The sequence below is a fragment of the Zootoca vivipara genome, chromosome 16, assembly GCF_965207765.1.
Source record: "Zootoca vivipara chromosome 16, rZooViv2.hap1.1, whole genome shotgun sequence".
Classification (NCBI taxonomy): domain Eukaryota; kingdom Metazoa; phylum Chordata; class Lepidosauria; order Squamata; family Lacertidae; genus Zootoca; species Zootoca vivipara.
The window spans coordinates 30319827-30834323 of record NC_142599.1 but is presented as its reverse complement, the minus strand read 5'-3'; the positions used below and the strand labels follow the sequence as shown (position 1 = coordinate 30834323).

Here is a 514497-nt window from a genome sequence, read left to right as displayed (position 1 = left end):
GCTCCAAAGCTCAGGTTCATGTGCTTTTCCATATATTAGTCAGAAAACACACGCAGTACAAGTTGGCTTAGTTACAGTGATGAAAGTTACTACATTATTGGTATAGGAACTCAAGAACAGCTTGTAAGACTCATGCAGTCTGAGCTTCAGCAACCAACTCAAAACCTCTTCACACACCAAGTTTCTTAGGCAGACTGGAAGGGGAACAAATACTTGATTACCTGTTCCCTCTCAAGGTGAGCTAAGCCTGGTATTAATTAGACTTAAGCATGATGGTTATATGAGGCTGATTATCCCACATCTAGCTTGCTTTGTATTCAGGTTGATGAATGAATCAATAAAATTTCATTTGCTTTAGCTGTTAATCAGGCAGGGAGAGTCTCAGGCTTAGCGGGATGTTTTAGAAAGAGAATAAAAGAGACTCCATGGCACACACAATACAATGGAGCAACAACCCAGTTTCAAATGTAAATGAATTTAACTGAAAATTTGCTGTCATTTAACTAGTGGTGGCTGGTGCCCGTTGGAATTGATAGAAGGAAAGGTAGGGAGTCCAACAGTAAGTGGATCCAGAACCAGTAACAGGCTGAGCCAACTAATTTGTTTTGTTCTGCAAGGGGCAACACGGAGATGCAGGTACAGGAAGCTGGCAGGCAGGGTCAGCCTCTGGACCAGTTGCAAATAAGAAGACAGGCAGGTGGGGTTGGGGAAATGCCTGAGGGCAGACTGAAGATGGTAGACAGAGCCCCATTTATCTTAACAGAGCAGTCTCCACTGCATTTAGTAGTGCCCAAAATCTGCGCTCTGGACAAAAGTTGGCACCCTCCTCCTGCTTTTGGCTTTTCAGAGTCCCATTCTGCAAATTCTGGCTTCCATCACACTGGGATGAGCAAGGAAGTGGGATATAGGGAGTTCAGAGCAATACAGTTATGTTTATATTATTTTCTTCTGGCAGGATTCACTGCTGTGGGACGCATTGTTGTGTCAGATGCCTTGAAAAGATTAGCCTGCATAAAATGCTGCATCCGTTTAAAGGCAATTCCAGGGCACAATCTAGTTGGCCTTAAGGTTGGCAACTGAGCAGGGGAAAAATACCCAGCCTGTTGCTATTCGGTTTTGCGCTACAGAATCATAGAATCATACAGTTGGAAGAGACCACAAGGGCCATCCAGTCCAACCCACTGCCAAGCAGGAAACACCATCAAAGCATTCCTGACAGATGGCTGTCAAGCCTCTGCTTAAAGACCTCCAAAGAAGGAGACTCCACCACACATTGAAAAGATTCAATAATCAGTTGAATCTTTTCCCACAGCACTGAGAGGTATCCCCGAGATTATTTCCCAAATAACTGTCTGCAAACTGAAATGGCAGAAGAGCAGGGGTAGAATGAAAAATTGGCCGCTCCGGTTTTGGCCTATAAATACACCAGCGCCCTTTATGGATACAGCAAGGAACTGATTGTACACCTTTCCTCCCCCCCCCCAGTTATTATCAGCCCCCCCTCCCCGGTGAAGTGTTCCCACTGAGATTAAAATTAATTAGTGCCAATTACAAATCAGATTACACATATCCTCTTTGGGGTCAAAGCTCTTACTGAATGAAGCTATTGCCAGAGGGGGTGTGTGGATATTTAGCACAAATGAAATGGGGGCTGGAAAGTGTTGTCAATTTCCACACATGCCAAACTATCAAAATGCCTTTCTGTGAGACTGTGAATGGTAAGGGGCTGAGGGGAGACAGGCTTTTCAGCATTCCCTGCTATAACCATTGGACACACATCAGGAATCATGGCTTGTCATGGGCTGTCTGTTGCTGTGTTCAATCACACTTAGGAATGAGGGAGAAATTTGATTCAGTTCTCATTTAAAGGCAAATAATCTATCTAATTTGCATTTTCTGAAACAGCATGTGAAGCAAAACACAACCACCCTTCAAAATTTGAACTAATCTGAATTTTGAGATACAGTTCTCCAAACAATGTTCACAAAAAGTAAGATATACCGTATTAGGGGAAAGTGGTAATAAAAATGGCTATACTGTATTAGTTAAAATAGCATACAAAAAGGCATTAGAGGGAATCGATTGCAAAAATATGCCCATCAGTAAAAAAAAAAAAGCATGCAAAAATGTGATTATTAGGAGAAACGCTCTATAGAATGGTGATGAAGTTTCATGAGGATTTATTTTTAAAAAACACAAATTGTAGAAATGTGGAGAACTTCATTTAAGATTGGGAAAATAAGAAACTGAGAAACTCAAAGTTGGCAGATCCTTCTATCATTTTCAGAGTGACAAAATACATTAGGAACTGGCATTTATAAGGACAGTTATTGTTCCAGAGCATGCAGCAATAAAAGAAAGCAGGGAAGGGTGTACTTTAGAGGCAATGACCAACAAGCCCTCATAAAAGGATAAAACTCTCATATACACACTTTAGTTGCAAGGTGGCATTGGGCCAGTTCCTCTGGTGTTTTTGCCTCAAAGGATTTCTTCCTTTATCTATTTCGACGGTTTCATCTATCTTCCTTGTTACTGCTGTCAGGATCCTAATCAGATTCATCAGTCTCTTTTTCTTCTCTCCGTCTCAATCCCAAATGAAACTCTTCATTCGGCAATTTTCTTCTCCTGTATTAAATTGTGACATAACCAGCAGCTCCCCAGCTCATGGAGGCTGTCAATCAGCTCCCTTGCGTTTATTACACACTGGTGTCAGAATGGGATTACCACAAACCAATTTGTGCTCTGCAGAGGCAGGGGACAGGGAGAGAACTAGGGAAGGCGCTTGATCTGAAAGCAGGGGAAGTAGGGCCTACTTTGCTTTTACATGTCACCGTAGGCCCTAGTGAACATTTGAACATGAGCTGCATCAGGCCAGTGGCTCATTCAGTCTAGCATCCTGTTCTTGAAGTAGCTAACCAGATACCCATTATGGGAAAATCAGTACCGTAAATGGAATATGTTCAGTGGTCACAAAATGCAGGGCGGGGGTGAGAGGATGAGAATGGAATGGCAAACCTTCCAAACGAGCATGGCTGGCTTAGATTGGCATCCTGAACCGGAACACTGCACTAATAAGTAGAATCATAGAATTGTGGAGTTGGAAGGGACCCCCAGGGTCACCTAGTCCAACCCCCTGCAATGCAGAAATATTTTGCCCAACGCTGGGGCTCAAACCCACGACCCTAAGATTAAAAGTCTCATGCTCTAGCGATTGACTTCTTACTACTATTATTACTTCCGTAGTAGTAGGAAGAAGAAGAAGAAGAAGAAGAAGAAGAAGAAGAAGAAGAAGAAGAAGAAGAAGAAGAAGAAGAAGAAGAAGAAGAAGAAGAAGAAGAAGAAGAAGAAGAAGAAGAAGAAGAAGAAGAAGAAGAAGTTGTTAAAGGCATAAGGATTGGATTCACTGATTTTTCCGGCAGCCTAATCCTGGAAATGAAGCTTGTCGGCATCAGACAAGGGGGCAGGCTGATAAAGCAACCGGTTCTGGAGCTGCAAAAGCAGACTTCCTTCCGGGAGGCGGCGGCAGAGAGGTAAGGAGGCTGGCTCGCTAGCTAGGCCCCCGATTTCGGTCCTTTCCAGACACACACACCCCTTTCCGATCTCGCTCTAGCTCAGCGGAGAATGAAAAAGAGACGCCTGCCCGGGCAGGCGCACAGCACCGCGCGTGGGCACCTTGCAAGCGGGGCGCGCGCGTAGTTCGCAGGCTCCCCTGTCGGTGGCGCGGGGCGCCGAGGGTTAATCCGGATCGCCCGACGCGGCGTCGCGTCACTTGCATAATTTGTTGTTGTTTAGTCGTTTAGTCGTGTCCGACTCTTCGTGACCCCATGGACCATAGCACGCCAGGCACTCCTGTCTTGCACTGCCTCCCGTAGTTTGGTCAAACTCATGTTCGTAGCTTCGAGAACACTGTCCAACCATCTTGTCCTCTGTCGTCCCCTTCTCCTAGTGCCCTCAATCTTTCCCAACATCAGGGTCTTTTCCAAGGATTCTTCTCTTCTCATGAGGTGGCCAAAGTATTGGAGCCTCAGCTTCACGATCTGTCCTTCCAGGGAGCACTCAGGGCTGATTTCCTTAAGAATTGATAGGTTTGATCTTCTAGCAGTCCATGGGACTCTCAAGAGTCTCCTCCAGCACCATAATTCAAAAGCATCAATTCTTCGGCGATCAGCCTTCTTTATGGTCCAGCTCTCACTTCCATACATCACTACTGGGAAAACCATAGCTTTAACTATACGGACCTTTGTCGGCAAGGTGATGTCTCTGCTTTTTAAGATGCTGTCTAGGTTTGTCATTGCTTTTCTCCCAAGAAGCAGGCGTCTTTTAATTTCGTGACTGCTGTCACCATCTGCAGTGATCAAGGAGCCCAAGAAAGTAAAATCTCTCACTGCCTCCATTTCTTCCCCTTCTATTTGCCAGGAGGTGATGGGACCAGTGGCCATGATCTTGGTTTTTTTGATGTTGAGCTTCAGACCATATTTTGCGCTCTCCTCTTTCACCCTCATTAAAATAATAATAGGCGAGTTTAATTAGGTAGCCTGGAATGTGCCCGGTTAGCAAATGCGCAGATTAAACGCTGATTGTCTTGGCTAGGCGCGCGCGCACGCAAGCACACGGTTAACAAATAACATCAATAAATCAGACGAAGCGAGCTCCATTGTGACGTCCGGAGCATAACAGGCAAAGCGGCGTGTGTTTTAATTGGTGTGCTAATTCAGCCTTCTTGGCTTCACGTCGCTTTCAACAGCTGGGGGGAAAGTAGCAAGCAAACCCATCTGTTCCCCCCTGGGTAGTAACAGTTCCTGTCTTGCTTCCTACCAACCTACCAGAAAGAAAGGAATATTGTTTTTTATTTGTTGGGAAAAGGAGCAATAAAATCATACGGATAGAGAAAGGATTACAGTATTGTTGTTTAGTCGTTTAGTTGTGTCCGACTCTTCGTGACCCCATGGACCATAGCACGCCAGGCACTCCTGTCTTCCACTGCCTCCCGCAGTTTGGTCAAACTGATGTTTGTAGCTTCAAGAATACTGTCCAGCCATCTCGTCCTCTGTCGTCCCCTTCTCCTTGTGCCCTCCATCTTTCCCAACATCAGGGTCTTTTCCAGGGAGTCTTCTCTTCTCATGTGGTGGCCAAAGTATTGTAGCCTCAGCTTCAGGATCTGTCCTTCCAGTGAGCACTCGGGGCTGACAGTATAGACATGATTATAGTCAAATGGAGCTTCCGAGTATACATATAGTCTACTTTATACCAGGCAAGGCTGTGAGATTCTCAGAATGTCTAGCCAGCTCGTGGTGGTATATGATAGGGAACCTGTGGTCTTTCAGATGATGTGGACAGGCCGATGGTCAGGGAGCTGAAGTCCAGCCAAATCTGGAGAGCCACGGGTTTACCTTCACTCTGCTAGATGGACCTCTGGTGTTCTGATGTCACGTAACAGCCATTGGTACACAAGCAGACAGAGCTGTGGAACAGACGACCTCAGAAGGTGGTGGACTAATTCATCGGAGGTTTTAAAACAGAGGTTGAATGGCAATCCATCAGGGATTCTTGATTCCCGCATTGCAAGGGATTGGACTAAATTACGCTTTGCATCCTTTCAAACTCTACAGCTCTATGATTCTATGAAGTCTAGACACGCTCGATTTCTAATCTGTATTGGCTGAGCTGCTGTGATATTCTGAACTATCTATAACCATTCCAACTGCTCAAGGAGAGTTTGTAGTCCAGTTACAGGTAGCTAGCCATGTTGGTCTGCCGTAGTCGAAACAAAAAAAATAAATCCTTCCAGTAGCACCTTAGAGACCAACTAAGTTTGTCATTGGTATGAGCTTTCGTGTGCATACACACTTTTAGTTGGTCTCTAAGGTGCTACTGGAAGGAATTGTTTTATTTTGTTTCATAGTCCAGTTACTGTGAGGAAGGATGCTTGTCAGTTTGCCTGGGATTAAACCCTCATATGGACTTGATGGCAGGGAATGCTGCTTGGGAGGAAGTATGTTTCGAACTGTACCCTTAAAGTCCAGCTTATTCTATAAGAATGGTAGCCTGCACCTGGGAAGGGAGGTTTTGTTCTGGCCCGCAGAGGAAACGAAACAGCTTATATTCTTAAGAAGTGTGCATGCACACGAAAGCTCATACCAAAATAAAAACTTAGTCGGTCTTTAAGGTGCTACTGAAGGAATTTTTTAAGTTTATGATTGTAACTCAAGGGCTGTAGGTCAGTGGGAACATTTGATCTGCATACAGAAGCTGCTAGCTTCTCCAGGTAAGGCTTGGGATCTTCCCTGTCTGAAACCGTGGACAACCACTGCCAGTCAGTGTAGACAATACTGCACTAGATGGACCAATGGCATGGGATGAGGCAGCTCCCTGTGTTTCCTAGCAAGCTGAGCTTCAACACCTTATAGAGTGCTGTCTCTTTTACTGTAAATACTTTGTACATTCTCTCTTACTCCTTGTAAATTTAAAATTAAACTAAAGTGTATCGGACACCTTCTGGAAGTGTGAAGCCAAGATATGATCACCTAAAATCCCACACCTTCCTTCTTAACCCTCACTCTTCCTACAATTACTAAATCAACTGTGTACACACTGTATCTTTAAAGCACATTATTTTCCTGAAAGACCTCTGGGCCCTGTAATTTTCCCTTCACAGAGTAACAATTCCCAGCAAGCCTTAACAGGCCACAATTCCCAGGATTCTATTGGGGAAGTCATGTGCTTTTAATGTATGGCATAGGCACAGCCTGACTCATTCAAATATAAGGTAGGTTCCTCTGTTTTGACTCTTTTATTGATTTCTAACTCTTTTGGACTTGGCTTATTGTTAATTCAGTGTCTGTGCCAATTAACACTTGCTAGTGTATTTTTAATGAGCATGCTAATTCCCTTCTGGATAAGGATGACATTGATTTACATTTATCTTTGTGGTCCTTGTTAACCCTTGGGGTGCCAAGTTTCCGAGTACGCTCAAATCTTAAAAGTCAAAAGAACCGCAAAGCAGAGTCAGGGTTGCATGTGAGAACTGCAGGCTTCTATGCAAAGTGCATACTTCATGTCACACCCTCCTGGGTGTTAGGGAGCCAAGAGGTCCTTGCTCTAACCCATAATCACTACTTCCTATCAGTGCTATTTTTTAATTAAAGGTAAAGGGACCCCTGACCATTAGGTCCAGTCGTGACCGACTCTGGGGTTGCGGCGCTCATCTCGCTCTATTGGCCGAGGGAGCCGGCATACAGCTTCCAGGTCATGTGGCTAGTATGACTAAGCCGCTTCTGGCGAACCAGAGCAGCACACGGAAACACCGTTTACCTTCCTGCCGGAGCCGTACCTATTTATCTACTTGCACTTTGACGTGCTTTTGAACTGCTAGGTTGGCAGGAGCTGGGACCAAGCAACGGGAGCTCACCCGTCGCAGGGATTCGAACCGCCGACCTTCTGATCGGCAAGCCCTAGCTCTGTGGTTTAACCCACAGCACCACCTGCGTCCCATTTTTTAATTACTTGGGCACAATTTCTTCTGCAGTGGTGGGAGAAAGCTGCACAGATCTGAATATTAAAACAAAGGAGTCAGGGTTTTTATTGGCTCTGCTACTGTGCCTTTAACAGCAGCCTGACATACCAGGAAATGATTTAACAGTTTAAGTGTGTTGAGCTGCTTTATAGAGGCTGGGGAGCTGGGCCTATACAAAAAGTTGGCAACCTTGTTCTTGGGACTTTTAATTCCTACTGATTTCTGTGCATCAGGCAGCAGAGCCAGAAAACCACAATAGCAACCCTACTGTGGCAAAGAGACCTGGGATATGGGTGAATAACTTTTATTCTTATCTTCCAGGTGCCCTTAGATGGACAGAGCAGGTGGAAGATGGATCCTGATATCTCTCTCCTATTCCAGTGCCCATCTCCCAAGGGCATCACAGAGGCTCAGGTCCGAGCTGAGCTCTCCCCACTGTACGACCGGCGCCCACTCCCTGGTGACAGGGCCCAGATCGAGAAAGCTTGGGTAGCACGGCGCCAGCAGAGCCCGTGGCTCTTTGATGGAGCCAAATTCCGTCTCCACTCGATCCAGCTGGAGGGGGACATCTTGACCTTCTACCTAGGTCTCACCTGCTACAAGGACTTTGTGGGCACCAACCTGGCGGACGCAGCTGGGCAGCTCCAGGAACGTGGGCGTGAGGACGTGGGGAACAGCCAGGCCTACCTTGCTGAGCCCCTGGGGGTGGGCGCCATGCTGCACACAGCGGATGACAAGTTTGTCTTTTTGCGGCGGAGTCAGTGCGTAGGGGAGGCACCTGGGAAGATCGACATTCCTGGAGGCCACCCTGAACCACAGGTTGCTGGAGTGCCTGGTTTTGTGTTTTGGGGGTGTTGCTGTTGAAAGAATGGGTCAAATTTCAGTACTGTGAGAAGGGATAGGACAGGCATCAGCTTTGCAGATTATCACAAGGGTTCCCCTGAGTCCATCTCCTTAATTAAGGTGGACCACAGCTTGGAAGTTCTACTACCACCTTAGCTTGGAGCAGAGCATCTGCTTTGCATGCAGAAGGTCCCAGGTAGGGCAGAGAGAGACTCCTTGCCTGAAACCCTGGAAGGCCATTGAGAATGGAGCTGTGTTCCTTGAATGGGCCTGTGTTCTTCTTCCTGTGCCTTGCTTTGCAGGTTGTCATGGGAGATGCTGCCTTGGAGGGGCCCGTCCATCACCAGGACCTCCCAGGAGAATCCGTGGTCAAGGAGTTGTTCTGCTCTGTGCTGCGAGAGATCCAGGATGAGGTGAGGAGAGGGCAGGAAAAGGGGAGCGGCCAACGACTAGGCTGCCTCCTCTCGTTTCTGAACCAGCTTTTGAGAGTGACTCTGAACCAGATTCCCCCTTCCCTTCCCAGGTGAACCTTCCACTGCCCACCCTCAGCAGCCCAATGTTACTCGGAATAGCCCGGAACGAGACCAGTGCAGGCCGCTGCAGTGCTGAATTCTACATCAGGTAATGTGCTGAATCCTGATATGAAAAGTAGGCCTCCCTCTTCACTATCATCCTGGTACCAAGCTGTGGTTAGTTATGAAGAGTGCATTGATTTTTTTCCTGCTTACGAATGTTTTTGTTTTATGCATTATATCAAAATATGAAAAGGGCCTACTGGTCCAAAAAGGTCGACAAGCTATGGTTTGGGGGAAACCCGCACAAGTGGAAGGCCTTGAGAGGTTGGATGGCCATCTGCCATGGGTGTTTTTGTTGTGATTCCTGCATTGCGAGGCCCTTGGGGTCTCTTCCAACTCTACTACAGTGGTACCTCTGGTTAAGAACTTAATTCATTCCGAGGTCCGTTCTTAACCTGAAGCTGTTCTTAACCTGAAGCACCACTTTAGCTAATGGGGCCTCCTGTTGCCGCCGCACTGCCGGAGCACGATTTCTGTTCTCATCCTGAAGCAAAGTTCTTAACCTGAGGTACTATTTCTGGGTTAGCAGAGTTTGTAACCTGAAGCATTAGTAACCTGAAGCGTTTGTAACCCGAGGTACCACTGTATTCTATGATTCTATGAGCTGATGGGGCAACACTGTAGGAAACAACCCTAAATAAAGATATTTGCCAGGCTCTGAAAGGAGAATAAAGTAGCTGTGCCAGCCAAATCACCATGGAGTTAGCGTCCCACAACTGGGGTGCCACCGCTAAGAAGGCCCTCTCTCTGGTATACATCTGCCTCATCTTTGATGATGGTGGCATCCACGGAAGGCCCTTCTACAAAGATCACAATGCATGGGTACATGGAGACAGGCTGCCCTTCAATATCAGAAACTATCTTCTATTGAGCCCCACTCAATAGAGGCTCATCCGTTCTTTGTCCTGCAGCTCAGCTGCTCCATCATGGTACAGCCTCAGCTTCTCCCCACTTTACCTCACAGTGTGGGCCCTGCCATGGACATCTCTTTCTCCAGGCCCAAAGTCTCCCCAGTTTAGTCTTCAGCTCCTAGTCCCTACACCCACCCTCAGCTTCACTGGTTGCTTTCTTCTCAACTTTGCTATTCATTAATTAATTCAGGTGCAGTCTCAGCTCTGAGCAAGTGAGGCACCATTATGCTATCGGGGGTCCTGAGGCCCAAGAGTCAACCAGCATCATCTTTGTTGACAGAGAGGTAAGTGCTGGAGCTGGAGGCAAAAGTGTGTAGCTCAAGGGTGGGCAGCCTTAGACCTGGGTGTCAAATACAGCCCTCCAGGCCTCTCTGTCTGGCCCTTAGGCTTCTTCCCAAGCCACACCCCTTCACCAGCCCTGCCTTACACACCCTCCTTGAGTATTTTTGGCCTGGCTGTCCTTGAACTCTGATTATGTGCATAATTCTTGGGACCCAATTCCTAGTTTATGTTGATAAGATTGGACGGCCAGCCATCTAAGCATACAGGAACCTCCTAGTTTCCCCATTGGCAAGTGCTAAGGCCCCTTTACGGAAACATATGCCTCCTCTGGACTCAATTTAGAGTTAATTAGAATACATTAAAGTGGAGTTCATTGTGTCATCGTCCCCCTTTTTGCATGCCAAGGCCTGTGACCCTGTCACCCCCAATATAGTAAAATAACTAGACAGGACAAAGAGTGTAAGTGTCAACCCCATTTTCTGCATCTCTTTTAACACATGGCTCCCTTTTTCTCTGTGCAGGATGTCCTGACAATGGAGCAGAGCGGGGACTTTTGGAAGGAACTGTGCCCATCAGCCAAAGGGGCCATAGAGCTCTACAGAGGGGTCATGGGCACATGCCAATGAAGGGCCCATTGGGAAGAGGTACTTTGAGGAAGTGAACCACTCTCTCAGGGACTATTCAGAATTACTTTACAGAGCACCCAGCTACCCCAAAATCACCAGCAGTCCTTTGGCAAAGCAGGCATATTATGCCATGGATATGGATAGTGGGATTATTCTCACCTCCCAACCCCCCCTTGAAACTGCACTGGCTGAGACCCACCTTAGCGCCTTGTGACCCTGTTGCTGTGCCTGTTTGTGCAACCTGTTTCTCAATAAAGAAGTAGTATTATTTTTTAATGATTAGTTATCTCACCCATGGTGTGATTTCAGGTTTTTTTTAGCATGCACTGGGCCTTTCTCTGCACCTCCAATATCCTCTTCTCATCTCTGTTACTAAGAGGATCCTCTTCCCCCTGTATCATAATTCCCAATATATCTAGGTCTGGTGCACCCTGTTTGTACAAATTATTTGCCAAGAGAAGTGAATTCTGCAAGCAATGTTGCAGGGTGGAGTGCTCAGTCTTCCAGCCAGACAGCCGTGCCCTTTCCCAGGATACTCCATTCCACTGTTGGACGCAGCAAATCCCTCTAAGTACCAGTTGCTGGAAACCATTGGAAAGGAGAATTGTTGTTGTGTTTGGTTCCAGCTTGCTGTCTTTCCAGACTGGCCACTGTGAGAATAGTATGCTAGACTAGATGGGCCACTGGCCTGATCCAGCGGAGCTTCATCTGGAGCGTCTTTAAGAGGAGAAAAAACAGTTAAAATTAGGAGTCACTGTAAAATGTCCATCAACCTAAAAAAACAAAAACAAAACAAGAAACCAGAACTGCAGTAAAACTCACCATGCAATCTCATGGGAGGCTTTTAAACAGAGGTTGGATGGTCAGGGAATCTTCAGCTGTGATTCCTGCACTGTGATTCTATTTTCATAGTAATTTCTGTTTCTTTTGCACATGCAAATCACAAATGTGCAAAGAACTGCAGTAAAAAGGGCCCAAGATGAGAAGGGCTCCCAAACCGCTCGATGAACAAAGCTTGCCTCCTCCCAGGAATAAAAGGGGCAGTGAGGCCGGACCCTCAAACAAATGTGTACTACATTTGCACATGATCGCCCTACAGCTATGGAGTGTCTCCAGAGTTGTGCAAGAGCCTCAGAAGACTGAGGAATTGGGGGAGGGTGGGCAGGGTGGCGTGAGAGCAGTTGCATTTCAGGGATTTAGCTGATCTTCCCCCCAGAGCGTTGCTTATCTGGATTACTGGCAGCTTGGAGGCAATTAAGAAATGGGGATCCGGGTCCCCCCACAATCCCACTAGTCTTTCACTCACCGCCTGAAGCGGATTAGTGTCTGAGCTGTGACCCGAGGTGCTCAGGTGCTGCATTTACTTGGCTATTTCTGCTTTATACTGGGGACATCCCTCCCCAGCCCCCATTACACAATGGACATGGCTTCAATCCATGGTGGGTTGCCAACTGTTGAGGGGAAAGTGGCCCAGCCTGCTCCTGCGCATTTAACAGCTGCTTCATCTGTCTAAAGCAGTGTTGGCCAAACTTGGGTCTCCAGCTGTTTGGGGACTACAATTCCCATCATCCCTGACCACTTGTCTTGTTAGCTAGGGATGATAGGAGTTGTAGTCCACAAACAGCTGGAGACCCCAGTTTGGCCAACACTGGTCTAAAGGAATTGAGAGGGAATCCCCCCTCCAATGACATGAAAGGTTAGCTTGAACACCTTGCTAACGCCAGCAGATCAAGCTGCTGTTGAAAGCATAGGTGCACGGGCAAATAATAAAAGGTGGCAACCTGTAATCCATGTAAAACTCCAATCTATCAGACTCCCAAAAGGGTGTGAGATTAGGGACAACTTCACAAACATTGTGTTTTTCTTAACTCTTGATGCTTTTTAAAAAGGTTATTATTTATGAAGCATAGTTAATGCACCCTACAGTTTACAGAGGCAAATAGTTATCTGCCTCAAAGAGTTACAATTGGTAAAAGGAGGCAAATCTCCACACAGCCAGAACTTTTCATGCAGTAATTTGAGGCATTGGAGGGGGGGGGATGCTGCTTAGGTGCAAGAAAGATACAACTTCCTTTATTTTCTTGTTACCGTCTGCAGAATTCTCTGTTTTGATAACCTCAGTTGGCCCAAAAAAGCTAGTATGAGAAAACGGCTCTTGACATCCCATTGGCCTTAACTAGTAGCAGGAACTGTGTTTGAGGAGGAGGGTAATTGGTGAAGGTACAACTGAAGGATCCCCCCACCCCTGCCGCTGCCGCCATTTTATAAAGTCTGTGGAATAATGCAAAAGGGTCTTCTAATAAAGCTCTGTGGTTTTAATTTATTACATGTGAAGTTAATATTATCTCAGACTCCCTGAGGGCAAAGTGGCATTTCCCTTGGCGCGCCTTACTGCCTCTTCCAGAAGTTCCATCCACCTGCCAGGAAAAGAGGGGAGGGGAGAGAAAGACTCATTAAGGCCCCGAAAAGAATGGAATAGCTGTGATTTGTCATTAGAAAGGCTGACATTAAGAGAGGCCCCATATCTCAACAGCTTCTTTGTTCGGGGGAGGGGGTATCTCTCTCTCTCTCTCTCTATATATATATATAGAGAGAGAGAGAGAGAGAGAGAGAGACTGTGTCATCTGTGTCTGTGTCTATCTGCCTGGATATTTTTGGGACCCACCTAATTTGTGTGACTGTAAGTTGTTTTAAACTGGTTTTAATATTGTGCTCTGTTGTAACATACACCCTAGGACCTTAGGGTGAAGGGCAGGTAATAAAATAGAACATTAACAATTACACACACACTTTTTTAAAAAACACAACAACCACAGGTGTGTGTGCACATGTACAGAAATACCTGGACACCTGCCCAGAATGGGAAAAGGCAGCAGGAAACAGGGCAGGGCAAGGCAGAGAGAGGAGTAATTGAGGGCTGGTTAGTAAAAACAACTCCAAAACACATCCTGGATACATTCCATCAAGCTCTGCCTGCAACTGGGCAGCAAACAGTGGAATAGTAACAAATATCCATGATCGAAAAAGCAGGAAAGTGGGAAAGGTAAATGTGCCACAAAGAAATGTCTGCTCCAGAATTGTGGGAGAAACAACAGGTAAAAAATCTTACATATTTTTTTCTGAAGGTGTTGAGGCAACGAGCTCATACAGATAGGGTACCAATTCCGATGTGCAAATGACAAAGACAGCTCGCGGATCTGGACAGAGAGGAGAGACAAGACGGAGGAAGAGGCAACACACCAGGGCTGGCCTGTCTAGCTCACAACCTTTAAATGAGGAAACATGGTTTTATCCCATTTTACCTGTGGCCACGGAGCGGATCAGCACCACATTCAGCTTGAGGATGGGGCTGATCGTTTGCCAAGTGCCTGAGGAGCCCCACACCCTCTTCCTGTGGCACTTGAGAACGAGTCTCTCATCCTTCCGCTGCAGGAGCAGCAGGAGATTTTCCAGCAGCAACACGTGCAAGTCTAAGAGAGAGGCAGAGATTTTGGAGTGGCTAACCTGCTTCGCGTATCCAGATAAGAACATCAGGAGAGTTTGGCTGCAGAATCAGTCCAAAGGCCCAACTAGTCAGAAGAACAAAGGAAGCTGCCTATACCAGTTCAGGGCACTGGGGTCCACTAGTTCAGTAATGTCCACACTGACTGGCAGCAATGGCACTCCAGGATCTCAGGCAGGAAGTCTTTTCCCCAGCTTGACCTGAGGATGCTGTTGGGGATTGAACCCGGAACTTTCTCCATTCAAATCAGGTGCTCTCTCACCAAGCTAGGGTGGCCCTTCTTCTGAAGGCAGCCTGTCTGGGAGAGTCTTTTAATCTGTGGCCTGTTGCTTTAGAACAGGCATCCCCAAACTTCGGCCCGCCAGATGTTTTGGACTACAGTTCCCATCATCCCTGACCACTGGTCCTGTTAGCTAGGGATCATGGCAATTGTAGGCCAAAACATCTGGAGGGCCGAAGTTTGGGGGTGCCTGGTTTAGAATTTCAAATACCATTGGAAGTTTTGATGTTTCAACAGCTGATGCTTTTGTTTTTCAGGGTCTTGTTCTAAAATTGCTTTGTTCTGTCAAACTTTCTGCAAGCTGCTTGGTTCATCTAGCTCAGAAACCCAGCCAGATGGGTGGGGTATAAATAATAAAACTATTACTATTACTATGATTATTCATCTGACTGGCAGCAGGGTTTGGGGCTCAAGAGTCTACCACCAAGCCACAGGGCTGCCCCACTTGGATTACTATTAAAAGTGGGATATAAACAAAGTCAGTGAGAGAGGAACTGCAGAAACCTCCACTCTGAGAGGCATATGCCACATGTGTGTGTTTGTTGGGGTGAGGTTGACAGCCACGTACCCACAGTCTTGTCTTTGCTCAGGCGCCAGCGCAAGGGGCCCTCGTGGATCAGGCACTGACTCCGGAGGTCAATATTCTGGACAGCCAGGACAGAAAAGGGCAGCGTTTTGAAGAGCGGAGAAGTAATATAAAAGCAGGAATTCAGTCAGAGGACGATGATGGGGAGGGCCATACCTTGAACTCTGCTGCCTGTGCATTGGTGGTCCACTGCAGCGAGGTGGTGTCCAAACACATCTGATAGGTCTCCAGGCGATGATGGTTTTCGGCCTTCTTCACAATCTCTTTCACACACTGAAGGATTTCTCGGCATTGGTCCCGAGCCTGGCACAGCTTCTGGTGCTCTGAGGACTGTCCTAAGCAAAGAGAGAGGGAGAGAGAGATGGGCTGTCACGCTGCTGGCAGTTTGTTTCTATCTACCAAAAACTTGGAGGCCGATTTGGAAACACAGGGGTGGTCCTTAAGTGGTTCCCAATACAAAACAGACACAACACTGCATTTAAAGGGAAACGACATTGGAAAAGACAGATGAGCAGCACTGCAGTAGGAATACATAATCCCAAGCAATCCTTGTTTTCTAATAAGAAAGTTGGCCTCTGAACACCCCTTGCAACCCTGCAGCCCCACCGTCTGCTAATACTAGCAGTGGAGGGGTGTGTATACACACCCATATACCCATCATCATTGATGTGTGTATTCACTTTCCACAATAAGCTACGCTCCATGTAGCCCACAACATCCAAAGGTCACAAAGCATAACATTTAAATTACAGGAGATACGACTCTCCTCCCTTTCCCAGCACACACATAAATATGTAGAGACAGAGATACCATCAGTGTGTTTGATAATATTATCCAGCAGCAAAGGGTAGTTTGTCAGCTGCTGCATTTCAGAGAGAATGAGATCTTTCAGTTGATGGTGGCGGCACTGGTAGTTGCTCTCTGCTTCCTGGGAAGGGGAGACAGACAGACAGACAGACAGACAGACAATATGCTTCTGTTACATATGTAGACTGGAGACATGTCCTGTTTGTGGGCTTCCCTTTGGGGCATCTGGTTGTCAACTGTGAGAACAGGATGCCTATGGCCTGATCCATCTGCAGGGCTCTTCTTAGGTTCTTATTCTTATGGCGGGGGTGTAGGTTTGCAAAAGACCCATCCAGGGGGCAATTGGAGAACCACCTTCCTGATGGAGAGGAAGTGCAGAGCTTTCAGGAGCCTTAAGAGACAAAACAGCTCCACTCTCCACTCACATCTCCCCCTCCTGCTTTCCTTCTTTTCCTGGGGGATGTTGTTGTTCTTCCTGCCCTAGACCCAGAAGGAAAGCAGGAGGGGGAGATGTGAGTGGACAGTGGAGCTGTTTTGTCATTGTAAAAACTGAGGCTGGAAGTGTGTGTATGGCGAGGGGGAGAACAACATAAGATGAGTCTGCTGAATCAGGCCAATGTCCCATCTAGTCCACCATCCTGTTCTCGCAGTGGCCAACCAGATTTCTATGGGAAGCCCACAAGCAGGATTCAAGCACAAGAGCACTCTACCCACTTGTGGATTCAAGCACAATTCAGAGGCACTATCGCATTCAGGGTGGGTAGCAGGGAGAGGAGGATAGGCCTCTGGCCTTCCAGAATGGAGAAAGAGCCCTCCAAGATTTCCTCTTGCACTCCGCACTGAAAGTGCAGACCCAGCATCTGAGACAGTCTATCCCTCCCCCTTCTTTCATACGAGGACACAGATACCTGAATGATGAGGATACCTGAATGATGAGCCGGAATCGAGTGTCCTTCTGCAGCTTGGTCTCGATCAGCTCCAGGGCCTTGGACTGGTTCACGCAGAAGTCAGTGACCGCCTGCTGGATCTCTTCGCGTGCAGGCCCACCAAACTGGGGGGGGGGGAGGAATAATAATTATAATAAGTATTTATTATTTATACACTGCCCATCTGGCTGGGTTTCCCCAGCCACTCCCAACAGAATATTAAAAATACAATAAAACATCAAACACTAAAAACGTCCCTAAATGGAAGGGGGCAAAGGGGGCAGGGGAGCATAGCTGCCAAGTTATCCCTTTTTTAAATCCCTTATGCTGAATAGGCTTCATCGCGAGAAAAGGGAAAACTTGGCAGCTATGCAGGGGAGAGGAAACACTTCCTGGTTAGAATCAGGCAGGTCAGGAAATCAAGCGGCCAAACTCAACTAGAGCCCCAAACACTGCCTGCACACACAGCCACATCCCCACCACCAGCCCAGCCACTCAGAGATTGTTACCTGGGAAAGCATGAAGTGTCCAATCTCATGGATGATGGGCCCTTGTTCTTGAAGTGTTTTCATCGATTCTGACAGAGAACCTGGAGAAAGGACAGGAGGAGGGAATGGTGAGAAAAGGGGGGTGGGGAAATAGCCACAGCAGAAATGGGAGGGGGAGAAGGACAGACATGGTCTCTATCTCTTTTTTTAGTACTACCCCCCGCCCCCCGGCGATGGGCCGCAAACCTGGCCATTATAGATTGGCAGACCCTCCAAATGTCTCTATTTTCCAGGGACAGCCCTGGATTTACAGAAGCCATTCCAGTTTCTGATTTGATCCTGTAATGTCCCGCTTTTCCTTAGGATGTCCCTCTTTTCATTGGTGAAATGTTGGAGGGTATGGAGTTATATGACACCCGAGCCAAGGAGATAAGTAACTATACAACCTTTAGAAGACATCTGAAGGCAGCCCTGTATAGGGAAGTTTTTATGATGCTTTTATATACGGTATGCTGGAGGCTGCCTAGTATGGCTGGGGCAACCCAGTCAGATGGGCAGGGTTTAAATACTATTATTATTATTATTATTATTATTATTATTATTATTGAATAGGATGCCCCTATTTTTATCTGAGAAATGTTGGAGGTCCTGGGGAGCGCTGCTGTTGCACTCAGGTCTAGATGGACCTCCTTTGGCCTTATCTAGCTGCCTTCTGCTCCAATGGTCCTCCTGAGTGAGGGCCTTTGATGGAGGCGACCCTCTCCCTCTACTCCTGACCCAACCGTGAGCAAGCGACGGTCTGTGTGAGACACAGAATGGGGGCCTAGTCCAAAGGGGCTCCAACTGAATAAGAGAGGCAGCCTTACTGTGAATCTTCAGCAGCTCTGGGAGGTTGGGGAAGAGGAGGGCCAGCTCCTCCCGCGAAAGAAGTTTCTCCCTAAACATGCGCTGATAGAAGAAGACAGTCAGGACACGCAGAAGCCGCAGGTGAGTGGCTTCCATCACAAACAGCTCTGTGCAAAGAGAGGGGAAAGGGGAAGAATGTCAGCTAGGGGTCAAATCCCAGCAGGATCCAGGAATGAGGCAGCTAAAGCAGGTTCATTGAAAAAAGCCTTGGGTTCTGCCTTTCAAGAGGAGACTGATCATGTTCTCTTCCTGTACTGGGAGCAAGTCCATGGAGTTGCTGTTGGCAGAGCATTAAGAAGCTGCCTTATTCAGTCAGAGACCCTGGTCCACCTGGCCCAATGCCTTCTTGTCTCTGACTGGCAGGTGGCTCTCCAAGGTTTCTGGGGTCTTTCCTTCTCATTCCGACCTGGAGATGCCATCGGATATTGAACCTGGGGCCTTCTACATGCAGAACATGTGTTCCATGAAGGGGCTGTGGCCCTTTCACTAAAGATAAAACAAGATTCCAATACTCACAGTTCCAGATAAAAGGGGCTGATTTAAATGAGAATGCAGGAAGCTGTCTTCTAATGAGTGAAATACCGTTGGTTCAGTGCTGTCTATAGTACGTGGCAGAAGGCGCTCCTCTAGAGGGGTTCAGGAAAGGGACATTCCCAACTCTACCTGAAGATGCCATCGGAGATCAAGCATGGGAGCTTCTGCAGGGAAAACATGGTCTCCACCACTGAGCTATGAGTCCCTTCCTCAGCATGGGCACCAATATGCAGCTGATAGCTCTGGTTACCAGTGCAACACGCACAAACACCATTCATCTATGGATTTCCCTTCCTCCTCAGAGACATTACAGCACACTTCAGGGCCAATAAGCCTTCTTCCCACCCTGCTCCCCTGGCCCTGTGTCAGAACTTTACAGGTGTCCATCTTTATTGACCCATGTGGGTCTTGCCTGGAGGGCATTTCACTAATGGCCATTTTTAAGAACTCAAAAGTTCCAAGCCACATGTACAGCCAAGGACACACTTCCCAGGAGAGATCTCACTAGGCATTTCTTCCACTTTTGCTTAAAGTAAGTTGAGATCCTTCTAGAGCCCAATGACTTTCTGAGGGTAACCCAAAGTATGAGCCACAGAATGACCACCTCACCATTGATAGCTTCCTGGTGGTCAACCTCCTGCTGTGGCAGGGAAGACGCAACATGGCGGCCGACAGTGTCTTTCCACTTCTGTGAGCTCAGGTCCGACACATAGAAGAGGTCATCCCCCAGCAAGGAGGGGAGGGAGGGGTCTGAGGTGGACCACAAGTTTGAGGTCTCGATGTTCCTGTGGGGGATTGAGGAAACGGGAGAGGAAGGGTGTCAAAAGAGAGTCTGCTAAAGGTCCTCCGGGCCTCATACATTGATTTTGGACCTTTCTTGGGACTCAGTGTTTTATACAGCATTAATGAAGGAGACACGGATTTTCGTTGTCACATTCTTGGCAGACAGACATTTTGCTTATTATGTATATTTTACTGTTTGATTTTATTGTATTTTGTATTTTAAGTTGCTTTGAGACACTTTAGTAACAAGTGATTAATAAATGTAATAAATAACAATGATACCTCAATGGGACCCAAGGGAGTGTTTTTATATGAGAGTCTTTCAAGCTGCATTTAAGTCCCTCTGGGGCTTCTTCCATGACTCTGGCTAGCAATGAACATTGTGGGTGTGGAAGAGAGGGAATAAATGACAGGAAGCATGTTGAATGCAAACCAGGAATGTCTCTTCCTCCACCACCACCACCACTTCCACGGTCCCTCCTACTAACAGGAGGGCCTTGGTGTTCCTTGTGTTCCTGACCACTCCATATAAATGGCCTCCCTCAACCCTGTGCCCTCCAGATGTTGTTGGACTACAACTCCCAGCAGCCCCCAGCCAGCACAGGAGTTAGAATAGTCAAATAACCGATGAGCATCTTCAAAAACTGGCCATAGGGGACCACACAGCATCAATATCTCTCCCCTACCCCCCAACTTTACCTTCTGTGAAAAGAGGACAAACAGCCCCCCATTGTGCAACGGGAAACGACAAATTTCCTGCACTTTCAACTGTACTGAGGAACACAGATGTCTACGCTTTCAGCGGATCCAAAGACAGATGTCTGCACTTTCAAGTGAGCCAAGGAAGACCAGTGTCTGTACTTTCAGCTGATCCAAGGCTCAAAGCAGACTCCTCACCAGGCCTCCTGGGAAACAAATATGAAGGATCCCACTGTCGGTTGTGAAGTCAAAGCCTGGCCTATTCCTTAATTTACCCCTCACCCTGTCCTCTCAGTTGGGCCAGGGAGTTGGATCTAGGCTACCCTTATAACGTAGTTAGTTCCCCTAAACACCCCCAGCCTCACATGCCTCTGGGACATCAAATGAAATAAGGCAAGCCTTTTAATTTTAGTGTGTGGGCTTCATTGTATTATGGAACCCACTTCTCTTTCAACTCGGGTACACACCCACATTCACAACATCTAGGCATCTTTTATAAGTGCTCCCAGGGACCTTTCTTGGTGCTTAATTTTATGATTACATGAAAATCCTAACTTTCCTCCAAATAACTCAAGGAGTTGTACGTGGCGCTCCCCCCCTCTCCAATTTATCTGCACAATAGCCCTGTGAGGTAGGCTAGGCTGAGACTTGGCCCAAGGTCACACCCAGTGAGCATCACGGCCAAGTGTGGATTTGAACCCTGGTCCGGAACGAACCGCTACACTCCAGTATATTATAATTTTAACTGCCCTTCCTAGTTTGCTATCTCAAGGGAGAGAGATGTGGGAATCCCTTTCTCCTCCCTGACAGACCCTCTGAACAAGGGGCTGAGGCGGGTGCTCCTTGTGTTCACCTGGTGCATTCGTTTATAATAATGCATGTCCACCTGTACTAGTAATTGAGATGACATTGCATAAATAGGTGGGTATACCGGTATTAGAAGATGTAAGGTAATATTCAATAGGAAGGGGGAGGTGGAATGTTAGTGGCGAGTGATGATTGGCTGAGCAGGCGTTTTGAAAAGTGGTTTGAATGCTGGGAGGGAGTCAGTTGAGAGTCAGTTGGAGCCTGGAGATCAGAGAGGGAAGAGCTGGGGCTTGGGGTGGATGTGCAGCAGGGTTGGTTAGATGAGCGGCAGAAGAATAGAATAATGGCCTGGTTAGAGCTGTAATAAAGGGACAGATAAGATACTGGGACATTTGAAACCATAAGCTTTGTGTACTCTAAGGCATCTTGGAGCCCTCAGTGTTTTTTCATTTGATGTTCTTTCATAAATCAGTTTTATTCCACCACATGCCTCTTCCTAGACCTAGTCTATGTAAGGGCTACTGATGGCTCCTAGTCACAATGGCTGTGCTTTGTCTCCACAGTCAGAGGGAGTAATGCTTCTGAATTCCAGTTGCTGGAGACTGGGGCAGTGGGCAGAGGGGTGGAGAGTACTCTTGTGCTCGGATCCTGTTTTGAGGGTTTCCCTCAGGCATCTGGCTGGCCACTGTGAGAACAGGCTGCTGGCTTGATCCAGATGGGCCACTGGCTTGATCCAGCTGAGGTTGTTCTGTTCCGATCCAAGTGATCTGTGGTGGCAGCGGGATGGGGTGGGGAGGGGTGTTTGGTAGGGTATCCAGGAAAGACCCAGCTCATAGCAGTACAATTTGAAGTGAAAAGGTGGCACAGGGAAGAGTGAGCAGTGCTAGAAGACCTCAGAGACACCCATCCCTTCCACCCGTCTGTTCCCCTGTAGCTTCACGGGAAAGGAAGTAAATTTATACAATATATGAAGGACAATTGCAAGCAATTAATAACACTGGCAGGACTTATTTAAGAAGACTTGTAATGTTGATTATCTATACCTTTATACATATTGGTTAAAATCTTTGACAATGGAAAGGACATAAATGTAAAGAGGAAGAAGTATATAATGCTAGGATATAAAAAAGAATTAAGGTAACCATGAGATGGGAGGGAGGGAGGTTGACAGTTTATTTGAACAAACAATGTGGAAAAATATGAATGTATGTGATGGAAACTTAATAAATATTACCGGTATATATTTTTTAAAAAAGGAAAGGAAGCTCATAGGGGGTGGCCCTAGGGGCAAGCAATCATGGCAAAAGCTTCACTTTGCAGACTCCAACTAGGCCAGGGGTAGGCAACCTAAGGCCCATGGGCCGGATGCGGCCCAGTTGCCTTCTCAATCCGGCCCACGGAGAGTCCAGGAATCAGCGTGTTTTTACATCAGTAGAATGTTTGCTTTTATTTAAAATGCATCTCTGGGTTATTTGTGGAGCATACAAATTCGTTCATTTATTCCCCCCAAAATATAGTCCAGCCCACCACATGGTCTGAGGGACGGTGGACCGGCCCACGGCTGAAAAAGATTGCTGAACCCTGAACTAGGCCATCACCACCATGCCTGCTTCCCAGAAACTGCTCAAGCTCAGCCACTGATTTCTGACACAATGAAAAAGCTACACAAATGGGAGAACAAATATTTCATTTTCTTAAAACGCTCATAGCCCTTTACAACTGAAAGTCAGAAAACACCTCCCAGCTTCCCCTGGCCAGGCAACACCGCAACAAGGGCCCTGTTTCTAAGGCAGGTGCGAGATCCTAAAGTCCAGCAGCCAGTCTTTTTATTTTTATTTTCTTCATTTTTATTTCAAAATGTCCATAGCTGGTCTTGAAGCCACCACAACTCCTGGGAGAGGTGGGGAGAGAGGAAGAATATTTGCAGGGTGGTGGTGTGTCACCAGCTCCTCCTCTTGGCCAGAGATGGTGGTAAAACAATTGCTCTGGCAGGGGAATGGGATGTCTGGAACAGGTGTGGTGTTGAAAGTGGCTCCACGTGGGGGGTGGGAGCTGCTTCTCTTGGTGGGGCAAGGTGGGAACAGCTTCTTGGGGAAGAGTGGGGTAGAGGGAGCTTTGAGGGGTGGCTTGGACGAGAAGAATCTCCTTTCTGTCCCGGTGTAAAATTTATTCAGGGCTGCCTTCCGGCCTAGAAAGGAGAGAGAGAAGGAAGGTACTGTACTTTACAACTGCCAAGCACAACACAGCATCCAGTCTGACTCACAATGGGAGAATCTTCCCACCCCACACCCCGCAGGCTCCAGCTCCTCACTTATTTTTGAAGGTGGGAGGGGCTGCCTGATGTGCCTGCCTGCTCACCTTTTTATCACAGCACTGAGGTGAAGGCTCTCAATATTGGTCAAGGGTTTTTCAAAGACCCCTCCATTTGCTCTCTTCTCCAGCTTTGGGCCTCTCAGCCACTTCTCTCTTTACAGGAGCATACCTGACACTCTAGGCTTGGATGCATCCTACTTATTTGCTTTTGAGTCTAGGTGAACAGAGAGGGGCGCCCTTGAACAGCACATGGGGATTGGGGTGAGGTGGGGTGAGGTGAGGACTTACAATACTTACACAATGAAAATGAAAGCGGAAACCTCTTCAGTGTTCTCAGCCTACATGAATGACTTGCTCTGGAAGAGCAGCTAGGAGATTGGCACCACTGGAAACCACTCTCTGTGCCTTCTTGAACTCGTTTGATTCTTTCCCCCAACACACACACACACACAGAGAGAGAGAGCTTCCACCGATTTGTTCTCTCTAGTTCTAGAGTCACATGATTCATACTCCCCCTCCATTTCAACCCATTGACCTGCCTCTCACAACTGAGGCCATGTGCAGATGGGTCAGAACTTTCATAAGAGGAAATGGAATGGAATACTAAGTCTCCCACATCCCTGTTCCTTTGGCCTGCTAGAACACCGTCCCACCCCCACCCCACCCCCCAACTCCTTGCGTTCAGCCTGCTGAGCTTCTCTGAGAGATGCTTGATGGTCTGGAAGATAATCTTGGGTGAGACATCCAGGGCCACTGCTGAACCTTTGAGGGGGGTGGGCAAAGCATCCTTCATACCCTCCACCTCTTCTGAGCAAGAGGAGACATCGGGGGGGGGGGCGAGAGAGAAAGAGAATTGGGGGGGGGACCCTGAATCACAGGAAACACATTATATGCCCAGCACTCTCAAAGAACTCCCAGGAAGTACCAAGATGGGAGGGCAGAAAAAAGGGAGATATATCTAGGAGTCAAGCACATGCAGATTAAATCTAAAGAGGTTTTAAGGAAGAACAATCTGCTTCCAGAAGGATCCACAGGGTCCCCTGCTCCTGTCCCACCATCCCCTTGTGATGTCTTCCCTTGCACACTGTAGGATCAGGATCAGGAATGTGGGTTAGTCTGCAGCTGCAGCTTGTCACAATATAAAAGTGTTGGGGTTTTTTTAGCAGATGGGAAGCTATTGACAAGGATGGCTGAGATGGCACAAGCCAACTGTTTCCTCTGTCGTCGTCGTCCCCCAAAAAATCCCAATGGGGAGCTCTCACAGGGACAGGCTTGCCTCCAGCATCTTGATGCCACCCCTGGCCCTATTCCCCTGGCAGAAATGCCCATCACATATCTGCTTCAGCTCTACCACAGGGAGGACAATCTGAGGGCAATCTCGGAGAAGATACACCTCTCCCATTAGCTATGGCCTCAGCCGGCAGTCGCAAGCCCACCTTTCTGTGCCATTTTGTGGTGGCTGCCATCCCTTTCCACGTGTTTGCCAGCACCTCAAGGGGGCTCCTTGGGAGGAACCATCTACATCTCCATGGGTGGGTGGGTGGGTGGGGAGGTGTATGGAAGATGACAAAACAGGACAAAGGGATTTTGACCTCCAGCTCAATAACATTGGGAGCTTCTTGTTAGGCAGGGTGGCGATTGGGACATTTTGCTGAGGTGGGGAGGGGAGAAAGAAAGGCATTGGAGAGTCTAAACCAAAACAGCCACCCCATCGATGTCCAAAACGGGAAGAAGCCAATAGTGGAGAGGAGGGGTCCCAACAGAGAAGACCTTCCCTCCCTCCCTGGCCTTTTCACGGGGAGAGGCAGGAAATGAGCAGGATACTCCCAGAATGCCTTGCAACCCTGTCGGATCTTCGCTGCTTACGTGTGTGTGTGTGTGTGTGTGTGTGTGTGTGTGTGTGTGTGACTACCAGCCACTCGCCAGAAGTCCCTAATCTCCTGCATATCTTGCTTCTCTGCTCCAGGGTAGGGGAGACTGCACCACCCACCCATCAAGCTTCACCCCCACCTCAGCAGCAAGCAGCAGAATAGCAACAAACACGCATGACTGAAAAAGCAGGAAAATGTGGAAGATAAACATGCCACACCCGCACACAGAAAAGTCTGGTCCAAAATCTGATCTGTTTGTGATGTAAGCCATGGCCACCATCTGGAAGCTCGCTTGAAGTCCTCCTGTGGACAGGCTGTTCTCCCAAGACCCCTCAACCCTCTCCTTCCACCTGAGCAGTTTGACCATGAAGGGCACCCTTCGCCACCATTTTCATCTTCTACTCCCTCCTACCAAAAGGGGAAATGGGGTGGTAGGAGACAGCAGGTAAAAACCTTACATCTTCTTTTCAGAATATGTTGAAGCCACCAGCTCATAGATCTGGGGTCCCGGTTCAAAGGTGGAAATGATGAAGAGGACTCACACATTTGAAAAGAAACAAGATGGAGGAAGAGGCAACACACCAGGGCTGCCTTGTATAGCTTGCAACCTTTAAACAAGGAACCATGGTCTCCCTTTTCATCCATGAGCAGGGCTGAACATCTACTTGGTGTCTGAGGAGCCTAGCACCCTCTTGCTGTGGCATTTTACTACCAGCCTCGCACCCTTTTGCTTCAGGAACACCAGCAGATCCTTGAACAGCAACGTATGCAGATCTAACAGAAGCACAGAGTGAGAGGGGTTGTTGTTAACCTACTTCATGTATCCTGATGAGAACAAGTGAGCTTGGTTGCAGAATCAGGCCAAAGGCCCATGGAAGCTGCCTAAACCACATCAGGCCATTGGCATCCATCTAGTTCAGTACTGCAATCGGTCTGTATAAGTTCACTTTTGTGAAATCTTTTCCTAGCTTCAAAAATAGGGTTAACGAACATTTTCCATGTTTGTGGGACTGACACCACCCTTCTAAGTTGTATAATAATGTATAAATTGGCAGGGGGTTGGACTGGATGGCCCTCGTGGTCTCTTCCAACTCTATGATTCTATGATTCTATGAAATTGAATAATTTTGCAAACCATGGGGACAGCTCAGTCTGAAACACTTGGTAATACCGGTATTCTCCAGATAACCAATCTGGTCCCAGTGATTTACCTGTCCTAAGGTGCTTAATAACATTAAGTAACCACTTCCTGAGAAATTGAAGTGAGCCTGCTGTGCTCAAACCAGATCACAATGTCCCTTGGTAATTCAACTGCTCTGCTTTTCCCAGTCAGGACTCTATGAGCCCCCTCTAAATCCACTGAGGCCAGTGGATTATAAATGGAACCATATCTTCCCCTTCTACTTTTTCAGGTAAACCACAACATATAAGGTTTTTTTGTGTCTGTCTTTGTCTGATTTTTCTTCTAGCTTAAGTGCTAGATTGTCAGTTGCCTTTTGAAGCAGCTGAATTTCATATTTATTTTCAAGGGCTGTATTCATAGATTCATTAGATGTTTTGGAGATTTCCTTAAAGGCTCCCGATAGTGAGTCAAATCATCTTTCAAAGAAGACTAGAGCAATTGCCCAGTCTGAGGCTAGCACTTGTGGGATTCATTTTATGTAAGCTCCTATAACACCTTGTTGCCCTCCATATTGAGAGCAGATTTGTGACAGCTTGCATGCGACAGCTTGCAGGTCAAGGGGCAGAAAAAGGCAGCATTTAAAATAGGGGAAGAGTAGTATAAAGCCAGGAACTCAGGCAGAGGGGGAAAGGGAGACCATTTGAACTCTGTCACCAGTGAGTTGCTGATCTGTTCCAGAGAGGTGGTATCCAGGTACTTCAAATAGTTGTCCAGGCACTGCTTGTTTTCTACCTGCTTCACTGCCTCATTTACGTACCAGAGAATCTCTTGGCATTTGTCCCAGACCAGGCAAAACTTCTTGTGCTCCAAGGCCTACCCTCAGCAAAGAAGGTGCAGTGTGAGAGAGATGGGCTGGCAGCTACTAGTGGTTTATTTTTATTTACCAAAAATTTGCTTTTGAAAAATGGGTAGTCCCAAAGCGGCTCACCACACAAAGCAGAAATGCTGCATTTAAAAGCTGCATTTAGAAACAAACTGGTATGGTAAAAAAAATCAGATTTAGAAGCGGGCGCAGGAGCCAGACATAATGCAAAACGATCCTTGTTTGCTGATACGAAAGTTGGTTCCTGAACAACACTTGCGCACTACAGGCACAGACCCACGGTGTGCTAATGCAAATGTGTGTGCATGTTACATAAACACACAGCATCACCTATTTGTGTGCTGACATTTCACAGTAAGCCATGCTCAATGTAGGTCACAACATTCAAAAGTTATTTGCATAACAGTGCACAGTTCATTCAGCCAAGTGGGTACTTTGGGGGGGGGGTCTGTATGTCTCTTTTCTCTGCATTGCTTTAAGAGAGACCCCCCCCAAACATTATAACTGATTTCATGGAATAAGACCTGTACTCATTAGGCCTGACACCCAGCCATGTCTGTGAAGATTGTGTTTTTGCTAATAAAGAGTCAACTCCAACTTTGATTGATTGACTGACCGGCACGCTTTCTGACAATAGGTTTGGCCACTTCTCAAAATATTTTGGCCAAACTCAGCATGAGGGTTCCTGAGGTGCGACTGGCAGTTGTCATTGATGATTGGACACCAGCCACTATTTTGACTCAATATGGTGGACTGATATGTCACTTTGGCATGACTTCACCTGTTTTATGGCATAAGTTTGGCCTCATAAGATATTGTTCAGCATAAGGGTTCCCAAGAATGGGGGCCAGTTTGATGTTTTCATTGATTTCATTGATGTTTGGAGGCTGGGTGCCATTTTGATTCAAGATGACAGACCAAACATGACTTTAGCCCTTTTGAGGTATAGGTTCAGCCACCAATCAAGACACCATCACCAAATTTGGGATGAAGGTTCCTGAGGTAGGGTGGCCAGTCTTCATTGATATTTGGATGCTGGGTACCATTTTAATTCAAGATGGCAGACTGAAACATGCCTTGGCATGACTTCCCTTGATTTTTGGCATGATGAGTCCACTTTTTTGTTGTTTCTACAAATCTGTGGGTGCACTCTCTGTTAGTGTGTGTATGTGTGTAGGCTTCTAAACAGGGTCAAATGGAAAGGATTGGGGGCGGGGTTTGGTTTAGAGAAGATTTTAGCGAGAAAGTGTGGGTCTATCTCCTTATTTATTCCCCCTCCACCCCATTCAGGTTGTATGAACAGGGGAGATGGGGGAACCTGTACTCTTGTCAGGTCCTTTGGGGAAGGGTTGGGAAGTGGGGGTCTTCTGCTCCGCCCCACATACCAAAATTGTCCTCTCCCAACCACCTCTCCCCAGGCAGGGGGTAGCCATAGCAAGCAGCACCCAGGTCAAGCCCTTTTGATGAAAGGGGAGGTCAGGGAAGGCAGAAAGGGGAATATGCCTCATTCTAGCTCTCTTCTCCCCACTGCAGGGGGCACAGGGCCCCGAGAGACCCTGGGGGAGCTTCACACGTGCCCGTTCTGCAGGCGTGGCGGCGGCGCCCTTTGGCGAGCAGGTGACAGGTGGATGGAGGGGGAGGATGCCTTGACTTGGCCATCGGCGCTGCTCCTGCGCCCTCTAGTGGCCAACGGGGCTCGCTGCTGCCGCCTCGGCCCTGCCTCTTTCCCCGCCTAGCTGCTGCCGGGATTTGGTTGCCACGGCGACCGCGGCCTACACAGCCGTCCGAGGCCTGAGCTGAGTTGAGGGAGGGGGCTGACCTCGATGGTGATATACCGCTATTACCTCTGAGGCGCGGGGCGGGGTGAGGTGGGAAGAGGGTGCGTTACGTGGCCTTGGCAGGGAGACTCACCTGCTCCAATAAAAGTGGGTGCAGCCTCGCCTTAGAGAGCTTCAGCCCCCCCCTCAAATCCTGCCCCATCTCCCTTAGGGTCCTTCTTCATAACTCGCCAGCACCCACTTTGAGGTCCCTCTGCTCGTTAGGGACTCCACCCCACATATCCCCTAGGGCCTAGGTTGGCCGTCAGTTGCTCCCTCTTTGTCCCGTTTCCAGACCCTCATAGGGACCCCCATCCTACTGCTACAGGGAAACGCCCCCCCCCCATTTTGCCAAGGAGAGAGCCTTCTGATAGAATTTTGCATCTAACAGATTCCCCCCTCCAGGGATCCTCAACATCTCAAAAAAATCAGTCATAATCTCAGGGACCTTGAAGCCCCCCCCCAAAAAAAATCTGTGCTCCTCTCCCAGAATTCATTATTTTCCCTCCCCCAACCCTCATATCTTTCAGCTCTTGTCCCCATTCAGGGACCTTCACCCTCCATTTCCTACAATCTCATGGTTCATTTCATTGTCCCCACAGAGTCCTTTCAAGAGAGAGGGGCGCCATGGGGAAAAAGGGAGAGCGGGGGGCCAGGGACAAGGCTGCAGCCTTGGAAGAAGAAGCCAGGAATGCTGCCAGAAGGGCTGAACATGGGGAAGGTAGGAAGATCTACCCCACCTCCACCCCCATCTCATTGTGCTTTGACTCAGCCACTCTCTAGGGAAGTTTTCAGTCTCATGACGACCCTGCATGGCTGATACATGGTGGCTTGCTGCGTTGAGTTCCACAGTTGAGCATGGATTGCATCCCAGCTCAACTCTAGCCGCTAGCTGCCACCACCCACATACAATCTTAGTATCTGAACGCCAGCTGCTTGGTCTCTCTAAAGCCCTCCTGGGGCTTCTCCCCTTTCTTCACAGAGGAATACCAGTGCACAGGGATCCTGGAGCAGGATTTCTTGGAGCTCTGCACCCGGGCTGGATTCCAAGAGATCCCAAAAGTTACACTGAGGCCACACCCCAATTCTTTCGCTGTCCAGGGTGAGTGGTGCTCTTTCCTCTCAATAACTTCATTGGGCTTTACATCTTCTGTAATACCGGTATTTCCCCACTTCACAATGAGGCACATGAGCTACAAATCGAGCCCAATGCTGGGGTTGGGGCTCAAGAGTTTAAGGCAGTGCTTGGTGCTATCTCCGCCGCCCCCTTGAATGTCGCTAGTTCTCTGCGACACAATCCTGACAACAAATGAGTGAGTCTTTGCTCAAATGCTGAACCTGGTAGCATTTTTCTTACAATGCCTCAGTTACCAGCATGGGGGCAATCAATTCCATAAAGTATGATAAACATCCCAGGCATCTCCAAGTAGAGCTTGGAAAGATTCCTGAGAGCTGCTGACAGTCAGTAATCGCTAGAGGGACTGGTGATCTGAGCCGCTTTAAGGCAGCTTCCTATGTCCCTGTTTAACTCAATCAGAACCATGAGGACTGGAGTTTATTTTTAGAGGAAAGGGGGTATCTCAGTGGCAGAGCATCTGCCTTGCAGAAAGGAGGTCACAGATTCAATCCCCAATGGCACTTCCATGTAGGGCTTTGAAAGTCTTCTGGTCTGAAACCCTGGAGAGAACCATTATTGGTCAGTGAAGCCTGGGTTGGGTTAGATGGACCTCAAAGGTCTGACTCGATACAATTCAGCTTCCTGTGTAAAGATGGCCATCTCTTGAAGCTATCTATACCTCTAACATCCGTTTTTGCAGGAGATGAGGCATGCACTTGACCAGCCTTCTACAACATGGTGGCCTCCAGATCATGTTGGACTACAAATCCCATCAGCCTCAGCCAGCACACCCTGCACCTGTCAGCCCCAGCATTGTATGGACATGCTGGCTAGAGCTGATGGAAGTTTAACATCTGGAGGGCACCAGGTTGGTGACAGTCACCTTTCCACTTTGGGGTTGGGTACAAGCAGATAGGAGAGTAAAATGCCATCCTTTTGGGAATGGCCAGACCAAAGAGGCAGCTGCTTGATGGAGAAACGTCAGACAAGTTGGAAGAGGCCAGGTAAGATTATAACAGAGCAAAGAGGAGGCCATGTCTGGTCAATGAATCCAGAAGGGTTTGGTGCTCTGTAGGGTGCCAGCTTAGCTTCCCTCCTGGAACCATGTCTTGTTCCTTACGGACCCACGAGAGAAGCTGCTTGGCTGTTTCCTCCTTGTTGCTACCCTGGTGAGCTCTGACTTGTCTCCACAGAGGAGCCCGACCCACTGGCTGAGAGGGAGTGGCCCTACATCATTGCACAGATCCAGTGCAAGTATGCCTTCTTCCGCCCCACCATCCAAGTGGATTTGGAACATGAGGACCCCAAAACCACTAAGGAGATCTTCATCCGGAGTGAGTGATGTGGTGTCCCTCTCCCTGGTCCACACAGACCTTCCGTCTCCCCTCTGAGCAGGGTGGGCTGGGGGCTTCAAGGCTAATGAAAGCGCCACCTGCTTTTCTCTGTCAGCAGACTGGAAAATTGAAGACAAGATGCTGGGTATCTTTGCCAAGTGCCTGCCAACTCTTTCCCACCTCCAAGCAATTCGGTGAGTGGCACAAAGTCCTCGGGCAGTGGGCATGGCTTTCAGGCCAGTGGTTCACCCAACATCCTCCTGCAGGCTAAAGGGGAATACTTCTCCTGTATTCCCAAGTTCATCCACTCTGCTCTCCTTTCAGGCTCTGGAAGGTTGGCCTGACAGACGTCACCTTTCTCTCTCTCCTCTCCATTGTGCCAACCTGCTCCACACTCAAGTAAGTCTTGGCTCAGGGCCTGTCAGGCCTCAGCCAGGGTCTCCTCCCCTCTGTCAAGTGATGAGGCAACAGCCTGGGAGTCCAGAGGCAGGCGGGGTGGTCAATCGCAGCAGGCAGGAGCAAGGGCTGAGTTCCAGGCAAAGAGGAGGGCAGCACATTTCTCGGACGGATCAACTGGCTGGAAGGCTGGGCCAGAATTGTGTGAATGGTAGCCAGGGCTGAGGTGGACCCCTTGGCACTAGGGAGCTTTGGGCAACGTGATGTCCTGAGATGCTGTTGGGCCCCCACCATCCATAATCCTTGACTGACCATTGGGGCTGCTAGGAGTTGGAGCCCAACACCATTTGGAGGGCCACAGTTTGAGAAGAGATGTCTTAGCCAGCCAAGTTCACAGGAGATGGCAAATGCTGCTGGCATAGACAGGAAGGTGTTCAGTCTTGACACCCACTTCCTGCCTGCAGGAATGCCCTGGTTACCTGATCCCACAAACACCATCTTGATTTTTTTTTCTTTTTAGAAATAAGATCAACAACAGAATAACAGAAAGGGGCAAATGCCTGACAGTGGCTCATATGCATTGGGTGGGCAGAGAAGGAGAGCATATCCACACCCTCTGCAGACCTCTTCTCCTTCTGCTTGCAGGACACTGGCCGTGGAGGGAAACCCTATGCGTGAGCGATTGTACCACAAGCTGATTTCTGAAGAGACCAAGTGAGAACTGAGGGGAGGCCTGGGGGGAGATTGGGAGTGGAAGACTGAGCTCTGTGTGTGTCTGGGTGCAGGTGTGTACATGCGGGTGTGCGTGGAGGTCTCTTGCCTCTAGCACACACAGAGCCCAAAGGCAACTATTGGGGGAAGGATCACAGCTCAGTAGCATAGAATGTCTAAGGTCCAGTCCCCGGGGATGAGAAAAGATTCCTGCCTAAAACTCTGTACAGCCACTCTGCCAGTCAGTGTTAACAATACTGATGGACCAGTGGTCTGACTTGGTATAAGGCAAGGCAAGAGCCAGAAAAATATGTGTCCCGTGCAATTGCAGTAATCTAGGCCCTCTCTGGGGTAGCTGGGTGCCCAGTCCTGCTGCGAAGTGGCCTCTCCTTTCCTTCCTTTCCTCTCCTCTCAGTTTGGCCCACGTTTCCCTCCGGAGCAACGAGATCGATGACGAGGCAGCCTTACTGATTGGGCAGGCGCTTTCTACTCTCAAGAGCTCAAACAAGAACCTTGCCTCCATCAACCTCAGCTATAACCACATCACGGATGTGGGTGCCGGCTACATCGCCAATGTGAGGAGGCCTGAGGCAATTCTGCACCTAGGCAGAGGCCAGAAGATTCAGGGCCTCCATTCTGCTCTTGGAGGGCAGGGGAGGGAGGGTGTCTTTCTCCGAAGAAAGCCAGGAGTGGGAGCTTCTGGCAAGAGTGCTGTAGGGACAGACTGGGAGGTGGTTTAGAAATAGCATCCCAAGACTGAGGAGATGGGAGAGAGCGATTTGTCAGGATGGAGGAAAGGCTCTGTGGGAGTGCAGTCCCACCGTCAGTTTACAGCTGACCACTGGCTCTTTGGTGATCCAGTAGCAGTTTGCTCTTTTCCCTTGGTGTGGCTAGAAGAGTCTCTGTTGGTAATTTTGGCGTGGTGAGAGTTCTTTGGTTCTCCTAGCTAGGCATGGCCAAACTTGGCCTTCCAGCTGTTTTGGGACTACAATTCCCATCATCCCTGACCACTGGTCCTGTTAGCTAGGGATGATGGGACTTGTAGTCCCAAACAGCTGGAGGGCCAAGTTTGGCCATGCCTGTGACCTTGGCAGAAGATGCCATTGGCTAGGGTGCCCTTTTTCCTAAGGTAGCTTCCTTTGACAGAAGGCGACTCACATATTGGATTGGAATGCAGGAAAATAGGAACAGCAGTTGCTGAGTCCCCATTGAAGCAGACATACAACTGTTATAGAAGGCCAGCCCTTGACCAGTGAGGCAGCTGCTGTTTTGAAAAGACCAGTGGGAAGACATCCTTGGTTTTCACAACCCATTTGGACTGGCAGCGCTGCCTAGAATCACACTGGTGAACGTAGACACATCCAACAGTGCTCACAGAACAAATTGGGAGTTTGCCCATCAGTATTTGGAAGCCTCAGAGAGTTGCATCCTCGACTTGGCCAGGGTGGTTGCAGTGCTGGGACTTCTCTCCCTGAGAATGTGACCCTGCTCTCCTTCTGTTCCCGTGGCCTCCAGGCACTTAATCCCCCCCCCCTATGCTTTTTCTTCCATGTCTTTCCGGCCCCTGCACAGGGCCTGCGGCTCAATCGTTCGCTGCTTTCCTTGTCTCTGGCACACAACCAGATCAAAGATGAAGGAGCCCTGAAGCTCGCAGAGGTCAGTCTGGCTGTGGCCCTTCAAGCAGTTCAGGAGGTTCTTTCTCCTTTTGGGGAATGGGATGTGGGGGACAGGAGCCCTGATTGACAACATTGCTGCCTCCCTCCCCTGTGTAGCAGGCATGCCTCTGCAGCCAGGGCAAGGAGAGAACAGCAAGTGGGTCCAGGGAGGAAGGAATATCTCACCGTCCCAACTGAGCCTTGCCCTGCTCACTCCACAGGTTCTCGGTCCGTTTGCCCTCACACACATGGAGGTGGTAGAGAGGAGGCGGCTTCTGCTGGAGAAGGAGGGCCAGGAGAGATCTCGCTTGGTAAGCAGGGAGGAGAGAAGTGCCAGAGGAAGTTGTGGGGTGTGTGTGTGAATGAATGGGCTGCTCCAGAACCCTCCTCTCTAGGGCCTGAAAGTTTGCAGCAGAAGCTGGCTGTGCACGGAGCTATTTGGCTTGCCTCTGCCATGGCCTCATAGAGAAACTGCCCACCAGCACAAAATCTCTGGAACTGTTTCTTCTTGTTCTTGAACTTTTTGTTGTTTATTTTAGTATGAACCACATCCTCATGTAGTGTTTATTATTATTATTATTATTAAAAAAATTAAAAGCTGTAAAACTTACCAGAAGTATGGATGGAGAGGGACCATAAATGGCTGAACCAGCGTTCAGTTTGCTAGGATGCATGTCAGTCCTTCCATTTCCAAAGCCGGGCTCCCTCTATGGCTGCACCACACATTGCAGCTCTCTCGCTCTCCCTTTCCCTCGTTTCATGCCAATAAATAACAGAGCTTGTGCAGAGACTACCTGATCCATCTCTGCTGCCACTGGGCTGGGGAATCAGCACAGGGCCATTTCTGCCAAGAGGCTGCTATTCTTCTGAGCCTAGTCTTTCCACTTCTTTCTCTCAAGTCACAGAGACATGCGGAATTGAGAAGCGAGCGCCCCTCCAGCCACATGAGCAACACAACCCTCGATAAGCTGCAGACAGCAAAGACCACCAAAGGCACCGTTAAGAAGAAGGAGAAGGAGAAAGAGAAGGAGGAGGAGAAGAAGGAGAAGAAGGAGAAAGTGAGAGCTCTGGAGCAAGCCAGGAGACAGTCTGAAATGAGGGGACCCTAGGAATGCTGTTTTGAAAGGCCTTGCCCTCACTGTGGTTGAGGGAGGCAGGGGTAGTGAAGAGATGGGGTTTCCTTCTTACCAGGAGGCTGATTTCCTCCTCCTGTTTATCTCCCAAGGCTTCTGCCTCTCTCCTTCCAGAGGCTAGGCTGGGGACTGTTGGGTGCAAGGACTTTTCTGTGGTGGCTCCCCATTTGCACAAATATCATCTCAGAGCCAGGGGAAGAACCTTTGATAAATCCTAGCCTTGACTGCTGCTTTTCACTTTTGCTTCCACTGACTCTTCATGTGCTTTGCCAACCTCATTTTCTGCTCTGCTGCTAATTGGTGTGGAAGCCATTTAGCCTGAAAGCCCCCTTGAGCAGGCTTCCTCAACCTTGGCCCTCCAGATGTTTTTGGCCTACAACTCCCATGATCCCTAGCTAGCAGGACCAGTGGTCAGGGATTATGGGAACTGTAGTCTCAAAACATCTGGAGGGCCGTGGTTGAAGAAGCCTGCCCTTGAGGCAGGATCCAAATGAACCTACCCTCCTCTTCCTGAATGCTGCACAGTTTCCTCTGCCAGAAGAGGGCCTGCATCCCTCCCCACCCCCTGGCCCTTCCCTTCTATTGTCCCAGCCTCTAAATATAACCCCCTGACAACCATCCCCTACCCTACCCACTTCTGCCGCTCTAATTAGCAAAGTGAAATATAAAACCTTTTTTGCTTTCTTACTGTCTCTCATTGTTTTGTTTACTGCTTTGTAACCCCTTCTAGTTGTGGAATTCCTTTAGTAAGTGAAGTATGGAGGGAGCACCAAGACTGGGTTCCCAGTCTGGGATACATCCCCTCCCCCCTCCCCAATGATTTCAGCCCTGACCCCTTCTTCTTTCCCTTCCCACCAGCGCATTTGGCTGAGGTGTGATTCTGGATGTGGGGTTAGATTTGAATAGGGTTGCCATATTTCGAAAAGTAAAAACCAGGACACCCCGAACCGCCTTGAGCTTTTTTTCTTTCTTTTTAAACCCGAAATTTGTTAAGCATTTTTTCCCAAAAGCGCTTTTTTGATTGATTTGCCTAAGATCCAGGACAATGTGCCGCCTTTTGGAAATTCCCCCCAGACATTACTGTAATTCTGTCTTTGAAATCCCAGTAATGTCTGGGAAAACCCGGACAAATGGCAGCCCTAGATTTGAACCATTTTTAGAGGGGTGGGGGAAGGGACTATGCACTACCTATTTATTAAAAAAAAAAACCAAACCTTCCCTTCTTTCTAGGAACTTCCTAAGAAGGATGACAAGGGCCAGGCCAGTGCAGCAACAGCTGCAACAGCAACAACAGCAGCTCAGTCCAAGAAGGAAGACTCCAAGCAGGCCAAGAAAGGTGCCCTGAAAGCGCTCTATACTGCCATGTCCTCCCCCTCCCTATGAACTGTTTTCAGGGGTGTCACTGGCACCCGCAAGGGCTGCTTGACCACAGCCTTCTTGATTTCCCCCCCACAGCGGCTCCTCCTGCCGATCAGAAAGCCGCCCGTGGCAAAGGAGCAAAATCAGGCACCAAAGACAAAAAGGCTCAAGTCATAGAAGTGGAGGTGAGGCTCATTTGAGCATCGTCCAAGTCAGTTCTTGACCTGGCTTAGTTCTTCAAGGAGGAAACTGGTAGCCTCAGCCCCTCACCCTTCCTTGACACCAAGCAGCTAAACCTCAAGGCAAGGATCCTCCACCTCCTCCTTCAGACAGGGACCATCTGTGGCCCTCCAGATTGTGTGTTTGGAGCCCAAGAGCAACAATGGCTAGTAGCCAGGGAGTTTCTTCCCTGCCCCATCCTCACATGTCCGCACATTCAGAGAGTGTAGGAGAGGGCTGGGAAACATCTATAGCCTTCCCATTGTTGCCGGACTGTAGCTCCCATCATCATCGTCCTTGACCGTCGGCCATGCCAGTTCCTGCCAGGGAGCATAGATGACACAAACACCCCTTACTCTAGAGTCAAGGACTTCAACAAGCTGTTGAATGGCTGCCATCTTTCCTACATGGTGCCTTCGCCTCACCAGCCTTTCTGTTTTCCTGGGCAGGTGATAGAACCCACTGAGATGGTGAATCCGCTGCTGGAGCCAGCAGAGCACAGGGATGGGCAAGTCTTCCTGCCAGGCAACCGGGTCCTCATCTACTTGAACCTCATCCGTACGTCTCCCCTGGAGCAGGGCCAGTCGGGGAGAAGAGGGTGACTCACCTAGTGGCTTTTTGTTGGGAGCCAAGGCCTTTCCTGGGGCTTCTGGCCAGCTGACCCAGCCGCTGTTGTTTCCTGATTTGTAGATGGCTCTAAGCAGAGCCAAGTGTGTGGCCAGCTGTGCCGACTCCATTCAGTTCTAAAGATGGGCTTGGAGAGGGAGGGGATGGGAGCAAGCACCCTCCGAACTGGGAGGGAGATCCTGAGCTTAGTTCTCTTCTTTTGCCTTGTGCCCAAACTCAGGTAACCAAATCACAGAGAAGGGCTTGCAGGCCTTTCTGGTCGCCTTGGAACACCAGAATGTTAGGGTGGCTCCTGGAGGCAAAGGGCCGATGGGCCTCATGCGGCTGTCACTGGCGGTGAGTTTGGGGATAGGGATGGGGAGAATAGCTGAGCCTTTGGGGCCTGGTTCTCTTTCCATCTGAAACTTGCACCCTCTCTCCTTTATGGGATTGAGGATGAGCTGGGGAAGCCTTATTGGTACCACAAGCTTTGCAGGTACCTGTATCCCTCAATCCCTCACCTGGATCATTTAAAACTCTTTCAGAAAAACAACTATCCAGTGGACAGCAAGACCTATGCCAGGATCCAAGAGCTCATGTGGACACGTGACCCCGTTCCCAGGTCAGGGGCCAGGGTGGCCGAGGAGGAGTTTTAGCTGGAGAGCACACAAAAAATCCAGGATGAGCCCACTGGCCTCCTCACAGCGCTCCTTGGATTCAAGCATCACTCATCATTTGAACGCAGGGAGAGGGAGGAAACTGCTTCCCACCCCAATTCAAGAGAAGTGAAAATAAACCTGATGCTCACCTCCTCACTTAAGGGTGCAGGATCCTGTACTAATTCAGGGGAAGATTTCATGGGGAGGAGTTACTCTGTGGATGAGAGGCAGAGAACTGACTTAATGGGATTGCCACGTCAGAGGGTCGTAGCAATATTCATCCTGCTGATAATGCAATTGTGAGAACTCCAAATCCACCATCCCTGCCTGATAATATGCATAAAATCCAGGTTGTGGAGTTAAAAAGAGGCCTCACCTGCTAGGTTGAGAACAGCGGGACTTGGGGACATCTAGGAGAGACCCCCTCCCCCAAAAATCATTGCTTTCTTGTGGCAGGATGGGGCAATCACTGGGGTGTGGGGATATGGCATGGCCACTAAGACCATGGAAAAAATACCCACCCCAACCTGCTGCACCCCATCCAACACACTCCACTCATGATATTTCCCCCCTTGCTTGCTGGGCACACAGACTGCTCACACACAATGGACACCATGAGACCCACAAAGCACCCTCTCCCTTTGGGAAAGGGGAGGCTCTCAGAAGAGAACTGCCCCTTAGAAGAGTTTCCTACAAAGAGGCTCACCTTCCCATGTTGGCGAGCCCCATCCAGCCCTCACTTCCCTCTACAGCATGTGCAGAAACCACCTTATTGACTGTTGCACTCCCTATTAGTCAATGCGCTAAAGCTTGGGGGTTTGAGACCCAACAGCTACCTTTGCCTGGTGTAGCCGAACAGTGGAAGCTGTTTCCCGGGTTGTGGATCCTGTCACCTGCAGACATCTTCTAGGAGCCACAGGGGAGATCTGAGTGCAAAGGTGAACAGACTATCCCAGAAAGAACACAGTGTGTTCTCCACCAGAGTGAATGGTGAGCAATGATTGGCTGAGAGTTTGAAGAGTGGTTTGAATGCTGGGAGGGAGTCGGTTGAGAATCAGTTAAAGCCTGGAGATCAGAGAGGGAAGAGCTGGGGGGTGGGTGTGAAGCAGGGTTGGTTAGATGAGCGGCAGAAGAATAGAATAATAGCCATGATTAGAACTGTAGTAAAGGGACAGATAAGATACTGGGACATTTGAAACCATACACTTGGGTACTTGGAGGCATTGTAAAGTCCTCATTCAGCATTCTTTCATAAATCAGTCGTGTTCTGCCACATGCCTCTTCCTTGGCTACATGGGGGTTGTTCAGATAAAAAAATTATCTATGGTGGCATTGCAGATCAAGGGGGCGTTTAGTAGAATACACAGAAAAGGCCCAACTCACCTTAAAAAAAGTAAAAAGGTGGCACAGTGCCAGAGCACCTCAGAGGAGGGAGGGTTGGCACAACACCAGCCCCCTGCTTCCCCTGCAGTCTCACGTGAAAGGAAGCTCATTTGGAAAAGGAGCAGTGGCACACACACACACCAAAAAATCCCCCCCTGCTAGGCCTGTGGAAGTGATCATGGCAGCAGCTTCATTTCACAAAGAGATGCCAACACCACAGCTGCTTCCCACAAGTTGGTCAAACTTGGGCATTAATTTATGACAAAAGGAAAAAGCTACACAGACAGGAGAGCAAATTAATATTAATGATTGAATTAAAACCCTATACCATTGAAAGGAAGAAACTGATCATTGGCTTTTAGCAGATCGAACAGCAGAAAAGTGCGCACGTTTACCCAGCAGCTGGTAAAGTTTCTTCCACTTTGTTGGCATCCCCTTGCAAATGAGCTGCCTCCACACACAGACTCAGGCTCCTTTACCCTTGGAATGACCTTCCAAAGGCCAGCAGGAAAAAGCACACAAAACGAGGCTCAAAAAGGAAGGTGGACAGTGCCACCTCATGGTCACCCAGTACCTTTCTTTATTCCTGGCCTGGGTTGTGCATGCTCACTCATTGCACACACAAGTGTGCACGCACACACACACACTACAATCTCATTGGAGAAAAAGTTCTTTATTGCAACTTCCAGTAGCTTGGGAGTGCTCCTGGATCCAACAGTGTCACTTGAGGCTCCGGTGGCCTCAGAGGCTCGATGGACTGTTTCCAAACTATGGCTGGTTCCTGTGACTTGGCCACAGGACTCCATGCTCTGATAACTTCCAGGATGGATTACTGCAATGTGCTGTGCGTGGGACTGCCCTTGAAGACACTTCAGACTGCGCCCAGGGATGTTTTGCTGCTTGAGGCAAAAACCCCTGTGCCTGCCCCACCTCAGCCCCTCACCACTGCCAGGCGCTCACTGTTGCCAGCAGTTTGCCACCTCCTGTTCCTTGACCCTGATGGTATGCCCATGAATGGCAGTGCACTCCTCCACTCGCCGCTGGCAGCAAGTAGAGGAGCATGGCGCTAGGGTCGAGGAGGAGGCGGTAAGCACCTGGCACTGGTGTGATGGGTCAGTGCATATGGCTGTTAACCAGAAGGTTAGTAGTTCGAGCCCACCCAGGGACAGCTGTGGACAAGATTCCTGCTTTGCAGGGGGTTGGACTAGATGACCCTCAGGGTCCCTTCCAACTCTAAGCTGCCTTACACCAAGTCCGACCCCTTGATTAGGGTTGCCAGACTCAATAGTGGACAGGACTTCTGTGCCTTTAATTGCCCTGCTTTATTTTGAGTCTGGAAACCTTAAAGAGAAACCAGCAGACCCTTTGCTTGGAAATTAAACAAAGGGTCTGCTGGTTTCTCTTTAAGGTTTCCAGACTCAAAAGAGAGCAGGGCAATTATAGGCACAGAAGTCCTGTCCTCTATTGAGTCTGGCAACCCTCCCCTTGGTCCATCCTGCTCCCATATTGCCTGCACTGGCTGGCAGCGTTTCAGCCAGGGAATTGCCAGGGATCTGCCGCATGCAAAACAGATGCTCTACCACTGAGCTGGGTCTTTTGCCTGTTGAAGAAGAGACCATATAAGTAACAGCTTTTATGTAGGGAGCAGGAACTACAACTCCCAGAAGTCTGTGCGGTCCGTCGTGCGCGCTAACTATACGGACGTCAAGGAAAGGTTTCCTGCGAGCGCCGCTCGCACTTCTGGAGCGTGTCGTTTAGGGAATTGGGGAGGGAGGCGATCATTATGGATGGAGAAACAGCAGGTGCTGGGGGGCGACTGCAAAATCCTCCCAGAACAGGCAGAAAACACGGAAACCACCGGAGGAGACACAGAGATCAGGTAAAAATACAATAGCCTTCCTTGCATGGGGTCCACGGGGCTTCTCCCTAGTAAGATCTTTTTTGGGAGACAGCTCTTGTTAGTTGTAGCCCACCTTGGGAGGATACCATTTCCCTTTACTCCTTTTTAAAAAATAGAATAAAAGATCTGCTTAGAAGGGAGCATTCTAAGACTGGCAACTTCTCCCGTTTCCTTGCAACCTCTAGTGAAATTTTTGCACCTGTGCCAACTTTTTAGGAGACTCTTAAAAGACCCTGGAAAAGGAGGATCCATGGATGACAGAATTGGCCCTGCCCTCCACCTCTCCTATAACTGCAGCCTGCCACAGTCTCCGAGACCAACAGCATCTGCAGGGCACAGTATTGGCTACCGCCTGCCCTAGGCTAGGGCTGAGGAGACCCACGTTCAATTCCTTCCTCAACCATGAAATTCACTGGGTGGCATTGGGCCAATCACCTTCTCTCTCTCTCTCTCAGCCTATCTATCCCACTTTACTCCGTTGTTAGGGGAATCCGCACAATGTATGTTTCCTTGTGCTCTTTGCAGAAAATTGGGAGTATAAAATGTAAAAAAAAAATGTGAATACTCACCGTCTCACTCTTTGTCTCCAAACTTTGTTTCAGGATGCAGATGTTCGCCTCTCCAAGGCTCTTTCTTACGTGCTGCGCCATGGGGCAGAGAAGCTGGGGCTACAGATGGAGCTTGGTGTGTGTTTCTGCCCTTCCGTGTCTCCCCCCACCCCACCCCACTGCCTGGGAAAAAGAAAAGGAAAAAAACCTTCACCTGCTCCTGTTCTGCCAGCCACAGGATAGTTAAGGCAGAGGAGCCTTGCCAAAAGGAAAAGCTGGCAACCCTAAAATGTGTCATTTTTTGAACTGGAAGCCAATAATTGGTGGAGCAGGTTCTAAAGAAAACCTTGCCTAAAGTCCTGTCCAGATGAACTACGCACCCACTCACTAGCCCAGCAGGAATCAATTTGGGACAAACCCGGGCCCTCTGAGCAGGGAATGAAAAGCTTTGCAAGAAGTTCCCTGCAGAGCACAGGTGACTTGAGCAGTAGAGCCAAGTTGCAGGGGAAGAGAATTTAATTAAATCTGGAATGGGGAACCTGGTTCATCCCAAGGGCCGCATTTCCTTTCGGACAACCTTCTGAGGGCCACAGGCCAGTGGTAGGTGGGGCCAGAGGCACATGTGGGCAGGGCAATAAATGTACATTTTTGCACTTGCACACGGGGCTCATTTCTACACATACACTCAACCCCACCACTATTTTCTGTCTTCTATCCAGACCATAGCTGCCAAGTTCTCCCTTTTTTGAAGGGAAATTCCCTTATGCTGAATAGGCTTCCTCAGGAGAAAAGGGAAAACTTGGCAGCTATGATCCAGACAAGCGAGAGGCATTATCAGAGTTCAAGGACACATTTCAGTCAGCCCCAAACAGAGAGAGGTGAGGGTGGCCTGGGGAGAGTTCTGAGGGCCACATAGAAGGGCCTACAGGGCCACATTCAGGCCCTGGGCCTGAGGTTACCCACTCCTGAATTAAACAATTCATTTGAAAGTGCCAGGTCTTTTGGCGCTTCCCAATTAAAGAAAAAGCAGGTTGAGGTGCTTCTCTCTGCCACTAGCGCCTCTGGTTGCCGTTGCGACAAGGTGGTTTGTCCTTTTAATGACTGTTTTTTTTATAAAAAAAATACTTTTTATTGATTTTCATACATAATTCCTAATACAGACTTGTATATTCTTGTTCAAAGTAAATATCCATACCAAACTAATGTCAATGTATATTCAAGACTAGAATCCATTACAGTAACAATAACAGTTATTTCACAAAATACGGGGGGGGGGAACAAAACAAAAAAAAAGCCCTTTCCCCCACCACCCCTTTATTATCTTCACATCTTTTCCTATTGTCTTTCTCCTTTAGTTCCGCCGAACCAGACCTCCACCTTCTTTCACATTTGGTTTTCTATCCTCTTTTATCTACTACCTGCTCTTCATCCTTCATTTCTATATATTTTCCCTTTCATCGAAATTTCTGTTATATTCCATTGTTACCGTTGTAGATGTTAACTCATGCCAATTAGTGTTATTGTTGGTTTGCCATATTTTCTAAGATATTCTGTAAATTTTCTCCATTCTTTTTGGGCTTTCTGATCTTTTTGTTCTCTTATTTTTCCAGTCAGTTTGGCCAATTCCACATATTCTACCATTTAATGACTGATGTTTTAATTTGTTTTTCATCTCCTATTGGAAGCCGCCCAGAGTGGCTGGGGAAACTCAGCCAGATGGGCGGGGTATAAGTAATAAATTATTATTATTATTATTATTATTATTATTATTATTATTGCCTTAGGTTTCTTGAGCTGCTCTAGCATTTGGCATCGCCCTGAATTAAAATTCCACCTGTTGCTCCATTATGCTCCATTCTCACTATTAACGTTGTTGGGAATTTATTTAAAAGCTGTGTACATTTTTAGCCATGCTTTTCTCACCTCAGCCCAACTAGCTGGCTTGACAGTGCTGTCAAAGGAGGGAGTCCTTAAACATTTTGTTCTTCCCAAACTGCAGATGGCTTTGTGGATGTGGCGGAGGTTCTTCACCTGCCCCAGTTTAAGGCTTGGACCCTGGAAGATGTGCAGCACGTTGTGGAGACAAATGAAAAGCAGCGCTTTGCTCTACGCCCCCACCCTTCCAGCGGGCAGCTCCAGATCCGGGCCAATCAAGGGCACTCGCTGCAGGTGAGGGAAAAGGAGGCGGGGTTGTCATATATTGGAACGGAAACGGGAATGAGCTCCAATTCCATGCTAAATGCCAATGTGGTATTACCCTGAGTTTCTAGCCCTTATGAGTTGTGGAGTGGGGAACCTTAGGCCTTCCAGGCCTCTGTATCTGGCCCTTGAAACTTTTGACAGCCCTGTTTTATATTTTTGAATGTTTTTGCCTGACGGGAATGTGCCTGTGAACTCTTGAGTCCCTGAATATAGTGGGGTGTTTGTGAGTGTGCATAGGAACTAGCCTGCTATGCCAGGAGGATATAATTTATATTTGTTGCTCTGCTTACTTTGACCTCTAACCCAGCACATCACTGGCATGTGGCCCCCCAGAAGGTTGCCCCAAAAGGAATGTGGCCCTTTGGCTGAAAAGGGCTCCCTCCTAGCCTTATGGCAGTAAACTTGAAAGCATGTGGGCTCCCTCAGGTGAAACCTCAGAAACTGACCATTAATGTTCCATGAACACACCAGGTGTCTGAACTGGAGTTGATCCCACTGCTGGACTCACTGGATTTCCCAGAGGTTGTGGCCCATGGCACCTATCTGCGCCACTGGCCGGGAATTCGCCGCAGCGGCCTCTCGCGGATGGGAAGGACGCACATCCATTTAGCGCCAGGGTTGCCGGGGGACGGAGCTGTCCGGAGTGGTGAGCCTACCGTTCCGTGAGTTGCAAATCTCTGGCCTGCAGTGTTCCAACTCCCATCCCAAAGTATAGAAAGAAAAACGCCTGCCTGTGAATTGAGATTTTTGCCTAAGGACCTTCTCTGGCCGGTCAGGTTGAGGGACTTCTCTGCCCAGGAAGCTCCCTTAAACCACATCAGACCACTGGTCAATCCGGAGCAATATTGTCTGAGCCACGAGCCTCATCAGGTCTGCCAGGCCTCTGGATTTGGCCTGCATCCTAGAACCCATTTGTACTATACATTTAAAGCAGTACTGTTTTCAACAGTCACGGCTTCTCCCAAGGAATTCTGGGAAATGTGGTTTGTTATACGGTAGTTGTTGCACACTGCTAGAAGACCCCATTCCCCTCACAGAGCTCCATTTCCCAGAGCCCCCCCAGGAAAAGAGATTGATTGTTCAACCATTCTGAGAATTGTAGCTCTGTGGCAAAGAGGGGCTGTCCCTGCTAAAGAGACACGACGGGAGTGGATGACAGAGGCCCTTAAATGTGTTGTTTTTCCTTTCTAGGAATGAGAAGCAACTGTGACATGGCTATAGTCATTGATGTCGCCAGGGCTCTGGCCGGTAAGTGGAAAGGAACTGGAGGCCGTGTGGGTTGTGAGCAGTCTCTCCCCATGGTGCTAGACTCCAGCTCCAAGCATCCCTGCCCATTTGGCATCCTGGCTGGGGCTGATGGGAGTTGGAGAGCTGCAGACTCCCCTACCTCTACTGTAGGTCAAAGGAGGAATAGGACAAGCAACCCTCTAACACAATCCCCCACCCTTTCACTTGCCGCCTGCTCCAAAGGAGGGTTTGTAATGGGGCTGGCACCATAGGGCAGCTCCCTGGGAGGGACCACTGCTGACCTCACACAGAGACCCAGTGGGCATCCTCCTCCTCAGTCAAACGCTGTCCCTTCAGAGAAGCAATTAGTTAATTGAAATTTCCCATAGCCCCATAGTCTGCTGCCGTGCTGGCTGTTCTTGAGTCTGCTTCTTCCCCTTCCTGCCAGAAAGAACTCTTGGAAGAATGTTGTGATTCAGAACTAGCACCCGGTTTTGCTCTCCTTCTCCTTCTCCCTCCCAATTGCTTTTCCTTTGGTGTTGTGCCTTTTAGGTAGTCCTTGCCCTCAGGCTTACAATCTTGCTAGTTATCATTGTAAGCAGGGTTGCTATTCTGGACGCCTTTCTATTTAATCCAAGGAGTGGTGTAAAACTACCTTGAATAAATGAATGGAATCCAAGCATCCTAAATTCGAGGGGGCCTTCCTCCCAGCCAGCAAAGCCCTCTTAGGAATGGTCTCCAAAGTTGCCTGTCATTCATAGAATCATAGAGTTGGAAGAGACCACAAGGGCCATCCAGTCCAACCCCCTGCCAAGCAGGAAACACCTTCAAAGCATTCCTGACAGATGGCTGTCAAGCCTCCGCTTAAAGACCTCCAAGGGAGGAGACTCCACCACACTCCTTGGCAGCAAATTCCACTGTCGAACAGCTCTTACTGTCAGGAAGTTCTTCCTAACATTTAGGTGGAATCTTCTTTCTTGTAGCTTGAATCCATTGCTCCATCTCGCACCACGCTATAGGGCAGGGTGAAGAAGTGGTTCTGGGGCTTAACTGTCACACCTGTGAAATGTCTTCTCTGCAGATGGAATCACGTTTTACCGCTCGGCTAATGAAGTAATCCTCACGCCTGGCGATGCCAATGGGCTGCTGCTCCCCTGCTACTTCAAGGAGGTCCTACAGCTCAAGCCTAGGCGTGAGTCGGGCAGCCTGCCTCTTGCCACTGGGGCCCGGGAGTGAGTCGGGCAGCTTGCCATTCATACTTCTGCAAAACCCAGAACCTTTGAGGTGTGCTGGGTGGGTGTGGGAGAGAATGAATGGATTTTATACAAGTCCCACGAAGGACTTGGTTGTGACTGCATTGAATTAGCACTTTAAGGTCTAGCTTGCTCTAACCCACAAGGCCTGCAGTGCTGCTGCCTTTCTGGGCTGAGATCACAACCAGAGCGCCCCACAGGTTGTTCTCTAAACCCACAACCCTTGCCAGTCCAAACCTCCCTGGAAGCCCTGGCAATCGCAAGTGCATGAAGACCTGACTGCACTTACTCATTGGTACAATAAATGACTTACTTACAGGTTATTGCTTATTATTATTTTGTTCTTTGTTACTAGGGGCTCACCACCATCTCATAGACCTTGCCAAAGCCCCCCACCCTCTAGCACTAACCCATGAGGCCAGGGGTGGGGAACCTTTTTGGCTTTGTGGGGTTCCGTTGACGAGAGGGTGTGGCAACCCACACGTCTGTTGCATGACATAGTTGCTATCTCACATGATTGACAAGGGGGTTGCCCTGTCCATCTGTCAAAATTCCACATTGCTTCCTCCCCCTCCCTGCACTCTGCCACTGAGGTTGGCAGTGGTGGTGGTAGCACCAGAGTAGGACGATTGCTGAGGAACCGCTGTGGCCGGTTGTGACTGTTCTGCCACAGCTTGTTTGGGCCTCCAATGCAGCTGCAATGGGCTAGCAGCTCTCCGAAGGCTAGCATCCCTCTGTAGTCAATGACGCCACCTGCTGGCAGCCAAGCACACAGCTGCATGACAACAACCCTAAGCAAATATAAAATTGGAGAAGATTCCCACCCTTCCTCAAGTAGCTCAGGGCAGCATGCGTAGTTCTCTCCCCTCACCCACTTTTGTCTTAACAATCTTGTGACATAGGTCAGCCAGAGAGAGAACACAAACGAACATGACTGGCCAAAAATCCCCCAGTGAGCTTCATGGCTGGGATTGAATCTGGATGTCCCTAGCACTATAGCTACTAAGCCCCATTGCCTTTGTACATCCTCAGGACCACTTTTGTTTCATGTTCCTGCGACATGCCTTGCCACTTAAAATCAGGAGTGGAGACTGCAATTTGTATAATGGGGTTCAAGGTTTTTATGAGGAGTCACACAATGCGCTTTTTTTTTGTCCCCCCAGGGTGTCTGTTGTCCCTCAGCTGTCCTGGTCCTGAGCCACTGGATGCATCTACCTCTACGTAATTTATGTCACCTACATTCATTTCAATGTAAAGGCCTTATCCAAACGCTTTTTTAAAAAGCAACTGATTAAATATTGTTTGAAGTGATGATGTGAACAAAATACTGATTGTATTCATTCGACTGATTTCCATGCCAGACCACAGACGAACTGCAGCAATTTCTGCTTTTCTGTTTTCTTTGTACTTCTCTGGCATCCCTTTTCCTTGGGATTTGTGTTTTTTGTGTTTGTTTGTTTTTTGCTTTTCTCCAGCCTGCTGCTACCTCTCCATTTATGTCTGGGCGGTGCTGTTTAGGCAGCATAAGCATCAGTATTCATATCTGAACACAGAGCAGAAGGAATTATTCTCACCATCCACCTGGAAAGCGAGAAGCAGAACAAAACAAGAGAGAAAACCAAGTATAGACTACCCATAAATGAGGCAGATATTGTTTTTCAGGTGAACAGTGAGATGCTATGTTTATTTCACAGAGACAAAACAAGTCATTGTGGGAAAACTTGGGGAAATGACAATGAGAAGCATTTCCAAGTATGTATTTCTTTATATATTTTTATAGCTCCTTGGGATAGATAATGAAAACAAAGAAAGCAAATCGCCCAGCAAAATAAACAACAATATAATTTTGTGACCTCAAAATATCCTTAAATGCCTCTCCGCAACAATTGCTGACTTAACACTGAGCACACACTCCCCCCCCCCGAGTGAACTGTAGGACTAGGAAGGTTCTGCAGGCTATAGTCATTCGAAGATAATGCAAAAGGGCAGATTATAGATTTGGGGTGCGTAGGCTGGTTTCAGGAATTTGTGCACCCCCCCCAAAAAAAGGCATGACCAGACATCCCTCCCTCTCTACCACAAGCACACCAATTGCCACACTCCTTAGAATACAATTCCTGCAGATCTCTGCTCCTATGCTCATATTGGGAAAGATTTATCATGCCCAGAAAGTATTCCCAAGCCATTATAGGGCACAACTGACCCAGGCTCAGACGCCTCCACAAAGAGACTGTCCTAGTGTGCGCGGTTTCTGGGGGAGCCCTAGGGTGTGGAAGAAGGTCAGAGAGCTTCATGGCCTCCAGTCAGCTTGTGGAAGAGTTCTTCATCCAGCGTCTGGTTCCTGTCATTTGCGCGGGTGGACAAGAAGATGTACCCGCCTATGTACTCGTGCACGATCTTGCAGCCAGCGGAAATGCAGCTGAAGGCCACGTTGATGTGCTCATCAAACTCTATGGCCACCTGGGGAAAGAAGGTTAAAAGATGAGCTCTCTTTGGGTGGTCACCTATGGTGCATCTAAATCTTGTACAGACAAATAAGCAAGAAAGTTTAAAAACTGCAAGGGGGTGAGGGAATAATTGTCCTTTTACTTGCGTATTTGTCTCAATCAAATCTAATTCAAGGATAGCCAACGTGGTGCCCTCCAAATGCTGCCCAACTCGCAATTTCCATCATCTACAGCCAATGATTGGGGATGATGGAGCATTGAGGCAGGGGCAGCCTGTCCTGTTTTGCCACTTGAGGAGAAATGGGAAGGGCTGTGCCACCACCCGGACTGCCTGCCCTATCACCTCCACTGCTGCTTTGTTAGTAGGAGTCAGGGACTTGCGGGGAGAAATGCATATTCAGAGATCTCAAATCCCAAGCTCCCCACCCCCCACCGCTGACCTGCCGTATATCCCAGTTGACGTTCCACTGGCGCATATTGCTGAACCGCCAGGTCTTCACCACATCTCCAACGGCCAGGTCAATGCGGATCAAGCGGTTGTTGGCGATGCCCAAGATTTCGTCCTTCCGGCTGCCCTTGAACCTGCACACAAAGATGGCAAGGCTCTGAGTTTTTGCTTGCATTCATAAGGCTCCTCTACTTCTAACCTAGAGGGAGTGTGTGATTGAAGAGTTAAAGGCTGCATCATCATTGTCACTGCAGGGGTGGGGGTGGGAGCTGCTACAAATAATAAATAATAATAGCAACAATAATATTGGGGGCTGGTTGCTTCTAAGAGCTACTATAGCCCCCTTCTCTACATTTTCAACCTTCAGTTTAAAAAGGAAAGCAAATTGCTAGTCCTCATGTTTTCAGTACAGGCAACTCCCCATTTACTCAGGGGTTGTGCTCCGAGGCACTGCGTGCATCAGCGGGAAACAGGTAAGCCTGTCCCCGCCCTGTTATGCCAACCCCCCCTTTCTAGTGTCTAAAACTGCACATGCCAGCAATCGTGTGCATGTTGAATGTGCGCAAATGGGGAGTTGCCTGTAATAGAAGCATTGCAGCTATGCAGTGTTGATACCTACTAGTAACTAGCCCAATAGGAAGAAATCTGCAGTCAGTTGGGGGAATGAATGCAAAAGTTCTGGGATGATAAGCGTTTGACATCTTTTGCGATTTTTGAAAATAATAGCAACAAAGTTTTGCACTATGAAAAAATTAATACATTAAATAAAGCAAGGGCTGGACATCCCTATACATTTTTTTTTTAAAACAAGTCTTTATTGGTTTCAAAAATATACAGGTAATTAAAATAGAAATATACATCAACAATACATTGTCGTGTATTTGTTCTTTTCCCCTCCCCTGCCCTCCCATCTTCTCCCCTCCCTACCCCTCCTCCCTCCTGACTTCCCATCCCGTACTAGGCTCCTCCCTAGATTCCTTGTAAGATATTACACACTACCAATCATGTTGCACAAAACTATCGATAACATATATATATATGAGACATTTACAATTATACTTATACCTATGATAGAGCCTTAAGTATCTGAGATCAGATTTGGGTTCTCCACTTTATCTTTTATATAATTAATAAATGGTTTCCATGTTTTTATAATTATTTCTGAATCTGTTCCTTTGAGTTCTTCATATCTTGTTGCTAATCTATAATATTGTAATACCTTGATTTGCCAGTCTTCTCTGCTAGGAATTACCGAGGTTTTCCAGTTTTTTGCAACTAGCAGCCTAGCGGCTGCTACTGCATAGCTTATTATGCACCTATCCTTAGGTTTGACATCCTCTGATAACATTCCCAAAAGGAACATTTCCGGACTTTTCTTGATGGAATATTTCAATATTTTTTTTAATTCTTTGTATAGCATTTCCCAGAATCCCTTAATTACGCTGCAATTCCACCATATATGGATAAAAGAGCCAATTTCCTTATTGCATCTCCAACATAAATTACTAACCCCTGGATAGATTTTTGACAGTTTTAGTGGCGTTAGGTGCCATCTATTTAGCATTTTTAAAATGTTTTCTTTCAAATCGTAATTAGGTGTAAAGTTTGAGTCGCGTTTCCATAGATTCTCCCATTTTTGTATTGGAATTGGTTTTCCTAAGTCTTGGCCCCACTTAATCATATAATCTTTGGTCATCTCCTTTTCTGTCTTCCATTGTAACATAATTTGATACAAATTTCTTATATATTTATCTTTATTTACCAAAAGAATCTCTTCCAATTTTGATATTTTATTTTCAAATCCTATTTTTTTATCTAATTGCAATCTTTGATTTATTTGAAAGTATTGTAGCCAAGAAGTCAAATAATTTTTTAATTCCGAATAATCTTTTAATTTTAATGTTCCTTCTCTTTCTTCCAAGATTACTTTATACGTGGGCCAGATGTTTTCCATGTTTGTTCTTCTAACTGCGACTAATTCTAATGGTGAGACCCACCAAGGGGTCTTAGGTTCAAAATATCTTTTGTACTTTTGCCATACTAAATATAGGGATTTTCTGATTAAGTTGAACATGAAGATATTCCTATTACTTATCTTATCTTTCATTAAATAATAATGCCACCCAAATGGCAACCCTTGGCCTTCCAAGTCCAGGAGATCCGAATTCTTTATCACTATCCACTCTTTGATCCAAGTGATGGCTGCAGCGTCATGATAGGTTTCGAGGTCCGGTAAGCCGAAACCTCCCCTATTTCTGTGATCAATCATAATTGTGTAATTGACCCTCGGTCTTTTCCCGTTCCAAATGAACCTTACCACATCTTTTCTCCATTCTCTAAAAATTTTTTCTTTTCCTAAAATTGGAAGATTTTGAAAGAGATAATTCATTTTAGAAATCACGCACATTTTTATCAATGAGATTCGCCCCATAATTGATAATTTGAGTTTACTCCATACTTCAAAGTTTTTCTTTATTTTTTTCCATATTTCTTTATAATTTTCTTGCACCAGATCTATCCCTTTAATTGTTGTGTGGATGCCTAGATATTTTAATCTTTTATCAATTTTTAGGCCTGTTTTTTCTCGGAGTTCCTGCATCTCTTTATTTTCCAAATTTTTCACCAACATTTTGGTTTTTTCATAATTTATTTTCAAGCCTGCTAACTTCCCATATTCCTTAATTTTTTCTATAGCTGCAGGGATACCTTGAATTGGATCTTCAGTAGTTATTATAATATCATCTGCGAAAGCCTTTACTTTAAACTTTTTTTTTCCAATAACTATTCCTTTGATGTTTTCTTCCTCTCTTAGATTTTTTAATAAAATTTCCAGTGTTAGTATAAAGAGGATAGGTGACAGAGGGCACCCTTGTCTGGTGCCTCTCTCTATATTTATTTTCTTAGTTGGTCTTCCATTTATTAAAATACTTGCTTCCTGCATCTTATATATTGCTTTTATTGCACCTTCTAGGTGTTCTCCCATTTTTAATTTTTCTATTGTTTTTATCATAAACCTCCAGGAGATTCTATCGAAAGCCTTCTCCGCATCAATGGCCAGGAGTGCTGCTCCTTTATCTCTCCTATTCTCAAGGCATTCCAGGATGTTCACTATATTTCTGATATTATCTTTGGCAAATCTTCCCTTTACAAAACCGGCCTGATCTTTATGTATTAGGTCTTCCAATATAATATTTAATCTGTTAGCAATAATCTTGGTAAAAATTTTGTAATCGCTATTTAATAACGAAATTGGTCTATAATTGTCTGGCAAATCTACCTCTATTTTTGATTTTGGTATTAATATAATTTGAGCTTCTGTCCAAGTTTTGGGGGTGATTCCTTTTGTCAATATATTATTCATTAGATCTTTAAATGGGGTTAACAAAGTTTCTTGAAATATTTTATAATATTCAATTGGGAATCCGTCCGGTCCCGGAGCTTTTCCTTTTTTCATAGATTTTATTGTCTCTCCTATTTCGAGGGGTGTTATTTCTCTATTCAAAGATCTTATTTTTTCCCGTGGGATTTGCGGCAACTGATATTTTTTAAAAAACTCGTCAATTTCTTGATCATTTATTTCTTCTTTTTTATATAGTGTTTCAAAGAATTTCTGAAATACTCTCATAATCTCTTCTGATTTATCAAAAAATTTATCACCCGATTTGATCCTATTTATTATTTTTTCGTTTCTCCTTTTTTTGATTTGCCAGATCAATAATTTATTCGGCTTATTTGCCCATTCAAAATTCCTATATTTCCATATTTGTAATTGTCTTTCTAATTCCTGATCAATTATCCTTTCAAATTCAGATCTTAAGATTTTCAATTGTTGTTCTATCCGCTTATCGTATTTCATATATAGTATTTTCTCCTTTCTCTTAATTTCTTGCATAAGGTTTTCTTTTTTTGACCTTTCGGATTTCCTCAATATTGCGCTCTGCTGGATAAAATACCCCCGCATAAACGCCTTCCCCGCATCCCAAACTGTAGCTAATTCTACCTCACCATTATTATTCAAATCAAGGAATTCCTTAAGTTTCTTATTTGCTTCTTTTATTATATTTGGGTCTTTTAACATAAATACATTTAACCTCCAATTATTTACTTTTTTCCCTTCTTTTAGAATCATAGTCACTGGGTTATGATCTGATATGGTTTGGGGGCCGATTTCTACCTTTTGTACTCTTAGTGCTAATTCTTTGGATATCCATATCATATCAATTCTACTAGCTGTCTGGTGGCGGGCTGATATATGAGTGAATTATTTTTTTATTGGATTCTTATTTCTCCATGCATCCAATAGATTATAATTTCTTGTCAATTCAATAAACTTTTTAGGTAATTTTGTTACTCTTTTCCTTCCTTTGTTCTCATTCTTATCAAATTCTGGGTCAATAATCCCATTCATATCTCCCATTATTATATATTTGCCATCAATCTGGTTCATTAATTGAGCTTCCAGTTTTTCTAAGAAGGCTATCTTACTCCCGTTGGGGGCATATAGACCCACCCAAACCCATTTCTCACCTTCAATTGTTGTTTTCACTATCACAATTCTCCCTTCCTTATCTGTCCATAAAAGTTCTGGGTTCCATTTTTCCTTGATATAAAGCACTACTCCTCTTTTTTTCCTTTCATCTGCCGCGACGAATTCCTTCCCCAATTTCTCATTTTTTAATACCCTTACATGCTTTTTGTTTATATGTGTTTCTTGAATACATATTACATCAAAATTTTGCTTTTTTAACAAATGTCCCACCCTATTCCGTTTCTTTTTGTTATTCAAACCATTTAAATTCCAAGATATAATTTTCAGATTCATATTTACTTTATTGAAATTTCCTGCAGAAAAGAAAGAAAAGAAAAAGAGATAGTTCTAACCAAAAACAATAAAAGCAAAACCAAAGAAAGAGAGAAGGAAAAAGGGAAATCAGTAAAAGGAGAAGTGGAAGAATAAAGAAGGGAGAAAGATGAAGAAGTGGGAAGGGAAGAGAAAAAAGAAAAAAAAGGGGGGGGACTGAGTAAGGAGAGAAATTACAAGAATTAAGAGATTAAGAAAAATAAGGGAAAAAAAGAAAAAAAACTCAAAGGAACTAATATTCAATTAACTATGCTAAGCAATTACGAGAGAAAACAAAGCTAGAATTATTTCTTACGCAGTGATCTTTGGGGAAATAATAGAAGAGGAGAAAGGAAAAGGGGAAGAGAGCTATATGAGAGGGAGAAAAATAAAATAAAAAAAAATAAACTAGAACACAGGCCCACACTGCTCCTGTATCTGTTTAGTCAAAGTTGGTATAACTAATGAATATATTTACAGATAATCATATCGAACCAACTGTCTTTCATTCTTCTGTTTCTCCCTCCTCTCTTTCCTCCTCCCTCTGCTCCTCCCCTTCCTCCTCCTCTCCACTCAAGTGTTCGTCCTCCTCTTCATCATTTTTCTTGGCTAGCTGCTCTTTAATTGATTTTGCTTTGTCTCCTCCCAGTTCTTGGGAGTACGTCCTAAAAAATCTGTCTGCCGCCTCTGGAGTATCAAATCTCCTCCATCTTCCTTTAAAAGCGAAGGCCATGCCTTCCGGATACTCCCATTTGAAAAAGATTCTTTTCGCTCTCAACGCCTTAGCTAAGAAGTGATATCTTTTCCTCTTGTGCACCAGTCTCGGAGGAATTTCCTTCAGTATGATTATTTCAGTTTCGTCCATCACTAACTTCTTTTTTCCCTTGGTTCTTAAAATCTTGTTCCGTATCCACATAGTAGTAAAAGACACCAGACAATCTCCAGGCCAATTATTGGCCTTAGCTTTTTTGGAATTAACCCTAAAAATTTCGTCCACGCGGGCTTCAATCTCCCGTTCCTCCATCTCTAACCACTTCGCCAGAGTGGTCAATGTCCTCGTTCGCCACCTCCGGAATGTTGCGGAATCTCAATATTTTCTCCCTCATTTTCATCTGAAGCATAGCATGGGCGTCAAGAGATGATTCCATGGTTGCTTTTTGCTCATCCAGATCTTTCTTTATACTTTCAATTTCCTTCTTTCCTTCCCTCTTTTCTTTCACAAAATTCTTCAAGGAATTTTCGAGGGTTTGATTTTTATTTTGCATCTCTTGAATTGTTTCTTCTGTCTTGCTAGAGGCTTCCTCCATTTTGGTTAGTTGATCTCTGATCTCCTGCTTATCCTTATCATTAGATTCCAAGGTTTCTTCAATTTTCCCAACTTTATCTTCCAAGCTTATAAGTCTCTCATTCATGTCTTTTTTCATTTCTGTAAGGTCTTGCTTTATTTCACCAATATCGCTCTTCAAGCTTAGAATCAATTCTCTAAGGTCCATGGTCTCATGGTCAGTTGTAGATACTCTCCTCTGGGAGGTGCTAGCTGTATTTGGTCTCTTTGCTCTTTCTCTGTCTCCCATCTTTTTGCACTGCACTGCCTTTATTACTATTTAGTTTACAGACAGTGACACTCTTGTTTCAATTCTTGAAGGAACAGGAACTGTCTGTTGTCTCTTTAGTGTCCACCTGGTGTCACTGTGTAACAGTTAAGGGTTACTTTTCCCCTTTTCAACCTTTCTCCTCTTCAATTTTGTGTACTGCCAACGTCACTTCTGGCTTCTTTGTTTCTCTGCCTGCTTAGTCATAGTTATTAATGTAGCGTCGCCATTTTCTCTTGCACTTTTCAGCTTATAAAAATGATTAAAAAATCGTTCTCAATTGCCCACTTTACAGTCCAATCTCAGAACAACACAATATCTATCTCTCTTTGTCTCTTTCTCTCAGTAGCTCTCCTTTAACTCTTGTTCACACATCAAACGCTGGCTCTATCTTTATTGTGTGAAATATACGGCTATCGGAGCCCAGACAGATCCTATTGAGAATAAGTTCTTGCTTCCCCCACTTTAAAATTCACTTTGTCTCTCCCCTGACGGCGTCCCTTGCAAACGCGATTTTCTTCACTTCACTCCTTCCCGCTCCCCCGCTCTCCCTTAGTTCACACTCAAAAGAAAAGTCCGACTTGCGGGGGGGGGGGACTCTTAGCTGTTTCCTTAGTTCTCAATTGTTAATTCACGCCCGGGGTAGTCGTAGGGGTTATTTTTCTAAAAAGGGTTTTACCGTCATGAGCGCTGCTGGTTTCGGCTTGTGCTGGCAAAGTTTCCAGTCGCAGTTTCCAGGTCTCTCCCCCTCCTTCCACAAATTACGAAGGTGTCCGGGAGGTCCTTGTGGGGAACCGCCGACGTATCGGGTGGGGATCGCCTCCCCAACCCTTTCCGGGGGGTTGCTTTGCCTCGCGAACCCCCCCTTTGTCCAGCTAAAAATCGGGAGTTACAGAGCTCCCGTTTTCGCCAGCTCGCGCTCCGCGGTTCCAACCGGAAGTCTCCGACATCCCTATACATTTTATAGTCAACTGCTTGGAGGTTTTCTACAATCAAAGGGTACGTAAATTGCATGAATTGAATAAATAAAAACGACAGAGGGTGTTGTGGCTTTACAAAGACTAAAATTTATAGCGGCTTAAGCTTTAGTAGGCTAGAGTCTCCTTCATCAGAGGCAGTTAAGCCACAAATGTTTATGCAGCAATACATTTGTTAGACTCTAAGGTGCCACAAAATACTTCGTTGGGTTTGCTGCTATATACCTAATAGCTAAGCTACACCTCCATAATTTTTTATCCCAAATGATAACTCATTTATGCAGCTTAACATTGTAAAGACATGATCCTGCCATGAACTGAACAATTTTTAACTCAATGAATTTCAGTAAGAGAGTTATCCAAAGCAATTCCTATTCAGGAGAGAGGAGGAAGATAACATCAGGTGGCTTTGCCTAGCAATGGGTTGTAACGAAGCACAGTCCTACTCAGAGTAGACCCACTGAAATTAATTGGCATCACTAACCTGGCTTCATTATTTTCAATAGGTCTACTCTCAGTAGAATTTAGTTTTAACATGGGCTCAACTCTTTGGTACTGAAAACCAACAGGATTTTAAATCTGCATTTGGTTGACTGTGATCATTATAAAAAAACTTAAAAGAACCAACAGAGATTGCTCTGATGCTGAGTCCAACATCCTGCCTTCTACAGTGGCCAACTAGATGCCTCCAGCCAGCCATGATGGCAGTGGTTCACTCCTTGTCATTGCTCCTCAGCAACTGATATTCAGTGGATATACTGCTTCGGAATCTGGAAGTTCCATTTTGCCATAATGACCAACAGCTCTTGATAGACCTCTGTGGATTTTTCGCATGTCTTCGTAGATGGTTTTAACACAGCGCCTGTCACCCTGTCAGACCAAAAGGCCCATCTAGTCCAGCATCTTGTTCTCACAGTGGCCAGGCAATGTCTGTGAGAAGCCTGCATTCAGGACCTGAATGCAAAAGCAACTCTCCTAATCCCCGCTGCCAATATGTTATTCTCAGCAACTGGTATTCAGAGGTAAACTGCCTCTGACTCTGGAGGTAGAACATAGCTACAGTATGTTCTATGAGTCAGATGAAGGACTCCCTCTTGTCTGCTTTCTCTAGTTTCACTAAAGGTAAAGGGACCCCTGACCATTAGGTCCAGTCATGACCAACTCTGGGGTTGCGGCGCTCATCTCGCATTATTGGCCGAGGGAGCCGGCGTACAGCTTCCAGGTCATGTGGCCAGCATGACTAAGCCGCTTCTGGCGAACCAGAACAGCGCACGGAAACTCCGTTTACCTTCCTGCTGAAGCAGTACCTACATTGCGGGGATTCGAACTGCCGACCTTCTGATCGGCAAGCCCTAGGCTTTGTGGTTTAACCCACAGCGCCACAGTTTCACTGGTTGCCCCCAAATTCTACTATTATCAGAGGTTTGTGGGATGTGTGCACTACACATCAATTTATTTCAAATAAACACATAACATAAGAAAGGGAGGAGGAAAGACTTCTTCAGACATGCAAATAACTTCCAGAAGTTGGCTTTCAGAATAAAATAAAATAAATAACGCTGAAAGATTTTTCATTTGTGCTGTCAACATCAGCGGCAGTTCGTGAAAAGGTACTTCAGTTCCCCACAAATGGTTTTCAGGGAAGCTCAGCAGTTTCTTTACCTGACTACAAAATAAGAGATGCCAAAATCAGGGAGCGACTGCCAAACTTGAATAAACTTCATCTTGGCATCGGGGAGCGACAGCTGGGCCACGTTCTGGTAGGCCTCCAGGATGCGAGGGGTTAACTGTGAGAGTTGCAAAGGGAGAGATTAGTGCAAACCTCCTCCTTGACCTCACAAGCATCATGCAAAAAATAATAATAATAAATGGTCATGGTATCTCAGGAGGTGTGCAAATGCATAGTGAATAAACAAAGCAGCTTTGAAAAACCTACGGTAGATTTTAATTACTGTAAGTGTATTTTTTTTAAAAAAAAACTGGTTTGATGTTTGTGAACTGCTTAGAAGCTACTTTGGCAACTGAGAGGTATATAATAAATTAATACAGTACTAATAATGTGACTATGATGGGAGTTGTAGTCCAATTATATTTAGAGGGCCAAAAGTTCGCCACTCCCAATCTATAGGAATGCCCCATGTTAAGACTTCAATGGATCTGATCTGTAGATTGACTTTTTTTCTTCTGGCAACTGCTCCCAAAGCAATCAATCAGTGGTCAGGGTGGTTTGGGGGCAGTTGGGGCCGTGCGGCCCAAAATTACCTGCTTCGGTTTGAATTTCTTCTGGTAGCGAGGGGACACAAGCCACTGGGCTCCCTCGGCCTGCTGGGTAAGGCAGGCATCCGGGTTGGTTTGCTGCAGCTTCAGAAAGGACAGGATGTTCTCCACCTCGGCCTGGTAGGATGAGTCTGCCATGGTCTTCCCCTTCGCTGCCAACCTACAACCTGCCATCCAGCGGGCATATTGCTGCTCCTGGTGAGGGAGAGGAGGAAGACTTTGGCCTTACACGGAGTCATACCTGCCAAGTTCCTCTCTGGAAAATAAGGGACCGGACCGGAAGTAGCATACCGGAAGTAGCGTGGCGGCCATTTTGGAACTGGGCGGAGCATGCTCAGAAGTGACTTTTGATGCTGCTGTGCCCAGTTCCAAAATGGCCGTCGCACCAGAAGTCACGCTACAGCCATTTTGGAACTGGGCAGAGCAGTATCAAAAGTCGCTTCTGAGCATGCTCTGCCCAGTTCCAAAATGGCCTCCGCGCCAGAATAAACCGTGGGAAAACAAAAAAATCCGTTTTTTCGGCTGGGGACAGCTGGAAAAAACGGGGGTTTCCCGGGGAAAACGGGAGACTTGGCAGCTATGCACGGAGTTCGCTCTAGCTACACCTGCAATAGCCCCTCACCCATCCTTATACAAGGCTGTTTGGAGGAAGTCAACTGGGATGGAGAGAGGTCCAAGGTCCAGGCTTTGTGTGGGGCATTCTTTGTACTCAGCCTGGAAACTGCAGTTCGTGCAGAATACTGCAGCACAGAATATTGAGAAAACCAAGACCCTGGCCGTGTTCTCGCCATACATTTAAAGGGCTATGATACCACTGTAAATAGCCATGGCTTCCCTCCAAAAATTCTGTAGTTTGTTAAGGGTACTTTGTGTTGTTCAGAGACTCCTGTTTGGCCTCAAAGAGCTATTATTTCTTTATTGGTTTATCAGGTTTATTAGATTTATAGACGGCCCTTCATCATAAAACCTCAGGGTGGTTCACAAAACCCAGAGATCCCTGGGAAGAAGGATTGATTAGACAAGATCTAACTCCTTCCAACTATGGTAGGTTGCCATAGTTCAAAAAGTAAAAAACAGGACGCCCCGAAAAATTGTTGAGCTTTCTTTTAAGGAAGACCCCAAGATGGTTGACGTATGGCAGCCCTAAACTATGGTTCTAAAGCTGGCTTCCCTACCACCCCACTCACATCCGAACATCGCAAGTGTACTTCGCTCATCCCGTCGGGGGAAGGTACCAAGAGCTTGATGCAAAATTTCTGACCGGAGATGTTTACGTCCGGTACCACCTCACAGCCTGGAGTGGGGCAGAAACAGGGTTAGGAACAGTTAGAAGCTGGACATACAAAGCTGCCTTATGCAGAGAATTGGGACACTGGCCTATCTCTCCCCACACTGTCTACTCCAACTAGCAGAAACTCTCCAGCATCTCTGGAGGGCAGAGTGGTGTTGGTGGGGTCCTTCCCAGATCTGTTTACCTGGAAATGCCTGAACCTGGGACCTCACAAAGCAGACACTGTCACAGAGCTGCACTTTCTCTTTAAGGAAAAGGGCTGGAGGCTCAGGGATAGAGCCATTTTTTTGCAGAAGGACTCGGGTTCAATTCCTGACATCTCCAGATAGTTCTGACAGGGACTCTTAGTCTGAAACCCTCGAGAGCCTCTGTGCCAGTCAGTGTAGATGATACTAAACTGAAAGGACCCAATGCAGTATAAGGCAGGTTTCATATCCAGGGGTACCTTGGTTTACGAACTTTATCCATTCCAGAAGTCCGTTCTTAAACCAAAGCGTTCTTAAACCAAAGCGTGCCTTCCAATAGCAGCAGGGGATTCAATTTACAAATGGAACACACTCAACATGTTCTGCTTCCAAGGCAAAGTTCACAAACCAAAACCCCTACTTCTGGGTCTGCAGCATTCTTAATCCAAGTTGTTCCTAAACTAAGCTGTTCTTAAACCAAGGTACCACTGTACTCATATTTGGAGACAATGTCCTTAAGAAGACAGGAACCTGCCTTTTACTGGTCCACCTAAGCTCAGTACGGTCTACACTGGCTGGCAGTGGCTTTCCAAGGTTTCAGGGAGGGAGTCTCTCCCAATGGAACTTGGGATGTTCTGCAAGCAAAGCACGTGCTCCATCCTTTGTAGGCCGTACTAATGCCGGATTGGGAAAGAGGCGTTGGCAAGGTGGCTAGACTCACCCTTGAGGCTGAGTTGCTGCACAGGCTCTCCCAGAGCTTCTTCGGGACTCTTGTAGTAGGAGATGGAGGTCTCCTTGAAGATCACCCAGTACTGCTTGTAGCCCTTCAAAGTCAGCTTACGAGGCCTGTAGGGCAAGAAGCACATGAGCTTCATCTCCTCTTCTCACAGCTAAACATACCCAACTCTTTCATTTGTTCCCCATAAAGCCTTGTGTTCCAGACCCTTAAACATCCTGGTCAATTCCACCTATTTTGTTAATGTTTTTAGTTGATCATAATATCCCAGCCCTTCCTGGGGATGACAGGGATTGAACCTGGGACCTTCTGCATGGAAAGCAGGCGGTCTAACCACTGAGCGCCACTGCCCTTCCCCATGATCCATTCCCTCATGAAACATACGGTTTGATAGCTCACCTGAATATTCGGAGATAATCCTTTAACTCTGGGATAACTGTGAGACTGTCCTATTTTGGAAATGACAAATATGTGTTGTTGTTGTTTTACATATTTCCTGTATTTACAGACTGCCTTTCATTCCTGATGGTTCCCAAAGCAATTCATGGTCAAAGAAATAATAACAACAATAACAATAATACAAACAGTAGAGATAAAACAATGCAACATTTTGGGTTGTCTCCATCTAGGTTCTACTCCGAGTAGACCCCGTTGCAATTAATGAATGTAAATTAAGTCTGTCTATCAACTTGGGTCTACTCTACGAAGGCCTAGCACTGAATACAATCTTTTGGAACTGCATTCTGGTACCTATCTGAGAAATACCACCCCTCTTGTCTTCTGGACCCTGGTGGAAAGACTTTCCTTTTCTGAGATTTTTTTTGTGTGTTATAAACAAAGACTTCCCTTCTCTAACAAGTCTCGTAAGTGAAGATATTTACTGCTGTCTGTACTGGATTTGAAATTGCCTTTTTACATATGAAATCAATTGTTTTACACCTAGTGTGTTTTTAGCTGTGTACTGATGAACATTTGTTGATCTTTTCAAAAATTGCTTTTATATAGGTAATTGTGCAATTTTTTCTTTACATACAGAACTGTGCAATTATTTGCTTTTATTGTGAAATTGCTTCGAGATATTTAATGGGAGGGGATTCGTAAATGAAAACAAAATAAATAAATAACCCTTTTCAGAAAGCCCCCAAAGGAAAAAGGGAACTAAATAGCAACAGAAGCAGAAGCAGAAGCTGATAGAAACCTTGTTGGCAACAACACTCTGAACAAGAGATGGAAGCTCCAGTCAGAATGCCTCAGCATAAGGCCCTGTTGGGAACTTACCAGAACGTTGGGAGCTGCTGACGAACCTTCTAGTTTGACTTCCAAGGTGGCGAGGGCCTTGTCCAGGTCGTCAAGGCCAGAGTCTCCAGACTGTTCCACAGGATTGGTGTTCAAAGACAATTCGTTGATATGATACTGGAAGGAGTGAAAGCTCTGACTTAACTTTGTGCAAGACTGACACTCGAGTCTCAAAACAACGCTCTGAACACTTATTTCCTTATTTATAGAACAATTTCTTCACGCCTCCTAGTGCAGGAGCAAGGAAAACATTTGAGCTCAAGGGCCGCATTCCCTTCTGAGCAACTTCCCGAGGGTCAAATGCAAGCAGTGGGCAGGGCCAGAGGCAAAAGTGTGGGATAACCAGCCTCATATAACCAACATGCTTAAGTCTAATTAATGCACGAAAGGGTTAATACCATAGAGTAAGCTGTCCTGCCAGGCTTAGCAGGGTCACATCCCCTTACCTTGGGAGGGAATGGGTAATCAGACCTATTTGTTCAACCTTTGGTCTACCAGAGAAGCTCAACTTATAAGGAGGTCTGAGCTGGTTGCTGCACCTCAGAGCACATGGCTCTTACAAGCCACTCTGGAGTACCTATACCACTAATTTAGGAACTTTCAGCACTGTAACTAAGCCAAGTTTTACTGGCTGTGTAACTTTTTCTGAATGCTGTATGAAGAGTTTGTAAGTAAATCTTTTTTTTTTTTTACCAAGCTTATAGTCTTTTTCTATGCTAGGGGGAAACTTTGGAAAGGTTAATTTTAAAGGTCCAGCAACCTATATTTCCATGCTTTACTTTGCTGCATGTTTTGTGATTTTAAATCTCTGCTGGAGTTCTTTCACCAAAGAGAATCCCAAACCTGGATCTTGGCATCCAGCGAATTATCCTTATATATACCTATTTTTCCATAAACCAACAAAGCAAGTGGAGCAATTAATGCAAGTTTTCCTTTTTTTGCAGTAGGCTAATTTATATACACGCTCCGGTCTCTATCCTTTGTCCAGACAACAGAGAAGCACCATCGGCATTCAATTACTAATTCCAGCTCAGTTGGCAGAGCAAGAGATTATTAAGCTTGGAGTCATGGGTTTGAGTCCCTCTTTGGGCAAATGATTCCTGCATTGCAGGGGGTTGGATCCAATGACCCTTGTGGTCCCTTCCAACTCTGCAAGTCTATGATTCTAACACTCACAAAACTAAAGGTTACCTGCAGAGCCGCAAACACCACCATCTCTTCCTCGGTGCAATCTGTCTCCTCTAGTAGCACGGCCCAACGCGCCTGTTCATACAGCTGGTTGATCCTCACGGCATCGTACTACATGGGAGGGAACGAGCAACAGTAGAGGCTGAGTGCCAAACCAGGGTTCAAATTGCACCTCCTCCAGGAAGTTAATACATTTTTAACCCATCTGTCTTCCTGTCTAGGTGGAATACAATATCTTCCCTTACATCAGAGATGGCGAAGTTGTGGTCCTCCAGATGTTGGGACTCCAACTCCCATCAGGCCACAACCAGTATGGCCAATCGTCATAGGTGATGGAAGCTGGAAGACCAGCAACACCTGGAGGGCCACAGTCCCCCCACCGCTTTGCCTTACACATTAAAAAGCAAATGGCAGAGACTTGCTCTGCAAACAACCCTCTACAAGTTGGTAGTTCCCTGTGGCATCCACTCCAAGGCAAATATGTTTTAAAATGCTAAATACGTCACATACTAAACATGTCACAGACAATGGGGAGAGCAACCCTACGTCTTCAGTGAGGTTTACTGATACCGTTTAAAAAAAACCTGATTTCATGTTTTGCTCCCTGGTCATGAGGACTAGAAGCTCCCCAAGTCGTGAGGAGTAGCAACGCACCTACACACACACACACACAGAGAGAGAGAGAGAGAGAGAGAGAGAGAGAGAGAGAGAGAGAGAGAGAGAGAGAACTGAGATCCTCAGAAGGATTTTGGAGCAGCCACCAGGTTAGGGGATGCGTATTATTTTTTAAAGAAACAAGTGGGGTGATGCTGAAGGCCCAGATCCGAGGAGAGCACTGACCTTGGGCTCCAGGTCAAAGAAGCTGTAATATTTGAAACGTAGCCACAAACAATCGTTTTCTTTCACTTCCTGCTGCAGCAAAGTCCGCGACGAGTCCAGCCACCTGGGAGAGAAACCCACTCTAAATTACACGAACATGGAATTCCAGCCTGCGCTTGAATCTCTCCTGCAAAATACTGTGTTTCATTTCATCCAGCAGTACACAAATTTTGTTAGATCAATTGACACAGGTTCCCCACTTGCGTAGTAGATAAGCAGATACCACTCTCTAGCAAAGTATCTCAAACTCTCGCATTCAAGACAGTGGCAGACCTTGGGGTCTCAAATTACAGCGGTGGCAAAATTTGGGCCCCCCCGCCTTTTGCCTTCCCTTCTACGTCATAGTTGCAGTGCCCCCGAGGCTCCATGCCCAGTGCAGCCATCTACTGTACATGGCGCTGCGCCCTACAGTTTGCCCAAGCTAACCAGCTCTCTTCTCCTCACCTGCTGTTGATCTGTGTCTTCTCGGAGAGGGAGCCTGGCCGGTGCATCTGCAAGATCTGATCGGGTGTCAGTCCAGTCTGACTGACCGACAGCATCCTGTAGCAGGCCTCGGTTTCGGCACTGTCCGAGAAGTGAGCTGGCATGCCACGGAACATCTGCTGCTCTGCACCTGGTGACAGAACAGAATGGCGGAGGGATCATGACTGTGGAAGGGGGCAGCCTGTATAATTTGTCCTCTTGAGAAGGATTATCATATGACCTTTGGCTTGCTCAAGTGAGTGCAGCTGAACTTCTGGGCTCCATGCGGTTAGAATAAATTCCCTGGTAGGAGACCCGGTTCCGAAGAGAGAAGTGCCTGTGGCGATCACACAGGGTCCCCGGACGTTTCACGGTCTATTGATCCCTGTGCCACCACTTTATTTCCTGCTGCCACCAACCTGGTAAAATACTGAGTCCAGTCAGGGTTAAATTGGAACAGGGCCGTCTCAGGCAGGTTGGGCGCCCTGGCGCTGTGGCGCGGAGATCACTACGGCGCCCCTGCCCTGGTGGGCGGGCGCAGCGCGCAGCATGGCTTCCACGCGGCTTTGCCGTGCAGCGCCCACCTGCCGGCCCCTCTCTAAACCAACCTCCTTCCTGCATCCAGTTCCACCCTTCAGTTATCTACTGAACTTCCTAGCAACTAACTGTTACTGACTTGGCTTATACAGTGGTACACAATTGGTTCCAGAAGTCTGTACTTAACCTGAAGCGTACTTAACCTGAAGCGAACTTTCCCATTGAAAGTAATGGAAAGTGGATTAATCCGTTCCAGACGGGTCCGCGGAGTACTTAAACTGAAAATACTCAAACCGAAGCGTACTTAAACCGAGGTATGACTGTATTCCACTACACTAACTCCACCTACCCATAGACTCCCCCGCAATTCAACTCCCACTCCAATCCCAACTGAACTCTGAACCCACTGAACTAACTGAACTCCCACCCACCCACCCAGAGCTGGTTTTATAGTCCCTCTGACTCCACCCACCTGGGTTATTATTGGGTAACCCGTTTAACTATTTCATCTCCAGCTCTATCATAGGTCAACGTCACAGTGCCTCCCATGGAATCACTGAATTTTACAACTGAATTGAGACCCTGTAGGCCATTCCTGTTCAGTGTAGGAATCTTGCAATAGCAGCATCCCTGAAAGCCTCTACTTAAACACCTCCAGTGCCTACCACCTCTTGAGGCAGACGCTTCCATGGTGAAAACAGCTCTTACCATCAGGATACTTCTCCTAATGCAGAGGTAGCCTTCCAGAGAGGGGCCTTTTCAGTTGTGGCTCCCCATCTGTGGAATGCTCTCTCCAGTGAGGTCCACCTGGTACCTTCACTGACATCTTACCTCCTCCCCCCCCCCAAAGTTTTAGATAGACTGAGATGGTGTTGCTTTATCCTATTTCCAGTGAATCCTGAAGCTACACACTTTTGCACATGCACACGCACGCATGCACGCACAGTGTCATTTGGACACCCCTAAATTCCTTACTTGCTGGCAAGCGCACCCCAGTCAGGTCATGGCTTGCTACAGAGCTCCTCTCTTTGTCCTTCTGCTTCCGCTTCTCCTTCTCCTCCCGCGCACGCAGTAACGACAGTTCTTCGTAGTGACGGATACCTGCAGAGGGGCAAAGGCTGCATGAGTCCTTTATTCAGGGTAATCATAGCCTGATAAATTCAATTCAGTTTGCATTTAAAGGCGAGCCTTCCTAATTCTCACTTTCCAAAAGAAGCTGAGAACCAAAACACAACCATCTTCAAAATTTATACTTCTATGAACAGACCCTCCAAGTGTCCCTATTTTCCAGGGACAGTCCTGGACTTACAGAAGTCGTTCCGGTTTTTGATTTGATCCTGGAATGTCCCACTTTTCCTTAGGATGTCCTTATTTTCATTGGAGAAATGCTGCAAGGTATAAAGTTATGCAACCCCGAGCCAAAGAGATAAGTAACTATACAACCTTTAGAAGACATCTGAAGGCAGCCCTGTATAGAGAAGTTTTTTAAAATATTTATTATGTTTTTATATATGTTGGAAGCTGCCCAGAGTGGCTGGGGTAATCAATCAGATGTGTAGGGTATAAATATTATTATTATTGAATAGGGTGCCCCAATTTATCCCTATTTTCATTGGATAAATGTTGCAGGATATGTATAAATAGTTGCAAATAAAAGTGTAAACTCTACAATTCTCTTATTCTAAGGGCGACCAGCTGCATAGGAGGGCAGGGAGCAGGATTAATTGTGCAGAGGAGAAAATTCCAGCCGTTGTAGCTTTCTCTGCCCCTGCACAATGAATAAAAATGCAGTTCCCCGCCTGCATTTGGAGCCGGGCACCCTACCCTCCTCTGATGTCTAGACCTTAGGGCTTGGAAACACAGCGTTAGAAAGCCCAGCCTCTGAAACAGAACCAGCTGGGCAGGCACTAAGCAAAGGGTCACTAACCTTTTGTGGACAGTGAGCCCCATTGCAATGTTCAGAAAGTGCTGTGGGGACCACTCACAAAGTGTATGTGCGATAAGACAAAATGGTTGCCGGCACTGGGAGTGGAGCAACACAAAATGGCTGCCACATCTAAATTATCACAAAAACAGGTAGGAACACAACTTAGTGTGGGCACGCCCCACATCCATCCCCATGCTTCCTCACAGCGAGAAGCTCTTTATAGCTCTCTCTCTTGTGTTCAAAACAGGAAGGAGAGCAGGGACATCCAGTTAAATGTGGGCATGTTCAAGGGGCCATGTACAATGACCAGCCAAGCCAGTGCAAACAGCATACTGCCCAACTTTCTGTAGCCAAAATTGGGGTGTGCATCTTCCTGGATCTGCTGCCGGGTGAGTCACATGACCCACACAGTGCTCTCAACCTGAAAAGTGTTCCCCCCCCCCCCAGGGTGAGATTTTGCACGGTGCCCAAAAACGCACAAGATTGTGACACCCAAAATGGCCACTGTGATCTCATGTGAAAAAAAATGGGATGTCCCCTTTTTTTCTGGGGTACTTGGGAGGTATGAAACAGGAAGTGAGCTGGAAGAGCAAGCAATCTGTAGCGTAGAGGAGATGCTGGGTGCCCATGGGCCTCGCACTGGCAACCCTTGCACTAAATAACATTTCAGAGCTTTGGAGACAGGTGCTTGCCCTCCTTGCTGCTTCCAGGCGATGCTCTGAGCCTCTTGTTGTGCTCACCAAGTATCTTGCAGAGGTCGGCAACTGTGCGGAAGACTGGCTGGGCAAAGTTCGCCCGGATCCTGACTTTGCAGCGATTTGGTAGGGAAAGCAGTATAGGCTTGTGCTGGGGAGTGAACTGAAGTTTGGCATCAGCCAAGATCCCGTATTTATCCAGGCTCCAGTTGGTCTTCAGCAGCCAAAGTTTCTTCTGCTCCCACCACAGGGCATGATCTGACCAGTCCCTCTGAAGTTCTGGAAGCAGGAAAGTTGAACATTAGCATCAAGACACAGGCCCAGAGAATACAGTACTGAAAATAATAAATAATCCAAGGTGGCTTGATTTAAATGAGCATTGGGAAACCTTTTTCCACCCGAGGGCCGCATTCCCTTCTACACAACCTTCTGGGGTCCACATGCCAGTAGGGTCAGAGGCAAAAGCGGGCAAAGCAACAAATGTACATTTTACCTTTGTATAGCAGGCTAGTCTTCACATATACTCTTTATCTTCCATCCAGACAAGCAAAAGGCATTGTCAGAGATCTGGCACATCTCAAGTGTGTGCCATTGCCATTATAAGAGAATGAGGTTAGTTAGCACTCGCACTGGTTAGTTCTGGCACCTCTTTTTCCAGAAAAATAGCACTGGCTCAAGGACATATTTCAGTCAGGAGGGGAAAACACTCAAGGAGGGCACGAAGCAAGGCCAACAAGGGATGTGGGCTGAGGATAGAGGCCCGAGGGGCTACATTTGGCCCTTTAGCCTGAGGTTGCCAACTCCTGATTTAAATCACTGTAGTTCTCTAAGGGTGCCGAGAGTTGTGAGAACACCCCTTTTCCTCTCACAGAGCTACAATTTCCAGAGTTCCCTGGAAACAGGGCTTGGCTGTTAAACCATTCTGGGAATTGTAGCTCTGTAAGAGGATGAGGAGGGTCTCCTAACAATGCTCAGCACTCTTAACCAATTACAGTTCTCAGGATTCTTTGGGGGGAAGCCATGACTGTTAAAGTGGTTTAACGGGGCTTGAAATGTATTGGGTGGGGGGTGGTGGTATCAGTTTTGCAGTTCTTTATGACAGTGGCAATGAGAGACTATTATCTTGTGTACCGCCCTGAGTTTTTCAGACAAAGGACGGTATATAATTTTATTTTTATTTTTATTATTCTTTATTATTTTAATGCTTTAAAATACGAGATCAAGATATACAAAAAAGAATACGCATAAAATATACATAAAGTATAAAAAAATCACATGAAAATTACATAAAGAAAAGCATGGAAAGAAAAAGTTACCAAAAAAATGGAATACCAACATGTGATCTTGTGTGAATGGCATTTAGCGTTACCCTTTCTCATCACACTGCTTAAACAGAATTGAAGTTCTTCAGGTTCCTTAGACGAGGTTAAGATCAGCTGAAGTTAAACCAAACCCAATTCCTACATTTGTTTCTTGACCACCCCAAAGTTTCTTGTCTTTGTTTCCATTAAACATCCACCAAGAATAAGAGAAAACTTTCCTTTATGAGAGAGAGGGAGAGGGAGAAGGAACCCTGGTTTTTAACGGCTCCATTTCCCCCATTTTCTCTGTGCTCCATGCATTAAGTTGACATGGTACAGCCACTTTGCAAGGACTGTGCCACCTCAGAAACAGCTGTCAAAATGGCCCTAGCCCTGTTCAACTAAGAATAGCTTGGTTAGTTCTGGGCCTACTTATTACATCACCCTTCAAGCGGGTTGTAAGGGGAACTAGCACCAGTTCCCCTGAAAATGACAGGCTCTTAGCATATACATATTGCTTATCTAAGCAGTGCCAGAAACCCACACGGGAAAAGGATCCGACCACAATTCCCCCACCCCCCACTGAGTCACAATTATTCTCCCAAACACACACAAATGGGTCCAGGAGTAACCTTTGTACACACCATAGAAGAATCATGGGAACTGTAGTTTGTTAAGGGTGCTGGGAATTCTACCTCTGTGGGGGGAAACTACAGTTCCCATGATTCTCTTGGGGTGTGCACTTTAAATATTTGTTGTATACGCAAGCTGAGTTGGATATGGCCCTCTTTCAACGTGAAAAGCGGTGGGGGAAAACATCTTGGAAGACTTACTTAACTTATCCACAATCTGCAGCATTATGCCGCCGATATGCATGTTGCCGGTGACCCGGAGGGTGACTGGGTCAGCTTCGGGTCCCAGCTCTTCCACAAAGGCTCTGAGCTCCCAAGAGTCATCAATGTATTCCCCACTGGCTGTTTTCAACCCAGCCATGGTGAGAGCCCTAGAGAGGAGAGGATACAAGGGTTGAGATAAAGAAAAAGCACACACAGTTCATTTCCAGGTCCAATTCAAGAAGCTCACGCTACCGTTCCAAGCCTTAAACCTGTGGCGGGAAACCATTTTCATATTGGGGGCCACATTCTCTTCTGGGCAACCTTCTGAGGGTCACATGTAGGGCCACCAATTCCAGGGGGCCTGGGCACCCACAAATGTTTTTCTGTGGGTGCTCAGCCTCAACTCCCCACCCCCCTACCTGCTGCCACAGTAGGTGGAGTTCCTTGGGAGTAGGGATTGAATCTGAGAATTGTAGTTCTGGCAGGGGAATAGGGGGTGTCTCCTAACAACTCCCAGCACCCATAACAGACTACATTTTCCAGGATTATTGGGGGGGGGAGCCATGACTGTTTACAGTGGAATGATTCTTCTTTAAACATATAGAGTAGATGAGGTCTACAGGGGAAGGAATAGCATAGTTGAATGCTTTTGTGTCAAAACAGAAAACAAAACCACTCCTGGGAATTTTCTTTTTTGAAACTGAAGCCTAGCATATTGCAAGGAGAAGCCCAGCCCTGTGCAATGCACTCTCCACATTTACAACCTGGTTTGACAAGTAACCCATTTCTTCTTGTGTGGTAGAATCAAGCAGTAGAATCTTCTGTGGGCACAGAGCAGGGCTCACTCCTACTAACAGGATGGAACAGAACTGGGTAAGACGCTTCCTGTCAAAGGCCTTGTCTAGACTGCTATAATCTCCAGCTTTCTCGTCTTCCTTCCTTTCTTGGTGCTATGATCTTGCCTCTCCAGTTGTGCTAAATTTGTCTTTTGCTCATGTTACAATGAGTCATGATGATGGCCCCAAAGCCTCGACTATGAGCTGCATGGAACTCTGCCCTTCAAGCTTCTAGTCCTCTCTGAACTCTCCAAACTAAGTGCATTGTCCCCCATGCTCAAAAGGTGGCAGAACAAGGCCACCGATAGATTTTCAGGGGTGCTGCGCAGCAGGTGTGGGGAACCTTTGGCCAACCAGATGCTGCTGAACTCCAGTCCCATCATGCACAGCCATTGCCCATGGTTTCTGGGGCTGACGAGAGTGGTAGTTCAGCAATATCTAGAGGACCAGGGATTCCCCACACCTGCTGCATGGGTTATTGCCAAGGAATGCAACATCGAAAATAAGGTTTTTTTACACCAAGAACTCTGGCCAGAAATTTCAATGTTAGGAATATATCCTACTCGCGAGTTACAGTCAAATAAGGTATGTATTCTGGTAAGACTAACAGTCTTGAACAGAACAAAGGAATACAAACAAGAAATGAGCTTCAAGTTCACTACAGTATATGTAGTTTGAAATAAATGTTACAACTTAGAAAATAATACTGTAGTACATTACAGTGTAAAGACACAAAAGCTATCAACTAATAATATCCGTAAATATCAGTCCGATTCCAAAAGTGCTCAAAAGGGTTGTTTTATACAGAGCTGGAATGCCGAGTCAATTCAGTAAAACAGGGCAGTCTTGAGCAGGTCGGGCGCCCTGGCGCTGAGGCGCGGAGATCACTCCGGCTCCCCTGTCCTCGCAGTGCGCAGCATGGCTTCCGCGCGGCTTCGCGGAAATACTCAACTTAAACTGAAAATACTCAAACCGAGGCGTACTGCAACTGAGGTATGACTGTACTGAATGGCAGGTCAATCCAAAGCAAGACCGTAGTCATCATAATGTGTTTGCGGATGAAGGGGCAGATCTGACATGGACCACTGAGTCCTGGAGGTGCGGGGTGTGCTTGGTGGGTCTAACCTAACTGCACTGCGCCTTCCTGGATACATGGTGCAGCACCAGGCCCAACTGGAAGTTTGTGGATGGAGCTGTCCATAAGAGCTTCATCTCCTCCATTAGGAAATGTCTTGATCTCAGGGCAAGCATACAGGGTCTGTGTCCAGTGTTGGGACAGAGATACAAACTGTGGATGCTGCTGACTGAACTGGCCCAGGTGGTTTTTAACCTGATGTTGGAGGATGCCAGGACATTTGTGATTATAACATCCACCCAGAGGCTGTGGGGGCAGCTCAGGGCTTGATGGCCTTCACGGCCTCCTTGAAGGAGTCTGAAACGATCAGTGACCCAACACGCCAAGCAGAGCATATGCTCAATGTAGCCTTTGCCTTGAGTGATGTGGTAGGTGGTCTGACATGGTGTCCGTGTGCTCTGTTCCCCCCTAATTAAGTCTGGCTTGGTGGTGGCAATTTGGCCCTGCAAGGGTGGTGGACCCTATGCAGATGGTCTGCCCTTGGAGAGACGGATGGGTTCCTGGGAGATCTTCCAGCAGAGAAAGCAGATGATCCTGCCGAAGTCCTGGTCTTGTTGGGGAATGGTGAGATGAGACGGACAGGAGACAGGATCATCCTTGAGTTTGTTTTCCAGCATTACACATCCCAGCTGCCTCCCTGGTACTTTTGGAAGCTAAGGGTTATGAAGCAAACTGGATGAAGAGCAGAGTGGCTAAAAAGGCAGGGCAGCTGGGCCAAAATCAGGGGAATTCTGTCCGGTTCCAGCATTGTTGGTGCTTAGGTTGCATACACACCAATCCCTGGGAATTGTAGTTTAAGGAGCCTGGACCCTATAGCTCTCTGAGGGATAAACCAAAGTTCCCAGAATTATTTGGGGGAAGCCATGTGCTTTAACTATATGGTGTGTATGCAAGCCAACATCATAGGTTTGTTCCATCCCATTTTGTTCAGATAAATCTTTTCAGTTCATTTTCCTGTGAAGTACACATTTTGTACACTTGGTGTTTCTTTTCATTAGATGTATTTCTGTGCACGCATCAAAACTATATTGCAAAATTCAGAGGAGTGTGCAATCTGACTGGGAATTCCACTACAGTCTACAGGCAAGTTGAGTAGCATTGGATTGGGTCAGTCCACTGGGAAAAGTAGAGCAAATTTCTCCTTCTTCCCCTTCATTTTTAAAGCATATATTTTTACATTTTGCTTATGGGGAAGCAAAGTACAAGTGCTGGTAAGACCTCCACCATCCACCACCTTAATTTGACCCAGTGGCAAACAAACCTAAATTAGCAGTGCCCAAAGACATTTGAAGTCATTTTAAGCAACACCCCCTCCTAGACACATACAACCCACCATGATCAAGTGTCAGCTATTATTACAACTGTTTCCAGGAAAAACCACAAGCCCTTTAGCATATTATCAAGACAAGAGCAAAGGTAACCAACCCTCCTCTTCTTTACAAGTGGGCACAGTAAGAAGCGGGATCCTTATCTCTCTCTTGTGGGTGGGTGGTGCCACCCTGAGCATCAGAAATACAGTAGAAGGAAGTAGAGGCATTTCACTTCCTTCTGGGCAAGCGACTGGGTATTTTACAGGGGATGCTCCCTTTGTGCTGGATTAAAGAACCTAGAGAATAAAATAGCACAAGTACGATAATGCTCCCTAAGAGAAATTGGGTACTTATGAACTGGAGATGAAGAGGTCTCCTAGCATTTTTTAATGTGCTTAATTTATCTCGGGTCAGCTTGCTGTTAAATGCACAGGAGGCAGGGTCAGTACAGCCAACCCGCCAAAATGCTTAAACTGTAGAAGGATCCTCAAAGATACGCAGAGTAAGGCAGGCCAGCATTTAAACCCCTGTGAAGTCCTGCTGTAGTCAACAGTTTTAACCAAACAACTAGGCAGGGCTGGCTCTACGGGAAGGCTGGTTGGCGCGGAGCTGCCAGGGGGGCGCCGCGCGCCGCACCCACCCACCAGCCGCAGCAAGGGGCGGGGCGGGGGCGCCGGAGCGATCTCCGCACCACGGCGCCCGGGCGCCCGACATGCTTAAGACGGCCCTGCAACTAGGATCCAGAGAGAAATAGCTGAACTAGAATTTATCACCAAATTTGATTGAATTTATTCGGGTCTCATTCGTAGCCAATGCTCTCCCACCCACCCTGCAACACAAGATTTAAAGTCAGGAGGATTTGTATTACAGCCATACCTCGGTTTGAGTATTTTCAGTTGAAGTACTCTGCGGACCTGTCTGGAACGGATTAATCCACTTTCCATTACTTTCAATGGGAAAGTTCGCTTCAGGTTAAGTACGCTTCAGGTTAAGTACAGACTTGTAAACCGAGGTACCACTGTATTGCCAATCTCTTCCGATGTGAAAGGTCACTGTGCTTACAGTGGTCGTTAGACTCTTGCGCAGAATTACCACAGAATAAGCTCTTCCATTCCAGAGTTTCTTTCCCCCTACTGTTTGCTACTTTACTCTCTATGCCAAGTAGAAGGATGGGGGACATGTGGCGTGCTGCATGTTTGCTGGACTCCAGCTCCTATCATCCTTGACCTTTCTTTGGTCATGCTGGCTAGGACTGATGGGAGATGGAGTCTAACCACGCCAGGAAAGGTGGCAGAATCTCCATACCTGCTGAGGAGAACATGTGAGGAAGTGTGCTCTGACCTACATGAGATCTGACCTACAAAATAAAGAACAGCCCTGTTGGATGAGATCAAAGGTCCATCCAATTCAGCATCCTTCTTCCTACAGTGGAAAACCAGATACTTCCAGGAAGTCCACGAGGAGGGCTGGAAAGCAATTGATCTCTCCTGTTGTGGGACACCTAATTCAAGACACGGTTCCACCATTGTGGGACTTCAATAGAGAAGCCCCATGGGTTTGTGCACAAGTGAGCCTGTCTAGGAAAAGTTGAGAGGAGAAGGAGGAGCTTCCTCTTCCTAATCTGTCAAAACTAAACCCGTAAGCCATAAACCAGATAAGAACCCTACCTTGAGGCTGCAGTCTCTACGCAAAGAGCTCTTTGGACAACTCCGTGGACTAGGAAGAGGGTTCGGGGATTTCTGTGGACTGCTCCGTTGACTTGTTGGCGTCTCCACAGGGCCCCTCGTCTTAGGGCGTTTCTCTGCGCTCTCCCACCTCTTATCAACTTCCTCCCTGCATGTGTGACACGCACACACCGGAACTGCCACTTGCTCAAAAGTGGAAGTCATTTTTGCAACCTCGTGTTTGCTCTGAGCAGGAAGCTTTTATAGCCCTGTGGGTGGGTCAGGCACTCGGCCAAGCACGGACTTGCCAGGATGGTTTAGAGCTGTATTTCAAACACACACCTCTCAGCACATATACGGTACGTACCTACGGCCAGGTCACGGCTTCCGTTTTAACAAGATGTGCAAGCAGGGGACAGCAGCCTGCCCCCTGTTGGCTACAAGGGGTAAGATCACTCAACCTTGGGGCTACAGTATTTAAAAAACCAAAAACCATTAAGGGAATGCTTTTTACACACACACACACACACAAAGGTAGGTGGGGCTGGATCAACATCTGCAGCAGACTGATTGTGCACAGTGGTAAATATTAGTTCAGGACTGCAGCTGGGGGGAATTGTTTTAGAGTGTGGCCATGTAAAAACACACACACACACACACACACACACACACACACACACAGCTCCCTGCAAACAGAAAATCAGCACATCAGTCAAAGGGCTGATGTGCTACTTTTATACACACAGTGGAATTTTCTTGACACAGGGAAGTACAGTGGTACCTCAGTTTGCGAACTTAATTTGTTCCAGAAGTCCGTTCTTAAACTGAAAATGTTCCTAAACCGAGGTGCAATTTCCCTAAAGAGGCCTCCTGCCGCCGGTGCCCTTCCACCGATCAGATTATGTTCTTAGACCGAGGTAAAGTTCGCAAACCAGGACACTACTTCCAGTTTTGCGGAGTTCGTAAACAGGACTGTTCTGAAACTGAGGTACCACTATATTGAAAATAGTGTCTCCCCCTCAGCTGCCACATTTTGCCTCACGTGTTCATCGAGGCCGCAATAGCATGAAGGTGTCACGTGAAATATTGGGGACACCTCATGAATACAACTGTGGCCAGAACTGTGCATAGTTTCCTAGCAAAACAGTGGTAAATTATGGGCTACAGCAACCACAAATTCGGTTACCAGGAAACCCAATTCTGGCAACAGATAAAACACAAATAATGGAGACAAGTGAGCCGGGCAGTGAATCATTGCATTGTGGAGGCTTCCAGACAACTCCCTTCCATTTCCACCCTCCATCCCAGGAGTCAGCCAGCCACTCACCCCCCCACCCCCACAAATGTTATAAAGAGAAGGCATGGTATTAATGAAGGTTACAGGCATTACCTTATTGCACATACTTTATTCCACTGAGCATTCAGGGCAAGGGACAAAGTTACTTTATATTATTTATTAGATTTATTTACCACTTTTGATCATGAGATCTCGGGGCAATGAAGCCTTACTATTGCAATGATAGCACACTCTCCTCTTTCCTCCCATCAAGTAGCCAAATTTATCAGCAAATAGCAATTTCTGAATGGCTCCACAGTTAAAAAGAAATAAAGCTCAGACCTGACCTTATATTGTAGACTGCACTAGAAAGTCTTTCAAGAGTCCATTCCACATCAACAATCCTTCTAAATGGAGCTTTTAACCCCAGGCGGCATCTGCATTGAGTTTTAATTGATTTTAACGCATGCACCACAATTGTTTTAAATGGTTTTTATGTACACGTTCTTTTTGTACAGAAAAACATTTTATATGTGCAGTTGCTTTAACTGTTTTGATATATTTAATTGTCATATTTTTTATGATATAAATTGTTTGGGGTACTTCATAGGAAACAATTAATAAATTAAATGAAAAAAATGGTTTGTACAACTAACCTTGCTTTCTTTAAAATTAACCCCAGCATTTCTAGATAGCCTTTACCTAGAAATTTGTAGTTCTTTGACAAAATGGTGGTGGAAGTGTACAGCTGGTATATAAAAGTCTAGATAAACACAGTGGTTCCCCCCCCCATGTTAAAAGTGTGGTGCCTCCTGTAATGACTTCATGGTGAGCCCTGCCACATTTTTTTCTTAAACACATTCCACTAAAAGGTCTTAGACCAGGAGCACAATGGTGACTTTGATAGTCTTTGGAACTAGCATGTGAGCTAGAAGCAAATTTTTTGACAGAAGGAAAACCACCAAATCTGATATTGGGTCAGAATTTTTAAACCCACCCCAAATTTCTAGCCACAAAGGCACACTTGAGAGCAGATGGGTCAGGCCTGGGGAATTTTCAGAAGCCCAAGGGGTTTGTGAGAAAGCATTGTCCCTTGTATAACTGGTACACTTTCACAGCCAGCAAGAAGCAGAATTAAAATCCCCCGGAGCTAGATGTTGCAAAATCCTACCATGCAAAATTTGGCATCTTACATGATGGGCCCAAGTAGACAAGATGTGTTTTTCTTGTTGCAACATTTGGATCCTTCAATCGCACCCGTTTGTTGTTTGGCTTGTGAGATGAAACACTTCTGCCTCCGAAGTAAATGCCAGTAAAGGAGGTTGGTAAAAGGTTAGGGAGAGCAACCCTCGCGTCCCTCTCTTGGAACATTTCCTACTCTCTCCATTGCTGCTTTGGCCGATGACACAGAGGCCCAGCCCCGGCTCATGTGTTTCAGCTGTGCAGGCGCAAAACAGGAGCTGTGAGGTGGCAATGATGAAAGTAACAGCTAGGGCTGCGGTTCCCCTTCTGAAGGGAGAGCTTCCAGCGAGGCTTCCTCCTGCAGCAAGCAGAATGCAGGCTTGCTATTTATAAGCCCTGTTTGGGTTCCTTAATGGCAGAAAGCAGATCAGCATCTACAGGAAGAGGTGGGTGATTTGCAGTAGCTCAGCATGAGTTTTGAACTGGCAAAGTCTTAACGCCAGATGGGGAGTCTTTCTCATAGCCACATTCCCTTCTGGGGGCTATATGCCAGTGGCGGGCAGGGCCAGAGGGAGCAATGCATATCAACCTAAGATTGCCACCCCTTTGGTCAGCTGCATAACCAGCTTCTCTAGGGCACAGTCATTCACGGTCTCCAGAGTGGTGGTTTTTTCCGTCCTGGGAAACAGCAATCCACAGAAACTCGTTTGCCAATTGCTCTGATTCAAGAGTAAAAACAGGAGTTTTCTTGAGGAAAGCACCAGGACCAGGACCAAAACCAAAACCACAACCACACCCCAAAGCCCTACTCGGATTTTGGAGCTTTAAAGCCTGCAGCTGCACCTAGAAAGACATAAAAGGAAGGCTAGGGATAACCCTAAATTTGGCTTTCAGAACCTGATAATTTCAATGCATATTGGTTTGCATATAGAGGACATGAAAGTATACAGACACGGCACCAACTATTAAAATGTTTAGGATATCTTCTGAAACTAGGGTTGCCAGACTCAATAGAGGACAGGACTTCTGTGCCTTTAATTGCCCTGCTCTCTTTGGAGTCTGGAAACCTTAAAGAGAAACCAGCAGACCCTTTGTTTAATTCCCAAGCAAAGGGTCTGCTGGTTTCTCTTTAAGGTTTCCAGACTCAAAAGAGAGCAGGGCAATTGAAGGCACAGAAGTCCTGTCCTCTATTGAGTCTGGGCAAGCCTATCTGAAACGAGGGAGCTTGCACGGAGCTTCACCCTATATGGCTAGGATTCTCCAGCTTTTGGGGGCAGCAGGCTTACTTAGGAACGTGCAAAACTCTTGGGGATCTTTCATCTTGAAAGCACACATGCACACCAATTACATGCAGTGATTATTCTGGAAGTGAAAATATAGAGCAGTAGTTCTCTTATAGTTATGTAGCTATAGCTACATTTTTATGTAACTAGTGAGGCAGAATATAGATGCAGTTTCAGACATAGCTTGTATCAGACTGCATGTCTCTCTTTCAATATGTATCCTTTTAGTAATCTACGTCAATTTCAGTGGGTCTATGCACATTAGGGCTAGCACTGATTTGTCTATCATCCCTGATCATTGACCATGTTGGCAGAGCTGATGAGAAAGTAGAATTACAAGAATGATTGAGTTGGCTCACCCTGCATTAGTTTAGAGACTAGGACTAATAACATGTGTGAGTTGATAGTCTAAATAATATTTGTCTAATTCTAAATTTGTGGGAAGATGTTTACCTCGCCTTGGGAAGAACTAGGCAATCGGACTTGCTGTTCTCTCCCAGTCTACCTGAGAAGCTCAGTGTGTAAAAAAAAAAGCTCACCTAGCTCTTACACACTATTATTATATTTTAGGAACTTTTGCCAGTGTAGCTAATCCAAATTTTACTGCCTGTGTTTTTTTAATGACCTGTATGGAAAATCACATGAACCTGAACTTTGGAGACTTTGTAAGTAAACCATTTTTAGCTTACCAAATGTGGTCTTTTCTATGCCAAGGGAAGAACAAAGCTTTGGAACTCAAGTCACAAGGGCACATTTTAAAGGTCTAAGAGCCTATATTTCCATGCTATATTTGGCTGCATATTTTTCCTCACCAATGAAGAATCACAGGCCCCAAAGAGACCCTTATATATCATCAAATCTCAACCCTGCCAGTTCTATAATAGTGTATGAATGCCACAAAATATGTCAAATACCATAAGGTGCCCTACTGCCCACACTTAAACCTACTGCAGTATGCACTGGCTAGAATATTAAACTAAGACCCAGGAGACCCGGGTACAAATCCCCACTTGGCCATGAAGCCCACGGTGCCCTTGGCAGGTCACCGCTTCTCAGCCTGAAGTGCCTCGCAGGGTTGTTGTGAGGGTGAAATGTAGCAAAAAAAAAAAATCCTTCCAGTAGCACCTTAGAGAACAACTAAGTTTGTCATTGGTATGAGCTTTCGTGTGCATGCACACTTCTTCAGATATTATTGTTCTGGTAGAGCGTGGGTCATGGATTCGAGCCCCACATTGGGGGGGGGGAGAATCTGCATTGCAGGGGGTTGGACTAGATGACCCTTTGGGCCCCAACTCTATGATAGAGTACATCAGTCAGGGAGCAGAATCAGGGACATTCCAAGCAAACGTATTACTTATTACTTACTTACTTATTTATTTTTGAGTGTTTTTAAAGGTATAGCTAACAGACCCCTGGATGGTTCAGTCCAGTCGAATTCGACTTTGGGTATAAAGCCCTTAACAATTTGGGGACCAGTTGAGCTGTGAGATTGTGCCCATGCCATGTGCCCCATACGACCGCTTCAGAATCCGCCCCCAGGTGCCACCTAACACCCCTTCCACGTTTCTAAGGACACAGCCGTTTCATGTGGCAGCATCTACACACTGTGGAACTCCCTGCCTAGTGATTACCAAGCAGGCTGCTGGTACATTCTTTCTTAGTGCTGTTTTTAACGTATTAACCTTTTTTTGTTTTTCTTTTGGTAGAGCACTTAGAGGAGTTTCCCCTGCCACATAACGGAGTCTTGATTTTTATGAAAGGAAGAAATAAGTATAAGCCGACGCGCACAACCCAAAATAAAGGAACTGGCTTTGGGTGAGCGTCTGCGGAAGGAGCAGAGAACAAGTGTTTCCCCTCACTACACCCCACCCGTCTCTTGCACCTTCCTGTTCTGGGACCAGCCAGCTTCTCTCTCGTCTGTTGGGCGCCTTTTGGCCAGCCTGAGAGCGGAGCCCTTCTCTGCACGCATTGAAAGGGGCGAGATGTAAGATAGAATCGAGGGCGTTGCCAGGAAGGAGGCTGGAAGCGGGAGGCGACTGTGCAGTGAGTGGGTGGGTGGATCAGGTGGGTGCGATTTAAGGGAGGTGGGTGCGATTTAAGGGAGGGGACCCCCACTGCACAGGGTCGCTGCTACTGCAAGGATCTCTGGTGAGTGCAAAGAGAAAGGAAGGGGGGGAGGGGGCTTTGCAAGAGAGGGGGGAGTCCAAGATGAGAAGCCCAGGCACGGGTCGGGGGCAGCCAAGCAAAGGTTCCGGATGGGGAGAAAGGAAAGAATGAAAGCCAACTCTTTTTAATGGGGAAAGTGAGAGAAACTTCCTCTCCAGAATTGAATGTAAAGTTTCAAGGAATGAGGTGGTGCGCTGTAGGGGGTCCTCTTCCAACGGAGGCGTCCGGGGGAGGGGAGGGGTGTTAGGGTCCCACTTCCTGGCTCCCACGCGTGGGCTGAGATCCGCCCTGCACTTTTCCAGGGTTTCTACTGCTGCTGTTATCAGGATTTCCAGTGAGGCAGAGTCAATGGGGATCTGCAAAGAGAAAGAGGAGGGAGGGGGCTTTGCAAGAGAGGGGGGAGTCCAGAATGGGAAGCTAGGCACGACTCCACCTTCCTTGCGTGGTGGGGTTCAGGAGGGAGGTGCCCCTCTTTTCAGGGGCGTAGCCAGGATCAAAACTAGGGGGGGGAGCCATGGTCGTTCAGGGGCGGGGCCAAGGCACGGGAGGGGAGGGGCCATGAAGTGGGAATGTGGGCGGGGCTAAAGGGCCAGCGGGCCTGATGATATTGTGGCGGCGGCAGCAGCGGCCACCTTGTGCTTCTGGGGCTGGTAGCGTCGGCGGCTACCCTGCTTGGCTGGAGAGGACGGGAGGGTCGGGCAGGCGAGAGGGGGTGGCAGGGCGGGCGAGGGCGAGGCAAGACATGGCCGCAGCCACGACGGCTCCGAGGCGTTGCTGCATATCAGCATAATATTTCAACCATGGTTCAAGCCCCACCTTAGGAAAAAAATCCTGCATTGCAGGGGGTTGGACTAGATGACCCTTGTGGTCCCTTCCGACTACAATTCTATGATTCTATTGATATATTACCATAGCATATGCATCATTCTGCTTTCTTGAATTGTCCTACTCCTAGGCATAGCATCCAACTCCTAGAGGCCTAGGTGCCTCCCCCCCCCAATTACTGGTAAATACCGTATTTGAAAGAGTCACCCCCCCATGTTGATGGGCTTTCTATGTGGGGCTTATCTGCCCCCCCCCCGTATTTTATTAAGGATGGAAGAGGGAGGGAAGGAAGGAAGGAAGAAATAGAGAGAGAGATAACTCATATTTGTGGGTGTCTCTGGATGACGCTGTGATGCGGGAACTCTGCAGCAAGAGGACAGGAGGGTCGGGCAGGCGAGAGGGGGTGGCAGGGCGGGCGAGGGCGAGGCAAAGCATGGCCGCAGCCACGACGGCTCCGAGGCATTGCTGCATATCAGCATAATATCTCAACCATGGTTCAAGCCCCACCTTAGGAAAAAAATCCTGCATTGCAGGGGGTTGGACTAGATGACCCTTGTGGTCCCTTCCGACTACAATTCTACGATTCTATTGATATATTACCATACCATATGCATCGTTCTGCTTCCCCCCCCCCAATTACTGGTAAATACCGTATTTGAAAGAGTCATCCCCCCATGTTGATGGGCTTTCTATGTGGGGCTTATCTGCCCCCCCCCGTATTTTATTAAGGATGGAAGAGGGAGGGAAGGAAGAAATAGAGAGAGGGATAACTCATATTTGTGGGTGCCTCTGGGTGACGCTGTGATGCTGGAACTCTGCATGTACAGGAGCCTTGTAAGCAGCTTTCTCTCTGCTTGATTTACAGCAGGCACGTCCAACAGGTAGATTGTGATCTACCAGTAGATCACTGGATGTCTGTGGTAGATCACTGGTAGGTCACTGGCACCCCTAAAAAAAAGCTCACCCAAAATTTTCCTCCTCCCTCAAAAAAGTTGAACTATGACCTGAAGCCCTAAACAAAAATGGGCCTCCCTCCCTCCTAAAAGAAGCTCAACAAGTTTGACCTAACCCCCCCCCAAAACAGGGCTTCCCTTCCTTAAAAAAACTCAACAGCTTTGACCTGAACCCCCCAAAAGGGGGTATATCACCCCCAGTTTTAAACTCTGTGAGTAGATCAGAGTCTCTTGGGAGGTGGCCACCCCTGATTTACAGTATACAGATGCCTACAAAACACCACTGCTTTTTATAAACTTCACTGTGTCTGTCAAAGCTACAGCCCCCCCTTTCTTATTCACTTCTTTTTAGCCTTGCAGAGCCACCTTAGTCAAATTGAATCCTCTGAGTCTGCACCCTCATTAAATCGCCAATAGAACTCTTAATGCTCCTGAATGCTCATTAACATCTCTCACTTAAGAACAATAGGGTGAAATGGTCAGCTATCGAATCTTGCCTGGGGATATATACTCCATTGTCTTAACTGCTTAACTACTGGTAGCCACTTTGCTTTATTTATTTGATGTGTTTTTGTTACTGCTGTGCCCCCCCCCCCCCAGGCAAGCGGAGACTTAGCTGCTCTTGCTAAAGCAAAGCCCTTTCCACTTCAGTTTTTGGAGGGGAAAAGTGCTGGTTATGGTCTGTAAAATACATTATTTTTTTGCTTCTAGGGGGGGCAGCTGCCCCCTCCTGCCCCCCTGCCTACGCCCATGCCTCTTTTACTGTGGAAGCAGTGGGTGGTGGCCCCCACGCATGCAGAGCAGGGGCGTACCCAGGATCAAAACTACGGGGGGGGAGGCATGGTCGTTCAGGGGCGGGGCCAAGGCATGGGAGTGGCCACGAAGTGGGAACGTGGGCAGGGCTACAGGGCCAGCGAGCCCGACGACATTGCGGCGGCGGCCACCTTGTGCTTCTGTGGCTGGCAGCATCGGCGGCTACCCTGCTTGGCTGGAGAGGATGGGAGGGTCGGGCAGGCGAGAGGGGGTGGCAGGGCGGGCGAGGCGAGACAAGGCACGTCCGCAGTCATGACGGCTCCAAGGTGTTGCTGCATACCAGCATAATATTTCAACCATGTCGTGGGTTCAAGCCCCACCTTGGGAAAAAATTCCTGCATTGCAGGGGGTTGGACTAGATGACCCTTGTGGTCCCTTCCGACTACAATTCTATGATTCTATTGATATACCGTGTTTCTCATATTTTAAGACATGTCTTATATTAATTTTAACTCAAGAAAATAAGCCTATGGCTTATTTTCGGGGGTGTCTTATTTTTTGCTGAGCCCCGACTGAGCGGGAACCAGCAAAGGCAGCAGCCTGCTGCCGACTTGGAGCTCGAGCCGGCAAAGGCAGCAGTGCATGCTCCGTTGGGGCTCGGCAAAACTACCCCGCTCCGCCCCCCCATTGGCTACTTGTTGCGTGTCTGTTTTACTGATTAACTTTTACCGTAGTAAATAACAGCTCTCAGCCTTCCTGACGTGTTCGGAGTGGGGGGAGGACTTCACCGCCCCATGGACCTAGTACCCCCCAGGGGGGAAAAACCAACGGAGGAGTTTTCCCCTCACAGAAAAGGGCGGGAAAGAAGAGACTTCCCCCCCTCACATTATCCGCCCCCCCCCTCTGCTCGACTCGCCTGAATTATCCAGAAGAGGTTGTTGGCCTCCGCTCCGGGCGCCGGGTCAGAAGAGAAGGAGCGAGGCTGGCGCCGCAACTGCTCGGGCCCCAAAGAAGGGCTGTGCCTTTCTTGAATGACAGCGAGGGCAGCCGCCAAGAGCCCGGCAGCTAAGCGCAGCATTTTCCACCAGCTCGCTGTCATCCACGCGAGCGCAAACTTCCGCCGGTCCCTGCTGGGGCGAAGCGCGGCTGGGAAAGCCGTCCGCTTCAGCTTCGGCCCACTTGAAGGGTAGGGCAAAGCGCGCGCTTTGCGGAGCCCCGACTGGCGGGAACCAGGAAAAGCAGCAGCCCGCCGCCGGCAGGAACTCCAACAGAGCGCGCGCTTTGCCGAGCTCCAAGCCGGCAGCGGGCTGCTGCCTTTGCTGTTTCCCACTCAGTCAGGGCTCGGCAAAGCGTGCGCTTTGCGGAGCCCCGACTGAGTGGGAAACAGCAAAAGCAGCAGCCCGCCGCCGGCTTGGAGCTCGGCAAAGCGCGCGCTCTGTTGGAGCTCCAAGCCGGTGGCGGGCTGCTGCTTTTGCTGGTTCCCGCTCAGTCAGGGCTCGGCAAAGCGCGCGCTTTGCGGAGCCCTGACTGGCGGGAACCAGCAAAGGCAGCAGCCCGCCGCCGGCTTGGAGCTCGGCAAAGCGCGCGCTCTGTTGGAGTTCCTGCCGGCGGCGGGCTGCTGCTTTTCCTGGTTCCCGCCAGTCGGGGCTCCGCAAAGCGCGAGCTCTGTTGGAGTTCCTGCCGGCGGCAGGCTGCTGCTTTTGCTGGTTCCCGCCAGTCGGGGCTCCGCAAAGCGCGCGCTTTGCCCTACCCTTCAAGTGGGCCGAGGCTGAAGCGGACGGCTTTCCCAGCCCCGCTTCGCCCCAGCAGTGAATAAACCATTTTTACGTGTATACCATCAGTCGGGGCTCCGCAAAGCGCGCGCTTCTGCCCTTGCCGAGTCCCTCTGGGTCGGGACTTGGCGCGGCGTGCCCTGCCATACCGTACCAGCATGTCTTATTTTCGGGGTATGCCTTATATTTCGCCAGGTCTTGAAAATCCTGCCATGCCTTATTTTTTAGGGATGCCTTAAAATATGAGAAACACGGTATTACAAACAAGAGGACTGTACAGGAGCCTTGTAAGCAGCTTTATCTCTGCTTGATTTACAGCAGGCACGTCCAACAGGTAGATGTCTGTGGTAGATCACTGCTAGATCACTGGCACCCCTAAAAAAAGCTCACCCAAAATTTTCCTCCTCCCTAAAAAAAGCTGAACTATGACCTGAAGCCCTAAACAAAAATGGGCCTCCCTTCCTCCTAAAAGAAGCTCAACAAGTTTGACCTAAACCCCCCAAACAGGGCTTCCCTTCCTTAAAAAAACTCAACAGCTTTGACCTGAACCCCCAAAAGAGGGTAGATCACTCCCAGTTTTTAACTCTGTGAGTAGATCAGAGTCTCTTGGGAGTTGACCACCCCTGATTTACAGTATACAGATGCAGGAGGAGGGGCAGACTGGAACACCACTGCTTTTTATGAACATCACTGTGTCTATCAAAGCTACAGCTCTCCCTTTTTCTTATTCACTTCATTTTAGCCTTGCAGAGCCACCTCAGTCAAATTGAATCCTCTGCACCCTCATTAAATCGTCAGTAGAACTCTTAATGCGATCCCTGAATGCTCATTAACAACTCCCACTGAAGAACAATAGGGTGAAGTGGTGAGCTATCAAATCTTGCCTGAAAGGGGATATCTGCTCCATTGTCTTAACTGCTTAACTACCGGTAGTCACTTTGCTTTATTTATTTGATGTGTTTTTGTTACAGCTGTGTTTCCCCCCCACACACACAGCAAGCGGAGACCAAGCGGCTCTCGCTAAAGCAAAGCACGTCTCGTCTCCCGTTTGCCCTTTTCCACTTCAGTTTTTGGAGGGGAAAAGTGCTGGTTATGGTCTGTAAAATATGTTAATTTTTTGCTTTGGGGGGGGGGAGCTGCCCCCGTCTGCCTCCCCGGGTACGCCTATGATGCAGAGCCATCCCCTCTAGCCGGAAAATCCCTGCAGGGACAGAGATTTCCCCTCCTGCACATAAAAAGAGGAGGAATATGCCGACAGGGCCTGCCCAAAACATTTCGGCCCCGTTCTTGCCACCCGCCCCCTGTTTAGTGAGTTGGAGGTGATGTTGTGGAGGAAATGTTGCTTTCTCTGGAAAAAGAATAAAAGCAGACTTCTAAACACAACTCCAGGCCACGCCACTCAGAAACCCCCACACAACAAAAGAGACAAAAACCAGGTTGCAGTGTTTGGTGCCCTCTGGAAATTTCAAGAGGTCACTAGTTCTTAGCACTCCGATTCCGATAATCGGGGATCATTGTGTGAGCTCTGCATTGCTCCCACCCTGCCTGCCCAATGCACATAGTTACGTCCTCAGCTATTAGGTTCAAATCCCAGCTTCCCCAGAAAGCTCCCATGGTCTCCTTGAGACAATTGCAACCTCCCATCTTAACCTACCTCGCAGGATTGTTGTGGAGGAAAAATGTGTGAGGGAAGGGACCATGCACAGCCTCCTCAACAGATCAATGGAATGAAAGGGAATTATTGCTATAAGCCAGCTGTAGCCCCTGTCAGGGGGAAAAGGCAGGATGTGTACATCAAAATGATGATGATGATGGAAATTGCAAAATCCTTGCAAGAGCTCTGAGACTCCCTTCTTCCTCCCTCCCAGGAATCTAAAGCTGTTTTAGCATCACTACAAACCTAGCAAGGATGGAAGAAGGAAGATGGACGGTTGACCTGGTCCCTCTGTATCCTGCGTCCCTCCCCACAACTTCTGACCGGTCTCTCCCAGGAACCTCAGAGAGATCTAGTGAGTACCAGGAGGGAGAAGGAAAACTCCCTGGTGAGTGGAAAGGACGGATTGGGGAGGAAGTTGCCTGCGTGCGTAACCAAAACATGTTGGTATCTGAAGAAGTGTGCCTGCACACAAAAGCTTATACCAAAAACAATGTTGGTCTCTAAGGTGCTACTGGACTATATATATATATATATATATATATATATATATATATATATATATCAGAAGATGTTTATCAGCCTTCAAGTGACCCTCAGATATTTGGTTGGTTTCTACTGCAAAATATGAATAAAAGAAAGCAGTTTTTAACATGATGAAGAGCTTTCCAAATTTTCCATGTTGGTGAAAGTTTTTACTCATGCCTCATTTTACGACACAGTAATTCAGTTTTCCTAGCAAACTGTGACACTCATCTTGGAAGGCTCAGACGTAATGCATAGTTAATCTCTGGACCTCCCTCCCCAGGAGATCCCTCCCCTTCTCGAAGGGGAGAAACCATTTGAATTAATGGAGTGTGGAAAGTGCTTCAGTCAGTTTACAAACGTTACTCACACAGGGGAGAAGCCATTTGAGGGTGTGGAGTGCGGCAAGAGCTTCACTAATAATTGGTACCTTTGAACACACCAGCGAGTGTTGTTATAATCTGACAGAATTTCCTTTCCTAAAAACTTAAGACAGGAAGAGGTGGAAAGTCTGTTAAAATAAGAGATGTGCTATATGGGCTTGTGTGTTTGGTACCTTTATTCTCTAACTTGAAAGCCTAACAAGATTTTCTTTCCCTCGCCATGCAGGTGATGGAGAAGACAGTTGGAACTCTAGAGCGCCACCTGTAGTTTCATTGGGAGTAAAGAAGAAATCTTTTAAATGTGTGGAATGTGGATTTTGCTTCCGTCATCGTTCACACCTGAGGGTGCATCAACGGATTCACAGAGGAGAGAAGCCTTTTGAATGTATGGAATGTGGAAAATGTTTTAGGCAGAAGGCACACCTTACTTCGCACCAACGAACTCACACTGGGGAGAAGCCATTTAAATGTATGGAGTGTGGAAAGAGCTTCAGTCATAACAGCACACTTACTTTACATCAGCGAACTCACACAGGTGAAAAACCATTTAAATGTATGGAGTGTGGAAAGAGCTTTAATCAGAGTGGACACCTTACTTTACATCATCGGACTCACACAGGGGAGAAACCATTTAAATGTATGGAGTGTGGAAAGAGCTTCAGTCATAACAGCACACTTACTTTACATCATCGGACTCACACAGGGGAGAAACCATTTAAATGTATGGTGTGTGGAAATACTTTCAGTACTGGTTCAACGCTTAATATTCACCATCGAATCCACAAAGGAGAAAAACCATATGAATGTATAGAATGTGGAAAGAGCTTCACTTATAGGGCAGATTGCAGAAGACACGAACGAACTCACACAGGGGAGAAACCATTTAAATGTATGGAGTGTGGAAAGAGCTTTAATCGGAGTGGACACCTTACTCAACATCATCGGACTCACACAGGGGAGAAACCATTTAAATGTATGGTGTGTGGAAATACTTTCAGTACTGGTTCAACGCTTGATATTCACCATCGAATCCACACAGGAGAAAAACCATATGAATGTATAGAATGTGGAAAGAGCTTCACTTATAGGGCAGCTTGCAGAAGACACGAACGAACTCACACAGGGGAGAAACCATTTAAATGTATGGAGTGTGGAAAGAGCTTTAATCAGAGTGGACACCTTACTCAACATCATCAAACTCACACAAGGGAGAAACCATTTAAATGTATGGAGTGTGGAAAGGGCTTCAGGGATGGCTCAGGACTTACTAAACATCTACAAACTCATAAAGGGGAAATTCAAGTTTAAATGTATGGAGTTTGTGTGGTGTTCTGGTGTTTGTATGCAAATTTGTAGGCACATGTATTAAACTAGTGCACAAGAGGTCATGCTAGATAATATGGGGAGGGTGTGAATTTGGAGTCTTGGTGGTGTGTGAGCTGAGTTTTGATGCCCCCTTTTCACTGCCCAAATGATGGGCCTATCTTGTCCTTTCAATCGGCATCACTGTTGAGATACAACAAGTGCTCACTACCTGAACTTTGCATAATCCTTTGAATACCATTTTTATAATATGATTTCCCAGCTGAATGAAAAGGTTTCTGTATTAAAAAAATCATTTGGTGTTTTAAAACTCATCGGCTGCATTTTCCATACCACTGGAACACTGACCATCCCCTGTGCTACTAATCAGTGAGCTTTGAATTCAATATACCATGATTAGACCATTTTAAAGAGCTACAGTACCCTGCTTTAGCTCATAATCTGTTTGACCTCTTCTCCTCCTGCCTACCCTTTATTCAAATAAAGTTTCAGAGTTTGATGATTGGAGTGTGTGTGATTGTCAGCCTCATTTATTTGGTATCCCCCTGGGCTTAGGTTGCCTTGGGTTTCACGGTCTTGGGAGTTCCAAGTCCACAAGAGGTAAAGTCAGGAATTTCCTTTCTTTTGGGGGGAGAAGGTGCGAACGGGAGGGAGATGGTTTTAGCCTCTGCATAAATGCAAAGGGATTGGCTGGAGGCATAAGGGGTGCTGCTCCCAGACCGCCACATCTGGCCATGTTTTGTTCACCCCACTTCCCACCATTTTTTCTGGGGCTGTCAGTGACCCTCAAGTGCTTGTTGACAGAACCTACTCAGCAGGAAAGCACTGCAGGGCTGTTATTCAGTGTTGGGGCCAGGAAGGGCGGAGAAGGGACTTCACTGAGCATCCCCTCTTCTCTACAAAGCGTATCCCAAATGATGCCCCCAGAACTGGGCCATCCAAGAGGCAAGTTGTTTTAACCACTTTGGGTGGCAGGATCTACAGGAGAAGCAGATCCCAATATGAATCTTTATTCCCCTCCCCCTTTGTTCCTGATGTAGATCTTCACTCACCCCTTCTTCCTTGGTGGGGAGGGGAGTTGCCAGTTTGTGCATTGTCTCAGGTGCCCAAGTGTTTTGGGAACAGCCCTGGGTTCCCCCCCCCCATGGTGATGTTGGGCAGAACACTTCCGAGTTTTGTCAAGTTTTAATTGTTCTAGCCCCATGGTTTTCAACTGGTGAGTTGCGGCTCCTTGGGGAAACTTCAGGAATGTTCAGGGGAGCCAAAGTGGGCATCTTCCCTCCCCATCCCTTTATTTACTTGCTGCCCATGTCTTCCTGCATCTCTGTCTCCTCCTCCTCCTTCTCACTGCCTTTGCCCTTCCCCTTGGGAGTCTTTCCCTCACCCCTTCCTTCTGAATTTGCATCAGCCACTAGCTAAAGGAATAGAATAAAACACAAAGCACTGAGGAGAGAGCCAAATGCTTAGCTCTGCAAAGTACGTTCCAGGGAAGTTGACATCAATACAAATGCCAGAATTAATACACAATCCTCTGGCCGCAGATAAAACATGGGAAGCAATAGGATTTCTTTTGATTAAAAATTAATTGTGTGAGGTCTCACCCACCAACTTCTCTGCCTCTCTTAGCTTTCCCAAGTCCGTCACCTTGGCATCAAAGGAATGAACTTGCTCCCAGAGCCAGGAGCTAATTGCATCTCGGACACACGCCTGACTTCTGTCCAAGGGGGAGATGTTACAAACAGTGCAAAACACTGGAAAGCCCCAACACATTTTACCTGCAGAACTGTTTTGTAGTTTGACATTTCTCAAAAATCCACATCAAATGCCTAGATATAGCTGTGATTTTTCAGTTCTGCTTGTATTAAGAGGCATAGACTGAAAAGATTCCATGGTCGTGTCTCTCAATGATACAAAACTTATGAATACAAATGTGGGGAACAGAAACACTTCAGGGCCTATAGCTTTAGATTTGGGGGTGCAGAAAGATAAAGGCAGGGTTCTGCCCCACCTTATCTGAGTAACCAGCCTTCCCTGACTTTAAGTAAACCATTGGCATTTCCCCCAAACATGGGTAAATATTTGCACTTATTTTTATTATCTATGCAGGTCAGCCTTCAAAATTTATTTGAAAGCTTTTTTTTATATATATAAAAAAGGCAAAGGACATGCAGCCCATCTTACTGGTTGCTCCCAAATATGGCTTATTCAAAGGTATCTGTGACTTTTGGGCTACAAAAGGCATAAATCAACATAATGGTCAATTCTGGGCAGGGGGTGTAGATGTAGAAGTAGTAGTAGTGTTTGGTTTTGATATTCTGCTTTATCACTACCCTAAGGAGTCTCAAAGCGGCTAACATTCTCCTTCCCCTTCCTTCCCCACAACAAACACTCTGTGAGGTGAGTGGCGCTGAGAGACTTCAGAGAAGTGTGACTAGCCCAAGGTCACCCAGCAGCTGCATGTGGAGGAATGGGGACGCGAACCTTCCCGAGATTACGAGTCTACTGCTCTTAACCACTGCACCACACTGGCTCTCCATGTAGGACAAAGCAGCAACTGTATGCTTGCCTGCCCCACTACAGGGCAGTTGAACTCTTGCACTGTTGCAATAAGAACTCTTACAGCAGAATTTAACAAGAAGCGTGTAAGAAATAAAAGGGGAAGCCTCAAAATGAATCATCCTGAGCCTGGAAAACATGAGCTGCTGGTGCAAGAAAGTTGTTTACAATCGAATTATGCCCCCCCTCACCCCCAATCGGACACAGTGACTCTCACGTTCTCCATTTCACCCCTATTGGTGTCCTGCCAGTGACAGCAACTGTGTCACCCTCTTTTGAGTATCAGGGAGCCTGTTGGTTTAATGGGTGGCAATCCAAGCTAAGCAAACCATTGATGCTGTTGGAAATCAATCCCCATCATCCTAGAGACCATGGGCTAAGCTGGCAGGGAATGATGGGAGTTGTAGTCCAGCAACATCCAGGGAACCAAGGTTGAAGAACACAGGTGTAAAGCCTTTGTTGTCTCTAGTCAAATAGTTAAGAACTCAGCCTATAGCTGCTCACAAAAATGTTTAGCTCAGGGACAAGAAACCTGCAATCTTCCAGATCAGGCATCCCCAAACTGCGGCCCTCCAGATGTTTTGGCCTACAACTCCCATGAACCCTAGCTAACAGGACCAGTGGTCAGGGAAGATGGGAATTGTAGTCCAAAACATCTGGAGGGCCGAAGTTTGGGGGTGCCTGTTCCAGATGTTGCTGGACTCCCAGTTCTCACCATCCCTGACCCCTGGAGCCCCACATTTAGAGGGCTGCAGCTTCCCCATCCCCGTTTTTAGTTCAAATGTGGGAGTCTGGTACACGCTGCCCTCTAGATGCTGTTGGACTGCAACACCATTCAGTCCGTCAGTATGGCAGTCAGGGGTTATGGGTGTAGTCCTGCAACCATGTTGGCTACCCCTGGTTTAATCTGTTCCGCTGCTGTTTTCGATGGCAGCTTTTATGTTTTGCCCTGCTTATTTGTAATGCTGGTTGTAAATATTTAATATAAAAGAATGAATGAAACCACTTGCCATTTTCTGATGCCCATAGGCTGGGCAGCCACAATCAACCAGGCAATTTCTTTTTGCACAAGCTTGAAAGCAGGAAGTGCCATCACTCAACTTTGGCTTCGTCAGCACTGCTGTGTCATCATCACATGGCACCACCATGAAGCCAAATGGGTTATGCGGAAGCTTTGTACAGGGAGGTAAAAATAAAGGATGGCAGCCATATCACTGTCTCTAGACAAGCTCACCCCACGCTTGGCTCCAGCCTAATTCCCCAGCAGCACCACCACCAATATTAATTAAAGATTCAATGAACAGTTTGACAAAGGAGTAATTAAGTGGGGGACAGAACAGGAAAGGCTACCCTCCTGGGCCCAGGAAATTGATCAGATCCATTAAAGGGCTTTTTTTCTCTGTCCCTGCAAGTTCCCACTGCTTTCGGAGGTGGTGACCAAAAGAGAAAACAAATGCGAGCAGAGAGGCTTAAATCTCTGTGCAGTACAGCCCCCTCCTCTGTCATCACATTTGATGAGTAAGGAGGGGGTAAAAACCTGCCTCCTCCGCATGCAGCTGTGGAGGGGTGGGTAGTTTTAGAAGCCACACCTTTCTGTGTAAGCAAACAGTTCAAACTTGGAAGTGCCTGATTAAAGTATGGTTGGAATGGGAAAACTTTGGCCCTTCAGAAGTTGTTGGACTACAACTCCCATCATCCATGACCAATAGGCCACGTTGACTGGCATTCATGGGAATTGGGAGTCCAACAATATTTCAAGGGCCACAGGATCCTTATCCATGAAGTATGCCATTAGACAAATCCACAGAATGGTCATAGGGAAGTCAAGTCTTCTCTCATCCTCAGGCCGATTATGCCCCTAACCAAAGAATATAAACAGGCAGCCCACAGCTAGGCAATGAAAACTGGAGGAATTTAGAAAGGAAAGCACATCAATCCCCCTTATAGACCTGGCAGGCTGGAGAGAACCCAAACCACCTAGAATTGCTACAGTGTTACCGGGTGTTTGGCCATCCTTCAAGATTCCTGGAAGATTAGGCAGCCCCGCAAGCCCCAGAGGTCCTTTAAGGTGCCTTAAAAATCAAGCTACTATTTTCCTTATGCAGAGTCTAGCAAAGGGCAAGGAACACGTCCTTGTTTAATGGGAGAGTAAGGCCAATGTTGACACTATTTCCTGGCTCATGTCAACATTTCTATAGCCCTTAATATTAAGTACTTGGGCAACACTTCAGTGAAATCTCAGAAGTCAAAGAGTTAAGATTTGCACTAATTGAGACATGTATTTCAGCACCATATAGGACTATGGGGTGACTCATGCCCTTTTCCTGGATACGCCACTGTCACTCACCACCCCAGACATGCACCGTTCTGTGGTCACTGAGCACACTCAGACCTCATTCATCTAGTTGGGGATATTTTTCAATTTTTGGTCCCTTTACAAAACATGCATTTCCCAAGCCTGCCTCCCCTTTATGTGTGGACGGGTGAGAGTGCCAGCATGGACATGCTCAGACCAGAACCTTGACATGAATGGAGGCAACTCGGGAAGCCAAGGCCACTAACTTTGCTTTTTTATTGGGTGTGCAGCAGACGACAAAAAAAATGCAGCCTCACAGCCAAAAGAAACCAGACAAATGAACGAGTGATGCGCTTTCTCCACGCCACAGCCACCGGCAAAGATAATTAAAAACTTGGGAGGGGGGAGCGGGGAGGGAAAGAAGAGAGCAGCTCACAAATGGGAATAACTGCTGAGTGGCAGAGCGATGGGGCCACAAGGACTGAGAGGCCACGCCCTGTGCTGGCAGGGTGCTTGATGTGAGCACAAACGCATGTATATGTGCGAGAGAGACTAACACACCACACAACTGTACAAGTCTCTGCCTCTGACGGGGGGGGGGGGCGCCCTTGGACTGCGTTGCCAGCATCCAGAAGTCCCAGCTGCCCTTTTCAACAGGGGAAGGAGGGAGGGCGCAGAGTCAAAATCATCACCGAATTGCGATCAAACCAACATCCATGAGCTTCTGGATTTTCTGAGCAATGACGGGATTCTTCAAGTGTCTGTGGGAAAGGAAAAGAGTTGTGTCAAGTCAGAACCTTTGTCCCCACCGTGAGCCTGAACAATGGGATGGGAGAAATTATCAGCCCTCCAGGTGTTGCTGGACTTCAACTCCCATCACCCCCAGCCAGCATGGCCAAATGTCAGGAGCGATGGGAGCTATAGTCCTACCATACCTGGTTCCCTGTCCCTGCCAGTGGGATCATTTTATCAGCATCAAGGCAAGGTTTCACTGCAAGCAACTGACCAGAGGGCTTCAGAGGCCACAGGGCAGCAAGGTGCAACTGGGCACTGCACTGTCAAAGCCAACACATATGTCTAGTCCAGTGTTTCACAAACTTGGGTCTCCAGCTGTTTTTGGACTACAATTCTCATCATCCCTGACTACTGGTCCTGTTAGCTAGGCATTATGGGAGTTGTAGCCCCAAATCAACTGGAATCCCAAGTGTAGGAAACCCTGGTCTAGTCTTTATGGATGTGTTCTTCAAAGCTTACCTCCACATCAGCAGCATCTGTAAAGGGCATCAGAAAAGCAGAGCTTCCAAATCTCATATTGTTACCTATACATTATTTCTATTTATCTGATCAAATTTCCTATATTACCAAGTGGGTGGTGGGTGGGCTTTTTTCTTTTAACTTATTACATTTATATCTCAACTTCCCCCCCCCCAGCCCCGCAATTCCAAAGGACCTAAAAGTGGTGTACATAGCTTCCCCCCTCCCTGTGAGTTGAGTTAGGCTGAGAGACAGTGACTGGCCCCGAGTGACACAGCAAGCTTCATAGATACACGGGGATTCGAATCCAGGTTCTAATCCAGGCATCCCCAAACTTCAGCCCTCCAGATGTTTTGGACTACAACTCCCATCTTCCCTGACCACTGGTCCTGTTAGCTAGGGATCATGGGAGTTGTAGGCCAAAACACCTGGAGGGCCGCAGTTTGGGGATGCGTGTTCTAATCTGACACATTAGCCCAGGGTTGGTTAACTTGTTGCCCTACACAGATACTGCTGAACTACAAAAGTACAAAAGCATGGCCAATAGCTGGGGATGATGGGAGCTCTTGTTCAGCAGCATCTGGAGGGTCAAATGTCAGCCACCCCAGCAAGCCACTGTCTTGCACATCTTCCCTCTCTCTCAACCTCTCTCCTCCTCACGTCTCTCATGGCACCACACTCCAAATCTCAGAAACCTTTAACATTTCTGAATGTTTAAGAAGTTCACAACTGAATCCAGAACAGAAGCATGCAGAATTAGAATATATGCAAAACAATTTGCCTACATGCTGATCTGTGCTTATTGCTGGACTGCAAAGTGCTCTGTGTCTTTAGTGGCCTTCAACATCAAACATTCCACTTATAAACTGCCCATGAAGACAACATGAGGTGGACCAGCACATCATCTGAGCCACCACACGGGCTCTGTTAAGAGCCACCACACCACTGACCACACTGGTGCTTTCTCCCTGCCCTCACTTACTCGCTTAGGGCTTGTGGGTCTTTCTGCATCTGTTCAAGGATCAGCCTCATGGCCGGGTCACTCATGATCTGCTGCACCTCTGGGTCGGCCATGGCACGGCGCTTCACATCCTCAGGGTTGTCATTGCGGTTGTACTGGGACATGAGGCATCGCTGGTAGCCCTCTGTAGCTTCCTGTAGGAAATAGGCAGCACCATGAGGGCACTTCAAGATGGGTGTTTCCCCGCCCTCCTCCCTTGAATATTTTCACTACACCAGCAAAATTCTTATTTCTCTGCATTGGTTTTGGCCACAAAGCTTCAAGGCCGGATGGAGGGAAAGTTATTCGCCACCCCCCCCTTGTGGGCCTTGAAAATTGTAAAGACAGATTCTGTGTAACGATTGCACTTCCTGGTGCCCCCTAGAGGCTGACGAACCACAACTCCCTTCACCCCTTTACCACTGGGATCATGCTGGCTGGGGGTGATGGGAGTTCAAGACCAGTTGAAGGGCACCAGGTTGGGGAAGGCAGAAACAGAATTCCCTCCATCCCCAAATATTTTGGGGGGGAGGGGGCAGGGAGAAAGAGTGTGTGCCCTGCTTGTGGATCTCCCCAAATATCTGGTTGGCCTCTGCAGAAAACAAGAAGCTGGATCACATGAATCTTTGCTCTGTTCTAGAAGGCTGTTATGTTTTTAGCAAAAACAGATGGACAGACGAAGTGTGTACAGTGGTGCCTCGCTAGACAAATTTAATTCGTTCCATGGGTCTTTTCTTATAACGAAAACTTCGTCTACCGAATCCCATAGGAATGCATTGATTTTTTTTTGGATTTTTTTTTGCCCATAGGAACGCATTAATTGAATTTCAATGCATACCTATGGGAAACCGCGATTCGCTAGACGAATTTTTCATAAAACGAATGTCTAGCGAGGCAACCTCCGCTCGAAAAATCATTTCGTTAAGCGGAAATTTCGTTAAGCAGGGCATTCGTTAAGCGAGGCACCACTGTACAGCTAGGAGGGAAATGGCCAATTTGCTGAAAGTCCAGGAACACCCCATTCCCAGGAGAACTGATACCACCACCCACTTGAAAGCTAGACTTCACTGCAAAGGCCCTTCCTTCATGACCACGAGAAAGCTCAGTTTTAATTCCTGGAGGAAGTGGCATGGAATGAAATATTATTCTCTACAGCCCTCCCCACTTGCTATTACCTGCATTTAAGGGAAGCTCTTTCCCATTTCTCTGCCACAGCTGTATATCCAGCAAGTGCTCACCTTGCAGTTGGAGTCCAGTTCAAGGGCTTTCTGGTAGACATCCATGGCTTTGGTATAATCTTTCATTGCTTCCAGTGCTGCTGCCTTACGTGTGTAGCCTTTGACTGCAAGCCAAGAGCAAAAGTCATCAAACTTTTGAACTTATTTGAATGTTTTACCCTATCTATATCTATATCTATATAAATGTAAAAAGGACATGTGGGTGGATCTCCACTTTTCTCTGAAACTGCTTGACCAATTGCATTCAAATTTGGACACAATGTCCCATGTGAATGTCCGAAGGATCTTATAAAGTTTGCTAAGACAAATGTCACACCTGGGTCTGGTAAGACCCCCAAAACCCCATGTTCAAGAACTCACAGCTCACCCTAAAGTGCATGCTGGGAAGTAGAAGCCAGAATCAGGAGACCTTGCACAACAGCAGCCTCTAGTGGCGGCTACACTGGTACTGCAGGTAGGAAAGCTTCCCTCTCCACAGCAGCTTGGCTCCACTTTGCAGACTAGGCCGAATAGAGGTGGGGGCTCCCCTGGGTGGGGGATGGGGGGAGGGGAGGGAAAGGTCATGGGTTGGGACAGGGTGGGGCCAATCACAGGGATGAGCCGGGGTGGGTAGGGGGAGGAGTCTGAAGGGGGACTGAGGGCCCATTAACAGACTAAGCCACAGCAATGCGTGGCCGGGCCAGCTAGTCCTTTATATATCTGTTTGAGTCACCCCACCTCACCCCCTTTGTTTATTCAAGCGCCTTGTCCCAATTAAGTGCTCTTTAAGCTAACTGCCTGGCAGCTTGACCCTCTCAGCCCAAATACTGCCTGGTGTTATCTTGAAACAAGGTGCACCCCCCCCCATCACAGTGGGATTTTGCAGATAACTGGCTGCTAAACCTAAACCCACTCTCCAACCATCCCTTAACCTGCTTAACACCAAGCCCTTGCTTGATGACCTGTTCTTGCCTTTAATGTTCCCAAATCACTTCCTTCCAATTGACATATCCATGTACAGTACTTACTGAACGTGGGTTCCAGGCAGATACATTCTTCACAGTCCTGTGGAAGGAAGAGAAGCTGCTTTACAAATTGATTTTTCAGGAATGAGTGCAAGGCTCATCTGTTCCTTCTTCAGCCATTGCCAATCAGAAAAGCCTTCCCTCCATTTGCACCCCCCGAATGCTTATGCCTCTGCTATCAGGCTGCCAAGTTTGGGAATGGGAAGGTGGGCAGATGGGATGGAGGTAAGAACAATCCATCTCTACCACTCCTAACCATGGAACAACACTGGGGGCCTAATTAGTCTGCCTAAGTGTGGGATTACCTTCAAATTCCAGCAGGCTAGTGGTACCAAAGAAGCAGAGATCACCTTTAGAACACCTTCCTGGAGAGGACTATCAAGCTGCTGAGACCACATGAATTATCCTGAACCACCAACGGCCGTTTATCACACACTCAGAGGTGGGTAGATTGCAGGCACAACATTAGCTAGGCCTTGTTGTGCCAAGACACCCAAACTTATTTCAAGCAGTTGCTTGCAAAGCAGGGATAGGGAACCTGTGGCCTTCCAGGAATTGCTGGATTCAAACTTCTATCAGCCACATGGAGAATGGGAGTTCTAGTCCATGACCATCTGGGGGACCACAGGTTCCCTATCCCTGCTCTTAAGCGTAGTTCACATAAGTGACAGATGAGGTGGCAAATTTGGGTCTGAACTTCATATTGCAAAGGTCCTCCTTATAAAGGAGCTCCCTGCAAAGAGAAAAGAAGCTGGACACCAACAAGGTGGTTTCATCCATGGACAGATGACATCAGCAGCTAAGAGTGTCTTTTGACAGTTTCAGCTGGTCCACCAGCTATGGCTGTTGCTGCATGGCAATAGCCTTACCAGTGGTGACCTGCCCATCTGACAAAAGTTGGCCTGTGGAAGAATCTGGCCCACTGACTGAATTCAGTCCCCCACTTCTGGTGAAGACAATACTAAGCTTGATGGACCAGTGGTTTGGCTCCATACCAAGGAAGTCTCCTATGCCTACACCTAAAGTTTCTCTTAACTTCTACATTGAATTGTCTGCCACAGAGCTCCCAGCCTTGTAGAGAATTTGGGGTCACATTTAAAGGGGTACATGCACTGTACACAGGGAGTGTGTTGTCAAACACAACCAACACTCCCCTACATCTGGCAGAGGGAGGAAGATACAGGCAAAAAAGCCCCTTTCCAGGAAGTTTGCCCACCAATACTAATCCAATACTGAGGAACCTGATGAGCTTCTGGTAAGAGCCCTTTCTCCCCAGAACACAATTTGCACAGCACCGGCCTAGGATCCTGACCTTTACTGCTAACTGGAACTCCAGCAATTTGGTGTAACAGGCAGCTCTGTTGCTGTACAGTTTGGCATCGTTGGGGTTGCGTTTGATGGCTTCTGTGTAGTGTTTCATTGCTTGTGGATAGTCCCCTGCGAGGGAAGGAGATTCATTAGCTCATATAGAGGTTTTTTGAAGGATCCAAATTCCCCACACGCTGTTTCAATAATCCTTATAAAGGACTGATTAGGCACAGCTAAGTGTAAACTCCACGCTGAGAGGCAGTTGACATTCCCTCCGTTTCCAACGTTTAGGCCGTGTGTGCAATTTCATGCCTAGTCAAAAAATAGCACCACCCACGGAAAAGAGGGAGCTATTGGCAGGCTTGGCAGAACCAACAAGTTTGCAGAAGTACAAAAACATTCTAAATGTTTGTACTGATAAGAATGTTAACTATAACCTAAAGAAGGGAAATCCCCAAAGGCAGCCTAATAAGGACTGGCCATACCATGGAATTCTGAATGGCTGGGGAACCAAAATGGAAAGGTAGGTGGGGCAAGGAATGGAATAGAGGTCCTGATTGATTGCTCCTATTCACTTCTCTAGCTAGGAAGAGATGCTGCTTTCCAGCTCTGCTTCCTGGAGGCAATGGGTTAGTTACTGTGGGGAAGCAGGATGCAGGACTAGATGTAGCAAGGCTTCTCTTGTGTCAGCACTATCAGCCCCATATTGTAGATTGGAGAGGGGGCAGTGTTGGGAGAAAGGAGGCTTATCTAAGCCTACCTTGTGAGTGGCCAGATGTGACTTGGGGATCTTGCAAAGTCTGCACACTCTTTACAAAAACATCAACAACGAAGGGAGGTCTGGTTCACCATAATAAGACTTTTGTTGAATTTTATACCATTCTAACTGGAACAGTTTTACTTGCTTTTATAGCTGTTTTTATTGATTGTTATGCCTGTACATTATATGCAAGGAATTTTATAAACTGACAAGCAAACTAAATTAGTTACATGGCTTAATATGCTCCCAGTTTAACAAATGCCCTTACAGAAACTCATGCCACTATGGACAGGATAGTTAGGCATCTGGGCCTATTTCTTCTGGAAAAATCCACCACTCAGCTACTCTCGCCAGTATTTCCAAGACAGTCGCTGCAATTAACAAGGAGCCCCCTGCTCTTTGCAGTGGCTACCTCTCAGTACACGGAACAACAATGGACACGCAAGCACAATCCCTCACCTTTCTGGAAACACTCATTGCCTTTGTTTTTCTCTTCCAGAGCAAGATCAGGATTTATATAGGCGACTCTTTCTTGCTCTTTCAAGATTTTCTCGGCCTGAAACAGAAAGTGAGCTTGAACAGTCCTGTCAGATCTGAGGCGGCAGATTTATGGAGCAGCTAAGCCTTATTGCATGGATTCAAGGTGTCTGTGCCATTAGAAAATTTGGAGAGGGTCCCTATCCTTCCCCAGCAATCCTAACCTATGAAGACTGATAGCCCACCTTTCAACTGTAAGCAACAGCACATCATATTACCATGCCAGCTTACACACCACCTAACTAAATGAAACAATTTTTGACTAGTCAGAGAACTGCATATAAAGGGGGTGGGGGCAAATGAGTCTCCTGAGAAGGTTCAGTAATTCAGCCACATCAATCTTGATATGGCCATAGTCCAGGGGATGTGCAGAAGAGCCTCCTCATCAAATCTCAAAGAAGTAAAGGAGAATGTGTTCCTAAGTAACTGGCACCCAAGCCACATAGGGCTTTAAAATGGTCACAATCACCCTGGATGTGAATGAATAGCCAGTGTTAACACGCAGGGTCATAGCCAATTATGTTATATTCAAAGTAGAACCACTGAAATTAATAGGTCAGTCAGGGTAGAACAAGGGTTCCCAAATGCTGGTCTGTGGACCACCAGTGGCCCACAAGCTCCAGACAGGTAGTCCATAGCATGTCTATGGGTTTGATTTTGAAGATGGGAGGCAGCGCATTCACTGCATTAAGTGTATCTGAAGAAGTGTGCATGCACACGAAAGCTCATACCAAAATAAAAACGTAGTTGGTCTTTAAGGTGCTGCTGGAATTTTTTTATTTTGTTTCGACTACGTCAGACCAACACGGCTACCTACCTGTAACTGCATTAAGTACAGTATTCATATTGATTATTGTATTATTATTTTTTGCTAGGTTTGATTCTTATGTTGTATTTTATTTTATTACAATTTGAATTCTATGAAATTCAAACTGTAATACAGTAAAATACTGCAAAAAAGCTATAAAAAGACAATTAAAAATCAAACCGCATTTAGCACAGCACATTACAACAGGCAAAGAAAGCACTGCACAGCCCACCAAAGCCATTAGCAATTTTCAAATAGATAGTGGGGTAAAAAGTTTGGGAATCACTGGCATTGACAATACTGAACTAGATGGATCAAGCCATCTGGTTTTAGCATAAGGAAGCACCAGCAGAGACTAAGGAGAGGGGGTCACAGTTTGGTGGTAGAAGACATGCTGTGCATGCTGAAGGTCCTAGGTTCAATCCCTGGCATCTCCATTTAAAAGGACCAGCTAGGAGGTGACATGACAGATGTGCGCCTGGCGAAGCACTGTCACAGTAAACACTGAGCCAGTCGGACAAATAGTTGAAACTGATAGAAGGCAACTTCCTATACTTCAAATGTGGCGCCAGAGCTCAGTGATGGAACATATTCTTTCCATGCAGGTGGTTCCAATTTGGTGCCCAGCATCTTCAGTCAAAAAGGAGCAGATAGCAGGAGATGGGAGAGACCCCTCTCTGTGCTCAAGACACTGGGGAGAGCTGCTGCCAATCAGAGTAGACAATTCTGAGCAAGACAGACCAATGCATGGCTGGGAAAAACGGAGGGCCAGAACTGCATGGGGGAGCCAGAGTTTGCAGGTTCGGCTGGTGTGTCTAGGGGGTGGGGAGGGTGGATGCTGCTGGACTCCCAACTCCCATCAACCCCAGCCCAGCAAGGTCAGGGATAATGGGATTTGTAGGTCAGCCACATCAGGAGTGGGAAACCTGAGCTATAGTAAAGCTCTTGCAAACAAAACACTTGCCTGTTGACACTTTTTCAGTACATCCGGAGTCCGGTGTTCAGCCAGAGACTTGTTGTAAAACTGAGTGGCTTCCTTGTACTTTTCCTCCTTGAAGTAGGAATTGCCAATCCGGGCATAAGCTCTATATTCAAGAGAACAAGCCATGGAATGAGCTGCTGGAAAGCATCCAATAGGTGAAGAACCCTGACCCATAATTCCCAGGAGGCTTTGTTGCTGGGGAAGGGCAGGGGGATGCAGGACAAAGGCAAATCCCAGGCTAAGGGATGCTAGGAGAAATAATCTTTATATGTTGCAACCGCATTTGGAATACTTTGTACAGTTCTCACTATTGATTCTCGAAAAGGATACTATAAACACAAAAAAGAAAATGGAAAGGAAGGGAAGAAAAGAGAAGAGAAGAAAAAAGAAAGGGGGCAACCAAAATGGATCAGAGGGATGGATCAGGTGTATACAATTCTGCACTATGTGGAAGAAGTAGATAGAAAGTTTTTTTCCTTCTCATAATACTAAAAACCCAGGCTGGATCATCCAGTGAAGGTTATTGGAAGGAGATTCAGGATAGGCAAAAAGAAGTATGTCTTAGAATCATAGAAATTCAGAGCAATGCATAACTCTTTTGCTTAACGTGGGGCTCAAACCCGTGACCCTGATCTTAAAGAGTCGCATGCTCTACCAACTGAGCTATCCCTCATCATGTCTTCATGTACTTTAAATGATGGAGTTTGGCTATGAGAAGATGTGGCGACAGCTGACAACTTGGATGGCTTTGAAAGGGCATGAGACAAATTCAAGGAGGGAATTAAGCTTTCAAAGGCTATTGCACTCAGCTCTGCTTGGGGGCCTTCTGGTTGGCAATTGTGGAAAACAGGCTCCTGCTGGGTCAGGCCAAACGTCTATCTAGTCCAGCCTTCTTCTTACATTTATGTTAGGCAGGCTAGGCAGGGTAGTGATTTTATAGCACAGCAGAATCTAGGTCACACAGCACCATGCACTAGAGTACATTTCAAGCCGTCATGACTCAAGTTTCCATTCAGTTCATGCATAAAGCTTTATTCAGTCAGCAGCCAGGTCTCATTAGTTCAGGGGTGGGAGACCTGTTGCCCTCCAGATACTCTTACACCACAATTGCCATCATCCCTAACCTTTGGTCACACCGGCTGGGGCTGAAACAAATTGGAGTCCATCAACGTCTACAGGGTCACAAGTTCTCCACATGTCTCTCACCCCTGCATTAGCTCAATGTCTTAAATTAAGCAACCACCTTAAAAATAAATAAATCAAGTGCTCTACCCCATGGCTCAGTGGTGGGTGGAGCCAGAGGGGAAAGCGGGCAGAGCAAAAACTGTGAATTCCACTTACTTTGCAATCTGCCGGTAATCCTCCCGGTTCTCGCGTCCCACTTCAATGGCTTGTTCACACAATTCCCGGCACTTGTTGTAGTCCCCCTTCTCAAAATACACCGCTACAGGAAAAGGAGGAAAGACACAGATGTGAACCCCTGATTTCCAAAGACTGGGTGAGCTACAAACGAAGATCTCTGGTTGGGAAATCCATATCTCTCATCTAGTTCTATTTATTATGAAAATAAAATTTATGTGGCGTTTGGCCTGCTCTCAAGCTCTCAGTTCAGGCCTCTGGCAAGAGCAAGCCATCTCTTTTTCAACATTTCGCTCCTAATCTTTGTCAGAGCAAGTTGCTCATTCCGAGCTATCCATGGTCCCACAACCTTCAACCAGCCTTAACTCCAGCCCTCACTGCTTCCTCTGTTAGTACCCAGGAATGGACCAGTGCACGACAATGACCAAACATATGGAGGGAAGCAGGGTTCCCACCCCTGGTTTAAATGAACCTTACCGACCTGGTTCAACTCCAGCCCATGCTAAGCTTTGCTTTTTGACATTTTAAACCTACCATAAGGCTGTTTCATGCACCTCAGCTATGCCTGGGATGGGAAGAGTGATGCCCCACAATCTCACCTGCTTGGTTAGCAATGTAAGTCATATTGGTTGGATCCAGCTCCTTTGCCTTGTCATAATGCTTCAGGGCTACCTCAAAATCTTTCTTCTTATAAGCCTCATTCCCCAGTTCTTTCTCCTTAAGAGCCTGAAAAGCAACAGACACTCAATAACTGGTATTGCAGAATGGCAAGACAAATAATTCAGCCAAAAAATCTCCATCTTGCCAGAGACAGCATTTCTTACGCTAAAAGCTTTGCAAGTGTATTTCAAGGATGGCCTTCTCCAGTTTGAGACCCTGAAAAACCACACCCCTCGCCCCAACTTCAGGCGTTAGGTGTGCAGCTAGCAGAGCTTTATGGTCCTGGGATCCCAGCTGTGGAATACCCTCCAAGACAGATCTGCTTGCCACCGACATCAATATATTTTGCGGGCCTGGTGAAAGCTGCAGCATTCCTTTAATGAGGATATTTTGATATTGCCACATTTTTCTGATAATGGATTTCTGATGTATTTTAGTACCATTATTTATCAATTACATTCCCATTCCACCCAGTGCCTGACATTCTGGGCAGTTCACCAAAACACGAGTATGGGGTTCTTTTGAACCAAGTTATACTCAAAGTAGACCTACTGAAGTTCATGGACCTAAATTTGCCATGTTGATTAATTTCACTGGGTCATGTTAGACCTAATCTGTAAGATATAAGAGTAAAGGTAAAAAAAAAAGGTAAAGGACCCCTGGACGATTAAGTTCAGTCAGACTATAGGGTTGCGGCGCTCATCTCTCTTTCAGGCCGAGGGAGCCAGCATTTGTCCACAGACAGCTTTCTGGGTCATTGGCCAGCATGAGTGAACTGCTTCTGGTGCAACGGAACACAGTGATGGGAACCAGAGTGTATGGAAACGCCATTTACCTTCCCACTGCAGTGGTACCTATTTACTTGCACTGGAGTGCTTTCAAATTGCTAGGTTGGCAGGAGCTGGGACAGAGCAACGGGAGCTCACCCCATTGTGGTGATTTAAACTGTTGACCTTCTGATTGGCAAGCCCAAGAGGCTCAGTGGTTTAGACCACAGCGCCACCCACTCACTTAAGAGTTTTTGATTACTGTGAATTAATTTTGCTTTTATGTACCCTCGGTATTTTGTATGGTATGTTTAATAAGACCTGTGATAAGATGACAGTCAAGGTGGCCAGTCAATATATCTTTTGAATAAGGTACATAGTGCTGAGAGGGAGCACTCTGCTGTTGCAGCCAAGTCTCCTGGGCCAGCAGGCAGTACCTGCTTCTTATTCTCCGGCAGGTCTTCCTCCATGGGTTCTGGCTTGGGCTCCTTCTTGGGGGGTGGTGGAGGGGGCGGAGACATCGCTTCGTCCTCATCATCTGCACTGGCCAAATCGACTCCAAGTAGCACCCCAAGGGTTGTCATCACCCGCGGGTCCTTTAGTTTCCTGTCACGAAGGTAGGCCACAAAATGGGTCACACAGAACTGCAGTCTGGTGGATTAAGTGCTGGAGACCTGAGGTTGCAACCAATGTTGGTCTGGCTCAGAATAGACCCACTGAAATCAATGACTGATGCAGGTCCATTCATTTTAATTAGACTACTCTGAATAAGATATAGGTGGATGCAGTCTAGTTCTGCGCAAGTCAGTGTCAGCCTCCATTTCCTAACTGTAAGACTACTGAATACTCCAGCAGCTTTGAGGGGCAGCCATGTTTCCGTGATTTTTCTGAAATGGACCAAGCCCATCAAGTTTATGAAAGACTGTCTTAAAAGACACCCTGTTTAAGATGCTATAAGGCTCCTTGAGGTGTTTGCTACAAACTTCCTATGAAACTGAAGATCCTTGTGCTGAACGCCACCCACATTAACTCAATTTCCAATACTATGCATGAAGCAGGTTTTTTTCCTGGTTGCTGCAGGACTTCAAGCACATTAAAAAAGTAAATATGAACCCTTAGTTAGAAATTTAGAGGTGCTCCTGGATCTAGCTCTCTCATTCGGACTACTACACCATCCATACTGGCTCTCAATAATTTTTCATTCCAGGAGACTTTAAATATACCAAATTGAAGACATTCCGCTGACCACTGTGTTTTACCTGCTATGCCTGTCAGTTGTATTTTTACTTTTGGCATATTCTACTATTGTGATTTAAATATTTCGTAAGCTGCCTTGCATAATTCCTATATTCTGGAATTCATTTTAACGGTGTTCCCTTCAAGCAGTACAGGTGCCATGACAACCTCAAACTGCCCTTCTGTCAAGTACACAAAATTATTAACTGTGATAGTTAAATTATATCCACACATACAAAAGCAATGTTATCTGTGAATGCCAAAATACTGGCAATGAGAAGCAGGATAAGACAACCACCACCAAGCCCCGCTTATGAACTCCCAGGAACATTTAGCAAGCTGTGGGACGGAATTCTGGGCCCGATGAGTCTTGGGCATGACTCGGAAAGACAATTCCTACACTATTCCATTCCCGACTCCCACTCCAGGCACTTACGCCCCCAGGTCTGAAGGCTTGTTGCGAAGCTGCTCGATCAGTTCTCTGTAGCTCGGATCACTGAGCAAGCCTCTTGTGCGGGGATCACTCTCCAGCTTCTGATAAAGGTTGGGCAAGTTGAAAGGGTTCATGAGATTCCTTTCTGAAGGATGTCCAGGGCAGGGGAGAGAAGAAAGGCAATATCAGTTTTGAGTGACACACAGCAGCATTCTTGACAACAGGGCCTTCCCTGCCCTCCACCATCTGCAAGCTCTGGGAAAACCCAGGAGGAAGATTACCTCATGGAAGGTGTGAGGTTCCTGCTGCCACATGCCCACATTATTCACATCTTTCAACAGCTAGACTGTGTGGAAACAGCAGCACTGCTGAATACCTGTGGTCCCTGAGCTAAGGGAACACAGAGAGCCCAGTCCTACAGTTCTGACTCATACTAATGAGACTGAAGCCCAACTATCTGCAAGATCTAAATTCCTTCAGTAATAGGTGTCTGCACCCACAGCAGGTCTTGAAGATAGCTTGTAGCTATCTTATCCATGCAATATAGGGACGTTTTGCCAACCCGGTGCCCTCCATGAGTGTTGGCTAGGGCTGATGGAAGCTGTAGTCCAAAACATCTGGAGGGCACCAGGTTGGAGAAGGCTTTGATAGGAAAACAGTAGCACTCCCTCTTTCCCTCATCTTGAGTGAGTTCAGCTGGTGGACCAAATGCACCAGGTGTTCTCACAGCATCAGGCACTCAAGACCTGTAGCTTCATGATTTTCTGTCAAGTAAAAGGGTATTGGGGTGTATGGTTGTGCTACAGATGCACCATGATGTTTCTTCTCTCTGCACTCCTCCTAGCAGTCATTCCTCCTCTGGTCACTGCTATGGATGCCCGACCTGTTGGTCTCCAGAATTTCTGTGTCACTCAAGAGCTCTCTCCCTTTTTGTGGTTTCCAGAAACTGGTATTCAGAAACATTACTGTCTCCAACTGTGCAGGCAGAACCTAGCCATCATGGCTAGAAGCCTCGGATAGCCCTCTCTGCCATGAATTTGTACAATCCACTTTTAAACCCACCCAGGTTGGTGGCCATCACTGACTCTTCAATTTTATTCTTGAAATCTGCATCACAACCCCTGTACCAAAGCCATTTCCCTTTGTGGTACAGTACAGGCAGGAAAGGTTACTGCAATCAGTTGTACCGAGTTATGAAACTTCATCAGCGTGGATCCCCTTATACCAGCTTTCCCTAACCTGCTGCCGTCTAGATGTCAGGGGACTCAAACTCCCATCAGCCTCAGCCAGCATGGCCAGTGATCATGGCTAATGAGAGCTGTTGTCCAATAAAACCTGGAGGGCAGCAAGGTTGGGGAACACTGCCTTTCCTAGGCCAATTCATCCAACTCCTTGTCATGGGATAATTTCTCAAACTTCCATGTCACGTTAGCCACAGAACTAGTTCGTGTAGGCAAGTCTTAAGAGAGAAGGAAGGAAGCAGATCAGGATGTGGCTTCCGTCACCTGCATGCCTGGACTCCATGTTTTGCAGCCCTTCCTTCAACTGTGCGTTGCCTGGCTCATGTTTCAGCCCTTCTGCATATGTCTTCTTGGCCTCTTCAAAGCGGTTCAGAAATTCCAAGGCAGCTGCCTTTCGGGAATAGCCCTAAGAAGAAAAGAAGAGCAGCCAGGTCAGCAAATACGGTATGTATGAGACAAGGCAGAGCAGCCAAGATATCAGTCTTCCGACATGAAGGACTATACAAAACTCTAGTTCACCCATGCTTGAAGGCAGCCACTTGCCTAGTTGACTATGCCAACTACCAGGAACTTTAAGTTGTTGCAAACCAATGCAACAGTTGCAAGGAAGAACCTCCTTTAGCCTGCAGACCTTGCATATGCAAGGGTGGTGCATGACACTTTGGCCAAGTAACTGCAGTGTGGTGCAGTGGGTTAGAACCGGGTTCAAATCCCTACTCAGCCATGGAATTCATTGGGTGACATCAAGCCAGTTATTTATCTGTGTCTGACCTACCTCAGGATAGGGGTGGGGGAGAGCAATTTATGCTACCCCGAGTGCCTTAGAAGGATAAAAATGTGGTAGGAACTTCAATAAAGAATTTGTTATTTTGTTATTGTCTACACTGACCGATAGTGGCTCCCCAAAATTCCATTCAAATGAGGATCTTTCCCAACCCTGCCTGAAGATGCTGAGGATTGAACCTTTTACATGCATAGGGCATGCTTTACCACTGAGCTACACAGTGCTTCCCCAGCGCACACACACAGCTGGAAGAAAATGCTACGCCTGAACTGCAGTGACTTCATTGCAAGGGATTTAATGCCCACTTATCTCTTGTTCATTGTGAAGTGAGGGAGGGCAAAGCCTTGGGGCTCTCATTTTGGAATCACAAGTCCAACAAACAGAATAAAAAAATGGTATACGACAAGTATGGGGAAACCTTCACCCTCCATACGTTGCTGAACTACAACTCCCATTGCCCATGGCCTTGCTTGCTGGGGATGATGAGTTGACAGTTCAGTAATGTCTGAAGACCCAAAAGGTTTCTCACACGGTGTATGGAATGGGCATTTCCCCACAGTTGTGTCACGTCTCCTTGGCTAGAAGGGGGTTCCCCACCTTGCCCCACTCTGGCTTCAGTTCAATTGTCTTGCAAGCATCTTCCAGGGCTTTCTGATATTCGCCTTTCTTGGCATAAGCAGCAGACCGATTGCTGTACAGCACATGATTGGCAGAATCCAATTTGATGGCCTCCGAGTAGTGCTTGATAGCTTCTGCCGTGTTGCCAGAGCTCAGGGCTTTGTTACCCTTCTCTTTCAATTCATTCACCTGGTGGGAATTAAAAAAGAAGTCAAAAGCTTGCTGAGGATTCCATGCACTAGTAACCTAGAAAAAGAACCTATTGCTCCAGTGAACTACTTCCTACCAAACTCTGAGCATCCCAGATGAGTAAACACTCTTATTCTAACTCCCACTGTTGCTATGACCTTGAACTGAAGCATTTTTGCTAAAAATTGGAGTTTGATGGTCAGCAAGCAAAAGGCCCTCCTCTCTTCAGCAGACATTTTCTTCAGTATTTTTTTTGGGAAAACTAAGTTTCTGGCCTCTGCAAGTTTATTGCACACCCATTTCCAGCTACTTACCCAAGGCAAAACACACAACTTACAGTAATAATTCAAAACAATGCAATTTTTACATCTCTAGTTGCAATCCTAGCAAAAGCGCTATAAGGTAGGTCAGCATTACTTATCCCCCTCCTCTCAAGCTTTCCAGCTCCTTGTGTGGGATACAGGGTTAGCAAAAGCACCCAACTTTGGAATGGCTTGCCTCTTGCACTCCCATGGTGTGATTCTGCCTTCTTATATTTGATTGATGCTTTATGGCATTTTTGTATTTTGTTTTAATATGCTGTTCACCACTTTGGCAGCATTTTAACCAGAAAGCAGCATATAAAGAGTAGAGGGTGGAATTGCAGATGGAGGGGTTGAGGGTGGCTTGTGAGTTAAGGGCAGATGCAAGATATGAACCGAGGAATTCCACATTTTGTAGCTCAGTCTCTTAACCTCTTAGCCACTAAACAGGGGCAGGGAGAAAATAGATCACGATCAACTGGCAGAGTTTCCCATTCCCAACTGCTTAATAATAGCAACAAAAAATGTCTTTCCCACCTAAATTAGGTTGCTGAAATTAAGGAAGTACTGAACATGAATCCCAAGGCTTGGAATGTGTTCAGAGGTACCCTGCTCCTTAACTCTTACTGTGTATCTTTTGTACTTGACCAGGCATAGGCAAACTCAGCCCTCCAGATGTTTTGGGACTACAATTCCCGTCATCCCTGACCATTGGGTCCTATTAGCTAGGGATGATAGGAGTTGTAGTCCCAAAACATCTGGAGGGCCGAGTTTGCCTATGCCTGTACTTGACTCTCATTGGTAGATCTTGGGAATGCCGTTTTGTTTTTAAAAAAGACCTCTGTAAGTCTGCCTACCTCAGACTATAGCAACTCTAAGCTAATGAAATCTGTACAGTGTGGGAACAGTTGTGAAGTGGTTCAGATTCAGGTTTCTTGTACTCTAAATATTTGCAATAAGACACCAATTGTCAGCCATCACTTCCAGATAGAAGTCAGCTGTTTGAGCATTCATTTTACAAGACTCCACAATCAACCTGGCTGAATTTAGCTGCTAGGGCTTATGTTGCACAGGACTGCATTCAAATCTGCTTATCTATAGGGAATAATATGCTGCACTTCTTTGCAGTTTCATATGACACAGAAAGTGTTGAACCCTCTATTGCTTACAAGTGGGAGCACTTTTCTTCTTACGAGTGACAGCTGTGAGCATACTTCTTTCCCACCTGAAGGTGAATAAGGTGGCCATAGTTGCTGCAAGATATTCCTAGTGACTGTTTCCCTCTAAGAAGAAATGACGTGAGACAGAGACTGACAGGCCCCCAGGTATGAGTCACCACCTCCACAGGTAGCCAAGGGAGTTGAGACCGCAGCATCTGCAGCCCAAATGAATTAGCAGCCCACCATCTGCTGATGCAAATAGAATGTTGTCCCTGCTGTGTCCAAGGCTGCTCCTAAGGGGGACAGGAAGCTGGAGGCAGCTCCCTCTGAATCACAGCTCTATTCAAATAGGGGTTGCTTGCTGAAATTACAGACAGCCAAGGGGAGAACAATCTCCACTTAGCTGCATTAATTTGGGACAAAACGTTCAAGCTACACATGTAAGGATTTTAGAGCCCTTTCAGTCTTAGAGGGAGACACAGTTGTACGATAAAACACAGCAAGATGTCACATGCAGAAAGGGCACAAATTGGCAGGCAAGGCATGGAGGTGGCACATTTTCTCTAGAAGCAGCATATACCCTACAGCCACACACCAAACATTTAGGAGGGACAGCGGGGAGAGAAAGAAAGCTGAGGCCAGTATTGTGAAGTGATGCAGGTGGACTACAGCCAGGTTGCCATGGTATAACCTTGGCAGATTCACCTATACACTGGTCCCAACGGGCTGTTTTTCACTTGCCAGTGTGTGGAATCACCACCTTGCTACGCTTGAGGCCTGTTTTGTTGAAGATTACCGTACTTTCTTCCCACACCCATTTTCACATACAAAAGACACACGTAACAATTTGGAATGGGGATGCAGCTGCTATAATGTCAGGAAGTGAGTTGGCACCATAGCTCAGTGGTATACCACATGCTTTGCAAGCAAAATGCTTTAGGTTTAGTTCAAATTTAAAAGGCTCTCTGCTAAGAAGACTTAGTGCAACAGTTGCTAGTCACAGGAACTGCCTTATGAAGAATCAGGCTGTTGGTCCATCTAAGACAGGACTGTCTACACTAGCAGTGGCTCTCCAGGGTCCCGGGTAAAAGCCATTCCCAGCCCCTACTGGCCTGGGAGATGTGAGGGTCTGAACCTAGGACCTTTTGGATACAAAGAACGGGTCTCTACTGTTGACCACGGCCAACACTCCAAAGTGTGACAGCAATTCGTACCTCAAGTTTCCTTCTAGCAGGTGCTGAACATGCTGCAACATGCAGGCTGTGATCGGCCCAGAAGGCTCCTTTGGAAAACAAACTTGCTTTTTAAAAGCTGCAATACCCCACTGAGCCTTGCTTAGCCTAACTTTTTGCTTCATCTCTCAAGGGTTATAAAGCTGCATCTACACCTAAAGCACTTCACTCAGAAAACTGCCATCAACTTGCTCATGCTACCAGAACTATACAATTCACCTAGAAATATAGGAAGCTGCCTTTACCGGATCAGAACTTTGGTCCATCTAGCTCAGCATTGTCTACACAGACTGGAAGGCCTCCAGCTTTACACCATTCCAACTTCCAAGTCCTACCTAGAGATACCAGGAATTACAGCTGGAATATTGTACTGACTGAGTAAGAGCTACACTATTAAGCTACAGTCCTTTGCCTAGCTCCAACTGTTCTACACATACTGTCACCATGTGCCCCTAAAGCTACTGTACAGATCTTCCTGCAAATTATTTCTGCCGCAATCCAGGCCTCAGGAATCACAACCCCTAGTAGAGCTTCCATAAATATTAAAGATCAAATTCCCAAAATGAGGTACAAGCTTTTGGCATTTGTGTTATTTTAATGGCATGATCCACAACAGGCTACCCTATCAACCAAAATCCATCAGGCTGCTACATCTTATTCAAAATGTCTGTCAGACACCCCTTCCCTCATGGGCTCCACCTCAAAGATTGTGTCCCAGGACTGAGGGGGAAGGTGAGGATTTCAGCTTGGGAGGGGAATACTGTGGTGAGGAACAATGCCGAGCCTGAGGAGTGGTACTAGCTGCATTGGTGTGGGGCATAACTTGAGGGGTAGGGCTTTAGAAATAAACTTATGCACATAAATTACCTGTGATGGTTTGAGAGTCCACTCACAGTAGGTCCACACCATACATTTAAAGCACATCCAATGCACATTTAAAACTCATGACTTCCCCCAAAGAATTCTGGAAATCATAGTTTGTTAGAGATGCTGTGAACTGTAGTTCTGTGAAGGGAAAAGCTACAGTTCCCAGAATTCTTTGGAGAAAGTCATTAAGTTTTGAATGTATGGTATGGCACCGTCTTCAAACCATCACAGATTACTTATTAATATAAGTTTTTTTCTACAAAACCAGCTCACAAACCATACTGCAAGGAGCCTTGCCTCAAGCTCTAACTCTGTAGCCACCTTTTTAATGGTCTATATTTCTCATGACCTCTTATGATACAGTTCCTAATTTCCATCCTCCAATGACATTATTGGTTCAATGACCACTGCACTCAAGGGGTGTATAAATTTTACAAAATTAATAAATTGAGCTTCTTGCCATCTCTCACAGAAATCTAGTTCCTCTGCCCCCCACACTACTGAATCCACCAGCCCCACAAAGCCTGCCATTCAGCTCTCCAATTCATACGCCATGGCCCCTGACCCCTAAACTCCTAGCCCTGCTGTGATACCCCAGGAACCCTTATTCGGATGTAGCCCCATCACACTATTTGCTGAAAACCCCTCCATGATGTCTGGGCACAGATCCCTTCAGCCCATAAACCTTCCCCACTTCAGACCTTACAAACCCCCTCCCGACCCCCTTCCCCATCTCAGATCTTCACACGAGACCTTGCAGAGCCCTTTATTTCTTTATCCCTTCAGGACCTTCGCAGTTCAGGCACTCCCCCCCCCCCCGCAGAAGGCCCCTTATGAGGAGGTCTTACTCCCCTCAAGATCCCCTCATGACCTGACCCACGAAGGCTTCCCATAATGCTTTGCACAGGTATAGCCAGCCCCTTCTTCGCAATCATCCCGTCAAAAACTACCCGAGTCCCCCTCCCATTCCAAACACTCCCCCCTCAGTCCTTCCCATGATCCCGGCCACCTTTTTAAAAAGAAACCCCCTCTCCCGTCAGACCCCATTTCCCCCCGGAATCCCTTGCAAAAAATAATCTCAGCAGCACCACACACCACATTTTCTCCCTCTCTCCCCCCTTCCCGAGACCCCCCCCCCAAGGACCGCCACCTTCCCATGAGCCTTTGCGGTTGGTAAAAAGCTCCGGCCACTTCGCCCACCTTCTCCATGGCGCCGGCCAGGTCTCCCGCGCCACCGCTGCCGCCTCTACTTCAGCCTTTCCTCCTTCCTGCGCCCCCCTTTCCTTTTTCCCACCAGCCTTCTGGAACCTGCTAGAACCCTTCAGTCCCCGCCCCTGCCTTCTTATTGGATCCCGCCTGGCGCGAGGTCGCGCCCGCAACCCCTCTCATAGGGCGAAGGGGAAAAGGCGGGGTCTCTCCCTGATAGAATATCCGTCCTCGGCACGAGCTATTGGCCCCAACGCTTGACAGGCCCGAGAGGGGCGGGGCTTGATAACGGCAATTGGTGTGCGTCGCTTTGTCATTTGCCAAGCGGCGGCCTCGTTCCTCTGGAACCGCCTTCGGGTTTCATTGATCAAAGCTGCGCTACGCTCCTATTGGGTAGACCGTGAGTTGGAACGTCGGCACAGGCTGCGCCCATTGGCTGGAGCTTTCTCCGCCCCCCCATCTTTCTTATTTCCAGATTTTTCCTCGTGGGACGTCCTTGAGCGCTTGGAGAAGTGGCATAATGCCCCCTCCCTTTTCAAATGGTGAACGGAAGTCTCTCACCTTTTGTTTCCATAATTTCTATTATCATATACATGCAACGCAGTTATAAACAAAACTAAACTAAAAATGTCTTTAGTGGTGTTATTAAATTTAATTTTCAATTTTTTATTTGGGCACTTCTATTAAACAGAGACATCCACAGTTAACAATAAAATAAAGTGCATTAAAGAAATAAACAATGACTTTAGGCTTTCTATTAATCAGTCCCTTAAATAAGACATGGAGAGGGATGACAGTGATCATATATAAACCTAAGTTGGGTTCATTTACTGCAGGGGTGGGGAGTCTGTTCTGGCCTGCAGGCCAGATCCTTCCCCTGCCTAGCTTAACCTTCCAGGGCCAAATTTGACAGGTAGGTGGGGTTGCATACCTCGCAGGCACCTAGCATTGTTGGTCAGGACTTCAAAGTGAGGCTTGCAAAGAGCATCACATGGTGCTTTGAAGGGCTGCTGATCAACTTGCTCTCTGCAGGAATTGGTTGTATGAATGAGTTCCCGACAAGGAACTGAGTCATGCCACCACACCTGATGTCATATATTCTGTCAAATATGGGGCAGGTGTATGTGGTATAGGAAGAGATTAGGGCCTTTGTCAAAGCAAATTTAGCCAGTGGGCTAGAGGTTCCCCAGCCCTGTTTTAATGTATCGAGTCTCCATACATGGTGGGTTTTTTATGCTGATTAGATTTCCCACAGGAAAGGAAGACATGATAAAGAAGTGAGTGCAGGGGAAAAGTGAGTGCAGGTTAGATAAAGACAATGTAAGGCTTAGCAGTCAGTGGGGATTGAGGGGTGTGGGAGAGAACTAACAGAAAATCATGGATATTTTAAATACACAAAGGCCTAAGTAGGATAAAATTTGAGTCTGTTTTTAAGGATACAGTTACAGAGGAGACGGTCCTGAACTAAAGGAACCAGAGGATTTTAATTACATTCAGTGGTGGCTAGTGCCCATTTGGACTGCTTGGGTGAAAGGCAGGGAGCCCAGCAGTAGCCAGAGCCAGAGCTAGAGCCAATGACAGCTGGAGCCAACTAATTCTGGTTTGTTCCCACCCTCCTCCCCATTGAATTCTACAAGGCATGGGTCCGAGCAGTTTTGCCCTTGCTCTGCACATTCCCCTAGGAAAGTCCACTCTTTAGCACTAAATCAGAACAAGCAGCAATCCGCAGAAAACCCAATTGCTGTTTGTTCCGATTCAGTGCTAAAGATCAGGTTTTCCAGGGTAAAAGTGGTGAGGGAAATGGGGGTGTGGATAAGACCTAAGCAGAAGAGAGCTGGCAGACAGTGCCACCCCCTGGCCTGTTTGTCTGAGGTTGGTAGGGCAGTGTCCCATTTGCCCTAATTGACCGGCTGCCACTGATGATATTAAAATCTCTTGATTTTACAATAGCACAGTATGCCTGACTTGATAATCCTGGGGTACAATATAAATTAAAAAACGAGTCTGTTTTGTCCACATTGTAGTTGCTAGTGCTCTGGGCTGCAGAGGGAAAGCAAAAAGATTGCCGGTAGTTTCTCAGCTATAATTAGAAGCTTGGCTTCTGACTTCGCCTGGTGGTGCCTTGGCAACCCACCTAAAATTAGCCTGGCAGCCACTCATGCCAAGTGGCAAAGAAAGGGGGGGAAATGGGCCCATCATGGGAAAGTTAGATTGTGCCTCTTTCTCCCCTTCTAATGTTATTTTGGGACTGAACCTTTGAGGTTGGACAGTGCACCTGTTTAACCACTATGTGGTGTTCCTTTTCACAGCCTTGACACAACAACTGTTCACTGATATAATGACCAGCTGACAAATCATTGAACTGCACTCTCATTTCCATTTCCCCCTGCTTTTGATCTTATGTTGCCTAAGGTGACATCCGCACCGTAAGTTTAAAGCACATGACTTCCTCCAAACCATGGGAACTGCAATTTACTCCCTCAGAGAGTTGTGGTTCCCAGCACCCTTAACAAATGACAGTTCCCAGGATTCTTTGGGGGAATCTCTGTGTTTTAAGCAAATGGTGTGAAGGTGACTTAAGGCTCTTCATTTATTTTTAAGCTGGACTTCACCCAGACAGCTCTTCAAATACAGGCACCTCCCACTTACACATGATTGACCTGCATGCAAACACGTATATGTGAGGTGCTGGGAAATAAATAAATAAATTCAATTCAAACCTGTAAATGGGGAGAGAGAGCCTAGGGTTGCCAGACTCAATAGAGGACAGGACTTCTGTGCCTTTAATTGCCCTGCTCTCTTTTGAGTCTGGAAACCTTAAAGAGAAACCAGCAGACCCTTTGCTTGGAAATTAAACAAAGGGTCTGCTGGTTTCTCTTTAAGGTTTCCAGACTCAAAAGAAAGCAAGGCAATTAAAGGCACAGAAGTCCTGTCCTCTATTGAATCTGGCAACCCTAAGAAAGCCGGAAAGTCCTCGTGGCTCATGAGGAGACCATCCCTAGAGCCTGAAGAGAACGCCAGTGAGCCAAAAGTCCAGAAACAAAGCTTTGAAAAATGAACTTATGGGCTCCAAAACAGCAAATGGGAGCTCTCACTGCTGCTGCACTACCCTGTTGGGCGGGAAGCTGAACTGCAGTGTTCTAAGCCGTTTCTGGTGATTTGGAGGCAAAGGTACTGTATAAAACAGGCATCCCCAAACTTCGGCCCTCCAGATGTTTTGAACTACAATTCCCATCTTCCCCGACCACTGGTCCTGTTAGCTAGGGATCGTGGGAGTTGTAGGCCAAAACATCTGGAGGGCCGCAGTTTGGTGCTATACTCCTATTGATGCAGCCCAGAAATGCATTGGCTTTTTTAGCTGCTACATCATACTGTTGACTCATGTCAAGTTTGTGGTCTACCAAGACTCCTAGATCCTTTTCACATGTACTGCTCTCAATACAGGTGTCATCCATCCTGTATTTGTGCCTTTCATCCCCCCCAAGTGTAGTACTTTACATTTCTCCCTGTTAAAATTCATCTTGTTTGCTTTGGCCCAGTTCTCTAGCATCCTGTTCTCACAGCAGCCAAGCACTGAAGTAATATATACCATATATACACATCACCACCAAAAGCAATTGGTTGCCAGTTTGTTTCCAGACCCAATTCAAGGCACTCACATCAGCATTTAAAGCCCTAAATAACTTAGGACCAAAATATCTGAAAGAACACCTCCTCCCCTATAGAACATATCAGGAGTTAAGATCAAGGGGTGTGTGTGTGCTCTTTGTTGTTCCAGTCCTCAGAAACTTGGGGTCACGGTGTCAGCCTGGGAGAGGGCATTCTCTGGGGCAGCTCCTAGGTTGTGGGATTTCCTCCCCACAGAGGTGCATCTTCTAGCACATTAACTATGTCATTTTAATTATACGCGGAAGAGAAGTTTTTAATGTTTGATGTTTTGCTGTGTTTTTTATATTCTGTTGGAAGTCTCCCCAAGTCACTGAGGCAACCCAGTCAGATGGGTGGGGTACAAGTAATAAATAATAATAATAATCAGCCTGTGTACAGTATATTGTACAGTATTTTAGGAGCCACCCTAATTTTGCAACTGTATTTTTAAAAATCGGTTTTTATTATTATATATTTAAAACCTGCCCTGGGACCTGATGATGAAGAGTGGGTAAAAATAGTAACAACAACAACAAGGATTCCCTTAGATCATTACAGTCCAGAGTCTAAAATGTGCACCACTGTTGAGATAATATATTCTCGGCAAAATAAACACATTTCTGAAGATATCAACAATCGCTTACTCTTCTTTCCTCATCAGTGAAACTATTCTGAGCTGATACTCTTAGCCTTGGTGATTTTGTTTTTCACTGTGAAGACTCGCCGCTGCGGTGCAGTTGCAGAAACGCCTCGGGGAAGGAGCCTTTGTGGAACTACATTGCCCAGAAGCCCTTGCGCCCGAGGAGGGCGGGGCCAGAGGGCGATAGGCTTGAAAGTAAAAGGCCTGCCTCCATGTGTGCTGCTGGGGTAGCAGTAGCTGCAGCTGGAGCGAGCAATCTGATTCCACTCTGCCACCTAAATACCAGGTGTTATAAATAAGGGAGAAGAATTTCTCTCGCCTGCTGAGTGACCAACCAGGGCAGCAGGCTGAGAGCCCAGTGAACCCCCCCCCCTTCCAACCCTTTTCTTGAAGCCATGCCAGGCCTTTTCATGTTCCTGGGAAACAAGAACTTTCTTGGAGCCTTTGGGAGGTTGTGGAGGGTCTGGGGCAGCTGCCCTATAGCGCTGCACAGTAGTAGAAGGAAAGGCGCGTGGAGTGGAGGCAAGGTGCCAGAGCACTGGGTGTTTGCAAGGGGCATCCGGAGCTGCTTGGCTGCTCCCCCATTAGCCATGGCAGCCAAAGTGGATTTGACCACCTCCACTGACTGGAAGGAGGCTAAATGTAAGTGATGTGGGGGCTAAAGTGTGTTGTGTATATGCGTGTGTGTGTTTCTGTGGCGTCCTGGGGCTCTGGAGCAAGCCTCCTGCGGTGTTGGGCCCCTTGTTGCCTGCTGGCAGTCCCTGGCACAGTTGTTGTCTCCTGGGCTACTTGATAATATACTCTCCCTGGGCACATGAGCCTCATATGATTGTTGAAATCCACAATGCCCCTTATTTCTAATGGCACTGCAGCTCTGGCTCTGAGTTTTTCAGTACTGCGATCGGACAAAATTTTGAGGACGGTCAGCCCGTAGTTACTTAACCAAGAACTCTTGTGTGTGTGCTCTGTAAACCATGGGTATTTATCTCACCTGTTGAGCTTGCTCTGTTTGGGAGTGGGAAAGGGCTTTTTTTGCAGTGCATCATGGGAAATATAAATGGTCTCCTAGGAGACTGGCTATGGTAGCTGCCATATGTTTCCCAGAGGCCTAGAGAAAGGGGGGACCCCCCACTTTTGATAAGAAGCTATGGTTATTGTGATACCAAACAGGTGCTGGGATGCAGCTGGATATGTTTTGGAATGGTCCCCTAAATAAGCTTGCCAACTTAAAAAGAAAGAGAGAAAACTTTGGCCTACAATAACAGCTTGACTGCTAAGAACTGATGGATGCTTATCCATGCCTGGATAAGTGGTAGGGCAAGCTTTGCCGTTAAATTTCTACATGTCATCCTGCTTTTTAAAAGCACAGGAGCAGAGCTAACAGTGAAAGGTGGCAACCATGCCAATGACCAGGACTGCCTCCCAAGCCTTCCTGTTTCTGTCAGTCAGAAAGGATGTGTTGATCTATATGTGCCCCAAACGCACCTTTTAGAGCAGGGAATTGTTTTGTTTTTGTTTCCAAACTGCCAAAACTTTTTTTTGGAAGGGGGAGCCTGAGAATGCTTTCTATACGAATTGTCTGTGGAGGCACCTGCATATCAAGCTGGAGCCTGCTATGGGCCACCTCACTTGGGAGAAAGGAAGGGAATAAGAGAGGAAAGCTTTTCTAGGAGGAAGAAGTGAATGTAAAACGGCTGGGAAGGAGGGATGAAAGAAACTGGTGGTTTCGAGGAGGGGTGGGCGTGGGATAGAGTACAAGTTGAGTGCCAAAGAAAAATGGGAGAAGACATTACAGGAGATGGGTACAAATGCTTAAAGAGGCACACGAGTAGAAAGGCAAAAATATGTTTTAAAAGGCCTTCTCCACTTAGAGCCTCTGGATCAGCAAATTCTGCCTTAACATTGGGAAGGCTGAGTTGCAATACCACCCGAGCTATGCTCAACTTGAGGAAAGCGGAGTTAAAGAACTCCTTGCCACAAGGAAAGCGCTGTGGCAAATAATTTTATCAATTTCCAAATATGGGTTACATACTGGCAGAATGTAATGTAAGTAATTGCCAACTGATTATGCCAATAATTGCCAACTGATTATGCCAATATTATGTGAATAATAGAAAAGGCTCTTTGATCACTCTGAAAACTGTGGATCCCTAATGAACTGACTGTAAATATAGCCAAAGCCGAAATTCAACCCAGAACTCTATCGGACCACAATCCTGTTTTTGTTTGGATAAATAAAGAAATGATCGGATTAAAAAGATGGAAAATGAATGAATCCCTAATGTATGACGAAGTAATAATTGAAAAGGCCAAAAAGACTCTTCAAGAATTCTTTAAATTTAATTTAAATAAGGAAACTCCCATCACGACGGTATGGGATGCCGGAAAGGCGGTGATTAGAGGATTCTTTATCAATCAGAGTGTAATCCAAAAGAAAGAAAAGGAAAAAAAGATACAAAAACTTAGGGAGGAAATAAGGAGAAATGAAGTGGATCTCGAGAAAAACCCAAAGAATGAAAAAATTAAACAAAACATAAAAATATTACAAACACAGTATTCAATAATTTTAGAAGAAGACATCCAGTGGAAGTTAAAAATGTTGAGGCAAAAGAATTTCGAGCAAGCCAACAAGCCAGGCAAGTTACTTGCCTGGCAATTGAAAAATAGACAAAACGAGAGAATTATTAATAAAATGAAACTGGGTGATAACTACACCTCTAACCCAAAAGAGATTGAAAAGATTTTTTTGGATTTCTACCGGGAACTATATAGTGAAGGTAAAGAAACCGAAGAAGAAGTAAAAAGATATTTGGAAAAAAACAATTTGGGGACAATCCCCAAGGAGTATGTTAAAGATTTAAATGCACGGATTACTACATTCGAAATCAGCCAAGCTATAAAGAAAGCAAAATTAGGGAAAAGTCCAGGCCCTGATGGGCTATCGGCAATATATTACAAAAAGCTCGAGGAAATTGTCACAGACCCATTAAAGGAGATAATGAATAATGTATTAGAAAAGGGCGAAATGCCCCAAACATGGGGAGAAAGCTACCTAACCTTAATTCCAAAACAGGGAACAGACTTGTTTTTGCCATCAAACTTTAGGCCCATTTCGTTATTGAATAACGATTACAAGCTGTTCGCCTCTATCTTAGCTGACCGTCTTAAGAAGGTATTGACAACAATAATCCATGAGGACCAGGCGGGCTTTCTTCCGAAACGATTAATGCAGAGTAACATCAGAAATATTATCAATATTATTGAATATTTAGACATGAGAATTGATAAGCCAGGAGTACTAATAGCGGTCGACGCCGAAAAGGCGTTTGACCAAATTTCGTGGAAATTTATGAGAGCCACCATGGAACAAATGGAGTTTGGGAAGTCCTTTTGTAACGGAATTCAGGCAATATACACCAAGCAAAGGACAAGATTGTTGGTAAACAATAATATCTCTAATGAGTGTGAAATACACAAAGGGACTAGACAGGGTTGCCCCCTGTCCCCCTTAATCTTTATTTTAGTGATGGAAATCCTAAATAATAGAATTAGAGACGAAAAGGAAATAACAGGAATAACTCTCGGTAGGAGGGCGTACAAATTACGCGCTTATGCGGACGATCTAATAATTACTACGGAGAACCCAAAGGAAAGTATTAGTAAAATGTTAGAAATAGTAGAGGAATTTGGCAAGGTGGCGGGGTACAAATTGAACAACTCAAAAACTAAAATGCTGGCTAAGAATCTCTCAATGGAAGAGAAAACTGAAATTGAACGACTAACCCAACTAAAATTCTGTGGCAAAATTAAATATTTAGGAATTTGGATATCTCCCAAAAACATCAATTTATACCAGGATAATTATATCAAAGTATGGGAAGAAATTAAAAGAAATTTGGCTAATTGGAGTAAATTGAGATTATCATTTCTGGGACGGATTTCGGTAATAAAAATGAGCGTACTACCAAAGTTGGTCTTTCTGTTTCAAAACATCCCAATAATTCGAAATACAAGATGTATAAAGGAGTGGCAGAAGGAAATCTCTAAATTTATTTGGCATGGAGCAAGGCCGAGAATTAAGCACAAGTTGCTTATAGATAGTAAAGAGAGGGGAGGATTTGGTCTCCCCGACCTGAATCTATATTACGAAGCGGCTTGCTTCACGTGGCTAAGAGACTGGTTTCTGCTCCAGAGAACCAGTCTGTTGGACTTAGAAGGTTTTGATCTAAGGTTCGGCTGGCACGCATATGTATATTATGATAAGACCAAGGTACATAGAGGGTTTAGTAACCACATAATAAGAGGCTCTCTCTATAAAGTCTGGGCGAAATATAAAAATCTTTTGGAGCCTAAAACTCCATTATGGATCTCCCCAGTGGAGGCCAAAGCTGTAAGGAAAAAAACCACCAAGGAGAAATGGCCTACATATAGATCACTGCTGACCAAGGAGGAGGAACAATTCAAATTAAAAGGATACGACGACCTAAAAAATGAATTAGTAAGCTGGTTAGATTACCATCAATTGAATGAAGTATTTAAGGAGGATAAAAAAATAGGGTTTAATTCAGAAACATCTAGATTAGAAAAAGATTTGATGAACAGCAATAATAAGATAATATCTAAAATGTACCACCTTCTTCTTGAGTGGGAAGTAATGGATGAAGCAGTGAAAGAGGTCATGATAAAATGGGCCCAGGACTTTGGCCATGTAATTATGATGGAGGAATGGGAGAAGCTGTGGAAATGCAATATGAAATTCACGGTATCATATACGATCAAAGAAAACTTGTATAAAATGATGTACCGGTGGTATCTCACGCCCTCCAGGCTGTCCAGAATGTATAGAAGCATAGCTAATGTTTGTTGGAGATGTGGAGAGGCAAAAGGAGATATGATACATATGTGGTGGACCTGCCGTAAAATTAAAGTGTTTTGGAATCAGATACACGAGGAGTTGAAAAAAATGCTTAAGATCAATTTTACCAAAAAACCAGAGGCCTTCCTCCTCGGACTTCTGAACACAGATTTGCCAGTAAAATATAGAGAGCATTTCCTGTATGCTACGGCGGCAGCCCGCCTGTTGATAGCCGCCAACTGGAAAGGAGACAAAATCCCTACAGTTGGCGAGTGGCAAGTCAAGTTATTGGGTTTTATAGAAATGGCTCAACTGACAGATAATTTAAAGGGAAAATCCAAACAGGCATTTACGGAAAAGTGGGAAAAATTCAGGAATTATATGCAAGAAACTGACAACAGGGAAGGAATCTTCATGGCAGTTTTGCATTGATGGACATGCAATAAATACTCAGACAATTTGGTAGGATAAGCTTTATTATGTACAAAAAGAATAACAAGATCTTGATGAGGAATGTCAGTACATGAAGAATATAAAAGAGACAAGTTGCAGATGGTGACGGGAAGTCAACGGCAGTACTTTGATGTATTTAATTACTTAGGTGATGAAAAGATAATGTTTCTTTTTTTCTCTTTTTCTGTAAACTTTTTGTAAAACATTATTTTTCAATAAAGATCTGTCTAATGAAAAAAAAAAAAAAAGAATGTAATGTAAGTAATTGCCAACTGATTATGCCAAACGTTTCCTCCACCTGCAATTATTTTGTGACTGGGGCTGCGTACAAGCTATGCTTTTAAACCACATTCAAAGAACATCCCCCCCCCCCCAAGAGTTCTGGACACTGTAATATGTTAGAGACTGCTGGGATTGGAATTGCAACTCTGCGAGGGGTGAACTTCAATGCCTGGAATCCTTTGAGGGGGAAATGTGCTTCGAATGTGCTTTTGTGACTGGGTGCTCCTCAGTAATTTTCAAGCGATCTCAAGTGGGCCCTGGCAGTTGAAAGTAGCCGCTGATGTAGAGGTTTTGGGAATATGTTCCAAGGGCTTCTCAACCCTTCATTTGCATAGGCACAATTTAGACATATTTGGCTTAGCTGTTGCCCTAGCATAAGTGGAAAACATGCTTTGTAACAGGGATGTGAGGAATTTGTGGCTCTCCCGAGGTTGTTGGAACTCCAGCTCCCATCCAGCCCTAGCCAGGATAGCCATTGGTTGGGGATGATGGGATTTGTAGTCTAACTATATCTATATCTGACTATATCCCTTGTCTAGAAGCATGCCTAGCGTTACGCTTTCTTCTCGGGCAGGCTTTATGCCATGAATGTTGTACCGAGGAACACAGCACCCAATATGCTCATGATGAACCATATGTTTCCCAACAATATGGTTTGAAAGCCACTACTGTATATTGGTTGGATTTGCAAATCTCTGCAGAGGGGTGTTGAAGTTCCTAAGGGGTTGAGCATAAGTAATCTTCCTGGAGGCTGATGAAGCTGTGATAGAGTTGCCAAACTCTGATATTATTATTACAGTATTATTATTATTATTATTATTATTATTATTATTATTATTATTATTAAAAACAAACCCTGCCACCTCATCTTAATTAAAAGAAAAACTAATACAGTAAATGTCACGGACAAAGTGTGTCTAGGACTGTACTGTTAAGCACCTGTCAGAGGCAGTGTGTTTCTGAAGGCCAGTTGCTGTGATCCCCCCCCCCCCCCGTTTTCCCCTCTCTCTCTTTTAAAAATTCATTTTATAATATACATAAAGCAGAGCTATAATGCATATAACAAAAGGCAAAAGTTAAGAGATGAAAAGCGACACTATAAAGTAGGCATGTAGAATGAGTAGTTATTCATGAGTTAAAATAACGAAGTGCAATTAAAGACTATCTATATTATCAGATCATCAAGTATAGTTCCAGATTTGCCAGGCTTATGATGAGGAGTGTCTTTTAAATGGTGGTTCCACTGTATATGCCACAGAGGGATGCAAAATCATACAAAAAGTGTCTGGGGGTTCTAGGCCTTGTCAAAATCCAAAATTATTTGTGATCCCCACCACCCATTATAGCTATATTCCAGAGTGAGCAATACTAAGCGTTCAGTGTAAGATTTTGGGCTGTTTTCCACTAAATTGCAATTGCTGTTCATGCTACAAATATAACATATAAGACCAATTATTCTGACAATATATTTACAGTGGTATCATCAAGAATATTCAGGAACATTTATTTCGTACAACACACAATAGTTTCTTTCGTAATATTTATCATTTCTGCCGAAATTAAATTCCAAAAATCTTGCACCAATTGACTCCACCATAAATATGTGCCAACCTTATTGCAACCCCTAGGTAATATAGAAGAAAACATTTTTGATATTTGCAAAGGATCTTTCCTGTTTAAATATTTCTTCTTTCTTAGAAGAGTTTCAATTGTAAAAATGAGGTGATAAAGAGAAAAAAGTGCAAAAAATACAATAAAAATAAAATTATAATGTGATACAATCTTATAGAAAGTAGGGAATCATATTGAAAGCCTTGACAATGCATTTTCCGCTTTGCCATGGTTTGTCTCTTATTTTATTCCCCGCCTCCTTTTTCTGTTAGCAGGATGTGATTCTAGCAGGGCTGAAAAAATTTGAATCGGTTGGCAACCATATTTCAGAGGCCTTGCTGGTTTCCATATGGTTTTTACGTGACACAACAATTTAAAATTGTTGGCCCTGTAAAACTCCCCAAGTTCCATGTGAATAATAGAAAAGGCTCTTTGATCACTCTGAAAACTGTGGGTTAAACCACTGTGCCGCTTGGGCTTGCCAATCGAAAGGTTGGTGGTTCGAATCCCCACGACGGGGTGGGCTCCCGTTGCTCAGTCCCTGCTCCTGCAAACCTAACAGTTTGAAAGCATGAAGTACAAGTAGAAAAATAGGTACCACTCCGGGGGGAAGGTAAACAGGGTTTCCATGCGCTGCTCTGGTTTTGCCAGAAGCGGCTTAGTCATGTTGGCCACATGACCCGGAAAGCTGGCTGCGGACAAACGCCAGCTCCCTCGGCCTGTAAAGTGAGATGAGCCCCGCAACCCCAGAGTCGTTTGCGACTGGACTTAATTGTCAGGGGTCCCTTTACCCTTTACCTTTAACAACTCTCAGCACCCTTAACAAACAATAGATCCCAGAATTATCTGGGGGAAGCCATGATTCTTTAAAATTGTATAGTGTTTTCAACATATGGTGCGAATATGATATAAGACCCATTCAAACCACATCAAAATGGCTGTTGACAAAATGGCAATATGTCTACAAGTGGTGGTGAGAGGTGGCATTCATTTGAGCGCAAGAGAACTGGAGTGGCTGCCATTTTGTTTTTCCTCAGAAAGCCCTTTCCTGAGGTCCTTTTTGAATTTTTGGGAAATTCAAAATGGCCACCTCCATATAAGATAGTAGCCGCCTTCATTACTTGCTGCGGGTTGCTATAGTAGTGGAATGCAGTTCAGTATTTTAAGGGGGGAAAGAATCCCAGCAGCAATCCTTTTCATTTGACTTTTATACCTCTTCAAAGAAAGTTGGACTGTGGTGGGGGAGGGGATTTAATGACTTTTCACATTTCTTCACAGTAATATTTTAGAAATGTTTGGATTTCTCCTCAAATTATTTGGGTCAGTTTTTCCAAGGGATTTTTTTGGCGGGTGTGTGTGTGGAATAACGCTCAGGCATAGGCAAACTTGGCCCTCCAGATGCTTTGAGACTACAACTCCCATCATCCCTAGCTAACAGGACCAGTGGTTAGGGATGATGGGAATTGTAGTCTCAAAACATCTGGAGGGCTGAGTTTGCCTATGCCTGCCTTGGCTGCATACACACAATACATTTAAAGCACATTTCCTCACTCACAAAGAATTGTGGAAACTATAGTTTGCCCCTCACAGAGCTACAGTTTCAGCACCCTCAAAAAGCTACACTTCTCATGATTCCTTGGTGCGAAAATGTGCTTTAAATGTATGGTGTGTGTGCAATAATGTTTATTCTTTGCACTTGACTTAGGGCTCAGTTATACAGTTGCAAATAAAATGTTTTAATATACAATGTGACTCTAGAATGGTTTTTATATGTGTGTAGTTTCCACCATGGGACCCAGGTGGCGCTGTGGGTTAAACCACTGAGCCTAGGGCTTGCTGATCAGAAGGTCAGCGGTTCGAATCCCTGTGACGGGGTGAGCTCCCGTTGCTCGGTCCCAGCTCCTGCCAACCTAGCACTTCGAAAGCACGTCAAAATGCAAGTACGTAGATAAATAGGAACCGCTACAGCGGGAAGGTAAACGGCGTTTCCATGTGCTGCTCTGGTTCGCCAGAAGTGGCTTTGTCATGCTGGCCACATGACCTGGAAGCTATATGCCGGCTCCCTCGGCCAATAATGCGAGATGAGCGCGCAACCCCAGAGTCGGTCACGACTGGACCTAATGGTCAGGGGTCCCTTTACCTTTACCTTAGTTTCCACCATAAAGCAGACTTTCTGAAAGAGTTTTGCAATCATTCTGGAGAATGAAAGTTTCCATCGAGCATCCATGAGGCAAAAATATAATGGTTGCATCACTGCTCTGAAAGTCCTTCTCCCAGAATTTTTGCAAGTCCTTTCCCCCCAGACTTTGTGCCAATATTTGTATTTATCCTACTAACCCGTCTTTATTTCTCCCGCTCCTTTTATTTGCTGTTCAGCATTTCTGAAAGGCTTGAATAACAAGCAGAGGCGAGAGCATTATTTCACCAGGGATTTCATCAAACTGAAGCAAATACCAAGCTGGAAAGAAATGGCCAAAAGTGAGATTTTATTTTGTTTTAAAGCTCTTTCTTCTTAAGTATAATTGCATGGGCATGTTGTCTCTCTCTCTCTCTCTCTCTCTCTCTCTCTCTCTCTCTCTCTCTCTCTCTCTCTCTCTCTCTCTCCCAACCTCCCATGGAGAAACCTCAAGGCAAGGATAATGGACTTTGGTTGAGGAAAAGGGGTGTTGTAGAGCTGTTAACATAGAAAGCTTCCAGACACAGGTTCAGCTCCGAGGGCCTCTAGGCAGTTCCCTCACTGCGAGAAGTGAAGTTGCAGGGAACGAGGCTGGGGGCCTTCTTGGTAGTGGCCCCTGCCCTGTGGAGATAAATAACTTTTAGAAGACATCTGAAGGCATCCCTGTATCTGGAAGTTTTTAATGATTGTTGTGATGTTATGTTTTTATGTGTGTTGAAAGCTGCCCCGAGTGGCTGTGGCAATCCAGCCAGATGGGTGGGGTGTTGTTGTTGTTTGTTTGTTTATTATACCATGTCAGGCTGCTGGCTCATTTAGCCCAGTGTTGTCTATGGCAGGGGTGGGGAACTGGGTCCGACTTGCAGGGCAGATCCTTTTCTTCCCCCGAAACAGGTCAGGTTTGGCAGGTGAGTGGGGTTGCCTACCTGTCAATCACTTGACATCACAATGACTCATTTTTGCATGGGACTGCGCACAGAAGCCCTGATGATTAGCTAATTGCCAGTGCTTGCAATGGGCTTTTTTGCGGGGGGGGGGATTCATCATCAGCTAGTGGTGCAGGCATCCCCAAACTTCGGCCCTCCAGATGTTTTGGACTACAATTCCTATCATCCCTGACCACTGGTCCTGTTAGCTAGGGATCATGGGAGTTGTAGGCCAAAACATCTGGAGGGCCGCAGTTTGGGGATGCCTGTAGTGGTGTCTGCAAACCCACTTTGGCCCAGCCCATACCTTTTCACTTTCCACACACTTGGCATCAGGTGTTGGACAGGTGGATGTTGTGGAGAGGCCTGCAAACAGAGCATATTATTTGCAGTGCACAAGGTTCCAGGTTCAGTACCCAGCATCTCCAGGCAGGACTGGGGAGCCTTGAGAGGTAGCCCCTTTTAGATGTTGCTGGGCTACAGCTCCCATAATCCCCGACTATTGGTCATTCTAGCTGGGGCTGATGGGAGCTGGGGGTGCCAACACCGGAGGGCACAATGTTCCCTACCTCTGTTGTAGGCCATACTGAGCTAGATGGACTAATAGTCCAATTTGACATAAAGGCAGCCTTTAAAATGTGCAGTCTCTCCCCCTTGTCTTCTTGATGCCAGGTGCCCGGGTTAAGCAGCCTGAAGAGTCTTTGTTCCCCAAGGATATCCATCTGAATGAGAAGATATCTCTCTTCCGTGGTGACATCACCAAGCTAGAGGTGGATGCAATTGTCAACGCTGGTGAGTGAGTTTGGCTCTTTTGTTGACTGTGGTTGGGATTGGTTTTGGCTTATCGGTAGCCTTTTATAACTCACACGCCAGACACTGTTTGTTGGTCTTCTGGGGTAGCCTTGCTGCTCCAAATTGTGAAAACTGAAAATGGCAGAGAAATCGCACAAGCCTTGCCAGTTTTTGCTTCTCATTCCTGCTTGATGGTGGAATGTAAGAAATGAATGTGTAGACCAGGACGGTGGCCCTCTAGTTTCGGTGGACTGCAACTCCCATCAGCCCCAGCGACTGTGGCCAGTGGCAAGGGGGATGGGAGTTGTGTTCCAACAACATCCAAAAGGCTTCCTATTCCTGCATTCCTCGTGTGCTTCGCTGGCAATGATGCTTCCAATTGTACCATCCTCTTAACCTAAAAAGTGGCCAGTCTACAATTCTTATAGCAGATTTACAGAACAGCTAATACTTTTTGGACTGCAGAAAGACATTAGCGGGCTTTGCTAATGTCATTTGAAAGATGTACTGTTTGTGATGTGTGCACTCATCTCATTTTTGTCTCTGGTTAAACAGGTTTGGTAGGTTTTTGTGTTCTTTTGAAACCTCTTTGACTGGATAGGAAACAAAAAGAAATACTGTAGGGGTGTACGTAATGGGAAACAATGCCTCTCACAGCCCAGCTTTAAAACGCTCTAGAAGTTTGTCCTCTGTTTTAAAGTTACCAGCTAAGGTTAACAAACACTAAGTGTGAACTTCCAAGTTTTGTACAGAACCCTTTTTCAAGTACAGGAAATGGTGTTGGATGAGAATAATCTGTGGAAGAGTTTAGGAGAAAGAAGCTGCTTCTCTAGGTTGGCACTGGCCTAGTTAAACAGAACATTTTGTGAAGCAAAAGAGGAAGTGGACTTGAATTGGCCCCTACTTATATTACTGCAGTATCTGGCTGCGCTGGATGAGCTGAATTATATACACAACAGGCAACAAATGAGGAAGGGAAGCAGTATTTACAAGGGGTCTGTGTGTAGCTCTAGATTAGGCATCCCCATACTTCGGCCCTCCAGATGTTTTGGACTACAATCCCCATCATCCCTGACCACTGGTCCTGTTAGCTAGGGATCATGGGAGTTGTAGGCCAAAACATCTGGAGGGCCGTAGTTTGGGGATGCCTGCTCTAGATGTTCATTAACGTGCATTGTGCTCTAGTAAAACTCATAGTGGTATTTGGCTGTGCATAGTGCTGATTGGTTTTTCAACTCAAAAAATGTGTGGTGTTATAAAAATGAGTCAATGAAATGGGTATTGGGTTTAATAAAATATAAAATACGTATGTATAAAAGTATTATGTGTGAGCTATGTATAATAGCCAGTTCACCTGAATAAGGGGTTCGGGAGGTTACAAGACGCATGACTGAATCAGCATTTGAATTACTGGCAAGTATGGCTGTCATTATTTGTGGCTGTAGCAGCATCAGTGTACTTGGCGCTTTACAGAGGAGGACAGGTCCCTGCCCTGAGGAGCTTACAGTCAAAATTTCAGCACAGGGAATGCAGGAAGGGGAAAAGCAGAAAAAGAATATGCGGTGATTTCAGTTACACGTGCTTAGGCTCAGTTATGGGCTCAGTTGCCATAGGATGTGGGGAAGGAAGGTAGTTTTGAGCCTCCGCAACTGCTAAGCTCAGAAATGTTTGAGGTTTGCATGGCCTAGTTGTCATTCCCAGCAACTTACACAAGAGGGCGCCAAAGCTCCATGGTTTGTGGGGCTGCCCCCAGTATTAATTTCCCTACCTCAATAAATCAAGCTGTTTATTAGTGGAATAAAAGTCTTTGCTAACAAGAGGTTTTTGTTGGCGCTTCATAAATCCTGCCTCTGTGCATCATGAAGCCCATATGTGCTTAATTCATATGTAAAGTCGCAAGTGGGGCTATAATACGTGTCCATTAAATTCTAGGAGGCCCGATAATTATCATTAGCTGTGAGTAATTACCTGCACGGATCGAGGCCAGGAACCGCTTGCTGCTGTTGCAGCCGCTCAGTGCATGCTAGGATGGTGGGGGGGGGGAGATGAGCGATGCTGCATCTTGGGAAAGGCAGGGTGGTCTGTGTCGTGCAGGCAAGAGAGTTTTTATTTCTTGTTAACCTTGGTTCCCTGGAAGGAATCAAGTGAGTCCAAGGCAGCTCTTGACGGATGTGATTTGTAGTGGTTTCATGTCTTCAACAGACAGCAAGGCTGTGGGTGGGTGGTGGGACTCTGAGAAGAGGTCCAGGTGGGGAATGGAGGGACCCAGGTGCTGGTGGGAGATGTAGTTCAACACCTCTGACCATGCTAGCTGTGGCTGACGGGTGCTGGAGTTCCTGCAACATCTGGGAGGGCTGCAGGTTTTCCATCCCTGGTTCAGGTGCAGCACTCTGTCCAGGGCTGGTGTGAGACTTCAGGGCGCTCTCAGCACCCTGGGACACATATAGTGTCCCAATGTGGTCACACTATAGTTCTAGTTACAGGTAGGTAGCCGTGCTGGTCTGCCGTAGTTGAAACAAAATATTTAAAAATCCTTCCAGTAGCACCTTAGATCAACTAAGTTTGTCATTGGTATGAGCTTTCGTGTTCATGCGCACTTCTTCAAATACTGAAGAATCTGAAGAAGTGTGCATGCACACGAAAGCTCATACCAATGACAAACTTAGTTGGTCTCTAAGGTGCTACTGGAAGGAATTTTTTTTATTTGCTCACACTATGTTTTGTTTCTGTCATTGCCACAGCAGCAGCACCATTAATTCCCGCTCTCCTTGCTGTGCCCCTGAATGGTGTTGCAGCAGCAGATGGGGAGCCTCGCTGCTTTGGAACGAGAGCCAAGCTAAGCTCCCAATCCCTTGTGGCTGCCTGCTTTCTTAATTGTACCCAATGTGCAATGCTCTGGTCCATAGATCAAAGCTTCTGTCCAGACCATGGATCCATGAATAGATTTCACAGATCTGTGAAGGGCATTGCATTTTGGGTAAATTAAAATAGCAGGTGGCCACTGCAGATGGGAGCCAAGGTTGGTTCCTGGTCAAAAGTGGCAATGCTGTCCGGTGTCCATTGCAGAGAGTGTTAAGTGGCTGTGTGGCCAGTGAGGGGTCCTTTTGACCTACTGGAGCCCTCAGCCAGTGCCCAATCTTACTGTCTGCTGGAACTGGACCTGACTTGGTCCCAAACTGCCTGTTGGGGCTGGATTTGAGGGCTGGTTGTGTGCTGGGCTTGGTGGGACTGTGCGTGAAACAAATTTTAATAAACAGTTCACCTTTGTCTCTAAAGCTGGCGATGCTGATCTGCTTGGCAAGGATTGCTTTTGCATTAGTCTTTTTTTTTTTAATGTTCTTTGTTGGCATAGGCCTTGGTGCCTATTTAACACATGGTCTGTATGTGAGTTAATTGCGATCAGATCCATGCAGGCAGGTTTAATTGTCTTTATATGATAGGGATAAATCAGGCATGCAGATTGTGCATCCAAGTCATGAAATGAGCAATAAATGCAATTTTTAAAATGTGCTCAAAAGGAGAGGGGTGCCAAAAAGACTTCTTAGCCCGGGTCACCATTTGGTCTTGGACTGGCTCCCTGGCCCCTGCAGTGTCAAACAGACACCCTGAAGCAGGAGGAGGCAAGAAGGCGGCTTGGTAATTTATTTAGCAAAGAGCCTCGTAAGTCCCCACCCTTGCATGGGAATGATGAGCTATAGAAGACCAGGCTAGGGACATTCTTGCTGATAGGCTAGTTTTCTGCATACAGGGGTTTGTATTTTATATGTGGGAATGTCATTTACCCAGCCATTTGGCTGTTAAATTGGATCGTAGTGTTGACTTTTGGCCTGTTTTTATAGTGTTAATCTTGTGGTGGAGTAGGTAGAATCCATCTTTTTTATACTTATTTATGGATGGGTATTCTTGAGTAGTTTGTTCTGGCTGTTGTTTTAAATAGTTGGTTTTTAATGTTTATTATGCTGTGCAAGTTGCTTTGAGGCATCTTTTTGTGAAAAGCAATAAAGATAAAATTAGGGTGCAAAGTGCTGTACATAACCACAAATTCCTTGTGTATAGCTAGCCCAGCAGTTTTGCTAGAGGCTGTGAAACTCCTGCCTGCTTTTTTGCCTCCTCTGCTACTACGCCGCTGGGAGTGATCTGCTTTCAGTTGGGAGTGGAGAATCCCAGAACCAGCTAGGAACCCATGAAACTGCTGTGGGGAGTTCTGGTTCTGGGATGGAGATGTCTGAATCCTACATCTCCTCAGTGTCTCTGGTGGTGCAGAGATCTGCTAGGGGTGGGGCCCTGCTCCCCCAAGGAGGAGACCCAGGTTTCAACTCTGGGCAGGACCGCACCCTGACATCAGCTTCCCCACAGAGTAAGGCCTCTGAAGAAGGTACTCATGGTTCAGTATGGGCAAATATGTCAGTTTCAGTTTCTCATTTTTTCCAGGCTTAAATTCAGTTTTCCACATTTCCATTCCTGTTTCCATTTTTTTTAATGTCCTAGTTCATCAACAGTTTAGTGCACATTTTCCCTAACACACACATCTTTCCATGCAGTTTTGACTAATGTAATGTGTATTTGTATGTTATTTCCCCTAATATATGCATTTTTATGCATATTTTGCCTGGATACAATTTTTTCCATACCCGTTTTTTGACTGGAGAGCTGCACTGCAAAATTCAGAGAAGTGTGAATTTTGAAGGGTTATTTCGTTTCAGTTTTTGCATTGCTTAGGAAAGTGTGTATTAGATATGAAAATGTTTATGTAATCAAATTTCTTCCCCACCCCTAATAGCAATAGACCAACCTTTTCCAGCCTGGTGCCTTCCAGATGGCTTGGACACCAACTCCCATTACCTCCAGCCAACATGATCAATATTTAGAGGCGATGGGAGTTGTAGTCCAAAACTACACAAGGACACAAGGACACAAGGTTGGGGAAGGCTGTACTAGCAGAACCCTGAACAGCTCTGTCTGTTCTGGGTGCAGTTTCAGTAATTTGTTGCTTTTGTGCAGGAGTGGATATGTGTGTGTATGCGCACACGTAGACACACAACACATAACAATACTGTACATGAAAAGTTGGCTCTCAAGTCCTGGAACAACTTGGCTTACGTTAGCCTTCTTCTTTGGAGGGATGGTGTTTCCCACACTTTCCCTCATAAGCCACAGACAGGAAGAGGGAATGAAGACTTTCTGCCTTACACAGAGTTAATCTAGCTTAGTATTGCCCACCCCAGTGGTTCCCAATTAGCTAAGTACTGTGGAGCCCCTGTTTTTCAAAAGCCAAGCCATGGACCCCCTACTTTTGACATTTTTGATGTCTCTATAGTAGTTTTCATTATATGAATGGTGCCACAGACCCACTGGGTGGGTTATGTGGACCTTTTGGTGTCCACAGACCACCAGTTGAGAACCACTGGCCTTGAACACCAATTGGGCAGTGGCTTCCCAGGATTTTAGGCAGGACTATTTTCTGGTCCTACCTGGAGATGTTGGGGATTGAACCTGGCACTTTCTGCATGTAAATCAGATTCCCTGTCACAGAGCTATAGCTGTTTCCTGTGCATACATAGCAAGCTGCCTTACATGAAATCAGGTCATTGGTCTGTCTAGGCCGGTATTGTCTATATTGTCTATACTGACATGGCAGAGGCTCTCCAGGGTTTCAGGCAGGTGGCATTCCTGGCCCTGCCTGGAGATGCCACAGGGAGTTGGGCCCTGGGACCTCCTGCATGCAAAACAGATGCTCTGCCACTGAACTGTGGCACTTCCCCAGACTCACCTGATCCAGCTCCTTTGCTTCTATGTGGGTATTCCTGGGACCAACAACGACATTCCTTTTAATACATACATATATAGGATTTGCAAGCAAGCAGCCGGTAGAATGATCAGAGCCTTTCTCTCCCAACTGAGTACTTTACGAGTAGATGAATGGATTGAGCCGCCGTGTATCCTTGGTATTATGAATGGCCGCCTTATAACGACAATAGTTATGGGACTGCAAAGTGCAGGAGACAAAGCTCCAGGCAGATATTACGATGCCGAACTGTCAGTGTAAATCGCTTCACCTGTCACTTTGGAAGTCCAGTTTGCTTGCAAACGCTTTGCTTCTGCTCAGGCAGCGGGAAAGGAGGCCAGAGCTGAGCCAGCACCAGCCTTGGGGAAGCTTGTATGTGTTTTGTTTTGTTAAACCTTCCAAGCTCCTGAGCTGGAGCCAATACACAGTAGTGGTTGCATTGCCAGTGTGGAGAACCTCTGGCCTGGAGGGCAAATGTGGCCTTGCAGACCTCTCTGTTTGGCCCTTGAGACACCCTCTATAGGCCAAAAACCTTTGAGCTGTTTTGCTTGGCTAGAACATGTCCTTGAACTGTGATAATGTTCATAAGGGCGAGCACGGTGCAGTGGTTAGAAAATTGGACTATGACCTGGGAGACCAGGGTTCAAATTCCTACTTGGCCATGAAGTTCACTAGGTGACGGCCTACTTTACAGGGTTGTTGTGGGGATTGAATGGGGAGGAGAAACATGTGTGGCACCTTGAACTCCTTGGATAGAAAAGGTGGAATATAAATGCAATAAGTAATGCCTCTTGCTTTGCTGGATGGAGAGGTGTGGTGTGGTGCTGGTGTGCGTAGAAGCCTCTGAGTTTTGTATGGCTGGAATGTAACCTACAAAGGTAAATCACATCTACTGCTCTGTCCACTTTTGCCTCTGGCCCTGCCCACTACTGGTATGTGGCCCCCAGAAGGTTGCTCTTGAGGGTCTGGGGCCCTCGGGCTGAAAAATATTCTCCACCCCTGTTGCATATTGAGAATTTGGCACCCACAGCAATTCTGACAGCTGCCCTCCAACTAGTATCTGTATCACCCTGGAGAAAAGTGAAAGTTAAATGTGAGATTCCAAAGGCAGGACATTAGGCTAGCCTATAAGGTACCACAAGACTTGGTGGGTATGCCTGAGGGGGGGAAATCTATTGCTTGCCCTAGGAGGAGGGATGATGGAACCCCAAAAGAACAGGTCTGAGGGATAAGCTTGGCCCAAGTGTGTGCATCAACCTCTAAACCAGAGTTGGGAATCTTGAGGGACCACATTCCCTTCTGGAGAACCACATGCTGGTGGTGGGCCGAGCCAGAGGCAAAAGTGGGCAGAACAAGAATTTTTGTTTTTGTTTTGCTTTGTACAGTAGGCTAGTTTCTGCACACCTTCTCCATCCTCCATCCTGAATCCCGACAAGCAAGAAAACTTATCAGAGTTCAAGGGTACTGTCAGGGGGACTCCCCCCCCCATCCTGACCAACACTGCGCCCAGCGACAGCACGAGCAGCAAGTCAGGAGGAGGGAATGAGGAATGGAGCGGAATGGAGAGAGGGCTCAGTGAGGCGTCTGAGCCCTGGCAACGCTATGGGGAACAGAGCGTGCAGGAGGGGCTCAGACGCATCAGAGCCTTGACACTGCTCTGGTCGAGGGTCAGCAGATGAGGGGCTCAGTGAGACGTCAGAGCCCAGGCGCCGCCCCAGCCAGCAAGAGGGGAGACCTTTCCTTCCGGCGCCCGAATTGAGGCGTGCGCCCACACATAGGGCGAAGGGACGGCGTTTTGGGGTGCCCAGGCTTTTATGCTGGCCGAAAAGCAGACGGAAGCCATTGCCGGGTTCTGAAAGTGACTAGGCGGTCATGTTTTCTGCTATCTCTGCACTGTAAAGAGTATGCACAATAAAACAATAGACAGAGCGGACTGGAGCGTCTTTACTCAAGAGTATCCGCAACAACCCCCTTGACAGGTACATTCCAGCTAGGCAAAAACCCCTCAAAGTGGATGTTCTGCTCTTCTGTAGTTTCTCTCTTGGTGTGGATGCAGCTAAATCCATCACTAGTGCTGGAGTATCATTTTTTCTTCCGTTAAGCACTCCGGTCATAGATCTTGAGACTTCTTGACCTTTAGCACTCTCCCACCCACAGAACTACCCGGGGACTGTCTCATCTCCCTCTTTCCTTGCTGCATGAACAGGAGGAAGAACTGATATGAGAGCCACAATGCTTTGTGGGCAGCCTTCCAGGGACCACTTGTTGAGGGGGGCAGGGGCAAATGTGGGCAGAAAAAAGTATGTGGGACCTGCATAAACAGTCACACATCCTTCATCCAGGCAAGCAAGAGGCATTAACACAGTTCAAGGATGCTTTTCATCCAGGCAAAAGCATTCAAACGACAACACAGAGCAATGTGTGGCCTGGGGGGAGGCCTGAGGGCCAGATGGAGAGGCCTGAGCTATATAGGGACTATTTTTAAAAAAGCACCTCATGGTTTTCTAAAAGCAGATCTGGCAACAATTGGACTCACAGTGCCTGATAGTTCCTTCTAGCCTGGCACTTCACTTCTGACGATTCCTGCTTAATAAAGCAGGAATCTACCCATCGGCGTCTGTTATGGGTCTTTTTCTTTTTTTGTTCTGTACTGTTCTTTTTAGAGACTCTCTCCCCTTCCTTGGAGCAGTTCTTGAGTTGGGCGACTTGCTCAGTCTACGTTGAGAAGAGACTGTTATATAAAGTACCGATCTGATGGCGCGAGTCAAGGGGTGGGAGTGGGGGGAGCTCTCCAGCGCGGAGCTTTAATGGACAGTTTTTATCTCCCTTTTTATGGCATTGAATAATTTTAACCGGCTTTCTGACTTGGCAAATAAAACCACTAGCTCTTTATGCTCCCATGGTGCTCGCAAGACCCTGCTCCCTGGACCCTGCTGGCTTTGCAGCCAAGGTCAAAAAGCCAGTTTCTGAATGAGCACATGAGCTACTGTGGGGTGTGTGTGTTTGGTCTGGCTTTCTGTTCTTATTACATTCTCAGTTCTTTCTTTCCACTGGGGTAAGAAATATTTGTTACTTAACTTCGTCTTTCAAACCTGCCCACTGTCAACTCTTCTTTAAAAAAGAGAAAGATCTTAATAGATTAACTGCCTTGCTTTTCTGAATTTGATTAATTAAATGTACTTATTGCAGTACTGTACCTCCGAGGGTCCTGAATGAAGATGACAAATAGTCATATTTTTTAAGAGGGATGGAATTCTGACTGGGCATAGCTGAGGGGCCCATCTCTAAAAGAGAAAGAAACCTAGCCTAAGCCAAGGGTTTTAAGAAATTTGCCGTAATTTTGCAACCCATAAGACATAAGAAATAAGGACCGATCCTGTGAGCAGGTGATACTTTTTGCCCTGTGCAGCATTCTCTGACTGCTAGCCCAAGACTGGTGCATTTTTTAACACTGTGCAAAAGCGGAATCCAATGGAAAAGCTATGCTAGCACAAACTTGTGCAAAGATTGTGCACCTCAGTTTTATCCCCCACCTTAAGCATGCTGATAGCTCATTCTTCTTTCTTCTTTCTCTGTGGTCCCATTTTGGCTCTAATCCTGTTGGGCCTCACCACCTGAGTTCACCATTAGAGGGAGCTATGCATGTGTTTGTATCCAGTGTTAATTTTAGGGCTGGTCCACCCTTCCACTTGTCCTATGCCTACAAAGAACAGGTACAAGTGGTTTCCCCCTGGCCCTGTTCCTTTCCCAGGGAAAACCCACTTTTTAGTGCTAAATCAGAGCAAACGCCAATCCGCAGAAAACCCAAATTGCTGTTTGCTCTGCTACAAAGCCGTTTTCTTGGGGGGGGGGAAAGGAGCGGAAGATGAAGAGTGAATAAGTCCTTACTCTGCATGGACCCATGGAAACCAATGATCATGATTTGACTTGGGCTTTTTCATTTCAGTGGGTCTACTCTGAACAGAAGTGAGTTTAATACAAACCATGGTGTGGATAAAGTGTTTGGAGAGATTTTTTTTTTGGTCCCTCTCTTTGTAATAAAAGAGCTTGAGGGAAGCCAGTGAATGTCAATTCAGGACAGACAAAATAAAAAATACTTTCTCGCAACAATGCATAACTAACATGTGAAGTTCGCTGCCCCAGGATGTGTTGCTTGCTGCCACTTTAGATGGCTTTAAATTGAGATTTGACAGACCCAGCCTTCCTCTGCAAGCCTCTCGGTTGCTTTCAGCCTCCATGGTCTGGGGTAGTCTACCTCTGAATTCCAGTTGCTGGAGACCAGTGACAAAAGAGGGCTCTTGCCTTTGGGATCTGCTTGTGGGCTTCCCGGAGGTGTCTGGTTGGCCGCTGTGGGATATAAGATGCTAGACTAGATGGACCCTTTGTCTTCTTGAAGCATTACATTTTGTTGGGCATGAGCTGAGGACATGTGATACAGGAGTGGCCAGGAACTCCTGGCCTACAGACCTGATTAGGCCCACCAAGCCTTCGTTTGGTCAAGTCCCACCCATCTGTCCAACTCCTGTAATATAGCCATTTTGCAGAAGTTAAGCTGGTCATGTAAGATGTCAGGTTAAAGGTGCCGTTGGGCCAAAATGGAACTTAAGGTACCACTTATCAACTGATTGACAGCACCTGCAAAGCCCCTTGGACAGCCCCAGGCACTGTGCTTTGCAAGCCCAGAGGCAATCAGCTGATTGCCAGGAGTTGCACTGTGTGATGACTTTGCCTGCACAGCTTGAGTTCAAACAGGGCAAAAACAGACCACCTGACACCAGGTGATTGACAGCTGTCAAGCCTGACCTGCATGGGATGGGAGAAAATAAGGATCTAGCCACCTGTGGTACAAACACTTTATTAGTTAGTTAGTTAGTTAGTTCATGTTCCTCACAGAGTGACACCCAATGATTCATGTTAAAACCAATTAATATTTTAAAAAAATATTAGAAGCACAGCTATGCTGATAAAAGGCAAGACTTAACAGATCCAACTCCACTAAAAGAAGCCACAGTGCCGCCCTTCAACTTAAGGGCCGAAAGCCTGTGTAAAGAGAAAAATCATAGAGAAAGATGGGGCCAGACCTGCTTCCCTGGGGAGAGCACTTCACAAGCAAGGGGGCCACCACTGAAAAGGCCTGGATGGGAGACCACCAGGGAAGAAAGGCGAGCTATGAAGCATACTTAAATAAATGCAAAAGTGAGCGCTTCTGCCTTTAAGAGGCTGCCCTGTAAAAGGATCAGTGATAAGTCCAGGATTACTCAGCGCACACAGACAGACAGCTCAAGTGAAAATCATTTCCGAGTTGGGTTCCTGAGCTTGCCTCTTTATCTTCCCATCCCTTCTTCCCTTCTCTGTTTCCATGAAGTGGTAAGTAACAGTGGTGGTTGCTTCCCTCCCCCTCTTTGGAGAGCGGGTGTCGTGTCAGCAACCTTGGTGGCATTTGAGCCTTTGTTCCATTTTAATGAGTGCTGTTAACAAGAGAGCAAGCTGGGCGCTGTGCCTGGCAGGAAGAGGAAAGAAGGGTTTCAGTGCTGCGGAAGAGGATGTGCTACAGACAAGTCTGTGCTTGGCGTGGGGGGCTTGCAAGAGGGAGAGGTGGTATTACAAGGAACTGGATGCATGGAGGCTACGCTTCCGCTCCCACTCCACCCCTGGCCATGGCCAGCTGTTATTTCAGGAAGTGTGCCAGATGTACCATGTTTTTCGACAAAAAAAAAAAAAACCCTGCTGAGATTTGGTCTCACAGCAGCTATGCTCCCTTCCATGGGCAGATGACCCATCAATATGGCCTTGTTTTGCAGAGAATTAAGGAAATTGCATGGATAACTGAATGCTGTGGGATGTGGCAGGGAATCTCGGGCCCCTCTCCACTAGAGCCTTGCTCCCTTCCCAGGGATTCCCTCTCCAGGTTTTGGGCTTCTCTTTCCAACCTCTAGGCAAGCTGCAACAAGTGTGGCTGGGCTGCACTATTTCCTATTCCCCCCTCCCTCCTCCTCCTCCCCTCCTGTCTCTCTCCACCTTTTGGCTATAAAAATTGCCATAAAAGCAGAGATTTGCAGCAGCTTTCTGCATGGCTAAGTCGGGAGCACTTCCCCATCAGATGGCTCTTGTCTCAGCTCCCTTTTATTGTCACCGCCGAGCTATATTTCACAGGGACATTTTAAATATCGTTAAAACCACCTCCTTGTGGCTGCTTTCTGACGGGGTGGCTGCTGCAAGGAGGAATTCTGTTGAAGTTTTGTTGGATGGGAGGAGGCAGAGCAAACGGTCAGCAGCCTCTTGTGTGACCTGCTTTGCATAATTGATGAGTGTTGGGAGAAGCCAGCTTCCATGTACAAACGGGTACACGTTGCGTCCTTTCCAGTCATTCGAAGTGTGTGTGCTGTTATTTGGGACATCCCTGATGTGAATCTAATTTAGGGCACCCCTCTGTTCCTTGGACAAAGTCCTTGCCTGTTACTGTAGAAACCAAGTCAGAAGAGAACACTGATCCATTCTAGAGATGTCACTGAATTTCACCTAAAGGGAAAAAAAAATTGGGGTGAATTTGGAGAATAAGCTTATAAGAAAAAGTCTTCCTGAGTCAGGCCAAAGGCCCATCTAGTTCAGCAACCTGTTCTCACAGTGGCTAACATGATGCCTCTGGGAAGCCTGCAAGCAGAACCTGAATGCAGTAGTATACTCTCTGCACTTGCAATTCCCAGCAACTGGTATTCAGACACACACTGCCTCTGACAATGGAGGGAGAACACAGACAGCTGTGTCCAGGGCAGTCTTAAGCATATCTGGCGCCGTGGTGCAAATATCTCTCTGGCGCCCCACCCCCCATTTCCCAGAGTTGTCAACCTTTTTTTCAGGGGGAGGGACTTCGGTCCGGCTCGTTTACATCACATGATCCAACGCGTGCTCGTTGCTGCATGTAATTAAGAGGCGCCAGGATCGCAGCCCAGATGGCCTCCCACGCCCTCTGGCGAAGCCTCCCTCTAAGCGCCCGGCGCCCCTTACCTGCCCCCATCTGGGGAAGTCCGCGCGACAGGAGGGCCTGCAAGCAGATCAGGTGGCTCGGCGGCTGTCGCCGGGATTGCACAGGCCGCAGGGAGGCGCACAGGCAGCAACGCGGCCAGAGAGGGGCAGGAGAGACACCACTGCCCCACCCCGCGCTCGCCCCTGATTGCACCCGCCAGGCGCCTAGGCAGTCCCAGCAGGAGGGGACGCAAAGGGGCTTCCCTGAGTGGGACGGAGCGTGCTCCGATGGGCGGCTGAGAGGAGAGGAGCGGGGTGCCCCAGAGCAGGGAAGGGAGCGTGCCCTGATTCTTCTTCTTGGACACTCAGCCTGTGGCGCCCTCCAAAATCTGGCACCCCACGCCACTAACGTCTATGGGTAAGGCAACCCTGGCTGTGTCTGTCAGGGGAAAGGTGGGGCATAAATAAATATATAGTAATAATAGTAATAGTATCCACTTTTTCCTGCGAGGAGGAGAGAATTTGTTCACATTCCACACATTAAGGTTGAGCCTGCCTAATTTGCACTTCACAAACCAATAGGTGAAAGAAAACACGGCTATCCTTCAGAATTCACACTTCTTTAAATTTTGTGATTCAGTTCTCCAACCAAAAGACTTGTACAAAAATGGGTGAATTGGTGGGAGGGTACACAGAAACGAGTATATTAGTGAAAATAAACATACCCAAGTACATTCTTGTGCAAACGCAGAAAAGTAATCTAAAACATATGTGGAAACAAGACAAGCTGAAGTTAAGATTGGAAAAAATGAGAAACTGAAAATGGCTGATGAAATGGATAGGTTCACCCATCTCTAATTCTTGAGTTTGCTTTGCTCCTCCCTGGTGGTTCTTTTGCAGTGGGACACTGAGCTAAGCTGTAAGTACAGGGGTGGGGTACCTTTGGTCTTCCAGGTATTGCTGAACTACAACTCCCATTATGCTTTCTGGGGCTGACAGGAGTTGTAGTTCAGCAGCATCTGGAGGGCTAAAGTGTTCCCACACCTGATGCAGTGCATCATCTGAACCTGGACCCAGGAATTAGGTCTCTCCAGACTAATCATGAGCTGGTACCAAATTTTGTCCCGTGTTTGATGGCTTGTGGTTTGTCTGGGAGGGCTAAAGGCAAATGGCAAGCCTGGCTTCAGTACAGCAGCAGAATGAGTGGGGAGGAGCAAGGATGCTTTGATCTCCTTTCACGGAGCCCACGTGCTCATGCATTCACGCTGGTTTGGTTTGGCTTAGCATGATGTGCAAAGTAGGCCTGCACTATTTTGATTCTCTTACTTTATTCCAGGCATCCCCAAACTTTGGCCCTCCATATGTTTTGGACTACAATTCCCATCTTCCCTGACCACTGGTCCTGTTAGCTAGGGATTATGGGAGTTGTAGGCCAAAACATCTAGAGGGCCGCAGTTTGGGGATGCCTGCTTTATTCCCTAAAGGTGGAAAGAGTTCAAGAGTGTCAGATCAAGCACAAGAAATTTATCATTTGAAAACAAATCTTGGCACCTGAAAACAGCAACAACAAGAAGATTCTTTATGAGTTTCAATGCATTTTGCTTATTTAAATTCTTTTGTTTGCTGGGGCGTCAACCTCTCTTCTCTCCATCTCCCACATTTTAACCTTCACCCGGCCTCTGACTCACGCCTTTGTATGCGTCCCAACACAATGTGGCCAACATGCTGGCACTCATTTCTAAAAATAAGAGCCCACCTTCTTTCCTTTTGCTTTGCACCAAAGAACTGTTTTGAGAATTTTTGGTTTTCTACCCAGTTCTTGTGCAAAAGGTTTGATTTGGAGCGAGGGGGAGAAGAGAAGAGAAGAGAATTGCTCCTCCTCCTCCATGGATGTGACAAAGGCTTCCCTTGCCTTGTGGATGGGATCTTTGAGGGATCGATCTGCAAAAAATACCTGGCATGCAAGTGTCTCAGTCTGAGGAGACTGAAGGAACAGCTAGGCTAAAAAAACAAAAAAACAAATCAACACTTCCCTTGCCAGATATCCTTGGAGACAGCCACCGTATGTGAGGCCTCCTTGCAAAAACAGCAGGGCCTTTCTGTCTGTACACCAGCCTGCTGCAGTCTGGCGGCTACAAAATGCATCTGAAAAGCCCCTGTCAGGCCTGCTTCGGTGGCGCTAAACGGAACCACGCCTGACAGCTGGCTTAACACTCCCCGAGCCTCGCTTAGCGGCTCCTTGTTTGCAGCTGGTGGCCACGTGGCCATCTGATGGCGGGGTAGGTGGGGGGAGCTTCTAAACTGTTAGGCTTTATGCCAAACCGTAGCATGGTGGCCATGTGGGGGAGCCCTGTGAGTTGGCTTCTGAACTGGGTCCCCCCTGCCAAAAGCAAATCCTTGTGCGGGGCCAGCTCTGTCGTTGTGCTTCTCAGTGTCCAGTTAGAAGCACAGGCAAAGCTCAAGGTGTGCAAGCTGGTTCAGAGACAGTGGAGTGCTCTGCTCCAGGCCATAGCTTAGGAAGCTGCCTTGCAGTAGGTCAGATAATTTGTCCAGTACTGTATAGTTTTCTTGACTGATAGCAGCTGTCCAGGATCTTTGGCAGAAAAGAGTCTTTCCTGTCACCAGATGAACTGGAGATGCTAGGGATTTAATCTGAGACCTTCTACATGCAGAGCAGGTGCTCTGTCACTGAGTTACACTCTGCTGCCGCCACTGTGCAGATTTCAGCTTTTGTTGGTACACGGGTTTGGTTATTTTTTGTGGGGAAGGGCTGGAGAGAGCCAACTTGCTGGACTCCAGCTCCCATCAGCCTCAGCCAGCATGGCCAATGGTCAGGGATGATGGGAGTTGTGGTCCCACAACAACTTGAGGCAACCATATTGGCAACCTCTGGCTTAGTGGTAAAGTCCACAAGGCTTTTTGGGCTTCAAACTCTGGTGTCTCCAGGTAGGGCTTGGGAAGGAACTTTGTTGGAAACTCTGGAGAGCCACTACCAGCCAGCATAGACTGTCATGAGCAAGATGGTCTGATCTTAGTATATGGAGTTCAGTAGTAGGGACCCTGAGGGTCATCTAGCCCAGTGTTTCCCAACCAGTGTGCCTCCAGATGTTTTGGGACTACAACTCCCATCATCCCTAGCTAGCAAGACCAGTGGTCAGGAATGATGGGAGTTGTAGTCCCCAAACATCTGGAGGCACACTGGTTGGGAAACACTGATCTAGCCTAACCCTCTGCAAGGCAGGAATCTCAACTAAAGCATCCATGATATCCAACCTCTGCTTAAAAACTTCCCATGAAGAATCCACCACCTTCTGAGGGAGTCCGTTCCATACTCAAACAGTTCTTACTGTCAGAAAGTTATTCATTATGTTTAGTTGAAATCTCCCTTCTTGTAACTTAAATCTGTGGGTTCAGGTCCTAGCCTCTGGAGCAGGAAAAAAGCAAGCTTGCTGCATCTTCCATGTGACAGCCCTTTAGATATTTGAAGACGGCTATCATATCTCTATCTCCTCTTATGCAGGCTAAGCATACCCCACTCCCTCAACACCTCCTCATAAAGCTTGGTTTCCAGATTCTTGATCATTTTAGCTCCCCTCCTCTGCACAGGTTCCAGCTTATTAATATCCTTCTTAAATTGTGGTGTTCAGAAGTCACAGTATTCCAGGTGTGGGCTGACCAAGGCAGTAGAGGTATTGCTATCCTTGGGACACTGTATTTCTCTTTATGCAGTACAGAATAGCATTAACTTTTTTCACTGTTGCAATACACTGTTGACTCATGTTAAGCTTGTGCTCTACTAAGACTCCTAGATCCTTTCCATGTGTACTACAGTGGAACCTTGGTTCTCGAACGGCTTAGTTGTCAAACAAATCTGCTCCCAAACGCTGAAAACCTGGAAGTAAGTGTTCCAGTTTTCGAACATTTTTCAGAAGCCTGACGTCCGACACAGCTTCCGCTTGAGTGCAGGAAGCTCCTGCAACCAATCGGAAGCCGCACTTTGGTTTTTGAATGGATTCAGGAGTTGAACGGACTTCCAGAACGGATTAAGTTTGAGAACCAAGTTATGACTGTACTGGCAAGCCAGGTGTCCCCAATGTTATATTTTGCAGCTGGTTCTTCCTAAGACCTGATGCTTGTCCCTATTGTCATTTTGTTAGTTTTGGCCCAGTTTAAGGCCATCTTGAATCCCAATTTCGTCTTCTGCGGCATTAGCTACCCTTCCCAGTTTGGTTTCATCTGCAAATTTGATGAGCATCTGCTCAATCCCTTCATCCTAGTTTATAAAGATGTTGATCAACGACAGGCCTAGGACAGAACCCTGCAGCACCACACTTGTCACTTTTCCCCAGGATGACGAGGAACCATTAATGAGCAATCCTTGGGTTCTGTGGAAGCACCCTTAGGCTGAGCTAGCAGAGCACAGAGGCAAACCTGATAATATGCACTTATGCTGACTTTGTGCTCACTTGTCTTATTATAAACTCCCCTGCCCTCTGTTTTGATATGATACTTTTTGATTAAAAAACATCAGATTCAATTTTTGTCAGTTTCTAGTCCTCATAACTTTAAAACAAAATTTGAAAAAATCCCCCACATCCCTTTGGCATTTTAAGATGTGCCCCCTTTTTGGAGTTTGGAGCAATACTAGCTAAATTTTGTGGTCCCATTTACCCCCACCCCCTGCAATTCATACGGAATTCTCAGCCGTATGCTGAGCATATGGCTTGCTGGATCTGCACATGGGTTGTATATGTGTGTGATATTTCATACCATGAGGGTAGATATAAGCCAATTTGTTGGGGTTTTGTTTTTTGTTTGAAAAAGGAAGAAGACAGAGGAAGCAGCTGGTTTGGAAATTTATTACAACTTCGATACGAGCCACCTGTGTAGGGACCACTTATATCTTGAGAGGGCTGTTTAGGGTAATGTAGTGTTTGCAGTGATTCTTAAAAAGGTGAGACAGGCATCCCTAGGGCCACATGCAGCTGCCCTGGGACAGATGGCTGTGCTAGTGTTGAGGTGCTATGCAAATAACATAGGACTGGTAGGTCTTGGGGTTTTAGCTTCCTTTGCAAAGTTTCTAGGAGGAGGTGTAAAATCTGTAGGGGAAGAAAGCTGTTTTGTGTTTAGTTTGAGTATGTATTGCATTTATGGCCTTTCCTTTCTACCAGTGAGCTGAAGACCATGTACGTGGTCTCTCTCACCCATTCCTCAGTCCTTTTGTCCTCTCTGCATTCCTGCAAATTAGACTATGCTGAGAGGTACTGACTGGTCCAAGCTCACCCAGCAAATGCCGTGACTATGTGGCAGTTTGAACTTGGGTCTCCAGGACTGGAAAACATCAGCCCCAGGGGCCAAATTCAGCCCTCCAGGCCTCTGTGTCTGGTCCTCATTCTTCCCAGTATGTAGCCCTTGAGGTGTTTTATCGGATTGCAATGTGTTCTTGAGGTCAGTTGATGCCTCTGGCTTTCATGGATGGAGTATAGAGGTGTGTGTGTGAATATATATGTAGAAACTAGTCCCATGCATAAAGGTGAAATTTGCATTCATTGCTCTCCCTGCTTTTGCCTCTGGCCCTGCCTACCACTGTCATGTGGCTCCCCAAAAAGATGTCCAGAAGGCCCCTGGGTTGTAGAAGGTTATCCATCTCTGTCCTATGTATTGACCTTGGGGTATGGGCACTTTACAGACTGACTTTGGTCGTATAACAGTTTGGCAATTGTGGCTTCTTCCCAAAGAATTCTGGGAATCACATTTTGGTGAAAGTGCTGAGAATTAGAGAGCATTTTGTGTGTGCGCATGTGGAGTTAACGTGGGCATATACCCGCAACTGTTTGAAAAAGCAAGTCTGAATGTAGTGGTGGGAACAATTTGGGCTTGAAGTGGAATTAAGTGGCAGGGCAAGGACTTTAGCACCGTGGTACAACTAACCCAGAATGCAGCAGCTAGACTGGTGACTGGGAGCGGCCGCCAAGACCACATAACACCAGTCCTGAAAGACCTACATTGGCTCCCAGTACGTTTCCGAGCACAATTCAAAGTGTTGGTGTTGAGCTTTAAAGCCCTAGACGGCCTCGGTCCAGTATACCTGAAGGAGCGTCTCCACCCCCATCGTTCTGCCCGGACACTGAGGTCTAGTGCCGAGGGCCTTCTGGCGGTTCCCTCGCTAAGAGAAGCCAAGTTACAGGGAACCAGGCAGAGGGCCTTCTCGGTAGTGGCGCCTGCCCTGTGGAATGCCCTCCCACTAGAGGTCAAAGAGAACAACAATTACCAGACCTTTAGAAGGCATCTCAAGGCAGCCCTGTTTAGGGAAGCTTTTAATGTTTGACGGATTTCTGTATTTTAGTGTTTTGTTGGAAGCCGCCCAGAGTGGCTGGGGGAACCCGGCCAGATGGGCGGGGTATAAATAATAAATTCTTCTTCTTATTATTATTATTAGTGGTAGAACATCTGCCTACCTGGCATCTCCAGGTAGGGCTGAAAGAGACCCCTGGCTTGAACTCTGGAAAGCCACTGCCAGTCAGTGTAGACAATATTGGCCCCTATGTTCACTGATTCATTATAAGGCAGCTTCTTATGTTTCTAGAAAAAGCAATTTTTTACCAAAGTGTAAATTAAACACAACTACAATTCGGTTGTAGCTGGAACTGAAGCTGACTTGGCCTTTAGTGCTCTGGCTTTAAACTGGTTTATCAATTGATTGACTGTGTGCGCCTGTGTGTCTTTCATGCTCACTGTAACCAGTACGCTTCCTCCCTGAAGGGATCTTTCTAGCACTTCCACTGGTTAACTTTTGCCCTTTCCCGCTCCCCGAGCAGCCTGCGCATTCATCTTTTAAGAAGACATTTGCCGTCCATCCTAGTGGCACAGGGTGCCCTGAAGCTTTCCTCAGCTGTGCTTTAATGTGGGATGAGTCCATCTTCTATTAGACCTTGAGAGCTGGCATTTGATTTTCTAGGGTTATTAACAGAGCCATGCATGCTCCTGTTCTCTCTCTCTCTCTCTCTCTGTTTTTTTTATTAATTTTTTCAAGTTGAGATTTAGGTTCAGGGAATCCAGATTTTTGCAAACCAAATGGGTGGAGCAAAGATGCATTTGTTTACTTCCTTTTATGTTAATAGTTATCTTCCCTCCAGTTTAGCCTCCTGTTTCATATCAGATAAGCATTGTCTAGGGATGTGGAAGAAATTTCATTCAGTTCAGATTTAAAGGCAAACCTACCTTATTCACAATTTTCCAAAACAATAATGGACCAAAAGAAAAAAGTTCTTTGAGATTTGTAGTTCTCCAGCCAAATACGGTAATATGTATGAAAATGCACATACATGAGGGTAGTGTGCATAAAAATGCATATATTGATGAAAATAACAAATAAAAATGCAGTGTTTTAGGGGAAAGTGCAGTGCAAAAATGTGCATATCAGTCAAGATTACATACAAAAATGTATACATTAAGAGAAATTCACAGCAAAATGCTGCCGATGTAGAACTCTTGAGAACTGAATTTAAGTTTGGAAAAATGAGAAACTGAAATGGACTGATCCGCCCACCTAGAGCTTCATCTCTATTCTATTGGAGACCTTTTTTTCAACAAGCTTCTTAAGTGGAGATTCTAAGTTTGTATCTACTGGTATATTTAATTTGAAATTATAGATCTAGCTATATAGCTCTATGTATCTGTATCTATCTATTATTATGTTGGTATTTTTATGGAAGTTTTTATTAATAATCACACGATTATTTCCCAATAAGCAATTCATCAATGAAGTAACATAAGGAAAATAAATATCTATGTTTAGAAGTTGCATTTCACAAAACGTTCCCAGTCCCTCCCTCCCTCCACCTGCAAAGGGTGGTGATGTAGGTCAATAAATATGGGTTTAGTGATGTTGCTCGATAAAGGCAAGGTTTATAAAAAGCAAACGAGGAAGTGTTTACCCAGAGGCAAGGAAAATCGGTGAACACAGAAGGAGAAAGGAGTTTGCAGGGAGGGGATGATGAGTATTATTGGCCTGGTGTTAAAAGTGCCATGAAGCCTTTGAATAGAACCTATGCCATAACGTATATTTATGTGTTTTGCTGCCACAAGAAATTCACCTGCCATCTTGGATGTTATGAATAGATGGATTGCGCTAGAAGGGTTAGGGTTAAGACAGTTTCGCTCCACTTGGCACTGATAGAGCCTTTTCTGAAGTATTGTATTCTTCTTTGGGGCCAGTGCTGCTTGAGAAAATTCGTCTTAATAAATTGATGGGCAGGGGAGAGTTAGAAGAGAGAGGAAAGAAAAATGAAGAGCTGGGAGGGCCTGTCTAGATTCCAGAAATGATCCCGGAACCCAGATTATTCCTTCCAGCATTTGTAAATGGGTGGGGCATGAATAATAAATGATTAATTTTATAAATGCTGTGTCCTATCATTAGGCACAGAAGGAGCCATAGCTGAGTGGCAGAGAACATGCTTTGCATGCAGAATCATATCATAGAATTGTAGAGTTGGAAAGGACCCTGAGGATGATCTAGTCTAGTCCAACCCTTTGCAGCTGTCCCATGCGGGAATCGAACCTGCAACCTTAGCGTTATCAGCACCATACACTAACCAACTGAGCTATCCAGGCTCTTAACGTCTCAGCTTAAGTCCCTGGAATCTCAATTTAAAAGTGGTGTGTGTGTGTGTGTGTTTCACCTCAAGGGCCATATTCTCTTCTAAGCAGCTTTCTGGGGGTCACGTGTCAGTGGTGGGTGGGGTCAGAGGCCGAAGTGGGCAGAGCAAAAATTAGAATTAGAATCATAGAATCATAGAGTTGGAAGAGACCACAAGGGCCATCCAGTCCAACCCCCTGCCAAGCAGGAAACAATTATACTTGGGTCTAGTTTAAGGACCCACTCCAGCTAGGCAAAACCCTCAAGGAGAATGTGAGGCAGGGCCAGTGAGGGGGAGTATGAACTGGAGAGAGTCCTGAGGGCCAGTTAAGAGAAACTTGGAGAGCTGTTTCTGGCCCCTGGACCTGAGGTTCCTGATGCTTGCAGTACTAGATGATGGGGACGACCCATTCTGGCTGGGAGGCTGGAAAGGCACTGCCAATAGGAGTGCATAATACTGAGCTAGGTAGACAAGCAGTCTCACCTGAATTAAGGCTTCTGGATGTATAAAAGCAACAGAGAGGGTGGGGAGAACCATGTTATAAGGAGACCCTGTTTTCACCCTTGTCTAATGAGTGCTTATATGCTGGACAGATGCCTTCTGGGAAGCCCCAGGTCAGAGTAGGTCATACTCTTTTTTTTTTAATATTGCCAGCAGAGGTGCTGCTTCGAGAAGCAAATGTAAAAGGAAGCAATCCAGTTGCATCATAGATTTGTATAAAGGTGTTATGATATTGATCGTTTTCATTTCAGTTCCTTTCCTAATGATCCCTGACATAGAATTTCTCTGCCCCTGCCCATATCAATCACGCAGAGGGTCAATGTTTTCATTAAGCTATCTCCCACCCCACCCCAAAATTCTCTTTCCTTGGTAAATCACTACCAGCTCAGACCCCCATCACTGTAACACACTTTATGTGATGCTTCCCTTTTATCTGGCAAGGAAGCTGCAAGTAGTGCATAATGCAGTGCCAGGAACAGGCTACTGGCAAAGTGCTATTCCTCTCTTCAGAGAGCTCCACTGGTTGCCAGTTTGCTACTGGGTCAGGTTCAGGGTTCTTGTGGGTTCACAAAGAACCATAAACTACTTAGGGTCAAAGTACGGTATGTTAAGGACCATCTGAACCCCTATGTCCCTCCTCAATCACTGAGTCAGAAGAGGGACACTTCTTGTGATACCCCACATGCCCAAGGTTCGGCTTTTATTAGGGACTGAGCCTTTCGTGCAGCAGGCCTTGCCCTGTGGAACTCCTCCCTGCCAGTAGAAGTTCAGAATAAATCATTCCTGCCTTAGATGTCTCCTAAAAATGGTGGTGTTCAGCCTTTGCAATGTGAGTTTCTTTTAATCTCATTGGTATTTATTGTTTTCACTGGTGTTTCTATTGCTCTTACTGTAATTGTGTATGCCACCTTGCATTTTTATGAATGTGTGGTTTATAAATAAATACGTCGGCATGATCCACCCACCCACCCACAGAAGTCTCATTGAAATGAATGTGAAGAGCTGGGGGCAAGAGTTGCCTCTTAACAAGCAGTTGAAATCCAGCCTCTGGGTTAGGCACCTTACCTTTCCTCCTGACTCTTGTTTTTGTGTGTGTGTGTCCCCGCCCAACCCTCATTTGAACCTGAGGAAGAGACACCCCAAGATAGTATTTGTGATCCTTGGATCTGGCAGTGACATTGATCAATCGCAGTTACTGCGCCACACTCTTGTTCACTGCGTGAATCTGTACATCTTCCGCAGCAGGATGAGACGGCTGGGTTGATGAATGTGAGCAAAGGGCTGCTTGCTCGCTGCGCATGCCTGACTTACTGAAGCATGCCTATGTGTGAGTGTATCTTTCCTCCCAGGCTTGAATGTTCAGTTGGTGGAGGGGAACTTTAATCCTTTCCCCCCATATCTCTCTCGCTAGTTCCTTTTTTTAAACCCTAGCTGTGCTTTCTGGCCTTGTTGGGGACCCCACAAGTTCCCAAACCCCAGACCTGCCTTTACAAGGCCAACACTTTACTGCCTGCCACCCTGTCGTAACCGCTGGCTGAAAAATGGCACCTCTATCCCCAGGAGAAATCCATTAACCTGCAGGCAGACGCCGGAGCCCGTCTAATGCAGAAGTAATGAGCTCTGGTTTTATGTTAAATTTAGCAGAAACCACTATTACAAGTGACAGAAAATAATTTCCCCTCCCCCAGGGAGTATGATAGGCCGGCAGGCAAGCAGACTAGCCTGGGGGTGAGTGTGGAGTGTGCAAGGGAGGGTGTTTGTGTTGTTGGAGGAAAAGAGGAGGGGTGGATGAATCTATCAATTTTGGTTTCTCTCATTTAAGTCATTTCTCCCCAATCTTATAAGTAGAGTTCAACCCATTGCTGCATTGGTTTGTGAATCTTTTTCCTTTTTCAAGTCCATGAGCAAAGTTATATGTCTCTTAGCGTGCATTTCTCCTTCTACAGTTTATGCATTTTTGCAAGGGATCTTCCCTAGTTTGCTTTTTTGTACATTAGTTTTCCAAGTGTATGCATTTTTGTGTGCATGTCGTTTCCCCTAACATACACCTTTTTGGTATGTATTTTGCAAAATGTAGAGGAAGTGTGAATTTTAAACGATAATTGTTCTACAGTTCATGTGGTGGTTCAAGAAGTGCAGATTAGGTAGGTTTGCAATATCATGCAAGCCAAACAAATCTCATCCCCTTTGTCTCCATTTCATCAGGAGAACATGATGCAGTCCATATGGTGTGAGAGCTGAGCTAAGCCACTCAGTTACGGATCAGCAAGCCCCCAGTTTCCATCTCCCCTCTGTCTTGAACTCTTCAGATCAAGCATGGGGACATTTGACACTTATGGAATCTCCTGTTTTTGTATTCAGAGACATCCTGCCTCCAACAGTGGAGGTGGAAAATAGCCACGAACTAGCCACAACAACTACCACTGCCTCTTGTGGAAATACCATAGTTTAAATTTGTACTGTAGTTTAACAACTACACTCAGCAATTTACCAATAATTATCTTTTGGCAGCCCCAGCTCTAGATGGCCTAAGGCAAGTCACATATTCTCAGAAACCTTAGCCCCTGCACCTGCAGCTTAGGGGATAATATTACTGATCTACCCAGCATGCTTGATGTAAGGAATACAATATAATGGCAAATGAAACACTTAAAACACTCAAAAGCCCAGTGTAAGTGCTACTTCCAGAGGGGCGACCCTGTTTTAGCAAAAACAGCAAAGAGTATTGTTGTACTTTAAAAGACTGACAAATTTATTATGGCCTAAGTAATTTATTTTGAAAGCTTGTGCCATAATCAATTTGGTTAGTCCTTAAGGTGCCACAAGACACTTCGTTAAATAAATACTAAGCATTATTAATATAAAATTTAAAATTTTAAAAGATGATGCTGTTAAGGTGCTACACCCAATATGCCAGCAAGTTTGGAAAACTCAGCAATGGCCAGAGGATTGGAGAAGATCAGTCTACATCCCAATTCCAAAGAAGGGCAGTGCCAAAGAATGCTCCAACTACCGCACAATTGCGCTCATTTCACACGCTAGCAAGGTTATGCTTAAAATTCTACAAGGCAGGCTTAGGCAGTATGTGGACCGAGAACTCCCAGAAGTGCAAGCTGGATTTCGAAAGGGCAGAGGAACCAGAGACCAAATAGCAAACATGCGCTGGATTATGGAGAAAGCTAGAGAGTTCCAGAAAAACGTCTACTTCTGCTTCATTGACTATGCAAAAGCCTTTGACTGTGTTGACCACAGCAAACTATGGCAAGTTCTTAAAGAAATGGGAGTGCCTGATCACCTCATCTGTCTCCTGAAAAATCTCCTGAAAAATCTCTATGTGGGACAAGAAGCTACAGTTAGAACTGGATATGGAACAACAGATTGGTTCAAAATTGGGAAAGGAGTACGACAAGGTTGTATATTGTCTCCCTGCTTATTTAACTTATATGCAGAATTCATCATGCGAAAGGCTGGATTAGATGAATCCCAAGCCGGAATTAAGATTGCCGGAAGAAATATCAACAACCTCAGATATGCAGATGACACAACCTTGATGGCAGAAAGCGAGGAGGAATTAAAGAACCTTTTAATGAGGGTGAAAGAGGAGAGCGCAAAATATGGTCTGAAGCTCAACATCAAAAAAACCAAGATCATGGCCACTGGTCCCATCACCTCCTGGCAAATGGAAGGGGAAGAAATGGAGGCAGTGAGAGATTTTACTTTCTTGGGCTCCTTGATCACTGCAGATGGTGACAGCAGTCACGAAATTAAAAGACGCCTGCTTCTTGGGAGAAAAGCAATGACAAACCTAGACAGCATCTTAAAAAGCAGAGACATCACCTTGCCGACAAAGGTCCGTATAGTTAAAGCTATGGTTTTCCCAGTAGTGATGTATGGAAGTGAGAGCTGGACCATAAAGAAGGCTGATCGCCGAAGAATTGATGCTTTTGAATTATGGTGCTGGAGGAGACTCTTGAGAGTCCCATGGACTGCAAGAAGATCAAACCTATCCATTCTTAAGGAAATCAGCCCTGAGTGCTCCCTGGAAGGACAGATCGTGAAGCTGAGGCTCCAATACTTTGGCCACCTCATGAGAAGAGAAGAATCATTGGAAAAGACCCTGATGTTGGGAAAGATTGAGGGCACTAGGAGAAGGGGACGACAGAGGACGAGATGGTTGGACAGTGTTCTCGAAGCTACGAACATGAGTTTGACCAAACTGCGGGAGGCAGTGCAAGACAGGAGTGCCTGGCGTGCTATGGTCCATGGGGTCACGAAGAGTCGGACACGACTAAACGACTAAACAACAACAACAATTATTAATATATACATCAAAACAGGGCTCAAACAGGAGCCTGATTTGTGCTGCTAGCTGCTCTCCAAAAGGATGCCTTATAGCAAGCCAGACTACTGGTTTCTGTCTACACCTGGGTAAGGAAGAGGTTCTGAACAGTGGGATTCCCCAATCCCCAAGGTTCAACTCTTCCACCCAATCTTAAACAACTCCTCACCCACAATAATACAACCACCAGACTTAACATGGACACTGGTACCAGAGCCTGCAATAAACCCAGATGCCAACTTTGCTGCCACATACACCCAGACAACACCATTACTGGCCCCAACAACATCCAACATACCATCTCAGGACTATTTAATTGCTCATCCTCTAACATTGTGTATGCCATCAAATGCCAACAGTGCCCTTCAGCTCTCTATATTGGACAAACAGGCCAAACCCTACGCCAAAGGATAAATGGACATAAATCTGACATCAGGAACCAGAAGACAGAAAAACCAGTAGGAGAACACTTCAATCTCCCAGGACATTCTATACAAGATCTCAAAGTAGCTGTCTTACTACAAAAGAATTTCAGAAATAGACTGGAAAGAGAAGTTGCTGAATTGCAACTTATCACCAAGCTCAAAACCATGGAGGGACCTGGTTTGAACAGAGATATCGGGTTCTTATCTCATTATACATGATAAGCGATCTTCAGCCATCTCAACCCTTGCTTTTTCATGCAAAACCATTTGCAGTCGTTTGCGGTCATCAACAGCTATCAGTCAGTCAATCACCCATTTCCACCACCCTTCTGAGTGATCCCCCCTCCCCATCCCCACCCCTCCCCACCCCTTCTCTACATAAGTGCCTGGAAACTTCCATTTCACTGTATCTGAAGAAGTGTGCATGCACACGAAAGCTCATACCAAAATAAAAACTTAGTTGGTCTTTAAGGTGCTACTGAAGGAATTTTTTTATTTTACTTCTTCCCCCTGTTAATTCCCAGGCATCATAATGACATCAGCTGCTAAAGTTCAAAGGCGGTCACTGTAGCGACTGAACACCTTATCAGTAGTTACAGCTGTCTGCTTTGAAGATGGGCTGATTTGTGCTGAAAGTGTGCCTTCAGAATGGCTCTGGAGTCAAACCACAGATGGAGGAAGTGGTTTGAATCTACGGTAAGCAGCAGCAGCAGCAGCCAAGCTTGCATTTCTGCACCCCAGCTTTAGGCCATTAGAACCCCTGATCTGTAGTAACTCGGAGGTAGATTTGTATGCATATTGGCAGGCCAGTGTGTGGCTCATGCGGTGCAGAAGTAGGCAATTAGCTCTGTCCCCTGAGTGAGTTCATTCAAGTTGCCATAGTTCATTTTGCACCATGACCTGGCTGTGGTTGGTGGGCCTTCGCTTTCGAGTAACAAATGAAGTGCATCCTGCTAGCCTGACATCTGTCCATTCCAACTGCAGAGGTTTGACGATAGCCAACAGGATAACAGAACAAAATAAAGGTGTCTGTGTGCATCAAAGGCAATGGTGGCTTTGTCCACCCTATTCCATTTTATATCAATCGTTGGTTTGTCTTTAGCCTAAGTCAGTGTGGGGAACCTCAGGCTTGGGGACAAACGCCTGTCTATCTGGTTCTTGGATCTTTCTCCAAGCCATACCCTTTCCTCTGTCTGCTTCATATCCTGAGCATTTTTTCCTGGCTGGAATGTATTTTTGAACAATGCCTCCCACTTTCCTGATAGGGTTGCCATATGTCCGGAATTTCCCTGCCATACCCAGAATACTCCAGTCGGAAGCAGCATCTTGGTGGAAATTGTGGAAATGTTTGGGAAAATCTGGACATATAGCAGCCCATGTCAGAAGTGTTGTATTACCCCAATTTTCATGAAAAATAGCCCCAAAACATTTTTTTTTGTTTTGCGAATAAAAGCTCAACACTTTCACTTTCAACATATTTCACTTTTTGAAATATGGCAACCCTGAAATGGAGGAAAGAGAGTAGGTGTTTAGGAAAGCTTTTAATGTTTAATAAATTATTGTATTTTAATATTTCTGTTGGAAGCCGCCCAGAGTGGCTGGGGGGACCCAGCTGGATGGGCGGGGTGTAAATTATTATCATTATTATTATTATACTGTACAAAAGTAAAATGCACAGGTGTGGTGCTCCTTGCACGGTGGCCTCTGGTCTTGTCCATCAGTGGCATGCAGCCCCTGGAAGCTTGCCCAGAGAGAATGAGGCCCTCATCTCTGGCCTAAGATATCTTTGAGAAAAAGAAAGGTTAAGCAGCTCTGCACTTTGGTGAACTATTCTGCAGGCTGCAATGTTGTGGCCTGGACGGAGCCAAATTTCACCGCTACTTCTGGGGAATTAAGTTTCCTTCCCTCTTTAGTGTTTTGCTCCTTTATCTAAAAACGTCTTCAGTTTGTGCCTCAGATTTCTCTTTTCATCCTGCAAGAACAGGAGGGAAGAATGAGATGAAGCCTGCTACCAGCCAGTAACTTTCCACCATGCCAGGCGCGAGGAACCCTTTTCAGCCTGAGGGCTGCAATGCCTTCTGGGCAACCTTCTAGGGCTCACATTCCAGGGGTAGGCGGAGCCAGAGGCAAAAGCGGGCGGAGCAAAGAATGTAAATGTTCCCTTTGTAAAACAGGCTAATTTCAGCACACGCAAAGATGAGTCATTATCAGAGGTCCAGGGCACATTCTAGCGAGGCAAAAAGAAGGGTGTGAAACGGAGCCAGTGGGGTGTGTGTCGCTTGGGGAGATTCCCAAGGGCCAGATGGAGAGGCTTGAAAGGTCACACTTGGCCCCCTGGCCAGAGATTCCCCACTGCGCACTGGGCCTTGTGGTGGATACTTCCTGCATTACCAGGAGAGCTCTGGCTGGAATATTTGATTTGGATCAGGGAGACCCAGGTTCAGTTCCACCCCCAGCCATGAATCTCACTGGATGATGCTGGGCCAATTCAACACCTCTCTGCCTAACCTTCCTCATGGCATTAAAGGTGACTGCTGTTTGCAGTTTTGGGAAGCACTTGTGTTAAAAATTATTAGCCTCCCCCCGCCCCCCGAATAACTGTTTTTTCCTGATTAATTGAGGATGACTGTATGAATTTTTTTAGATTGATGCATTTTAAAATATTTTGTGCCTGTCATTTTATGCACGCCAAGCTTTCCCAAGAGTTTCTGGAAGGCTTCAGCAATGGAGGCCGTATCATAAATAAAAAGTTTGAAATTCACAAGACGACAGAGGCTAGCCGGGCCTTTGCTTGCTTTCAGTGGGTGTAAACAAGGACTGCTACAGCAAATCTGCTTTGCACACTTTTTTCTTACAGTCAAGCGGTATATAAATTTTATGCAAATAGATACCGTAAGGTTTCTTTTCCTTTTTGTTATATTTGCCAATAAAAAATCTTTTGAAGAAAATATGCATTCTAACAATTGCGGCTTTTGATGGTGTGCTTTACTGCTGATGTTTTTGCTGATGCTTGTTTTACAGGTTATTGTGTAAGGCTTTTATTGTACTGTATTATTTTTCCTGAACTTACGCCATGATTTATGTTTTCAAATTTTGTAAATTTCATGGGGGCTCCATACATGTCAAGGAACTCATAAACTGAAATAATACAGTTAATAATAATGGGATTATTTTAGGGTTGCAATTTTAGGGTTGCAGCCCTAAAATTGCCATCTGGAGCTGTTACTGGGTCATGACCTGAACTTATATTCATATCTGTATGTGACCCACACCCACCCCTGTCCTTTTCCTCCTTCTATCATTTTCTTACTCTTTGTTTTCTTCCAGTTGAAAACGATATTGCTTAAATAATTGTTGTAGTTGGGTGTCTTATGTAAAAATATCTTTTGTAAATTAAAAGTATGCTGCAACTACCGCACAATTGCGCTCATTTCACACGCTAGCAAGGTTATGCTTAAAATTCTACAAGGCAGGCTTAGGCAGTATGTGGACCGAGAACTCCCAGAAGTGCAAGCTGGATTTCGAAAGGGCAGAGGAACCAGAGACCAAATAGCAAACATGCGCTGGATTATGGAGAAAGCTAGAGAGTTCCAGAAAAACGTCTACTTTTGCTTCATTGACTATGCAAAAGCCTTTGACTGTGTCGACCACAGCAAACTATGGCAAGTTCTTAAAGAAATGGGAGTGCCTGATCACCTCATCTGTCTCCTGAGAAATCTCTATGTGGGACAAGAAGCTACAGTTAGAACTGGATATGGAACAACTGATTGGTTCAAAATTGGGAAAGGAGTACAACAAGGTTGTATATTGTCTCCCTGCTTATTTAACTTATATGCAGAATTCATCATGCGAAAGGCTGGACTAGATGAATCCCAAGCCGGAATTAAGATTGCCGGAAGAAATATCAACAACCTCAGATATGCAGATGACACAACCTTGATGGCAGAAAGCGAGGAGGAATTAAAGAACCTTTTAATGAGGGTGAAAGAGGAGAGCGCAAAATATGGTCTGAAGCTCAACATCAAAAAAACCAAGATCATGGCCACTGGTCCCATCACCTCCTGGCAAATAGAAGGGGAAGAAATGGAGGCAGTGAGAGATTTTACTTTCTTGGGCTCCTTGATCACTGCAGATGGTGACAGCAGTCACGAAATTAAAAGACGCCTGCTTCTTGGGAGAAAAGCAATGACAAACCTAGACAGCATCTTAAAAAGCAGAGACATCACCTTGCCGACAAAGGTCCGTATAGTTAAAGCTATGGTTTTCCCAGTAGTGATGTATGGAAGTGAGAGTTGGACCATAAAGAAGGCTGATCGCCGAAGAATTGATGCTTTTGAATTATGGTGCTGGAGGAGACTCTTGAGAGTCCCATGGACTGCAAGAAGATCAAACCTATCCATTCTTAAGGAAATCAGCCCTGAGTGCTCCCTGGAAGGACAGATCGTGAAGCTGAGGCTCCAATACTTTGGCCACCTCATGAGAAGAGAAGAATCCTTGGAAAAGACCCTGATGTTGGGAAAGATTGAGGGCACTAGGAGAAGGGGACGACAGAGGACAAGATGGTTGGACAGTGTTCTCGAAGCTACCAACATGAGTTTGACCAAACTGCGGGAGGCAGTGCAAGACAGGAGTGCCTGGCGTGCTCTGGTCCATGGGGTCACGAAGAGTCGGACACGACTAAACGACTAAACAACAACAAATTAAAAGTGTTTTTAAAAGTGATTTTTTAAAAATAAATAAATCCCCATGTCTGACACTCTGGGTTTGTTGGAGAAAAGGTGATATATAAATGTGAGAAATCAATCAATCACCTGCCCCCAATTTCCTGCTTGGGTTGTTTTACCACAGTGGGTCTAATCCAGCCAAGCTAGTCCCTGCAGTTTAACTTTCTTCTCCATTCTGTCAATTTGCCCTGCAAGGTTGTTTCCCACAATCCACACCCACCTGACACCATATGTGATATCAGGTAAGGGCATGAGTCTGAAAAAGCGCAGTCATACTGCCAAATGTTAGTGTGAATGCTTAAGGAAATGTTTGAGTCAAGTGGACCCACTGTTATCTTTGTTGAACTACATGCAAGGATAGGAGAGTAATGTTATAGTACACCAATTACAGATTTGTATATATTGTAACATTGCAAAGATACTGAATGCTGTCTCCTTCCCGGCCAAAGTTGAACTAATTAGGAAAAATATGGGAGCAATTGGAGATTATAAAATTAATGGCAGTGGTATGTCCCTACAAAATAATCAGAGGAGAAATGGGCAAATGGGTCCAAGTTGTAATGTATTAAAAAAGAATCAGGCCAAAAGGGTATGAGTCTAAAGGAACAGTTGGGAACTTAAAGTGAGCCCCTGTTTTTCCTTTGAAATTGGGGCTTCCTGACAGTTAGGATTGGCTGCATTTAGGGAGTCTGCAATTGGGAGAAGGCAGAGGGCTTTGCAAACGACAAAAACAGCTGATGGTTTCTGCAAAGCCTGGCACTTGGCATGCACCACCAATCAGCTGACTGACAGCACTTGCAAAGCACCAAGTCTTTGCCCGCAGCAGTTTGATTCTAACAAAATGGGCCAAGGATCATGGGTCACTTGACATCCTTGTGCCATCAGGTAACTGAGAGGTGGAGAGCCACAACACTTGTCAAAGTTGGCCTAGGAGTGGGTGGGAGAAAAATAAGGTTTGGACCTGCCAGTCAGATTCTGTTCCTCACCCTTGCTCTAAGGCAGAGGTTTTCAACCTTTCTGAGTCGACGGCTTCCTTAACCAACCACATTCTTTCTGCAGCACTCTTGTGGGGCTCAGTAGCCCAGTTATGTCACCCCTTGCCTGCAGAGCTGGCAGCCTCTCACCCTTTTTCTAACACCCTCCCTTGTGGAGTGTTCCCTCAGCCTCCTCTCCTCTTCCCTCTCCTTGGGAGTCCTCTGAGCAGCCGCTGCTGCCGCCTCTGGTCTCTGAGCTGCCCCTGCCCCAAAGAGAGGTGCCTTCCAAAGGCACCATTCGCCTGTGGAGCTTATAGCCAGGGCTGCTGCAATAAACAGCTGTGCAAGCCTTTAGGAGGCAGAGACATGAGAGGGCATCAGAGAAGGGAAGGGAAGAGGGACAGAGGCCAGTGTTGCCCATGGCACTGTTGACCATCATTCAAGGCACCCCAAGGTGCCACGGCACACTGGTTGAAAACCACTGCTCCAGGGAAACAGAAAGGAAGACTGGCAGAATCAGATCTGATTTAGCCATGGGATTTAATTAGAGATTAGAGATCAATGGGGCTTACTTCCAGGGAAGTGTGCACATATGATTTTCACTCTAACTGGATTTAAAAAACTAATGAAAAAGCTGTCCCCATTAATTGGGTAGCAGATTTCTTTTTTTAAAAAAAAATTAACTGTATTTTTTCATACAAGTGCTTATAAAAATCGCAGTCAGGGAGCACCATTCTAAGAGGTAGAGTCTCCCCTGTAACCCCCACAGGCTATGATACCTTGTAAGATTATGACTGCTGTGACATAATTGTGTTAATCATCAAAAAAACCAGAAAACGTGCTTCCCAGCTTTGAAAAGGACTGTGCTTACCCACACACAAATTTCAATCAACAAATATCCATGTGATTACTTTAACCAAGTTGCAGGCTTCAATTTTTTAAATTTCAGAGTTAACCCTGGGCAATCAATTTCTGAACCTTGATTTGTGTTGTTAAACCTTGCCCATTGTTGCCGATTTCTGCAGTTTCTTTAGAAGAATAAGTACATTCATTTGCTTTCGATATACCTGGCTGACACTCTGCTTCTAAGAACGATCAGCTCCCCCTTTACATGATCTGTCCATCCTCCCAAATTTCCCTTTACATTTGTGTCTAGTGTGTTTCATGAGTCCAGCACCAGTACCAAGTGACACCACCAAGACTGCTATCAAAGTTAAATCTTTTCTATTTTATTCCAAGAAAGGGCAAGGAAAGAATTTTTTTTATAATTATCATTTTTTTAAACTTGTACTTTTAAAATGCTTTTGTTTTTCTATGAAAAACAAAAAACAAAAAAGGGACTAAGGGAACTTGCGACACATTCATTTTTTGAAACATTTTGAAAATTTTTCAAGGCACCTAAAACGAGAAGGAGGCCAAAGGAGTGCACTTTGGTTTCTCTGAAGACAAAAAAGGGGGAAACAGGGGGAGGAGAAACACCCTTATTATTTTGGCGGAGAGTCTAGGGTGGGGATTCGCCCACAAGCAGCTCAGCAGAAGCAAAGGAACGGGTGTAGCAGGTAGTTGGACCAAAAGAAGTGGCTGATGAGCAGAAAGATGCTTGTCTTGTCTGACATTGTCTTTCAACCAACATAGACCAGCTTGATCCTAGCCAGTTTTTGCAAAGGTCTTCCTTAACAGTTGGGGGAAATTGGAGTGCAATGAGTTTTTTTTCTCCCCACACCCCCAGTGCTCATTGTAGGATCCTGGCCAATGGTGTATCTCCTCTCCTACCTTGGCCTTTCACCCCCGGCACTGATCGATGAGTTTAATCCTACCACATAATCCATTACTGGCAGACATTTTTGCCATTCTATTTAAAAAACAAAACAAAAAGCCACACACATACATGTGGGCAACAGGAACAGTGGAAGCAGGTCCTTTTCTTTCCAGTTTGTTGCAGGCCTCTGTGTGTTTTTGCTTGTTGTTAAAGAGAGCTCAGTTGCCTTCTGGCAAGATGGTGGGAGGGAGCTGTTGGTCTGGAACCCAGCCATTGTTAAGACAAAATTAAGAAAAAAGCAGGTTGGGGACACACCATCTCAGAGATTCAGATTTCACTGTTGGCCTTGTCTTCTGCTTGTGCGCACGTGCAAGCTTTCAGAACTGGCTGGTGATGCTTGGCTGCTGTCAGATGCCAGCATCGTCTGTAGATCCAGAATGTGGTTTTTTTTTTCCAACTTAGTCCAGGCAGCCGAAGAAGAGGGAGGAGGAGGCATGGAACTGTCCCTCTTTCCTCTGTTGCACCAAGTTTTCCCTGGCTCCAGATAACAACCAGCCTGGCCGCCTGATAAGAGAGCAATCCCATAGTCCATACACCTTCTTCTATATCAGACCAACTGTGACCTGTTGCGAGGAAGCCAGGATCATTGCGCGTAAACACTTGCTTTCCACTTCCATCCTGCCTTAGCCACCAGGACCCCAGCACTGGGCTTCTATCTCTCCTCTAAAATCAACAGAGGTGTTGAGTTCCTTAAAGCCAACCCAGCTTCCAGGTCCCTGTTGGTTGGGTTCCTTCCTATCCACTGAGGTCCTGACCTCTTCCTTAATGCCTCCTCCCCTCAGGGAACTGATTTTAGCACCCATCGGACATGTATAAAAGATGTGAGAGGATGTCGTAGATTGGAATGATGAGGGATGGGCTGTGCACCTTGGGAAATGTTGAATCAGGCCCACTTCCTTTTCCAGGAGAGCTAGAAAGCATACCCAGTGCCTGAATATTCACTCTGTTATAATTTCCCCAACCTGACAAAATGGCAAGAGCAGGCAAATGTTTAACACTGTTGGCTCTCAGTGTATCCCAGTACCATCTGCCTCTTGAGGGTGACTCCAAAACATTTGTGGGTAGCATATAATGAACTTGTACATTAATTCTGAATTTAAAGCAAATAACAAGCCAGGGAAACAAAAGTGTGAGGCCTCTTTGACCCAGGAAAAACAAAATCCCACAATGCATTGCACCGACTCCCCACCTCCTGCCATGTTGCCATTTGAAACTATTCCAGTATTATGACCAGTTTCCCACTTTTACCTTTAAAGAAAAGGAAACATTTTTGTCTCTAGGCGATACTAGGGTAGATGGAGCAGTGGTCTGATTTGATGTATCAAATGAGTTGCACATGAATTTCTCCTGTTTTCAGCCTACACCCCAAAGTAGAATGGTGGCTGGTACCCATCAGAACTGATAGGGCATAAGGCGGGGGGGGAGCCCAACAGTAGGGGGAGCCAGAGCCAATGGCAGGCAGAACCCACTAAGTCTAGTTTTGTCCCCATTCTCTTCTCTGCTGATTTCTGCAAGGGTAACACTGAGGCTGAGGAGGAGGAATACGGCAGGCGAGGGCTGCCCCCTGGGCTGGTTGTAAGTAAATATGCAGACATGTAGATAGAAGTGCAGACTGAGGTTAGTAGGGCACTGCCTCATTTGTCCTAATGGAGAAGCTTTCACTGGTGCTACCTCTTGTTAGCAGTGTGTTTGACATGCCAACTTTGTGATAGATGCATGCAATTGCAAGGATTATCTTGGCACCGGGGTGGCAGGTTGGTACCTGTCTCATGTTTGCCAATGTTAACTGGATAAATCTTGAGACATGTCTGCCTGTTCAAAGCACTCAGGATTGGAGGATGTTCACTTCAAATATACAGACTCCTGCAAAGTGGAAATCTAGTGTTACAAAGGATTATAAAAAGTCACAAGATGGACTACAAGTGGCAATTCTTTACACCAGGCCAAAGTTTAGGGAGCCCCTTTGTTTTACTTCTTTGGTTCGGTGGGATTCTTAAGATTGTTGTGATTGCATGCCTGTAGGATATCATATGGTGGATCTCATGCAAAATATATTACTTGGCAACACTTCCTACATACCCTTTTACAAAGGGGGGGTGAGTGTTTAGTCTTTTGTGCATCCCTGCCATATCAGGAATCTTTCCTCTTTCTGTTTAAGAGGACTTTAGTGGGAAAATATGGATGCAGAGAAAAGGAGCAAAAAGGCAGGTCCTGTGATGCCTATTGAGACTAGATATAAGCCTGAAATACTGAAGGTTAGACTAGAAGTGGCCAGTAAATGGAGAGCAAAATTGCTTTTGGAGGAACGGAACAATGGAGGCCAGAAAGAACATAGCTTCCTTCAGATTCAGTGATTTCCAAAACATGTCTGGATTAGGAATGTGGAAGAAAACATGATTCAGTTCGTATTTAAAAGTACAGTGGTGCCTTGCTAGAAGAATTTAATTTGTTCCACGGGTCAATTCGTATAACGAAAAATTTGTCTAGCGAATCCCATATGAATGCATTGAAAAAACAATATTTTTTTGCCAATAGGAACGCATTAATTGAATTTCAATGCATTCCTATGGGAAACCGCGATTTGCTAGACGATTTTTTCGTAAAATGAATTCATCTAGCGAGGCAACCTCCGCTCGAAAAATCTCTTCCTTGAGCTAAAAATTCGTCTTACAGGGCGTTCGTCTAGCAAGGCAGCACTGTAAACCGTGTTGAATTCACACTTTTTGAAAATCAATGCAAACCGAACACAGCCATTCTTTGAAATTCACACTTCACTCAATTTGATGGTGCAGTTCTCCAGTCAAGTACAAAAATGCATATACAGGGGTAAAGTGTACATAAAAATCCATATACTAGTGAAAATAACATACAAAATGCATTATATTAAGGAACATTTCTTTGCAAAAATGTGTAAGTCAAAACTGCACACAAAAAAAGGAAAAATTAGGAAAAATTCACAATATAATGCTGATGAATTCTCATGATCACTTAAAAAAAATCCAGAAATTTTGATGGAAATGTGGGCTGAATTTAAAATTGGAAAAGTCAGAAACTTGGAGAACTGAAAGTGACAGATTTGTCTATTTCTATCTGGGATAGGAGAGCAGTGGAATAAAGAGGGAAGTGGAATTAAGAGCAAGGGTTTTCAGGACAAAACCTCTCTGTGTATATATGTGTGTACGGGCACACACCTCACTTGCAGAATAGTGTTCTTCCACCCAGGAAGTGGAGAGCCCAAGGCAGCTGTCAAGTTAGATGGGATGGACAGAACAAATAGCTGAGTCTGCTTGATGGGTAATGCTGCCTTGCAGGGACGATGGATTGGAAGTTGTGCCATGGGCCCCCTTGACCAGACTGGCTTTCTCAGCCTCTTTTGTGTGCTGCTGTCAGCTTTAACTATTTTCCCTCTGCAGACAGAATGCCTTGGTTTTACTTAAGGGACAGCAAAACCTCTCTTATTTCCAAAGACAGTTTTATCCAATTGTAGTCTGACTCACAATAGACCCTCCGAGGTTGCTGAACACGGCTAACGTAGGTTCATTAATCTCATGGGGCCTACTCTAAGTAAAACTTAGTTGGATACAGCCCAGTGTTTCCCCCTTTTCTTTCCCATGCTCTATGGAAGGTCTGTGACTTGTTTCTGATATAGCTTTGCTCTTCTGAGCAACTTATGTGCATGCAGGATTCTTAGGTTTTCTCTCAGTGACAAAGCAGATATCCAAATGAATGCTTATTATTAGGATGGGGGGGGGGGACATGCATGCTAATCTGTTGCAGATGGGAACATGCATCAGAATGCATCCCACACTGGTGGCAAAAAACCAGTGCTGGTGGATCGATGTGCTTGCTTGTGCTTTCCGGTTATTTTTTCAGTCTCCAGTTGCCAGATACCCACCCTGCCCAACAAAAAGCAAATGGGCTAGAATCTAACATACAGTAGGGATGAGTGGCTCAGCCAGTAGTGCTTTCTATTAGTTTCTCATTTCTCCAATCTTAAATTCATCAACATTTCTCTTAATATCATCATTTGGGTGTGCAATTTCCACTAATATTCAGAGTTTTAAAAAGCGATTCCCCCTAACATAATGCATTTTAACATGTTGTTTTCATAATGCATACTGTACATCTTTAGGCACACTGTGTGCCTTTTTGTACACATTACTTGGCTGGAGAACCGCATTGCAAAAATTTTGGAGAAGTGCATTCTGAAGGATGACTATTTTTCCAGTTCACATATTGTTTCAGAAAAGTGCTAATTAGGTAGGTTTGCCTTTAGATGCAAACTGAATCAAGTTCAAGTTCCAGCCTCAACATCCCTGAGGAACCCTCTTTGAAAATCTGAGACCTCCCATCCTCGTGTCCTTAAGACCTATCTGTTGCCACATTCTGGGTTGGGTTGGGAAGCCAAACTTGAGTGCTGCTTTCTTTTTCTGTTTCCCACCCCTGCCCTCTCCTGCTCACTTTTTTTTTCTTTTTAAAAAAGCTCACTCTCCTAAATGACAACTTTGCAAGCTGAGCTGCAAATTGCTTGTTACCGTAAACTCTGCATGCGTGCCAGCAATGGCACACGCCAAACAACCCTCGAATCACCTGAATTAATGAGCAGCAGGGAGAGGCAGGTTTTTAAGGTTTTTGTTGGGGTTTTTTTTTGCATTGTGCTAAATGCATCCTCCCCAAGAGCCTGCTCACATTAGCTCTGTTTGTTAAGTACTGTATATAGAGTTAAACACTTAATAAAATTACACTTCACGGGAGGCGAGACTGACGCGTCAGGTCCAAGGCCCGGATTGTGTAAAGTGATGTTTAGCAAATAAACATTAGCTGGCCTGGAGCACTCTTTTGTAATTTTTGTTGTTTGCGTTTTCCTTGTTGATGGTGTTTAATAGGAAAGAAACAAGCTACCCACCCACCCACTGCTTCTTTCCAAAATGACTTCTGTGGACGGCTTGTTCCCCCCCACTGGTTATTTCAGTGTGCTGCTAATGAGCTGCATAAATTTGCATACTGAGAACCAAGGGTTGGGGATATATAGCTAGAGAGAGGTGTGCGTGCATTTTATGCAGAGTATCTGTGATTACAGAATTGGAGCTGAGCGCCTGTCTCTTTGGACTACAGGTGGTGAAACCATGGCCCCCCAGGTGCTGCTGGATTCCCACCATCCCTGACTAGGTCATTCTGGCTGGGGCTGATAGGATTTGGAGTCTTAACAGCATTTTTTTTTCTTGCAGGGGGAAGGGCACAGGTTCCCCTCTCTTGGGGCACTTGGTCTGTTCCAGAAATGTGACTTCTCCCACCTAGTCTACCGGTATTACTTCCTGCCTGTGCTCTCCATTAGGTCCTGCCTGAGTTGCCTGACATTTTGCTATTTTCCAAGAGATTAATGTTGTAGTCCTTGTTTCTTGTTGCATTCCTTTTCTCTCTCTCCCCCCCTTATTTTATTTTGCTTCATTTCCCCTTCTTCAATCTAAGACAGTTCCTCTTTGCTTCTGTGCTGATCTTGGCACAACTGCCTTGTGCAACGCTCTGCACAGGAATAGTGAGGCTACCTGAGGGGCAGGGTAGCACTCTGTTGCTTGGAAATACATGACAAGCTGTTCCCTTGTTAACTAGGCTTACCCATGGGCAGGCATACCAGTGGCAGACTTGGGGTTGCCAAATTTAAGCAGTGCCCTGTGTGATGCTAAAATCCAGCCTCACACGCTTCATTCTACAGTGTTGTTCCTGCAGCACAGTGCCTAGCGTGACCACACAAGTCACACTACACTAAAACCACCTTTGGGCACACCAGCTTTCCATTTCAACCAGAAAGCTAAGAGGACGGTGCTCCATTGCAGTTGGTTTATTTGCTTTAAAGAGACTGATGAAAGGCACTCACTCTCTCTAATTTTACACCCAAGAGGAACTGTGAGAGTTTTTTTTAGTACATGCCTAGCTTGGCATGGTGAAATCCCTTGCCTGTGTTTCCACGACATCTCATCTAGTTCCTTCTCCCAGTTAAGGTATCCACCCTATTTAAAATATTTTCAAGGCAGCTTACACAGATTAAGATGAAACAATACAATATCTGAGGTTGCTAGACTGCAACCTAGGTTGCTTCCAGATGTCTTAATTTGCAAACGGATCATCGGCAAGGTTTTTTTATATATTAAAAAAAACACTTAATATTTTCCCTGGAAAGGGTAAATCTAGATTAAATGGGGGGTGGGGGGTGGAGTGAGCTGGCATTTTGAGGCAAACGACACTGTACAGATGCTACAAGGGGAAAAAACACCTGCATGTGTGAGGAGCACCAACCTCACAATAAACACGTCTGGAAGCACCCCTAAAGAAGCAGTATTTGCCTTGAACGTTTACCATGTACATCATACATGGATCTGCAGTGTAAAAAAAAAAAGGTCTGGAGTCTTCTAATTTTGAGCTTCCAACACAGATAAGCGCTGGAGCTTTACTAAACTGAAAAAAACAACCCACAGGCTTCCTTGGACATATTAGGAAAGTGCCTTATCTCAGTCTATTTCCTAACCTGTGACATGTATATTGCTATACATAGCAATAGATGGGGACTAGAATCTTGCATGGCTGGAACATCTGGTATTAAATGTAAGCCTGCTATAGGCCATTATGATAGGAGCACACCTCTATCCCTGGTTTTCTATGCACAGCACTGGCAATTTTAGAGCGGAAAACAATTTCAATCTGATACAGGAAGTGCCAATAAGGCACTGTGTTAGAAGACTGTGCAAGAGTCAGTTAAGCCAAAGGCACTGTGGGATAAGGAGGGGAATTGCAACCCAGAGAGGGATGCGTTGCTCATGTTGATGGACACAAATGCCATTCTGCTGATAATTGGCCAGGCTTTTAATGTTTTCCCTTTTCTGAGTGTTCATTGCCCACCCTGCTTCCTCAATCACTTTGTTTTGTCACAAGCCCCTTGAAATGCACTTTTTCCTCCCCTGAACAGTTATTGTTGCTATTAAGGAATGCCGGGCTGTCAGAGAGCCCCGCTGGCCAGGAGAAAGAATCCCACTGAAAGATGCCTCTAATGGCGTGTTTATTGCCTTGCTCTCCAGTTAGCCAGCTAATCCCATTTATTGCCATTTGCAGAAATTAAGGGGTTGAAACATTGCACATTCTCGTACACAGCAAAAGGCGTGCAAAGAGAGAGAAGCTGCATGTCGAATGACACCTAAAGTGACTTCTAATTACTTTCCTCCATGAGTTTGTTTTGCTTGTGAAGATCAGGATCTTGGAGTGGAGAAATACTTTAAATTCTACCCAAACCTAACTAGAGGTCAGGCTTGCACAACTTGCAACACAGCAAGTCAAACAGTGGCAACTGGTCACTGCTGGATCGGGGTGGGGGTGGGGCAAGGGAACCACCAGAGGTGGATCCAATTGGTTATGTTCCCCCCCCCACCCCCGTTCTCTTGCCTTCCAAAGATACTGTACTGTGGGCGCTTAAGTAATACAATGCAATTACTTGAAACACAGTCTCCTGGCTGTATATGGTGGCCCACAAGGAACTTTTAAATTATCATTTTTGCTGCCTACTTTGGACTTTAAAAATGAATGTGAAGGTTGTGTTGGGTTCAAGACCCTGGCAGGTCACATTATGTAACTGTAAGGCTACATTTGGTGCGAAGTTGTTCCAGCCCTGGCCTAGGGCTTATGTTGGGGACTTTTCTTTCCTGAAGTGAATTTATTGAGGGGGGAATACACCCTTTGCCTGGTGCTACAGAATTGCCCATCTTTTGATGGATGATGATGATATGTGGGGAGGGGTATTTTCTCTCAGGACTTGAAGAAATACTTAAATATTAATGGCAAGATGTAAGAATTAAAAGGGCTCCCGTACGGGGGAACATCTTCAATGGGGCCCCGTTTCCAAAAATCTTTGCTGAACCAGAGCTAAGGTTCATCTCACTCAGCATCCTTGTTCAAATGGTGGCCAGCCCAATGCTTTTGAGAAGCACATTTTATGCTTAGCCTCTGGCGCTCATAAGATATGCTGCCTTTACAAATGGAGGTTCCACACAACTATCATGTTTAATAGTTCTTGATGGACTTATCCTCCATGTTTCCCCCTCCCCTCCCTTGCTTTGTGACACTGTCCAGCTAAGTAATGGGTTGTACCCACCTAAGTCATTCTCTGAGTGGACCCACTCAACTGCTAGTTGGGACTTAGATGGATGCGACCCAGTTCCTCACCACACCCATCCATCCTAAAAGTCTTGTGGACCTCTTCAATCTACATCTGCACGTTTTGGGGGACAAACATGTGCAAGCCTGACCATCATGTGGAACAGCAAAGCTCTCTCCTACGAATTCAGACCAGTGGTCCATCAATCAGATTCAAATATGCACCTCCCCAAGTTTCTCCAAATTTTCCCAGCCCTTTTCCTGAAAGTGCACCACCGGCAATGCTGTGGATCAAATCCAGGAGCCTCACACAGACTCAGGATGTGTGCATTACTGGTCATTTCACAGCCCATTTCTTGTAGGTCATCCTGCCAGCAATTCACAAGATCTGAAAAACTCAGTCAGGCAGACATGCAGGTTGTCATGCTGGCTCAACTATAGCAAGTGGCAGCACTTTAGGTGTTCAAACACAGGGTGGATGTGGGTTTGAATTTCCTTTAAGCCTCCTGATTTGAACAGGAGAATCTCTTATACTGACACCTCAGCAACTTTTGAATCTGCTCTGGCCTAGGGCCAGAAATTCCACATGGGGCTGTTCAGATACCTACATTGGCCAACGTGAAGGCAGGCCACCAACCACATGTGATGGCCATTTGCCAGGGGGCTCAGTACTCCACCTGCTTTTGCCCCTTGCTTTGCATTGCCAAAACGGGGGCTATCATAAACACCTGGCAGGCAATTGGGCCTGCCGCTGTGCCCAACACCTGCACAAATTTATAGATTGTCAGTTGGATGCTCAAACCTTATCCCATCAGGGAGGAGGCAAAAAATAAGTCCATACAGTAGGACACCAACATAAACCCTCAACCATCTTAGTGATGAGCTATTGAAAAAGGCCTAGCTGGTCATTTTTTGAGTTGATGCAAAAGAAAAGGACTTGAACCAAAATCCTGCTTTTCTCTTCTTTCCTTAACATCTCAAAAAACATTCACACTCTAAATGTGAACCTGAGATTCATTTAGGATTTCCAGAGCCCCCACCTTGGAAGGAACATCTTGCTAGTTGGAAGACGCTGGCCCATCTCCCATTTCCATGTCAGTTTCTTTCTTTTTCTTTTCTTTTTTTGCTAAAAAGACAAAGAGCTACGTGTTGCAGTTATTCCTACAAAGAGAATATTCTTGAATGATTGTCCCAAAGGATAGATGAGCGAGGAGGTAACCAAACAGAGATTTCTTTTATGATCAGTCCGTGTTGAGCAGAAGAACAAAGTTGTCAGATTCTGAGTCTTGCAGAAAGGGGCTGAGGGGAAACTTGAGTCAGGTGTGGAAGGGCAGGGGCAGGGTTGGGGTTAGGGTCTTGTTTCAGAACTCCAGAAAGATATATATATATATATTGCCAATGCTTATTTTGTTGTGGTGGTGGTGGTTGCTCAACTTTGCATGACAAATTTGGAACCTGTAAGGAAAGCAGAGTTATGGAATGCAAAAGGAGAAATGGAAGCAGATTTGCACGGGCCCCCTCCCCCCTATGCAGTCAACAGTTTAGCCGCCAGGAAAGACATTTTGATGTTTTTTTTATAATCTAACTCCTGAACAAAATAGAGGATTTATACAGGAAGAAAGATAAAACAGGTAGCATTTTTGTTTTTAATTTTCACTTTCCCCCTTCCCTTCTTCCAGGTCTTCTCCCTGCCCCCCTCAGGGGGAGGGGTGGGACCCAACAACAACCCAATGTTCCTTGATGGTCTGAGTTGTATGTTTATGTATTTTTTTTAAATCTGGTATATTAAATATAAATTATGTCTTTGCCCCACTCCATGTCTACTTTTTTTAAACTTTTGTGTGTCTTTTTGTTGGTTTTCTACAAAATAGGCTTTGTTTTTGTTTGCTTTTTCTTTTTTTGTAAAACTTTCTTCCCCTCCCCTTTTGTTCCACCTGGTTCTGCTTGGAAAATAGTTTTTGTGTTTTGCCATTTTTCCCCCACCTTGGCAAAAAAACAAAACCTTGGTGTACGTGTTTGTGTGTGTGGACAGGGAGGGGGGGTAAAAACAGAGAAGTGGCTGGGCTGTTGAGGGGGTCAGGAGGGATGTATGTGGGAGGAGGGAGGGGATTCTACATCATGTATACGAGTAGTCTATGTCTGGAATTCCACCGTCTCTGTACCCACGGGTTGTGCCATAGCCGATGGTGTGGGTGCTTTTGTAAAGACTGGTTCCATTGGATGGGAATATGGTATGGATGACGTACTCCTCCTTTGCCCGGTGCGGGTTGATTGGAAGCATCTGCAACCCAGGGCCTCTGATTTCCAGGATGGAGTTGTCCTTCTTGGTGCCCGACTCCACGTAGTCATCTTTCTTCCGACTGCCTCGCTCCCGTGTCAGCAGCTCTCCCGTCCGGTGGACATACCAGCAGATGGCAGCCAAGACTAGGAAGAGGAAGACCAAGGACACCGCCCCGCCAATGATCCCTGCCAACGGCAGCCCGGCCAATGGGTCCATGTTTTGCTCATGGTTGAGGGTGGTGGTGGGGCTGTACATGTCTGCCGTCTCGGCCTTGGCACACACTGGGGTCTCATCAGGCACATAGGTGCTGCCCGTCTCCATGGTGACCATGCAGATGATATAGGTGGACTTGGGCTCCAGGGCTGTCAGCAAGTACTCTGTCTTGTCGCCTTGTACCAGGGTCTCTGTGATAGAGCCCACGGCTGGGCTGTGGCCCAAGCGCAGCCAGCTCAGGCGGAAAGAGGCTGCCGGGAGCATTGCCTTCCAGCTGATGCGGATGCTGTCAGCGGTTAGCGGCTTGACGTTCAGAATCAGTGCTTTGGCTCCAGCGCCGGTGGCCATTGGGTAGTCAACATTGGAATCTGGCAGTTGGATGCCAGGCCTCTTGGCCTTGAGGGTGAAAAGAGAGCCCTGCGGGGTTGTGACGGCAGCATTGCTGGCAGTCGTCTTGGCTGCCACCACCACTCCCGAATTGCTCTGCGGGCCCACGTCAAAGCACTCATCCATCTCATTGGTGATGTCCTTGATGGCCATGCCTCTGACCTTATCGGGGCCTTGGCACATCAGCCCTCTCACATTCACCACAGCAGCCCGGGCCTTGACCCAGTCCCTCAACCACATGAGGTTACAGCCACAGTACCAGGGGTTGTTCCTCAGCAGGAGCTGGGAGAGACTGTCAAGGTCATCAAAGAGACCCTTGGGCAGAGTGGTCAGGTTGTTGTTGGACAGGTCCAGCTTCTCCAGTTCCCTCATCTTGGAAAGGGTGTTGTAGGGGATGTGGCTGATGGCATTGTCTTGGAGGTACAACTTTTGCAGATGGGCGCTGGGCAGGTTAAGAGGTGGGGCTGCCAGAGAGTTACGCACCAGCGAGAGCTCGCTGAGGTTCTGGAGGCGGCTGAAGGTGTCGTCTGCAATGCGCTGGTTGGCCAAGAGGTTGCCATCTAGCACCAGGCGCCGCAAGCTGATTAGCCCCTTGAAGGCATGGAGGGGGATGGTGGATATGCGGTTGTCGTCCAGCCTCAGTTCCTCCAGGGTGCGGGGCAGGCCAGAGGGGATGCTGCTGAGGTGGTTGCGAGAGAGGAAGAGCAACTTGAGGCGTGTGCTGTCTGCAAAGGCGTCGTCTTCGATGCTGACAGTGGAGACGGAGTTGTCGTCCAGGTGCAGCTTCTCCAGGAGAGGGATGCGCGCTAGGGAGTCTCGGGCGATAGTCCGGACGTTGTTGTCCTGGAGGTGAAGCTCCCGCAACGAACGGGGCAGATTGATGGGGAACTCATCCAGGTCATTTTCATAGAGGTAGATGACCTGATGGGAATTGAATTAAGAGGAAATTCAACAGGGCAGAAGTAGAGAATGGAAATGGTGTGCAAGTTTTTGTTTTTTTAACAGCTGCATTTAAGAGTTCCTCAAACCTGAGCAATTTGGGTACCAGTTAGTCCATATTAAAATGCCTGTCATCAGCCTAGAAATCATGAACTTACCACAAGGGAAAGGTGTTTGAATTATTACATTTTTTTAAAAATAGGACTTGGCATTAAACAGGCAAGGGAACTTGAGCTTCAAAGCTAGTGTGCAAATTCCAATCCTGTGCTAAAAATCAAAGTATGCTGCTAAAAATACCCCAGAACCCTTCTCAAAACCAAAAATCCACATGGAATCTAAAGTGTGAATATATTTTGAATTCCAACATGGATTTGGGTGTATCTACTCAAAATAAAAAAGAAAAAGAAAAAGTTTACTCTCTAGCCCCAAACATTACCTCCAAAGTCTAAGGACCTGGACCAATTGGGCACTGTGGGACCCTGCCTTTCATGGGGTCAGACCACTGGTGCATCCAGCCCAACATTACATAATTTAGGAGCGGGGAACCTGTGACCTTCCTGATATTGCTGAAATACAACTGCCATCAACCCTAACCATTTTGGCTGGGGCTGATGGGAGTCCAACAACTCCCAATTCTGGTCTATTCCCATTAGCAGTGCCACTTTAAGGCCTTGGACAAATTAGAGGAATTTCTTCGTCTCTGCTCTTTGAGATCCTTTTAACTGAAGATGAAAAACATTGAACCAGAGTCATTAAAAAACAACCTTAAAAACAACTAAAAACAATAAAATAAAAAACAGATGCAATCAAATCACTTCTGGATAGGCTAGTCAAAACACAAATATTTTCAGCAGGCATCTATAAGTCTGCTATTATTATTTCGTGGGCTGGGCCTCACCTTTAGGAACATAGGAAGCTGCCTTTTATGAGGTCACATCACTGGCCCACCAAGTACAATATTGTCTATATTGACTGGCAGCAGCTGATGAGGGTTGGAGACAGGAGTCTCTCCTATCCCTACTGGAGATTCCACTGTGGATTGAACATGGGACCTTCTGCATGCAAAGCAGATGCTCTACCACTGAACTACAGCCCCTTTCCCATGCATTGCAAATTTGTGGCATAACAGGCACAAACATTAATTCAGTGTGAGCTGATGAGGGGTCGTAGCCCAGTGTGTGCTGGGGGGGGGTCTCAGTTTCAATCCCTGGCATCTCCTATTCAAAGGCTCAGGTAGCAGTTGATGCAGAAGACTCTTCCTTCTCAGACCCTGGAGAGCTGCTGCCAGTCAGAGCAGGCAATAGTGGGTGAGGACTAATCTCAGATAAGGCAGATTCTGATACTGTCGCGTTTACCTGGCAATTTTGGCATGTTGACTTGGTCTTGTGAATATTCCAGTGCTTGTTTTAAGTTCTGAAACACCATGTCCTGAAAACTTCTGCAAATCGGTAATTTGAAAGAATTGGGATGTGATGGCAAGTCACCATGATTTGGACACACACTAAGACAGCCTTCCCCAACCAGGTGTCCTCCACTTATTTTTGGACTCCCATCAACCCTGGCCACTGGCCATGCTGGCTACGGCTGATGGAAGTTTGGTCCAGCCACATCCAGAGAGCAACATGTTGGGAAAGCCTGTATTAGAGTGTCCACAAGACTGTAGTTCAAGACATCAAAGTCTGAGCAAAACATTATCAGGTTAATCCTTTGGGGGGGGGGAGTAGCCAACAATGTAAGTTTCATAAATTAAAGATTTCTACAGCTATTTAAGAATTCTGAAGGGGAGAAAAAGTTGCGTCAAGCCACATTCAGCCTCAGCTCATTAATGAAGATCAGCCACCCTCTTTCCAAAAAGAAAGTCCCCCGGTTGTACAACCTGAACATTTAGCTTTTTCTTCAAGTTGGAGGGGATGCCGGCATTGTTGATCTGATTGTTCTGCAGGTATAGGGTGGTAGCATCGTCCGGAATGTCAGCTGGGATGGAGGTCAGGCCCCGGTCATTGCAATAAATGAAGCCGTTGTCGCAGCGGCAAACAGATGGGCAGGTGGTGCTGTCAATCACTTCGCTCAGGAAGGCAACCAGGCCGTAGCAGAGGAATAGCCAGTCACGCAAGTCCATGGCAGCAGCTGTTGTCACCACGGTGGCTGTCACCACAGCGGCTGTGGGTGAAGTTGTCGCCATGGTTTGCAGGGGTGGGTGGTGCTAGGCTGTCCTGCGGTTAGGCTTTTGGAACCTGCAGATGGAATGTTTTTATTTTATTTATAGTCCTGATTTATAGTCTAGCATCCCTGCCATGCAATTAGTTTCCCTCCATCCCTCCCTGACTACCCAGTTAGCGTTTAATTCAAAACCAGGGTTTTAGCTCCGGAATATGTCTTCAAATCCAGGGTTGCAACCTTAAAGTGCAAACTTGTTTATATATGGAAAACCAGCATGATATAGCAGATGTGGGATGTTGCAAAGTTCTAATCCCCACTCTGCAAGCGATCTTGGACCAATTCACTCTCTCTTAGCTCAGCCTGCCTCCACAGGGTTCTTGTAATACTAGAGTAGGGGCAACGTAGCCAACGTGGTGCCCTCCTGAAGTTTTGGACTACAATTCCCATATTTCCTGACTGGCCATGCTGTCTGTGGCTGATGAGAGTTGTAGTCCAAGATGTCTGGAGGGCACCACCTTGAGTTCCTTAAGAACCAATGTTTTATTAAGTGATGATAAGCATTTGCAGAGCTCATTTTCACATCAATGCAGCATAAACCACAAACAGCACCCACATGACTTTGATTAGACTGGACTGACTTTACTGCACAGACAATATGTGGTATTGCCTGCCCCAGACTGCAGGTGTGTCCCCCTGACCCCATCATCAAATGTTCCCTGCTTTAAAAAAGCCAGCACTTGTTGGAGATGGCAAGGCTGAAACCCTTCTCCTTAATGCGCTTGATTTCTAAGGGCATTGAAAGGTTTCATTTCATGCAGGAGGAGAGCTCATTCATAAAGTTTTCCCCAAGCCATGATCTGAAGTGATAAAAAGTCCAGGAAGAGTTACTGTTTGCATGCCTAAATTGTCTCCATTAGGGCCTGGAATCTGGTGCCAACATCTAGCAGGATAAATAGGCTTGGAAGAAAGGCCCCACTAAAGGTGTAAATAACTGGCACATGCTAACAACTTGTGTGAGTCAATAGACACAATGGGGAAGTTGTGTGTTAACCTTGTTAGGAAATGCCAAGTCTGATAGCTAAGTACCTGAAAGGCTTTGAATGCCTTTTAAAACTGCAACTTTAATTGGTGTGAAACCATTGATTGGATTTTTAATTGGATTTTAATCAGAGTCCTGCCTTTCCCCATGAAAGGATTTCAGTGTTGGTGGTGACCTGGGCATTTGTTTTAAAGTCACAGGATCAGAAGGGTACCAGTGGAGATCATCTAGACCAGGTGCTCCCATCATCCCCTGCTGTTGGCCATGCTTACTAGGGCTGATGGGAGTTATAATTCCGCAATATCTGGGAAAGTCAATGGTTCTCCACCCTGATCTTGACTGACTACAAAGCAGGAGAAAAATACCATCAGAGAAGGCTGCAAGAAAATCAGCTTGGCCTGTGTGTTCATTTTGCTGGAACAACTACAGTTCTCAAATGCACAATGAGTCTTACCCAGATCCCTGCTCTGAATTTAACCTGGGTTGGCCTACAAGCTTTATTCAGGTTCCTCAGCTCTACTGGCTGGCTGTGTCCTTTTCAAGACAATCTGGATAACAGAGAAGGAGTTATTGACTAAGGAATCCTCCTGCATTTGGAACAAGACCAGTGTGTGGAAATCTGCCACTTTGCCATAAACTTCAATATGCCTCCTTCCCTGCTAATCCCTTCCACCCCGAAAGAGAGAGCATGTAATAGAACAGGGGTGATGACATTGCCCGTACTGTTGCTTTGCCACCTCTGACAAAAGGGTGAACCTATCTTGGTCTGTCATCTTCACAGTGCATGGTCTCTCCCCTTTTGGAGACAAAGCTTAGTTTAAGTTCTATATGGTCCTCTACACACCTTGTACATAGATTTTTTTTGTATGTGTGATTGGGATAGACCTGTCAGAGTGCTGGGCATGTTATTTGCTCGGAGATGTTAGTTGCTGAGAGCCACACTAGCAGCCAAGCACATGGTGTTGCAATGCTGGAAGTTGCCTGTTGGTCTTGTCTTGAGGCTGAGCAATGGGTCACACACATGTTGGCTCAAACAGCAAAGGGAGGGTGGTGGCGGTAGTATAGACTAAAAGTTGTATCCAGTCTTAGTCCTACACAGAGTGGACTCATTGACATTAATGAATGCAGCCTGACAGGTCCGCTAATTTCAATGGGTCCAGTCTTTGTTGAATACAGCCCTTAATAAAATATTGGCAGATCTACTTGGGCTTTTTCCAGAGACTGGCAGTCTGATTCTCTCTGTATCAACATTGTCCTTTAAGTCTTCCGTATCCACTTTCCCTCCTTAACTTCTCATTAACTTTTTCTTGGGGTTGTGAGCATAGCTGCCAAGTTCTCCCCTTTTTTAAGGGAAATCCCCTTATGCTGAATAGGCTTCCTCGCGAGAAAAGGGAAAACTTGGCAGCTATGGTTGTGAGTTAAGTGGGATGGGAGTAGGACTGGGTTTTGGTAGAAGGGGAAAGGGGGTTATTAACAATCACAGTAATTTGTTTATATTCAAAACACACACACACACCAGACAAACACCCCGACAAGGGGAAGCAGTTCGGTATTTTTAAAAAATGTAGCAGGTGAATGCACTTTTTCCTTTTCCTTTTTAAAGTATCCTCTCTTTTCCCCAACCCCCCCCCCAAAAAAAAGAAAACAAGGGACAAAGGCAACTTGGATCCATGTTCATCTTAGTCAGAAATAGCCAGATTTATATCCTGGTGCTTTGATACATATGGGCGAGGCCTCTGCATTTCTACCACCAGATTGAAAGAAAGGGAGCAACCCTGCCACCCAATCCATAGGCGCGACTCCCAGTGCTAAACCCTTTTGGTAGCATCTGTCAGACTGGAGAAGCGGCTTGCAGTGGCATTATAAATCCCTCTTAAGAAGACCATATAGAGTGGGAAAGCTGACATGCAGCAATCACAACCTCTGGGAAGCCTCAATCTTGTATTCATTAAGGCCCCAGCTATACCATACATTTTGAAAAGTATCGTACCATTTTAGATAGTCACGACTTCCCCCAAATAATCCTGTGAAGTGTTGTTGTTGTTTAGTCGTTTAGTCGTGTCCGACTCTTCGTGACCCCATGGACCATAGCACGCCAGGCACTCCTGTCTTGCACTGCCTCCCGCAGTTTGGTCAAACTCATGTTCGTAGCTTCGAGAACACTGTCCAACCATCTTGTCCTCTGTCGTCCCCTTCTCCTTGTGCCCTCAAACTTTCCCAACATCAGGGTCTTTTCCAAGGATTCTTCTCTTCTCATGAGGTGGCCAAAGTATTGGAGCCTCAGCTTCACGATCTGTCCTTCCAGGGAGCACTCAGGGCTGATTTCCTTAAGAATGGATAGGTTTGATCTTCTAGCAGTCCATGGGACTCTCAAGAGTCTCCTCCAGCACCATAATTCAAAAGCATCAATTCTTCGACGATCAGCCTTCTTTATGGTCCAGCTCTCACTTCCATACATCACTACTGGGAAAACCATAGCTTTAACTATACGGACCTTTGTCGGCAAGGTGATGTCTCTGCTTTTTAAGATGCTGTCTAGGTTTGTCATTGCTTTTCTCCCAAGAAGCAGGCGTCTTTTAATTTCGTGACTGCTGTCACCATCTGCAGTGATCAAGGAGCCCAAGAAAGTAAAATCTCTCACTGCCTCCATTTCTTCCCCTTCTATTTGCCAGGAGGTGATGGGACCAGTGGCCATGATCTTGGTTTTTTTGATGTTGAGCTTCAGACCATATTTTGCGCTCTCCTCTTTCACCCTCATTAAAAGGTTCTTTAATTCCTCCTCGCTTTCTGCCATCAAGGTTGTGTCATCTGCATATCTGAGGTTGTTGATATTTCTTCCGGCAATCTTAATTCCGGCTTGGGATTCATCTAGTCCAGCCTTTCGCATGATGAATTCTGCATATAAGTTAAATAAGCAGGGAGACAATATACAACCTTGTCGTACTCCTTTCCCAATTTTGAACCACTCAGTTGTTCCATATCCAGTTCTAACTGTAGCTTCTTGTCCCACATAGAGATTTCTCAGGAGACAGATGAGGTGATCAGGCACTCCCATTTCTTTAAGAACTTGCCATAGTTTGCTGTGGTCGACACAGTCAAAGGCTTTGGCATAGTCAATGAAGCAGAAGTAGACGTTTTTCTGGAACTCTCTAGCTTTCTCCATAATCCAGCGCATGTTTGCTATCTGGTCTCTGGTTCCTCTGCCCTTTCGAAATCCAGCTTGCACTTCTGGGAGTTCTCGGTCCACATACTGTCTAAGCCTGCCTTGTAGAATTTTAAGCATAACCTTGCTAGCGTGTGAAATGAGCGCAATTGTGCGGTAGTTGGAGCATTCTTTGGCACTGCCCTTCTTTGGAATTGGGATGTAGACTGATCTTCTCCAATCCTCTGGCCATTGCTGAGTTTTCCAAACTTGCTGGCATATTGGGTGTAGCACCTTAACAGCATCATCTTTTAAAATTTTAAATAGTTCAGCTGGAATATCATCACTTCCACTGGCCTTGTTATTAGCAATGCTTTCTAAGGCCCATTTGACTTCACTCTCCAAGATGTCTGGCTCAAGGTTAGCAACCACACTACCTGGGGTGTATGAGACCTCCATATCTTTCTGGTATAATTCCTCTGTGTATTCTTGCCACCTCTTCTTGATGTCTTCTGCTTCTGTTAGGTCCTTACCACTTTTGTCCTTGATTATGGTAATCTTTGTACGAAATGTTCCTTTCATATCTCCAATTTTCTTGAACAGATCTCTGGTTTTCCCCATTCTATTGTTTTCCTCTATTTCTTTGCATTGCTCATTTAAGAAGACCCTCTTGTCTCTCCTTGCTGTTTTTTGGAAATCTGCATTCAGTTTCCTGTATCTTTCCCTATCTCCCTTGCATTTTGCTTGCCTCCTCTCCTCCGCTATTTGTAAGGCCTCGTTGGATAGCCATTTTGCTTTCTTGCATTTCCTTTTCCTTGGGATGGTTTTCGTTGCTGCCTCCTGTATAATGTTACGAGCCTCCATCCATAGTTCTTCAGGCACTCTGTCCACCAAATCTAAATCCTTAAACCTGTTCCTCACTTCCACTGTGTATTCATAAGGGATTTGATTCAGATTGTATCTTACTGGCCCAGTGGTTTTTCCTACTTTCTTCAGTTTAAGCTGGAATTTTGCTATAAGAAGCTGATGATCTGAGTTACAGTCAGCTCCAGGTCTTGTTTTTGCTGACTGTATAGAGCTTCTCCATCTTTGGCTGCAGAGAATATAATCAATCTGATTTCGATGCTGCCCATTTGGTGATATCCATGTGTAGAGTCGTCTCTTGTGTTGTTGGAAGAGAGTGTTTGTGATGACCAGCTTGTTCTCTTGACAGAACTCTATTAGCCTTTGCCCTGCTTCATTTTGAACTCCAAGGCCAAACTTGCCAGTTGTTCCTTTTATCTCTTGATTCCCTACTTTAGCATTCCAATCCCCTGTAATGAGAAGAACATCCTTCTTTGGTGTCATTTCTAGAAGTTGTTGTAGGTCTTCATAGAATTGGTCAATTTCACTTTCTTCAGCACCGGTAGTTGGTGCATAAACTTGGATTACTGTGATGTTAAAAGGTCTGCCTTGGATTCGTATCGAGATCATTCTGTCATTTTTGAGATTGCATCCCATTACAGCTTTTGCCACTCTTTTGTTGACTATGAGGGCCACTCCATTTCTGCTACAGGATTCTTGCCCACAGTAGTAGATATGATAGTCACCCGAACTGAATTCGCCCATTCCCTTCCATTTTAGTTCACTGATGCCCAGGATGTCGATATTTATTCTTGTCATCTCATTTTTGACCACATCCAGCTTACCTCCACTCATGGTTCTTACATTCCAGGTTCCTATGCAATATTTTTCTTTACAGCATCGGACTTTCCTTTCGCTTCCAGGCATATCCGCAACTGAGCGTCCTTTCGGCTTTGGCCCAGCCGCTTCATCAGCTCTGAATCTACTTGTACTTGTCCTCCGCTCTTCCTCAGTAGCATGTTGGACGCCTTCCGACCTGAGGGGCTCATCTTCCAGCGTCATAACTTTTATATGCCTGTTGTCTTTGTCCATGGAGTTTTCTTGGCAGGGATACTGGAGTGGCTTGCCAGTTCCTTCTCCAGGTGGATCACGTTTAGTCAAAACTCTCCACTATGACCTGTCCATCTTGGGTGGCCCTGCATGGCATAGCTCATAGCTTCTCCGAGTTATTCAAGCCCCTTCGCCACGACAAGGCATTGATCCATGAAGGGGCCTGTGAAGTGTAGTTTACACCAAAGGATTCATGTGCTGCCTCCTGCCACTTTGCTCTCACATGGGAACTTCTAAAGTACTTCTTCACCCAGTACATAGTTCAGCTATAGAATTTGCACTCACAAGATGCAGAGATGGGTATCAACTTGGATAGCTTGAAAATGGGTTCAGACAAATAACTGGCAGATCCAAGGCTATCAGTTGCCAATAATAGCCACAGTGGCTCCGTTCTTCCTCCTCTATTGGAGGCACTTATGTTTCTGAATACCAGTTGCTAGAGAATCACAAGTGGGGAAAGCGCTGTTATGCTCAGAGGTCCTGCTTGTGGACTTTTCACAGGCATTAGGTTGGCCATTGTGAGAACAGGATGCTGGACTAGATGGGTCACTGGCGTGATCCAACAGGGCTCTTAGATGATGAGGTTCACATCAGAAAATATAACCCGGGGTGGACAGCCTGTGGCCCTCCGGATGTTGTTGACCACAGCACTCATAGCCAGCATGGCCAGTGTCAGGGATGATGGGAGCTGTAGTCCAAAGAATGGAGGGCCACAGTTTCCTCATCCCTCTAATTAGATCTATCTATCTATCTATCTATCTATCTATCTATCTATCTATCTTCTCCTCATGTAGCTGTGTTGCATCTGCAGGGTTTTTTTTGCAACTGTGCACAATATCTCTAAGCACTTGCAGAATCAACTCATAATTTGGGCACGCCAAATCTGGTGGAGTACCTTTTGGCGGGAGGAGGTACATAGAGGCTTGGCTATTTGACCAAAGTTGTTAGATGGCCTGAAGTGTTCTTCCCCTTCTGCTGAAAATGGAAACAGCAGCGTTTCAGGAGTTGGATGGGGGGCTGGGCGGGGGAATGAGTGCCCTTGCGGCTTCCTCACTGCTGCTCATCAGATTCCCAATTACATTGCATAAAAGACCTTTGGAGAGCGAGGGAGAAAAGGCCTGGCTTCGAAGACGGAGGCCTGAAAGGCGCCTGTCGCTTTAACCACCTCTTTTGGCTGCTCCTTTATGCCCCTGTTGTTTATATTACACGGTTTATGTAGCCTATCAAATTAAGGCCAGTAAATCGCTTTGCTTTATGGCCTCGGTTTTTATTCTCTTGGATCTCTCCCCGAGAGCGGGAAGAAAGCAAAGGAAGCAACAAAAGAGGGGGTAAGGAGTGGCGGAAGGAACAAATGGAAGCCTGGCAGGGCAAAGGGATAATAGAATCATAGACCTGTAGAGTTTGAAGGGACCATGAGGATCATCTAGTCCAACTCCCTACAATACAGGAATCTTTTGCCCAATGTGGGGCTCGAACCCACAACCCTGAGATCTGTATCCCAGGGCTGCCTCCCAGCTGTCGCTCTTTTATAGAAGGGATTCAAATGCCAGGAATGTAGGTATAGTGGATGAAAGGGCTTTGGCCCAACAAATCCACTTTAACAACAGCAGAGTTTTTGCATTTAGGAAAGCGATGGGGAAACACAAAGAAAAGCGTGGGATAACAACAGAATGACAGGAAAACCTATAACCTCCCTTCAAACAAAGCAGAATGACTATTACAGTAGTTGTATAACCTCAGTGCAAATAAACCATTAGCAAAGAGGAAGCACTGTATAAACTCCACAAAAGCTTTGTGCAAGCAAATCAGGATGAATGCTGAATAAACAGGTTATCTAGGAAGAGGAGGATTGCAGCTGAGCATCTGCTTTGCATGCAGAAGAGTCCCCAGCAGGAAAAAACCCCAATAGGATCTCCAGGTATGGCTGGGGCAAGACCCCTGCCTGAAACCCTTGGGGGGTGCTGCCAGTCAGTGTAGCCAATACTGAGCTAGATGGACCAGTAGTCTGACTCGATATAATGCAGCTTCCTAGAGGAGACTCAGGCCTATTCCTCTTGCCATAGCATTCAGTGGTGATGATGTTGGAGTGCTTCAGAGTCTTAAAGGACCTGAATTAAGATGGGGCGGAGATAAAAGGAGAGTGCTTGATCAAAGAAAAAGGAAGAGTAAAATCCCATGGTTGGGGGCTGTGTATACACTCTCCTGCCCCTCCCCACAAAAAGATACTCAAACCAAGTATCTTTTCAGCTAAGAGAAGCTGAATTCCACATCTGTAAAAGCACAGCATTGCAGCAGTGTGTAGATCAGTAGCAGAGCACCTGCTTTGCATTTAGAAGGTCCCAGATTTGATTCCTGGTATTATTGGTTGAAAAAATTGGGCATCAGGTGACAGGAAGGACCCATCTTTGGGCAGCCAGTCAAGAGCAAGCTACACTGGACAAATAGTTTGACCTGGTAGAAGGCTTCTCCCTAGGCTCCACATTTGCAAATAACTTCTTATGGTCTGCATTTATCTATCTTTGGGGACTGAGAGACAGGTGTCTGCCAAATGAAAATTTAAATTTTCTTGTGCTGGGCAATTGAAACAAAATATGCTATTGGCTTCTAAAAAGTTAGATTTTTAATTAATATTATTTATTTTTGCATTTTGCTGTTGGGGAGTTCTGCCAGGGCCATGGCTCTGTGGCTGTAGAATATCCCCAGTTCCATGCCTCTTCAAGTAGAGCTGGGAACATCCCATCTGTAACCCTGGAGAGCCTCTGCCAGTCAAGTGTGGACAATACTGAGCTAGATGGACCAATGGGTCTGACTCAGTACAAACTTCCTTCTAGTCCTGTTCCACCCATTTCTATGCAATTCTTGCAAGAACAGCTCCTTTTTGTAGCAAATAAAATACATTTAAAAGGGGTGGGGAAATGAACTCAGAGCAGAATCACCTTTTTAAAAAAAGTAAACAGATTCATCTGTTCTCTCTCCCTGTTAATTCACTCCTTCAGTCGCTAATCCATTGCCCCAGCCTCTGTGCTCATCAAGCTGTTCTCCCAGCCCCACACCCCACCACATATGCTCCATCCATCCTCTGTCCTTCCAGCTTTGACTTTTCGTCCCTGCTTCCCCCAAGCTGGGCACTCACTCATGCGGGACACTGGCAGCTTCCGCTACAGGAGGCAACACTTTACAGGGCTCCTGCGCATCCCTTTTAACCTCGGCTGAGTTAAACTCCTTCCAATGTTATTTTTTACAAGGCCCTTTTCATGGAAGATTTGAGTCGGCAAGGTGTCTTGCTGGGCCAGTGCCCATTAAATCACTAGAAACCACTCACTTGCCTTGACTTCATTATGCATTCAATTCCTCTATAAATTTTACATTTCCTTTTTCTTTCTCCCACCACCTTCTTCTATCTCCCCCCCCCCCCACTTTTCTATCTCCCTCTGGCTTATTCTTACTTTGGCCATATTCTCTCCATTATGGAACATAAAATCCTTTATAGCCCAATATTTCATGGTGTCAAATAAGAGAGACCAACTGGACACGGTTTCCAGTCTTTTTGCAAAAAGCGGTGCAGATCCCATTATAATAAAGTCACTGTGGGATTTCCCTTCATCCTTCCCCCATTCAAAACTTCCTAAATTGCTGTAGACAATGTTTTTAACCTTTCAGGGGTGGCTGTGAGCCCCACAACATGATACTGCTGCTAAGCGGGCTAATGCAATCAATCTCTGGCTGTATTAAGGGATGAGATTACTGGGAAGGGAGACAGGCTACGGATGAAGCAGGAAATATGGAGGAGAGGACAGCTACAATCCTCTTCCAACACTATAGTAATCTCACCTAGCATCGGCTCAGATATTTGGGTAGCGGGGTGGTCTCTTCAGGCAAAGCCTCCTGATGGGGAGCCATTGCTTTTGACCTTGGAAGAGGCAGAACATGCAATCCAATAATTTTATCAACCTGCCTTCAGGCTTCTCAAGTGCCCCAGGCAAAGGGGATAGAGCAGCCCTGTTGGGGCATGAGGCCATTACTAGGTTTGGGGCCCTCCCAACAAATGCTTCAAAAAAACCTGTAGAGGAGAGCTCTCTATTAGTGCCTATTAGGCACAACAGCTAAATAGAACCTTGCATGTGCTATGGCAGTATGCTACTGAAAGCAATGTGTTGAAGATCGCATGGCAGGGAAGGGCTCTTGCCTTCCTGTCCAGCTTGTGGAGTTCCCTAGGCACATCTGATTGGTCAGTGCTTGGAAATGGAAGGCTGGCTAGATGGACTTCTGGTCTGACCTAGCAAGGCTTTCAAGAACACAAGGAGGGCTTGCTGGATCAGGCCACAGGCCCATCTAATACAGCTTCCTGTTCTCACAATGGCCACCCAGATGCCTTTGGTAAACCTCAAGCACAACCTGAGCACAAGAGCACTCTCCTCTCCTGTGGTTTCCAGGAACTGTGGAAGCAGAGCAGAGCCATTGTAACTGGTAGCCATCAAAATCCCTCTACTCCCTGAATTTGTCTAATCCTCTTTTACAGCCATCTAAGTCAGTGGCCATCACTGCCTCCTATGGGGAAAAGTACTTTCTTTCATCTGTCTTGAATTTTCAGCATTCAACCATTTTCTATGGTTGCTTCTACATGACCTGATTATTGAGAACTCTTTCTTGATCCGTTTGCACAAAATTTGAACATTAATTTTAATGAGCCTACTCTGAGTAAGACTAACCTTGAATACCACCTCACTGGTCTGTGTAGCTCAGTTTTGTCGACACAGGTTGGCAATAGCTCACCTGGATTTCAAGCAAGGAGGCTTTCCCTGCCCAATTTAGAGATGCCGCAGACTGAACAGAGATCTTCTGCATTCAGAGTATGTGCTCTACCATTGAGCTATTGCCTCTTTCTCTAACCAGAGTAATGTGGGCCTAAATCACAGTTGGACAACTGACTTAACTGTGAAACACCTTCACAGCACCAGTTGCTGCTTTCTCCCCTATGTTACCTCTTTTGCAAATCCAGTGATGATCTCAAAACCACTGCATGTCTAGGATAGCTATCTATAACATATCTATATATGCAGGGGTTTGTCATTGCAAACCTAGGCAGCATCTTAAAAAGCAGAGACATCACCTTGCCGACAAAGGTCCGTATAGTTAAAGCTATTGTTTTCCCGGTAGTGATGTATGGAAGTGAGAGCTGGACCATAAAGAAGGCTGATCACCGAAGAATTGATGCTTTTGAATTATGGTGCTGGAGGAGACTCTTGAGAATCCCATGGACTGCAAGAAGATCAAACCTATCCATTCTGAAGGAAATCAGCCCTGAGTGCTCACTGGAAGGACAGATCCTGAAGCTGAGGCTCCAATACTTTGGCCACCTCATGAGAAGAGAAGGCTCCCTGGAAAAGACCCTGATGTCGGGAAAGATGGAGGGCACAAGGAGAAGGGTACGACAGAGGACGAGATGGTTGGACAGTGTTCTCGAAGCCACCAACATGAGTCTGACCAAACTGTGGGAGGCAGTGGAAGACGGGAGTACCTGGCGTGCTCTGGTCCATGGGGTCATGAAGAGTCAGACAGGACTAAACGACTAAACAACAACAATATATGCAGGGGGCACGCGGTTGTATCAGATGCATTCCCGGCCTAAAATAAAATTCTGCAAGCCAGTGTAAATCATTTTTAAAAAACCGATTGGAATACATAGTAAATTTGGTTACTGTTGTGGCATGGGTTCTGCTAGGATTAGGTTGTGGTTCACAAATGGATTAGCTCCTACCGTAATGTCACGCCTCCACCTGTATTATTGAGGTGGTTAAAGAGCTTTAAAAGATTAGGCTCCTTCCACTCTTCTGAAGAGCCTTCTAAAAGAGGGGAACAGAGGCGATTCTAATCTGCCCTGGCAATTGTGAAAGCCTGCCAGGATAGGTGGATGTGGAATAAAAACAGAACACAGGAGTGTGTAAACGCTTCCATGAAAATGAGCTTTAAAAATGGGAAGAGAAATCCGCCATTTAATCTGACCACACTGGATATGCATAACAATGTTTCATGGCATCCAGGGGCAGGGAGCTAATCTGCATTACCGTATTTTTCGCTTCATAAGATGCACCGTTTTTAGAGGAGGAAAACGAGAAAAATAATATTCTGAATCAATGCCGCTGGTGGCAGCAGCAGCGGAAGGGGGAGCAGCCCACTTTCGCCCCCCCAAAAGCCCCCATCTCACCAATCTCTCCCTTTTTATCAAAGGAAAGGAGGAAGGGCAAGCAATCAACGAGGTAGCTTCCTTTAATTATTATTTTTTAACTTCCTTTTTTTATATGAGGGAAGCTATGTAAGGCAAACCAACAATGTCTTACACAGCAACTTTTTTTTTGTTCTTATTTTTACACAGGGGTGGGGGGTGGTAGGGGTAGGTGATCAGTCCCAGCCTCAGACGGGTAATATAGGCACCAGCGAGGGGAAAGAAAGGCTTCTTGCACATACACAGGCAGAAGGGGAGATGGGAATAAAGAAAAAGAGTTACAGGGCAATGTCTTTTGTTCTTACTCTGAAGAAAACAACCCCAGTTTCTTCTTTCAGGGGTGTTTGTGGGCGTGTGGGTAAGGAAGGGGCAAAAGGGAGAAGGGGGCTCCCAGCAAGAAGCCCCGAGCCAGCTCAGAACAGTATCTCTGTAAATCACACCTTCCGACCACTACTGAGCTGGGGCTTGCTGCAAAATCAAAAGAAGCTGTTGTTTTCCCAGCTACTTTCATAATTGTTGCTCTCTGCTCCTGCAGGAGGCAGAGGAAGCACTAAAAGGCACTGGCTGGCTACACGGTTTTCTCAAAATCGCGATGTTTGCCAGATAACATTTAATGAAACTGTTATGGTGCTGTAGACTTCATAACTGATTTTGAACGATATATTGAAAAAATCTCCCAGGTCTGCTGCATACTGCAGTGACCTTGGTCACCTCCATACCATCAGGTGTTTTGAGGCAAGGACTCAAATGCACACCAGAAATTTTAGGCTTGCACAGTTAAAGCGGATTAAAGGGCTCTGTTGTTGTAGTGAGAAAAATATGCTTTGTGAAAACATGGCCTTTTTGTGGTTAAGGAAGCATTCGGGAAACATGCTGGAAAGTGTGGGATGAATCAATGATTACCAGGAAGACATGTAAGCATTGCACTAACAAATCGGGATGGATGCTTTTTGTCATATAACCTCCCTACAAACAATTGAACAAATGCTCCCTAGAGACTGAATATAATTTGACTTCTACATAAACTTTGTGCAAGCAAATCAGGATGTATGTTCAATAAACAGGTCACCTGGAGGACACCCTTGTGTGGTTTTATAGCCTTCCTCAGCCTGGTGTCTTCTTGATGTCTGACTACAATGTCATGATGTCAGGGATGATGGAAATTTTAGTCTCAACAGCATCTGGAAAGCACCCAGTTGGGGGAAGAGTAGACAGGGGTATGATTTTTACTTAGGGTGCTGGGTTCAAACACCTGAAAAGCCCTGCCAGGTGGCTGCCAGGTGGAGTAGACAACACTGGGCTACATGGCCAAATAGCCTGAGCAGGATCCTTTAAGGCAGTTTCTTATGGGCCAGTTGTACCATTTCACTGGGAGGGAGGTAGAAAGACAGATCTCAGTGGTTATGATTTACATGCCAAAGGTTAGAGGTTTGACTGGCTTCTGCCAGCCAGAGTAGACAATAGTGGGCTAGATGGACAGATACATAGAAGAATGCCTTATACCAGGCCAGGATATATTTCAACAGAGAGATCATGGCTCAGTAGCTGGTTAAAAGAGGGATGAGGAACCTGTAAACTAATCTGTGAACGCAACTGTAGAAGCAGCAGCTTATGTTTTGTTTTTATCATTTGACTAGCATCCTTGTACCTGGCACTGCTCAGGAACTCCCAAAAATCTGACCAGTTTAGAAACTAGCTATTACAGCAGAGGGCCTTCTCGGTAGTGGCGCCCGCCCTGTGGAACGCCCTCCCATCAGATGTCAAAGAGAAAAACAACTACCAGATTTTTAGAAGACATCTGAAGGCAGCCCTGTTTAGGAAGGCTTTTAATGTTTAATAGATTATTGTATTTTATTCTGTTGGAAGCTGGGGAAACCCAGCCAGATGGGCGGGGTATAAATAGTATATTATTATTACTAGCTGACCCGGCCACGCATTGCTGTGGGGGTTTTTTTTGGGTGTTTTTTTAGAGTTTTGAAATAATTTGTATTTAGAAAGGTAATGGGGTTTTATTATTTTTTTCATTTTTGGATGTACAGTATTCTTTTTGTCTGGATGTATTAACTTTGTCCTTGGATTTTTGGTTTGTTTTTTTAAATAGTTCTTATGATTGTTGTTGGTTTGTTTGTTTGTTTTGGGGTTTTTTTTAAGTGACCGTTCCCCCGTTCAAAAAAAAATCGATCCGTAGTCCGAAAACACAGCAACACACACAGACACCAGCCAAGTAAAACCCCTCCCAACCCGTCCCCCCCTCCAAAAAAAGATTGAAGTAGACCCTGTTAAGTCCACAACACTCACACACACAACGCCCGAAACTCTACATCCCCCACCTTCCCCTCCCTGGTCGTCCCCCAGTGAAAAAAAACCTGAAGATGGCGGTGTAACGTTAGAGGGGGTGATTTGAGTTGGGCGGCAGTTAAAATGGGGGGCAGGCTTTGAGGAGGCGTCTTTGGTAGTTGCAGTGCGGGATCTGCCTTTGTGGTGTTTGCGGTGGGAGGTGGGAGCACGCAATCAGGCTTTCTATTGGATGCTGCTGGAGTCTTCAGAGCTTATGGTGGTGACGTCTAATTTGGGTGCCACTTTTTGTGTTTAATCATAATTTTAGGTGTGATTTTTTTGGGGGGGGTGAATTATGCCAGATCCCTCCCTGATGGGCATGGAACGTTTTGGCCAAATTTGTTACATTACGGTTCAGCGGTTACGGAGAAAGGCTATATATAGAGATTATTATTATTATTATCTTTGAAAGGTTCAATCCACCATCTTGATTCAAAATAGTGTCCAATGATATTCAAACATAGGAACCCGTATGTCCGACGCGGCTTCCCCTTGAGTGCAAGAAGCTCTTGCAACCTATCGGAAGCCGTGCCTCGGTTGTTGAACATTTTGGAAGTTGAACAGTCTTCAAAAACTGATTACATTCGACAACCGAGGTTTGACTGTATCTTAATAATTGTCCAAATGCACAGTGAACAAACAAACAAATTTCAAAAATATATGGTGCCATTTGTTAGTAATGGAGGTTTATCCCCTAGCATAAGTCAAGAGTAAACCTAAACCCTGTGATCCAAGTATTTGTGAGGAGGAAAATGTCAGATATCACCACACGGCTTGTTTCCCATGGGAAGCACTCCAGAGCAGAGCTGGCTTGCTTCTGCATAGCTCCTCCCCTTTAGTCTACTTATCTCCGCCTTGGGTTCTATTTCTTGGTGTGATGGGAGAGTGACTGGCAGATAGACAGATGCTTCTTAGCACAGAATATGAGGGGGGGGGAGGATATGTATCAGATGAATCTATTTTGAAATGTTTAAAATAACACGTTTTCTGGCAAGTATCCCCTTGGGTACCAATTGGTATGCATTAATTCACTTCTATCTGCCATCCGGCTATTTTTGCATTCTGCAGAATGCTCTTGTTATCTGGCCATTTGCTTGCCTCTCTCAGCATTCCTGTATTAGAAACGCATCCTGCATTCTCACTTTGGTGAGTAACTCCACATCAACAGTTTCCCTCGCTTTTGAAATCCGATCACCCAATTTCTGCCTCTTGTTTCCAACTTCCTTTTCACTTTCTTTCAAGTTTGCTTTACAAAGTTATTGTAATTAAGGTATCTGAGAGCCTGATACCTTACTAGGTTAAAAAACAAAACAGTAATATGCGATCAGCACCTTTGCAAGATAATTAACATCTACTTTGCAACCCTTCCCTTGGCTTCTCTGCACACAAAGTGCCTTGCTTTGACCTGGCAAACTTGAAGCCTTAGAAAGCTTTGCTGAACCTGAGCAATTCATATGAAAGTAGGTGAGTCCTAAGTTCACTCTAAGCCAGTGGCTGGATGCTGGAGATAAAGAGGGGAGGGCTGTCGCTTTTATGGCATGGTTTGTGAGCTGCCCATGCTGCTCCAGCTGCCCACTGTCAGAAACAGGATGCTGGACTTCACATTTCAGATTCTTCACACAGCAGATAGTTAAACTATGGAACTCACCCCCACAAGACAGAGTGGTGGCTCAAAAATAGGGTTCAAATTCAGTGGCTGTGTTCTACCTCCATTGTCAGAAGCAGTCTGTCTCTGAATACTTGGGAATCACAAGTGAGGAGGGTTGCTGTTACACTCAAGTCCTGTTTGTGGGCTTCCTATTAAGGCATCTGGTTGGCCACTGTGAGAACAGAGTGCTGGACTAGAGGGGCCACCACAGACTTGCTCTAGCAGCCAGGCTCTCCTTATGTTCCTATGGACCTTGGGGCTGATCCAGAAGGGTGGTTCTTCAAGTTAACATAAACTTTGCTAACTCTGAGCTGCTCTGAGATTTAAGAACTTGCAAGCACACGTTTGGGCAGATACCTTGCTCACTTGACAAATGGAGAAGAAAAGGCGTTATGCGTGTGGGAATGGAGGGAAAGATTTAAAACTTATACTGAGCCAGAAAACATGTCTCTGCAAAGCGATCCATGCTTTTGCTTGTATCTGGTGATGAAAATGGGCACAAAGTTTCATGGAAGTATGTGAAGTAGTACTCTAAAGATCTTACTTTTAAAAGGTAAGTTAAACACACACAAAAAGGTGTTCTCAGGGTGTTGTCAAGGGAGGCTTGGTGCATGGTTTAATTTTCTGAGAGGGAACTCTGGGGTTGGAGAGAAGCATTCCTCCCCCGTGAAATGCTGGAATCTTTTGCTCAACATGCAGCTTGAACTCACGACCCTGAGATTAAGAGTCTCTACCATTCTGAGTATGTGGGACATGCTGCTTTTGCTTATGACTGAGAAAAAAGGCAGTCTGTTTATGATCAGGGGCACTCCTGTTTAAATTACAATATTACTTCAATTTTGTCAGAGGAGCAGCATTGGTAGGCCATCTGCTTTGCATGCCTACGGCGTTGGGTTCAAGCCATGGTGGCGTTCCCTGGTGAGCTGTACGGATGAGCAGGAACTCAAACAGGGTGAGATCCAGATTCCAAGTCCAACATGACAGACACCACATCACATCACATCACTCCACACTCCAGTCTCATCTCTCTCGATGTCTGTGTTGGCAGATACAGTATTCTGAGATAGCTGGGCTGGTCGAGGCAAATGAATGATGCAACATAGATCTAACTATTACATTTTTGCCCAGTCTTTCTTTGAAGGAGCTCAGGGTGGCCTTTGTGGTTTCTCTTGGCCATTTTTATCCTCACTACAAACCTTTGAGATAGATGAAATAATTGTTTGAATTTTTTAAAAAATTAAAAAATAGTTGAGTAGTACCTTAGAGACCAACTAAGTTTGTTCTAGGTATGAGCTTTCAAACAAACTTAGTTGGTATCTAAGGTGCTCTAAGGGGACGCGGGTGGCACTGTGGGTTAAACCACAGAGCCTAGGGCTTGCCGATCAGAAGGTCGGCGGTTCGAATCCCCGCGATGGGGTGAGCTCCCGTTGCTTGGTCCCAGCTCCTGCTAACCTAGCAGTTCAAAACACGTCAAAGTGCAAGTAGATAAATAGCTACCGCTCCGGCGGAAAGGTAAACAGCATTTCCATGTGCTGCTCTGGTTCACCAGAAGCGGCTTAGTCATGCTGGCCACATAACCCGGAGGCTGTACACTGGCTCCCTCGGCCAATAAAGCGAGATAAGCGCCACAACCCCAAAGTCGTTCGCGACTGGACCTAACGGTCAGGGGTCCCTTTGCCCTTTACCTTTTTAAGGTGCTACTAGACTATTTTTTTAAAAAAAAATATTTATTTATTTATTTTAAAAATTAATTATTTTGACTGCGGCAGACTTGAATCATTGAGGTAGGTGAATCTGAAAGAGAATATCTAACTGGCCCAAGGCCACCAAGTGATTTTTTTGGGTGAGCGCCGGGAATTCAAACTGGGTGAAACCCAGATTCAAAGTCCCAATGCTATGGCCACTCTGTCACACTGGCTTCCACGTATGCCAACTTGCAGTTATACTGAAGGACCATTAGTTGTGAACATTTTAAAACAGCAAACCCATTCAGTACAAGAACATGCACAGTCACACACAAACACTGAAACTCCTCAAGTGACATGGGGGACCAAGGGTGGGGAACTTCGGGCCCAGGTCAGGTGCCATATGCAGCCCTCAGAATCTCACTGCCTGGTCCTCAGAACCTCACTGCCTCACACCACGCCCCTTCCCCAGCCACGCCCCCTCTCCCCTGGCCACGTTCCTTACTGCCCTTGCTTTGCGTCCTTGGCTGGAGGATTTTAACCTTACTATTCTTGATTAAAGGCCCTTCCCTAGCCCTTTCTTTAGTACAGTACTTTGATGCCAAACCCTAGGGCTACACAACCTGTTTAGTGACATCAGAGCAGCTCAGCCAATGGCAGAAAAGAGGGTGTGTATGAGACACAGACACCTCTGTTTGTTCAGCCACACTCTCACACACACTTCTCTTTCTAACAGGCCATGGGCATAACAGTCTACTAAATAATTGGCACCCCCCTTTCACTGTTTGTACTTGGCGTGGGAATGCATATAGAAAGGGCAGGGAACAAAAAGAGTTGACAAGGATGCAACAGGCCCATCCCAGAGGCAACAATCCAGTTATTAGGATTTCCCATCTACACACACTTCTCTTTTTTGTCTTTTTTTAAAGTAAGGTAAATTAGGATGATGAAATCTACCTCTCTCTAACCTGACAGCAATTTTTCAGCATGGGAAAACTGTGCTGTACTGATGCCCAGATGTTGTCGCTGCAGATGAGGTTGATCAGATGTAAACTACTAATGTTATTTTCCCCAGAAGGAATCAGTATCCATCTGCTTTGTGTGTGTGTGATGTTGCTCTGTGTAGCTAGAATTTTAGCATTTGGCATCAACACCAAGTCTCCCCACCACCGCACTTGAATATTTTTAAGGGGTGTGTGAGCCAAGTGGCCTAGTTTTTCAGAGAATGCCCACTTCACACTGATTTGAGAGAGGGATGGTGAACCTGCGGCCCCAGGTTGCCTACCTATGTCTCAGGTCACACTCACACCATACATTTAAAGCACATGGCTTTCCCCAAAGAATTCTGAGAACTGAGGTGCTGGGAATTTTAGCTCTGTGAGGCATCAACTGCAGTTCCCAGGATTCCATGGGGGAAACCACTTGTTTTAAACCACTTGTGAAAGCTTTTCAAATGTATGGTGTGGAACAGCCCTGTTTTTATGAACAGTGGCATAGTGAAGCAGGAAGGAAGCGCAGCCACTTATTTCACAGCAGGGATGATGATGTTGCCTCCTGGGGTTTTATTTGCCAATCAATAAGCTTTTCTGAGAGAGAAATCCACCAAATAAGCTAAGCAGAGGAACACGTAGCTTACATGAGCTTGCATGCTAAAACTTAAACTGACACTTTTTGGGGGGGGGCACATCAAAATCTTTTTATTATGACCAAACAAAGTGATCCAAAATGGTTGGCAAGCTTTTGAGTCCACCAGAACTTATTACCAGGCCAGATATTGAGGCAGGGGCAGCCAACTTTGTATTCAAGCCATATAACATCCATGTTGGTCAAAAAAAATCATTTTGAATAGTTTTACGCTGCTTCCACATAAGCTGTTCATTGTGCATTTATCCTGATTTGATCGCAGGGAAGTTAGACAATGTTGACTATTTGTGGGGGGGGCAGTCTGCGGGGAAGAGAGTTTGTTGTGAGAGGGCTCCCAAATAAACTTCTAATTGTACAACCAGAATTTGCCAGCATGTGATGGAATCTCACCCCAAAATAGTGACGGTCTGCACGTGACCTTAGAACCATGACAATGAGGGCCTGCATATCAGAATTTAACACTACACCACTGCTTATGAATCTTGCCGTGATGCTAAGTCTCTGAACAACAACCTGCAACATTTGGGACCTGAACCCCTTGGCAGCTATTATATAGAAGATCTGATCTGGCAGTGTGTGGGACAGGATGGATGGAGCGGTGTGTGTGTGTGTGTGTGTGTGTGTGTGTGTGTGTGTGTTGCTGTCGAGCGATGCTTCCGAGTAAATTCAGCTTCCATTCACCACATAACCAGAAAAGAAAAGAAAAAGAAAAACAGCCCAATTCCTGCAGGAGTCTTTAATCTGCCTAATAATTCATATTGCTGCTAAATCCCTGCCCACAGCCCCCAAGCTCATACACCCTCTTCTTCCCAAACCCCTTGCCTGAAGGAACACATGTTTAAATATTAAAATCGGTTCTTGCATCTTTAAAGTTTCCATCAGGCTTGAATGCATTCAAAGCAAAGAACATTAGCTAGGCAGAAGAAGTAAGAGTAAACTTGGGATGTTGACTCTTCCTACAAATCTCTCTCTCTCTTTTTATTAATAAAAAGGACCAGGCCTTACATTGGTATAAAGATCTGGGAAAGAGCCTTTTTTTTGTCAACACCACCCAGCATTCCAGCTCCAAAGCTACAACCGTGTTTTTGCACTGGTGGCAATGCCAACACATTTGGTGAAAGGGTTTGAGGAGAAAGATCTGCAACTTCTGCCACATCTACACTATACATTTAAAGCACATGGCTTTCCCCAGATAATCCTGGGGAATGTAGATCTTCCCTCGCAGACCTACAATTCCCAGTACCCTTAACAAACTATTACAGTATTTATTTAAGATATTTACATACCACTTAATTATTCACATTTCTAAGCAGCATACATAAAAGCAATCCATAGAAAATGGGGCACTCAAACAATACAATTTACCACAAAACCAAACACTACCTTAAACTGCCTGCTGGAACAAGTCTTGTCATGTGCCTGAAGTTCCACAAGGAGGGGTGGCCTTTCATTTGGGAAAGAGTTATCCAAGCTTGGGCCCACTAGACTGAACGTATGGTTCCCAGGATCATTTTCAATCTGTGGTGTTGATGTTAATGGGACCAAAGTCACTTCCAAGGACATGGGAATCTATCCTGGGGATGGGGAGCCTGTGCCCTCCAGCTTCTGTTGGACTACTGCTCCCCTCAGCACCGGCCAGTGTGGCCAGTGGTCAGGGGTGATGGGACTGGTAGACGAGCAACATCTGAAGGGCCAGAGGTTCCCCCATCCCTGAACTGTGAGCTTATTCCAATAACTCAAAGCTAATTGGAAACAGTAGGGAACCAGGTTATCCTGTTTCTAGCAGATGTTAGCTAATGCACATCGAGTGGGAATCTGGGCTTTTGACTCCCTTAGATCGAGGTACAACTGAGGCTGGTTTAAAGGCTCTGGATCTGGTTCTCTTACCACCAGTGGATCAGCTGTTTCCCAACGTATACCAGCTGGATATCCATTCCTACAGTTCCCAGGATCCTTTGGGGGGAAAGCCATGTGTTTCAAATGTATGTTGGTGGCTGTGACTACTGTCTCCAGTGTTTCAAGTGAGACCTACACCAAGTTGTGGTCTGGCTTGACTCCATTGGATTAAGGCGGATCCTCAACATGCCAAGGCTCTGGTCCCATTTGTTTCAAAAGAACTACTGCTATTACATCAAATGACAATTATTTACATTAATTCCAATGGAATGAGGCTGATCAGCAACAAGTTAGGATTTAGCATTGACTCAAGTGGGTAGCGGCTTGGGAATATAGGCTTAAAATGAATCAAACCATGGGTCCATCACGTGGTGAAGATAGTACATGTGTGGCCCTCCAGATGTTGCTGAACTACAACTCCCATCCTGCCTGGCCATTGGACATGCTTGCTGTGGCTGATGCGAGTTGCAATTCAGCAACATCTGGAGGACCAAAGGTTCCCCACACCTGGTCTGCACTAACTGACAGTGGCTCTCTAGGGCAGGCATCCATAAACTTCGGCCCTCCAGAAGTTTTGGCCTACAATTCCCATCATCCCTGACCACTGGTCCTGTTAGCTAAGGCTCATGGGAGTTGTAGGCCAAAACATCTGGAGGGCCGCAGTTTGGGGATGCCTGCTCTAGCGTTTCAAAAAGAACATTGCCAGCCTGTGATCTTCTGTATGCAAAGCAGATGCTCTACCACCGGACTACACCCCCCTCTCCTTTATACACATAGGGAGCTGGCTTAGATTATTGGTCCATCTAGTTCAGTATTGTCTACCAGTGTTTCCCAAACTTGAGTCTCCAGCTGTTTTTGGACTACATCTCCCATCATCTGGTAAGCTGGTAAACTGACAATTGACTGGCAGCAGCTTTCCAGGGTTACAGGCAGGGGTCTTTCTCCACCCTTCCAGGAGATGCTGGGGCTTGAACCTGGAACCTTCTAAATGCAAAACACATGCTCTACCAGTGAGCTTTAGCCCTTCTCATAACTTATCCATAGTACAGTAAGTGTAGAATCTAACTCTCAACTGCAGTGGATTAAATCAAGTAGGTTTGGGAGATGGTTTCATCTGCTCAAGATGGCACAAGACTGACCTACTGCATGTGAGGAATTTGGGCACATTTGTTTTTGAGAGACAGACTATGCAACAATTGTTGTAATTTTATCACTACTAGCTGCATTGAGGTCTACTGAGGAAAGCTAGGGTACAAAGGTTTTAAAATAATAGCCAATTACCTTAAGATAATATTTTTTCTCAGACTAAGGTTGGGGTTTTGAACCAGTTTAAAAGGGATCAGTTCACTGGTGGTCATGTATTTTTACAGCTTTCTTACTAATGGGAAGAACAAGCAGGAGGTTAATCAGCAGCAGCTTTCATGCATATGCTAATCACAAAACTGAAAAACAAATTAGATAATGCCTTTGTTTCTCAATAACAGGTAACTTTAATAACAATGGTAATGAATTATTAATTCTATTACTTTTTTCCCATTCAACCCATCCTGCCAGGGATGCATACTCAGCCCTCCCTGCCTTTCTTTTATTCTTATAGCCCTATGAATTGGTAGGTCTTAAAAGTGTGTGAATGGCACAATGTCACCTAATCAGTCTCATGGATGATTAAAGATTTGAACTTGAGTTTCCTTGATCTGCTCAGCTACTGATGGCAGCTTGTGTTCCTGTCTGGAGATGCGAGCAGTATAGTCATGCCTCGGGTTGCAGACGCAGTATAGTCATGCCTCGGGTTGCAGACCCGGAAGTACTGGAACGGGTTACTTTCAGGTTTCAGTGCTTGTGCATGTGCTTGCGCATGTGCAGAAGTGCTAAATTGCGCTTTGCGCATGCGCAGAAGTGCCGAATTGCGACGTGCAGCGACGTGGGTTGCGAACGTTGTGGGTTGCGAATGTGCCTCCTGCACGGATCACGTTTGCAACCCGAGCGTCCACAGTATTTACATTTGTATCTCACCTTTCTTCCAAGGTGTTTGAGGTAGTATATCTCCTCCCCCTTGCTTCCCATTTTGCCTTCACAACAGCCCTGTCAATTAGATTAGGCTGAGATATATTGAGTGGCCTAAGGTCACAGAGTGGGCCACATCGCTGAGTAGGGGTTTGAACCCTCGTCTCCCAGATCCTTGTCCAAGATTCTAGCCACTAAACTACACTGGCAGCCACAAAAGCTCTGCCATACCACTAGGTTTCCCCCAGAGTTTTATACAGTGCCAGGGGACAAGCTGCCTTTTTGCCTCCATTGCTAACAAACAGCACCATAAAATTATAAAAGCAAGACAAGCTGCTGTCTATACAATAGCATTCTTGGATTAGTTTTCAATATCTGACCAAAACCCACTGACAGTATTTGACTGGTCAAATGAAGGGGCCTGCCACACCTAATCAGACTCATCATGTCTGTTGTACAAGGCGAGGGAACATGTGGCTCTCCAGATGTTGGTGAGCTCCAGCGCCCATCACCCTCAGCCAGCATAGTCAACACTCAGGGATGTAGGAAACTTATCCAACTACATCCCTGATATAGTGCAGTAGAGGATTCCAGCCACATTTTTCACCCAAGCTCCTCTGCAGCAATATTTTTACTAGAGTTGGAATGTCTCTGGTATTATATTTGCACTCCATTTGCACATGTGCCAAGGTGCTCAGAACAACCCCCCCCCATAAAAACCCCTCACAACAACCCTGTATGGTAGGTTAGACTGAGTGCTAGCAACTTGCTAAAGCCACCACAATATATTCACAGTTGAACAGATTTCTCAAATTCAGTCCCAGTATTCAATATTCTACACACACACACACACACACACACACACACACACACACACACACACACACAAGAGGAGAGGGGTGTGTGGATCACTTTCCCCACTGTCTCCATACATCCCACTTACTTCTTCTGGAGGCCTTTCCAAACTATCCATATATATGACACGAGTCATGCACAAAATCAGGTTGCACAATTAAAGCTGATCTGCCATTCTTGAGCAACCCCCCCCCAAAAAAAAACTTATTGTGACAAGAAAATGCACTGGAAAAGGTGAAATTAACACCCGCTCAACACATCTAACATCCATGCAGGAATGCTCAATAAACAACCCCTGCTGCAAACTTCGGGCAAGCAAATCAGGATGAATGCTCAATAAACAGGTATTTGGGGAGCAAACCAAGATGGAAACATCTCTCCCCTCCCCAAACCCCCCCCCATGCTCTCTTCTATGAGATGGGGTGGGGGAAACCCGTGGCCCTCCAAATACGCTTAAACTCTAGTCAGCGTGGTCAATGGCCAATTCCCATCATCCCTGACCATTGGTCAGGCTGTTTGGGGCTGCTGGGAGTTGTAGTACAGCAGCCCCTGGAGGGCCACAGGTTCTCTCAGCCCTCCTACAAGAAGAGCCCTGCTGCTGCATCCCCCACAGGGTCCATCTCATCCAGCATCTGTTGTTTGTGCTGGTAACCAGCATGGTGTTTCTGCGTAAAACCTGAAGGCAACGGTCCTCTTCTGCTCTCCTGCATTTAGAAAATGCACATCCGCCCTTATATTGCACTCACAGCACTCTAGACGGCTTAGAATGGTTTGAGAAATTAAACAAACAAACAAACACCGTCAGAACCTTAAAATCCAGGGGTGGACTAGCTCTCGGGGGGGGGGGCAGTCAGTGTGTGTTGACAGGTCTCTCCTTCAGGCGAACCGCTCCGCTGCCGCCTCAGACCTACGGCTTGCCCAGTGTCCAGTTTCCAACGGTGGGCAGCTAGGAGATGCCTGTGTAAAGCGGGGTAGAGGCGGCAGCGGCGGCGGCGAGATTTGGTCCAAGGGCCGATCTCCACCGCCAAGGCTGCTCTCCAGCAAGCGGGATACTTCACCCCTACCTACTACACGCAGACACCCAGTCAGCCACGGATCCCTGCTGCCAGGCGCCCCGGGCAATTCAATCCCTGCCTCGCAAACTTTTTCTCCCCCTGCCTCGAAGCTACTCACCGCGCCTTGGCATCCCCGGCGACGCTCCTCCTGCCGGCTCCCCTTTTGGCAACGCGTGTTGAGTTTGTATGGCGCGTGTGGATAGCTAGGTCCTGCTTTCCCCCCTTCCCGGTCTTGGAACTGGGGGTGGGGAGAGAGAGCTTTCTCCAAATCCGGGCGCGCTCGCTTCCCCTTCTGCAACCAAGGCGGCAGCGGAGCGATCTCCAGCGGGCACCTAAAAACCCTCTTCCCGGCATTGCGGTGCCATATTCCGCTGCTGCCGCTGCGCCCGAATCCCGACCCTCCTCTCCTTTATTTGTGCTCCCCCCTTTTCTTCTTCTTTTTTTATTTCAGTGCCTCCGCTGCTCCGGATTCATCCCTCTCTGGGGGCCCATTTGAAGCAGCCGTGCAAACGGGAGACCCGGGAGTGATGGCTGCGTGCAGCTGCGTGTGTGTGTTGTGCAAAAGGCCCGTTGCAGGGAGAGGAGGAGGGGGGAAAAGAGAGGTTGGAAGAGGGAGGAGGATTTAGGACTAGGAGGCGGTGCTACGAAGCAATTTCTGGCGGGTGGGGTGGAGGGAAGATTCAGATTCAATTGCAAAGACCCCCACCCCACCCCGCGTCTTAACGTTTTACAAATCTGATCAGGGCCCTCCCCCAAATCACATCTGTCTCCCATCCTTTTCACTAGTTCAGATGCAAATAAACTAACAGACTACATCACTGGGTGGAGAATAGTGTACACGGGTGGAGCTTAACTGGGGGCAAAGGTTAGACTGCCCCTCCCCCACCACCCCTCTCTTCCATTCACAAAAAGCAGCCCCCAGATTTGTGACTGAATTCTACAGGGCATATTCCCTGAGTTAGGGTGTATAACTGGCAGACCCTGAGAGACAGACCTTCCTCCTGTGCAAGTTTACTCCAAAGTAACCCCATCTGAGTGCAGTTGAGACTTACACATCCCAAGTGATACGTTGTGCAGATTGCAGGACTACAAATCCACATACCCATGCCCCTTCCTCAGAAGCTTGCGAAAGGTCACGCTAGCCAGGGTTTTTGCCTGGTGAAGACTCTAGTGGGGCACCATTGAGGAGGGGAGGTGCCAAACTGGGTCTTTGACCCAGGTGAAATAAAGCCTAATTTTTTTGCCCCTGTCCTGCCCAAAAGTATGCTTGTAATTTTTCTGTGAAGCAATCTTTGTTGAAATCAGAGTAACTCTTCCACGTGTAGGATCAGGCCACATGAGTGAATGACAGGGTTGGCACCTCTACTTACAAGTAAGCATGCAGCCAGAGTCACAGCCTTTTGTGCGTTTACTTCAAAATAAAGACGTACTGAGCTCAGTGGGGCTTAGTCCTGTGTAGGATTGCAGCCTAATCCTGTGCATTTTTTACTCAGAAGTGAGACACTCTCCCTTAGGACTCAGCTATACAGCTGCAAATAAAACGTTTTAAGTGTGTCTTAAGTGCAATATACAATGTGACTTTAGATGGCGATTGTGAGCCTTATGGAAAATTCAATTAATTTTTAAAAACACTTTAAAAAGCATTTTCAGAATGGCTTTTATATGTGAGTAGATTCCACCTTAAGTAAAACGTAATTCTCGAGTAAATGTGTATAGGGTTGCAGCCTTAGAGCCCTGAGCTCAGGGGTAAAATTCTAACACAAGAAGAAGATAGCCACCGCCCCTACCCTACATCAGATAGGAAGCATCCAGCACATTACGTCATGTCATGGCTCTCCTCATAATAATAATAATAATATATACCCCGCCCATCTGGCTGGGTTTCCCCAGCCACTCTGGGCGGCTTCCAATAGAAAAATGAAATAAAATAATCTATTAAACATTAAAAGCCTCCCTAAACAGGACTGCCTTCAGATGTCTTCTAAAAATCTGGTAGCTGTTTTTCTCTTTGACATCTGGTGGGAGGGCGTTCCACAGGGCACCTCAGACCCTGAAGTGCCCAAGTCAGCAGACAGAGAAATGAATATGGAACAAAACTCAATGAAAATGAACAAAACTCAACTACCACCAGGGCATTCTGAGTATATTTAATAGGGCATGTTATATACAGTGAACTCTTCCGATTAAGAAATAACTTATTTTTCTAAAGATTTCTTGTTTTCTGCTAACCTAACACAAGTAAAAAGGTCAAGTTCTAAAGCCCTGAGTTTATTTGTTTATTAAAATTGCTTATTTTTTTAGTATTCCAAGGGAGCCCAAGGCAGCAAACGCTTCTGTGATTTTTTTAAAAAAACCAGACAATTTTAAAAAAGCATTTTAAAAAAAACCTTTTAAAACCAATAAAACCAATTTAGGAACATATATAACCAAATCATGTGCCTGGATAAGCCAGCCAAAACAAACAAGCAGGTATCTAAAATACAGTGGAACCTCGGTTTATGAACACCTCGGTTTATGAATTTTCGGTTTATGAACGCTGCGGACCCATCTGGAACGGATTAATTCATTTTCCATTACTTTCAATGGGAAAGTTCGCTTCAGTTTATGAACGCTTCAGTTTATGAACAGACTTCCGGAACCAATTACACCCATGCTTCAGTTTATGAACGCTTCAGTTTAAGTACTCCGCGGACATGTCTGGAACGGATTAATCCACTTTCCATTACTTTCAATGGGAAAGTTCGCTTCAGTTTATGAACACTTTAGTTTAAGTACTCCGTGGAATGTCTGGAACAGATTAATCCACTTTCTATTATTTTCAATGGGAAAGTTTGCTTCAGTATATGAACGCTTCAGTTTATGAACAGACTTCTGGAACCAATTGATGTCAACCTCAGATTCCATTCATTGAGGTGTTGAAATCTCTCAGGGCTTCTATCACAACAGATGGGTGCAGCCTACCTGATTTTAACAGGAGGGGTATACCGTAAATGGTGCAACTGACTGGGAGTCTGAAGAGAGTCTTATTGTTCTCCCCACCCTTTCCTGGGCAGAATAAGTTGTATGGTTATGTTTTGTCTCCAGGCCCAGACCAAAATACGCAAGTATGGGCACTTCCCTCTGTTGCTCCCCACCCCCAGCAGTGTGATTCAATCACATACCCAGCAGATTCAAGTTGTGCAACTAAAGATGTGGTGCTCTTGCATAACAAACCTGCTTCCCCCTAAAATGAGACCTTTCCCCCCAGTATGGATGGAAAGTGACAGCGAAATTCTCTGGGATAAGGTGGAATAATGTTTCCTTGATGTAACCTTGTCTAAGCTCCCCATAAAACAAATCAGAATGAATTCTCAATAAAATACCTGACGTTATCTACCGTAACCTCCTTGTAAGCCCCACAAAGAAATCGGGATGAGTGCTCAATAAACAGGTCATCTGGAAGCAACCCATGGTGATCCTTTGCAAAAATAAATAAATATAACGTCCATAACTGTAAGGTCACAGAAACAGAGTATATATACCATGGTTGAATCACCTCCCCCCCTTTTTTTACTCCCTCCCTTATTTATTGTTTTCAGAAGGGTATGGGTTGGAGAGTTGTTTGGCAAAAACATCAGAGTAGGGCTTGTCGATTTAATTAAAGACTCCCACCTACCCTTTTCTTCAAAATTCCATCATGTGCTTGACCCTGGACCAAAATGACATACCTGCCAACAAGTTTCCTTTCCTTCTTTGTCAGCCTTTCTTATGCTTGGGGAGAGCTAAGGTCCCAAGTTCAATTCCTGGGATCTCCCAGTACGGCTGAGAGTGTTCCCTGGCTGAAACCTTGGAGAGCTGCTGCCAGTCAGTGTGCACAATAATGAGTTAGCTGGACCAATGTTTTCTAACTTGTCATTAGGCAGCTTCCTCTGTAAGGGTTGGGTTCAATCACTGGCCACCTCCCCAAAATCCTAGAGAGCTGCTGCCAGTCAGTGTAGACGATACTAGATGAAACAATGGTCTGACTTGGTATAAAACATCTTCCTATATTCACTTAGGGACATGGATGACGCTGTGGTCTAAACCACAGAGCCTAGGGCTTGCCGATCGGAAGGTCGGCAGTTCGAATCCCCGTGACGGGGTGAGCTCCCGTTGTTCGGTCCCAGCTCCTGCCCACCTAGCAGTTCGAAAGCATGTCAAAGTGCAAGTAGATAAATAGGTACCACTCCGGCGGGAAGGTAAACGGCATTTCCGTGCTCTGCTCTGGTTCACCAGAAGCGGCTTAGTCATGCTGGCCACATGACCCAGAAGCTGTCTGCGGACAAACGCCAGCTCCCTCGGCCTATAGAGTGAGATGAGCCGCAACCTCAGAGTTGTCCCCAACTGGACCTAACGGTCAGGGGTACCTTTACCTTTATGTTCACTTAAGTGCTAGCTTTCTTTGGCAGAGAGCTTCTGGTGTGGAGGAGATCAGCCAAATCTGCAAACCCACATGATGGTACCATGCGATTTACTTTAAAATAAAATAAAAATTCTTTCAGTTGGCACTGATGGCTGATTCAGGCTTCCTTCCTCAAATATCCAGTTTTCGTTTAAAAAGTGGGGGAAAATCTGTAACCCTTTTTCCTTGCAGAGATTCAAGGAAATGTATGCAGGCAGCATTCCACCCGATTGTTCAGCAAGGAGCATGCTGCCTCTTGCCTTTCCAGCACTCCTGGAGGGATGACACTTAAAAAAACAAACCCATTTAAAGTTGCCTTTATTGAAACTGTTCAATGAATGTAACAGGGCGGCTGGGTCTGTCCAGGTCTGAGCACTCTTGGGCTGAATCAGCCATCTGTCAGACCCGTGGGCTGTGCCACACAGAGCACAGGAATGAGCTCCAGACAAATGAGCCCCGAGCCCGGCTGGGTGGGTGGCACCTCACAGCCCCTGGCAGAGTCTGAAAGGAGCTAGTCATTTTCTTAATTCCCTGGCAACGAGGGCGGGGTAGGGGGAGAAGTATTACAATATACTTTTTCTTTAATTAAAACATGTTCGTTTGGTACACCAAAGTGCCTTAAGTGAGATGAATAAACACGTCAGAGAAAGCACACAGCTTTGGCCCTTGGGGATGGCACCAAGGGCATCTTCAGCTCCCTGATTTTGCCCTACGCTCCCCTTGCGGCTGGGCAAGTCCCTTGGTTATCCCTACATCTGCCTTCTGTGGTGTCTTCTTGGCAGACAGGACATGAGTCTCACACGTTAGCTACACATGCCTCTGCCAACAGGGCCCTCCCTGACTTCACCAAAATGAAAGGGAGGGGTTTTGTCTGAGTCCTCCTGCTGTGTATGTGTGTGTTTCAAAGCTCAAATTAAATCCATTATTTATAGACAAATATAAGAGCTAGAGATTGAATCGCCGTACATGTTGGCTTTTCCTGCTCAGTGCCTAGAGAAGTTGGGAAATGCGAGCTAATAGTAATTGGCTGTACAATGTGTGTGGCCATATCCTAAGCATATTCGGAGGCAAAGCCCTACTAGAGCTGGTGTTTTGCTCTCAGCTAAAGGTGTGGATGGTTACAGCAGTTTGAGCTGATTCATCACTTAGATGAACTGATTAAAAACATTTTGGTAAATTAGAAAGAAGATGCCTCTGATTAATCAAGATAGGTTTCTTTTTAAAATGGTTAATTATTTTCAAAACACACTTATAAGGAAAGGCATGTGGTTAGTGACATCTTAGAAAAGGCATTTCTCCTTTTCTAGCACAGAAGAGAACACCTTTTCTAAGATGGTGCGCATCACAGTGTACTCATTAGCTAAAAGCAGAGCTCCCCCCTTCTATTGTTTTATCAGTTTACAAATTTATGTAGATTTATTTGACCAAGGCTGCTTGCTTCCAGATGACCAGTTTATTGAGCATTCATTCTGATCTATTTGCATGGAGCTCAGACAACATTGCAGCAAACAACGGTTATCCCACACTTACTAGTATGTTTTCCCAATGCATTACCTGTAGCAAAAAGTCTAATGTTGGGTAGGAAGTGGGTTTGTTCCAAAAGAGCACCTTGTTGTTGGCTTCTGTCTGTCTCTAGAAACAAAGGAGTGCACCCCTGAAGGTGAAACCAAACTGCTGGAGAATGGCAGTGCCCCTCCCCTAACATCCCATACACCAAATCAATGTTGATTGTGCAACCTAAATTGTCCAGTGTGTGTTGAATCCCACCCAAAAATAGTAACAGCCTGGGGACACCCCAAAATTCACATGGTTAAGAGAGAGCTCTTGCTTTAGTTAACATAGTATTCACAGATAGCATCTAAAATGTTTCTCATTACAACAATTCTATATTGTTATCTCCAAATTAAAGATTTGGGTGGGGAGTGGGGAGGCTGAGAAATGATAGTTTCTCCTAAAGCACCTGTGGAACAGGAACCAAAACCCTGTGACATAATATGGGTTGCAGCAGTAGCAATGTTCTGCCTCCCCCAAGCATGCTGCCTCCAACAGTGTAGGTCGAGCATAATCATTATGCTTAGCTGCTATTGATAGCTTTCTCCTCCATGAATTTGTCTAATCCTCTTTAGACCATCCAAGTTGAGGCCATCACTGCCTCTTGTAGGAGCAAATTCCATAGTTTAACTATATGCCATGTGAACAAAATGTGTGTGTGTGTGTGTGTCTTTAAACAGGTGTGCCAGCAGCCAGGATGCCCAAGTTCTGCCTTCTGCACAGGAGCAGGGTGTCAGGTGGGGATATGAAGCAATGCTTAAATCACTGTTGGGCTCTTTATGAAATCCACAAGCCCTAACCCTGACTCTCCCCAACTCTAGCCAAATGCATGGACCCTTGAGCTAAAATCTGTAGCTAAGGGGGCCAGGCCCCCTTTGTAATTCAGGCACTCATTTGGAGTCTAGAGGCTGGGCAGCTGAAGCCCAATTTGCTATAGACCTTTCTTTGGAGTAGAGATTCTCCCTCCTCCCTCTGTGACACTTCGCAACCCGCCCCCCCCCCCAACACACACTGAAGTAGTTAAGAAGCATAATTCTCCCCCTGGCAGAGGTGCCAAGCCTCCATTAAGTTAATATCTATGGAACTGTTTGAAGTAAATAATAAGTTTTTCTTCCTTTCTCTTTTTGGGTTGCCCCTTTCATCTTTCCAGAGCAGGCAGGATGGCAGACCATAATTACCCTCGCTTCGGCTTGCTCGGGGCTTTTATGCTGGAGTTGTTATTAAAAGGACCAATGGCTCTGGGGAGCAAAGGAGGCTTGTGCTGAGTCTTTCTTTTAATCCAGAAACCCAGGTGCCCCTTCATCCCCCTCCAGGGTAGCCATACTCAGCCCTTGTCAATCTGACAGACGGGAGCAGACCTTGCAGGCTGAGAAGCTGAGGCTGACGTATGGCAGTTTCTGTCTTGAGCTGCTTTGTGCAGGATGCACATCTGGAAGAGAAGCTGACCCAGGCTTTGCCTTCAGCTGCTTTGTTCTGCTCTTTTTCTTCCCTTTAGAAAACAAATAAGGGGAATAGAAGAGCAAGGTTCTAGGCCTCATGAGTCCACACACTGCTGGAAAATGTGCAAATAGGTTTGTTCTTTTAAACGTAAGACAATCTGTCTTACTCCCTCAACCGCAGGCTTGCAAGCAAAACAGACTTGTTCAGCGGACAGAATGGAAAACTTGACTTACAGCACAGATCACCTATGTGGTATACCCCTGGGGATTTCCAGTACCCACAAAACCTCTGAGCTCTTGCAACTCACCACCTACTTGGTGATGAGGTAGTGAGAGTGGCTACCTTTTTTCTCCCTTGAGAAGTACACAGAGCTGAAAGAGGAAGTTGGAAGGCTGATCACCCCCACCCGCAACTTCCTCTTTTAGCTCTGTGTGCTTTTCAAGGTTTATATTAAATCTGCTGGCTCCGACTTTATCCAGATACCTTGGAAAAGCAATGTTTGGACATGTACCTTTGAGGGAGTAGGGAAGCTATTCCCCAGGGGGGAAGTGGCTAAAAAGGTGGCTCTCCCCAGCTCTTCCTCAAGAATAATGTGTTCATGGGCCTAAAAAGGATGACAGGCCCTAACTTACAGGAATTTGAAACATGTTCACGATGTGTACATTTTTCCTACTGCTGCCTCTGGGTTAAACAAGTTCGGTAGGTTTTTTGTATTGTTTCAAAAACCCTGCAGGCCCTGCTTGAGCAGAAGCATCAAAAGAATGATCTCCACATTGTGTGGGAAGTGATATCTCTATCATACCACCTTCGACCCTTTTAAAAACTATTGTTCATCTCCATCTCTATCCTAAGAGTGCAATTCTGTCCATACTCCCACCAAGTAAGTATGGATGGGATTGTGGCTTTAGGATGGAGGTGGAGATCAACAAGCCCCATTGAACACAGGAAGGCTCACTTTTACTCAGTGCACAGAGACTTGCACAGGATTGGGCTCAATGTCATAATATGCTTTAGCACGGAAGGCTCGTATCTTCCTGCTCCAGCGCGTATATTAAAAACAACAACCCACAGTTGTGAGTTTGGATAACAAGCCATATAATGTGGGAAACTGCCATGTTTCATTTGAGTGATAGTCTCTATAAAGGTAGCTGTTTAGTTTTGCTCCCTAAATTCAGGTTTACATAGAATTTCAAGGGTTTGGCAGGAACCAGAAGTTGATGGAGGGGAACCAGAGGAAGGCCTGGAAATTGAGCTTAATTCCCTCTCTCCAGTCTCCCTCTGTCTACTCCAGGCATCCCCAAACTTCGGCCCTCCAGATGTTTTGGACTACAATTCCCATCATCCCTGACCACTGGTCCTCTTAGCTAGGGATCATGGGAGTTGTAGGCCAAAACATCTGGAGGGCCACAGTTTGGGGATGCCTGGTCTACTCATTCCTTCACTGAAAGCCTTAAAAAAACAAATAAATCCTGGTTTTAATTTTGTAATATAATTGCAAACAAACCAAACAAACCACTAAAAAGAAAATAAAAGCATAAAGATTATGAGTTAATTACATACCTGGTGTGAAATCTTACTCCAATAACATAAAAAACAAATAAATCAGTTTTGTAGACTGACCGTCTCATATTTCAAATAACTAGGGCATCTTACATTCTCTTTCTTTTCTATTATTTTAAGGAAAGTTATATCCCTTCTGAGAGATGGGCAGCAGCAATTTTCAGAAGAGACCTGAAGTTTTGTACCCTGGCCCTCAAAACGTGGGCTTACACTTCCTCTTGTCCCACTGCTTTCCCCCAAGGAAAGCTGCTCTTTAGTGCTGAACTGGAGCAAACAGCAATGTCTGTAGATTGATGTTTGCTCTGATTTAGCAATATTACCTGGGAAAGGAGCTTAGCTGCCAAGTTTTCCCTTTTCTCGCGAGGAAGCCTATTCAGCATAATGGAAAATCCCTTAAAAAAAGGGATAACTTGGCAGCTATGGAAAGGAGCAGGGCAAGGGGAAAACCACTCAGACCCGTGCTTTCTAGGCGTGGAACAAGCAGAAGTGTGGATGAGCGTCCTATCTGGATTCTGAGGCATTGTCAGATTCCGCCTCCTATCTTCCTTAGTTCGTCTCTATGCTTTAAGGTGCTACTGAAGGATTTTTTTATTTGGCTTCAGCCTAGTAAACCTGAAGCATTTCCCCCCCCCCCCATCGTTCAGCCCAGACACTGAGGTCCAGCTCCGAGGGCCTTCTGGCGGTTCCCTCACTGTGAGAAGTGAGGCTATAGGGAACCAGGCAGAGAGCCTCTTGGTTGTGGCGCCCACCCTGTGGAACACCCTCCCATCAGATGTCAAGGAAATCAACAACTATCTGACTTTTAGAAGACATCTGAAGGCAGACCTGTTCAGGGAAGTTTTTAATGTCTGATGTTTTACCATTTTTTAATGTTCTGTAAGTTGCCCAGAGTGGCTGGGGAAACCCAGCCAGATGGGTGGGGTATCATCATCATCGTCGTCGTCATCATCATCATCATCATCATTAAACTGCCACTTGCATTTTAAAAAGGATACCAAATCCTGTGGCATAGATTCTGAAGTCACTTTGCATACCTACTGATGAGTAAACTACACATTACAAAACTCATGCAGCTGCACTATCAAAGTTCCTACATTCTGCAAGTACAGTCATACCTTGGAAGCCGAACGCCTTGGCACTCCTACATTTTGGTTTTGGCTCCTGAATGCCGCAAACCCGGAAATGAGTCTTCTGGTTTGCAAGTGTTCTTTGGAACCAGAATACCAGTGCGGTTTCCGATTGGCTGCAGGAGCTTCCTGGAGCTTATTGGAAGCCGCACCTTGGTTTCTGAACGTTTTGGAAGTCGGACAGACTTCTGGAACAGATTCTGTTCAACTTCCGAGGTACGACTGTACTTAGAAACACAGGAATGGAGTCAGACCATTGGTCCATCTAACTCAGTATTGTCCACACTGACTGTCAGCAGCTCTCCAGTGTTTCAGACATGGGATGTTCCCACCCCTACATGGAGATGCTGGGAATTGAACCTGGGACCTTCTGCATACCAAAGCAGACCCCCCCTGTCACTGAGCTATGGCTCTTGCTGTTCCTGACATTCCTTGCAACAAAATCTGAGATAATTCCACGTACCATATAGGAGGGGAAAACCCCATACTGGTGTTAGAGAGGTAAAACTCCAACATAATCCCCAGTCTCATTCCAGTGGCTCCCAACACAGGAAGCAGAAAGTTTCTCTCTCCTAATAAAGGCAAGCACAAAATTGCAGCTTTCGATTCCTTTATTTCCCTATCCTCCTCTTCCGAGCAAAAATATTTTCATATCAGATGTTACTATCAATATAATTAACCTCCCAAGACACAAGTTTGAAATCCTTTCTTGTTCACCAGCATTTTCTATTAACTCTGCTAGTTTTTCAATGTGGCAGGGGAAAGAGGCACCCCATCTTCGTTTTTAAAGCATTTAAAGCATTTTTAAAGAGATATATAACATTTACATACCTGCCTACAATTACAGGAGAGATAAGGCAAGATGCATAATGCATGCAGCATGAAATTGGCAAAATAATTAACTTTAGGCTTCTTTTATTTTGGGGGGGGGGTTGGAAAAGAGAATCGCAACGGCTGCCATTTCTATAAAAAGACACCTCCAGATAAATATCAGACAGATGCTTAGTTGGTCTTGGTTCTAGCTGGCTCGAGGCTGACATCATGATACTATCTTTCCCTGGTAAATTCTTGCAAGCCAAGCAGGATAGAATACTGTCTTGATCCTTTAAGGAGCACCTTGGTCCCTGCAGCTCAGAATCAGGACAGACAGCTGTGCTCTGTCAGCAAGATTGAGAACTTGTAAGTAGAGAACTGGTGGAACCCAATTCAGATCTCACCCTTGTCATGCATCCAGCAAAGTATGTCTCAGGCCTCAGCTTCTGCAAAATGGGTATAATGATACTAGCCTTCTCACCTTACTGGGTTGTTATAAAGAATAAGATTACTGACACTTTGAATGCCCTGAAGTACTGGTCCTCAATTGGAGGATGCACAAGTAAGGTTAAAAATAGACACTTGCATATTGTGTAGCAGGATGGTATATTAAGGCAAAGGGGAGACTCCCCCACCAAACTCAGTCTGCCCACCCACATGCCTTCTTACTTACATCCAGTTCAGTGGGTGGCACTGCCTATCAGCTTCTTAGTCTCTGAATGTCTTTGTAGAATTCAGCCAGGAGGAGGATGGGGACAAACCTAAAATCAGTTGACTCTGCCTATATTTTGCTCTAGTGCCGCCTATTGTCAGGCTCCGTCCGCCTTACCAGTTCCCATGGACGCCAGCCACTACTGGTAGCAGGGAGCTATGTGTTTGTTTTTCCTAAAACAATTGCAGGTACAAGGAACCTGACCAGCACCCCAACATCTGATAGCAATCTTTTATTTTTCTCCCACTTTCCTCATTTTATCTTTCGAGCAAGGTAGATTTGGTTGTCACAGGTTTGCCACGTACCAGTTTGCGAACTCTGCAAAGTCAGTTTTGTGCATAATGCAGATAGTTTATACTAACGATGGAAATCATGTGGTGGGACAGATTTGGGTTAAGTGATCCAACCCACCTTCTTCTACTTTCCCACTTCCACTCACCCCCTTCAAAGTTGTTTTTATAAAGGAAAAGATTACTGGGCAAAACATGTACCCAAAAGATAAATAAAATGTAAGAATTTTTTAAAGCCCACTAAGTTCTACTCGGGGTAGGGTTGGGTGAATCTGTAAATTTTTGGCTCCTCTAAGTTGCTCATTTTTTAATTCATAAGTTCAGTTCTCCACATTTCCACATTGGCTTGCAATCTTTCTTTAAAAAAAAGTCGTGAAAATTCATTAGCATTTTAGAACTATTTTCTTATAATATACACAGGTATGTATGTAGTACACATTTTTTGCAAATCAATTTTCCCTAATAACATGCATTTTTTACACGTTGCTTGCTTGCATTGCAAAATTTGGAGAAGTGAAATCTTCAAAGGCTGTGTTTCAATTCTCATATTGTTTCAGGAACTGCTAATTCAGTAGATTTGCATTTAAATGTGAACTAAATCAAATTTCCTCCCCATCCCTAACTCAGAGCAGTCCCTTTTGACATAGGTTTGTCATACACAGTAATTTCAATGGGTCTACTCTATACAATCCTATGCACACTTTCCTTGGAGTAGGTCCCACTGAGCACACAGAAGGGTCATCATTCAGTGATAGAGCATCTGCTTTGCATGCAGAAGGTCCCACGTAGGCCTGGAAAAAGAGCCCCTGTCAGAGGCACTGCCAATCAGTGCAGACAATACTGAGCTAAATGGATCAAGAATCTGATTAGGCTGCATCCTACATTCCTTGATTAAGCACACATATCACTGCTAAAGTAGCCTTCAACTGTTTGCTTAGACAGCAGTAGTCTTCATTAACTGCCCTTTCTTCTCTTATGTGTGGTATTTTCTTGCTATATCTCTTCCGGTATGTAGTGTGGTGCTTTTGTTTCTTGTCAGTTTAAACACCTTTAGGTGACATTTTTCTCTCACACTCTGATACTGATACAACTGTAAAAAGAAGAAGCAAAAACCTGTTTGTGCTAAGCTTTGTGCAAACTTTCCCCTAACCCTTTTACAACACAAGCTGCAATTCTTCCTTGTACACAGTACTTTAGGGTTGGCACTTAGGAGCACTGGAGAGGGGAGAGATCTGGGTTAAGGAGGAAGAGGGGAGGGGGAACATGTGAGGTTGGTGTAGCTCAGACTTCTGAAACACTGGACCAGGGGAAGCCCATGCAGCACCCTCCACATGGGGTGGACTGCAGCTTCCATCATCCCTGACAATTGGAAGTCCACAACATCTGGAGGGCACCACTTCGACTATCCTTGAACTGGTTTGAAAAATCTACATTAAAAGTGCCTTTATTAGATCAGCCAAAATGTAACGAAATAGTGTGCAAGCTTTTGAGGTCTCCAGAATTCTTTGTCAAGCTTGATGTCAAACTAAACTTGAAAGCTTGCACATTATTATAAAACATTTTGATTGGCCTAACAAATTTTCCTTATGGCTCCCTTTGCTTTGGAATTTGGAAATTGGAAGATGCAAGCTGGATCTAGAAAGCCTAGATTCTTCCAACAGAAACCCCAGACCCAAAGGTTAAGTTGCATATTCTTAGTGCCTTTCCTGTGAAATTGATAGCAGCATCATGACCTGCCTTGGGATATTAGGTTGGGGTGAAACATCGGCCAACAATTAATAAAGACCATGCACTTTTGCCCCCAAGAAAGCAGGTTTGAGGGCTGTTCAGAACAAAGGTCAGGAACAGACTTCCAGACAAGACAAGGCTGAATCCCCCACTCCGTATCAGAAAGAAAACAGATTATCATCTCTATTGGGGGCGGGCTGTAGTTCAGTGGTAGAGCATGTGCTTTGCATGCAGAAAGTCTTGGGTTTAATCCCCGGCATCTCCAGGTAGGACTGGGGAAATACTCCTTGTCTAAAGGTTTGGAGAGCCACTGCCAGTCAGTTTAGAGTAGACATTACTGAGCTAGATGGAGCAAGGGTCTGATTCAGTATAAGACAGCTTCCTATGTAGGGAAAGGCAAAGCTGACACACTGAAGCCCCGAGGATGGTGTTGGACTCTGACGAACAACCATGTTAGCAGCTCACACAGAGAGCAGTTCCTCCACAAAAGGCAAATACAGGAGGGCAGTGCTTTAGAAGGGACAGTTTACTGGGAAATAGGGGTTGTTCTTGACTGCGATGGGTTTGATTTTCGCAGCACACCCACATGTTGGCTTACAGAGACACTGTGAATATGTGCGCTTCCAGACAGAAGCTCATGCCTGCTCTGCCCCTCCCCTCTGTTAGTGAACAGAGAGTTTAACCACAAGCCCTGGTTCAGATGAGGTGCTAAGCCAAACCTTGGTTTGTTGTGGCACCTGGTGCAGCAGCAAAAAGAACATGGGACGAACAAAGTGGCTGCAACCTATTATCCTGGAGTGCATATTTATACAATCTTGCTAAGCCAGACGTAGGATCTTTTTCTGACTGACCGGCAAAATCCTTCTCTCCCTATTCCCGCCAGACTAAATTTAACTGGTGGGAGGGGCCGCCCTGCCTGCTGCCAATATCCTGATGTCACTATGACATCAGGTGACACAGTGCTTTGAAGCCTTGATTGTTGGGACTTCAGAGCACAGCACAGGGCAGTTTGAAAGCCCGTTTGGAAACAGCCCAAGGCTGCTCTTTCAGCCTCTGAAACCAGGAGTTCCAAAGAGCAGCAAGGGGCTGTTTATAAAAGAGATTTCAAACAGCCCCACACTGCTGTTTGAACCTTTGGTTTTTCGAGTTTCAAGGAGCAGTGTGGGAGGGAGAAATGGTTTCTACTGAAACCGCTGCTAAAGTGGAAATAATTTTTCTAGTCCACTTTGACATCAATTTTAATGGAAACTGCTTCCACCACCTGAAACAAGGCATACTCCCACTGCCATCACCTGATGCCTCCCTGCAGGTTGCCTTGCTCCTGTAAAGGAACAATTGGGAGCTCACTTTAAGCTCCCAGTTGTTCCTTTGAGACTCCACCCTTACCCACCTCACCCCTGGTATCATGTATGGTGTCATTTGTGGGTTAAATGGAGTGCCCTGGTGGGCCAAGTCTGACCTGCAGGCTAGAGGTTCCTCATTCCTGTGTTAAATCAGGGATTGGCTTAGTGCCGTACAAGCACAGACAGTGATCAATTCCAAGGTCAGTGGTGCCATCAGGGTAGGACTTTGGTGCCGAGGTCTGTGGCCTCACCTAGTAATAATAATATTATTAATAATATTATTTATTTATATGCTACCCATCTGACTGGGTTGCCCCAGCCACTCTGGGCAGCAAAATATAAAAACACACTGAAAAATCAAATATAAAAATCTTCCTTATACAGGGCTGCCATCAGATTTCTTCTAAAATCATTTGGTTGTTTATCTGTTTGTCAACTGATAGTAGAATGTTCCACAGGGAAGGTGCCACTACTGAGAAGGCACTCTGCCTGGTTCCCTGTAACTTCACTTCTCACAGTGAAGGAACCACCAGGAAGCCCTCAGAGCTGGACCTCAGTGTCCAGGCTGAACAATGGGGGTGGAGACGCTCCCTCAGTTATACCAGACCAAGGCCATTTAGGGTTTTAAAGGTCAGCACCATTGTGCTTGGAAGTGTAATGGGAGCCAATGTAGATCCTTTAAGACCGGTGATATATGGTCCTAGCGGCTGCTCCCAGCCACGAGTCTAATTACCACTGGAATAGTTGTAGTTTCTGAGTCACCTTCAAAGGTAGCCCCACGTAGAGCACATTGCAGTAGTCCAAGCAGGAGATAACCAGAGCATGTACCACTTTGGCGAGACAGTGCGCAGGCAAGCAGGGTCTCAGATAGAGCTGATAGACACTTGCCCTGGACACAGAATTAACCTGCACTTCCATGGACAGCTGTGAGTCCAAAATGACCCCCAGACTGCACACCTGGTCCTTCAGGGGCACAGTTACCCCATTCAGGGCCAGGGAGTGCCCCACACCTGCCTGCCCCCTATCCCCCCAAAACAGTACCTCTGTCTTGTCAAGATTCAACCTCAGTCCATATAATGAACAGGAGGGCCCTCATACACAGCAACGCTAACTGACCACAGTTGGACTGCCATCTGTAGAGGTTCTCCCTTCCTTGTGAGACCTGTAGCGTCCTAAAATAGACCTGTAGAGTCTATTGCCTAAGTGCACCACATGCCCAGAACCAGTTGGTAAACTTAGGGGTGTGCAGATTGTTTTGTGCTGATTCTCTCACTTATGCACCCACCAACCCACCACTTCATACTGCCGGGCTGAGACAATGGCCGCTTGCCGCCCCTGAGGAGTTCATGGGCTGGTGGGAGGCTTGAATTGGGGACATTTTGTGGCATGCCAGTGGCATTCTTGGCCTCTGGGCTATGCCAGCTCTCTTCAGGACCCTTTTTTGGGATTTTCTCCTGCTGGCAGGTGGGTGTGTGTGAGAGTGAGAGAGAGAGAAAGACAAGGGAAGTTAGTTAATAAACTGGTAATCAATGGTGGGAGGGGGAAGGGGGCGGACCAGGCGCACCAGCAGCCGATTCATTACAACGCCCGAAAATGAGGCTGAGAGATTAATAAGCCTTTGATTTATTGGTGCTTTGAGCCCTTGAGCATTACTCACGGTGTGGCATTGACAGGCCCTCTGTTCCCACTGTGGCCTCTAAGAGCGGGGGTGGGAGGGGGCTGATGCCAGGACCCATCCGGATGAAGCCCTAAATGCCTGACTTGTCAAGGCATTAATGGCTTTGTTGTAAGCCCCACGGCCATGAAAGATTCCCTCTGGATGGGGTAATTGTTATTGATTATGAAAGCAGATAAATCCAGCAGGAGGGCAGAGCCTGTCGCTGGCGGAAAATCCTCCGATGAGGTTGCAAAGAGCTGCCTTGGCTGGTCTCTTGGTTGTAGGCTCCATGGGAAGGGCTATAGCTCAGAGCATCTGCTTTGAATGCAGAAGATCTGAGGTTCAGTCTCTGGCATCTCCGGGTCTGGCTGGGAGAGTGTGCTTATCGATACCCTGAAGAGCGGCTGCCAGTAGGTGTGAGCAGCACTAAGCTGGATGGGCCAATGGACTGGCTCAGTATAAGCAGCTTCGTATGTTTCCAGTTTCTTACTTGACAGTGTAGGTGACTTGGGGTGGTTGTGTATCAAAGCAGGTATGCAATTGTTCTTATTTTGCCTCCATTTTTCTCTTTTAGTGGATGCCTTATTGAAATTTTATTAGTGATTTGCTAAGTGTTGTATTCAGGATTCAGCTGCAACCCTAGAGTTGCTTGTATCTTGTGTCTCTAAGATATATGCATGTAAATGCACACACATGATCACTAAGGCACCATGTAGTGCACAGCCTGCCCAATCTCTCTCTCTCTCTCTCTCTCTCGTGTGTGTGTGTGTGTGTGTGTGTGTGTGTGAGAGAGAGAGAGAGAGAGAGAGAGAGAGAGAGAGAGAGAGAGAGAGAAGCTGATGCTCTGAAGTCTGTTTTGATCTGTTGATAACAGATTGTAGTACAGTTTTGTTCTCCAATAAGTAGATTTTTTTGTTTTTTAAAAAAGAACAAGCATCCTGCTAGTACAAAATCAGTGTTGGGTTGGGAGTAAATTAATATGGCAAGTTGAGTAGAGATTCATGTAATATTAGGTAGTGGCTTGGGGCTCCACCAGACACCTGTTTATTGAGCATTCATTTTGATTTGCTTGCAGAAAGTTTTTGTTTTTTTTGCAGAGGTTAGCTGATGTCTGGTCTTTACTGAACATTCCTTTTGCTTTGTTTGCAGGGTGGTTATGTGACAAGTAACATTCATTCTGATCTGTTTGTGGGGTGTTCCCGTTAGTTATTTGTTCACCCCACACTTTGCAATGCCATTTCTGCAAAAAGTTATTTGTTTTTGAAAGTGGATTTGTTGCCCTAGGGCAGGCATCCCCAGACTTTGGCCCTCCAGATGTTTTGGACTACAATTCCCATCATCCCTGACCACTGCTCCTGTTAGCTAGGGATCATGGGAGTTGTAGGCCAAAACATCTGGAGGGCCGCAGTTTGGGGATGCCCGCCCTAGGGCAACAGAGCACTTTAATCAGCTTTAATTACGCAAGCCTAGGCTGTGTACACATTATACATTTAAAACACATCTGAAGCATGTTCCCCGCTCCTTCAAATTCCAGGCACTGTCATTTACACCTCAGAGAATTACAATTTCTAGCAACCCTGAGTGGTTTGATAATAAATCCCTCTTTCCAGGGAACTCTGGGAATTTTAGGTCTGTGAGGGAGACTGTAACTTGAAGAATTTGTGCTTGGGTTTGCTTTTTCCTTCTCCCTCCCCTATTTTGTTTTCCTCATGTGTCATGTCTTTTTTGATTGTGACCCTGAGGCCAGGGAGTGACGCATCTTAGAAATGTAAGCCACATAAATGCTATAAGTAAATAAATTAATAAATCTACTTGGTTGTTCTGATAAAACAGGATACTGAGCTGCCTGATCCAGCAGAAGTTTTATTCCATTATTATGTTCTTAAGAGATGGGCAGGTGAGCCAAGGAAGTGTGATGGCTGCCTGCCTTTCACACAGTGGCTGCAGTTGCACATCACAGTGCACCCATAGCTTACTGTGAAGACACAGGTGACCTTCTGCTTTGCTTTCCCCTTACTGTGTACAGGAACAAGAATCCACAATCTCTGTTTTAGTGTTATGTCTGGACCAGGGGTTGTGGTTTGTTTTGCTCCAAAACTCCATAAAGTAAGGCCAAGGTTTGTTCTTAGCTTCTTGAACCATAGCCTCTGGTTCAGAATGCAACACTAAACCAAGGATCAAGGTCTGGAACTTTTCTGAGGAAAGCAGTAAAGCGTGAGCCATCTCCACTGTCACAGTAAACCGTGGTGGCAAGGCTACACGTTTGACTGGTCTTGCTTTTGCTCTGGCACATTATTTCATGGAATCATGGAATCACAGAATTGTAAAGTTGGAAGGGACCTTGAGGGTTGTCAAGTCCAACCCCTGCAATGCAGAAGTCTCTTGCCCAACATGGGGCTTGAACCCATGACCCTGAGATTAAGAGTCTCACGCTCTACTAACTAAGCTATTTTATATGCAGGGAAGTGTTCCCACCCACAACCAGCTTGGCAGTAACCTTCATACGTGCAGTTTGATAGTGTACTTGCAGCATGAAATGGGCCAGTCCCATAAAAGCCTTCCTTCTGGAGTCCATGGGTGCTGTGCTATAGAACCTAGAAGGGCTCCTGTAACTATAATTTGCTGTAATTTAGGGATAAAGGTAAAGGTAAAGGGACCCCTGACCATTAGGTCCAGTCGTGACCGACTCTGGGGTTGCGCGCTCATCTCGCATTATTGGCCGAGGGAGCCGGCGTACAGCTTCCAGGTCATGTGGCCAGCATGACAAAGCCGCTTCTGGCGAACCAGAGCAGCACATGGAAACGCCGTTTACCTTCCCGCTGTAGCGGTTCCTATTTATCTACTTGCATTTTGATGTGCTTTCGAACTGCTAGGTTGGCAGGAGCTGGGACCGAGCAACGGGAGCTCACCCCGTCACAGGGATTCGAACCGCTAACCTTCTGATCAGCAAGCCCTAGGCTCAGTGGTTTAACCCACAGCGCCACCTGGGTCCCTAATTTAGGGATAGAGACAGGCAAATCTATCAGTTTCAGTTTTTCTCAATTTCTCATTTTTCCAGTCTTCAGTTTTCCACATCAGTATGCAATTTTTAAAAAAAGTCATTTATAATTTATTGGCATTTTATTGCAAATGTATCATAACTTTGAAAAAAAAATGTATGCAGTTTTACCTAATGTACATGTATCTTTGCAGAGCAATTCCCACCAACAGAATGCATTTGTATATGGTGTTTCCCCTAATATAAGCATTACTATGCACATTCTACCCTGGTCTGTGCATTTTTAACACATTCCTTGACTGGAGAACTGCATTGCAAATTTCGAACTGCGAATTGCAGAGAATGGCAGCATCTCAGTTTGTGTATTGACTTGGACGTGCACATCAGATAGATGTGCCTCTAAACGCTAACAAAATCAAATTTCTTTCACATCCCTACAATGGGTTGGGGAACCTGTAAGTGGACTACAGTTCCCATCATCCTTGATTGCTGGCTATGCTGGCTAAGGCTGATGGGAGTTGGAGTCCAGTAACATCTGGAGGACCACAGGCTCCTAATCCGTGCCATAACTGCTCTGCCTCTCCAAGAGCTGCAAATTGCCTGCTGCCTTTGCTTCCTATTCAGCCTACTTTAGCTCTTGTTTTTTTCTCTCAGCTCTTTCCAGAATGGCTATCCTTCCATTTCCCATTCAGTGCTGTCGGCCTTTATTTAAAGGATGGATTAGATTCACAGAGCTTTGCAACAGCTGATGGAAGACCAACACACTGGTTTAGGGCATAGCTGTGAGTTCAGTGCTTCAATGAATAATCTTTACCTGTCTCTTAGATTCAGAGAAGTGGCTGGCGGAGGTTAGGGTTCTCGGATCTTGCCTTTTAACGTTGATTTCCTCCTCCTCTTTTTCCCATCGACCTTCCTGAAGGCTTCAAGACCACTTGCTAGTTGAAAGGAGCTGTTTTACATGCTGTGGGTTGCCTGCCAGTCTCCTCTCCTTTGCTTCTCTCAGTGTACAGATAAATTCCAAGGACGCCTTCTGGCCCACCATAGGCCACGCCAAAGTGGCTCAGGAAAATGCCCTTTGCAGGAAAGGGAACACTTTCCTCCTCCCCAACAGTTCTTCCACCTGCTTTTCTCTTCCTTTGCTTATTCGCCTTCAGATCCGGTGGTCTGAGCTGGTGCCAATTTGAGATCCCATCATAATGGTGAATCGGTGTCTTCCCTTGAATTTGAACATTTGGGACAGCGTGGTTCGAAAAAGAGTTCTGGTTTAGCCTTTCCCAGACCCACCGCTTAAGCTTTCCTCCCTCCTTTCCCCTGCTTTCTCCAAAACTTACATCCAGCAATTCTCAAGCAGATCTCAGAGGGATGCTTCTTCAGAGCTGGGCTAAGATGGGGGAGCAAGCAGTGGCCACCAGTCTGGTTGACCCGCAGAGCTGACTTGTCACAGGCAGGTGGAAGGGGCTGATTTGTTATGCTGAGAATAAAGGTTATTTTCACCCCCACAAAAAAAGGACAGGTGGGACTCCAAATCATCAAAGTATTCCTTCTATGATCTGGCAGTGGAGTGTATCCTCCCAGCGATGGCAAATTGCTGATGGAATCAGGTTGGCAAGGCAAAGGCCGCAGGACCAGACAGCAGCTTCTAAAACCTGCAAAAAAGTCGTTTGAGAAGGCCGTTAAAGTCTGCAAAAGCAGGAGAGGCTGCAAAAGCAGGGGAGCTGCTTCCCACTGCCCAACATAACCTTGCATGCTGTGGTGCCTGCCTGCAGCCCTGCCGAGCCTGATGGATCAAAGGCAGGCACTGACTGGCAAGTGCTCAGACTGCTGAGCTGCAAAGGGCATAGCAAAGGCTGCTTTACTCCACATACACAGACACCAACTCTAGGCTTTAGCAGGGCAGTTGTTTTTCAACACTCTGCCTTTAGGGTCCAGGGTCCACATCATCATTATTTTTAGGTCCAGGCTACCCATGTGGCAGAATGAGGAGGTGGTAGCCTGCTGAGTTCGGGTGAACCACTTTGGATAGCAGGGGGCTGGGGAGTGTCACAGTATTGAACAGTTCTCTGTGTTTAAAAACTCTGTAAGTGGAAAGGCAACACAGCGGGCAGAGGTTTTGGACAAGAGCCTTCTCATGCAATGTGCTTATTTTTTATTTACAGAGAGTTGTGTGTGTCTCAACACAGTAAAGCATTTAAAAGTGATATGTCTAGAGGCGGTACAGTATCTACCCATCTCCTTCTGCTAAATGTGTAGTCCCACCCTTTGTTTTAATTAACTTTTTAAAAAAGGTTTTAAAATTGTTGTGCATATATCAACAATCACCATTTTAATTTTTCCTTCCCTCCCCCAAACTCTTACTTTATATAGATTTTAAAAATATAAATAAAAAGATGGTTCTATATCGCTCAATAACACGAGTGGATTGTTTAGAATAAAGGCAAAAACCATAAAACAGAAAAGTACATAAAATCTAAAATAGCACAATACTTAAAATAATTATAATTTAAATACATAGATGGAAACCTTTTATTTGATCTCAGGAACTATTCTGCAAAATTTGGTTACAATATCTTAAGAGGTGTCCAAATGCATAGCAAAGAAACAACTTTTTTGAATATATAGTAGCTGTTCCCAAGAATTCACATCAGTGATCAGTGGTGCTCATTCCCAGAGCGTAGAAGTGAGTAGGATAGACCTGACCTTTGTTTGCCACAGATGCTCTGCACAGTGTGAAGTATTCTGGGATCTGTTCTAGGGCACACAGATCACATCAGGCACCAGCCAGGCCTGTTGGCATCACCCATTGCCTTGTGTGAACTGAATGCGGCAGAATTCCACCAATGCCTCTTTTCACCTGTGCACTCCAAGGGAAAACTGGGAAGGGGAAGCAAACCGTCTGCCAGGGAATCTTGCATGCCTTTATGTTTCTCACTTCCCTTACTTCTCAGTGATGAATCCCCAAGACAACCTGTTTTCTGAGAATGCATCCTGATTGTCTCGCATGAAGCTTACATGGAGGTTAGACTATGTCTGGTGTCTATTGCGCAGCCGTTCTGATTTGTTTGTGGGTAGGTTACACAACAGTGAGTTGCTTGCATGGTATTTTATCGGTTGTTCATCCCACACTTTTTAATGCGTTTCCCAATCACTTTCCAAAATGCAAAGTCATGTTGTTTTTAGGTGGATTTGTGGCTCCGGAGTGCTTTAATCCACTTTAAATTGCACAAGCCTAAATTTTTTTGTATGCACCTGAATCTGAAGGCAACCTGATAAACCTGAGCAGAGGCAATTTTAGGTTAGCACGACTGGGTCAGCTGCACTGGGTGCCAGCACCACAGGAGGCACTGCAGCTATGATGTGGATCCCCGCAAGGGGGGGGGGGACAGCAGATTTTAGCATTGCACAGGGTGCTGCTGAAATCTAAGAGCCTAAAGTCCACCACTGTTCTGAGGAAAACAAAAGCCAAGTTTGAAAACAGCTGCTGTAGAGGATATGAGGCCCAGTGCCTTTCTTTCACGTGGTTGTTGGTGCTATTTAGATTCCAGGGTACATATTCCCCCTATAGGGCATTTTCACATGTGAAGCCTAAATTGGTTTCTGCAATTAAATGAATATAAAGAAACCCTGAATGTTTTTTAGTGGAAAGGCAGGGTGCAACCTCTCCAAATATGGAATGCGAGCACAACACTGACTAGAATGTCCTTTATGTGAATGTACATTTCATATACTCCGATAATACTCAGAAGCAATATTAAATGGACAGAGTGTCAATTCCCAGACCATCAATCCCTCTTCCCATGGAACACTGGAAATTGTAGCATCCTTAACAAATCACAGTTCCCAATATTCTTCAAGGGAAGCCATGGCATTTAAAAGTGGTATGATAGTGCTTTAAATGTAAAGTGCACATGGAGCGTGTGATTTGACACATTATGTGGAAGGTGGAGCTGCTGCTGAAAACGACATCTCCGTGTAGAGTTCCCACTCCACACCATTGTCTGCCACTGGCAGAAGTGGGGAAACATAGCAGCAGGACATGGTGGTCTAGGCCAAATGAGATGTTATGGAGTGGGGCAAGGGAAATGGGTACAGGGCTGGCATTTTCAGTGATGGCCTGTTGCTTTGCATCACAGATAGTCTGCCCCCTCCCCTTGAGCTGCCATACAAAATAGAGAGAGAGAGAGAAACTCGGCTCCCACAATTTCTCTTAATTTTTGCTCTGATGGATGGTGCTTCACGTAAGCCTAAGATGACGCCGTCACCAAGATACCTTTCTTGCACGCCATGGCACAAATCCACCTTCAGATTAATTTGCGAGTGGGGCGGGGAGAGTAAAGAGAGAGTGGGGCTGGAAGACAAAGGAGGGTGGGGTTCCGATCAGGACTGCACAGTGGTGGCCTGCAAAAATCCCCTCTTTTTCCTGGAATTAATTGGAAGCCCCGACTTCCGGCTCTTGCATTTCCATAACACAAGTGCTCCTTGCTGCTGCGGACAAAGATGCTGGGCGAGGGAGGCCGGCCCTCTGCACCTCCCGTTGCACAAGCACTCGGGAGACTTCAAGCCAATTTGTAAGAACCCCATGCTACTGAGAAGCGGTTTCTAAAAACCCTGCAGACATTAGATTGCCTTTCATTATGAGGATTGGGAAGCTGGTTAGCCCAGCTGTAGGCCCTTTTGCTTTCTGCCTCACTCCTTTTGTTGCTTTCTTCTCTTCCTTCCCGTCTCCTTTTGGGAAGGGAGGGAAGGGTTGTAGCTCAGTGGAAGAGGATCTGCTTTGCACACAGAAGGTCCCAGGTTCAGTCCCTGACATCTCCAGAGCCCCCTGCCTGAAACCCTGGAGAATGGCTGCCAATCAGTGTAGAGAACCCTGAGCTAGATGGACCTGACTTGTTGGTCTGACTTGGTATGAAGCAGCTTCCTGTGCTGACATGGGTGACTGGGACCAGCATAGCTGGTGCTGCTGAGGGCCACAGAAGAGGCAGGGTTGCCCACCTTTAAAATTTCAGATATATTGGCCCCTTGCTAGTGGGGTTGGTGGGTGTAGAGGTAGAACTGAACTTGGAGCCCGGAAGGAGAGCAGAAGAATAAAATTTAAATGGCAGGCTGGCTGAAATTTCACAGCTTGTTTTGGGAAGAGCTGTGGCTCAGTGATGGAGCATCTGCTCTGCATGTAGAAGGTCTCAGGTTCAACCTGCGGTAGGGCTGGGAATGCCTGCTGTCCGAAACCCCAGAGATGCTCCCAGTCAGTGCAGATGATGCTGAGCTTTTGATGGCCCAGTTATCTGATTTAGTATGACAGCTTTCTACATTCCTTTGTAAAGACCTCAGTCTGCATTACCTTCCAGCAGCATAAGGGGAACTGGTAAGAAATAAGAACTTTGGAGGGAAGAAAAAGGTAAATGTCCCATAAGACGGATGGCCCAGGGAGATTTCTGAGGGCTAGCTAGGAAGGCCTAGAGGGCCACATTTGTCCACCAGGGCTGAGATTCCCCACCCCTGCTTTACACACTCCCCAGGAAGTAAGTTAAGGGAATTTCTGAGTTGGCATGCACAGGATTGCACCATAAACCTACTCTTTATTGTTTTCCTTGCAAAGCTCTGGCAGAAGATCAAAGCCAAGCTGGATGAAGCTCCCAAACAATGGTCTTCTTTTCTTATCTCCCTCTTTGCTCACTAGGCTAGCCTTGAACACAACTGTTTAAAGGCTGCCCCCCTCCCCTGGTCTGTGTCTGAGGACCCTGGAGACTATGGGGGCTGGAAAGTATGATGTCGTGTTGTGACATCATTCTGAAGTTGCACATAATGGAAACACTAGACTCTGCTTGCATCATCCCTCTTAAACACCCTCAGGCCGCATCCTTTGTCTTTCTCCCACAGTGGCACATCCATGAACTCCTGTCTTGTTTTGCTGCTGCAGTGTGCAGCTGGGGCCCAAGGCGCTTGGCACAGTAGTGCTGTACATGAACTTCAGCAGTAAACCTGCTAGTGCAGGGCAAGCCCAAGGCTGGCTCTGGCAGGTGGCAAGGAGGTTGGATGCTGGGGCCCTGAGTCTGCTTGACAAAAGTTTCAAGCCAGTATGTTTCATAGCAGGCAGAGCAAATCTCAAACCAGAGCTCTCACCAGGGAGGCGTGTTACCACCTGCGCCACCAATGCTGTTTCTATGACAAGGCTGGCAGACTGACTTGGTGCTTGCAGGGTGCCATCTAGGCTACAGTACCAGGCTGCCTGAGCATTATGTCAGCTGACTTCCAATGTCCAATCCGGACCAGCAGCATCCCCTACAAAGCTCCAGCCTCAGAGCTTGCTTCTCAGTCTGAACAACTTTCCTCTGGTGTGGGGACACAGCCCAAGCCCCTGCTGCTCTTTCCTGCTTGCTGCTTGGGACTTGACTGCTAAATGTTTTAGACGAGGCACTTGCTTCTGGCTTATTTGGACTGGCAGTCTCCCCGCCCCAGGATCCCAGAACCTGCCTGCTTTTAAAGGGCCTAGTAACCCCTAAATCCAGGAATGAGGAAACTGAAGATGACATTTGTTTTTTGTTTTGTTTTTTTAAAGGCATCTAACTTGGCTCACTCATACAAATCACCTGGCTGTGCCCTTTTTGCCATGATTAATCCCTGCTCCTGCTTGCTAGTTAAGAAGGCACACTGATGGTCTCTTCTCCACCTCCCCCCACCGAATCCTGGTGCCAATCCTTGATAGGTCTAAGTAGCAGCACTTTCAAAGTGCTTCCTTATTAATTAATCTGCTAATGGTTCATTTCGGAGTTGCGAGGCGATCTGCTTAATGAACAGAGAAGCGGCCATCGCATGGGGCCCAAAGAACAAACAGGGAGCATAATTTGTTCCTTCATGCGAGATTAGATATGGAAATATATGTTTAAAAATAAAAGTGTCCATGCATATGTTATGTGTGATTTTGCTCCTCTTCTGCCAAGCTCAGAGACAGTTTAATTCCTCGCCTTTGATGTTCTGATTGGAGCTTTCTTCTCATTTAATAGCAAAGAAATGGAGAGGTACTTTGATTACTCTTTTGAATCTTGCACGCTGCTAAATAGACATCACTTTCTCATGGTGTTTGTGTTTTTGTGTGTGGTTTGCTCACAATAGTAAATTTCCTTGCATTTTATTTCACTCTTTTTCCAAATTGCTCAAAGCAGTGTACATTGTCGCGGTTTTATCCTCACAATAGCTAATAGTCAGAGATTGGGGCTGAGCAGAGATTTGAGCTCAGCAACCCTCTTAGATCTCAACCCTCTAACCAGAGCACCATGTGTGTTCTCTAAAGCACTTTACACCCATTATTTTAATATTTCTTACATCAACCCTGCAAGGTGAGCCAGTATTATTCACATATTGCAGATTGGCAGGCATGATGGTGGCAGTAGATGAGCTCAGCAGCTCTGAGGTCCACTGAGCATAAATAGCAAACTGGGCACAGAGGGCCTAAACCCTCTGAACCTTTGCTGAGCTGCTAGCAATTTGGAAGAGCACAGAACTGGGAGTTGTGTTGCCTGGCGTTGCCTGGAAAATTAGTTCTCTTTCAGGAATTTACTGGGGAGTAGTGGTGATGTGGGTTAAATCACAGAGCCTAGGGCTTGCCGATCAGAAGGTCAGCGGTTCGAATCCCCGCGGCGGGGTGAGCTCCCATTGCTCGGTCCCTGCTCCTGCCCACCTAGCAGTTCGAAAGCACATCAAAGTGCAAGTAGATAAATAGGTACCACTTTGGTGGGAAGGTAAACAGCATTTCTGTGCGCTGCTCTGGTTCACCAGAAAGCGGCTTAGTCATACTGGCCACATGACCCGGAAGCTGTATGCTGGCACCCTTAGCCAGTAAAGCGAGATGAGCGCCGCAACCCCTGAGTCGTCCATGACTGGTCCTAACGGTCAGAGGTCCCTTTACCTTTAGCCAGCTGAACCTACAATGGCAGAGCTGTGGGACATTGATCCTCATTTGGGGTCTGACCCTCAGGCCTATACAGCAGCACCGGCCTCTGTTCCTTTCCTTCTAGATGTTCCTTAAGTGCACACTCTCAGACTGGACCTCAGACCTGCTTGGGGGGCTGTGGTCGAGATTGGCAAATCTGGCCATTTCTGTTTCTCTCCATTTCTCATTTTTCCACTCGTAAGTTTTGTTCTATACATTTCCACATCAGTTTGTGATTTATTTATTTTAAAAAAATATTCATGGAAATTCAGTAGCATTCCAGTGTGAATTTCTCCTAATGCACATATTTTTATATGCAGTTTTGCCTGATATACACTTTTCTGCACAACAAATATTTTGGTATGTGATTTTCACTGATACATGCATTTTTAGACCATTTCTCTACACAATACTTGGTTGGAGAACAGCATTGCAAAATTTGGACAAGTGGGAATATTGAGGGATGGCTGTTTCGGTTATTGTATTGTTTCTGAGAGTATGAATTAGGAATGTGAACTGAATCAAATTTCTCCCCACCCCACTCCCTGATCCCCAGTCTATGGCATCCCTGATGGCAGACACTTGCAGAACCACAGCTGTAGAATCCAGCTTTGCCTAGAGTTATTTTCTGATGTGTCGGGAGACTGGAAGGTGATGTCAATCTGTGGATGAAATGTCATCATGCTAAAGGCAGGCGAAATCCTGGTATTGTTATTATTATGCACCACCCATCTATGTGGTGCTATACAAAGAATACGAGGGCAGATCCCTGCCCCAAGGGGCTCACCATCTTGGCAACAGGCACAGGGGAGACTTCAGAGAAAGGAGGGGGAAGTAGAGACAGAGGTAAACAGGGGAAGAACCTGCAATTATTGCCATTACATGCATTTTGGCTTAGTTGCAGGAGGGCAGCCTTCCCCAGCCTCACAATGTTGGACTGCTGGACTGCAGTTTCCATCAGCCCCAGCCAGTATGGCCAGTGGCCAGGGATGATGGAAGTTATAGTCCCAACAACATCTGGAGGTCACCTGGTTGGGGAAGGCTATGCTAGGATGTGCATTATGTCGATAAAGTGAACAGGGAGAAGTTTTTTTCCTGCCTCTCTCTTAACAATGGAACTCAGGGAACACCCAACACAACCGAAAGATTCAGGGCAGACAAAAATAAGGACTTTACAAACAGCGCATAGGATTTGCTCCCAAAAGAGGCAGTGATGACCACCAACTTGGACGACTCTAAAAGAGTAGACAAATTCATGGAGCATAAGGCTACTAACCCTGATGGCTATGTTCTACCTACACAGTTGGATGCTGGCTGCTGGAAACTGCAGGAGGGGAATGTGCTGTTATGCTCAGGCCCTGCTTGTAGGTATCCCGTGCACATCTGCTTGGCCACTGTGAGAACAGGATGCTGGACTAGATGGGTGCCCCTGTTGGGAGTGGGGTCTAGACCTCACTGAACAGCTGGGCTTCAAGGAGGGATTTGAAAAGGCTAAGAGGGCCTCCTAGAGGCATTCTGGGAATGTGTTCTGGGCATGAGGTCCAGGAAGGGAGGAAGAATGGAAGAGCAGAATACATTTTGATGGTTGAGGAGGTGGAGTTTGAGTGGGAAAAGTGAAGGCCATGGGCCTTGGCTTTCTTTGCACAACTACAAGCTCTCATCTAGTTTTCCTGCTGCGGTGTGCAACCAGGAATCCTAGGCCATGCCATTGTGGTGCCTTACTGTTGGGCACATGTATCTGGTCTGGTTTTGCTAACCTCCACCTCGCTCTGGATACTCACAGTTTTTCCTTCTGAGGGTGCTTTGAAACCTTTCATATTTTGGCGAAGGGAAAAAGTGCTTCAAGAGGGGAACAAGGCAGCTCCCTCTGTTCTTTTGGAAAGCACAACTTTTCTTAATGTGGTGCCCTTCAGATGTTTTGGACTAGAACTCCCATAAACTCCAGTCAGCACTAGCTGGGGTTGATGGGAGTCGTAGTCCAAAACATCTGAAGGGCGCCACGTTGGCGAAAGCTGCTGTAGTCCCCTGCCACTGCTGGGATCTGGGAATCCACCCTGAGCTGACGCAGAATTCCCTTTCAGGCTCCCATCCTGCCTCTCAACCTGCTGTCATGTGAAAAAGAGATACACAGAGAGAAAGACAATGTCCACAGCCAAACCTGCCTCCTTTTCCAGCCTTGTGCACAAATTGGACAGGGTGTGTGTGTGTCTGCCACAAGAATAGTTGTAAGCAGGAGTTCCATTAATTATGAATGGGCAACAAGAGATTCCCTGTTGTTTGTAAATTAGCTGCTGCTTTCCTTCTCCCCCTCCTTTCTTCCTTTTTCTAAATTTATGTTTCTTAGAAATGAGTTTGCTCAGAGGGTGGGGAGCGTAGGAATGGAGGAAGTTGCCTGCTGAAAATGCAGAGCTGACTGGAATACCCCTCAGGACCAATTGAAAGTTTCTTCTTTTATTTTTTAAGCACATGGTACCGTGACTTTAGGATGCATGTAAGGCAGGGGTTCCCAACAAAATTTTCTCGAGGACCCCTCATCGAGCCGCTATTGTGACAAGGACCCCCATTAATTCCTAATCCTAAAATTAAAAAGAGAGAGCCAAATTAAGAGTCTTTTTATATTTTATATTTATACGTTTTTTACAGTTACAACAGAGTACTCCATCAGTATACAGTTAGTTTTAATTTAGGTTCAATGGACACTGACAAGATCGGTTCGAGAGTCACTTACTTACTTGCTTGAACATCAAATGCATTATCTTCCTCTTCATCTGTAGGCCTATGTCGTTTTAACGAACCACTTTTCAACCAACGGTCCATTTTTAACTACGCGAACTGTAGCTTCCGCGAAAAACAACGCTTTGTTTACAAACACTACTGTTTTGCAAAGAGGCAGTGCGCGCCAGGGAGGAGGGAGGGGAATGGAGAAGACAGGGTACATGCGCAGTAGCGCACAAATGAAGCCGACGCGCGCAAAGCATCTTGGGGAGGTGAGTGTTAGTAGAATGCGTGCGCTGCCTCTTTGCAAAACAGTAGTGTTTGTAAAGCGCCACCTAACGGCATACAGCAGAACTACTGCCTCTATCTAATTCTAGTTTTGCGCTAGACTCTGCTCATGCAGGAAGCGGCCAAAACAAAAAATCTGTTATCATACGAAATATATTTAATATATTTTTTATTCTAATAGCATCTTGCGGACCCCTCTGGCATAGCTCGCGGACCCCTGGGGGTCCCCGGACCACCTGTTGGGAACCACTGATGTAAGGGGAATGGAGGTTTGACTGCTCCCTCTCTCCCTCCCCCGGCCAGAATCTCCTTGTCTATGGAAAGCTAGGGTTGTATCCGACACTCAGAGCAGACCCATTGGCATTCATTATTCATTTCAAGGGGGCTGTTCTGAGTAGGACTAACATTGGATATATCTCTATTGGAAGGCACTGCTTGCAGCATCAGATGATTAGTTTGTCTAATATTGTCTACACTGACTGGCTGTAGCTCTCCAGGGTTTTCAGACAAGTTCTTTCCCAGCCTTCTTGGAGATGTCAGGGATTGAACCTGTGGTTTCTGAATGCAAAGCACTTGCTCTGCCACTGAGAAAGCTGACAAATAAGTTAAGAGACCATTGGCCCATCCAGCTGACCGGCTGTGGTTCTCCAGGATTTCGGGCAGGAATCTTTTCTCATCCCTACCTGGAGATGTGACTGGGAACCGAACCTGGGACCTTCTGCAAAGCAGGTGCTCTATTACAGCCCGTCTGTATACATTACGAGAAACATCACAGTTTGCATTGCGTCATCTTGGGAAAAGGTGTTGCCTTGCTTCTGAGAAACATCTGACTGGCCACCATTGGGAACTAGGTACAGTACCAGGTGAGTCCCCGGTCTGATCCAGTGAGAATGTCCTCATGTTCGCCTCTGCCCAGCACTTTTTGTTCCTGACCATCCACAAATTTGCTTTAAGCGCCGCCATCAGCACTCCTCCTTTAAGCAAAACATATTGAGGTTGTTTAAGTGGGGATGTGCTCATTTGAGTCCCTGGCTGCTCCAAGTGGTTGTTTTTCAAGCCCTTCTTAATGGGAGAAGAAAGCCGTTAAAAATAATGGGAGTCATTCCAGGCCTTCTGCGAGTGGCATTGGAGAGAGTATGTGGGAGAAGGGAGGGCTGATGGTGGTGCCAGTGGTGCTGGTGGTGGAATAATTCACTTTGTAGATCTGAGGTCATTCTGCGAAACTGATATACAGTGGCCTGAAGCGGAGCGGAAGGGAGCATAAACAGCAGAGTCCTGTGGCACCTTAAAGACTAACATATTGATTGTGGCATTGAGCTTTGGTGGCTTAGACACTGTTTCATCAGATGGATGAACTGTCAATGGGGAGTTGGTAAGTTTACATAAAAAAGAAGAATCTATTCTCTCCAGATCAGAGGTGTATTGTGCTGGGGTTATGGGGTGGGGTGTCAAAAACCCACGACTATTTCTGCAACAGGATCCCAGCAGGGTTCCTGTTCCAAAGAGTCCTAGCACCGTCCTATATGAAAGGGCTTTTTTTTAAAGCCACATAAGTCTTCTCATTTTTTGTGGTGATTGTAGCCGCTGAGGATTGGCTCCTAGGGTCACTTTGGATAAAGCATGCAGAGAAAAACGCCAAAAATGAGTTATTTCATGCCCTCCAAAGCTAAGAATTTAGGAATACTAAAAACACAAGATACGGTACTTCAGTTTCAAGAGAATGGAGTGCAAGTTCTGTTAGGTACAGTGGAACGTAAAGGAAGACACAACTTAAGTATGATAAAATGCACTGAAATATGTTTATATTGAAATAAAGTATGTGCTTAAATAAATAATAAAATGCTATTTAAATACAAATTGCTATTTAAATACAATTTTTCATGTAGTTTGGTGGGGGTTTTTTGGACAGATTAATGTAGAAACAGGTTGGAAGGGACTTATGAAGGAACATGTGTGAAATTGGCATGGACCCCCAAATACATCGATCCAGAAATAGAGGCTCCCATTGGCAGTCACACCACTTTAAATAGTCAAGGTTTTTCCCAAAGAATAATGGAAACTGTAGTTTGTTAAGGGTACTGAGATTTCTTAAGAGACCCCCATCTCCTTCCCAGAGCTACAATTCCCAGAGTCTCCTGAATAGAGGGATTGACTGTTAAACCACTCCTGGGGCAAATTAATAAGAGTCCAGCTGCCCTAAGCCATTTTCCCTCTCTCTCCTCATTCCATGGCCTTTTAGCTCTGTCATCTTTACAAAAATATTCCAGCATAGGGTTTTTGTTCATTTATTTTGGGTGGAAGGTAGCAAATTTTGAAACGAGAATAAGCACATCAATGACATGCATAAATTTTTAAGCACATGATCCCCCCCTCCCCACCACATTGGCCATAGCTTCATGGACAAGGTACCAGGCCACAAAGAGTCAGCCCGACTTGTGTTTTGAAATCTGAAAGCTGCCAGGATTTTCAGCCTGGTGATTAAACTCTCTCTCTCACTCCCCCGGAGAGTGAGGAAGGTAATAAATCCACATTGTGCCATTGCAGCGAACAGCTTGGGATAATTGCATTGGTGAAATAAAGCGAGGCGTTGCATATTTGGATGTCCTAACTCCTCTCCCCACCACCACCACCACCTCCTGAAATACCCTCCGGGACTTGGAACTCCATATTGTTGCTTCCAGACAAACAAGAACCTCATTGAGAATTTCTTTCTGCTTTTCTTACACCTATACAGTCATACATCGGTTTTCGACCGCCTCCGTTTTCGACCGCTTCGGTTTCCGACCACCGCGGACCCGGAAGTGTTTACATCTGGGTTCTGTGGCGCTCGGATGCGCAGAAGCGATCTGCGCAGCGTGTGCGTGTGCAGAAGCGCCCTATCGGCGCTTCGCGCACGTGCAGAAGCATGCACCGGGGAGCAACCGATTCGGGGAGCAACCGGCTCTTCGGAACGGATTGCGGTCGCAAACCAAGGTATGACTGTACAGGAAGTGGGTTGGGATTGCGTGTGTGTATCCCGCCGGCCATTCTCAGTCATTGGCATTCAGAATCATTTGTCTGCATTGCTAGAAAGGATGTGGAAGATCATCTAATCAAGGGCCAACCAGAGGCTGAGCATTAAGAATTTTTGACTCTGGGAGTTATATATTAAAATAGCACTTCCATCCCTCCCCCCAATCAGGTTGTCCTTCTTGTCTGCTGTGTCCCTCTAACCTAGAGCTGAGGCTGATGGGTTTTTAATACTCTGTCTTCCCATTGTGCTTTTCCTTCCTGCCTTTATTGCCTTTGCCTTCTAGGGCTCCTCCTGTTCTGTTTTTGCAGGTATCCTGCACCACGTCAATGATGGTGCAAAAGTTGTTCTGCAGTGCTTCCCCCCAAGTTTTCCCATTATTGTTGTCTGGAAGGGCGCTCTTGCTTTATAGTGCAACAAAAGTGGGGCAAAAACAAACAAACTCCCAAACCTGGAACGCTCGCATTGTAAAAAGTTGCAGGATTTTAGCAGGAAGTTACAGGGCATGTGCTGATTGGAAACAAAGCAGTATGCCCACTCTGAAACTTTTTGAAGTATTGAAAGCAGGATTGCATATAATTGTCCTGATACCATTATGATGAGCTGATACCGGTCATGATGAGTGCATAAGAAAAATAAAATCTTGCGCGACTTCCTGCTGTGCCTGCCAACCCAGTTATAAATTCACAAAAAGAAAAGAAACGCCATGTCCACAGGTATCCCTAACGCCGCCTCACTTTCATGCCTTTTAGGATGCAATCCTTTACTGACGATCCACTGGCAGAGGGGTTATACAGGACCTGGTGGAAGCCACAGGACACTGGTGGAATGCCCCAAATATCTCACTCCAGACATGCTGAAGGAATGGCTAGAATGGGGTGGAGATTGGGGGGGACAGGGACATGAGTGACACAGGGGAGGAGCTTATCATCCATGGCCACAGCTGTTTAACAGGCAGTTCCAGACAACCTGTTTACTGAGCATCCATCCTGATTTATTTGCACAGATTTGTAGGGAAATGAGGCAACATCAGCTATATGTCGAGCATTTGTTCCGATTCGTTTGTGGGGAGGTTAAATGACACTGGGAGAAAGCAAGTGTTATCCCACACTTCCAGGTGCATTCCCCCATCATTTTCCTGATTGCAAAACGTGCCACATTTTTAATTTTTATTTTGGTGGGAGGGAGGAAGCGTGTTTCTCGCACAAGAGCTGCAGCCCCCCCCCCAATAGCAACAGTCTGGAAGTGCCCAACAGTGCAACTTTGCACCAGTCCCGGACATGGCACAGGAAATTTGGTAGGGGGGGGGGAGTACCCGCCCCAAGTTGTTGACTGTCCTGCCTTCGTTTCCACCAGAGAGCATAAGGTTTTACATAACAGCGTCCAATTACAGCACACCAGCAGCAGCATGCAAAACCCCTCACAGGTGCAAACTCCACTTGCAGATGATAGGGTATGGGGCTTTGTCTCTCCGGCAAAAACCCTGCACACACCCTCTATGTCTGTTGAGCTGGTGACTGCTGTAAAAGGATTCAAAGCCCTCCCAGTAGGGATGTGTGGGGTCTGGCTGTAGCAGGGCCATCCATGGTTGTGCCACTGAAGCTGAATGGAGTGGGGTCTGTTTTACCAGCACCTTGCACTTTGTGTCTGTTGTGATGCACTGGGGTGTGTACAGTCATACCTCAGGTTATGTATGCTTTGGGTTGCGTACTTTTGGGTTGCGTACTCCGCAAACCCGGAAGTATTTTTCGCTGCTTTTCGCCGTGCACACGGTCTGTGCATGCACAGAAGCGTTCTGCGCAGGTCGCGCATGTACAGAAGCGTGATGTCATGCTTTTGTGCATGTGCAAAATGGATGCTCTGGTTGAGTACTTTTTGGGGTGCGAACAGCACCCCGGAACGAATTGAGTACGTAATCCGAGGTACCACTGTACTGGAAAGCAGCTTTTGAAACACCAAATGGTTTTTCGACAACTTGCTTTTGTCCCACCAGTTTTGATCAGGGGTGTCATGTAAGGGGCCTTATGTCACCTTTAAGGGGCCTGTAGCACCTCACCCCACTCCAAGGAAATGATAGAACCATCTTCAGAACTAGCAAGCAGGGTGCTTTTAACCATAAGAAGTGCGCTCTCTCTCCCCCCCCCCCCGACTGTCCTTGCCTCCCGCAGCAAAACAATTTATATTCTGCATATGTCTTATACCTTTTTGCTATTGTTTTCCTGCTATAAATGTTTGAGAGCAAGTGATGCGCCAGTGCTCCCGCCACCATTTCTCTTTGTCCAAATTGCACTGTCTGACTGAGGTGTAATTGATAGTTTGGGGTCGGATTCAGGTGGAGTTGACATTTGTTCAGTGAAAAATTATAGGCGTCTTCCCACTCCGGGGCATGTGAGGGGCAAGGAAATTGATCCCCTTAGCTCACTTACACATAGACAGACAGACAGACACAAGCACACACTTACATCTTGAATCCTTTTTGCAGTTCGGGACAGAATTTATATCTATATATGTCTGTGTGTAAAATGAGATACTTAAAGGAGTAAAATAAAACAGGGTTTTTATCACCTTGTGTGCTGCTGGGCGAGTTTCCAGCCGCTTTGGTTGGTTATAGAGAGAGGTGGAGAAGTGTGGTGTGGGAGGGAGGGAGGGAGGGCATCACTTTCAAAATGCAAATGACATGGCAAATCTTAACATCTGGGATAATTTATTTTAAGTGCCTCCGTGGGCATTGTTTCAGCTACTCATCTCCCCTTCCCCCATTAAACCTGACGCAGGCAGGGCATTGCTGTCATGTCCTAATCACACACCACCAAATGAGGGAGCAGGCCAGTGTTGGATGGTTGGCACATGGTAATGTTGGCGTCTTCGGTGGCCGATGATGTGTCTTCAGAGGCCAATGGGGAGGGGATGAGATCCTCATAAAGGAATATTAATGGGACAGTAGGCAATGGGGAGACCTCGGTGGGAGGAGGAACAGACCTGTGGAGTGCTGGAAACTGCCATTCTGGATCCACATAGGGGTCCATAAGTACTGTATCCTCTCCTTGATAGTGGGAGGGCCAGATGTGGCCGAGACCATTTCTTACCCTCATGAGAGCTCTATTGAGCTGTCTGTTTCGAAGGTCATGCCAACCTATGTCCTTCTTCCCCAACATCCACACATTCTACCACAACTTTGGGTTGGAGGATGCATCTGCCTTTAGTTGTGAGTTCTTAATTATTTGTTACATAGTCAGGGGAATACACTTAGAACAAAGGCAAGTAAGCTTTTCCAAACCAAGAGTTGCATCCCTTTCTGAGTAAAGGCAAAGGGACCCCTGACCATTAGGTCCAGTCGTGACCGACTCGGGTTGTGGCGCTCATCTCATTTTATTGGCTGAGGGAGCCGGTGTACAGCTTCCAGGTCATGTGGCCAGCATGACAAAGCCGCTTCTGGCGAACCAGAGCAGCACACGGAAACACTGTTTACCTTTCTGCTGGTGTGGTACCCATTTATCTACTTGCACTTCGACGTGCTTTTGAACTGCTAGGTTGGCAGGAGCTGGGACAGGGCAACGGAAGCTCACCCCGTCGCGGGGATTCGAACCGCTGACCTTCTGATCGGCAAGCCCTAGGCTCTGTGGTTTAACCCACAGCGCCACCCGCGTCCCTGCCCTTTCTGAGTAGTGGTGGACAGAAAGGAATAAGTGTAAAGTTTGCCTTTGTTCAATAGGCTAGTTTCTACACACACTTACAAGCAAAAAGGCACAGTCAGAGTTCAAGGACACATTCCAGCCAGGCAAAAACACTTGAGGTGCGGAGCAGGGCCAGTGAGGCATGTGGCCTAGAGAGAGAAGTGCAGTGTGGGGAAGGTCTGAGAGCCAGTTGGAAAGTGTTTTTCAGATTACTAAAATGCATTTGCTTTCTGTGTTTAAAAGCCAGCCTAAGCAAGGTCTTGCAGCACAAGTTCTCAGGTTTAACTCTAGAGCCGAGCCGAGCTTCAAATCTCCCTTTCCCCTAACTTAAGAGACTTCTTCCTGAGCCCCATTGAAATGAATGGGAGTTATGCAGGTGCATGTGCATTCATTTCAGTGGAGTTTGTACTACAGTACTAAACAGGATTGTGCCCCTTTCATTTAACAAAAAGAGGGAGAGAACACTTAATTAAGTATGCATATTCATTTAAAATTATTTCTCTCTTTTTTCTTTCTAATGAAGTGGATTGGATGATGCAAATCTCTGTCCCTTGAGATCCAGGGAGCAGCTGTTGTTGGCCTTACACTATAATTTCTGGATGCTGTTGTCCATATTTTTTATTGACCAGCTGATTTCATTTATAACCTCCTCTACCACTTTAGGATCAAAGCAGGTAATAGCAATTTAAAATACGGCAATTTAAAAGTATCGGTTTTTAAAATACCCATTAAAAAACAAAATGTTGCTACTACGGTACCATGCCTCTACCAGAACTTGAAAATATGTCTGAACAGGAGGAGGATCCCACCCCCTATAAACCCCAGCACTGCATCCACCAACCAAGGTCCCAGGTCTGAAAGGTTGCAAGTAATTCTCTGTTCATGGCTTCCAATCATTGTTTGTTAAATAACTAACAGAAACCAAAGGCTGGGCTTAATGTGTGCAGCTGGAGGAAAATGTAGAATTCTGAGCTGGACAAATGGATGGTACCAAGACAGAATTCAGGTGCAGGGTTTTTTACATTTTTTGCTGTGTGTGTGGGAGCTTTTCACAGACAGAAATGTTCCATAACGGGAGAGTGCTAGGCTATTTCCCTTAAAGTCCTTTTTTCTTCTTGGCAAGAAATGTTTTTCTTTTAATTGTGGGGGAGCGGTCAAAAAAGTTATCTTCCATACGTATAAAATATTTTGTTATAAAATGATAACTGTTTGATTGGTGTTCTTAAACTGTTCCTAATTTGTCTGTAGCTGTTCACAAGGTGTTCACACCTTGGCACAGGGTAAAGACATCAATGTCCTCTGGTGTGTACACAGACAGAATAGAATCTCACAGTAATGAAGCCCTGCTGATGTGAACAGCTTGTGGGGAAAAGATATGTAAAATGCACCACAACTTCACTGTGCTTTAAGGTGGTAATGTGAACACACTCAAAATGTACAGTCCACTTTGCCACCTCAGGACCTTAGTTCTGTTGTTTGTATAGATTCAACCGGAGAAGTAAGGGAGGAGAGAAAGAACTCCCTAGTTCATAGTCTTGATCTTACGCATTTTTGTTTGGGGGGTTGTTGTTACCTTCCAATTGTTGGTTCTCCAACTCCCATCAGAAGCGCCTAGCATGGCCAATAGTCAGGGATTATAGGTGTTCAGCAACATCTGCAGGGCCTGAACATCTCTACCCCCCAACCTAGGGCGTCAAATACCTTTAAAAATGTGTGTTGCAGAGGCAGGAGAGGCAGAAGCCAAGCCTTCTTCTCCCTTCCCTTCCTCTGCTTTTAGGCTACGTATTACAGCAAGAAGGAGACACAATTGGAACAGACAGAGTCACAGCTGGAGCCCTCTGGGTCCTTTCCTCCTGATCCGGTTCTAAGCTGTCAGCCTGGTCACAACCTTGGCGACCTCCACAGGGCCTCTGCCTACACACCCTTTCATGTGCTGCCTGGGAACCACTGTAAACATTTTCGTAGAGCAGATCACATCTCTCTTCCTCCGCCCCTGATTCTCACTTTCCCTTTTAGCCCCCTTGCCTTTTGCCATCTGTTGGTTCTGAATGTTACTTCGTGCTCCTGGGCAAGCCCCAGATGCATCCTACTTTGTTTTTCCCCAAAGGCCACGAAATGTCTCTGGCATGAACGGCTCGTGATCCTGCTCCCTGCATTCACTGACCCAGAATCCTGATGCCGGGATTGTGGCTCAGGTGGCTGTCTACTCTACACCTTCAACCAAAACATGTGGAGACCAGGGATTCTACAACATTGTAGTGCAGGTGGAGGATGGGAGTTTGCTTTTTAAAAAATTCCTCATGCAGAAGGCTGACACATCAGAGATAAAAGGTTAGGCTTGAACAGGTGCAGAACCTCAAGCCCAGGGACCAAATGCAATGCTTGAAGGCTGTCTTACTGACCCCTGGGACTCTCTGTGTGCAAAATAGTGGCCTAAGCATTGGTAACCTCAAGACTGGATTACTACAGCATGCTTCATGTGAAACTGCCCTTGTATGCAATTCGGAAGCTGCAGCTAATGCTGCAGGTTACTGGCAATACGTTGCCTGTCTGCTAAGAGAGTTGCCTATTTGCTCTCAGGCCAGGTTCAATGTTCTTGGGTTAATTCACAAAGCCCTAAACAATTTGGCCCCAAAGTACATTAAGGACCTCTTGATTCCTTATGCACCAACTTGATCACTGAGACCCTCTGATGAGGCATTTCTGGTGGTTCCCAACACCCCTGGGGTTTAATTAGCCTTCAGCAGGTACCAATCCTTTAGTGTGGCATGCCCTGTCCTTTGGAACTCCCTGCCAGTAGAGGCTCGGCAGGAATCATCCCTGACTACTTTCAGATACATATTGAAAACGGTGTCGCCTTTGAAATGCGGATTTATTTCCCCCCAACCAGCTCTTACTGAAGCTTTTATTAACGATTTAACAAAGTTGCTGTTATTGTCCATGTTGTACAGTGGCACCTTGGTTTACAACTATAATCCGTTCCGGAGGTCCAGTTGTAAACCAAAACAGGTTGTAACCAAAGGAACACTTTCACCAGTGGGGCCTCCCCCCCCCAAAAAAAAGGGTTGTAATAAAAAAAATGGGTTATAATCCAAAAAAAGGGGGACATACTTCCAGGTTTGACATGGTTGTAATCCAAAACAGTTGTAATCCAAAACGGTTGCAAACCAAGGTACCACTGTACACTGCATTTTTATGAAAAATGTGGTCTGAAAATATTTAATATTTAAATAAGCAAATAAACACCCCTTCCCCAGCCACAACCACTCTTCCCACACCACAGCAGCTTGCTAGCCACCGCCCTCCCTTTCCGCAGGCCACAACCCTCAATGGCCTTTGAATGGAGGGACTCTCCAGTCTGAGCACGTTGTCTCATTGAAGCACAGATTGTACAGCTGGCTGGCTACCTGCCCTCCTTGTCCACCTGACCCAGGCCTACTTGGCCTCGCCCTCCTCATCTGCTCTGTTACAACTTGCTCCCTGATGACTTTGTGCTTAGTCTGTGAGCCTTGGCATGCCAACTCGGAAGGCAGGGTAGTGTCAATGAGACTCCTGGCTTTACCCAGCTTCCTAGTACCAAGGGGAGTGTGGCTTTTAATTTCAAAGGACTGGAGTCCATCGCAACGCAAGCACACCATTGCTGACTGCGCGATCTATGACTGCAGGAGTGGGGAACATTTTTCTGCCTAAGGGCTGCATTCCCACCTGGGCAGCCTTCCCTGGGGGCCGCATGCCAGCAGCAGGCAATGATGGAGGAAGGAGCAGCCGTATGCTGTCCTGCCTTTGTACAGCAGGCTATGCTCAAGCCGTGCAAAATCCAGGGATGGGGAGGAAATTTGAGTTGTTTCGCAGGTAAAAGCGAATCCACCTAATTTGTACCTTCTGAATCAATAAGAGAACTGAAACATGGCCGAGATATGCTGTTCTCCAGCCAAGCACTGTGTTAAAAATGCACGGTATACATTAGTGAAAACTACACACACAAAATGCAAGGAAGCGGAAGCTGAAGCCATTTCCTCCTGCCAGGGACAACTTATGCAGACAGCTTACTTCTCCAACTCGGGCTTTATAGGAACATAGAAAGCTGCCTTTCTGCTGAATCAAACCATTGGCCCGTCTAGTTCAGTACTGTATTGTCCACATTGACTGCCAGTGGCTCTCCTGGGTCTCAGGAAGGGGAGACTCCCAGCCTTACCTTGAGGATTGAAAGTAGGACCTTCTGCACGCAGAGCAGATGTTCTACCACTGAGCTGCAGCCCCCTCCTCCCGCTTAATACACATAGGAAGCTGATTTAGACTGAATCAGACCACTGTCTAAATTGACTGACAGCAGCTTTCCAGGATTTCAGGCAGGGGACTTTCCCAGCCCTTCCTGGAGATGCAGGGGATTGAACTTGGGGACCTTTTGCATGCAATGCCAGTGGGCCATGGGCTGGTGGGCCCCTTGGGAGGCCTGGCGATCTGGCAGGTTGGTACTGCCGCTTTGGTGGTGCCCTCAACAGCCCAGAATTCAGTCTGCTGGCCTTGCAGATGAAACATGGCACTGGTAGTGCAGATGGGAAGGAGCCTGGCTGTTGGGAACTCCAGTTTGATACACACCAGCAGCTTATGCTAACTTATTTGACTAGCTTGTTGTGGAGATAGCGCAACTTGTATGCACCACCCTGAGCAACTTGGAGGAAGGGTGGGACACAGATGTGACACGAGTGGTCTGCACAGATAGATCGGTCTTGGACTACAGCAGCTGCTTAGACGGCAATTCTTGTTTCAGGGATTGAGTCTGATTTTAGGGCAACAGTAGTGTGTGAGTGTGTGTGTTGTGTGTACAAGGGCCCTGTGTTTGAATACCCCACCCCACCCCACCATTGCCATTAGATGCAGCTGCCTCTGGGGTGAAGTGAAAGTTTTAAACTCCTGTCTTGCTAAGAGGAAGTGTGCCTCTGGAGCAGGGGCACATTGGCAGTGTGTTTACACCTGAGCGCTGGATGCATGCATTTGCAATGAGCAGCGGAGCTGAAAGGAGCCAGGATTTTAATTACTTGAGCTGGATAAAATCCAGGGCACCAGGAGCAGGAATCTTAAGCTCTGCCAAAAAGGGCTGGTGGTTCTTTTAACGATTACAGCAAGGTTGCCGTCCCCAGATTCTCCAACATGTTAATGCCGTCCCTGTAGCAGCCGCACTGTTCTGCTCGCCCCGCAGCCTGCTGCCTTGAATCAGGGCATGTGGGGGGGGGGGCTGGGAGGACCAAGGGAGCCAAGCTCTATTTCGAATCTGCTGGTCCCCCGAGTTTCAAGGACATTTCCAGTCCGTCTGCCAGTGCAGCTGGTCATGAGAAGGAGAGTTTAAAGGGAAGATTTATGAGACAAGTTAAAATTTAATTTGGGTGGCAGGGCTCATGTGGCTGCGATGCTCCTGAATAAGATTAATTGCTCCCTTTCTCTGAGCAGTTTATATTGCCCTCACCCTTCCACCCCCCAACCACTTGGCATCCGGCAAAGGGAAATTCAAACGGGGATAATAGAACAGGGAGCTGCCAGGCAAGCAGGTCCCAGGATTGTCAGATGGAAGCACTTAGAAGCAACACTGAGCTGAAGACGGAAACTTTATTAAATTGCAATCCCCATCCTTTCTAAATCGATTAGCCAATCCTGCCATGCAAGTAAGACCACCAAGTTTCTAGACCTCTTTCCCACCACCCTTCCTAGCTTTCTTACCTTGCAGCAGCCTTCCCCAACCTGGTGCTCTTCAGGTGAGTGTCAAGTACATGGTTTGACACTGAGCAAGAGGTTGCCCTTGTGCCTGCATGTAGCCATCCTCACTTTGTTCCTGTTGGCCTTTGTGAACCTATGCCAGTGCTGTAGCTGAGCAACAGGACGGCTGTAGCTCCATGATAGGGCCCCTGCTTTGCACACAGAAGGTCCCAGGCTCAATTCTTGGCATCTCTGGGTTGGACTGGGAGAGACTCCTGCCAGTCACTGCTGAGCTGAATGGCACAGTGGTCTAATTCAGTACAGTATAAGGCAGTCAAAACATATTAAAAAATTAAAAAAAATTGTCCAGTAGCACCTTAGAGACCAACTAAGTTTGTTCTTGGTATAAGCTTTTGTGTGCATGCACACTTCTTCAGATACACTGAAACAGAAGTCACCAGACCCTTATATATAGTGGGAGGGTGGGGTAGGGTTTTTCTCAGGAGGAGTCTCCTGGCATTTTTTTAAAAACATGAAAAGCAGTCTTGGAGGCTGCCTTTGGAAGCAGAGGAGCAGAATTAGAGAGGGACTACTTAATCCTTTCCCTCCCTGACATCTTTCCGCTAAAAATTGCGCTCACTCCCCCAATCTGTTTTCCAACTGCATGGGAAATGATGCTGGGACCGACAGTGGTGTAGGCAGGTAATTTTTAAGCATCTGGACTTAATGGTCTTGAGCACCCCTTTCTCTTTTATATGGTAATGTGTGTATTACTTCACTTACTTCAAAATGCAATGAACCTGCAGTCCTGTTGTATTTGGGGACCCTCTTGTTCCTTCTACTGAACCCTAAATTGCACTAAATAAGATAAAGAAAGAGATGGGGAAATGCCCTGGAAGGTGTTGTGTAACAATCATCTACCGGTAACCTCCTTGTAAACAAATAAAAACAAATGCTTAATAAATAGCTGACCATCCTGACCTCACTTTAACCCCGCCGCAAACTTCGTGCAAACAGATCAGGAGGATTGCCTTCAGACAACCTGCTTTATTCAGCAATCTGATTTAACTGGTCACTCTTTAACTGTGGCTCTTGCCTCACTGTCCCCAACTGTTTTTATGTTCTTAAAGAACTTCCTTATCACTGGACTTCTGGTCATCCCTGACTCCTCTTCACCTCTTGTCCTTGCAGTGGCCATTAACCTCCAGTAATCCCATGCTGGGCTATGTTCTTCCTCCCAGATTTCAGCCCTGACCTTTCAGCCACAAACAGCTGTTGATGTTAGACAGAGATCACCTTTGCCATGCTCTGTCTCCACTGTTGGAGGTGGTGTGCCTTGGAATATCCATTGCCGTGAATCACAATTGGGGAGAGTTGCTGTTACACTCAAATCCTGCTTGCGGGCTTCCCAGAGACATCAGGTTAGCCACTGTGGGAACAGGATGCTGGACTAGATGGGCCATTGGCTTGACCCAAAAGGACTCTTCTTATGTTCTTATAGGATTAGACAAATTCATGGATGATAATGCTTTGTATGGCCACTAGTCACAATGGCCACGTTCTCCCTCCACTGTCAGAGCCAGTATTGCCTCCGAATACCAGCTGCTGAGAATCACAAGTGGGGTGGGTGGGATGCTGTTGCGCTCAGTTTCTGCTTGCAGATGTCTTGCAGGCATCTGTTTGGCCACTGTGAGAACAGACTGCAGGGCTAGATGGGCCTTTGGGTTGACCCAGCAACCAGGTTCTTCTAATGTTCTTATGCAGAGACTTGGAATGGCACTTAGCACTCCCCCCCCTTTGCCTTCCGCTAGTTAATTCTCCATAGGTCTCTGTCCGAGCAGTTCTGAATCACAAAGCCAAATGTACTCCCAGGCTCCTTCCAGGGCTATCAATCTCACTTACGTTGCCAGCTAACACTGTTCGCTGCAGGAGCGCTCCAGCTGGGAGTGCCCTCCCATTAATCTAGCCCCGTCCCAGCCTCCCTCCCCATTAGACTCCTGCCAGTTAGTAGGATAAAAATATTTAGTATCCGGGTGGCATCAAATGGCACGACAAACCAGATGTTCAACTGGTGGAAGCACAGTGTGATTTGCAAGTTTCTCCTTCCCAAGCTCAGGAATTGTTTCTGCCTCTCACCCATCACGGTGATTTGTTCTAAACTCCCCCCACCAACCATGCACAAACAGCTGATACAGCCCTTCCACTTTGCAAGCACAGTCTGCTCTGCTGGACGGTGGAGGCTGTCCCATTTGGGAAACAGAGCCACCAACCTCAGTCTGCCCTCAGCTACCCTCCACCTGCCGGCCTTCTTATTACACTCTGAACAACAAGCAACACGCCAACATAATAATATACTGAAAATATTTTTATAACACTATACTGTTTCAAAATTCATAAACAGAAGACATATAATTTTTGCAACATGGGGTTTTCTTTGGCCTTCTTATTACAAACAGCTAGGAGGGTGGCACTGGCTGCCAGCTTCCTCCTCCTTAGGGTCTATGTTTCCTTTGTACAGTGCAGCCATGAGGGAGATGGAGGACAAAACTAGAATGAGTTCCTCCTGCCTGTAATTGACTGTGGTTGTGCCTGTCATAGGCTCTGGCTCCACCTACTGCTGGCCTCCTGCCTTACATCCTGCCAATCTCAACTGGCATCAGGCAGCAGTGCCGTGGAACTACTGATACTTTTAGAAGGAAGGAGAAGCAGAGCTACCTAGCGCCTTATTGAAAACCCCCATGTTCCAAATCCAAAAAAAGGGGGGGGGGGAAGGCTCCACCACACAAAGTGTGTCCAGATGCCCATTAGGATAAACTCCACCTGGGAAACAGCATGTGACCCAGCAAGGTGTGTTCATGTGTTACAGATCCAGAAGTTACATGGACACACTTTGGAAGAAAACAGGCCCGGCATGTGCCAGATTGGCATTCCCCCTCATGGGAGAAGGACTGTAGCTCAAAGGGAAAGCATTTTCTTTGTGCGCAGGAGGTCCTAGGTTCACTTCCTGGTGTTTGGGGGAAACTCTCCATCTGCAAACCTCCAGAGTTGCTGCCAGCCAGAGTGGGTGGTGCTGAGCTAAATTTTAATCAGTGGTCAACGCAGTATAAGTCGGCTTCCTATCTTTTTAGGCATTGAGCTGTCAGCAAGGCAGACCTACCCTCTCTGGCTTCTCAGTGTGGAATCTGCAAAGGCATCGCCCTACAATGCAGCACAAGTCTCCAAGAATCCTTCCTACACTATCTCCAGATTAGATTTAGAGCATATCTGATAGATAAAGTGAAAGAAGAGCATGAAAGAAACAGGAGGGGATGGACCTCTCCAGGAGCCAGGCAGATGGATTAGATAAGGGCCAGGCCTTATTGGGAGCTTCCTAGGCTCCTGCTTTTTGTTGTTTTTAAGACAAAAGGAATTATGGTTGCCATCTGACCCACAGGAAACCACCTTGGCCTGCTCTACTGCCTTTTAAGAGTGCAGAAATGCCTCTGAATACCAGGTGCTTTGAATCACTTTTAGCCCGCTACCGCATAATGCCTAGCTTTGCCCTGGGCTCTTCATCTGTGGATCTTGCCTCAGCCCCCAACTGTTTTTATGTTCTTATAGAGCTTTCCTATCACTTGACTTCAGCTCAACCCTTACTTCCCTATACCTCTCATCACTGCAGCTGCTCTGCTCGTTGTTAATCTCCAACCATCCTATGCTGGGCTAGGTTTCTTCTCCAAGATTTCAGGCCCGACCTTGCAGTCACAAAGTCTCTCAGCCCCACTCACCTCACAGTGTTTGTTTTGGGGGAGGAAGGGAAAGGAGAATGTTAGCCGCTTTGATACTCCTTTGGGTAGTGATAAAGTGGGATATCAAATCCAAACTCCTCCTCCTCTTTCTCTTCTACTACTACTACTACTGCTGCTGGAGGCAGTATGCATCTGAACACAAGCTGCTGGGAATCACAAGTGGAGAGAGTGCTGTTGCACCTCTGTCCTGCTTGCTACAGGCATCTGGTTGGGCACTGTGAGAACAAGATGCTAGATTAGATGGACCACTGGCTTAATCCAGCAGGCCTCTTGTTGTGCTCTTAAGGTTAGGGTGCCTTCCTTCACCAGCAGATAAGAGGCAGGAGCCTTGGATTGTGTGGCCCTCTGTATTACTCCATTCCAGGAGAATTTCCATTCCAGTGGAAGAGCAGAGGGGTTCATGGCCAAGAGATCTTGGCACAGAACTGCAGATGCTGGGCTGGATGGGTCTATGGGCATTTCTTATGCTCTTAGATGACTGCCCCCTGCCCACTCCACACACTCCCAGAATTGCAGAGGTATGCAGGACCATAGCCAGACACTTTTCTGGTGTGTGCTAAGGTTTAAAGAGCCCTTTGCCTAGTTCTCATTGAGGCGGTAAAACTCTGTGTGTGGGCTGCACCACTTCACTCAGAATGCTCCTCCATGCAAACAAGAGTTCCCTGCGCATAGAACAAAATGGAGACCCATCTACCTCCTGGGCAGAGCTCAGTCCAGAGGCGGCAGCAGCATCGCCACACCTGGGAGAGTGAGCAGCGTTACCCACACACCCAGCCAGCCCAGCCCACTTTGCAGAGCACCTCTTTAACAGGCATAAACTTAGCAGATGAATTTGTTTTAATATTTTTCTTTGCAGCAAGTTTTTTTTTTTAAATTATGTGAGGGCAGACAAACCGGTCTATTTCCAGTTTTTGTTCCTATGAAAATGTGTTCTCCCTGAAGCCTATTCTATCCCGTTACCACATGACTGTGCGGTGGGGGAAAACAGCAAAACATAAACACATAGACTAGCATTTCAAGAAGTATTTAAAACATATGCTCTCTCAAAATACACATTGCTAAAATATATTTTCTCGTTGAAAACACACACTTCTAAAATACACACTTCTTGTGCTGAGAACCGCATTGGAATATTTGGGAACTTTGAAAGCCAAAAATGAGGGTTGGGGAGGATTCTTGTTCATTCTGCATTTTGGAGCATGTTTCCACCCCCAGACCCATGCACAGATTGGAAAGTACACCTGCAGCTTAAGCTGCTTAATCAATGAAATGAACAATAAGTGGGTCAGTACTGTACTTACAAGATGGTCCGAGAGCTTCCTCTTTCTTTCTTAAACTTTTAAAGCTGCTTAGAAAAGCTCTGTGACCATGTGCTTTTTTTAAAAGAAGTTTTTTTAACACCCCCTGAGGAAGCAAGTGTACATCATAATGTGCAATCCCTTCCTGGGAAATTCTGTGGAGAAAGAGATTGCTGCACGACCTTTAGGGATGCAAGGAGGCAGCAATTTCTGCCCTGCCCTGTGCTTGTTGTAATCAGCATTGTTTCTGAGCCACTACATTTCGGTTTCTGTGCAAACCTTGTCACTGAGCTATATGAGCTATGTCTCCTCTGCCAGGGAGGATGATGTCTCTCCTTGTCTGTGAGGTGCTTGGTGGAAAGGGGTGGGCCCCCATTTTCCACCTAGGGGCCCTTCCTGCACCACAACACTTCCTCCGATGTGTGAGCTAGCTGTGGAGTGGCAGAATCCTATTAAACTTTGGCAGAATCTGCAATCTGGAAGCATCAGCCCTCCCACCTGTTTCAAATCTTGTTGCATGAGCAATGAAGGCAAAGCTCCTGGCTGCTTTATCCTCCTCTCTTTACCTCCCCACCCACAACCCCGCTGCTCCTGTTCCTCCTACACCTTCTTCTCACCGAAGCCTAGACCAAAGGGTGGGTGTTTTAATAAGCATTTACTCTACTGGGGCTGCCACATTTCAGGTGTTGGGGGGCAGAGTAACCAAATTACTGTAAACGGCTTGTCTTGTTTGCAGATGTAATTGGATTGATTTTGTGTGAGGCGTTTATTCTAGATATGTGCCTCTGTAGTTGCATCAAACTATACCGGGGTGTGTGTGTGTTATTGAGTTGTCAGGCGAACAGGAAAGGCTTAGTCATTTGCATGATACAAAAATGGCTTCCAGGGCTGCATATGAGATTGGAACAAGACATTGGGCCCAGAATCGGAGGGAGGGGATGCAACCATGTTCCTCATTTCACTAAGCTTGGCCTATTAGGGCAAATGGGGCACAGCCCCACCAACCAACCTCTGCCTGTCCTCATTCAGCCGGATCTGCCTGCTCATGCAGAATAGTCCAGGGTGTGGACTTGCCTGTTAGCTTCTTCTTCCTTAGTGTTGTTCTTTGTAGAACTCAGCAGGGAGGAGGATGGAGACAGAACTAGAAGCCTTTGCTCCATCACCTGCTTTGCCTCTGCCTCTCATGGGCTGTGGCTCCATCTACCGTTTGGTCTCCCTGCCTTCTGCCCTGTCAGTCCCAATAGCCAGCAGCCACCACTGCCCTTACTGAGCCTTACACCGTGGTACAGCCCTTCCAAATCGGTGTGCCTGGGTGCTCAGTTACGGTGGCTGCAGCAGCCTGGAGGAGATGGCGTCCCTTCCCTGCATGCCTTGGTGCATCATCTTTGTTGTGCTGTAAGTGAAAGAGGTGTACAAAATGCAGGGACAAGTAGATCTTGCTTGAATCTCCACATTTCTGCGTCAGCTTCTAATTTTCTGAAGTCCTCATGAAAATTCATCAGCATTTCAGTGCTAATTAAGTCCTAATATATACATTTTCCTATGCCTAATGCACACATTCTTGCGAAGCAATTTCTCCTAATATAATGTATTTTGGGGCTACTTTTTGCCCTGTGCACATGTTACCCTAATATATGCATTTTTTGTGTGCACATTATTTGATTGGAGAATTGCACTGACTGGCAGGGAATGTTGTTAGAATAAAGTTATGAACTCAAACAAAAAAGCAGCAGGTCCCTAATGAGCCCCCCCCCCAAGCTGGCAGCACCCAGTGCAAGTGTAGCTACCCGGCTGCCCCCTGCCCTTCATGGGCCTGGTGGCTGGAGAACTGCATTGTTCTTGCATTGTTTCAGAAAGTGCGGATTTGGTAGGTTTGCCTTAAAATATGAACTAAATCAAATTTCTCTCCCATCCCTACTTGGCATAACAACCTTCCAGTCCTCTTTAAGTTTTAGAAATCAAGCAGCCAGCTTCTGTGTTCTCTCCCTCAGCTCAAGGTGGCTTGCTTCAAGCTTCTGCAAGTGCCTGGACTCGATGTCTTATCTGTCTCTTTCCAGCCTGATTGCCGTGTTGGGAAAGAAAAATATGACGGAGACTTAACAGGCAGCCATTCTGACCCTCACCCCCCCAAGTACGCAATTGAAATCCAAGAGACAGGGCTTGGACAAGCCTTTTCTTGAAAACAAGGCACTACAGACTTCCGTGCTTCCTTTGTAGGCCACAAAAGCAGCTGGAGTAGCCCGTTCTCCTCTGGCGCTGCCTCGTTACAATTCCCACAGCATCGTCAGCAAACATCAAGGCGAGGAACCGATAGCATCTCTCAGAAAGAGAGACTCCACGGCAGGAAAGAGAGAATGACTTGTCAGGCGGAACGGCGGCCTTCAAAATGGCCCCTCGGCTCCCTCGAGAGATCCACTTTGCTGAGTGCAGGCGGGTGTAACTGTGAAGTGAACTCCAGCCATCTGAGACAGTGGGTTTAGGGATCTAGATTTTTTTTGGGGGGGGGATGGCAGAGTGGGAAATGGGCAGGTCTGATTGACAAGGGATAGTCCCCCCTCACCCCCAAAAGAGGTGTCTCTGCCCTGGTATGGTAAAGTGTGCCTTTTGGGCCTCATGGGGTTTACGCAGAATAATTTTCCTGAGGGTTGTATTCCCTGTTAATTAGCTAAGGAGATCAGGGTGTGTTTGGGGATCTTTCTCAGGCCTGCCTTAGGCTGATGATAGGACCCAGTTGAGCTTCCTTCTGCCTCTTAGCACCTCAAGAACTGCCGTCAGCTAGGCTTCGCAAGGCTACAGCACCAGGGAATTGCGTCCTCAGAACCTCTTGAGGGCACCATGGCAAAGCAGGTTTCTGCCACAGGCAGGGACAGCCCAGGCGAGGCGACCATCACCAGGCAATGCCAGGTGGGGAGGTGGAGGGAAGGCCGTCTCCTGCCTCATACAGAGAACAGATTAACACACAACTGGAAGATGCTGAGAGGGGATAAACAGTGTGAACAGCGTGTAGGTCAGCCACACAGCTTCCTCGCTGAGAGACAGAGGGTGGAAAGCACACACACACACAAGACACACAGAGCAAATGGTGAAGAGGCGCAGAAGCAGGGGAGGAGAGTGCCCTTGCTGTGTTGATCTGATTCATCCCCATCAGCATCTGCCTGACTTTGGGGGGATGGGTCAAGCCTACTAATTAAAAGGAGGTTGGGAGAGCCTCTGACTTCTTGAGGTTCACTTCCCAGCCAATGGAGGTATTATGTTGGACTAGACTAGGTGTGGGGAACCTCAGGTCTGTGGGCTGTGACCCGCGAGGCCTCTCTCTCTAGCCCTGGGGTGTCTTCCAAGGCCGCACCCCTCACTGGCCCTGCTTCATGCCCTCCTTTGGTACTTTTGCCTGGCTGAAATATGTCCTTGAAATCCTCTATCCTATCCCATCTGCAGCTTGGTTAGCGTTCAGCTGAACCAGCTGGGGTAAGCTCTGGAAAGGGGGTGTTCCCGGGGAGTGGGGGAGGCAAGACAGGGCAGGAGGAGCCATACCCCTATTCCAAATTCTGCCCAGCTTGACCACATGCTCTAGGTACCCCAGCACAAGTTACACTGGCAAAAAGTACGGTGTGATCCAAACTCTGCTTTGAAGGTTGCATCTCCTCTGCCAGGCTCAGGCCAACTCAGTTTGGAATGGGGGGTAAGTTACACTGATAAATTATGCTGGTTTCCTATAGTTTGGATAGATCTGTAAGCAGCCAACCACTACTGCCTCTGTCCGTAGCCACAGTGATCCTGTCCTTCTAACTTACAGAGGCGCTGTAAGGATTGCCAAGACAATGTACGTGTCTGTGTAGTGCTTTGAAATGTGCTGCAGAAATGCTAGATATGATTATTTAAATGGTCTAGAGCAGGCATCCCCAAACTTTGGCCCTCCAGATGTTTTGGACTTCAATTCTCATCATCCCTGACCACTGGTCCTGTTAGCTAGGGATCATGGGAATTGTAGGCCAAAACATCTGGAGGGTCGCAGTTTGGGGATGCCTGGTCTAGAGAGGTACGGTATGTTCACTGCAGTTTAGCTTTCATTTTGGTTTTTAAAGCTTTTGCCTTGTAAAAGCGACAGCTGGTATAAGTGGGCTCCAGGAGCATATAGGCTAAGTTTGGAAGCCAACCTAACCAAGTGGGCTACACAGGACAGTGTGTGCTCATGCTGCCCCCCCCCCCCCGCACTTGAATCCCATTAGAGCGCTGAAATGAGAAAGGCTGCATAGCATCCGTTGTTGCTATTGGTAGGCATAAACGGGTGGCACCTGAGCTTTTTGTTAAGCCTGTCGGCTACTACTAGCCACGATGGCTGTGTTCTACTTCCACTGTTGGAGGCCTCTGAATAAGAGTTCCTGGGAACCACACATGCGAAAGAATGTTGTTGCAGTCAGGTCCAGACTTACTTTGGGGGCAATTAGCTGGCCACAATGAGAACAGGATGCTGGACTGGATGGGCCTTTGTTCTTCTGCCAACAGAGCAGAAATCTTCGGCATACCTTTCCAGCCTTCCAAGGATGTAAAGTAAATATGGCTATACCTGACACATTCTTTTTCTTGCACCTACGGTAGGAATTCCTTTACAAGCTTCAGGCCCTCCACACTACAACCTTCTGCCGAAGGGTCTTTGCCACCTGCTGTTTCATGTACTCTGCTACAACTACGTGACCTCTCCTGTTTGTTCGTTGTTGTTGTTTTTTAAAAGAAACAAGGCACCAATTGTTCTTTTAGTTTAAAAATGTGCTAGAACAACATAATTGCCCAATAATTTCTTGTCATCAGTTTGAAACATACCTTGGCAAGTGTGCGTGAAATGGCAAGCTGTGCCCCGAATGGCACCTTAGTGTTCATGCACATTTATTTACTTATTTTAGAAAGGTTTATACATCATAGAGATATAAGAAGAGCCTGGCTGCTGGATCAGGCCAAAAGTTCATCAGAATCCAACATCTTATTCTTGCAGTGCCCATGCCCAACCTGATTCCTATGGGTATTAATCACAAAACTCTCGTAAGCCATGTATACTGTAAAATTATCAATAAAGCACAGCTAAAAGCACACAATTTGAGAGGTGCATGGACCAACCATCATAAGCTGGAGTGTTGTCTCATGCTAGACAACATATAAACGGCTTAGAAGCTTTTCTCTTTTTTCATTAAGCAGTATACAAATCACAAATAAATAGATAAACGGGCTAATTTTAATTATGAATGGTTTTTTATGTTTGTGTCATAGTTTTTAAAATAATACAGTAATATTTAGTTTAATAATAGTAGTAGCAGAGAGCTAATAAAACATATAAATGTTCAGATATGTCCCAAATTCATTCACACACACCCACACCCACACACCACTGGCTAGAACTGAAACTCTCTCCTGAACCGAGATGCCAAGTGCAGCGCGGCTTCTTATTCTCGCCAGCTCTGGAATATGCCAATTAAACTGGGACCACCTCATGTGTGTTGAGGGTGGAGGAGAACACCCAGAAGGTTGGAGCAAAGTGGAAAACTTTGTTCGCTTTATATAAACAGCAATTAATAGTCACATTTGTTTGAAAAACAATGCCTAATTAATCCCCTTGATGGTGGCATACTGCTTTGTTTTCTGCTCTTGGTGCAAAGTTACTAATGGTGAGATGGAAGAAAATAAAAGAAAGCCAGAGCCTTGGCTTCTAGACTCACCTCTGCCTAAACTTTCCTGCTACCTCTTGACCTTGCAGAATAGGGACTTTAAAATCCAGGTGTTCTGGGATGAAGCTCCTTGGCCTGGCCCAAGGGACACATGCATCCCTTCAAGCCTCTCTAACCAGCTCTTGGCACTCTTCCCACACCACAATTCCACCACAGCCCCTCTCCCCGGACCTGGCCCTCACTGGTCCTGCTTTACATCCTCCATGAGTGTTTTTGCCTGGCTGAAATGTGTCCCCGAACTCTGATAATGCACCTTGCTTGATAGATAGAGGTTTGTGATAGTACATGGAGAAACTAGCCTTCCCTAGAAAGATAGTACTGTATTTGCATTTGTTGTTCCGCCCACTTTTGCCTTTTGACCCACCCACTGCTGCCATGTAGCCCCACCCCCAAAGGGTTGCCCACCCTGGCTTAACTGAAGACAAGGACTCTCTGGTGACACCATTAAGCCCAACTTCCTTCCTAGAGATCAGGGAAGAACCCAGAAATCCTGGTTCTTAGGCTGTACATAGGGGAAACAAGGGAACCTTAACTTTCCCCTATATATGCACCTCAGCCACTAGAGTCTCAACCTCCCATCTTCCAGGGAACGGAGTCCTGCCGGCCTTTCCCTCGACTGTTAGCTGCTTATTCCTGATCCACAGCATTTGCCCTGAGCGACTCCATTCTTTGTGCCATCATTGAAATGATGACAGTGTGTATTAAAGATCCACCGGTCCTTTGAATGCCTCTCCCCACCACACCCCCCACCCTGCCCTATACACTCTCCTCCCCACAAGGTGGTTAACACTTGTTTTCAATAAAAGAAATGGCTTGTAATATCTCCAGGGTTGCAAGGCGGCTATAACAGAGCACACAAAGGGCCTCTTCCATTTGTGTCCACTGACAGGGCTATTCTTGTCCCGTTATCTCCACATCACAGGGCCCAGCACTCTGCGTGCATTCGCTTGCCGGGGCTGGCCTCGCTGCTCTAGAGGAGAAAAGGGACTCGCTGCCTGTGATTTATTTACTCCGCTGTTTATTTGCCCTGAGCAGCTTATAGAGAGCGTTAATACACTCCAAGCCCAATGTCATCTCTGAACAGCAGAGAGAGGCAGAAAGCAGGCTGGGAACGCCAAGAGGACCTGGGGGTCTGAAAGGACATTTACTTACCCACACCTGGTCTCTCTCTACCTAGGGCACAACTGAAAATGGGGAGTCATGGGGGTGGGTGACCTGTGGCCCTCATATAGGGCAGCAACTTACAAATAGCCAGCCCCCCAAAAGAAGGAAATGCATCATCAAAAAAGAGAACTGCATAAAATTTGCATGCAGTGATTTAGACACATAGCTGTATATTTAGAGACAATTAGCACCATCTAGGTAGAAATACAAGGCACCTCGCCATACTAGGGAGAGAATAATATTGTGACCTGGTCACCTGTGTGTGATGGGCAAATTCAATACTTTTCCTTCCCTCCCTTCTTAGGGTTCTTAAATAGAGGGACATCTTCAAATAGGAGATCCTCTGAAAAGTAGGAAATATGACTCCCTAACTTTTATATCCCCCCCTCCGCTTTATGACTGGTGTCCTTCTACTTCATATAGCCATATTCAACGTTTTTAGAATTGCTGCACCCTTGTAGCAAAATCAGTTTTCACTTTGGACAGCAGCACCCAAAGGGGTGTATGACATTAAAATAAAAGGTAAAACAGGACCTAGAAGCTGCCAAATGTCATTTAAACCTGCCTTCTTCAAACAATATGACAGAGCAGATCAGTGACAACACCAATAAAACACTGATTATTTTTTTCTTTTCCCCATGTCTGCTTCAACAAGGAATGGCTTATAAAATTATGCACGGTACAGAGAAAGTGGGGAAAGGATATTTTAAAAACAACCTGTGATTCTAGCATTCAGGAACCACCCAACCTTATGAAACTGAGGAGTAGTAAATGGCCTAATCTGTCAGTTTCAGTTTTCCTCACTTTCTCCTTTTTTCCGCTGTTAAATTTAGTTCTCTAAATTTCTACACCACTGTGCAATTTTTTAAAGTCCTCATGAAAATTCACCAGCAGTTTTGTGCAAATTTATCTCAGTGTGTACATTTTTGTATGCAGTTGCCCCAATCTACGTATTTTTGCAAAAACATACATGCATACATTTTGCAATACATACATGCATTTTTATCCACACTTTACTCTTGCGTATGTATGCATTCTTATGCATGTTAATTGGCTGGATAACTGCATTGTAAAATTTGGAGAAATGTGAATTTTGAAAAGATGGCTACATTTCGGCCTGCAGATTCTTTCATAAAAAGTGAATTAGCCAGGTTTGCCTTTAAATGTAAACTGAATCAAATTTCTCTCCCATCCCTGCTTCCCCCAATGCATATTTTGGAACCCAATGCCACAAGATGTCATGGTGGGCACAAGCTTAGATAGCTTTATAAGGAAATCAGGCCATTCGTTGAAGGAGCCAAGGTCCACCAACTATTATTATCCATGATAGTGAAATGCACAGTTGGGCAATTTGCAGTCTGGAAATTGCCCCCTGAAGCTGCCCCATTCTTCCATCCCATCAGAGTCTGTTCCTTCCTGTTAGTTTCCTTCTCATTTTTCTTGGCTTTTAAAAATGTTCTCTCTCTCATTCAGAATAGCTGGAAGTAAAAGTGTGTGGTGTGATAAAAAAATTAATAGATTTTAAAACAACTTTCCCCCTAGTTGTGGAACTTGGGGGAAAGAATTCCTTCCTCCAGCCACCTGAGAGTAAATTGGGAGGCTTTTCTTGTGCATGCGCAGCACACTAAAATCAGGAAGGATTTTCTTTTGCTTGCTTTCCAGAACAGCTGGCTGCATTGGTCTACTGTACTAAAAGATTATCCTCTGTAAGCTTGTTTGAGAGTGGCCCCCTTAAACCCACTGGGGCTTACTTCTTGAGCAGACGACCTGTAGAAGATTGGGAATTCTAACCTGAGGTGACGTTCCATGCAGGGCAGTCTTTATTCTGGATTAGTTAATCCAGATCAAGTTTGTCTGTGGATCCACCCCCGTGCCAACATGGCCTTCTCCATGCAGAGCAGACCACTGAGCTACAGGCGTCTCCGGACTTAACGCCTGTACAGTGGTGCCTCGCTAGACGAATTTAATTCGTTCCACGGGTCTTTTCTTATAACGAAATATTCGTCTAGCGAATCCCATAGGAATGCATTGAAATTTGTTTGAATTTTTTTTTTTTGCCCATAGGAACACATTAATTGAATTTCAATGCATTCCTATGGGAAACCGCGATTCGCTAGATGAATTTTTCATAAAACGAATTCGTCTAGTGAGGCAACCTCCGCTCGAAAAATCCTTTCGTTAAGCGGAAATTTCGTTAAGCAGGGCATTCGTTAAGCGAGGCACCACTGTACAGCCATTCCCCAGTTAACTCCAGTTCTGGGCAGCAAAGGCTGCTGCCTACATGCTATGCTTGGGCAAGGCGGGATATAGTCTGGCCTGATCCAGCAGGCTCTTCTTTTTCTTACCACATCAATCCTTTCTGTGAAGCTATCCCACACCAAAACATGTCATTATCACCTGATTGCAATATTATTAACATAGCAAGGCATGGTTTTCTCTCTCTCTCTCTCCCTCTCCCTCTCCTTCCTCTCCCTGTTTTGCCTTTTAGCTGCCTGATTAGCTTCTCTGGCATGGCAGGCTGGCGAATTTAATCAGATCAAAAAAGGCATAATAGCCGCCGCAGTTGTGTCAGTGGGCTTATTCCACAAGCATGAGGTTAATGGGGAGTATAAATGTTCACTTCACTATTATTACCGTTAATATTAGTATTATTTTGTTATTTGGCTGTGCTAGAAAATACGTTATAAAGCAAACAACACACATGCACACACACAGATTTCTGGAGAATTAGCTGGTAGCAGTTCTGAGTCCGCTAATAGTCACATCCTCCCACCAAAAAAGAAGAAGAAGAAGAAAAAAGAGTATTCTTAAGTCTTGCTTCTTGCTGGCGTAGCATTATTTCAGAGACATAAACTGTAGTGTTGCCTGGAAATAGGAGGAGCCCTATTAAAACAATGGGAGGCTGGTGTCGGGAAACGTAAATATGCATAAATATTTGAGGGACAAGTTACCTTTCCTAAAGGGAGTGGAATTCCTGTACCTGCCCACAAGAGGACAGCTTCAGTTGCCCCTGAAAAGCAACAGGGTGCCATCGAGTTAAGATGTTGGATTTGGTCATTGCTGGAGGGGGGGCGGGAGTGCATTGATCCTGGGATTTCTTTAAATGGCAGAGGGGAATAAAGAGAAGAGTGATCTCTAGGACGGCTGTGTGTGCTCATATGTTACAATTTACAGAGCTCTGTTAAAGAGAGGGTATGTGATTTAATGTCATACCAGAATGGAAGAAAATTTCACCTGGTATGAACCAACCTAATTAGCACCTTCTAGACCCATGCATAGAAAAAGGTAATTACAGTATTCAGTAGGTTTTGCACTTCTCCAAATGCTGTGTTACAGATTATTGGTCAAAAACCATACCAAAATGTGTTTTTCAAATGTATTTTAGGATAAGTGTGTCCACTGAGATAAAATACATTAACATATATTATTATTTAAAATGTATTTAGAGACAATTTTCCATACTTTTTAATTCTAAAAAAAATCATGCATTGATGTAAAACTGAGCAGTAAAGAATTATGAATGGATATATGATAATGAAGTTGTCGTGGACCAGACGCAGACTGGTCTGTCCATCCCTGTTTCATACTAAGGAACTTATTTATTTACAGTATTTATAATCCACTCTTTGTTTAGTATTTTCAGTCTCAGACTGGGAAACAAATGTACTGTAATAAAGGTAAACAAATAAGAGGCAACAATTTACAAAATTTACTAAATCATACAAACAGGTCGAGAAAACAAGGCACTAACCATTCTGCCGTAAGAAAAACAAGCAGTGGAGTCTGTTCACACAACCAGCTATTTTAAGGGCCATCGACATGTAATTATGCATTTGGATTTTTGAGTGAGTGCTGTCAGCTTCGTCCCCTCTCGCCACTTCTCTCCCTCCTCCCTGTTATCAACTGCTGCCTCAACCCTCCCCCCGCCCCCCGCCGCACACTGCATGGACACTTTAATTTTCCAAGGGATATAGATAAATGTCACACCCGAACCTTGAAAAGCACATAGAGCCAAAAGAGGAAGTGGGGAATCAATGTCTTTCTTCCAGCTTCCTTTTTCAGTTCTCTGTACTTTCCAAGGGAGAAAAGGGTAAACGCACACACAACCTCACGACCACGCTGTCAGAAGTGTCAAGGGCGCCGTGTGCACATGGGCATCATGTTGGCAACCCCTGGGTAAGCCATCCATAAAGTGTTAACATAAAGTCATGAAAAACCAAGCTATGGACACACCTGTTTAAGCAGCCTCTCAGATGAAATACCTGGTTCCATAACATTCCAAGGGGAGGTGTGTGTGTGTGAGAGGGGGGGGGGGTTAAAGCAGGCCCTGAGTGGTGTAGAAGTGGTTATAGATACCATAGGTTATACTGGTGAGAGCAGATGTCGGTGCCAAACAGCCAGAAACTTAATACAAATACAGTAAACTAATACGTTTCATGTTGTTTAGTCGAATGTGAATCTTACAACCAAGTTAAACATGGTTGTAACCATGGTTGTAACCAGCCTAGTAAGTGCCAGCCATCCCCAGTACCTTTGCCGTCATTGGCCGGAACTTTGGCATTTGGGAGCAAGTTGATTTGATTTATTATATTTATTATAAGTCCATGCCGCTGTTCATTCAAATGAATCCCAAAGCAGCTTGCAAATCATAGATGACAATGATAGAACATAACAGAATATCACAAATGCAGCATAAATCATATATAATAATAGACTTTTGTGTTGGTGGGGCATTTGGGTAGAATCTGGCCTGCCTATAGGATCCCCACAAGCAAAAGAGCTACAGCAGGCCTGAAGCAGTGCTGGATTAAACCCTGTGGGGGCCCCTAGGCATTCGAAATCTTGAGGGCCCCTCTTGCAAATTATCTCCTGATATGTTTTTTATTTATTTTACTAACAAACAATTTTAATAAACCAATCTTATTACACAAAATCTGTTGTCGTGAGGACCCTAAAAGGCTTGGGGCCCATAGGCCAGTGCCTACTCTGCCTATCAGTCCCTGCCAGCCTGGCCATAACCAAAGATAATAGGAATTGGTGTTCAATGACATCTGGGGGACAGTCAATTCACCACCCCCTGGGCTGGATACCGTAACCCCCCCTTTAATGAAAGCTTAAAATTCAGGGAAGGAGCAGTTAATATCCCTCAGGGAACCCAGTTGCATTTCTGAGCACCACACTTTTCTTCTGGTTTTGTCTGAGGCTGGCAGTCCTACACACAGAAGCATCAGGGAATCACCCCCATTGCATTCCTTGAGACTTATTTCCAAGTACGGTACACAGAACTCACAGCACAACTCTGTGTGTTTCTACGCAGCAGCAAGTCCCATGGCCACTCAGTGGAAAATGTGCAAAAATTGCACATCAGTTGAGACATTTGCTCCATGGCTATTCTCTCATTCACAGCCCACCCCCCACCCCATTCCCCACATTTTAAGATCCTACAAGCTCATCCATCTATGTATTACCAAGCAGGGCCCTTCAAGGCTTACACACTACAATACTTATTCAATTTCCAGGAAGGAAAATAAATCCATTTTTATCGTAGCCGTGGAAGAGTGTGTTGTGAATGCGCGTTTGCCTGTTTGTGTGTGTATGCTGCTTTTGCCGTGTTTTATTTATTCCTATCATGTCCCCTATTGCTTAAACCAGCAGTGAAATCTCCTTCTGGGGAGTGCCTGGAATACTTTACGGCATTTTCCCATCATCAGACAGCTGTAATATACCAGCTGAAAGATCTCTCTCCTCCCCCAGTGAAATAGAGGTTGTTTGCAGCATAGCCTGGTGTTGGGGAGGATTGGAATGAAAAGCCTATTAAATTATGCCCGAATCTTGCACAGTTGGGAATCTGATTAAGAGTGAAGTAGCCAAAGGCAATCCCACCATACTCTTCTTGACGATGCACTGAGTACAGCAGGGGTGCAGAACCTTTTTCAGACCGGAGGCCGCATTCAGGGGTGCGTGGTGCTGGAGGCAACAGCAGATAGAGCAATGAATGTAAATCTTACCATTGTACAATAGGCTAGCTCCTCTCTGCCCTCCAACCAGACAAGCAAGAGGCTTTTTCGGAGTTCAAGGACTGCTATAGCCTTCAGAAATGCCCAGGATCTGAAGCAGGACCAGAGGGGCATTGCCTGGGGAGAATTCTGACAGCAAGAAAGTGGAATATATACATGTCACTGAGGAATCCTGGCCCATTACCTGCCACCCAAGAACTGCTACATGTCCATGATCGCCATGGATATTATGGCTCCTCCACCCCACCCCCCCAAAACCCAGACTCCTCCTTGTCATTTTCTGCTGTGTAGGTTCTAATTCTCCCTCTTTTGTGGCACTTGCCCCTGTAATAAGCAAAAATCTTATTCCCTTATGGGGTGCACAAGAGCCCTTATTGGGTTCTCCATCGGTCAGAGAATATAACAGAGGCCAACCAGAGAATTTTGAGAAGCAAAGCCTTTATTTTTGCTGTTGCAACAAGGTTCCTTCCTGTCCATAACTGTCCTTGTTTTTCCCCCTCCTTTTTTTAAAAAAAGATATTGTGTTAATTTCTTGATCTGTTTTGCTGCAATTCAGCTTCTGCTAAAAAAAACACCCTACGATATTCATATTGTTATCTGTTATGGCGAGAACTAAGGTTTTTAATGCAATTGATCTGAATGCATTTCAAAAAACAATGTAGAAAATAGTGCAATTGTTTGCATAATGTTCGTGGATGAAAAAAATAACAGATGACAAACACTGCTTGCTACATTTTGATTTCCATTTCTGACCTTGGTGAACATGCAAGTTGTGGCAATTTCTACTCCTGTTTCTATTTCCAATGGAGTTATCCCACATCCCTACCCATGAATGCAGGGGGCACTTATTTTGGACTCAGCCTTAAGCAATGTAGGACAATGATACCCCCACCCCACCCCCTTTAATAGAATCTAGCATATCTTCAACCAAGCCATTGTCCTGCCATTAAAAAAAATGATGCTGAAAAAAGCAGATTAAATTAATACAGTGCACAGCAAGCAAAGTAGCGTCTCCAACAATATGCAGTATTAAGGAGGAAAGAGGCTTAGGCAGTAGAAATTGGGGCCTCAGCATTCATGAACATAGAGTTACCTTTACACACACTATAGAGAAGATGCATCTATTCCCTGCTCAGCAACTAACTCCTGAAGACCCTGGGAGGAGACTGAGCCTTGAAGGTATGACAGCCCTAGCAATCCTCATTAGCAACAACTCAGCAAGGCATTCCTCAAAGGCACAAGCCATTTTTTTCAGGGATCCCACAGATGAGACTGTCCCTGTTAAAACAGGGACATTCAATGGCGCATACACATCAGAACCACTCCTGCTAGGGGGAGGAAGTTGCTTCTGGGAAAAGGTGGCTGTCCGAGCAATAGCACAAGTGAGCAGACAGGGCCACCTTGCAACATTTGGTAGAGTGGTTAGGCAGTTGGATGAGGACTGGGATGACCCAGGCTCAACCACACTTCAGCCAGATCTCCCTCCCTCCCTCTCTCCCTCCCCCCCCCCTCTCTCTGCCTAACATACCTCAAAGGACTGTTGTGAAGATAAAATGGCAGAGGAAGAGGCAGAACCTTTGTACACTGTCTTGAGTGCAGGAAGGGCCGGTTAAAAACCTAATCATTAGATAACCAAATGTATTTGGTTGTTTGCCCAGAGGCAATTTTTGTTTGCCTCTGGCAAGCAACACAGCAAAAAACGGCATTTTTGCATCATCAGCAACTTGAACCAGGCCCACCTGGCTCAAGATTAAGAGAGTCCTCTTTTTCTGCTGTGGTCTGCCATATGTATGTTGGCCCCCATAAGCTGTATTTGCAGTAGTAAGCTAGGAGGAGAAAATGCAAGACTCACTGAGCCTTTGTCCACCTACCGTAGTGACAGGCAGCTGCTTGCATGCTATGGAGCTTTTCCTAATACTTTCACTAATATATACATTTTAAGGCACAATTTCCCACAGTATATGCATTATTGTACCCATTACTTGACTGGAGAACTGCACTGCAAATGTATGGATTGTGAAGGATGGCTGTTCGGGTTAACGTATTGTTTGGGAAAGTGCAAATTAGACAAGTTTGCCTTTACAAACAGAAACATAAGAAAACACCTACAATGATGTAAACAGAAAATGGAGATGCTTGAAAGGATGAATGTTTGCTATTAAGTGAGCCTGATGTGCTTTGGCTTAAGTGAGCCTTTTTTCAAGAGCTTATCTCACCAATTTCATTATAGGCTGCTCAAAGACCATGCATTTTAAGGGACCTTGCAGGGCAAACAAGGCTCACTTGAGACAAAAGTATTTTGGTTATCATTAATTTATATACCACCTATATTCCAAGCTGGCATCTCAACACATAATTAAAACATACAGTTATAAATGTGTTAGTATAACATAATAATAAGCATTCATCTTTCCAGGAGGTCTGACATACACTTCTCCCTTTTTCGTTGAGCTGTTGCTACTATTTCGCTCTCTCAGGGACAGAACTTCCATTCTGTAAGTTGTATTCAACTAAGGGCTTATCCGCACTTGCCTTTTCTCTGCTCTTTCCAGGCACAGTCCATGCTTTAAAGCTCCATGCCAAGTCCCACCCCTCCTTTTTTTTATTGCTCTGAGCTTTCCCCGTGAAAACCTGCTCTTTAAAGCTCAATTGGAGCAAACGTCAATCCACGAAAAACCTGAATTGACATTTGCTGCGATTCAGCTTCAAAGAGTGGGTTTTCACAGGGAAAGTTTGCAGAAAAAAAATAAAAGTGCTTGGACATTGAGTGTTAAAGTGTGGTCCTCTCCCTGGAAAGAGCAGGACAAGGGGTAAGTGTGGATATGCCCCAAATCCTATTCAGAGTAGACCTGTTGAAGTCAACGGACTTAAAGCTTGTCATGGCTATTGCTTTTGTTGGGTCTACTCCGAGTAAGACAACCCTGTATCAATTTTGTCCCATTTCTGCATTTATCTGTGAATTTATGAACATCCACATTAGAAATGTGTTTGAATATGTATTTTATCACAAAGTACGTATTTAACTGCGTAATTTATCTCAGTGCACAGATTTCTAGACTCTGGGCTGTGTCCAATGTTAGTCATACTCGGAATAGACCGACAGTGGTCAATGCTTTCTGGGGATGATGGGAGGGCACCATGTTGGATTCCTCTGGAACAGACCCAATGAAATTAATGAACTTGATTCATCAGTTAGGTAGAGTGGCACTGCACTCTACAGGCTATCATAGGGTAGTGACCTGAAGATGGGGTGTTCTCTACTGTTGCAGAATGCCCTTTACCAGGGGTCAGCAAACTTTTTCAGCAGGGGACCAGTCCACTGTCCCTCAGACCTTGTGCGGGGGGGGGGACGACTATATTTTTTTTGGGGGGGGGATATGAATGAATTCCTACGCCCCACAAATAACCCAGATATGCATTTTAAATAAAAGGACACATTCTACTCATGTAAAAACACGCTGATTCCCGAACCATTCGTGGGCCAGATTTAGAAGGCGATTGGGCCGGATCCAGCTCCCAGGCCTTAGGTTGCCTACCCATGGCCTTTACTTTGCCATTCGTGAAGCAGCATCCGTCAGTTGCTTGTGAAGACCTATCCTTTGTGCTCAGGCTTTCCTTGACCCCTAAGATCGGACCCTCTTTTTTGTGCTTGACTCCCCCGAGTTTCTGTTTTCTTTCAAGTTTTTATAATGTTTTGTTGATTTTCAAGCTGTATTTTTGTTTTATTGGATATTGTTTCTGTATTGCACATAGTGCACAGTGCTTTGATTTTTATTTTTTTTAAATGTGCAGTTTAGAATGCTGATTCTTAAAAAAACTTGTGTCCCCCAAATTTCAGTGGGGCTGCTCTGAGTGTAGTTGAATTGGCTTCAGGAACCCAAACTTTAGCCTAAAATGCGAAGAATAAATAATAAAAAAGCTGAAAACCGTATGCAAAAATTCGGTGAAGTGCAAAACCAAAAAGATAATTATGTTCTGATCTTCCTATTAGTCTGAGAGGTGCGAATTAGGTTGGTTTACTTAAGAAAAGCTGAGCGAACGAAATTCTCCCCCATTCCTATTCTCTCGCCTTTGGACGGCATTGAAGTTGTCTCATCCTTTCCTCTGGACGCAGTGAAACTTCCCTTTTAAGATTAAAATTGGGGAACTGCCACAGGCTTCACTCTTTGGAACATATTGTCCTAGGAACACATCCCCCCCCTCCCATCCACTGCCACCCCCCAGGAAAAAGACACAAAGTCTAACTATTTCTTCTTGCTAGGGATTTACAACAAAAGGAGATAACAGTGGAGAAATAGATTTGGAAAAGAAACATCACCCCCCCCCTCCGATAAAGGTGGCATCTGTTCTGCCACCCCCCCCCCTTAGGAAACACAATGGCAATTATTTTTAGCATTCATCTGAAGGCTTAACGAAAGCCGCTAATGAGAAGAGCATGGGCAGGCTGCTCTGAGCGCTGGCTCACATGGGCCCCTGGAGGGCCTCATGGCAGGGGGGGGGAACTAACAAGGGACGCCCTAACAAGGTGAACCTGACCTACTCATTAATCCTGCCGCTTTGGTGGAGATCTTTGGGTCGACTGCCCTGTTCAGAGGTCGGCACTGGGCACGGCTCAGCCCATCCGCCTTACAAACAGAGCGCCTGCTTTGGTTCCAGTGGCATCCACTTAGCCGAAGCAACAGAGATTCATAAATATCCACCCTGGGGGAGCAGAGACAAAATGGACTGGATGGTGGCTGGTAGTGTTTTGTTTAGAGCATCTGCCCCATTTATTTACAACAACAACAACAACAACAACAACATCTTACTGGCTTCCCTCAGCCATGCTGGGCGGTTTCTGACAATTTTTTAATAAAAAAAAACATTAAAAACTTCCCTATACAGGGCTACCTTCTAAAAATCAGGTAGTTGTTTGTTTGTTTCCTTGACGTCTGATGGGAGGGCATTCCACTGGGCAGGTGCCACTATGGAGAAGGCCCTCTGCCTGGTTCGCTGTAGCTTCACTTCTCACAGTAAGGGAACCATCAGAAGGCCCTTGGCACTGGACCTCTTTAGTGTCTGGGCTGAGTGATGGGGGTGGAGGTGCTCCTTCAGGTATACAGGGCCAAAGCTGTTTAGGGCTTTAAATTCATTATGCTCAGGAAACTACTGGGAGCCAATTTATATTTTTTAGGATCGGTGTTATATTGTTCCGGCAGCTGCTCCTAGTCTGGCATTCCGGGTTACTTGTAGATGCTAGGAAAGGGGCCTTATTTTTTAAGAGTAAAAGAAGTGCTTAGGTGAGGACTTAACTTCCTCTGTTGCTCTAGCTGCTTTTCTCCATTATTATTATTGGCCACTGCTGTCCATTTTTCAATTAATTAGATAGAAAAATATATAACATGAAATATACCTAATGAATTTGTATACGCCTTTTCAATAACTCACTCCCTTCCTAGTGGTTTATAAACTATACGCTAATATGCCAGGTCCTTCTGGCATTTAAATTGTCTGAATTTTCTGCTGTAAAGGTGTGGACAGGTTGTGTGTGTGTGTGTGTGTGTGTGTGTGTGTGTGTGTGATTTTTGTTCCTCTTGGTTTCTCGTTTTTACAGATCTTAAGTTCAGTACCTTCACATTTCCATGCCAGTTTGTGACTTTTCCATGCCCAAGCCACAAACTGGGGCAACCAAGTCAGATGGGCGGCATGTAAATAATAAATTGTTGTTGTTGTTGTTGTTGTTGTTGTTGTTGTTGTTGTTGTTGTTGTTAAAACAACCCTAAATTAAAATTCATCAGCATCTTAGTGTGAATATAATGTATTTCTGTAGGATAATTTTCAGCAATATATTCATTTTTATGGATTCATTTATATTTCATTTTCATCTGCATTTTTGTACACACTACCCTACTAGTATGGGACCCAGGTGGCGCTGTGGGTTAAACCACAGAGTCTAGGACTTGCTGATCAGAAGGTTGGTGGTTCGAATCCCTGCAACGGGGTGAGCTCCCGTTGCTCGGTCCCAGCTCCTGCCCACCTAGCAGTTCGAAAGCACATCAAAGTGCAAGTAGATAAATAGGGACCGCTCCGGCGGGAAGGTAAACGCCGTTTCCGTGCGCTGCTCTGGTTCGCCAGAAGCAGCTTTGTCATGCTGGCCACATGACACGGAAGCTGTCTGCGAACAAATGCTGGCTCCCTCGGCCTATAGAGCGAGATGAGTGCCGCAACCCCAGAGTCGGACACGACTGGACCTGATGGTCAGGGGCCCCTTTACCTTTACCCTACTAGTATATGCATTTTTGTGTACGCATTACAGTACTTGCATTTCAGAATTTTGAGAAGTTCATGCATTGTTTCAGAAAAGCACAAATTAGGTAGGTTTGCCTTTAAATCCCTAGCAGAGTGGTGAGGAGGAGGAGGGAAAGGGAAAGCGCCCTCCCCCACCAGTGTGATTTCCTTGCCGCCCCTCTGGGCCTCACCTATCCAATTGGGTTCCCCTGCTTTTAATGTAAGGCCACGAGAACCTCGTGAACGCCCTGCTGGACTCACCTAGTCCAGCATCCTATTCTCTCAGTGGCCAACAAATGCATCAGTGAAAAGCCCGCAAGCAGGACCTGAGCTGAGACATTTCCCTCTCATCCCACCTCACCTTACTGTAGAACATGAGCACATTTCTCCACCCAGCAGTGTATAAAATGTCCCCCAAGACTCCAGAACCCGGATTTGTTTTCCCTAAATTTTATTTTATTGTGAGCCTACTTAACATTAAACGAGTTTGCTCTGTTCCTGACGCCAGTCGTAACAGGGGAGTCGTTTCTTCCCTAATTCCACTTCTGCACACGCCACCCAAGCCCACACTAAAAACTGGAGCAAGCAATTTCCGAATCCCTGAGGCTTCCAGAGCACTGAGGAAGTTGCCTGTTCCCATGTGTGCTTCGAGGAGCATTGGCGCATGAAAATGTCTCTTTGTGGAGCCCTTTCAGGACAATTAGGAACATAGGACGCTGCCTTATACTGAAACAGACGGATGATCCAGGCAGCTCAGAATTGTCAACACTGACTAACAGTAGCTGCCCAGAAATTCAGGAAGGGAGTCTTTCCCAGCCCCACCTCAAGATGCCAAGGATCAAATCTGCACGCAAAGCAGGTGCTCTACTTCTTCCCTAAAAGTAAAGCAAAAGATTCTAGTCATCAAATTTCTGCACAAAATAGAAGCACAGGAAGCTGCCTTATATAGAGTCAGGCCATTCATCCACCTAGTTCAGAATTGTCTACACTGACTGGCAGAGGCTCTCTAGGGTTTCAGACAGCCGGGACCTTCCCAGCCGTATGCAGAGATGCCAGGGATTGAACCTGGGACCTTCTGCATGCCAAGCAGATGTGCTACCACCAAGCTATGGCCATAGTTGCAATCTAGCGGGGGCTGAGGGCCCCCCCCAAATTTTCAAGCAGGGAGCCACCCCCCAAAATCTGCAGTGGCATTGCACACAAGCTGCACAATGTGCTTACCTTAATTGTGCAGCCTGCCCGGCATGCTTGCTGTGTGTGCAGACACCCTGCAGGGTGCATGCGACACGTCAGCATGTCATGTGACATGTGCACATGACACCAGCATGTCATGCGGCATGCTGACATCACTCACACACATCGTTTGGCACCGGCCCCCTCAATCGTGGGGGCAAGGCGGTGTACTTGGCTACAGCCCTCCCTGCTCTGCTGTGGCAGAGTAAATAAACACAGCTCCGAGCAGATGGAGCTGAATCTCTCTCCCCGCCCCCAACAACACACACATTTTATCCTCACAACAACCCTGCAAAGTAGGCTAGGCAGAAAGGGTCTGCCCAATAGGCTTCATGACTGGCTGAGCGAGGCTTTGAATCCAGGCCTTCCTGGTTCAAGTCTGCCCATCACATCACACAGCGCCTTGCCCCTAGTCCCATAAGGGATTTCATTTTAACGCACAGTGGGTAATCAGACAGCGGTCTTTGGGATGAGAGCAGGATATTCCCAGCGTGTCCCAGTTTCCACTTGTTAACGGCTGAAGACTACAAAGGCCTGGTTTTGACCCACTGGTGTCTGAAGTTTCTGTACCTGCTGGCCTGGCAAACAGCTGGAACAAGATCTGTCACACTGGGGGGGGCGTCTTGGGACAGTGCAGAATCTCTGGTCCTTAATTCCCCCCTTCTAAGCCGCCTGTTGCTGGTGCGAAGAAATTCTGAGCGGGGGTGGGGGGGGTGAGAGAGAGATGGAAAAGGCTCCATCTAATTCATGGCCTGTTGCTTCCCAGGAGAATAAAAACCCTGTTATCAAGGATATTGATGCGAAAATGAGTTATGGACATAAACAGCTGGGGTCTCTCAGCGACGTGCAGGGAAGAAGGAGCAGGTTGGTTGGCAGGGACAGAGAAAGCCGTTTTTCGAGAGCAGGAGTGAGGGAAAGGGGCGGGTGGGTTAAAGAGGCTACCTTTTAAAGGGGTTTTAGAGGGATTTTCTGTTCCAGGGAGGGAGCAAGGGGGCAATGGTTAGAGTGCAGAGGACAAGAATATTAAGTCCTCTTTGCCCTGCTTCTGGGAGAGGATTGAGTTGTCTTTAAAAGAAAGCATTCAAGGACTGGGGACACAGGAGGTGGGGTACAAACTGGGAGTGGTGGGTGCAGAGTGGGGGAAGGCATAAAGTTGCCTGGAGTAGGCAGGAAGAATCTGTACTTATTATATTATTGCTAGGGATGTTGAAAAATTCCAATGAATGGAAATTGTCAATGATCCGTTATTTGCCCTTTATCCAGAATGGAACTCAATCCAGTGAATACAACTGGCCGCAAATGATACATAATTGGTTACATCACCCCCTCGTCCCATTTTCACTGTGTTTTCTTTGCATTGTAATGAATGGAGTGAAATGACACCACAGCAACGTAATTTATGTAATGAATTCTGCAAATCAGGTCAGTTATGTAATTTTGCCACAGCAGGCAGGGATATGAATATGGCAGAAGACTAATTGCAGCAGAAAGGAAACAGCGCAGCATGCAAGAAACATAATATAGTATCATCATCATAATTTATTATTTCTACCCCGCCCATCTGGCTTGGTTTCCCCAGCTACTCTGTGCGGCTTTCAACAGAACATTAAAAACAGAATAAAACGTCAAACATTAAAACTTCCCTAAACAGGGCTGCCTTCAGATTTCTTCTAAAAGTCGAATAGTTGTTTATTTCCTTGACATCTGATGGGAGGGCGTTCCACAGGGCGGGCACCACTACTGAAAGGCCCTCTGCCTGCTTCCCTGTAACCTCACTTCTCGCAGTGAGGAAACCACCAGAAGACCATTTGAGTTGGACCTCAGTGTCCGGGCTCAATTCTGGGGGTGGAGGCACGCCTTCGGGTATACTGGGCCGAGGCCGTTTAGGGCTTTAAAGGTCAGCACCAACACTTTGAATAGAATGGTATAGAAAACAATGCCTCAATACACCCCTGATATTTACCGCATGTTTCCCCCAAGAAACTCGGGATACGTTCCACCCCAATCTCACCCCACATTTTATTCCTGCGACAACTCTCCAGGGTAGGTCAGGCGGAGAGGGTGCCATGGCTGTCCCAGAGTCAACCCAGCAGCCTTCATGGCTGACTGAGTAAGGCTTTGAGTACAGGCATTCTTGGTGTGAGTCTATCTATCACATTACATGGTGCCCGGTCCTTGGCCCCGGAAAGGATTTCAGTTCAAGCTGACATCATTTTCTTTTATCGCGAGAAAAATAAATAAATAAATGGCTGAGCAGAGATCAAGCGCATGCTGATCAATAGCAATTTTGAGGACAAATAAAAGTGAGTTAAAGAAGTCTCCCTCTGCTCACCTCCCTCCCTCCTGCTTTGCTCAATGGGAGCTGGGCTGGCAGTAAGCAGGGATGAATGACAGTGGGGCAGGACCCCAGGGAGAGGCAGCATGGGATAATGGTTAGAGGTGCAGATTCATGCCATACAAGGAGCAAGGGGGCAATGGTTAGAGTGCAGAGGACAAGAATATTAAGTCCTCTTTGCCCTGCTTCTGGGAGAGGATTGAGTTGTCTTTAAAAGAAAGCATTCAAGGACTGGGGACACAGGAAAGTGTGGGCTTGGTAGAGAGGGTAGAGAGGCAGGGGTTGTGAAATATACCAGTCCCCCCGAGGTGGGAGTGGAGTTGCCAGCTCTCGGAACAAACTTCACTCCTCTGCCTTTAACAACAGCTCACTCTGCAGGAATGAGCAGGTGATCATGCTGACCTCAGTGCCTAAGAACATTTCACTGGCTGGTTTCTGCAGGTCAAGCAGCTGCTAAAAGTATAGAAGCAAACCAGGCCTCCCCACCCCACCCCTGGGAAGTTGGCACCCTAGCAAGGGGTGGAGCTTGGAGGAATACAGATCAGTCAGGCCAAAGCCTGGCTTTCCAGGTGAGCAATGCTAGTTGCCTGGTTGAGCAACCTGTGGCGACTGCTTGTGCTTTGATGGAAAAGAGAAAACACCTTACCAAAAAAAACACAAGGTAAAGTACAGAGCAAATTTGCATAGCATTTGCATATGCTAATTTGCGTACACTGGTGTAATTTTAGAAATGATTACTATAGTTGAAATAGAACTTTCACAATGGCGGGGGGAAACTGTACCAGATGACTAATACGCCTGCTCACTCCAGGCTCTTCCTGTGGGATGGGCAAGTTCAAGGCTCCTTCTGCTCACCCTTCATGTAATTTTTAAAAAAATCTTTCAGTCAGACTTGGACTTTCAAACAGAGAGTGTGCCTTCAAACGAAGGGCTGTCCTCTGTGAAGTAGGACACTTGGGCACTTGAGCAAGGAGGGACTCTGCGGGCCAGATTCAGCTAATGGGGCCCCTAGTGGGAGCCTGCACAAGGATTTCCAATAGCATAATGGGGCTTTCCTCCCTGCAAATTGGCTCAAGGAGGGGCTTTTTGTGTGTGGGGGGAGAGAACCCACAGAACAGCCTACTGGGGTTGGGTGGGGGTGGGGAGATGGTTCCTTCAGGTAAGCGGAAATACTCATGCTGATGGTGCAATCTCCTTAATGCTATGTTGCATTCCTCCCAGGCTATGATACTGGTGTATGACAAGGGAGTACTGCAGAACAGCAAGGGAGGTGCTCTAATATGCTTGGTTAGCTGAGTTAAACAACAGTAAAATAAGCTTCAGTGTTATAAAAGTTTAAAGTAAACGATCCTAGAGCTGACCAGTTATTCCAGTGCTTCTGCAGCCATTGCATGGAACACAATAAGGTCAGGGAAGCCCGCCTCCTTAGGGACCCATGGGATACCAATACCATCCTGTCTATAATCTTCTTTCACAAGTAAGAGGGACTAACTTGCCTTTTTAGTCCAGGCCCCTTTGTGGCTGTCATATAGGGGTGGGGACCAATACAGCTAACAGCATGGGATGATGGGAGCTACTGATGTCCAACAAGAGGTTCAGCAGCTTTGGACAAGAACCCGCAGTTCTGCCTCTGAATCTCATAAGGAGCGCAAAACATTATCATCATAATAGTTTATAAAAAGGCTTTTCAATGTGCAGAGCATTTTAAAGTCTTGTTCAGTGCTCAGAGTATGGGGCAAAAGGTGTGTGTGAAGGTCCCTAACAAAACCTATACACCCCAATTACAGAACATGCCCCCCCACCATTTTAGCTTAAGCAAGTCTGCACGTCCCACCCATAACCTTCTGAAAACAGCAGCTCTGTTTATTTTAATTTACAGAATGTATATACTGGTCAAATAACAATTTTTTTTGTTAGTTTACACACACGCGAAAAGGTCAATAAAATATGAACATATCATAAAGCATAAGCATAAAATCTAAAGTGGAATGGAGCCAGCAGCAGAATAAATCCTGTTTTAAAACCAGCAGCCGGGAACAGCAATAGTACCAAAGACTTTTATAAAAATCTTTATAAAGGACTAAAGAAAGATGGAAGCATCAAGATGGAATTGTTAGAAAAGGGGTCAGCAAACCTTTTCAGCAGGGGGCCAGTCCACTGCCCCTCAGACCTTGTGGGGGGCTGGACTGTATTTTGAAAAAAATGTATGAATGAATTCCTATGACCCACAAATAACCCAGAGATGCATATATATATATATATATATATATATATATATATATATATAAAAATGTAGAAGGTCCATGTTTGTTAGGCCGCGATGTTCTCCGAAACCGCTTGCCTGATCGCGTTCAAATTTGGTCACAGCGTCACATGGGGATATCCAAGTGTTTCCATTCACATATATTGGCCACGTGTCACACCTGTGCCACGAAAACCAGGTAAAACCCACTGGTTTGGAACCCTGAACTCAGAGGGCCAGGGAAGCTGGGAAATAGAAGGCAGAAGAGGTTGCAACACAGCACCCTCTAGTGGCAGCTACACTGGTACTACAGCTAGAAAACCTTGGCCCTCTATCAGAGGCTACACTGGTACTGCAGCTACTAGGCCAAATGAAGGCTCGCCTTTACAGACTAGTCCGAATGGAGGTGGGGACTTGCCTGGGTGTGGGTTGGGGGCAGGAGGGGACGGGATAGGTCATGGATCGGGACGGGACGGGGAATCACAGGGATGAGCCACAGCAACGTGTGAACTGGCCAGATAGTTTTAAATAAAATGACATATTCTACTCATGTAAAAACATGCTGATTCCCGGACCGTCCGCAGGCCGGATTTAGAAGGTGATTGGGCCGCATCCGGCCCCCGGGCCTTAGTTTGGGGACCCTGTGTTAGAACATTAGAAGGGCCTGGTTGCAAGGGCCATCTAGTCCAGCATCCTGTTCTCACAGCAGCTAACCTGATGTCCCAATGGGAAGCCACAAGCAGGACCTGAGTGCACAGACTAGGTGGGAAAGGTATTGATATAGGCACTGATAAAGCCACACTATAAGCACCAGGCAAGACTCTATGGGGAGTGAATTCCAAAATTAGTGCACCGCTACTGAAAAGTCCCTATCTCTGATAAACACCAACCGAACGTCATTCAGTGTGTGTGTGTGTGTGTGTGTGTGTGTGTGTGTGTGTAGGTGGAGTACCTAGAGAGGAACTTCAGAAGGTCCGAACAAGCATATATGAGAAGAAGCAATCCTTCCAGGAACCTGGCCCCAAGCCATTAAAGCTTAAAACAAGCAGATACAAAAGGTAAGGAGGTTGGGTCCCCTCTGTTCCGCTCGCAACCCAAATCCTCAGCAGTAGTTCAGAAGTGCTAGCAGTGCATCCCGCCTGTTTGGATGTGCAGGAGCTTGTTGTGGGCTACTCACTCACACAAGAACACTCAGAAACACTTAGGTACCTCTTCAGAAAACTGGGCCATGGCCACGGTAATGGCACAGTCAAATGAAAGAGAGAGATCCCTCAAGTCTCACTTCCAAGGTTCTCGTAACGGCTAGTCTATACTCTCTGCTAGGGCCACAAACCCAAAAATATTGGGACAGTTGCAGGGGGCAGAGCTTAGGATAAACCAACTGAGGTGCAGCTTTGGAGGGGCAGGACAGAAACAGGGTGGAAGGGCCATAGCTTACTGTTTTGCGTGCAGGAGGTGCCAGGTTCAATCTCTGGCTTCTTCAGGTAGAACTGAGAAAGACTCCTGCCTGAAACCCTGGACTGTGGGGGAGGAATGACATCCTCTCTATTTGGCCCTTGGGGCTCTCCCCAGCCACACCCTTCTGTCCAGGTCACACCCTTGTTCAGCCCTGTGTTGCATCATCCTTGACTGGAATGTGTCCTTGAACACTCATAATGCTTCTTGCTTGCTTGCTTGCTTGCTTGCTTGCTTGCTTGCTTGGATGGATGGAGGACACAGTGGGGTGTGTGAGTGTGCAGAAACTAGACTGATGTTCAAAATTAATATCCACACTCATTGCTCTGCCCATTTTTGCATCTGACCACCCCTGTACGGTAGCCCAGGGGGGAATGTAGCTGAAAAGGGTTTCCCTGCCCGGTTGTAGACAATACTGGGCTAGACAGATTCGGTATTGGGCAGTTCCTGGGTTCCCTCTGGGTTCCTGTGTTGCCCTCTGGGTTCCCTCTGGGTTCCCTCTGAACGAGGGGCGGAGTTAGGATGGAATCCGGCAGGTCAGAGGCGGAACCAGAAGGGAACCTGGTGGGATTATAGCCTAGGGGAACACGGAGCTCTTTTCAGACCCCAGTTCCAGTTCCCTGAAAGAATGCAATGAAATGCAGGCCTGCCGTGAGCCTTCTTCTGCTCCCTGCAGAGGCGACATTTAGGACTCCAACCAGCCCGCGGTGCAGATGTGTCTACGGCGCAGCCAGCTCTCCGAAGTCACCTTGACCCAGCTCAGCTGCCACGTTCTGCCGTGGGGGGTTCCAGCTTCCCTGATTAGCAGCAGCTGCCCCCGTTCTTCCTTTGCAGGGGGAAGGGAAGGGAGGGCCCCCCACAGAGCCATTAACCGGAGCTGCTGCACAGTCAGCCGGGCAGGGAGGTCAGGCACGGAGGAAGGGCCTTCTGGCCTCTGCCATTTCCCGCTTGAACGGCGCTCCCCCCCCCCGCGCTGCAGTAATGTAGTTAAGGACACGCTTGGATTCTTAATAGAGGAGAGAGGATTGAAGGGAAATATTAATCAGGGAGCGCTGGGCTGCAGAGACCCAGCGGCTGGGGAGAGGATGCAAAGGAAACCAGAGGAGTGGGGAGCGTTTGTTATCATGGGAAGTTGCTGGATTTCCCTGAGAGCGTGCAGCCTCCCTGATTGCTGTGAATAGGGGTGGGGGAGAAATTGGATTCAGCGTGCACGGAAAAGCCAACTTACCCAATTTACACTTTCTGAAACACAATGCAACCAAACCTCAGCCATCCTTCACAATTTTGCATGTCTCCGAACTTTGTAATGCAGTTCTCCAGCCAAGCGATGTGTTCAGAAATGCATACACTGGGGTAAAACACACATATTAAGGCGTGTACCGTATTAGTGAAACTGTCATAAAAATGTGTTATATTAAGGAAAATGGTTTCACAAAAATGTGTATGTTAGGGGAAACTGCGTACAGAAAATATGTGTACTTTTTACTAAGATGCTAATGGATTTTCCTGTGGGCTTAAAAAAAAAAGGTGAAGAACTTAACATAAGGCTGGAAAAAGTAGAAACTGGAACCAAAATTTACATATTCACCCTTTCCTAATCATGAGACATCACTCCCCTCCTGAAAGCAAGAAGTCCAAATTCCCAGCTCCTAAGCTTGAACTTGAATTACAGTGGGGGAGGGAATGGGGTGCCTGAATGAAATTCACAAGGCCCATCCTATAACGTCTACCCAGTTTTAGCCAAATCACACCTTCCGGTGTGGTCTCCAAAAACAGTAGCTGTGGGGTGGGCTTGCAAAAGGTAACTGGGGCTCTCCTACTGCCTCCTCCAGTAATTTGAAAAGTAGCCTTTCCTTCCATTCATCCTGGAGATGGAAAAAGGCATCCAAGGTCTCTTCCAGACTGTCACAATTTTGGGGTGGGACCTAGACTACGTGCATATTATGCATTTGAAGTGCATGGCTTCCCCCAAAGAATCATGAGAACTGTGGTTTTCCTTTTGCAGAGCTGTAATTCCCAGCACCCTTAACAAGCTACAGTTCCCAGGATGCTTGTGTGCGCGCACACACTTTACTGTATGAAGCATACACAGCTTTGGTCACATATTGGTAAACTGAGGTGTGTGTCAATTAAAGTTGATTTGGCACTCTTTTGCAACAAATCCACCTCCCGCCCAAAAAAAGAATTATCAAAATTATTTAGATAGCAGTGTGAATTAATTCAAAATGTGGCAAGTCAGCTGTTTTGTATCTTGGGACTCCCCCTCATCCTGCTCAGTGGGGCCCTGGGCATCTGCCCCCAAGTCCTGCCCTGATGGTGCTTCTGCTTTTACTCCTCTGTAGCCCATTTATTGAAACAAGGCGAATGGCCCCACAAATGAAGAGGGGCTCATTGCTACTAAGGGACAAGAGCTAGGGCTACACAGGGTCAACCATTTTTATTTTGCTCTTTACCCTACTGATACATACGTACGTACATCTTTGTGTATATCATACACAGAGAGAGAGAGACAGGCATGCAGGCGCGCGCGCACACACACACACACACAATCCCTATGCTGGTAGGCACACAAATGCATCCAGACTTTTTGCAGGAGATCCTTTTCCAGGAACCAGCACAAAGCTTTGTAAGAACATCGCAATACGCTGCCCCCACCAGCCCCCTCATCATTTGCAACAAACAAATCTATTGCCAGTGATCTGCCAATCCCCACTGGGCTTATTCTCTTGCATGCATACCCCCTCCATTACTACTACTAACTACTACTACTACTATTATTCCAAATCAGATGAAGGCCTTTTTTAGAAGAGGGGGGGTGCGCGCAAAGCGGGTAGCATGGAGGCATTGTCTGTAATAATTGCATTGTTAGGCCAAAGAGATTCCTTGTTCTGCTATCTAATTTCTGCGCCTTTATTAAACGTGATTGTCGGCTTGACAGCTGCGGGGAAATGAGCAGCGCAGTGGCGTGTCAGCGGGAGAGCCCGTCGCTTTACAAATTGTTGCGCGTGACAAGAAAACCTTATTGTAGGGAGGGAGGGAGAGAGGGAGGGAGAGAGAGACCTCCAGCCCCTCTGCAAAAGCAGCAGAAATGCAGTTACAGCACAAGGTTTTGTGTTTCTCCTTTCCTCTTCCTTGGGGAAGGGCTGCAGCCCAATGATATCGCATCAGCTTTGCATGCAGAAGGTCCAAGGGTCAAAACACAATGGCAACTCCAGGTGGGAGTGGGAGAGACTCCCTGTCTGAAACCCTGGAAAGCTATCGTATTGGCCCGAATATAAGCCGCACCTTTAAAATTGAAGGGTAGGGGAAGAAAAAAAGAAAAAATACCTGAATATAAGCTGCTCCATTCCTCGCTTCTCCTGGCTGCATGGGTTTGCCGTGCTCCTGGCGCTGTTTGCCCCACGCTCCTGGTTGCATACCGTAAGGTTGCGAATATAAGCCATACTTTAACTTTTCACGGTCGGAATTTGTGAAAAAAGTAAGGCTTATATTCAGGCCAATACGGTACTTCCAGTCAGTGTAGACCAGTGTTGGCCAAACTTGGCCCACCAGCTGTTGTTGGCCTACAACTCCCATCATCCCTAGCTAACAGGACCATTGATCTTGGATGATGGGAATTGTAGTCCCAAAACGGCTGGTGTAGACAATACTGAGTAGTCCTTTATTTAGAACCATGAGGACTAGGATCTTCAATTTACTTTTAGAGAAGGGTTGTAGCTTAGTGATAAAATCCCTCATCGAGATTCAACCTCAATACGTTGACCGCCACCTACCCTCCAACTGCCCCCAGACGCTCACGCAGGATGTTTGCTGCCTTTACTGGTTCCGATTTAAACGAGAGGAAATGAACTTGTTGCCAATTTATTTGTCTTTTTGCTGATCATGGGGAAGGACAAGGTCTAATGGAGTCCCGTCCAATAGCTGGGAAAGGTGTTGTGCAGCTCCTCTGCTCTGAAGCCTCTGAGATTTCTCCCAGTGGTGCAGTTAGGGAATTTTAGACTCTGGATGTAATGGGGTTCTTTAGGTGGTAATGTGTATTGTTTCACTGCTGCTGTATTTGCTGCTACACAACCCCCCCCACCTATGCATTCTGCAGAGTGGGGCCTGGACTTGTACCTCAAAGCCCTGCCTTGACGGTACCATTGACTTCACCAGGCATTATCACACATGTTTTGAAGCTGAATCTTGGCGCCGATGAGGGCTAGAAGCTTGTTTTCAAAAGAAAGACTGCAGAGACTATTCTGAAATCAAATGGTGTACCGAGCACAGCACAGCCTTTCCCAAAAAGCTGTTCTGTGCAAGAGATATAAATATGCCAGCTCTCTCCCGGTTTTCTCAATTTGTGTACTTTTTAATGCTATCTGTCTATTGATTAATCTGTTGGTTTGGCTATATATCTAGCTGCGCAGGGCATTTCTGTTGCTGCTCACCAAGAAACCTCAAACTCTGCCTTCAAAATGCATTATGCAAATGGTGCTAGCTTTGCATACAACTTCTCCTGCCTTGCACTGGGTGCTCCCTTCCTTCTCTATCCAACTATTTATTTATTTTTCTGCGCAGGGCTGTTCATAAGTCTCTGCCGAGAAGGCTTCTCGATTTCAGCGCTCACAATAAGTGACGCAATCAATACATTGTTATGCAAATACCTTGGTTTTTGCATAACGACTTCCCGTTTGCATGCCTAATTTGAAACCCGATGCTTGATGATTGGCACGGCACTGAGTGGTTGCGGGAGCAGCAGAGTAGGAATGTAAAGTGCAGCAAATTTACTTATTCATGATGAGTATGAATCGGCACCTGCAAGAGGTCTCTGCCCCAAGGAGCTGGTGCCTGGGAAATTTATCCCAGGGGAGACAAAGGAGAGTGGAAGGGGAATTGAGAGGCCAGGGGTAAGAATGGAGAGGGAAAGGTGGGTTTTGGTGAGGGATTTGAACAAAGTAAGGCAAGGGAGGGACCTATGGTGTGTGTTTGGCAGAGGGTGATGGTGAGCCTCTCGGCAGAGGCAGATTTAGGGTCATTCAAGTGGCACACTGGGCACTGAGCTGAAGGGGTGTCATCTCAAAGTCCAGTAAGCAAGAGTCTGGGCTTTGGGAAGGAGGCATGAGGGCATTGACAGGGGTCCTAAAATCTAATTAGTGCTTTCCCAGCTTTGGCAAGGAGGAAGGAGGACTCTAGGACCAAGTCAGAGCCTTGTGCCTCCTTCTAAAGCCAGGCGTCTTCTTAACAGCCTTTGGGAAGGCAGCAAGAGGACTGGGTGTGTGTGTTTGTTCTGGGGCAGTTCCAGGTCTAAGAGAACAAGGTTTCCAGGTTGATAAGGTACTTATGATCACTGCAGATGGTGACATCAGTCACAAAATTAAAAGACACCTGCTTCTTGGGAGAAAAGCAATGACAAACCTAGACAGCATCTTAAAAAGCAGAGACATCACCTTGCCGACAAAGGTCCATATAGTTAAAGCTATGGTTTTCCCAGTAGTGATGTATGGAAGTGAGAGCTGGACCATAAAGAAGGCTGATCGCCGAAGAATTGATGCTTTTGAATTATGGTGCTGGAGGAGACTCTTGAGAGTCCCATGGACTGTGAGAAGATCAAACCTATCCATTATTAAGGAAATCAGCCCTGAGTGCTCACTGGAAGGACAGATCGTGAAGCTGAGGCTCCAATACTTTGGCCACCTCATGAGAAGAGAAGACTCCCTGGAAAAGACCCTGATGTTGGGAAAGATGGAGGGCACAAGGAGAAGGGGACGACCGAGGATGAGATGGTTGGACAGTGTTCTCGAAGCCACCAACATGAGTCTGACCAAACTGCGGGAGGCAGTGGAAGACAGGAGTGCCTGGCGTGCTCTGGTCCATGTTGGTCACAAAGAGTCGGACACGACTAAACAACAACAGCAACAAATGGCACTTATTTAGCCAATGATGCCGCTGTTTCTGGGGTAGCACAGTAGTTTATAGCAGCCCTTGCACCTCATGCTCACTGAATGATAGGGTGGCCACCTATGCATCGGAAAAACAAGGACCAAATATCATATGTAGTTAGTGAGGTTTCCACAGGAAAACCTCCCAGTAGATATGTTCCCTGTGGGAATCACCACTGCATCTTCCCCTGTCTTGCCTTTAATGGTGGTACCACAAACCCACAGCCTCGCCATGACTTGTGGTGGGGCCTTGTCTGCCCCAGATGCCTGGGTTTCCCCGCCTTGCCACAGATCGAAGACCACCAGGCAGGTTGGATGGATTCCGGAGGGACGCAAGGAGTGATTGTCTCGCTCGGGTGGCTGTGCCAAGCACGAGCCTTCTAGGACAGGGTGTGTGTCTTTATGTGTGTATATGTGTGTGTGTGTGTGATTGGAGACAGGGCAGGGAAGGAATCACAGCGTGAAGGAAGGGCACGGCGGCAGCAAAGTCAGGGCCCGCCGCATCAATTTGGGCTGACAGCTAGCAATTACACTGTGCGATAGCCAGATTACTGCAAATGCATTTATTACAGGGCTGAGGAGCAAGGGACTTATTTACTGGCAAATCCATACTCATTACAAGACTCACCCTACCCTGGCCACAAAACAGCTCAAGTGAAACAAACAATTATCGAAGGCCTTGTGGGACCACAACCATTTCTCTGGGCTTGGAGGGTGGGGCGGGGCAGGGACACAAGGAGAGAGGCAGGACAGGAAGATGTCTGCCTCTCTTCTCATCCTCCTTTCCTCACTGCTTCTATCTATCTGTTATAGTCCTTACCACACTATATACCACGAGGGTATATAGTGTCCCCCAGTATGGTGCCCTCCAGATTTATTTATTTTTACTACAACTCACACTGGCCCTAGTCTGAATAGCCAGTCATCAGGGGTGATGGGAGTTGTAGTCCAACAACATCAGTTCTAGCCTGGTTGGCACCTGGTTGGAAAAAAACTGGGCTGGAGTGTGCCTCAGGAAATACATTGTTGTAGGTAATTGAAACGCTCTTCCCTAGGAACCCCAAAGCATATCCACCCACAGAGGAGTCTGCCCACTGCATCTCTGCACGAGTGACTGTTCTAGCTGCATTGCCTTTCAATCTACGTACCTCTATTGGGGGATGGTATTTCTGCCCTGTATTTGCCTCAGGTTGGGTGCTGGTGATAAGGCAGCTTCCTGTGTTCCTTTGTATTCACCAGCAAGGAAGCTCACCACTGGCAAAAGAGTGGCCTCATCAGATAATACTGTCAAACCCAGAGCCAGCCTGGCCAGCAGGTTCAGGGAGTTTCTCTATTCCCTCCATTTGGCAAATGGGCACTCGAGATGGTGGTGGTTAAAAGCCCTCTTTGTGCTAGGACTCTGAAATGAAATGCTTCAACTCCTCTATGGATACCAATGACACTTTAAAACATGGGTAGATAAACTAAAGCCCAGGGGCCGGATCCGGCCCAATCACCTTCTCAATCTGGCCCGCGGACAGTCCGGGAACCAGCATGTTTATACATGAGTAGAATGTGTCCTTTTATTTAAAAGGACTGCAATAAGAACAAACCTATCCATTCTTAAGGAAATCAGCCCTGAGTGCTCACTGGAAGGACAGATCCTGAAGCTGTGGTTCCAATACTTTGGCCACCTCATGAGAAGAGAAGACTCCTTGGAAAAGACCCTGATGTTGGGAAAGATGAAGGGCACAAGGAGAAGGGGACGGCAGAGGATGAGATGGTTGGACAGTGTTCTCAAAGCCACCAACATGAGTCTGACCAAACTGCAGGAGGCAGTGGAAGACAGGAGTGCCTGGCGTGCTATGGTCCATGGGGTCACAAAGAGTCAGACACGACTGGCCCCCCACAAGGTCTGCAGGACAGTGGACCGGCCCCCTGCTGAAAAAGTTTGCTAACCCCTGCTTTAAAACAATGTGGGAAACCTCTTAGATACCTATGCCTGTTGCAGGAGATAAGGCTATCAATGGTAAGAATGAGGGAGGAATTTGATTCAGCTAGCAATTAAAGCTGAATCTGTAGCATTCAAATTTTACGAAAGAATATGAGAAGTGAAACAAAGCAATCTTTTACACTCTTCTGAATTTTCCAATGTAATTCTCCAACCAATGTTTACAAAAATACATATATTAAGGGAAAGTGCAGAAAAATATGAACATATTCAGTGAAAATTGCATACAAAATACATTACAGTAGGATAAATAATAGCTGCCAAGTTTTCCCTTTTCTCGCGAGGAAGCCTATTCAGCATAAGGGAAAATCCCTTTTAAAAAGGGATAACTTGGCAGCTATGGGATAAATTGCATGCAAAATTGTGGACGTTTTCAAAACTGAATACAAAAATGAGCTTATTAGGAGAAAGTGGAACTAAAATGCTAAAGAATAAATAATAATAATAATAATATTGCAAATTGCTGTGGGAATGTGGAAAACTGAAACTTAAATTGGAATAACAAAAAAAATGGGAAATCCTCCCATCCATGATCAAGGGCTGCTAGCTTGGGAATGTGCCTGTGAATACCAGTCACTGGGGCTCACAAGCAGACAAGTGATAAAACACTCACTTCCTGCTTGAGTGTGAAAGTGTTGTGTGACCTCAGGGCCAGTGTGCCTTAGTGGTTATGGTGTCAGGCTAGAGCCTGGGAGACCAGAGTTCAAATCCCCACTCAGCCATGAAGCTCACTGGCAGGGGACAACGACCCTTAAGGCCAGTCACTGTCTCTTAGCCTAATTCACCTCACAGTGTTGCTGCAAGGATAAAATGGGGAGGGAAAGAACCACGTGTACCAGCTTGAGCTCCTTAAGGGAGAAAGGTCGGGTCTTAATGTGATAATAAATGAAATAAAATTTCAAAATCGGCAAGGTATCTTGAGTGCCCGGTCTGGGTCTGCCACTGGGGGCTTCCTGCCCCCACAGCCACTGTGGCCCAGCATCTCCGATGGCCTAATTGCCCACGATCAATACTGCCTCATCGAGGGGAAGCTGTCAGTTTAATTGAAATGTGGCCGCAGGCTTGCCAAGCGCTCTTATTGCATTTGCCTGCTTGCCTGCTGGGGGCCAGCCCTGGCACAGGGCTCCACGGCGCTCATCTTAAATATTCATTCACTTGACAGAACACTAATTAAACAAAGTAAGGTGCATTATTACTTGATTAAATTTTTTATTGGCACTTTAATTGGTCTGTTAGTCGCCCCGCAGGGAGCCGTGAGGAAGCGACCCCCCCATCTACCCTTCCCCACCCCCACCCCGCACACATTTAATGGATCGATCTCCAAGAAACGTCCTTTGTGACTCCATGCATCTTCTCGCATGGAGGATTCCATGGTGGGACAGAGGACGTGAGGGTGGAGGACCACGGTTGTCTCTGTGCTCCCAGCCCGCTCCTTGGCTTTTCCACCATAGACAGGAGTGTGGTATGGCTGCAATTGTTCCTTTTCAGTTCCTTCTCTAGATTCAGATGCCCTTTGATTATAATCCGCAGCCCTGCGCCCTTCCTGACATGTGTTTGGTATGCAAGCTCCTCTGGTGATGACCTGTACTTTGGACCTGCAGCCAGCAATTACACACCTGGCTATCCCACCTTCCTGCCTTTGAAACGGAACGGGCAGAGATGTTAAGCACAGCAAAAGGAAGCTCTCTGTTTACAGTGTAAATTTTACACAAGGCACCCTTAACAATGCCACAGGTTTTTTTTTTTTGTCACTCGCCTGCACATTTATAGAAAGTTGCAGTTCTCCCCTTGATAATTTTAGGGAACCCACTTACTGCACCATGCTGTCCCAGGGCTGGCTTTCTGTAAACAAGGCTGACCCTGGTAAATAAGCCCCATTGCGGTGTCAAAGCCATAAAAGCAGAGATGTACAACCAGGCCGTAGCTAGGGGGTGGCGAGGTGGGCCCCTGACAGGGGCGCAGGCGAGAGGGCCCCTCACAAAATTGACTGCTGAGACCCTCTGCCGGGCGCCCTGTACAGCCAGCGCTCCCTGCCCACAGCCCAGGCAGGGTGGGGAAGAGGGTGCGCTGGGCGGCAGCTGCTCCCGGCTGCCCCCTCACTCTTTGCCCCTCCTGGCAGCCTGGTGGGGGGAGCCTGTGCGCACCCCATCCCGTTTGGTGGTGAGGCGCCAGCTCTGCCTCTCCTGGATCTCTGTTGGGGTTGGGGCTGGGAAGGTCCACCAGCCTCGGCCCCTGACGCTGCCCAGCCCACCTCACTGCCTCTCCCGGTGCCAGGGGAGAGTCACCAACTGGCCTGCCTACTCCAGAGCCACTTCTCTCTCTCTCCTCTCGCACACCCTCCTTCAAGGATGGCAACTTGAATAAAATATATGGGCAGGGGCAAATAAGCACCGCCCTGTATAATCGACACTGTTTGAATGGCAATGCCCATTAACGGGGGTGGGGGGCTCCTCAAATATTTTAGGGGGGGACAAAGAACCTTGGCCCCAAGGAGTTGACTCCTGTGCCCTCCTCCCTATTAAAGTGGGGTGCTCCCCACTTTATGCGATTTCATTTATGCACGCAGGGGCCCAGAACGTAACCCGCACGTAAGTGGGGAGATGCCTATATACCGTCATCTAGGTCAGCCTTCCCCATCTTGGTGTCCTCTCTCTGTTTTGGCCTTCGTCAATCAGAATTCATTACAAAAAGGATTCATTACAAGGTGAAGTGTGTGAGGAATTGAATGGGGGTGTTGTTGGAGGAGAGGCATAAAGAAGAGCTAGGGGGCGCAATCTGGACAGTTCTGCCAGGGGCGCAAGATCACCTAGCTACAGCTCTGGGTACAACCTATCCCAATGCAGTCCTTATGGTGCTGGTCTAAAATTAGTTTCTAACTCTTAATTTCCAGTGCAAGGCATTGAAAAACAAGATAGGAGATTCCAAGGGATGTGGACTCTGGTTGCCTCCAGGCAGTCCGTATTCCACAGGAGGGATTTAAGCGTAATTCAGGTTTGTGCAATTAAAGTGGATTAAAGTGTTCTGTTGTCCCAGTGCAACGGTTCTATGGTATAAAAAAAGAACATTTCACAATTTGGAAAGTGGTGTAGAAATACACTGAAAAGTGTGGGATGAATGAAAGATTAATAGGAAGACATATAAAATTGCTGGAAGCAAGTAAGAACAAATGCTGATTGTCATATAACCTTACCACAAGCAAATTGGTGAATGCCCAATAAAGACCAGCTATAGTCTAATCTTTGCATAATCTTTCTGCAAGCAATGAAGATGAATGCTCAACAAATAGGATTTCTGGAGAAGCCCTCTGTGTCTATAGGGAATCATTTACAGTATTATTATTATTATTATTATTATTATTATTATTAGCTTTCATATAGTATATTATATATTCCAGGCCAGTGGAGCTGGTCCATTAGACCAAAGGGGCTGTCCCCCACCAACCTTTGTCTGTCTTCAACCACCTGCCTACCTTCTTTATTATAACCAGTCCAGGGGGTTTCCCTGCCTGTCTGTTTCCTCTTCGTGTTGTCCCTTGTGGAACTCAGCAGGGAGCAGGAGGATCAGGGCAAAACTAGAATTAGTTGGCTCCACCTACTGTTGGGCTCCCTGCTTTCCATCCCACCAGTTCCAATGGGCACCAGCAGCCACTGTTTTTAGCTCACACTCTTTTTTAAAACCCATAATGGTCAACAAAGCAGCTCACCTCAAAAGCAACAATGATAACATGAAATAATGCAAGTCTCTAGCTTGGTGGCAGGGCACTTGTTTTGGTCATAGGTTCAGTCCTCAGTGTCTCCAGTTTAAAAACAGTGTCAGGTAACAATGAATGGGAAAGACACTTCTGTGCCTCAGACCCTGGCAAGCCACTGCTGGAAAAAAGCAGACAGAGCAGAGCTTGATGGGCAAAAGAATCTGACTTGGTATAAAGGCAGCTTACTATTTATCCTCCCTGTGTACTAAATACATCACTAACCAAAGCCAGAGCAGCTAAACAGAAAAAAAGATGCTCCATAGAACTTCAATGAGCTCTGAAATAAAACTTTTGTCACTCGGTGCTCAAAAAAAGCCAATAGACTCTGTGTGATGGGAATTGTAGTTCAACCAAATACATAGGGACTTAAGGTTGAAGAGCGTTGCTACAGACAGCCCACAGGCTGGCTGCATGCCAGCCGCTGCATGATTGCAACGAAAACGGGGAATGATGGAGGCCCCTGTAAGCTCAGCAGAACATACGGTAAATAGATCCCTGCTTCGTCAGACCAAAGGCTATCTAGTCCAGAATTCTGCTTCCCACCATGGCTAGTCAGATGTCTCCAAGAAGACCACAAGTAGGGACTGTTGGCAACAGTCCGTCCCCACTCTGTTGTGTCTCAGTGGTAGCCATTCAGTGATAGGCTGCCTCTGAACATAGGGTTTCTATTCTCACTTACCAGGAGTGCTGCCAGATCAGACTCCAGCGATCTACAGTTTCCCGTTTCCCCACTGTAGCCAACCAGATGCCTCTGAGAGGCCCGCAAGCCATTCATGAGAGCAATGGCTCTTCCCTGCGCTAGCAGTTGGTCTTTAGTGGAGGTTCCATTCAAATTTCACAACTAATTGTGGTTGATAGACCTCTTCCATGAATTTCCTTAATCTCCATTTTAAAGCCATCCAAATCAGTGACCATAACTACATTTTGTGGCAGCAATTTCCATCTATTAATAAGGCAGTTTGTGAGGCTTTCATATTTTCTGAATGTACTGTCAGTCACTTTCATTGGGTGGCTCCCGAGTTCCAGTGTTATGGGAGCAGAAGAAAAGAAGTTCTCTCTCCCAGATTTCTTTGCACCGTGTATAAATTTATTAAGCTTCTTATCGTGTTTCCAGCATCTGAACTAAAGGTGCAGAGGTATAATACAGGGACTCAGGAATTCTTTCCTCATCATTGGTGCGAGAGAGTTACAAAATGGTGTGTGTGTGTGTGTGTGTGTGTGTGTGTGTGTATGTGTATGCCTAAGGTTCCTCCAGACTAGGGATGTACGAAGTCATTGTTTCCTATTATGCCCCTTACTCATTCCATGCAGTGTGGCTTCTATTCTGCTGCAGTTCATCATTGTCTCACGTCTGCTGTGGCAAAATTATGTAACTTACATAATTACTTATGTAACACATGTAAGTTATTTTGCCAGTATATTATCCCACTGCAATCTTTTCAATGCAAAAGAAATGCAGTGCAAATTTTGTGTGTGTTATCAATCACATATCGTTTACAGACCAACAACAACAACAACAGTGAATATCAATTGTGTCCCTTGGATTGATTTCTGTTCCAGACATGGGACGAATAAACGAGCACCGGCAATTTCCTTTCCTGTTCCTGTTTTCGTCTGAATTCTCTGACATCCCTACTCAAGACAACCTGTTTATTGAGCCTTCAACCTCATTTGCTTGCACAAGGTTTATGCAGTAGTTGCACTATGTCTGATCTTTTTTGAGCATTTGTTCTGATTTGTTTGTCGGGAGGTTATATGACAATGAGCATTCATCCTGATTTGCCCCCACAGTGTCTATATGTCAAACCATTAATCATTCGTTCACCCCACATTTTTCAATGCATTTCCCTGTCAACCCATAAAAATCCCCTTTTTAAAAGTGGCTTTCTTGTACCAGGCCCTTTAATCTACTTTCATTAGGCAAACCTAAAATTCCAGCATGCACTCATATCCCTGTCACAAAATACTGTCAGCCCAGAGGCAACCTTGGCTTTTGTTTGTGCTGATAGTTCTGGGAATGTTCCTGGCATTGGTAAGTGCTGAAACCAGCTCAACACGCCCCTGGTCACTCCCCACCAGTAATTAAGCATATCAAGGTCCAGCTGCAGGGGAAGAGAGGTGCAAGGATAAGCGGATTACACTGCTAAATCCTTCCCTCTATCAGATAAAGGGAGAGAGAGAGAGAAAGAAAGGGGGGAGAAACCTTTTGTCTCAATAACAGGAGGACCAGGAATGAGCAGGGGCTGCAGGGGGTGGGTTTTTCAAGTGGAAAGGGCAGGAGGAGCCTTGAACAGGATTTGATGCTTGCTTATATAGGGTGCCAGAATTTGACCAGCACAGAATCCCCAGCCTGCTGTAACTTTGATCCACGCACCCACACTGCCTTATCACTAGACAGACAAGGGCAAATCCGTCCATTTTGGTTTCTCTCAGTTTCCCATTTCTCCACTCTTAAATTCAGTTCTCCACACTTCCAGATCAGTTTGTGGTTTTAATTTATTCGTTATGTCCTCATGAAAATTCATCGGCGTTTGGGTGCGAATTCCTCCTAATTTACACACTTTTTCATGCAATTTTGCCCAATTTTTACAAAGCAGTGTAAAGAGTGCATCCCCTCCCATGTGAGTCAAGAGAGAATGCCTCTGCTAAGATGGCGCCTCCTGTGACAGATGCACACATCATCTGCAAACAAAAATATATGGGTTTCCTCCCCTTCAGTAATACTGTTATTTCTCATGCAAACTTAGTTAATTGATTGAGATTTTTCTTAAATCAAGTGACAGCCCTGGCGAATGATGCATCCTGGGAAGAAGTATGCCACACTAGCCTTGCTAAGTCTTCTAACACCTGCCCCCTGAACCTTTTGCTTCTTCCTAACCAGTCCCTTCCTCCGTCCACTGCCATCACTTGCCACTGTTATAAATAAAATCTGGCCTTATTCCCTTATGGGGTACATAAAAGCCCTTGCAGAGTTCTCCATCGGTAGGAGGAAATAACAGGGTCTTCCCTCATGGCAGGACAAAGGAGAAGAAGAACCCAGAACGAAAGCCTGCCCGCCCTTTTATAAACAATTTAACCCCCCCCCCTCCAATAAGAGCCATCCCTAGAAGTGTCATAATACATAATACATCACAGACAGGCCCAGGACCACAACCCCTCCCCAGTACATCGTACATCACAGAAAATGGGGGGGTCTGTGAAAGAAATCTGAGTCCACATTCAGAATCTAAGTGCAGCCAGTGATCTCCAGTCATCAGGCCATAAATCTGAGCCCGTTGTTTTTCCATGTCTGTTAATGTTCACTTGACCGGGGAATCTCGCCAGTCATTTTGTAATTGATACTTAGTTCTCGAGCCAGGACAGGCTCGCCCTATTCACACCTTAAATGTGCCCTTAAGGCAGGATTTGTGAGCACAGAGAGAGACAATGAGGAGGTTGGGTTTTTTTTTGCAGAGAAACATTTGGTCAATTTGGGAGAGTCAAAACGGCTCCAGGACTGTCCTCCTGCACTGCTCCACATATACAGCTATGAACATTTAATTTATATATGACCTCAAAATTCTTACAACACCACATTCACCTGTGCTGCTTGTGATCTACTTGTGCCGCAGCCACCATGTTTCCTTCTAGTAGTTTACATGCCCACACAGTCACAGCCTCATAAGCAGGCGTGGTGCACCAGGCCTGGCACACTGTGTGGAACTGTTGCCTGAGATGGCAGGGCAGAGAGTGGGTTTGTCAGTTTTGTAGCTGAATTGTGTACAGTGGCTCTGGCAGATTTTATCTGCTGTGCAGAAGGAATAACCAGCACATCCATGTTCCACCCTCTAAACTCTTCCTCCAGAAACAGAACCCATGCATCTGGTTCCATGGAATCAGACGACAAAGGTCTAAGGTGGTGTGGCAAAAACTGGCCTCAGTTACTGGCCACCCCATCGACTCTTTTCCTCCCTGCTTCCTATCATTTTCTGTCCTGGGCCACATGGCTAATACAAGTGTAGCCAAAAGGATGCACTCCAAATGTTGTTGCGCACCAACTCCCAGCGTTTCTCTGCTGGCTGGGACTGGTGAGAATTGTAGCACAACAGCATTTGGAAGGCACCATGTTGACTCTCTGGGCTAGCGTTTGCACAGACGTCCCTTTGCTGCATCGTTGTCTCCCTGCTTTACTTGCAACAACTCGGGCAGAGCTCAAGCATTTAATTTATACGCCCCTCACCCCTCAAACCCCCCCCCCACTCCCAAGCCCTGATGGAGGCCGCAGTGAAATTTACAGAGCACATAATTAACACCAGGTCCCTGGCAGTGCGAGGTCACCAGTTAGGTCAGGCCTTGCATGTGGTGGATCAGAAACTGAATGGCAAGGGCAGAACACCAAGGAAGGCAGCTGGTCAGCTGGGTGGGTTTGTACTGGGGAGGATCAGAGGAGAGCAAGGCTCCAGTATGAAATATGGCGCCACTCATCGCTCTCTTCCTTGCCTCCTCTTCTCTCCCAGGATTGTGGCCACATTGTTTTTGAAGGCATGCTTTTACCTAGTCGAGCAGCCTTCCCCAATCTGATGTGTTGGGCCTCGTGTCTCAGCCATGGTGGCTGTGCTGGCTGGGACGAATGGGAGTTTTAGTCGAAAACATCTGGAAGACACCAGGTAGGGCTTTAACAGACGGCAGTAGGTCTGCCAATTGTTTGGTTTCCCCTCTGCAGTCGGAGGCAGCCTCTGAAGAGCAGCTGCTGGGCATCACAAGCAGAGAGCGTTGCTGTTGTGCTCAGGTCCTGGTTGTGGGCTCCTTATGTGACAACAGTCTGCTGGACTAAATGGGCTCCTGGCATGATCCAGCCAGGCTCATCTTTCATTCTTAGTAAGAGTGAAGAAAGTGGATGCAGATAAGTTTTTATCCCTCTCTGATAGTACTAGAACTACGGAGCATTTGATGAAGGTGAACGTTGGAAGATTCCAGACAAAGTCCTTCTTCACACAGTGTGTAGTTAAACTATGGCATTAGCTCCCACAGGGGTGGCTGCCATCTTGGATTAGGCAAATTTATGGAGAAGAAGGTTACTAAGCCACAATGGCTTAGCTCTCCCTACACCAGAACATTCCAAACTTTTCCTGTTAATGACACACTTTTAAGACATGCATCATTTCGCGATGCAGTAATTCAGTTTTACTAGCAAACTGGAGGTTAAACTAACCCCTTTGGAGCACGGGGAACGTTTGCTCGACACACCTGCACACTGCAGCTGACACACTAATGTGTTACAACACAGTTTGGAAAGCTCTGTCCTACACTGTTAGAAGCAGTATGCCCCTGAACGCCAGTTGCTGGGAATCACAAGTGGGGAGAGTTGCCGCTGTTGTGCTCAGCTCCTGCTTGCAGGCTTGCCATGGATCTCAGCATGACCACTGTGAAAACAGGATGCTCAACTAGACGTGCCTTTAGAATCCGTTATGCGGAAGGTGGGACTAGAGAAAACCGAAGAGCTGAATCTGAAGCATCTCTCTCATAACACACTGCAGGCGAGTTCCCACAACACGGCAGTCGGATGGTGCTGACTGAATTTGCACCTCCTCGCACAGAAGCACTGGCTCACGCTCTTTGTGAGCTGTTAAATGCGTTTTCACGCAAGAGACTTAAAGCGCGTTTGAGCCTCTGGCGTGGTATTTGTTCAAGCGGGAGAGAATGTGGAAGAGGCAATGGGCTTCACAGTTGAGTTACAGAAAGCGGCAGCAAAGCATTTGAGAGTCTGACTTAGGCCCTGCAGAATCCGTGGAGGGTTTGTGTGCGCGCGCATGTGTGTATCCATACACAGATCCAAACACAAAAGGATCTTCTCTTGATCTCAGGATCTAGGAGCATAGCTCTTCCTGCCAATTGTGAGGCAGACAACAAGGTGTGTAAATAAATAATAAATACTCTGGGTGGCTTCCAACCGAATATTAAAAACAGTACAGCATCAAACATTAAAAACTTCCCTAAACAGGGCCGCCTTCAGTTGTCTTCTAAAAGTAAAATAGTTACTTATTGCCTTGACATCTGCTGGGAGGGCGTTCCACAGGGCGGGTGCCACTACCGAGAAGGCCCTCTGTCTGGTTCCCTGCAACTTGGCTTCTCGCAACGAGGGAACCGCCAGAAGGCCCTCGGTGCTGGATCTCAGTGTCCGGGCTGAATGGTGGGGGTGGAGACGGTCCTTCTGGTATACATGACCGAGGCCGTTTAGGGCTTTAAAGGTCAGCACCAACACTTTGAATTGTGCTCGGAATCGTACTGGGAGCTAGTGTGTATTTCCCCCCCCCCCAGATAGATTGAAGGTGGCACAGCAAAGGAATCATAGTGTGTTGCACACTCATTTATTTTCTACCCTATGAATTGTTGTCTGCCATTGGACAGGGATTTTTTCCTTCTAGGTTTCTGAAGCACCACATGCACACACAAATATGCACACAGGCCCATAAGGCCTGTGAACAGGAATAATAGTGAAATAATGCACACTAAACCTATGTGAAATGTTTCTTCACCAACTATTCTTCATCTATTAATGAGAAAATAATTTGCATTCAGAAATTTCTAAAGGGGAAGAGAAGTTCCAAAAAAGAGCATTCCAAAGAATTTATGAATGTAAGAGCCTGACTGCTTGGATCAAGCCAAAGACCCACCCAGCATACTGTTCTTACAGTGAACAGCCAGAAACCTTAGTCTGCAAACAGGACCTGAGCGGTCCCAACCCATGGAGTGCTCCAAATAACAGTATTTACTTGCAGCATTATCCAGGTGATATCAAGCTTGCAATCTATATTTTTTTGAGAAATGCAGAGCGGAGGAAGATTGCAGAGGGTGAAGAAGGACTGGCAAGGGGAGAGAATGTTAAGAAGGCAGTTACAATTGAAACACTTCTAGATCTGCATATTTAAGAATGCAGGGGGCTCCCCGTGCCTCGTGCATTTGCTGCTGTGAACTTTGTAGAATTTTGAACACTCAGCAATTTGGGGCATGAAGTGGAGAAACATCAACTCTTCCTTCTGTGCAACTCTTACATAGCAATAAAATGGTTGCCCTGTCTCTCTTGGTCTTACATTGTGCCTCCTAGAACTACTTCCCTCCATATAGCACGGCACGGAATACTTTGGTTCCTGCTTGGTGTTGTCAATGCTATGTGAGTGATATGAAAAGTCCCCAAATCAGGCTGCGGTGGGCTGAACTGAAAGGGAAGATCTTTCCATCTTCAGTGCCTGGACGGCTTCCATATCTCGAAAGGTGCCTCTCCTCTTATATATGCCCACAGGCAGGGTGGCATTTTACTGTTAGAACAGTGATGGTGCAACATTTTAAATGTACTTTTAAGGGGCCTGAAATGGAAAGTTTTGTTTCCTTCTGATGCTTGCCTGGTTTGATTTTGCTCCAGTGGGTGTGGCTCTTATCTGTTCTACTAATCCTCATAGGCACGCCACCTGTCCTGTATAATATAGTTGTGTCCCATATTTCAGGTCTTCTCTCTCTCTCTCCCTCCCCCTCCGCCTCCCAAGTTATGGATCCTCTCCAAACACATGTGCTTGAAACATAGCTGCCAAGTACCCCGTTTTCCCCGGGAAACCCCCCGTATTTTCTTACCGTTTCCCGCAGGTGTCCCGAATGGCAAAATACCCCGTATTCCCCCAGATTACGGAGCTCCTGCCGGCGGCCATGTTCTTCTGGTACTGCACTGGCACCGGAAGTCACTTCTATGCACTTCCGGACATGCGTAGAAGCGACTTCCGGTGCCACTGTGCCCATTTCCAAAATGTCCACAGCGCCAGAAGTCGCTTCTACGCATGTCCGGAAGTGCATAGAAGCGACTTCCGGTGCTGCGCCGCTGCTGATCCCGGATTTTTCAATCCGGAACTTGGCACCTATGGCTTGAAAGGGCATGTGAAAGGGCATGTATTTAAGCTCAGGGTAGCCAAAAACAGACAGATTTCCAAATTTGTGTGTGTGTGTGTGTGACAAATTCCAGAGGGGGTATCCTGATAGGTTGCAATAGATTGAAATGGATTACTTTGAAGTCACTGTCTATGCTCTGCTTCCACTTGTTGAGTCATGATGCTTCTGAACACCAGCTACTTGAGATCGCAGGCAGGGGGAGTTGCTGTTGGGCTCAGATCTTGCTTGTGGGTTTCCCACATGCATCTGGTGGGCCACAGTGAGAACAGGATGCTGGGCGAGATGAGCCCACCGGGTGCTATCCAGCAGGAATCTTCTCATGTTCTGTGGGTGTGCCAGCAGGAGTGCAGAGAACGCTCTGTGAGCTGCTCTGCTTCGCTGCAAAATATCTCTGCATCTGTGGGTGGTTTCTAGTGAACGGAAAGGCCATTTATGAACCCACTTGTCTTTGTTGGCTGCAAACCTGAAAGTGGAGCCCATTGGGGCACAGAAACACTAAGGGAGGGCTCTGCCCTCGGAACCCACAGGCGAAGAAGAGGAAATACTATAGATGGGATGGAGCTGAGTGTTCAATTATTTAAATATTTATTAAACCACACTTCCACATAAAGTAGCATAGGGAAGGATACAGGCTTGAAAACTGCAGTACAGTATAGTACAGCTATCAAAACATTACATGCATCAAACAATTGGCAAATAATCTCAGGTTCAGAACGTCTGTCTGAATAATGCGGTTTTTAGAAGATGTCTTAAATGTGGGAATTAGATTCTAGTTCCCAAAAGTATAAGTATCACCTGCCTGTCTTGTATGTTTAATATAACAAGTGCAAGTATGCCTAGGAAAAGTTATCTGTTATTTAAACTTTAAAAGAAGAGTGTCTTGCGTAATTTTTTTATTGGAGGGGAAAGGGAACTAATTTATAGGGTTAAACAACCCAGTCTCTTCATTTTGCTTAGCTCTGTAAATGGGAACTGGGATCTTAATTCCCACATTTAAGACGGTGTTTAAAAGCACGCCGCAGCGGCTCCACTATTGGCCAGGAGTTCCACAGGGCAGGGGCTGCCACAGCAAAGGCTCAAGCCCTGGTAGAGGCCAGCCGAACCTCAGGGGGGTGTGGGGAACCATCAGGAGTGGCCCCAGCAATCAGAGAGAATCAGACAACCCTTAAGGTACTCTAGGTACCCTTAAGGTTAATGTCCTTGCCACTTTGGGCGTCAATACAATAAACCTGAACCCGATGTTATGGAATTTGCTTCCCAGTGAGGATGCTCTCCACAATGCCTGCATTTTCTCTTGAAGTTAAGCAGAGACGTGATGGTCACCTTTAGGGGATGCTGTAGTCACAGGTTCAATGCATGAGCAGGGAGGGGCTTGGGCTAGATGACCCTTGGAGCGCCTCACAGCTATGGTTTTGTTGTGCCTTATATATTCAGGAAATGGGACAGTTTTTATGCTCAAGTGAGCATTTCAGGATATTTCGTTGACACCAATAAAAAGGGGGGATGTATCCTGTTAAGTTCTGCTCAATAGACCAAGTGAAAATAATGCATCTCGGCAATGTCCATTAGTTTCAATGGGTCTACTCTGTGTCTCTTTGCCATTGATAAATTATCCTAATGGGTCTGGATTAGAATGAAAGGGGGGGAGATAAGGAGTAGAATTGGGGGTGGGGGGACAATTTCAGAGGATGCTGCTTTCAATGTAAGATCCAGCGAGCTCTATTTACCAGGAACAGCCCTTATTTTCTGGTACATGTCCCTGGGAACTCACCAAAAGTTGACAGGAAAATCATTTATTTTGTCCACATTTTTGCCTTTTGTGGATGGCCCTATTAAATGTTTGAGTGGGAAATTGCTTGTATTGTCATCCTTCTGGGTTTAGCCCCCACCTTAAACTCTATAGAAATTAAATCCCTAGGTCGGGTACATCTTGTATTTGGCACATACATGTATTTAAACGCTAGCAAATTACCACTGAAGCACCACACAGCGCACAGACTTCCATTTCATACACTGCGGCTGCCGAGAGAGATGTTTTGAGCTGTTGATAGCAGCACATTACATGACAATTGCGTTTTTCATCCATATCTTTAACCAAAAGAACAAGCACACTCTTGGCTTTGAAAATGAGTGGCGGACAAGCTAGCAGCAGAGTAAATGAAGGCAGCACCCAGCCATTCTCCAAAGAGCCTTAAACAAATCTTCCCAGTGGGAGGAGAATCTTAAGAATCCAGCCTGTTGAACCAGGCACAGAACCGTGGCTTTATTTTTGAATGCTTTTTCTTTTACTGTCTTTGTCTTAGTCCATCCATAGCCAAATCATATTGTTCCTCTCATTGCAACTTGGCAAAAACAGCAGCCCTTGCTGCCATAAGAAAATAAGAAGAGCCTTGCTGGATCAGGCCAGTAGCCCATCTTGTCCAGCATCCTGTTCTCACCAGCTAGATGCCTCTGGAAAAACCTGCAAGCAGGACGTGAGCACAAGATCACTCTCCCCAGAGCATAGCCAGCTCAAGACATTTTGCTGCCTGAGGCGAAGGACAAAATGGTACCCTCTCCCAAGGCACATGCAGAAGCCAATTTGACTGGTAGCTGAATTTTACCCTAAAACTAGTGAAAGGAGAATGTCTTCCACTGCACTTGAGGGCAGCAGGCTAGTGTAGGGGTACAGGGCAGGCCTCACTGTACTCATAGCTCTGACAGGTCCCCGCACCTCAGTATCTGCCACCTGAGGCAACTGCCTCACTCTACCTCATAATAGGGCTGGCCCTGAGACACTTCATAGCCCTCATTCGTCTGTCTCTTTTAAAGCCATCTGAGCTGGTGGCTTTATCACTGCCTCTTGTGAGAGTGAATTTCATTGTTTAAAAATGCACTCTCTGCAAAAACTCTGGTCAATGCCTGTGCCATTTCTCACCTAGACTACTGCGATATTCTTGTCTTTTATCATCACATTTCTGCCATCGCTATCCAGCACTCTACTGCCAACAACAGAACAACAGCAAAAATGGGCGTGTGCACCATAGGTGGAAAAGTCTTTCGCAGCACTTAAAAACAATAACGATATTGTTGGTCCATCTTTCCTCAATGTCTTCTACACGGGCTGGAAGCAGCTCTCTAGGGCTTGAGAGACAAGTCTTTCCCCCAGCCCCACCTGGAGAAGCTGTGGATTGAACCTGGACCTTTCTGTATGCAAAGAGCTGTTCAACTACTGAGCTAGGGCCATTTACCTAAGGAAAGTAACATTCTAGTCCTCATGTTTTGGAATAGGGGGTTTATTTAAATAGAAGAATCAGAAGCTTCCTCATGCTGTTGGATCATTGATCCATCTAGCCCAGTATTGTTTACACTGATTGGCATCAGCTTTCTGATTTCACACCAGATCATCTCCCAGTCCTAACTGGAAATGTCAGGAATTGAACCTGGGACCTTCTGCATACAAAGCATGACCTCAATGAGCTGAACTGAGCTGTAGAAACAAAGTCTCTTCCTTTTTGTCCAGTCTTCTCCTTGCCCTGTAGTGTGGTTAAGATTTTCGATGAGTGGAATCACGGTGTATAAATATCTGCTTTCAACAATGCAGGGCTTTTGCTGCTACTAGCAGTCGAGCCATGACCTTTGCGGGGACAATGCGGGTGTAACAGGAGCGTCCCCCAAGGCCCCCCAGATGGCAGGCGCCCTTCTGGTGCAGAGTAAAGGGATTCCCTAGAAGTGATTTGCTGGTGAAACTGAATCCGCTGGCCTAGTGGTGCACGATTCAAAGTCTGGCCTTTCTCCAGGCTCCTATAAACGAAAGTGGAGGAGGGGAATAATGCATGTGTGTGAGTAGGCAGTTGTCTATGCTATAGGTCCCATGAGCAGGAGCAGCAACAAGCGGTAAAGGTGTCACACTGATGTTGCTGTCAGTTATCAACTTTGCTCCTGACACCCAAATTGCTGTCTTCTTTCTGCAAGCGGGTCTTGTCTGTCAGGGGAAGTGCAAATTTAGGCAGAGCAAACAGCTGTCGGTCCCTTCCTTTGCATCCTAGTTCCTCCTTCTCCCCACTCCCCCCATACCTACAGAGAAACACACCATGTATTAACCACGCAGCAGCTAAAAGCATCTGCTTAAAAAATGAACTATTAAGCTCCAGGAGCATCTATTGGAAGACTAGCATTTGCATGCATGCTCAAGGCTAGGTGCATTCTACCGCCGACAGCTCCAAGCAAGAGTATAATATGCTTGTGGGCGATATCGTTCAGCCTCCTGAAAAATCTCAGCTTTTGTTGCACACTACCTAGCAAACAAGTGCTCAGATGTTACTAGCACACGCACACTGAGCTAGGTAAGGTTGCACCCAGAAGACCTGTTTATCGAACATTTATTGTTTTATGAATCACTTTCCCTGAAGCTATTTGCAATTCATCCTGATTTGTTTGGGGAGGTTAAACAATACTGATTATTGAGTATTTGTTCTGATTTGTTTGTGGGGAGGTTAGATGATGCACTGAGCAATAGTTTTCTCAAAATTTCCAGCACATTTTCCTGTCACAAAATGAACAATTCCGGGCGTAAGTGGCTTTGTTGTGAGAGAGCATCCAATCAGCTTTAATAATTCAAGCCAAATAATTCAATGTGTGATGGAATGTCACCCAAAAATAGTGACAGTCTGGAACTGCCCCCAGTCAATTGTGACCCAAAAGAAGACAGGTAGGGGAGAACCAACTTCCCTTCCTTGTCAACCAAAGATAATTCTGGGCTCATCATTGGCGATCAGGCAAGTGATTACGGTACTTCAACACTTTGATTTTTTTTTAAAGCAAGCGTTTGGATCCTTAGGTTGCAGCTAGTTTTAAGTAGTGAGCCAGTCTGCAATGTAGTGCAGAAGCGAGCAGACAACCCCTCCCCTGCCCCTCCAATCACCAAATGAATTGTTGGTGTTGCTCCTTCCCACACTGTCTCCTCTTGCTTGCATGGTCCAGTCTGGTTGGCCTCCTACCTGCCTTTGCAAGACAAGTGGGAAACCCGACTGAGGTTGGTTGTTCCAGTGAGAAAACACATGAGCATGGTCTCTCCCTGCTGGGTTCCTGCTTCCCTATCAAAGGTGAGTGGCAGGCTGGGTGTGCATGCCATCTACTGCTCTAGTGCAGGCGTGTCCAACAGGTAGATCATGATCTACCGGTAGATCACTGGACGTCTGCGGTAGATCACTGGTAGATAATTGGCTCCCCCCAAAGAAGCTGAACAACTCAACAACTCGACCCCCCCCAAAATGGTCCTTCCTCCTTCCTAAAAATAGTTCAACAACTTTGACCTGAACCCCAAAAAGGGGGTAGATCACTGCCAGTTTTTAACACTGTGAGTAGATCGCAGTCTCTTGGGAGTTGGCCACACCTGCTCTAGTGCATGCATTTATGGCACATTTGTTCCTTGTACCACCAGAGGAGCTAGAAGTGAACAACATGCATAGGCGGGCGCACACACGTGTGTGTGTGTGTGTGTGTGTGTGTGTGTGTGTGAGAGAGAGAGAGAGAGAGAGAGAGAGAGAGAGAGAGAGATGCTCCATGGATGCTATTTCAGGTCACTGGAAGTGCTATAGTATGGCCCTGATTGTGTGCTTTCATTTTGTTTCGATTTCAGCATTAATGGATTGATTCCAGTTTAAAATGCAAGTCCTGCTGGAGGCCCAGCAGGCAACGCAATTTCCCCGTGCTGTACATAGAGATGTAAGAGTATTCCAATGAAAACGGAAACCGAAGTGGAGATTGCCGATGCTTGCTTATTTGTCCCATGTCCGGAATGAAAATCAACACTGTTGTTTTTAATCTACAAATGACATGTAATTGATGGCGGCTTATCCCCATTTAAACCCTTCACATTGAAGTGAATGGCCTTTGCATTGGAACTACGTTAATTTAATTTAATTTAACTACATTAAATTCACAGCCTACATAAATCACATAAATAATACAGTAACATTAAATGGCAGCTAGTGAGACAAATCACATAGTTATTGGTGGAAACTGAACTGCCGTGGAATGGAAACAGCACTGATTGTGATGAAGACAAGCCAGAATGGAAATCAATGCCTTAATGGATCTCTGGTTTGTCCACCCCCCCAGTATTTTTAGACTCCCCCCCCCAAAGCCCTGAATAAAATAAAGCACAAATGGTTGAAACACTGAGCAGATATTGCTCAGTTATATCTCCTTTGGGCTGGTCCTTTTGTTACCACTGTGCAAAGCTAGGCATCAAGATCCAGCATGGTTGGGCATAGGGATGCCAGAGAATTTCAACAAAAGCATCAAAATGGTAGTGAAAGTTGTAGCTGCTGCTTCCAGCCTGCCAACAATATATAATTGATTAGCCCAGGGGTCAGCCGTGGGCTGGTCCACCATCCCTCAGACCATGTGGTGGGCCGGACTATACTTTGAAAGAAAGAAAGAAAGAAAGAAAAAAAGAAAGAAAAATGAACAAATTCCTATGCCCTACAAATAACCCAGAGATGCATTTTAAATAAAAGCACACATTCTACTCATGTAAAAACATGCTGATTTCTGGACCGTCCGCGGGTCGGATTGAGAAGGTAACTGGGCCGCATCCGGCCCCCGGGCCTTAGGTTGCCTACCCCTGGATTAGCCCCTTCCCTCGATTTGCATTGGGGTTTCTTTGCATTGAAATGAATGGGTTCGTTATGTAAGTTACGTAGCTCTGCCATAGCAGACAGCATGGTGGTGAATATTCTAATTTTTGGCAGAAGGTGAACTGCAGTGGAACGGAAACGGTGCTATGTGTAATGTATATAGGGTAGAAAGGAAAACAGTGTCATCTTACATCCCTAGCTGGCCACCTGCCAACGGTTCATACACCCTCAGGGGGCTTCCTGTCAGGAGTACCCCTGGACGTGCTCCTCCTCTTCACCCTTGCAACTTGCTTGTTCACCTGCCTCTCAATATGGCCCAGAGGAGCAGGAGCTGCGACCTCCTGCTTCCTCATTGGCTGTGTTTGGCAAGGAAGCAGGTGGTACCAACAAGGAAGCAGAAGAGCAGCATCAGCAGCTGGTTATACTGGCAGTGAGGAGGTGGGCTTGCCAAGGGAGGGGAGCCCATGGAGGGGGTCTTGTCTTAGGGACCCTCCAAAACCTGGAGCTGGCACTGCTGCTGCGATTAATCTATTACAGGGTCAAGCAGCTTCCTATGGTCTTCTGTCTCATGCGGAGAGCAACCCAGCTCTCCACATGTCTCTTTTAGCCCCTGTATCAGCTGCCAGTCGCAGAGGAACATAGTAAGTTGACTGCTACTGAGTCAGGCCATTGGCCCATCTAACTCAGTATTGTCTACAATGGTTGGCAGCAGCTTTCCAGGGTTTTAGACCAGGAGTCTCTCCCAGCCCTACATGGAAGTGCCAGGGTTTGAACCTGGGACCTTCAGCATGCAAGTCAGATGCATTGCCAAACAGGAATATAGGAAACTGGCTTACATTGTGCTAAATTAAGCCCTACTCAGAGTAGATGCATTACAATTAATAAATCTAAGTTAGTCATGTTCATTAACATCAGTTGGTCTACTCTGAGTAGGACCAGCGTTGATTACCACCCACTGAGACAGACCCTTGTTCCATATACAGTGGTACCTCTACTTACGAATATTTCTACTTACGAATGGAGCTCCACCCGCCATCTTGGATGCGGTTTAGATAGGATTTTTTCTACTTACGAATTTTTAGATAGGGTTGCTTCTACTTACGAATTTTTTCTCCCAATGCATTCCTATGGGATTCGACTTACAAATTTTTTCGACTTACAAATGTGTGTTCGGAATGCATTAAATTCGTAAGTAGAGGTACCACTGTTGCTCAGTATTGTCTACACCAGGCACCCCCAAACTTCGGCCCTCCAGATGTTTTAGACTATAATTCCCATCATCCCTGACCACTGGTCCTCTTAGCTAGGGATCATGGGAGTTGTAGGCCAAAACATCTGGAGGGCCGCAGTTTAGGGATGCCTGATCTACACAGACTGATGGCAGCTCTCCAGGATTTCAGGCAGGATTCCTTTCTCAGCCCTACCTGGAGATGCTGAGAACTGAACCTGTGACCTTTCACATGAAAAGCACATGCTCTAGCTCTGAGGCACTGCCCTTCCCCAAATAGGATGAGCCCATTGTCCAACTAGGAAGACCGAGGAGGGAGGTAACCTCCCCCTCCTGCCACCACTATTTTTTTTCCAGAAGGGTCTCCAGCTATTAACTCCTATGGCAAGAAATTGCTTGTATTTGGCCAACTATTTTACATAACAAAGCCAAACCTATTTGGCAGGCTTGACCGCTCCAGCAGGCCTTCTGTTATCCAGATACCAATCTGAGACAAGCATAGAATCCCTGAGCTGTGTGTGTGTGTGTGTGTGTGTGTGTGTGTGTGTGTGTGTGTGTGTAATACTTGACCTGTCTCATTGCAAATAAATCTAACACCTTTAGAAAAGGCCTTGCAAGTTTGCAAGTCTATGATGGCCCCAGGGCTTCCTTTGTATCTAATATTCTATTTGTCCAATTTAATTACTGTTATTTGATTATTATTATTTTTACAGAGCAAATGCACTTGTAGGAATTAACCTCCCACCCAGATTCTATCCATTCCTTGTTCGCTCTCAGTTGTCCATACTTACCCGCCTTTGCCTGCTCATTTCCTGCTCTTCCCACCTTTTGGCAACCGCAGAGTCGGACAAACCCTCCTGAAAAGCGGGGCATTTGTAAATGTTTGCCCTGCACTCTGGAGATACAGCATTCACCCCCTGAGCATGAAGTAGAACAACGGTTTGTCATTATTCGATCCCTTTGCCTATTTTCTATCAGATTGTTGGGTGGTGGTTTTTTCATCAAGTTTTTTTTTTTTTTTTGGTTTGTTTGCTCTGGATCCCAAACCTCTTAGCAATAATATTGCATGATTGCTGAAAGGGTTGTTATTTTTCTAGCGTTCCCAAGGAGCTCTCCCAGTGGAACTCCCAAGAGCTTGGCAAGCGATTGGGCTTGTGCAGCTTCTGGCTAATGATTACGAGGCGGCAGCTTGTATGTGTGTCTCTGGGTTTTAAGACCCCTTCAACCAAGATCAGAAACCACTTGAAGCTGAGCAGGACATAAGCAGTTAGACTTGTGCTAAAATAGCCTCCTCCAACCCGCCTTCCTCCAGATGTTTTGGACTACAGTTTTTGTTAGTCGCAGCCAGCCCCACTTAAGGACATGTTGAGCATGAGAATATTAATCTCAGGGTCATGGGTTTGAGCCGCCCATTGAGCAAAAGATGCCCCCATTGCAGGGGGTTGGACTAGATGACCCTCACGGTCCCTTCCAACTCTGCAATTCTTTGGTTCAATGATTCCATATGAGTGTGAGTAGAAAATAGCCTACCATACAAAGGTAACATACTCTTTCATTGCTCCACCCACTTTGCCTCTGGCCCTGCCCACCGCTAGTATGTCCCCCCCCCCAAAAAAAAGATTGCTAAGAAGGGAATGTGCCCCTCAGACTAAAACAGCTTCTCTGCCCCTGTTCCGCTGTTTATAACAAGCATGGTTGGGATAGTTGGGAGGGGAAGGAATTTATGTTGTGACCACGAGAGGAGAGAAAAGAGTTAAATCTCCCAGCATGCTACAGTCCCGGTGAAAATGGTCCCCCACTGCACTTCCAAATTAAGACAAGAACAACAAAGTGATTTGGAAGGACACGCTGAGCGTCACATCCAGTTCCCCACCCCCCTGGAAGAGAAAGGAAGCTGAGAGAATGGGCAAAGCGCGCAGATAGCGAGGAGCAGCGGTGGTGAAGAATCACATATCGATTTGAAATAAGCAGCTAAAAATCTGTGGCTGCAAACCCCAGGAAAAAAATAAATGACTGCTTGAGGACGAGTCGGGAAGAGTTTGTGAGGCCATTTAAGATGGAGGCACTCAGACTGCAGGAAATGAAGTGTCAGCAGCATGAACAGAAGAATAAGCACTTAACAGTCCTATGCAGGGCTTAAGTCAGGAGTGAGGAACCTTTGACCCTCCAGATGTTGCTGAACTACAACTCCCATCATCCTGAGCCTTTCTCTTCTTCTGGTGCAGCCACCAGGAGGAATATGGAAGCTTTCCCTTCTGGTCTAGATGAACCATGCCCATGTCCAAATCCAACACACTGTGGTTAATGTGAACTACGGCATGTTAAAACAAGTCAGCTTCACATAATAGTTTAAGAAGCTGGCTTGTTTCCACAAACCATAGTTAGGATTAGCCACCGTTAATCTCAACTGAAGGTTCTATCCTCAGGAGGCTAAATCATAGTTATATTTCTGTTGGAAGCCGCCCAGAGTGGCTGGGGAAACCCAGCCAGATGGGTGGGGTATAAATAATAAATTGTTGTTGTTGTTGTTGTTGTTGTTGTTGTTGTTGTTGTTGTTGTTGTTGTTGTTGTTAAGATGCAAAATGGGCCCTTGTGTTCAAGAGGGCTTGATAACAGTCCTGGATAAATGCACATGGGAGATGGAGCTTTCAGAGTTTCCAAAAAGTTAGCGTCCCTGAACTTAAAGGGACTTATTTCTGAGTGTTGTGCTCTCTGGCTATATATTTTACACCAGAAATTCCTAGTTTGAGATATTTATTTAGTTTCATGGAGAAAAGTGGGGTTTAAAAAAATCTTCCCAATATAAATCTTCAAAATTTGATATGCAAAATAAAGTTTGTGAGAGGTGATCAGTCTGGTCATAACAGAGTCCCTTCTATGAGTCTTGGAGGGGTTGGGGGTTATTTTAAAACACCAGATGGGCCCTCGCTCACCCGTTTTTCACTACAGAAGTAAAGCAGAATGTAATAAAATGCTTAAAACTCTGTGTTTCAGCCTTTAAAAATGCTATAGGAAGTGCCCCTCCCCTCCCTGAACACTCTCAGTAGTAGCTGTAGTTCTCGTAATGTAACTTCACTGTATGGTGTGGAGCCTGTGGTGCTCCAATGTTATTAGACTACAGCTCCCATCAGCCCCTGCCAGCATCACCAATGGGCAGAGTGGCAGAAGTTGTAGTCCAGCAACATCTGGAGGTGCACAGGTTCTCCATCCCTAGGGATGGGCAAATCTGACAGCTGCAGTTTCTCTCTCCCCCCCCCCCCATTTTAAGTTCAGTTCTCCACATTTACACATCAGTTTGCATTTTTTTTAAAAAAAAAAACCTCCTGAAAATTCAGCAGCAGCTTAGAGTGATTTCCCCCCTAATTTACACATTTTTGCATGCAGTTTTGTCTTATATACAAATTTCAGCAAAGCAAATTTCCCTAAAAGAATGCATTTTACCATATTATTTTCAACATTATATGCATTTATATGCATACTTTGCCCCAGTGTATGCATGCATTTTTGGTACACATTAATTGTATTGCAAAATTCACAGAAGTGCAGATTTTAAAGGATGGTTGTCTTTCAGTTTATGTGCTGTTTCTGGGGAACGGGAATTTGGAAGTTTCAAGTGTAAGCTGAGTCGAATTTCTCGAAAAGGCTGCTGATACCTTTGAATCTGCTTATTTTCCTCTTCCGTTCCACCTCCCTCCTGTCTTTTGAATCCAATCTCTTTGCTTCCCTTTGCAGCAGACTATGAGCCATTTGCTTAAATTGCAAATTGCCTTTTGGCACTTTGGAAGAAAAGTGGAGTATAAATATAGTAAAAATAAAAATAAAAATTTAAAGGCTACATTCCCTGCTAGGGAAAAAATAAAAATAAAACAGTAGGAAAGAGGAACCTTTTTCCAACTAGAGGAAAGACCAGTGATAAAGGAACAGAGATGGGGCAGGGAATGGTCACTGTGGCAACCTGCTTGAGCCACTGCTAGCCCCCCTACCACAGCCTCCTCCTCAGCCACCCTCTGCCGTTCTCTATCTCTGGGACGCAGTTTCTCACCTGCTGGGAACAGCGCCTGCGATTCTTGCCATTTGAAATACGTCACGTCTTCCCGGCGCTGCCGGGATAAATCAGGCAGAGTAAGGCTGCTAATGAGCTGCTTCTGCAATTTCTTGCAAAATTTGACACGTCTGAAGGGGGGGAGGAGGGGTGGTGGTGGAGGGGGAATGGGGGGGGAACCTTAATTGGGGAAGAGCTGAACCAGTTAATTAAGAGCCAGGAACAAACAGGATATTGGTATTGGGCCATATTCCTGCACAGTTGCATCTGTCTGCTAGGATCTCTGCTGTTTTCGGGTGGGGCTGCTGGTGGTTCAGACCTAAGGCCTATCTACTCCATATTCCTGCTTCCCACAGTGGCTTCTGGGGAACCAGACTCTGGGACTTGAAGGCAACTTAGCCCTCCCCTTGCTGTCTATTCCTAAGCAACTGGAATCCAGAGGTAGACTGTCTCTGAACTGGGAGTTTCCTGTGACCAAGTGCCACTAGTGCAGCCTACTCCTCCGTGAATTTGTCTAAGCTCCGCTTAAAGCCATTCTAAGATTAGTGGCCATTACTGCATCTTGTGGCGGTAAAAAATTCACCCGTTGACTTCTGTGGGGCATCAGCAGTTTGTGTCATGAGGACTATGCTCTTAGGAAGACCCATTAGTGCTGGGGTGCGTGACATCAGGACCAGTCCTCCACCACCACCAGGCCACACACCTGATGCACCCTCCCCTAGTGATATTATCTGGCTGGAATGTGCCCTTGGTTTGCGATCATGACGTGCTTCCCTAGATGGAGGAAGGAGAGAAGCGTGCATCTGACTACACCCAGTTTTGCCACACCTAGAATCCAGTCCAACCCCCTGCCAAGCAGGAAACACCATCAAAGCATTCTTGACATATGGCTGTCAAGCCTCCGCTTAAAGACCTCCAAAGAAGGAGACTCCACCACACTCCTTGGCAGCAAATTCCACTGTCAAACAGCTCTTACTGTCAGGAAGTTCTTCCTAAGGTTTAGGTGGAATCTTCTTTCTTGTAGTTGGAATCCGTTGCTCCGTGTCCGCTTCTCTGGAGCAGCAGAAAACAACCTTTCACCCTCCTCTATATGACATCCTTTTATATATTTGAACATGGCTATCATATCACCCCTTAACCTTCTCTTCTCCAGGCTAAACATACCCAGCTCCCTAAGCTGTTCCTCATAAGGCATCGTTTCCAGGCCTTTGACCATTTTGGTTGCCCTCCTCTGGACATGTTCCAGCTTGTCAGTATCCTTCTTGAACTGTGATGCCCAGAACTAGACACAGTACTCCAGGCGAGGTCTGACCAGAGCAGAATACAGTGGTACTATTACTTCCCTAGATCTAGATGCTATACAGTACTCCTATTGATGCAGCATGTGGCCCTTGAGCTGAAAAAGGCTCCCCACCCCTGCAGTGTTGGAAAGCAAGTTGTGCACTTTGCGGTAGAATGCTGCCACTTTTTCTGTCTTCCGGTCACAGGATCTATGTGCCTTTGGAGCATGCAGAAATTGGACAGGGGACACTCTCCCTACCCCATGCCAGGAATAGCTATGTCTCCTGGAAAGAGAGACACAATACAGTGCTTCTGCGCATGCGCAAAAGGTGATTTAGTGCTTCCGTGCATGCGCGCAGGTTACGGATGCGCCGAACCCGGAAGTAACCTGTTCTGGGACTTCCGGGTTCGACGCATCCGTAACCTGAAAAGACGCAACATGAAGCAGATGTATCATGAGGTATGACTGTATACACTTCAGGGGACATGGAGGCGAGAATGAGCACCGCCATCTTTTTCTCCTCTCCTTGTTGGCATGCCAAAATTCAACAAGTGAAGCTTCCCCCTCTCTCTCCGTGGCTCAAACAGATTCACCTTCTGAATTCCTGCCTGATGCACTTCTGTCAAAGGCACAGAAAATGGGAGCAAAATAGTACTAACACTAATAATGCTTAACGTTTTAAATTTACAGAACTATTTAATACTAAAATCACAATAAAAATATTACAGAGACACAACAAGGCCCACCTCGCATGCATTATTTAATGAACTAGCAGTGGCAAAGTTTGTATCCTTTCACTGCCATGTTCCAATTATTAATAAAAGGCTTCCATGTTTTCCTCCACTGCAAAGAGTTAAGTTTCCATCTCATTTTAATAACACCCTATTCATAAATGTCATTTTTCAAGATCACCGCAGCCATTCTCTTGCTAAAAAGACTCCTAGTTTATTTTATTTTATTTATCTTGCTATATACATATTCTAGCAGCTGTTATTAAATTCCCAACACGACTGATGCATCTTGAACACACATTATCTTTAAGAAAGCCAATAAGTAACACATTGGAGACTGTGGTGGAGGATGCCCTGGCTGTCTTAGCAATAACTCCCAATATCGATTTCCAGTAGCTCTTTGTTTTATTTTTTCACAGTCCCAACTCTGGGCGTATCGAGTTAACTCCTACCGTAACTGTCGCACCATTACACATACATTTAATCCTGTCAGTCACATAACACAAACCGCCACTGCTTAGTATTGTTTCTAGTGCATCTGGAACAAGGCAAGTTACTTACAGCTTTGTATGCTGCCTAATCATCACCATTTGTTTAGCAAAATCTCTTCAAATCTCTTCACATGCATGCAATCCTTGCACAACAACCCTGTAAGGTTGCCTTCCCCAATATAATACCATCCACATGGAGATGTTGGAGAATTCCAACAAAAAAATGGAAGGGAGAGCAGAAATTGGTGATGACCACTTATTCATCTCATTTCCAGAACAGAGATCAATCGAGTAAGTACAATTGGTATCTGCTGCTGTTGCTTTCAGTCCACCAACAATACACAACTGATCAAATTCCCTCCCCAATTGCATTGTGTTGCCTTTGCACAGAAATGAATGGGGTGGAATAATGTAGCGATAACTTGTGTAATTTATGTAGTAAATACCATAAGCCTTGTAATTTTGCCACAGCGGACAACAAGAACAACAACAACAACACAGGTTTGGGTGGAAGACGGACTGTAGCAGAATAGAAACAGTGGATGTAATGATTGATGGGAGAACTGTGCCTTCTTACATCACTACCTCTGGACTACAACGCCCATCAGTCCCAGTCGGTATCCTGGAGAGCCAGTGTATGTTAGTGTAGGCAGTACTGAGCTGGATAGACACATGGTCTGACTCAACCATCTTCCTAGGTTTAAATCAGCCCTTTATTCAAGAATCATGAGGTCTAGAATTTTGCTTTATTTTTAGGGGACGGGCTATTGGAGAGGCAGGGAAGTCTCCACTTTGAATCTCAGTGTAGCCACTAACTCAATACGTTTGTTCTAAAGCTAATTATGGGCAGGGTGGGAGGAATCTGTCCTGCTATGCTCTTCTGCCTTTAGTAGCATATTGGTCTGCAGAAACCTACAGAGGAGGCTTTTCATGGAGACACATGTTTTTTAATAGGGGTTTGATGGGCCACCTCTCAGCTGTGTTTTCTGCATTGCAGGGGGTTGGGCTAGACAATTCCATTATTCTATCTGATAAAATGCTAATGCCTGCACATCATAGGCGCAGCAACAGTAGCTGGTTGAAAAGCTGGCAACCCTACCAACCTCATCATATGCAATAGGGTGATTTAAAAACAACAGCAAATAACCAGCCTATCTGAGAGTGCTTTGAACAACCAAGGGAAAGTGCTACTTAATTGCTAAGTAAAATGTTGATTGGTGTATTCTTAACGCTTTCGAAGGTAAACGGTTGAAGGCTACGCCGCTTTGCCCTGGCCAGAAGGTGGCACTGCAGACTCATCACACACTGTGCAGTGTGGGACTCAGGTGTACGAGCACCACCCTGCCTTTGCAGAGTCAAAAAGGGTGGTTGGGTAGGTGAGGGAATGGGCAAAAACATTGACTGGAGTTGTCTCCCACTTACCATTTTTTGCATGTGTACAGCCAGCCTCATGGGTGCAATGGGACAATGAGATCCTCATGAGATCTCTCTCTCAATCTCTCTCTCAATCCCGCCCCCCTCTCTGTGTGTACTGGCTTCCTCTCCTGTTCTTCCAACCCAAGCAGCCAAAAACCTGCTTCAGAAGTTTGCTCACAAGCAAGGCAACTGCCACACACAAAGCAAGGTCAGCATTAGCAATCACTGGATATTTTCTTTTTTATCCAGTCCATCAAGCAAAAGCACCATCCTCCCTCATTTCCCCAACAGTGGCGGCACTGCCTATTGATTCCAGCAAGCCAGGCGGTCAGGCAGGCGGCCAGGACTCCTGGGTTCTAAGGCCAGCCTGGAGTGTGTTTGTGTAAGTTCCAGCAGTTAAAGGAAAACAGCAAGCAAGAGGGGAGAGAGAGGGAGGGGAGGGGGGCTGCGAACGAGGACTTCAGGGTTCTTGGAGCAAAATGACTCCTATGATCACCACCCAGCTCTAGGAAGGAGACAGGGTCTAGTAGAGAATGGCCAATTATTGTGTGGAGCATGTATCTTTGGCACAAAAGAGGTGATAGCTTTTCTCCCCAAGAGAAGGTGTGGAGAACCTGTAGCCCTTCAGATGTTGCTGAACTACAGCTCCCATCAGCCCCAGCAATGTCTAGAAGGCCAAAAGTTCCCCACACCTCCCCAGGAGTATTGATAGTGGTATGCAGGACCACATATTTGCCTGCTACATTGCACACCCATCCTTGCTCTGGACTCTGGTTGTGCACAAGTACTGTTGTGGAAAACCTGAAGAACCTATTTGATCGGAGGTGACTGCTGGACAAACAAAACAAGTGTGTTCGCTGTGGGTGAGAAAGCCTCCAGACATTTAAGAGTTGCTTAGAAATAGTTTGTTTGATATCTTGTCATGCCATAGCAGTGCAGAGTTAAGGAAAAAAACTGCAGAAATAAAGGTGACCTAATATGTATGTTCTTTTTATTATTATATGCATTTCTGTGTGCACTTTAGCCTAGTATATAGGTATGCAGGTTTGCACACGTTACTTTGCTGGCGAATGGCATTGCAATTTTTGGATGAGTGCAAATTTCAAAAGATGGCTGTGCTTTCCATTTATGTACTGGTTCAGAAAGCTTAGAGTCACCTTTAAATACAAACTGGGTCAAATTTAAAAATTCCTTCCAGTAGCATCTTAGAGACCAACTAAGTTTTCGTGTGCATGCACACTTCTTCAGATACACTGAAACAGAAGTCTCCAGACCCTTATATATAGTGAGAGGGTGGGGAGGGGTATTACTCAGAAGGGTGGTGGGAATGGGTGTTTGACTGATTGGTGTGGAAACTCGTTGATGACTGTTAAGGACTGCAATTGGTCCTACAGGAAAAAGCAAGGGGTGAGATGGCTAAAGATAGCTTTATCATGTATAATGAGATAAGAATCCAATGTCTTTATTCAGACCAGGTCTCTCCATGGTTTTAAGTTTGGTAATGAGTTGCAATTCAGCAACTTCTGAACTTCTGAACAGAAGGGTCTGGAGATTTCCATTTCAGTGTATCTGAAGAAGTGTGCATGCACACGAAAGCTCATACCAATGACAAACTTAGTTGGTCTCTAAGGCACTACTGGAAGGAATTTTTTTATTTTGTTTCGACTACGCCAGACCAACACGGCTACCTACCTGTAACTGGATCAAATTTATATCCCATCTCTGTGCAAATACTCCCTCTTTTATGTGTTGGTCAAAGGCCTTCTGGCACCAGTTCAGTCTTGTTTGGTCGTCAGAGAAGCTCGGATTTTCCTGTGTTTCCAGATTATTTATGCGTCTAACTCAACGTTGTAGTCGATGATGTGTGTGTGTGTGTGCGTGCATGTGTGAGCTGTGAGGGTCTTGCCCTATGGGGGACATTCCTGGTTCTTTTGTGGAATGTTCAGGTTAGGGTCCATCTAAGCTCAAGTTTTGGGGGAGGGGGCAGTCGATATGTCTTTTTTGTGGTCAGAGTGTGATTGACCAAATAATAGTGCATTAGTAGTGGATTTATACAGGATTGTCCCCATATCATTCTGCTTTATTAGTTGCTCTGTGATGCTTCCTCCATGTTTACTGTAATGCTGCTTTCTGGAGGGGCATTCTTTACAACATTGCAACGAAAGTGAGACAACCCACCCACACTAGAATGTTTGTGGTATGAAAAGCTACAGGATTCCAGTAGATAGTTACAGGACATTCTCAGATTGGAAATGGAGCGTTATTTCTGCTCTGAACCTTTTCAGGCATGGACACTGAAAGTAGGACTGCCTATATAACTGCCCTGATACCAGCATGACCACAAATCATCACAAATGGACACCAGGAGAGGCTCTTACTTTTTTCTTTTTAAGTCTCTGGTTTATTTTACTTGTGGAGATCGAAGGAAAAGTATTCTACCCGATTGCAATTTGGGAAGAAATAGAATTAAATAACTTTATAAACATATTAGGCTGCTTCTATTTTTGTTCAGCCTGTTCTGCAATGATTTCCCAATCCTTTTACCAGGAGATCTTTGGCCACAAGCCTAGTCTGGCTCTCTGTGGCTGTGATTCTCTTGCCATTTCTGGGAGAGGAATGGGTCCCAGGGGTTAAAACAGTGTTCATGTGTTGGGGGGGGAGAAAGAGGGTGGGATAAAAGCTGGGACCCAGAACATCTGGGCTCTTCTGTATGAGGGTGGGTGTACTTTTGAGGCTGGGGGGCACATTCCCTTATGGGGAACTTTTTGGGGGCCAGACGTTTAACCTTCAACCATCTATTGATTTTTTTTATATTTTGCAATAGTTATGCAGGCAATTGAGAAAATATATTTCCATGAGAGTTGATCTCTGATTTTTAAATTTTACGTGTGTGTGTGTGTGTGTGTGTGTGTGTGTGCATATGGTTGTTGTAAACTGCTTTGATTGTTTTGTGAATAGTCCTATTTGTATAAATGAAAGGGGGTGGAACTATGGCAGTGATTTTGTACATTTGGCTAAATTTCAATCACAGAAAAGTCACTGGTGTGTGTGTGTGTGTGTGTGTGTGTGTGTGTGATGCACACCCAACCGCCCCTCTCTAGCTTCCATCTGGTCAGACAGGAGGCAATATTACAGTTCAAGGACACATCTGAGGCAGGCATAAGCACTTGAATAGGGGGTGAAGCAGACTTGGTGTGGGGTTTTGCCTGGGGAGAGGTGTGTAGCCTGGCAAGAGAGGCATAGAGGGCTGCATTCAACCCCTATGCCTGTGGGTTCTCCACGACTGTTCTGTGCCCATACCCAGTAAAGGAGATGGCAGATATATAAGCCTATAAGGACATGCCTTATACTAGGAGTAGCCCATGCTAGCTGGGGCTGATGGGAGTTGCAGTCCAACAGCATGTGGAGAGCACCACATGGGCTACCCCTGCATTATGCTGTTGGTCCCTTTTGCCCTGCATTGCCCATTCTAGATGGACCCTGTGGTCTGTGTTGGTGTAAGGCTATGTCCCTGTTACCACGTCCCCGGTCAGTAGACAGAGAAGCTGACATCAGTGGTGGAATGCCTGCTTTGCAGAGTCCTGAGTTCAATCCCTGGCACAATTCAGAGCTCAGGTGACGAGAGATACACCCTTCCTCGTCTGAGCTCCTGCTGCCAGCCGAATATGGCAATACTGGGCGAGGTGCAGAAATAGGCTCTCCTGATTTACGTCATCTTCTGATATTCCTATGCTAGGGAATGAGGCTTGTGAAACAACACACACACACAAACAGGTGCACTCTTGCTGAGGATGCCCAGTGAAAGGGGCCAGCGAGAGTGGGTGAAGGGGGGAGAGAGTGCCTGCCGTAAATCCATCTACACACACACACACACACACACACACACACACACACACACAACCCCCGTCTGAATCGGGTGGGCCTTGCGTTCCTGACCACAATGAAGGCTTTGAGGTTGGGGAAAAAGAGCTCCCATTAATGAGCGAGTGTCTCACGGTCTGGCCTTGCTTGCAAAGAGCCGCTTCCTGAGCCACCCCCCTCCCAGGCACCCAGCTGCAGAGCCTCTGGCATAGAAAGGGGGGCAGGTTCCCTTCTCGCCCCTTCCCCACCTTCAGTCGGAAGCTCTTCAGGATTGGCATTGCAGTATGGCTGTTTTCCGAGTACGCATCCACTCCAGAGCAGGTATACAGAAGGGAGAAGTGGTATTTGTTAAGTGTGTGTGTCTCTGTGTGTAATAGAACATCTCCCTACTCCCCAGCTGTACTGAGCCCAAAACAGCCTCTTCCTTATCTAAGCCTGCAAGTCCCCAACTCACTAAATTAGACTGTAGGGTCCTGGATCACTGCTGCCCTTTGACTCCAGGTGAGGTAGCTTCCACTTGCCCAATGTTATGCTGTAGATCTCGGATCTAGTTCTCAATGATGTGGTTCACCCTTGTTGGGGCTAGAGATGGGCAAATCTGTCAATTTCACTTTCCTAAGTTATTTTGCCAATCTTAAATTCAGTTCTCCGCATCTTTACAACATTTTGCAATAAATTCTTTCCATCTTTATGAAAATTAATCAGCGTTTAAATATAAATCTCTCCCCAATAAACACATTTCTATATGCGGTTTTGATCAACAGACACATTTTTGCAAGCAAGTTCCCCTAATATAAGGCATTTTCGTGTGTTATTTCATGAATATATGCATTTTTATGCACATTTCCACCGAATGTAAGGCGTTTTCATACATATTGATTGGTTAGAGAACTGCATCACCAAATATTTTGAAATATTGGATTTTGAAATATTGCAGTATTTTGGTTTGTATATTGGTTAAAGAAGCATGATTTAGGTAGTTTCTCATAAAAATTGAATTTAGGTTTGCCTAAACTAACATGTTTTAAGCTGGTACTGAAAAAAGTACTATGAAGGTGCCTGCCTGATGTCAATAGGCAGGGAGTTCCAGAGTGAAAGGGCTGCCACACTAAACAATTGATTTCTTACAAGCGCGGAATGAGTATTATGTGGTACCCTAGTGCTATTTTTCTATAAAAAGAGGTGCCGGAACTCACCATGAATGCCTCCTCTTAAAATGGCAATGGCGCCTACCTGAGAGGTGCTGGAGCTGAGTTCTGGTGAGTTCCGGCTGGGGAGGAAAAGCCCTGGTGGTTCCACTGAGCAAAGAAGTTGAGTGGCACATATAGGGAAAGGTGATCCCACATCATCCCAGGAAATGCTACCACTGCTCACAAATCAGAAACTGTGCTGGCAATTACAGCCCTGTGCTGCCCACAGAGCAGCCACCAATAAACAAAGAAGAAGAAGAAGAAGAAGAAGAAGAAGAAGAAGAAGAAGAAGAAGAAGAAGAAGAAGAAGAAGAAGAAGAAGAAGAAGAAGAAGAAATTTATTATTTATACCAGGAGTCCCCACACTTACCTTGCCGAGGGCCGGTGCCCCCCGCGCAGATCGCACTGCGGGCCGGAGTGTGCGGGCACCCGTGCTCATATGCGTGTGCACATGCAATTTCCGGTGCACTTCCGGGTTGCCGGAACACCGGAAATCGCTTGTGCGCATGGGCCTCCTCCGGTCCGGAAGTGCACTGGAAATGATGCTTGCGCATGTGCACAAGCTATTTCCGACGCTTCCGGCGACTTGGAAGTGGGCAGCTGCACCGCACTGGTAAGAGCGGGCAGTGGGGGTTGCTGGGGGCCGCATAAATGAGCCTCACGGTCCGCATCCGGCTCCCGGGCCTTAGTTTGGGGAACCCTGATTTATACCCTGCCCACCTGGCTGGGTTTTCCTCACCTGCAGTACACACCTCTGCATCACAACACACATGACAAAACCCGCCTTATTAGGCTCCTTACTAGCATTGTTTTATGAGAAAAATGCAGAGCAGGGGTAGGAAACAGAGAAGACACAAAACATCACCAAACCTGCACAGAGCACGCAGGCCTCCTAAGACAAGAGAGTGCAGGATACCCACCAGGCAGGGAAGCACTCTTTTGCTGGGAAACCAAGGGAAGGACATAGCTCAGTTGCAGAGTTTCTGATTTGCACACAGAACATCCCAGGTTCAATCCCTGGCATCTCCAGGAAGCACTGGGAAAAGACTCCCTGCTCGAAGCACTGGAGAGCAACTGCTTGTCAGCAGAGACAATGCTGAGCTAGCTAGACCGAGGGTCCGATTCAGGATAAGGAAGTTTCATCTGTTTCTGTGATATACAATACTGGCAGCCAGAGACTGACAGCAACAGCCTCCAGTGGCTAACCCCAGAGCAGTTAGGAAGCAGGAGAGGAAGGTTCAAGTTCCAAGAGGAGAAAGCTGGGGGAATATGCTCTAGCTCACTTTTTGCATGTCTTGGGGAGAAATGTCTTGTCAGAGGCAAAAGTGAGGGAGCCCCTGGGACTCAAACTCATGCTGCAAACACCGCCGAGCAGCTCTCAGCCACAGCAGCAGACAGGAATCAGGTATCTCGCGGGTCTTTCTTCAGCTCCAACACCCAGTCATAGATGCCAGGAGCACCGAGGCCACAAGTACATAGGAAACTGCCTTAAACTATTCTGAAGAAGTATCTGAAGAAGTGTGCATGCACACAGAGCTCATACCAATGACAAACTTAGTTGGTCTCTAAGGTGCTAAAGAAAATTTTTCAGCTTCGGCTTCTCTCATTTTCCCAGTCTTAAGTTCTGTCCTACACATTACTGCATCAGTTTGTGATTTTTTTAAATAAAAAAATTAAAAAGTCCTCCTGCAAATTCACCGTCATTCTAGTGCAAATTGCTCCCAATGTACACATTTTTGTATGCAATTTTCCTGAATATAATGCATTGTTGTATGTTGTTTTCACTGATACTGTGTATTTTTATGCACACTTTATCCCAATACTGTATATGCATTTTCCTGCACGTTACTTGATTGGAGAACTGCACTGCAAAATTCAGAAGTGTGAATTTTGTACTGTAACAGTGTTTCAGTTTGCACCATGTTTCAGAAAGTGAGAATTAAGAAGGTTCAGCTTTAAATGTGAACTGATTCAAATTTCTCCCCTGCCTTGCTATAAATTAAGCAATTTGCAAAGGGAATGACGGCTGCCAAATCTAGGAATTTTTCCTATTATACACAGTGTATTTTAAAAGAAATTTTAGCTAATAACATATATCTACAATCAATTCCTGCTACTATTATGCCTGTTATGTCACTTACACTAACCTATGCATTTATGCAAACCTTTTGTTAGTATATGTATTTTTGTACACATTACTTGTTCTTGGACAGTGTTCTCGAAGCTAGGCACGTCACGTGAGTCTGACCAAACTGCGGGAGGGAGTGGAAGACAGGAGTGCCTGGCATGCTCTGGTCCATGGGGTCACGAAGAGTCGGACACGACTAAACAACTAAACAACAACAATACTTGTTTGGAGAACCACACTGCAAATTTCAGAGGAGTGCAAATTTTGAAAGATGGCTGTGTTTCAGCTTGCTTATGGTTTCAGAAAGTTCAGACCTCTAGGCATCATATCTCTATGCAGATACCCACCCTATAGTGGTTAAAGGGATAGAACCCCTGTCTCTCCTGGCACCTGCTTAATCTTGCTTAGTGCTCAAAGAAGCTTGAATTTAGTACTCCGAGCACCTCACTTCTGCACTGTGCTCTAGCTTGCATCCAGTGGGGTGTGCGTGTGTGCGTGTGCGTGCGCACGCACACACACCACACTCAGTTGGGGTCTACGCTGGAGAACTGTGCTGCAAAATTCAAAGAAGTTGGAAGAAGAAAGAACAAAGTGTGATGGTGCTGCAGGATCTGGCAACCAGCAGTGCCCTTCCAAGAAGCGATTCGATCATTGTAATGATATGGTGTGGCATAACACAGATGGAAGAGTAGACCCACCAAAAATAAATGGGCATGACTCACTTGGGTCTGTTAATTTCTGTGGGTCTACTTTGAGAATAACTTAAGATACAATTCCAAATTTCCAGCTAAAGCAAATGCTGCAGGAAACGTTGGGGTGCAAGGTGGACAGACTGGTGGGGCCAGTAGGTGCACCTCCTCATCTGAAGCACAGATTAGCCCACTACCACCAAGGAATTCTTTTTAAACAAGTTTTAAATTTATATATATTGGGGCAGTATTCAACTAAATAGGCTAGCGCAAGGTTTTCCACTTGCGCTTCCCCTTTCCTGCCCTCATGGCATCCCCAAATCTGCTTCAGAGGGTTGGGGGAACCCCCAGAACAGGCACAAGGAGATGAGAGGGAGGAGAAGTTCCTTTGCACAGCCAACAGTCCTTGCATCAGTGGATATATTTTGCTGGGTTCTACCTCCTAAGGCCAGGCATCCCCAAACTTCGGCCCTCCAGATGTTTTGGACTACAGTTCCCTTCTTCCCTGACCACTGGTCCTGTTAGCTAGGGATCATGGGAGTTGTAGGCCAAAACATCTGGAGGGCCACAGTTTGGGGATGCCTGTCCTAGGCTGCCTCTCTCTCTCTGATGTAAGCCACCTTGAAGGGCTTGGCATTAAAAGGTGCTCTGACTATGCAGTGATGGGGCTGCATGATGGCCAGTAACCGAATCTGAATGCTAGCAAGATGGAGGAGGTCCTGTGGGTGAGTGGCTCCCAGGTCTGGGAAATGGGTGAGTCACCTGGTCTGGGTGGGTTCGCCTCCCTCTGAAGCATCACTCTGCAGGCAGATGTGAAGGCTGCTCTAGATTTATAAGCTGGCCAACTAAGTGTTGCACACATGCAGACCTGTGTAACAGAGTCATTTCAGAAGCAGCAGCAGCGGGGGTAGAATAGAGAAATAGCAAGGGGGAATGTTGCTGAAAGTATTATGATTATGATTATTTATTAAGTTTCTATACCACCCTTCATCCGAAGATCACGGCAGTTTACAATATAATACAACAACATCCCTTGCTTTCACTTCTTGCTTATCCCCACCTTCTGGTAACTCAAGAGGTAGAGTGCTTCTGAACTTGGGGGTTCTCTTTTGGGCTAATTGCACTCAAGCTGCAATCAGACAGATATATTTGAATGACAGAAGCAGTGAGGAGACCAGAGGCACTTCCAGACGAACTGTTCATTGAGCAGTCGCCCTGATTTACTGGCGGAGAAAGTGGATGACATTGGTTATTTATTGAGCATCCATCCTGATTTGCTTGTGGGGAGGTTAGGTGGCCTTGTGTCAAAAGCAAGTTGTCAACCCCACACTTTTCCAGAGCATTCCCTCGTCGCTTTCCTTGTCACAGGGAAAGGACCTTTCCCGGGTCCTTTGGGGGAAGGGTGGTTAGTTGTGCAAGGCTTCCCAATCACCTGTAATTGCACACCCTGCATTTGCCGGGATGTGATTGAATCCCACCCAAAAATAGCGGCAGTCTGGAAGCATTTGGGGTTCCTTCAAATCCTGGAAATGGATCTGGACTTCCTCCCTTCTCCGGTTCTGTAGCTGCTTCTCTCCAGCACAAAAATAGAAACAAAAACATGGGAGTCTGTGTTTCGGGCCTCCTATGCCGTCCAATCGCTAATAGGCCCTTCAATGCCTCAACTAAGAGCAGAGCCCATTGCTCTCTCTCTTCCTCCTTCTCTCCCCTCCCCAAATCCACTGATTTATTCAAATCACGGTGCTCTCAGAGGATGGGGGGGGGGAGATCACAGACCCTCTCTGCATTGCAAACCCTTGTCTCTGGAGAAAGACTTGTCAGTATTTCCGCTGGGTAAATACTATCATCCCAATATTTTCTGACCGCCATTAGCCACTTGGAGAAGGGGACTGCATGGGCTAATGGTGAAGCGCCATCTCCTGTGACCAACCAAGCAGGCTAATAATGAAGGACACGAGTCGCAGCTAACAAGACATGCAATCTGTACACGGCAGCAAGGCAGCACGGCTGGGGAGGGTGGGTGGGGGGCTGTCACCTACTTCCGTCCTTCCCGGGCTTTTATTGCCTGGATAATTCACTTTGGTGGGGTGGGTGGGACCTAAGGATTGGTGCTTTGAAATATCCAGAATGGGTAGCCAGCATTTCCTACACAAAATGCTTAATTTACAGCAAGGAGACAGGGGAGAAATCAGATTCAGTTTGCATTCAAAGGCGAACCTACCTAATCTGCTCCCCCTATGACTTTTTAAATATACAAGTTGAAACACAGCCATCCATCAAATTTCTCACTTCTCCTAATTTTGCAGCGCAGTCCTCCAGCCAAGCAATGTGTCCAAAAATATGTTTATGAAGGGAAAGTCTGCATTTAGTGGAAACAGCGTACAAGAACGCATTAGTATACAGATGAAACTTGGAAAATTAGAATATCGTCAAAAAGTGCATTTATTTCAGTCATGCAACTTAAAAGGTGAAAACAATATATGAGATAGATGCATGACATGCAAAGCAAAATATGTCAAGCCTTTATTTGTTGTAGTTGTAATTATTTGTCGTTAGGCGGGTCAATTATAAATGGAATGTAATTAATGAAATGTAATAGCGATGTTTATTTTTGTTTATTTTGGTATTATTGTATTTGTTTTATTGCTGTGGAATTTCCAAAAGAAAGCATTTGTAAAAATAAAAATAAAAATAAAAAATAATAAGTTGCATTACTGAAATAAATGCACTTTTCGATGATATTCTAATTTTCTGAGCTTCACCTGTATATATGGGGAACTTGCTTTGCAAAAATGTGTACAGGTGGGGAAGTTCACACATTTTCATGAGAACTTGAAACTTAAAAATTGCAAAGTGGTGAAGAAATGTGGACAACAGAACTTAGGAGAGGAAAAATGAGGAACCAAGAGACTCAAAATTGACAGTTTCATCTATCATAAATTACAGCTTATACCTGCGATCAGCAATAGGGCCTATGAAGCATGCTAGCAGTTGGGGGGCGGGGGGCGGGGGCGGGGAATGCACGACACAAAGACTTAATTTGTGGAAGTATATGTGTGGAGTGTGTAATAATCCAGGAACTGTTCTCAGAAGAACTAGGGCTCAGTCCTGGTATGTGAGAAGAATTTTTTTTTGTTTTTTTGTTTATTAAATTTGTATACCGCCCTTCATCAGAAGACCGCAGGGCGGTTTGCAGTGTAAAAATACAAAATGAAAATACAAAATACTTTATAAAACAAAAATAAGCCAATTAACCCCCCCCCCCCACATATTTAAAGGCCACAGTTATACTGAACTGTTTCATCCTGGTGCCTAATGATATGTAATTAAGGTGTCAGACGGGCCTCCCTTGGGAGAGCATTCCACAAACGGAGCCACTGCAGAAAAGGCCTGTTCTCGTGTTGTCACTCTCCGGACTTCTCATGAAGGAAGCACATGAAGACGAGCCTCAAATGATGACGACAAGGTCCGAATCGGTTCATATGAGGAGAGGGGTCCTAGAGGTATTGCGATCCTGAGCTGTTTAATAGTCCACAGTCATGTCCTTCAATCTCAGTGAGTCTATTCTGAATAGGACTTAACACTGGATATTACCCATTTTAATGCAAACTGTCCCCTAAAATATCCACCTTTGTACACATATTTTGATCAGAGAACCACATAGCAAAAATGGAGAAGTCTGAATTTCGAAGGATAGTTTGTTGTTTCAGGAAGTGCAAATCATGTATGTTCTTATTGAAATATTAAGCTAAATAAATTCCCATTCCATCCCTAGCCAAAACTGGGAGATCACGGTTAGCCTTCATGCATGTATGTGAATGTGAACTGAGTGAATATTTCAGGTCAGGCAGTGTGACTTTAAGGTTGACTTAAACTGCAGCACTTACAAATGAATTCCAGGGTTCTTTATCATCCCAGTATTATTTTTGCTGTTTCTTTTTCTCATTGTGGCGGATATTGGTTTGAAAATGGGACTGGCTAAAATTAAAATGTGAAAAGGCTAGAAATAAGGAAACAAATAAGACAAAGGCTGGATTTATTGACTCCTGTGACTTAAGTGTCTACAGTACTTTTCCTTTGCTTGATTTCTGTTCTACTCCTCAGAGATGTGCTTCCTTTTCGTAGCATCACCTAGCATCACCAGGAAACCAGATTCCATTCTGAAAAAATCAGAAAATGGTGTGGGCAAAGCGGGGGGGGGACGGGGACAGAATACTTGTGTTACTACTCATTGTTAGCAATGTCATGGATGTGAACCAATCGGGGATGAGTTGCATCCGCTGTTCTGCCTGCATTTCTCCTCTGGTCCAGCTCACCACTCAGTTGTGGCCCCCAGGAGGTTGTTCACAAATAGAATGCAAGCCGCAGTCTGAAAGAGTTGGTAAACCAGGCTGGTTTACTTTTGATACTGGTAGGATGGAAATCAGGGAGGTCAACAGTAGGGGGCACCAGAGAACATGGCTGGTAGAGCCAGAGCCCATGACAGGCAGAGCCAATTAATTCTAGTTTTGCCCCCATCCCTGCTGAGTTCCACAAGGTCAACACTGAGACAGAGGAGGCTGGCATGCAGTGCCACCCCACCGGACTGAAGGAGAAGCCAAGTAGGTGGGGGCTGGCTGCGGGCAGACTGAGGTTAGTGGGTGTCGAGGCTCTGCTTGCCTTAATGGACTCCCCTCCATTCCCCACCCTCTGCAATATCTGGAGAATTCCCTTAACTTGCTTCCCTCACCTTGAGCAAAGGTACTGGGGGTTGGCAACGATCCTCAGCCCTAAGAAGCATGGTGGGAAGTAGATGATTCATGGTTTATCATGGGTGTCTTTTGCTAAAGTATGTGTAGGCCAGACCAGAGGGGGAAACTGGGGAGGGCTGGGGGGGGTGAGCAGGAGCAGGTCTGATGTGAGGGAGTTGGAATCGAGAATCAGCAGCAGGCAGAAGCCTGCTAAGCGTCTGCTTTTTATTATTCCGAGTCTGAGTCCAGAGTCAGCGATTCCTTTTACAGCTGTTAAGCATGAAAAATCTACTTCTCCGGATCGTGATGAAGGGAACGGGGAGGGAGGAGGTGGGGGTTGTGGAGGGGTGGGGGTAGAGAAGGAAGAGCTGATCATATTTAATGGCCCCGTTAACACAGCAGCGGATGCACAAGCCAGCGATAGCCATTAGGAATGACTCGCTGGGCTGGATCCGGGAGCAGAAGCCTTTAAAGATTTATTAGGTGGAAACAGGCAGCCATTGATGGGGTGGGTAATGTCATTGTCAGTAGGTAAGTGGGCCACACATGGCCACGAAGGGAGCTGTGTGGTTGGCCCAGGTGGCGATGTGTAGGCCCCAATCAAAAAGTCTGCTTCCAATCAACACTCTGGGGGAAGCGAAGGAAGCAGGGTTCTTTTTGATTCTAGACCAGCCTTTGCCAACCTGCTTCTCTCTCAGTGGTTTGGACCATGACTTCCCCAATGGTTTGGACCACAGCACTAGCTGGGGCAGGCAGGAGTTGCAGTTCAAAGCATCAGGAGAACACCAGTTGTCTTCGCACGGTGGTGCACCAGGGCCGGCCCTAAGGCAAGGCTGGGTGGCGCAATGCGCCAGGGCGCCGGGCCGCCAGACACAGCCGTGCTGGGAAATGGGGGGGGCGGGCGCCGGAGGGATCTTCGCACCACGGCACCAGGGTGCCAGATATGCTTAAGACGGCCCTGTGGTGCACCATAGTAATCAGACAACAACCATAGCCAGGTGATAATCAAGAGCAACCCTTAAAAGGAGCAGCACAGCTTTCATCAAGATGTAAGAATGAGTAAGATTCAGGCTGAGCTAAATGAGAAGCAGAGGAAGAAAAAGGAACAGCAGATTGTTCACACACCTCGTCCTCTCTTTCTTGGGCAGTGGTGAGAGTAGCAAATGAGGAGGAGGAGGATACACCCAATAGGGCAGTGTCCCCTAGGGTTTCGTAACAAAGATTGTGATCCCTCTGTCAAGCCAGCATTGGGCTGAGCCCAGTACTTACCTTGGACACAAGACTCTGCCTGTCCGCACACCATACATGTAAAACACATAGGAAGCACATGACTTCCCTCCAAGAATCCTGGGAACGATAGTCTGCTAAAGGTGCTGACATCCTGTGAATTACATTTTCCAGACTTCTTTTGGGGGAAGCCACGTATAGTGGAACCTTGGTTTTCAAATGTAATCCATTCTGGAAGTCTGTTCGACTTCTGGAATGTCCAAAAGCTGAAAATCATAGGGCTGTCGGCAAAGTGAATGGTGAAAATGGGAAAATGCACCCTGGAAGCTGTTTGACTTCCGAAGTGCGTTCAGAAACGGAAGCATTCACTTCCGGGTTTTGGGTGTTCAGCTTCTGAAACGTTTGGCAGCCAAGACGTTCAAAAACTGAGGTTCCACTGTACTTTAAATGTATAATGCATACACAGCCACTGTGGAATGAAGGAGGTGCCCTCTCCCCACAATCCAAAATGCTTCAAAATAAGGAGGAACAGGGTGGGGTGGGGCTGTACATGGTACCAGTGGGCTCCCCCAACCCTGGAACCCATACAGATCTCCTCTCCTCTCCACACCACACCACTCCACTCCATCTGGTCCTAGTTTCTGCCACTTCAGTTTTGTCTGTTGTATGATACTGACTTGGAATCATCGAGTTGTAGAGTTGGAAGGGACTGTGAGGGTCCTCTAGTCCAACCCCCATAATGCAGAAATATTTTGCCCAACATGGGACTCAAACCTGTGACCCTGAGATTAAGTCTCATGCTCTACCAAGTGAGCTGTCCCAGATTCTCATGCTCCCGGAAGACTCTGTCCCTTCTTCTTGGTCATTACCCTTGACCACACATAGATGGCAGAGCCCTCCCTTTCTTCCTGCCCACCCAAATAATGATCATTCCGGAGCTCAGAAGTGCAGACTCCATGCACTTGCTGCTCTCCGCGACAATTTATGCAAAGTGTGCACATTATGCAAATGTTATTAGGATTATTTGATCTCGCAAATCTCGCCGTCTGATTTATTAGACACAAATTGCGTTCAGTGTCAGCAGACGTTGTAACGGTGTATCCAAGGCAGTTCTTTCCACACTGGCGAAGGGAGGGGGGAAGAAGGCAGGAAGCAGCAGTACTGAGTATCTCTGATTTGGGCATGTGTACCCAGTTGTGCTTTTAATATCACCCTGTAGAACGCAGAGCTCAGATTCAGGGGCACATGCTTTGCATGGAGAAGGTCCCTTTTTCCACCTCTGGTTGAAATGACCACATAGCAGGTGGTGAGGAAAGACCTTCCTCTGCCCAGGACTCTTTAGAGCCGCTGCCAATCAGAGTAGAGAATGTTGGGCTAGATGGAAGAATAGCCTGATCTGGAATTAGGCTGCTTCCTATGTTGCAGGGAAAGGACCAGACCTCCTGATATTCCCAGTTAAGCAAGATAAGGTATCAGGTGTCGGGAGCTTCATTTGCCCAGGACTTTCTAGAGCTGCTGCCAGTCAGAGTAGACAATACTGGGCTATATGGACAAGCTGACTTGGTCTAAGGCAGGTTCCTGTGCTCCTAATACAGTTGTACCTCCGCTTACGTATCCCTCCACTTATGTAAACTTTGGGATACGTAAGCGGCAAACCCGGAAGTATATTTCCGGGTTTTTGCCGCGCGCGCATGCGCAGAAGTGCTCTACTGCCACGTGCGTGTGCATAGAAGCAGTCCCTCCGGTTGCGGAAACCTCGGGATCTGACTGGAGCTCCGGAACGAATCCCATCCGCAACTGGAGGTACCACTGTAAATCTTCCACACCTTCTCCCAGAAGTAAATGTGTGCATCAAGCTGTTTGCCTATGAAAGTACACATGCTACCATCTTGGTTCAAAGGGAAAGGCTCCCAGCACAGCAGTCAATAGCTGCTCGCACTGGTAGCAATTCAGTAATGGAAGACTCTGGACTTAACAGTCTGGAGGATTGCTGGATGGTAATGTGTCTTACTTCAAATGTAAGTAATCTGCCTTGCTCCATTTGGGAGCTCTCTCGTTCATTCAGCTGCGGGGGGTTGGACCCTTGCCCCAAAGTCCTTCCCTCATGGCACCACTGACTGCTAGGCAGCTTTGACTAGAAGAACTGTTTTACTGGATCTGATCAAAGGTCCATCTAACCCAACCAGATGGGAAGCCCCATCGCAGAACCTGTAGGCAAAGTCCTTCTCTGTTGTTCTCAGCCTCTGGCATTCGGAGGTATACTGCTGCTGAAGGTGAAGGTTCCATTTCGCCACTAGGCCTGACACTCTTTGGTTAACTTGTATTGGCCTTTGCCAACCTGGTGTGCTCACTGGGGCTGATGGGCGTTGTAGCTTGACAACAACTGGAGGGCACCAGATTGATGAAGTCTGGCTTGTATAATTCAAAAATGTTCCTGCTCATGAAACACACACACACGTACAGACATCTAAGCCACTGACCCTCAAAATCATTTCGTCACGGCACATTCCAGTAGCACTATCATGAGACAGAATGAAAAGGCCCCCACGTCTCCCAACACAGCCAAGATGCTCACTCACTGCATTTTGAAGTGAAGTGAAGTGGAGTAATGCATTAGCACAGGGAGGGGGATCCTTAGTCTCAGGGGCCAAATGTAGCCCTGCAAACCACTCCCAAGCCACAGTCCTCTCTAGCCCTGCCAGGCCCCCTCCTTGATAGTTCCTTGCCTGGTTGAATCCTGCCCTTAAGCTCCAGTAATGCTTCTTGCTTGTCTGGATGGGATAGGAAGGTGGGTGTGGGTGTGTAGGCACTTGTCTGCTGTACAAGGGTAAAAATCCTGTTCATAGTCCTGCTTTTGACTATGCCCACTTTTGCATGTGGCTCCTGGAAGTCTGCCCAAAAGGGAAGGTGGCCCTTGGGGTAGAAAAGGTTCCCCACCTCTGCATTAGTATCTAATGAGAGGAGAGCCCCCAAAAGACCATTAAGGCCAGAGTCTAGAGCTACTGAGCTGCCTCATTGGCCAGTTCCATTAAGTCCATTTCAGGTTAAGCGGAGAAGTACTTTATTATTGCCCATCGGTGAATAGAATTTATCGACTTAGTCCACAGACCATATCAAAAGATATTTTTTGTTTTGCCTGTCCTGAACTATCCCGTCAATCAATTCCTGGGCTTATCCCAGAATTCTACTACTACACGAGAGGCAGGAACGTAATTCTATCCCCTCTCTTTTTCTGCTCTGGCACCTCTCATTTTTTTTTTAAAAAAGATTGGCAATCCCCCCCCCTCCAGTCTGCACTTCCTGTGTTGTTAGCATTCTGATGGACTCAAAATACACAGCTTGGCCTATTAATCATTGGAAGGCTATTGGCATAAGTTAAATGGCTGCGCCGCAGCGTTAATAAAGATGCCTGAATCCGCCGACCTTGTGGGTTTTCTCGTTGGGATTGGCAAAACATTCCCACTTCTGCCTTCTCTGCTGGATGAATACCCTTGGTGGCGCGCAGCAGCAGCAGCAGCAGCCAGGAGTTGGCTCAGGGCAGGGGAAATCAAACTCCCAACCTGCTTATTAGCTGCTGTCACACTGCAGCAGGAGTGGGACTTGAGCAGCGCAGAGGGGTTGATGCCACCCACCCCACCGTTACATCAGCCACCAAGTCCCGAGCGGCCTGGGCAGGGTAGGGAAGGAGAAGTAAACATGCTCCTGCCACTGCCTGCGGGCTCACATGGCTCACATGCTGTCTTTCTCACCTCCACCCATCAGAAAGCTTTCTTTGGCCACAGAACTCATCCCCAAGGCTAGGGATGGAACAATCTCATCCCATTTCAGTTCTCCCAGTTTCTCCTTTTTTCCAGTCTTAAATTAGTTCTCCACATTTCTGCAGCAATTCGTATGTTGTTGTTTTTAAAATCCTCATTTTAAAATCCTAAAAGTTCACCAGCGTCTGGGTGCGAATTTCTCCTCTAATAGACACATTTTTGCATGCAATTTTGAGTAACGGAGACAATTCTGCAAGCAACATCGTCATTTTTATGCAGCCTTTCTGCTAATATATGCATTTTTTGGTCAGCGCTGGTTGGTCAGAGAGCTGCATTGCAAAATTCGGATAAGTGTGGATTTCGAGAGATGCCTAAGCGAGATTTGGCAGATCGCCTTTAATAGTGAACTGAATAATTGAATTTATTCTCCATCCCTACCCAATGGCCTTTCTACTACAGTGGAACCTCGGTTTATGAACACCTCGGTTTATGAATTTTCGGTTTATGAACACCGCGGACCCATCTGGAACGGATTAATTCATTTTCCATTACTTTCAATGGGAAAGTTTGCTTCAGTTTATGAACGCTTCAGTTTATGAACAAACTTCCGGAACCAATTACACCCATGCTTCAGTTTATGAACGCTTCAGTTTAAGTACTCCGCGGACCCGTCTGGAACAGATTAATCCACTTTCCATTACTTTCAATGGGAAAGTTTGCTTCAGTTTATGAACGCGTACTCCGCGGACCGTCTGGAACGGATTAATTCACTTTCCATTACTTTCAATGGGAAAGTTCGCTTCAGTTTATGAACGCTTCAGTTTATGAACATACTTCCGGAACCAATTGTGTTCATAAACCGAGGTACCACTGTATTGCAGTCTTAGGGACCCATTTGTACATTCAATAGAATCCAGTGATTCAGCTTTTTCTGGACCACATGGCTGCCTCAATGGAAGATACTGTAATGTGAATGTGTGTGTAGCAGCTAGTCAGAGGTGAAATTCATGTTCACAGCTCTGCCTCAGACCGGGCTCCCCCATTTGTGTGCCACACCCATCACCAGCCCTCTCTAGCTGGTTGTCAGAGTTCTCAACCACCACCACACTCCTCACCGACCCTGCTCTCCACCCCAAGTGTATTTGCTTGGCCAGAATGTGTCCTTAGACTCATAGAATTGGATGGGACACAAAGGGTTATCTAGTCCAATACCCTACAATGCAGGGCCTTGACCTCTGACAATGCCTCTTGCTTGTCTGGATGGAGGATGGAGGTGTGTGTTTGTGTGTAGATGCTAGCCTCCTGTACAATGGTAAAACCCACATTCATTGCTCTGCCAGCTTCTTCATCTGGCCCCATCTGAACCAGACATGTGGCTTCTGCAAGCTTGCTCAAAAGGGTTCTCCATCTCTTCATTAGCTGTTAAGGATAGCACTTTCCCCTTCCCACCTTAAGAACATGAAGTCAACATGCGAGGGAGGTGAGGCGAATGCTTTGCCCATTTTGAAACACTCACCAACATACAAAACATTTTCTTTCTCTCTTAAACCCAGTGATTGCAATGTCTCCATCTCACAGGAAAATCAGGTGGTGTAATGCTTAGTGGGCTGCTTAGAAAGAAGAGGGGTTATCTACATGCTCGGGAGAACCCCGAGGTTTGCAGGAGTATGAAAAAAAAACACACACCCAAAAAACCACCAAAATCCAACGGGCCACTTATACCCTCCCAAAAAATTAGTGGGATGTGGATTAAGTAGTCATGGAATGTTGACTACCAATCTTAAAAAGAAAACTGGGAGGGGAGCTGGTATGGGCTGCTGGAGGACTGGGAGGCTGGCTGACTAGAACCCTGGACAGAACTGATCCTGCTAGGAGATGAGCAACCACAGCAGCATCATATTGCAGATTCCACATGTTCCTTTTAATAGGTAGTTCAAGTGGCTAGTTCGGAAGCAAAACTGAGTGCTACAAACCAACAAAATATATTTATTAAGGCAGCACTTTCAACGTGCTTTGGGGACTCCCTAGGCACGCAGAAGTACAGACAATTTTAAATAAAAGGAAAGTGTTTTGTTTCGTTTTAAAAACAACCAAACCAAAATGACTAGACAAATGGCTCTTAACAGAAATATTGATGGAGATACTTGTCAATCTATTAATTTTGTCTGTGGTTGAGACACAAGGAAATAGGCTGAGAGAGAGAAGAAATTGGCTTTATTTCGATTTGATGTTTGCATTTGTAACCTGCCATTCTTCTATGAAGCTCAAGGAGGCATAAATTGTTCTCCCCTTCCCAATGTTATCCTTCCAACGACTCTATGAAATAGGATAGGCCAAGAGGCAGTGATTGGCCCAGTATACTTCATAGCTGAGCGGGGATTTGAACCCTGCTCTCCTAGGTCTTAGTCTAGCCCACCAACCATTACAACCACCACTGATTCTCTCACAGTGACTTGCTCAAGGCCCAAACATCTAGTGAGTATCCTAGAGAGATGGGAGGGGTATCGTGCAATTTTTTCCTCAGAGATGTCTGGCTGTCCCAGGTTGGGAACAGGGCGCTAGGGTAAGTGGGCTTTTTCCTGGCCCCTTTATTCCTCTCCAGCAACTTGTGTGCCAAGGCCCTGTGCCCTGTAGTTCCCCACTGATTAATAAACACACCAACACTAGTGCATTGGATTATGGGCTAAACAGGCCACAACTTTATTGGTTACAGATGTGAGCAGTTTGGCTTAGGCAGTGGGTGAAACCAGGTGTGGAGGCAAGAGAGGGAAGCCCCCAGCCACGCCACGATTTAAATTACCTGTGGCCACACTTCCCACTGGCATAGATTGGCCGGGCGGGGCTGACGTGACCAGGGTTGGTGTGGAGGGGGGCGTTAATCTCACGCCCCCTAGCCAGGTCGCTACAAGGGCCCAGATGCCTGCCGCAACTCTGCCCACCCCAGAAGGTGAGCAGACTTGCTAAACCCTTCTCTGTTCAAAAGAAAATAACACACGAACGCACACGATGCTCTTAAAAACGTTGCTTTTTCCCCCAGAGGCTCAGGAGGAAAGGGCCTTTGTTCTCTGGTACTTCTCCACACACAGGATACCATTACCGGTACTAACTTTATGAAATTCACTGTCAGGAGATATACTGTGTAGTGATGGTGGAGGGCTTTCAAAAGAAACTGGTCAAATTTGCAGAGGATGAGGGGGGGGAGGAGGAGGAGGAGGAGGAGGAGGAGGAGGAGGAGGAGGAGGAGGTCTGTCACTGGTTGCTAACCATGATCATGAAAAGGAAGCCCCGACTTCAAAACGCAGCTGAGTATCGGTTGCTGGGGGGCAATAGCAGAAAGGGCTCTCAGCTTCCCTTTCTTTAAATAAAATATAAACAAATAAACAAATATTTTATATTAAATAAAAAAATTACTAAAGCCAATTTCTTCTCTCCCTCTGACTTCTATTTCCTTGTGTCTCAGCCACAGGCTTAACTAATAGATTCACAGAGTATCTCCATCAATATTTCTGTAAGTCCTCAGAGCTGTTTGTATCATCATTTTGTCTTGGTTGTTTGGGGGTGTCTGTCTGGCCACTGTTGGAAACAAGACGATAAACTAATCCAAGGATAGGAAGCCTCAGTTCCAGGGACCATGCAGACCTCTCTATCTGTCCATTGGGAAAACAGCCATGTCACACACCCTGTTCTGGCCCTGCCATGCAACCCCCTTGAGAGTTTTTGCCTGGCTGGAATGCGTTATAGAAAACTGATCACATTTCTTGCTTACCTGGACGTAGGCTAGATAAGTGTGTTTGTGTATGGAACACAAGCCTACTTTACAAAGGTAACATTTACATTTGTTGCTCCGCCTACTTTGCCTCTGGCTCCACCTGCCACTGGCATGAAGGTTGCACCAAAGGGAACAGGGACTTCAGGCTGAAAAAAGTTCCCCACCCCTGACGCAGAATCACAGAGGGAGGGGGGTCCCATGGAGAGGGTGCACTTCCTCCAGGGCCCTTAAAAAACTGCAGCCAGCACTGAGGTGGGTCTTTGGGCTGATCCAGCAAAACCTTTCGCTTATGTTCCAGCGCAAGCACTCATTAATATGAAGCATCTTGGAAATTCAAAGCACCAGTTTGCCAACAACAACACACCCAGGTCCCCTCTTGCAAAAGGAGCGGCATGTGGTGCATTGTGGCCTCACAGCCACAGTGCGATGGTCGTTGACATATCTACATACATACATCTCTCCCCAAAACAGCAGCAACAAAGCAGAAGGCACTGACCCAGGAGCAGAGCTCTTCCAATCTTGTTAGGAGAGGCTCCTGGCTTTCTGTGCTGCTTTGCTGTCGAAAGCAGGGAAGGGACCCGCCTGGCACCGGCCTGACAGCTTGCCAGGCCCCCTTCACCCGCGGGTGGCAGAGTCCATCTCCCAGAGCCCAGGAAGGTGATTAGAGATGACAATGTCAGAAGCCTCGTGCTCTGCCGGGAGCCTGCGGGGCGGATGCAGTGGGGAGAGCGGATCTGTAGGGCAGACATCCAACCTCCGCACGTATGCACACACACACACACACACACACACACACAGAGAGAGAGAGAGAGAGAGAGAGAGAGAGAGAGAGAGAGAGAGAGAGAGAGAGAGAGACATGTGCATGCCTGACCTCTCGGTGGCCTTGCTGTTCAGCGACCCAATGCACAGGCAGCTCAGAAAAACAGTAAGCAGCGAGGCAGCACTGGGTCTTGGATTTGGGGTGGGGGAGCACCCTCCTTAATATCCCAAAAGTGGGACATGCAAAAACAGACTGGACCTTCTTAGGAGTTCCATGCAAAGGGAGAGTGGCAAGCTCTGCCATCTCCAGGTACGGCTGGAAAAGAAACCCTGACCGAAAACAAGAGCCGCTGCCTGTCAGTGTAGACAGTACTGCACTAGATAGTCCAGTATAAGACAGTTTTCTATGTTCCTATGTCTCCCCACCTGCAAGGGGTGGCTAGCCTACTTAGGTTCTCTGGAGAAGGGCCATAGCTTAGTGGCAGGTAGAGAGAAAGGAAAGGGGGTGGTTCTTCCCATTTTAGTTCTGGACCAATCCATCACTGGCTTCAGCCCCTACCCACAGTTGTCCTCTGTCTAATTCCCATTTAAAGCCATAGAAGCTACCAACCCTCATCACATCTTGTGGCAGTGAGTTCCATCATTCAGTTATGCATTTGTGCAAAGGAAAGCTTTCCCTTTGCCAATTCTAGATCTTGTGCTGATTGGATAACCCAAATTCTAGTGTTAAAGAAGCATGAGAAAATGATATATATTTTTCTTACTTTATGGGGGGGGTAGCTCCTGATTATTAACTTGCCACTGTATCATATCCTACATTTTAATATCTAAAAAAGAAAAAAAGGAGTAACTACAGAGAGAGTTTGCTGATTATTACAAATAAAATTATAAATTAATCAAAAAGTTGGTTAAAAGGCAGACAATTAATCAGCTACCTATTCTTCCATAGGTGCTCAGCAGTCTTGAATGCTAAGATAGTGATAGGATGAACAATACCATAGTGTGTGTCTCCATGTCATTTCTAGAGCCAACTGTGCTTCCAGTCCTGCAGGCCATGCCTACCCCCATGAGGGCTAGACACCTGATTTTTAAAAAAACACAAAAACCAAGCAGCCTGCTGGCCCACAGTGCATTATCAGAGCCACTTCCCTTGGATTCACATCTCTGCCACCTCCCTTGCTACACTAGACGAATAATAATCACTGTATTGTCTTTATTTTTCACTGTCACGGCTGCAACTTGCCTAACAACCACACTTAGAGCCTCCACGTCCAAGCCCCGCCTGGCTGGCAAATTTAGCAGCTGATTGTCTCAACAGCCCCACCCATCCTGCCCAGCCCTGTTGGCCACCCTCAGCCAACTGAGCAGCTTCAGACATCCCCGTCATGGACGACCTTCTCCTGTGTCTCCAGCTGATTGGTGCACTGGCATCAGCCTTCAGGCACCCCGCCTCAACTCTCCCGCCCTCCAGTAGCTCTTCAGAAAGTCTCCTTCCGTAGGCTGCTGTACTAGGCCCTGCAAAGGCAAAGGCCACCCCTAGCTCAGGATGGAAAAAGGTAGCAGTGGAACTACCGTGTTTCTCATATTATAAGACACGTCTTATATTTATTTTTTCCTCAAAAAAACACACTATGGCTTATTTTCAAGGGATGTCTTATTTTTTTCCTCCTCCTCCTGCCGCGGCCAGCATTGCTGCTGCTCCTATCACTATGTCTTATTTTCGGGGTATGGCTTATATTCCTTGAATGCTTAAAAATCCTGCTATGGCTTATTTTATGGGGATGCCTTAAAATATGAGAAACAGGGTAGATGCACGTGGGATCAGCTGGTTGGCAGTTACAGTGAGCCTCTTCGAAAGACACACTGTCAGTGCCAATCAGGGCATCTTCCTCGGTAGGAATTCTGTCTCTGCCATCTCACCCAGATATGTTCACAGACACCTCAGATGTGCTTTGGCGGACTCAAACCCAGCCTGTAGTCTTTTATTCCGCACACACATTCATAAATAGGGAAGCCAAAGGTGCACAGTTTAGCCATTTGCTTCCAGTCTCGGGGAGCCTCCTTTAACAGGGTGTTGCCCATCACCGCCTTTGCAAACTGTGATGGGGAAAGGCCATGTTGCTCGTTCCCCATTTCTGTCGCATGGTCTAATAGGCACAACAGCCCCATTTCCAGAGACTGAAGGAACAGTGCTGGGAGGAAACAGCACAGGTGGTTGATACCTGCTCTCAAATCATAGCGTAGTACCTGTGCAATAGGGAGGCTTCCCAGGTAGGGATGTGTGAACCTGCCAGTTTTGGTTTTTCCACGTTTCTCATTTTAAAGTCAGGTACTGTACTGTATCCACGTTCCTGTATCAACTTGCAAATTCACCAGCATTTTGCTGCAAAATTCACATATTTTTGCAAGCGATTTCCCCTAGTATAATGCATTTTTGTATGTTATTTGTACTAACCTAGGCATTTTCATACATACTTTGCCCTAATGTGTGCATTTTTAACCCACTATTTTGTTGGAAAACTGCATTGCAAAATTAAGTGAAGTGCGAATTTCAACAGATGGCTGCATTTTTTTTGGTTTGCATAGTTTCAGCAAGAATGAATGAGGTAGATTTCCCTTTAAATGCAAACTGAACCAGATTCCCCCCATGCCCCTAGTTGATGCCCATTCTCATGCCACAGCAAAAGGAACAATAAGATCCCTGTGCAACCAGGAAGATGGCTACCTTGCCCTACTGATGCAGAAAGTAAGGAGAGATATGTTTGGACCAATTTTGATGCTGTCCATCTTGCTTTATAACCAACACAGTAATTGTACTGGCATAACTTGCTCAGTTCCAGACCACTTCAATAAAGTGAGTCACCCCCCCCCCCCAGTGCGTATAAAAGATATGTTTACACTATGCTATACGGTAAAACCTCGGTTGTCGATCATAATCCATTCCAGAAGCCTGCTCGGCTTCTGAAATGTTCGACAACCGAGGCACGGCTTCTGATTGGCTGCAGGAACTTCCTGCACTCAAGCGAAAGCCGTGCCGGATGTTCGACTTCCAAAAAATGTTTGAAAACCGGAGCACTTCCGGGTTTTCAGCATTCGGGAGCCGAAACGTTCCAAAACGGAGGCGTTCGGGAGCCGAGGTCTGACTGTAGTCCATTAAGCCAGGCCTCACAACTGCAGGGGGGGGGGGAGGAGAAAATCCCACTTCCATCCCTAGCCAGCTCCACTCCCATGGCCAAAAGAGGGGCAGTGGGGGGCTTCCTTCTCCTGGAAGCTGCCGGGCTGCCCACAGCTGCACCCTCATCCTCATAAGGAGCAATATTTGCCAAGTGCAATAAAATTAGGTATGCCGATGCTCGCAATTAGAACATTTGCCATTGAAATACTTCATTCACCCACCGTCTCCTGTGTTTTCTGGAGATACAGATCAAGATGGAAGAGGAGAGAGGACCATATAGCATGGCTTTATTCTCACCCACCCGAAATCCACACAAAAATGCTTCTCAGTCTTTATTTACTTATCACAGGTGCTAATTTGTTAAATCATTACTATCTGTTGTAGAAAACTTTATGGCTGGCTTCCACCTTTCTGGCCTAGGTTTAATTTGTTAGAAATGAAGCCCCGGGTTCAAAATAATATCTGTCTATAAAGTTATGCCTCTCCGTATCCAGAATGCCTGTGGGTCTGACTGTCATTCCTTAGAAGGAGGCAATGATAATCTGTGCATGTTCAAAACATTCTGTGAATATTCAAAACTTGATAAAACATTAATTGGTAGTCGAAATCATTGATAAAGGGCCAATTTTAATTGGTTACGTTAGCTAATGTTTCTGCGACTATTTTGGTAATTGTAAAGAGCAAAAGAAAAAGGAGCATTGCAGATGGCCTTCTAAATATGAGTGCCTGCTTTTGTTTATAACCTCTTGGACACCATCAACCCCCCCCCCCCGGCTTAGCAGGGTTTAGCAGATACTTCAGTCTAACTGATTAATTAAGTAAATTAAATAAATAGATGATAAATCGGCTCTTCAGGATGTAACCCTATACCCACTTACCTGGGAGCAAGCCCACCTGAACTCGGTGGGACTTACTTCCAAGTAGACATGTATAGGATTGCACTGTTAATCAATTAATAGAACACAAACCTCTTTAATCAATCAACAGCCCTAATTGCTACCTGGTGTTGCAGAATTGAGTCCCAAGCTCTGGGGGCTGCATCTGAGCAACCATCTGCTCAAACCAGCACCCCCCCCCGGCCTTTACACAACACACCTTCATATCCTTATGTGATTGCACTTTTCTCCCTGCTTTCTTGGAAGTTCCCTTGAGGTGTGCTTCTTGATGATGACAGATGATGAAACACCCCAGAGCAGAATAAGGCACCCCCACCTCCACAAACGCAGACACACATACACACGCATGGGGATTTCTTCACCTCTGTGGTTGCTGTGTTTATTTCTGAGCACTTGCAAGACTACTTCTAGGCACAGGGGGCTAAAGAGCTGATTTGCCAAGAACTGTGAAAATTAATGCTGTGTGAATAAAAATTATTATCAAAAGAAAGAAAGAAAATTAATTCTCTCTGTGTGTGTGTGTGTGTGGTTGTAATGTCAGCTACAACCCCTTGTTAAATGCATCGGAATGAGCATTTGGGGGGGACTGTTTGCACAAGCCCCCCCCCCTAAAATGATGCACACATAGGTTCCATCCCAAACCCAGTCTGGGAGAAAACTTAACAAGAAGCTCAGAGGCTTTTTCTGGGCCTGACATCTCTTCCATTAGAGATGATCAGGACCATGTTTGCAGGCACATGGCTCTTACTATATTAAAATAAGAAGAACACTCTCCCTTCTTGGAGATAAATATGGGTAAAATGGGTACCCTCTTTGGGAGAAATGTCCCTGGTTTGGAATTGCACCCACACACCCACACACACCACACCAGGGTAGTAAGTAAATGGCACACCTATTGAGAAGAGCCATTGAAGGTTAAAGTTCTGCAAACTTTGACATTCTCCTATGCCAGTGTTTCCCAACCTTGTGCCTCCAGATGTTTTGGGACTACAACTCCCATCATCCCTAGCTAGCGGTGGTCAGGAATGATGGGAATTGTAGTCCGAAAACATCTGGAGGCACAAGGTTGGGGAACACTGTCCTATGCAAGCCCTCTTTCGAGGCTAATAGCACGTTAGCACGACCCATCCACCTCCGAGGGGTCCAACAGGATGACTTCCTGGTCAATCACACGCTTGTTTCTTTTCTCCACATTTAAACCCTGTGCAAGGCCAGGGGCCCTTTCCTGGAACATCACAAACTGCAGGGCATGAAACAACCACTACTACCAGTAGTACTACTGCATTCAACTAAAGATTGCAGTGTTAGTTCTAGCACGTACACACCCATGCGGAACCCCACTCCAAAAAAACACACACCCTTTCTCCTCCCATTCCCAGATAAGCAAAACAGGTAGTAGAGATTAGATGCTGTCCAACTAAAAACACAAAGGCAAACTTTAAGGGGTGGGTGGGTGGGTGTGAAACAGATACAGAATAAAAGATTGAAAAGGGGGGGGGGGTCATAAGTAAAGCTACAAGCCTAACTTTGAAAAGTGCATAAGACTCCTAAAAACTGCATATGCTGAGGAATAAGCAAGCCCAAAACGTTAATGCACTTAGTAAAATCAAACTGAAAAGCAGCCACAAAATCCATGAAAGCAAATTGACTGGTGGTGGTGGGGACAAACGTCTGCTCCTTTTCCTCCCTCCAATTGTCATCCACTAGAAGAGCCCAAGTTCAAGGGAGCACAGAGAGGGGGAGGGGGAGCCTGTGCAAAGCTTCATTAAGCTATTGGGAGAAATTTAATCCCAAATAAGCCCAAAGTTTGGAAGTTTACAATCTTATATCCTTTAGGGAAGCACTCAAACATACTGTAATAAGTGGCGCCTTGGGTCTGGGCATGATGCAACTTTTCCCACCCAGCCGTCTTAGTCTAGGACAGAGGCTGCTCTTAGCTCTTCTGATATGCCATGCTTTGTTTACTTAAAAATCAATGCTCTGCCTCATGGAAAAAGAAGGGGTGGGGGGAGAAAGATGGGATGTCTTGACAATATGAGATTAAAAGCTTTACTAATATAATAATCTCCCTTTTGCCCTTCTCCATCACCTGCCACCTAAGCTCCTTGCAAACATCCATTAATTAAAGCCTCCCAACTTTCACATTCACTGTGTCGCCATTTTTAAAAATGAAATAAATCTCAAAATCTTTGAAAGTTGCAAGGGGAGGAGGGGGGGAAACATGCAGGGTACCCCCCCTTTCTAACTAGTAGACTCTGAAAATAGATCTACACCTCAGTATAAACTGTAGATCATAATGCCAACTCAGAGCTGGGAAAATGAAGAGTTTGCAAATCAAATCCACATATTCGGTTTCTTCGGGTGGGTGGGGGAACGCTCTCTATTTGGGCTGCACAAATCATCAGTAAATCAGAAAACAAATCTTGCTGAAGGCTTGTTTTAAAACCTTTGAGAAGAAGAGAGCAGAAGAGAGCATTCCGTTGTCAACAGCTGGGACCCAGACCCAGAATGTCGGTTTCCATTTGCTTTGCTACAATTTGGATTTCAGCGCAATTTAAATAAAAAACCACAAATTACTATCATTTTAAAATTTGGCTTTTATATGTGACATTTGCCAGCCCAACTGAGACAGCTGGTTTCCTTTCGATGCCAGTTTTGCGGGGTAGGGAGAAAGGGAGATGCAAGACATGTCATATATATGGTAAGATGTATCTATATTGCCAAACTGTTCTCCTGCGCCACTCTCCAGAGCTGCCAGTCAGCCCTCTTTGCCACTCCTGGTGAGAAATCAAATATTTTGCCATTTTGGGGAAAATATGGCAAAGTGTTAGGAGTGCCATTCCCATGCCTTGTCTGTGGAAAATACCTTCGAGTGTCTCTATTTGTACAGGGATGTGCGACTCGGCTACGCACTAGAAACCCACCAGACAATAATGCAACCCAAAATACGCCTGCAAAAGACGAACACAGAAGAAGAAGAAATATATTTCCCATGGCTAATCAACAACCCCCTGATTTCATTCAGGTGTTGTTAACACAGCCTCAAAAGCATCAACATTCCACACTTGCAAATGACCGCCAGTGCTTCGCACTGTGTTGCTAAACTGTAATTTCCCCCTCCCCATATCAAATGTCCAAATCACAAACATCAGAAAAACATCAGCAGCAGCAAACACTTTAAAAGTGTCACTGGGCATCATCGCCATCATTTATGTTCCATTGTTTAAAAAAGAAGGGGGGGGGTAGAAAAGAAAGATTATCCTTTTCATCTGCCTGAGAAATTCTGGTGGCTTTTTTTTAAAAAAAATCCACTACATATTTGCCAAACCCGCCAGCAATTTCATTAGAAATAGAAAGAAAGTATCAAAATCCCTAATGGGAGGACAGGATCAAAACCTGCCACAAATATCCCGGTGAATTACCCCTTCTCTTTTCCTATGTTTGAACTGCTGTGTTGTTTCGGCATTTGTTTGTTTCAGGTTCCTTAATAAATCTACAGACACACAGTCCAATTCAGGCACTTGAAACCCCCAGATCCATCTCATCAGCTCTCCTTGGCTGATCAGTTCTGCCGGGCAAATCCTTGCCTCTTTTGGTAGCCAGGTATCCTTGAGTCTTCAAAATGCAACATTTGTAGATATAGAAATATATATCTGTATATCTATAAAGGGATAAAACGACATTGCCTTACCTGATCAGAGGAGGAGGGTTTGTGCTGTATGGTTGGGGATGGGCAGAGAAGCCCCCTCTCTCCCGTTTGCAAAGTTTATCACGACAGCCAGCCGCTTATTCCAGTAGCAGGAGCAAAATAACCAACGGCGAAGGGACTAGGAGATGACATGGTGGGGGCGCAGAGCAGGGGATACAGCATTGAGCGGTGGTGGTTGACGTGAGAGACAGAGAAGGAGAGAGGGATAGAAATGAAAGGGATTAGGCCAGGGGTATTGTTCCTGTAAGGAGCAGAAGGCAGTGAGATGTCGAGATCCCTGTGTGTATGTGTGTGTGTGTGTGTGTGTGTGCCTGTGTGCCACACGCTCCGGAAAGGGAGGATGCTGTGACACACACACGCCAGATGAGATCAAGAGCGCTGTTGGTTTGTACTAAGCGTTACGGCTGCTGCCGCCGCCGGTAATTTGGTCCAGGCTGAGGAATAGGGAGCTGTGATGTCTTTAGCATCCTTGCGAGTTTTCTTTGATCTGCATCCTCCAATCTGGACTATGCTGCACACACACACACCATTGCAAGCAGCTACAAATGACAACTGGGTGGCTGAAATGTCAGGGGTGTGGTGGCGGGGAAAGGTTTCTCAAGCAGAAGCAGTTGCAGCTTATAGAGACAGAGAGTAGGGTTTGAATGATGGGGCCAGGTCTGAAAGGGGCCTAAGTGCTTTCACCGCCCCCTCCCTCCCTCCCTTCCTCTCTGGTGCAAAACTTGGCCTTTGCCTCCTTCTTAAGATCCACTGGGCCAGACTCACTTATGGTGTAAACATGGAACTACCCCATTTAAACTGGTCGGGGAAGAGAGGAAAATTTCCCAGTGATGTAAAGGACATAAGAATAAATAAGAGATGGGGCGATTTTAAAGTCTCGTGGCATTAAATAAATTGAGCCACACCTTCATTGGGTGCAGAGCCTGGAAAGTTCATAAGAAAAATAAATGGAACTAGTTCAAGTTCAAGATGTCCAAAAAGGAACAAATTCCAATTTACATTTGTCCCTATTCAAAAGGAACTTGTTTGGTTCATGTTCAGTTCGCAGTTCAATTCCAGTTCATCCAAATGATCCTTGGCTATTTGCCCCCCCCCCCAAAAATAATAATAATTCAGAATGTTGCAAGCTGCTAGGCTGAAATGTAAAATATACTTAAGAAAACTAAAGCAACAACAACTATGGAAAAATCAAAACACACAGATGGCGGAATATGATTTTTAAAATTCATTTCCCCTAGCAATTATGATCTTTAAGCTCGAAGAGTCTAATGAATAAAAATCACAGGTTGGAGAATGAAAATCGTTCCAAGTTCTACCCAAAAATGAAATTACACCTTTCCATCTGCAGGTGAGGCAGTGGGTGTGCTGGGCTGTTGTCTTGCCTTGGCAATGAACTGGATGAGAGCCAACAAACTGAATTTCAACCCAAATAAGACTGAGGCACTGTTAGTGGGTGGTTCCCTAGACCGGATGGATGGGAGGTTGCCTGCTTTTGATGGGGTTACACTCTCTCTAAAGGAGCAAGTATGTAGCATGCAGATACTTCTGGATCCTTTGCTGTCGCTTGAGGCTCAAGTGGCCTCAGTGGCGTGGAGTGCCTTCAATCAGCTTTGGTAGGTGGTCCAGCTGCGCTCCTATCTAGACAGGGATAGCCTAACTTCTGTCATTTATGCTCTGGTAATTTCTAAGCTAGATTACTGCAATGTGTTATACGTAGGGCTGCCTCTGAATACGGTTTGGAAACTTCAGCTGGTGCAGAATTCAGTGGCCAGGTTGCTCACCGGAGCAAGATGGTTTGAGCATATTACACTGATCCTGGCCCAACTGCAATGACTGCCAATTAGTATCCAGGCTCAATTCAAAGTGCTGGTTTTGACCTATAAAGACTTAAATGGCTCAGGACCACAATACCTCAAGGACGGTCTCTCCCCATTTGAAGCAACCTGGACCCTGCAATCATCATCTGAGACCCTTCTCCATGTGCCTCCTCCATGAGAAGTCCAGAGGGTGGCAACATGAGAACGGGACTTTTCTGTGGTGGCTCCTGGTTTGTAAAATGCTTTCCCCTGGGAAGTTCACCTGGCGCCTTCATTATAGATTACCATCCTATGGCCTTTTAAATGTATTTGTTGGAGGGAGTGTAATTGGTTTGTTTTTGTTTTCTTGTGTATCTTTTGTTCTCAGTTTGTATTTTTATGCTGTGGTCTGTGATCTTCGGAGGAAGGGTGGTATACAATCAGGGGCATCTTGCCCATAGAGGCAAGTGGCACGGGGCGCCGGGGTGCCATGTTCTGGAGGGTGCCAGGGAAGAGGCGGAGGTTGGACGCAGCACCTCCCGGCATCAGCTTGCTGCCCTCGCCCACCTCCGTCATGCCACGCCAAAGCAGCGTTGCGCCCGGAGCCTCCGCCTGCTGTGGCCACCGCAGCACGGGCGCCAAGGAAGAGGCAGAGGCTGGGTGCGGCGCCTCCTGGCATCAGCTCGCCACCCTCACCCGCCTCGCTGAAGCAGCGCTGCGCCTGGAGCCTCTGCTTCTTCCCCGCCAGAGAAGCCGCCCTCCACCTGCTGCCCACCGCCTCCAGCCCCGCGAAGCTGCCAGCAGCGCCGCAAAAAGTTCGGCAACTCTGGGAAACGGGGAGGGGGCACTGGAGGGATCTTTACACCACGGCGCTGAATATACTTAAGATGGCCCTGTATACAATTTTAAATAATAATAATAATAATAATAATAATAATAATAAATAATCACATTTGGTTCACCTGACAATTATGGGAACTACTTTCAGGTGTTGTTCAGAGATTATTGAACCAATTCAGTGAATTAGTTAAATTGAATCAGTTCATACGAAGCACCGATTGGGTATACAATTTAGTCCCGTGACTGTACAGTGTGATGTGAGCTTATCTCCATATTAGATTGTCTGGGAAGATGCAGAACGGGGACAGGGGATCTGTAGCTTCTCCCGACTCCATCTCCGGTCAGCCCCTGCCAGTATGGCTAATGGTCAGGGATGATGGGAGTTGCAGTCCAGCAATATCTGAAGAGCCACAGTTTTCCCAATGCCTGATATAAAAAGAAATCTGTCTAAAGTAATTGAGAACAAATCCCCGGTTGTACACTTGTTAGCATATTGTACCAAACACTTTTCAAATGAATACTTCTTAAAGTAGGTTTGTTGTTGTTGTTTAGTCGTTTAGTCGTGTCCGACTCTTCATGACCCCATGGACCAGAGCACGCCAGGCACTCCTGTCTTCCACTGCCTCCCGCAGTTTGGTCAGACTCATGTGGGTGGCTTCGAGAACACTGTCCAACCATCTCGTCCTCTGTCGTCCCCTTCTCCTAGACCTAGTGCCCTCCATCTTTCCCAACATCAGGGTCTTTTCCAGGGAGTCCTCTTTTCTCATGAGGTGGCCAAAGTATTGGAGCCTCAGCTTCACGATCTGTCCTTCCAGGGAGCACTCAGGGCTGATTTCCTTCAGAATGGATAGGTTTGATCTTCTTGCAGTCCATGGGACTCTCAAGAGTCTCCTCCAGCACCATAATTCAAAAGCACCAATCTTCGGCGATCAGCCTCAAATTGTTCCCATTTTGGCGAAGGAACAACTGGGGCCAAGTCAAGATCTAGGAGGTTTGAAGCCAAGGTTCAGAGACGATCAACTGATGTGCTCACCATTGAACCACACACACATAAAGAGGGCCTGTGACTCAAGTGGCGAAACAACATGCTCTCCGTGCATCTCCAGCTAAAAAGGTGTCAAGGAGCAGAACTGGGAAAGACCTCGTTCTGCCAAATACTTTGAAGAGAGGTTGTCATCAATGCCAACGCATGTGGCAGCAGATACAATCAGGTGTGTGTGTGTGTGTGTGTGTGTGTGTGAGAGAGAGAGAGAGAGAGAGAGAGAGAGAGAGGGAAGGCCTATCTTTCTCTGACTTGAATATCTACCTCAATGCTTTTGTTAGGTGGCCTGGGGTTGTATCCAACAAAGTCCTACTCGGAGAAGATCTGTTGAAATTAATGGACCTAAATTAGCCGTGTCTATTAACTTCAGTAAGTCTACTCTGAGCAGGACCAGCATTGGCTACAACCTCTGGATTATACTATGAAACAAGGGAACAGAAAATGCTCTCACTTGGTACCATGCATAATTTTATAAACTTCTCTCATGGGTTCCCTTGCTGCTGCTGCTGCTGCTGCTGCTTGTACTTGCTGTTAATAATAATTAAATTTATATACTGTCCTTCTTCCCAAAGGACCCCAATGCAGCAGCTGTATTCTTTATAAACCAGGACCAGGGGATCTGTTGATCTGTTAGAGCCCAGCAGTAGGGATGGGGGAGAAATTCAATTCGCATTTAATGGCAGACCTACCTAACTTGTACTTTCCAAAGCAATTCAAGGACTGTAACACAGCCATCCTCTGAAATTCATACTTCTCTGAATTTTGCAATGCAGCTCTCCGGCCAAGTAATGTGTACAAAACTGCTTACAGTAAGACTGCAACCTACATGCATTTAATGTGCACATTCTGCTTTATATGTGCTTGGCAATTATTTATTTTTTAAAGGGGATAGGAAGGGGGCAGGCATCGGGGGGGGGGGGGAGAGACACTGGCAATCCCACCTGCCATTGAACCAATGTGTTTTGACTATATGTGATTTTGGCTATAGGTTACGTTCCCCAGAATGTAACCTCTGCGGAAGTGGTGGGCTTACTGTATACTAGGCTAATGTGTTCATACAAAATAACATACCAAAAAAATCATATTAGGGAAAATTGCTTTGCCAAATGGGTATAATAGCAAAACTGTATACAAAAGAATGTGTATATTAGGATAACCTTGGCATGGAAAAACAGCTGAATTTAAAAGAAAACAAATCCTCAAAGCAATGTCAAAATGTGGAGAACTTAAGATTTGAAAAATGAGAAACTTAGAGAACTCTAAATTGACAAATGACAAAATTGACAAATTGACAAAAATGAGAAACTTAGGGCTGTGAAGCCGTTTTGCTGAAGCCACGCCACCTGCCACCAGGTGTGTATTCAAATGGATAGTTTTAGATTGATCTTAAGCTGCTTTCGGCATCTGGGTGGACAGAAAAGCCAGGGTATGTCAGTATTTTAAACAAATAGAATTCTATCCAATTGCAGTGACAAGTCTCTTGCACTTTGCACACACACACACACACACACACACACACACACACGAGAGAGAGTGCAAAAAAGGAAACCCTTCTGCTTTGCCTCGCCTAATGAATCCAGGAGGAACGATGGCAAACGTCATAAATATTTATTCATCCCTTGTCATTTCCCTGTTCTGCGGCACTAATGAAGTGCCCTTATTAGTCTCTGATTTTCTCTGCCAAATTTTTGCATTTCACAAAACAGCTATTTCTGCCTGCAGAATCCATTCTGTTGTGTGTGTGTGTGTGTGTGTGTGCGCGCACACACACACACACACACACACACAGAGAGGGGGGGAGAGAGAGGGAGAGAAAGGAAGAGGGAGGGAGGGAGGGAGAGAGAGGGAGAGGGAGGGAGGGAGGGAGGGAGGGAGAGAGAGAGAGAGAGAGAGAGAGAGAGAGAGAGAGAGAGAGAGAGAGAGAGAGAGAGAAAGTCTTTGGCCCAGAACAGCTTAATCCCTCACACAAGAGATGCCAACATTTGAGGAATCCTGCTTGCAGGAGAGGGAGAGGGAGGGCAGATCCTCAGTGCCTTCGCATCCTGGGACCCCTTCTTCCTTGATCCCAGATTGCACCTGTTGGTTTGAGGTTATTTCCTTGACGTGAGAAAAGTTGGCCACAGACAAGTAAAATATTATTGCTTATATCAAGAGCGGAGAACATTTTTCAGTCTGACAACTGCATTCCCTTCTGGGCAGCCTCCTTGGGGGAGGTGGGCACGTGCCATTGGTGGGCAGGGCTATAGGGAGAATTAGGCAGAGCAACACATGCAAATGCTACATTTGTACAGTGGGCTGTTTTCTCAACACAGCGCTCTCTGTCTTCCATCCAGGAAAGCAAACGGCATTATGAGGGTTTGAGGACATATTCTAGCTAGGCAAAAACATTAAAGGAGGGTGAAAAGCAAGGAGGGTGAGGGGCATGGTCCAATAGAATGACATGAAGTGCTACATTCAGCCCATAAGCCTGAAGTTCCCCACCCCTGATGTCTAGGATCCCATAGCTATTCTTCTGGTGCCGAAGCTGTGCATCTCGACCAGCTTGCATAGTACAAGTCCAATTCACCTGTTGGTGGTTTCACATAGGCAAAGATGGTGGTGGGAGATGGTTGCAACCATCCTAAAGGTAAAGGGACCCCTGACCATTAGGTCCAGTCGTGTCCGACTCTGGGGTTGCGGCGCTCATCTTGCATTAGTGTCCGAGGGAGCCGGCGTACAGCTTCCAGGTCATGTGGCCAGCATGACTAAGCCGCTTCTGGCGAACCAGAGCAGCACACGGAAACACCGTTTACCTTCCCGCTGTAGCAGTACCTATTTATCTACTTGCACTTTGACATGCTTTCGAACTGCTAGGTTGGCAGGAGCTGGGACCAAGCAACGGGAGCTCATCCCGTCGTGGGGATTCGAACTGCCGACCTTCTGATCGGCAAGCCCTGGGCTCTGTGGTTTAACCCACAGCGCCACCCGCGTCCCTGCAACCGTCCTACTTCACAGCACATGTTTCTGCTTCAGTTGCTTGCTTGTTTGGGGTGCCCAGAGTTGTTAGGAGAACCCTATTCCCCTCACAGCTACACAGAATCATGTACTGTAATTGTAGAGTTGGAAGGGAACCCCAAGGGCCATCTAGTCCAACCCCCTGTAATGCAGGAATCTTAGCTAAAGCATCCATGACAGATGGCCATCCAACCTCTGCTTAAAAACCTCCAAGGAAGGAGAGTCCACAACCTCCTGGGGGAGATCGTTCAACTACAGTTCCCAGAGTTCCCTGGGAAGGGATGTATTGATAAACCACTCAGAGAATTGTACTTCTGTTGAGGGATTAGAAATCTCCTAACAACTCTTGGCATCCTTAACAGACTATAGTTCCTGGAATACTGGTCATTGACCGTAATAAAGGGATTGATTGATTGATTGATTGATTGATTACAGTTCCCAGGAGTCTTTGCAGGGGAAGCCATGATCTTTTAAAGTAGTATGATGCTGCTTTAAATGGATGGTGGAGATATGGCCTAAGATTACTCTGTTAGCCATTATGCTACGTCAGCCTTTATGTATAAGAAAGTTCATTAGATTAGATATCAGTACGCCATGTTCCCAGTAAGAAATTTGAGCTCAAAACAGCTCACAACAATGGCAAAGCAGGAGAACACACCAACAGATATTACCCTATCGGTGTAATTTCCAAATCTCAATCCCCTATCAATAATGCAAAAACAACGAACAAATCAAATCGGCCTGAATTTGAAGGTATAGCGATCAATAATTCAAAAATTGCTTATCACAGAAATCAATACTTAATATCAACATTTCCAATTAAATAAGCCAACGAAACAAAATAAAGCCGATAAATCAGCAGCAAAATAACAATATGAATGTTCCGGTTTTTTTTAATAAAAAGAATACAAAGTGGAAATTCATGTAGATGGATAGGAACAAGATTTAAATGTTTAGAAATATAGTAAATGAATATTCACATATCTCTGCCTAAGAGAAGCATGCCAAGCATACCCTTCCCTCGCCAGGAACTGGGTGTCACCCCAAGTTGGCAGCAGCTAGGGAGGCTCAGAGGACAGCGTTCAGGCATTCCCCAATTCCTGTTATATGTGAACTGTGGACGTGGTCTAGGGCACACCCAACATGTCCTGTAGCTTCATTTTCCAGGTTCCGCTTTGGTATTGGTCCACTGTGCTAGCCACTACACTAGCTTCCTGGCAGGTGAGTCACTGCTGAGTAGCAGGGCAGAGAGAGGGGTGAGTGCAGTGGTGGAGATGCTGCATTGGTTCTGCCGGTGAATTTGCACCGCACCGACCTTCCTGCTGCCTTGTCCCTCCCAGTAAGTAATAGAGGAAGCTGGCTCTGCCCCACCCAGAGAGGCACTTCTGTTAGTGGTAGGCAACCTGTCTTTCAGTGTCAGTTGAACACCATGACTGATCTTCTCTTTGGAGCTTCTGGTGTACTTCCAAAGGAATTTTAGACACTCTAGGTAGGGTACAGTCTGAAAATCCCTGCCATAACCGATGGTGTCATGACCTTGGCTAGACCAGAGGAGGTGTAGTTTATGGTCGAGACAATTTTATTCCTAAAGAAAACCTCATTTTACAAGGGTGTTTTTAAAGGGTGGTGGAATTTTTAGGCTAGTTTCTTTTTGAAGGATCACAGATATGGGCATACTAAAAATGCACAATAGGATTGTCTTATTGTTCTTAAAATTCACCAAGCATTGGTGAAAGTGTTGGAAAGTCATTTCTCATTGAGCATCCATGACAGTCAGTTCAAAACGTACATATGTCTTAATTTGTAGCAGTCTTGGTTACGCTACTAGGGGCTTGTTTGGGCTTTTCGGTGGTACGGCTTGAACAGCCACAAAACGCTGCAAAATCGATTTAATCTGGGACTCTGGAAGAACACACCGAGTAAGCATGTGAATCATGAGCAGTGACAGCTCTACTATAATGCTTCCAAGTTTCTGGAAAGCTTTCATGTTCAGAGACAGCTTACCTCTGAAAACCCCCACACCCAGCTTCTTAAACTGGTCACATAGGGTATCCCACCCAGTCAAGGAGCCTGTCAATAGAAGGATGGCATCTCCTTACTTTGTCTGGGTATAACAATATTACTGGGTGTCATTAAACAAAAATCATAGCCAGTCATGCTTACCTGTGTGATGACCTCATAGAATCATAGAGTTGGAAGGGCCTAAGCTCATCATCAAAAAAACTAAGATCATGGCCACTGGTCCCATCACCTCCTGACAAATAGAAGGGGAAGAAATGGAGGCAGTGAGAGATTTTACTTTCTTGGGCTCCTGATCACTGCAGATGGTGACAGCAGTCACTAAATTAGAAGACATCTGCTTCTTGGGAGAAAAGCGATGGCAAACCTAGACAGCATCTTAAAAAGCAGACATCACCTTGCCGACAAAGGTCCGTATAGTTGTTGTTGTTGTTTAGTCGTTTAGTCGTGTCCAACTCTTCGTGACCCCATGGACCAGAGCATGCCAGGCACTCCTGTCTTCCACTGCCTCCCGCAGTTTGGTCAAACTCATGTTGGTAGCTTTGAGAAAACGGTCCAACCATCTCGTCTTCTGTCGTCCCCTTCTCCTTGTGCCCTCCATCTTTCCCAACATCATGGTCTTTTCCAGGGAGTCTTCTCTTCTCAAGAGTCTCCTCCAGAACTCCTCCGTATAGTTAAAGCTATGGTTTTCCCAGTAGTGATGTATGGAAGTGAGAGCTGGACCATACAGAGAAGGCTGATCGCCAAAGAATGGATGCTTTTAAATTATGGTGCTGGAGGAGACTCTTGAGAGTCCCATGGACTGCGAGGAGATCAAACCTATCCATTCTGAAGGAAATCAGCCCTGAGTGCTCACTGGAAGGACAGATCCTGAAGCTGAGGCTCCAATACTTTGGCCACCTCATGAGAAGAGTAGACTCCCTGGAAAAGACCCTGATGTTGGGAAAGATGGAGGGCACAAGGAGAAGGGGACGACAGAGGATGTGATGGTTGGACAGTGTTCTCGAAGCTACCAACATGAGTATGACCAAACTGCGGGAGGAAGCAGAAGACAGGAGTGCCTGGTGTGCTCTGGTCCATGGGGTCACGAAGAGTCGGACACGACTAAACGACTAAACAAAAAAAATCTAACAGCCTGCACAAAGCAGGAAAGTCTGGGCTGGAGCATGTCTGCCTAACCTCTGCTGAATGACTTTCAGCCACACAGAGACTACCATCCCCTCCCCTCTCCAGGCCACTGGTTCTGTCGTCAAACTCCTCAACACTCTCTTAATGTTCAACTGAAATCAAGTTAAGGCCATTAGAGCCACAGTCACACCAAACACTTAAAGAATTATGATACCCTTTTAAGCAGTCATGGCTTCTTCCCAAGAATCCTGGGAACTATAGTTTGTTAAAGGTGCTGAGAGTTGTTAGGAGCCCCTGTTCCCCTTACGGAGCTACAGTTCACGGAGTGGTTTAGCAATTCATTCCTCTTCCCAGGAAACTCTGGGAACTGTTGCTGCGAGGCCAACAAGCCTCAGGACCCTTAACAAACTATAGCTCCCAGAATTCTTTGGGGGAAGCCATGGCTGTTTCGAGCGGCATCGCAGTGCTTTAAGTGTGTGGTGTGAATGTGCCCCATGTCTAGTCCCACTTGGTGGGGTTCCGTTCTCTGTGACAGCCCCTGAAGGCAATTTTGAGCTTGTACTTTAAACAAATAAGGAAGCAGAGGCAATGCGAAGAGGTGTTTTCCAGCACTGCTTATCACCGTTTGGTCGTGTGGGGGTGCAGCAATTAGGTTTTTTGTTCAGCCCTCATTTCAACCTTGATTGCAAAATGCCCTTTAGAGGTGCTCCTCTCTGGTCACTCTCACAGTGCACTCCTCCTGCTCACTGCCACCTTTAATTCCTGCTCCACTGGTGCGGGAAGCTTTCGTAGTTTGCAATTTAGGCACTGCATTTTTAATTGGCCAAGGACCGTGCCAGTTTTACAGATGACCCTCTCAGCAGTTTGCCATCTCGTAGGCAGCTGGCACTGAGCACTGCTGCCCTCTGCTGGTAATATAGCCAGGTACCCAGATGTGTTACTAGGGCATCTATATTGTACCAACTGCTGGGTGAAGACTCAGAGCCTGGGACCAGATTTCATTGCCAGGTCTTAGCTCTGGATTATGCAAAGTGGGGCATTTGCTCATTTGCATTGCTATCGGTTGCTAAAGGAGGACAGCCTGCCACTCCCTGCCAGCAGTTCCTCCCTCACTCACCCAGTGCTGCTCTTCCTGGGAAACCAGCAGAGCCTGAGAATCTTAGATTTCCTTGAATGACATAAAGAGGAATAAGTTTCTAGTCCTCATCACTCTGAAGCCAAACTTGAAATCAGCAGAGGAGGTCAGTGGACAGGCATGGTACGGGGAGCTAAGCAAGGCTTTTAGTGAATCGGGAAATGGGACTTCAGTGTTTTGTAGCACCATGTCATTCCTTGTGCATATTGGAAGAAAATTAATTTATGCAATTTTGGGGAAGAGAGGTGGGTGGGGGAGGACCATGAAGGGGAAGGACCACAGGTCGGTGATGGAGCACCTGCTTTGCATGCTGGAGTTCCCAGGTTCTATACCCATCCAGGATCTCCAGGTATGGCTGGGAGACACCCCTGCCTGAAACCCTGGAGAGTCACTGCCAGTCAGTGCAGACAATACTGAGCTAAATGAATCAATGGTCTGACTCAGTATGAGCAACAAGGGATTATTCCCACCTGGTTCCTCTACAGCAGTGGTTTCCAACCATTTTTGGGGCCATGCCCCAACTATGACACATAATTCTTATTATTCAAAAAGTGAACTCCTATTCACATGGAGGAAGCCTAAAAGGCCATTAACTTGCTCTAAACAAGCTTCCAAATTGCCCCCCTGTAGGGCGTGTGCCCCACGTTGGGAACCACAGCTCTACAGCAAAGCCTGTTTCCTGCCTCCTTCCATCACCTTTATTGTGAGCAAATCTTTACTCACGAGCAGGCTATTTACTCACAAGAAGGCCTCCCTAAGAGACAAGGGACTGACTACTGCCTCCACTGCGGGAAAACCAGTTGCTGGAGATGGCAAGTGCGAAAAGTGCTGCTGCACTCGGGTCCTGCTGGTGGCTTCCCCCAAAGAATCTTGTGAGAACAGGATGCTGGACTAGATGGGCCTTTGGCCTGATCTAGCAGGCTCTCCGTAAGTTCTTACGTTAGCGTAATACACACTCTGGTGCTTCCCATTTATTAATAGGTGTTGTTGTTTAGTCATTTAGTCATGTCCGACTCTTCGTGACCCCATGGACCAGAGCACGCCAGGCACTCCTGTCTTCCACTGCCTCCCGCAGTTTGGTCAAACTCATGTTGGTAGCTTCAAGAACACTGTCCAACCATCTCGTCCTCTGTCGTCCCCTTCTCCTTGTGCCCTCCATCTTTCCCAACATCAGGGTCTTTTCCAGGGAGTCTTCTCTTCTCATGAGGTGGCCAAAGTATTGGAGCCTCAGTTTCAGGATCTGTCCTTCCAGTGAGCACTCAGGGCTGATTTCCTTCAGAATGGATAGGTTTGATCTTCTTGCAAGTCCATGGGACTCTCAAGAGTCTCCTCCAGCACCATAATTCAAAAGCATCAGTTCTTCGGCGATCAGCCTTCTTTATGGTCCAGCTCTCACTTCCATACATCACTACTGGGAAAACCATAGCTTTAATAGGTGACACTGGTATAATTATCGGAATGCTATTCAACAATAGTAGTTAAATTATGCTCCTGCAAGATGCAGTGATGGTCACCACCTTGGACGGCTTTCAATGCCTACTGCCCATGAGGGAGACATTTTCCATCCAAAGTCAGAGACAGTAGGCTTCTGAATCCCAGCTGCTGGGAATCACAAGAGGGGAGAGTTGCCTCTGTACTCGGGGGCTTCTTGTGGGCTCCCTGTAGGCACTGGGAGGTTGCCTTGTGGGAGAGCAAGATGCCGGAAGAGATGGCCGTTTGGCCTGATGCAGCAGGAATCTCTTTTTAGGTTCTCCCTGGCAAAAGGGTCACTTCCTCTCCTCTTGCTCTTGCACCTCTTGCATGCTGTGCAATTCTCATGTATTGATGACTGCATCACATTCTCTTCCTCTGAACATTGCATAGACTCTTCCACCTTGATTGGGGGCCCCGTATTCATAGTCTCCACCTTCAGCCTTTCCTCTTGGTGGAGTAGGACGGTCAGTGGAGTTGGCACGTGTGTTGGGAAGGCTAGTGTTCACAACCCGCCTCCCCCTCAACAAGTTCCTTGAATGAGTGGGGGAATCATTTCTGTATAAGGCTTATGGTTGCTTCTGGATGACCTTTTCGTTGAGCATTCCATCCTGGCTTGTTTGCCCACAAAGTTTGTCAGGGGGTTAGAGGCCCTTGGCTGTTTACTGAGCATTCATTCTGATTTGTTTGCCGGCGGGGGAGGTTAGATGGCATTGCTATCTGACACTTTTCAGGGCATTTTCTACTTTTTTAATCACAAAAAATAAATGATGCATTTATTGTGCATGATCACCAAATCATGATTAGTTGAACAACCTGAGTTTGCCAGCAAGTGGCTGAATCTCACCCCCAAAACTGTGATAGCTAGGAACGGGTGGATCTGTCAATTCTGGTTTCTCATTTATCCAGACATGTGCAGTTCTCCCCATTTCCACATCAGCGTGATATTTGCTTTTTAAATAATGAAGCATCTTAGTGTAATCTTCTCCCTATATGCGTATTTTTGTATGCAATTTAGCCTAATATACACATTTTTCAAAAAGAGTTCCTCCTCACATACTGCAATTGTGATATGTTATTTTCACTAATGTATGCATGTATGTGTACATTTTGCCCTCGTATATTGTACACATTCCTTAGCTGAAGTACTGCACTGCAAAATTTAGAAAAGTATGGATTTAGGACGGCTGTGTTTTGATTCATGTGTTTTTTCAGAAGGTGAGAATTAGGTGGGTTTGCCTTGAAACACAAATAAAAATGAATTCCACCTCCCACCCCACACCATCCCTAATGGCAGTCTGGAAGTGCCCTTGGCCTTCAAATTCCCCATCACCTTCTGCGACCTTTATTCAGATACTTAGTGAGAGCCTGCCTTTAGTTTTGTGCATCTCACTATGGCAGGCTAGACCAGCAGTTCTGCATGAACTTCTCTCATGAACCAGTACCGTAGGTTGCTTGCTGCCTTCCTGGCTGCTGCTGCTGCTGCTGCTGCTGCTGCTGCTGCTGCTGCTGCTGCTGCTGCTTAAACCCAGCGTACCCTGCTTGTTTGTGTGTGCAGGGCAGGTGGGGGCTTTGCAACAGGTTGCATCCTCCTGGCATGTGCCCTCCAGACAGGGTGGAGCAAAGACTGCCGGGAGCAGGTGAGCCGCGGTCTGAGCAAACGTCTGCTGAAATTGAGTGGGCACTAGAATGATGACAAGGAAAGCCTTGCTGCATGGCGGTTGCCCAGCAACAGAAACGCCTGATGCCAGAGAAGTGGGAGAAGAAGGAGGGTGCCAGGGAGATGGATGGGTTTTTCTAATACAACCGCCAGAGCGTAAACTGTGCGGTTTGGGAAGGAAAAAGAGAGGTGCTGGTCTACATATCAATAACAGCTCTGGTACAGGATGCCTGAACTTGTTTGGCTCGGTGTGGGTTTCCCTGATGGGTTGAGCCGCAGGCTGTGAGGGGCTCCCTGATTGCCAGGCTTCTTTTACGGCGGCTTACTTTTGACAGTCACTGTTAATCATTATTGCTGCCGATAAACAGCGACACCACAATCAGAGCCAGGCCTGCCTTGGGCGGCAGATTTGGGGAAGCCGTGAGAGGCCACCAGAATGCCCATTATTTAGTTTATTCTACCCTGCAGGGGGGTCAGGGGAAGGAAGCTGATTTGGGTTTTCTGCCCCCAGGCTCCAAAATGCTACTGAGCAAAATTGCAAAGGGAGTGTTGTTGTGGTTAGAGCATCCTTTTCCCACCACCCGGTGTCCTCCAGATGGGGATGGGAGAGAATGTCAGATCGCATTTAAAGGCATATCTACCTAATTTGCATTTTCTGGGGAACACCCCCCCCCCGAACAGCCATCCTTTGACATTTGCATTTCTCCAAATTTCGTGGTACTCTTCTCCAGCCAGGTGATGTGTACAGAAAGGCATATACTAGGGTAAGGTATGCACAAGAATGCATATATTCTTGATGACAGCATACAAAAAAAGCATAAGGGAAAACCACATTGAAAAATATGTACATTAGGAAAAAGCACACTAAAATGCTGATGAATTTTCATGAGGATTAAAAGAAAAACAGAAGCAAACATTTATGGAAATGTGGAGAACTGAATTTAAGATTGGAAGAGGGATAAAGTGAAGTGGACAGGTCCTCCCACCCCCATTTCCCATTATTGTTGGACTGCGACCCCATCCTCTCCGAGCATTGACGATTCTGGCTGGGGCTGATGGGAATTGCAAGTCCAACAATATTGGGAGGCCAGTAGGTTGGGAAGGCACCTTCAGGGACATGTAATAGGTGGGAAGGGGAGCTCATAGGAACATGCTATTTGGTAGTTGTGGGGAGGGGATAATTCAGAGCCACCTGAGTAGCCATTGCTGGCGACGGCTTCTAGTGTGACTTCACAGGGCTGTGGTCATGCTCTTAGAGCAGGAATGGAAAATCTGTGGCCTTCCAGATGTTTGCTGGACTACAACTCCCATAATTCCTGGACTTTGAGTATGCTGGTTGGGGCTTATGGGAATTGGTGTCCAGCAGTGCCATTGAACGACCATCATTCCTGGCTGTTGGGCATGCTTGGCTGAGGCTGATGGGAATCGCAGTGCAACAATATCTGGAGGCCACTGCATTGGGTTAGAGTCCCAGACTAGGGCTGAAGAGACTCAGCTTTCAAATCCCCATACAGACATGAAGCCCACAGGATAACTTTGGGCCTATGGATACATCTCAACTTAACCTACCTCTCAGGGTTGTTGTGAAAATATAAAAAGGGGGGAAGGGGAAGAGAGAGTGTGGGCAGGATTGCAGCCCAAGTAAGGCAGTGGTGTATAGTGGCTAGCGTAGACTAGGGCCAGGAAGACCCAGATTCAAATCTCCTTTTTGCTGTGAAGTCCACTAGCTAGGTGTCTGCTTGGGCTGGTCATTACCTCTCAGCCTAACCTACTTCATAGGCTTGTTGTAAAGCTGAAGTAGAGGGAGGAGAACCATGCACAGTCCTTGAGCTGCTCGGCAAGCATGTGGAATACTGATGTAATAAGTAATCCAAGCCATTTGACAGCTAGGGGGCAGGAATAGGGTCAGCCCTTCGACAGAAGCAAAATTATTGCATTGATTTCCCACTCATCCTCCTATGAGCTTTGGGGCAAGTGAACGTTATCCCCACTTTATCCCTGCCTTTCAATCAAATGATTCTCAAGACAGTTTACAAGCAAATGGTCGCAATAATACAGATGGGAGGCCAGGATTCAGATTTCCACTCAGCGGAGAAGCTCACTGGGTGACCTTAAGCCAGCCACTGCCTCTCAGCCTAACCTACCTCACAAGATTATGGATTAAATGGGGAGAAGTATGTGTGCCACCTTCAGCTCCTTGAAAGAAAGGCGAGATGTTGTCATCGTCGTCATCCCTGGCTAATGGACGGGGCCAGAGCCCTTTAGTTCTGCAGTGGCAGGGCAACAGGCAGTGATTTCTAGTGGTATTTGGGGATGGGGAGCCAGCCCCCTGCAGCTGCTTCTTCTCTGACTGCTGGTTGGCACCAGGGAGGGCTTTCCCCCGCCATGATGTTTCTCTTGGGGGGCTGGGGACGCAGCTTTTCAGTGGCCCTGGCCCCACAGCCGATGATTAAGGCCAGCATGTGTATCCCTTCTGCTTTCCAGTCCCCAGGGCTATGGGTAGTTGCAGCCACATGGGTCTTTTCTGGCAAGGAGGTGGGGAAGTATGCAACACCAGCTTGTGGGAGAAAACCTAGCTTTTCCTGATCTGTGTTGAAAGGCGCCTAGTGCCCCAAACTGGGGCTGGGGTCATGGCATCTTCAAAACCTCTGAGCCAGCACCAGGCCTGGTGGGCACATGCCTTTCCCACCTGTTGCCAACTGAACCACAGTGTCCTTAATTAGCAAAAAGAGAATGGTAGGAAGGCGTGTGGGTAGACTATACCGATCAACAAGAGTGCTTGGGGTGAATGTAGGGGAGCTGCCCCAAATCCACCGCAGAGATAAGAGGGACCGCCTGCATGTGTAATTTATCTGTAGTCCTTTGCTAGGGGTGGCTGGTTCAGCAACCCCCTCGCTCACTCCCATTGCGCTTCCCTCTTTGCAGTTTGGGAGCAGCACATTCCGTCTTAATTAGCTGCTCATATTAATCTGGCAAATAAAAGCAGCCCCCGTGCTTTCAGGCTGCTAGATTAATTATTCCCCAAGTGCAGGACTGTCAAGGGGGGGGGAGAGATGGAGGGGGGAGGAGGTTGGGTTTGAGTAGAGGGGGTAAAAAAAGTCGAAGGCTTGATAGTGCACAACTCTGTATTGGCTTGCCGTGTGGCTGAATGAAGGGCAAAGTATGCAAGGGACGGGGGAGAAATCTGTTCCAGTTTACATTCCGAAGTGAATCTGTCTTAATTTTCACTTTCCAAAGCAACAGGTGAACCGAAACACAGCTATCCTTGGAAATTCACACATCTCTGGATTTTGCAATGCAGTTCCCCAACCAAAAAACTGTGTGCATTGGGGGGAAAGAGTATATAAAATGTGTGTGTGTGTGTGTGTGTGTGTGTGTGTGTGTGTGTATCAGTGAAAATAAGCCACTCAGATGTATCATACTACAGGAAATTGGTTGCAGAAATGTGCCTAGGAGGAGAAGAAACACACACTAAAATGCTGGTGAGTTTTGTGACACTTTTTTTTTAATTGCAAACTGATGTGGAAATGTGGCAAACATAATTTAAGGTTGGGAAAATGAGAAAAGGAAAGGAACAGATAGTGGCAGGGCTGTCCTTTCTTACTGAGTGTACAGACAACTGCTGCGAAGTTTTCCCATCTTATAGGACAGGGCTGTGGAACCCCAAGTCACTAGGCTGGTTGTGGCCTATGGCCCATTCTTGTCTGACCCATGCTCTCACCACCTTGGCCATAATCTGCTACATTTCCATGCTGGGAAAGGAGGAAGAGAATCCTTAGTGGGTCAGCAGGTGAGCAGCCATGGGTCAAATCTGGCCTAAAAAGGCAGGCATGGGGAACATATTTCAACTTGAGGGTTGCGTTACCTTTGGGGAAAACCTTCTGAGGGCCACATGCAAGGAGTGGACAGGGCCAGGGGAGAAAGTGGGTTGAATAATGGATGTAATGTTATGCATATAAACAACAACAGCAACAATATTATCTACGAGCGGGAGTGCCTGGCTCTGCCTGAGAATTTGTAGAAACTAAAAAAATATTGTGATTTCTAAATGGATAGTACAATTTGGGAGTTTGGACCCATCACGTTGAAAGCTGGGCAAAGTCACACCAAAGTGTGTCACAAGTAAAAATAATGTTTTCCTTCCTATTTTTTATACGGGTTGTGCTGCTGTTTATTACTGTCTTTATTTATTTTTGTGCAACAGTTTTCTTCCAAGTTCTGCTGCTCAGGGGCAGGAGGAGGGGGAGGTATTCTGCCTAGCCTCAGAGATTCTACACAAACGTTGCGTCATATACACTTTCCAGTATACATCTGCAACAATATGGGCTAGAAACTTTAAATTATTTTCTTTCTTTGTAGAAAGGAAAGGAAAGAATGACCACTGAGATTCCCAGGGAGCTGAGTATCACAGCCACTTCTTTGCTTGCCTTGAACTGCTGTATACAGTACTATTTTTACCTGGGTCTAGCCATTCATCTGGTCCTCGCTCCTCCCTGTAGGCTCCTGTCTCCTTCCCTCCCTTCCCTGTATCGTCAGTCCCATCTCTTCCTATCTATTTAATCTGTCTATCTGTGTAGCCTTCCTTCCCAAGAGCCTACCACACAGCCTTCTGCCGTTCTGCCTGTCCAATCGCATTTACTCTCCCCGTATTTCTGCAAATCTCCTTTCAGTTTGTCCCAGGTGGTTTCCTTGATCTGGGCAGACACGGAGCAGGCCAGCTCACACATGGCTGCTGTACCTTGGCATAAACCCACGGGCAGTTCCTGACTCACACACGCACATGTGCCCCTGCTTATAAATATACCCTTCAACATGTGTACTCTGGCAAGTCTGTACACACACAGTGCTCTGTGTGCACGTATAGAGCTTCTCCAGGTTTTGTGCTTTTTCTTAAACAATCCTTGATTCATCGAAAGCCCTGATCAAGTCTGGAATTGTAGAGTCCAGTCCAGCATCCTCTTCTCCCAGTGGCCAACCTTTAGACCTACGCACAGCACCAATTCTCCCTGCTTGTGACTCTCAACAACTGGAATTCAGACGCCCACTGGCCCTAATACGGAGGTAGTATGTACTCATCATGTCTAGTATTCATTGATAGCCATATCTGCCATGTATTAGTCTAACCGCTTTCAAACCATCCAAGTTGGTAGCTTACTGCCCCTGATACTTGCAGGAGAGTAGGTGGTCTGCTGGAAGGCCAGGCTAAATTATGGACTTTCCTCATTCTGGCAAGCAAACAGGGTTTTAATAAGTATTTCAAGTTTGACTACAGACAATGACTGATTTATTGATGCATGACCACGCACCCGGGCATCACGTTGACCTGGAAGGGGCTGCGAAAAGGGGCAGGACAGGGCGGGGTTGGGTTGGATGGAAGAGGGCAGAGTGGGCTTGTGTGCATTCTGCTGTTGCCCACGCTGACCCAGAACGTGCCCCCTGTGCAAATCGCGGGTTGCCTGTTTGCAACATTTTAGCATAGAGCAACTTTTGCCAATCTGATGCCCCCCGGGATGTTTTGGACCATTGCTGTCATCAGACCTAGCCAGTGCTGAGGCTAGATACTTTCCTGTTCTTCAATGGGGTTCCAACTTCACAACAGCAGTTTAAACGGCAACATTTCTTTGCAAGATTTCTAATGAAAAGCTGAAGATTGCATTCCAGCTGACTAATTTTTGTTGTTGTTGTTGTTAAAGCTCAAAGATAAACAAATGCAGTCAGAAGATAGCAGCACCGAATTCAATATAATTTACTCCTTGGAGCCTATAACCTTAATGAATTGGGTATTGCGTTATGTAATGTAAGGCTGCTCTTTTGATTTAGGAATTTATTGTTGCATTTATATCCCACTATCCCTATATGCAACTCAGTATGACCCCTGGGCTCCCTTCCAGCTCTGTGATTCTATGTGGCATACATGGGGTTGCACCCAGCTAGTTTTTACTCAGAGAAGACCCACTAAAACTAACGGACCTAAGTACTACGTAGCCATTAATGTCAATGGGTTGTGAGAGTCCCAACTCTTCCTTGTCCCCAGTTCTAGTCACATTCTGGGCTTCCCTAAGTCACAGGGACTCCAGGTCATCCTTGGAGGAGGAATCCTCCAGCTGAGACATAACACAGGGTATTTACCAGCAATAGCAGCCTGGCAGCTGCCTGGTGATTCCTCTTGTTGGCACCAGCCCTCGTGATAAGTTGGGGTGAGGGGTGGGGAACGGCCCTCAGAAGAGATATTCTTTATTCTTTTTCATGTGACCCTCACCTAAACCGAACACAGCAAAAATTTAATCCCTTTCGGAAGGCGCTCTTCCACCCCTCGAAAAGCGACAAGCTTTTTTTCCGGGCCGCTGTCCACCTGGATGCAGTCTAGCTGGGGAAAGACTGACAACCTCAATTAGCTTCACAACTCGGGAGCCAGTGGATTAAATGTTTGCTGGGGTGATTGACAGGAGCTGGTGGAAACGCAGGCGTCCGTGGAGAGATGGGCTGTCTGGATGCCTGACGAAGGGGTCAGATGCTGACCCAGGGAGAGGCAGCACGGGTGGGCCTCACAAAGTGGTGTGTGTATGTGTAAGATGGTTGTTGAGGCCACTTGTGTGGCACTGGCAGCTCGACTGAGAGACTGACAACTCAGTTAGCGGAACTAAAATAGGGTTTTCTTCCCACTCCAAGCTGCAGCCTCACCATATTTTACTTTTGGGAGTGCAGTAAATACAAAATCAGTTAACCCCATACAGGCAGAAAGGGGAACACCCCAAGGTGATCCGTTTATCCTGATTATTCATCCTGATTTGCTTGCACAGGGTTTTCACTGAGGTTAGGTGGTTTTTGCTGAGCAGTTGTTCTGATTCGCTTGCAAGGAGGATATACAGTCGTATGGTACCTCTGGATATGTACCTCATCTGTTCCAGGGTGCCGTTCGCACCCTGAAAAGTATGCATCCAGAGCTGATAGAGCGCCGTGTTCTTAAGATGAAAATACGCAACCTGCAGCTAACGCAACCCGAGGTATGACTGTAAAAAACAATGAGCATCCATCTAGATTTGATTCATGGGGTGTTAACATGTCTTCCCATTAAACATTCACCCATCCCTCACTTTTCGGTGTATTTCCCAGCCACTTTCTAAATTGTAAGAAATCCAGTCCTTTTTAAAGGGGATTTTAAAAGTGGGTATGGAGCCTCCGGACAGTGGGCCAGTATTCACGTTGACCCATGAGGCCATTTTCCCCAAACCACATCCACCTGTCCATTGGCTGACATCACTAGCAACATCATCTGAAGGGCAAGAGGCCAGGCTCACATCCTGCACTGGCTGCACCCAGTGCTTTTTTTCCTGGGGGGGGATGCATACCCCTAAACATTTTGTGAATCTTTGTACTTTTGTCCATTTACTGTATTTATTTTTGCCGATTTGAACTATAAAATGGTGGTTTTCTTGAGTCAAAATGAGAGTACCCCTAAACATTTTTTTAAAGAAAAAAAAGCCACTGGCTGCACCTCTTCTCAGCAGCAGAGGTTAAATCCTGCTCAATTCAAAAAGATTCATTCCAACCCCTCCCTGATTCAAGAAAAGGTTTGCATTGGAATCCCCTGTTTGAACAAGGGGGGGAGCTTTTGTTTTAGCAGTGTTTTGCAAGGTGGTTTGAAGTCCTGACTTCAGCGCAGCTTGTAGGTGACTGACAGGCAGCCACATAACATGGGTTCTTGACAATGGCTCCTCTGGTTTTCAGAAAGAGAGTCTTTCCCAGCCCTACCTGGAGATGCCATACCTTCTGTATGCAGAGCTGGAGCTCTTTGCTTTGCTTCAGTCGCTGCTAAATCACAGTCAGCGGGATCAAGCAGGGTTGTCCAATAGCTCTCTGCTAAGCTGTGGGCATAGACAAGTGCCCAACCATGCTGACAAGTGCCCAACCACTGACGCCAGCCCCAAATGTGCACATTCGTCACTTCTTGTCGTGTTTTTCATCCTTCAAAGTGCAGCAGCCAGGAATGGGAACTGGCTCCCATCAAAAAGCATTTCCTTTCAAGGGCCCTGTAGGGGCAGGCAGACGTTCTCTCCTTGTGAGCTGGATCCGTGGCAGGTCACATTTTTTTTTCAAGGCACCAATTGGATGTTGCATGCACCAAGTGAGGGGCACAAGCATGTAATTTCCCTCAGCAAATGGAATGCAACTTTAATGCCCCGACGCGGAATCAACGTGCCATTTGCATATTGATTTTATTGTTGCCGTTTTCATTCCCCACCCTTAGTTAATAAGCTGTATTGAGCACATGTTGGAAAGGCCATTTCCCGTCCCCGAGATGACGTTGTGGGCTGGGAGCAAGCCCTCCCCCCGCTCAGGGGGCGGGATAGCCCCTGCGCCATTGGTTGGTCCTCGGCCACGTCAACCCAAGGCTGTCCAGTCCAGGGACGTGGCGCGGGCTATTTAAACTGCCCACGGCCGAGGACATGTTCCTTTTCTCCCTGCTCAGACAGTGAGGGGAGGTAGTGGCCATCACCTACCCCTCCTATTTCAAGGGTATTCCGTTAAAGAAATCAAAGGGGCGTGGTCCCTGTCCGAAGCCCCAGATGGGGGGCTAGGGCCATGGCATGACCCCTAGTGGTGACCCTGGGAGAGTTCCTAGTTGATGTGCATCAGCAGGGCCCCCCTTTCTGGTGGTTAACCCTTCCAAGACTCCTGCAGACGGGCAGGAGTCAGATATAGTTGTGTGGTTTCCAATGCCTAAGCCAATACCACTCACATTCTTTAACCAACAAAGTTGTGGCCTTTTTCGCCCATTAACCTAAAATACTGTTTCATGTGTCTTTGTTCCACTTCCCGGGAGGGTTTAGGACCTTGCCACGTAAATGCGGTGTGTATGTTTTAAAAGCAAATGAAATGAAACAAAATCTGGTCATGCTCTTTTGTCCAGTTGTTTTCAGGCTTCTTTTAAATTGAAAATTCTTATCTTTAATTCATCCTTTCCCCATCAGCTTGTCTTCTGGAAATGCCAGTGATTGAACCTGGGACCTGCTGCATGGAAGGCAGGTGCACCACCGTTGAGCTATGGTTCTGAGTAGACTTTCAAATAACTACATGCAGAAATGATACAGAATCAAACTGATCTATTCATGGCCATACCTGCCAAGTCTCCCACTGAAAAATGTGGGATCAGCAGCGGCGCAGCACCGGATGTTGCGTAGAAGCAACTTCCGGTGCCGCTCTGACCATGTGTGGACACCGGAAATAGGGCAGAGCGGCACCGGAAGTCGCTTCTACGCATGCCCGGCTGCCATCTTGGTGGCGGCCGCATGGTGGCGGCCATCTTGGTAGTGGCCGCATGGTGACGGCCATCTTGGTGGTGGGTCGCTGGGCATGCGTAGAAGCGACTTCCTGTGCCGCTTTGCTCTATTTCCAGTGCCCACACATGGGCAGAGCAGCACCCAAAATGGAGGCTCCCTAGCAGGTAGGAAATCTGGGGAATTTCCGGGGTTTTTCTCCATTCGGGAGAACAGCAGGAAACGAATTAAAATCCAGGGGTTTCCCGCGAAAAACAGGATACTTGGCAGCTAAGTTCATGGCTAGTATAGTACTTGGTTTCAATGATGCTCACCATCCTATCTGCTTTCCTCTGGATGAGATGCAGTTTGTCAATGTGTTGCCCCCAACTACACACAGTACTCCAGAGGATGCTGGGACATTTACTATGGGATACTCTCAGGCTGGAGAAAGTCGAATATGATTTCAAAGTGCCATTACTGCTCAGAGAGAATGCATTCATGCCCTTGTTGCTTCTGGTCAAACAGGTTACGTAGGTCCTGAATTCTTAATAATAATCTTGCACAACGTGTTTGACCAGAAGCAAGGAAAGCTTTCAAACCACTATGAAGAATTTGTTTCTTTTCATATACTGAAGGTACACCCTGGGACACACACATCCCACCCCCACCCCCATCAACTGTAAATTCCAAGAGAAGATTGGTGGTGGGTGGAAAAGCCATTCGCCCCACCCCCACCCCAGTGTAGGCTGGTGAAACGTGCTTGCAACGCCCCAATTCTAATACAAAAGATTGCTTCCCTCCCTCCCCACACTATGACGCATTGCCAGCAATTCTACTCCAGCTGCGGTCTTCGTTTACTCTACCGCAGCCTGTCCTCCTCTGATGTAAAAGTCAAGTTATTTTAAAAATATTTTTGTTAAGGATATGTTTGCAAAAAATAAACAAACAAAAAACTGGTGTGGTGCATGCAAGCACTGCTCCCAACACCCCTATGCTGCATGTTCCGCCCCAAGTTTCCTGTTCTAACCCAAATGCAATTGAGAGGTGGAGAAGGGCTATATCTGGGTTACAGAACTTCTGTTTTTGCATGCAAAAAGTCACAGGTTCAGTCCCCTGCATCACTAAGTAGGGCTGGGAGAGACCACTGCCTGAAGTCCTGAGAAGCTACTACAAGTCAGAGTAGACAATATTGAGCTATATGGACCAAATGGACTGATTCATTATAAGGCACATGCCTGTGCTCCAGGAGGCAAGACCAAGCCAGGAGTCTGTTTGAGGACAGACTGCAGCTGCAGCTCAGCAGTATCCAACCACTAGAAGCCCCATCAGCACAATGGTGTCTGCCTGTGCAACAGGACTTCCCTCCCCCTATGGAGGGCTGGGAGAACCCACAGAGAAGATTTAGGGGGACTCAAGAGAGGAGAGGGGGCAGTCCCATGTTGCCAGGGGAAATCCTTGCACTGAGAGGTTTGCTTACTTACTACTACTTCTGCTTTCCATGCAGAAGGTCCTAGGTTCAATCCCAAGCATCTCCAGGTAGGGTTGGGAGAGACCCTGTCTGAAATCCTGGAGAGCTTCTGCCAAGAGTGTAGGCAAAACCCAATGTTCTGCTTTCTGTGTTGCTAGAAGCCTCTCTGCAGTTGGGAATGCTGTAATATTATGTTGGGAACTGTCCTCAGATTTGCAGGTATAGGGTGGCATACTGAATGAATGAATGAATGAATGAATATTAAGAGTTTTGGGTCATGCAGAGACTTCTATGCACTTTCATCCAAACGCGCTCCAAAGACCTCTTCAGAACTTTGTGCTCAACCAAGAACAGCCAGGTCCACCCATGTAGAACAGGGACATTTGGAGGGGTGTGTGTGTGCACAACTACTTTTGCTCCCTGTACACTTCCCACCCACAAATGTTGCTCGGACGTGCTCAAACAAGGCCGCCATTTCTCCACAATGCGTTTTCCAGAGTTCTAAATCACACCTCATCAGTTGCAGCACTGGCAACTTAGCGTTCATGCGTGAGCTGTGTGCATATCTGCGCTAGAGGCAAGGTGCACTACCCACCCTGCCCGGCTGAGAGATTTGATTTCTAAAGACCCTGGGGAAGAAGCCGAATCTTGAAGAATAACCACACCAGCAGCTCAGTCGCGAGAAAACTTTTAACTAGAGTATTCCCAGAAGCCTTGGGCAGTGATTCACCAGGGACAGGTTCCAGAAAACAGGGATCACCTCTTGTAAAGAGGAGTGCAGTCAGAGTACACATGAGCTGTTTTTTCTAAGAAGGCTTTTCAGCCCTCCTGATGGTCTCCTTGGGGAGTCCTCTCATCAGTTCCCAAGGAGCCCATAGCTGAGTAGTTGAGAACGTGTTTCGCCTTCAGAAGGTGCCAGGTTCCAGCTGTCTCCAGCTAGGAGAAAGGAGCAGGAAGCAGGTGACCCCCAAGGAGATGCTGCCAGTCTGTGTTGTAGGCAGCTCTGGGTTATACCAGTCAAATCTGGTATATGTGTCAAGAAAAGGCTAATTCTGAAAGACCTGATAAGCAGTTTTCCTTCTCTTGGCATTCTCTTGATGTGCTTCTTTCCCAGCTATTTTGAGACTCCCTCTCACCATATGAGATGTAGCAAATTGTCTGTTCACACACACACACTGCGGTGTGGGGAGACTGACCTGAAGTTTCCATGCATGCCCCTCCCAACCCACATTACACACCTCACTTCTCCCAGCTCCAACCACAGCGGCGTGAATCTCCTGGCTAGGCTCCCTGGGAACAGGGGTTTATTCTGTACTGGGTGTTTCCGAGGTGACAGCAATCGTATGCGATGCTCCCGTTGCCAAGGTAACTTCTCGGTAACAGGTGCTAAACCTTCAGCAAACTGCTAGGGCATGAATGAAGTCTGGAACGGCATTTATTTCCAGCTGTAACTGGGGACAAGGGTGTGAGGGGGAAAACAGTGAGGAGATTTTGTCTACAAGCTGATTTGAAGCATACACACGGCTTATCCTACAGGTTGCCCCCAGTAGCGAAAGCCTAGGGAAATACAGGGCTGTATCTAATGCTGAGGCTCCAGTACTTTGGCCACCTCATGAGAAGAGAAGACTCCCTGGAAAAGACCCTGATGTTGGGAAAGATGGAGGGCACAAGGAGAAGGGGACAACAGAGATGGTTGGACAGTGTTCTCGAAGCTACAAACATGAGTTTGACCAAACTGCGGGAGCGGAAGACAGGAGAGCCTGGCGTGATCTGGTCCATAGGGTCACGAAGAGTCGGACATGACTAAACAACAATCTAATGCTAGTTCTACTCAGAGGACACCCATTGAAATTAATGGGCATGACTTACTCTGAGAAGGAGAAGCATTGGATACAGCCCATAAGTAGTGTCCAACTTCAGCACAGTACTTATGCAAGTGGAACATGGGCGTACCCAGGATCAAAGCTAGGGGGGGCACACCAGCCACACACACCAGCCACCCGATTGGCTAGCTGGCAATGATGTGGCCAGGATCCCCCTAGGAGGCATGGTCAACACCCACACACCCCAGAGGAAAGGGGGCCATTTGCAAGGCAGCACACGGAGCCACCCACGCTTGCACTCCTGCCTTGCCCGCTCCTTTAATGGCAGCGGTGACTTTGCTCTGCAAATGAGATGCCGCAGAGCATTGTGGGGCAGCACTTTCTGTGCTGTGCTCGCTGTGACTTGAAGGAGTGTGGGCTGAAGTTAGCCCAGGTCCAGGTCCAGGTTTTTTTCAACGGAGGCAGCTTCGCTGCCGCTGCTGCCATTTCGCTTCAGCCAAGCAGGCTGAGGTGTAGCACAGCAGGCAGCGTCCCTGCCTGTCCTCTCCAGCTGCCCTGTTTCTAGGGGGCAGCTGCCCCCCCTGCCCAATGCTGGGTACGCCCATGAAGTGGAACCCTTTCAACCCAGGGGTCTCCCAGTGAATCAGGTTTAGAGTATAAAGTAAGCAGGGATGTAGGATGTGGAATTCACTTCCACAAGATGTGCTGCTACCTTTTATTTATTTGGCAGATTAGTACATCCACGATGTGGTGATGGGTGCTTGCCTGTGTTGGTTTCTTTGCTTGTTTACTTCTTTATTTTGTGAATTTGCAGAGCACCCTTTGGCCAATTGGCTCACAGTCCCTGAGGACAGCATGATAGACAATGAAGGGTGGTGCTGCTGGACAGAGGCTCCAGCTCCTGCTGACCGAGCACTTTTGGGCCTCCTGAATATTTTTGGGGTAGGATCAGTATAGCCAGGTGCCTGTGGGGAGCTCACAACAGCCACATGTGATTCTCGGTTATTCAGAGGCACATGCATCCTCTGACAGTGGAGGTAGAACACAGCCATTGCGGACAAGTCATTGACAGCCAAGAAAACAATAAAAACAATATGAAGTCAGAATAAAACAAACAAACACTAAAAGGGCAATCAATAAGACCAACGTTAAAAGCAGGTGGTTAAAACAATTCATTAAACTTAGAATGGTTTTCAAAATGGATTGAAGAGATTCAGGGAGGGAGAGGCCGTTGGCTGCAAACCTCCCATTATGAGGTGATCAGAATGCTGGGGGCAGCCAGCACGGGGAGGGATTTTGCCTTCATGCCCTGTTGGGAATCGAAGAGAAATTTGGTTTGGTAACTTGCACTTTCTGGAGCAGTAAATGAACTGAAATGCAGCCATCCTTTGAAACCCAGACTTCTATGAATCTTGCAGTGCAGTTCTCCAGCTAATTAAAATGGACAAGAATCCATAAAGTGGGCGTTAAAATGCATGTATTAAGCAAAATAAAGGGGGAAATGCATTGTCGATGGGGGAAATTGATTTGGAAAATGTGCCTGTTAAGATAATTCTGCACTAAGATGCTTAATTTCACAAGGGCTTTTTTGGAAAAAATGCAAACTTATGTGGAAAACTGAACTTTAGACTGAAAAAATAAGAAACTGAGAAAAAGCGAAAATTCACGGTTCACCCATTCCTTCCTCTAAGCATCCTCTAAGCCAGCCATCCCCAAACTGCGGCCCTCCAGATGTTTTGGCCTACAACTCCCATGATCCCTAGCTCAGAGGACCATTGGTCAGGGATGATGGGAATTGTAGTCCAAAACATATGGAGGGCCGAAGTTTGGGGATGCCTGCTCTAAGCATTTCTCACCAGAGTGTCCACAACTATGTCCTTAATGTCAATACCTGTCATATTGCCCACCTGTCAAAGATGGCCCAGAGGAGTGGGGGAGATAAAGACCAGGCCTGCGAGGCCAAAAGGTTCCCGCCTCCTGGTCTATTTGTATATAAAGCTATTGGCGGGCATGGCCTTTTACCAAATGCAGAAGGACAGATCTCTACCCCAAGTGACTTTGCAGTCAGAAACACGACACAGAGGAGATAACAGAGTGAAAGGCAGTTGCACAAATAGCTCAGGTGGTAGAGCATGAGACTCTTGAGCTCAGGGCCGTGGGGTTGATCCCCACATTGAGCAAAATATTCCTGTATTGCAGGGGTTGGACTAGATCACCTTTGTGGTCCCTTCCAACTCTACGACCCTATGATTCAGACAAAGGGATGAAGATGCTTTGACTTTCAGTACCTGAGTTTCCACAAGGAGATGGGTCTGGTAAGAGAAGCAGTTTGGTGCAAAGTGGGGGTGGAGGGGACTCCAGGGGCTGGGACAAGGGCTGGAGGGAAGAAGGAGCCTTCCAAAAAGCCAGACGAGTTATTATTGTAATGCTTCCCCCTGCTTTTTTTTGGTGAATGAACTAAAGTGAAATGGTTCCTGAACAGGCAGCAATTTAATAACATCATCTTTCTCTGTGTTTTCTTTGTAGCTAACAGTTCCCTGCTGGGAGGAGGCGGGGGTGAGTCTCCTAATTGATACCTTTTTCTTCTTCACAGCTTTCAAATTAATATCTATACTGGTTTGAAAGGGAGGGGGAAGGAAGCACAGGGTACTAGGAGCTGGGCACTGCCTGTGGCTGTTCAGAATACATGAGATGCCCAGCTGGCTGAATCCCTGGAGAGCTGCTGCCAGTCAGTGGTGGACTAGATAGACAAGAAGTCGGACACAGTATAAAGCAGAAGGTTGTGATCTTAAGTTCAAGACGGGCACAAGTATGTCTTCCACAGTACATAACTTACAGCATTTCACTACCAAGTGAGATAGTTTTTTTTAAAAATTTTAAAGCAAAAACAGAAATACTTGGAGAATAGGTCTATGAATCACCACTCAACATGATGGCAAAATAAAACCTTCATCTGCAGGGGCACTCTACCTCTCGGTGACAGTTGATGGGGTCAAGCAGTACAAGAAGGGGTAACCAACATGGTGGTCCTCCATGTGTCGTTGTCCTCCTACAACATGTTGTTTTATGCCACACTTCCACAGCATCCATTTTGTGACTGGCGACCCCAAAACTCTCTCAAAATTAAAAAGGTGCCCCTTGGTCAAAAAAGGTTGGCCTACTCTGACTGGCAGCAGCTCTCCAGGGATTCAGGCAGAGAAAGGTGTTTCTTCGTCACCTGGCTAGGCAGAACAAAACAGCATTTGGAAATAATATTAAGATAAATTTTGATTCTTGTTGTGTTGTTTATTTGCTTGTTTAATATTGTGCTACTTACGGAGAGGACAGAAATCCGATTTTGTTTGCATTTCGATGTGGAGCTGCCTAATTTGTACTTCTCAAAATGTTACGCAAACCAAAAGACACATTCACTTTTCTGAATTTTGCAGTGCAATTCTCCAACCAAATAATATGCACAAAAATGCACGTATTTGGGGGGGGGGATGTGGTTCAAAATGTGCACACTGATTAAAATAACATACAAAAATGCATTATATTAGGATAATTTGCCTACATAAATGTGCATATTACTCAAAACTTCAAAAAGATATTGATTTTTTATGATTACTGTTTTTTTTAAAAAAAACAATCAATCTGTAAATTGCTGGGGAAATGGAAAACACTGAGAAACCAAAACAAATCCAGACATCCAGAGTGCTAGCCCACCTTTCAGAGTGAACCCTCACAAGGCAGTTTACAATCAAACAATTGAACAAACATGCAACAAAAGCAGTATCTTATAAAAACTATACATACAGGGAGCTGGCAAAATAAATAAAAGCCTGGCCTAGATGTGCTTTAAAAGCTGAGCGTAGAGAGGCCAGACATGGCCATTCAAAGGCTAGTGGGCTGTAGGGGATATGACAGAGGCAGGCAGACTGGGTGTTCAGAAAAAAAGTGGGGCTAAACATCTATTGCTCCCCCTGCCCTCTGGGTCTTTCTGCCAATGAGAAAGTTCTGAGTTCTTTTGTGATGACTTCCTGGCTTGACATTGTGCTATAGAATATTCAATGGGGGGGGGGGACAGGACCTGTGGACCACACCGAATTTGGATGAGTAAGGGCTCTCCCACTCCCCACTTATGTGTCCTTTTCTTTGCCCTTTTCCAAAATGGTGGGCATTGTCAGCATACTATGTGCTCTGAATAAGAAGCCGCCCGCACTCCCCAGGGCTCTTCTGCAAAGGCTGCTCTCAATGCAAGTAGCAGGTTGTGCTTGGCTTTTGACATGGCACCTGGGAGGGCCAGCGACTCCCCTGTACAGCGGGAGTGGAGGTCACGCTTGGCCAGTGGCAGTGCATAGCTCTCCAAGATGCTCACGGCTCTCCAGGTGTTAGGCAGGCAGGTGTCCCCTGGTGCAGGTTGAGGTCGGCTTAGTTTTTGCTCACATATGGTACACAGACAGACAGACAGACAGACAGAGATGCACTTTCAGGAGGAGGACAGCTATGCGCCCTATCAGCTGACATGCCCTGGATAACTGCAGCTAGTATTTCTGTGTGTTGTGTACACAGCCTTAAATCAATAAATTAACCATCTTAAAAAACAAACAAGTACTGTAAATAAATTCGAAAACAGTTTGACACCAGCAGTAAGTACAAATAATGCAGCCATGAAATACTATAAAGCAACAGGGAGGGGAAAAAACATATTTAAAACACAGCCACCATAAAAAAGTGGGATAATTATGGGATAATCCTATACCTGTCTACTCAGGTGTGAGTCCTACGGAGTTGATTGGGACTTACTCCCAGGTAAGTTGCAGTTAGCTTTAACTACAGCAGTTATGCCACTTCAGAAGGGAACAACTATTTACCCATGAGCCCCAGCAAGTATGGCCAATGTCCAGGGATGATGGGAGTTGTAGTTCAGCAAACAACCGGCGGGCCAGAGGCTCGCCCACATCCGATGAGCCTTCTTGAGGATTGGTACATTCTGTTAATTCTCCAGTGGAAGTGATCACATGGCGGAGACACCCTCTATGCAGATGCATGGTAGAATTATTCTTCCCCTGTCCTCCTCTCTCCCTGACTCCCAAGAAGGCTCATTAGATGGAGGCAAGCAGAGAACAGTCACTCATGCAGAGAAGCAACAAACAGCCTCCTCTGGGGGCAGGGAATTTTGCTGGAGGCATGGACTAATCTAACCATGCATGAGGCAGAGGTGCAGCAAAATTGCTTCCCTCCACCCCACCCCACCCCACCCCACCCCACCCCACCCACAAAAGAAGACTGTTTGGAAAGAGGCAGTTACTCACGCAGAGAGATGGCAGGCATCCTCCTCTGTGGGTGGGCGATTTGGAGTTCACAGCAGCCTGCAGTTATTTGATTCATTCATTTACCTGGCCTGCTAGCAATTCTCTTTGTGAACTTGCAGACTGGTTTAAAGGAAGAGCAGCTTTCTAGGGACTCCCAACAATGCAGAGATACAAGATTGTGGGGAGGGGGGTCCTCTCGTGTTGAAATAGCCCTCTGGCCAAGCCTGCTCTAACCTGCAGCACAGTGCCCCCTAGAGGCAAGGCTGCCCTTTACCGGTCTCTGCCACTACAACCCTCTCATCTGTATCCCATCCATGCCACGCAGTGTAGGCCTTACTGAGCCAAGATTTCACAAAGTCAAAGCCCAAGGTGGCAGGAGTCTGGAAGCCGAGCCAGCCAGCAGGAGAAGAAAATTGCAAGGAAATGAAGGAGTCAGGCAAACAAACAAGCCCCATCCTGAGGCCACTCGCTCCCAGCGGCATCACTGCCAATGTTAATGGGTCCTTTATTTATGCCTGACCCGAAGTGATCCCATTTTATTTCCACTCTTTAAAGTCCTGGACCTGTCGCCACTGTGCGTGGGGCTTTTCTTCGTACAGTGATAAACAAGAACCAACCGGGATTTATCCTCCCGTCCATTAACCTGTGATCTCACAGCTCGCAAATAAACGCTGAAGCTGCAGGCTGCCTAACGACCCACCCACTCACTCGCCCAACCTCTTCCTCAGCTTACCAGTCCTGCAGACGCAGCAGCAAAGTGGGGGACAGGGATTGGCTGGGGGGGGGGCATAGCACAGCACAGCCAGCCTGGACAAAGAGGCTCCTTCTGTTCTGCAGCGAGGGAACCTAACAACATTAGAAGAATCTAGCTTTCTTCCAAGCATCTGGACCTCATGGTCTGAAAGAAAATGTGCCGCTCCTAAGAATCGAATGTACAAGGTGTGAGACAAAACATGCAGATTCTGAGAATCTAGTCCACAAGGACTGAGAGAAGACGTGCAGATCTAAGAATCTAGTCCACATGGTTTGAGAAATATATGTTAGTAGTATACCAGGAACCTAGGTTTTTAAACAAGAGCTTTGGAATTAGCCTGGTGAGCTAATTGCTAGTCACCAAGGAGTCTCGATCTCTTTGCCCTCTCCTCTTGTGCATGGAGAGATGTGCAAAAAAGATTTAAGAGATGCATGGCTTTCCCTCTCCTACCTCTCCCACTCTGTTAGTCATAGGATGCTGCTCTTCTCTGAGTCAGACTACTTGGTCCAGCGAGCTCAGTGTTGTCTGCAGTGACTGGCAGCTAGGGACGTCAGGAGGCAGCAATTTCCATCCCATCCTGTGTTCGTCGCAATCAGTTCTGTTTCTATTCCACTGCAGTCCGGCTGTCCCACTTAGGTCATTAATTTCAGTGCATTTCGATGGAAGGGAAATGCCATGAACATAATGTTTGCAGACTAAAACAAAAACAAAAAAACCCCGCATTTGCTTGTGCGATTTCTGTTCCTGACCTTAGATGAACATGCAAATTGTGTCAAATTCCTCTTCCGTTTCCAACAGAATTCTCTTACATCCTTACTGGCAGCTGTTTTCCAGGGTTTCAGGCAGTGGGCATTCTCAGCACTACTTGGGGGTGCCGGGGATTGAACCTGGGACCTTTTGCATGTTGAGCAGATGCTCTACTACCGAGCTTCAGTATTTGAAGCTTGGGCTTATTTAGTAGAGGAGTAATTCATGACTGGCTGTGGCCCAGACTGTGTCCTTCCCCCATTTCTGTCGCAGAATGCATCTCACTTAGCAAGCACACCTGCTGTGCAGTGTTGCTGGAATGTCAATCAACTTCCTACCTTTTGCAACTATGGTAATTCCCCAACGACAACGATGGGCAGTGTTGAGTGGGCAAGAGCAACAAATGAACACAGGAAGCTGCCTTGTCAAGCCATTGGCCCACCCAGCTCAGGACTGTCTACAACAACTGGCAAATTCTCTCCAGGGTTTCATGCAGGGGTATGTCTACCTGGGCATGCCAAGGATTGCTACCACTGAGCTAGGCAGGTGTAAGAAAGCATGCAGGTAGAATCCCTCCAAGCAGCTCCCTCCTATGCTTCCAAGTGACCGACTTAGCTCTCTGCTTGGAGCAACAAAAGGCACCCTAGGGAAATAAATTTAAAAATTGTCCAGTAGCACCTTAGAGACCAACTAAGTAGTTCTGGGTATAAGCTTTCGTGTGCATGCACACTTCTTCAGATACCTGCATGCACACGAAAGCTAAACCCAGAACTACTTAGTTGGTCTCTAAGGTGCTAATGGACAACTTTTAAATTTATTTATTTATTTCGACTGCATCAGACCAACACGGCTACCTACCTGAATCTAGAATCCTAGGGAAAGGTAGCTTTCATTCCCCACCACCACCACCACATCCCAGGCCACGCCATTGCACTCGCTCTGCAGGGAGCCTTCTGTGTAGTCCACAAACCTGGCTGCTTGGGGTGGAGAAGGTGCTGAAACTGTGTGCCCAATCTCCAGAGCTGGAGCTCATCCAGGTGTGCTTCTCTGTCTGACTGCATGTTTTCCTCTGCAATACAGGGGGCGCTGTGTTGCATGTACAGTACTTTGCATGAAAAAGAACCTGCTGTTCAATCCCAGCATCTCCAGGTAGGGCAGTGGGGCAGCAGGGCACATTTTCTGAAACTTTGTAGGAGCTGCTGCCAGGTTGTGTGGACACTAATAAGCTAGGTCAGGCATCCCCAAACTGTCGCCCTCCATATGTTTTGGCCTACAACTCCCACAATCCCTAGCTAACAGGACCAGTGGTTGGAGAAGATGGGAATTGTAGTCCAAAACATCTGGAGGGCCGAAGTCTGGGGATGCCTGAGCTAGGTGGATACCAGGAACTGAGCTATACCATTTACTGTGTTTCCAAATTTGCATTTAGACTTATGAATTACCATCGGAATATTTTCTGCAGATCCAGTTCTTCGTTTGTTTTCCCCTCTCTCTTTTTGGTGATGCATTTCCTCTTTCTGGTGGTGGTGAAGTGTGGACCACATGACAAATGTAGTTTGGCCCTTACAAGGGGATAGCCAGCAAAATGGGCAGATCAAGAAAATGCCTTTGTTTCAAGCTACATCTGCGGGACTAGTCCAAGACATTTTGGCACTTGAAGTGGATAAATCCAAATTATTCTCCTCCCACCTCTTCCTCCTCCCTCTCCCCATCCTCGTAGGAGCCAACTCCTAGGGGCCGAGGTCCCTTTGGGCCCCCCAATAAATTATTTGACGGGGCTGGGCCCCTCATAAGTTGATGGGCATTGCCACTCGAATGGTGTGTGTGCGCTACGTCATGTGATTACAGGTGAAACTCGGAAAATTAGAATATCGTCGAAAAGAGGATTTATTTCAGTAATGCAACTTAAAAGGTGAAACCAATATATGAGATAGATGCATAACATGCAAAGCAAGATATGACAAGCCTTTATTTGTTGTAATTGTAATTATTTGTTGTTAGGCGGGTCAATTATAAATGGAATGTAATTAATGAAATGTAATAGTGATGTTTATTTTTGTTTATTTTTGTATTATTGTAACTATTTGTTTTATTACTGTGGAATTTCCAAAAGAAAGCATTTGTAAAAATTAAAAGAAAAATAAAAAAATAAAAAGTTGGACTACTGAAATAAATGCACTTTTCGACGATATTCTAATTTTCCGAGTTTCACCTGTATTTATGTGGGGTGGGGCTTACCCGGGTCCCCCAAAAGTTTATTCAAGTTAGCACCTCTGCCCTGCCCCCCCCCCACAAAGAAGCCAGGAAGGCAAACACCAATGTGGTAAAACAATATAATTAAAAATAATATAAAAATCACATACCTTAACGCCTGAATATTTCAAGGTGGCCAGCGGCAGTAGATTTCAGCCATCAAATGTCTGGGAGTAAACAGGAATCTTTAAAACTTCTTCCTGAAAGTTATTAATGAGGGGAACGGTTGCACCTCACCAAGGAGAGCACTCCGCAACGAAGGAGCCACCATCAATAAGTCCCTGTAACAGGTCAGCACCACCAGGCATCAGTCAGCAGCGGCACCAGCAACAGGGCCTTCCTGCTGACTGTAGGAAGCAAGGTAGTTGATAATGCTGTCACCCCTCCCACAAATTAAAACAGGGTGGTACCCAAGATTCTACTTAAACAAGGCCCACTGAAATGAATGGAGCTAAGTGAATCACACATGTTAATTTCAGTGGGTCTCAGGGCCTCAGACATTACACAGGTCCTTACACCTAGCATTGCTGCCTGAGTCACCGCAGTTCAGAACCTGCTTATCGCCCCCCACACGATAGCACTTGAGTGTTGTGCTAGCAAACCAACCGCAACTGCTTTCTTTCTTTAAATAAATAAATAAAATCAACTTCAGAAGCTTTCATCTTACGATGAATCTGGACTGTTGTTATTTCAGGGTAGCGGCAACTCACAATGCATTCAGCAACATTTATTATCTGAACTGGCATCCTCCGCCCTTCAGAGATCTAACCTCGAGAGAGGCGGGGGGGGGGGAGGGAAAGGGAGAAAGCGAGAGACAGCGGGGACAACGGCAATGGGGCATAATCTTCCAAAGAGCAAAAATAATGTTATGTACGATGTTCATTTTTGTAGAGTAAAAAAACACATACTATTCATGAGCTTTTAACACTCTTCCTCTCTTCCTCCTAAGGCTCATAGAAATATGTGCAAATAATTAACACCGTTTGGGATTGCAGTCATAAGTTCCTCTATCCCCAGCCCCTCACTAACTCCCCCTTTCCCTCCTGGTTTTAAAAGGCACACACATACCCCAGGCAAAAGAGGGGTGATTAGACTAGGGGCCAGAAGGCTTGGTTGTTACCACCTGGAATGAAAAAACAAGGTAGCCCCCCCCTTTTTTTAAATAGCCCATGACCATAGTAATTTATCAACCCTGAGTAGCTTTCAACGAAAAACATACCTTAATCATGTAAACAAATAGTCAAAAATACACAATATCCATTTTGGGGGTTCACAGCTTTTGCCCAATTATATACCAACATTTTGGCATGTTATATACCAAAACTTTCCTCATTTAGTCTGCTATCTTAGACTGATCAGTGATCAATCTCTCTGCTGGGCTGGTATAAAGCAATGCTCACCCATTCTTATCTGCCAGCGTGGTTCCTACCAATTACTTGTGTGTCTTAAAATAGGTTGGACGGTACCATCCTGAGGGATTAAACTAGGTACTTTTTTCCAAAAAAAGACTATGACCTAGTAAAATTATTAGCCATGGTGGCTGTCAGTTATGAGTTGCTTTCACTCAAAAAAAAAAATTATTTAGCTGTATAAATAATTATAATAATTGCCAGAAATAAGTAGTAATCCAATATGAGCAAGAAAATGACAAAGGGACTTGGCAAATGCAATATATATTTTATGTGAAGTAAAAAATAATCAGAGAGATGAAAGCAAAAGAGAACAATACAACCACAAGAATATTTTTAGTATTACACCACTGTGTTGCTACTATACCTTCATTCACAAATCTGCAAAGAAGAAAAAGTTAGGTACAAGGTTTCCACCAAAGTTTTAACGCCTCGTAAAAGTCATTGTCATCATTCTCTAGTGCTTCAAGGACAGATTCAGAGCTCACCTTGGTTGTCGCAACGTTGTATATGGCATCTTGCCATGCACATCAAACCATTCTTCATTCAAGTAAGAAACTCTCTTAGAGAGTTGTGGATACATTGTCTGTGGGTGGCCTGAAGCTTATTTTGGGGTGCACACCCTATCGTCTTCTACATATTTTGGCTCTGACTAGATCATCTGCTATAAAACAAATGGGTTTGTATCCAACATTAGTTCTATTGACAGTGGTAGCTGGTGCCTACTGGGGGCTGGTGAGACAGAAGGCAGGAGGGCCAACAGTAGGTGGAGCTAGTGAGCCAATGGCAGGCAGAGCCAACTAATTCCAGTTTTGTCACCATCCTCCTCTCTCACTGAGACCAAGGAGGAGGAAGCTGAGATCCAGTGCTGCCCCCTAGACTGAATCTAAGAAAGAAGGCAAGTAGGTGGGAGCTGGATGAGGGCAGACTGGAGTTGGTGGAGCAGTGCCCCCTTTGCCCAAATGAACATACCTCCATTGCCTATTGAACTGAAATTAATGGGCATAGCTAACATGGGTCCATTAATATCAGTGGGTCTACTGTCAGTAGAACTTAATTTAATACAGCCCATAGGACTGAGTTGAATCGACCCCATTCTAAGGTCCATGTAACTGGAGAGGAATTGGGTTAACAGATGAAGCTTTGCACCAGGAGTGTTGCCTCAGCAGATACATGATTCATCGCTGATCAATGTCAGGTAGCAGGCTAAATTAAGAAAATGTTGGCATATAATATGTAGAAGCTCCTCAGCCTTCATGAACAATTTTATCCAAAAGTGAAATCTGAAAAATAAGATCTTAACGTACACCAGGGTAGTTTCTACCCACAAATCCTCCCTATTCTTCATCCAGGCGCTCAAGGATGAGCCAGCTGAAAACACTGTAGCGGGAACAGTGAGAGGCATGGCCTGGGGAGAAGGGGTGTGGCCAAGGAAGGGTCCCCAGGGCCTGACAATGAGGCTTGGAAGGCCACATCTGGCTCCCAGGCCTGAGGATTCCCACCCCATTGTAGACAGAACTGAGGTGGATGGACCAATGGTCTGATTGGAAGTAGGTGGCTCCATCCATATACTCCTTTGTAGGCCCAGATGAAATAAGTACAGCATGCATACAAATGTTGTGCTTTATCTCTGAGCTGTGGGGCTCTAGACATGCGCCTAGTCAGTGGAGAAGAGACTATAAGTGCATTCATTGTTCCTGCCATTAAAGTCTCTTTCCCAAATGCTGTGTGATCTTTTTCCCTGGATAGCCAAAAGATATTAGGCCCACCAGAGCGGGGGGCGGAATTAAACTCATAATCAGCAAAATAGCTCGATGCTTTAAAAAGAGAGAGAGAGAGAGAGAGGGAACAAAATCAATTTCTCCATCTCCAGGAGGATATGCGTATATCTCCCCCTAAATGGGAAGTGACAGCGCTCACTTAAAACCACGGTAAGATTGATGCCACAGAGAGCAATCCTCCTGACAACTGGGGACGCTTTTTGCTGCTACTGGAGGGGCTAAAAATAGCTCTTGCAAAATGCTTCTGTAGGGGCACATCTGTGAGTGTGTTCATCCAGATGTTCCTCCAACACCTGGAAGCAGAATGGGCTTGAATATTTGTGGATACAGATTTTATAGATATATATATGAATGAAGGGAAAACACGCGGTCGGGAAAGCTGCAGGATGAACCACTTGAAAGCAAAAATGGATTGCGCAGGCACATAAATATACTCCCTAAAAGGTAAATCCAGCCCTCCCTCCCCCCAAAAAAGAATCTGGGTGAAAGGGGATAAAAACAAAGAGTAGAAAAATAGATGTATAGATAATACGTTTCGGTTGCACAAAGCTTAAAGATGGCCATTACTTTTGAGCTTTTGTACAGATGAAGACCCCTTGGGCGGTTGGTCACTCGCAAAAGCTTGCTGAAGTGAGCACTGATAGCTTCTGGTGACAGGTGGCTGTTAGGGAGTGCACACACCCAATGATTAATGCAGTGGCTATCAATGGCTACAAACCCCAATGGCTGTGTTCTTCTGCCTCCACTGTCAGAGGGAGCAATGCTTCTGAATGCCAGCTGCTGGGAACTGCAGGAGGGGAGAGTGTTGCTGTGTTTGGGTCCTGCTTGCAGGCTTCCCACTGGAGCAACTGTTGGGCCACAGTGAGAACGGGACGCAGGGCTAGACCCAGAAAGTTCTTTGTACTCTCTGCATAAATACAGTGCTCTGAACATTAAATAATGCAAAGTATATGCCCTCCAACATTTGAAAATAGGGACGTCCCATTCCATAAGAACAACAGCAATAATAATTTTATCATTCATACCCCAGCCACTCTGGGTGGCTTCCAACATACTGTATATAAAAACACAACAAAGCATTAAACATTAAAAAACTTCCCTATACAGGGCTGCCTTCAGATGTCTTCTAAAGGTTGTTTCGTTTAGCTACTTATCTCCTTTGCTCCAGGGTCACATAAATCCATACCTTCCCAGCATTTCGCCGATGAAAATAGGGATGTTCTAAGCAGAGACGGAGGTAGCTGCTCTGGCACATGGAGCGGTGTGCACCCGGGGGGCAGGGGGAGTGTCCCAGGGGGGTGGGGGAGTATCCCGGAGGGTACTCCGCCTGCCGTAAGCCTCCCGGCGTTGCGCCACCCGCCGCGAGCGTCCGGGGCCGGTGCAGCGATGTCACCCCCCCCCCCTCAGGGATGGCACCCCAGGCAGACTGCACCCACCGCCCCCCTTCCCTATGCCTCTGGTTCTAAGGAAAAGCAGGACATGCCAAGATCAAATCAGAAACTGGGATAGCTTCTGTAAATCTGGAGCTGTCTCTGGAAAATAGAGGTGCTTGGAAGGTCTGTAAAGTATTACAAGCTACTTGAATTCTCTCTCTCTCTCTCTCTCTCTCTCTCTCTCTCACACACACACACACACACACACACACACACACACACACACACACACCACAAATTATCATTGTAACCATGCTTGCAGCCTTTTCAAAGCAGGAAATAGCTTTTATTCCAGTTAGGTGAGTTCATGGTACACTGTGGCCTCCACAAAGACATGCTTCCCAAAGATTTATTTGCACAGAAGTGTCTTGCAATATCTTAACAAGACTCTCTTGGGGGGCACTGCTTCCTATACCGGACTTACAACCCCGTCCCCAGAGCTTTATCAGTTTTAAGGTTGAGGGAGATGAGCTCCCTCTGTCCTGCTAACATTCTTCAGCTCTGCAGAAGACACAGCTCTTCACCCTGGCCTGTCAAGTTTCCTTTGACACCTGAGAGATAGATTTTCAGATCCCATCCTATTCCTGGAAGTGTAATTTGCTTTTAAACTGTTTTTCCTGTTCAATTTTAAATTCCTGTAACTGTTCTATGGTGAAGGGTGGGTAAGAAATCGAATCATTAATAGCAATAATGCTATTAATTTCTGAATTTAACAAGAAAGAAAAGGGGAAATGGAAAAAAAACAGGAAAAGATGAAACAAAATTAAAGAACAAAAGGGGGGGTAACAAAAAATCATAACAATGACCTGTGAGCAATTTTATTTATCAGTGGCACAATGGCCATTACAAAACATGGGACTAGCCCATGAACTGCACCTACAACTACAGATTGGTTGTGGCAAATATAAACTGCTATGACAAATACCAGGGAAACATATAAAAGGTAATATACAAATAATGCCTGTTGTCTTTGTCCATGGGAGTTTTTATGCTTTTGAATTATGGTGCTGGAGGAGACTCTTGAGAGTCCCATGGACTGCAAGAAGATCAAACCTATCCATTCTGAAGGAAATCAGCCCTGAGTGCTCACTGGAAGGACAGATCCTGAAGTTGAGGCTCCAGTACTTTGGCCACCTCATGAGAAGAGAAGACTCCCTGGAAAAGACCTTGGTGCTGGGAAAGATTGAGGGCACAAGGAGAAGGAGATGACAGAGGACGAGATGGTTGGACAGTGTTCTCGAAGCTACGAACATGAGTCTGACCAAACTGTGGGAGGCAGTGGAAGACAGGAGTGCCTGGCGTGCTATGGTCCATGGGGTCACAAAGAGTCGGACATGACTAAACGACTAAACAACAACAACAATACTAATAGACCACCATCAGTTCACATTGCAGATAATAATTTTATAAATCCAGTGATGACGGATTAATTTAGAATTGGGTGCTTCAAGATGAGATGGGCTGGGTGTGAGTTTTTTTAACTTGCAGCTGTGTCATTGGTAACATTGCTTTTGGTTCTTTTACTTATCCCCAGAAAGGTTAAACCCAGATTAATGAGAAAAAAGCCACAGAATTGTCACCAGGTTCAATTCAGAGAACCTACGTTAGACGTGTCTATTGACTTCAGTGGGTCTCCTCTGAGTCGGACTGGCGCTGGCGGCGACCCTTGGGACGGCGTTTTGATGCCGATGGTGTCATGCGGATGTTGCAGACAGCTTAACATGGGTGTTTAGGACCAATCTCACAATAACTTCCAACACCCTTTAACTTGAGCACACCCTTCATCCACGCATCCCGGCTCTTCTCTCTCTCCCCCCCCTTCCCACTCTAGTGTCACCCCCCCCCCAGACGTCCTTGTCCAGAAGTACAATTAAGCCCATTACCTTAGATTTTATTTTCCTGCCTTTAAAAGTTGTTTTGCAATCAAATTAAAAAGAGAGGAAGAAAGATGGGGAGCGGGGAGGGCGGGGGAATTGGGGGAAGGAAAGCTGCCCTTCCGTTAATGCACTCTCGCGCTGCTAAGTGCCATAAATCTCGCCATGGCGTTAAAAAGCTGGACCTCGGAACTCGGCTATTTCACAAAAATCTGCCATAAATCTCTGTCAAGCCGGGCTAATGAAGAGAACAACAAACTGTCAATAGGGGAAGCTTCTAGAGGGGCCCCTCCCTGCTGTCCCTTATATCTTCTCACACCGGACGTCAAGCTGGTGCTTTTTAGAAAAGAGAAGAAGAAAAAAACAGTGCTTAATGCAAGGGGCCAATTGCTTCCACTACCCCATTAACGGATGCATTATGGGAGGAGCATGTGGGGGGCTGCCTTTAGCACCAAAGACAGCGAAAGAGCTGGATTTAAAAACCCCACGAATCTGCAGCAGCCTCTACTTCAGCTCTGCAAGAAGTGAGCTGATGCTCAAGGAAACAGCTATGGATGGACCGCTGGGCATTGCCTGTCCAACTGCTTTCCATGCCAGGCATGCTCCAAGGCTCCATGCCTGTGGCCAGGGATTTTGTGCCTGAAGCAGGCAAGGAATCGTTGCAGTGCAGCCAGAACAGAAATACAGGTAGCCTGATATGTTAACGTTATTGAACAAGCTTCAGTATTCACCCAGTTGAAGTATCCTAGAATTTAAAATCTAAGGGCCTAGCGCCTGTCAGTCATCCTCCTAGTTTGCATTCATTGGCCAGAACACTGGAAGGGGTGAGAAGGTTGGCTCCTCGGAGCTCCTCCATACGGCCTGTTTATTGAGCGTTCACCCTGTTTGCTTACACACAGGTTAGGCTATATCCAGTCTTGCTGAGCATTCGTTCTGATTTGTTTGTGGGGAGCTTATATGACAATCAGCATTCATTGGCTTGCCCAGTGTTTATACACCTTCCCATGAATCATCTGTTCATCCCACACTTTTCACTGCATTTTCCCACCATCACATCCCCTATCCACAAAAAGCCCATTGTTTTTGGTTAATCAGTCGTCCACTGTTTATTTTTCAAAGTGGGTTTCTTGCAGTGAGTTGACAGAGTGCTTTAATCCACTTTAATTGTGCAGGTCTAAATTTCTGGTATGTGATTGAATTCCGTCCTGCACAATGCTGACAGGCTAGAGGTGACCTTAGTGGGCCGTTTCGGAGAATGCTATTGCACACCCTTTTCTTTTATCTGCACAAGGCAATTATTTGCTTGCTGGTTTGTTTATAGAGCACTACTGTGTCCTGCTTGTGGGCTTCTTACAGGCATTTTGTGGGCCTAAGGTGACCACGCAGCCTACTTTACAGAGGACAGACCTTTATTTGAAGATAAACATATTTTGAAGAGCTGGCTGGTCTAAGTCTGGTTTAAATAGAGAAAACTGTAAGGAGGGAGGGCAGGAGGGACCCTGAAGTTGGCTGCAGGCTGAGCTGGCACACAGGTCACCTGCCTCTGTCTTCCCCACTACGGCAATATGTATTTTACTTCTACATCTATGCATATATATTAGCATAAGCAGATTTTGTGCAAATCTGTCTCCTCTGCTCATAGAATCATAGAATTGTAGAGTTGGGTCATCTTGTCCAACCCCCTCCAATGCAGGGATATGCAGCTGTCCCAAAAGGGGATTGAACCAGCAACCTTGGCATTATCAGCACCATGCTTTAACCAACCAAGCTATCCATGTGAGGCAATGCATTTCCTACTTTTTGATGATGCATAAGCAACCTCCCTAGGTTGGCCACTGTGGTCGTAAGGTGCTTTGTGGCCTAAAACTAGGCTTAAAGAAATGGATATCTAAGCAGGATGGTGAACTACATAGGGCTCTTCATTGGTTTAGCCCAGGGGATGGGGAACCTGTGGGCCTTCCAGTACTTGTGGGGCCACCTTTCCCATCAGCCTCAGCAAGCATAGCCAACAATCAGGGATAATGGGAGCTGTAGTCCAATGACCACGCGCTCCCACCCCCTCATTTAACCAGAAGAACAAATTCCTTCCTAGCTTTTAACAGAGCAAGGCAAGCTGTTGCAGTGTGAATATCGGATGCAGAAGACAGAGAAGAGCATTCATCAATGTGAAAGGAAACTAGGCAATCGCCTTTGATATGAGGCTATGGGCTTCCCTACTTTCATCTGTGAAATGTTGGGGGCTATGGAGGTGGCCGGATCCTTCACTTTTGTTTTTGCTCTGGTTCTCATCCCCCCCCCAAATCTTCAGTTCTCCACATTTGTATATAAGTTTGCTGCTTACTTAATTTTTAAACGTTCTCATGAAAACTCATCAGCATCTCTGTGCAAATTTCTCCTAACATTCGTGTGTGTGTGTGTGTGTGTGTGTATTGTGCCTGACATAAATATTTTTGCAAAAGCATTTTTTTCTATAATATAATGCATTTTTGTATGTTATTGTCACTAATGCATGCATTTTAAATGCTCACTTCACCCTAGGATGCATTATTTTTGGTTGGATGACTTCACTGCAAAATTCACAAATTTGGGAGGGATGGCTGTGCTTCAGTTTGTGCACTGTTGGAATAGCGTGAAATTTGCTATATTTGCCTTTTAAGTGTGAAATTAATTGAATTCCTCCCCCATCCCTAGTCCAGTACCATGTTCTTTATTCATCCTGGACTTGTGGTTTGGGTAAAATATATGTGGAAAGGCAGTTTATAAATGAGATAAATAAAATGAATGTATGAACGAATCAGTGGTTAGGTATGAGGCTGATGGCATCTTTACATCTAGGGCTCTTAATGGTTAGAATATCCCTGCTCCCCTGGAAACTCCAATTCTGTAAGACAATGGCTCCCAAGCTTTTTGCCCACAGACTACTTGAAAATCATTAATTTTTATGCCTCTTGTGTCAATTATAATGTGTGGTGCTAGATACTGTGTTTTTAATTGCATTTCTATTGCTGCTTTTAGCTATTCTATATTGTATTTTATTGTATTACAGTTTGAATTGCAGTGCAGTTAGACACAATATAAGCAATAAAAGTACAATTAAAAATCAATATGAATATTTCTTAAGCAGCAAATCCACAGGTGCCTGGGACATCTGACTTACCATTGTAGCCACTGATGGCCCAGAGGCCACAATTTAGGAACCCCCTGCTGTAAAGGATGGATGGGTTGAGGATAAGCATTTTGTCATTTTATAAGCTTTGTGACTTAGCTGCTCAGTTGATTTTTTTTAAAAAAAACAACAACAAACAAACATGGGCTGTGGTGTATTTTATGTGTTGTGACTCTGCTGTTATTTTTATTGATTATAATCTAGTAATGATTTATTGTAATTGGTGGGAGTGGTTTTCTGCTTGTCATTTGCTGATTTTGAGAGTTGCAATACTATTTTTTTTTATCGTGCAATACTATATTTCAAATGGGTTATTGAATATGACTTCAATTGATTTAAGTCGTTTCTTTTCATAGACACGTTTTTCATTATGGCATTCGCGTTGGAACTGACTGTTGTAGGATGTGTGATCTTTGTTATATATTTTGTCACTTCTGTGGCTTAAAAACTTTCCTGTGTGTTATAGCAAAGTGGATGAAATGAAATGAAATACGGGAAAAGAATCCTTCTGAGCACCCTCACTAAACCACAGTTCCCAAGCCATGATAGGTGGGGTAATATAAAACCAGCATAATTTCGCAGTAGAGATCCAAACAGACAAGAGGGGTTTGGAGAAAGAGGGGAAGGTCAAGGTGGTATGATACCACTGCTGACAATTGTATGCACACCTTTGCATGTTTTTTGTGCTGTTTCAAAAGCCTGTTTTAAGAGCAGCCATAGCTGGGCTGAGGATCGGAGCACACTCCTTTAAAATGGTTGTCTGTTTAGATCTATAGTTTATTGGTCTTGTATAACTTTGGCCACCATGACTTCCCAAGGAAAGAAGGAATTGGATTGTGGTGGGTATGGAAGAACAGAGGTGGAGAACAGAGAAAGGGAAAATGTAGGATGAAGAAATCAGAATGAAAGGAGAGGAGAAAGTGGGTTGTCTTATATTGCTCCCTCTAATAACAAACTATGGTGGTGAGTGCCGGTGGAAATTGAGCCATAATGGGGCCTTTGAGAAACAATATAAACAGCGTGTTCTGGGGAACCTTGAGGTTTACAGAAGTAGAACTCTCTCTTTTTTAAGCTGAAGAGGGCAAAACAACAACAGCCCAGTGAAGACTAAACTTGCTTCAATAGGTAAGGAATGCAGTGTGTCAGTTTGAAAGAGGAGGGAAGGAAAATCCCGGGGAGGGGAGAGTGAGATGCCCTGCACAAAAGGAATAACTGGCTAGAAGCCTGAACAGGAATACTGTGTGAGGATATACACTGCAACAATTTGTTGTAGGTCTTAGGTGTGGTTACATGTAAAAAAATTGGCTGCTTCACCTCCTCTGTATATTTTTAAGTGAAAACTTAAGGAGATTAAAAGCTATTCAAGTTAGCATTCTTTATACAGTATGCAGTTTGACATCTCCTGCCTTTTGTACGTTGTGTGGACCTTTACAGTAAAGTGAAACATTATAAGCATGTAAAAATGGAATACTAGAAAATTAATTACTTTTTAAAACGCACTAGTGGAGGATATGAAAACTTAAAACGGAAAAGATTCAAAGGCCCTGTTGTAGGCAGTGTTAGTTCTACTCAGAATTAGACCTGTTGAAATTAATAAATCAGTTTTGTCCATTAATTTCAACAGATCTACTTAGCTGGATACAACTCAGTTCCTCCCATTTAAGCAAATGATTGCCATAGATTCCTGCATGGAAATGTAAAAGCCTGCCATAGGGGACAGTGCTGTGGACCAACCCAGCCTTCTGCCGCTGATGCGGAATGACCTGTTGGTCTTCAAGAGATGCCTGAACGTCAAAAGTGGGGGTGCCTGCTGACTCTCTCCTGGAAGAGTGTTCCACAGCATGTGATTGGCGGCAGCACTCAATGTCCAACTTGTACTTGGGGTCATTCAGGCCTCTGTAACATGTGGGACAACTAGCAGAGATCCCTTGAATGCAGAAGCCAAGCCCAGATGTTCTTGAGTGCACACACATGTGCGCGCACACATACACACACTCCGCCTATGGGCTCCTCCAGATGACCTGATTACTGAGAGCATTCATCCTGATTTGTTTGCACAAAACTTGTGTGAAGGTTAGTGTCTGATCTTTATTAAGCATTTGCTCTGATTTGTTTACAAGGCAATAATGAGCTTGAATTCTGATTTACTTGTTCGGTGGTTGCACTTGTTCCCACTAATCGGTTATTTATCCCATAGTTTTTAGTGCATTTCACCATAGCCCCTAACTGCAGAAAGTTCATTTTTTTTAAAACAGTGGATTTGTTGTGCCAGAGCATTTTCATCCACTTTAATTCTGCAAACCTAAATTTCCACTATGCAATTAAATACGGTCCACAACATGGTGACAGTCTGGAGGTAAGGATGGGGAAGGAAATTGATTCCTTTCACATGTAAAGTTTAATCTACCTAATTCATGCTTTCTGGGGGGGAAATACGCAAAACGAAACAGAACCATCCTTCAAAATTCACACATCTGAATTATGCAGGGCAGTTCTCCAGCCAAATAATGTGTACAAAAATGCATATATTAGGGGTAAAATGTTAATTAATTAATTAAAAGGCATATATTAGTGAAAAGAACTTACAAAAATACATTATATTAGGGGAAACTGCCTTGCAAAAAATGCATGCAAACATGTAAATAGGCAAAATTCACACTAAAGTGCTGGTTGATTTTTCATGAGGATTTTAAAATAATAATAATTTGCAAACTGATGTGGAAATGCGGAGAGCTGAGCTTTAAGATTGGGGAAAGTGAAAACTGGAGAAAAATTGAAATTGACAGATTTGTCCATCTGGAGATGACCTAAATTCATCCCCAACCAATACAGTCCTGAGCTTCTCGGCACCTTCCACATTAGCTCTGCTCTCCAAACTATGGGTTGTATCATCTGTGTCCTACTCAGAGTAGACCCATTGAAAATAATGAACCTAAGTTAGTCGTGTCTTTTGAATTAAGTGGGTCTACATACTGAGTAGGACTAGCATTGGATACAACCCTGTGCGCCCATAGGGACCACCCAGAAAGGCAGGCCTCATGCCTACTTTGGCTCCCTTGCCCTGTGGCTCTCCATCCTCACCAGCATTTAGTTATCTAACAAGGGTGTTTGTTTGTTTGTGTATGTGTTTGCTGCCAAGTAAATCCCCTTTTATAAATGGGAATAAAGGCAGGGTGGGGCAGCAGCATCTGGGTGGCTTTGTGCGTGTGTGTGTGTCTCTCTTTTCAATTTCATATTTTGCGTTTGCTGTTTGTTTTCTCGTTCCTGCCAACAACAGCAAGGCGTAAACAAGCCGGCGAATGTGCAGGCTGGTCCTCCAGCTCCCCGGAGGGACTTGGCGTCTGTGCCGTAGCTAGAAAGGCATTCCTGCCCTCTTTCCTGCTACCACTTCACAAGAAGCCAGCCTTTTAAGCCTCCTCGCTCCCCATCCCCTGCCGGGGGGGGGGGGGAAGAGAGAGAGAGAGAATAATCAGTTTCTTTAAGAATTTCTGCTCCATTGCTTTCCCTTGGGTTGGGGTTGGAGAGGGGGAAGAGACTGACTATAAGCGGGAGCTAGGGGGGAGGGAGAGAGGGAAGAGAGAGAGGCTAATTTTTCTGAAGCAAAAAAAATGCTTCCCTCAGAAGATGTGCGATGCTCATGGTTTCAAAGCAGAGCTGCAGAGAGGCCTGTGCAGCTGCTAAAGCCACCCCCCACCTCAAGGGACTCCCATCCCCTTGAGATTACAGGGATACTGGGCCAAGTTTATTTACTTACTGGGGGTATGTTAAGGTTGCTTTGTGCCCCCACCCGGCCCCAGTCTTCTATTAAAGCTAAGCTACTTCATTTTGTGTTGGGGGACCCAGGCATCCCCAAACTGCAGCCCTCCAGATGTTTTGGCCTACAACTCCCATGATCCCTAGCTAACAGGGCCAGTGGTCAGGGATGATGGGAATTGTAGTCCAAAACATCTGGAGGGCCAAAGTTTGGGGATCTATATGGTATGATGGTTCTGACTGCCGACTTATTATGAGACAATGCCTTGGAAGATTTGATTTTCTTAATATCAGGTGATTATTAAGTTGGGGGCTGTGGGAAAGGGGGAGCAGCTTGTTGGGGGATAGAATTCAAATTTAGCAAGGTCCTAGCGGGGACATTGTTGCAGGGGCAGAGATAGATAGGGTGCATGCCAGTCGTTTTAGTTCCTTTATGACTAAGGAAGTCCTAAACCAGAACCCCCTGGCCAGCCCCAGAGGCACCATTCACCTGGGGAGCATGTAGCCAGGGCTGCTGCAACAAACAGCCACGCAAGCCTTGGGGAGGCAGAGACATGAGAGGGCATCAGAGGAGGGAGGGAAGGAAGGAAAGAGGGACAGAGGCCAGTGTTGCTCGCAGCACCCCTGACCATCATTCAAGGCACCCCAAGGTGCCACGACACACTGGTTGAAAACCACTGTTTTAAACCATTAATGTGAGTGTACCCTTAGACCCTGAATTTAATAGCGTTGCTCATTTCCCTTCTTCCCCTTTGCCCTCCCCTCCCTCATCCCATGCTTTACAACAGGTTCTACCGTATGTGCCTGACATGTCAGAGCAACAAAGAAACAAACAAGTCTCCTCCCTTCCCCCGATTTTAAAAGGAGAAAGAAATTCTCTGAGCATGTGCACTTTTGCATTTTAAACCCTCTCAAATCATCACACCATCGCCACTACAGGGATAACATTTGCTTGTACTGCAGAAACACGGAAATGCGTTTCCAATGCTAAACACATTTCATTGGGAATAAAGCGGAAGGTCTCAGAAGAACACCTGTCTGAAATCCTGGCGAGCAGCTGCCAGTCAGAGTAGACAATACTGAACTAGATGGACCGCTGTAGTAAGGCAGTTTCCTATGTTCTTATGACTTTGACCCCCCCCCCCAACCCACCTGGAGCTTCACCACTGCTTCAACATGCTCAGAGACATTGTCTCCTGCTTTTGCTTGCCAAGGGGCAGCCCTGTGATAGGCTCCAATGCCAGGGGGCTTGCAGATTGTGCTAGCTTTAGCTGCTATTTATTCAAAATAGCACTTAAATCTTTTCTGGTAGCTGATGCTTGCCACCCCCAAAGACAGCAAAATCCAAAACTACAGAATTCCCTCTCAGGGGACATACCCTACAAGCTCTGTCTCTCTCCTTGTATTTTTAAGTGTGCTATGAATATTTATTTTAATCTCATAATGCTTTTTAAGAATTTAATATCTGTTGTCCCCTGACCTGTTTGTTTTAAAATGTGCTTCTTATTACGTGCACTTTTGAATTGTGTGTTTTTTCTTTTAAAAAACATGTTTCTGAGCCACTTTGTGAAAACAGCTTTTTTTAAGGGAAGACATAAGTTTGTCAAATGCATATTACCGGTATATAGATATGTATTTATATAAATATATTAAGCAACAGAGAGAGACGGATCTGGTTCATGGATCACAAGCCACAGCTCGGCACAGCCTCTTTGACTTTCAATAAGGTGTGTGTGCACCATGTGAATGCATTAAACCACATATATTGTTGAACAAAACAATAATATTAGGGGGGGGAGTGCATCCCAAAATGTGCGTATTAGGAAAAATGTGCACTATAATGCTTGCTGATAAATTTCCATTTTTAAAAAAAGGAAAAGAAGACGCAGCAAATTTAATTGAAAATAGGGAGAACCCAAACCGGGAACCGAAAATGCGCTCTTCCCTTGTACTCATGGGATCCATTTCACTTTCTCACGTGCAGAGAAGGCTCTGCACCTCGCCCCCGGCATTCGCAGTGAATTTGGGTCGCGATGCAGCCCGGCCGACTCCTCTGTCCGCTTCCTTCATGTGGGGCGAGCTCAGAGGCACCATCGCCTTCCTGACCAGTGCGGTCAGCATCAAGGAGAGGGGAGCCCTCCATGCCCTGCCGAGCCCATTAGCGTTGTTCGCCTCCCGTCCAGCCCGCAAAGCCGGCTGGGCCCTGCCGAGCTGACGGCCTGGGACACAGGTGCGCCTGGCACCGGCAGGGCCCAGCGGTGCCAAAGTTGCCTCGGGTCCGCAGCGTGGGCACTGCCAAGAGCGTCAGGCTGAGCAGCACTCTTCCGGGGCCAACTGTAAAAGGCTTTTTACTAGGTCGATAAAAGCGTGCACGGAGAGGTGGGGGTGGGGAGAAAGAGGCCCTTTTCTTTTTTATAGTCTTATTATGATAATAACCCCCACACCCCCAGAACCATAAAAACGACACGGGCCCCTTTTCTCATAGTGAAACGCGCGCGCGCGCAAAAACGCCCACCGGGGGCAGGAGGGGCTTGAAATCATCCCTAAATCAACGCGCGCACCCCAACTCGCGTCTCGCTCTTGTTTATTAGGCCTGACATGTTTACTCTGTGATAAGAAACGGCGCTTTCACCGGGAGATTTGTGTTCTGTTTTTCAATTACCACTCGTCTTTCTCTGCCACTTTTGCACTAAAGGGATAATAAATGTATCGGAGCGTTTCAATTATTCATCTAAATCACGGACGCGCCATGGCCGAGGCTGCTGCCGCCGCCGCACAACATTGACAGTTTAATTCAAGAGACTCTTCTCGTTTCCTCTCCTCCTTTCTTTCCTTCCCTCCATTCGTCCCGTCACCCATCACCCCCCCAGCTTTCCTTTCCTTTCCATTTAGCTGTGATCCCCGCCCTCCCCCGGCCCCTTGGAAGACCCTGGGCATGTTAGCTTTGTGGATTCAATCCAGGCAGAAGTCACCCCGCAGTCAACAACTTGGTTATTAAAATGTTTTGAGGGTAGACAAGAAAGGCCCTTCCGAACATCCTTTTTATGGTGCATTCGGGCTCAGTTGTGACCCTGATGCTAGCAGGGCAGTCACACCTGATTCCACTTCCCATGTCCTTTGCATAGCTGCCAAGTTTTCCCTTTTCTCGCGAGGAAGCCTATTCAGCATAAGGGAAAATCCCTGTAAAAAAGGGATAACTTGGCAGCTATGGTCCTTTGTGCCCGCAAAAGTTTTGGGGCGATCACACTGTTTATTTCCAGTTGGCACATCCTGTAATTTCCCCCTGAAATCCTGCAGTATTGAAAATAGTAATAATAATAAAAGCCTGCACATGGGGTCGGGAGAGAAGCTAACACATTAGGAAAGAGCCTTTAGCTCAGCCCATTCCTTTTGGCATCTGTTTTCTACATAAGGAGGCACTCAGAAATGGCCTCCCCACCTGCAGTCTAAACCAGCACAGTCCCTTTCACCATCTTATACAGTATATCTGTTGCATAGACCAGCCTTTATTTGCTCTGTCTCAGAAATGGGCAGGTCATGGGCAGAGTCTCAACAGAACCTAGCAGCTTGGAAGTGGTGCCAGGGTGGAATGTGGGTCTGGGCAGAGCCAGGGCAGAATCTGGATAAGAAAGGTAACCAGCATGACACTGGCTGTTTGGCAGTCCTTGCTAAGGCATATGTTTTAGGCTGGAACAAGGTGCAAAGCCCGTCATTTTTAGGGCCTAAGAAATCCAAAGATCACCAGGCACTCCTCGTTTATTATTACAAACAAGTGGAACATGAAGTTTTATATCTTGTGCTTTCAGTGGTATTTGAAATGCTTTTTAACGGTGTTTTTATCCACTGTTTTGTTGTTTAAATCTTTTATCCTCTTCTGCTTTTGCTGTTTTATTTTTTATGTTGCTACCGTAGTTGCGTCAGGGTTGTGTTTTGTCAACTCATTGCATTTTACTGTTTTTACAACTTTAAACCTCCTTGTGTAGCAGTGGAAAGTGGGGTGGGATATTTCCCAAAGAAACAAATGGTTCCTCCCTTCTCCAGAGCTGAAACCTAGACTTATTGTTTCCTTCCCCCCCCACTCCCCCCAAAAGCTCAGCTTGGGTGTAGCTGCTTGCATGCAAACCATCCAAAAGCCTGCCACATAACACTCTCTCCTACGGTAGAAAAAGGTGTGGGAGACAGAGCTGGCAGGGAAGAGAAGCAGGCAGGATTTGGGAGTGTGCATGAGAGATTGTGTATGCTTTTAACTATCTGGATACCATCTTTTCCCCTTTTCATTTTCTTTCCCCTGCCCTCTGCCCCTGGCTGCCCTGTGGTTGCAGAGGTCCTTTCTCTCAATCAGCATTAACCTGCCTAAGAGACCCTATTGGTTTTCCAAGGGATTTGGAAACTACTCAGTTTGAGATTAGCATGTTGAAAGGGTTTGGGGAATGGGGAGAGAGAGGATGGAATCACGGTAGCAGCAGCAAAGCTAAGAGAACTCACTTTGGGGAGGGGAGGGATTACTTATTTGACTAATAAAGCAGCCCCATGAACCCACAGAGGGGCTAATCCCCTCCTCACACTGGGAGCTCTGAGGTCATGCTCACCAACACTGGATAATAACCCCCCTCCCTCTTTACCTGGGGCACTTGCTCTTTTGTTGACTAAATTTGTTATTCGGTTCCACTAGAATAGTACAAGATCTGCCCGAGTATTTTCTTTTTTCCTATTTTTTCCCTAAAAGATAAATTTGATTGTCTTTTTTTTCCTCTTTGTTTTTGCTTGATTTATTGGTAGCAGCCTATTGCTGGTAGTAACATTTTTACTGGACGATGCAGCCGATATGTACAAGAATATATACCTCTGCTCAGTTTTATTTCCCTTTCCATCAAAGGTACCTGATGGAATGCGTTACAGCTGCAACCGATATAGAACACAACCAGCTGTGCTTCCTGCGTTTCAGGGGGGTGGATGAGATTACCCTTTGGGTCCCTTCCATCTCTACAATTCTATGGAAAGTGAACTAATAGTGGGGTATGGGAGAGACACCATAGAAGTTCATAAACTTATGAATGGAGAAAAGGAAGGTTGGGGGACCTTGGGCTCAAATGCAGCCCTCCATTAACACACCACACACCACCCCTGCTTTGCACCCTCCATGAGTGCCTGGGCAGGAGTGAAACAGAAGGAGCTGGATAGCACACGTAGCACAAAGCTCATTCTCAATAAACCAAGCTAAGCTAACTCAACCAGTGCTAGATTAGATCTATAGATTCATATGTTCTTAAAGGAGCAGCATGCTCACGCTATGCAGTAGTCACACCCTGTGATAATTTGGCAACTCCCTGCACAGACCCAAAGCAGGCGCTCAGTCCTCCGTGTTGCCCTGCCCTGCAGGGGGTGCCTAAGTGTGGCAAAGGAAACAGATCCTGTCTGTCTGTGGGATGTTTCGCTGCGGCTGCCTCGGCCAGCGCCCCAGCTGGGTACAAGGGAAGGATTCATCGCCCCTTTAAATAACAACCTTCCACGCACTTTGGGAATGGCGCCTACGCCAGTTTGGGGGCATGAATGGGGGGCATTCATGGCTGGCCTGTTTATGTTTCTGTCAGACAGCAAAGCCCTCCTTTACTCCGTCTCACTAGAAAGAAAAAGGAGGGGATTGTGCCAAAGTTCGAAGTGGCATGGGAACCTCTTGGAGAGGATGCTGGGAGGGTCTTTTAGGATGGATCTCTTGGTTTAGGAGGGGAGGAATCGAATGGAGGGGGGAGCAGACTTTGGAATCAGGACTCCTGTTGTTTCTCACCCCTTTTTATGGAAGGGGTCTAATTTGGGGCCAGGAGCCATGGATTCTGTCTCCAGACTAAGGTTCCAATTTTATTTTATTTTATTACTGCCATCGCTCCGGGGTCATTTTAAGCATCTTGATAAAGTTCAACAAGTGAAACACCCCACTTTTATTTCCATGTTAGGAAAAGCTTTGCCTGCTGAATTTCTGCCTGCTCTATGCTACTGTTAAATCAAAGGGAAAAAAGACTTTGCAGTGCTTCTCGGCCTTGTTGGTACACATTTTCCAGTCATCCTGTAAGCTCAGGAAGGAGGCAAGTTATCCTCCATATCAAATATATCTCTATGTATGTATCTATGTGCAAACCACACCTAAAAGTCCAGTGCCTCTAGACTTCTCTCTCAACTAGTTCACACATTTGTCACTCAATGTCTGTGATAACCTGTGACAAGAAGCCACTATGGATATAACACACCACAGGTTAGGATTTCCACATCTCACATGCAACACACGTTTGCATGTTAATCCACAGTGCAAGCCCAGCATCAGGGATAGAGACATTCCTGTGGTTTTAATTTTTTGGTAGGAAATCTTAGGCCAGGGGATCAAATGCAGCCCTCCAGGCCCTTAGAACTCTTCTCAGGCCACACTGTCTCCACTTCACACCACAAGTGTTCTTTTGCTTGTCTGGAATGTGAAACTTGAACTCTGATAACGCCTCTTCCTTGTCTGGGCAGAGGATAGAGAAGGGTGTGTGAGTGTGTGAAGAAATTAGCCTACTGTACAATGGCAAAATCTGCATTCATCGTTCCACCCAATTTTGCCTCTGGCCCCACCCACCAGAATCATGTGGCCCCCAGAAGATTGCTCAGAAGGAAATTAGGCCCCCGGGCTGAAAAAGGCCCCCACCCCTGGTTTAAATGCACTGCCCTCACCTACGCACACTTAACACTCTCAGATGAGTTAGCTGCAGTTGCACCAAAACACAGGCAGTGGGGAAATCGCTTACCCCGGGCTGGAGATTTGTGGGGACCATTAAAAGCCATCCTGTTGTCAATTATTTAGTTTATTACTTATGCTCCAGCGGGCCTTCTTTTCTGGTAGCTGTCCATTTCCCCCATTCTTTCCTTTTGTGAATGCCTTGTGAAAACGATGTTAATGCGTGCTTCACTCATGTTATCACCCCTCAAGGTTCAGCTCTTCTCCCAAGGTCTCTAGAAAGCATAATATCTGAATGGGGAATGGATGGGAGTGGGAGTTCAGCAACATCTGGAGGGCCAAAGGTTCCCCACACCTGGTATAGCAGGCCCTGCTCCCAACAACATCAGTTGCATTCATTACCTGTTTGTAGATCAAACAGGTAATGAATGCAACTAATGTAAAATTGCTCCCAGATCCTTTTATCTGGGAAACGCCAGGCATTGATTTTGGGAACTTCCGCATGCTGAGATTCTGCTCTGACACTGAGCCAGGGTCCCTTGGGTGTTGTTTCTTGGTATGTGCATTGAGTCATCGCAGGCATGTCACTGTTTCCACTTGCAAATCCTCAGAGGGCACATTGCAGCCATATACATCCAGGACAAATATGCCTAAAATATCACCTCACCCCCTATATACCTGCCCAACCACTACATTCTGCAGAAGGCAGTATCCTGCAGATCCCATCCTGTTCAGGAGACCCATTCTGTATAATGTCGGAATAGGGCCTTTATAGCATCGTGACAACTACCGGTACTCCTTAGAAATTCCTCTTGTTGCAATATCATAGAATCATAGAGTTGGAAGAGACCACAAGGGCCATCCAGTCCAACCCCCTGCCAAGCAGGAAACACCATCAAAGCATTATTGACATATGCCTGTCAAGCCTCTGCTTAAAGACCTCCAAAGAAGGTCTTTATGAAGGTCAGATTTTGTGTGTGTGTGTGTGTGTGTCTTTTTGCACCTGCTTAATACATTCCTCTTTCAACCAGGTGTCTAAAATCTTTGTCTCATTTGGGACCTGCCTTGGATTTGAATTGATTTTATTTATGTGCTGTTGTTGTTTTAAACTGTTTTTATGTTTAAAATTGGTTTTATACATGCAATCATTTATTTATTTTTATATATGTGATGTAAAATTTATGCTGGTTCCTATGAACCCAGAGAAATGAATCCTGACCCAGGGAGAGCCCAAGGATCCAGGCAAACAGACGAATTTAAGCGTCTCCTGCCCACCAAATTACAGAGACCAAACCAGGACGTACGAAGCAAGGCACTTTTATTTCGCTGTTGCAACAGGGTCCTTCCTCTCACGCAGGAGAACAAGGAAGGGCTCCCAAACAGAGGTGTCTTGCCCTTAAAAAGAAATTTGAAATTGGTTTCAGCCCACCCCCCAGAAGCATCATCCATATGTCACAGAAGGGGTGTAGCCCAAGACCGCTCTCCCTAGATTCATCATAGGTACATCATGAACGGGGAGGTCTGGTGGCAGTAATCTGAGCAGTCTGGACCCTGCCCCCTGCCCCCAAAACCTAATCAACAAAATTGAGAGATATTTACATTTCCCTGTTTCCCAGCCAAGTTAATCACACCCTTTTGTCTGGCACTCAGGTATCAGGATGCCAGGGTTATCACTTTAATTCCTGAGACAATGAGAAGGTTCCCCCCACCCCACTTCTTCCTTGCAGAGGAACACCTGGTCAGAGAGAGTCAAAATGGTGTCAGTCAGGCCTGTTTTCCTGTGCTGCTTCAGACATGTTTCTGTACATTCATGTACATGTTTTATGAACAATTATTATATATATATATATATGACCTCAAAATTCTTATAACATATGTAACTGTATTATATGTGCTCTTACAGTGTAAATTGCTTTGGGATGCCTCATGGGAAGCTATCTACAAATGACATAAACAGCAACAGCAACAACAATGGTGGCAGAGGGATGGTGGGTGGGTGACATTTATTTTGTAGAATTTATTTTATAGAAACCTTTGGTCATCACGAGAATACAAGCTACAGTATATAAAAAAACACATTTCAGCACAGGCGGTCCCTAGCACACGGAGTCCCATGTTGTACAGCAAAATTCTGTCTGATCTGTTAAAGTGAATATAAAAACCTTAGTTGCAGTGTATTTATCCCCCTCCCATCTACAAATAACAGACTTTCTTCTTCTGAGTCAAATAGAAAATTCGCTGGAGAATTCCTTCATGTAGCACTTGGGTGTGTGGGCCTTAGGAAGTCTTTGTTTTGTCCCTCAGGAAAGTCCTTGCTTTGTTACATGAAGCAAATTCCCAAGCAGACACACACACACACACACACACACACACACAAGCACACACACAAGCACATGCACATACACCCACAGATTCCAGGAAGATTCATGGTTCTGCTGATTGGGCCATTGCTTCTCCCCCTGACCCCAAACAAGCCCTCCATGCCCTGCCATAACTCCCTATGCCCCCCCATCCCTCTCCAAGAGCTGTTTGTTGTACATAATGAATGGGACAGTCTTTCTGTGGTTGGGAACGGGGGCCACCTGATTGGTGGCAATGCCGCAGGAGTATGACGGGGTTTTTTAATAAAGGAAATTATTGTATGCAATGATGAATGCAGAGCCGTCGCTTGTGCACCCATTACGAAAGCTTAATGTTTTCAAATATCAATTGAGGAAGCTGATCAGTCTTAATAATGGCCCCAGAATTGCATCTTGACGAACGGCAGCATTTAGTCGTCTTCCGCTCTGGATTTCAGGGTGCCGGTGTGGTCTTGGCAAGACCCCACATATTTGTGGCTTCGGAACCTACCCCCACCCCCACCCACAATATTTATTCAGATCCTGAGAAAGAAAACCAACTTTGCTTAAAGTCCGTTTTGCTCCAATTCAGTCAAATTGTTCTAATCCAGCCACATCCAGTCATTGGATAAGGAATGTCCAATTGCTCATAATAAACAGTTTGGAGTATCGTTGGGTCAGAAAGGAAACTGCTTTTCACCAAGTTTGTCCATCGGAGTCCATATTGTCAATGGTGACTGGCAGCAGCTCTCCTGGGACCTCCTGCAAGCCAAGCATGCTCTCTAGCAATGAGCTATGGCCCTCATGACTTTGAATAAAGGGCCAATTTAAATAGGAACTTACGAGCAGGCCATTGGTACTTCTAGCTCAGTATTGCACCAAGGGTCTCATTCCCTTCTGGGTCAACCTCTGGAGGTCATATGCCAATGGTGGGCGGAGCCAGAGGCAAAAGTGGGGGTGGTTTTGAAACTGTGGCTGAAACATTCCAGCCACAAACAAGTGAGAGGTTTGCATATGCCCCCCACATAAATCCATCCTCTTGGGTCTAAGCAAGCAGGAGGGAGCATTGCTGCTCAGGGACATATTCCACCCAGGCAAAACCACATGGCATGGGTGCAGAGCAGGCCTGGGAAGGGGCAGGGCCGTCTTAAGCGCCCCGGCGCCGTGGTGCGATGGATCCCTCCGGCGCCCCGCCCCCGCCCAGTTCCCCGACGTAGTGGGCGGGCGGGCGCAGTGCGGCTGCCACAGGCGCTGTTGCGCGACGGGTGGGCAGGCACAGCGCGGTTGCCATGGGCGCAGCTGCGCGGCAGACCGGCGGATCGGCCGGCCAGCGGGCGGGCGCAGTCGCGACGCCCCCCTGGCGGGCCGGCGCCGTGGTGCCCTGCGCTGCCCAGCCTGGCCGTAGGGCCGGCCCTGGGAAGGGGCATGGTCTGTGAGATTCCCATTGGCCAGAGAGAGAGGAGCACTTCGCCTGTGGGTTGGGAGCCAAGCAACAATGTTTGCAATACGTTACCTGAGCCAGCAGGGGCACAGTAGACAGAAAATCAGCCTATTCTTCCCTCACGGATACCTTTTAACTATCTGTAGATTGTTTTTTCTCGGGCTTTCCTTCCTTCCTTCTCCTTCTTCAGTCAGTAAGTGCTAGACGTTCGTTTATGTTAACCTCATGACTCCATGAGGGCCACTTGTAAGCCTGTACTCAGAACGGCTTTGTTCGTTGAGAGTAATAAACCCTTAGCTTATTTTTCTTTCAACCAGCAGTCCTACCAGACATATATGTACACACACAAAATGCCCAGTGATCCCTGGCATCTCTAGTTAACAAGATATCGGAAAGATCTTTCGCTGCCGAAGGGCATATTATGGGGTGGTGCACCACAAGTAAATTAAACATCCATATGGCTGAATCTCTGGATTTTAAATAGTTTTCAGAGTGATTCTGCCCCCCTCAAAAACCTATTGCTCTAGGGAATTGTCAAAGATTGGTAGCAACACCAGCAACTCACACTTGGCAACCTCGCGTGAGTGTGGGGCCAGAGCAGGGCTTCTCCCCTTGCATGCGTGCATATGCAATCGATACAGAGCCCGTTAATTTCCATCAGAGCCTGGCTCTCTCTCTTTCTCTCTTTCTGCTGATAGAGTGCAGCTACAAGAGCTGACATGTGGTAGTGATTCATGGACTCGAAACTGCCGAGCCTGGCATTTAGGACACGTTTCCTAGAACAAAACAAACAGCGCTTGGAGAGCCAAGGCGGAAAAGAGGGGAGGCCAGCAGGGAGGGGGCGTCAGGGGTGGCAGCACCAGGAGCCAAGTGGAATGGGGGGAAGGGTGTCAGGGGCTTTCCACGGCAACTGCTCCCTGCCATTATAAAAGTGTGTTTTCAGTAACACGCGCCAAGCTGGAGTGGTGATGAATAAATGCGTGTGGCAAGGTGTCCTTTTCACTGAACTTGGCAAACCCTAGTCTTCTTTCCCCCTGGGCTCTTTCAGCGCACTGCAGGGGTGGGGGATCTTTTTCAGCTCAACGACCAGAGGCAAAAGTGGGGCACAGTCAGAAGCAGAAAGTAGACAAAGCAACAAACGTAAATTTTACTTTTGTAACCTAGGCAGATTTCTACGCACTCCTACGCACTCTTTTTCCTCCCGCTGGAGAAGCAAGAAGCATTTGAAGATGGATTCTAGCCAGGCAAAAACACTCAAGAAGGATGCCAAGCAGGACTGGTGCTGGGTGTGGCTTATGATAGTGTGTGTCCTGGGGAGAGTCCCAAGGGCCAGATGAAGAGGTCTGGGGGGCCACAGTGGGTTTTTCATCTCTGGAAAGGGCCCATTAGGGTTTGTCAGCTCTTGAATTCAGAAATGGTGACTGTCCTGGGGAGCTGGGGGGCGAAGCTCAGTACAAAATGTGGCAAGTTGTGAGAGGTGCTAGAGTGGAACCTGGTGGATTGTGGGAGGGCCCATAGAATATTCTGGCAGGCTGTAGGAGGGGCCATTGTCGAAGCTGGCGGAAGGTATTGGTTCTTCGTTGTTGTCAAAGACAAACTTGAAAAATATAATTGTCCTACACTGTGCTGTCAACCATTCAAAACATACCTCAGCAACAGTTTTTGGTGCCTTGGCGTTCATGTGCTTGCAATGACATGCATGTGCAGTAGAGTTCAGGGATGGGCAAATCTGTCAAATTTCAGCTTTTCTCAGTTTCCCATTCCCCCCCCCCCAACTTTAGTTCTCCACATTTCCACATCAGTTTGCAATTATTTTCATATTGCCTCGTGAAAATCCATCACCTTTTAAATGCAAATTTCTCCTAATATATACATATTCAGTATGCAGTTTTGCCGAACTTGCATGTTTTTGCAAAGCAATTTCCCATGATGTTAACAAAAAAAATTAACATTCTATTTCCTAGGGCATACCTTTTAATGTACGTTTTGCCGTCAGTGTATGTATTTTTGTACACATTGCTTGCATGGATAACTGCATTGCAAAATTCAGAGAAGTGCAAATTTCAAAGGATGGCTGTGTTTCACTTCATGTTTCGCAAAGTGCGGATTTGGTAGGTTATCCTTTAAATGCAAAATGAGCCAAATTCCTCCTCCATCCCTGGATACACACCCACCTAACTTCCTGGGAGCTGTACCTTAAAGAATGACAACACTGTTGAATGGATTGGTCTATTCCCAATCTCTGGTGATTTCGCATGTGTTGGCTTCAGAGTCTGCCCCATCCTGTTTCAAATTTACTTACAAAATACACATTTCTAAATGTATATTCTCTAACTAATCACATTTGATAATAAAATATATATTTTTATAAACATTTCTTTTGAGCCAATAATAGGGCTGCCATACACCCGGAATTTCCCAGACATAGCCAGGATTCGGCATTGGAATATTCAGGGAGAATCATTGGGTGACAATTGTGTCTTGAAACATACATTTAACCCAAGAGAACAAACACAGGCTTGGCTTTTAAATCAGTGGAAGGACATGCTGATGCAATGCAAACCAGCCCTTGCCAACCTGGTGCCCTCCAGATCTGCAGGTCACCTGAGCCCTAGCTAGCATGCTGGCTGGGGCTCATGGCAATTGTAGTCCAAAACTTCCAGATGGCACCACATTGGCAAAGGAGGACGTAAACAAATGTGGCACATATGGGTAATGAAACCTTCAGCAGTGTGGAATTTGGGGTGGATAGGTGTCATCGGTTTGCATATTAGGGTGTTTTAGGCATGTGCCTGCTTTAACTGAGAAAGGTTGAAGGGTATGCGATTTAAACAAACAAACAAACAAACCACATATTCAATAACTGAATATCCCTGCAATCAAAACCAGTGGGGTTAATACCGATTCACATCAGACAGAGTGAAAATGTACCTCTCCGCCGCGCCCCGGCCCTAGATCTAAGTGCACTTATTGATGAGTAAATCTTATTGAAAATCCATGGGATTTACTCACTTGTAAGTGCATTTGAGGTCACCACCTTAATCTACTATAACTGGGAGTGTGGGTTTAATAGGAGCAAGACCGTACTGATTAACTCTGCCCTCCCCTCCCTATCTTCTCCCCCCCCCCCAACCACAAGCCTCGGGCACTCTTAATACATGTTAAATCCCTTTTCTGAGTTAAACTTAATCCCTTTGCAAACCGGGTTAATCTTAATTGGGGAGGGAGAAATCCATTTAATCCACATGAGTTAAGTCCCCATGGCTATGTAATAGGAGCCAACTAACCCATATGAAATGCAGGCCTCTAATGGGGAATTGATTAACCGGAGAGATATTCTCCCGCCCGCCGCTGCCCCGCTCCCCTGCCCAAATTGTGGGAATCGGGCTTTCATTGGTCGCTGGATTTGGCCCATAGCTCAGCATCCTAGCAAGGAGTCCTGTTGATTGTAGTTCTGTAAAAAGTGTCAGGGATGGAGACAGTAGCGGCCACCAACATGGACAGCTTTAAAAGAGGATTGGACAAATTCATGGAGGATAAGGCTGTCAGTGGCTGTGTTCCCCCTCCACTGTCGGAGGCCATATACCTCTGAATACAGGGCATCACAAGTGGGGGTGAGTTGCTGTTGTGCTCGGGTCCTGCTTGTGGGCTTCCCACAGGCATCAGGCTGGCCGCTGTGAGAACAGGATGTTGGGCCTTTGGCCTGATCCTTCAGCCAGGCTGTTCTGATGTTCATAGGGATGGGGGAAGAAAATGATTCATCTCAGCAGTTAGAGGCGAACCTACCCGATTCACGCTTTCCAGAATAATAAATGAACCAGAACACAGCCATCCGTCAAAATTCTCATTTCTCTGAATATTGCAGCCCAGTTACCCAGCTCAGTAAAGTGTACCAAAAAAAAGAGAGCATATACTAGGGTAGAGCATGCATTAAAATGTACATAGTAGGGGAAATTTATTTGCAAAAATGATTGTATACAAATATATGTATATACTGGGAGAAAATTACAGGACAATCACTGGTGTGGACATCAGGCCTGGGAACCAAATGTGGCCCTCTCGGCTTCTGTATCTGGCCCTGATAACTTTCCCTAGCCCCACCCCTCACTGGTCCTGGCTGGAATGTACCCCTGATGCTTAATAATGCCTCTCGCTTCACTGGATGGAGGTTAAAGAGGATAGAGAAGCTAGCCTACTATAGAAAGGTGGATTTGCATTCATTGCTCCACCCACTTTTGCCTCTGGCTCCACCCACCACTGGCCCCCCAAGGGTTGTGCAGCAGGGAATGCAACCACCAGGCTGAAAAAAGGTTCAATCTTACGGCGTTAGGCTGATTTACCGAAGCTGGAGAATCACTCCATCAGAAACCAGATAAGCTTGTGATTTGTTCCTCCTTCATTTTGTCTCTTACTATTAAGAGGGTTAAAAAAAAAAGGCTCCTGTAAATTATTAACGACCAAGCATGCCAATGGGCTTCTTTAGCATAAACTGACGTGCAAGTCTTCACACCCTGCCTCTCCCGCTTCTTCATTTGTTTAATTTTTTTTTATTATCGGCATAAATTTCAATATTTAATCTCCCCTCCATGAATAATACAGAGACCCTAAATATCTCTGGAACAGATTGTTAAAACAGGTTTTTATTAAAATTGCTCCCGTCGGAGACTTCCAGACTACGAGGGTGTTTTAAAATTCCTTTATGACTGAGAAGAGAGTAGGCTTGGGCGGGGGTGTCTGCTTGCGTTAATCTATTAGCGCTGGGGAGTGCCCACAGTGCGGCTGCAGAGCGCATGCCTGTTTGTTTATTATTTATATTTACTAGCCGCCTCGTTTCTCTGGGAGATGTGCGGTAAATTAAATGCAAAAGCAGGTTTTAAAAAACGTGACAGCGGTACAGTCAAATTCAGCAACTAAAACCCAGCACCAAAGAGTCAATCAAGTACCAGACAGAAGACAGATATATAGCTTTTCTGCTAAGGGCACCTAAGGCAGTTTGCAACTTTGCAACGCAATAATAATAATAATAATAATAATAATAATAATAATAATAATAATAATAATTTATTATTTATACCCCGCCCATCTGGCTGGGTTTCCCCAACCACTCTGGGCGGCTTCCAACAGAAAAATAAAACACAGTGATCTATTAAACATTAAAAGCCTCCCTAAACAGGGCTGCCTTCAGATGTCTTCTAAAAATCTGGTAGCTGTTTTTCTCTTTGACATCTGATGGGAGGGGGTTCCACAGGGCAGGCGCCACCACCGAGAAGGCCCTCTGCCTGGTTCCCTGCAACTTGGCTTCTCGCAATGAGGGAACCGTCAGAAGGCCCTTGGTACTGGACCTCAGTGTCCGGGCAGAACGATGGGGTACAAATACATTTTATAAAATGAAGACTTACAGAGTCTCTCTGGCCAACTGGGAGATGATAGTCACTGTGATTCTTCGCCTGAGCTCCTTGGCTTCTGCCTAGGCCCTTAGCAGCTCCGGGGAAAGAAGGATGCTACTTAGCATGTATAGAGTGAACAGGTACAGCTAGCTTTCCCCACCCTCCCCATGGACCTACTGCCATGCCTTTTAACGCAAACCTGTTGTGCACTGCAGATATTAAGCATATTATACCCATTTCTTGTTTATTAAAGATGAATTTTTGTACTTTAAAAAAAATCACAGATGACTGTGGAAGTGGAATGGAAAATACTTACCAATGAACACATATGAAACTGATATGGGTTATTATTGTTATCATCATCATCATTATTTGAATGTATATACTGCTGATAGGAAATGAGATCAAAAGAGAAGACCAAAAGCTGTTTCTATATGCCACCACTGCAGCCAGAATCTTGCTAGCTCAGAAATGGAAAGCAATGGACCTACCAACAATTGAAGAATGAAGAACAAAACTATTGGAATATTCAGGACTGGCAAAAAATGAAGGATAAGGGACCAAAGAGACCAGAGGTTTCAAAAGGATTGGAGTAAATTCATTGAATATTTTAAAAAAATATGACAAAGATATGAAGACACTGACAGGCTTGATATAATACCTGCAATTATAAACTTTAGAATCTCTAACCATAGGTGAAAGAAGTAGCAATATAATCAAAGGCTAGAGACGAACTTAGGAAAGCTCTAAATTGAGTATGGACTTGACAGTATAGAGACGGAGGGAAGTCACAGGCTCGGCGGAATATCAGTATTGATTTGTAGAATGTAATGTATGTGTGTTAAATGTAAAAAATAAAAATATATGTTAACAATAAAAAAAGAATGTATATACTGCCCTATACCCGGAGGTCTCAGGGCGGTTCACATAAAAGGATCACAGTACGGTATATTAAATAAAAGTAAAAGCAATAACCCAATAATACTCCCCCCAAAAGAGCCATATTTTAAAAGGGTATGGGATGGGAAATAGGGTAATAGATAGAGAAGTATCTGAGCAGGAAAGCAAAGGCTTCCTCTCAGGTTGTAGAGCGCAGGTTTGTTTTGTAGGTCCTCTGATTCCCCAGGGCTCCCCAGTCTTTCCTTCCTGTCTCCTGAGGGGCTACGCAGAAACTGCGAGTAAACAAGCTTTAATTAAGCTGTGGCCGAGATAACAAGCCCCTAACTAGGCTGGGTTGAGCTAGCTGTGGAAAGGTGTGGGATGGAAGTGGAGAAATTATATGCGGGAAGGGGCACAGGACTTTTGGAGGTGAGGCAGAGACATAAGAGAAGCGGTTTTAAAAAGCTGGAATTGGGGGGGACGGACCAATGTTTAAAAAAGGAATTTTATCAAATACACAGAATAAGTTGAAGTTCTGCCCACACTTACCTGGGAGTGAGACGCCTTGACCGCAGTGGGATTTAACATCTGAGTAGACACACGTAGGATTGCGTTGCATGAGAGTGACCTAGGAACCAGGAGGTTTCATATATGGTTTTTCGGATTAAAATTTTGCAGTCACATATCCAACATGCAACATAAAAACAAGATTCCAAGGAATCTCTTGGACGTCCTTCCTCCCCTTTGTGGGTCCTATTGTTAGTCATTTCCTCCTGCATCATTTGTGATAATTCAAATCTTTTGTCTCCCCATTGTGTCCAACATTCACCATTAAACTACAAGTGATATCCCAATCCTACAGGAACCAGGAGGTTCCTGGTTGGAATCATGTCTGTGCATGACTCTCAAACAGTAGAATCATATCCTATAAGAATAAGAGTTATTATAAGAGATTTAGTGAACGAAAGAAGAACCCTACTGGATCAGGCCAATGGCCCATCTAGTTCAGCATCCTGTTCTCACAGTGGACAATCAGGTGCCCTTGGGGAGCCTAGAAGCAGGGACCTGAGTGCAACAGCCACTCTCCTCTGACTTGTGTCCCCAAGAAACTGGTGTCCAGATGTTCAGAGTAAGGAATCCTGGTTTGGTTCAAGTGGACTTGACTCATTTGTGCCCCCCCTTAAAAAAAAAGTGAACAAAAATGTAGCTATCTTTCAAGATCCACACATCTCCAAATTGTGCACCATAAGATTGCTGCAGTATTGCTTCATTGTTGCTTCAAAAACCTCCTCAACATTTTTGATCGGAGAAAATAATGGAGATAATAAATCTGTGTAGAGCATGGCTCTCAAAGATCTTAAAAACAGTTGTCTGTCTCCAGTGTCTGGATCATTTTAAAGAGGCTTGCTAAGTGCAAATTCCCGGTGGGTGTTGATTTGTAAAGAGGGGGTTGCTATTTGGGTGCTCCACCTCTTGAGATCATAGAGGTGGAAGGTACCTCAGCATTCCTCTCGTCCAATATCCTTCTCGGTGCAGTACCTAACTATGCAGGCTGAAACTGAAAAATCCCTGGCAAATGGCTGTTCAGGATACCTTCAGCAAAGCAATTTCTCCCAATACAATGCATTTTTTGTAGGTTAATTTTCACTCATTTTTGCATTTATATGCAGACTTTACTCGCATATATGCATTTTTTTGACTGGAGAACTGTGTTGCAAAATTCAGAGAAGTGCAAATTTCAACAGAGGGCTGTGTTTTGCATGCTTGCATGTGTTTGCAAATTTGCATGTTGCTTCAGAAAGTGCAAATTAGATAACTCCGCCCCCCCCTTCAAATGCACAGAATTTCCTCCCCTATTCCCTCCTCCTGACATATTCTGTTCCACTGTCAAATTGCTCAAACCATTAGGAAGTTTCTCCTAACGTTTTTGCCAAAATCTCCTTGTTTGTAATTTCTACCCATTGATTTCCAGTTGTGCCCTCTGGAGCAACAGATAACTCATCTGCTCCATTTCCTGCCTGACAGCCCTTCAGATATCTGAAGACAGCTCTCCTGTCTCCCAGTCTGACCCTGGCTAAGTGATCCCCAACATATATCTGCATTCTGTGACTCTCTTTTACCCACAGCCGCCCATGCGCACAGGCACACACACACACACACACACACACACACACACACACCCTTCCTGCCCCCCCTCCCTTGCCTCATCCCTGACACCAGATTTGTGTTGTAGCAAAGAGTCAATTTGCACTTTGAAATTGATTTTGCGGAGGGCTTTGCAGAAGTGTGAATGCAAAGCTGGTGCAAGCAGGGATCAGCCAAGGAAAGGGATGCCAGGGAGAGAGTTTCTTGCACCAAAGAGACCCCCCCTCCCCAACCCCAGTTAAGCCCTGTCCTGTCCTGGGATGTGTAAGGCAAGCCCCTCAAGGCCACATCCCATAAACAGCCGCCCTAGCCTGCTTCCTGGGATTGTGTTGGCAGGCCCTTCCAAGTCAACCTGTTTAATAGGTACTGTAGGTGTTTTTTCTCACCTGCGCACATGTTCTGAATTTGTGTGCCTAATACTGGTGCTCCCTTCACAGATAAGCCTGGCTAGCTAGCCCGAACAATGGTCTCTGTCTATTACAAACTAGATGTTGCTGCTTTAGTGGCGCGTGGTAAATTTTGAAACCCTGAAGCTTTGAGGATTTGAAGAGTAGGGCGTCTGCCTCCTAACGGTGGCTTTGAAAGAAGATTAGACAAATTCATGGAGGGTTAAGGCTATCAATGGCCACTAAACCTGATGGCTGTGTTCTACCTCCACCCTTTCTCTATGGACTCTCTCTAGTCTGAATATAAAGAATTATTTGTGGCCTTTATGAGTGAAGTTATTGATGGACTTCTCCCAGTCCTCCTCCGGGAATTTGCCTGGTCTCGCTTTTTTAATACCATCCAAGACAGGGGACCTTCCTCCTGTGACAGTCAATTCCACACATTTAATTATGCATTTTGAAAAGAAGGACTCTCTCTTGGTCTGTCTTGGATTGACTGTCAGTCCATTTGATCAGGTGATCCCTTGTTCTGTTGTAATGGGAGAGAGGACAGTAAAATGTTTTGCGCAGCCTGTCAGCCTGTCAGTATTTTGCAGGAAGGAGGGATTCAAGGCACACTGGGAAATTTAGGTGTGCACAATTAAATTGGATTAACGTACTCTTGTTATCCTGGCGCAGCAAATCCACCTACAAGAAAGAAGCAGACTTCTGTGCAGTTAGGAAGGTGACGGGGAAGTGTCCTGAGAAGTGTGGGATGAACAAAGGACTAAAAGGGAGGTGCATAAACACTCCACTTGCAAATCAGGATAAATGCAGGATAAATGCTCATTGCCATATAACCACCCCAGAAGCAAAACAGAACAAATGTTCAGTAAAGGCTGGATAGTGGATATAGTCTAACAGGCATCCCCAAACCGCGACCCTCCAGATGTTTTGGCCTACAACTCCCATTGTAAGATCCCTAGCTAACAGGACCAGTGGTCAGGAATGATGGGAATTGTAGTTCAAAACATCTGGAGGGCTGAAGTTTGGGGGTGCCTAACCTCTGCATAAGCTTTGTGGAAGCAAATCAGGATGAATGCTCAGTAGACAGGTTATCTGGGGGAGCTCTCTCTGCCCACTTCTCTCATACACCACTTTCTCGTCGTCCCCACTTTTTAAAAGGAATCTTTATTCTGAGAAAAGACACTTTGCACATGCTCAGATGCAAGGACAGCACACTAGGCGGCGACCCTCTCCATGTATTTGCAAAGGCATTGGTGCACTTTTGCCCACTCCCCATCTTTAATGTCCCACACTCAGGTCTGTGCATCAGTACCCCCTAAAGGTGCCCACCACTCCTATTGCCTGAGAAACCACTTTTCCTTCCCGGCTCACCTTCCTTTTCCTTTCCTTTTGTGCCACACAGAGCATTATGTAAGCCTCAGCCTGATCTATTATTTATTAACTATTATTTATTATCTATTATTTAGCTCGCTTATGTAACCTGGGACTTGTATATAATTCATGCCTCTCCACTGTGGCTCTGGGGTGAACAGAAATGGCTTGACTCCTGTTGCAGGAAAACGTCTTTCCAGTAGGGGGAGTGATCCAACTCCAACCAGAAAATACCGTGCTCCCCAAGTACCATATTGCTGGGCATCTGTTTTCGCTGCATGAGAAACGTCATTGCAGCAAAATCTTACGTTTCAAAATTTTCCTGTGCCAAATATGAATTAAAATGTGCACACTTTTCAGTTTTATTTCTTTTAATGTCACTGAAAATATTGCATGCCGGTAATGCTTTTGAAAGCTGGCTTTTTAATTGCTCGTGTGATGCAGTTAGTGACAGCTGGTGACATCACTATGCTATGGTTAGAGATGAATGACAGCATTCCCCCTTTGCCATATTAAAAACCTGGAATTCCATTTTTATTTTCTTCTTTTAAAGTGGTTGTTTGGAGGTTGCACACCTGTGTACATCTTTTCCTGTGTACGAAAGCTCATACCAATGACAAACTTAGTTGGTCTCTAAGGTGCTACTGGAATGATTATTTTTTTTGCTTGGAATCAGACTTCAAAAGCAGGTGTCTCTCCACTGATCAGTGGCATTATTTAGAAGTCTGTTTCCAAATGGAAGCCCCTTTCCAGTTGTCACATGACATCATAATGATCTCAGGTGATTGACAGGAGGGCATGGTTTTCCAAAAATGCCTTTGTGGGCCAAATTTTACCTTTTCCTAATGAGGCCCATGGGCTAAAGGCTTCTCAGCCCTGGTTTACATGTTCACTAAAAGTGTGCATAATGTTGATTTCCGCAATTTTGCAAAAGTGCAGGGTGAGAACTTCCGCTTTCTAGCCATTGTGATTGTAAACATATATCCAGTAGCCTCAAAAGCCAGGATGCCAGGTAAACAGCTAACTCCTGGAAGCCTTCCCCAACTTGGTGCCTTCCAGCTGTTTGGGACTATAACTCCCATCATCCCTGATCAGTGGCCAGGATGGGTGGGAGCTGATGGGAATTGTAGTCCAAAACATCTGGAGAGCGCCAGGTTGCTCGCGAGGGGTGTAGAATTATGCTTTCAAGAAATATGGGGTTGCATTAGCACAAACCCTTTGCTAACTCTTTCAGCTCCATTGAAACTTCCATCCTTGCTCACTGTAGCTGAGAGAGCTTTACTGACTGTGCCCTAGATCTGCGCTGAGGCTGCATGGTGGATGAATGAAGCCTCCGAGACTTAATTAATGCCTAGGAAAAAAAGGAGATTGTCTTGGCGGGCTGATTAGCGACTGCCTTTGCCGCAGATGGGCCTAACCATCAGTTGCTGCTGCCGTCCTTGTTCTCCATCCCCCCCCCCCGGCTGCCTCCCTCCAGCCCTTACCTAGAGACTCCGCTGCTAACTGCTTTTGCCTCCAGCCTATATGTGGCTATTAGGAGATACAAACTTGTGAGCCTCATTGGGGAATGCCCACGCTTAACACACAGGCTTTGATCTGTATAATTAGCGCTCTGGTGAGGAGGATGGGAAGGCAGAAAGGAAAGGGTCAAAGCAAAATACACACTGCAACTGTACCTTGCCATTTTTAAAGGTTTTACTACTACTACTACTATTACTACTACTACTACTATTGCACAATTTGGTGCATATGCTTTGGAACTGAGGATCTGCCAAAATGTTTACCAAAGGTGAAAGATTGCGTACCTTTTTTCGCTGTAGTCCAAAGCCCCAAAGTCTTGTTGAATGTGGTGGCACTTTCTTCCATGAAAACCTGGGTATAACCAAAGCTGAAAGCAGCTATGGGGAGGCTGATGTGCCAGAAGCTGTCACAGACTGGAGCATTATTGGGGGGGGGGGCGAGAGAGGAAATTCAATTCAGTTCTTATTTAAAGGCGCACCTACTGTACAGAATCCGCACTTTCTGAAACTATACTTGAACTAAAACATATTCACACTTCTCCAACATTTGCAGTGCAATTCTCCAGCCAGGGAATGTGAACTAAAAGGCATGTATTAGACTAAGTGTGTGTAAAAATTCAAATATATAGTGAAAATTTCAAAAATGTGTTATATGGGGAAATTGTTTTGCAAATTATTGGTCTATTAGGCAACATCGCATACAAACGTGTATATTAGGAGACTGTTGCTTGTTTGTTGCATTTATATCCCACCTTTTTCTCCAAGGAGTGTAAGGTGGCATTCATTGTTCTCTTCCTCCTCATTTAATCCCTACAAAAACCCTGTGAGGTAGGTTAGATTGAGAGAGGCAGTGGCTGTCCCAGGGTCAGCCAGTCAGTTCATGGCTAAGTGGGGATACGAACCCTGGTCTCCCAGGTCTTTGTCCAACACAATTGCTATGGTTCCCAGTAAAGACGGATTGATTGTTGAACAACTCTAAGATCTGTAGCTCCAGGAGGGGAATAGAGGAGTCTCTTAAATACTCTCAGCCCTCTTAACAAACCACAGCACCCAGAATTCTTTGGGGGAAGCCATGACTGTTTAAAGTGGTACTCCAGTGGTTTAAACGTATGGTGTGAATGTGGCCCACGATTCCATCCCACTTTCAAGGCTTTGAGGGGGAAGCCTCTTGATGTTTCCCACCCCTGTGGCATCATCCATGCAGGAAACATCAGCCCATTGCCACAAACACCGGGATAAAGTGCTCTTTGACGCCATGAGGCGAAACCACCTGCTGGGAGGGTTTTTCCACTTGGGGGGTTGAAGGCTTGGGGGGTTGAAGGCTTGGTTCGAGAACCCTGATCCAGGCTGCGTGTCACGACAGCCGGCTGCTGCCGCTCCTCCTCCTTGAGCTACAAGGCCTGAGAGATGCCCATCAGCCAGTGGGGAAAGAGGAATGAAACGGACCCTGATGAGATCTGAGGGGATAATTCTCAGACCTGACAGATGGGCCTGGCGGGCGCCCACCCCCTTCTTTATATAAGGAGATCTCGGGGAAAGTGGATTATGGAGTGATCCCATTGATTTGCCCTTGAGGGGGGATTAGAGGCACAGGAAGGGCAGCTGGCGGGAGGGGGAGAAGAACTGGTTGCTTTCATCAGGCTTGTTTAGGATGGGCTGCGGTGGATGCCGGGACTAGGCCTTTTGTGTGTTGGTATGGAAGAGGGATAAGAAATGCCAGTCAGGAAAACAAGGGGGAACACTATCAGGCGTTTTATGTAGGATGGCTGGGCGCCCCCTCTCCCAGAACATTGGAGCATAAGAGTGCAATCTTTTCACATACATATTAATCATTGTATTCAGCGGGGTTTGCCCCATCACCACTTAAAAATCTTTTCAGGGGATTTATGGATTACTTTCATACTTTGGGTCTGATTGCCATATCATGGGTTGGGAAGGAATCCCGGGTTCTCCATGTATGTATACAGTACGTTCCTTAGCCAGTTCATGTTGCCGTATGACAGGGGTCTAGTTTCATTATGGGGTGGAAATTCAACAGTTGAATCATGTGGTGTCTCTCCCCTGCTTCCTTCTCCTGCCCCACACCCGAAGCCCACAAACCTCTGCATCTCCAAAGCTGAATCTCTTGGATGCTTTTAGTCACGGCTCATTGTGTCATGGTGAAAAGTTTCATGACTGGTTTCAACACTCCTGTAAATTATATTTCCCTTTTGTAAATATTATGTTCAATTCTTCCATTTGGTTTTTATGAGTCTAATAAAAAAGAAAGAAAAAGAAAGAAAAATAAAAAGGCACCAGGAGTGGTTGCTGAATTGGTGCTGCTGGGGTGGGGGGCATGCATACTCACCCCCCCCCTCACACGCACACACCCCTGTCTGTGATGTGGCTTGGTCCTCTTATTAAAGGCATCTGGTGCTGTTTGCTCTGCAAAGACCTTCTGTGAGACATCTGTTCTCTAACTGTGACTGCTCTGGATTGCATAAAGCTGATCTTTGGGGAAGGAAAAGAGGGCATGGGAGGGGCTGATCCTGCTTGCGGCAGGGTGGGGCTTATAACATGCTGGTGACTTCTAGGGCTGGACAAATCTGGCAACTTTGGTTCTTGAAGTTTCTTATTTTTCCAGTCTGAAATTTAGTTTTCTGCTTTTCTGCAGCAATTACCGATTTGTTTTTTTTAATCCTCATGAAAATTCATCAGCATTTTAGCATTACTCCTGAGAAGCACATTTTTGTATGCAGTTTTGACTAATATACACCCCCCTGCAAGCAATCTCTCCTCCTCATATAATGCTTTTTTAAAAAAATGGAATCTTCAATAATATGCATTTTTTAAAAAAATCTTTATTATTTTAATATTTTAAAATACAAACTTGGTAACGAAAAAGAAAAATACATACAAAAGTTACAAAAAATACACAAACTACACAAAATATAAGAACTCACACAAAAATTGCCAAACAAAAGAAGAAAAAAGAAAACGAAAAAAGTAAACAACAAAAAATAGCCATAAAAACAGCTCTTCCAATTATTCTCTCTGTAATTTGTGCTATTCTTATTTATGTGCGGAAAAAATAATAATAATATGCATTTTTATGGACATTTCTCCCTAACATATGCATCTTTGCACATACGGTGGTGTTCAACTTTTACCCAGAGTAGACCCATTGAAATTAATGGACCTAATGGGCATAGCAATCCTAACTATGGGAAACCACCATAAATTACTCTGGCCTACGTTAACTTAGGGGTGCAGGTGGCGCTGTGGGTTAAACCACAGAGTCTAGGGCTTGCTGATCAGAAGGTCGGCGGTTCAAATCCCTGCGACAGGTTGAGCTCCCGTCAACCCAGCTCCTGCCAACCTAGCAGTTTGAAAGCATGTCAAAGTGCAAGTAGATAAATAAGTACTGCTCCAAGCGGGAAGGTAAACGGCGTTTCCATGCGCTGCTCTGGTTCGCCAGAAGCGGCTTTGTCATGCTGGCCACATGACCTGGAAGCTGTACGCCAGCTCCCTCGGCCAATAACGCGAGATGAGCGCCGCAACCCCAGAGTCGGTCATGGCTGGACCTAATGGTCAGGGGTCCCTTTACCTTTACCTTTAAGTTAACTTGGTCTAAAGCAGGCCACATCCATACCTGTCCAGGAGCCCCTGAGAAGGACAAATGTGAAATGAGTCGGCTCCCACCTGGCAGAGAGAACAGAAGCCAGTCAAACACAGAGAGCCAGCTCAGCTGGCATTGTCGTGGGAACAGGGCCCACCTCTTGACACACAGAGGAGGGTTCCCAAGCACCCTTTTCATGTGTGTGCAGAAGCAGCTCAATCTAACAAACAAGGGACAGGGTACAGATGACATCCCTGGCAAAGTTCAGCATGGTGGCCAATCAGCACACACTGCACACCCCAGGGACACCCGCCACACGCTCTGCCGGTCTCCAGTCAGACAGCCACATGCCGCAACCGCACAACACAGCCTGATGAGGGAAACAAATGCACGTGGTTCTCACCAGCACACCCCACAAACACCCCAAACACACACAGGCTGCACCCCCGCCAAGAATGTGCAATACACGTATGTAGGGATGCCAAAGGACAGATTATGAAAAGCACCTATGCACAGCACAGACAGCAGGCGGGCAGGAAAAACACATGCACCCTGCTCCAAACAGCCCAGAAGAAGCACTCAGGGTGGCTGCGGTGGGGACCAGCATGGGCGGAAAGCACCTCCCCCTTCTCTGGACAATGGGGTGGGACTCACCTTGTTCAGAGGAGCCATGAATGAGGTTGGGGGTGAGGTTGAGGGGAGAGGAATGTTTGTCCTGTTTTCCTCACTCTCTGCACTGCAGCGCCTCCTAGCGCTTTGTGGGGGCATTCCTTTTCTTTCTTTCTTCAGAAAGGATATGGGAGAGCTATTGATTCTCCAGTGATGTGCATGTTCATTTATTCTGCCCCCACCAACCCCCTCCATTGCCTTTGGACCCCACAGCAGTCCCCCACATCACTCAAGAGTCTCTGTGAGTCCAGTGCAACAGTACATGCTAGTTCCCTCTGTCAGCCTCAGCACCTCATCTATAAAATGGGAATGCCAGTGGCTAGAAATAAAGTATTGATAGGAGGGGAATAAGAGTTGAGTTGTCACGTCTGCTAAATGTTATATACAAATCACTAGTATTAACAAGGGCTTCAATGCTTAGTCAGTCAAAAACATTCTGATCAACTCAAAAGGTGGCCCTAATTAATCAGGGGGCAGCTTTTTAACGTATTTGGGTTTCTTTAATTTTTTCAGTCAATATAAATACAAATCACAACTGGTAAAAGCTGCCTTTAAAAAGGCATTCCCTCCTGTGTGTGATAATGTGGGGGGATGCCTCTTCTAATGACAGTGTCCCCCACGATCTGTTTGTGCATCATCTAAACACAAAGGAAGCATGGATTGTATACAGTGCTAGTCCCACTCAGAGTAGACCCATTGAAGTTAATAGACGGGACTAAGTTAAGTTCATCTATTTCAGCGTGTCTACTCTGAGTAGAACTTAGTTGGCTACAACCAGTAAGCTTTTCGTTTCAGATACTCCTCCCCCTTTCCTCATATGCAAATTTATACAGATTTAGTCAACATAAACTAATACAACTCATCGGATGTGGTTCTTTGTAATGGCAATGGCCGAAGGGTTCCATTAAGATGACCTGTATGTGCCACTTGCTAACCTCTGTCTTCTTGCTTCCTTTAAGTTGGGACCCTCTTGACTGGCGCCATCCCCCACCCCACCCCCTTATCCTCTCCCCTCTCTGGGTCTCCTTGAAATATGTCACTTTTGGTCTCCATCTCAGAGCATCTCTGTGTGGGAGTATCAGCGCGCAGAAGAGATGGGGAACCATGCGTGATGGCAAAACTCATTCGCATTAACAAGCTGGGTGTCGGGGCGGAAAAACAGCTGATTCAAGGACTGAGGGCAGGCCAGGGGGAGGGAAGAGTGAGCAGCCCATTAAGTGACTACAGGGGAGACAGAGGGGATGCATCTTCCTTGCTGGGGGGGCATAATGAATGGAGCATTTGTCCCAGATGAGGGACCCTTTAGCCATCGGAGCTCCATCCCTGGTCCAGGTAGGCCCAAAGGTTCTCAGATGCAGTTGCTAGGCAACCATATGCGTTCCTCCACATCCACTGCTGAGAGGAGGCAGGCAGGCAAGCGCTGCCATGGTCTAGGGAGAGAGGAGGGTACAGAGCTCTATCCACACGCCTGTGGCAAACTTGAGAACAGACCCTATGTGCACCTGGCAAAACAGACATATGCAATCATCACCCATACATGGAGGATACATTAAAATTTTCACTTGGAAATAGAGCCTGAAATTTGTTCAGGTGCCTCTGAGCACATGCATGGTGCCTTTCATTGAGCAGAACTAATATATTTTATTTGAAGGGTTTCAAGAGGGAACTTCTTGATAATTCAAAGTATCTTGCCTTTCAAAAAGTCTTTTCAAGACAGTGTTATTGAGCATGTGTAGAGTGCTCTCTCTGAAGGAGACTGGATCCTTCCTTCCTTCCTTCCTTCCTTCCTTCCTTCCTTCCTTCCTTCCTTCCTTCCTTCCTTCCTTCCTTCCTTCCTTCCTTCCTCTAAAATAAAAATGCACCATATAGAGAGCAGGAAAATCACATGCACACAAACACACACAAATTCTCTCTCTCTCTCTCTCTCTCTCTCTCTCTCTCTCTCTCTCTCTCTCTCTCTCTCTCTCTCTCATCTATCTATCTTTCACACCTGGCTTTTACATCCTTGTGTTCTGATAACTGGCCAGCAGAAGGAGATTTTGGCTTGGCCAGTCAAAATCCTCCTCTGCAATTATAATTGTGGGGATTAGCTAGCTACCCATAGAGCCTTCCAGGTTGTCTCGATCCAGAGCCGGCAAGGGGAAGGGGCTTACGGTTGCCGAGGGTAGGCAAGGCTGTATTAAGTGTGGGAATTTCTGCTTGGCTGCTGCCTGGGTTCCCCGCTGTACAGGCCTCAGGCCTCGGGCCTGTCAAACACAGCACAAGAATAAGCTTGGAAGAACGGGAGTTGGAGTAGCGGGGGGTGGCGGGGAGAGAGAGAGAGATGGGGGGGAAGCTGCTAACCTTGGGCACAATCTCCTTTGTGGTGAGTGGAGATGACAGGCGCCTCCCCGGAGGCCCCCCTGCTTTGTACGCTGCCAGAAATAGCCCAGATGCCAACGAGCGAGCACACTTCCTCCCACCATTATTGGGAGCGTCAGGACAGCCGGGCTTGAAAGCATCCTTGTCTCCTCTCACCCCATCAGTTCCATTTCAAGCTGGAGAACTGGCACCAAGGCCCGCTGGTCACAGCAATACCCTCTAGCTGCCCCTAGTCCTCATCTCCCCACCCCAGGTCACCCCCCTACATAATAGGCATAAATAGTGGACCCTCGAAAAATTCACAGACAAGAACAGGGACACGCTTATAACACTGCAATCCTCATAACCAAGAAGGTTAAGAACATAAGAAGAGAGCCAATACGGCTAGTAGCCATAATGGCTAGTAGCCATTTTGTGGCAGGGAGCTCCACCGTTAAGCTGTGCACTGTGTGATGAAGTCAATTTAATTTTCTCTGTCCTGAAACTTTCACCATTCAGAGTTCTAACATTATGAGAGAGGAGCAAAAACTTCTCACTCTCCACTTTCTTCACACCATGCATACATAATCTTATGCACCTCTGCCCGGAGAGATTCCCTGTGTCTGCGCGCGCGCACATACCACCAGCCACACGCTCAGTCTTGTACATTTTGGAAGGTTCTGCTTCATCTGTTTTCTTCCTGTGTTCATTCCTTCTGCAGCAGCCCGTCTTCTGCCAGTTTAGAAGCCAAGAGGGCGGTTAGGAATATAATCAGAGCTGAACAACAGTGGGTTATCAACATTTTGAAATACACCTCAGCAACTGCATTAAGGTGCACAAGCACTAAGGACATGATGCTTCCCCACTCTGAGATTTTATTGGCGGGAGGGAGGTGGGAAATGGTGACTCCTAACACCTGAACCTAAAAATGCAAACATTCCCCAAAAGCAAAAGCAGTGACAACTACACAGGGCCTGGAGAATAATAATAATAATAATAATAATAATAATAATAATAATAATAATAATAATAATTTATTATTTATGCCCCGCCATCTGGCTGGGTTTCCCCAGCCACTCTGGGCGGCTTCCAACAGAAAAGTAAAATACAATAATCTATTGAACATTTAAAAAAACCTCCCTAAACAGGGCTGCCTTCAGATGTCTTCTAAAAATATGGTAGTTGTTTTTATCTTTAACATCTGATAGGAGGGCGCCACTACCGAGAAGGCCCTCTGCCTGGTTCCCTGCAACTTGGTTTCTCGCAACGAGGGAACCGCCAGAAGGCCCTCGGCACTGGACCTCAGTGTCCGGGCAGAACGATGGGGGTGGAGACGCTCCTTCAGGTATACTGGACCAAGGCCATTTAGGGTTTAAAGGTCAGCACCAACACTTTGAATTTGACTTTACCAAGGTCAAGTCCCAGAAAACAGTGACTGTCCCTGTTAGGGGCAGTTGGGGCATATGATATAATCCGCCTGCATCATTGCTTAGTGGACATGTATCTATCAAATTTATATCCATTCTGCTTCTTCAGATGGGGAAATAACAGCTAGTTTGGTCTGCTCTGGAGTTTGAAACTTTGTGTGTAGCGTTGGGCAGGGGTTATGGCATTTGGAGAAATAGGTTTAGCAACCCTAGTTGACATACAGATTGACTCTAAAAATAAATAAATAAATAAATAAATAATTGTGAGGGACAGGGGATATCGCGAAGTCCCTCCCCTCCTGAGTTCAAGCCCATCCCCGAGCACAGGGGAAAGCAGAGAGAGTTCCGATTCCAGTGGGGAAGCAGGAAGTCGTGTCCGAGGCTCAGGCAAGGTAGCGGAGCCAGGGTCCCAGGTGGGACAGGAAGGGGCAAATAAGGGGGGGAGACCCATCCCCCCAACTCCGGAATTGCGCAGAAAGCGGAGAGGAAAGAGGATGGGTCTACCCAGGCTTTTGTGTTGGAGAAAGACGCGCCAAAAGCCATTCGGAGGTTCTGAACCCGACTGAACACATAGCTCCGTGTAAATAGCAATGACTTCAGCACTGTAAATACGCAGCACCAATAAAAGAATAAAATGCAGAGCTGTGTAGAGTCGTTACTCTGAAGTAGCCCGCTCCGGCCACTGTGACAGCAACCTCCGAATCTTTTTTTGGGCTACTTTGGAGTTGCCGGGATGAGTGCGTCAGAGGCGGAGAAATGGCGGCAGATCGCGGAGAAAGCCCAACAGGACCTGCAGCAACTGGCGCTGCAGGCACAGGGGGAATTAAAGGCAGCTAAAGAAGAAACCAAGAAGGTCCAGGAGGACCGGCTACAACTTGCGGAACAGGTGAGAGCGCTTCAGGAAAAAGAGCAGCAATTAAGGGCGGTGGCGGTAGAGCTCCAAAACAAGTTGGATGCCGAGAAAAACAAGGCGGGAGGGGCCCCCCAACTCCAAGTGCTGCCAGGAAGGAGAGCAGGGACCCTAGTAAGCAAGTTCAATGGAGACCCGAGGGAATATCATGGCTTTGAGACTGAGATCGTGTATGCTCTTGAGCTGCACCACGATGAGTTCCCTGATGATGAGCACAGGGTAGCGTTTATTGTGGAACACCTTACAGGGGCAGCCAGGGAGTGGCTAAGACCGTTAATCGCGACAAAAAATCCTTGCATGAAGAATGTCAAACTATTTCTAGAGGCTTTAAAAACTATGTATGCGTCCGACAGCCATATGGACCAGACCAAGGAGGAACTGCATAATTTAAGGCAAAGAACAATGACAGTTCGCGAATATTGGGCGAGGTTCACCATGCTAGTGCACAGACTGGGGTGGGAACTGCACTCGCCTCCGATGGAAGCGGCGTTCTACCTGGGGTTGAATGAGGATGTGAAAGATGAGCTCTCGAGAGGTCCAAAGCCCAGTAATATGGATCAGCTGAGCAAAGCGGCTCTGGCGGTGGGGGTGAGACAGGAATCCCGGTGGAACGACAAGCAAGCAACGCGCGCAAAGCGGGCTTGGTTCCCACGGTCGCAGGAGAAGCCACTCCCCCAACAACCCTTCCAAGCCACGCCTGGGGCCAGCCAGGACCAGGAACCCATGCAAATTGATAGCGCGCGCGCGCGGGCTTTTCAAACCCCAGCGGCGACAAGACGCAAGGAGGGAAGGGGCGGGAATTGCTTTCTCTGCAACTCCCCCCAGCATCTCGTCAGAGACTGCCCACATCGCAGAGAGTGGCAAGGAAAGGCGGGAACGGTTGTGCCCTCCCCCACTGACGCAGCACCACAGCAGGGAAACGGGAAAGCCTGGTTGCAGGAGACAAGGGGCAGCAGCCAGGCGCAGTCAGCAGACAACAGCCCCAGCCCGCCCACCCGCACAGCGCGGAGCAGAGCCAGCCCACCCCTCCCAGAGCAGGAGTGGTTCTAGAAGTGACGCTAACGCTCCCAAATGGCTATCCCCTGACGGTCCTCGCCTTAATTGACAGTGGTGCATCAGCCAACTTCTTCTCGAGAACCTTTGCAGAAGAGCACCAGATCCAGCTTCTGCAGCTGGACTTTCCCCTGCACGTAGCCACCATTGACGGCAGGGAGTTGCTGGGAGGGGCCATCACTCATCAACCCCCCCCCCCATGAGAATGACGGTGGGAAGGCACTCAGAGACACTGGCATTCAACGTCACCACCATCTCAGACCCCCCCCCATCGTCTTGGGCATGAGCTGGCTGGCGCGCCACGACCCCTCCATCAGTTGGCACCAGAGATGCATCACGTTTGGGTCGGACTTTTGTCTGGAACATTGCATGCAGCACCAACCAGGGGAGGGGCCTCCAATAGCCACAGTGGCCACCATGCACGTCAAAGGGGGTGAGGCGATACCCAAACCATACTGGGACCTGCAGGAGGTCTTCAGCGAAGCGGAGTCCGACCACCTACCCCCACACAGGTCTTTTGACTGCCAGATCAACCTGGTGCCAGGGGCAACGATACCCCCAGCCAAGCTGTACGCCATGTCAGATCAGGAACTGGAGGATCTGCGTGCGTTTATCGACAAGAACCTCAAACGGGGGTTCATCAGAGAAAGCAAGGCAGCAGGGGGCAGCCCGGTCTTCTGGGTGGACAAGAAAGACACGCAACAGCGCCGTCTTGTGGTGGATTTTAGACGGCTCAATTCAGTGACAGAGCCAGTGGCTTTCCCCATGCCCAGAGTGGACGATCTCCTGACAGCGGCACGCAGGGGCAAGATTTTCACCAAGCTAGACCTGAGGGGGGCGTACAACTTGATCAGGATCCGGGAAGGCGATGAGTGGAAAACCACGATGTTCACGCCTCTGGGCTCTTTTGAATATCTGGTGATGCCCTTCGGGTTGCAAGGGGGCTCAGCATGCTTCCAGGCCTTCATGCACCACGTCCTGGGGTCCCTCCTCTTCAAGAACTGCTTGGTCTTCCTGGATGACATCCTTATCTATTCCAATGACCCAGTGCAACATGTGAAGGATGTCAGGGAGGTGTTGCAGCGCCTGAAGGAGAACCACCTGTATGTGAAGCTGGAGAAGTGCAAGTTTCACACCAAAGAGGTGGACTTCCTGGGCTACAAACTGTCAGACAAGGGGCTGGCGATGGACAAGGACAAGGTGCAGGCCATCCTGGACTGGCACAGCTCCAGGACGCGCAAAGATGCCCAACGCCTCCTAGGCTTCGCCAACTTCTACAGGAAATTCATCAAGAACTTCTCGCGTGTTACGGCTCCCATCACGGACTGCCTGAGAGGCAAGCAGAAGTTCAGGTGGACACCAGAGGCGCAAGCAGCGTTCGAAAGCCTCAAGAGGGTGTTCGCTTCAGACCAAAACCTGTTCCACGTGGTGCAGGATGCGCCCCTACGCGTGGAAACAGACGCTTCAGACAGGGCTTTGGGAGCGATCCTGTTGCAACTGGACGCCAACAGAGAGTGGAGACCTTGTGCCTTCTTCTCCAGGAAGCTGACCCAGCCAGAACGCAATTACACGGTGTTTGATAGGGAACTTCTTGCGATCCACGCTGCTTTCCAGCACTGGCGACACTTCCTGGTGGGCGCCAAGCACCCCATCCAGGTGTGCACAGACCACAAGAACCTGGAGTTCTGGAGAACAGCCAGGGTGCTCAACCAGCGGCAGATACGGTGGGCAGAGTTCTTCTCGAACTTCAACTTCTCCATCCACTACATCCCGGGGGAGCAGAATGTCAGGGCGGATGCCCTCTCCCGCAAACCAGAGTACATGGAGCAGGAGTTGCCACCAGCACCCAGGCACATTTTCCCCCCATCAGCATGGTCCTGCGGAGCAGCAGTGGTGAGCGAGGCAGAACTCACAGCACTGACGGCAGCTGATGAGTTTGCCACCCGCATCTTCAGAGAACTGAGAGGGGGGAGGGAGCAGGCAAAAGACTTTGCAGAACGCAGGGGGCTGCTTTTCTACAAGGGTGCACTGTACCTGCCCACCACCCAGCTTAGACGTGCGGTCCTCAAGCAGATGCACGACAACCCAACGGCAGGTCATTTTGGAAGGGACAAAACCACTCACCTAGTCATGAGACACTTCTGGTGGCCAGGGGTGCGGGAAAATGTTAGAGACTATGTACGGGGCTGTGACACCTGCCAGCGGGCAAAGGTAGTCAGGGCAGCCCCAGCAGGATTGCTGGAGCCCTTAGCCACACCACACAGGCCGTGGGAAGTGGTGTCCATGGACTTCATCACGGACCTGCCCGCGTCCAGGGGCAAGACCGCAGTGTTGGTGGTGGTGGACCTCATGTCCAAAATGTGCCACTTTATACCGTGTGCCAGGGCGGTCTCTGCAGAAGAGACAGCCAAACTGTTTGTTGACCACATCTTCAGACTGCATGGATTACCTTTAAGGGTTATTTCGGATCGTGGCCGCCAATTTGTTTCCAGGTTCTGGAGGCGGCTCATGAACCTCCTGCAGGTGGAGGTCAGCTTATCGACGGCTAGACACCCGCAGACCAACGGACAGGCGGAGAGGGTCAACGCCATTCTGCAGCAGTACCTAAGATGCTACGTCAGCCAGAGACAAACGGACTGGGTGGATCGCCTGCCACTGGCGGAATTTGCCTACAATAATGCAGTGCACGTCTCCACAGGGGTGTCGCCCTTTAAGGCCAATTATGGGCGCGACCTCAGATCTTTCCCGGAGAGGGAGGGGGAGGAGGAGGAGGAGGGCCCACGGGCAGAGGATTGGGCAGAGGAACTGGAGACGGTGCACCAGCAGCTCAGAGAACACTTGGAGAGGGCCAAGGAAGCGTACAAGAAGGGGGCAGATCGCCACAGGCGACAAGGGGAGGTCATCAGGGTGGGGGACAAGGTTTGGTTGTCCTCGGAGGGCCTTCCCATTAGAGGGAGGTGCAAAAAGCTGGCGCCCAGACGGCTGGGCCCCTTCACGGTCACACAACAGGTCAATCCGGTGGCCTTCAGATTGGCACTACCAGAGGACATGAGGGTGCATCCAGTGTTTCATAGATCGCTGCTGTCGCCGTACAGGGAAAGCAGCAGGCTCCGAGACAGCGAACAAACCCCCGAGGGAGGGGGGGAGAGGGAAGGCAGGGAGCAACTCAATGAGGCCACGGCCATCCTTGATTCACGGAGAGGGGTGGGGGGCCTGGAGTACCTCATGGCATGGGAGGATGCTCCACCGTCACAGAATAAATGGGTCCCAGCCACTCAGATACAGGAGGAATTCTTGGTGGAAGAATTTCACGCCCTCTTTCCCCACAGACCCAAGCCCTGGCACATGGAAAGGGAGGGGGAGGGGGAGGGGGAGGAAGTACTGGAGAGCAGTTCACCATGGGGATGGGAAGCGGAGTTTGAGGAACCAGAGGAAGAAGTATGGGTGTCGCCGAGATCCACCCAGTCAGAGGAAGAAGCAGACTGGCAGCACATTTTTACCCCCACCAGCTCTGACGCCACGGACTTTTTGGGATTCCAGTCCTCCCAGGCGGAAGGGGGGGGCTCGCAGGACTGGGGGGAGGTGTTCACACCAACGGGCTCGGAAAGTACTGAGTTCTTAGGCTTCCAGTCGTCACCGACACCTGGGGGGGACCTGGGGAGGGGAGAAGGGGAGCTTGGGAGGGGGGTGGATGTGAGGGACAGGGGATATCGCGAAGTCCCTCCCCTCCTGAGTTCAAGCCCATCCCCGAGCACAGGGGAAAGCAGAGAGAGTTCCGATTCCAGTGGGGAAGCAGGAAGTCGTGTCCGAGGCTCAGGCAAGGTAGCGGAGCCAGGGTCCCAGGTCGGACAGGAAGGGGCAAATAAGGGGGGGAGACCCATCCCCCCAACTCCGGAATTGCGCAGAAAGCGGAGAGGAAAGAGGATGGGTCTACCCAGGCTTTTGTGTTGGAGAAAGACGCGCCAAAAGCCATTCGGAGGTTCTGAACCCGACTGAACACATAGCTCCGTGTAAATAGCAATGACTTCAGCACTGTAAATACGCAGCACCAATAAAAGAATAAAATGCAGAGCTGTGTAGAGTCGTTACTCTGAAGTAGCCCGCTCCGGCCACTGTGACAATAATAATAATAATAATAATAATAATAATAATAATAATAATAATAATAATAAATTTTATTTATACCGCGTCCTCCCCAGCCAAGACCAGGCTCAAGGTTGCTAACACTAAAAATAAAATAATTGATTAAGATACAACTTAAAAACAAGATTAAATACAACATTAAAATTAAAATTAAAATGCAGCCTCATACAGAAGACTGTCACTATTTTGCAGGAGGGATTCAGTCATGTGCAGGAAATTTAGATTTGCACAATTGAGGTGGATTAAAGTGCTGTGTTGCCCTGCAGCAACAAATCCACTTAAAAACAACAACCCACTGACTTCTAACAGTTTGGAAAGCGATGGAGAAATGCATTGGAAAGTATGGGATAACCGCTGATGGACAGGAAGACAAATCAGAGCGAATGCACAAACAAATCAAAATAAATGTTCAATAAAGAGCTGGGCATCACATAACCTCCATGGAAGCTTAGTGCAAGCAAATCTGGGAGAAATATCAGTAAACAGGCCACGTGGAGGAGCCCACCATCTGAAAAAAGCAGCGAAGGCAAATGGGGCTTGCAACAAATGTATGTTGAGTGCTGATGTATTCCAGCCGACCCCGTTAGACCAGGCATTCTCTCTCAACTTCCAGTCTCTCTTTTCAGAAGTTAGGAGTAGTATTAAATTTATATCCCACCTTTCCACCCTTTAGCTCAATGTGGCATACATGATTCCCCCCTCCATTTTATCCTCACAACAACCCTGTTTGGCCGAGAGGCAGTGATTGGTCTAAGGTCATCCAGTGAGCTTCATAGCTGAGTGAGAATTTGAACTCTGGTCTCCCAAGTCCTAACCTGACACACTAACCGTTACAACACACAGGCTCTGTATATCCCCTGCCGTCCATCACACCGGGTTACATACCTGGCTACACTTGTCTGGTTCCTACTGTCAATGTGTGTACAGTATTTATATCCCTTCCTCTCATTTGCACCCACCTAGAGAGCCAGGCTAACGGAGGTTGGGGGAGGGGACAGCTTTGTACGATCAAAAAATTGCCCAATGCCTCTGTAGTTTTTATCGACTCCCCTTGGAGTACAGCTGATAAAATATTGTTTTATGGATTAGGAGATGGACTGTGAATGAGCTAATAATGGACCCTCCTGATCAATGCTTCTCTCTAATGTACTCGAGACTGGACAGCAAATCACCCATCCCCTTTAGGCCTTGGAACACCAGGCCACGCTCTGCTTCTCTCTCCCCCCCCCTTTATAACCTAAAAATTGCTGGAGAAGGCTAACGATTCATCAGGTCCACCATCCTCTTTTCTACAAACAACCAATCTTTGGGAAGCTCACAAAGCCGGGCGTAAAAGGCAATGGCCCTTCCCCATTGTTTGACTTCAGCAACTTGTATTCTGAGGTTTACTGCCTCTTCACATGGAGGGTGCATGTATTTGTTAAGAGCAGAAGAAGAGCCCTGCAGGATTAGGCCAGAGGCCCATCTAGTCTAGTTTTCTGTTAGCTCAGTGGCCAGCCAGATGTCTCAGTGGGAAGCCCACAAGGAGGGGCTTAGCTGCAGCAGCACTCTCCACATTTGTGATTCCCAGCAATGGTACATTTCCCAGCACCCTTAACATACTGCAGTTCCCAGAATTCTTTGGGGGAAGCAATGTGCTTTAAGTCTCTGATGTGGATGTGACCTAAGTCCAGGAAAATGCACTACAGGAGCAGTTAAAAGGAAACTTGAAAGGAGCAGTATTTGGAAACTGCAGCTATATTTCAGTCAGAACAGAGATTTCACAGGAGTGTTTTGCAGGGAAGAAGCCATATTTCAGTGGCAGAACATCTGAGTTACATGCAGGAAGTCTCAGGTCCGATCTAGTTTAAAAGATGGGAGTTGTGTTAGGAAGGATGACGTTAACAGGCAATGAGAAAGGCTGGTAACATCCACACCATCCATTTACAGCAGCTGTATATCACTTCGACAGCCATGACTTCCCCCAAAGAATTCTGGGAAGTGCAGTTTGTTAAGCACATCCGAGAGCTGTTAGGAGACTCCTCACAGAGCTACAATTCCCAGCGCTCTTAACAAACTACATTTCCCAGCATTCTTTGCAAGACTGTTAAAATGGTACACATGTGCTTTGAATAGATGGTGTTGGATGTGACTAATTCTTTCTACTGGAGAGCCGTTTCCAATCAAGGCAGGTAAGACTGCTGGGATGAACGAGTTTCCTGTCCTAATACAAGGTGTGTGCAGTGTTGCCCATATCTTTATGCCCGAGTCTGATTCTTACATTGACAAGGTGTTTTTTCACATTCCTTTGCTAGTGGACGGCTGCATCCATCGTGCTGCAGGGCCTTTGCTCAAAGAGGAATGCCGGACCCTGGGTGGCTGCGAGACTGGAAAAGCCAAGATTAGCTGTGGATATCGCCTCCCAGCCAAATGTAAGTGTTACTATCAGTGTTATTTTAAGTTTCATTGAAAAACTGAGCTTGTGTATTTCTTATTGGAATGAGAGAATGCAAGATAAAGTAAACCTATATGTGACATTGGGAGATATTTTAAGTAAAAAACGTTTTTTAAAGTATTGTTTTTGTACACATAATGTTTCTTCTCTGTAGGTTTACTTGCATTAACATTTACACACACACACACACACACACACACACACACACACACACACACACACCTCTGTACTTAATAAGAAAGAAAGAAATGTGGCTTATAATTTATCTTTTTTTGACTGGAAAGCATGAGATTGATCAGAAAACGTACTCAGAACAAAACAAAACAACTTACTACTCACTTGTTACTGACAGGTCTCCAAGTGACTTACAACAAAATTTTAAAACGTAAATATAAATAGTGAATAACATTAATAATGTCACAGAAACATTAACAAATTTATACAAATGCAGAAATAAGATGCACACATACCCAATAACAGACACAGAAAGCTTTGGCAACACACTAACAGAAAAACAACTGCTCAATCCATCAAAAGCTTAGTGGGGGGGGGGAGAGAAGTAAATTTTTACCTGGCACTGAAAAGCTGTCAGGAACAGCGGCGTAGCTAGCCCCTCCACCCCCAGCTATGACTGGTCAGGAAGGCACCAGGCTAACCTCTCCAGGAATAGCATTCAATACACGGGGCGCCACCACTGAAAAGACCCCTCTCACCTGTCACCACCCTCTGAGTCTCCCTCAGAGTGGGGACCTGGAGAAGGGCCCCCATAGAAGAACTAAGTGTCTGGGTGTGTTCATATCAGGAGAGGCATTCCAGAAGATTCTGGGGTCCTGAATCGTAGAGAGGTTTACAGGTCAAAACCAGCGCTTTAAACCAGGCTCGGAAGCATACAGGCAGCCAGTGTCTTGAACCCGGCCATAGTTGGGCAGCCACATTCTGCGCTAATTGAAGCTTCCAATCTTACCTTCCAAGTCCCGGACTGCAGAATCCGGGACTGGTAGCCGTGTGACACCGGAAGTTGCATCGACGTAACTTCCGGTGTCGCTTTGCCCTTCTATGTGCACCAAAAATGGCCACTGCCGGCTTCAAAAGTAGCTTCTACACATGACCGGAAGTGCATCGACGCAACTTCCGGTGTCGCCCCGCCCATCTATGGGCACCAAAATGGCCGCCGCCGACATCGGAAGTCGCATCTACGCACTTCGGGTCATGCGTAGATGCGAATTTTGAAGCCGGTGGCAGCCATTTTTTGTGCCTATAGAAGGGCAAATCAGAAAAAATATGGCCGCCGGCAGGAGAAAATAACGGAGAAAAACAGGAGACGAAGTGATACTGGGGACCACCGGGAAAAGGTAAGTAAAAACGGGGGTTTCCTGGGGAAAACGGGAGACTTGGCAGCTATGCTTCCAATCGGTGTACAAAGGCAGGCCCACCTGCATGTGAGTGTGTTCTGCTCCAAAGTCAGTGAAAATGGTCTCCCCGCGCCAGAGGGAGGTGGTGCTTGTTGTGACTGGTTGAGTGGAAACTAGGGAGCTGGAGCCGGTGACAGTCAAAGCCCCCATCTCTTTCCCTGATGAGTTCTATAAGGAGCAATACTGAGACTAAGGAGGCACTAGCTGAGGGCAGGCTGTGGTTGGTGGAGCAACATGCCATTTGCCCTAATGGATGACCTTCCATTGCCTGGTGTAATCCTTATTATTATTATTATTGCTATGAATTAGTCTTAAAAAAAAACTTTGAATGTACATTCCTTCCACCTTCCCACACCCCCTCCAAAAATACCTGCTCCCCCCCACACACACACACACTGCCTTTCCTTCTTATTTGCCTCTCTTCAGCCTACATTCCCGCCCCAATATGCTTGTCTGTCTGAGAAGGAGTAGAGTCTATTAATTAAACCTGCTCTGGGACACAGTCTTTGCTCTCACACATTCAGACTGATAATTTGGCAGCAGAGGATGCGTTGAGAGAACAATAACGTGCAAATGTGACACTTAGAGGAGTGGAGGGAAGGGGTGGGAGACACACCTTGTACTCCTCAACAAGGGCTGATAAGATGCAGGAGTAGTCGCTTTATGCTGGGGTGGGTGAGGGTCTAGGTCAGTGGCTCTTTTGTGTGCAACTTCCATGCAAGCAAGGAATCTTGTACTGGGCAAATGATTTAGCATCTTGAGAACCCTCAGCCAACCTGAGATCTACGGATGAAGGGCGGTATACAAATTTAATAATTAATAATAGTAATAGTAGGGAACCCAGGTGGCACTGTGGGTTAAACCACAGAGTCTAGGACTTGCTGATCAGAAGGTCGGCGGTTCGAATCTCTGCAATGGGGTGAGCTCCCGTTGCTCGGTCCCAGCTCCTGCCCACCTAGCAGTTTGAAAGCACATCAAAGTGCAAGTAGATAAATAGGGGCCGCTCCGGCGGGAAGGTAAACGGTGTTTCCGTGCGCTGCTCTGGTTCGCCAGAAGCAGCTTTGTCATGCTGGCCACATGACCCGGAAGCTGTCTGCGGACAAACGCCGGCTCCCTCGGCCTATAGAGCGAGATGAGCACCGCAACCCCAGAGTCGGACACAACTGGACCTGATGGTCAGGGGCCCCTTTACCTTTACCTTTAATAGTAAGAGTAATAATAAACAACTTCCTTTAAAAGAGCAATTTTTTAGACCTTGTTGTCACAAAGACAGACTTGGAGGTGTGCAAGCAATGGCTTGTTAAAAGGCACTGAAAGTGGGAGAGGTCTGCCCCCAATCCGAGACCAAGGCTGTGTACACATTAAAGCAGATTCAGAACGTTCCTTCCCTCAAAGGATTCTGGCCATGGTAGTTTGCCCCTCACAGAGTTACAATTCCCAGGTGCACTTAACAAACTACAGTGCCCAGAGTGCTTTGAGGAAACGAATGTGTTTCAAATGTGCTTTGAACGTGTAGTGTGTACACCATTTCCTGGTGGGGTTCAATCACATACTGGCAAAATTCAGGTTGCGCAAATATACGGTAGCTAATCGGGAGGTCTTGCAACACAAACCCGGTACCCAAAATGATCAGACTTTTTGCGATAAGGAAAGTAATGGGGAAAGTATAGGATAACACTTGCTCTGACCTCCCCACAAGCAAATCGGAATGAATTCTCGAGAAATAGTCAAGGTTGTCTAATCTCCCTCTAAGCAAATCTGGAGGAACACCAGATTAGTCTGGAAGTGCCCCCTGGTTTCACACCTACCACTTAAAGCGCTTTTTACCCTTTTTGCTCCTCTTGATGTGTATTGTTAACCCTTTACCCTCCATTCTTGTGTAGAGCTGCAAATAGCTCCCCATCTTCTATGTGCATATGTTAACTTCTTCCAGTATGGAAACTTGGTGTGCAAACCTTGTCAGTTTCTAGTTCATTTTCTGTCCGGTTTTCCTTATCACAAAAGGTCTGATTTGTGGGGTTGGGTGAGTTGTTGTGCAAGATCACCAAGCCAACTTCAACGGAAACAACCTGAATTTGCCAGTGTGCAGTTGAATCCCACCCCAAATATTGACAGTCTGGAAGTCCCCTGCATATGTTTTTAGCTGGAAGAAGGCTGCTCAGAAGGCAGGGGGATTTATCGTACCCTTTATATACCTGAAGGGCTGTGGCCCTATCTATCTGCAGTATACATTTAAAGCAGTATCATTCCTCAAATATTCCTGGGAACTGTAGTTTGTTAAGTGCCCTAAGAGTTCTTTGGAGGCTCCTGCTGCCTATGCAGAGTTATAATTTTCAGAGTGGTTAACAGCGAATACCTCTGCCCAGGTATCTCTGGGAACTGCAGCTCTCTGAGGGGAATAGGGATCTCCTTCCAGTTCTTTGCACTGTTAACAAACTACGGTCCCCAGGATTCTTTGGGGGAGGCGTGGCTATTTAAAGTGGTATGATACTTGTCCCATAGAAAAGGACAGGGCTTCGACCTAATTGACTTAAGTGACAGGTTGGTAGATTTCATCTGAACATCAGGAGCAACTTCTTCATGGAAGGAACCGTGGAACCAATTGCCTTGGCCAGGGGTGCGGAGTCTGTGTCCCTCCATGTGTTGCTGGATTCCAACTCCCATCATCCTTGACCATTGGCCATGCTGTCTGGTGCTGATGGGAGTCCCAACGTCTGGAGGGCCACAGATTCCCCAGCCCTAGCATAGAGGGATAGTGGGCTCTGCCTCAGTCTCTAGAGGCCTCCAAGCAGATTGTTATGTACTGAACTGAATCATAGAACAATAGGATCCAGAATCAGCAGTCTGATTGGTCCGCAGGAGCCACCCAATCCAACTCCAGGTGGAAGTGAATCCGCAACCTGATTGGCCTGCAGGAGCAGCCAATCAGGCTGCTGGCAGAAGTCAATCCACAAACTGATTGGCTCACAGGTGTAGCCCTGAAGTAGCCAATCACACAAAGCCCATTGTGTAAATAATGTATATAAGCAGATGGTTTTGGGAAAAGGGCATTCTTCTTCTCTTCTTGATGACTACGAGCTGAATAAAGAGCATAAAATTCACTCTCGACAGAGTATATTTCACAGATGATGCTCTCATCTTCTGGGGATGCTGTTGCCCTGGATCCTCCCCCCCCCCCCGCCCCACTCCCAGCTACATGTTTCTGTTTTCTAGGCAGTCAGTGAGTGTGTGTATTTGCCTGTGCCTTTTCCCACTCTAGCTGGAAAGAGTGTGCTGACATTTAACACAGGAACAGCGTAACTTTCGAACTGTGGTAATGTGTGCATTAACCAAAGCGGGATAGGGAGGGGAGATTTCCGGAGTGATAATTAAAGTGCTTTAAAATGCATGTTTGATTTCTGCCTGACTGTGGCTCTGCTCATTCCATTTGCAAATGCGGCTCCCACCTTCTGGAGAGCTGAGTGGCTTCGGAGAATACAGAATCTGGCTGCTCCTCGCTTCGGTTGCGGGCGGCATTTATTGCCCTGCCTGAGGACCTTGGAACAGCATTGTGGCCTCACAACAGCCCTGCGAGGTGGGTTAAGGAAGGGAGAGGCCATGTTTTTCCAAGTCTAACGGGTGACAGTTTGTAAGATAGATGAGAGTGGTTTGAGAGGGCGCTTGTCACTTCTACTTAAACAGACTTGGTAAGGTTTTTAAACCAATACCCCAAACCCACCCTACCTGTTTAACCAAAGATAGAAGTGGGGTGATGCAAAAACTCACCATGCCTGCTTAATTAGAGGCATAGCACTTTTAACTCTTCAGGATGTGATGGGGGGGGGATGGGAACGGGGAAGCCTGTCATCTGCTTTCAACCATGGGGGGGGGGGGGAATACAGTTAATTTTCATTACTATTTATCAAAAAAACCAGGCATGGGGAATCTCAGCCTCCAGGGGGTGAATATGCCTGCCCCCTACCCAGGACTTAAAAACTCCACCTGGGTCACATCCATGGGTATAACCAGGGGGGCAGCTACCCGCCCCCCCCCAAATCAAGTAAATAATTAAAATAAAATAAAAATACTTAACTAAGTGGCCAATTGCATCACAGTTCAGTTGGTCCCCCCCACACACACATAAAGCCTGCCCCCCCCCAAATAAATCTTGGCTACTCCACCCATGGTCACATCCCTCACCGGCCTTGCTTTGCACCCTCTCTGAGAGAGTTTTCCTGGCTGGGATGTGTCCTTAAACTCTGAAAACGCCTTTTGCTTGTCTGGATAGAGGACAGAGAGGGCTGTGTGAGCAAGTGTAAAAAATTCCCGCACAAAGCTAATATTTATGTTCATTGCTCCACCAACCTTTGCCCTTTGCCTCCCCTCTACTGGCACATGGCCCTAAGGCTGAAAAGAAATAGACAGACAGACAAACAAACTTATAGAGTTGGAAGGGACCATGAGGGTCATCTAGTCCAACCCCCTGCAATGTTTTAAAATGTCCCTGCTATGTCAAAGGACCTTTGTTATCTTCCTCCACACAACCTCCAGTCATCACCTGGAGTCCTGTTCCGAGCCTCATGAGCCACAGGTGGCAGTGACCAAGGCCAGAGGGCTTTTTCCGTAGTGGACCCCACCCTGTGAAACCCATTTCCAAGGGAGGTGCATGAGGCCCATCACTGTGTGGCCTCAAGCAGTTGCCAAGCATATGGCTGTTTGAAAACATGGCAATTTTCTTTTTTTCTCCCTTCACTCTGCTTTATTTCATCGAATCATAGCATTGTAGAGTTGAAAAGGATCCCGAGGGTCATCTAGTCCACCCCCCCTGCAATGCAGGAATCTCAACTAGATCATCCGTGTTTGGGGGTCACATAGCTAGTTTAATTGCATAACGCCATAATTTCTGCTGCTGCTTTAGTTCTGAGGCTGTTGCTTTAGTTATGAGGCTGTTCTGAAATTATTACTGTGGCTTTTGATATTGCGATCTTTGGATTTGTTAGGCATTTGGAAATTTTGGAAATGTGGTGGGATATAAAAAATTTTAATAAAACAAATACATAGATTTCTTTTGTCCAAAGGGTATTCAAAAATTCCTTCCTTTCCCAAAGAGGTTCACCCCTCTTTGCCAAAGCAGAAATAATACTGAAGCAGAAAAAAATAGAATCATGTAAATGTAGAGTTGAAAGGAACGCACGGGTCATCTAGCCCAACCCCCTGAGATGCAGAGATCACACTCAATGCAGGAGTAGCTAACTTGTGGACTTCCATATGTGGTTGGACTCCAACTCCCATCAGCTCCAACCATCATGGCCAATGGGTCAGGGATGATGGGAGCTGAAGTCCAGTGATACCTGGAGGGCACCCCATCTGCTATCCCAGTCATGACCCCAGAGTCCAGCAGTGATCAAGGCTCTGAGTTGCTGGCTGTGGATTCTCCAGCGGCGGAACCAGATTCAGGGCCTGCCCCTGGAGATTAGGAGACCACCGAGCTTGAGGTTGACAGACAGGATCTGCCAGAGCAACCTCCCCATACCACTAGGGCATGTGGGGCCAGGACCAAAGGCACTGCACAGTACCTTGCTGGTTCAGTGGCACAGGGATCTCACCAGATGGGAGGTTTGGGGGGGGTGGAGGAGGAGCGCCAGTCTTCAAGTTAGTCCTCTAAGAATCAAAAGGTGGGTGGAGCTTGGGAGAGGTAATCTGGAAGCAAGGGCTTGAAAGAATGTCTGCTCTCTCAATCTTTGTTGGAGCAACTTGTCCCCTTGTAGCTATCCGTGGTCCTGCAACTCCTGGCTGTTGCCATCCAGCTTTCCCCAAGGGATTTGGCATCAAAACAGGACAACCCCTGATTTATGTGCTGCCTAGCAGCTTACAAACCAAACTGCAAGCAAAAAGAAATACCAATGTGCCAAGTCAAACCATTGGTCCATTTAGTTCAGCGTTGACTACATGAAGCAGCAGCTGCTCTCCGGGGGACATTCCCAGTCCTGTCTGGAGATATTGGGTACTGAACGTGGTGCCTTCTTCGTCCAAAACAGGTGCTCTCTCATTGAGCAATGACAATTGCACCCAAATTCTGTCTCTTATTTACACTAGCCATTCCAGTTTCAACAAATTATAAGAGGCAAGCCTTCGCGCAATCTCTCCTTTAAAAAAATTCCTCTGCTCAAAATCAGCCCATCTTAATAATCTTTTAAAAAAAGAATTAAGTGAATGAGGCAGTAGCATATTAATCAAAGGCTCATAAATACGGCTCTTAGCTCATCAATCGCTAAGTGAGGAAACAGAGAATGGCTTAGCTTGTTGGAGAAACAGCAGATCCCAGATGAATGAATGACAGTGGCTGGGCTTACTGCATGTTTGCCTGATTTCTAAATTGATTAAATACTGCTGTAAATACCATCTGCCGTGAGCCACGAAGTAGCCATTTCCCTTCTCCCTAAGGAGCCTTCCCCTCTTCCTTTGGTCTCTTCTTTGCTGTCCAAACTGCACTTCATGCTTTGGTAAGTAGAAAGTCCTTTTGCAGAGTAGACGAGATGAGACGTTCCCTATCCAAATATCACCCCCATTCTCTAAACTCACCGGGAGGCAATCAGTAAGGATTGATAATGGTTTTCAAGTCTCTTAAGCTTCTCATTTTTACATTCAGAAAGTCGCATCCATCTAAGTTCTGCTGAGAGCAGACCCATTGAAACTAATGAACCTAAGTTAGCCATGTCTTTTCCTATTAAAGTAAGATCCATCCTCTCTCTACATATGTGAATGAAAAGAAACTACCCCCATCTTGTCCCTTACGAGAGCCTCAGGGCTCTTCCAGACGGCTGGGTTTTTTGGCAGGCGTATCCTGCAACAGGTTGTTGATGCAATATCAGCGTATTTGTGGTAGAATTTTACTAGACCATTTCCAGAACAGCGTCCGAGCACTGAACCATGGTATATCACAAGTGGACTCTTTCTTATTGCATTTGCAAGCGGACTTTGGTGTTTTTCAAACATTGGTGAAGGATATTTTACCTGTCCCACCTGGACTGAATATTGTAGTGGATTGCTGCTGCTCTTGGAGGGGCAAGAACTTTGCTCCCCACCACCCCCACGAGGGTCTCTGGCTCAACAGCTGGGCTCCTGTGGGGCGTGCCAGGAATGCTGAGCTCAGGGAGAGCGTGCCTGGCACACATCCGTCTCCCCTGCCCTCCCCTCCAGATGTGGTATTCAAGTCACATCCTAAGCAGGTGGTTAGTATTCAGCACAGCCAGTTCCCCCCAACAGTAGCTTCAAGAAGTCGCCGCGGCTGCCTTGTGGACAAGGGAAAGAGTGATACTGGGGGGCTGGGGGCTGGGGGGGGTGTTCTCAAGGAATCATCAGGATGTCTCTCCAAACTGGAAATCACTCCTCGGGTGGTGACTGCTTCAGGATTGTACCAGAACTGCTAAATAGAAGGCTTGCGAACCCTGAGGTTTACAGAAATATAAATTTCCCTCCCTACCTGCCTCTCTAGCTACTTACCTAAGTGGGTACACACACCTTTTATGAAACAGCCCCATGTGGACTGAGTGGCCACAGAATGAGGGGTTACTGAAGGGGTTGAGGAGCAGGAAGAAAGCAGGGAAAAGGAAAGGAGTATTTGGGAGGGGCTGACACCCTGGACAGGAGCACTTTACACCTGTCACACCCACACCGTAGATTTAAAGCGCATGGTTTTCCCCAGAGAATCTTGGGGACTATAGTTTGGCAAGGGTGCTGGAAATTGTAGCTCTGCAAGGGCTGCAGTTCTCAGGATTCTTTGCGGTGGGGAACTGTGACTGTCAATGTGGCACAAATGTGCTTTAAATATATAGTATGGATGCGGGCAACAGTAATGTTTCTTTGACGGTTTCAAGTCCCTCTTGCCCAGTGATCAGAATTGCAGATTCCTGAAAGGTGTTTGTTTGGTGTGTGTGTTTTTTAACAATTGCCACCTGTCTGACTCATCTTGCAGCCCTCTGGGGTGAGCATAAACTCTTTCGTTTTCCCAGGCAAAATGAACTTTGCCCCCACCTACAAAACTCCCCATTCTGTGGCCACTCAGTCAACATGGGGCTGTTTCATTAAAGGTGTGTGTGTCCACTTAGGTAAGTACGGTTGTTGTTGTTTAGTCATTTAGTCGTGTCCGACTCTTCGTGACCCCATGGACCATAGCATGCCAGGCACTCCTGTCTTGCACTGCCTCCCGCAGTTTGGTCAAACTCATGTTCGTAGCTTCGAGAACACTGTCCAACCATCTTGTCCTCTGTCGTCCCCTTCTCCTTGTGCCCTCAATCTTTCCCAACATCAGGGTCTTTTCCAAGGATTCTTCTCTTCTCATGAGGTGGCCAAAGTATTGGAGCCTCAGCTTCACGATCTGTCCTTCCAGGGAGCACTCAGGGCTGATTTCCTTAAGAATGGATAGGTTTGATCTTCTTGCAGTCCATGGGACTCTCAAGAGTCTCCTCCAGCACCATAATTCAAAAGCATCAATTCTTCGGCGATCAGCCTTCTTTATGGTCCAGCTCTCACTTCCATACATCACTACTGGGAAAACCATAGCTTTAACTATACGGACCTTTGTAGGCAAGGTGATGTCTCTGCTTTTTAAGATGCTGTCTAGGTTTGTCATTGCTTTTCTCCCAAGAAGCAGGCGTCTTTTAATTTCGTGACTGCTGTCACCATCTGCAGTGATCAAGGAGCCCAAGAAGGTGAAATCTCTCACTGCCTCCATTTCTTCCCCTTCTATTTGCCAGGAGGTGATGGGACCAGTGGCCATGATCTTGGTTTTTTTGATGTTGAGCTTCAGACCATATTTTGCGCTCTCCTCTTTCACCCTCATTAAAAGGTTCTTTAATTCCTCCTCGCTTTCTGCCATCAAGGTTGTGTCATCTGCATATCTGAGGTTGTTGATATTTCTTCCGGCAATCTTAATTCCGGCTTGGGATTCATCTAGTCCAACCTTTCGCATGATGAATTCTGCATATAAGTTAAATAAGCAGGGAGACAATATACAACCTTGTCGTACTCCTTTCCCAATTTTGAACCAATCAGTTGTTCCATATCCAGTTCTAACTGTAGCTTCTTGTCCCACATAGAGATTTCTCAGGAGACAGATGAGGTGATCAGGCACTCCCATTTCTTTAAGAACTTGCCAAAGTTTGCTGTGGTCGACACAGTCAAAGGCTTTTGCATAGTCAATGAAGCAGAAGTAGACGTTTTTCTGGAACTCTCTAGCTTTCTCCATAATCCAGCGCATGTTTGCTATTTGGTCTCTGGTTCCTCTGCGGTAGCTAGAGAGGCAGGTAGGGAGGGAAATTTTTATTTCCGTAAACCTCAGGGTTTGCAAGCCTTCTATTTAGCAGTTTGGGTACAATCCTGAAGCAGTCACCACCTGAGGAGTGATTTCCAGTTTGGAGAGACATCCTGATGATTCCTTGATTGTGTATGACCTCCCTGATACCATCATGGGCACAAATCATAATGAATGCAAAATAAAAAGGACGTCTGGAGGGGCCCTCTGTCATACTTTCTGGTGCCAACCCTGCCAGGCTCTGGCAAATGTCAACCTCTCCCCTCACCAGGTGTGACCCAAGGGACCTCTGGAGGCGCAGACCAGCCACAGGTTGGAGGAGCCACTCCCCTGGCATGGACTGAATCCTGCCACGTCCACCCCCTATGGGGCCTAGCTCACAGGCATAGCCAAACTGTGTGTTCAGGGGCTGCCGTTTATCATGCCAATATTATAGACTCAGACAGCAAATGCAAAGCGCTATTGATTGGGCTGTCACAGGAGACGGACGGCACGGGGCAGGCGTCAATAAGAGCTGCAGGATGCCAGGGCCCGGTCCCTCGGTAAATCACATCCACAGGAGTCGATTCTTCCCCCCGCCTGGCGCTAATAGAGAAACCACCTCTTTAACGGCAAATGCCAGCTGCCTCTAAATCATCCAGCAGAGGGCAGGGATGGAGGCTCGTCCACTATCGACAGCCCGCAAGAAAATCGGACACGGAGCAGTGATAATGGCCGGCCTGGCAGCCATAAATCACCCGGACAGAGAGCAGTCGGGCGGCTCAGTTTTTCCATGTAGCAGCAACATAAACACAAACTTTTGGTGATGTTGTTGTTGTTGCTTTAACTGCCCCTTCTTGTAGTTAACATATTTACAAGACGATGATGCAGATTCGTCACAATGCATTTCAGTCCCTCTTTTGTACTCAATTGGATCCAGTGGTTTTTATCTACTTGACACATATGCATGTTTTGGAAGGGCGTTAGATTTACTGAGCAACACTGGGCACTTTCGACTAGTGCTACTTACTACTCCCCCCCCCTTTTTTTTAAAAAAGCATTTTGATGCATTTATACTGCCAAGAACTACATTACAGCTTTCTGACAAATGTGAAACTCTCTTGGATACTTAAGTTCCCATCTGCATGTTAGTCTAGAGCTGTAGTCTTCAACTTTTTAACATCTAGAATCAAGCATGGATTTGGGGACACATTTCTTAATTAATTAATTTTTTTACCATATATTTATCTGGTGGTAGTCTTGCTATTGCAATTTACCTTAGATTAAGCTGTGGCCCAGTTGTAGGTTATGTGACCCACCCTCTGAAGACCAGAGGTCTAGGGGAAGTGGCTAGGGAGGAGTTTTTTCTCGTCACAGAATAATACTGAAAGTTGGAGCCCCCCCAACACAGCTGAAGGTTGGAAGATTTGGGACAGACAATAAAGTCCTTCACACAGTGCCTAGTTAAACTATGGCCTTTATTACTGAAAGCTGTGCAAGGCTTTAAAGGACAGGCAAATCCATGGATGATAAACCTACCAATATGTGAGGAGTCTCTACTGTATTTACATTCAAGCATTTGCTGAGTTAAATCAACACATGGTTTGTGGGGGGGGGGGGAGTTGAATATGCAACCATATACATCCCACTTTTCACAGGTCTGCCGTGGGGACCCTTCTCTGCTCCCAAAGGCTCCCTGCAAGTTTTAGAATCCTGCTTTTTTAAAATTCCGGGTAGAACAGGCTCCCTGCTGTGGGCAGTCACTCTCCGACTCCTCACAGCGACAGGTGGGGTCATGGGCGTAGGCAGGGGGGCAGGAGGGGGCAATTGCCCCCCCCTAGAAGCAAAAGGCTGAGGGGCGCAGGCGCGGCAGCCCCAGGCTCCTGCTCCCGGCGCGAAGCTCCAGAGGCGCGCGGGGAGCGTAAGCGGAGGAGGCAGCCACAGGCTCGCATTCCCCGCGCGCCTCTGGAGCTTCGCGCCTGGGGCCGCCTCCTCGGAAGACCGGGGAGGCGCAGGCAACGTAGCCCCGCCCACATTCCCACTGTGCCCCCTCCCCTCCCGCCCCTTGCCCCCCCCTAATTTTTATCCTGGGTACGCCCCTGGGTGGGGTGGAGCTTGTCCCCACTGTAGCATCCCTGTGGGTTTGATAAAGGAATTCATGAGATGATCTGGTCAGTGGTTAATCGAGCAGGATATTCCTGGATTAATGAATCTGGTCGAGTAGGGTGCTCCTACCTAAACCAGTTTCAGACATGAATTCTGGCATGCAATTCTGCATTGTCTGCAACATGATCAATGTTTAATAATTCGCAGTTTGTGGTAAACAGGCACAAGCCATTTGTCTAAGCAGTTGTCTCACATGCTTACTACAGATCTGGCCAAAAGGGCACCTGGCATTCCTCTTTTCTTTCTGTAAACAAGCCTTTGATGTAGATCCTAGAGGTGGTAAACCTGTTCCCTGATTTTCCTTCCTGCCTAATCCTCTCAGGAATCCTTTGTAGTGTTGATAAGGGAGATGTTGGAAGGGGGTAGGATTTCAGGATAGCCTTTGTTAATTATTCACTGTACTAGGATTTTATTGGAGCGTTTGAATTTTGGGTTGCCACCTTGATTATAATAAGAATAGCCTGCAGGGGGAGGAGAAAAGATATTTCTCATTCTCTCTCTCTCAGAGCTTCTTGCTGGTCAAAAGTTCTCTTTGTCTGTCTTTCTTTTCCCCTTTTCCTACACTCATGAGTAAACCCTACACCCCACTTTCCTCCTTTGCATGTTGCCATATCTGCCAAGTTGCTGTTGGAGAAATAAGGGACCGGGCCGGAAGTAGCAGACCAGAAGTAGCGCTGCCGCCATTTTGGAACTGGGCGGAGCATGCTCAGAAGTGACTTTTGATGCTGCTTTGCCCAGTTCCAAAATGGCTGCCACACCAGAAGTCGCACTGCAGCCATTTTGGAACTGGGCAGAGCAGCATCAAAAGTCGCTTCTGAGCATGCTCCGCCCAGTTCCAAAATGGCCGCCGCACCAGAATAAACCGGGGGGAAACAAAAAAATCCGTCTTTTCAGCTAGGAACAGCTGGAAACACGGGGATTTCCCGGGGAATGCGGGAGACTTGGCAGCTATGCATGTTGCTCTAACCCAGAAGATGAGCACTTGAATGTGGCTGAGGGAAATGCACTCTGCGTGTGCTCAGAGGCAGTTTCATCTATTCGTAGCGTTACCACTTTTGACTTTTCTTTTGTTATACAGATTGTTGGTTAAATACCCTGGAATTGCTGGCTGATTGGCGCTCATGGTTGCTAGAGAGGTGGGAATCTCTGTGCTTTTAAATGAGGTGCCCATCGGAGCCTGGGGAAGGTCGGACACTTCCCCCCACACATGTCAACTAAGGAGAGCTTGTGTGTGTGTGTGTGTGTTCTGTGTCAGGGATGGGAAACTTATGACCCTCCAGGTGTAGCAGGATTCCCAACTCCTATGATCCTCAGGCAGCATGGCCAGGAGTGAGGAATCATAGAATCATAGAGTTGGAAGAGACCACAAGGGCCATCCAGTCCAACCCCCTGCCAAGCAAGAAACACCATCAAAGCATTCTTGACATATGCCTGTCAAGCCTCTGCTTAAAGATCTCCAAAGAAGGAGACTCCACCACACTCCTTGGTAGCAAATTCCACTGGAGTACTTGGTAGCAAATTCCACTGCCGAAGAGCTCTTACTGTCAGGAAGTTCTTCATAAGGCATCGTTTCCAGGCCTTTGACAATTTTGGTTGCCCTCTTCTGGACACGTTCCAGCTTGTCAGTATCCTTTTTGAACTGGGGTGCCCAGAACTGGACACAGTACTCCAGGTGAGGTCTGACCAGAGCAGAATACAGTGGTGGGAAGGGTGGGAGTTGCAGTGCGGCAACATCTGGAGGGCCAGAGGTTCACCATCCCTGCTGTAGGTGTCCCTTCGTAAACAAAGCAAACATTAGAAATACACCATATAGGTCTCCAGTACCATCTCAACCAAAGAAAACAGAAAGCGGATAGGAAAGTGCTGCCCCTGGAATTTCTCACGGCTCTTGCAGCAGAGACTAGACCTTGGTCTGACCCCAGCCACCCCTGCCTGCCTGCCTGCCCTTTTCCTTACAGCCAGTACAGGCCATGGCCCTGACTGCCAGCTTCCTCCTGCTGCGTCTGAGTTTTGCCCCTTGTAGAACTCGGCAGGGAGGAGGAGGATGGGGACAAAATTTGAGTTAGTTGGCTCTGCCTTACAGAATCTCTGGCTTCACCTACTGCCTGGGCTCCCTGCCGTCCTCCGAACCATTCCCAGCAGGCACCAGCTGCTGCCACCACACTCAAGGAAGTGAGGAAAACGCCGTTTTATCATTTCCCTAATCGCAGGATGGATGGAGACTTTCTCTCCCCGCTTTCTCTCTGCTTATTCTGTGGGATGAGGAATTTGCACTCTGCACTCGCTCAGAGGGGGCTGTCATTTATTCTTACTTGGCTAAACCATGGCACTGAAAACACAATGGGGATGAAGTAAGCCCCGGTTTTGCTCCCTGCATCTTGTATATTTTTTGGATACTGAGGTAGGGGGCCTTCTCCATCTGAAGCATTAAGAGGGTTAATTTTAACTCACTGCTAGATCTGTTTCGTAGCTGCATTTCTGCCTTCCTGGGGGCCCTTGTATTTCCACCTACCTGCCTAGTAATTGAATTTCACGCCAGGCTGGGTGCCCGCCTCTGACTAACATTTTGGCTGCGAATTTCTTTTCTCCCTTTCTCCCTCTCTCCCTGCAAGACAGCAATTTCTTTTTCTCTTTTGTTTTTGCTTCCATCTTGTGCTCTTCTGTGGAAGGCAGCGCTGCGTTGTTGGCAACAGCAATCTACGTGATTAAATCGATTCGCTCGCAAAAGGCAGATCAACATGAGAGATTTTTTAATTGGGATTTCCTTTCTTCCTTCCTTAAATCATAGTCCTCCAAGGGCAATAAGCATAGTCGAGAGCGTCATTCTGAACATTTCTCTCTCTCCATTTGGGGGCTGCCTCAAAGTCACGTTCTCTCGAGGGGAGAATAAATACCGTGCTGAAAAGAACGGAGAGGTCCAACTTTATCTGTACAAAATACGTCCACGCTAACAGTCATGGCTACTCACTGTGGCGGTCATGACAAGAGCAGTGCAAGTGGAATTTAAACTGAGATTTCACACGAGTGCTTAATATTCGGTGGGGGCTCCAACCTTTTGGGGTCGGCGGGCACATTTTCGGTGGTGCCTGTCACAGAATGGCTGCTGTGGGGTGTGTGGCATAACGCTGTGGAGCGGGAGCCAGAGAATAGGTGTGACACAAAATGGCTGCCACGTGTGAAAAAGCAGAAACAGAGCCAAGGCCGCAAAATAGTACTGGCGTAACTCTACCCCACCCCGTCAGCCTCCCATCGAAAAACATATAACCCACTGCTCACAGGCAGAAGCTCCTTGCACCTCTCCTCTGTTCAGAATGGGTGGGTGTCAAATTCTGGCATCCAGTGAAATATGGGCAGGTAGGAACTGAGCAGGGAGAGCAAGGGGCCTTTTGTGGATTGTAGATTTTTGAGGGGATGTTTACTGCTATCTTTGGTGGCACAGTGGCGCCCATGGCTTCTGCGTTGGGGACTCCTGTTGTGTATCATCCAGCAATGCCTTCCTGGTGGCTGAGATGGTTATATAACATTTGCTTGTGAGTTGCTTCAGCAAAGGAGATTTCCAGTGTTAATTAAATGTTCCCTGACCCGCCCCCTAGGAGCCCCCACTTTCCCGCTTAATCCCAGAGCTTGATCCTGCACTCAGTTTCCTCCCATATTATAATCCCCCGCTCCTTGCCTGTCTTTCTTTTTTGGAGTCCGCATTGCTGCGACCTGGACCTGCCCCCCATAACTGGAAGAAGCAAGCGCGGGGGGGGGGAGCTTTTTACAAGCAACTTCCCATAGGAAAATAGTGCCTGGGCAGCAAGTCTTACAGATCCTTGAAATAGTGTGGAAGCACCTAGACCAGGCATCCCCAAACTGTGGCCCTCCAGATGTTTTGGCCTACAACTCCCATGATCCCTAGCTAACAGGACCAGTGGTCAAGGAAGATGGGAGATGTAGTCCAAAACATCTGGAGGGCCGAAGTTTGGGGATGCCTGACCTAGACAATCAGGGTACAGTAATTTGCTGCAATTTGCACATAGTGGCTAACTCCAGACTGACGCCCAGAACCAGTCCCTAGCAAGACCTTTAAAAATTTCCACTCCAAAACAGACTTACTGTACTAGAAAAATTACCAATAAACTGAAACTGACCTAGGGACAAATAGAAGAAGACTCCTTCAACCCGGTATGGTTCCCCTTTATCACATAGACAGCCCAACAAGACAACAAGAATCTGCCAACAGCATACAAATCAATCTGGCTAACATGATCCAAAAACACGGACTCATGACCCACTCACGCACGAAAACAAATCTCACTACGGCGGACCAAAGGCAACCAACCACACCCTAGGCCACTCCCAGCCTCTCTCACCACCAAGTAAATACAGCAAGTGAATAGTAAGAGTGATAGTAATAGTGATAGTAATAGTAATAGTAATAGTAAGAGTGATGCTGACACAAAAACCCCACACATACACTAAGTAGAAGAATAGAAGCTTTGCCACCCGACCTCACTCACCATTCCCCCCCCTTTCCTCCATTTTCTTCCTAACCTAACACTGTCTCACAACAAATGAAACTGATCAGTAGAAAACGCAACTTGAAAAAAGAGACGGTGAACGTAATTTTGTAAACTAAGAAATCTTTAATAATTTTTTTTAAAAAAACAATTCCAGCCCACCCTTTTACTCTGATGGTTGTCCTGGACTGGCCAAAATTCTCCCAGGTTGCTTTTAACTCATCACATTGCTGCTGCTCCTGCATATCCGTCCAGGGAGAGAGGCCACTAGCCAATGCGCCACATTGGCAACGTGGGGACTGAGTGGAAGCAGCAGGCCGCTTGTCTTGCCTTGGCTTAAAGCAGAGTCAGGGAACCATGAAAAAGGTCATTTGGTTTCTGTGCTGCGTCGGAAGAAGAGGACTTTCCGTCAGCAGAGAAAAGCTGTCTCCGCTCTCCCCCTTTGCCTCTCTCTTCTTCCCCTTGCTCTTTCTTTCCCCTACATTAACCTTTTTCTCCTCGCTCTCAGCCTCACCATTCATTCCCCCTCCACCCCTTAACTTTTCTTTCTTGCCCCCATCCCTACCCCCTAACCTTGCTTTTTCTTAAACCCCCTGCGGTCACTTCCAGGCATCCTGCTACTTGCGCACTCATCCTGATGGGTTGGGTTGGGTTGCGTCAAGGAACACTCCCCCATCACTTTCCAGTCTTTGCTGCTCAAGATCTCTAAATCAACTTTCATTGCGCAACCTGAATTTGTCTGTGTGCGATGGTCAGTGGTTCCCAATTAGCTGTGTACTGTGGACCCCCTTTTCAAAAGCCGGTCCATGGACCCCCTCCTTTTGAAAACGTTGATATCTTTGTGGTAGTTTTTGTTATGTGAATGGTGCCACCATACTTTCCAATGTGTCCCAGCGCAAAACTGGGATGTATGCGTCTTCTGGGCTGTGCTCCTGTGTTAGTCACCTGATCTGTGTGAGAGCACAACCCCCCAGTATGGGATGTCTCGGACAGTTAACAGGTATGTGCCACAGACCCTCTGGGTGGGTTGGGCAGACCCCCTGGGGTGTGCCAACCGCCAATTGGGAACCGCTGGGCTAGGTGAACCTCGTGCCATTAACTGAGATTTCTTTGATGAGGTGATAGCCCTACTTTCTAAGCACACTAGCTAATGGAACCTTCAGCTCCAGGAACACTGCACTTGTGAATCTCAGATGATGCAGTTGTTGTTGTTGTTGTTGTTGAAAGGTAAAGGGACCCCTGACCATTAGGTCCAGTCGTGACTGACTCTGGGGTTGCGGCGCTCATCTCGCGTTATTGGCCAAGGGAGCCGGCGTACAGCTTCCAGGTCATGTGGCCAGCATGACAAAGCTGCTTCTAGCGAACCAGAGCAGCACACGGAAATGCTGTCTACCTTACCTATTTGTCTACTTGCACTTTGACATGCTTCCGAACTGCTAGGTTGGCAGGGGCTGAGACCGAGCAACGGGAGCTCACCCCGTCGCGGGGATTTGAACCACCGGCCTTCTGATCAGCAAGCCCTAGGCTCTGTGGTTTAACCCACAGTGCCACCTACGTCCATCATTATAAATATATGTATACTCCTACTTTTCCCCTGGTGGGACTCCAGGTGGCATACAGATTTTTTAAAAAAACCCTGCTATTTTTTATTTTAGAAAAAGCTAACATTAAAAATCAATTAAACAATTGTTAGAATTAAAACTATATACATATATAAAATATGTTAAAGCACATAAGCAATAAAAACAGCACAGCACCAGTTTCCAAACGCCCAACAGTCTTTTGGAAGACATCTCTCCCTGCCTGTCTTTTGGGCTTTCTGGAAGCTCCTGGCTGAGGCTGGTGTCAAAAACAGGATGCTGGACTAAACTGCCTTTGGTTCCCTCTCCTTTTTTCCTGCCCGAGCCAAACCCACTCTACCTAATGATAGGGCCGGACCTACAGGGGGGGAATGACCATTCACCCTTGCTGCTCTGCATGTGGGGTGATGAGGGCCGCCAACACCCAGTGGCCCCAGAGTGGGGCTTGAGCTGATGCCCCTCAATGCAGGTTACCAGAGAAGCTGATTTATCGCCGGCCTCTCCATGGAGTCTGCACGGGCAATTTGTCTTTATTATCAGGGCAATGCTGGTGTGTCAGTGGGAGATTTGCATTTTGATTGCATTTCCCCAGAGAGGACGCAGAACCTCCTCACGCTTCCTTGCTCAGGCAAAGAGGAGCCCGAGGAAAGGACAGCATCCCAGGGCTGTGCTTTTCCTTCCTTCCTTTTTTCTTTGGCCTAGGACCAGCTGTTGTATCCCCACTGTTCCATTAGTGGGTGCTGGGTCATTACTGCCTTTTTAAAAAATTTAATTGTGTTTTTCATTTGAATTTTTTTTATTTTGTTGTTTTCTATTGGTTTTGACGTAAATTGCTTTGAGTTACCTTTGTAAGAAAAGCAGCTGACAATTGCAACAAACAAATCAGAGCCAACGCTGTGCCCTCGAGACATTGGACTACATCTCCCATCTTCCCTTGCTGATTGAGCCTGATGGGAGTTGGAGCCCAACAACATCTTGACAGCAACCACCCTGTGACTGAAGTTCCTTCCCCATTCCTGCCGCTGTGGATCCTTTGCCCCTCTAAAGCTTGAATCCATTGCTTTCTTCAGCAGTGGTGGATATGCTCCATTTCCCCTTCCAAACACGTGTCCCTGACATGGGGCGTAGTAGATCAGGGAAGCCACAAAAGGCCAACCTCAAGTCCTGAAACATGGGCAGGAACAGGCCCAGCTCGCCCATTGACTCTAGTGGTGCAATGCACCACGGCGCCTGGGCGATCAGGGGGCGCCCCAGCACATGGGGGAGCTTCGCGGCGGCCTCCCTTTTCCCTCCACCAGCCGCGCCGCAAAAGCAGGGAGGGAAGCGAGCAGAACAGGGGCACTAGGACCCTGTTCCGCTCTGCAGCGCCAGGGTCATCCCTCACCCCGGCGCTGCGTTTCATTGGTAGAGGTGACACCACATGGCAGCACCTCTACCAATGAAACGCAGTGCCCTGTTGGCAGGAAGGAACCCGGCATGGCCCGGCCTGCCCAGGCACCCCGCTCCGCTGGGAGAAGGGAGGAAGGCCGCACGGAACCCCCTCCCCCACTCAATCCGGCGGCATCGGACAGGCAGGCGGCCTGCTTTGGGGAGGTCTGCTTTGGCTTGAAATTTCTTTTCTGGATAGCACTCTTCAAATCGCTGCAAGGTTCAATTCTGTGACTTCACTACCAGAATTTAGCAGGGGGAAATGTGCAGGTGACAGGAGCAAGCCGGGGAGGGACACTTGTTACAGCAGAAGGGGGAGACTCCCTAGCTTCTTCACCAGCCAGACGCATCCCTGCCTCTTGGCCTCCCCGTCCCCTGCTTCAGCTTCCGCCTCTGATTCTGGACTTCTCTCTGCCACAGACTCCCCCTGCTCACTATGCCCTGTTACCTCTTCAGCTTCCGACAAGCTCCTCTTCCTGCTCTTCTCTCTCTGACCACTCATCATCATACCACCTCCAATCCATGGGTTCTGAGCCTTCTTCCCTTGGAGTTTCCTCCTTCCATTCCTCTGCGTCCAACCAGTGCATGACAGCAGGCAAGATTCTACCAAGTAGCTCAGGAAGGGCAAAGCTTGTTAAGATGCACAGACCTGTTTCCCCCAACTGGGGCATATGTGTGCAATTAAGACTGGGAAACTGGTGCAAGGGATCCAAGTTGCTCCTGCCCCACTCATGGCTGCCCAGAAAGGGAAAACAGTAATAGCACTGGGAGGTCTAGTCATGTCATGTCCTGCATCAGTTTCACCCTAAGAAGTCAACTTGCTCCTGCGTCCTGGTGGCTGATTGACAAGTGTTTTTTTGTTGTTGTTGCTTTGTTTGTTTTGTGGTTGTTGTTTTTTTGCAAATTCTGTTTTAATTTTATCAGAATTAAATGTTTACTAATTGATAGCACGTGTAATCATTTTGATTTGTTAAAACGTATTGTGTTTTTACACTGACACACACACACACACACACACACACACACACCCTACCCCTCGGCGCCGGCTGACGCCACTGAGACTTTACTACCACAGCAGGGCAGGTGGCGGCGGTTGTGAGGTCAACCATCCTTTAAGGAGAAAGCTTTTTAATCTGCAAAATTGAATTGCTTATTTGTTTTAATCATTTGAGCTGGTTTTAATGGAGCTGGGTGTCCGTGCCTGTATGTGCGTTCCCGTGCATTGTGCATTATCATTGCCCTTTAAATTGGACAACACTTTGGAGAATTTGTACGGAAAGCAAATTGTAAAGATATCCCTCATGAAAGAGGCTAAGTAGATCCTGAATCGTTTTTTGTAGTTATCCAGTGGTGGGGTGCCCCCACGTATGCTACTTTACGTAGGGCAGCCCTCCACTTGAAGAAGTCCTGCCTGTTTGAAGGGCTGTCTGGTTTAGAGAGAAGCGACCCTAGGAAAGAGCTGGAGAGGCCTTGAACTTCCCCATCCACAATTAGCCCCTGAGCAGGAGACTGAGCAGGCACACAGGTCATGGTCTAACCCACTACAGTCAGGTGTGCTGTACTTTCTATTCAAATTACGGTACTGATTTCTAAAAAGACATTTGTTTACCGGAGTTGGCGGTTCCTTTCCAGCCTGTGTCCCCTTCTGATAACAGACCGGTATAAAATAAGTAGCACATAGACGGCACGACAAAAAGCTACCACACTATTTCACGTTCTAAATCTAGTGTTAATATAGTCCAAAAAGAGAGAACAACGTACAACAACTGAAACAGAAGCCACAAACAGACAACGTATATAAATATGGTCCGAAAGGAAATTTCAGTCTTTAGAATTCCTTTAGCCAGGCTCCTGTAGAAATCAGCGGAGGTAAAGTTGTTCAAACGAAGCGTCAACAGTGTTGCGCACAAGAGTTAGGCAGGGTGCCGGCGTTTGTCACCTGTTTCGCCCATGAAGATTTTCGGTAAATGCTCTCTCAAGTTTTTGATACATTTATACACATTCACTGGTGGTATAAACCAAACCTTATTAGTGTTTGAACAAAATCTCTAATCAATATCTGAACAAACAAATACAAAGAAGGATACTTACAATGCATATGATACCTTTCATCTTGACTTAAGCTACAATGCTTGATTTCTTGCTTCAGAAAATTCTCCCCTTCTGAGCAGGCTTCTAGGTGCCACATGCCAATGGTGGGCAGGACAAGAGGGCAAAGTAAATTTCTACACCCCGCGCTATCCTCCGTCTGGGCAAGAAAAGGCGTTATCAGAGTTCAAGGACACATTCCAGCCAGGCAAAAACAGTCAAGGAGGGTGCAAAGCAGGACCAGTGAGAAGCATCGCCTGGGGAGAAGGGGTGTGGCCTGGGTCGCTCTGAGAGCCAAACAGAAAGGCCTGGAGGGCTGCGTTTTGCCCCTAGGCCACAGGTTCCTCACCCCTGATCTTTGCATACAGATGGAATAGCCTACACAGATCTCTTGTCATCTTAGATGATGCATTTTATACCTGAAGGAATGTCTCCACCCCCATCGTTTAGCCCAGACACTGAGGTCCAGCTCCGAAGGCCTTCTGGCGGTTCCTTCACTGCGAGAAGTGAAGCTGCAGGGAGCCAGGCAGAGGGCCTTCTCAGTAGTGGCACTTGCCCTGTGGAACGTCCTCCCATCAGATATCGAGGAAATAAACAACTATCTGACTTTTAGAAGACATCTGAAGGCAACCCTGTTCAGGGAAGCTTTTAATGTTTGATGTTTTATCATGTTTTTAATATTCTGTTGGGAGCTGCCCAGAGTGGCTGGGGAATCCCAGCCGGATAGGCGGGGTATAAATAAATTATTATTATTATTATTATTATTATTATTATTATTATTATTTAATTTTAGTAATTCACAAGTGGCCACTTGTTTGTGGTGGAGTCCCTGGGCAAAATACATTTTTGTGGAGGCCTTGCCTCCTCCAGCCTTCGCCACCCTGATCACCTCCAGCTGTTTTTGCACTCCCATCAGCCTCAGCCAGCATGACCAATGGTCAGGGGCGATGGCAGCTGGAGTCCAGCGACATCTACAGGGCAACAGGTTGGGGAAGGGTGGCTTGTGCATCCCCCCTCCTGCCTCTGAGTCCACTTCTCATGCGTGGCTGGAAGAAGAGAACAGGCAAGGGGAGGTGAACAGGTGGCGGAGGGGTGGTCAGGGGTCTGTCAGGGGCGGCAGCTGTGCTTTCTTTCATTGCTGGCTTGGAGAAGATGGCAACAAGCAGGCAGTGAGGAGCAGCAGGGCCCAGGGGTTCTCTGCTGGTTGGCAGTGGGCCCTCTGCTGAGGCGTGGGCTTGGCAGATGCCTGGCTGTGCTGATCCCTGCAAAACAAAGCAAAATCGGAGGGAGCATGATGAAGGCACGGTTCTAGCAGGGGCTGGAAGATTACCACTCCTCTCTACAAAATGCCTCCTTCTCCATGGGCTCAAACACTGGACCCCCATAGCAGGGCAAGGGCAGGCTCAGATGAAGTCCTGCCACACACACACACACACACACACACACACACACACACACACACACACACACAAACAGGGAAAGCAGTCTTCCAACCTTAGTGGGCAATGATTGCTGGCTCAACAGCACCCCCTGCTGACCATAGCTACTCTTCCTGATTTGTACACATGGATCTTGTTTCAGCTGAAACAAAGAGGGAGGCAGCTTCTTCATTACCACCTACAAAGTCACCACCGCCTCCTCTCCTGTTTGCCATCCTTGATCCCTGCAGGAGACGCTGACGCCAATAAATCTGGGCCTGGTATCTTAATATTTGCACACTTCCTCCTTTATTTAACTAAACCCAGCTGTTGGCTGAGCTTTGACTCACCCCACTCCATTCAGAAACTAATTCATTGGGTCCAGCTCACCTTCAGTCTCTTTCCCCGGTAAATCCGCATTTGCCTTGGTGACTGGTGCCTTGTTAAAATATTGGTATGTATTGTTGCAAACATCATCACTCTTTGGGTGGGGAATGGGTGCATGCACAGGGACACCAGGGCCCAATCACATACTTACCATAAGCCTGGCTGAATGTCCTCTGCTGGATAGCTCAGTTGGTTAGATTGTGGTGCTGATAATGCCAAGGTTGCCGGTTTGATCCCCGCCTGGGACAGCTGCATATTTCTGCAAGGGGTTGGACTAGATGATCCTCAGGGTCCCTTCCAACTATATGATTCTGTTCTATTCCGGTGGCAGAGGCAGGAGCATGTGGCAGGGGTATGCTTACACCATTGTGCCAAATGCAAGGTGCCACCTTGGGACTCAACACCCACACCCCTCCCAATACCAACCCAAGCCCTGTGTCCCAAGACCTTCGGAGACTTCTCTCCTCTGCATTCTTACTAGCAGCAGACATGCTCTGTGTGCAGATTGAGGAAAGAGGCTGCTGTGTGGTGGCCCCTGCTTCTGGGGTGGCCTCACCTGGGAGCACCTCTGACACAGACACATCTATCGTTCTGGTGACTCATAAAGACCTGCCGGCTTGCCGGGGTACTAAAGCATCCCTGCTTGAAAGCGAGTAACCCACTTTGTAGTTTTTCAAGTTGCTTTTGTAGTTTTAATGTCTATTTGTAAATACAAGTGTACAGTAATGCATTTTAGCTGCTTTATTATTACATCCACTTATAAGGTTTTTTGGGTGGGGGTTAGTAGTTCATGCATTTGTATATTCTACTCTGCCTTGGGACAGATTATGATGCAGGGTGGGCTATAAAAATGTCCAATAAATAGACAATGAATTTTAAAAACGCAGATAGATAAAAGCCTTTGGAAACCCTTGAGATGTGGGGCTGGGGTAGGGGATGCTTCTGAAGTTGTCCAAGCCATGAGGTTATTTATTTAAAATACGTTTATACCCTCTTATGGGACCAAACCTTTACCAGGCAGCTCCCATCGTGCAGATATAGGATCATAATACCGAGTAAAAGCAAGAGCAGCACAAATGAGATACATATCTATATATAGCTATGTAGATATCTGCTGAATAAAAGGCAGCAATGAGATTCGGCTACAGTAAAATAGCAGCAAGACAATGAAACCAATAAATAGTAACATCCAGCTTCAGTCCAAGAAAATTAAAACAAATAAAATAATTCAGCACCACTTCAGTTAATAGCAGCAAAACGATATCGAGAGAAGGCTGTTTGAAACACGCAAGTATTTTGTGCCTATTTGAAGGTTGCAGCGATGAGGTTGTCTGAGCCTCTTTTGGGAGACAGATCCATGAAAGTGGGGTCACTGCAGACGGGTCCCCTGTTTGTCATATTTGAAATGAGGTCTTGGTTATTCTCAGGGGCTGCTGTTCATTTATTTCGTAAAGGCCAAAAAAAAAAAAAAAAGTCAGGAGTGTAAGTGATATAAAAATGCTAACATGAATCATGCCGAGTATATGTTCTTGTAGAAGTGTCTAACCTCACTATAATAAAAGAGAACATTAAAGAATATGTTGCTACTCAATGAGGGCATTACTAACTGCGTGTTTTACTTTTTATATAAAAAAATGAGAACGTTCCATATACTGCTGCTTTAAGCCTGAGTAATAAGTTCAGAACTACCCAGGGAGCCTAAATGTAGCCAAAGGGTTGTATGTATGTATAAAGCAAATAAAGGAAAATAAGTAATTGTCACTTAATAATTTATCTAAGTGCCTAAGGGATACTTGAGAAATAATCTTTATTCTTCAGAAGGAATAGGCTTGCAGTGAGCTTGTTTTAGAGAAGTAATGTGGTTCTCTCCAGAAGTTGCTGGACTCTCAACACCCATCAGTCCTGAGTGGAATGATGGGAGCTGTAGTCTAGAAATATCTGCAGTGCCCAGGGGCATCGCATGGGAGGGGCTGCCAGGGCAATTGCCCCGGGCGCATTTTTCATGCGTGTGTGTGTGTGTGCGCCCTACTCATGACACCTTCTCCGAACCAGCCCTGCACCGCTTTGCGAGGCTGGTATCTGATCAGTGGCTTGGGGAGGGTGGCATGAGAAGGATTCAATAGTCATGTGCCCTTTGATCTCAGCCTCCTGAGGGATCATTGCAGCCTTGCAAAGTGGGTTGGGGCTGGTATCGCTTCGGTGGCATTGGTGGTAAGGCCTGGGCTGGCATGTGTCAGGCTCCGTTCTTCCTCCATGCCCCGCACTCTGCTTCCCTGGCACGTGTGGGCGCACACCCCTGGCACCACGAGAACACGCTCCGCTGCTGGGAGTGCCAGAGACTCACCATCCATAAGAACTTGCAAAAACCTCTGCTGGATCGAACCAGTGGCCCATCAGCATCCTGTTCTCAGAATAAGGACTTGAGCACAACAGCACTCTCCCCACTTGTGATTCCCAACAACTAGTACTCAGAAGCATTACAGCCTCCGACTGTGGAGGCAGAGCATAGCCATCTTGGCTAGTGGCCATTGAGAGCCGACTCTTCCAATTAGAATGTTGCCTCATCTTCTTATAAAACCATCCAAGTTTATGGCGATCACTGCCTGCCTCTTGTGGAAGCAAGTTCCATCATTCAGCTATGTTCTATGTGAAGAAATGCTTTGTTTTGTCCCTCGGTGTTTTAGGAGAATTGGAAGGAGCAATAGCAATGTGCTCTTGATTAAGTCCAGCAGCTCAGTTCTTGTAAGCATCTCTCAATCAAATTGCAGGGGAAGGAACTAAGCAAGAGGCTCTGCTTCTGGCCGATGACCCTCATCTGTCTCTCTCTCTCTCCTCAGTCGTCATTCACACGGTAGGACCCATCGCCCAGGGGGAACCCAGTGCTGCGCAAGCGACCGAACTCAGCAACTGCTACAAGAACAGCCTGAAATTAACTGTAGAGAACAAGCTGCGGACTGTGGTGAGCAGACAGGGAAGAGGCTTAAGGTGTTTGATAGAGCAGGTGGCAAGGCTTGATGCAAATCTGCACGGCTCAGCCCTGGGACCTGCTCTGTAAGTGATGAAAGAATGTACACAGGTAGTTCTTGATTTTCTTTCTTTTTTTTTCTTTCTTTTTTCTTTTAAAAAGGGGGGTGATTCTCTACCAAAGCCAGCCAGCACTTTCCCCAAGCACAGCTACTCTCCTAGAGCTGCTGACAGTGTAATTTTCCCTTTCATTCACCAAGGGTACTTTGAAATTAAATCTGATCGGAATGGAAGGCACAGGAAAAGCTCCAGACATCAGATACAAGGACTGTGTACACACATCTAAAGCACACCTACTCCACAACGAATAATGGAAACTGTAGTTTACCCCTCACAGATACAATTCCCAGCACCCTTAATAAACTACAGTTCCCAATTTTGCAAGGGTGCTTTAAATGTACAGTGGTGCCTCGACTTATGAATTTAATCTGTTCCGAGGGCACCTTCGTAGGTCGAAAAATTCGTAAGTCGAAAAGCGCCATTGGAAACGCGATTTCCCATAGGAATGCACTGGAAATGGAAAAATTCGTAAATCGAAGCAACCCCATCTAAAAATTCGTAAGTCGAAAAAACCCTATTTAATTTTCCGTTTGGATGTCGAGAAATCCGTATGCGTGCGGCCATTTGCCCCATTCGTAAGTCAAAAAATTTGGTTGTCAAGTCGTTCATAAGTCGAGGTACCACTGTATGGTGTATGCAGCCAAGATCTCTGGTGCCTGCTTATGTCTTCGGAAGGTGCAGACCTGCAGCCCAGTTCATTGTGTCTGCTCCCTTTGGCTGGGCTACTATCCCTTTCCCTCCTTACAAAAAGCCATCTCCCCCAAGTCTTCTGCCTTTGCCAGTGGTCAGCTCAATGTCCCAGGAGAGCTCACAACAGCAGAGATATTTCTAGCTACCACCCCCCTTCTGCTCTTCTGATACTGCTCTTCTGATACTGCGCTAGACCGCACAAGTTGAACGCTTTGCTATTATGGCTGATAGATAAGACAGATAATTAAATTAATTAGGTTTAACCACAGGTCTAAATGATGATGACAGATATATATTTGTAATACAATTAGAAAGCAGGGGCTCACAATCGAAATATAAAATCATTGAATTCAAGCACTGTTAAATTGAGTTAGCCTTTTATAAACCCAAGCTTTCAGAAGAGCAAAAGCCTCCAGCTCTGTGGTTTATCTGCAGCACATGGGGCAGCACTGTAGGACAGCCATGCTGGCTGGGGTGGCTGGGAGTTGTAGGCCAAACCCTCTGAAGGGCACCAGGTTGACAAAGGCTACTTTAGAATATATAAGCTCTTGTTCTTCGCTGCTGGGAATGGCAGGCCCTTGCAGGTTCACCGTCCATGCATTGGGCCTATTCTGCGGCTTTCTGCTGAATATACCTGGGAGGCGAGGAGGAGGTCTTTGACTGCTAACCACTGCTGTCGTGAGGTGCATCAGGTTGTAAGCCCCTCTTCAACCTTCAGCTCCACACCTGGAACCAGGGAGTGGGATGGAGCTCTTGCACCCTTACTGCTACAGATTAAGCACCCAGAGATAAGAGTGTTCATGCGCATGTAGAATCTCTCTCACGCACAGCCTTTCTCCCCACAGGCCTTCCCCTGCATTTCCACAGGCGTATTTGGTAAGTATCGCATGGGAAAGTGGGAGCAGGGGGAACCGTCCTTCCTTAGGCCAAGAGAGAGAACGGAGGTTGTTCCGCAGCTTTATAGCTCTTCCTTCTCCCTTTCCCAATAGGCTATCCGAACGATGCCGCTGCTGAGGTGGTGCTCAACACGCTGCGCAATTGGCTAGAAGAGAATAAGGAGAAGGTGAGGGAAGAGGAGGAAGAGGATGCGTCTGGCTGAGGGAGGTGTGGAGGAGCAGGTTTGGGCTCTGGCAGGTGCCTCCCCATTGGTGACCCGGAATGCTTTCTTCCATGCTGGAGAGTGCAGCAGGGGGCAGTTTTGACTTTGGGAACAGAGCTCATTCTAACCATCCCTCCTGATCCAGTTTCAGAGCCCCCTTGCTCTTTAAGGCATGGGTGGGTTCAACTCAAAGGCCGCACTCTTTCCAATGAGCGATGGTGGGTGTGTTGCATGCCAATGATGGCAGGGCTATGCTGCATTCCAGCCACATTAAAAAGTAGGTTTCGCTCAGTCGGTAGACTCTTAATCTCAGGGTAGTGGGCTCAAGCCCCATGTTGGACAAATGTTTCCTGCATCGCAGGGGGGTTGGACTAGATGACCCTTGTGGTCCCTCCAACTCTACAATTCTATGATTCTACACATGTACCCCCACCTTCCTCATCCAGCCAGGCAAGTGAGAGGCAATATTACACTTCACAGGCCCAATTCCAGCAAGCAAGAGCACTTGAGGGCAGAAAGGTGGGCCAGGAAGGGTGAAGCCGGAGGGCGATTCTTGAGGGCCAAACAAAAGCAGTCTTTACAGCCCCATTCCGCACCCCAGCCTGAGTAAAACAGGCAGGGATGTGCAAATGTTTTCAAGTTTTAAATACACTGGTACCTCTACTTACAAATAACTCTACTTACGAATGTTTCTACTTACGAATGGAGCTCCATCCGCCATCTTGGATGCGGTTTAGATAGGATTTTTTCTACTTACGAATTTTTAGATAGGGTTGCTTCGACTTACACATTTTTCTCCCAATGCATTCCTATGGGATTCGACTTACATTTTTTTTCCGACTTACGAATGTGCGTTTGGAACGCATTAAATTCGTAAGTAGAGGTACCACTGTACATATTTTTTGGAGATGGGTGAATAGGTACCGGTAGATGTGTGCACCATCAGCCCTGAAGAACTAAAAAAAACAAAGCCAAGGTATTTATCTAAAATGCCAATGGCAGAGGAGGAACAGAGCGAAGAGCAAGATGGAAGGAAAGCTAAAAAATACCCAGCAGTGGAAGAAAAAGCAGGAAAAGACGCATGGTTATGCGTGGTGGATCACACCAGCTGCAGGCAGCTCAGAGCAGCAACAGACTCCAGCTCCCATCAGCCCCGGTTGGGGTGACCAATGGTCAGTGACGATGGGAGCTGGAGTCCAGCAACACCGGGGGGGGGCAGGCTTTCCAGCCCTGTCCTGGAGGAGCAAATGGCACAGAATGCAAAGGTGCAGCTCTCACTCCCCACTCCAATTCCTCTTCCTCCGGCAGGTTGACAGGCTCATCATCTGTGTCTTCCTCGAGAAGGACGATGAGATCTACAAGGAGAAGCTGCCTCGCTTCTTCCCCGTGGGTGAGTTGGCAGCAGCAGCAGGAGGCCTTTTCAGGAAAGGTGGATGCTTCCGATAAGCTTCTGGTGGGCCTTCCACAAAAGCTCCAGCTCCTCAAGGGAGGGCGAGAGGGAAAAGCTCTTCGTGGGGGATTCTCACCTCTCCCTCCGTTTGTTTCCAGCTTGACCATACTCCTCACGCTCTCCAATGGGGGTAAGAGTTTTCCAGCACCGATTGCAGTGCGGAAACAGGCACAAGGGAGTTTGCATGCGCCGCTTCCCCTGCAGCCAACAGGGACTAACCTCCTCCTCGTTTGCTGGATTCCCATTTCACTTAGGGAATCCTGAGATGGGAGAGACCTATGGCTAGTTCTCCTGGTGCTTCAGTTTACAAGCAGCTATAAAAGGTTCCCCAGCAGAGCAGTGGCTTGGAGGACGGGCAGGGCAGAGAAAGTTAAAACACTCCCCCCCCTACCTTTCTCTAAATCTCTCCACCTCCACCTCTTTCTCTCTCACACAAGTTACTACTTGGGGGAGGTGGGGGCATCAAAGGTGCCCTATAGGTCATTGTTCATGTCTACACAAACAAACCAAATACCAACTGCGACCACTTTAGATTTAGACACCCATTCCGTCACTTCTCCTTAAAAAAAATAAAACCAGCTTTTCCCCCATCAGCTTTTAAGCAGAAATAGTAGTAGTGGAATTGGGACGCAGGTGGCGCTGTGGGTTAAACCAGAGCCTAGGGCTTGCCGATCAGAAGGTTGGCGGTTCGAATCCCTTCGACAGGTGAGCTCCCGTTGCTCGGACCCAGCTCCTGCCAACCTAGCAGTTCGAAAGCATGTCAAAGTGCAAGTAAATAAATAGGTACCGCTCTGGCGAGAAGGTAAACGGCGTTTCCGTGCGCTGCTCTGGTTCGCCAGAAGCGGCTTAGTCATGCTGGCCACATGACCTGGAAGCTGTACACCGGCTCCCTCGGCCAATAACACAAGATGAGCGCTGCAACCCCAGAGTTGGTCACGACTGGACCTAATGGTCAGGGGTCCCTTTACCTAGTAGTAGTGGATGAGTCAAGGACCAGTCTCCTGTGACACATGTGCCCTTTAGCCCTTTTGTGCATGCACACGCACACACAGGCACTGCTGCAGGCCTCCAGGGTTAAGAAGCGGTCACAGCCAGGACTTATGGGGTCTTTTTCGATCCTGGGAAGGAGCAGCTAGCCAAAAGCTCCCCACAACAGCCTCAGAATCTGGGTTTGGGTCTATGAGGTTGACAGAGAGGAGGGAGCCAGCAAGCCAGGATCCCCTCCCTCACAGAAGAGAAAGCATGAAGGATTTTGAGCCCTGGAAGATGAGAGGAGGAGTCAGAAGGTTTTAAAATGCTCCTGGGCTTGGGGAGGGGGCATTTTGGGCCATACTTGGTTACTGCATTTGTGGGGGTGGGGAAGAGAGGAACTCCTTAGGGAGTAATGTGGCACACAGTGGTCACAACAGCTGCAGAAATTGCAAGTCCGGGGGGAAACAAGACTAGAAATTGCTGCACGCAGCAAAGAATACAAACTGGAGCGGCAGCAATGCTAGGAATCCAGGAGGTAGCTAGTGGGGCTGAGGGCCAACCCAACACCTGCAGCACTAACAAAAAGCTTGTTGAGTTGGGGGTTTGGTGCTTGTTTCTCTAACTGATCACTCAGTCTCTTCCCCCCCCCCCTTTATTGTTGAGGAATGGAAACATTTGCTCCTGCATCCTTATCTTTTCCCTTCCTCCTTGCTCCCAAAGCTGCAAGACTTACTCCGCCAGCCAGCATGTACATCCCTTGCTTCAAGCCATGCCCTTTGCATACCCATTGGGCAACTCAGGTCATGCTGATGAAATATGCTGGGCAGAGGGGAGGCAGACCCCAGCCAGCAGGCCTGACCTTTGCCTCTTTCTCTTCTCGCCAGAAGCCTCAGGGGTCCTGCCCTCCCGCCTCTGAGCTCGCTTTGCATTGACTATCCTACCCCTGCGAAGCACCTCGCTGCAGAATATACCGTGGCTTGGAGGAGGCGCAGCGGTGGTGGGAGAGAACGCCCAGACAAGCGCAACATCCAAGAACTGCTGTTGGAATAAAATCATACGAAACACACTCCAGTTGCATGCCTTGTGAAGTTGGAAAGGGGAGGGTGGCGGCGTCAGAAGAGTGAGGACTCAGCCTTGCAGAGAAGCACAAGCGTAACAAAAGGTACCAGCTCACCTGCTCCTACCTGCCTGAACCTCCAGGGCAGGAGGCAAGCTGGAGCGGCATGTTGCTCGCCTGGAGGGAGCTGGCATTCGCCCCTCGCAAGGCTCTCCCCAGTCAGCAGCAACCGCAGAGGGAGGCAGAAAAGAGTTTTGTGGGAGTAGGAAACCATGGGCTTGGGGTGGTGGGTGATAGTCATGGCATGACTAAGTCTAGTCCCTTTTTAAAAAAAAAGCCCTGCTCTGTATCTCATTTAAAAACAAACGAAAGCAAAACCCAAACTTTTCTTTAAGCACAGGGATGAGGAAACTTTTCTTTAAGCACAGGGATGAGGAAGCTTATGAGGTCCCTTCAGCTCCTCTTGGGACTCCAGCTCCCATCATCCTTGGCCATTAACCATGTTGGCTGGGGCTGATGGGAGCTGGAGTCCTCGGTCCCGCACTTAACAGAAAACTGCTTATAATGCCTTTGGCCTTCTGCAACCAGGAAGCAGGTGGAGGACACCACATTCTGCACTCTCTCTCTCACACACACACACATACACCCTGCCACTGCCCAATTTCAAGATGAACTTTTGTGCTCCAGCCTTTGAACTGCACAGCAGAACAAGACACACAGAGAGAACTGGGAGCTTTCTAGGACCCAGACCCACCTCTAGATCCTGCTGGCAACCAGTCAAATGAGGGCACCAGGGGAATGATGCAAGAGTAACTGTGAGTGTGTCTGTCTGGGCTGCATCTCCACAGCAGGGAAAAGGCAAACCACATGTGTACACCGCACCTCCACCCCCACCCCCCGCAAAGCTGCCTCTGAGCAGGGCTGGATTAATTAATTCCTCCATTATCTCTTCAGGAGAATCCAAACAGCAATTCCTCTCTCTCACACATAGAGCTCCATAGAGACAGCAGTTGGAAGAGACATGGGTAGAATATGGATCAGCCTAAGAAGAGTGTGTGTGTGTGGGTGAGAGAGAGAGAGAGAGAGAGAGAGAGAGAGAGAGAGAGAGAGAGAGAGAGAAAGAGAAAGAGAAAGAGAGAGAAACTAACTACAGGGAGCGTCTGCCAGCAGGATTAGAGGCACCTGCTGCAAGTTGGCAAAGCAGAGAACATGGAGGGTCTGGGCAAAAGCAGTGCCATGCTCCATGCTGTCTGGTCGGAAGCTAGAAACACTCTTTTTTAAGAAGGCTACACTTCCTCATGTGAGGGGGGAAATGGATCCAGCCCAATCATCTTCTCAATATGTGCAACATTGCCACATACCCCCCTCAAGCTTATGTGGCAATGTACAACATTGCCACATACCCCCCTCAAGCTTAAATTGGTACAATTCAGGAAGTCCTTTGCCACAAGTAAGGGATTTTTCTGAATGTGTAGAATACATACAAGCACAATGGCTCATACAAATGTGTGCGCCCATCACACCAAGAGGCACACAGACTCCTGCTGCCCTTCACAAAGCAAGGAGACTCTTCCAATGGAGCAACACAACACTGGCGACAAAGGCAGAGACCCCCCCCTTTCCCAGTCCTGCAATTAGAGGCTTCCTGTTTGAAGAGACAGTTGCTAACCAAGCACTGAGTCAGCTGCTAAGATGCCCCCCGCCAAGCCCCATAGCAACAGTGGCACAGCCGCCATTCTGGATCATGTGCCTAGCCAGGTTCCAATTCCACCTCTCCCAGGAAAAACGTTACCTTGGCTCAGCTCTACCAACAAACCTCACACTCCACTTTAAAAAAATGACACAGTGGATGACTACATTCCGAGGGAAGCCAAATTCTCTGCTGATAGAAAAACTGGTGATTTAATCAAGTTCTTAATTAAAAACAAAAACAAAAAACCCCTGCAGATTCATTCTACATTCCAAGAAAAAAAGTGGCAAGGAGTCTGGTGACAGGTTGTGGGGCAGGAAAATATGCAAGGTTAATGGTCAGGGGTCCCTTTACCTTTACCTTTACAGTAAGATAGGTGGAAGGCAGGTCACTGTGAATAGACTAAACTACTGGTCCCTGAATATCTGGAATCTCTACCCACCCCTCCTCTGCTTTACAGGAGTTTACCAGATGCTGTCTACCTATTTGGTTTTTTTTAAAAAAAATTATTTGCAGCCTTGAGGAGTAGAATCTTTCCACTTAGGTGATTCAACATGCTGGCAGCCAGAATCACTGGCACACACTGAACCCTCACAACGATCCTTTAGAAAAACCATCACTTGCTCATTTGCTTTTTAGGGGTGGGGGTTTGTGCCAAAGCAAATCAATCATTGCTCACTCCATAAGGGCAGGAAAGAGGAGGAAGAGAAAGGTTCCACCCAGTGCTTTTTTCTGGGGTGACGCAGGCATACGCATACCCCTAAACATTATGTGAATCTTTGTACTTTTGTCCATTTACTGTATTTATTTTCCCCAATTTGAACTATAAAATGGTGATTTTCTTGAGTCAAAATGAGAGTACCCCTAAACATTTTTTTAGAAAAAAAAACACTGGTTCCACCCCATAAAAGCACCAGAGAGAAGCTACAGGCATGGTAGACTGTTTCACCAGCATCCCCTTTAATAAAACACAGAAGAGTGTGAGTGTAACAACAAAAAAAGAGGAAAAATATAATAATAACAAACCAAGTGAGCGAGATGGCAGCAAGAGCGATCACCATTTACAACCACAGGCGATGCTGCCCGGCGGATGGGCAGGGAAACATGGGCGAGAAAGACAACGTGAGGCAGAGAGGAAGAAGGGGGGGGGGCTTGGTGCACCGGCCAGACTGCCTCCCCCCGCCTCTCCTCTATTTATACAGGATGTCGTAGTGTCCCGGTCTGTACAGTAGATACACTTTGGGCTCCGAGCCCTCGGGGAAGATGTGGGGGTTGGTGGTGCCGCCCTCACCCCGGTCCATGTATTCCACCTGAATCGAGACGTTGAGGGCCTGGGCCAGCGCAATGATGTGGATGTGGTCGCTTTCCTTGCACATGGGCTCCACCTCCTGGAAAAGAGAGGAAAGGCACACAGAGCTGTTTACGCCCCTCGACAGTACCCGCTTGAGAATGATTAAGGCGCCTTGCAAGGCTCTGAAATCCCCCACCTGAGCTGCCCTGCCCAGAGTAGCCCCTCTCAGATTCCATGCACCCAAGCTATCTTGTGATCATGAGTCCTAGAAACTAACTTTTATACTGCAGAAAAGCAACCTGGATATTTCAAAGTTGCCAAGCAAGACACTAGACGCTAAGCTCTGTACTCGATGCAGTGATCTCACAAATCTCACCCAGGTGGACTGTCCACGCTGTGTCTTGTAGGCCACGGGCCAGTAGTGAACCGCACTGAGCGCATGCAGATACCGGAATCCTCACCTCAGCAAAGTCTGGATACACACAACACTAAACACCCCAACTGCTCCTGTGTTTGAATACCCAGAAGTCCATGGGTTACCCGCCACCACCCTTTGCTTAAAATAAGCTATCTTTGCTTGGGGGGGGGCTCATTCCTGCCACACTTGTGGTACTTGTAGAACATTCTCTGATTATTTAACCTGAGGGAGTTGGCAGGCCTTCAGGGAGGAAGGGGGCTAATGCTCTTTCCTCTGAGATACATATATGTTAGGGCCCACCCTATTCTTGAGGCTGCAGTTGTCCTGGGGCCCCCTCAGGGTGAAGGGCATGTAAAAAACTGAATGACTGGTGAGAACAACAGAATGAGGGAAAGAGCCTGATTACAAGACTTGTGTGTTCTGCCACTACTGGGCCCACTCAATGGCCAGTTTTAAGCAGACTCTACCTAGATGTTCCTCCCCTTTTCAATGTTGCTAGGACTATGATTCCCAGAAAAAGAAAGCAGAAATGTTTAAAAGCTTCATAGGGAAACTACAGCTATGAAACTCGCAGATCCTGCCAGGAAAGGTCTATATGGCCAAAGCAGAATGGTCACTTCAAGAGGAAAGGAAGGGCCAGGGGAGTGAATGGAAAGTGTGTGTGTGTAAAATCTCGTCTTGTCCTGTTCAGAGATGTCCTTCCCTGCCTCCACGCTCCTGACCTGCTGGCAAAACTCTTTTATGCTGCGTCCTCCCTCGATGAAGTGCTCGAAGAACTTGTTCTCACGTTGCAGGTACCCAGAAGTGAGCAGCCGCAGGTACACAACAAGGTAATCAGAGGTGCTCTGGTCGTTGAAAGAGGACAGCAGGTCTGAAACCGTGATTTGCTTCTCCACTTGTTCTATCAGATCCATAAACTACAGGGATTAGAGAGAGAGGAAAGGTCAAAGAAAAGCGCCCACAGCTGGCTGTGTAAGCCAGTGATGGGGAAACAGTGGGGAAGGGCTTTAAGTTGGTGGCACAGCATCAGACTCATTTATTAGTATTTCAAAACTCTCCGAGTGGTGCGCCATGTAAAACAAACAATGTATCATTAAAACAAAACACAAACCTAAAACCAATTAAGAGCAATACAAAAACACGCAATAGCAAGCAAAACAAGTTCAGAGGCCTTAAACACACAAAATCTTATAGGTCTGGGAAAGCCTGGGCAGAAAGATACATCTTCACAAGATGTACAGAAGGTCCCAGGTTCAAGCTCTAGCAGCACCAGGAAGGACCAGGAAAGGCTCCTGGTCTGAATACCTGGAGAGTTGCTGTCAGTCAGTGTAGACAAAACAGAGCTAGAAGAACCAAGGGCTTCCTATGTCCAGATGCCCATCTTCCCTGATCATGTTCAACAACATCTGGAGGGCCTGACGGTCTCCCCACCCCTGGTATCTTAGGAGGTTTGGCTAGCACCAGGGTCTCCCCGGCAAAGTACTGCTTGCTGCCCCAACCAGGGGAGGGGGCCGCGATTTACGGCAACCGCTTGTGAGCCATCCATCCTTTAGATTTTCCCAGAATACCCCACTGTAAGGGCATAAAACAGCAGACACCTGGGAGCCACCTGCTGTCAAAGACAAAGAGGATCCGGGAGGCTGGACATGCACTTGGGAGGCCTGCATATGTTTTAAGCACCAATACTACTTGCACTTGGAAAGGGGCAGAAGGGGGCAATTGAAGTGGACCATGGAGTGGAGCACCATAGCAACAAAGAAAGGCTGAGGTTTGTGACTCCTGAAACACAGGCAGTGAAGTACCTTTATTCCCAAATTCTTCCAGTCTCAAACTATCGCTCAAGTCTCTTGTCCCCACCCCTCCCCTTCCTGGGCTTAGCACAGGTGTGGGGATATTTTCCACCCCGAGAGCTGCAATCCTTTCTAAGCAATCTTCCATGGAATGCCTGGCTGAGGTGGGCGGGGCCAGAGGCAAAAGTGGACAGAGCAACGAATGTGAATACAGGTAACTGGCAACTTATGCTTTCAGCGTTATGAACTCAGCAATCAATCAATCAATCAATAAAATGGAGCAAAAAGGGGGCGGGTGTCGGGGGGGGAGGAACTTTGGCAATCCCACCTGCCATTGCATCCAGTGTGTTTTTACTATACATGATTTTGGCTTTAAGCACTCTCCCCGTAACATAACCCCTGTGTAAGCTGAGAGCCTGCATTGCTTTTGTACAGTAGGCTGGTTTTACACACAAGCCTCTCTCTACCCATGGGACGAAGGGCCATTATCGGAGTTCAAGGACATATTCCAGCCAGGCAAAAAAAATTACAGAGGGCAAAACCTTCCAAGGAGAGTGTGAAGTGTGGCCTTAGGAGAGTCCCAAGGGCTGGGCAGAGAGGACTGGAGGGCTGCATTTGGCCTGAGGTTTCCCACCCTGGCTTACCGTGTTGTGGAAGTCCTCAATGGTGAATTCTGTGAAGCCCTGTGAAACCAACACTTCCTTGCTTTTGGCAGCCACCTCTTTGAAGCTGTGCACAGTAAAATAAACAAGTACAGAATAAGTGATTCTAGTAAAGCAAGAATCTTTACACTGCAAATGCCAATGACCCAAAGTTCATGTCGAAAAGAAAAATAACTACCAGACTTTTAGAGGACATCTGAAGGCAGCCCTGTTTAGGGAAGCTTTTAATCTTTAAGAAATTAGTGTATTCTAATATTTCTGTTGGAAGCCGCCCAGAGTGGCTGGGGAAACCCGGCCAGATGGGTGGGGTATAAATAATAAATTATTATTATTATTATTATTATTATTAGCTGAGAACTGCCAAGTATACTTTCATTTACAGCGCTGACCACCACCCTGCATCCCAAAGAGACTCCCCTATCCAAGATGTACAGGTGAAACTCAGAAAATTCGAATATTGTTGAAAAGTGCATTTATTTCAGTAACGCAACTTAAAAGGTGAAACCAATATATGAAATAGATGCATGACATGCAAAGCAAGATATGTCAAGCCTTTATTTATTGTAATTGTAATTATTTGTCGTTAGGTGGGTCAATTATAAATGGAATGCAATTAATGAAATGTAATAGCGATGTTTATTTTTGTATTATTGTAACTATTTGTTTTATTACTGTGGAATTTCCAAAAGAAAGCATTTGTAAAAATTAAATGAAATATAAAAAATATAAGTTGCATTACTGAAATAAATGCACTTTTTGGCGATATTCTAATTTTCCGAGTTTCACCTGTAGCCAGTAGGTCACTTTGGTCTGCAGAGAAGCTTCTCCTTCCAGTTCCAGAGAAATCAAAAGCTCCCTCCGCAGTAACGCTGGGCAGGACTTTCTGTGTGGCTGTCCCTGTTCTGCAGAACAGCATCCCTGTTGAGATGCACTCTCTGGAAACAACGGAAGACATCTTTGTTCTGACAGCTAGATGAATGTCTCTCTGTTGTGGGTGTCTACTTGGTAATGTTTTTATATTTATCTGATCTTATTTCCTGCGTTGCTTTTAAGGTTTAGCTGTTTATACTGAGACGTGTGGAAGGCGATAAATAAGTAGCAGCACCCTAGAGACACTCCTCACACACTCCCCCCCCCCCCCGGCGTGTCCTACCGTTGGAGCTCCTTGCCATCTTCCAAGAGTGCCTCAAGATGGGAGAAGCCAAATGCCCGATAGAAACAGTTGCCGTCTGGCCTCGTCTTCCGGATGAATGCATACTTCTGTAGCAGATCCTGTGCAGGGAGAATGGAGGAGGTGGGTTAGCATCCGATTGGCTTGGTGGCCTAGAGACAGAAACAGAATAAATGCCCTGTCTTCTAAAAGCAGACTTCAGGGTATTTTCCCCTCTTGAACCCCGATGACACAGGATCACACCACTGGTACATCTAGCTCAGCATTGTCTACACTGACTGGCAGCAGCTCTCCAGGGCTTCAGGCAGGGAATCTCCCCCAGCCCTACCTGGAGAGGCCACTGGGGATTGAACCTGGAATTGCCTGCATGCAAAGCAGTGCTCTGCCCCTGAGCAATGGCTGTTCCCCTTTCCTCATGGAGGAAGGGCTCCACCCCATTCCTCCATTTCAGCTGCCCTCCACAGCCCATGCGCTGGTATGGTTGTGGTCCTTGTTACCTTGATCTTCTGCTGGTAGACATGGTCATCATCAGCGTATTCCTTGTACAGGACAGACAACTCCATCCTTTCTGAGACAAGAGGATTCTGGACGGCTATCTGCAGAGAAGCAGGTTGGCACGTGAGAGGAAGGAGAGCACAGAAACACATATTTTCACATGGGGGAGGTGGGCATCTTAAAAAGGACCAGCCTTTGATTTAAAGCACCAGTTTGGTTGCTACAGGCGATCAGGAATGGAATGCAGGCGAGTGAGTGGGCTGGAAGAGGAGGGTGGAGTGGACTGGTTCTCCTCTGCACTCAAAGTAGAAACCAAGCCCAGAAGAGGGAAGCCCCACTCTCAGCATTGTTTAGAAGTTCCCACAGTAAGTAAAATTTCCCTCTTGAACTGCAGGGACTACGTGGGGCTTCATAACCAGATGTACTAAATTATTGTCCCGGGGGTATAAAGGCTTGCTTTTATTGCAAGTAGATACAGTTCAGTTGTTGCAGCAACCCAATTCTGTCCATGCCTCTTTGCAAAATATATTAACCAGGAAGCTGGAAACTTCCATTTAAAGCAGGGGTGTGGAGCCTCGGGCCCAGGACCTGCCTATCTGACCTTCAGGACTGTGAGGGGGCCACACCTCCCGCACCCAAGCCCTCCTCCAATGCAGCATCCTTGAGCTGTGAGAATAGCTCTTGCTTGCTTGGACGTTCACAAGCAAAGAGAGACCACTGCCTTCTCCATGACTAGAAGGTCCTTCTACTCAAGAGTCACATCCACTGCTCCGTCCACCTCTGCCTTTGGCATCGCCCACCACTTTGCCTACAGCCCTGCTCACCACTGGCCTCCCCCCCAAAAAAACCAATTTAAGAACAAGAACTTTCCCTTAGGACAGGTGTGGGGAATTTTTGGACCTGAGCTACAACTCTCATCAGGCCCACAAGTGTAGCTTAGGAACAGGCGTGGTGGGAGTTATAGCTCAGGAGTATCTAGAGGACCAAAGGGTCCCCAAACCTGCCTTAGCTATTTGAAAATTGGGCCTGCATAGCATGGTGCTGATGGTGCCCGGGTTGCAGGTTCAATCCCTCATAAAGGACAGCTGCATGGTCCTGCATTGCAGGGGGTTGGGCTAGATGAAGTCCAACTTTACAATTCAATGAAAATCAACTAGCTTGCCCTGACTGGAATGTGTGAAGCGGCCATCCCAGGCACAACACCACAGAAAAGAATGTGATGGGTCGCAAGAGCCTGGCTGCAGAATCAGGCCATCAGGATTAGCAGCCATAATGGCCTTATCCTCAATGAATCTGTCTAGTCCTCTTTTAAAGCCGTCCAAATTTGTGGCCATTGCTTCTTCTTATGGGGAGTGAATCCCAGAGTTTCATTCTGCTCAACGCAGAAGTTTAAGGGAGCCAGCACCGCAGTCAGCTCCAGTTATCAAGCATGGAGAAATCAAGGAGGAATGTAGGTGCATTTGTGAACCAACCCTTAGTTTCAGGCATGTTGCGATTACTTGGGAATCATGGGGTTAGCCACATCAGGCTGCTACCGAGCTTTCCGGAGAGATTCTAGGATGTGACAATGGAAGGAGTACAGTGTTAAGTCCAGCGCATCTGTACACAGTTGGAATCTGTAAGACGGGATGGGCTGTGAATCTGAATGAACGGGTGCAATTTTTTGTGGTTGCTTGCTACTCATGCAGCTGAACACAAAGCAGGCAGGACCACACAGGCCAACCTCTTATGTTCATGATCGCTCACCTCCTGCTGAATTCGATCCTGCTGTGCCATTATGGCTTCATCATAGGCCAAGCAATTCACTCCTGCGGGAGGGAAAAGAGAGAGAGAGAAGATAATAATGAAGTTGAGAAAGGTCCCTTTGCACCAGTGCAGCCTTGACAGCATTAACAATGATCTTCTGGCACACACACAAAAAGATAAAACATGCTTTTCCACAGTATGGCTCAAGACAAAAACAATGCCTAAGTTCCTAGTCCTCAGGGCTTGAAAATACAATAATGACAACAAAGTCGAATGATCAGAAGCAAGACAGCAATTAGAGAGAGAGCTAAGCCTGTTATAATTTTCAGCTGCAATTGATTTTGACGTCTCTAGAGCAGACAAGGGTCAATTAATTAATTCTTATCATTCAGCACATCTCCTCTTGTACAATACAGGGTGCTTTATGGTCCTGATCGCAACATCTCATCACACTTTAAAACCTCTGCAGGCCACAGTTTCAGAACTGCAGGAAGCATACAACTTTAAACTGCCAAATCTAAAGCTTAGCCTCATCAAATACAAAACGGAAAAAAGAAGACACCCTCACAAACGAAGCTATGTTCAAGGACATGCAATGCCATCGCACCTTCACCGCAGCTCTTGTGTCCACAACCACGCTTCCGACACAGAGCCCCCAGGGCTGAGCAAGTGGCCCATCCCCGCCTTATTAGCATGACAAGCTGCATTGGGTACCATGTTTTTGCAACAACAGACGCTGACGCTGCCTCCCTTTTACAGCCAGGCTCCAGCGGGGTATCCATTTGAAAAGGCAGAGAGAGGGGGGCAGTTGCTGCAGAAACCCAAGCAGCCGCACACTACTACCCAAAAAAAAAAAAGGAAAAGGAAAATAGTAACACTGCAGCCTGCTGTGCGTAAGTTTTTATCTGCTTTGCAAGACAGGCAGTGCAGGTTCTCAGCTGCTTCCTCCAACAGCATCAATTGCTCACAGCAGCTGCCAACGCTGCAGAAAAATCAGGAAACCTGATCTGCTTCTGCTCCATATCATACATCATCCAGAGAGGTGTCCCAGCTCCCAGCCTGCTAGGATGCTACCGCAGTGAGGCTGGGACACACAACTGCAACTCTTTCTTATGCAGTTGGTTTTGCAGGCTTCACCTCCCTGCCTATCCTCCCCCACCCCACCCCACCCCGGAACCTCTTCCCTCCCAGGCCACAGAAAGGTAGTGGAATTGGACAAAATCTACTCCAGACTTCCTTCCAAAACTGGACCTGCCAACACTCAGGCCAGATTTTCTTGGCAAAGGATGAGTTAACGAATCCTCAAAGGGCAGGAGCTACGTGCCGGACTTGTTTAAGAAAGGGGGGTACACACAATGTATATTACCGTGCAATCTGGGTCAAATGGTCGACATGCAACTCCGAAAGGGTGAGTGTGATTCAAGAGAGCCGCAAGGAAGAATAACCAAGCTATTTTCAGGGTCTGGAAATAGTATCCCATTAATACAGTAGGTAGGAGCTTTCAAGCCCCAGCAGGAATAAATTTGGATCAGGGGCTCTTCCAGTGGCCAACGCAGGCAGGCAGCTATAGCAAGCAAAATTCATGCTCTGATTTACAATCAGCAAGGTTTGGTAGCACTCCTTTGCTACCAAGGAGTGTGGTGGAGTCTCCTTCTTTGGAGATCTTTAAGCAGAGGCTTGACGGGCATATGTCAAGAATGCTTTGATGGTGTTTCCTGCTTGGCAGGAGGTTGGACTGGATGGCCCTTGTGGTCTCTTCCAACTCTATGATTCTATGATTCTATGAAGGTACAACATGAAGGGTAAAGGAACACAACAGCCCACACCACGGCATGTCTACCCCTCCCCTGCCTAGTGTTGCCAACTTTATTGGCCCTTCTCAGGTGCCTTTAACACAATCCCAGACATGCAGAGCCTGAGCTTTTCTTGGGATGGAGTAAAGCAGTGGAGAAAGCTTAAGATCAGGTATCGACAAACTGCGGCCCGCCAGATTGGCCTACAACTCCCATGATCCCTAGCTAAGAGGACCAGTGGTCAGGGATGATGGGAATTGTAGTCCAAAACATCTGGAGGGCCGAAGTTTGGGGATGCCTGTTCAAGATGCTTAATTTTCTTTTTGTGAGTCCACTTAAAAGCCCATGTCCAGGGCTACTTAACAGTTGGCAACCTGGCCCTGAACCAACTGCGACTTCAGGCACTTCTTACACAACATATTTTAAGATGCACTCAATCAAGATTCCATTTTAAAGGGGGACATGCTGTCATAAAGGCGGAACTGTCAGAAGAAACTGTCAAAGCAGATGAGGGATAATAAAGCAAAGTTCATTCCAGGGCGAGAGAGTCTCATTCTGGGAGGGATTATCACATCAACCTAAATGGGGTTCCCAGGCACCTGGAGGAGGTGGAGTCTGAATGCAGGCACCTTCAAGAGAACCTGTGGCCCTGCTCTTCTTGTTGGACTCCAGCTCTCCAGCGGCCAAGAATGAGGGAAGTTTCAGCCCAACATTTGGGAAACTAGCTCAGTGGTCGAGCATAGAAGGTCTGAGGCTCAATCCCCAGCATCTCCAGGTAGGGCTGGAAACATCTCCAGAACAACACCCAATAGAACCACCACTGCCAGCCAGTGTAAACAATAGCAGTTTCCTATGTTCACATCAGGTTCCCCACCAGAGCAATAGATGCTCTCAAACACAGACAAGGATATGTGGTTGGTTTTGTTTTTGTTTTAGTGGTTGTTGGTTTTTTGAGAATGTGGATTCTCCCACCCTGGCAGAGGAGGCCTGGATTCCAAAGGGAAGCTGACATGGCACAGATTGTTCATTAGGCAGGGATCCTATCCCTCTGCATCCCTTACCGGGACAATGCACAAATACTGTATATTCCTGCGTATAAGACAACTTTTTAACCCAGGAAAATCTTCTCAAAAGTCGGGGGTCATTTTATACGCCGGGTCGTATTTCATATACGGCGAGTATATCCCAAACTCTATATTTTAACTGGAAAAGTTGGGGGTCGTCTTATATGCCCAGTCGTCTTATACGCCGTAATATACGGGTATTATTTTTTTCATACTGCACAGGAATTCAACGTATGCAAACTGGGCAGGCAAACTGCCTATGAGGGATTGTGCACACTAAGTGAAAGTAGGTATACAGAAATCTCAAAGCGTCACCGATGAGGCAGTTTCTCAACAGGGAAAGGGATATTTCCAACTCTGTGTCAAAAGGAGTAATTGTTTCTTGAAGAAGAAGAAGAAGAAGAAGAAGAAGAAGAAGAAGAAGAAGAAGAAGAAGAAGAAGAAGAAGAAGAAGAGGAAGAAGAAAAAGAAGAAGAAGAAGAAGAAGAGGAGTAGTAGTAGTAGTAGTAGTTTGGATTTGATATACCGCTTTATCACTACCCTAAGGAGTCTCAAAGCAGCTAACATTCTCCTTTCCCTTCCTCCCCCACAACAAACACTCTGTGAGATGAGTGGGGCTGAGAGACTTCAGAGAAGTGTGACTAGCCCAATGTCACCCAGCAGCTGCATGTGGAGGAGCGGAGACCCAAACCCGGTTCCCCAGATTACGAGTCTACTGCTCTTAACCACTACACCACAGTGGCTCCCAATAGCAAAGGAGAGGTTTGCGGAGATGAAGGATGGTTAGAAGAGGAACAAAGTATGTATATGGACAGAAGGGGATCAGCTTTGTTTGGGGCTCTTAACTGGAGCTGTCCCCTGGATCATTTTGGGAGAAAGGCAGAAGGAAAGTTTAAAGCAGGTCTGGCTAAGCCGCCGGATGTTGTCAGAACTCCAGCTTCCTTCATCCCTGACCATCAATCATGTTGACAGGGGGAGAAGTCGTCTAACAACATCAGGAAAGCCACAAGTACCCTCACCCCTGTCTTACTTCAGAAGAGGGGCAGTTGTGGGTTTAATCCCTAAAGTTTGGGCATGCAAGATCCATGGAACAGTGTGTGAAGTGGAAGATCATATGAATGAATGTTTGGGGTGGGTATTTTCACTGTATGTGTGCATGGAGGAGGAAGGCATCAAGCATAAGTGAGGCAGGAAAGTGGGGAGGTACATCTTATGGAGAGGTTGTTCAGTGGAATGTTTGTTTTACCGTAGCTCAGGCATGTCCAAAGTCCGTTTTGGGGGCCTAATCTGGCTCAAAAACTTCAATTAAAAAAAAGCTCAACTTTGGTCGGCCTTCACGCATCAAATCTGGCCCTTTGAAAAAAGTTTGGGCACCCCTGCCCTAGCTGGTGCTAAAGAAGGCAGTTCTTCTCCTGGAAAGGAGCTAACATGTGTGGCTGGATGTGTTAAATTCTACCCCTACACTTCTGTCTGTGTTAGGCTGCTGTTGAAGGATCAGTGGAGACAAACTGCAATACTACTGGACCAAAGGTGAATTCTACCATCCGTAAAGATCTCTGTTAAAACACCTCTGCCCATTTTCCCTTGCTACCTCATATGCTGATTACTCCCTTCCTGAATATATTAGATCTCCCGTCATATCTCCTCTCAAAACTCATAATTTCTATTAAACCTTTGGTTTAATGCCATAATCTTCGTTCCCAATTCTGATCCCGCTTAAGAACATAGAAGTGCATTTGCTCCTATTTCATTCCACACTACGTTCCTCTCTTCTTCCCCATTAACAGATTGTAAACATATTGGGAATGTAGAGCTGTATTTTGTTTACCAAAAGAAAATGTATTGCACCATGCACATAGGTAACATAAGGCTTTTGGTGTTAGTCTCCACCATTATTATTAGTCTCATTCAGCCCGTTAAGAAAACGGGCACTAGAGGTGCGACGGGGCCGCGGCCTTCCCTCCCTCTCTGCGCTCGGCCGCGGGGCACGCCAGGAACGCAATTAAACAAAGCGCTCTCCCGTCATGTCCCGCGGCCGAGCGCAGAGAGGGAGGGAAGGCCGCGGCCCCACCGCTCCTCCCACGGGCCAGGTAGGGTTGTCAGGAGGCGGCGGACCAAGATGGCTGCATCTTGGTCCGCCGCTTCAGGGGGACGGGAGGCAGAGGGTTGGGGGGGAGAGAACGTGTGTGTGTGTATGTCCCGCCTCTTCGTCCAGTCCCTGTGTCCGTGGGGCACACGCGCATTAGCGTGGACACAGGGACTGGATGCAGAGACACAGGGACTTTATAATATAGGATTATTATTATTATTATTATTATTATTATTATTATTATTATTATTACAGTGGTACCTCGGGTTAAGAACTTAATGCGTTCTGGAGGTCCGTTCTTAACCTGAAACTGTTCTTAACCTGAGGTACTTTAGCTAATGGGGCCTCCCAGCTCCTATGGTTAGAAACACATCTTTAGCTTTGCACAGAATATTACAGGCAATGCCTCGTGCTTTTCGTTGCCTTTTGATCCCAGTTTACCAGTTCCGCACATTCATTCATCATGTATACCAATCTGCCAACTGAGGATAGGATTTCATGTGTTTAATAAATTGGCCTTCTGCTGTGGCATCTGCCACAATAAATCCAGTTAATCGTTGATGTACAATGTTGGTGTTGCTAAAATTGACATGGCTGCTCCTCTATAATGGTCACTCTAGCAAACATCAAAGGAAGTCCCTGCTTCTTCAATTATTTTTAGAACTGAATGCTTGCACATGTTTACTAAGAAAGCAGTCACAGATAAGTGTATTTAGGATTGCGGTCTCAATGTGTATGCTAGGGGTAGGAGGGTTGTGGCCCTCCATAAGTCCCTGGACAACAACTCGCCTCATTCCCAACTCATCTGCCATGCTGGCTGGGCCTGAGGAGTTGTGAATGCAACAACACTTGAAGTCATGGGTTTTTCAGCCCTAATTGAAGCCACAAGCAATCATTGGAACATTCAAAGGTCCCTTATACTGAGTCGACCCTTTGGTCTATCTAGCTCAGTATTGTCTACAATCACAGGCAGGTTTCAGGCAGGAATCTCTCCCGGCCCCACCTGGGACTGGGAGTTGGACCTGGGATTTCTGCATGCAATGCAGCAGACGCTCTGCCACAGTACAGCCCTTCCTCCCTGCAGCACGAACTTACACTTGCTTCCTCAAAATTAACCTCCCCTACCTTCAACAAGGTGGGTGGTTGTGACCATTAGGGAAGTGTGCACAGAAGTGCGACCCTTTTATCAATTTTGATTCACTCCAACAGGTATGTCGACGGCACACTAACAGTAATAATTGTTCTAGATTCAGGTAAGTAGCCGTGTTGGTCTGACACAGTTGAAATATATAAAATAATAATAAAAATTGTCCAGTATCACCTTAGAGCTTATACCAAGAACAAACTTAGTTGGTCTCTAAACTGCTACTGGACAATTCTTTTATATAGTAATAATTGTTGCTAGGTAAGAACGGAGATGGGCTTGAGCAGCTCATTCGGTAGAGCATGAGACCCTTAATCTCAGGGTCGTGGGTTTGAGCCCCACTTGGGGCAAAATATTCTTTAATTGCAGGGGGTTGGGCTGGATGACCCTCGTGGCCCCTTCCGACTTTACAATTTTGTACATTTAGGGATTGAGGAATTCTGCGTGGGGAGATGATAATAATAAAGCCCTTAAGAGCAGAACTGCTCCCTTTCCCTCCAGGTGTTTTTTCCCCCCCTGGGGGCCAGAGGAGCGTTTCTATGGAAGCCCATATGGGAGAGAGAAGCCTGGCCTTGGACAATCTGCCTCCCGCGTCCTGCTCAGAGGGGGGGGGAGAGAGAAGAGGCGGGGCCAGAGAGGACTGAGGGGGCGCCGTTGCCATGGCGACCGGAGGCAGAAGGACGGGGTCCACTCGGCGGCGCGCGGGCGCCGTTGCCCAAGAGACCGCGAGGCCTCCTCGGGAGGAGAGGGCGGAGGGGGTGGCCAAGCGCGTTTCTGCTCTGGGTCAGGCAGGGAAGGAAGAAGGGAAGGAGGCGCTGCTGCTGCTGCTGGAATGAAAGAGCTTCTCCCTCAGAGGCTGGAAGCGACGCTGCCACGGAGGGAAGGGAAGCCGCGCCTGCGCACTCCCCGTCCCGCCTGCGGCGACCCCGAGCAAGGCTCCCCCGCCCCGCCCGCCATTACCGTCCGTGTCCCCGCCGAGGGGCTCCGGCTGCTGCTGAGGCTCCTCCGCCGCCATCTTCGCGCTTGCAACCCCGCAGAGAAGCGCTTCCGGGTTGCTTTCGGGGGGACACCGGAAGCACTTCTCTCTCTATATCTCTCTCTCTCCCCTAGCAACCGCTACCCGCGCCTCACATCCATGGACACACGCTAATTAGGAAGCTCCGCCTTCTCTCAAATCCACCCACCTTATCTTCTTCTTCCCCATCTAGGAAATCTTAAAATAAAACAAAAAAATTCACGCTGCTGCTGTGGCGTCATCACAACAATCCGCAGCACGTGCGCCCGGCTATGACGTCACCCGCGTGGCCGCGCCTCCTCCTCCTCCCCGCGTGGATGGATCGCAAAATGACTTCACAAAGCATCGCTGTTTATCTTTATATTTTTTTAAAACGACAAATCAATATGCACAGCTGTGTTTATCGATTAGTTAAAAAGGTGGTGTAGGAAATAACGGGTTGTAGTCAATGTTTGTCCTGCTCGGAGTAGACTCATTTGGGAATAATGGGCATGGCTACTTTCCAGTGAAAACCGCCTGGGAAAATAGAACGGTAGAGTTGGAAGGGACCACGAGGGCCATCTGCCGTGTTTCTCCAAAAATAAGACACCATCTTATATTTATTTTTCCTCAAAAAAAACCCATGATGGCTTATTTTCAGGGGATGTCTTATTTTTTTAATTAAGTATGGTACAGTTTAACCTACAAGGTTAAACTGCCTATCACTGTGGCTTATTTTTGGGGTATGGCTTATTTTCAAAGAAACACGGTAGTCCAGGGGTTCCCAACAAAATTTTCTCGAGGACCCCTCATCGAGCCGCTATTGTGACAAGGACCCCCATTAATTCCTAATCCTAAAATTAAAAAGTGAGAGCCAAATTAAGAGTCTTTTTATATTTTATATTTATACATTTTTTACAGTTACAACAGAGTACTCCATCAGTATACAGTTAGTTTTAATTTTCAGTTCTTAATGAGATGAACCACTTTTTAACCAACGGTCCATTTTTAACTACGCGAACTGTAGCTTCCGCGAAAAACAACGCTTTGTTTACAAGCACTACTGTTTTGCAAAGAGGCAGTGTGTGCCAGGGAGGAGGGAGGGGAATGGAGAAGACAGGGTACCTGCGCAGTAGCGCACAAATGAAGCCGACGCGCGCAAAGCATCTTGGGGCGGTGAGCGTTAGTAGAATGCGCGCGCTGCCTCTTTGCAAAACAGTAGTGTTTGTAAAGTGCCACCTAACGGCATACAGCAGAACTACTGCCTCTATCTAATTCTAGTTTTGCGCTAGACTCTGCTCATGCAGGAAGCGGTCAAAACAAAAAATATGTTATCATACGAAATATATTTAATATATTTTTTTATTCTAATAGCATCTTGCGGACCCCTCTGGCATAGCTCGCGGACCCCTGGGGGTCCCCGGACCACCTGTTGGAAACCACTGTGGTAGTCTAACCCTCTGCAATGCCAGGAATCTTGCCCAAGGGAGTGGGGCCCTCAAACCCATGACCTGGAGATGAGTTTTATGGATAGTGTGGTGGTGATAAGTCAAAGTTGCAAGTTCCATCCCCTTATGGGTACAATTGCATATTCCTGCATTTCAGGAGGGCAGACTAGATGATCGTCAGGTTCCCTTCCAACTCTATAATTCTGTTATTATATGACCGGTTCTATCAACTGAGCTGTCCCAGGTGTGGCCTTTCCTTAGGCCTGCTTAATTCAATCAGTCTACTTTGCATATAATTTACGCAAAAAAATTTATTTTGTTTCGACTATGTCAGACCAACACGGCTACCTACCTATAACTATAATTTATGTAGTTAGATAAAACTTGATGCTTTTGTAATAGGGTTATGGAAACTTTTTCAGCCCAAGGACCATATTCCCTTTGGGACAACTTTATGAGGCCACAAGGCAGTGGTGATTAGGGCCAGAGACAAAAGTGAGTGAAGCAGCAAGTGTAAATTTTAGCATTGTGAAAGTAGGCTACTTTCCACACACACATTCTGTCCTCTATCCAGGGAAGCAAGAGACATGATCAGAACTCAATGACACATTCCAGCGGGCAAAAATATTCAAGAAGGGTGCAAAGCAGGGCCAGTGATGGGTGTGGCCTAGGGAGAATTCTGAGGGTCTGCTAGAGAGGCCTGGAGGGCCACATTTGGCCCACAGCTCTGAGGTTCACCACCCCGCTTCTTAGGGGCCAGCTGCCTCCCACCGCCATATAGCTCTGTCACAAGGAAGCATGCAAAAATATTATTTCATGTTGGGAGTTTGGTGAACCCAAACAACTGACACATTGTTTTCCAAGGTTTTTCTTCCCCCCCCCACTCCCCCAAAAGGATTATTTTACTCTCAGCATCATTTATAATGTGAGTCTCATTCTGCCAACACAATTCCTAATGCCTGGCCATGTTTTATCAGGGTGAAATGGGTCCTTGTACCTGTTACCTTTTCACACCCCGACTTTCAATGTGTTATATGTTAGTACCAATTTTAGTATACATTTACCCGTGTTTTTATTCTGGTTCGTGTTTATCATATACTACTACCCTGATAATTCAGCAAATATAAAGGTAAAGGGGCCCCTGACCATCAGGTCCTGTCGTGTCCGACTGGGGTTGCGGCACTCATCTCGCTCTATAGGCCGAGGGAGCCGGTTTTTGTCCGCAGACAGCTTCTGGGTCATGTGGCCAGCATGACAAAGCCGCTTCTGGCGAACCAGAGCAGCGCACAGAAATAGAAGGTAGCGCTCATTTCTCTCAACGCAGCAAAGAAATAAAAAGCTTTTCATCTTTTGTTGTTGTTAGTCATGTCCGACTCTTCGTGACCCCATGGACCAGAGCACGCCAGGCACTCCTGTCTTCCACTGCCTCCCACAGTTTAGTCAAACTCATGTTAGTGGCTTCGAGAACACTGTCCAACCATCTTGTCCTCTGTCGTCCCCTTCTCCTTGTGCCCTCCATCTTTCCCAACATCAGGGTCTTTTCCAGGGAGTCTTCTCTTCTCATGAGGTGGCCAAAGTATTGGAGCCTCAGTTTCAGGATCTGTCCTTCCAGTGAGCATTCAGGGCTGATTTCCTTCAGAATGGACAGGTTTTATCTTCTTGCAGTCCATGGGACTCAAGAGTCTCCTCCAGCACCATAATTCAAAAGCATCAATTCTTTGGCGATCAGCCTTCTTTATGGTCCAGCTCTCACTTCCATACATCACTACTGGGGAAAGCCTGAAAGCCTGAAGAGGTTTCAAATCTTTTTATTACAAAATAATAATACTATAATGAAATAACAGTGAAACCTAGTAACAGAGGGGAATCATTTTGTACAGCAGAAGTTATATACATATTCAGTGCTCCAACTTAATCAAGTGTTTGCCTTATGAACATTGTTTAGTATTGAAAGCTTCAAGGTTTGCAAAAAGAAGAAGAATGCAGAGGGCAAGGAGGAGGAGGAGACCAGAGGAACCTTGCTAGAGACAAGAGCAAAATGCAGCTCATATATATGCTTGTGAATGTGTCTGGAATTCCATACGGCAGGTCGTTGCAGCTCTTAATTTATCCAAATAGATGTTTGCTTCATGGATGCACCAGAATCCTAGTAACAGAACTATTAGAAAGAAGGAGGAGAAAATAGTTTAGCAGAAAGAAAACACTGCATATCTTAAGAAGAAAACCACAAAACAAAACTGCACACTGAGATCAAAGGCATATGCCTCATAGTGACCCTTTTGAAAAGGCGAAACTATAGTAGGACTAGTCTTCCTCTCTCGTTTTAGTTAATCTTACTTCTCTCATAGCATTTTAGGTTCCTTCTAAGAAGGTTCACTTAACATGGAATTTTCCACCACAGGATGCAGCATGACCATTTCAATGCCTGTAAAAAGCAGCAGCAGCAGGTTAACACAAAGGACACCTCCACTTGACCTGTTTAGCAAGCTTTCATCCCGATTTGCTTGCACACAGCTTATGCAGAGATTAGATCAAGTCTTTATTGAGCATTTGCTCCAATTTCTCTGTGGGAAGAATAAAGGGCAACAAGTATTCTTCCTGCATATGTCCTTATTTGCTTGCACGGTGGTCAGACAACTTCTCACCAATCATTTATTCTTCCTACACTTTCCAGTACATTTCACTGTCACTTTCCTAACCACAAAACATCCATTTCTTTCCTTTTTAAGCGGCGACTAAGTACTTTAATTACACAAACCTAACTTTCTCAATGTCTGCTTGAATTCCTTCCACACAATGCCGTCTAGAGGCAGCCAAATTTGTGGAGAAAGGTATATTTATGACCCATGGCATCTAAATGAAACTTCCATGTACAAATTAAATGTACCTGTGAACAGCTGCTGCTGAGGCAAATGCCATGGAGGGGGGGGGAGGCTGTTGCTTTCACAGTAGGAAATAGGAGATCATAGAAAAGGAGAAGGTGCCCACAAGTTTGGTTATGGAAACTCCCAGTTAAAAACAAACAAACACCCAAATACAAGACACTTGAGTATGGGCAGAGGTTAAAAAGACGTGCCCAACTTCCTAGCTGACCTACAGGTCACAGCACATAGCTGTCATAGAATCATATATTTGTAGAGTTGGAAGGGACCCTGAGGGTCATCTAGTCCAACCCCCTGCAATGCAGCTGTCCCATATGGGGATTGAACCTGCAGCCTCCTTGGCGTTTTCAGCACCATGCTCTAACCAAGTCATGATCCTCCCAGTTGCTTGCTTCAGTATTATTAATCATTGGTCTTTGAATTAGTGATGCTACTTCATAAAGAATGGCCAAGTCAATTACAATTCATCCCAACCTCTCACCCCTTTCAATAATTTGACACACAACATCGAGTTCTATGGGAGATAATTTACACATCGTATCATTATCTGCCATTTTGCAAAAAAGGTACAAAGCCCCATATTTATTCCACAAGACAGATAAGGAAGCTCAATTGTTTTGTTTTATTTTTAAAAAATGGATTTTAACAACGTTCCAATCTGCGTTAATTGGTTTTGCAACAGATCGGCACCGTCATTAGCACTCATTAATCTGCTCGTTCACAGCTATCTCGAAGCCCAACGGAATGTTGTTTCCCATATTAACCAGGAGGTCAGATGAGATTAATGCAGGGTTACCTGTAATTAGTAAACATTTATTCAGATTGTAAAAGGTAAAAGCTTGACAACCCTCCCCTCCCCAGGCACTCTATGTACTAATTGGTCGTTTTATGATTACTTTGAAGCAACACTTGGATGGAAACAGAAGCCAAATTAAAATAAGACATATGAATACAGCATTAAAATGCTGTTAAGGTCAAATACTGATTTACCTGCATTAGCTCATGCAGATTTATTTATTTTTAAAGATCCTGCCAGTTTAGTAGAGCAGCAAAAGTGAAACCAGATGATAATTATGTAGCGGGGAAATTCTTTAGAAGGACAGTTGGAGAAACTTGACATTTCCAGACAAAGATCAATTCAGCAATTACTCGATGGTTGGGGAGCAATTTAAAATGGAGAAAAGTCAAAGTACTTGTTTACAGCAGCAAAAGAAGTGTACGAAGGCATCTGAGAAATGATAAAATCTGAGGGGGATGGACTACCAGAAATAAAATAAAAGAATAGAGTCCTGTCTTCAAAAGCACAAATTTCCAATAGAAGCGTCAGATTAGCTAAGACAGGGGTGGGGAATCTGCAGCCACAGGCCCTTGGCTATGCGCACTAAGTCTCCCCATTGGGTCCCACAAGGCCATTTTGCCCAAGCTACGCCCACCTGTGGGGCAGGTAATGGCACAGCTGGACCAGAAGTGGGGAAGCAAAGCCCCATGAAGTGTGTGTGTGTGTGTGTGTGTGTAAGCACGCAGTGATCAACTCGGGCGTAGGAAGATAGGGGCGGTGGGGGCAGGCCGCCCTGAGCGGCGCGATCCCAGGGGCGCCATCGCGGCCCGCCCCCAGAATGCGCACCATGTCCCTGAAGCTCTGCTGCTGGATCAACTAATGTTGAAGGCTTGCAAAGCGCTCTGTCATGGTAACAAATGTAATGAATTGATTTGACAATTGTTTCAGGTCGCTTCCACACCATACATTTAAAAGCACATGGCTTCCTTCCTACTCCAAGAATCCTGGGAAGTGTCCCAGCACCCTTAACAAACTACAATTCCCATTCTTCGAGGGGTAAGCTACAGTGCTTATACGGTAATTCTTTGAAGGAAAGAATGTGCTTTAAAGGTATGGCACATGCGCAACCTCAGGGGACGTAAAATCACTCCGCAGCAGTCTGTCCAACACAGATTTAAAAGCCAGAACTGTTTGTTCTTTTGGGTTAAATATATATTAGAAAAACAACAGCGCACAGTTGTCTGACAGTATGTCACCAACAGTTCAAAACAGACTTTGGCTCTTGCAATGTGGGAGATGCAGGCTGTGGATAAAGGACACATTCATTTCTCCTCAAGAGTTGGCTTCTAAGGGAGGAAACGGGCCCAAAGAGGATGAGAATGGGAGTGGTTTTATTTACTTGCTTACTGAATTGCTCCATTGATATCCCACCTTTCCTCCAAGGAGCTAAAGGTGGCCTGCTCTCCATATTTCCCTCACAACAACCCCACAAGGTAGACTAGGCTGAGAGACAGGTGCTGTCCTAACATTACCCAGGGAGCATCAAGGCCGAGTGGGGATTTGAATATTGGTCTCCCAAATCCTAGTCCAACAGCCTAACGGGACCTTTTTCGTACCAAGGGGCCATGTCTAGGGCTGTGCAATAAATCGTCATACAGTCAAACCTCGGATCCCGAATGCCTCCGTTATCGTACGTTCCGGCTCCCGAACTCCAAAAACCCGGAAGTAAATGCTCCGGTTTTCGAACGTTTCTCGGAACCCGAACGTCCGACGCAGCTTCCACTTGAGTGCAAGAAGCTCTTCCAACCAATCAGAAGCTGCGCCTCGGTCGTCAAACGTTTCAGAAGTCGAACTGTCTTCCGGAATGGAATACAACTGAGGTTTGGCTGTACTGTTGAATACCTCGATTACCAGTATTGAAATAACATTGTGATAAGCGTTTCAAAAAGGCAATATACAGGTGAAACTCGGGAAAATTAGAATATCGAAAAGTGCATTTATTTCAGTAACGCAACTTAAAAGGTGAAACCAATATGTGAGATAGATGCAGGACATGCAAAGCAAGGTACGCCAATCCTTTATTTGTTGTAATTGTAATTATGTGTCGTTATGTTGTGAGAATGTTAAGGTCTTTTTATGTATACTGTATGTGTTAAATGTTCATAGATGTACCAAGCAAACATGTGCAAGAGGGCAGTCCTGTAGCCATTTTGACTCTCCCAGGCTGACAAGGCCTTTCTCTTTGAAAGGAGGGAGGAAATGGGGAAAAAAACCTCCCCATTGTCTCTCTGCTCACAGATCCATCCTTAAGGGCACATTTAAGGTGGGAATAGGGGAGCTATTGAATTATGGTGCTGGAGGAGACTCTTGAGAGTCCCATGGACTGCAAGACGATCAAACCTATCCATTCTTAAGGAAATCAGCCCTGAGTGCTCACTAGAAGGACAGATCCTGAAGCTGAGGCTCCAATACTTTGGCCACCTCATGAGAAAAGAAGACTCCCTGGAAAAGACCCTGATGCTGGGAAAGATGGAGGGCACAAGGAGAGGGGGACGACAGAGGACGAGATGGTTGGACAGTGTTCTCGAACTCTTCTTTGATGTAGGTGTGACGTGGGGGGTGGTCTTGGGCTACACCCCTTTTGTGATGTATGTATGATGCTTCTGGGGGTGGGCTGGACTGGAAGGAGGGAATTTTCAAAGTTCTATATATGGGAAGGGAGATCCTTTGTTCTGGGTCCTTCTCCTGTGCGAGAGAGAACACCCTGCTGCAAGCAGATTGTTTTTTTTCTTGGCAAATAAACCCCGAGCAACTAGCCTTGCATTTCCTCTACCTTGGGTTGGTCTCTGTTTTGCACTATCGAAGAGGGGTGATTAATTTCATCCGATCTCTTCGGAGGTTCGGAATCCCTACCGGCATGGGCGTACCCAGCGCGGGGCGGGGGGCAGCTGCCCCCCCTAGAAGCAAAAGGGGGGATGGTATAAAACAGCGTGCGGCGCGCGCTGTTGTCAACGCAGTTCACCTTCTCGGTCGGGTACACGATCTTGCCGCAGCGGGCAGGGCAGTCTTAACTATACCAGCCGCCATGGTCCGGCGCCCTGCCAGGCAGGGCCAGGCCCAACAGGCAGCTGGAGAGCACGGCACGACAGGCAGGGACGGTGCCAGCTGTGCTCCACCTCAGCCTGCTCGGCTGAAGTGAAACGGCGGCAGCGGCAGCAAAGCTGCCCCCGTCGAGGGAAAGTGCTGCCCCACAATGCTCCGCAGCACATCATTTGCACAAATGAGGAGCCGCGGAGCATTGTGGGGCAGCACTTTCTGTGCTGTGCTCGCTGTGACTTGAAGGAGTGTGGGCTGAAGTTAGCCTAGGTCCAGGTTTCCTTCGGAGGCAGCTTCGCTGCTGCTGCCTCGTTTTAGTCACTGCTGCTGGTAAAGGAGCGGGCGAGGCAGAAGCGCAAGGGCGGGTGGCTCCGTGTGCCGCCCTGGCAGTGGCTGGAAACAGCCCCCTCCCCTCTGTGGGGCGTGGACGTTGACCACGCCTCCGGGGGGATCCCGGCCATGTCATCGCCAGCCAGCCAATCGGGTGGCTGGGGGTGGGGGGCGTGGCTGGCATGCCCCCCCCTAGTTTTGATCCTGGGTACGCCCATGCCTACCAGGGTAGGACCCTTTTAAACAGGCAAGAAAGCCTTTTAAAATTATTATAACAGTTTGGCGGGTCAATTATAAATGGAATGTAATTAATGAAATGTAATAGCGATGTTTTTTTTTATTATTGTAACTATTTGTTTTATTCCTGTGGAATTTCTAAAAGAAAGCAGTTGTAAAAATAAATAAAAAATAGTAATAATAAGTTGCATTACTGAAATAAATGCACTTTTCGACAATATTCTAATTTCCCGAGTTTCACCTGTACCTGTGAACAAAAGGTGGACACAACAGCTTCCCAGGGGTGAGCTCAGCTGAGCCCATAGTTTAGTTACTTTGCAGATACCGGTAATTTGCAGGCACTGTGTCTCCAGTTTTGTCTGCTCGCTCTCCCTCTGAAGAAATGAAGATAAGCCCTCACACAAACCAGCAAACTCTTTCATTTTCAGCAGTATCTTTCCACTTAGAGCTCAGCTGTTTATGCAGAGTCTGCTAATAGGGTTGCCAGACTCAATAGAGGGCAGGACTTTTGTGCCTTTAATTGCCCTGCTCTCTTTTGAGTCTGGAAACCTTAAAGAGAAACCAGCAGACCCTTTGTTTAATTTCCAAGCAAAGGGTCTTGCTGGTTTCTCTTTAGGGTTTCCAGACTCAAAAGAGAGCAGGGCAATTGAAGGCACAGAAGTCCTGCCCTCTATTGAGTCTGGCAACCCTATCTGCTAACAATCCAGGAGAAACCCCTCATGACTGAACTTCTTTCTTTTTTTCTTTTAGAAGAAAAAAAAAAGAGGCAGAATAGTTAATGTTTTTGTTTTCTGCTGGTGTTTTTGTTGTTGTTTCCCCCTAAATAGCTTTCCTCCATATCAAAAAGGAAGGGTTTTTGTTTATTTATTTAAAGGAGACTGTCTTTTTGCTTGCCCTTCTTCCCTTTGATAAAAAAGGAGAGATTCGTGGGACAAGGGTTTTTTGGGGGGGGGATCGGAATGGAGGGGAGAAGATTTAGCTGGCTGCCTTATGCCGAAATGGGAGGTTGGGTACTATGCGAGAATGATGGGGAGGGTGTTTGTCAGTAAGCAGTGCAAGCAGATGCGTGTCTACTCACAAGCAAGCCCTACTGAATTCAAGGAGGCTTGCTCCCAGGAAAGCAGAAGTAAGTTTAGTTGAACTCACCGGGGCTTAGGCATTCACAGATTCCACTTAGACCTCTGAGTCAGGAAGCAGATATAACTTGACTAGTAAATCACTTGAACTACTCTTAAATTAGTTGAAAATATATTTAATATGAAGGTTTATTGCATGTTTTTATGGTAGCAACAACCCACCCGGGGTGGCCTCACGAGACCCAGCTATGGGTTGAAGACCCGTGGCCTCTACTGATTGGCAGGCAGGGCATCAAATAGCGAGTCTTCCGCAGTTCCACCTGGAGATGCTGGGGACTGATCCTGCCACCCAGGACCTTCTGCATGCAAAGCAAATGCCCTGCCCCTGAGCTATGGCCCTTTGCCCTTACCCATACTTGGGAGGCTGGGAGAAGGGAAGACTTACCAAAGGACTGGGGGAAGACTCAGCCATGGCAGGCCTACAAGGGCTTCCTCAGTCGGAAGGAGTCTACTTTGGACGAGATGGGCCTGCCCTTATAGAAGCCAATGGGTTCACGTCTCTTGGGCAGGGTGTGGTACAATTCCAACCTCTCTTCTATACTCCTCTTCTCCTGCTGGCTCCTCAGAGGGGTCCGGACCGCTCTGGGACCATCTGGGATTTCTTGAACGGAAGCCTCCGTGTCATCAGGTGTGGCGCTGGCTCCCAACATGGTGAACTTGGGAGGAAAAGGAGCACAGTAGAAGCAAAAAAACCAGCCAACCCAGAAGTGAGATTTACCCCTCAGGCTGAAAAAGGTTGTCCAGCCGTGTTTTAGCCACTTGCCTCCCCTGTAAATGGAGCATGAAACTGAAATGCTATATGCAAATCATAATTTTTTTTAAAAAAAGATACTTATCAAAGGAAGTTGCCAACACAGAGCATTGCTCGGACCAAGGAAATAGGACTTGCCTGTGATATAGCAACCTATATGCCAAGATGTTGTTGGACTACAATTCCCATCATCCCTTACTGGCAAAAAAATAGCTAGGGAAGATGGTATTTGTAGTCCAATATTTGGGGACCTAAGAACACCAATATAACGAACGAAACAGGAGTTAGCCAAACCATGACACTACGACCATCAGCAGGAGAGTAACTTATCGTATTGATTTATGTGCCAAGAGTCTGTCACCGCTCCCTGCTGCTTGCAAAAGATGGGAAGGAGTGAAAGCTGGGCTTTCTGAAACTTTTCACAAATCTTTTACAATACCAGGCAAAAAAAGTGAACCATTGGTGGAGCTACCATCTTGCTATATAAGAGCTCGTTAGTTTTCCCGTGAGGAGGCTCCTAAGGCATCCTCAATTTACATGAAAAACCCAAGAACATTTCTGCCTCAAGAAGAGCTCTGCTGGACCAGGTCAAATGCCCACCTACCGTAGTCATAGAACTGTAGAGTTGGAAGGGACCCCAAGGGTCATCTAGTCCAACCCCCTGCAAGGCAATAGTCTTTCCTCTTGTTCTCAGTATGGACAACCAGATTACTGTGGGAACCCCACAAACTGGACCTGAGTGCAACCACAATCTTCCCACTATACTATACTGCTACTAAAAGGCTAGATTCCCAGGATATGGTTCTAAAAACACATGATCTGTCTAGCAAGCTTGCTAATGCAAAGCTCGTCTTTGTCCTGATACCACCAGGATGGAAGACTGGAAGCCCCACATACACCGTCTTGAGCTACATCTTGAGCAGAAGGCAAAATATAAAATGTAATGAATCATAACCAAGCAAAGCTGGGTGTCTCTTTAACCAGAATAAAAAAATTCCTTCAGTAGCACCTTAAAGACCAACTAAGTTTTTATTTTGGTATGAGCTTTCGTGTGCATGCACACTTCTTCAGATACGTGCACACAAAAGCTCATACCAAAATAAAAACTTAGTTGGTCTTTAAGGTGCTACTGAAGGAATTTTTTATTTTGCTTCGACTCAGACCAACGCGGCTACCTACCTGTATCTTTAACCAGAGAATGACCTAGAACTACACAACTGTGCCACCTGCTGCCAATGAGAGGCAACACACTTTCAATAAATTTTAATTGATCCCAATATGACGGGAACGCAAAACTCGTTTTGAATGAAAAAGCAACTGCTGCTAAAAAACTTGCAGGGCACAGTCTTTTTTTTGCCAAACTTTAAAACTTTTAAATAAAAGAGTGTGCTCTAAACAATCATTAGATTCAGAACAGCAGAAGAAAAGTAACATGCCATCATAAAAAAACACCCTATCCTGTTTTTGAAAAACTAAAAAACAGGGAGTGGTGGCTGATTCGTTTCTTGAGGAGTAGCTATGTCGGTCTATTCGAAGACACTCAAAAGTTTCATGGCACCTTAGAAATGAAGAACTTATATATATTTATCATCTTTCAATATTTTCCCAAAGCAGCATACAATAGTGGAGGGAGAAAAAGCCTGGGGGAAATCAGCCAAAAACATGTACAACTTTATAACAATATACTATACTGTATAATAATTGTAAGAAACCATAAGAAGCAAGTAATTACTAAGCAAGAAACCATATTCTGTAACCATCATATCTATTTCAGCAAGCCAACCAAGTCAGAGAGGAAGGCTGCAATGCTAACCCTATTTACCTGGGAATAAATCCCTACTGAAAATCAGTAAACCTTAGCTTCTGACCCAGACAAGTTAGCATTGTAACTTATATTAGATATGCACACATCTCTAAAGTGTTGAACACAAACTACCTACATAAAAATGTCCTTAGAAACTGCACTGCTTGAATGAAGTTGGAAGAAAACACCCAACAATACTTGTATTAAGAGCATTTAGGTTCAATCCCCCCCCTGCTTCCTGCTCCCTTACTAACTGGCCAGCCAGTCAGATCCAAACATGCTTTCCTGCCAATTTTTCATTGGCCTGTTTGATTCCTGCCTTTCTCCACGTGGCTATGAATGCCTATTGGCAAGAGCTGGGGGATTAAATGATTTGTTGAGCCATTAAAAGGCCAGGATGGAGCAGCTGTAGTACGGTAGGTAGCTCTTTAAAGAGATTGTGGATTGAATCCTATCTACGGTATGCTGGTTGTACTCAGAGTAGACCCACTGAATTTAATGAGCATGACTACCTTGAGTTCATTAATTGTAACTGATCAAGTCTGTGCAAGACTAGCATTGGATAAAACCCAACATTGACCATTGGGAGGGGGGGGGGGTTGGTTGGTTCTACTTCCCTTATTCCACTCTCCAGCTCTGAGAGGGGACTTTTGGGAGTGTAAATACTAATGCTGTCAGCTTTGGCTGCTACTTTTGGATGTGAAAATTATTGGATAGCTTTACTTGACCTTTGGGTGATCTTTATGCTCACTTACAATATGGCCTACATCAGGGACTAAGGTCAAACTAAGGCCCGGGGGCCAGATGCGGCCCAATCACCTTCTCAATCCGGCCCACGGATGGTCCAGGAATCCGTGTGTTTTTACATGAGTAGAATGTGTCCTTTTCTTTAAAATGCATCTCTGGGTTATTTGTGGGGCCTGCCTGGTGTTTTTACATGAGTAGAATGTGTCCTTTCATTTAAAATGCATCTCTGGGTTATTTGTGGGGCATAGGAATTTGTTAATATATTTTTTCAAAATATAATCCGGCCCCACACAAGGTCTGAGGGCAGTGGACCGGCCCCCTGCTGAAAAAGTTTGCTGACCCCTGGCCTACATTAAACTAATTATTAATTGTTGGTGGGTTTTTTCTAGTGTTAATGCTGTAGTCGTATTATTTTACTTTTTTGTAATGGATTGGATGGAGGAGGGAGAAAGGTTGTTTTCTGCTGCTCCAGAGAAGCGGACACAGAGCAATGGATTCAAACTACAAGAAAGAAGATTCCACCTAAACATTAGGAAGAACTTCCTGACAGTAAGAGCTGTTCGGCAGTGGAATTTGCTACCAAGGAGTGTGGTGGAGTCTCCTTCTTTGGAGGTCTTTAAGCAGTGGCTTGACAGGCATATGTCAAGAATGCTTTGATTGTGTTTCCTGCTCGGCAGGGGGTTGGACTGGATGGCCCTTGTGGTCTCTTCCAACTCTATGATTCTATGATTGTCACTGTATGACTGTATTTAGACTTTTTTTAAAAAAACTGTGAATGACAGATACATTTGTGGAAAATAGGGTATATAAATAAATTGACTATAATATTGATTCTGTTACTGTTAGCCATTTTAATCCTAAGTATGCACACTATTTTAATTATCAATATTCTAAATGGGGGTCACCAACTGGGTGTCTGTAAAGGCCTTCATTAGTGCTTCAGATCCTGAGCTTTCATTATTATCATTTTTAAAGTACCGTATTGGCCCGAGAATAAGCAGCACCCAAATATAAGCCACACCTTTAAAATTCAAGGGGGCAAAATAAAAAGACAATACCCAAATAAATGTGTCCCTAAGTCAATCCTGGGAAATGTAGTTTCTCCCAAGGAGTGTTTCAATAGTTCCCCTGTGGGCTTCTTGGATGTGGCACCAGCGGGTGGTGGCAAGAGACCTCTTTCTCTTCCCTGCTCCCGTTTCCCCCCAAATTAAGTGTGTCAGCAGCAGTAGCCAGGCATGTTGGGCAGGAAAAAGGGGTTTGGAGGGTGAGTGGGTGGGAAGGAAGGAGGGTATTGGAGCATGTGGCAGGCAAGGAGGCTTATGGGGAGATAAGGGAAGGAGGCTTGGGGATTAGGGCTGCTGCTGGTAGCCTCCAGTCCAAATTCGGATTGGCTCAAAAACAAGCCAAGTTACCGTATTTTTCACTTTTGCACAGGAATAGCATGGCTTATTTCTGAGCCAACCCTGTTTGAGGAGGCGGGGGTCACCCATCACCGCTTTGCAACCTTAGGGCTACATTCGCATTAAACAGAGCTGTGCATTTGAAACACACAAAAAATGTTGTGCTTAAAATATGCTTCTTGGCTTCAGGGCAAGTCCCATGGTCTGCAACTGACCTGTGCTTTGGGGAGCAGTGGGTGGGCTGTGCACCATGGCCTGCGTTCCTACCGTAGTTGCTGGGGGGGGGGGGGAAGAGCTGTGCCACTTTGTCGGTGGCCTCCCCCCCCGCCCGACAGCTATGGGGAGGTTTGGCCCACACTCCCGGGCTGTTTTCGGGGGGGGGGGGAGCCACGTTGCTTTGCTGGCGGTGTAAGGTCACAAAGCACGGCTTCTGATTGGCTTCATGAAGCACCCATAGCCAATCGGAAGCCCCGTCGGACATATGGTTTCGAAAGAACATTCGCAAACTGGAACACTCACTTCTGGCTTTGCGGCATTCGGGAGCCAAAACATCCAAGTACCAAGGCACGACTGTATTTTATGTATGTGTATAATTTTAATTCTATCAATGTTTAATTGCTTTTTAAAATTATTAAACCCCCCCACTGCTTTTAGTGATTCTTATTTTCAATTGTAAGCTGCTTTGATTCCCATCAGGGAGAAAAGGCAGGGTATCAATAAATTAATAATAATAAGAGATGCAAGTTTGATTGCACTCCTCAGAGGAAGCACATACAGTGGTACCTCAGGTTACAAACATAATTCGTTCTGGAGGTCCGTTCTTAACCTGAGGCACGCTTTTGCTACTGTGGCCTCCCGCTGCCACCAACGCGCGATTTCCGTTCTCATCCTAGGGCAAAGTTCTCAACCTGAGGGACTACTTCTGGGTTAGCGGAGTTTGTAACCCGATATGTTTGTAACTCAAAGTGTTTGTAACCCGAGGTACCACTGTAGATAACTGTGCACCAATTTATTTGGGATGTTTCAAAGTAGAATTCCATGTGTTCTGCCAACAGTTAACAAGAGATAAAAGAGGGCACAAGTACAGGAATGTAACAGCATTTATTGTAACAGATTTGAGTCTCCGGAGTGCTGCCATCTTGAACTACATCCTCTGTGACGGCCGGGAAGCAGCAGAGAATCTATTTCAGGACACTGGTCCCCATAGAAGATTGGCCTTGGAGATAACTCTTCTCTGGAATGGAGGAAGCCATGCATGTGGGGAGGAAGTAGCACCTGTGCTTCAGGGCTGATGAGGGTTGGTCCACTCCTCCTTCCTCATTCTCTGGTCTTGTAGCTTTCCAAGTTTAACAGGACCCAGCCTGATGGTGCCATGAATGCTATGAAGAAGGTGGTCAGGCCAATAACCGTCTCCTGTACAAGAGAAGACAAAAGCAGCAGCGCTCAGCCCTGAGACTTGAGGGAAGGGAGGATCAGCAGCATGCAGACACCCCAGGGCTAGATCCAATTCTCTAAATGCCAGCACTAGAGACAAGAGTGTCTAGTGACGATTTGCACATTCAGAGAAACAACCACAGCTGAAGCTACTACATGTGAAAACACTACTCTGTAACGCTTATAAATAATTTTTTTAAAAATCAGACATGGCTACAAGACACCACTGAGAGTTGACAGAGACCATCAGCTAAACACAGGAAGCAAGAGATTACTGGATTACTTGGTAGGCCCAAAAGGCTCTCTGTAACAAATGACATCTATAAAAGCTGTGTGTTATATGCATTATGCAAACATTCCCACCAGAAGCCCTCTCCTCACACCAACCATCCTTTAGGTGCCCAGGTACTCACAACCTGCCTGCACTGCCGGTCCACAAGGTACATCTGTCCTCACTTACCCTCAAACTTTTGTCCAACTTCAACTCCTTCCTAGCAGGAAGCTTGTTTCTCATCATACCACCGAACCAAACACCTTTCAATGATCAATCTTTCAATTACCACGACTATTTAAAGGGGCACGATAACTGCTTTAGATGTGCAGCACAGGAAGGGCCTAAGCTGAATACCAGCCACATGTCTAACGTGTCTGTATCCCACCCACCGTTTTTTGAACAGCACAAGATCAGCTCCTCAACTGCACACTAATCCAACTATCCTTTTATTTGTAATTATTTATGATTTATGTAACCCATTTCCATGAGCAACGGCGGTGGTCCGCGCCACCTTTTTTCTGGGAAGTTTTTCCTCCTGGTTCTGCATTTCTGTTACATTTTCTCGTCTCCAATCAAAATATTTTAAAACGGAATCCTCCTCCTCCCCTGAACCCTCCCCGGTGCCCCCTTACCACGGGCCCTATAGGATCCTTGGGGGCCTTAGCAGTGATGCCTCTGACAGGCTGGGAAGCCAGGCTGGGCAGCCTGAGCGCCGCTCTTCTCAGCAACTGCAGGGACATGATGAGGCCGAGAGATGCAACCTTCCTCCTCTCCTCCGGTACGAAGCAAGAACAAGATGGCGGCTGACCATAGAGCTGTAACAGGAGTCGGGACTTCCGTTATAAAGGAGATCGGCAGCCGCCATTGGCCAACGTAATGATTCCATAGAGGGGGGAAATAGAGCGGCTCACAGAGTCAGAGTCCCGAACTTCCGGGAGGCGAGGAACGCCGCCATCTTGGCTTATATGGAATGGCGTCGCTCTATTCCTTCGCACCTCTGTGGTGAAATGCGCCGCCCCTCCCACTCCCCGCTTATGTGCTTTGGAATCAGAAAAAATCCGCTCTGGCGGCGGTGTCACTCCAGCCCTATACATCTCTATGGAAAACCCTCACCCTCCCAGCATACCGGAAGTGTCGTTAGCACTGGAAATGCAGTGCAGTCATGATCGAAAGGGCGGAAGGGACGGGGAAACGGCTTCAGAAAAGGGCAACCAGAAAGGCGACGTCAAGTTACGTAGGAAGTGGCGCGAGATCTGCTAAGAGTAAAATAAAATAAAAATCCTTCCAGTAGCACTTTAGAGACCAACTAAGTTTGTCATTGGAATGAGCTTTACTTTTAGCTTTTGCTAAGAGTAGTTGTGTCTTAGCCGATCTCCTGCGCTTTCCATGTCTTCCCACAATGCACTGTTTCGGTTGCCATTCTAAGCCTTGTCTACAATACTGTACACTTAATTGCATATTCCTATTCGTTTATTTTCTCAAGTATATTGTCCAGTAGCCGTTTAGAGGCCAACTAAGTTTGTTCTATGTGGGACAAGAAGCTACAGTTAGAACTGGATATGGAACAACTGATTGGTTCAAAATTGGGAAAGGAGTATGACAACTGTAACCTTATTGCTTTGCAATAAACAAAATGGACTCCTAACTCCTCTTGTCTCTGAGTTTTATTGGCCTAACTCAGAAGATAAGCCATTTTTGGCCATGCAACAATTTAACTTCTATGCAGCATTCATCATGTGAAAGGCTGGACTGGATGAATCCCAAACTGGAATTAAGATTGCCGGAAGAAATATCAACAACCTCAGATGACACAACCTTGATGGCAGAAAGTGAGGAGGAATTAAAGAACCTTTTAATGAGGGTGAAAGAGGAGAGCACAAAATATGGTCTGAAGCTCAACATAAAAAAAAACCAAGATCATGGCCACTGGTCCCATCACCTCCTGGCAAGTAGAAGGGGAAGAAATGGAGGCAGTGAGAGATTTTGCTTTCTTGGGCTCCATGTTCACTGCAGATGGTGACAGCAGTCACGAAATTAAAAGACGCCTGCTTCTTAGGAGAAAAGCTATGACAAACCTAGACAGCATCTTAAAAAGCAGAGACATCACCTTGCCGACAAAGGTCCGTATAGTTAAAGCTATGGTTTTCCCAGTAGTGATGTATGGAAGTGAGAGCTGGACCATAAAGAGAAGGCTGATCGCCAAAGAATTGATGCTTTTGAATTATGGTGCTGGAGGAGACTCTTGAGATTCCCATGGACTGCAAGAAAATCAAACCTTATCCACTCTTCAGGAAATCAGCCCTGAGAGCTCACTGGAAGGCCAGATCCTGAAGCTGAGGGTCCAGTACTTTGGCCACCTCAGGAGAAGAGAAGACTCCCTGGAGAAGACCCTGATGCTGGGAAAGATTGAGGGCACAAGGAGAAGGGGACGACAGAGGACGAGATGGCTGGACAGGAGGCAGTGGAAGACAGGAGTGCCTGGCATGCTCTGGTCCATGGGTTCACGAAGAGTCGGACACGACTAAACAACAGCAAGTTTGTTCTTGGTATAAGCTTTCATGTGCCTGCACGAAATGTATCTGAAGAGGTGTACATGCACAAGAATGAACTTAGTTGGTCTCTAAGTTGCTACTGGACATTTTATACGTATATATATATATATCCCTGATTTTAGTTGAGATTCCTGCATTGCAGGGAGATGGACTAGTCCAGGCATCCCCAAACTTCGGCCCTCCAGATGTTTTGGACTACAATTCCCATCTTCCCCGACCACTGATCCTGTTAGCTAGGGATCATGGGAGTTGTAGGCCAAAACATCTGGAGGGCCGCAGTTTGGGGGTGTCTGGACTAGATGGTCCTTGGGGTCCCTTTCAAATCTACAGGTCTATGGTTTAGGGGCAGAGCACTTGCTTTGTACACAAAAACTCCAGATTAAGCCCCTGTTGTTTCCTGCTCAGGCAAGGAGAGAGGCCTATTGACACAGCTGCTGCCGGTCAGTGTGGACGCTGCTGAACTGGGTGGAGTTTTTGATTCACTTTTTTTTTAATTCACAGTATTTGATTCATTTTAAGACAGTTTCCTTTGTTACTACTTAATGCAGTATTTCATTCAGAACCATGAGGACTGGACTCTTAGGTTTTCTTTTTAGGGGAACGACTGCAGCTCAATGGTTTGCATGTTGGACATCTCCAGGCAAGGGTTGGGAAAATTTCTGCCCTATAACTCTGGTGAGTTACAGCCACCTGTTAACAATACAGAGCTTGCAGTGCCAAAGTGACCTCCCTGGGGTACCAAGCCTGGGCAGTGTGTATGGAGGGCTTGGGCTGCCCGGACGACAAGACCCCCCTCTCAGCCTCACTTATGTGATCCAAAAGAAAGGAAAGCAATACATTTGCCACCAGCTTAGCTGCAGGAGTTGCCGGAAGGAGGCATCCAAGGCGCCATCCAACCATCCTAGGGACTCCAGATTTGTGTAGGGTTTACCTTCTTAGCCTTTTCTTCTCCTGAATATACCCTGCAAGGCTGCAGAGGTTGAGGGTCAGAGTATTCCTTCTCCTAGATGGGCTTCCTTCCCAGGTTGACGAGCCCCATCTGCCTCTCACTTCCCTCTGCAGCACATGCAGAAACCGCTTTCTTGACCGTGGGACCCACCTTCGGCCTCGCTCGCTCAATCTGCCAATGCCTGTCTTCACATGCCAGGGAAGTCCCTAACTCACCGAGGGTTTGTGACCCATTGGCTACCCTCACCAGGTTTAGCCAGCCAGTCGAAGCTGTCCCGGGGCGATGGCCATTGTTGCATGCTGACAGCTTCTAGGAGCCACAGGTGAGAACTGAGTGCAGGGTGAGGACCAAAGGGGACAAACTACCCCAGAAGGAGCACGACTGTCTCCCACCAGAGGCACTCCTCTTCCCCTAACACCCCATACGCCCCATGGACAATATATTACTCTTAACAAATGATGGTGCTTCAGCTTGGTGCTGGAGCCTTACATGCAGGAGATTCCCCAGGGTCTCCAGGAAAGACTGGGAATGTCTCCTGCCTCAAACCCTGGAGAGCTGCTGCCAGTCAGTGTAGACAATACACATCTAGATGGACCAGGCTCCCAGCCCATGTACATATTGGGTTAGGATTTTGCATTGAGCACAATTTGCTGAAAGCCTGACCTTGCTTTATGTCCATAGTGCTGTTTCACGAAGCAAGCGTGGAGGTTCCCTTCTTTGACTGGCCCCCACCTAGACCCTGTTCCATCCTTCCCAGCCATAGATGGGAATCAAGGTGCCACTTCCCCACACAAACGTTCCCACATAAGGGCTGGACGGATCTCACTTAGCTATTCCTGGCTCATCCTCCGCTGTCGGTTTCATCAGGATGCTCCAGGCAGCTCCTTGACTTTTCGCCCTCGGCCACTTGCTCTCTGTCCGTCTCCCACCTCCCTCTCCACCTTATGCTGGAAGCACCGTGGGAGGGACTTTATTCGCTTCAACCCCTTTACGTGAGGACAAACAAGGAGGACCCTGTGGCTAGGAATGGGTGGATCTGTTAATTTTGAATTCTATTTCTCATTTCTCCACTCTCGAGTCTGTTCTCCACATTTCCACATCAGTTTGCGCGTTTCTTAAAGACAAGTCCTCGTGAAAACTTGGCAGCATTTTAGTGTGGATTTCTCCTCCCTTGCTATGCCGTTTTGCCCAATATATACCTTTCTGGCAAAGCAATTCCCACTTTTAATGCACTTTTCACTAATATATGCACTTGGCTGGGCTGCAGAACTGCATTAATGCAGATTTTGGAGGGTGCCTTATTGCAAGCCACGCTCCCTCTGTTTTTGTCTCTCTCTCTCTCTCTCTCTCTCTCTCTCTCTCTCTCTCTCTCTCTCTCTCTCTCTCACACACACACACACACACAGTATTTCGGGAGCAGAGAGGACAACCAGATTCACTGCATCCCCTTTCCTTGGAGGGCAATGGAGGACCCTGAGGCCAAGAACACACGTTCATTGGCACTGCCCAGCCGACGTGGTACTGGAACTTATCCATGTAAACAAAGCTTGCATCGTGAGCCCTAGGCTTCTGGTGGTGGCATCTCTTCGGCTGCCTTCTCATTCACAACCCCCCCCCCCAATTGCTCTTTTAAAAAATGCTGGAGCAGCAGAAGCCCAGGCCAGCTGACTAGCAGAGGCCTCCCTTGGTGAAAGGAGGAGGATTAGCAGCTTTGTAGAGGCCTCCCGTTAGCCTCAGTCAATGCCACTCAAACAGCAGGAAGGGAGAGCTTTGCATCATGATCCACCTCTGCAGTCTGGAGCGAAGGAGTTCAGAGGATGCACTCAGCATTAGGCATGCAGGTAGGAACAGGTAGGAATCTACCTTATGCTGAGTCAGAACAGTCTAGCTCAGAATTATCTGCACTCATGGATTGGGAGTTTCAGGCAGCCCTACCTGGAGATGTCATTGTGGAATGAACCCCAATTCTCCGCACAGAGCTGCAATTCCCCAAGTTTCTCATTTTTTGACAGAATTACAAGCCTGGTAGATGAGGGGAACGCTGTGGATGTAGCCTATCTTGATTTCAGCAAGGCCTTTGACAAGGTGCCCCATGATATTCTTGTAAAGAAGCTGGTAAAATGTGGGCTAGACAATGCTACCATTCCGTGGATTTGTAACTGGTTGACTGACCGAACCCAAAGGGTGCTCATCAATGGCTCCTTCTCATCCTGGAGAGTAGTGACTAGTGGGGTGCCACAGGGTTCTGTCTTGGGCCCAGTCTTATTCAACATCTTTATCAATGACGTGGATGATGGGCTTGAGGGCATCCTGAGCAAATTTGCAGATGGCACCAAATTGGGAGGGGTGGCTAATACCCCAGAGGACGGGATCACACTTCAAAATGACCTTAACAGATTAGACTACTGGGCCAAAGCAAACAAGATGAATTTTAACAAGGAGAAATGTAAAGTACTACACTTAGGCAAAAAAAAAAAATGAAAGGCACAAATACAGGATGGGTGACACCTGGCTTGAGAGCAGTACATGTGAAAAGGATCTAGGAGTCTTGGTAGACCACAAACTTGACATGAGTCAGCAGTGTGATGCAGCAGCTAAAAAAGGGCTGCATCAATAGGAGTATAGCATCTAGATCAAGGGAAGTAATAGTACCACTGTATTCTGCTCTGGTCAGACCTCACCTGGAGTACTGTGTCCAGTTCTGGGCACCACAGTTCAAGAAGGATACTGAAAAGCTGGAACGTGTCCAGAGGAGGGCAACCAAAATGGTCAAAGGCCTGGAAACGATGCCTTATGAGGAACGGCTTAGGGAGCTGGGTATGTTTAGCCTGGAGAAGAGAAGGTTAAGGGGTGATATGATAGCCATGTTCAAATATATAAAAGGATGTCATATAGAGGAGGGAGAAAGGTTGTTTTCTGCTGCTCCAGAGAAGCGGACACGGAGCAATGGATTCAAACTACAAGAAAGAAGATTCCACCTAAACATTAGGAAGAACTTCCTGACAGTAAGAGCAGTTTGACAGTGGAATTTGCTGCCAAGAAGTGTGGTGGAGTCTCCTTCTTTGGAGGTCTTTAAGCAGAGGCTTGACAGCCATATGTCAAGAATGCTTTGATGGTGTTTCCTGCTTGGCAGGGGGTTGGACTGGATGGCCCTTGTGGTCTCTTCCAACTCTATGATTCTATGATTCCCATGAAGACGGATTGATTGCTAAAGCACTCTGGGAATTATATCTCTCTGTGAATAGGAATAGGGGGTCTTCTCTAACTACTTTCAGCACTCCTAACAAACTACAGTCTCCAGAATTATCTGGGGGGGGGAACCCAGATTGTTTAAAGTGATTTAAAACCTCCCCCCCCCCTTTGGAGAGGAGGTAGAGAGCTGCTTCTGGTCCACAGGCCACGGGTTGCCCACTTGCATCTAAAATTAAGACCCCTGAGCAAAGTGCCTCCATCTCTCGCAATCCGAAGGTAGCAAATGGATCTTTACAGATCCTCCTTCTGTCCCGTCCCTGTCCCCCAACTCTTGGCATTGCAAGTGTCTGCAAAACAGAGATGGGAGAAGGAGAGAGGCCAGACTGGTGAGGGGTGGGAGGTAAGCAGGTGGGGTCTGGCTTCCCCCAGCAGCTGAGCCATAATTGCCCATGAAAGGCACAAGTGACAGGTGGCCTGGAATGTGTCCAAATATGGAATGTATGAAACGTCCCTTTCAACCCCTGCAGGGGGAAGGAAGCAGAGGGTGAGAGAGGCTGGCAGGAGCAGAGGGGAGGGGAGGAGTAAGGCCGGTGGGAGTTTAGGGGTATAAAAGACTGAACCCTGCGAGCCAAGCCTGACTGCTCATTGCTTCCTTTCTCTGGGCTGCTGCAGGAACTGGTGAGTACCCCCAGAGCAGCTGACGCCGACTGTAAGCTCTCTGGGGCAGAGACTCCGGCTGTGTACGCAGCATACATTTAAAGCGTGTTTCTCCTCCCCACCTTGCAAAGAATCCTGGGCATTGTCATCTACCCCTTCACAGAGCTACAATTCCCAGCACCTTTAACAAACCACAGTTCCCAGGCTTATTGGGTGTGTGGGAAAATATGCTTTAAATGTGTGGTGTGTACGCAGGGCTGGGCGAGACAGAACTGCTTGTAGGAAGATCAGAAGCTGCCTTATGTTGAGTCCATTTGTCTCAGAAGTGTCCGTACTGCCTCTCCAGGATTCCTCTCCAGGATTTCAGACAGGCGTCTCCCCCTTCCTTACCTGGATATGCTGGGGATTGGACATGAGACCTTCTACATGCAAGGCAGATGCTCTGTGACTGAACTAAGGGCCTTGATCCCCTGGAAAGGCATTGCCAGTCATAGTGAAAAGGAATAATAGGCCAGGCATGGTCACCTCTACAAAGGATAATGCGGACCTGGGAAAGCGGCAACTAAAAGGGCAAAGACACCGAGCATCTTTCCCCATGATCATTTTTTTAGTTAGGTTTTTTTGGGGGGGCGGATGCAAGTTAAGGGAGGATACGACTGAGAGGTGTATACAATTATGCATGGTGGGCAGAAGTTGTAGAGGGGGGTGTTTTTCTGCCTCTCTTAAGACACGCTTCCAACTCGTGGGCATCCCATGACTCTGAATGTTGGCAGATTCGGGGCAGGCAAAAGGAAGGACTTATTCACACGCTGCTGCGTAGTTCAACTGTGGAATTTGCTCCCCCAAGGGACAGTGATGGCCACATCTTGGCCGGTTTTTAAAGGGGATTAGACCAATGACTGGAGAAGGATGCCAATGGCCTCTGAAGGCTACGGTAACTCCTGGGAATTGCAAGTAGGGAGAGAGAGCTTGGGTCCTCTCTGCGAGTTTCCCAAAGGCATCTGCTTTGGCTGCAAGAACAGAATGCTGGACTCTGTGGGTCTTTGGCCTGATCCAGCAGCCAGCCTCTTCTGTTCTTCACATTCAATGCATGGCATCTTCCGTTGAAAGGGTCCCAGCGGAAAACCTCTGCCTAAGGCCGTGGTGAGCTGCCAGCAATGCTGGAATAGGCAGCATTGCTCTAGTCTAGAATTTGGAACCAACTTTCTCCTGCCGCCGCCACTGATTACAGCTACAGCTGTCTGGCGTGTACGCTTAAAATGTTTGCTTTCTGCCAAGCGGGAAGCTGAGGAAGCTTTCTATTTGGAAATGCAATCTGCTCGCGTCCCGGACTGGAAAGTATCCAGGTCGATTCTAGCTTTTCTGGGTTTTACCATTGTAGGCGAAACTCTATAGGCTGACTCCAATGTTAGTCCTACTCAGAGTAGACCCATTGAAATTCATCAGCATGGCTAAGGGCTTATCTGCACTTCCTCTTGTCCTGCTGCTCCTCCCTGCCCCCCTCCCCAAAGCTGCAATTCGGATTTCCCCCAGATTGCTATTTTCCCCAATCTATCGCTAAAGAGCAGCTTTTCTCTTGGAAAGTAGTGGGGCAAGGTGGGGACCCATGCTTTCTAGACAGGACACCAGCGGAAGTGTGGATGAGCTCTAAATTAGGTCCCTTGATTTTAATAGGTCTACTCAAAGTAGAATTTAGTTGGTTCACACCCTATGAGTTTATTATACAAGAGGGAGGAAAACCAGGGCAAACAACCCCTTCCCCCTTCCTGAATCCTAAAGTTCGCACAGGAGAAAAGGAATCAGATGGAATCTGGGAGGGATTTCCAACCAGTGATGTATTCGCTAATTTGCTAGCCCTTGCAATTTTTTTAAAAAAAATTGAATTACGTGTTCTCAGCGACCGTGTTTCATGTTTCATGTGCCGTGTTTAATGGCCCGCCATTAGGTCTCAAGTTTGGGCCCTGAAATTTCAGGGTATGGGATGCTCTAGACCTGGCAACACTTGCCCCACATAGATATGGCACAGAAGGACTGCTGTCAGGGGGGAGAAAAGAGGAACAGATGAGGTCAGTGTGGATCACTTCCAGAATGTAACCCTCGCCACCCATCTCTCATCCCTTAGTGAGCCAGCACCATGTGTGATGACGAGGAGACAACTGCCTTGGTGTGCGACAACGGCTCCGGTTTGGTGAAGGCCGGCTTTGCCGGGGACGATGCTCCCCGCGCTGTCTTCCCCTCCATCGTTGGGCGCCCAAGACACCAGGTAAGGAAGCAGTGGTTGCAAGGCTCTGTTTGGCCCCCACTTGCACTATTCATTTAAAGCAGAGCCCTGCCACTTTAAAAAGCCACAACTTTCCCGCAATAATCCCGGGGAGTTCAGTTTGTGAAGGGTGCTGAGAATTGTTAGGAGAGACCCTCTTTCCCCTTGCAGAACTACAATTCTCAGAGCTCCCTGTGAGGAGGGATTGGCTGTTAAACCGCTCTGGGAATGGTAGCTTACTGTGGCATTCATGGCGATTTGTGCTTATGGTGTTACCAGGGCGATTATATAAACTGCAGCCTTATCAGCTACTAAGGGTCCTTAAGTTGCGCCCAGGCAGGACAGAGATAGTCAATAAGACACCGGGGTTGAATCCAGAGAAAGAGTTTAATTCTTAATTAAGAGACTCTTGGTGGTTAAGCCTCACGACAAGAGTAGAGAAACACAAATTGCAAAGCTTCTTATACACTTCTTTGGGCTCCTTTCCCCCTCCTCTATAAATGTGCGCACGCACTCTGTCCGGTCCTTGTGCACAGACACATGCTGACTCAGGCAGCCTTGAGTGCATAGACGCAAAGGCAAAGGTCAGAAACATTGAGGCAAAGGCAGGGGTAACATAAACAGGGCTATAGGGGACAATGGTGATTTGCGCATCTCCCCCTCCCCCCTTCACATCATCTATGCGTATTGTCAATTACTGTCGAATTCATATCTCTGGCTGGCCCCGGTGCCCTTGGGTAAGTTCCGTGTCTTCGGCAGCTAACGCATCATTCCCTTTGATAAGAGGAATGTTTTCATTTTACAAGGCTGTTCTGTCTTCCTGTCAGTTCTATGCAATGCTTCCTTCTCAGGCTTACCCTTTGGCACACAGAGAGGCAAAGAGAGCAATAGGGGGAGGGGGTGGCTAAGCCATGCACTCAGGATTATACAATGCAGACTATATGATCAGACTTAGCTCAATAACACAATTGGCAAATCTCTCCCTTCAAAACAATCTTGCTTTCAATCGTGTTTGTGCCTGCCAAAGTTTTGGGGAAGCCACGCTGCTTCGTTTCCAATCGATACACGTCCCGTAACTTCCCCCTGCAGTCCCGTATCTTTTTGTATCCCAAAATGTACTGCGTGGAATTGTGGTTTTCCTCTCACTTTTGTTGTGCCTCTCCATACAGCAATAGCAAGTGATCGTTGGCCAGAGTGCTTTAACAACCAATCCTCCTTTTCCAGGGAGCTCTGGGAATTGTAGCTCTGGGAGGAGAATAGAGGGTCTCCTAAGAACTGTAGAACTCCTAGGTTTCTTTGGGGATCGAAGTTGTGACCGTTGAAAGTGACTGCTTTCACTGCAGTCCCTGCTGCTCCCTAGGGCAGGAGTGAAGTTTCTGGACAGAAAAAGAAGTGCTCTTTCACACGCCACAGAGGAGGCAGTGATAGCCACTGCATTAGGTCCAGCCGTGACCGACTCTGGGGTTGTGGCGCTTATCTCGCGTTATTGGCCGAGGGAGCCGGCGTACAGCTTCCAGGTCATGTGGCCAGCATGACAAAGCCGCTTCTGGCGAACCAGAGCAGCACACGGAAATGCCGTTTCCCTTCCCGCTGTAGAGGTACTGATTTGTCTACTTGCACTTTGATGTGCTTTCGAACTGCTAGGTTGGCAGGAGCTGGGACTGAGCAACAGGAGCTCACCCCGTCATGGGGATTCGAACCACCGACCTTCTGATCGGCAAGCCCTAGGCTCTGTGGTTTAACCCACAGCGCCACCCGCGTCCCTAGCCACTGCAATAGCTGGCTTTAAAAGGGGACTAAGCAGATTCATGGAGGGTAACACAAGCGAGGGCTCCTAACCACAATGGCTGTGTTCTCCCTCCACGGTTAGGGGTCTCCTTAGCACCCTTAACAAGCTGCAGTTCCCAGGGTTCTTTGGAGGAATCCAGGACTCTTAACGTGGTATCTTAGTGGCCTTAAATAGACGGTGTGAATGTGGCCCTTGAGGGAACATTGCAGACCAACTAATAAAAGCCGAATGATGTGCGGGTGATTGAGTAGAAAAAGCACCGCCGCCAATTTTAGAAAGCTTCAGAATGCGCCTGCAAACCCGCCCACCCCACACGGGTCTGGAGGTGGGGCACCCTAAGGAGAGAGCAAGGATGTGGGTGGCCTTCCCTTTGGAGTTCTCCACCTGCAGCCATGTGTATATGACCTTACAGGCGGCCTGTGGGAGATCACCCCCAGAACAGCAGGGGTCTCCCTGACAAATTCCAACCCAGGCAATTAAGAGATCATTTGCCTCTTGGCTTTCCAATGGCATTTGGTTTCCTCCTGGGGTGAAGTTATGCTCTTAAACAGCTGCTAGGCCAAAGCTTAGAAGGCAAAGAGCATTTGGGAGCCAGGGCATAAGGGTCAATGGCAAGGGGAGAAAGGGAGCCTGTCATGCCCTCCAACATTTCTCCAGTGAAAATAGGGATGCCCTATTCAATAATAATAATAATAATAATAATAATAATTTTATTATTTATACCCCACCCATCTGACAGGGTTGCCCCAGCCACTCTGATAGCTTCCAACATATATAAAAAACATAATTAAATGTTAAACATTTTTTTAAAAACCTTCCCTTCAGATGTCTTCTAAAGGTTGTCTCCTTGGCTGGGGGGTTGCATAACTCCATTCCCTCCAACATTTATCCAATGAGGAACCAGAAACCGTACGCTGGCTCCCTCGGCCAATAAAGCGAGATGAGCGCCGCAACCCCAGAGTCGTTCGCGACTGGACCTAACGGTCAGGGGTCCCTTTACCTTTAAGGAAAAGCTGGACATTCCGGGATAAAATCAGAAACCAGGACAGCTTCTGTAAATCCAAGACTGTCCCTGGAAAATAGGGACACTTGGAGAGTCCTTTCTCTCTCTCTCTTTCTCTCTCTCTCTCTCTCTCTCTCTCTCACACACACACACACACACAGAGGGGGGGGATGCTTCAAGTTTCAGACACTGTTTATTGAGTCTACATCCTGATTTGCTTTGTACAAAGTTCGTGGGGAGGTGCATTTTGGTAGAAAGGTGCGGTATAAATTCCAACAATAATAACAATAACTAACAATAATAATTTCAATATCTTAGTTATCATCGAGTAACAAGGAGTTACTCGGCTGAATATGAGTGTAAGAAAAAGGACAATAAACTATCAGTTATTTAACTTTTACTGTCAACCTAATCTTAGCTGTATGTTGTTGTTTGTTGTTGTTTAGTCATGTCCGACTCTTCGTGACCCCATGGACCATAGCACGCCAGGCACTCCTGTCTTGCACTGCCTCCCGCAGTTTGGTTAGACTCATGTTGGTGGCTTTGAGAACACTGTCCAACCATCTCGTCCCCTTCTCCTTGTGCCCTCCATCTTTCCCAACATCAGGGTCTTTTCCAGGGAGTCTTCTCTTCTCATGAGGTGGCCAAAGTATTGGAGCCTCAGCTTCAGGATATGTCCTTCCAGTGAGCACTCAGGGCTGATTTCCTTCAGAATGCATAGGTTTGATCTTCTTGCAGTCCATGGGACTCTCAAGAGTCTCCTCCAGCACCATACTGCTATTGCAGTAGGAACATAGAGGCAAAGTAAGTTGCCTTCTACAGAGCCAGACAGTTGCCCTATATAAACAGTTGTCTACACTGGCTGGTAGCAACTTTCCAGAGTTTTCGGCATGCAGTCTCTCCTGGCTCTGCCTGGAGATGCCACAGGGGAGTGAACCTGGGACCTTCTGCATGCCAAGCAGATGTTCTGCCACTGAGCTACAGCCCTTATTGCCCTAGAGGGGACAAGGCACTACTCGGATTTGCTACCCAAATGACTTTGCCGGCCTTGAATACTCTGTACCCTTTTGGACAGGGGGAAGCACCATTCCCTGCTCCCTTTAAGGGGATGATTGGGAGAACAGAATCCAGATTGGAGGGCAGTGTTTGTAAACAAACGTGAACCCCCCCCAACCCCCTATGTCTATTTTGCTTGAAATTAAGCACCCAAAAGCATGGGGAGGACCAGAGCCGTTTTAAGCATATCTGGCGCCGTAGTGCAAAGGATCCGGGCGCGGCGCTGCTTCACATGGCGGAGGCGGGCAAGGGAGGCGAGCTGATGCCAGGAGGCGCCGCGTCCAACCTCCACCTCTTCCCTGGCATCCTCCAGAACTTGGCTCCCTAGCCTCTATAGGTAAGACGCCCCCGGGGAGGACCAGCTGTGGTGGCCAGGACCCACTGGGGCTGGTGGGCAGGGAGCCCAACAGTGGCTGGAGCCAGGTTTTGCCCCCATCCTCCTCTCCACTGCTGTGTTCCACAAGGGCCACATGGAGCCGCCCTCTGGTCCGAAGGCAGGCTGGTTTGGCAATGGTCTGGCTCTCCCTAAAGGACCACCCTCTCCTGAGTCCCTGCTCTCGCTTGCTTCCAGGGCGTCATGGTGGGCATGGGTCAGAAAGACTCCTACGTGGGAGACGAGGCCCAGAGCAAGAGAGGCATCCTGACCTTGAAATACCCCATCGAGCACGGCATCATCACCAACTGGGACGACATGGAGAAGATCTGGCACCACACTTTCTACAACGAGCTGCGCGTGGCCCCCGAGGAGCACCCCACCCTGCTCACCGAGGCCCCCCTCAACCCCAAAGCCAACCGGGAGAAGATGACCCAGATTATGTTTGAAACCTTCAATGTGCCCGCCATGTATGTGGCTATTCAGGCAGTGCTGTCTCTCTATGCTTCTGGCCGTACCACTGGTAAGGTGTGTGTGTGTGTGTGTGTGTGTGTGTGTGTGTGTGTGTGTGTGTGTGTGCGCGCGTGTGTGTGTGTGTGCGCACACACTGGGAGGGGGGGCGAAATCAGCAAAATTGTTGGTTGACCCCCCCCTTGGGACCAAGAGGCAGGGGTAAACATGTTTTAAATGGAATGGACTTCCCAGCTGCTTCCAGACCAGCTGTTTATTAAGCACTGGGTAGCTCAGTTGGTGACACGGGTGGTGCTGTGGTCTAAACCACAGAGCCTAGGGCTTGCCAATCAGAAGGTCGGCGGTTCGAATCCCCGCGACTGGGTGAGCTCCCGTTGCTCGGTCCCAGCTCCTGCCCATCTAGCAGTTCGAAAGCACGTCAAAGTACAAGTAGGTAAATAGGTACCACGCTGGTGGGAAGGGAAACGGCGTTTCCGTGTGCTGCTCTGGTTTGCCAGAAGCAGCTTAGTCATGCTGGTTACATGACCCGGAAGCTGTCTGTGGACGAACGCCGGCTCCCTTGGCCTATAGAGCAAGATGAGAGCGCAACCCCAGAGTTGTCCGTGACTCGACCTAACGGTCAGGGGTACCTTTACTTTTACCTTTAGCTCAGTTGGTTAGAAGAGCATGGTGCTGATAACGTCAAAGTTGCAGGTTCGATCTCCGTATGGGACAGCTGCATGTTCCTGTATTGGAGAGGGCTGGATGAGATGACCCTCTGGGTCCCTTCCAACTCTGTGATTCTATGATTCATTCATCCTGACTTGTTTGCAGGGAGATTGTGGGCTGTTTAACAAGCAATTTACATTTGTTGCTCCTCTTGCTCCGGCCCCTTTTGCCTCTGACCCCAAGACCTCCAGAAAGGAACGTGGTCCTCAGACTGAAAATGGTTCCCCACCTCTACGCTAGGGCAGGGGTTGCCAAACTTTCAGGACCAGTGGGTACATTTCATTTGGGCCAGTCACAAAACAGTAGCTACTATACGGGGGTGGGGTAGGGGCATAACACAAAATGGCTGCCATGGAGAGTGTGTCATAACACAAAATTAGAGAGACCGCCACCCCTGGCAGCCATGAGAAGTCAGCTATGCCCTGCTGATCCTGATTCTGGAGATCACGCAGTATTGATTATTACACACAAACACACGCACAATGCTGCTGTTTCTGTCTAACAGGAACATGGAGCATTCCTCAGTGCCGGGGAAAATATACAAGGTGACCACACCACTCTTGTTTCTAATAATAATAATAATAATAATAATAATAATAATTTATTATTTATACCCCGCCCATCTGGCCGGGTTCCCCTAGCCACTCTGGGCGGCTTCCAACAAAACAGAAATTCTAAAATACAGAAATTATAAAATGCTTAGAAGGCCCATTGGTCCCCTTTCTTTCTAGGAGGGCAAGAAAGCTCAGAGTCTGGAGCGCCATGGTACTTGTGTGGGTGCTGGGTTGGCAACCCCTGCTCTAAAGTGTTGTGGCAAATGTTAACTGGCAGCCATCTGGCATGCATTCACCAGGATACAAGCCCCCATCCGCCCCCAGCCAAGAGACTTGTCTTGTGGGACACCTAGCAGTCTTCTCTCTCTCTCTCTCCAGCTCTCTACCAACTCTGGTCTCCTCTTCTGTAGGAATTGTACTGGACTCTGGAGATGGCGTTACCCACAACGTCCCCATCTATGAGGGCTATGCCTTGCCCCATGCCATACAGCGCTTGGATCTGGCCGGCCGCGACCTCACCGACTACCTGATGAAGATCCTAACCGAGCGTGGCTATTCCTTCGTCACCACTGGTAAGTGAACTGCTATGTGGTACGCTTTAATTCTGCAGCCAATATCTGCTTGAGTCTACTCCCCGCACCGGCCAAGAACATTGTTCATGCCATTTGAAAACAAACACTGAATGCCTTAACCAGGCATCCCCAAACTGCGGCCCTCCAGATGTTTTGGCCTACAACTCCCATGATCCCTAGCTAACAGGACCAGTGGTCGGGGAAGATGGGAATTGTAGTCCAAAACATCTGGAGGGTCGAAGTTTGGGGATGCCTGGCCTTAACTCTGACCCCATGTGCACTACCGGTATACATTTAGAGCAGTATCATACCACTTTGAACAATCATGGTTTCAACCAAAGAATCCTCGGAGGTGTAGTTTGTTAAGGATGCTGAGAGTTGTTTGTTGTTTAGTCGTGTCCGACTCTTCGTGACCCCATGGACCATAGCACGCCAGGCACTCCTGTCTTCCACTGCCTCCCACAGTTTGGTCAGACTCATGTTGGTAGCTTCACGAACACTGTAGGCGACCCCTATCGCCCTCACAGAGCTACAGTTCTCAGAGTGGTTTAAACAGTCAATCCCTCCTCCCAGGGAACCCTGGGAATTGTAGCTCTCCGAGAGAAACAGGAATATAACGAATTGAAAAAGATGTTTAAAATAACGTTTGTAAAAAAAACCAACCCAGAACTTTTCCTTTTTGGGGAATTGTAGAGACATAACTACCCAAACTGTATAGAAATTTATTCATGTATGTATGCAACTACGGCAGCAAGAATGTTACTTGCCCAAAAATGGAAAGAATAATTCATCCCAGCAAATGAAGAATGGATACAAAAACTTACAGAAT

The 514497-nt window shown here is 46.6% G+C and overlaps 11 protein-coding genes and 1 pseudogene across 43 annotated transcripts in view; 7 read left to right on the top strand and 5 right to left on the bottom strand.

The window, feature by feature from the left end:
• The first annotated feature begins 3297 nt into the window (after positions 1-3297).
• Positions 3298-11041, top strand: NUDT22 (nudix hydrolase 22). 3 transcript variants are annotated; one of them, XM_088659217.1, is made up of 7 exons: positions 3304-3530; positions 6656-6766; positions 7835-8332; positions 8659-8769; positions 8880-8977; positions 10033-10126; positions 10646-11041. In XM_088659217.1, the coding sequence occupies exons 3-7, from the start codon at positions 7865-7867 to the stop codon at positions 10748-10750; spliced, it is 876 nt and encodes a 291-aa protein (XP_088515343.1). In that variant the 5' UTR covers positions 3304-3530; positions 6656-6766; positions 7835-7864; the 3' UTR covers positions 10751-11041. The 3 variants fall into 3 exon arrangements, with proteins under 3 accessions (XP_034955306.3, XP_088515343.1, XP_034955307.3); XM_035099415.3 differs by lacking the exon at positions 6656-6766 and having other exon boundaries at positions 3298-3530; XM_035099416.3 differs by lacking the exon at positions 3304-3530 and having other exon boundaries at positions 6648-6766.
• Positions 11042-12949: 1908 nt separating this feature from the next.
• Positions 12950-19566, bottom strand: LOC118076234 (rho guanine nucleotide exchange factor 11-like; the record flags this gene model as incomplete). The annotated part of the gene is made up of 10 exons (XM_035098860.3): positions 12950-13167; positions 13860-13947; positions 14053-14220; positions 15101-15176; positions 15275-15453; positions 15929-16046; positions 16851-16976; positions 17361-17440; positions 18206-18352; positions 19389-19566. Coding segments are annotated over 10 exons (1236 nt in total), but the record flags the coding sequence as incomplete, so codon positions are not given.
• A 9278-nt stretch (positions 19567-28844) lies between these two features.
• LRRC71 (leucine rich repeat containing 71) lies at positions 28845-38420 on the top strand. 17 transcript variants are annotated; one of them, XM_088659210.1, is made up of 16 exons: positions 28845-29084; positions 29678-29796; positions 30058-30177; positions 31386-31526; positions 31645-31720; positions 31851-31925; positions 32568-32636; positions 33049-33208; positions 34206-34289; positions 34510-34599; positions 35188-35346; positions 36652-36757; positions 36877-36965; positions 37449-37557; positions 37847-37962; positions 38151-38420. In XM_088659210.1, the coding sequence occupies exons 2-16, from the start codon at positions 29703-29705 to the stop codon at positions 38259-38261; spliced, it is 1599 nt and encodes a 532-aa protein (XP_088515336.1). In that variant the 5' UTR covers positions 28845-29084; positions 29678-29702; the 3' UTR covers positions 38262-38420. The 17 variants fall into 17 exon arrangements, with proteins under 17 accessions (XP_088515336.1, XP_088515337.1, XP_088515333.1 ...); XM_088659211.1 differs by having other exon boundaries at positions 28881-29058; XM_088659209.1 differs by having other exon boundaries at positions 29035-29183.
• Positions 38421-41227: 2807 nt separating this feature from the next.
• On the top strand, positions 41228-48088 carry TRPT1 (tRNA phosphotransferase 1). Of its 3 annotated transcripts, none has more exons than XM_035098501.3 (7): positions 41228-41526; positions 42150-42231; positions 44095-44264; positions 44769-44943; positions 45489-45545; positions 46606-46716; positions 47941-48088. In XM_035098501.3, the coding sequence occupies exons 1-7, from the start codon at positions 41431-41433 to the stop codon at positions 48000-48002; spliced, it is 753 nt and encodes a 250-aa protein (XP_034954392.1). In that variant the 5' UTR covers positions 41228-41430; the 3' UTR covers positions 48003-48088. The 3 variants fall into 3 exon arrangements, with proteins under 3 accessions (XP_034954392.1, XP_034954393.1, XP_034954391.1); XM_035098502.3 differs by having other exon boundaries at positions 41256-41526; positions 46606-46808; XM_035098500.3 differs by having other exon boundaries at positions 41332-41526; positions 46606-46756.
• Positions 48089-48428: 340 nt separating this feature from the next.
• Positions 48429-75809, bottom strand: FERMT3 (FERM domain containing kindlin 3). The gene is made up of 15 exons (XM_035098499.3): positions 75640-75809; positions 70689-70858; positions 68600-68833; positions 66908-67033; positions 65378-65546; positions 64895-64997; positions 64058-64165; positions 62849-62983; positions 61970-62019; positions 61556-61680; positions 60546-60652; positions 59344-59553; positions 58744-58868; positions 49665-49806; positions 48429-49237 (listed from the first exon to the last, which is right to left on the bottom strand). The coding sequence occupies exons 2-15, from the start codon at positions 70846-70848 to the stop codon at positions 49058-49060; spliced, it is 1974 nt and encodes a 657-aa protein (XP_034954390.1). The 5' UTR covers positions 70849-70858; positions 75640-75809; the 3' UTR covers positions 48429-49057.
• A 2575-nt stretch (positions 75810-78384) lies between these two features.
• On the top strand, positions 78385-90243 carry LOC118076006 (uncharacterized). 10 transcript variants are annotated; one of them, XM_088659196.1, is made up of 4 exons: positions 81440-81525; positions 86589-86711; positions 87715-87855; positions 88635-90243. In XM_088659196.1, exons 3-4 carry the CDS (start codon positions 87756-87758, stop codon positions 89714-89716), a joined length of 1182 nt encoding a protein of 393 aa, XP_088515322.1. In that variant the 5' UTR covers positions 81440-81525; positions 86589-86711; positions 87715-87755; the 3' UTR covers positions 89717-90243. The 10 variants fall into 10 exon arrangements, with proteins under 10 accessions (XP_088515321.1, XP_088515323.1, XP_088515318.1 ...); XM_088659191.1 differs by having other exon boundaries at positions 81455-81525; positions 87715-87888; XM_088659195.1 differs by lacking the exons at positions 81440-81525; positions 86589-86711 and adding an exon at positions 78385-78540 and having other exon boundaries at positions 87715-87888.
• A 4592-nt stretch (positions 90244-94835) lies between these two features.
• Positions 94836-115625, bottom strand: STIP1 (stress induced phosphoprotein 1). Its single transcript, XM_035098482.3, has 14 exons — positions 115523-115625; positions 110552-110761; positions 109435-109576; positions 107933-108074; positions 106698-106866; positions 105433-105559; positions 104816-104918; positions 103457-103577; positions 101607-101703; positions 100392-100516; positions 99083-99119; positions 98076-98179; positions 96820-96992; positions 94836-95344 (listed from the first exon to the last, which is right to left on the bottom strand). Exons 1-14 carry the CDS (start codon positions 115529-115531, stop codon positions 95272-95274), a joined length of 1632 nt encoding a protein of 543 aa, XP_034954373.3. The 5' UTR covers positions 115532-115625; the 3' UTR covers positions 94836-95271.
• A 4345-nt stretch (positions 115626-119970) lies between these two features.
• Positions 119971-464877, top strand: MACROD1 (mono-ADP ribosylhydrolase 1). Of its 4 annotated transcripts, XM_035097653.3 has the most exons (11): positions 119971-120458; positions 129394-129495; positions 130789-130908; positions 373573-373602; positions 432125-432241; positions 459354-459475; positions 461136-461166; positions 461280-461353; positions 462698-462779; positions 462938-462969; positions 464696-464877. In XM_035097653.3, exons 1-10 carry the CDS (start codon positions 120212-120214, stop codon positions 462940-462942), a joined length of 930 nt encoding a protein of 309 aa, XP_034953544.3. In that variant the 5' UTR covers positions 119971-120211; the 3' UTR covers positions 462943-462969; positions 464696-464877. The 4 variants fall into 4 exon arrangements, with proteins under 4 accessions (XP_034953544.3, XP_034953543.3, XP_088515325.1 ...); XM_035097652.3 differs by lacking the exon at positions 462938-462969; XM_088659199.1 differs by lacking the exon at positions 373573-373602 and having other exon boundaries at positions 119992-120458.
• Positions 174775-205246, bottom strand: FLRT1 (fibronectin leucine rich transmembrane protein 1). The gene is made up of 3 exons (XM_035097651.3): positions 204796-205246; positions 178913-179270; positions 174775-177018 (listed from the first exon to the last, which is right to left on the bottom strand). Exons 2-3 carry the CDS (start codon positions 179216-179218, stop codon positions 175333-175335), a joined length of 1992 nt encoding a protein of 663 aa, XP_034953542.1. The 5' UTR covers positions 179219-179270; positions 204796-205246; the 3' UTR covers positions 174775-175332.
• LOC148683144 (uncharacterized) lies at positions 345738-346520 on the top strand (annotated as a pseudogene).
• A 2619-nt stretch (positions 464878-467496) lies between the features above and the next one.
• On the bottom strand, positions 467497-481264 carry OTUB1 (OTU deubiquitinase, ubiquitin aldehyde binding 1). The gene is made up of 7 exons (XM_035099095.3): positions 481182-481264; positions 474132-474193; positions 472388-472486; positions 471873-471991; positions 470702-470786; positions 468990-469184; positions 467497-467946 (listed from the first exon to the last, which is right to left on the bottom strand). Exons 1-7 carry the CDS (start codon positions 481234-481236, stop codon positions 467749-467751), a joined length of 813 nt encoding a protein of 270 aa, XP_034954986.1. The 5' UTR covers positions 481237-481264; the 3' UTR covers positions 467497-467748.
• Positions 481265-504769: 23505 nt separating this feature from the next.
• LOC118075728 (actin, alpha cardiac muscle 1) overlaps positions 504770-514497 on the top strand; it is a 14753-nt gene continuing 5025 nt past the window's right edge. Inside the window, exons 1-4 of the mRNA XM_035097922.3 lie at positions 504770-504903; positions 507005-507145; positions 511562-511886; positions 513507-513668. Of these exons, the coding sequence (XP_034953813.1) occupies positions 507017-507145; positions 511562-511886; positions 513507-513668 (616 nt within the window). The 5' untranslated portion in view covers positions 504770-504903; positions 507005-507016. The remainder of the gene's footprint in view (positions 504904-507004; positions 507146-511561; positions 511887-513506; positions 513669-514497) is intronic.

What these genes read in the sequence shown, in the direction of transcription:
- NUDT22 (XM_035099415.3), top strand. Translation starts at nt 7,865, where the DNA reads ATGGATCCTGATATCTCTCTCCTATTCCAGTGCCCATCTCCCAAGGGC. An exon ending in TGCGAGAGATCCAGGATGAG is followed by an intron (nt 8,770 to 8,879) that starts GTGAGGAGAGGG and finishes TTCCCTTCCCAG; the next exon opens with GTGAACCTTCCACTGCCCAC. An exon ending in AGTGCTGAATTCTACATCAG is followed by an intron (nt 8,978 to 10,032) that starts GTAATGTGCTGA and finishes TAATTAATTCAG; the next exon opens with GTGCAGTCTCAGCTCTGAGC.
- LRRC71 (XM_088659201.1), top strand. Translation starts at nt 29,703, where the DNA reads ATGGGGAAAAAGGGAGAGCGGGGGGCCAGGGACAAGGCTGCAGCCTTG. An exon ending in CAATTCTTTCGCTGTCCAGG is followed by an intron (nt 30,178 to 31,385) that starts GTGAGTGGTGCT and finishes TTGTCTCCACAG; the next exon opens with AGGAGCCCGACCCACTGGCT. An exon ending in AGAAGGAGAAGAAGGAGAAA is followed by an intron (nt 35,347 to 36,651) that starts GTGAGAGCTCTG and finishes CCTTCTTTCTAG; the next exon opens with GAACTTCCTAAGAAGGATGA.
- TRPT1 (XM_035098500.3), top strand. Translation starts at nt 41,431, where the DNA reads ATGGATGGAGAAACAGCAGGTGCTGGGGGGCGACTGCAAAATCCTCCC. An exon ending in GGACGGAGCTGTCCGGAGTG is followed by an intron (nt 44,944 to 45,488) that starts GTGAGCCTACCG and finishes TTTCCTTTCTAG; the next exon opens with GAATGAGAAGCAACTGTGAC. An exon ending in CTTGCCACTGGGGCCCGGGA is followed by an intron (nt 46,757 to 47,940) that starts GTGAGTCGGGCA and finishes TTGTCCCCCCAG; the next exon opens with GGTGTCTGTTGTCCCTCAGC.
- FERMT3 (XM_035098499.3), bottom strand. Translation starts at nt 70,848, where the DNA reads ATGGCTGGGTTGAAAACAGCCAGTGGGGAATACATTGATGACTCTTGG. An exon ending in TCTTTGACCTGGAGCCCAAG is followed by an intron (nt 64,166 to 64,894) that starts GTCAGTGCTCTC and finishes CCTCCCATGTAG; the next exon opens with TACGATGCCGTGAGGATCAA. An exon ending in GATTATCTCCGAATATTCAG is followed by an intron (nt 61,681 to 61,969) that starts GTGAGCTATCAA and finishes CTTGCCCTACAG; the next exon opens with GCCTCGTAAGCTGACTTTGA.
- LOC118076006 (XM_088659195.1), top strand. Translation starts at nt 87,756, where the DNA reads ATGGAAGAAGGAAGATGGACGGTTGACCTGGTCCCTCTGTATCCTGCG. An exon ending in GGGAGAAGGAAAACTCCCTG is followed by an intron (nt 87,889 to 88,634) that starts GTGAGTGGAAAG and finishes CTCGCCATGCAG; the next exon opens with GTGATGGAGAAGACAGTTGG.
- STIP1 (XM_035098482.3), bottom strand. An exon ending in TTACATTGCTAACCAAGCAG is followed by an intron (nt 104,919 to 105,432) that starts GTGAGATTGTGG and finishes CTTTTCCTGTAG; the next exon opens with CGGTGTATTTTGAGAAGGGG. An exon ending in TACTGAAAAAGTGTCAACAG is followed by an intron (nt 101,704 to 103,456) that starts GCAAGTGTTTTG and finishes TTTCTGTTTCAG; the next exon opens with GCCGAGAAAATCTTGAAAGA.
- MACROD1 (XM_035097652.3), top strand. Translation starts at nt 120,212, where the DNA reads ATGCCAGGCCTTTTCATGTTCCTGGGAAACAAGAACTTTCTTGGAGCC. An exon ending in CTGGAAAGAAATGGCCAAAA is followed by an intron (nt 129,496 to 130,788) that starts GTGAGATTTTAT and finishes TCTTGATGCCAG; the next exon opens with GTGCCCGGGTTAAGCAGCCT. An exon ending in TAGAAGAGAATAAGGAGAAG is followed by an intron (nt 461,354 to 462,697) that starts GTGAGGGAAGAG and finishes TTCCTCCGGCAG; the next exon opens with GTTGACAGGCTCATCATCTG.
- FLRT1 (XM_035097651.3), bottom strand. Translation starts at nt 179,218, where the DNA reads ATGGCGACAACTTCACCCACAGCCGCTGTGGTGACAGCCACCGTGGTG. An exon ending in AGAAAAAGCTAAATGTTCAG is followed by an intron (nt 177,019 to 178,912) that starts GTTGTACAACCG and finishes AATTCCCATCAG; the next exon opens with GTCATCTACCTCTATGAAAA.
- OTUB1 (XM_035099095.3), bottom strand. Translation starts at nt 481,236, where the DNA reads ATGGCGGCGGAGGAGCCTCAGCAGCAGCCGGAGCCCCTCGGCGGGGAC. An exon ending in AGGATCGAATTCAGCAGGAG is followed by an intron (nt 472,487 to 474,131) that starts GTGAGCGATCAT and finishes GCTTCTCTGCAG; the next exon opens with ATAGCCGTCCAGAATCCTCT. An exon ending in TTGAGGACTTCCACAACACG is followed by an intron (nt 469,185 to 470,701) that starts GTAAGCCAGGGT and finishes TAATCCCTGTAG; the next exon opens with TTTATGGATCTGATAGAACA.